The sequence below is a fragment of the Lepisma saccharinum genome, chromosome 10 (assembly GCF_977018435.1).
Source record: "Lepisma saccharinum chromosome 10, izLepSacc3.1, whole genome shotgun sequence".
Classification (NCBI taxonomy): Eukaryota; Metazoa; Arthropoda; class Insecta; order Zygentoma; family Lepismatidae; genus Lepisma; species Lepisma saccharinum.
Window position 1 is genome coordinate 36,646,574 of NC_139238.1, and position 530,497 is coordinate 37,177,070.

General features: G+C 38.3%; 3 protein-coding genes across 4 annotated transcripts; 1 reads left to right on the forward strand and 2 right to left on the reverse strand.

Moving 5' to 3' along the window:
- Window positions 1-24,483: 24,483 nt before the first annotated feature.
- On the reverse strand, window positions 24,484-405,900 carry LOC145993867 (DNA-directed RNA polymerase I subunit RPA1-like). The gene is made up of 32 exons (XM_083129730.1): window positions 405,802-405,900; window positions 395,251-395,447; window positions 394,611-394,787; window positions 381,994-382,182; window positions 374,950-375,148; window positions 357,865-357,924; window positions 345,052-345,193; window positions 343,638-343,778; window positions 342,416-342,559; window positions 337,811-338,031; window positions 332,976-333,111; window positions 323,943-324,165; window positions 322,482-322,596; window positions 317,045-317,237; window positions 287,176-287,346; window positions 280,070-280,228; window positions 275,662-275,828; window positions 260,310-260,595; window positions 253,696-253,824; window positions 250,505-250,669; window positions 247,527-247,720; window positions 242,607-242,868; window positions 232,396-232,676; window positions 227,620-227,784; window positions 220,075-220,246; window positions 219,412-219,508; window positions 211,776-211,885; window positions 92,531-92,662; window positions 84,270-84,428; window positions 76,466-76,576; window positions 42,470-42,662; window positions 24,484-24,712 (listed from the first exon to the last, which is right to left on the reverse strand). The coding sequence occupies exons 2-32, from the start codon at window positions 395,432-395,434 to the stop codon at window positions 24,576-24,578; spliced, it is 5,214 nt and encodes a 1,737-aa protein (XP_082985856.1). The 5' UTR covers window positions 395,435-395,447; window positions 405,802-405,900; the 3' UTR covers window positions 24,484-24,575.
- LOC145994450 (uncharacterized) lies at window positions 79,064-79,735 on the reverse strand. Its single transcript, XM_083130586.1, has one exon. It carries the CDS (start codon window positions 79,733-79,735, stop codon window positions 79,064-79,066), a length of 672 nt encoding a protein of 223 aa, XP_082986712.1.
- Window positions 405,901-487,194: 81,294 nt separating the features above from the next.
- Window positions 487,195-498,330, forward strand: LOC145994330 (uncharacterized). Of its 2 annotated transcripts, none has more exons than XM_083130438.1 (2): window positions 487,195-487,259; window positions 497,106-498,330. In XM_083130438.1, exon 2 carries the CDS (start codon window positions 497,119-497,121, stop codon window positions 498,040-498,042), a length of 924 nt encoding a protein of 307 aa, XP_082986564.1. In that variant the 5' UTR covers window positions 487,195-487,259; window positions 497,106-497,118; the 3' UTR covers window positions 498,043-498,330. The 2 variants fall into 2 exon arrangements, with proteins under 2 accessions (XP_082986564.1, XP_082986565.1); XM_083130439.1 differs by lacking the exon at window positions 487,195-487,259 and adding an exon at window positions 487,664-487,727.
- Window positions 498,331-530,497: the final 32,167 nt, after the last annotated feature.

The following is a 530,497-nucleotide window of genomic DNA, read 5'->3' on the forward strand; positions in this document are numbered from 1 at the left end:
AGATAAATGCACAATTGTCCCAAAGGCAAAATGTCTCTGTAGGTAACTTAATCTTTTTGAAAACACACTTTCTTAGTAGCTTATTGGATGCCATAACCAGGAAATACTGCAATACCTTCTCCGGTCCTTATTACTGCTACCAGGAGGAGAGAGTAGACGTGTTCACACTGTTGGACTGCTGTACTGGCCAGATGGTAACCAATCAGCATGTGGAGAACATGAAGCTGTGGCACTATACCGAAGGTAAAAGGACATTGTACCTCAGGATGTTGAAGGGTAAGAGACCAGGTCTTTTTCCACAGGATGTTAATGATACACATGTTACATAAAACACATACTATAATGAAAGGGAAGTCCTCTTAAAGGACTGGAGGCTGGGAGACTCTTTTACACTTGATTCTCAGGATGGCGTAAATAGAATCTTGTTCTTTGTTTCTCCTTCAACCTAAAAATTGGTTCTCAAAAAGAATATTTGGCTTATCTTTCATTTTCCAAACTTAAAAGCGTTACGCTGTTAAATAAAGCACTTAAAATGAATTTTCAGCATAATAGCTACAATTTTTGTAACAAATTTTTACATTTAGAACTTAATAATAACAATTAAACTATAAATTACTTAAATATAAAGAGTTAAGCTTGTATTGCTTCATAAAATTGAACTACTGTGACATAAAAATCCAAATTTTGTCTGAACTAGTACTTTTGCGGAAAATTTTAATTTTAAATCAACCATAAAATGCTTAATTACAGTTGGATCTTTATGAAAACTAATTACTGGAGTCATAAATAGACTACCCTTGAAGGAAATTACAAAAAATCAACCAGGACTTGCATAATTTTATTTTTAAATATCCAGTTTTTATACGAAGGTGTCGTATCCGAGGCTCGTAAACCGAGAAACCTCGAATTTATGTAAAAATTTTACTTTTATTTCATGATATCTACTTCAAACTTGTTTAATTATTTAATATAAGTGTTATAGATGTTTTGCAACCAACTACCAGTTAAAGTTAGTGAAAATTAGTGTTGCCAGCTAATTTTTTAGAAAATTTTTGACGTTCCGAGGAATTATTTTCAGAAATCACCTTTCTTCAATGTACTGATTAAACCAGCATACCTGTGACTTGTGTAACCATACAGTATAATAGTTACTAAGTAACAATTAATTACACTAGTCAACAACCATTTTGCAACATCAAAGGTAACATGTGTTCTTAACTAATTCGGATGTGCTGATTTCAGATCTGCAACTGAAATTTTTGTATCACGTAACATTTCAGAGATACACGTGACGTCATATCCGGCATAACGTGGATACGTTATTTACATTTGGATTCCAGTTTATATGATTTTGGGCAACAATGAAAATAAATTTTGCAACAATGTATAAACAAACACACTTATAAAAAGACTTGTTTCTTTTTCTGGCTATGTTGACGTTCAAAAAGGCTGCTTCTCCCTCCCCCAAGAATGAGTTACTGAAAAGAAAAGGTAAGGGAGAATGCTCTACGGACTGAAGGGAGTGTGATTTAATGAGTTCAGTATTACGTGCTTTGAGGTAGAGAAGTTGTGTTGAAGTTACATGGGTGATACTCCAATGAAGAAAAACCGACGCGGTTGTGTAAATTTACCAAACAATTTCTGCTATGTGTGCGGGCAGTACACTTTAAAAAGTCAACGCCGAATGTTGACAGAAACGTTGAAACAAGCGTATTATAGCTACTTCGGGTGCACTGTTGGTGATCAAGACAAAGTGTGGGCTCCCCATGTGTGCTGTGTGACTTGTTATTCAACTCTTGTGGGGTGGTTTCGTGGAGACAAAACCCGTGCTATGGCATTTGTGGTGCCAATGGTTTGGCGTGAACCCAGTAGCCATGCTGAGGACTGTTACTTCTGCCTAACAAGCATAGCGGGACATTCTAAACGAACAAAATCCAGTATTGTGTACCCCAATATTCCTTCCGCTGTGAGACCCATACCACATGGACCTGAACTCCCAATCCCTAGCCCACCCTCACATTTAGACGAATCTTTTGCAGAAGAAGAAGAGCCACCCATCCCGTCCACTTCCAATGATCCAAGCTATTTTCCACAACCAGAGATGGAACCACTCCTTGTCGACCAGTCCAGACTGAATGACTTGGTTAGAGATATGTATCTAACTAAGCAGCAGGCTGAGGTGCTTGGATCTCGACTTCTACAGTGGAATCTGCTGGCTTCCGGAACTAGAATTACCCATTTCAGAAAGAGACATGAACAGTTTTCAGGCTACTTTGAAATTAAAAATTCCCTCTGTGTATGTACAAATATAGACGGTTTAATGGATAAGCTTGGGTTGGAGCACATTCCTGAGGAATGGAGACTATTTATAGACTCGTCCAAAAGTAGCCTGAAAGCAGTGTTGTTACACAATGGCAACCAAAAACCATCCATACCAGTCACACATTCTGTTGAGATGAAGGAAACACATGACAGTATGTCTGTCTTGTTAAATATGATTCAATATAATAAGTACTGCTGGCAGATTTGTGGCGATTCAAAGGTCATTGCCATATTAATGGGACTCCAAGGTGGGTTTACAAAGTATTGTTGTTTCCTTTGCTTGTGGGACACTAGGGCTACAGAATCGCACTACACTGTGAAAAACTGGCCTCCGAGAGAAACCTATATACCAGGGCAACAAAATGTGAAGTATGCTCCATTAGTTAATTCTAATAACATATTGCTTCCTTCTTTTTCATATCAAATTAGGCCTCATGAAGAATTTTGTAAAGGCCATGGACAAAGATGGAGATGGTTTTGCATACCTCAGGAGCTTCTTCCCAAAACTAAGTGATGCTAAAGTGAAAGAGGGAATATTCGTTGGCCCCCAAATTCAGAAACTGTTAAGAGATCACAACTTTGATAGGAAGTTAAGTGTAAAAGAACTAGCTGCCTGGAAGGCTTTTAGTGCAGTGGTGAATGGATTTCTGGGCAATACTAAAGCACCAAACTATACTCAATTAGTTCTGGAACTCCTTGATTCTTATGCAAAGCTTGAATGTCGAATGTCGCTCAAAATCCACTTTCTCCACTCCCACCTTGATTTTTTCCCCAAAGAACTTAGGAGCCGTCAGTGATGAACAAGTGGAACGATTCCATCAAGACATTCGCACAATGGAGCAGAGATATCAAGGTAGATGGGATCCTCACATGATGGGCGATTACTGTTGGTTCCTAGTTAGAGATAGTGATAAACATTACAAGAGGAGGAAATAAGGGTAATTGCATCCATTGTGATAGCTGTATATTGTGTATATTACATATATGCACACACACATATGTGTGCGTGTGTGTACCTTGATCTTTTTTACATCTTATTGATGATATTTACTCATAGAAGTGTAATAACTGCATTCGTAACCTAGTTAGAAATACAAGTCACGTAATTATTTTCGTCGCCTTCACTACAATCCTCTTTACCAGTGTAACACAAAAACGTTACGTGTTACGACATTTTTGCTATCATTTTCGTGTTCAGGAGGTTCGATTTAGTTAAACTGACCCTTTTTTTCCAGTGTTGCAGAAAAAAAGTTTAAATTTGTTGACTAGTGTTATAAATGGCTTTGCAACCATCAACTTTAATATTTTTCTCAGCATGCATGCTTACCTGTACATGCTGAATGCGACGGATAAATAAGAACTTATAATGAAAGGGACACCAACTTCTTCGTTTTATATATCTCCCTAGGGTTAATTTCTTGCTATAGAGAACCTCAAAAGATCAAAATTTCTATTCTCAAAGGAGACTAGAACTCAAAATTTATTTTTGCCACCATTTTGGAATACTTTCGGTATACCCCGGGTAACTTGGAAAGATTTTTTTTTGGTGTGGAAGCTAAGGAGTTAGGAAGAGGAAGACTGGAGCACACCGCGTGTCACCTTTCCTCCCAACAGCTCATAAGACGCTGTGGCAGCGTGAGCTAAACATGATTTTAAATATGGATTTGACTTAATCATTGCGGAATTCGACATTTTTCATGCGCGGAGCATATTTTATTTTACACTTTGCCTTCTTTAGGCTTTAAGGGATTTTTTTTTAATCAACATATCATCTTGCTGTCGGATTCAAGGGGGGGACTCTTTTATATATACATGCGGGTTGGGTTTGGACGTGTTCGGTTCCTGGATTCTATCAGCCACGTGACAGGTCGACATCTGGCTGCTAGAAGTTAGGGCCTAACTACGTAGTCCTCATAAAATTGCCCTGTGTGGCTAAAACATTGCAACAATTGCTTAAGAATAAGTAAGACAACAATTACACTCGACCAAAAAGCAAAAATTTCGTACACGTGTGTACACTTGTAATATAGTTGTATTTTAATCTTTTGATTTGGGTTTTATGATGTAACTAACAGAAGGTGGTGTTAGGTCTTCTGTTTGTACTCATCTCATGCATTTGCTCATATTAACTTCTTTATTATATTTAAACAATAATATTCTCTATTATTTTTGATGTGTTTAAATTTTATGTCTTTTATCATTTTGTAATCCTCATTTTTGTAAACTTGTGTAATCAGGTGCAACACTATAAATGCACACACGTGACTCAGTAAGTCACCTTATCATTTTATTAATGTCTAGTTAGTACTGAAACTCATAATTTTGTTTATTAAGGATAATTAGCACAGTCATAGTGTCATGTAAATTTTTTATTTTTTCCTTAAGAGTTTTCTTAGATTTTTTTCATTTGTTTGTCAATATTTACAGGAAAATATTAATATCAATTGATTATTGTTTGATCTATTTCTATGTTTTATCTAAAGGTGTATTTTGATTTATTATAGTTAATATTTGATAGGCTAGACAGACCAGACCAACCAAGGCATGGAACGGCCAGTGATGTATGATGAAGAAAATAAGTTGGGTCTGTATAGTAAAATAAGGATTATGTTTGTATAATAACTAGTTTCATGCACCATTTAGCTTTGATCAGGAGAAAATGGAGGCTAGATCTCCATAATAATTATTCACTGTTTGCTTTTTATGTTGATAAGGAGAATATTTAAATTTTTGCATCTTAAGTGGCTCAAGTTGCATATTTTTACTTAATGTGAGGTATAAGACACAGAATAAATACACCTACCACATACACTTGCCAACAACACATAACAAGGATGGTATTGTTATAAGAAGTTTGTAATTTTGATTTGCCGAAGGAGGCCTATGCTTTACATAGCATAAAGAATGTGCCTATGATGCACACATAATTCCTGCCATAGAGCAGAAGATTTGGCCATAGTGGCCATTATAGTTTTAAATATGCACATGTAAAGGGCTGAATACCCGTGCAGTAAATACTGTCTAACCTATGAAGTGTGTTAGTGAAATAGACTTGTGTTGGTAAAGCCTTGAGCCCAGTAATGGAATATGAAATAAGCTAAAAACGATGAGATAAAGTTGAAGAGAAGGGTGCATGAAAGAAAAATAAAAAATAAAGGGAATTTTCTTATTTTAATATGTATATTGATAACTTTTTCAATATTTAATTTCAAAACTAGCCAACAAATTTTTATATAATATTTTATTAAATCCTGTATTGATTTTCATACTTATACTATCTTTGTAGAAGCTACAAATTTTTGTGTAATTTTCATTGTTCGTAAAAATGTAATCAAGAGACATAGTGGTCAAGTGCACGAAGAAAAGGAATTTAAAGTGGTAAAGAGACTTGAAGTTGTGACATGTGAAGAAAGTGCATGAAGATAAATTAAGACTTTCAACTAAGCATATTCTAATGCCTTTAAACTTTCACAGAATAAGATACTACAGCCAATAAGATGGCAGGAGAAGAAGCACCAAGGAGTCCCCGGACACATTTCTCCAGCCGATATGAGAGCTCTAGCCAGGCAGACCAGATGGCAGAAGAAGAGGCCAGGACGGACTATTATTCCAGGATGACTAGGAAATGAGGGCGGCACACCTTTATTACCAACCGTATTCCTGAGCCACTCGACACCAGAGTTAGCAGTTGGAAGAGGGAAGAAGATGCCATGGACACCAAATAAAGCAGCGAGGGCACAACTTACTTGCCCAGAGCCAATCCAGGCAGGAGGAGAAGCAGCAGAAGAGAACTACAGCTATGGGAGAAAGAGAGAGGCAGGCAGACTTGCCAATAAGAACACTTAATTCTACGGGTTCTATAGATACATTCTGACCTAAGCCAACATCGTGAGGCAAGAAACATCAGAAGTCCTGCATGAGATATTGCAACAGCCAGCTGAAAAATTTGCTTCACTACATTTCAGCAAATTTTATTCGGGAGCAGGGGGATGTAACCGATGTACCAACTACCATTAACATCTAACATCGGTCTTTCCACGCATCCCCCCCCCCCAAGATCTCATTTTTCTGCTCTCCGAGAAAAGAGGGCGTTCTTTCCCATGAAGCCCCGCATATATCACCGCCCCTACTCCAAGGTGAAGGAACCAGTGTGTCTCGCAATAAACTCCCATATCTGTCCCGTCCAAATTCATCCAAATTTGGCTCACGTCAACATAAATTCAAGCCCAGATGGAGCCTATCGCGGAACTTCGGGCATTTTAAAATTTAAAAACCCAATGAAGACTTTGCCCCTCGTCGGAAACAAAAGATCCTCTGTTCTCGCGAGAGTTTGCAGGTGGCCAGGCTCGGAATCGAGACAATTGCTCTACACATGGCGATCTCGACGAGACGCATAACTTCCACGATCACCGCCGGCCCGTCTGGCTCAGTGACAGCTCAGTGACAAGAGTAAATAGTACAGAATCTTGAACTACAACCCTGCCAGAACATTTCTCTTCGTATCTCTTCGCTTCAGTGGGATTTTGGCAGCCAAGGAAGGCATAACTTTAACGAAGTGTCCCAGTTGTGAGCAATAAAAATTGAGTTGTGAGCAATAAAAATTAATTAGAACAAGATACTTTTCTTTCTCGAGATCAGCTCTCAAACAAGGTGCTATTGTGTTTTTGTGCTACGCGAATATCACCCCTCAGTGTAAAGATTTTGGCCCTTACATGCAGAAGTGACCACGGGTGGGCGGAGCTAAAAGTTCGACGGCCAATAGAGTGAAGGACAATTCTTCCGGGAAGGAAGGAAAAAGACGAAGTAAGGACTTAGCAGAGGCAGTTCGTTATTCACAGCTTAGAGACAGTTTTTGGAACATTCAGTCACAGTTAAAACTTTCAGATCGAGTCTCTCGTGTCAGCACCTTTGTAGGTCTGAGAGAAATTGTTTTCTCTTCTCTGGACCAAGTCTAGATTCACAGCTTTGAGATTTCAAACTTAATCTTTAACTGGTTAGGCAATGGTGCTCGAGTACCGCGTTTACGCGCAACGCCGACCATCAGCGGTCTGCGCTGCTAACTTGTTTTGACCCGGTGCATCACGGGTCTGCGATAGTGTGTTGTTCATAATGGTGCTTGTATAGGTGAGCGACAAAGAGTTGTAAGTATAACAACAGTAATGAATTAAATGGTATGTCATAACATGTTTCAGTGTCCAGTGTTCTGATTTCTGATTATTGATTTCTGATTTCTGAGTCCTAATTGTCATGGTAATTTTGGCTAGTAAATGAAGACCGATGTAAAAAGAACTTGATCGTCCTTTTCCATCGGCCGAACTTTTGGACCGTAGACACGATGAATAATACCGTGTCTAATTCTAATGGTACATTTAAATCTCTATTACGTGAATGAACATCCATGCCTTAATTAGCGGAAAGCTTGGGTCGAACCCCTAAACGCCCCCCTTTTATTTTTAATCATTGTTATAATTTCAACCATGACAGTTCTAATACCTATCTAATAGAAAAATATTAATAATTTAGGAACTTATTAACATGCCATCTCCCGCAGGATCCAGAAGTGAAACGTTTATTGGAAGAAAGGTTCGCTAGTATGGATTCGCAGATCCCTACATTCACTTCAAACAATGAGGCCGTTGTGCCATGTAATTTGAAGTTAGCGCATAAAACAATGTTATCGCAGTCACTTTCATCTCTTCCATCGCATTTGCATCTCACAAACCCAGGGCCAGGATATCTTCCGGGGGTGTTGCGATGGTAACAGCTGGAGGATGGAACTGCGTCGTGGCAACCATCGGATTATAATGGTCACGCACGCTAAATCCCAAAACACAATTACATTTCATTTGAACTTAAAGGTCAAAAATACTCTAGGTCAAAACACCTAACATTTGTATAGTGACGTGGGGTGTAAAGGGTGACCTTCCACATAGTACACCCAATTGTCAACCTCACTTTCACATAGTACACCCTGGACTGCATTATGCAGAAGAACGAGGCTCTGGCGACTGGCCCTGGCCAGTATAATTATGTGTGTTGTCCTGTATCTTGTCCTTGTGTGTGCTGAGTACCTCTTTACAGCCTCAGCTTTTAACCGAAGTCAGAATATTTTGATATTTTAGCTACGACACGACATTACAGTTATGTTTAGTTTAGTTCGGTTCGGTAAGTCAGAATATTTTAGTCTTCCAAAGTTACAGTTACATTTTAGTTCAGGTAAGGTGCTGGACCCCGTATAAAGTGACGGGTGCAAAATAGCCTAAGTGCTGATGCACCCAAAATTTTAATTCCCCATGAACGTGGCTAAAAATATGGAACCAGTAACGTATAAATTAGCAATAACAGCACAGAATGAAGCCAATTATCAAGTGGAATATCATCTGTTCCTAAACAGTAAGTATATATATTCTTTAGCGCGACACAAATGAAAAGTCTCATCATAGGGACGCTGCAGCTCAGTTCATTGCTGATGCAGGACAAATTTCAATCTCATTTTCCCCCTTATATCAAATAACACCTCGATAAAAATTTCTCAGTATGAAGAGGAAGGATGGAAGTTAAAAATATCCAAAAATGAGAAAAATCGATTGGGAGGTGTTTTGAGATGTTCAAATTTTACTAAGTTTCAACATTTGATCATCTCATAATATGCAACGTCTTTCCTCTTTACAACGAGCTCAAGAATGCTTCTGTATCTTCATTTGTTCCCGAGATATAGTTAATAGAAAAGAGCATGTTGCACAAAAATTACATTTTGAACAACCCTCATATTTCAGCAAAATCCATTCACAGGTATCGGTTTTGGAGCAAAACAAAGCTGTGTAACAAACATCATGAAAATCGGTGACTATGGGTCAACTCCTGCCTGATTTGACATGGAATGACCCATATACATTTGCATTTTATAATATTTTTTGTTCTTTCCCATTTATATTATTTTATGACTAATATTACTGTAAGAAGTATATTCGTAATTGTAGGTATGTGTGAAAGTATTTATTTCTGTTTAGTTTAATCATTCTTTCTATCTGTATTCATGAATTATTTTATCATACTTATATTTTCTTGTGTAGCTCATTACAAGGATTAGGTGGAGAGCAGCCTACGGCTGAACCTCGCCCGCTAAATAAAGGAATTATTATTATTATTATTATTATTATTATTATTATTATTATTATGCATATATTGTCAAATATTGTATTGGACACTGATTCTAGTCGGGAAGGTGGGGGTAGGATTGGCATGAGAAAGGCGCAATCACATTTACAGTGTGAAAGTGTTCATGCAAAATTAATCAGTAATTAATTTGTTTCTTAAATTCTAAAAATATGCATACACATAACTACTTGATTTGTCTACCAACATTGAAGAAAAAAAATTCAAAAAACACTCTACTATTTTCATCCAATAGAACATTAGCATTTTTTCAAGTTATTTTTGAAGCAAAGTAATGCAATTACAAGTAATTTTGGTTTCATTTGCACCTTATTTAACATTGTATGGGAACAACGCCCGAGTGCAACATGATTTAGTTGACCGATTACTGTGACTTTTGGTGTCATTGTGGCACCGAAGCCATAACTCTTGCATGCCAGTTACTCCAAACCGTGGCTGTACATTCCAAATGCAACGAGCATCGAAGCACAATGTCATAAGGAGCGTCCCAAGCGTATTCAGTGCTCTGTGGTTCGGTGGGGACGGCAAATACACTTTCCGGAACCCATTGCAATATTTCTGTAGGCGTATTGCATTTTCAACGTCCACGACATCAACGTTAATGACTCATTAACGGAGCATGCTGGCTTTAATCCGCAGGCCGAAACCAATTTTAACATTCCAAGACCGAGGCATGCACAAAGCGTCGCCTCCATGCCAGGCCATTATACTGGATTCTGGCAAAACCCTTTCAAATGAGGCCAGATGTTGGCGGTACTGGTTTCATTCTTTCATTTGCCCCCCTCTCTCTCTCTTTCTCTCTCTCTCTCCTCCTTTCAATACATAAGGGGGGCACAGAGTTCAGAAGATTTTAGATGAGTTTTCCTTTTTATCCTTACTGTAAAGAAAGTTTTCTACTTCCAGAGAAAAAAGAAAACCGTATCTTTATGATTTTCCTCTAACACACCTTTTCTTCAAAACCTTTAAAGAGTGAAGTAAATAAGGAGCATATCAGGGACGGTGACAGGGGCGGGCAACCCCCCCTTCCAAAAAAAAATTCTCTACCAACAGGATTGCCCAACCCAACCAAAAAAGTCATGAAGAAGCATACACGTTAGGAAAATGTGCTACAATAAATAATATATATTTGATTTTAACTTCATTTTTTCTTGTGAATACTGTTCACAAGAAATGTTCACAAATGTTCATTCCATAGTAAACTTAGCTATCCTGTGGCACTGAAATGTTTTACCAAGGTAGGTTAAAGCAAATATCCTGAGGCTTTGTGCCTGTTCAAGATATTTATTTTAGTTTTCGCTTCTACGGCTTTAATTCTATTCTTGGAAAGTACATAGGATTATTAGTGCACTTAAAACAAAACGATGCTGAGTCAACACAGAAATCTTCACTCTCCTTACCGGAGACAGATCATAGCAAATGTGAGAACGCTCATCTTTCGGCAACAACAACTTTTTATTACACGATTCCTGGAACTCGATACACGGTTTATTAATGATTTACTCTTTACTGTTGGCACCACAGCTCTTGGTGAACTTTGGCCAAATTAGGGCCGTGGGTGTTTTCCTGTCTTTTAGGTTATTTAACGTCGTCTTGCTATATCTCCGGTTAAATCACGACGGGGAGGATGGATGATGAACAGATGAGACAGGGAGAAACTAAAAATCGAGTCTTATTCAGGACTCGAAAATAGAGTAGCACGGCAAACTATGAATTGTATACGTCACATCTTCTACTGCCAGAGCAAGAAATTAATTAAGTCGCAAACGCTTTTGAATTGTAATGACCCGCGGAGCTATTATATTTGACATTTTTATCGCACAATTTGGGTTAGTGTGTTTGAGTGCTTGCCTGTTTCTTAGTTCTTGAAATATAAGAGACTGTTTCTTGTTGATAGTTACAACACTTTTTTGGCCATTGCCGTGCTTATCAGAAGCGAATTCTGTTGAAATTATTCCAGAAATATACTCACAGACGGAAGTGCATTTTTACGTGTGGGGATGGATGGTAGTATCGAGATGTTCGTTCTCGGTCTCGTCTCGATTTATAAACAACCGTCTCGGTCTCCAACTACAGTATTGTGCATCACTGTACAAACTTACACAGTATATAGAGATCATTAACGGCAACAGTTTTTCTGTTTGACACCTCGCTGCGACGCTGCGAATCCTTTGAATGTACGCAACCACGCTGCACAGGCTCACAATTGTCACTACTGGGTGCCGTTACCTACCTTTAAATAATAATCATAATCAGGTAATATATGCCTGGCATGTCTGATTAAGTAAAATTATTTTTGAATTTCAAATTTCACACATTATTTTACCAAATACCGTACGATTCTTGGACACTTCTCGATTTTACAGAGATCTCTCCCGTTCTCGGTCTCGACAAGTCTCTTATTCTTGTCTCGATTTTCAAAAATCCGTTGAGAAGAGACCAAGACCTGTTCCATCTGCACCATCCCTATTTTCGTGAACAGAAACGAGAGGGGAAGGAGGATAAATGCAAGTAAAGCGATTCCTTACAACACGGCGAGTTTCCCATGGAAAATCAATGGATAAATAGAAGGAAATGGCAGGTCCAGCAGACCCCCACCCCATTCTTGTGCATGGGGATGAGGTTGGGTCTCAGCCCTTATAACTGTCTCCTCCTCGCTTATGCAGCCGGAACGGAGACTTTGACAGATGCTTCGGATTCCTAAGCGTCTTCTCCCACGAGCGCAATGGGGGAAATGGATGGACCATCAGAGTGATACATTTACAATTTTCTTCCTATTGTTTGGTTTAGAGCGTTCAATGGCGGGAAACGAGAACTAACTAACTCTCTAGCCTTCTTAAACCCGAAGGTTCATGGCTGCAGCAACACAGGCCTTCCATCTGTCCCTATCTTGAGCAAGATCTATATACTCTTTTCCATCCCTACCGATTTCCTTTAGGTCCATCTCAACGTTGTCCCTCCATCTTCGTCTTGGCCTTCCTACAGGTCTCTTACCATGTGGTTTCCCAACAAGAATCCTGTAAACTCCTCTTTCCTCTCCCATTCGTGCCACATGGCCTGCCCACCTAAGTCTTCTTGATTTAATTATTCTAATAATATCTGGACATGAGTACAAATTATGTAGTTCTAAATTATGTAACCTTCTCCACTCACCTGTCTCCTCATCCCTTTTAGGTCCAAAGATTTTCCTAAGGATCTTATTTTCAAATACTCTCAATTTATGTTCCTCTTTCAATGTAAGGGACCAAGTTTCACACCCATACAATACTACAGGCAAAATTACTGTTTTGTATATTTTAACTTTTAGTTTCTTAGATATTAAACGAGAAGACAAAAGTTTATGAAGAGAGAAGTAACATGCATTTCCTGAATTAAGCCTACTTTTTATTTCCTCTTTAATATAATTTTCATTTGTTAATATTACTCCTAAGTATTTGAATTTGGAAACTGGTTCAAACGAGTTGTTATCAATAATTTTCGGCCTGTAAGCATATATTTAGTTTTCTCTTTGTTAACTTCCAAACCTATCTCTTTAGCAGTTTTGAAAATTATTTTAGCATTATTCTTAATTGTATTACATCATCTGCATATGCTAACAACTGAGTCACACCATTTAATTTTAGTCCTTCTTTAGTTTCTTTTACCTTCCTAACAGCATATTCTAAAGCAAAATTAAAGAGCAATGGAGATAATGCATCTCCTTGTTTTAACCCATCATGAATTGTAAATTTGTCAGACATATTAATACCCACAAGAATTTTACTTTCTGTTTCACTGGTGCATATTTTTATCATACTAACAGGCTTCTTAGGTATTCCAAACTCTACTAATATATTATATAATTTATCTCTTTTGACCGAATCATATGCTTTTTTGAAATCAATGAATAGCTGATGGACATTTTGATTATATTCCCACTTTTTTTCAAGTATCTGTCTGATGTGGAAAAATTTGATCTGTAGTTGATCGGTTACGTTTAAATCCACATTGATAATCATCTATAATTTCATTAGCATATGGGGTTAGTCTTGTTAAAAGAATGTTAGACAATATTTTGTATGTTGTTGAGAGTAGAGAAATTCCACGGTAATTATTGCAGTTCATTTTATCACCTTTTTTAAACACAGGAACAATTATGGATTCTTTCCACTGTTGAGGGATTTCTTCTTTATTCCATATTAAACAAATTAATTTATGAATTTGACATATTAATGAATTTACACCATATTTAATTAACTCAGCTGGTATAAAATGAATGCCAGGTGCTTTGTTTAGCCTTTTAATAGCATCCTTAACTTCAGTCAAGTTAGGTTCTGGAACTAAAGGTTCTGCTGTGTGTACTTCATTTACTTCTGATTTATCTCCTACATGAACATTTAAAAGGTCATTAAAGTAGTTCTTCCATCTATTTAGAATATCGCTTGGGTCAGCTAGAAAATCACCGTCTTTATCTTTTATCAAGTTTACTTTAGGTTGCCACCCCTTTCTAAATTCATTTACACCTTTATATAAATCTCTGATATTTTTGTTTTTGCTGCTTGTTTCAATTTCGTTAATTTTACATTTCAAGTTATCTCTTTTTTTGACTTCTAAACGTGCGGTTAACTTCTCGCTTTATTCTATTATAATTGTTTAGATTTGTATCATCAGAGTTATTTAACCACCTAAGTCTAGCCTGATTTCTTATTTCTATTAGATTATGACATTCATTATCAAACCATGGCTTACTTTTTCTTGGTTTATGGTATCCTATACTTTCTTTAGCTGCTGATTCTATTGCATTACGTATGTGCTCCCAATTCTTATTTATGTCTGTTTCATTTATATTTTCATCATCATTAAATCCTGCAAAACATCAAATCTATTTGACAGTTTAATTTGGTAATCTTTCTTAATTCTTTCATCAGTAAACTTTCCTGTATCAAATTTTATAACTTTAAGATTTTGTTGCTTCTGATTTATCACTGAGAGTCTTTCTCTTAATTTAGCAATTACTAAATAATGGTCACTGGCACAGTCAGCACCTCTATGTGTACGAACGTCAATTATACTAGTATGCCTTCTCTTATCAATGAGAATATGATCTATCTGATTATGAGTTTTACCATCTGGAGAAAACCAGGTATATTTATGGATATCTTTATGTTTAAAAGTGGTACTTTTCACAATTAAATTCTATACCATTATCATTACTTAATTCATGAAGACTTTCTTTACCAATCGTGGGTTTAAATGTCTCTTCTTTGCCAATCTGTGCATTACAGTCACCTAACAGAATTTTCATATCATACTGAGAAAATTTATCAAAGACCTGTTCTAACTCTGCATAAAAATCATCTTTAGTATTATCATCTTTATCTTCCGTTGGTGCATGTATGTTTATTAAAATAATTTTACACCACCTACCCTGCAAAACTGCATATGATATCCTATCATCAATAAATTCTACTGTTTTAAGAGCCGAGATAATTCTATTATTTATGAAAAAGCCTGTTCCAAAATTATGATTTTCAGTACCACCATAGAAAAAGTATAATTTTTAGTTTTACAATTCCCTTCTCCTGGCCACCTAACTTCCTGGACAGCTACTACATCTAATTTATACTTCACTATCTCATTAACTGTACACTGAAATGCCCCAGGCCGGTAAAGGCTCAGAACATTCCAGGTGCCTAATTTAATATCCTTATTCCTAACGTAGATCTTATCCTTAGTCCAGGGACCTCCCAAAAGTCCCCACCCGGGAAACGAGAAGAGAGCATTAATTGTCAAGCTAAGAAAAACACTGCTTAGATGTGCTGTTGCGACAATTAAGGAGGAATCTAGCATGGTTTAAAATGTCCCATTGTTATCTTCAGTGGTTCTATCTGAAGATTCTCCGAAACATGGTCGAATATCGAACATATTTCGGGGAGACTGGCATCATATTTTTATTGTTATAAATTTGAGGGCATTAAGTCTTTCTATCATCATCTCAATAAAGTAATAATTGTAATGCTTCCATTTATATGATGTTAGAAAGATCCAATTAGTTCTAATACTATATTTATTGATTTAAAAAATGCAAGACGAAAATGACCATTTATAGTGTCCTGCGTTTGGCATATCAAATTTTCAAATCCAAAGAAATAAAAAAAATAAAAAATAATAAAGAATGCAAAAGTACCAATGTGTTTCATAAGAAATATTAAAACGTTGTGTTCAATTTGTAGTCTCAAATACACATATAGCCTGGCATTTTTTTTCTTCAATTTTACGTCGTTTTTCTGTCTCTGTAGGCTAACTGATGATTCATTCATTCATGCGTCGCTGCGTATCTTAATAGGCAGTCTATCACTACAACCTCAGGATTTCCGATCTTGCGTCTTAGGTTTCATGTCAGCGTAGCATCCAGTTAATTTAATATTATCCATCATCTGATATTATTTTCTTCCCCCGATGATCTGTCCATTTCACACACTCCATTCTTCGCCATAGCCGCATTTCTAAAGCTTCTAGTTCCTTCTAAATTCTTGGTCGCATACAGTTACTACGCCGTACAACTTTACACTCCACACAAAACACTTCATTAGTCTATTGCTAAGTTATATCTCCAAAGGATAACAAAACACACTACTTCTATTAGAACTTCTTTTTCCATTGGTATTTTCACACTGACTTCCTGATTACAGCTCCTGCCATTGCTTGCAATGCATCCCAGGTGTCAGAGGCTTGTTCAATACTTTGCCCTCAAATTCTCACATTAATTTGCCTTGGTTTCTTCCCAAGCTTTCGTTGCCTTAGGGGCGAGTGACTTCTCGTCGGGGCCAGTGCACAAGGACCTAGGCCTGTCTGAAAATCTGTCCCCTTGCGGGGTATCGGAGTTAACCACACCAAGAGCTTCGTCGTTGCCGTGTGGATGTACTACTGCTGCGGGCTACCACAGTCTGTGCCCGCAATTTATTTATCTTCTTTACATTTATTTTCATCCTGAACTGCTCACATTAAGCATTTAAATCTTCTAACATACTATTCAATGTTCTTTAGTCTTCTGCTACCAAGGCTATTTCGTCCACAAATCTAATACATTTCATTCTTCCTCCCCCGATTATTACCCTTCCTGCATTCTACAAACAGTTATTTATTAATCCTAAGTAGATATTGAATAACGTAAGTGACAGGCAGCATTATTGTCCTACGTCTCTCCAAATTTCACTTCCCTCCGTCAATTCCTCTCCTCTGACTTGAACTCGTTGTTTCATGTACAGGTTGGTTCAGAGTTTCCTCTCTTTCCAATATATACCAATCCATTTCAGTACTTCTGTATATTTCACACAATTCACTGTCAAATGTTTTATCCAGATACACAAATATGTACTTCCTTTCCTGTCTCTAGATATCTAACGCCAATTGTCTGCAGTAATCCAATCGTATCTCTTCTAACTTCTGCCTTCCTGAAACCAAACTGTCCTTCTAACTCTCCGTCCACTTTAGCGCATAAGTTTCTATTTAGTACTCGCAGAAGAATTTTGCTGAGTGCGATATCACGTTGATTATCCTGTATTCAGTACATTTCCTGGTGTAGCCTTTATTCGGAAGAGTAACTAGGACAGTCGTCGTGAAGTCCTTGACTCCTACGTCCTTCTCATAGATTTTTCATTACACAACCGTAAAATCTCGTTTGTTCCGTTACCCAGACACTTGATTAGTTCATCCACTAATGTTGCCTTTTCCTTCTTCATTTCCTTCAATGATTGCTTGAATTCTTCCTTCAGGATTGTAAGCCCTTTCTCATAATCAGACACATCTTCATTTTCTACAGGTAGGGTTCCTTTCGCCGCATAGCTCTTCTACATGGTTTCCTCAAAAATTCAGTATTCCTGGCTCATCTGTGATTTCTCAATGTTTTGCCATCATCTAGCATTACATTTCTTTCCATTTTTTTCCTTTGCAAATTCCATACAGTTTGCTTCACGGTATATCAAATCAGTTTTGTACAAGGGTCGTTCAAGATTGAGCGGGATTTTCGTGCGTAAAAAATCGATGAATAGCCGGATCATGATGAAACGTGCGGGTGACGTAATGTATTCCTTCGCGAGTAACTAGCGCCCGGCATGACGTATTTCGCGCATGCGCAGCGAACATGGCGGCAAGCAGTGTGTCTGTGGTTGTGGAGCAGCGGTGTGTAATCAAATTTCTCGTGAAGGAGAAAGTGAAACCAGCTGAGATTTTCAGACGATTGCAAGCACAGTATGGTGAACAAACAATGTCGCGGACAAGAGTGTACGAATGGTGTGAGCAGTTTCGCGAAGGACGGGAGCTGGTGACAAATGAAGCGCATGGACACATTCGCCCGACTGCTGTCACACCAGTGAATATCGCACGTGTTGAGCAAATGATTCTTGAGAACCGGTGAGTAACAGTGCGGGATATTACTGGCGAGGTGAATATCAGTGTCGGGAGTGTTGAGACAATCATTCATGACCACTTACGCTTCCGCAAAATCTGTGCAAGGTGGGTTCCCCGCCAGCTGACATTCGATCAGAAGTGGACACGCAGGACGGTCTGTGAACAGCTTCTGAATCGGTTTCGAGCAGAAGGTGATGAATTGTTGCAATCCATCATCACGTGTGATGAAACATGGTTGCACAATTCAACCCCAGAGACCAAAAGACGCAGCATGGAGTGGCGGCATAAAGGTTCCCCGCCCCCCCAAGAAAAGCAAAACTCAGCCGTCCGCTGGAAAGATCAGGGCAAGTGTCTTCTGGGACATGAAGGGCGTTATCCATGTGGATTTTCTGGACAAAGGGAGCACGATTAATGCCCAGTATTACTCCACATTGTTGAGTGGTGCTGTACGAAAGTCCATTCGCAAGAAAAGACTTGGGATGTTGTCTGGAAATGTCATTCTTCTCCATGACAATGCCCGCCCTCACACGGCCAATGTGACAACAACTCTGGCCGATATGCGCTTGGAAGTTCTGCCCCATCCCCCCTACAGTCCGGATTTAGCCCCCAGTGATTATCATTTGTTTGCACCCCTTAAAGACCATCTGGGATGGAAGAAATTCACGACAGACGAAGCACTGCGGACCGATGTCCTCCAGTGGCTACGACAACAACCAAGTTCTTTCTACGCCAAAGGAATTCGGGGAGCTGCCAGAACGATGGCAACGGTACCTCGGCGCGCACGGAGAATACTTTGAAAAACTGACATAGTTTGGTGTTTCTTCTGCTACCTATTTCCTCTGCAGAAATAAAAGTCCCGGTCAACCTTGAACGACCCTTGTAGTTCCTCAATTTCTTCACATTTCTTCTTCATCCATTTTCGTTTGCCTTGCCGGTTGCTCTTCTTAACAGGTTTCCTGTAGAACTGTCCCCCTTCTTCAGTATTTACATTCTTCCATTTTCTTCTTTCCTCCATCTTCTCCAGCATATTTTCTGTGCTGGTTTTTAGTGCTCTTTCTTTCACTATACCCAATTGAAACTTCTGCTGCTTTCTGTAGGGAGCATTTTATGCCATTCCAAAGAGTATCAGTATTGTCAGCTGTCTTTTAAATTAGTGACTTTATGAGGTTCTCTTTAATTTCTGTCTTTCTTCCTCTTATTTAAGTTTCTCAATATCAGGTTTCCTCATCACCTGGGCTCCTCTTAGCTTCATGAAACGGATGTTTATTTCGTCCATCAGTAGGACATGATCTATATGTCAGCCGCAGGGATGGTCCTTGAATTTTTCAGACAATTATGTGTTTTCGTACATAGTGTAGCTTTCCTGCCACTCTTGGCTAATTGCGACAATGATGATTCGACGAAAGTGATGAAGAAACACTCACGTCCAGCCCGGGACTTGAACATGGAACCCTTCGTGCATGTCGTATGGTAGGAAGAATAAAACACCGTTACATGTTCATAACAACAAAAATTCCGCAAGCAGCAGCCCGTGGTAACCACGTAGTTTTATTAGACCAACTAGAAATCTAAAGCCTGTAGATATTTGACGTAATTTTCTTACCTAGTAAGGATGAATGGTGGACTGATGATGGGACAAACATTGTGAATCCTTACCCGGGATTCAAACCTGTTACTCCTGGCTTTGCAGCCTGACACGGTAACCATTGGGGCCGGATAGAAACCTGCTAAACCATGCACAGTTTCTGCACATCCATACCTCCCCAGTGCTATCATTCCAAATTAACTCATCTATTTATACACATATAACAAAGTAATTTTGGTGTCGTATACGCCTATACGGTAAAAATAACGTTGAAGCTGCTGATGAGGCTACTACTAATGCTGCACCGTTAATTCCAACAAGTAGGGAGGGGGGGCAAAAATACTTACGAACTGCTGTTATAGCAGAACCAACAATACCCTGTAGCAAAAGATACACGATAATGCACTCATTACGGTGCACGGGTACGACCATTAACATTCATTCATCCTTTTGGCAAATTACCAATGAATTTGCCACGCTGCAATTACCTTCGTTGCCTTTGTCGACCAAGGGATTCGACATTGCGGTGTACTTGTTAACGATGCATTCTAGGGGGAGGACGCATGTAGCAACGGCGGTAGCTGATAAACATGCTGCCTGTGTTGGCCGTCACATCAGCGAGCCATCCGTGTTGCTTCATTAGCTTCTCCACAGCCATGGTCATTTTTTTTAAGGCCCAAGTAGGGAATACGAACAAATGGAAAGGCTGATCTATGGTGAGCGAGAAGAGTACCGCATTTTAAATCACATGCCCGCCAGCAATAGCGGGTCGTACAACATGGTTCGGGTACGGTGTGCCTAAACCGGTGGCCATCTTTTTTTTTTTTCCTGCGAGCGACAACTGATCAGGAAAGACATGTAACTAGTACTTGTTGTGTGTCTAGTCCTTCTAGTTCATGACACCGGCGATTTTTTGAACATTTCATTATGTACAGCTGAGTTCGACTTCCCTGTGTTGCCCACTAAGGTGATATGCATCTAAAATGGCACTTTTTCACTCACCCCTTAAAGTAATCGCCAGTCTCAAAATCATCAAATGCTGCACATGACCCATATTGGTCACAAATGACAGATTAGCATGACTTCAAACATCTAATTATGACCATTCGATAATTTCTTACATATTTTTCTCATCCAAAAGTGGCATTCTGAAAAAAAAATAACTACGATTTCCTCCATTCATTAATTTATAAAATTTTCTGCATAACAAACTGATAATGGTAGTAAGCATTAAAGAATATCCCAATTAAGCAAGCCCGGTATACATATATCTTACGGTTTTCATGTTACAGGCATTCAAACTTTGAGTTGCGCGACTTTTGAAACACTGCAGAACCTCAAGTCGCACAAAAAGATAGTGACGGACAAGTTAAGTACACGTTTTTCTAACTACACTTTACTATCGTGAAAAAAGATAAATCGTCACACAAGAAGATACTCGGCTTCGAACCAAGATTACATATACAAGAATGTTAAGAGAGGGTAGCATTATTTTGATTCCCCTCCCCCTTCTGTTTATTTCGTTTCACGCTCGATTGATGTCGGTGTTGTAGAACACCGTGCTAAAACACCAGGGGTTCTGGCTTTGAATACCAGCCTGGCCACAGATGTTCTTTGTGAGTTCCCCTTCATCAATTTCATCATATCATCACCCATCCTCATCTTCTCAATTAGCCAAAAGTGGCAGAAAGGCGAAGTAAAATAAACCTAATGAATAAACCAATCAAAGCTGGTGCATCAACAAAGCAACTTCTCCCTTTCAAACAGTAAGTACAATATTAATTCCAGGGAAGGGGGAGGTTGTGCTTAAGCAGTAATAAACGAAAATTATTTCTCTCTCTCCTTGTCCGAACTTAGGCGAAATAAAGCTTGTGTGGACTTGGTGTACTAATAGTAAAGCCGGAGGTAGACGACCCCCTTATTCTCTCGGAGGGGAGTGCGATAAGGAACGGGTTGATGATGAGCAGTGGCGGCGAACAATGTTGTACTATGCAGACGTTAAGAGCGTGCACAGTGATAAATAGCGTATATAAAAATGCATACGCAATGCACAATGTAAAAAAATGTAAGTATTGCTATAAATGAATTCTTTACTTTGAATTTTTACTTTAAATTCACTTTATGCACAGATAGGTTAATCGTGAATGGACCTACGGTTTAAAGTGCCTCCACCGGGTATCGAACCCGGGACCCCTTCATTACAAGGCACTTCGAGGAAGCCCAAAATTATATATGACGAAGACAGTCTTACATAGAAAATAAGCTTTCCTGCAAGCGGTGTGTGTGTTCAATTATGATATGACATACTTGTATATTTACGAGGCAACACAACTGCATAGAATTCAATTCAGGAATTGTTGGATATCTTCACTTACACACCAGTTACGTCATGGACCACAACAAGCCAATAGAACCCTTCACTGATTAACCCCATGGCAGTTATTTGTGCCGTTAGGCTAACCTCGAGCAAGGAAGTGGAAGGGATCTTGACTGACTTTCGTCACAGATAACATCGAAGCCTTTGACTCGATTGTTTGAGGAAGACGAAGGAAATACATAATTCATGATGGTGCGATGTGAAATTTGAACCTACGTTCTTCAGGTAACGAGCCTGAAAACATCCTAACCACTCACAAAACTCGTTTTATAACACTACATATCTTATTTACAATATTTATTTGTTGGCTACTTTGATTTTCAACACTGTCCTAAAATATGCTTATTTAGACTCGGGTACTGGCTCCAGTCTTACATTACAATACACAAGTGTTTCTTGCAAAATTGCCGATGGCTATTTCACTCAATTACTTTTTCTTGCATTCTGCCTGATTTGGAGAACTGGGATTTTAACTTTTGCTGCTGGTGCGATTGTCAGCAATCAATTGCCAATTTTTAAAGTTCTGTTTACTAAATATGTTTTCACTTTGATTATTTAGTAACAAGTGGCAGTTTTTACTTTTCTTTCGCCCAGGAGTTGTAGAAACCATTACTGTATATCAAAGTTGCTACTATGGTCAGGTTTTATTTATTTGATATCTGATAAAAATTATGAAAATAATTTAGATAAGTTACTACCATGACGTCATATAAACAAGGACCTGATAATATGCAGGTGTCCCGTTTTGCAAGAATTATACCTTGATCATCAGGCAGCTGAAAATAAATATCTTCATTTGTCTGAAACGGAATATCTACGTCATTGTATGTGTAAGGTGTTATCCACTTTGGAAATATAGTTTTAAATAACAAAAAAAAAAAAAACTTTGTTACTAGAAGATGGCGACTCCAGCCAATAAGAAGGAAATGAAAGGAAACAATTTTAATGCCTTGATGTCTTCACTAGTGCAACGTTTCTGGGGCACTTAACAACCCAGCAATGCGGAGAGGTTCACTTTTAATAGCCTTGTTGTACTATCCGATTCAAGTAGCTTGAATAGTCGTGCAAACACGAGTTTTTAGAGTAAGTCTCTGTTGGGGGTAGAAATTGTGGTTACAGTGCTCTCGAATTTAGCTAAGGAATTCTTGATGATGGTCAAATCAGTGCACAGTGATCCAGAATTCCAAAAATAGATTGTTTTTTTTCTTTTCGCTACGAGGATGAAACGTGAACAGTTCTCTAAAGAACAAAAATAGAGCAGGAAACTCAGAGAAATTTGTCTCTAAATGGATTATTTGTTTTCAGGCCGCAAAATGGCAGTTTGTGAATATGGAATTTTCGTACTATATCTTGTACTTATTTCTAATACTTCATGTGTTTTTTTTTTTTTTAGCTGGACACTATAATTGTGCTAGGTGGATTCAGAACTTCCCACTAATGTACAGAAAAAGGATTTTAAAAATTTTAAAAAAATGTATCAGCACACTACATTTCAGTAACGAACCCTTTTGTCTTGGAAAGATCGTCTGGTTGATTTTTGTTTGAAAATCTCTCCAATTTCTTCTCTCTTAATAGACCAACAGTAGTGTCCTAACAGGTTCAGACTCCAACGATCTTGAAAACGCTGTTCCATTATCTTCATCTCCTGGCGAAATCTTTCATTGTACTCCTCACTTGTGTCAACAACATTCACTGGAAAGCTTTCTAAATGGGAAAGCAAGAGATGTAACTTGAGACTCTTGTTGCATCTCAATTTTTGGAAGTTGGTCTATGATGTGCTCAGGTTACTGTTACTCCTGATGCTAGTAGAATTGCTGTATTTTATAATGGTACTTGTATTGGGTTAAATGGTGAAATTCCTTTTGGTGGTCATATTATTCCTAATTTAATTGTTGGTGAAAGACTTCTGTGGCAGACTGCTCAGAAAAATGATAGGAAGAATACTTCTGAAATAATAAATACAATTATTCCTCTTCGTAGTCCTATAATAACTTGATGAAAGCATATTGTACATAAATTGCATGTGAACATTGCAAGAACAATGTTAAACTGAACGCTGGAGACTTGTAAATGATTTTAGATCTTCAGAAACAAACTTCAAATCTTCGAACTATAAATCAGCTCACGAGATGGCTGCCTGGTGCTGGACGACGATTTTTCTATTTCTTAAAATGTTACTTTTTTCACACTCATTTATTCTTTTGATATTATTTTTCAGCACTGCTTCCCGTTCTTCATTGACGTAATAGATTCTGATTTCCAAGCACGTAAATGACTCTTGTTTTTAAATGACACATGAATGTCTCTGCAACAGTAAAAGCACAGCAGAAAGCAGTTGAAACTATTAATGGTTGACCAAACGAAGAACACAATGATATCATCAAACAAAACTATTGAAATTTTCCATCCACCTGTGCCTCTAAGTATTATTCAACCACTGTTCTTCCATTACCACCACGAATGCCTAACAAACCGAATACAGATCATTCAACAGCACTGGCTCACAAAAGCAAAGTGCGGCAAAATACTTGTAATAGAGATTTATATCAAATTCCAATGTTTCTCTTGATACATACACACACATATCACACTGGTCTTACTTTTAGTGACAAGTTTAAAAAAACACAGCTATCAGGTATTCAAAAATATTTATTTACTTAAATCATTGTGACTTCTTTATACATATCCAAATAAAGTTAATTGAAAATATGACAGTATAAAGCACTTAACTTAATTCTTCCCAGCCAACAGTAAATATTGTTTATAAAGCCGAATGTCTTGTACTACATCCAATATACCAGTACCACTGCGACAAGGTAAACCTACAACAATTCGACTTGACGGTGACTGCAGTTTGTCAGTCGACCCTACAAGTAAAAAAAATACAGAAAAATATAGCAATAACACAACGAAGCAAACTATATTATTTAAACATGAAAACAAGTATAATCTATTGTATTATACAGTAACAAACTAAGCACTACACATTCTGGAAACATCTAAAATACAATGCATAATTATACGATAAAAGCATGTCACACAGAAAGTAAGATTCTCGAACGGGAAATGCTTGAAAAAAATGTTTATGACTAAAATTGTTTCAAATACAAAAATAATGTTGCCAATGTGTCTCTTAAAAACATAGAGAATTGTACTGTAAAGTAAAAAAAGAAAAAGTAAAGAAATATCACACAATTTTAACTTTAAGCCCATGGTAGAGAGAGGCTGTTTCACTGAGAAGCTCAACAACAGGAGCAGCAATAATAATCATAAACGGTCAATACTGACAACCAAATAGATGAACATTTTGGATATCACTAATTTTGAATTTTGTACAAGGCAACCAAAAAAGTTCTTGCCGTTTTTGACGTCCCATTAATCATGCGCTCACAGAGAGGAAACGAAATGACGCACGTGCCTGCCAAGCGATCGGGAGTTAGTCTGACCATCGACTGTCAGTAATACAGGCACGTTGCGCACACACAGCAGTCATAACTCGTCCAGTGTCAAAGAGAAATGGAGGTATCGAAGCAGCTTGTTCCCGTGTGTTTGTTGTATGAGTTTAAAGTGGGCCTGTCAGCTGCCGCATCAAGTCGCCGCATTTGGGGAGAATACCGTGAACGAACGCACTGCCAGGCAGTGGTTCCAGAAATTCAGTTCGGGAAATGTGAGTCTTTCGGATGAACCTCGCAGTGGACGACCACATGTGTTGGATGACGAGGCCCTGAAAGCAGCCATCGAGGAGGACAGTGGTCTAACGTGTGATGAACTTGCGGAAAGGTTCCATGTTTCCATTGAATCAGTCAGACTGCACCTGCATGGAATAGGGAAGTCATACAAGTTAAGCAAGTGGGTACCCCACACATTGTCGGCAGCCAACAAGGAACAACGAGTGACAGCCTGTTTGTCCTTGCTCACTCGGCATCTGAACACACCTATATTTGATCGCTTGCTCACTGGTGACGAAAAGTGGGTCCTCTAAGACACTCCCAAACGTACCAGACATTGGTTGTCGCCATGTGACCCTGTTTCTCACACCTCAAGACCACCCCTGCACCCACAAAAGGTTATGCTCTCTGTATGGTGGAATTGTCGGCAAGTGGTGCTTGCGAGCTCCTTCCACCTGGTAGACCATCGCTGCTGACCTCTACTCTCAGCAGTTGCAAAGGGTGCACCGTGCATTGCGGCAGGAGCCGGGATTGGTGAATCGCAAGGGTGTGCTGTTCCCGCACGACAATGCCAAGCCACATGTGGCAAAGAGGACCCGGGAGACCTTTCAGCAACTTGGCTGGGAGACACTGTGCCATCCACCATATTCACCGGACCTTGCACCAACAGATTACCACCTGTTTCATTCCCTCGACAACCTCTTCCATGGAGATCCTTCGCAAATGAGGGAGGCCTGCGGAACGCACTCACGGACTTCTTTCCATCCAAGCCCGCCGAGTTTTATCACCAGGGTATTGTGCAACTGCAGGAACGTTGGCAAAAGGTGTTGGATGCTGATGGAGATTACTTCGAAACCTAAAGGTACGTACCGTCCACTGTAGTGCTCTTTGTTTATCATTGATCTAGAATGGCAAGAACTTTTTTGGTTACCTTGTATTTATACAGAAAGCAAGACATGCATTAGGTTAAGAGTATCAACACACCCTTTCTTTTCTGTTGTAGAGTGGAAAATATTTTACTGAAAAAGGGGGGGGGGGTAATGTTGTAAGGTTGCTGTAACTTAGGCTGTGCGATATTTCAACATTGTCGGTAAAGTCATTCTTAAATTTATCGGTATTATAATACACGTTGGTTTGATTGATTTATTTATTGTTCTAAGTCCACTTTATGCACAGAAAGGCTAATTGGGACTGGACCTACAGTTTAAAGTGGAATCCGAAACACTCTACCGGGTATCAAACTTGGGACTTCTTGATTACAAGGCGACGTAGTTGCCACTACGCCATCGGGGAGACCTTCGTTGGTCTGAGTACGCACATGCATTCTATTGCGTTTGACGGCACTTTTGCAACAACAAATGTATAAGATTGAGAATTCCTCCTCAGTTTCGCACTGATTTCACGATCATGTTGTCCGAACTTGTTCTCCATACTCAGAAGCTTCACCTAAGGAGCAGAGGTGTAGTGGGAAGAAAAAAGAATGCTCTTTACATGACAAGATGGGAATATATCTAACTCTCTTCAGAAATTCGTGAGAAAGCAGATTACTGGCAGTGTATCACTATTTCAATTCGAAAACGATTATTTTGTCATTTACGACCTTTCTTATATGGTCCTGTATGACCGTTTCCTACGACTTGAATGTGGCAAATTCATATCTTGCATCGCAAGTAAAAATATAAAATCTGAAACCCGTGCCTGTATTGTACTTAAATTCACCAAAGATGAATTTGTAGGTCTTTTTGTGAACTAGAATCATTATTCCTGTATAAGCTACACACTGCAAGGAAATGCCATAGAACCAAACATTCATATTTATAAAGAACGTCGTGAGATACTGCATTTCGTAAAAGAAAAAATACGATACTAACGAAGAAATTGAACAAATTTGGATGAGAGACAAAGTCATGTGAAAAGAGGCTATTGATGAGAAGAGATAAAATAAGAATAACGACAGGGTAGTGAGTTACGAATTCCAATTGTAATAAAATTAGTAAAGACGACGCCATTGGAAAAGCCACTTTTCCGTGTTGACTGCGATGATTTGACATATATCCATGCCACGATTAATTACAAACTTCTAACATAAAATAAGGGATTAATTAAATTCTCTTAAGTATACATTCTAGACATCCACACGGAGTAGAAAGAATAAATCCAATGAAAATAGTATCATAACAATCAGCAGCGTGCCTAGGATTTTCGTAGGGAGGTTTATGAAAGTAAGGCCTTCTTGTTTTAGTAGTCGGTCTTATATTTTGCCATCTAGTTGCCCTTATTTTACCATCTTTTCCTGCATTTGACTTTATTTTAAAGAATACTAGGCCAAAGGGAGGGGGAATTGTGACAATCGCGTGGAGATGGTACCAGCACAGCCTTGTAAAAATAGAGATGAGAACAAGAGCAGACGTCTGTAAAATTGAGACAAGACCAAGACTACCTAGGTCTCGTCGTTTGAAATGGTACAGCATTTGAAAATTTTACCAAAAAAAATGTACTTTACTCAGCGACTTCAACAAAAATAAACTGTATACCTGATCATTTATAGATAATTTGTACATTTTGTTTATAGTAATTACAAATTGAATCAATGGAGACAATTTTAAGCTTATGTTGATTTGTTCCACATATATTCAGGATGCAGTTTCCTTTCCCGAGAGATTTTATGTAGCCAGTGGTGGTGTCAAAACAAAATAATTTGTGAGGTAGAGAGGTGGAAATATTTTCCGGGGTGAGAAAACATCTAAACTTCATACAAAAATTCATATTTGGGCTAAAGGGGCATTTATTTATGTAGTTTTTCTTGTTTTCTGGGGGGCGTACGCCATCCTGCCCCCTCTAGTGCCGTTGAAACGAGGGGTAAAACAGAAGAACGTTCTTAGGGGAAAAGTTTGTGAGTTGGAACGTAAAAGTATTTCGAGATTATCAGCAATTGCTTTCATATAAATAAAATTTACTCGTCACCACATATGTATAAGTTTGGGACTGTGTACTAAACTTAAAAGTATGTAACGTATTTATGTTTAACGCAACGTGTCACCACTTCCTACATGCGCAATCAATTTGCAACATTGCAAGGTGAAATGTTCATTTTCTAGAATGAAATCACCATATTCCCTGTTGAAATTACTTTGCTACCATATGAGCTGACACAACTGATGTAGCTAATTGAGGAGGCAACATTTTTTTAACAAACTCAAAACACAGGCAACGAAATTCTTACGATCGGTAACTGAACTTCGAACATTCCACATAATACTTTCAGCAGGGAAAAATCGTTGACTTCTATTCCCAAAGCATGGCTTGCATAGCACATCTGTGAATGGTACAGTAACAGTGAGGGTGAAATCTCATTTATAAGCTTCTTTGAAAATGGGAATGTATATTCATTAGCTGAACACACAGTCTACATAATAATGAAAACTGCTACAAGGTGCGATCTCGCATGTTGGTTCCATGCGGTGAACCACACGAATAATTATTGCAATATATTTTCTTGCGAATCAACTCTATGTTATGATGCTGATATAGTGATGTCACAATATTCTCTGCTATTATGACAATTCCATAATTAAAACCAATTATGGTAGAACATGCAAATCGAGTCGGAAAATTTAATATAAAACAATATAGGCTTACGTATCACACGATAAAGCAAGAAAAACAAATGCATAATAAAGTATACTGCAGAACTAGTTAAGTTTCCAACACACTAAAACAGGAATAAGCTGATTCCATAACACTGAAAATGTATTATATTTTTCTAACTTTAACCGCCTTGTACCCTATGATGGCAATAATGTTAGCAGAAACTGGTTACAAAAATGCAGAAAGAAATGTATTAGCTAATAACCTTAACCTGCAATATAGGCAACCTCTTCATATCACAGCGTCAGATCGCTAGGATAATAAAAAAAAAGTAAAGTGCTCCCCTGTGCTTAGCACCATGCCATGAAGGCGTATAGGGGTTGTGGGGTAATGCCCCACACTTTCTTGATCCGGTCGTGAGTGGGGGTGATGTAATCAGCATCAATACAAGAAACAATACAAGAAAGTGGCGCCCGACCCTGTGGCCGAGTGGTTAGCATATCGCGCTGCGATGCCAAGGGTCCCGGGTTCGAATCCCAGTCGGGCTTGGTTGTTTGTGAATGTCCATTCATCAATTTCATAATTTCATCACTCATCCCCATCTTCGCAAATTAGCCAAGAGGCACAAAACGCGAAGTAAAATAAACTAAATCAATCAATCAATCAATCAATCAAAGAAAGTGGCAAGACAAAGTAAGAAGTGCAGTTTCATAGTTTAGTTAAAAGGAATAACAAGAACTATCGGAGATTACTTTTATCCTAAAAGGTCTGCCCAGATGTATTTTTATATACACAAGCATAGTATGTGCTATCTTACAGCATGTGATGTTTTATCTGCAGATGCAATACTATCCGTTTCTAAATTGACTTCCTTATTTATTTTATGATGATTACGTTAGCCTCTAGATTAAGTTCCAGCTGTCTGAAATATGGATGACTCATGAAAGAAAACTTAAAAATTGGAAACCTTTGTAGGCATAGAAACTCAACAGCTCTGTTGATGTTATGAGAACGTCAAATAAATCCACACTGATTCAACACAGATTGTTATACACATCAAACACACAGGGAGCATCATGCAAATTGTACATGATTTATGACTCGAAATGAAAAAGACCAATGTTCTGGAACTCTGGCATGTTGTGAATTGCCTTCAATATTGGTTGTCAATAAACAACAGACAAAAGTCATTTGTTTGTAAAGTTATTTTAAGCCCACTTTATGCTCGGATAGGCTCCTCAGTACTAGACCTACAGTTTAACGTTGCGATCCAAACCACTGCGCAATGTGGCTCTAGCGGGAATCGAACCCAAATCCCCTTTATGACAAAATGGCAGAAGTGTCCGCTACGCTATTGGAGAAGTATAGTTTGAGATATGTGTACATTTTCTTTCACTCACATTCTTCAGTATAACAGAGGAACGTATAGAAATAGTGTTTCACAGTTTTTACAAAATAATTATTTTTATTTCCCTCGGGTAAAATTATATGTTTAACTTGAATGGTCATTCCAAAAATTAACTTTATATTTTTGTTAAGTATCAGCGATTGCTACACTGGAACTTTTTTGACAAAGGTTTAATATAAATAGGGCTCGAAGGTTGATGACCTAAAAGATCTAAAAACATGACCGATAAAATGACTTTTACTTCAAGGTTACATAAAATACAACACAAGGTTTATATGCATGTCATTCACCTATTATCAGAATAGGCCTTGCACAATGCAGTATTTTTTTCTTTTTTCCTTTTTTATGTTGTGGCTAATTTTACTCTAAAAGTACAGATTAAAGCGATAATAGTAGCCAACAAGAGAATCTCGAAGTAGACTGCAGTCAAGGTATTTTAAATTTGCTTGAGAAAAAATAAATTTTCTACAATTAATTATTTAATACATTGCCAAAGATTTCAATTAAAATAATATTATGCTTTTGCAGTTACCATATTTTCGAGTAATGGCGTACTTGCATGGTCATGTTAGGAAAGATAAATAAGTAAGTTATGCTAGTAAATGAATATAAAATTCACGAAACAGCAGTGAAGGAGGGAAAATAAACCTCAAAAAATGATAAAAATTCAACAAAAATTGCAAAGAAACTGAAAAATGACCTAAAAACAAAAAAAGTGCCGGAAATGCAAAATTAAAACAAATGTTTCCTGGTTCTAACTAAAGGGAAACAGATTACTATCAGGTTTAGAAATGACTTCAGTATGATCTTTCATCATGTTAATAGTCCTAGATATAAACAAACACGTGTTCGGTCTCTGAAAAGTACTAGTATATTTATATTGAAGTGTGAGCACATGCCCACAACTGTAGCAGGTGCTCAGTTTTATTGATACGACCCAATATCGCTTTGCCAGAAGATGTAAAAAAAAAAACACAACTAAAAACGTATTTGAAGAAATCATGCTTGCCAGGGCAGAAAAAAAACTTTTTTACTTTTCTCTTTGAATAACTTTCAATAAACTAACTTCTATATTACTGGCTTTTTCGCTTCTTTATATGCTGCCCGCATTTCTCCTACTATTCTTGCGCAGGGTGAGTAAAAGAAGGCAATACAGGAAAATGGTTTCCGTTTAGCGATGTGGAGTAAGACTGACGTCCTGTGTACAATGTGTCGGTCAGTTTGATGGCGACGAATGAGAATGGGGACGAAGCCTGCTTGCTGAAGAACGTGATGCAGCAGTTGATTGGCCAACTCAAGCCAAACACGGTGGACTGTGAACATTAGAGCTTGCTGGATAGCATACAGAATAGGCACCACATCAACACCGCAACACTAGACATCCAAGCTTTTCAAAGGTAGCGAGTGAATGAACAATGGTAGCTTTATATTGAAGTAAAAAAAAAAACGATTCCTGAAAAGTTTTCCTTCCCTTCCTGTGAGTGTAGTCTTGCTACGTTTTAATCCGAAACCAAGACGCCACCTGTCGTATCAACTTCAAAAAATGTTCTTAAGTACACTTTATGCTCAGATAGGACTAATTGGGACTGAATCTACATTTGAAAGTCGGATTCGAACCACTGCGCAACGTACCTCTACCAGGGGTCGAACCCCGAACACCTTGCTTGATTGATTGACAGATTTTGATTATTTTACTTCCCTTTTCTGACCTTTTGGCTAATCGCAAAGATGAGGATAATTGATGATATGATGAAAGAACACTCATCAAGAACACACATGCCCAGGCCGGGATTTGAACTCCGAACCCCTGAGTCTTAATGGGCTGTGCTAACCACCGAGTCAACCCCATATAGGCACTTGTTGTAGGACTCGGCAGATAAATACGTGTGTACCTTTCCGCAATCAAACTCGTGTCCCCGGGCTAGATGTCCAAACAATTTTATATTTAAATTTCTTTGATGGGAATTTGTAATCAGGTTAAAATTCTTATGAGAAACAAGGCTGACACACACTCTCCAAATTTTAAAAGAAGAAGAAAAAATGGCGATAACTGAAAGCCAAGCAGGATAAATATCATGATATATCAATAAGTGGATCAATAAGTGGAAACGAGAAAAGCATCGTAATTTGCAACGGCCGTTGCCCTGCGCAACCATCTACGCAATGCGTCTTTTCTCTTCCATTTTCGGAATGGAGGGGAATCGATCCCTGGCTGATTGACCGTTCGATTTTATTTTACTTCGCTCTTCTGCCACTTTTGACTAATCACGAAGTTCAGGATGAATGATGAAATATAGGAAGGGACAATCACAAAACACACATGGACAGAACACAAACCTCACAGAGGATTATACTGGCTGTGATTCCATACGCCAGAACCTCGTTTAGTCTGCAAAATGCAGTCCAAGGTGTATTACATCGAAATGAAATCTAACCCTCTGCAAGGTGATGTATAAACGGTTACGACAGACACGTCTCTCACCATATCAGTGGTATTTGCGCTCGAGCTGGTGGATGGCAATCTTTACCAGTGCTACGCTAAGCACAAAGGGTGGCGAATCAAACAAATATAATAATAATAATTTAAGTGAAGAGTACAGTATACAACCTGATACAGCACTAGGTCAAGTAAAAAAAGTAAAAATTTACAGGGATAAAATATTTAAATGTAGGCCAGTCAAGAATGTAAACAATCAACAGCTAGGTCAAGAAAGTCAAGAAATTATGCTTGTGGTCAAGAATTTTTTACAGTATAGTGAATTTACATTGTTATATTCTTGTACTGGGATTTGATAAAATTGAATATTTGGAAGTCTAAAATTGTATTGCGTTGTGTTGAAGATTTCTTCACTTTTTTTCTTAAGAATTACATTCTTGTGCGCATGAAGTTTTGTAAAAACATTAAATAAATTAATGTGGCCATTCCCCACACAGGATGAAGTCTGAAGCATTATTTTTTACAGAAAGCAAGTCTAAATCTCTTGTTAAAGTACAGCTTCAGTTTTCATCTTAACCGGCCTATTTTTCTTAATTTCCAACTATACTTAAGTAAGGGGCGATTAAATAAATGTTAAAGAAAAAGGAAAGATAGGTCAAGGAAAAGTCATGAAAAAGTCAAGAATTCTGGATTTGTTATTTTGGTAGACACCCTGAATAATATAGTAACAATAACATATTTACATTTTAAGTCAGCGTTCGACAATATATTTACATAATATATTACATAAGAATAATAATAATAATAATTTGTTTTTGATTTGATTTGATTTGTTGTTTTAAGTCCACTTTATGCACAGTAAGGCTAATGGGTACTGGACCTACAGTTTAAAGTGGGTTCCGAACCACTTGTGCCTCCACCGGGTATCGAACCCGGGACCCCTTGATTACAAGGCGACAACGCTACCACTGCGCCATCTGGGAGGCCTAATAATTTGTTTTGGTGCTGAGCATAGTATACAACCTTAAACAGCACTAAGTCACATAAAAAGTAATAAATTACAGAGATAAAATATGCAAGACACAGATAATAATAAGATTCAAAGCAAGACACATAATTGCAAACACTACAGCATTTACTGACTGCTGCCTTCACACCAATATAATCCAGAGCTCCCCCTTGATACTGTTGAGGTTAACATTATTTCCCTGTAGTCAAAGGGCACCAGGCTCTATTTAACGGTGGAAATATATTTCATTGGTAAGGATCTTACTTTAAATTATAGGCCTAGCTGCTTGTAACCTATCTATGTATACATGAACTTCGTCTTGAACCATTATTTATACTTTATTCCATGTATCGGCAAACCAGATATACTAAATATACAGTCAACGTAGAAAGTGAATGCGGTTCAGAAAAAAATGCCACGACTGTATTTCCCGTTATTATTTGTACAAGAAATTACATTTACTGGTATTAAAATACTGTATAATTTGGTCTTCTGCACATAAGCGTGCATAATGGACATGTAACTACACTTTTTACGCCTATCGTAAAATACCGAAATGGTTGACCGCAGAGGATTTAAAATTAGTTGTCCCCGTAAGAGACAGTTTTGCAATTTTTTTTAACATTATCACAACTTTCTATTACTATATAAACATCAGCCCAGTTTGTCTGAAACTCCCAAAATCCCAACTTTCTTTGAAGTCGCTCTTGATAGCGTACAATAAGAGTTTACAGTAAATAAAAATAATTAAAAAAGTAGGAGCGAAAAATGTAAGCTCAACCACTACTCGAAGCTGGGTCTTTGTCCTACTGTGACATTGCTCTATCAACTGAGCTTGGTTTTGCATTTTTTTGTAACAGCACGGTATGATAGGGAGCCGGGTTGAGTCCTGGTGGAGCCTGCATTTGTCGCTGAAATTTCTACAAAGAAATGTCTTGTGAGAATAAATTTTAGAACTAATATTGGGTGCTTGAAAGTTTTTAACGTGCGTCAGGAAAAATACGAAATTGCTTGTGTTTTAGGCCTATTATAAATACCGTTGCTAATTTATTTATCAAAACATTTTAAAATACAGGACAAAGCGGATTAACATTTTCAGAGTTTTAAATTCTTAATTTACAATAGTTTACATTTTTGGAGGGGAATCTGGCAAGGTTGTGTGTCTGGTTGTTATACTCTGGCCATGTTCAGTACATATTGGTTATATTTGCATTATAGAGGCCACCATGGCGTATGGTAACGTCATCGCCTTGTAATCAAGGGGCCCAGGGTTCGATATCCGGTGGAGGTACATAGAGGTTCGGATCCCGCCTTAAACTGTAGGTCCAGTCCCGATTAGCCTTTTTGTGCATAAAGTGGACTTCCAACAACAACTCAAACTTATTTGCATTATATTATTGCTCAATTTTGTGCTACGAGTAAAGGGGAAGAAAGGACGCCAATTTGTGCATGAATATTTCCACTACGTAATGTCGCTTTTTCGAAAAGGAAAGAAAAAGAGAGATGTTAGTGTCGAATCGAAAATGAACGAGATGGGAGGCCTGCGCTACTCAATGACAACCAATCATGCAAACGATCCGTGCAACCTGTGAAGAAGATGGCATCAATGGAAACCGTGGGCCAATGTGCAAAGGGAGCCAAATCAAGTTGCCATCCACTGCCTGTATCATGAGTGTAATCTGGACTGGTCTTCCTTATTGGGCTCAGCCAGTCGGGTTCCCAATTGGGGAAAAGGAGCAATTTTCAAAATTTATGTCCCCATTAAGGAAACCCTAGTCATTGCCCAAATCTTACGAAGCGAGGAGAAACGAGGAGGGGGAAGGGGAGCAAGACCTAAAAATTATATTGTCTAGCCAGCAGAAACGGTCCGTTACTATGCAAAATGCTCCAGCTAGTGCGTTTCTCCTTTTTCAGCCTTATTCCCAGACAGAGAAGGTTGTTTGTCCAGCTGTTGAAAAACACTACAACAAGAAAAACCGAAGACCACTACATGCTTTGTTTTTACATGGCGATGGATCAATTATAACTTCGAGTTTTCCTACCACAGTACAGGGTGTATTTTTCGTTAATCCCAGAACTGTACACTTACAAGTGTGTGGATTTTTTGCGACATAATTAAGGAATATTTCTGAAGTCCAGGTTCATGTACGGGGTGTGCACAAATGGTTCCACAAAAATAGAATTGAGGCAGAAAATACACTAATTATAGCGAGCGTGCAAAAAGTCGAAATTCGTCGTTCTCGAAAGCTACTAATCGTAGGCATGCGCCGTAAGTACTAGTAGGTTTAGTTCACACACACTGTTCCAGGAATCTGTGAAGCAAGGCCGCGCATAACGGTAGAGAAAGGGAGGAAGCGAATGGGCAGAGCGGAGCAGTGGACGCTGCTGCAAATAGCTGGTAGATAAGATTCCCCTCTTCATGCCCCACCTTTCGCTCTCAGCGTTTATTGGTGAAGCCATCTCGAGTCACTACTTGCGCAGAAGACTAGTTCTCGTTCGCTTGCTCCAGAGATTCCTAGGTGAGGCTAGAGTGTAAAAGATTGGTTGATTGATTTGGTTTATTTTACATTGCTTTTCTGCCACCATTCGCTAATCGGTAGATGAGGGCGAGTGATGATATGATAAAACTATTCAAGGAACACTCAGAAAGAACATCCATGCCTTGGCCGGGATTCTCAACCGGAACGCCTGGCGCTGAAGCACATAGTGATGACCACTCCACCACATAGTTTAAAAGAGACGAACTATAGTGAGCTGCGTAAATACTCGAAACTGGTCGTTCTGGGAAACAAGTAAGAGAATGCATGCGTCATTAGGTTTATCTGCTAGTGCAAAATAGAGCAATTATAGTGAGCTGAGCAAAAAACTCGAAATTTGTCGTTCTGGGTAACTACTAATAGCAGACATACGCCGTAAGATTTTATTAGGTTTATTTCCTATTGTAAAAAATAATTCTATAAAATTCTTCTCACCTGTTGCTGTTGCAAAAAAGAAACTGCGGAGCTCCATGGCGGAGTGGTCAGCTTAACACGCTACAAAGGCAGAGGTCATGGCATGGATAGATCATTGTGTTTGTGCCATCATCAATTCCTAAGTTCATCGTTCATCTTCACTGGCGTAATTAATTCAAGACAAAAATAACCGAAATAGAAAGAAAGTGCCCGTACCACCTATGGTATCCCATGTTGAACGTGCCTTACGTTTCAGCACTTAGGACGTCTGCCTTTCCCAGTGTTTTCTGTTGATGCAGATTTTTTTACAATAATGTCATATGTGTACGTGTATGCGAATGTCCCTCGGTGGCGGAGCTCGTTGTAAAACTCGCTAACCGTGATCGTCATGATTAGTCAAACGTGGCAGACAAGTGAGGTAGAATGATTTTTATTTTTATTATTTAGTATCACATTTTTTGTTTAAACGCAACGGTGAGGATGCGTTAAGATTCGTTGAAATTAATGAAGGAACATTCACGAAGTGCACACATACCGGGATTTGAACCCGGAACTTTGGTGGCAAAATCGAAAGTCGACCTCTTAAAGCACTCGGGCACTAACGTAAACATTTTAAAATAAGCAAATGAATACCTGTACGTATAATAAAGTGACTATTGGTATCCAACTGGTGATAAAGGAACTTATGTCCACTTTCAAAATTGCCGCTCTTAGCATATTCCTGCGCATAAGGTATGGGAAGTGGGGGGTGGAGCGAAGCAGTACAAAGACTGATAGATGCAATCGCTTTCGCCTTCCATGCAATCCCTTGCACGTTTTCATTGGTCGAGCATTTTCCAGTCACTATTTGCGCAGAGACGTGTTTCGTTCGCTCGCTCGAGATTCCCGGGACAGAGTATAGCATGTCTCAGTTCCTTGATCAATACATGTATAATAAGTGTATGCATTCAAATGTCAACATTCCTTCCACGTAGTACACACTGGACTATATTTTGTAGACTAACGAGGCTCTGGCGTCTGGACTCTCAGCTAGTATAATCCTCTATGCAGCTCGTGTTGTGTCGTCCATATATGTTTGAGATCGTCTTTTCAGCCATTTCATTTTATCACCACATCTGAAACATCGTCTATATTAACGGTATCGTGTAGTAATCCAGTTGATTTAGTGTACCTTGTCATGTCTTTATACATTACATCAGATGATAGAAATGCCTAAACGAAAATATTAAGTTTACAGATGAACTTAAAAAGTACTACAATTCCTTTTGAAACGGACGTGACGAATTTAAAGCAAAATTAACTGTATGGAGTGCCGGTACCTGTGTTTCAGTAGCGAACAAAGGGTCATTAGATTTAGAAGCCCACGTGGAAATTTGCGAAGCACAGGATAAATGTTCGAGGAGAAAAGCAGAAACATAATGAAATAATGGTAAGTTGTTTAATTTTTTCCAGACAATCTTTTTACTGTCCTCTTTTCCACTTCATATAATATGGTAAACATGTCGCTACAAAATGTGTTCGTGGCTTTTAACTCGCCTTGGATATTTAATATAACTGTCACCAAATTACTGGAAAACCACGTGATCACACCCTTTGGCCCCTCGTTCTCGCCGTTTTGGTCTGCGATTTCAGTTTCGTGCCAAAATAACATGGAAGAATAAAAGTGATCTCTCTGCGACCCTTCAAGTTGTTCCCTCTGAACTGTCACTACCCAAAATCTCTATCAGGATCAAAGCAGCCACTTGTTTAAGCGAGAAGCAGGGCCTATCACACACCCGCCAAGATGCTAGACGACAAGAAGACGGGGGAAAATCCAATCTCCGGGAATTAGAGGGAATTTTTCTTGTGAGCCACTGGCATGGAAGACAGGTTATGATATTTCACGCATTCTGTGAGGCAAAGTTAATTACGTGAAACAAGGGATGGGGGAGCTTAGGGATCAGACAGGATGAGAAATGACCAGAGAGCGACTTATATTGCACTTTGAAGATGGAAAATTACAGACAAAAAAAATATTAAGGCCTGCCTTCAGCACTTGACCCTCAACCAAGTCTGCTCAACATCATCCGAAATGAAATCGGCACGTTTGTGTTGCCTTCGCAAATTCTCCTTTCGATATTCTTACATACATGGTATTACAGTTCAGAGGGTTTCCTTTCTGTTAATGTGGAGATAATTACCTACTCGCTGTGCGGCAAAATATACACAAGCTCTCCGCTTATACGGTGAAACATCTATAATACAGACCAGGACTAATTCTACATAAATATGAAACTGACAGTTTCGATTAATTTTTGTCAATATGTTTCCTGTTACATTCAAGACACTTATCAGAAGATGGAAAATATTGTTCTATTCAAATGTTTTTATTCGTTATTGAATATCCACTGTTTATATTCTTTGTCCACCTTCGTGTTTTCTATCTGACCTTTATTTCATCTCATTAATCAATAATATCGTCAAAGCAATCAACCCAAGAAGCTAAGAAAAATGTAAAATGTGTAAAAACGGCAAAATATACACATGCTCACCGGTAATCTGTACACGGTGAAGCATTTACAATTTGCACTAGGATTAGATCTACAAAAAAAATGGAAATATTTTCTAATTATAGTCAGTCAGATATTGTAAACGGTAGGCAGATGAACGTTGGCGAATCTCCCCAATGGCGTACTAGTAATGCTGTCGAATTGTAATCAAGGGTTCCGGATTCAAAACCGGGTGGAAGCACATAGTGGTCCAGTGAATGAAGTGAACTTAAAATGAACTATGAGGACGAACGTTTGATTGTCAATAGTGATAAATAGTAATAAAAATTTAATTTAGTACATCTTATTGCATCATATTACATTTTATGATTAAAGACACTGGTATTAAGTCCATGCAAAATAATTCTGTTTGGTGATACAAGGATGCATTCGCCTTAGAAATAAGATGTTAAAGAGGGAACTACAATGTTATCTTTAAAGAAATTCTCCTTTCGATGTTCTTGTTGTTGATTTGGTTTATTTTACTTCGATCCTCTGTCACTTTTGGCTAATCGCGAAGATAAGAATGGGTGATGAGGGGATGGAATTGATGAATGAACACTCACAAAGAACACCCATGCAGGGATTCGAACCCGGGACCCTTGTCGTCGTAGCGCACTGTGCTAACCATTCCGCCAAGGAGGCCGATCTTTTCGATGCTATTAGATATTTCAAAATACGTATTTCACCATTGTATTCGTATTTGCCTATTCCCCATTTTGTATGATGTACATTTCGCAGATGAAATGTCAAAATGTCAAAAGGCCATATCTTTGTTACTACCGTAGATAGGGAAATGATTGAATGTCTACTATATCGTACGGTCTACAAATCTGACAAAAGCATTAATGAAAGGATATAAATACACTTACGAAACCAAACAATAGTAAGTGTCCGTCACACAGAAGTGCCCAAGCTTACATAATTTGTTTGTATATTTTCCCCATTTTACGACACATTTCTGCCTCTAAAATCGATGGCGATGAATAATTATGAAATTGATCAGGTGCATTTCACAAAGAAACGATAATGCTCAATCCGGTACTGGAACCCGGAACATTCTGTGGCGGGATAGAAAGTTGACCACACAACGCGTTCGGCTACAGAGGCAGCAAACATTGTTCTTTGATGTGTTAATGTCTAGCATTAACCGTCACTGAAGGACACATGAATATTTCCACTCTGCTAACCAATCAATATTATGTGTACCACAAATCGGAATCGCGTAACTAAAGCATATCTGTCCACTGTTCATAACACCAAGTAAGTTGATATTGTCCACGTGTCATTCTTACTGAAAAAAACTTCATATTTTCTCAGAAAGTACTGTTACAATAGCTTGGTATCCGAAATGAAACCAGCATACACTACACTGATACTGTGTCGACATAGCAGAATGTCCTTCGAAATAAGATTGATCTTCCAAATTCATAAAGGTTATTTCGCCACACGACTGCGTAATTTCCAGAAAGTCAGAGAGAAAGACCTCCCACCTACAAGGAATTAGTGTGCACATTTTGTATGTAAATATTGAGACTATTCTCTGGTTATACGAACTTTGGAACTACATCACTAATGGGTCATAGTGTCCAGTTGTAGATTCGCAGCTTATTCCATAGAACGAGAGTGAAAGATCACAGGGAGGGGGAGGGGAGAGGGAGAGAGAGAGAGATAGTAGTTTGAGTGTGAAGACTCATTTATTTAACAACTAAATAAAGAGTCAACGCCGCTTTAATGTACTGTAAGCTTACAAGCGTTCTTGGCCTGACTGTTATGACTGGACACAAATAATTCCAGTCAGATGATAACACTAAAAATATCGACGGGGCAAGAGGGAGGGTGAACACTCGGGATAACTCTCTTTGCCAACGATGTCTGATACATTGATCTGTTGCTTAAATAGTGTGCCCCAGGAGAAAAAGCGATTTAATGGGTAATATTGTACATAAGTACATACTTTAAATGTGTATTTTAGTTACAGTAAAAAAGTGCATTAGGTGTAGAGAACACTAACCACTAAATAAACAGATTAGTAGAGAAACATAGTTCTGCCCCTCGCATAATGTTCACGCAAATTTCTAAGATCAACCACGATTCATTATTGATTTGATATTTTTTTTATTTATTCAGTGTGCCCAACACAGAAGTGATTTGTCCTATTACGACTCTCACAAATGCTGTCTTGTCACAGTTTTTAATACACATGCCCAATCCAGAGCTGGGACCTAAACTTTTGTTTCTATAATACAGTCACATTAAAATTGTAGGACACATTTACCAGAATTAGCAATTTATGTAAATATTTTACATTTTAGATCATAAAAATAAAATCGAACGTTGCCTGAAGTAATAGTAGGAGGCAAACAAATGAATCAAATGTGATTGGTAAAATTCCATTTCTCTCTACAGAAACGTTTGCTGCACCATTTTCGCTCCAAGTAGCATGAAATAGAAAGTTCAAAGGTCGGCAGAAGACAGACAACTGAAAGGATTTCATGCCTCGAGAAATTGTATTGTCAAATACAAACAATAGAATAACGAGGTCATGGAAGTTGAATGATATTCTTGTTGGTCTGGCTAAAAAATAAACCACCACCTAACATTCTCTGTGGGCAACCAGCAGAGGAAAGTAATTTCACGGTGAGAAGCAGTCTGGCAAGCAGAACAGTATCAGAAGAAACGAGCCCTACCCTCGCCCCTTTCCAAAATAAACAAGTGGCAATTTGGTTGTCTTCTCCCCCTCACAAAAAAAATGCATTGATCACAAAATTCTGACTGACGAATATTATCACACATTTCTCCTGATGTGAATAAAATAAATGCCTACACGTTCCAAAACGAACGTGAATGCTTAGCTACTTACAAATTACCAAAAATAGGTGTGGCAATTAATGTAAAGTGCACTTAATTAAAAACGAATCCACGAATTGTTAGATGCTTGCAACACACTTTTCATAACAAAATATTTATCCCACGTTACATATTCAAATTATAATTATTTTACTGTGGATAAAAAGTAAAATTTCCGAACTCACCTTCCAAAGTGGCCCGTTTAAGGTACTGTAGTGATGTTTCGAAACTCATTTGCTGCAATGGCGACACACAGCTGCCCATGCCAATTCTATTGCAGGGTTTGTAAGTACCATCGTATGTCATATAGTCAGCCACAAGAAGCAAATGTCGTGGATTCACTGTTATTCCATACACTTTGAACACATCCTGGATTTCCTGAAATATTATTAAAATAAATATTAATATATCAGCAATTTTGAGTTGGGAGAAAAAATATACTGGCAGTTCAACTTAATTCAAGAACATCAGGGAAGAAGGCATGATTGAAATTTTCATTGTTAAGTGAAGACCCAGGGGCAAAACCATGAATGTCGATTTTTCGCCCATTTTGAGATCGCAACGCCATCTGATAGTTCAGAAGCTGTACTATAAGAATGAGAACGGCCTTGGTTGGGAAACGATGAGAAGTGCCTGAAAAACGCATTATTATTTTGGCATATATTAACGTACTTATGAAAAGAAATACTTTGTTTTTCATTTCCTGGCAAATCGTCTCGAATGAACATTCATCGTTTTTCCCCCTGGCCCTTCAAGTGATAATTGATAAATTAATAATTCATACAAAATTGCCAATGACAATATTAGATGCGATTCATTAATACAGGAATTTAATTTTCGTGTGCCTATGCACCCAACACTCAATATAAATACGTTCCATACAGACAATCCCAGAACTTAAAACAAAAAAATGTTATCGTTTCCATGTGGATGTAATTTCTTCAAGGTGTATTATCCATACTGTAATCACCAGAGAAAGTTTATTTCAAGTATACCATATTGGATTTAGTCCTATAGTTATTTTTTTTGTATATACTGTTGCTTTTTCTATTAAGGCTTGTGTAAAAATGACCACTGTATTATATCAGATGCTTTATGAATGAAAAATAAACAAAATATTCTGATAATAACAACAAAACGCCATCAATCTCTCTTTCTTAAAGGAAATTATGGCAATCAGAGTATAAAAAAAAAGGTGCAACTCACGATAAATTAACATTAAGTCCACATTTTATTCCGCTTTACGTTTGATAAATCTCAGGGGTGACATAGTTCTAGTATAGCTATTTATGTATCTCCATATCATGCTGAAGCAGAAAATCGTAGGCCAGCACTTATATCAAGAGCTGCTTCTACGCTATCTACGCTTGTGTTCATCCCCTGGTCGTCCAAATGATACACAACCTATCTTAAGCTACACAGTTCATACAGATAAAGACCAGTCGTTCAGAGCTCTGTTTCAATACTCAGACGTGCTCTTCGAACTTCACCTTCTGAAATATGGATCTAATTTGCAACCCGTTCGAAAGAAATTGAGGGTTAATGGGATGGAATAACACGAATCACTTTTCAATTTCAAGCATTCAAGCATGTTGAAATTAGATACAAGTTCCAGGCTAGGGAAGGGAGAAAAGCGACCGAAGAAAGAAAAGGCATTCATGAGAAGACAGAAACATACTGTGGTAAAACATTCGACTTTAAGAAGAACGAAACACAACAAAACATCCCAGGAAATGATATTAGTCATTCAAAATATTGTCACTATGTGATGTCACACTTTTAAGGTTGCATTAGTATTCTCAGCCTTAAATTCGCTTGGTTTCCAGAAACGATTTAAGGTTAAGCAAATCCAATACTGCAATCTGGAAACGCACTCCTACTCCAGTGCACGCAAATACACACACACACACACCATCGTGTATATATAAATAAACTAGGGATGTGACGAAGCTGAAAATTTACCGATGTATTCACCGACAATTTTTGGAACCGATACCGATGCCGATATTTAACCGATTCCGATACATAAGATTATTAAACAGAAATGGGATGTTATTTTCAGCATGACAACAAATAAATTTGCTATGTACATTTCTATTGCATATCATATGTATATACATATCCGCGAATGTACATTTGCATCTACAAAATGTTATGTGAACCTCTAAGAAGAACATGGATTCTCAAGAGATTAAACATTAGTACACAAGCAGTTCTTTGAAATGCAAAATGAAATCCTGTTCTGCCAGATTCAACTTAAGAAACACGAGATTTGGAAGCACTTCAGGAAGTAACCTACTTCTTCTCTTATCACAAATCTGTTCAGCAACACTGAACACTCAATCACTAAATACTGATGCAGCAGGTTGCTGGTTCAGCAATGTACTGTTTTATTTCCGATTTATAGTTAGGTTGATCCTCTGAATGCAATAATTTTATTATAAAAACTCTACAATAATGACGAATCATAACCAAATTTTCAATAAATCTTACAAAACTAGAATATAAAACTTACTAGAAGGTAAAAACTCTAGTTAATCTGTCCCGGTTTAAATATCGGATTTTTGCCGATTCCGATACCGATGCCGATGTGTCAATTTCGGCCGATTTTCATACATCTGTAATCGGCTTCGGCACATCCCTAAAATAAACTAACTATATTCCACTGTATTTTAACTGACTTTCGAACACAATGCCTAAGTTCCCGGTCTCTTGTCCCTTTATTAAGTTCATCTAATCATTTCTCATCCTCATCGTCACGATTAGTCAGAAATGGCAGAAAAGCAACGTGACATAACTATATGAAAGTACTGGAGCTCAAGTGACTTATGTAGCATTTTCATTTTTCTGGTTTCAGTGCGGTTTGTGTGCGTGTGCGCGCACACGCCGGAAATCGTAATGTGTATTTTCGCATTTTAAGTGATGTGTGCAGGTAAATCTTAGAGCTTTATTTAGCATATATGGATCTCTCTAAGTTATAGCTGTACGTCAACGGTAACTAGATACCGCACATGTATCACATAAAAAAATTAGCTATATTTTTGGAACGCTCTCATAATTTTTTTTTATATTCATGTTCTATCGTAGAACTCGACATACAGCATCCCGAAAGTATGTTCTTTATTAGACCCATACAAGGCACAAAATGTGTTTATTTCTTCATTGTGTTTGTTCATTTAACCTACAGCACTTTTGCAGTAATTCCAGTGGTAGATAGGCTGATGAAGTTCCAGCACAAAAAAAAAGCTCGAAGACAACGTAATTGATAAGTGATTTTAAATCGTCACAGTCTTACAGCCCAGTACATGTAAGCTTTTTGCTATCGCTCATTAATTTCACATTTGACTATCGATTTAAATTATATATAAAAAAAACAAACCTGTCAATATATCGTCCACTAATATAGAGTGAAGTACTGGCCAACATTACACCATTTCCTCCAAACCAGCTTTCATATATTTTGAAACCTTTTTCAGCTTTCAATGTATCTTGCCTTCTTTGTCCCTAATCTCTCTTCTATCTACCTAGAAAATCCATTCGTTTTCTGAAGTTCGTGAGGGCGAGCATCAAAGTAAACAACATCATAAGAGGTGGAAGTTTTCTCCGAATCACTTTCAAAGTCAACTACCTTCAGATGTCTGTCTTCCTATGCAGAGATGGCTTTCGCAGATACTTTTTCAGCATTCATCAGTGTCAACATTCCAAACTCCTCACCAGATGGATTTCTGCCGTTATGACATCAAACTCAGGCTGCGTTAGATACCACCGTCATCTTCAAACTTACAGAGGCCATGAAAGTATCCTGGAAATACTTGCGGCAATGGAAATATATTAACCATGCTCCTCCATGTGTATTTCAGAGATGCGTCGTTACCCGAGTTTTCAAGAAACCAGAGAGAGATTCAGATTAACGAGGAAAGGAAAATCGAAAATCACCAGAACTTTTATGTTCTACTCGGAAACGTTCCATGCCATCAAAATAAAAATAGCAAGCTAAAGTTTTCTACCGTGCAGGTGAGAGAAATTCCACAATTGTTCATTACTTCTACATCCAACTCAAATCAGTCATAGTTTTAAGCAGGGACAAAATCATATGATTTTCTTTGGGACTTAGAAACAAATGTTACCATAAACAGTAACGAAATAACTAGATATATCAAACCTTAATTTTTTTCCGAATAGTTTTATACCAAGGTTTTCACTTTCGATACTACATTAAATTCGCCGAGTTTTCTGTATTTTTACATCAATTCCCAGAGAGTGACTCGACCTACACAAAATTACTAATACCTTTGTAATTTATTAGACTTTCATTCATTATCTTACCACTAACATGCATAATCAACACTGCACAGCACAAGCCTAAACATACTGCCGCTAAGTCCGCGACAGTAAGTTTACTTTAAGCTGCTAGTATTACTTTAATTGAAATTTACAATTCAACTGGATTTATTGAGGACGAGTTAAGCAAATGCTGATCTACCACCTAACCTCAAAAGGGAGAAGTGGAATTTTATTTTCCTCTTTCTGGCCTAAGCGGTTAAGATAATTAAATGTTCTCCTCATAATCTCGCCACTAATATCAGGATTCAAGCCTTTGCCTGGGCATGGATGACTCGCGAATTTCATATCATTCATCCTCATCGTTGTGATTAACCTAAATAGGCAGAAAAGTGACGTAAAACACAATTTCCGTAATTTCAATTCAGCTTCGTTTATTATAATACAGTCTCCACTCGTATTATTATAACCAGCTCCAGCTGGTATTAATTAAGAATAATAAAATCCATATATTTCACAAAAGTTTGCTAGGATTTACACGGATTTCTGTTGGCAATTTCCTTAACATGTAATCGAATAACTTTTATATATTTGGCACGTAAATTCTGACTTCCTTGCTCCGTCACTGCAAATATATTTTGTTACAGTATCTATGTGTACAATGAATTCATATGTATGCCCCCCCCCTTTCACTCCCCACCCAAATAAAAAAGAGAAGGAAAGCATCAAATGGTTTCGTGTCTCTATAGATTTACCGCACGTGCAAGCATAACCTCTCCTGTCAGATAGTAAACGTTGATACACGAGAGCAATCAATTGGCACACGGGTCCCGAGAGAAAACGTAAATAAAATGGAGAACTCTGCCGATGGCTCCAATCCAACCTGTCAATATGGCGAGGTGAACAAATTGTCTTGGTCCAGTTTGCAGAGCGCAAGAAACCCAAGACTGACATCTCCTTCTGGGCATAAAACTTGAACATATCAGAAAAGTGGATTCTGTAGCAATGCTCTGAGATGCGGTTTGTAAAGTTTCGAAAGAAAATGCATCAAAGCTATTCAGTACAAAGCGCAAAACTATCCTTGAAAATGTGAAAAACATGTGTACATCCAAAGCGTCAGGTTCACAGCCAAAACTGAAATATAATAAAAGTATGTGTGTGTGTGTGTGTGTGTGTGTGTGTGTGTGTGTTATTCTACCCTCTGCACATTGCAACATGCCGTAAAGGAGACGTGGAGGTAGGACCCCACACATTCATAACCTCGACCATTTGTGGAGGTGATGTAACCAACATCACGCACCAGTATCCTCCCTCCCAGGATTAGCCCCATGTATCCATTTGTTAGAGACTGAGTGACCCCAGAACCGCTCCATGCAGGGGTACTGCTGGAAAAATCTCCACCTGAATTCATCAACCCTCCGAATCGAACACGGTCGTCCCGTGTGGTAGGCAGACGCCTTGCAGATTGGACCACAACGGCTCTCCATAACGAGAAACACACGCAGGTATATTTTTATTAGGAGCAGGAACAGTAGTATTAGTATCTTAGTACAGACTATTCCCAACAAATACATGTACGTACGTAAAACCTCGAATTCTAGACAATAGCTATCTGTGAAGTGGTTATTTCTGCATTTCCGGAAATTATGTATTTCCAAGAAATATCTGACGCTTAATGAGCAGAAAACTTGCTCTTTTAATACAGGATAATTCTAAATTCCCTCTGTTTGAAATACCAAAAATAGCAAAATGATTTCCAGAAATCGAGATAAGATTTATTTTGCCGATCATGAAACCTAAATTTCAGGATCTGCACACATATAGTGTTTTGCAAAAACTTGAAATCTTCAAATGTGTGATGATGACACTTTCTGTCAATTGCACGGCGAAATCCAAATAGTTTTCGCTTATTTATACTGTGGATTTTTCGAAGTATATTCCAACTACTTTAATGGATTTAAAGTTCAAGAAAGTTTTCATTACAACACGGTGCAATGAACATGCAACACTTCTAAGCCATCAGTAGACAAGGAATTAGTAGCTTGTGATATAAAGTGAAAGCTAATTTTAAATACTTTTATTTCGAAGATATTTCCAGGGTTTGAACTCCCCAAAACTGCAACATTTAAAAAGAAAATCTGAATTTGGAATAATCATCATAAATCAACAAAATTTGGATTGCATTCATATAACATACAACTGCATAAAAAATGGCAAATTTGCATTCCGTCAGAATTAATAGTCATATTCGAAGCAAATATTTTTTTTAAAAAAAAAAGGTTTATTTGTTTTCATGCATCTGCTTATTTAATATCGTTCTCTACACATTTTAGGTTAATCGCGACGATGAGGATGAATTATGCTACCATGATATGAATGGACAGACACAATGGAAAGCCCGCGACCTTGCTGCTGTGCTCGAACAAAGAACGTTTGACGGTAAGAACTTGAGTCGGGCACTTAATGTGATCGGTGGTCGAAGCGACAACTTATAATATTCAGGAAGTTTTGTTCGTTTATCAAGATTACCAATTTTACAACAATCACTTTTTCTTGAAGATACATGCAGGAAAGTCGACAGATATCCTGGCCCTGGTGTCTCATTTACTTACTCTGCGATGAGAACTGAAATCTCATTTAAAATTACATCCGCATAGCCTTGATTAGAGTGCAGAGCTACTACAATATATGATTAACTAACTAACTCTCTAGCCTTCTTAAACCCGAAGGTTCATGGCTGCAGCAACACAGGCCTTCCATCTGTCCCTATCCTGAGCAAGATCTATATACTCTGTTCCATCCCTACCAATTTCCTTTAGGTCCATCTCAAAATTATCCCTCCATCTTCGTCTTGGTCTTCCTACTGGTCTGTTACAATCAGGTTTCCCAACAAGAATCCTGTAAACTACTTTCCTCTCACATTCGTGCCACATGGCCTGCCCATCTAAGTCTTCTTGATTTAATCATTCTAATAATATCTGGACATGAATACAAATTATGTAGTTCGAAATGATGTAACCTTCTCTCTTTTAGGTCCAAATATTTTCAAACACTCTCAATTTATGTTCCTCTTTCAATGTAAGGGACCAAGTTTCGCATCCATACAATATTACAGGAAAAATTACTGTTTTGTATATTTTAACTTTTAGTTTCTTAGATATTATACGAGAAGACAAACGTTTATGAATAGAAAAGTAACATGCATTTCCTGAATTAACCCTGCTTTTTTATTTCCTCTTTAATATCATTTTCATTTGTTAGTATTACTCCTAAGTACTTGAATTTGGAAACTGGTTCAAACGAGTTGTTATCAATAACTAGATTTTGATTATTACCTAACACTTGGTTTCGGCCTATAAGCATATATTTAGTTTTCTCTTTGTTAACTTCTAAACCTATCTCTTTAGCTGCTTTGAAAAATATTTTAGCATTATTATTAATTGTATTTACATCATCCCCCAGTAAGTATACATCATCTGCATATGCTAACAACTAAGTCACACCGTTTAATGTTAGTCCTTCTAACAGCGTATTATAAGGCAAAATTAAAGAGCAATGGAGATAATGCATCTCCTTGTTTTAACCCATCATGAATTGTAAATTTATCAGACATATTAATACCACACCAATTTTACTTCTGTTTCACTGGTGTACACTTTTATTATATTAACAAGCTTCTTAGGTATTCCAAACTCGACTAGTATATTATATAATTTATCTCTTTTTACTGAATCATATGCTTTTTTTTAAAATCAATGAATAGCTGATGGACATTTTGATTATATTCCCACTTTTTCTCAAGTGTCTTTCTCATGTGAAAAATTTGGTCTGTTGTTGATCTGTTACGTTTAAATCCACATTGATAATCACCTATAATTTCATTAGCATATGGGGTTATTCTTGCTAAAAGGATGTTAGATAATATTTTATATGTTGTTGAGAGTAGAGAAATTCCACGGTAATTATTGCAGTTCATTTTATCACCTTTTTTAAACACGGGAACAATTATGGATTCTTTCCACTGTTGAGGGATTTTTTCTTTATTCCATATTAAACAAATTAATTTATGAATTTGACATATTAATGAATTTCCACCATATTTAATTAACTCAGCTGGTATTAAATCAATGCCAGGTGCTTTGTTATTCTTTAGCCTTTTAATAGCATCTTTAACTTCAGTCAAGTTAGGTTCTGGAACTAAAGGTTATGCTGTGTGTACTTCATTTACTTCTTATTTATCTCCTACATGGACATTTAAAAGCTCATTAAAGTAGTTCTTCCATCTATTTAAAATATCGCTTGGGTCAGCCAAAAAATTGCCATTTTTATCTTTTATCAAGTATACTTTAGGTTGCCACCCTTTTCTAAATTAATTTACACCTTTATATAAATCTCTGATATTCTTGTTTTTGCTGTTTGTTTCAATTTCGTTAATTTTACTTTTCAAGTAATCTCTTTTTTTACTTCTAAACGTGAGGATAACTTCTCGCTTTATTCTATTATAATTGCTTAAATTTGTATCATCAGAGTTATTTAACCACCTAAGTCTAGCCTGACTTCTTATTTCTATTAGGTTATGACATTCATTATCAAACCATGGCTTACTTTTTCTTGGTTTATGGTATCCTATACTTTCTTTAGCTGCTGATTCTATTGCATTACGTATGTGCTCCCAATTCTTATTTACGTCTGTTTCATTTATATTTTCATCATCATTTAAATTCTGCAAAATATCGAATCTATTTGACAGTTTAATTTGGTAATCTTTCTTAAATCTATCATCAGCAAATTTTCCTGTACTAAAATTAATTTAGCAATTACTAAATAATGGTCACTGGCACAGTCAGAACCTCTATGTGAACGAACGTCAATTATATTAGTATGCCTTCTTTTATCAATGAGAATATGATCTATCTGATTATAAGTTTTTCCATCTGGAGAAGACCAGGTATATTTATGGATATCTTTATGTTTAAAAGTGGTACTTTTCACAATTAAATTCTTTGATGTTGCAAAAGTAATTAATCTTATACCATTATCATTACTTAATTCATGAAGACTTTCTTTACCAATAGTAGGTTTAAATGCTTCTTCTTTGCCAATCTGTGCATTGCAGTCACCTAACAGAATTTTCATATTATACTGGGAAAATTTATCAAAGACCTGTTCTAACTCTGCATAAAAATCATCTTTAGTATTATCATCTTTATCTTCCATTGGTGCATGAATGTTTATTAAAATAATTTTGCACCACCTACCTTGTAAAACTGCATATGATATCCTATCATTAATAAATTCTACTGTTTTAAGGGCCGAGATAATTGTATTATTTATGAAGAAGCCTGTTCCAAAATGATGATTTTCAGTACCACATAGAAAAAAGTATAACTTTTAGTTTTACAATTACCTTCTCCTGGCCACCTAACGTCCTGGACAGCTACTACATCTAATTTATACTTAACTATCTCATTAACTGTACACTGAAATGCCCCAGGCCGGTAAAGATTCACAACATTCCAAGTGCTTAATTTAATACCCTTATTCCTAATGTAGATCTTATTCTTAGTCCAGGGATCTCCCAAAGTAGTTCCCGCCCGGAGATCCGAATGGGAGACTATTTTACCTCCGGAATATTGTACCTTGAGAACATCAATGGCCTCATATTGCTGATTCTTGACATGTCTTTTTACATTGCAGAGTTGTCAGCTAAAGCTCCCCAGAACAATTTTTCCATTATAACCAGTCAATGAAATAACTCCATTTTCAAATTGAGCACTTTGCTATTACAAGAGAAGCAACGAGAGGGGTTGGAGATTTACAATACCACGCCACTTCGATTCGGAACAAAGTATGGTCGAAAAATATACTCCGAGGAGTGTGGATAGCCGATAGTTTTGAACAAATATTATAATTCAGCAGGGAATGACATACGAAGTTTGGAGTATAATTTATCGAAACCATGGCAGATAGTTGATTGATTGATTTAGTTTATTTTACTTCATGTTTTGTGCCTCTTGGCTAATTTGCAAAGATGGGGATGAGTGATGAAATTGAAGTTGGACATTCACAAACAACCAAGCTAGAGTGGGATTCGAACCCGGGACCCTTGGCATCGTAGCGCGATGTGCTAACCACTTGGCCACAGGGTCCGGCACATGGCAGATAGTGTTACGGAAAATTTTGGCATATTTTTGGAACATGCGAACTCCTTTGGTTATACTAGTGGCTCTGCTCCAAAATATACAATTTCGTTTGATGTTGATCGAATTATTATATTGTCAAATTTGTTCCTGTAATTATTTGCACCCACTTCTTTCCAGGGATGGTGTTGAATTGTTATTTTGCGTCGCGTTTCTGTCACTTTTGGCTATCGCGAGAATGAAGATGGTGAAAATTTATGAAAGGACACTCACAAAGAACACCCATGCCTAGGCCGGGATTCGAACCCAGGACCCCTGCTGTCGTAGCATGCTGTGATAACCACTCCACCACGGAGGTCGGCTTTCCATTAATGCAAATGAATTGTTAAAGATCCAATTCCATTTATTACTATTCACCTTGAGGAAGGTGGCATCAGGATTCCCCATACCAAGAACTGACTGTTGATTTTGATGGAAAGTGCAATAGCCGCTAGCGCATGGACAGGCAGAGTACAAACTATAAGCACATGGACAGGCAGAATACAAACTATCATAAACAGGGATCTACATAAATACTCCGTGCTACATGGAGTATCTTTTTTTATGACAGGAACCATACGAAATTGCTTTTCAACACTGAAATACTATTTGGAGAATCAGATCTGACACCTAAGTATTATGTTAGGAGTTGATTGTATCTTCCATGTGTATGCAAGCAAACTTGTACATTCGCCGATCTTCTTTGAAGTGTGGATGTGTGTAATTGCCGAATCTCTCTTTCCCTATGGTCTCCTGAAGTTGTGCAATTGTCTGCAAGAGATTTGTGCACACACTTCGATTCAGAAAACCTCAACGGAAAAATTTGGAGATTAAGTTTAGTGATCACCGTTCTGCGGAAAATATTCTTATTTTGTGTAGGATGGACCAGGAACTCTTGCAGTATCTCACCCTCGGTTGCTTCTTGCAGTTGTTGTACCTTTTGCCTGCTTTCCTTACTGGTCCCTGGCATTCCCATACGAGTATTCAGTCTCTTGAATTAATCGGGACAGAGATTTCCGTGGAGAGTTGAGTAAACGTTGCCGAACATGGTCGAGGTCTGTGCTTAAGAGGAAGCTGGTTGTTTCCAGTTTCCACAGGAGAGAAAAATGGTTGGTTCATTAAAGCAACATCACTAAACTCGCTATGAAGTCCTTCGGATAGCAACCATACAATTGGTAATTCAGACAGTTTTTAACCGCAATAACACGATGCTTCCACGCTTCCTTCTTACTAAAAGTAAGAATCACGAACCTTCCGACCTTCTGTAAACAACCGTCTCACTTCGAGTAACGTATCACTCCACGCCAGCTGTTCGTGAATGGTGCGGCCATCATATGCTGCTCACTCGCAACCTTTAATTTTACATAACATGGAAAAACGTATTCTTATTTTAAATGATAATCGACACATTGAAGTATAATAAATTTTCTACAAGTAATTAAATACGTGTTCTTGTTCAAGAATGAACATATTTTTCTACGCCAAAAGTTCAATTTATCTGACACTGGATTAACAGATCCCTCTTCCCCCCCCCCTCCTCTCTCAGTATGACAGCGCCAAAGTTATACAATATATATATATATATATATATATATATATATATATATATATATATATATATACAGGGTGTATACAAACATGTGTCAGAAACTTTAGGGATTTCTTCGTGACATCAAAACATAACAAAAAGTTCATATGAACATGGGTCCGCAAATCCTTCGTTAGGGAGGTATGAAAGGAAATAATATTCATATCTCACAAAAATGAGACATTGACCAAACACATTTACATGTATGAAAGGATTTAATATTCATGGCACAAAAATGATACATTTACCAAACACATTGCCATTTACAAAAATTGCTCGAAGTGACCACCTCCTGCTTCCATGCATCGCCTGAGCCTGCGGTCCATACTTTGCCGTACGTTGCGGAAAACTCCTGGTGTGTTCCTTATTTGGTCAAATCCATGTTGGATATGCTCCCTCAGAACATCGACATTGGGTACGGGAGTTGAATACACCAAGGATTTTAAATGACCCAAAAGGGAAAAAAATCCATTGGGTTTAAATCTGGCTATCTTGCAGGCCATGCAATGGATCCCCCGCCACCAATCCATCTGTTCGGAAACTGGTTATCGAGAAACTGGCGAACTATCCGTGTAAAATGCCGTGGAGCACCATCGTGCATAAACCACATTCGTTGGATGACGTCTAGAGGTATATCATCAAGTAAATGCAGCAACTCATGTCTGAGAAACTGTAGATACGTTTGTCCAGTCAGACGTTTCGGAAAGAAGTAGGAACCAATGAGATGATCATAAATGATTCCACCGCACACGTTGATGCTGAGCCTCTGTTGATGTTTGTCTTGTCGCACTACATGAGGGTTTTCATAAGCCCAGATGTGATTGTTATGATAATTGAAGATCCCATCACGTGAAAAACCAGCCTCATCAGTGAATAAGGTACATGCTAAGAACTGCAGAAACACGGCACACTGCCCAAACATGCGTTGACAGAAATTTATTCGTGGCTGAAAGTCTGCCTCATTTAATACTTGCACCCGTTGAAGGTGATACGGGTACAGAAAATTTTCATGCAGAATGTTCCAGATCGTCATGTGATTAACACCTTCCCTTCTCGCAATTGTCCTTGTACTGGTTGATGGAGTTTTATCCACAGTCCGAAGAAACCGTTCTTATATCGCGTGGTCTCCAACCATCTGCAACTCTCTTCTTAAATGTGCCTGTCTCTCGCAAGTGTTGGTGCAGTCTTACAAACGTTCGTGCACAAGGTAACTGCCTTCCAGGGTAACGTTCAGCATAACGTTGACGTGCTCCGCCCGCATTCCCATCTTCTAGGCCGTACATGTAGTGCATATCCGTCATTTCAGACACTGAATAGATAGTTGTGATGTGTTGTGATGGAATTTACTGTAAAACCTAACAAACGCCAATCAGACAAAAAACAAAAATAAAGCCATGCCCAACTGTACACAAGAAAGTGAGTACAAATGCACATTTGAGGTACATTACACAACCAGGAGTCACTACAGGGAATTCCTTTCATACCTCCCTAACGAAGGATTTGCGGACCCATGTTCATATGAACTTTTTGTTATGTTTTGATGTCATGAAGAAATCCCTAAAGTTTCTGACACATGTTTGTATACACCCTGTATATATATATATATATATATATATATATATGTATATATGTATTCGTTTCAGTAAATTCAAGCCTTTTGGTTTTATTGCTTCCTCTTCCACCAAATTATTGCCCAACATTGTTGACATGTGGAGTATTGTTTTCTCCTTTGTGCAATAAATATACCGCCAGTTTTAGCAGAAGCTAAACAAAGATAAGCCGGGGAATAAAAAGAGATTGTTTATCTTTCTCTCGGTTTCTCGTGCACTAGAAAACAAGAAGACAATAATAAGCACATTATTTACGCACGTCTCATGCAAGTAATGTATTTTCTTACCTTCATTCAGTACTTCCTTTTTGAACTTGAGGCATTTTCGGCACTAGACATCCTCCTGTCAGAGTACGGTCTGTCAAATTTGCTTGCCAAAAGGGAAATCAACGTGGCACAAGAGGTGATTTAACGTCGACTGCTAAAATTGGGAAGATCGTCATCAATCATCACTATCAACATCTTCCCCACAGTGGACAGGACCCTGGCTCTTTGATTGAAAGAATACGAAAGCAAGCACCTCGCGTTGTATTGCGCTTATCTCAAAATCGGTGTACTTGTTTATGCGAGCAACAACGTGTTTTTTTCGCGGGACTCACAACTTGACCGGTCGTTTTCCTTTCTTTCACCGCACCGAAAACACAAAGACGCAGACACACAATTACACTTGGACACCAACTTCACTGCTTGCTCAGGATAGCACCGACACGTCGTCACATAAACGTTAAGAACAACCTGCTTATTGCCACTTTTCAAACGGCTGTATTTCCGAAAGACTACTCTGAAAACACGGGAGACCTTCCTGCACGCATGGAAGTCGCCATGTTCGAAACTGGCGCTATTTTCTTGCTGTTCACGTGATCGATTGTAATTTATACAATAATCACGTATTATTATTATAAACAGAAACCTTTAATGAAGGAGTCGATCTATAATCCAGAGGTCTTCACCATCCGGATGGTGACAGACTCACACTCCGGAATACTTTTGCAGGTGAAGGAAGGCAGGCCGTAGGGTGAGGGAGGTTGATTTAAAATTAACACCTCTCAACAAGAGAAAAGAAAAATGTGACAATATTTAAAAATTCATCCCCAAATATGCATTTTATTTTATATGTAGTGTACAATAAAATGTGACTGCCTCAAAATATTTCTGTATTCTACAGTCTTCTTTCCCAACTTTTATGCTTCTCTAAGTTGCCATTTTAGTTTCCCTTGGTGTCTTTACTGCATAATTATTAATTTAGTCAATCAAATAATATGTATTAGCTTACTTTCATTATCTATAATAATATATCATAACACTTTCAAACATCAAATAAATTTAATGAAGAAACCCCGGTTTCGTAACGTAATTTATCTCAATGTATCACATTCTTCTAGCAAGGTTTTTTTAGTAAAATATGAGAGAAAATTAATCATTTGGTACGGAACCGTCTTACTTCTGGGGGATAAGATGTAAATTTTGTATTTGCTTTTTTAATTTAGCATTGCTTTTCTTCCACTTTTGGCTAATCTCGACGACGAGAATGAGTGATCGTCAGATGAAATTGATGAAGGGAAACTCACAAATAACACCCATGCCGGGATTCGAGCCAGGGGACTTCGGTGATGAGTCTGAAAGTCGGCCACCCGGCAAGATGTACATTTTTAAACTTTTTTTTTAAAAATACATTCAATAATTTTCAACAGGTCATCACTCAGTGATACACTGCTTATTCCGCATCTGTTGATAAATGGAATGTTTTTACACTTTGAAGGCTATGTGGATTATTTTTTCTTCATAAGTTTGCAACACTGTTAGGGTACACGTGCTTTTGTTTACAGATGGTCTTAAGTTCTATGATTCTCACTTTTAGCTCCAAACGAGCCAAAACCAAATAAATTATTTTAAAAATAAAAAACGGGTGTTACACTGTTTCTCTCAGCATCACAAGCTGCTAGCGTACCAAAGTTGCACTTTACGTTTACGTTTTATTTCGTGTTTTTTTAATATAATTTTTCGTCACCTTTCTGCCTCTTTAGGCTAATCCCGACGATGAGGATGATTAGATGAAATTAATGAAAGGTCAACTTCCCAAAGACACATCGATCCATGGCCGGACTCTAACTCGGAACCTCTGGTGGCGAGATTGATAGCAAACCACTCAACGAGCTTTGTCACCGAAGTGCCTATTTAAGGTACACTTAGGTATATGGATCACCCTGTATAAAAACGCCTCATATTGTAAGTTGGTTACCTTGTGTCGATTTTCCACATTTTAATGTGTGCACTCTGTATTCAATAAAATTGCCTCTCAGCAAATATTTTCACAAAGTTAAGTACTAAGGTAAAAAGATATACGTACTTGAAGAAATATCGAAGTGTGCATTTTAAAGTGCATTTTGTTCAAAGAATTTAAATGGAAAATACCGCGTGTCCGAGACGAAATGCCCTAATTTGAAACACTTATACTGAACATAATAAACAACCAAGACAATTTTGTTTGGTGGTATATGGTAGATTAGCTGTGGAAATTTTCATTATGTAATGTAATAGCAAGATCATTTTCATTGCAGGTGCTGAAAACCGAGAAAAAGGAAAATGATAACGAATACTGAAAAAGTACAAACCGTGTGGTGGTATGCAGAATTACTGACATTACTCCCCTGGATTTCTTCCTGTGGGGGTATGTTAAGGACAAGGTGTACTCTATCAAAATGACAACTGTGGAACAGCTTCGTGAGAGGATTAGAGCTGCTATTGAGACAGTTACGCCACAGATGCTACAGGCTACCTGGTGTGAAATCGAGTATCGATTAGACATCCTCCGTGCCACCCATGGGGCACATGTAGAAATGGTGTGATTGCACAAACAAAACTTCATAACTATGTGTATACATTGTTGTATCAATCTTCTTTATGCATCGAATACATGTCGTATTACAGACAGTTCAAATTATGGTGTTTCGTCTTGGACACCCTGAATAATAGCAACACAGAGAAAACGATTAAATCCTTACAAAATCACAATGGAAGGGGATTTTCATAAAATACATACGTACATCGTGTAAGTATGTAAATTCTGTTCATCACGTCTCATTTCAGCATCGGGTATCACCTCCATGACTTCCTTAATATAATAATCTTCAAAAACAAATATTGTAGCACTAGTAGTCTTATAAATTATATTCTCTACAACGATTCTTTCCACTGTTGCTACTCCTACGAGACTGTGTCGCTCTCATGAGGGTTTCCGTACACCACAGCAAGCACGTATCTTAGTATTTCCACTTCCCCTCGAAGCAATGTTTCACATCGAGAAACGTGACTATGGAACCTCTCGATATTACTCTTTCCAACGGAGGGAAGAAGAGCAGAACTGTCACACTATATATTGCTCTTGCTTCCGAAGCAATTCCACGGCGGAAGTAATCGCCCGAACAACATCTGGTAAGAACTGGGTCCTCCAATCGAATAGGTTTGGAAATCGTGATAGTGGTTAATCTGTTTGAATGTCCCCAACAGAGGGCAAGTGGCATTTCTTAGAAATGTAGTTCTGGGACGTAAGTGTCACATACCCCTCATGCATCTTGTAGAGCCCGAAATATTGCAGGAGGGTGGCGCTCTCGCATCTCTAACACATTATACAGACTACTTAATCTGGAAATTCTTGTCGTGATGGTATCGCAAAGTCTCTCGCGATAACCCGCAGCTTAAACTAAACTTTCACGTTGAGAAAATGGAGCAATTAGAGAGGATGCTTTAATCAAATTTGAACTAATTGCATTTCTGATGTTACGTGTAACGTATTCGGGTGTGAGAGGGTGACCCGCGGGGCACTCAAATGCCAACCACTTTTCAATGTAGTACACCCCGTAAACTTCATCGTTGTAGGCAAACGAGGCTTTGGCGACTAAAACCACAGCCAGTATAATCCTGTGTCCAAGTGTCTCTCCCTTCCTGCGTTTCATCATAACAATTAACCAAAAATGTCAGAAAAGCGATGTCAAATTAAACAAGTACAAGTACGTGCTACATAAAGATTACTATACTAACATTTTCGAACAGAGGAGAAACACAAAGTTAATGTCTGTCTTGTATATTTTATATACAAAAAAAGATACATCACTTCATCGCTCATCAAAGATAAAGTTGATCGATTTTTCCATATTGCGTAGTTTTCTGCTACTTTTGACTAATAGCGAAGATGAGAATGAGTGATGATATGATAAAATTGATGAATGGACACTCACACAAAGAACAACTATGCCCAGGCAGGGATTCGAACCAGGGACCCCTGGCATCTTAGCGTGCTGTGGTAACCATTCCCACAGGGTGTGGAACCTGGGCACGGGTGTGTGTCTCGTCAATTTCAATCATCCAAATTCATTAAGCTTCAATCGTACTCTTCGTCGTGATTAGTCAAAGTGGCAGAAAAAATAAATACAAATACTAAAAAGAAAGCAGGAAAAACTGCTATGCTTGATTAAATTTTTTGTTTAAATATTTATATTTTGATAAATAATTTAGTACACATATTTACATTCTAATTACGATCAAATTAAAAGTGCTCACTAAATACTTGAAAGAAGCTCGGTAAAGAGAAATTGTTTATATCACAGAATAAAGCATAGAAGTCATGGGATGGAAACACTGATTGCTTGAATTTGGTTAGCTTACGTCGAATTTCTGCCACTTTGGCCAATCCCGACGATGGGGATGAATGGTGATAGGATATGATGGATGAAGGGACAAACACGAATGGACTACACAATTCCTACAGAGCAGTGGTTCTCAACCTTTGAGATCGCGGCACGGTATAAATGCTTCTATTTTTTAAGTCGATGGTCCAATTGCAACAATTTCAATCATAAAAAAACCTTTGTAATTTTATATATATTAATTAATATGCACCCTTGGAATAGACACTCACAAACATCCATGCACAGGCCAGGATTCGAACCCGGTACCCCTGGCGTTGTAGCACGATGTGCTAACCACTCTGCCACTGGGCCGTATTATACTGAAAACTGATAACTATACTATTCATTTGATATTAATGATGATGGTTGGAGAAAAACCGAATCAGAACTTCTTGCGGGCTGGTATAATTGATGCTAGGGCCCGGTGGTTGAGAAAAACTGCTACAGAGGATTATCCTGGCTGCAGGTCCAGGTGCCAAAGTCTCGTTAGCCTGCAGAATGCTGTACAGGGTGTACTTCGTGGAAGGGAGATTGACATTCGGGTGCCTTCAAAGGACGCCCCTTACACTCTGGAATAAAAAAACAATACAACGCAGAGCGACCGGGAGGAATTGCCTTGAAGACATCTATAACAAAGCGACGTGTTGCAATATGCCCGGATGGACAAGCCCAGTTGTTATCTTGGCATATGCAAAGCTCTCTGCCAGGTGCATTGTAATCTGCCAAGCTGCAAATGCTCCGCATTGTTTCCATAGGTTTGTTGCATCATCGCCTGACATCTATATTCATGGATCTGCTAACACACTTGTGAGAGTGCAACCTTTGTTCCTGTGCCCTAATGTAAGTTTGAAAGCTCTCGCACATACAAACCATAATTACAGTTACAATAATTACCGTGGCATGACAAAGGTGTCCTTGTTCCGACAATAATAACAATCAATGTTCAGCTATGTGTGGGTGGATTGGTGGCCTTTCACACAGATGAACCTGCTTGTGCAAATTTAAATTGAATTATCCCTCTATCACTGTACACATTGTCCATTATGCATGCTATACAACGCCCCTTCCCCTTCAACTTCACTTTAAACGTTGATAAAGTATACAGCTCCGTCAGTCCTTGTCTTGGGACTGTCCCGGGAATCTCTGGAGCAAGCGAACGAAAACAAGTCCTCTGCGCATGAAGGACTCGATAGGGCTCATTCAATGAACGCATGAGAGGGGAAAAGCTGCTGCCGTTACCAGCCGATTGCAGCAGCGCACGCTGCAAAATTGCAAGAAAAAAATGATAATTAAATCAAGTAATACCGAGATATAGCGCCAATTAAATCAAGAAATATCGAGATATAGCGCCTAAGTTCCGTTACGTAACATATTCCATTACCATCATTTTGCTTTACTCCGCCCAGTCGCTTTCTCCCCTTCTCTACAGTTATTCGTGGCCTTGCTCCACAGATTCCCGAGACAAAAGTGCATCTATTAACTTCGATACAGATGGTAATCGTAGTATAATTTGCAGAGGAACTGGGGAGAGCTCAAATCCAGACTTTACTGCCAACATTGGTGTGGAAAGCCGGCTTCTACTATCACAGGACTATATCGGAGCTCTCTATGGTTTCTTATCATATCGACCTGTGTGTACTGATATAATAAACACATCTCATTGTTCTGATAAGGATCATTGCATTGGGATGCTTGCCTACCCTACCCCACCCCCCAACCCTTTTAGTATAACAGAGCATTTAAAAAGAAGTTTCATCTTTACAGGTGACTGTATCAATGCGATGAAATCTTGAAATGTATGATCTACAAAGAAATGCTCATCCATCAATCAATCAATAAAATAGTGTTAATGTGTGAGAAACCATCTGGAATCTCTATGGACTATCAAATTTTTCCAATAATAAATATGAATGATGAACATTCTTGTCCAATCCTTAGTTTAATTTGATTTGATTTGTTATTTAGCGTCGCTTTACTACCACTTTTGTCTAATCGCGACGATAAGGATGAGTGATGAAGGGGCACTAGCAAAGACCACCCATGTGCAGACCGGGACCCGAACCCAGGACCCCTGGCATCGTATTATGCTGTGCTAACCACTCCGCCATGGAGGTCGGTTCCAATTTTTCGTAGCAATGAGTAGAATGTCATCAATACGGGAATGAAATAAACAAATAGTAAATGGTATACTTGAGAATGATGCGACTAGTGGAGAGGCACGTTCGTCGATGTTATCCCCCGACGCATTGTCACTTGCACGTGATTTTTCTTCTCTGACGAAAGCGAATGAGCCTCTGGTTGCGTGTTAGCATGAACACCACCTTCTTTCACTCAGGCCCCCTAAAGGAAAGGGAGTGGAGGGTGATCCTCCATCTAGTTCGGATGTTACATACCTACTCGTGGAATCCATTTCGTACTGCCAGGCTTTCGATTCAACGCAGTGATACCACATTTCAACACGAGTCACGATCCTGCTTAGGAAATCATCTCCTTCGCGCTGGTATCTGATCGGAATCTCCAGGGAGACGGCCATTTTGAACAGGCTTTTGAGAGTCTGACAAGTTCTTGGAAGCCCATGTGCCACATCTTTCTGCGATAAAGTTTCTACTCATGAAGGGTCGTCGGCTGTTCTGGGACCTAGTGTATCAAGTGAAGTCGGGTACAGCTTTGCTGCCAAAATTAGATGATTTTCAGCAAGCTGTGTGCTTCCAGAGAACTCGTGTTGTTGACAGGCGCAACTGATAATTTTTATGTAAAAGAGCAGTTAGCTATGTCACTCACCCTTCTAGAACGTTCCACACATTGCCTGTGGACAGCCATGTAGCGAATATTTACCTTCAAAACCACATTTGGCATCCACCGTCACTCTCATCATTACCCTCACTACACAATAATGAGAATGTATTATGCAATTTATGTGATTTTTTCATGACGGTGTGGTTAAAAAATAACCCAGATAGTGCAGCAAAATAGAAGCAAAAGAGTCTGAGCCAGGTCTCGCAAACGAACCATTCGCGAGATGATTGAGAATGTATGGTTACGACCCGCTACTGACGTGATTGTTTGTACATATCGTACAGTATTACCGTGCAAATTGTCCATGGCCATTTTCAATAATTTTTCTCTTACATTCTGTGTGTTTTTAAGCGATGGATTTTTATGTATGCTGGTGCAGAAGTTATCAACAGCTTGTTTGGAGTTGTTTTAATTCCTAAAGCTCTTATTGGGTCAAATAAATCAAGTGCACGAACATAGTGATGGACAATTTGCACGATAATACTCATGGATCCCACTGTACACTTGTCTCCTTGCTCACACCGAGGTTCCTTTGTTTAAAACTGAACACTGCAGAAAGAGGTCATTGTAAACTAACCATACATCCTGTACAGGACGGAAGGCATAACAGGTACGTCACTTGTAAAGTGACAAGAGTACGATTAGGGGTGTGCGATATCGATTGAATATCGATATAGAGTCTATATATATCGAATACCAAAAATGCTGGTATCGACGATCTAGACAATACCGATATCGACGATCGCGACAACATCGACTCATCTATATCTTTCAATTTGAAGTTTCGTCCCTGCCCTCTTCTGGAGCTGTCCCTGCTCGTAGTGTCGAAACTATGCATCAAACAGAAGAATGTCATTACAAAATATTTTGTGGTGTATATGCTGTATATCAAGGCGAGACCAAGAACGAGACAATCATTTACAACTTGAGACCGAGTCTTTTTCAAGTATTGTCTCGTATCGTATCCATCCCTATACTTGGTCACACAAGGGTAACCAGCAAGTTCTATAAAGTAGGAACCTTGTTATTTTTATTGGTTGTTGCACGTATTTGCTTTCCATGTTAATCAGAGCTGTCCCCGCGTGGTGAGCGCATTACTTGTTATCTTAATATCCTTATGCTTGACTTAACTTGTACGTAAGGAATGCAACACCACCATACCTCGATAATATCGATATCGTATATACAAGGTAACGAAAAAAGTTCTTGCCGTTTTTGACGTCCCATTAATCATGTGCTCACAGAGAGGAAACGAAATGACGCACGTGCCTGCCAAGCGATCGGGAGTTAGTTTGATCATCGACTGTCAGTAATACAGGCACGTTACGCACACACAGCAGTCATAGCTCGTCCAGTGTCGAAGAGAAATGGAGGTATCAAAGCAGCTTGTTCACGTGTGTTTGTTGTACGACTTTAAAGTGGGTGTGTCAGCTGCCGCATCAAGTCGCCGCATTTGCCAGGCATTTGGGGAGAATGCCGTGAACGAACGCACTGCCAGGAATTGGTTCCAGAAATTTCGTTCGGGAGATGTGAGCCTTTCGGATGAACCTCGCAGTGGACGACCACATGTGTTGGATGACGAGGCCCCAAAAGCAGCCATCGAGGAGGACAGTGGTCTAACGTGTGATGAACTTGCAGAAAGGTTCCATTGTTTCCGCTGAAACAGTCAGACTGCACCTACACATACAAGTTAAGCAAGTGGCAAAGAGGACCCGGGGGACCTTTCAGCAACTTGGCTGGGAGACACTGTGCCATCCACCATATTCACCGGACCTTGCACCAACAGATTACCACCTGTTTCATTCCCTCGACAACCACCTCCATGGGAGATCCTTCGCAAATAAGGAAGACCTACAGAACGCACTCACGGACTTCTTTGCATCCAAGCCCGCCGAGTTTTATCACCAGGGTATTGTGCAGCTGCAGGAACGTTGGCAAAAGGTGTTGGATGCTGATGGAGATTACTTCGAAACCTAAAGGTACGTACCATCAGCACTGTATTGCTCTTTGTTTATCACTGCTCTAGAACGGCAAGAACTTTTTTGGTTACCTTGTAGATATAGACATCGACGTACTGAATATCGATATCGAATATCGACATCTTTACTATATGACGCTTCGATATATCGTACGTTGTGTACAAATAATCAAGTCAGTGGCGGATTGTAACCATACATTCGCAATTATCTCGCGAACGGTTCGTTTCCGACCCCATGTTTAACGACACATTTTTCCTTCTACTATCGTGTACTTTTCACCGTTTCCGTTATCACTTCTGGTACACCCTGTACATATACACACACATATTGCTGGTAAAAAAATTGGCGACTTTCAACTAATGAAAAATCCATCTTTCACTTTCTACTGACTTAATGAATAACCCATATCGATGCACATTCATTGATAACGTTGTTCATCTGACTTGTATTAAAAACACTCGCTGAAGAACGACACCAAATAAATACACGACTTGCTTTTTACGCACCGTCATTTACACTGGATGAAGAAATAAACGCGCGAGCATGTGCTTCTTGTTTAATTACGACACAAGGTGACTAATACGTAGGGGGCGGATTTTTGCATATTTGCATGCTTTTGTCATTGGCGAAAATTCATATGCTTTCAACGAATTCATTCATTTCACTGGATTGGGAATACTCTGGCAAAGATTTATAGTGCACACAAATGCATATTATTGCATATATTGGAAGCATGAGCGTCGCCAGAAAGTTTTGCATAATAAGTATTATTACCACGGTCGACCCCCTTCTCGACGCCCATGATTGGAAGTATTTTCTGTGTAATCGTTCACTTCAAGTTTGCCTCTCCCATGATTTTGTCCTTGTGTCAAGAGTAACCTATAAGGCTTTAACTGGGTCAAAGGCATCCAGTAACTGGAAAATGTTGTTGTTGCAAAGATCAAGAAAAACATCCTTTGCCAACCAGTGACATCTAAAAGAAGGTTATAAGTCAAAACATTGACGTCAAAAACATGGTCAAAATGAAGGGTTCGTCTTTTTGCAGTAGTCCATTATGCAGAATACATTCTCTGCCCATGCAAGTGTGGGGACAGAGGCGAAGCGTCCGGTCATCGGGAGATGCGGCGATGAAAAAGCAAAATAATAAAAAAAATTGCTTTTTAAATATTTTAGAGAAAAAGTAAAAAATAAGTCTGAATACTCGCATACTTGAGCAAAATTCGACGCCATGAAATAGGTAGAAATACGCAAGAGATTCGCTAAGTTTAGCGAATCGAAAGGAGAGCCCAGTTCTAACCCCCGTGCCCAGCCGTCCCGCTACGTTTCCTGTTGAGTGCAATGGTGTCAGGCGGGCCAACTTATCGCAGCAGGTCTGCGAATCCAAGATCCTTCGACCGCTTTTCCCCCGCTCGTGAAGGTCTGGTCATAAGAGGCCTTTTTTCATCCCCCTTGTTTACAAACACGGCAGGCTTTCAGTGACGTCATAAGTAAGCACAAGCATAAATTTCCCCACAGTTAGTGCTAGAAAAATCTGGGGGGGGGGAAGCAGTTCTGGATCCATTGTATTTCCTTCATAGTATTTCTCCTTTTCAATTTTCTTCTTTCTTTTGATCCTGCGTTCAAATATAGTTTCCTGAAAATAATGTTCTTACTTTACAAAACACGAAGTACTTCAATGTTGTTTTGTGTTTACTATGCTTACGAATGACAAGACTGATCAAGATTTGTGTTCTCGAGGTGACAGACATACTGACTTAGACAGAATCTTTTCCCTAACATACCTTACTTTCACACCAGGGATGGTCAACAACATCAGGATTCGAAAATTTTACTATTCAGATTTCGGAGAGAGACGTTTCTTGGGTAGAATTTAAGAAAGTTTAGTCTTCCTTATTTTACGATCACATAGCTACAGGGGATGGACAAAAATATGGAAACACCTGGTATAAAGCAGGTAGCCATTTCAAACACGATTTGCATCTGAATGGTAGGTGGCGCTGTGGTCACTGGCACTTCCTGCGAGGTATACACCCTGGCCAACCTGACAGATGGGCCAGTTACACTTTAGCGACTGGTCCGTGCAGGTTATCGTGAATCATGTCTGAGCTGACAAGAGTTTCAAAGAGGGCAAATTGTGGGTACTCGTATGGTGGGAGCTTCCATGACGAAAGTACCGGAAATGCTTGGTGTATCAAGAGGCACAGTCTCAAAGATCATGACTGCTTATGAGACTTCCGGAAAAACTGCATCAGCGAAGTACCAGCGTGGACGCAAGTGTGTGTTGCGTGACAGACACACACACACATTGGGTAGGATTGTGACCAAGCAGAAGATTACCACGGCTCCAAAAGTCACTGCTGAGCTGAATACAGTGCTTACAAACCTTGTTAGCGTAAAAACAGTCAGAAGAGAACTCCACAAGCAGGATATTCATAGCAGATCTGCAATTCCCAAACCACTCGTGACTGTTGACAATGCTGCTAGACGGAGACAGTGGTGCAACACCCCTTAAAAACTGGACAATTGGAGCAGTGGAAGACTGTAATCTGGTCTGATGAATCATCCTTTACATTGTTTCCAACTGCTGACCGAGTGTACATGTGGAGAACGCCAGCACAGACTGTCTGTTACCGAGAGTGAAGCATGGTGGTGGTTCAGTGATGATTTGGGCAGCCATCTCCTGGTATTCTGCCGGATCCATCATCACCCTGCATGGACATGTCACTGCCAGGGACTACGTAAACATTTTGAGTGACGAGCTACATCCCATGGTGCAAACTTTGTTCCCAGATGGTGATGCCGTGTTTCAAGATGACAGAGCTCCTGTTCATACAGCTCACATCGTCCAGGACTGGTTTGATGAGCACAAAGATGAAGTGTCACATCTGCCATGGCCTCCACAATCGCCAGACCTCAATATTATTGAGCCCCTGTGGTCGGTTTTGGAGACCAAGGTACGAGCCCGCTACCCACCACCATCATCTCTACAACAACTTGCAGCTGCTTTGGAGGAAAAATGGTACAACATCCCTTTGACAGTCCTCCTCCGTAGTCGAGCGGGTTAAGGCGTTCACTCGTCTTGAGATCGTTCGCTGCAGGACGGCGTAGGTTCGAATCCGGCTCTGGTCGGAATTTATTCGGCCTACGTATAGGGCCGGAGGTAACCCACCATCGTGAGGAAATTGGGGAGCTCCGAGTGAGTGAGCGTAATCCGGTCGAGAAGACCTACTATAACGGCTGGGGATACGTCGGGTCGACCCCCCGACTATTCCAATACTGGTTGCAGATCTCCACGCTTAGAGGTTACGAAGGAAAGTGTGGGAGGGAGACCGGCAGACGGTAGGTAAGCCAAGGCCCTTCATGGGCTGTCGCGCGAAGGATTATTATTATATTATCCCTTTGACAACCATACACGACCTGTATTTGTCCATTCCATGTCGACTGCAGGCCGTTCTGCGTGCCAAAGGTGGTCCTACTCGATATTAATAAAGGCAATGTGCATTTCTGCATTCATTTCCATATTTTTGTCCATCCCCTGTACAACGTAGAAGAAAATGAATTTGGCCCTCTCTACTTCACTAGGGTTACCAGATCGCTATAAGGGAAATGTAGGACATGCTGTCCCAAAATGTAGGACATTAAGTCAAAATGTAGGACATTAAGTCAAAATGTAGGACATTAAGACAAAATGTAGGACACAAAACATTCTCAATAAATTATTAATATTTCTATAGAACACATTAGAAAGTAACTGAAAAATGATGCTTTTCAGTTCTAAAAAATTTTTTTTTACGAATATTTAAATGCAAAATTTCAAAACTTGTAATTATAATAAACAATGCAACTCTTACCACATACTTCTCAGAGGAGTCAATTTTTCTCAAAATTTCAGATTTAGTCAAAATATATTTATGTTAGAGTGGACAGTCAAACTCTTTGAAATTATAGCACATCGCGTTGCGATGCCAAGGATCCCAGGTTCGAATCCTGCTCGGGCTAGGTTGTTTGTGAATGTCTATTCATCAATTTCATCATTTCATCACTCATCCACATCTTCGCAAATTAGCCAAGAGGTACAAAACGCGAAGTAAAATAAACTACATCAATCAATCAATCTCTGAAATTATAGGGACCAGTACCAAACATTTTACAGACTTTATGAAAAAATCATATCCATCGTGAGTCTGTTGTGCTGATGGTAATGAAAGTACTCTCTCAACATTCGCATTATGACCTGCAATGGCAAACAAATATTCAGCAAATTACCGTAATTTGAAATTGTTCCAGAAGTTTCATCTTGAGTAGTTTTTAGTTCAATAACAGGGTGTCTACCAAAATAACACATACAGAATTGTTGACTTCTTCTGGACTTTTCTTGACCTTTTTTTCCGTTTTTATTAACGTTTAATTATTTGACCATTACTTAGGTAAAGTTGGAAATAAGTAATTAAGAAAATAAATATTAATTTAATGAACACCCCTCCCCAAGGGCCAGTTAAGATGAAAACTGATGATATATTTAAGAAGAGAATTAGACCTGCTTTATCTATTAAAGCATCCTGAATTGTTTTTGGAGCCTAGCGAGGTTTTGGCATCTGGACTCACAGCCAGTATAATCTTATGCGGGGCTTCTGTGTCTATATATTTGTGATTATCCCCATAGGCGTAGCTAGAACTTTATATTTGGGTGTGCACAAAGAAAAAAATGAGGTCTTGTACCTTTTTAATAGCATATTTTGCAACACAATCACTTGGCTCTTTAACTGCACTGATGTTTGTAAAGGAATATACATTCACTAAATGACAGTGTTGAAAATTTCTGAATATATGTAGTAGAAAAAATCAAATTGCATAGAAATTACACACACACAACATGTTCATAAATGTTACAAACAAATACATCAAAATACACGTCATCTATAACAAGAGACGTCTGTCAAAAGGTACAATGTTCTTAAACTCATCAATAACTTCATTTACACCAATAGAATAAACTAAGCTTTTTCCTGTTCCACAAATAGCAAGAGCAGGGCTTCCAATCTATCCTGCTTCTGAGTTGCTCTTAATTTAGTTTTAACTTGGGTAAGCTTGGAGTAAGCTCTCTCTCACACGTGCAGCTTCTGACAGGTATAGAAGAAAGGCGCTGTAGTACAGAGTAGAATGCAGTAAATATCTCCTTTCTCCAATGACATCAAAAAATCGAAAATCTATAGACACTCGTTTCATCAGCGATAATGAACACGTTTGTACCAAGTAATAATGACATTTTCAACTTCTTACAAACTGCCGCTTATTTTCTGTCTTATTGAAATATCTGTCTTTAATTCTCTTTGATAAAGCAGCCCATTAGGGTGTGCCTAGGCACACCCCGTAGCTACGCCTATGATAATCCCATCATCCATCTTATCTTACCACCATTCATCATCAACGCGATTAGCCAAAGGGACAGAAAAAGTTACGTCAAATAAACTAAATCAACCATTCAGTCTTTGCAAAAAATTTTTGACCACAAGTATAATTTATTGCCTTCTTATTGACTTCTTGACCTACTTGTAGATTTCTTTACTTTTCCTTGATTTCCATGACTTTCTTGACTGGCAAACACATTGATTAACTTTACACTCCTGCTTTACAATCAAATTATATTGAATAAGAATGGGAAACACCTTGTTCCATCAGGCAAGAAATTCCGCTCAGGTATTAAACAGTGACATCATCACAAATTGGTCCCAAAAAATTGTTCATTAATTGCTTCCATTTTCCTGTTTGTTTAATAGCAGGACAAACTTTTTTTCTTTTTGGGTAATGACTGAATCAAAATAAATTTCACTATTGAGTTTGGAAGCGCAGTCCACAGACTTGTAACTTGCATGTTTTTTCCTGTTACGCATTTCCCTAATTAATATTATCTGATGCTCAAAATGTAGGACATTTATGATATTTTTCAAATTCCTCCCGGACACCGAACATAAGGTTTAAATGTAGGACATGTCCAGGAAAAACCGGACGTCTGGTAAGCCTATACTTCACACGTCTGTACAAACACTGTTATCATCATTATCAATGTAGAAATTACTCCCCTCCCCATACTTGGTTGAAAGATTGACCCTGATGTTTGGCAAGTCTTGCGATGACTACGTAAAAATGTCACGCTTCGCCACTGTGTGGCAAGTAGTATTATTGGTGGCATAATTCACACCTCCTTAATTACAATTAGAATAATCATAACAGAGCTGAAAGTGAGTTATTCGTAAAAAATACGAGCTATGTTTTTGCAGATAAATGAAGACGTGGCATGGTCTACTGTCGGATTAAAAATTATACATACTCGAGTTTGGACTCCAATTAAAAATTAAACAGTAGACCTACATAAAAACGGTTTACATCAAAATTTAGCTTATTCAATTCTGCATTAATCTATAGTAACCAATTTTGTATTCGAGTAAGCCTTCTATTTTTTATCGTCATGAGAACAAAAAAGTGCATTTTTTTTAGTTTTGCAAACAATCGCTCTCTTCGAAATTCTATAAATAAAAAACGGGTGGTAACATTGTGATGAAATTTTTGTATGATGCAGGCAGAAAGGTTTTAAACCCAATTCTTAATTTTCAAATATTAAAAATTTTTCAAAAAAACATTATCATCAATTTTGCGGAACAACTTTTTCTTAAATTCAAACACAATATTGGTCTTGTTTTGAAGCTCTTTGCATCTGTTTTCAAAATCCATTATCATTGTCAATTCAGATTGCGAAACCGATTTTATACAGATATTCATTCAACGGAGTAAAGATGTACGTGGAACATGGCAACATCCCACAGTTTCTACGGTTCAATGGACATCGTTGTGTGCGGTGTTGCCATGAGTGCCCCTTTCAAGAGTTTGTTGGCATGCTTTGATGAGAAAGGACTTTCAGAAAAGAAGTGGTAGAATGAATCATCTGCTTCTAATCTTCTTAGGGACTTGATATTAGTAAAATTGGCTTGACACATGCGTTGAAATTTTTTATCCAATAAATCATGCATATTTTATCTCAATCAAAATTTCTGCTCACAGCAGCACTGTACAAAACTGAATATGTCTTTTGGTGGATGCATCCCCCCCCCCCACACACACACATATAATATGTTTCTCTGGTCAGTCTTCTGTTTTTACAGACTTTTACTTTCTTCAAAGTAGACATTTCGGCTGTAATAACTAATAAAGAGTATTCACATATGTTATGATGTTCCTCTGAACACACCCAAATTTTAACCTCATTTCCACGTACTTCACCTCGGCAACTTCAGTCTTGCAGGCCAACGAGACTCTGTTATCTGGACCTACGGCCAGCACAATCCATTGTAGGGTTGTTTCATTTGATATTTTGTTCTCCACTTTTTGCACAGATAGGCTAATCCGGAGTGGACCTACAGTTTAATGCGGGATCTGAACCACTTTGTGCCTCCATAGGGTATCGAACCCAGGTCCCCTTGATTACAAGGCAATGACGTTCACTAAGCCATCGGGGATGCTACCTTTGTTATGGTTGCATGTTCTCCTGTGTTTTGCTATAGAAATATATGTGCTGAGTGCCCCAGTACAGCCTCGGTTTTTACCCTGGGTAAGGAGATTTTATACACATGCATGGTGCTGACACATACAAAACTTGAATTTCAACCAATCAATAACATTCTTCCATGAACATCGGTAACATTTAAACAAAATTCATGGCTTGTTAGCAGGCTACAACAACAACAACAACTTAAATAACAATTATTATTATTATTTTTGTTTGGAACATTTTCTTCTCAGATGCCTAGATTATTAATAAATTAATGATAAACATAAAATTAATAGTAAAAAAAGGGGGTGCGCAGTTTAGGAAAGTTCAAGAACCGCTGCTCTAAAAGATAAACTATGAGGCTTCATTTTGATATTTGACCACCACAGCAAACATCTCTATCAAAGTTCTATCAATTCAGCCACAACACATCACTGTCTGCCAAAACTCTACGCTGTGCCAAACCTTTCAGAAACACGACAATTATGTCCCAATATTGTTTGTGAACAACAGTAAATTTGGCAACATTACAGAAGAAGAAAAATCATTCAATAACAAAAGTTTTATAGTAAAGCAGTCAAACAGTTCATTGTTTCATAATGATATATCATTTCATAACACAAAACTCAAACTAAACCCAAACAATGTCACAGAATTCAGGTCCATGTAGTAGTGAACATTGAACAATGGACACAACCCTTACCAAATAGTATGTTTGTCAGGCCAAATAAAGATGAAAGCCACTTTTTCTACAACACACTTGATTTTTATTCTTCTCGCATGGAAACAAAACCACAATTGTTGACAACATAAACATATTTCACCAAGAAAAAATTATTAAACATCATGTTCACAAACAACACCAGTGCCGAAAGGTTTAACTAAAACAAAACTGAGGACAGGACCTTAACAACAAAATTTACCAACAACTAACCCTATACTGTTTCCGAGGATAAAAGTTGAGACTGTAAAAGGGCACTCATCTCACATGTGGACAAACACGCATCATCACAACCACACAGAGGATTACCAGGTGTGCCGGTTAATAATTCTTAATTGATCCGAAAGAAAACAAGTGTATCTGGGGAAAAAGCTTTTTACTCAAAGTATGCGCCATCGCTAGCTATACATTGTGCAAATCTGTCCGTCAAATTGTGGATGCCCTTCCAGAAAAATCGTTCACATTTTGAGGTGATCCAGTCAGCAAGCCATTGTTCGACATCTTCGTAGTTGTTGAAGTGTTGCTGGGAAAGTGAGTGAGACATCGATGAGAACAAGTGGTAGTCTGAAGGGGCTAAGTCTGGCGAATATGGTGGGTGGAGCAAGAATTCCCAGCCAAGTGCAGAAATGGTGTCTCTGACGCCTTTCGCTGTGTGTGATGAGGCATTGTCGTGCTGCAAATTCACTTTTCCGTGTCTTGTCGCCCAATCTGGGCACTTTTCGATCAATGCATGGTTCAAATTGATGAGTTGTTGATGGTAGCGAACGGCATTCACTGTTTCACCTGGTTTCAGAAGCTCATGATACACTACACCCTTCTGATCCCACCAAATGCACAGCATTGTTTTCCTTCCGAAGCGATTCGGTTTTGCGGTCGATGTTGAAGGTTGTCCTGGGTCAACCCATGACTTTTTGCATTTTGGGTTCTCGAAGTAGATCCATTTTTTGTCCCCAGTCACTATCCGATGCAAGAAAGACTTTCTTTTATGCCGAGAAAGCAACACTTCACACACCATTTTTTGCTTTTCCATTTGTCTGTCGTTCAGATGATCTGGGACCCATGTTCCAGCTTTCTGGATCTTTCCCATGGTATGAAGACGATCAGATATGGTCTGGCGACCAACATTTAACCTCTTTGCCAGTTGTTGTTGTGTTTGTGTATCGACTTCGTCTAACAGTGCTTGCAATTCGGCATCTTGGAATTTTTTCGGCTGGTCCGGGTGATCATTGTCTTTCAAGTCGAAATCAACACTTTTGAATCATCGAAACCAACGCACACACCCGTCTTGCGTTAGGACATTGTCACCGTACGTTTCCACAAGGATACGATGGCTTTCACTCACGTTTTCCTTTTGAACAAGAAAAGTAGGACATGCTGCACATGCTCCTTATTTGGTTTGAAGGTCAACATGTTTCCCACACAAACCCAATATCACGATCACTTTGCACATCCACGGCATTTTGACAGGTACTGTCCTGGCAACACACTGACGTAACAGTTGAGACTGTGCACCAACCCTTGCTTCCAGCGCCATCCAGTGAGGAAATTAAGGTGGAAAAATTGTTGTTCCCTCCGGCAGGAATTCCTTGTGGATCATGCCATCACTGTCAAAGAAAGTGATAAGCATCGTTTTGATGCATGATTTTTACGCCTTGACCTCCTTCCGACGGGGTGATGCAGGAGAACGCCATTCCATGCTTTAGCGTTTCGTTTCAGGGTCGTACCTCACACACCAGCTCTCATCCTCTGTAGCAATGCATTGCAAGAAATTTGGATCTGAATCCTCCAGATTTCTTTCTCTTCCCACGCCTCAAAATCGCTTTGAAAGGTCAGAGATTTGAGGATATTCCGGACATCCAACGGAAGGTGACGAGGGTCTTGAACACAATCCCGAAAGAACACTTTTCTAAAAGTTTCTAGGACATGTACAGCCGTTCTCAATGGTGCATAGCCATGGGAGGGGACTACTTCGAAGGACAGTAAGGTAGGTTTCATTAAGAATTTGTCTACTTTCGATATTCAGGATCATTCACCGAACTTTATTGTCAGAGGTTGTATCATCACAATATTTGGCGATATATATCGTGGAGACGATATATTGCCAATATCATGATACAGAAAAAATATTGTATCGTCTGTGATGATATTTTCTTCACGATGTATCACAATATTAAATCTCCGATATCATCCATCCCTACCCCAGTGGTTTTGTGCAAAATGTACAGCTTATTTAACATTATTTTTCCACTTCTTTATGTTAATTGCAAAAATGACTACCAATTCAAACAACAAATCCAATGAAGCACCATTGAGATTTGGACCCAGAACCTTCATCCCTGAAGTAATGACAATTCATAAAAATAAAAAAAAAAGTAAAAAATGCTGTAACTATCACTGAGAGGATGACTAATATACAAGAAACGTGATCATACATTATTTTCAGTTTCAAAAAGACAGAATTAATGACTGGTTGGTTTAATGTCACTTAGTAGCTGAGGAAAACCAGCCACAAGAGACGGTAGACGATTTGAACCTGCACCACTTCCTGAATATAAGTTACTTGACGGTGATGATGACCGCGATCCAGCCTTAACCTTCTTTACTCATTCATTGTTCTACAGAAATTTTTGATTGTCTGTTACTGAAATTCACGAGTTACAAGATGAATTATTTGAATGAATAGAATTCATTAAGTCATATCATTTGTACAAGATTTTTGCAACAGACTTTTGTATCAAAAATTGTTAATGAAGCATCCCATCATGTGACAGTTACAGTTACAAATGAATTTTGTACTTGCCTTAACCAGAACATTCCTAGCAGCTTCTATTCCATAAATTTCAGCCATTCTTGAAATGTCATTCGAGTATATTTTATTCAAATCTAGCAAGTCTTCGTAATAAACCATTTCCTGAAAGAAAATAATGATTAATGTTAGATGTAACAATAACTATTATAGCCTGAGATTGTTTCAAGTCCACTTTATGCACAGAAGGGATAATCTGGACTGGGCCTACAGTTAAAAGTGGGATCTGAACCACAATGCCTACAGTTAAAAGTGGGATCTGAACCACAATGCCTACAGTTAAAAGTGGGATCTGAACCACTATGTGCTTCCACCGGATATCAAACCTGGAACCTGTTGATTAAAAGATGACAACGAATAACCATTATTAAATTCTACACATTACAGTGGTAACTCGATTTTACATTTTCCAAGCGACCAAGCTGGGAAAACGTAAAATGCAGGAAAATGTAAAATCAAGGAAAATTTTATAACATCTTGGTATGGTGGGATCATCACGATTGAATGTATAATGCAGGAAAATGTGAAATCCGGGAACGTAAAATTGTGGTTCCACTGTAATTATATTCTACAAAACAATATTTTATAGGGCCTTCACAAAAACATGCAACATTTCTAATCCTGGGACCTGCAGTCTAGATCAACGCTCTTGTTCTCTGAAGCAATAGCATGTACTTCCCACTCCTTTTCGGTAGCTTCATGTTTTGGAATATCGCGCAACCTTCTAGCGCCAGGTGCATTTTAGTTTCAGAGCAATAGACACCTGGGGGTTGCACAGACCATGTGACGCAGTTTGCATAAGTCTTTTGGCAAGCAACCTTGTATGAGAATCAGAGTTGATGATCCGTTTTTCAAAGAAAATATTCTTGAAATAAAAAATAAACTTGAATAAGTTACAAGCAGAAGTGATTTATCAGATCTGGAGTCTGATCATAAAAGTGATAATGAAGTACTTATCTCCACTGACTATCACTACAATCAATTAGCTTTTTCCACTCATTTTGACATTGTGCAGAATTTTCTTTGTGTGAATTTCTTTATCTGATTTTGTTTTCATTGGGTAACTACATGTATGTTCTGTGATAATTGAATAACTAAATTTTTTTTTTTATCTTACAGTCCCTGAAAATGTATTTACAAAGCAGTTTACGAAAAACGAACAGATTTTTGTAGTGTTAGATACATTGAGTAATAAAAACTGCAATAACGGAAATAGTGGACAAAATGGGACCACACTATGCCATTTGCATTACAATCTGGCACCATACCAGTTACGGGTTAAGTAATTATGCTTATGTTATGTTCAGTTTATATTCCAGGCCACCAGGCCATTTTACTTCAAATCAGACATGCAAGCCATAAATGTGCTCCTTGATCATCACTGCTTTCTTTGCAAAAAATATATGCAATAGCGTGTTCAGACATTTATTATAATATAATCTACAGTGCCTTTCACGGTAGAGTTGGCCATGGAGCAGCAGCTAGCACGCACATCTGTGTGAAGTGTTAAGGTGTTAACAACTGATTTAAATTGTTTTGTTTTAATTTATGTATTACTGGTGATTTCCTGCAGTTTTTTTATTATTATAATATATATATATCTCTAAGTGTCGTCGATCTTTTATCTTCTATCTTGAAAATGCGACTCAGATCGCGAAATATAGAATTATTTCTCTTCGTGTGGTAAGTGTTTACTGTCTCCTTCATCATTTGTAATTATCCGCCCTTCTGGCACCTTTTCTGACCCTATTCCTGTATATATATACAGGGTGTTAATTTTAACTTGACATATCAAAATAGCGGGAGTGATATGCATGTGAGGAAAATTTGGTCCAAACAAACCATGATCCTTGTCGGGGGGGAAAGTTAATGGCGTACAAATGAGCCCCCGCACAGGGCCCCCCTGGGGAGCAGGGGGGCACGTTGTGTTTTTCAAATAGGAACCCCCAAATTTTGTTTCATTTTGGGATTCGCGGAGTCAAAATAAATAATAATTATGCTTGACATGGGTGCAACAACGTGCGAAATAAAAATGATATGGCCATGTTTGGAAACACGTAAATGTCGTGCATGGAAAAACGGTAACAGGCCCCCACGAAAATACGAAGAATGGCGTGTGCAGAGGAAAATTTCATTGCTGTCGATGGTGTCATTGAAGAGTGGAAGCAGTACCAAAAGAAGAGTGCGGAGGGGATAGGGGGAGGGGGCAGCATGCAACGAACAAAGTGGAAATAAATCTGCTGGATTAATGCAGATGGCATGGAGATGAGGGAAACACAAAAACGTATTCAGGGATGCCAGAAAAGTGTAGGAGATGGGAACGATGGAATGCAAATACTATTACCCTCGAACCTGTGGGGTGCTTGTTTCACGTGAGTTCCCTTGCCTCTCACCTGTGGGGTGCTTGTTTCAAGTGAGTCCCCTTGCCTCTCACCTGTGGGGTGCTTGTTTCATGTGAGTCCCCTTGCCTCTCACGTGTGGGGTGCTTGTTTCAAGTGAGTCCTCTTGCCTCTCATCTGTGGGGTGCTTGTTTCACGTGAGTCCCCTTGCCTCTCACCTGTGGGGGTGGGGTGGTGCATGGGCATACATGCCTTACCCAAGCAAATGCTCGAAATGGTGACCATGAACGTCGATGTATTTATTTATTCTTGCATGAAATGACTGTTCACAACGCAAAAGTGTGGCGGCATCAATTTGTGTGCAAGCATTTCGTATTCGTTGCATCATGTCGTTGCGCGTTGTGGGTACAGTTTGATACACCATTCCTTTAAGAAAACCCCACAAAAATAAATCTGGCGCAGTAAGGTCTGGTGATCTAGCCGGCCAATTGACAGGACCACGTCGTCCGATCCAACGATGATGGAACTTGCGCGTTAATACTTCCCGCACTATGGCAGCATAATGCGCTGGACAACCATCATGCTGATACCACATGGCCTGTCGCTGTGCAAGGCTTAGATCCTCCAGCAATATCGGTAGTTCGTCCTGCAAGAAATTGCGATACTTTCGCCCATTCAATGTACCGTCAATGAAAAACGGACCAAAGAGTTTGTCACCCATGATGCCACACCATACGTTCACTGACCACGGGCGTTGATGTTCAACTTCACGCAACCAGTGTGGGTTGTCGGCACTCCAGTAGTGCATGTTGTGCCGGTTAACCTGGCCATGGTTTGTGAATGTTGCTTCGTCGGAGAACAGAACGTCCCGAAAGAATACCGGATTTCGATGTATTTGTCCACGTGTCCATTCACAAAACACCATCCGTGCACGGAAATCATCACCATGAAGTTCCTGGTGCAGGACACATGGTACGGGTGAAACTTGTGCCTCTTGAGTATGTTCCAAACACTGACATGGGACATCCCACTCTGGCGAGCTATGTTACGCGTGCTGGAATGGTGATCATCTTCCACTGCAGCTAATACAGCGATTTCATTATTTTCCCCAGTGACAGTTCTTCGATGCCGTCTTTGTTGCGGACAAACGCTTCCTACTGTTGCAAATTGCTTGACAACCCTTTCGAAAGTCGACCGCGAACGCACTCTGTTCGGATAGCGTCTGGCATATTCGGTGACAACATTGTCCATTTCGTCGACATTCACCATACATGAATATCATTTCAATTCTGTCTTCCACAGATACACGCTCCATCGTCCTAGGTATACCTGCACTTTTACCCTGCACTCACTTCGAACACGGGCACGTCAACTAACCTTCTGAAGCACTCACGCCCAATAACCACCTATTTCCCCAAGCAAACACGGGCACGGAGAGCTGACTTCAACGCAAGGTCAAATGGCGTAGTTTGTACCTTACGTGTGCCTGGCGTCTGATAACAGCTGATCCGACAACGTCGGTGGCGATAACATACTCTTCGCGTGCGTTCTGGAAACACGATTTACATCCCCTACCTCTTCACTTTTCTGGCACAGGCACAGTTCGTTATTTTGTTTCCCTCATATCCTTGGCATCTGCATTAATCCAGCAGATGTATTTCCACTTTGTTCGTTGCATGCTGCCCCCTCCCCCTATCCCCTCCACACTCTTCTTTTGGTACTGCTTCCACTCTTCAATGACACCATCGACAGCAATGAAATTTTCCTCTGCACACGCCATTCTTCGTATTTTTGTGGGGGCCTGTTACCGTTTTTCCATGCACGACATTTACATGTTTCCAAACATACACATGGCCATATCTTTTTTATTTCGCATGTTGTTGCACCCATGTCAAGCATAATTATTATTTATTTTGACTCCGCGAATCCCAAAATGAAACAAAATTCGGGGGTTCCTATTTGAAAAACACAACGTGCCCCCCAGGGGGGCCCTGTGCGGGGGCTAATTTTACGCCATTAACTTTCCACCCCCGACAAGGATCATGGTTTGTTTGGACCAAATTTTCCTCACATGCGTATCACTCCCGCTATTTTGATATGTCAAGTTAAAATTAACACCCTGTATATATATATATACACACACACACAAATACATACATACATACATACATATATATATGTACAACACTCTTGTCATTACAAATTCTTGTAGGGAAGAAAGTTAGAAGGTGTTTTCCAGCAGAATTACCAGATATTCCTGTTCCACATAGAGACAGTGCTCGAAAACTTGTGAAGAATTAAAAGAAAATATCAGGTGAGAAATTGAAGCAATTTCAGAAGAGGAATTGATACATGTTAGTTTGTCTCACCACACACCTCCATCCACTCTTGCATGTGTACGTAGTCAAGTAGCACAATCAACTCCTTTCCCTTCCAGAGGACAGTTACATCAGGGAGCATAGTGATGTTCATTTCTGCCCTCTACTGGCAATTTAATAAAAACAGTGCCTTTAGTTCCACTAGATCCTGAGAAACTGATATCAGTTATCAATACGACTCCAAGGATTGAAGTGCCTGCAGTATAACCTTGGGTTCTTGTGGATCCATGCCATCCATGGCTTATGGGGTACTAGTACAACTATTTTTGACTTGCACGGGAGCATGGATTTTTCACGGAGTTAAACCATGTATCTGTCAGATACTTGTTTGTGAGCAACGATGTGCATGCATCTTAATGGGGGTTAAATTAAATTTAATTTTAAATTTAAAATATATTGCATGGACATTTCAGGCTTAATTATACATGCTTACAGACTGCCTTTTGAAGCTGACGCACTTCAATCACTCCACCATATCCTCACGAGAAGTTGACTGTGGCAACTAACTGTGTGCATGAAATTAAGTATGTATGAGCGTCACTATCAAACTAATCAGTGTATTTTTATTGTATATTTTTTGGTTAGTGAATCGCAAGAATTGCACGAGAGAATGCATGAAAGAGATTTTTAAATAATCATTGCCACTTTGTTTAAATAACAAACCTTTCATTAATTGATTAAAGACTATTTCGATTGTTATTACTAAGGGATAATAACATGTATATTTGCATAAAAAGGATGGGAAATTATTCAGGTTATTGTTAAAATTTGTTGATCCAATATTTGAAGAATATTTATCCATGTTAATTGTTTTATGACTGGAATGTTCATGAAAAGAATAAAATGTTCATAAGAGATATTTTTACCTAACATAGACACACTTAGTCTTTGTAAATTCAAAAACTTTGTTCTACTTGGAATTTATAATAAATAGGTCAAATTTTTTTAAAAAAATGAACTTTATTGTCTTGACTATGTCATTTTAAAAGGAATTAAAATTTTGGTAGAGCCTGATATTCTGACTGCAATAGTCACGGCACAGAAGTGTGCAAAAAAAAAAAAAAAAAAAAAAAAAAAGTATTTTGTTTCACGTCAGAGTAATAGAGGAAGTGTGCTCAAGAGATTTGTGGGAATACGTAGGGCAGCTATACAACTGCCATTGTACCTCCACCACTCCCTTGGACACGGAACGGAGTGACTCAAAAGATATTAAATAACATTACTTATTAGATCCATGACAAACTATGAGGATAAGATTCCTTACTAGCGGTTAAGTTTTCTTGTTGGGTAGATATAAAGGAAATATTTATATTGTATTCATTAAAATTTTGAATATTTGGTTGGAATATACAACAATAAATGTGACTGTTTGTTTGCTCTCAGATGCCAACGAGAACACTTGGTCTGTGATATACGTGGGTGAATCAAAAAGTAAGTTACACCTCCCTCAAAAAGACAAACAAAACACATTTAACTTTTTTCGACATAGTCACCAAGGTGTTCCAAGCACTTTTCGTATTGAGTGACCAGTTTTTCAATTCCTTGTGTGTAAAAATTCCGTCCAATTTCTTTGAACCACTTTGAGACTGCTTCCTGCACTTCCTCATCTGACGCTTAACGCTGACCCCCTAGGTCTTGTTTGAGAGGCCTGAAAAGGTGGTAGTCACAGGGTGCCAAATCGGGGCTATATAGGGAGGGTAGACTACACTTCCCACTTGAATTTCTGCAGTAAATCCTGTGTGACACCTGCTGTATGGGGGGTAGCGTTGTCGTGAAGTACAACAAAACCATCACTCAATCTTCCGGGCCTTTGACCTTTAATGGCTTTTCTCAGCTTCTTTAAAGTCTCACAGTACGTTGCGGCATTGATTGTTGTACCTCGGGGCACAAACTTACTCACATGACCTTTTGAACCATTGGACAGGTTTTGTCTTTTCTTGGTGGTGGTGAATCCTTGTGTCTCCATTTCATGGATGCTCTCTTTGTCTCGGGAGTGTATTGGTGCATCCAGGACTCATCTCCTGTGATGATTTTGCTCAGAAACTGAGGAACATCCATGGAATAATGCTGAAGAAATGACAGCGCAACATCAAAACATTGATTTTTGTGCCCATCGGTTAACAAGCGCGGCACCCAGCGAGAGCACAGTTTACGATAACCCATCTGATCATGAATCAGCATAGACGCACTACCATAGAATATGTTCAGTTCACTTGCAATCTCTTTAATTTTCACGCGGCGGTTAGCAACAATGATTGCATTCACACGCTCCACGTTGTCGATAGTGTTCACAGTTGCAGGCTGCCCGACACGCGGTTTGTTGTTCACTTTTGATCTTCCCTCTTCGAAGATCTGGCACCATTTTGCGATAATGGGGCGTGACATTGCATTCTCACCATACACCTCCACAATTTGGCGATGGATTACACTCAGATTATGCCTTTGTGCCCACAAAAATCGGACAACGGAGTGCACCTCAATATTGGACGCCACCTCAATACGACGTGCCATACTCACACTGTGACTACTCACATACTAAACCAGCTGAAGCACGGCTGCTTCTGGTGTGTGAAGAAAACATTCCAGACAGTGTTGCCACCAAGTGTGATTATTTTATCTCTCTTAGTAGAGGAACACGGGTCGGGTGTAAATTACTTTTTGATTCACCCTAGTACATTATATGTATAAAAGGAAATGGCAGCTTTACAATACGGTCGGATCCTATTTTTTCTTCCAGCTTCCAACATTAAAAAAAATCCTTCCTTTAAGTGAAACGATGCTACAGACAAATCACTACTTGGTTTGAATATAATGTTCTCCGCTACAATTAATGATCATAGAGAGTATTACAATCTATAATTTTTGTCTGACTTCGCTTGGAGCCAGAAGGTTAAAAACACAACACAACAAATGAGAAACTTAATTCCTAACTTTCAACCCTTTCTCAGAATCATTAGGGTCAGGGCCGTGGAGGTAGGAAGAGGAAAGAAGTACTGGAGGAGGTTCTGCACTGTCTGTGGGATGTTTGGTTGATTTTGACAGATATTGATTGTCTAGTTGTCAAGAAATCTCAGCACCTACCTCCAAATTATGGCCATCTGTTTTAAGAGTTAAATGGTTAGTTTCTGGATTTATGTAGGTAAAGGCCCTTCTTATCCCAGGTATTTCATGAATTATTGCCTTTTCAGCACAATCCTTCACAAGATTAGACATATCGACTGCCTTTTGTGCCAAAGGCATCTGCAAATGAAGAGAAAAATTAAATTAATTTACCTACGTAATAACTAAGAAAAAATATAAAACTTGCAAAATTGCACTGCACCAGTTATCAAAATTGAAAATATTGAATCAAATTTATTTACTGATGCAGGCCAGTGCAGATATTCTGTGGGGTTTTTGTGTACAAACCGTGTAACCCCTTCACTGTGTAGAATTCCATTTGTGCCGGTTTGTACCGTTAAAATTTTTGTTTGTACCGTAACCATTTTCCACTAATTTGTGTTCAAAGATGGCAGACATCAAATCACGGAATCTAACAATCTATGATTTCTCAGTTTCCGTAATGGTACAAACTGAGTAATCCCTTCACATCATAAGACATCGCTTGTACCTGTTTGTACCGTTGAAATTTTCGTTTGCACCATAACCATTTTCCACTAATTTGTGTTCAAAGATGGCGGACATTAAATCACGGAATCTAACAATCTATGATTTCTCAGTTTCCTTAATGGTACAAACTGTGTAATCTCTTCGCATCATAAGACATCATTTGTACCTGTTTGTACCATTGAAGTTTTCATCTGTACTGTAACCATTTTGCACTAATTTGTGTTCAAAGAAGGAGGACATCAAATCACGGAATCTAACTTAATCTATGATTTCTCAGTTTCCGTAATGGTACAAACTGTGTAATCGCTTCGCATCATAAGACATCATTTGTACCTGTTTGTACCGTTGGAATTTTCGTTTGTACCGTAACCATTTTCTACTAATTTGTGTTCAAAGATGGCGGACCTCAAATCACGGAATCTAACTTAACGAAATGTGTTTATGATTCACAACAATGCGTGGAAAGCTGGTTATTGTGTCCAGATCAAACAACCACGATCTTGTGAATCTACGGCAACTTGAAAAAACACCAAAGTTTAGGCTATCTTTCCCACGCTATATCTGTCGCGTTCTGTGGCAGACTGTAATTAGACTTATATCATGTTAATGAATGGTTCTCTGGCTGTACGAAGGTGTTTTTTAGATTTAGCTACGTGGGCTGAGAAGAAAGTAATGCCTGCGCAAAGCAAAGTTTGTAGATTTTAATTAGCTTCTTTCACATTGCATATATTTCTATATTTCTGTTAGAATCTTGCGTCGGCGTTACGGGGAGAAAAGGGGGTTGTAAGAAACCATACTCTCCAGTCAAAATAAGTAATTGTCAATTATGATAAAAATTCAATTTTAAGTTTAATAATCAAAATGGGGTAATTGTGATATTTTGTATATTTTGCTAGTTACACTTCCGTACGAATTAATCTGAACAATATATTTTTTTGTAATTTTCCTGATGGTTGGCAACAGTGTTCTGCTACACACTGCTTATTATTACTTATTCTTGGATTCTATGCTTCTTTTACATTGTTTACCCGTTTGTACATACATTGTTTACTCCTTGATCCAATAGTACCTAACTGCTCTGTCTGACGACTGTTTAAGTCTAAAGGTGCATTTATTTCCATGAGTTTTACTGGTGAGATTTTCTTGTGAGATTTATAATACCTATCTTTCTTCAATTGATATGACTGCCAGGAAGTTTAGTGTGATTCTAGTATTATCGCATATGTCTGTGCCACAAAGAGAGGTGGCTACTAAATTTCATATTGGTGTATAGCTCGACCACAAGGAAAAAACCTTCCGTCCAAAGCGTTCGCGCAACTTCCCTGCCGTTATCGGTGTTCGGGGCAGTGTTGCCAGGTCAGATTTGAAAAATTCGGGAGATTGTTCCTTGGGAAACCAGAAGATCTGCTACAAAACCGATGATCTAATAGTAGCGGATGAACGGCGCTGGAGTGGCGCGCATTGTTTACGGTGTAAACGTCACAGATGCTTTTGTAACAATGGTGATAAACCCAGCACCCTGTGTTTGGCGAACATATACCGAAGATCTCCATTTCAGGAGTGGACATGTTTCAAACAAAAGAAAGTAAACCGCCCGAGGGAACCAACCAACATCTTTCATCTCTTCCGCATTTTCTGGTTAGAGGGTGCGTGGAAAACACCCTCAAATGTGCCCTTTTTCAGCACCGACACAAGGGGTTTGCGATGCCTCTATTATCGCGAGGAATTTTTATGACAGGAAATGGTAGAAAGTTGTGTTCACAGATGAAGCTAACGTGCCGCCTTTCGTTGTCGGCGATTTTCCACAATCTTTCAAGTCGAATGCTAACAATAACAAATCAATTTGCCTTCTGCTGGTGTTCGGTGTACAGCTATCGATAGGGGTGGGTACACGTCCTGCACCATAATGAGAAAATGCATTACGTATGTGAAATATATTTGGTGAATTAGACAGCATGTCTTCCTCAATAATTCAAGATAGCAACGCTTATGCTAGGGTGCCACCCATCCTCCCCATCTGCTAGAAATACACACACACACCCACAAACACATGCATGTATAACATAATTTGCCCACGCTACGAAGTCAGTGTTTCTACCTCGTAAGGCAAGTACATTTCACTGTGTTTGTGTCACTTCATCCATTTCATCAGTATTTCATTCATCCATATTGTCGTACTTACCCGTAGAGGCACAAAAGCGACGTAAAATAACTAAAATAGAAATAGAGTTTTGGGGTGGGATAAAATACAGCCATCTAAAAATAGTAATGTAGTAAAAGTAATAAAATAATGTCCTAGCACAATTGAGTAGCGTTTGATTTGATTTTGATTTGGTGTTTTAAGTCCACTTTATGCACAGTAAGGCTAATCGGGACTGGACCTACAGTTTAAAGTGGGATCCGAACCACTTGTGCCTCCACCGGGTATCGAACCCGGGACCCCTTGATTACAAGGCGACGACGATACCACTGCGCCATCGGGGAGGCCCGTGAGTAGCGTTTGACATAATTTCACAGTTCAAACAGCACTTTTCACGGCTGAGTGAAGTTCCACTCCACATCTCCCCTCCATGTTCAAGTAAGATGAGCAGGAAACGTGTTTTTAAGCTAGCCGTTGGAGGTTCCATAGCAATAGTTAATTATGGAATCCTACCGAGAAATCAATAGGTCTGGCAACACTGACGTTGGCCGCTCTGAAGGCCCCTTCCTCCTGTCTTTTTCCCCCACCCGCCAGCGCGATGGGGTCTGCGCAGGTTTCTTTCCTTGTGGTTCCACTATAGGCACTGCAGATAAAATTATTCATTAGCACAAACTGACTGGTTTTATTTAAAAAAAAAAAATTAAAAAAAATGGGAAACTGTGCCAGGAAAGAAAATGTATGCCAACTCATGACAACTTTCTCCTCAGAAATAGGCTAAGTAAGACGTAGAACAGCAAAGGGAAAAAGTGAAAGGAATACAAAGGAATTCACGAGAAGGGGATGAGGGGAAAAGGACAAGAGAATATGTGTTTGTGAAACTCACTTTATCTCCCTACCTTCATTTTTTTGTATTTGGCTACTGTCCACCAATAACGGTGCCAGCCTGAAATAAGTGGGGGGCTACAGATTTCAGTTTCAAATTATCCAGGGGAGGGGCTAACTAACGTGGACAGAACGTTGGCCTGATTTTTGGTGGGAAGAAAGGGCAGAATCGAAAAGTTTTCCATCCCACAAAAATAATTTCCAGGACAATTTCGCTAAATAAGTGATGATTACGCAGTTTGTACCATTACGGAAACTGAGAAATCATAAATTAAGTTAATTCCGTGATTTAATGTCCGCCATCTTTGAATAAAAATTAGTGGAAAATGGTTGTGGCACAAATGAAAATTTCAATGGTACAATAATGTCTTTTGATGAGAAGGGATTACATGGTTTGTACATTTACAGGAACGGAGATAACATGAATTAAGTTAGATTCCGTGATTTCCTGTCCACCATCTTTGAACACAAATTACTGAAAAACTGTAAAGGTACAAATGAAACTTTTAACAGCACAAACCGGCACAAACTAAATTCTACAGAGCGACTTGCTTGAATTTTCGTTCTGTCATGGTGGAGGGGCCAACTTGACAGTTAGGAAGCTTTTAGTAGCTTCAAGCCTTCCATTTTTTATTAGTAATTAGTAATTACTGGAAAACCGAAATGGTATAACCAAAAATTTGAATGGCACAAACTGGCACAAACAAAATACAATCTATTTCATATGTTTCTTGTCATCTAGCTTTAAGTGGGGGGAAGGGGGCAAGCCCCCCCAAATTTGAATTTGATTTTCTCGAAAACCATTATGGTACAAACTAAAAAAATGTGTCACAAAACGGCACAAACGTCAAATATTCCAGTGTCAACATTTTTGTGATGGTACAAAACTGTTGGGGGGCTACGTCAAGTTGGCCCTCCCAAATTCAATTTATGATTACTTGAGAACCGTAATAGTACAAACGAAAGTAAAAGCGGTACAATCTGGCACAAACGAAGGAGAATCTTATGACATATTTAAATTGTTTGTACCATGTGGTGGTGGTGGGGGGGGGCAACTTGACAGGGCTGAATATATTTGCCTTTGATTGCAAGGCGACGACGCTACCATGACAACATAAAAGGCAGGACTAAAGTGCTGCACCCAAACATGACACTGAAGGCATGTAACTGCCTGGTGGTAAATGCTATGTGGAAATAAAAGAAACCATTCATTGCCAATTCTTGCTCGCAAACCCATGGAGTAAGAATGAGGACGTTTTCAAATCAAACATTATCATCATGCTGGGTTCACTCCAGAGTTCTTGGGAAAGGGATGAATCTCACTGTGGGGAGGGAGGGATGTGAATTCCTACCCTTCTGTGTAAGTCTTTTGTGTGACGTTGGGCCAATACCGACACTGCAGCAACTTGATTTTATTGCAAACGACAGAAAATAATAGACAGCATGACATAATCATAGCCGGCCAAATGAGCATTATTGTATATTTATATTTGTATATAAACTCCTCGCAAAAAGTTTGGAATATCATGAAAATGATGAGGAAATACGGACGTAAAATCTTTATTCTACCACACAATAATTCAGCCTGAGTACATCAGTGATAGAAACTGAAAACAGGTGCGGGTGTCCACGAGCAATCCAAAACAAGCACAAATAATGCAAACAAACAAGTGTACATGTGTCCAGGTGGAAACAACTGATGATGTTTTGGTGCAAAAGTGTGTTCCAAACTCAATGGTTCACAGTGACTTAGTAATGTTTATGACCTCCACGTGCATTGTGAAGTACCCTGACATGTCGAGGCATCCCTGGTATGAGTGCATCAATGGCATCCTGTGAAAGAAGGTCCCATTCCATCTGGGCAATGTGAATGAAGTCCTGCAGTCTTTCTGGAGGCTGTGGATGACGACAAATGGCAGTTTTCAACATCTTCCACACATGTTCGATGCAGTTTATATCTGGTGACATAGGGAGCCAGTCCATGCAGTGAATATTAGCCTTGCGCAGGCAGTTCAGTACCGGTGCTCCATGATGTGAGCGTGCATTATCGTCCACCAACACAAATCCATTACCATACTGGGCACGAAATGGTTGCACGAAGGGCCGAAGGGCATCCTCCACATACTTTTGAGCCGTTAACCTCCCTTGTATAGGAATGAGCGGTGTCAGACAACCATACATGATGCCTGCCCAAAACATGACTGCATCACCGCCATATGTGGACTTCTTGCACATGCTTGACAGGCCCCTCTATGAGAGTTACTTTCAAGTCATTCGGACTCTCCTATAGGAACTCTGCTTTATTATGTTTATATGTTCAGGATGCTCCTATACAACAGCCTCTTTCCGATCTCAACATTTTATGAAGATCATTATGAATGCATGTAAATTATATTCTGATAACTAATGCTGGAAATATTAAAGAAAATTATAATTTAAAAGGATTGCTAAAATTTAAAGAATAATGGTGATATCGTACTTGTAAATTATGAATAGCCAGAAAGGCAGAAAGCTAAATAATCTCCTTAGTAACCTCAGACAGTTGAAAGTCACTTAGCAACGAAATCAACAAACTCCTGCTATAAAAGCAAGAAAGTTAGACAGAAATATTGAGACATATAAGGTCTTAATCTGTGTGTACTCCTTGCCCAAGTCCCTCCAAGTCAGGATCTTAATCCATTGGATGACGACTTAGCTCTCTGAGGATCACTTCGGAAATCTGGAAGGGGGAGGGGTCTTAACCTAAGCCCAACCAGGACCTTTCGGCTGATAATCACCAGCAGAGTCAGTAATAAGGTGCCCCAGGGTCTTAACCCAAGTACCTTTTTCTCACCGCTAACAAGATCTTTGTCTTTTCACATGAAACAGCAGCTTCAAGGAAATTTATGCAAAAGCTACGTCTTGGAATAGCGGTATCACATAAAGCTGGTGATATCAAAATATACCGAATTGTGATCAAAAAGCAACTACATTATGTACGTGACATGCTGGTACTTCCCACCACGTTGTTTTCGTCTCCAAACCCGTGTTTTTCATGTATCAGGATGCAGTGCTATTAGTGTCTCATAGGTAAACATCACAGGACTCGATTCTTGCAAACCTCATCTGAGATGCTGAAGGGGCCATCCTCATCTCTCCCCCTGATGGTGATTCCATAGGGGCACACATCACACAGGCCTGTAGGACCCTAAGTGTACACTATGCAGCCAATTGCAAACTGTTTGGGTCGAGACATGGATGCCACATGCCCGCACGTCCTCACTTCTTACTTCACGAGCAGTCACCGTAGATCACCTATGTGCCGTTATGAGGATAAACTGGTCCTGCCGTTGTGTTGTCACTCTTGGGCAACCACTCCTCCATCGGTGACACACGCTGTTGGTCTCCCTGAACCGTTTCCACATTTTGGAGACTGCCCCTTGTGTAACCCCAACAAGGTGCGCTACCTCCACCTGTGTACGACCTCCTTGCAGCAATGCCACTATTCTGGTTCAATCAAACTGCGAAATGGGCATTGTGAAAGATCGTTCACTGCTCCGTAGACACCTCTCTTAACCAAATGAGTCAATGGCACGGGTGCAAGGCCAGAAGAAACCAATTGCAGGCAGCGACATCTGTTGCCTTGGAATGCAACTACACATGGTATGTATCTGTCTGCTGTTGTTCTCGTGTTTTCACCATCATTTGCCACCGTCCCTATTACATCCTTTGCTTAATATGACAATATTCCACACTTTTTGTGGCTAATATAACAATATTAAAAACTTTTTGTGAGGAGTGTATTTTACGTCATTTTCCTCCCTCTCCAGGTTAACTTAAATGACATGAAATTGAAACAGGGACACTTAGAATAATCCACCAATTTTTTGGTGTAATTGCAACACTTTAAAAAGGCTTGGAAGATTTCAAAAATTTATTATTCTCTTTTCACATCCTCTGGGTCTAGAAAGATGTTCACATAAAATGTCACAAGCTTTTAAAGTGCTATAATGCTACATGAGAAAAAATTGAGTTATTTAATGTCATTAATAGAATGTGATGTGATAAGTTATGACTCAGTACCTAGCCTTTCTTAGTTTAAACTGGAATCATACAAGTATCAGCATTGGTTGGAATTGGTATCTGCAAATGGCGGTATCAGCTCAGCCTTAGTCTCAAGTCTTATTGTCATCATATCTCAAGCATCGGAACTCAATTTTACCATGCTTCTATTAGTGCACTTGAGTGTATAGTCCAGTTGGAGAATTCAACTAGACATGGTATAACAAGAGATTGACAACAATGATGATTATGCATTCACATGTTTTGATACAAAATCCAAATCAGTTATATGTGATACACTTCCGTTTTGCTACTTCTCTCATACCCTCGACAAACACATGGGAGAGACTAGTTTTGCTGGTTAGAAGCAAAAAATGTCCCTATAATAAGCATTCTTTGTATTTATTGTATTTTCTACTGATTTTGAAATACATTATAAAGTTCAAGAATTCTCTGTTGAAGCTATTTAGAATGAAATATCAGTAAAGCTAATTGTTCAGGTTCATGAAAAAAAATTCATGCAGGATCCATGTTCAATTCCCAGTATCAAAAAATTCCTGGAATTCCTCATCATTTGAAACCCAGCAATTTGTTAAAGTACTGAAATGATTCATATATTTCTTTTAAAGTTTAGAATGAACATAAGAAATATCCTTAATTCAATACATACCGAGAATGTGAGTTTACACCAGTGCTCATGCTTCGTATCATACTCGTAATCTTCAAAACAATGATGGAGTCTGACAACGTCTTCTTTCCTCTGTTTTTCAGATACCATATCTGAATGTTCATATTCCATATCCTGTAAAAAAAATTGTATAGCATTTCAGATTAAACTTGAGTCTTAAGTCACTCAGTTATTTCATTTAGATTTGATAAAATGGTTATTTGAATGTGCTGTCATATGTAAAAAGCTAAAATCTGCTGAACTGTAACGTGCAAAGTTTCCGCACGTTCATGACTTTCTGTAAACTGTGATTTAAAAGTGGTTTTCAACAGGAAGCACTCAAGGCACTGTGGATCGATCTTATCTTGCCTGTCTTCAGTCCACATGCACGTGCTACCCTTTGGTGAAGTAAGGTCAGCAACAACAGGAAAGCTGTGGTTACTGAGAAGGTTTCTAGGAACCAGACGATCAGCTACTCCATGGACTGAGAGCCCCATATGTCAGGACACCACATGCGAACGACCGATGATGCAAGACAAAGACAGTGAGTCCTTGTCCATGCCTCCCTGACCTTCTGCACTTCCTCACGACGACACAAGGCAACAGAAATAACCCTCCGTAAGGTTGTTTCGGCCACACCTGAAGTATATAAGCCCTAGTCACAAGACTAGAGGTGTGGTAGTCGACCAACAGATCTGAATTACGGCCGGAGGCGCTGTCCAGTCTCCGACCCAAAATGGCTATCCATCCAGCCAAGTCCAGGCTGTGTTCAGGGACTTAGAAGATGGACAAGGATCTTCACTTCAAGATTACTAAGTATCGCTAATATACCCTTCTTTCATTTCAGCTCCCTTCCCTTAACACATAGGTTGGGATATTCTGCATATATCAGCCACATCTGTTATCTATAATAAATCTTGTTATTGTTAATCATTACTTATGCACCTAATTATGTCTACACCTTACAGGTTCTCCTATTTAGTATTAAGACTCTACCATAATATTAATGTATTCCTTTACAGCTCGAGCCCAGACGTCTGATCTACATACCCCTAACGGTAGTACTCGGGAACAGGCCCGACATACCGTTACAGAACAGAAACAAAAACACTTTGACACTCTCCAAAAACATCCTCTAATATTACAATGTGAAGAAAAATATGAAAGTTTGAGCTGCACTGATACAGATACCAATTTACCAGTATCAACCAATACCTTGGATTTTATTTACCAATACTAGCAGATAATGTTTCAGCACTTTGATCATATGCAGAATCCACAGAAATGCCATGCAACACTTTCCCAGAGTCTAATTATTCTGGAAGTTATGCAAAATTCAAAGTATCCATTGATTTTGCATCAATACTATGTGAAAGAAAAACTGGAAGGAGTATCAGAAGAGGATACGTAAGAGGTATTTTTTTATATTCTGATGATGCTTCTTTTGAATATTTTAAAGAAAAACTCTGGTAAATTGATTTTTATAATTGGAGTGGAAAAGAGAAAGGGGATAAAGCTGAAAGGTAAGGGATGAATGGAAAAACATTTCTACTAGAAGAGGAAGAAGAAATACAGAACAGGATGGAAAAATGAATACCACATGGAAAGAAGTGGAGGAAGTACGAGAATGAAGAGAGGTAGAGCACATGGAGAGATGAAGTGCCAGTGGAAATGATACTAGGAGCAGGAGTTATTGGTGTACAGTGGCTGTACAGAGTAGTGAAAACAGTGCGGCACGAGGGAGAAGTGCAAAGAGATTGGACAAAGGGACTAATAGTTCCCATATTGAAGAAGGGGGGACAGAAAGGAATGTAAAAACTACAGAGGAATAACACTAATGTGCCACTCAGCAAAAGTGTATGAGAAAATATTAGAGGAAAGAATAAGGGAGGTAACCGAGATGAACATGAGAGAGGAGCAGTATGTATTTAGAAGAGGCAGATCAACAGTATATCTGATATTCACCATAAGGCAATTACAGGAAAGGCATTATGAGTATGGAAATGATTTGATTATGGCATTCCTAGATATACAAGGTCGCCCATAAAGAAATCGAACTGTCAAAAAAAAGAACCAAACCAAATAATAAGGTACCATATTCTGGCAACACTGCAAAGAGCTATATCTAAACTTCCCGTCACTGCATGTTTCAACCTGTTACAGGCAGTCAGTATCGGGGCAAGCATGCGTCAGATGCAGCTCGTGTGCAGGCGGCGTACAAAATACGTGCATTAAGATGGACCAACGTTACAGCATAAAGTGTTGTTACAAATTGGGTAAATCATTTATAGAAACATTACAGATGATACGGGCAGTTCTCACCCATAAAGAAAAAAGCACGGATGTCGAAATCCAATACAAAGGTGCTGCTGATCGCATTTTCTGATTACCAAGGACTGATCCACCATGGATTTCTCCCTGAAAACCAATCAATCAATCAGTGGTATTAAAAGGAAGTGCTTGGTCAACTCAAAAACAGGAAGAAGCAGGTAAGGAAGGACCTCTGTGATTCTGGCCAATTCTTTCTGTTACACGATAATGCTCGGCCTCATACTGCATTGTCTGTACAATACCTTGCTAAGCATTCGTGACAGTGATCAATCACCCTCCATATTCTTTGGACTTATCGTTGCTGATTTTTTCGTATTTCCCAAGCTTAAGATGGCTATGAAAAGGCGAAGATTTGATGACGTCGCAGACATTAAATTAATGTTACGTGTATTTTGCGAACACTTACTGTCAATGACTATCAACAGTGTTTCCAAGACCTATACAAACGCTAGTCAAAGTGTATTGCCTCCTCTGGTGATTATTTTGAAGGCGATAAAGTCATTTGAAGGTACAGGAAAACCTCGTTAATATGATATTGGTTAATACGAAGTACCCTTTAATCCGAAGTTCTTCCCATTCCCCAGCCGATAAGATTTATAATGTATTTCAGTTCGGATAAATCGAAATACGGATAATTTTTAATACGAAGTTGTTTACAAGACCCTTCGGCAAAACTGGTTTCGCTTAATTCGAAGTAGACACCTGTGTAAGTCAACAAGAGAAGATCGAATGTGGAGAGAGCTTGGACGTCATTTTAACTGGACCTTGACATATAGATGCAAATGGATTACAAATAAATTTGTTTTCAAGTGCTGTGAAACACAAGAACACCCAGTAAATACACTTTTGCAAGACCAATGGGTTTTATATCAAGAGAACAAAATAAAGGGACAATATTCAACTTTCCTACAATGTAAAATAGAATTTCAAGATTTATTTTCAACAATACTAACGCATAGCAAACATCCAATTTATGAAATTTCATATGACCAAATACCAGTAAGAAATGTTTCATTAACAAGTTATACAAATATTCAATCATATTTACAAAATTGGGAGAATTATAGATTTATATACACAGATGCATCAAAAAATAAAGAAGAAGTAGGATGTGCTTTTATTGACTCTTCTAATGGAAATATTAAAAAGTTTAGACTACCTGGAGAGTGTTCTATATTCTCGGCAGAAGCATATGGAATATATCGTGGATTGATGTACATTAATAACATTCCAGAAAAAAAGGATACTAATATTAACAGATGCTAAAAGTGTTTTATACAATGTACAATCGTCATATAAAAAGTTATATAAGGCATCAGCATTGGTGCTTTACATAATAAGATTATATGATAAGTTAACTACAGAGGGAAGGACAATTCATTTTGCATATATACCAGCACATTCAGGGTTCCATTATAATGAAGTGGCAGATAAAAATGCTAAAGAAGCAAGAATACTGGATCACAGAACGAATATATTATTATCATATACAGATATGTTAATAAAAGAAAATCCGCCCTCGATCAATGGCATATTTGGCCACAGGGGAAAATTTGGGTTCCATTTTCTAAGGGTCTCCTCAGCCTTTGGGGGAAGGGGAAGGGCAGGGGAGGGTTAGGTCCACAGTTTCTATAAGGCTCTGTGTGTGTGTGTGTGTGTGTGTGTGTGTGTGTGTGTGTGTGTGTGTGTGTGTGCTTTTGCAGATGCTACCTTATGGGGACACTCGTCAGTTGTGAATCCACCTTATGGGGACCGCACCGACTTGTGGGGACCAAAATCCGGTCCCCACAAGGAAATCGTTACGAAAATACATTTAGAAGCCTCGGATCACTGCCCTTGAATTTTTGAGGAACGATAATGGAATTACCTAATAGGAAATACTTGCAAGAACCTGATGGATAGCATCCTTACTTGGGAAAATTTGTTTTTCACGTGTCCCCATAGGGTGGCAAATTTCAATGCAACGTGTGGGATGAGCTTACTATTTTCCACACCAGGTGGCAGAAAAATCGCGTCCGCGTTACACACCCACACGCTCTGGTTTTATCGCCCTTGTCGGTACCCGGGGGGAAGTGGAGTAAGGGGGGAAGTTTCGGGTGGTGGTGCGGCGAGAGGGGGAGCGCATACACACGATTTCTTTCCGAGTAGACCTTGTGGGTACCGGAGAATCACCTCCCGGTCAAAGGCCAAGATATTCAAGGTGTATCGGCGCTCATCAGGAGAGGTTGAGACAGTGTCTGGCTGAAGGTCACTTTTTACCCCACAGCTTTCTGGAATTCGATTTATGAAATACTTTAATTCTTATTATTTGGCGCCATTACCCTCTATCTAAATCTATGTTTCGCAACCGGTGTTCCTCCACAAGGTCACGGGTGTGCTGCGAACTTTTCTTGTAGTAACAAATTGAATGTAAATTATTTAATCTGACTACCATGCGAGAGATCCGGGTTCGATCCCCAGCGGGGATGAACCAGTATATTTTCCACCTGTTCAAGCGGTTCTGGCGCCCACCCAGCGTCGTATAAAGTGGGTACCTGGAGAAAACTTTTGGCTAAAGAAGGTGGCCATGGACGTGGTGCTGATCACTTCACCCCCACCTTCGACCGTGATCAAGAAAGTGTAGGGTCCAAACTCCACACCCACTTTACTCCTTCATGGCATGCCTTGATGGCAAGGGTCAGTTTGTTATTACACATACATAATCTCTACAGGCGTTTCGGATCCATATAATCAGCTGCATGAATCGTTTCAATAATAATAATAATAATAATAATACCAAAAGTACCTATGAGTGCAGTGAATTGTATTATTATTATTATTATTATTATTATTAGTAGTAGTAGTAGTAGTAGTAGTATTTTTAACTGATTATATTGTAACTGATTCCTAAACTTTTAATTTATATCAACAGTGCCGTAATGTATGTTTTTTAGATAAATAAATTTTATGATGTGCCGTGTTCAATACTGGATAATTTATGGTATTCTGCGAGGACAAGAAGGTTGCGGAACAGTGCTCAACCTTTACTTTTACAGATGATCGAGTATTTTGAGGGGTTTAGAATTATCAGAAGGAAAAAGAGGGGAACACCATACTTTCGGAGGTATTTTCTTATACCCTGGTACATTAAAATTAACTCCGGGCGTGAGTTCCGCGATTTTTCTTTTACGGATTCCCTTTTTGATTCATCCTTTATTATCCTTATTTTTTTGTTTACAGTAACTCACTGCGACATTGGCATGAAGAACCAAATTTGTTCGGTTTTCCTGAACAACGTTGATTTTACAGCATTCTACTAGGGGATAAGTAAGATTAAAATAAACGTTAATAATAGTAGAAGGTAAATGTGTGTTAGTGTTCAACATTAATAATATTTATGAATACAGATACAAAATCACATAAGTGTGTAATTGGTTTTGTAATGTTTTGTTTGGATAGGTTATATTGTGTGTTGTGTGCCTTAATGTTAGTGTTAGTGTCAGAAGGAAGTCATGAGCTAACAAGACGTCCGTTAAAAGTGTAAAGTTAGAGAGGTCCTATCACGGGTAAATACATGTTGTTCAGTTATTTTTCCCACTTATTTCTCTTTGATTCAACCTCGATAGCGAGAAAAGATTAAGATTCAGTTGAAGTGAAGAAACTTCTTTTGGTACTTAATTACTGCGATGTGTAGGGAGTAAAACCACAGACTTAAAAACGAGGGAAGAACAACGTTAATACCTATTTTGTTCTTTGTTTCTTGACTGTAAACTTACTGTTCTCTAGGACACAGCCTATACACTGGCTGACAAAAAAAGTGAAGCACCCAGAAGGAGTGGTCGAAGATTGCCCCATTTCGGTATACATGCATACCATTGAAGTGTGAGTAAATGATTAGATGTACAAGGATCTTTAATGTGTAGAACGTCCACCAGAGGGCATTTGTGACGTCACCTCCTGTTGCTGATAAGGTGGGACCAGTCACCTGCTGTGAGTCAGACAGTGCAGCACAAGTTCAGAGAGGTAAACGAAGCACCGACGATGTCTCGCAAACGCGTTAGACAGCCGATCCAGCAATTGACAGCATTTGACAGAGTCCGCATTGTGGGACTGCATGAGGCAGGTTGATCGTATCGGGCAATTGCCAGGCATGTGGGCCATTCAGATGTCACAGTGGCCCGATGTTGGAATCAATGGGTACATGAGGGCACCCATGCACGTCGTGCAGGTTCAGGTCGACCAAGAAACACCACCCCGAGGGAAGACCGTCGTATGGCGCTCCAAGCAGTGCGGGATCCCACAACTTCGGCACCCGTCATCCGAGAACATGTACTGGACACTCTACAACATCCTGTGAGTTCCCGCACAGTGTCTCGACGACTCGCATCCGCCGGATTCGGGTCCTACCGCCCCATGCGCTGGTTGCCGATGACACAACAACACCGACGCCTTCGGTTGGTGTGGTGCCGTGGTCAGGAGGCATGGACTGAGGACGAATGGCGTCGCATCATGTTCAGTGATGAGTCCCGCTTCTCCATGACCTCCGATGACCATCGTGTGCGGGTGTGGCGGCGTCGAGGGCAGAGGGCACATCCTGCCTACATTGTGGAGAGACACACAGGTGTGACCCCTGGCATCATGGTGTGGGGAGCTATTGGATATGCGTTCAGGTCACCTCTAGTAGTGCTTCGGCAGACTTTGACGGCACAGCGATACGTCACAGACATTCTGCGTCCACACGTCCTACCCCCTATGGCACAGCACACTGGGACAGTGTTCCAACAAGATAATGCATGCCTACACACAGCCCATGTGTCTATGGACTGCCTAGAGCATGTTGAGGTCCTCCCGTGGCCAGCACGATCCCCGGACCTCTCTATCATTGAACATGTGTGGGATGACATTGGACGGGGACTCCGTCCTAGTTCCAAACTGCGGGATCTGGAGGGACAGCTGCAACACCTGTGGACGAACGTGCCTCAGGAGAGTATCCAAAGGCTGTTTGACACTATTCCGAACCGCATAAGGGCATGCATTGCGGCCAGAGGGGGTGCGATACCCTACTGACCTGTCGCCACCATTCCACATGTAACTGCCAAAGGCATTGACTCTTGCATCCTATATTGTAATCAGTTCAATAATGGTACATGGACTTTCAGCATATGTAGTTTCATTCACGTCCAACCACTCCTTCTGGGTGCTTAACTTTTTTTGTCAGCCAGTGTATATTATGCAAGTTCTGTCCCAAAAGTAATTAGACCAATTCTAGAAAAATCGTTTTGTTGAAGGTACTGGTGTGTTTAAGGGGCCTATCGAATTTGAACCTTCTCAGAACATTCTCTGCACATAAATACTATCAATTAAATTCAATACCAATTTTTTTTGCCCGACCCTGTGGCCGAGTGGTTAGCACATCGCGCTGCGACGCCAAGGGTCCCGGGTTCGAACCCCGGACGGGCTTGGTTGTTTGTGAATGTCCATTCATAAATTTCATCATTTCATCACTCATCCCCATCTTCGCAAATTAGCCTAGAGGCACAAAACGCGAAGTCAAATAAATTAAATCAATCAAAAAATCAATACCAATTTATGTGATGTAAAAATGTGAATAGAATTTATATATTTTCACATATGCCTTTTTGAATGTAACAATCCTATTGTACGTTTAATATTGTTGCCAAGTTGCTCGATGACTTAGAGACAGTCAAAGACGACAGTTGCTACCACTAAGTTATCCAGATACCTGTACCCTGCACCGTCCCGTTTCAATTTATTCATCATTGTTGCGGCCTACCAGGAAGGAATCCTTGATTCTTCAAACTGTTATGGGTTTTCAGCGACGGATTTATGCGCAGCAACCGTAGGCGTAACTTAGCAGGGGCAAAGGAGACACTTGCTCCCAATTGATTTAGGTTTATGGAGATTCACTATATAATGGTACTTTTGTAAACCTCCTGAAACCCGAGGACTACAGTAATCAGTAATTTTATGATTTTGCAAATGTAACACCTATTTATCAAAATAGTCCTGGATGATATTTCTATGAGCTGCAAAAAAGAAAATATTCTGCTCAACCCCCCCCCCCCATGAGTTAAGCTCCAAATTTTTATACTATAATCTGAGCATACGAAACAAACATTGAATATTTCATTCTGTAAAATAACGTAAAGTTTTATGGTTGACGTAAAAGTGTGAAAGAAACCGAAGGAAAATTAAATTTAGATAAATAACATCATACAATCGGATCGTCCTAATGTGAACGAAATTAAATAACGTCTATTTCTGCCATGAATTCAATGGCGCTTCCAGAAAATTAGTAAGAAGCCTAATGCTGCTTTTTCACTCTTGCAGATGTATTTTCCCAGTATTTCATATTATTTTTGACCGAAGTGGAGCTACAAATTCAAAGCGCAACAAGGACAACTTGAAACGTGACCCCATAAGAAATCAAATCCTGGAACCTATATTTACAAGATCAACGTTCTATCGGCGATGCCCCTACGTAAATTCCTCAGTGTATGTGTAAATAAAATAGAGTAAGTTAGTTACCATATATTTTCAACCGTGTTTGGAATTACAGTTTAATGTGGAATCTGTCCCGGGGAACCTTGATTGCAGCTTCAACCACTCGCTATCAGTTGTATTACGTTTTTCATTTTTCTTGGTAAAGGATATACGTATATTTACATTTGGATGGTCACTGAATCACATCTCACGACAGCCTAAAGAGTTCTCGTTGTCTTGTTGAGTCTATTCAGGCGACTGCTGAGATAGTGCCGCTGACGCTTTATTCCCTGACCTTTATTTTCACTTTTTATACACGTCATCCTCTCGTCGCTGTTCAGTTAATTTTGAGGCCTCCTCGATGGCGCAGTGGCAGAGTCGTCGCCTTGTCATCAAGGGGTCCCTGGCACATAGTGGTTCGGATCCCACTTTACTTCTCTATCTCTCTCTGTCTCTCTCTCTCTCTCTCTCTCAATGAAAGAAAGAGAGGAGAAAAAAAAGAAGAGAGAGAGAGAGAGAGAGAGAGAGAGAGAGAGAGAGAGAGAGAGAGAGAGAGAGAGAGAGAAAAAGAAGGGATAAACTGTAGATCCAGTCCCGATTAGCGTAAGTGTTCATAAAGTTGACTTGAAACACCAAATCAATCAATCAACCAATTCAGCTAATTGTGCATATAAGCAATGATGAGTAAATAAACAAGCACCCAATCACAAAAACGATCCTTCAATTTTTCGCTTCTCATTAACTTAATTCATAGTTTCCAAAAACCTTTCAGCAGACGTGAATAAAAAGCGTAGGTCGTTCCCCGTGACGTAAGCATATCAGAATCAGCTGCCTTGTGACTTGAGAAGGAAAGGAGAAACGTGACAGGTTAGAAGGTCAGATTGCAATGCCTCGATTCGTGATACCCACACACATGCTTGGAACCTAATGTCTTGTGTTTTGTTGTTGATAAAAACACAGCAGCCCCAGAGAACATTTGTGGAAGTTGCTCACAGCATGTCCACTGCTCCATTTCGACCTTGAGTTTCTTCGCTCGAATCACTTTGAACTGCATCGTGTGATGTAGGTATATTGGAAGTCAAACGTCCCATCTTGTGAACGTCGAAATACATACATCTTTTATTATAAAGTTGATATTACAAAATATATGCTACGAATGATGTGATAAAAAATTAATGGGAGTTATTTTCCTCAGGACGTCTAACTGCCAAGCGGGTGACCAGGGTTCGATTTCCGGGTGGGGCATGATATACTTTCGGAATTTTTTCCGGCCTTGTCCCCGCATAAAGCGGGTCTGGGCTTACACAGTTTCAAATCTATTGTTAACTGGGGTCAACCCTGAGGGGTAAAGGCGGCGGCAGCGTGCTGCTGATCACATCACCTCCAAATGCCCGAGATCGAGTTCGAGAATATGAGGGGTCCTATACCTATATCCCCTAAATGTGCCTTTATGGCACGATGCTATCTGCACGGGGAACTTTACCTTTTATCTCACATTTATCACAATAAACAAGCTACAGTAGAGCGTCGATTATCCGAACGTCGGTCAACCGAACGACCGCTTAACCGAACTGTGTACTCGCTCACTTTCAGATATCTGTAATGAAAAAAGTACGTGACTTAGCTGCTCGTAAGCGTGTAGGCTTGCTTAGACAGACCAAAATAAAGGATTTTTTTAAACGTTAATTTTGTGTACTGTGTGTATTGTTCATGCAAAATGCGTATGTAATATGTACATATTTTTGTTTAATAAACTGTACCACATACTATATATTCCTACTAAAGTTGCCTTTGTACGTTAATTTGTAATACATACTTAAAGAGATGCCTGTTTTTATGAATAAATTTACTGTACAGTACTTCTTTTTGGCAAATAAACATGTACAGTTCGATTATCCGAACAAACCAGTTTTCCGAACACCCATGTCCCCCAATTACTTCGGATAATCGACGCTCTACTGTATGTTGAAAAATATAGTTCTGGCTGGGTAAAGGCTGTGTAATATCCCACTTTATTTTTCATGATTTTCTGTAACGTTACTAAACACGATATTTATTGCCATATTATTTTTATATTATATTTTTGGATTATTTTATATTCCTTTTAGGAAACTGATTAGCGAATGTGTAAAGTGTTTCTATCCAAGTCCATCAGCCCGTATGAACGATCAGTGTCTCAAAGCTACAAATTAAAAAATCTGATAGACCTAACAGATAGTAGGTAAACACATCTCTATCGGACCGTCCGTCTGTTTGGCCGTGAGGGACAAGAGTCAATGCGAGGTGAGACATCCATATCACAGAATCTGTTGACGCTACATCCGCAAAAATAAACACAATTTACGAGAACGACAAAGAAAATTCTAAACAATTCCTGTATAAATTATCTCCAATCCAATCCAAAAGTCGGAAACCGCACATATATTTTCTCCAGATATTTTATATTTATTTATTTATTTAACAAATGATGCCACAGAACATTGTTCCATTAAGACATGCATACATTTTGTGAATTATATATGTGCATTACATATATCTGTGCATAACAAAAATTGTTTCACTAATTCCTATACAGACGAACCCCTCACTCCTTTCTCCAATGAGCCAGTAGGACTCTTTTGAATGATTGAAATGACAGACTGTTTATATCAACGCTCGGATCATTTGCTACTACTTCATTATAAGTTTTACCCATTTTCCACATCGGAGATATATTTACATAATTTGTTCTAGATTTTGGTACATGAAACAAACCGGGTTTCGGTCTGTTTCTCATTTGAGATACATGATATTGTAATGCAGATACTTACCCCATTTTGTTATTTGCAATTTTATATAACGTGCTCATCAAATTAAGATTAAACTTTTCTTCAATTTTTTCAATGTTAAACTGCGATAAAAGCTCAGAGTACGGATTGAATTTGGGATATACTTTGTCTTCTCTATACTTTATGAACCTCAAGAACTTGGACTGAATCATTTCTATTTCCCTCATATGTTTTTTTTTTTTGTCCAAGGGCTGCCATATTACCGACGCATATTCTACGAGTGAGCGTACTAGGGAGACATACAAAAATTATTAATATTGATGTACTTTCTAGATCTTCCCCACATATTTTTATCAATCCTAATTTCTTATATGCTTGGTTAACGATATGATGCATATGCTCTTTAAAACATAGATTTGCGTCATACGTGATAACAAGATCCGTGAATTTAGTGACCTTAGCTATTTGTTTTCCTCCCATCTGACACTGGAAGTTTCTTTTTATTTCAGCGTTTGTTATAGACATTACCTGACATGTATCAAGAATACAAGTCTATAATTTTCGCTCCATTGTAGTAATATATTTACGTCTGCCTGCAAGTCAAGGCTGTCTTCGTCAGAGCAAATTGTTCTAAATATTTTTACATCGTCAGCAAATATGTCAACGTGATTTCGTAATAATTTTCGGGAGGTCATTAATAAAGAGTAAGAAAATGAGTGGACCCAAATTGGATCCCTGCGGCACCCCAGAAGGCGTAGGGTATTCCCGAGATATGTATCCTCTATAATTGACAAATTGCTTTCGGTCCATGAGGTAAGATTTTCGCAGCATAATTACGTTTTCAGAAATATATTAAAATACGATAGTTCCTGAAGTAAAATGTCATCATTTACCGAATCGACCGCCTTGGCCAGGTCAGCATAGATACCTGTGTCCTTTCTTCTAATTCATAAGCTACAAAATGTGCAAATTCGGCAAGGTTTGGGATTGTCGACCTCCGCGATATAAAACCATGTTACATGGGAGATATAGCCGGTCGTACGTTGGCCATTATTCTCTCGTACAGTATTTGTTCAAACACTTTGCAAAAACTGAGAGAATTTACACTGGCCTAAAGCAATCAACGTTCTTTGCATTTGCCTTTTTTTTGGGAAGGGATTAACTTTAGTGATTTTCCATTTTGATGGGAAGTTGTGATGTTCTAAAATGTTATTGAATATTATACTCCCCTTGACCACATAGGGAGGAATGATGTCCATCCTCACTGCTTTTTTGGCTTTCAACATTTTAATTGCTTCCTCGATATCATTCAATTCGATATACGATATATCGAGTTGGGAAAGCACTCCGGTTTCGCACTTATCTGATTCAACTATAGAGTACTGTAAAGAATCTTTGTACACCGATAGAAAGTAGGTAGTAAATGCATTTACAATATCGTGTCCATTGTGTAAGATTTCATTGTTGTATTAAAAAGTATCACTACCTGAATCCCTCTTTTTATTTCTAATATAAGTTCATACATTATTTACATCTATCCTTATGTTTTCCTCCGTCTCACGGATGTACACTTTGTACGCTGCTGTTAGCCCTTTCTTTATCTCTTTCCTAAGATTCTTGTATTTCCCTTCATGATACTCTGCGTTGCAATGACCTTTTCCCCACTTTTTGCAATGATATAATTTTGACATTATTTTCCTAATAATGTCACCATTGAACCACACAGGATATTTAGGTACCTTGATGCGTTTCAGTGGTACGCAGTCATTCAAAATATTATACAAAATATCATAAAACGTATTAGTTAGTGTATTGACATCCTCAATATCGCATAGATTTACCCAGTTATAGTCTGTTAATTTTCGATATAAAGACTGGAAGTTCGCTTTTTTGAAGTTTTATTGAAAACTTACATTTTCTGCTTCAGTTGAAACATGGACCATTAATGTAGCCATATGCGTTATTAGGAGATAAAGTGCTTCATCTCTGAGGCATGTTAGATACCACGTACGCCATATTGGATTCGCCATATTTGATCTAACCTTTTTTCAAACGAGAATAGGGGTAAGTAACACATCAAACATCTTTGACAGTTTTCGAGTTCAGGAGAACCATTATTAAGTACGTAATTTTATATTATGCAGACACTCAAAAACGAATAAAAATCCCTTAAAAAGGATTTCAAAATGTGATATTTCAGAAAATTTCACGTTATTTCGGGTTGACACATGATCCCCTTTCCAATTAAAAAAATAAGCGGATTTGAAGTTGGAACGGGTATTCTTGTTGCACTCTTTAGTCCAAGACACAATGGTAATGATATTATTGGTTTAACGTTATGCGTTGTCATGAAATTGGGTGGTTCCATGTTTTTGCCTGTTTATACGTCGGTACTTTTTGACACCCCGTAACTTCGAAAGTAATACAGATATCTTAAAACCGGATTTCACCATTCAATTTTTCAGAAAATTTTACATGAATTTGATATGTCATTTGCCTATTCCCATTTGAAAAAAAAGAGAAGAAAAACTTTCTATCCACTTTCATCAATTGATTCTCATATCGTAGAATAACAAAACAGGAGAAGAAAGTAAGATATGGACACATAGACTCCTACATACTGCACGTGATTGCATTCACTGTTTATAATATCTGTAGAAATTATATGGGTGTTTCTCCTTCGACTTTCGAATCACCCTGAATTTTAAAGTGGTGACGTGACCAAAACGGTTCGAGCTATAAATTGAAATTTGTCAAACCAACCGGACGCGTTATTAAAAATCTCCATTGAGTCTTTCATTTAATTGTTGTAGTCATTCACGAAATAATTGGATAGATAGTCAAAAACCATAAAATAGAAGCGTAGATGGGTAGACCTATCAAATACTAGCATGGGGCGGTATAAAGTATCTGGATGTGAGTATCCGTCTGTTTATGGGAGGCAATGAATCGAAAGTCAACAATGAAAATATTCTTATACTTAAATATCTAGGACTCAATTAAAGCTACGAACGTGTAATTTGATAGATATGTTAAATAGCAACTTCCATGGGCGTAACTTGGGACCTAACTTGGGGGGGGGAGGCATGATCGATTTTTTTTTCATCCCATAACTACTGTATTTGTAAAATTAAAAAGTTATATTAATATAAAATCAATTTTTAATTAAACTTTTAAAACCATTAATTATGTATTGGAAAATTAACAAGCCGAATAGAAATTTTAAACACACAGCAAACTTTTGTTGTTATACTTAATTTAAACTTAGGAGATAAAAGAGCATTCTTCTTTCTGGTTGCAAATATTAGTCCTTGGGTGCTTGTTTTAAGGTGGCCTTCCCCACCTGAAAATACTTGTTTCAAATGGTACATGTTAAAAATTTTAATATTGAAGGAGTTAAGGTCAAACTGTTTCAACAGTGAATAGATGATGATCATGCACATTCGCTGATGCCAGAATTATTTAATATATTGCAAACTGTCCGCATTTAAATATTCAATTTAATACTTTTGATATTTAAAGTAACATCTGGTTATTCACCTGGGAATTTACAAATACAATTGTTGTCAATATTCTTTAAACTGTAATCAATGGACCCAGGTTCGATACCTGGTAGAGGCCCATAGTGATTCGGATCCCACTTTAAACTGTAGGTCCAGTCCCGATTATCCTATTACTGCATAAAGTGAGGTTAGAACAACAACTTAACAATATAATTTATACGTCACACAGCATGCATGAAACTTTTCAGATTCGTTGACTTTCTGCTTTCCACTGTGTACGTCCCAGCACAGAAATATCGACTTGTATGGAAATTTTCACACGCATAAATCTTCCACGGTTTCATGTGATTTCCGGTGGCCGTGAAGAGCAGGACTTCCTCCATGCCGTAAGGACCACACAGTATTTGCAAAGCCCTGAAAACCTGGACAATACCTACTTTATAAATTGGACATTTAACCAATGTAATTCTCTTTCTAAATTTTGTAGTCTTTTCTGTGAGAGGGCGCGATAGTTCGCTCTTTGTATTTCTGCCATTTTTTAAAGAACAAGAATCAGAGCTCAAGCATCTATATACGATGAGTCCAAAGTGTACCTGGAGAGGGGAAGGGGTGATTCTGAATTATTTATCATCATTTTTACCCCTGTATCCTCATTAAATAATAATATATTTCAAGAAAACTGGTCATGTGCTTTGGCTTTCAGGCCTTTGAAAACTCTGTACCATGGTGTGCAAAGTATGCAGTACGGTGTGAGGTTGTTTGCATGAATTTAGTTTCATCTAGCACAGTATAGTTAAACTATTTTCTAGCGTGTAAATTTTACAATTTGTTTGCAAGTTTTGTCACTCATGTTGAGCTGTTAATACCTCTAGTGCATAATGGTTCTATTATTGCAGAAGAAAACTATAAATGAGCCCAGCAACTTATCAATTCCTCCTCTGTAAACGATATCTATTCTTCAAATACAAGTGATACAAACATAGGCGCCGACTCCATGGGGCTTGGGGGGGGCTTGAGCCCCCCCCCCCAATGTTAACGATGTGGGGGCAGAGCCCCCCCCAAATAATTTGCTTGAGAGGATCTAATGTATTATTTTGCTTCTCTTGTAAAGTTTACTCTGAATTGTGCCACATAAATTTAACTTTAAATACACATTTGAAATGTTCTAGACCATCGATGCTGGCGGGCTGAGACCGCTAAACCATTAACTTTGGGGGCGGGCTATGACCAGAGACAGCAAAAAACACATGAGGGAAGTTATCTAAGTGTCCCCCTCCGATTTCCATGAAACGTGGCAGGTGTATAGAGGGGCCCAAAGGAAGATTTTTTTTTTGTTTCGGCTAAAAAACTGGTTTAGGGGGCAAAACCCCCCTCAAATGTCAAGATGAAAACAAATTGAAGTGGGTATCTGATCCCTGTGTCCCTCTCCTATTCCCATGAAACTTGGCAGGTGTATAGAGGGGCCCAAAGGAAGAAATATGTGTTTTTTTGTTTCGGGTAAAAAACGGCTTGAGGTGGCAAACCCCCCTCAAATATGAAGATGAGGACAAATTGAAGATGGATCTGACCCCTATGTCCCCCTCCGATTTCCATGAAACTTGGCAGGTGTATAGAGGGTCCAAATCTAAGAAATACTTTTTTTTATTCAGCTAAAAAACTGGTTTAGGGAGCAAACCCTACCCTCAAATGTCAAGATGAGAACAAATTGAAGTGGGGACCTGACCCCTGTGTCCCCCTCCGATTTCCATGAAACTTGGCAGGTGTATAGAGGGCCCCAAAGGAAGAATTTTTTTTTTTCGACTTAAAAACTGGTTTAGGGGGCAAAACCCCCCTCAAATGTCAAGATGAAAATAAATTGAAGTGGGTATCTGATCCCTGGGTCCCCCTCCAATTCCCATGAAACTTGGCAGGTGTATAGAGGGGCCCAAAGGAAGAAATATGTGTTTTTTGTTTTTTTTGTTTCGGCTAACCACGCTCCGTTACCCTACTCTGGTCCGTCTATTGTTATGCCCATGCCTATCCGGGAACGACGGTGTCTGTGAATTCAGCATCTCTCTACAATTGCACTGCGTTTGGTACCGACACTCCTACAGTTCTGTGCTGTGAGTGTTCCAATTATATGTGTGTGTTCTTCCTATGCCATATTTACGTGGTTTCGGGGTCAGATCCCCAATTGACTTTCTCCTCATCTTGACATTTGAGGGGGGGTTTGCCCCCTAACACAGTTTTTGAGCTGAAACAAAAAACACGTATTTCCTCCTTTGGGCCATTTTATACACCTGCCAAGTTTCATGGAAGTCGGAGGGGGACACACAGGTCATATCCCCACTTCAATTTGTGCTCATCTTTACATTTGAGGGGTGGGGGGGGGTTGCCTCCTCAAACTGTTTTTTAGCCGAAACAAAACAAAAAAATTGATATTTTTGAGGAATTCATGCGCTTTTACACTGAGCCCAAAACTTCAAAAAGGAAGGGAATTAGTCATTCATTAATTTATTTCAGTGATCAGAGCCCCCCCAATAATTTTGACATGTCGGCGCCACTGGATAGAAATGCAATAGTTTTGCGCTATCTATGTTGAAAAATGATGGTACCCAGCCACCAAGAAATATGTGGGTTTTAGAAGGGAATTCCTTCAGTATTTGGAATCATGTGAGACGTGGCATCCCCAAGAGTATCCGTGAGGTCATAAACATACTATATAGACCATAATACAATTTCGAAGGTGTTTTTATGCATAGCATATTTCGATCTTTATATAGCATATAAATCCGATCCGCCACATACCACATATAGCACACAAGTATGAGTGAAGCTTCTAGTTCTAATGAAGCTTCAGGCCTCCCCGATGGCGCAGTGGCGCAGCGTCGTCGCCTTGTAATCAAGGGGTCCCGGGTTCGATACCCGGTGGAGGTACAAAGTGGTTCGGATCCCACTTTAGACTTTAGGTCCAGTCCCGATTAGCCTTACTGTGCATAAAGTGGACTTAAAACACCTAATCAATCGACCAATCAATCAAAAATCTAACGAAGCTTCAGTTTCCTTTCTTGACGAGTTGCGTCCGAGTAAAATTCATTTATCATTTTGGACCTATTAATATCATTCGTTTGTTAAATATACAAAACAGCAATAAGGCGAAGTATTTAATGCCCAGTAGCTTTGAGTATACAGTGTATTGGACCTGAACCTTCGAGGGCAAGAAAGAATGCTCACAGCATCCTGAACTCACGGAGGTTGTCAATAACGTTTTGAACAGTTCATGTCAAATTCGGAAAATGTTCTCGTAAATGTTGTTCCTCACACACAAGAAAGTTCTGGGTTGAAACTCATGATCAGTGTTCTTATATTCACACATTCCTGACAGCACATTGAGTTCTGAACTTTTTTCTGTCTCTGACATTTTATGTGTGGAATATACCTCTCTTTCACTCAACACATGATTTGGGGGGGGGGGGGCGGTTGCCCGCCCTTGCCTCCGCCAAGTTATGCCTATGGCAACTTCTCTCGGCAAAATGTTCTCAAATGGTTTGTCTGTTTGTAAGTGAGGGTAAACAATTTGACAACATATACCTGTCGATTGCTCAGAAATAATTGCAAATTGGATTGAAAGTAGTCTTAAGTCTAATATTATGGAATAATTGACATGTCGATAAAATTGTTTGTCTGTCAATGTGAGTTCAACTATGGATATACTACTTTCTGATTAGTACACATAGCATAGAGCATTCGCAGTTACACTGTAAACACCGCTCTATCTTCTTTTTACATATCTACGACGTGACATAAGCATGAATCATGAACTCATGAAATAAGTGGAGGGATTTTCGCACCTGCATGCTTTACTTAGAATTTCAACCTGAGGTACATAACGCTATGCTTGATCATTTTTACGTACACTGCTGTTAACCTCTAATCAACCATCCCGAATAATGAAGCAAATTTGCATGTGAAAATTTAAAACTGTGGGTTAACTTTATTCATGTATTATAATTACGGACGGAAAATACATAAAATGTGATCTTTATAGTTCGCTTTTATTCATCGTAACTTCATCAACTATTTGTTTCGTTAACGGAAATGTCGAAGTTGCCAAATTCCGTACATAACTGTGGTACAACTTGCTGCACATGGAAGAAAAATATTATTTAAAGTTCTATGTAAAATGAAATACACTAACCGTCGGAGTGGTCAGCGCCAGGGTCATGAGTATTCTTTCTGAGTATCACTTAATCAATTTCGTCAAATCTTCACTCATCTTCACCTTCGCGACTTTCCAAAAGTGGCAGAAATTCGAAGTAAAATAAACCAAATCAATCAATCAATCAATCAATGAAATATACTAACTTGAAGTTTACAAAATATATTTACATGTAACTCGTACATAATCAATTTACAATCCATTGATGGAAATATATTTGCTAATTTGCGGTGATTAGAAGACAGTCAAAAGTTCTACTAATTCTTGACTTTGGTCGTTGAGATGTTCTTAAAACGTGCTCATTAAAACTTTCGAAAGCAGATATTTTGATGCATTAAGGAAGATTCAGGCAAAAGCAGATTTCAGAAAAATAAGTAAACAAGAAACAAGTGTCGTTTGAAACGAACATTAAGAAGCAAGTGTGACCTTCCACACCGGGGCGACGCAATAAACAGCTCAGTTGACTGTAGATTGGGTGACTCTCGGAAAGGTTCGTTTTTTTCTATAGTCTAGTTGTACCCTTCACGTGCAGTGAATGCTGTTTTCAAGATTGCAAAGAAGATCCAAGTGTTGTATCCCTTGCATTTTGTTGCTTTGGTACGAAACCCTCTGTTGGTTCAAGCAACTTGCTTGTCTCCTGTACGTACTTGTTATTTGTATATTTTGTATGAAATCTTCGTAACATAAATTTCATAGCCAAGAAAAACCTCGGAGCACTTGTAATGGTCGGATTGAGCATTACTGGTTTTGGAAATATGTTAATTAATTGCTGGCCAGCTACAAGGTGTAGGGTAAAGTAATATGTTTTCCATGTGCGTACTTATATGTTATTGCTGGATGTAAGTGTGTGTGCTCATTGGATTGTGCTTTGCTGGATATTAATTTTTTTATCACCCCAGTGGGGGAGATGTCTTTCCAAAGACCGTTACAGTGGAATTTTCCAACGCAACGTGGTCCACGTCCACGGACGTTTACCCAGACTATAAAAAAGCCAATTGGGCTTTTATAGAAAACAGTGTTTCCCCATCTTTCGACGACGAGGAATGTCTCCTGAAGTTTAGTCCACTTTTGGTGGCTAGACTATTATAAGAATGTAGCATTTGGTGTAAGCCAGCCCCTGTTTGCTGTCCCAAGTCCCCTTTAGAAAAGTTTTGAATATTTGGATATTTCCGTATTGAATAGTTGATGCCCAAAAGAAAGAGTAAAGGCGTAAGGAAACGCATTTGTAATGAACGGAATATCATTTCAGCTGAGGGTAGGCCGCAGAGATAGTTTTGCAGAGATATATACTATATAACAACGTATAATAAACAATATAATCTTACTAGAAATTTTGTTGCTGTTGATTTGGTGTTTTAAGTCCACTTTATGCACAGTAAGGCTAATCGGGACTGGACCTACAGTTTAAAGTGGGATCCGAACCACTATGTACCTCCACCGGGTATCGAACCCGGGACCCCTTGATTGCAAGGCGACGACGCTACTACTGCGCCATCGAGGAGGCACTACTAGAAATGTTATGATTTGCTGAATTAACTCTAAGAACTACAGTACTGTCCATTTTAAACCAGTTGTTTATTCACTTGATGTACATGTGTAACGAACCAGGGACTAAAAATATAAATTGTTATGTGAAACCTTTCTTTCGTATTTCCGGCTCAAATATAATCTGCTCGCTTGGCACCCAGGGTGAGGTGAAAGGAGGGATTTGAAGGATTAAAGCAGGAAGTAATCCAGAGGGCCGGATAGAAACCAGGGACTGGGGGCTAACCTTTCACACACTGATCCTAGGTTCTAGGTTCGAATCTTGGGTAATCGATATGTGTTTGTTCCGTCATCTATCTCATCAATTCATCCTCATTGTATTGTGATTAACCTAGAGAGGTAAAAAAAGGACGTAAAATAACAAAACAGAAGAAAGTAAGGTATGGACAACAACGTTCCTCCGAATAGAGGAAACATAGAAAGATATAAGAAAAAGGGGGACCGAAATATTTTTTTAGGAATAGTCAAATTTTATTCCGATTAAATATCGCATACAAAATGCATACTTGAGGTAAAAGTTGGTTAAATGACAATTTTTCTTGTAGGGACAATTTTTCTTTTAGGCTAAGCTATGTTCATGTACGCATGTGTCAAGCATGTGTACGACCGTGAGGTGCCGCTCCTCCACCCTTGCATTCCTAAAATCCTCAATTGTTTGTTATCATTGTAGTGACCAAAGTTGTAAAAATGTAATCAACAAGGTCGTAACGAGTAGTTTCATTGTGAAGCAATTAATCTTCGTTTTCAAAATATGTTCCAGATTTGTGTTTGAACAAGTTGGAGCTAGGGTTGCAGCTTATCATGTTCTCCATGGGTATCGAGGCATTTAATAATGCCCTGAGTTGTCCTGAAGCACAGATTCGAACGATATTATGCGGGTGTTTCAACGAAAACCAATCCAGTCAGCATATCGACCATCAGCTTGTAGATCCACTGTTTAAAATAGTAGCTTTGACACCACTCGCTTATAGCAAGCAACTGAATGTGTAGATATTTGTGCGACATGAAAGCACTGTTTCTGTTGTTGTGGCAATGTTTGTACAATTGAAGATATCGCCAGAGGTTAGAGTAGTTGCGCCAGAGGTTAGAGTAAGTTTAACTTGTTGAAACAAGTTCGCCACTTCTACCCAGTAGAGGCACATAATGGTTTGGATCCCACTTTAACTGTAGGCCCAGTCCCGATTAGCCTTAGTGGACTTAAAACACCAAATTAATCAATCAATCAATCAAGTTCGTCACTTCGCCGAAAGAAAAACTAAACATCTCTCAACTTACAGCATTTTGTAATCGCGCAAAATAGCGAAAATCCATTTTCCTCCCGCCTTATCGAAGGCCTTGACCCAATTTTACTCAAATGAATTATCACTCTAGTCCTCAAAGGTATACAGCGACTGTAAAAAAATCTGCCTAAAAGCTCTAAATTTACAGTAATTACCATCTTAGCAGAGTTGTAAGTTTTCTATTTTGTTCCCGCTCCCCCCCCCCCCCCCCACCTATGCACTCAAAAGTAAATTTCTTACTGGCAAATTGTACATCTATTGTTTGTTGAGTTTCGATGATTAAGCTCTGAATATTTAGTTCTACAGAGCGTTGCAAATGTAAAAAATGGGTAAGTAGTGAATATGCATAAATATATTTACATACATACATACATATGTACATATAGGTAGGTATATGCATGGATGTAAGGTTCAAGTGACGGTTACATCCAATGGCTGGAAGCCCTCTGTTATGCTAAATGAAATGTGGTATGTATCATCAGGAAAGCAGATCAATATTTCTGCCAAACCTCTCTTTTTGTTGTTGGTGTTGTTGTTTCCTCACTATCATTTCAAGTTTATTTCTTAAAAAATAAAATAATGCGGGTTCAACCTTACTTTACCCAACTTTTCACACCACTAGGTTTCGTGCGAATTCTTCTCTTGTCTTTACAGTTACACATTATTTCACACGCATTTGTTTATGAGAGCTGTGAATTCGTTACAGGGCAGAAGTCGCTAGCAATGCTATGAAGAAAGCACAAACTCCCTTGCTCCTCCAATGTTTGTTTTGATCTGGTGGGGCCTACACAACACTAGGCCCCATCTCATAAACAAGGGTGTTCTAGGAATAACCAAAGAGACCCGGGAATTATGAAACATAGATTGTCTTTCAAAATGAATGTAAGATTAAGTACATATCTGTAAGTAACTCTCAAAGTATCTTGATACAAAGTTTCGTTTATTATACAGATACAGAAGTTTATTATTATTATTATTGTTATTATTATTTGAGGCTCACCCTGACTCAAAAAAATTAGTACCTTGAGGTAATCCTCGGGAGTAAGGGCGGCCGGAGTGTGGTGCTGAACACACCACCTCCAAAATGGCCGAGATCAAGAATATATGCTTCCACGTCCCCTAAATTTGCCTCATGCACGGTGCTATATGCGCGGGAAACTTTACATTTTACCTATTATTATTATTATTAAATATGTGAGATATCTATATGCTCTTTGTGGTATTAGTTATTTCTTCGTTATTTTACGTCGCTTTTCGTTGGTTCGATGTGGTCTACAGACTGGGTATTGTTTGTCTCTTTCAGTTCGGAATAAACATAACTTGATACGGAAAGCATTGGGTCGCCCACGTCGTCTTCGTGACCGCGTACGTGACTTCATATGTTTAGAAAACAAATTCAGATTGTTTCCACTTGACCTTGGAAGGGGCAGACTATAATTGTATTTTGGTTCCATAAAGAATGCAGCGTGCTGTAGAAAATAATTTCTCCTTCAATAGGTCGCCGCAGCACGGGATGAAAGGGAATGCTTCCGCAACTAGCGTTCAGCTTCAAGCCCTGCATTTTCCCTCAGTAATAAACAGATAAGGAAAGAAAAAGGAGAAATTCCTGAAGACGCCCAACCTCCACCCGCATATGTTCAGGGGTAGGTGCTTAGTGCCCTGCTGCCTTTAAAATAAACAAGGGCGTCAGATCAGCGGAATTTCGGTTCCCCCGTTTTTCTCTTCGTCCATGTATTGACGGTTTGAATTATATGTATGTACGAGGCACTAAAGCTAAATTTAGATAACGTCTCATGGATATAGTGGACCAAGATTGTCCCGGCGTTCTAGAAACGAACTTGGTTGTAAGATCTTACTTGCTAGTAATTGAATTAAATGAATGGCATCTGCATTGCTAGTAATGAAAACCGCGGTAGCTCAGCTAGCGTCTGACTACCATGCGAGAGACCCGGGATTTTTTCCACCTGTTCAAGCTGCTCTGGTGCCCGCCCAACGTAGTGTAGTATAAAGTGGGTACGTGGAGGATACTCTGGGAGATAAAGGCGGCCCCACCTTCGGCCGTGATCAAGAAAGTGTGGGGCCCTAACTCCACACCCCGTATACGCCTTCATAGCTTGGTGCAAAGCACAGGGGAACACTTTACTTTTTATGTTAGTAATGAAACGAAAGTTCGGGAGCGGGGAGAATGTGTTAAGACAGAGGGGTGAAAGAGTGGTATTTTAGGAAGGTTAATAATTAAATGAGTTAAGCAGTGTGCGAATTAAGCGAAGGGGTGCTGGTGATTTCCCACCACAATAAATTTTATCCCCTGCAAAAGAAAATTATTTTTATCCCTGCCAGAAGTGTTTTTATCCCTTTAAAGAAAAATGGAATTGAAAGGATATATTATTACATGTCTTAACTATGTAACAGACACCATTCAAAAATAATTTGTTATTTATGGTTCAGTCATAAGATTTGCCTGCCCCAAAGTATGCAGCTTCGTGGATTAAGGAAGGACACCATTCCGAAACTGACAACCTCACCGTGCCGAGACAACAGAAACTCAAATTTTCGTGGCATAGTGCTGATATTTTACACTTATTAAATTGTTCACAAGAAACTTGTAGGTATGTAAGATTGGCATTAACTATGAACTTGGCAATATACAGTTGGTAACTTTTTCGGTGTTAGTAGTTCGATAACTATTTTCGTGTATGAGTTTGGGCTTACTTATAATCAGGGGGACCGCCAGGAGGTGGGAAAGGGTGCTTCATCACCCCTTCATTTTCTTCCTCACGCCGTCCAGCATCCCTTGTTCAACTTGTTAAACCATGTTATATTCAGCGTAGAAAGGTTTTGAAGTGAGATCGGTATTACTGCATACAACAGGCAAGTCATCGATCTTAATCTGACATCAGGCACGAATCAGAAAACATAAACAGAAGCCTGTTAGAATAACGAAAGAATAGGAAACTGAAAATATAGCTGGGAAAGTCTATTGTAAACGCAGACTATGTACACTGAAACAGAAAGAGCTTTCAACAAACGCCGAATATGAGGATAAATTGGACTTAAAACATACAATGAACATCCATCTCAGAACTGAAAATCTGCGTTTTACACGTAGGTAATATATCAATTAGTTATGATTGTTGACTACAAAAGTTAAGAGTAAAGCTCAGTCTGTAAAATACTATATATGTAATGTAAATATATGAAACACTATTCTGAAACATATAATGCCTAAAATTATTTTCTAAAAAATATGTTTGGATGCCGCAGGAGCGACTATCACTGTGAAATGCTGTGTGATTTGTTGTTCACACAAAACGTTATTGTGCACCATTGAAATTACTTGCTCATACTGTAGTAATGATATGCCAGTGATATGCTATGCTGCGTCAGTCTGGGCGCATCTCACAGCGCAAAAACAAATGAGAGATAGTCTCAGATCTGTACAACGGAATGTCCTGTTAAGGATCCTCGGAGCGTTTAGTACAACATCCAAGACTTTGATAATAGCTGTTGTTGAAGTTCGACAAAGTGCCGCTTGTTACTGGTGGAAAAAGGGACTAAAAGAAGGAAGACCAGATACTTGCAACTCCTGTTCCTTTGGAAGGCTTAAGGTCTAAGGACTTATATTACTCAATAAATTTACTAGATAATATCATATATTCCAAGTTAGTATTTTATTATATTTTTCATTATAAATTTCCGTAAGATTTTCTAGCTGAAAATCAGCACCAACCAAATCCTTAACATATACAAGTCTATTTAGAAATTTTGGAAACACTGGTCAAACATATATATGATTTTGTTTGTTATATTTTATATTCATATTCTGTATATACTTTTCTTTTATTATATTTATTCCTCAAGTACAAGAATCTTAGAAAACACAAACATATATACACACACCTTGGTTTTATTAATAGGCACCAAGGTCAGAAACTTCTCTATACAAGTACTAGAATCCTCTTCCATATTCCAATCCTAAACGGAACACTTCCGCTCTTGTAACAGCTATGATAAGCAATCTACGCAAAAGTATACCAAGAGAGAGGGATGCGTAGTGTGAGTGGCGAGAGGAGGCTGGAGGACCTCGTCCCTCAGTGTCCCGATCTATTATTAATGAGTTGGATTAAGTCTTACAGAGGAACTGCACGGGCTCGGGTCGGGCCCGGGCCTCGTGGCTATTTTGTTAGCGAATATTGTCATCGAAAAATAATTTTTAATTATTGAAATTATGGTTTACTTCGAGAATGAGAATACATTTTTTTATAACAGCTAGTTAACGAAGTACAACAGTGACCATTTTTTTTTTCAAATGCTGAATTGGAAAGTAATTTTAATTATGTTTTCGGGCTCGGGCCGGGCTCATGTTTACTTATTATCGGACTCCTGTCGGGTTCGGGTTTCTTTTCCTCGGGCCGGGCCGGACTCGGGCCTTACAATTTAGGCCCGTGCAGACCTCTAGAACTGTGCCAGTGTCTCCGGTTGAAACAAATGAAAACGTTATTTGTCTTGCATTTTGCCAAACAACTGTTCTCTCCAAGGATTTTCAAATGTTCATGTGTTGCTCAGTTGACCTCCTCTTTTTCATTCAGGGTCTTGTGCGAGTCGTATGTCGGAAATAGGAAAAATTATGATGGGTAAAAAATAATGAATTTGATAATCTATATTCATCACCAGATGTTATTAGAATTATTAAATAAAGACGGTTTCGGTGGGCAGGTCATGAAGCACGAATGGGAGAAGAAAGAAAACTTACAGAATCCTGGTTGGGAAACCTAATTTTAGGACGAAGATGGAATGGCGATAAATAAGATGCTTACAAGGAAACTGGTAACAATGGAGAAACCTGAATTAATCTTACCCATTGTAGGAAGAGATAAAAAGTTTAGGTTGCTGTGACAATAAACTTTCCACTTTAGAGTTTAAGTTCGACTTTGTGTTTTAAGTCCACTCTATGCACAGTATGGCTAGTCGGGACTGGGCCTACAGTTTACACTGTGATCCGAACCATTATGTGCCTCAATCAGGTTCGAACCCGGGATGCCTCGATTACAAGAGGACGCTCGCACTTTCCGCTTTAGGAATGCCAGAGAGTTAGTTAATATTTTCTAATTACTTTCACTTTCAAAACTTAAAGTTCAACAAATCTCGACTTCTGTGGAATAAAAGTCAGTGATATTTGTGTCAAGAAGTGTAACTCATTTAGACGCACACGAGAGAGCGTAGAAATACGTCTAAAGTGCAAGCACCTAGCATGGGGTACATTCAAGAGGATTGCCATGTCAGTTTGTATCACAAAATGGTCGACAAATTAAGTTTCACTCGGGGCTGTCGGACCCCTCGTTACCTATCAACGTCTAAGATAAGGGATTCGTTTTTGGAAGTAGCCGGTTGTAATTCACGCGTTAAGCTTAACGCCCACTGAGACGTTGTTAAACGCGACAACAGAACGCAACAGACGCGTTTCCGGCGTCTCAGTGGGCGATAACCTTTAAGATAACATGCAGACTTCTGGCATGGAAATTCCGTGTGTTTCCCTGTAGTGGAAGCAGACAACAGAAGTTCTGTTGCTTTCTGTTGCCGCGTCTCAGTGGGTGTTTAACTTAAAGTTTCCATCGTCACTTGAGACAAATGCTGCTGAAATATTGCATTTATTCTTATTTGTTTACCACATTTTCCGTCACTCTCTTACTTTGTCGCCACGGTTAACCACCTAGTACAAATTGTCAATTTAAGTTGAATGAATGGAGCAAAGAAGAAGCTAGGAAACTGCTACATGCGAAACTTGTTTGAATTGTGTTACATCTTAATTTAGCATCGACATTCAATTATTCCCAGAGTTGTTTAATGTAAAATTGTAGTTGAGACATCTTGGAAATAGGGTCTGTAAGTTGGGTATGTTATGAATCCTCATGATAATATTTAATTCGGCTTTACCCATGGCTCAGTGGTAGGGTTGTTCCCTTGTAATCAAGAAGTCCCTGGTTCGATACCCGGTGGAGACATTCAGATCATAGTTATAAACTGTAGGTTTAATCCCGATTAGCCTTACTGTGCATACAACAGGTGTGTTTGTGCTTGCCATTAACTTCATTCCTACTTGATACTTCCTACCCTCACATCAGGTTAGCGTAAGGAAATCATTCCCCCTGACGTAATCAATCCCAAACACTCCTATCAAAATGAGAGCGCTTACATCATAGCTGGCACGTAAGCAGTTTACACGTTTCCCTGCACCACCCACGCGACCCTAAATCTGTTGACCTTGAGTTTATTTGTCGACATCAAGTGACACAGCAACGAAAGATTTAGCGCGAACGCAGCTCACGTGTCGCCACTTTCATTCCGATGCAGTGGCGCGACCACAGGGCGTGGGGGGAGGGGCAGGGGAGGCATTGCCCCCCAACCTTGGACGGAAATGAGTTCTTGGGGGGACAGGGGGGGAAAACATTGACGGCTATGTGAACCTGCAATTACCGCCCACAACTTGAAATTTTATGCAAATAAAAATACTTTTCGCAAAACGTTCTTGATCGCTCGCTCGCATTACCTGCTTTTCTTAGTCTTCAGTACCGTAGCTAGGGGGCGGAGGGAGTCTGCCCTGGACGCCGAACGACTTGAAGGAAAATAAGTTGTAAAATTGATTGATTGGGTTGTGGTTTTACGTCCATTTTACGAACAGAAATGCTAATCGGGACTGAACCTGCAGTTTAAAGTTGGATCCGAACCACTGTGCCATGTGCCTCCAGCGGATATCGAACCCGGGACCCCCTGATCACATGGCAACGATGTTATCATTATACCATCGATGTGCAGGGGCGGCGCCAAAAATTTTCGACCGGGTGGGCAGAAGCTGTATATTCATAAATTAGGGTGGGCTGTATAAATCTAAGACCTTATATGAGTTTTTCATGCACTCATGCTCGTCCCCCCCCTCCAACATATTCAGGGTGTCCTAAAACAACTTCAACAACGGTTGGATGCTGATAGATAGATATATATATATTTATATATATATAAAACAAGAAACTTTTCCTCATACTCATAACCTCGAAAGTGCTTAGTTTCTGATCTATGAGCGCTGAAAATCTAACCTGTATGTACAGTCACGGACACGTCTGGATTATAACAATCCCATTAACTTTCAGTGCAATCATTACAAACCAGAAGTGTCCATGACTGTACGTATACAACCCAACTCACCAAACGATCGCTCTGACGTAACTTCCAGGGACGCGTAACAAGATTGCCACTTGAATTCAAAACAACAAACTTAGGAGTCTTATCTGGCAAAATACAAAATAATAATTATACTTGCGATGTTGTAAGCATAGGTGCGCGGAGAATAATTTATTTGGGGGTCCCTTAAGAGAAGTTTCAGTTACCTACCTGGACATGGCTAGCCTATAGTCGTAACTTCATGTTATTTTCACAGAAACTATTAAGTATACATGAAATTTTAACAATATAGAATGAGCATTTGTTATCACATTAGCACAGGTTTTACTATCACCGTGTCGATATTTTAAGTAATGAAAGTAAACAATTGAAAATGATAAATACAAGGCTATATCTCTACGGGTACTATCAGCTGAATCACTCTCACGAAGTACATCTGTAGGTTCAGTTTTACCATGTTTTCTAATGCACATTAGCCTACTTCATAAAATATATTGCTGTACCTGGTCACTCGATAGTTAATGTCATGTGTTACATATCATTTTAAACCGTAGCATTCAGATGTAAGCAAAAATCTGAAAATTGATACACTTGTCATTGAATGAGAAGTGAGAGAGCATTCATGAAAGTATTTGAACATGAAAGTTTTATTGGAAATATTATAAGGTTGCATTAACAGACAAGTCGGTCCTCGGGAAAATAATATTTACGGTCCGATATGTGAAGGGGCTCTGCGATTTATCAAGACAAAAATAATTTATTTACTACGTGATTACTGTCTACTATAGTAAAGGAATATCACATTGTTTTGTGGAGAGGGAGAGACTCAGAGAGGGAGAGACTCAGAGAGAGAGAGAGAGAGAGAGAGAGAGAGAGAGAGAGCTGGTCATCTCAAATGAAACGAAATTCCTTATTTTTTACCACTGATATTATTTTCATTATTTTAATGATAGTTCAACATATTTTCTTTATTTTTTAGAAGACGTTTGGGGTAGCCAGGTACCTTTGGCACCTCCGTGTGCACACCTGCCTGTAAGAAGTATCTATAGCATTTACAAACCGGCCAAGATATAGAATTACCAACAGATACGGACTGAAATTCAAGACGCTTCATTCTAAAATGTCCCCATCGTGATTCGAGTGTCGTGCAGTACCAATAATCGTGAATCGCGAGATACACTTACGACATGTTGATGAAATCGACGAACTGAGAAATGCAAACATAGTGTGTTCGCCACCTTGTTTTGTTTCACACGCAGACTGCAAACCCCTTACTAAAAATAATGAATGGTAAAATCTCTTGCAATGAAATGAAAAATATCGTTTAAACATTAATTAATTCGCAGATTAAAACTAATACATAATAACTGAAATCAATCCGATCTGTATAAGGGTGTCACTACTTGACGTGTGCTTTCCGAGCGCCCAATACAGCTCAGCGTTTGACATAAGTATGAATAATGTCTTATTAGCAAAATTTAAAAAAAGCAAGAACCCGGGTATAAATCAAATTATTAGTTCATTCTGCATAATATTTACCTAAGCTAAAGAAGGACATTTTGGCAAAATATCACCGAAATGTAATAAATAAATAAATAAATAAATAAATAAAATTGTATGTATTACGTTATGAAGCACAAAGTTCTAAAATTGTGTCCCTATTCTGTGTTAGTTAACCACAAGAAAAATCACATGATTACGTAACTGATAGGGAAAATGTATCTGTAAGAAGATTTTTTGCCTCCCTGATGGCATAGTGGTAAAGTCGTCGCCTTGTGATCAAGCGGTCTCGGGTTCAATAACCGGTGGAGGCAGATAGTGATTCGGACCCCACTTATACTGTAGGTCCAGTCCCGATTAGCATATCTGTGCATAAAGTGGACTTACAACAACAACTCATTTAAGAAGATTCCTAATACAATAGCTAACTCATCAAGTCATTACTAATTCTGCAGCTATTTTTCAAACCTACGGAGCTGTTTTATCAAAATCTATTTTTGTGATTGCTTCTTATTAGTAGAATGAATATAAAATTATTATATCTATTTTGGATACGATATCGAAATTAGAAATTACAGGTATATAAAATCGTGATGATGAAAGGGACGTATCAAATTACCTCTGTCTTAGTATTTCAATATAGACCTAACTAAACAACTTTGTGTGTTGCAGGAGGAAGCAATGCGAAGAAGAGGTTTTTATTTGTTTAACAGATCACCTTAATCATACCCAGGCCGGAAGCCCGGAGTTGACAACATCAAGCAACTCCACTCCACCCCTTCTACACTCAGTTTCAGTTACAACTTTTTGGCCAAGTTATGGCAGACAGTTAATTATATTTCTATATTTTTGCCACATTTCAAGAATCTATTTCTTTTCATTATGTGGCACATTTTCAAAGCAATTTGATGCATCATCCCTGTGAAAGTCAGAAGCTGCAGCCCTCAGGCCCATAATCTTGTTCTAATCTTGATCATATTCTGCACAATTTTGCTCCTCTCATAAAGCCTCCTAAGCCTACTGGCTGCTTAAGCATACAAGTGGGCATTAGATCACATTTTTTGTTTCAAAAGATTTGGAAATTCCTTTCGCTTTCCAATGATAAAATTAAGGAAGTTGAAAGAAAAGCTTAAATTAATCCCATTCAACTTATTATTTACTCTGACTTTTGTAAACCTATTCACGAAATCAGTGTTTCGGCAAAGCTTTTTATTGAATGATAATATGTGAACTTGTCTGTAATATAGATAATATTCACAAGTAAAATATACATGAAGTGAACACCATAATAAACTTATTTATTAGACCTTTCGCATTCTCCCAAGAGTATATATTTATTGAATTTGATTGGGTTGGCACAGCAATTTTTGGGTAGGCAATTGTCCATCCGTGCCCACCCCTGTCGCCGTCCCTGTTGGGGAGGCACAATAGTTGTAAGAGAGAGAGAATGCATTGGCGTCTCGTGAAATTGTTTGAGCCCTATTAAACCAATATTGATTTCAGCCTGCAAAAAAATTGAATTCAATAATTTTCTTGTTTGCTTTGCTCGCAATATATCATTGTTCTCTGTAATGCATTGTAAATTACCAGACAGAGAAATAAGACTTGTCTTAATTGATTTTGTTTTAAATGCACGAACAATTGTTTCGAGGAAAGGGAGCGTGCAGACAATTTATGTAATTTTTGCTGTTGGTTTATTGTGAGATGGATGAATTGGTTGCCTAATGGATTTAAATAATATAAGTTGTATATAATATGTATTAAATAAACTTTGAATATGCACACAATTTAGTGTCCACATCGCTCCATGTTGCATATATCGTCGGTGAAGGGGCGAAGTGGCGTAACTCGAAAAATTGCGTTTTTGATTTATGACTACCTCCTCTGTTACCTGTCAAAATTTCGTGGCTGAATTCCCACTGGTTCCGGAGATTTAAGCACCCTGCAATTGGCGTATCTTGAAATTTTCTGCAAAAATATATCTTCGAAGTTTCTTCAGTGGCTGCTAAGAAATGAAGGCGCGTACTGGCGTAAGCTTATATCGGGAAACAAGATATACGATTTACGAAATATTATATAAATTTATATAAGATTTATGAAACAAAGGTGAATCATACGTTAGTCTATGCACAAAAAAGTTAGTTCCAGGGAGAAATCTGAAAGAAAAATGTGATGGAAAATGTGGAAAGTTTGGTAAAGAATGCTTTAAAATCACAGATGCGGAAAGACATTAATTTTTTAAGGACTTTTATGCAAGTGACGACCTTCAGCTTCAACGAGAATTCGTCAACACATATGTAAAGGTTTCAGACGGTAAACACAAACTACGCAAAATGAAGAATCTCGAAGATTAAAAACAAATCATTACTTTTTACCATAGAAGGAAAGAGAAGTAGTATCAGTGAGTAAAACCATGTTTCTAAACACATTTTTATATCAGAGAAAACAATGCGAACTGCTCTAGCCAAAAGAAGATGTCATTGAGAAAGAGAGAAGAGGAGGAAAACTTCAGAGCCTACTGGAAAGGGACAAAATAATAGAGAATATGATGTAAAACTCATAAAGAGATTCCCAAGAGTCGATTGATTGATTGATTGATTGATTTAGTTTATTTTACTTTGCGTTTTGTGCCTCTTGGCTAATTTGCGAAGATGGGGATGAGTGATGAAATTGATGAATGGACATTCACAAATAACCAAGCCCGAGCGGAATTCGAACCCGGTACCCTTGGCGTCGCAGCGCGATGTGCTAACCACTTTTTTTATTATTGTTTTTTAAAGGAAAGCCCCTATGCGGAAGCTTACCCCATCACACTTCATTCACTCATATTATTTCATTCATATTTCAATTTCAGGACTTTTCAGGACAGACAATCACAAACATTCATGTCCGAGCCAGGATTCGAACCCGGGACCCCCGGCGTCGTAACGCGATGTGCTAACCACTCCGCCACGGGGGCCGACCACTCGACCACAGGGTCCGGCCCCAAGAGTAGAATCTCACTACTGCAGTAAAGATACAAAAAGACAATATCTTCATTCGGATCTGCCTAAAAGCAAAATGTATAGAATGTTTATTTAGGATCATAAAGAGAACATCACCCCTTTACCAACTTATCAGACATACAGAAAGATATTCAAAAGCATGAACCTTTCTTTTCATTGACCAAAAAAGGATACGTGCGGTCTGTGTAGCAACTTTCTGGAAGGAGATGAGTCGAAGAAGAGCGAACTAGGTGATAAGTATTAAAAACATATCGCCGAGATAGTTACTGTAAGAAAGAAGAAAATGGAAGCTAAAGACACATCGGACTTTCAATGCAAGACTGTTGCTGCAGTGTTTCAGTTGCAGCAAGTCATTTATCTTCCCATTTCAAATGAAATAAAGTTATTTTATAAAAGACGATTATGAATATACAATTTTACACTCTATGATCTGAAGACAAGGGAATGTCATTGTTTTGTTTGGCACGAAGGAGTGACCTACAGAGGTGCATGCGAAAATCTTCACTTGTCTAAACAAGTTTCTTCATCAATTGGATGTAAAACAGGTTGAAGAAATTTACTTGTTCGCTGAAGGTTGTACAGGGAAAAATAAAAACTCAATAGTTGCAGCCATGATGCTCTACACTGTTACTATGGCTCAGCATATCAGTGTCATCAATTTAAATTTCTTTGAATCGTACCACGGACAGAATGAAGGAACTAAAATCAACTGGAAATGTATTAATTCCAGCTCAGATGCTACCAATTTTTAGACTTGCACGATCTGATAAACCATACACTGAGCATTCCCTTCAAATGCATGAATTTCTTAGATTTCCGAGATGTCGCATCAAATCTGAGGATCCTATCTGTAAGGAAGGATGATAATGGTGAAGGAATTGACTGAACAGGCATACGATAACTAATGGTGATCAAGGATCAACCAGATAAAATTTATTTCAAGGACAGCCATTTAAATGGGTTTATTGAAGTATCTCGCTGCAAAGGAAAGTTATATTCACCAAAACTCCAAAGTGTCTTCACTCACATCCACCAAGGATTTCACTACAGATGTATGCAGATTTGGTGTCTTTATGTGAAGGAGATACACCTGTAGTGAGAGAACCTGAGTTTGTGTATTTCTACAAAAATCTTCCACACTGAATATCATTAAAAAAATATTAAAAATATTCTATTGTACGAGCCTTCAAAGTCCCATAGTTATTCTTAGTTACAAGTACAACCAGAATTCATATTTTCTTTGTACTGAAGTGTTACTATATCTTGAATTGCATTAAAGATAAACCATTATTAAGTTTCTGTATTTTATTAACTTCTTTTAACTAATATTTTCAACAGCAATGGATAAATAGAAATGAATGTATGGATCACTTTTAAATAAAGGTATGAAATCAATACAACTATTATTAAATACTTTATATTAACGGGAAAATTAATAATTGTATCTCTACATACCAAAAAGATCATTTTAAAAAAAATGTAAGGAGGGCGTAACTTTAATCACAATCTTTGAAATGAAAAGGCGAAGGGGTGTAAGTGATCCAAGCACATTCCGAAATTTTTCTTCCAGCAGAAATGAAAACATGTTCAAAATTTAACTTTTTCCCCAGATGTAACAACAATCATAAACTTATTGTACAAAATTTGCAATTGATATAATAAATATCAAATGAGCACGACGGTATTATGTTGAACGAGAAACTTTAAATCTCTCTCTTAAAAAATCGTAAAAATCAAGATACGTCACTTCATCCCTTCACCGACGATATGTGAAACACATATCGTGCACTAAAGTTATACATGTTAATATAAAAAATAATTATATTTGGAATGCATTTGTCAATGTGAAATTGAAAGTGTTGAAAAATAATTCAATCGTTTGTTCGAACACAAATGCTTTAGCGCCAACTTCTACCCCCTTCTTGCATAATTTACGAGGGTAATAATGTATTTGTTACTACTACTACTACTACTACTACTACTACTACTACTACTAATAATAATAATAATAATAATAATAATAATAATAATAATGTTGGTGCCGGGTTCGAATTCCGGCTTGGGCATGGATGTTTGTGAGTGTGTGTCCATTCATCAATTTCATCAAATCATCACTCATCCCCATTTTGGCAAATTAGCCAAAAGTAACACAATAAGCAAAGTAAAATATGGCAAAATCAATAATAATAACATTATTAACATTATTATTATTAACATTATTATTATTAACATTATTATTATTAGCATTATTACTATTATTAATATGGCATATTTATCCTGGCACTTGCCACCCCAAACAAAAATTCGTGGTTGCGCCTCTGTTTCAATGGGTTTCTTCCTGAGATCGATCCACGTTCAAGTGTTTCATATGTTTTTGAATTGAGATATCTAATATTCGTAATGATTCCAACGAGTTTATTTTTTCCAAAAACAATTACATTGTCAATAATGAAAAATATAACCAGCTAGATATTCTGGCGCCTTACCCACGGTTACCCTCCCCCAAGCACCGACATTTTGCATAATATGTGATTTTTTGTCAATTTTAGACATCGTGGGGACGGGATCGTCCCGTCGAACTCATACTCCTTTGATAACAATGAGATATCAATATTATTCATCGTGCAAGAAATTCCGGATCTCGGTATTTAAAACTTCAAACCGGGTTGTCCCTGTAGTACTTTGTGAGTGACATATAAATTTTTTTTTTTTCATATTTTCACACATAAACGTTGTGTTTTCTTCGCAGCAAACAAAAGAAATATATTGTCGCAACACAGTCTGTAAGTTAATGATATGAATACACGTTTATTATTTTCAAGCCCCTAGCGAGGGATAGGAAAGGGGGACTAGGGAGCCATCCACAGAAGGCGCTTCTTGAATTTTTTTCCCCTCAAAGTAGTAGCAATACGGCGTTTTAAATGATGTTCTACAGACATAACTGAAATCAGTGGCGCAACGACAGAGGGCAGGGGCATTGCCCCCAACCTTGGACGAAAATCCATTCTGGGGGAAAGGGGGGGGGGGGTCAAACATTGAAGTAAAAGAAAAGCAAGACTGGCAGACTCTAAGAGTAACAGGACAAAAGGATACTCAATATGGAATATGTTTTCACGTATTTCTTGCATTTTTTCTTCTAGACGGCCAAGGCACCTGCAGCGGGGGAGAAAAGGGTAACTACGCCACTTTATTTCAAATTTTATACAAATAAAAATTCATTTTTATACATTTCGTATTTTTCTTGCTCGCAATACTTAATTTTCTTACAGTCTCATCAAGTTCAGAGCCGTATGTAGCTAGAGCGGCGGCGGGAGTCAGCCCTAGGAGCCGAACGATCCAAATGAAAGAAAAATATGTAAAAGAGAATCTATATTATTTTCAGTTTTCACAATTTTCGTTCTAAAAATTTTCTTGCTCACTTCGCTCGCCATAAGAATTATATTCGTTATGCATTCTCTGTCGTTCAAAAATTCAGTTTGTGTGCTTGTTTTTCATTATTAGCTAATGTAAATGAAAGTGTTGAAAAAATATTTCAAATAGTTTGATCCAACACTATTGCTTGGGCGCCGACTTCTAACCCCCCTTATTGCGCGAATAATAATGTTTGGTACTACTTCTATTATTAATAATAAAAATAGTAATACTAATTACAATCGTGTTGTTATTATTATTGATTCGTTCATCCTAGTGGTTGCCCCCCAAACAAAAATTCGTGGTTGCGCCTCTGACTGAAATATTCTTAAATATGCTAAAACTTTTGTTAAAATCAGAAATGCAAAATACGAATCTTTAAATATAACCCATATTATTTTTAATGAGCTTCTATTTCTTTCCTTACTCGAAAATTTGTAGGATGTTAGCATTCGCGCTCATATTGGGAAAGGGGGGACACAGTGAAGCACTTGATCTACCTGAGATGTCTGGGAACACCTAATATCATTTGAATAGGGAAATTGTTGCGTGAAAACATGGACAAGGTGTGTCTTGAAAGATATCAGACTTAGCGGTCTCTGATATTTGCGTTTTTGTTTTTAAGTCCACTTTATGCACAGATAGGCTAATCGGGACTTGACCGACAGTTTTAAGTGGGATCCGAAGTTTTGGTTGCCTCCGCCGACTACCGAACTCGGAACCCCTTCATTACAAGGCCACGCCATTACCACTACGCCATCGGGTTGACCCTAGTCTCTGATATACACATCGTGAAAAAATACAAAAAGACACTGAACTGTTCCTAAAATAAGTATTAAAGTTTATGGAAATGAAGCAAGTCGAATCCAGTTTCTATTTAAATAGAGGACTCAAGTCTGAACTTAGCAACAACGCCACGGTATTTTCAATTCAATTTAAATTTTATGATTTGTAAAACAACGACAACAATAATGATAATAATAATAAAATGTCAAGGTAATTTTTTATGATATGAAATATTACCCTGCCCCAAGTGCTCGAAGTGAAAATCCTTGCCTAGTTTGGGAAAAGATATGGGGATGCTTGTAGTTGTATGGATCAATTTTGAGAAAATGCGGTAGGTGAAGGAATGCCTATGCAAATTATCCTTGTCGTGGATGCTTTGTTAGAATTTTCTTAACTGGGGGATATCATTACTGTGGCATAAGAAGAAAATATCGAGGACGTATGCGACTAAATTGCAATTTCCTCTACAGTTGTCATAAAACGAGAGCTCTCCTCCCTAACATCTTACATTTAGCCAACAGTACTCGTGGCGACGCTACAGATGATTCTTTTTCAGGTGACTGTTGCTAGTTAAGGGGATCAACGTTAAGCGATTATAAACTTCCCTCTGCTACAGTTTTTCCATTTGCTGCGCCGCGTTTTTGTGAGGGACGGTCGGTTGACTAGTTAGCGACTGTACGAGACACTAAGCAAATTCAGGGCCTCCCCGGTGGTAACGTTGTCGCCTCGTAATCAAGTCCGGGTTCGATATCCGGTGAAGGCACATGGCACAGTGGTTCGGATCCTACATTAAACTATAGCTCCAGTCCCGATTAGCCTTTCTGTTCATAAAGTGGACTTAAAACAAATCAATCAATCAAACTAAGCAAATTCATCTACCAGTGACTTTCGGTATAGTGTAATGTGCAATGATAAATAGGAGAACGATAAAACTGCCGGAGAATGGGCAAGAGTGTACGAATGGTCTCAACAGCTGGACGAAGAACGCTAGTTCCTCACGAATAAACAGCGTGGACACATTTGTCCGACTGGGACATGCAAGGTGCTCTTTATGTACATTTTTGGGGAAAGGGTCATGATTTATGCCAAGTTTTCCTGCACATTGATGAAGGGTGCCGTATAATGACATTTGTATAAATAAGACGTTGATGTTGTCTGCAAATGTTATCCTTCACCATAATTTCCCCACATGGTCAATTTGACAGCAATAACTCTCCGAAAGGGTTTTGCTTCATGTTCTTACACTCCGGGCTTAGCTCTTAGTGAATATCAGATTTATTTGAGCCACTTAAAGATAATATGAGAGAGAAGAAATTTTAGACAGATGAAACACTGACAAAAAAAAAATCAAGATATCCTGTGGTGGCTATGACAGCAGTCTTTTTTCTTCAACGCCAAATAACTCACGGAACTGACACATTGATAGCAGTTATGCTTGTATGCTCAGGGAAATTCCTTTAAAAACTCACGTAGTTTTGTCCTTGTAGGAGTTGTAGTCTTGGTCGGTCAACCCTGAATGACCCTTGCAAATGTGCTGTTTGAGAAAATATCAAACTAATTCCGTCTGTATTTTTACGTCGCTTTTCTGCTAATTTAGCTAATCGCGACGACAAGGATAAAATTGTGAAATAGATGGAAAGACAAAAACACATTATGCCTTGACAGAGATTCGAATCCAGGAATTCTGGCGCTACACTTACTTCTCTGCCACAGAAGACGACCAAACTGTTTACATTTTTCAAATTATTTAGAGAATATTTTCGTTCACTGTAAATTAATGGAAAGACCAAAAATCATCAAATGAAATAGGTCTACAAGTTAGATAAATCTAAATTAATGCTTACTGGAAGAAAGCAATGTTTCGTTTCTTTTCCTGATGCCTCAGACCTCCCCGATGGCGCAGCGGTAGTGTCGTCGCCTTGTATTCAAGGGGTGCTGGGTTCGATACCCGGTGGAGGCACATAGTAGTTCGGATCCTACTTTAAACTGTAGGTCCAGTCCCGATTAGCCTTACTGTGCATAAAGTGGACTTAAAAAACTGTTTTTTTGACTTTATGGGTGTGAGTGATCGGAGTTTATGGGTCCAGGACGGGATCGATACGGTTTATAAAACTATCCCGATCTTCAGGACAGAAAATTTCACGTATTTCCCGCTAGTTCAGAAACTTTTATGGATGGGTAATGTTCAGAATTTCCTAACACTCCTGAAATTATTGAGTTCCATGCACATTTTGTCCCCAAAGAAATTATTTTCGGTATTTTGATGCCATTTCTAGAAGATTTCCCTTCCCATAATTAAGTATATCCAGAATTCTTATTTCGCGATCATTTTAAATTCCTGACCTATCGGAAATCCCGAAAGTAAGGAAATCATTTCCCGAAGTTTCCCGGGACAGGACTTCTGGATCCCGCAAACTGAAGTCTGCTTTCCGTAGCGACTGGTAGTATGTCAGAGGTCCCAGGTTCGAATCCTAGTCATTGTGTTTGTTAAATCACTATGTTCCTGACGTGAAATAACCAGAATACGTAAACTTTAATAAACAAATATCGTATCCGATGCAGAGGCGGGCTGATTAACATCTGTGCATAAATTGGACTTGAATCTAGGGATGTACAATATCGGAATTTTGATATCGAGATATATCGTCAAGAAAATATCGTCGCAGACGATACGATATTATTTCCGTATCGTGATATGGGTGATATATCGTCTCGCTCTCTACAATATATATCGCAAAAATATTGTGACGATATATCGTCTAGTTAATATCGCCAGGACGATAGTTCCTCAATATCGCGATATATCGCCGATCAGTACTTGAATCAGTTGAAATGTCGGTTCTGCCAACCGAAGGCTTCGTGTTTTGATGACGTTGCTTTGATCTCAATATGTGTTCCTTGCACCCCTAGGACGCGTGGTTTTACCACAGAGAGCAATGTAATAAAAACGGACTCTTTTGAACGTTCGTACCGCCGAAAGGACCCACCGAAGAGAAAAATTGACACTTGCATTAAAATAAAAAAATCATTATAACCTGCCTGCTTTACCCACTGGATCATTCACTGTGCCTTCACTTCCTTCTTCTTCCTCCATGATATGTGGCGCCGTTCTTTCCCTTCAACATATTTACAGTTAATCGGATATCATGAGTAAGCAGTTGCAGTGGAAGGAATCTTCCAAAGCGATAAAAAAACAAAACATATTTGTTTCCCCGCCATAATGACTTTACAGTTGCCTTCTCCTTAGATATAACACTGACATAGTGTTGATTGAGTTGGTGTTTTAAGTCCAATTTATGCAAAGTAAAGCAAATTTGGACTGGACCTACAGTTTAAAGTAGGATCCGAACCACTATGTGCCTCCACCGGGTATCGAACCCAGCACCCCTTGAATACAAGGCGACGACGCTACCACTGCGCCATCGGGGAGGCCTGAGGCATAAGGAAAAAAAACGAAACATTGCTTTCTTCCAGTAAGCATTAATTTAGTTTTATCTAACTTGTAGCTTCCTTGACTGAAATATTGATTTTACCCATGTGTTATGTCGCCCCCCCTTCCTTCGAAAATTTTTAAGCCCCCCTGTACTTTTTGAGGACATCATACACTTCCTCAACATAAGATAACAACATTGTGAGGGCGCTAATCACTTGTGCACCAGAAGTAATAAGCCTTGTGAGGACATCATACACTTATTCAACAGAATATAGTAACCTTGTGGGTACACTACTCACTTGTGCACCAGAAGTAATAAGCCTTGTGAGGACATCGTACACTTCATCAACAGAATATAGTAGCCTTGTAGGGACACTACTCACTTTGCATCAGAAGTAATAAACCTTGTGGGGACATCATACACTTCTTCAACAGAATATGGTAACATTGTGGGGACACTACTCACTTTGCATCAGAAGTAATAAACCTTGTGGGGACATCATACACTTCTTCCTCAGAAGATAGTAACCTTGTGGGGACACTACTCACTTTGCATCAGAAGTAATAAGCCTTGTGAGGACATCATACACTTCTTCAACAGAAGATAGTAACCTTGTGGGGACACTACTCACTTTGCATCAGAAGTAATAAGCCTTGTGAGGACATCATACACTTCTTCAACAGAATATGGTAACATTGTGGGGACACTACTCACTTTGCATCAGAAGTAATAAGCCTTGTGAGGACATCATACACTTCTTCAACAGAGGATAACAACCTTGTGGGGACACTACCCACTTTGCATCACAAGTAATAAACCTTGTGAGGACATCATACACTTCTTCAACAGAGGATAACAACCTTGTGGGGACACTACCCACTTTGCATCAGAAGTAATAAACCTTGTGGGAACGTCAAACACTTCTTCAACAGAAGATATCATCCTTGTGGGGACACTACTCGCTTTGGATCGGCAGTAATATACCTTGTGAGCACATAATACCATTCAACAACAAAAAGGTAAGCTTGTGGAGCGAAAAGTTTCTTAAACGTATATCGAATTTCTATCGCGAATTGAAGCCATGACTTCCTTATTTCAAAGCATCGGAGCACATAAAGTAAATGGATTGAATTTGTGAGATGTAAATAATGCATAAAAGAATAATATATTATCATAAATTAGAAATGTACATAAATCAATAATAATAATAACAGTTACTGTTAGTATTTTCATGGCGTGTAAAGTTACATTTTAGCTTCCTTGAAAAATATATTGACTTTGTCCATGATACACCCCTCCCGCTTCCGCTTGGAACATTTCTACCCTTGAGCGCACTATATATTTCTTCAATGGAAGATAACAACGTTGTAGGGACACTACTCGATTTTCCATCAGAAGTTATATCCCTTGTAAAAGCACTTTTTAAATTATTAACTAATTTAATTTAGTAACACCGTTGAGCCTTGTTTCATGCCTTGGTCAGCATTGTAATGTTTAATTAAATTTAGATAAAAATTAACATTTAACTTAAAGCAAAGCATGATTCGAAATGTATATAAATTAAACACAAATAGTTTGTGAGAACAATGAAAGATACTTTGCATATATATATCACATTTTGCATCGTATCTTTCTGGCTTTTTGGGTTAATCGTGACGATTAGATAAAATTGATGAAGGGACACTGGAAGAAAATAATCGAACTCGGAACTTTATTGAATCAATTTCAAGTCCTATATCCCTCTGCAAGATTTCCACATCATATCACATGGTGGTGGTATTATTATTATTATTATTATTATTATTATTATTATTATTATTATCATCATTATTATTTGTAATACGCTTGCTATGTAGCTTTTTACTTTTTGTCTTGATGTTAAAACACAGAAGTTTGCATTTCTTCCCAAAATAGCACAACACTCGTTAGTATACTTATTTTTCTAACTTTATTTGTCAGTCATTTAATTACATCCACCGTCAGATGTCTCCTATTTCATGTAACATCTGTTTCTCTTTTCCAGTGATTTATTCTCTGCAGGACAAGTATTTACGATTTTGTTTATGAAAAATATCATAAACGACAAAAACTGCAAAAATCGACAGAGACTAAAAGTATTTCCTCTCTTTTATTGTCAAGTACCAACAGTGTAGCATTTTCAAACTTATTTACACATCGGTCCCCACAGCGTCTGTACAGAATCAATCGTGTGTATGGAGTGTAAGTGCAAATTTTCATGAATCTAATGGACCTTGTGGGGACCCGAGGCCACCTGATTTCACAGGCCTTGTGGGTACTGGTGTCCCCACAAGGATAGGAAACGTTTTTCTTGTATAATTTGCTCACAATGTAGGTTACCTTTAATTTTCGGGAGTTTATAGTTTTACTGTGTTATTTGTCACATAATTTCAACAAACACATCAGACTACGACTGTGATTTCCCCCGGTCCCCACAGTGTATGTGCACTAACAGAGTCCCCACAAGGTAGCATATGCGCGTATGTGTGTGTGTGTGTGTGTGTGTGTGTGTGTGTGTGTGTGTGTGTGTGTGTGTGTGTGCGCGCGCGCGCGCGTTGGTTTACCCGTGTAAACGAGGACTTCCATGTGTTAACACATCAGCAGTCCGAGGACATTTTTTGCCGACCGTAGATGCGAGGACGTCCTCGGATCGTCTCGACAATATATTCAAGCATCCCAATGCTTTCTCAGTCTGTGGTCCTTTTCCCAGGCGTGGCTCGGAACGTAGGTCTGGTGCCTGTAGCGATATACACACTCACACAAATGTCCCTATATTAACGGTCTGTAGGCATAAGTAACACATCTCGGATTTCACACTCGGCTCTCCTCAAGGTCACGAAAGCCCGCCAAGGGTCCGGGGCGAGAGGGGGTGAAGTCCTCGGACTGAATGTCGCGTGCTTGTCACAGTACTTCTCTACCGCCCCCACCTCCTCTCCACGCAGGGGACAAAGACCTCCCAGGGTGCACCGTGGACATGTGTTTACTATAATTTTCCCTCGCTTCTGGAAAGAAAGCTTCCACCGAGTCCATGCTCTTTCACGCTTGCCTTTTGGTCATGTCGACGAAACCAATAAGAATAACAATTTTCCAGTTTTACTTCTCTTTGTAATCTGTACCATGATTTTTAAAATCATTTTCCCTTTTATACCCTTCTTTGTTTTTCTTTGCTTTTCACTCAGACGCATATGAATTGGATGACACACCAAAGAGGACAAAAACATTCATAACTTACCAGTGGTTTCAACGCTTGATTCGTAGCTCATTAGGGGCGTAACTGCAGGATGGATGGAATGACAAGAGTCAGGGGTCGTGATATGAAGTGAGCCAACCCGCTTTTCTCTCGCTATTTATGTTTCTTTCTTCCCTCCCTTCCTTCCAATAAACCATTTTTAACCATTCAATTAAATACATAGCGCATGAGTTCTAATATCTTACAGAGGAAAATCACTTTCCTACATCCAGTTTTCCGGAAAATTGAAATTAATTAATATAATCTATTTTTGGATATATTATATTTTCAGTAATGTATTTTTCATATGCGTGGCATAGAAATCAATTCAGAACATCTCTTTTGCACGTAAGTGTTGAAAATTCAACGAACTTTCAATTTGCGAACAATTTGTATAAATCAATTGGGGACCTATCTTGAAACATTGGCAGGGGTCTCTAAGTTTGTAGTTAAGCCTCTGTAACTCGTACACTGTACACTTCCATTTCTTCGTGTTCTATATCGTTTTCGTGTTTAGGATTTAATTGTTCTTACTATTCTGCCGACAAATCAGGAAGCAAAAAGCATATATTTTTAGTAATTCTAAAAATTATGCCTGCTGTGACAGTAGATGCTAAACAAGTTGCAGCAGCATTTACAAGGTAAACGCGATACTCCACAGGCCTTTATCAATCGGAAATATCAATATTTAACTCTCATTTCAGATAGACAGACGAGCAGGTCGATATATTATATCCTATTGTAGAAAGTGATACTATTTTTAGTTCATAGAATGTTATCTCTGTATCTGTAATTGATTCCGTTATTTACCTGAAAGAAGGATCGGGCGTGCCAACGAGGACATGTTATCTAATGAAGATTATCAAGGGTCAATCGAGAATATACGAATATATAATGCATCATGTTCGTGTTCAGGAGGTGTTTCAGTATTCTAAATTTCAAAATCAGAAAACTAATAGTTTCCGCGATATTCAAACGTTAAAAATAACAGTTGTTGATTTTCGGGGGGGGGGGGGGGCGTCATCGGCCTTGGTGAGCGAGAAAGGTGAGAGAGAAATGTTATAGGAGAGCTAAGCTACATTGTGTTCTACAAATACGCAACTATACCATACTAACTGAAATATTCATATTTGTTCGATACCATGTGTAAAGATCAGCGCTCGTACTGGAAAATTGTTAGGTGAGAGAAGTTGTTCTAGCCTTGGGGGTATTCTTTGCATAAAATATTCTATTGAGGAGGGGAATACAACTCCCCAAATACACTTAGAGCATTGGTAAAGATATAATAGCAAACACATTTATATACGTATATGGATATACACTAACACAGGGTGTCGTTGTGAAACACCGACATCCTTCCACAGCATGTAAACGACATCAATGTGAACGAAATTTTTCGATAACATTTTGTTCGTTGAGGTCTTATTTTGACAGTACGAGCCCTCAAAATATACCACTTTTATCCTGTATGCTTACAGCCATGAATCACATGCCGATGCCACTAACATTTTTTCTATTGTAAAACGACAAAATGTTTAATACGCTACTGACAGACAAGGAAGGATAGCCTCCAGGATATGAATATCTCTTAATAAAACTTATAAAATATGTAACGTAAAGGTATCAAACACGTTAAGCAACGTACGTGAATTGAACGAAATTTAAAATCAGCACTGTCAGATTCTCTGCTACCAACACTCAACAAGGGGGTCCAATAAGGAAAAAAACAGGAAAAGCTGGAAGAAATTTTATTATCTTCATAAAATTGTTCTTAACAATATATTAATTTTGCACGCCTGTACCACCCCAGATTTGGCCGCCATCATGGAAATTGGCCCTCAAAATAAGTTTTTTTTCCAAATATCTAACTTGGAAAGCATTTAGAGCAAAAGAGGTTATAACAAAAATTAATCTACATTAATCTCTATAAAAATGTTCTGTGCATTTTTCTTCTAGGATGCGCTGTTTGGGTGCTAGATGAGCTAGAAATTTTAAGTATTTTTTTCCGCCCCGATTTGGAAGTGCGGAGCTCGTGGAAACATGTTTTACATGAAGTTTTGTGGTAATTCTCTTCTATAATACTAGATTATTTACATTTGTTCTTTCTCATAGAATGTCATTTATGGGTTCAATTGCTTTTATCACTGCATGCAGTACTTACAGGATATAGTTTAGCGTCCCTGAGTACAGGAGATAATATATTTTGTCAAAAATAGAAGATAACTTCAAAGGAACATATTGACTTGGTCCGAAAAGGTTATTTCACAATAAAACGCCCTTGTAATCAAGGGGTTCTGTATTCAATGCCCGGTGGAGGCACATTTCTCAGTGGTTTGGAGCCCACTATAAACTGTAGGTCCAGTCCCGATTGTCTATCTGTGCATAAAGTAAACTTAAAACAACAATTCAAACCACAATAACACGAACAGAAAAGGTTTGGTCTGGGATCTTGTCAGATATGACGATGGAGCCGTCCGTGATGCGCTCCAAGAACAGTTGTGGGGATGGCAGAGGAATGATCAACTCAATGCTAACTAAGTGGATTTTTGGCATGTCTACTAGTTCACAGATAGGCAATTGGGAAACTGTTTGGGAAACCTGATGGTAAGAGACCAGTAGGAAGGCCAAGACGAAGATGGAGGGATAACGTTGCGATGGACCTAAAGGAAATCGGTAAGGATGGGAAAGATTGATCTTGCCCAGGATAGAGACAGATAGAAGGCTTGTGTTGCTGCAGCCATAAACCTTCGGGTTTAAGAAGGCTAGAGAGTTAGTTAGTTAGTTAGTTACCAGTTCACAGATAAAATGGATGAGCTGCATGTCGATGCACGAAAGTCTCGTACATAAAGAGATAAACAAGACTCTCAGTTCTTTTGTCAGTGATTCTCATCTTAGCCACCATTCCCTGCTTTTGATTGATTGTTTTGATTGCATTTGAGTTTTAAGTCCACTTTATACACAATATGGCTAATCGGGACTGGATTAAAGTGGGATTCGAACAACTATGTGCCTCCACTGGGTATCGAACCGGGGACCCCTTGATTACAAGGCGACAACATTACCACTACGCCATCGGGGATCCCTGCTTTTGATTGTATAAAGCCAATAGTTACAAGATTAATAGGGAATAAGAAAACCAATCCTTCCAATGCTCATGATGTTGGAATGTCTTCAATGTTGAGCATTTGGCAAATGTCAAGTTTGAACAAAATGAGAGAGATTCACAGAAGCGATCACTTCTGAAGTAAAAATCAGAGATGCGTTGTATCCAGTTTTAATTTAAATAATATTTTACTAAAAAATCAAGATCAATTCAGAGAAAACTTTAAGTACAAACTTGCCCCGTACCCCTTATAGCTGATGAGGTAAGGATGTGGAAAACGAAGAAGTCTTATCTTTATGATCTCTGTGTAGCACTCTCTGAAAGTATCACAACAGACAAGAAACTGCACAGTCTGAGCTTCTTCGCATTATATTCTGTAAAAGCCTTAAAAGGGGCCTTGTAGCTGTAGGAAAATTGGGCTAAAGTGTTCAATGATCTGTGAACATTGCAATATATTCATGTGTTCAAAATCCGACACTGTTCTATCCTCTGTCCTGGGAATCTCTGGAGCAAGGTCGTGTATTACAGTAGAGTAGGGAAGAAAGCGAGTGGGCGGAGCGAAGCAGTACACGCTCCTGTAAACGGCTAATCCTTTCAGTTATTTTCCCACGCCACGCAACCCCGTTTCCTCTCACGTGTTCATTCGTCGAGCCCTCTCGAGTTACTACTTGCGCAGAGACTTGTTTTCATTCGCTGGCTCCATAGATTCCCGGGACAGAGTATAGAAGAGACGGAAGCTAATCTTAAGAGATAAATGCAACTTTTCGAAGCAAGCTGCACGTGTCGCTCCAACTGCGCCGTGTTCTCAATACCGTGCATCGTAGCACGTCTGTTGTTCGCGCTTGCACGGGGAATGTTTTATTATAGACTAACGGTGGACATGTCATCATCACTTCGGTTTGAAATCCCTGGGTAGATTATGGTCTGTAACTTTTGCTTCGATCTGAAAGCTCACGACAACTGTGATGATATTTTTCATATTTATTACAAGAATTCTTGCTGGTAAAAGACAAGGGATGGTTTGGTTTCTAACAGTAGCAAGAAATACAGATATTATATTCATTTGTTTTGTATTAAATACTATAAAATTATTGTTTACGAGTGATTAATATACATATATTACCACTTGAAAATACATTTTCAAGAAAGTCCTTAGAACATTTAGAATAGGTATTTTAGTACCTATGCAAGTTACAGTGCAAAAACGTTTCCTTGTCTTTCTCTCTTGCAAAGTGGAGTGAGGAAAAAAAAAGTAAAATTTCTCGCTCATTTAGCACCCAAAAGGCGCATCCTAGAAGAAAAATGCACAGAACCTTTTTGTAGAGAATTTTATGTAGATTAATTTTTCTCATAACCTCTTTTGCTATGCAATGCTTTCCAAGTGAGATATTTCCAAAAAAAAAACTATTTTGGGCGCCATTTTTCCAAGATGGCGGCCAAATTTGGGTTGTAGAGGCGTGCAAAATTAATATGTTGTTAAGAACCCTTTCAGGAAAGCAATAAAATTTGTTCCAGTTTTCCCTGATTTCTTTCCTTATTGGACCCCAAAATCATCCCTTGTTGACTGGCCTATGATCCCGCTTCATGTCTTTAGTATGTTGGCAACGATGAATGAATCTGCAGTGCATGGTTACATATACACAAGATAAGAATATTATGTTTTTCGAGGGCTGGTGGACCTGAAATAGGTCCTAAAGTAGCAATAGTTATTACGGAAAATTGTTGTCTTGATATCCTCTACACGCAGCCAAATTTCGTTGATGGTTGAAGGGAAATTGAAAGGGGGTAATAATTACGCAATATTAATAACTAGTGTGCAGATTTTTGCCCATTTGCCTTTTCTATTCTTCTATAACATAACGTAGGCTTCATTGTTTTAAGTTCGTTTCATGGCGTTTCTAGTTCAAGAACGCATTTTCATCCTGCCTATAATTGCCTATTTTTTGGGCTAGTGCCTATTTTGCTTAACCGTGCCTGAAATGCCTATTCTGCAATTTCTGCTTACTTCGGCTTCCCCCCCCCCTTTGACTTACCCTGCATTGAAGAAGGCAAGCCTTTGTTTAAATTGAACTGACTGAAATCTGATATTCGACAGATTTGAGGGAATGTCAGATCTTTGAAAATTCCAAATGTCGCTTAATCAGGGTAAGCAAACTGGAAATAGGTTGTTGACTCGTACTCCGACAAAACCCTGTTTTATTTCAACTGGAAGCTTGTAGGAGTCACAGTACTCATTTGTTTTGTTGTGCTTGTAAAAGGATATAAGGTGGCTACGCTTCAAATTTGTGAAGATATCCTTGGTTTCAAAATACCAAAGGACTAGGCGGCCCAAGGTTCCGCGTGCGATTCCTGTACTCGGTATTTCAGCAATTTCATTTAATGATCCTCCATCCTCATCGTCGCGATTCAGTAAAATGGCGGAAAGCAACGTAAGATAAGAAGCATATGAAATAACGGTTCACAAAGAGTGACAATTTTTTAATGGCAGAATTTTTAGCCAATTTTAGTGCAATTTTTAATTTTTAATTTTAGGATGCCTTTTAAGTGCCTATTTCAGTGCTTTTTAAGTGTATTTTGATCCTTTTGGGCGCCTATTTTTCTGCCTATTTGAGCTATTTTTCTGCCTATTTGAGCTATTTCTAGTGCCTACATATCCGCACCCTATTAATAACTATGTGAGTTTTAGTGTATAATTTTACGAAGAATTGAAGGTGTATACATATTCATTTTTCAAAATATAAGGGCCTCGTGCTTCCTAACAACGGCTCTGGCATCGGGCACTGATGTAAGTCAGCCATGTCAAGCTCGCGGCCCGCAGCATCTCTTGATGAGGCTCGCCTTGGCGCTACCTACATTTCATGCATAGAGGACTATATATACCGGTACAATTGAAGTTACCCCGTTTTTTTTCCTCATAAAGCAAGCGTCGACTCATCGAAACTTCACCAGATTAACCTATTTCCCTACATTCTTGCATTCCATTAAAAGGGGGAGGAGGCTGCCTATTAAGCAAGTTTATTGACAGGTTGGTTCTGAAGTATAGAAATATCTTGCTGGCTGGTGGAGACGGGCATGGATACTTTCTGTCGCCAACGAGACAATTGCGAAGGTTTTGCCTTGAAGAAATTTCAGTTTCTGGAAAAGTTTCACACAACCTTGCCGCTGCGTAATACTTGTGGGTAGTAAGAAAATCACTATAGAAGAGGAATGTAGAATTTTTCAAACGTAATAGCAGATTGCATATTTTTGTTGTGAAAAGTGTTGATATTTTGTTTCCTCATAACGTGTATTCACTCAAAAATATTTCTTTGTTACGAAATAAAGTTGTCGACCGCCTTGGTGGAGTGGTTATGTTATCACAGTGTTGCGGTGCGACTCGACTCGAGGGTTCCCAAGTTCGAATCCCGGCCTGGATATGTGTGTTCTTTGTGAGTGCCCTTTCTTCCATTTCATCATATTGTCACGCATCATCGCCGTCGCCGTTAGACAAAAGTGACACAAAAGCGATGCTAGATAACAAAAATCGAAATAAAATCAAAGGCTAAAGTATCAGAATTACAGATGAGGAGAGGATTGGTCACTTAACAAGCTATGTCAAAACGAAAAATTGAAATCATAATTTTAAGTTGTTTTTTTTCTTCAAATAGATGAAAGTATGAACGTCTGTGGGCTTGCTCAGTTAGCTGTATTTACTCGTGGATGCGAGTCTCATCTCAGTGTGACAGAATAACTGCTTGTCATGATTTCCCTCCGTGACACAACAGAAATATTTTCATTGACGTAGAGATCATTTAGCAAAGATACAGTATTCCTTTATCTAAGTTAGTAACATATATATTTTACAATTTACACATACAAGTTATAAGTAACTTAAAACTTGATTAATTTGATTGTTTATTGATTTCTTTATTTTACTTCGCTTTTTGCTTTTGGTTAAACACGAAGATGGGGATGAGCGATGATATGATGAAAGGGACTCTCACAAAAACATTGATGCCCAGGCCGAGATTCGAACACAGGACTCCCCACGTCGTAGCGCGCTGTGCTAACCACTCTGTCACCGAGATCGGCATTGATGAATTTGAAAACAGGGTTCAAGGCTTCAAAGGGGAATTTTCTTATTCGCTAATTCCTTTTCCTTTGATGGTGCGTGTGCAAGTTCCGACCTTGAAATGGAACTTTTTTAAATACAACGCAACTCCGCATTGAGAGAGAAATATCATTACAAGGTTAGCGTTTCTAATTTTTCTTATATCTCCCAGAGCAGCATCCTCGAATAAGTCATTTTGATGCTGGAATTTTAGTGATGTTGGAAGCATTTTCCTTTGTGAACACCTGTTCTCCATTATGAAGATAAATGAAAGAGCCCAACGATCAACAATGACTAATACACATTTGTTGTCTGCATTAAGAATTTTCTACTGACAAAAAAAAAATTAAAAAAAATAGTACGGACATTGGGACATTGAGAATCTGGTTTCTAAAACAGTGTGGGACATGAAACTAGAATTGTCCCCCCCCCCCCCCCCGTTTTTATTATTATTTTTTTGTGTTTTCAGCAATTGTAACCGATGTACGCTTGAAACAAACATGTAAAATACTTTCACTAACTGCCAAAATATACTTCAGTTTGATTTTATTTCAATAAAATATATAACCCCACACCTCCTATACGCCTTCATAGCGTGGGGGAGCACTTTACTTTTTTCCTTTTTATATAAGAACTAAAATTAAAATATTTTCCTTTACAATTACATACGTGCGTAATTATGGAGTCATTCAGTTCTAATCAGGGTTATTTGTGAAGGGGTTAAGGGGGAATTTTTTCTTCTGGTTGTTGCGTCCTCCTCCGGTTGCTAATTTTTAGCACCTGAGGGTGGGGGCTCTCTATATATTTTATATAATATACCGATGCTGGAACAGTAATCACTAGAATCCTCCCGCCTGGGCCAACCTCCAAGATATGCGGCCCTACTTACAAACTGAATTTGACATGGTTGATGTAAGTGAAAGTTTCTTTCCTCTTTTGTTCGTGGATTCGCCTCTGGCCTCACCCTCGCCATCCCTGTCGAAGCAAACAATGTGTTACCCTCGACAAGGGTGAAATCCCAAGAGCAACACACATTGGCCTGGCTTTACGATGGGGGCTTCCCACAACAATTGCGCTCAAGGTTACCAGAAGAGTATTCCGAACGAGCCTAGTATTCCAAGGTCGGTGGACCACCCATCCATGTTGATTCAAGAAGTATGTCACCCATGCCAACGGCCATACCACGCATAATGAACGGTCGGAAGAAGGCAAAAACATGGCTGAATATAATTCCATATGGTTTTGTTTTATTTTATTTTTACCTACAAAGGATGTTGCGAGGGAAGTTTTCTATTTTCTTCTTCTTGCACAAGTATAGATTTTGAATCGTTTCTCTAATCAACATAAGCAGGAAAACTAAATAGGCAACGGTAAACTGATTTACTAACAAATTAGTAGTCCGTTGGGATATGAAAGACTTGTAGCTTCCATCGTCTGTCCATAAGGGACAATAATATATCTTACATGATCTACTTGTAATGGCACAAAAATTCATTGAATTCAGAACTTGTATTTTTCCGAATATAAAAATGTCTGCCATTACTTTTCCTTGAAAGATCTCTCCTTGAAGCTCTGTTCTCCACACATCCTATACGCCTTTATGGCGCGGTGCAAAGCACAGGGGAGCACTTTACTTTTTTTATTTTTTTATTTTTTACTTTTCCTCAAGGTGTCCGATGAGAAGAAAATCCCTTCTTATGGACCCTCGTCTAAGAACCAATGACAGATCTTAAATTAAGACTTGATTTTAGATTTTACACTCTCATTCTGTCTTCTTGAAAGTGGATTACGCTAAGAGAAAGTAATTTCCTATTACCTATAGCCTCTACACATTGATTGTCCGCTATTCATCTCCAATGATACGACAATGTCAATTCTATTTTCCAAAGTTGTAGTAACTATTGCAAACACTGTGATGCTAGTTGCATCAGCTTACGAAGTCCTCCCCCCACTCGCTCCCCAATTCTTAAATCAATAACAGGATCGATGCCAGAAGGCATAATGTCATGTAATCAAATATTCGGAAGCATATTAAGATAATATGATGTAAGGTGTCTAAGACAATGTAACCATTTATTGCATTAAGGGTAATTCAAATAATACAAGGAAAGAAGATACCTGTTTGAGTATCTGAGACTCCAAGGGTGATCGATATGAATGTTATGGTTGGATTGTAACAAGCCACCAAGGTAATTAACGTGACTAAGAGAAAGGTTCAATTAAATTTTGGTAGTTAAACATTAATATTGTAAAGAGGTGTAACAGTTTTCAAACCACATGAACCAGTGGCTAAGTCAGGAATAAATTACCAGAGCGGCCAAGAGAGGACCAGAACGGCAAGTGAAGGGGAGGGGGCACAAAAAATATAGTAAAAAGTCTATTTTTTTTGGCTTCTCTACCTTCATGCAGGACTGTGGGATATGTGTAAATACATCCCCGGTGCATTGAAACGTGCCCCAGACGCACATGAGACAGAGGATAGGGCTCCACATATTCTCGGCCATTGCCACAGTGGACATTTTTGCTCCATAGAATTTATTATTTATTTGAATTTAATCTTTCCATATTTTCACAATTATATTTAATATTCTTCCACTGTTTTTAGTGCAACAACAACATGACATCCACTTCAAACTAGCTACTTTTACTTCATTTGGGAGGAGCTGCATATCCATTAGGTGGACCGAAAGTTTACTGATGCGAACGATAGACGGGAGGGGAGGGAAGGGTGTCTGAATATATTTTTTTCATGGGAGTGAAACGTTGCAATCAGACATATTAGCCGATCTATTTTGATTTCCAGGGAGTTCAAGGCAAATAATACATAAAAACATACTCCGGTTAAGGATCACCATCATTATTATTGTACGTGCACGAACAAATAAATAAATAACGATATTCTTTGTTTCAGCAATAATAGGGCAAGTAATGCATATTAAGTTGATATGAGTCAGAAACATTTGTATTGTGAGAGCAGCGAGCAAAGAGACAACAATATTAATGTATTGCTGTACTAATACTTTCAAAGTAATAGGATGTTCCCTCCCAAAGGTTTGTATTGCGAGAGGAGTAAGCACAAGCAAATTTGCTGAATTTAGAGTACATTACTGATCTGCTATCATATCTACATGAAATACCGAGCTTCCAATCTATGGTAGCATTTACATCCACGGTTTTCTTAAAGTTACTTTGATCTACGCTGCGAGTTTTGAGTCAGGAAAAGTGGGGTGGGGGTGGGGGGTGGGGAGAGGAGGTAGACGTGTGTCTGGCGGTTTGTGGCCAACCCTGGCCACCCCTTGGCGTTGCCACTGATATGAACACTAGGCCACCCCTCCCAAATACACTTATCGCTCACCGAGAATACAGATACTTAACATGCTATCATTACGCATCGTTCATGCACCAGCAAAGTAGCAAATACAGTTAAGAAGTGCAATTTTACATCACAAATTGCACAAGGAACGTTTCTCCAAAAGTAAATAAAATACCAGAGCATTTCATCCAAAATTATCCATCACTGGTTCGGAAGAAACAAGATAAAAGAAAGGGACTTCGGTCCCGAGGTAACACCATTTCCGATGAGCGTCGTACCAGGCTGCACAGCATAATTCTCAGCAACACATTAGGCACATTACTCTTCACTCTGAAACTTTTCTTCCACACTTTAGTACTGGACCTTTCTCGACCTTAGTTGACTGATTGACTGGGTTGGTCTTTTAAGTTCACTTTATACACAGTAAGGTTAATCGGGACTGGACCTACAGTTTAAAGTAGGATCCGAACCACTATGTGCCTCCAGTGGGTATCGAACCCGGGACGTCTTGATTATAAGGCTACTTGGATTGGATTGATTTGGTGTTTTAAGTCCACTTTTTGCACAGTAAGGCTAATCTGGACTGGACCTACAGTTTAAAGTAGGATCCAAACCACTACGTGCCTCCACCGGATATCTAACCAGGGACCCCTTGATTACAAGGCGAGGACGCTACCACTGCGCCATTGTGAGGCCCTCTCGTCCTTAGTGATAGACAAAAATTCTTGACTACAAGAATAATTTCTTCTGGACTTTCTTGACCTACTTGTTGATTTCTTGACTTTTTCTTGACATTGTTGACTGGTAGACACCCTGTAAATACTCGGAAAAAGCCGGAGTGGTAAATGCAAAAAGAAAAAAAAAGGTAAAGGTAAAGTGTTCCCCTGTGCATAGCACTATGCCATGAAGGCGTATAGGGGGTGTGGGGGTAACGCCTCACACTTTCTATGCAAGCCCCATAAAATGACCCGCAGTTGCCATTCTTTATAACATTGGGTTCTAAGTTAAGAAAATATCTGAAATTCTCCTTTCCATGTATTATGATATTAATGTATCATACTCGCTATTTTCAATCTGTTATTTACTGATTTCAATACGCAAATACATAATAACAAATATAATAGTAATAACACGACAAATTATCCCTACGAGTTTGCGCCACTGAAAGCATCCAGTTATTAATTTCCAGCCCCTCCCGAAAAAAAAATCCTACGTACGCCAGTGCTTACAGTACATTTAAACCATTCGTTGTTACAAAATGGGGGTTTACCTCTCTACTCTTCTAAACTACGCATTTTCGTCTCAAAGTTTGTTACTAATTTATATTCCAAGCAACATGCTAAACTTCGAATAAGACAAAAGTACTGTAGTTCCATTGCTTCACAAACGTCTGAAGTCCGTGTGTTATTTTTTAAAAAATAATTTGCATTGTTTCTAAATGATCAAAACAATATACAACATACATTGAAAATTATAATATAAAATTTGAACAGGTTGATTATTTTTCCGCCTCCGTTACGATGTCATGAGTGTAGCAGGCTTCGACGCCAGAGGTTCTCTGTCATGTTGGAATCCTGGGGGAGGTATTGGATTTGTGTCTATTTAATGATGTTTTTCATCGCTTCATCATTCATCCTCAGCTTGCGATTATCCCAGTCCTTTTTCGCTTGAAGCGGGCGACAAAGGCAGTGGAAGGACAGACGAGATGTCTTTCGGGGGGAATGGTTGGCAAAGGGACAAGTTTAGTGATGACAGTTTTATGAGGGTCGCGTCAGCCCCAGGTTTCCATTGCCGAAATACTATATACAACACCTTTGCTGTTTCCTGCGTGCGCTTGCTGTCATGGTCATCAATCATCAACCTGATTTCCTGCATTTGCAATATATCATAATATTATATAAAGAAAAAACAATTTGAAAGCTCATTCAGTACACAATTGATTCGTTTATTTAAGAAACCGCCTATCGACCACTTTTGGCCAAAACGACATTTTTACAGTTTCATTTAGCCCTTACCAAGATGCGTCATTTGATGTAGAAACCGCTCATATAACCGCATCCGTAACGAAGGCAAGTGGCCTTGAAATATCCGTTTACTGCAGAAACCCCTCAGGCGCCGCAACATAGAGGGTTTCTACAGTAAAGATGTAACTCAGTTGGTACCAACTGATTCAATCGGACGTTCCGTACAGTTGGCAATACTACGTACATTGGATCCAAGAACAAGTGTTCTCCTGTGGAGAGGTGTGTTTAACATTGTCGTGAATTCAGTGGCGTGCCCAAGGTGAAGGGGGGGTTGGTGGAGGTCATGCCCACCCCTTTTGGCCCAGCATTCAAGAATAAAAGAACATCAAAAGCAGGAAAAGATGGCAAAATGAAGGCTGGCAACTAAACAAATGTATATAGAAAATCCTGAGCACGCCACTGCGTGAATTGTTGCCTGACAAAGTTTATCTTCAGCTAAATTCACCAAAAGCCAACAGGAAAGGTCCCATAATCAGGAAGAAACTGGACGATATTCGTAAGTTGCTGGATTACACACGAGAATATGACAACTTCTGCTGTGGCCAACAACACATGCTGAATGCTTCAACTTGGTCTAGGACAGTGGCGTAGCAGCCGCCCCCGCAAAAACCCCGCAATGCTGGGGGGGGGGGCGAGTTATAGGGGTCCCACTATATAATCCCGGAAATTCAGCAGTTACTGTCGCTTATTTAAAAAATGGATTTACGAAACAGAAAGTTGGTTCCCAGTAACATATCATATGACGACATCTGCGATAATAAGCAGAGGGGCTCGGGCAACTTGACATTATGGGTCTCTTCCGAAAATCAGAATTAAGTTACTTGCTCATAGATGGCAATCGGTAGGAATATTATCTCATCTCATACCTTTATACCTACGTGGTTTTCGTAATAGTAGCGTAGTGTAGTGTAGTACAGTTGTGAATCGAGTAGAAAGATTCAGTTGCTCAACCGGTTGATGTCTTATTGTTACACAATACCTAAACAAGCAAACTTGATAATTTATGACATTTTTATTACCAGTAATATTACGTGATATTTAAAATGTAACTTCCCACCAAATATTTTCAAGCCCCCCAAGCCTCAGTATGAGATTGAAATAAGATAAATTTCCTACATTGTCCACACCTATTACATTTTACTTCAAAGGGGCCCAAAAACTCGGGATGTTGAGCCCAGGGGCAATTTTCCCTTTGCCCTTAGGTCCAATAGCCCCAATTCCGCCACGCAGGGTATACAACGTATGCAGTACTCGAAGTGCTCCAATCGCTCCAATAGGTATTTCATTGAGTGACAAATTTTCAGTGAATAAGTCCAGTCGCTGCTTAATTTTCTATCTCTCAAGACTTGAGAGATAGAAATAGACTCAAGACTTGAGAAATAGAGGCGGACTCAAGACTTGAGTCCGCCTCTATTTCTTAGCAGCAGATTGCAATTGACCCGAAGATATTAGGTCACCATTGACAATGTAGAGGTCCAGTTCAATCCCCGTAACTGAAATGATAAGTTTGCTTGAGTATATAACTGACTATTAGTATTAGAAGCGTAATGTGAAGGCTCTTACGTTGAATCTTGGCCTGACATAGCCAGAGGATGGCTTTTTGGGCTGAAGGTGCTTCCACCTCTAAGTCCAAAAAAGGAGTGTTTACTATCCTTTAAACAATTTACCCAAAAAGTATTTTTTTAAATATATGTGCATTATATGTAACCTACATTAAAGAAAAAAAGCTTCGAACAAAAAATACAAAGGATCACGAACAAAATAGTTGGCTATGTGAAGCCTCCACCCTCCTTAAAAAAAGAATCTTGGCCTTGCCACCGCGTTGAAGCAAGAGAAAATATTTCTAATTTCTTCATCCAGTTATTTATGAGAGATTCAGACAACCCTGATTTAGTTTCGACAAATTACTAAACTGATATATAGCCTAAGTTGATGTCGAAAAATTGGAAGGAAGGGTTAATTCATTTTACAACTTGGGGGGGGGTAACTATTGTGCGTCTGTCCCAGGCCCGTAGCTAGAACTGACCTCCAGGGGGGGCTTATGGGTATCAGGTGGGGCTTTGTGAACCAAGTCCATTTTTCAAAAGTTCAATAGTATTAAATGAAGGTAAATTATGTGTGTTGGGGGTCATTAAGTTAAATTAAAATATAAAATTTAGAAATATCATACGAATACTACAGTTTTTTTTCTATATATCTTCTAAACATCTCTTGAAGTGCTAATGACTGCCACTGACACCATCCCTTAATACACTCTCCATACTATTTTTCATGATACAGATATATTTATCATATGTTAAAATGTACAATATTCACTTCAATCATAGTGCCTACCGTACATTCCACCCCCGCCCAAAGCAATAAAACTTGGGATCTGTTGACATTTGACGTAGATGCGGAAGGAATGTGGATAATGACATCAAAGTCACAGATTTCTGTTAAACGAGAGGCTGCAACAGGGGCAGATAAAGAAGGCTCCTTATGAAGGAACATTCTAAAGTCTTGAGAATCTTCTAAACACTTGCCGCTGCTTAGACTTCTGCTCATAAACAAGATGAACGAACGAAGTTGTGAACAAAATAATATATTCTGTCTAAATTTTCGCTCTTCACCTCAAATTAGAATACAAAATAGTTTTACCTAATGTCAAGGGACTGGCGGCAGTGCCAAGGGGGGACGGGGTGGCGACCCTGTTACGGGGGCTGAGCCCCCCTGGCCCCTGCCTGGCTACGGGCTTGGTCTGTCCCACTCTGGCATCATCTCGATGTTCATTCTTTTCCACTCAGGGGGCCCCAATATTTTACTTGCAGGGGGGGTGGGGCAGAGAACTGCGCTACGCCACTGGTCTAGGAGAAAGATTAGGTACGTTAGATTACTACCTATTTTGTTCTCTGAAAATGTGAATTTTTTAACTGATTACGTAGAAGATTTTTTTCTTTTGTTCCCCTTAAGTTTAGCTCAAATAATTTGAATAGCTAATGATTATTATGAAGAAAACAATACATTTGTGTTTTCAACCTTTTTCATTTTTCTTCACGCTCATTTATTTCATGAATCAAATAAAGTCTTATTGTGATTCGTTGCGATTTTCTCCCTCCATAAACAAAAAATAATAATAAATGAGCATTATAAAATCTCGCTGATAATGGCGCAAAATAAATGTACAGAAGTGGTTCACTGAAAAAAAAACTGTGAAATTGGAAAAATAATTATTCCCCCACTACTTAATATCGGAAACATTCAAAAACCATGTAAATGTCTTTGGACAATGGGACTTAATTTTGACCAATTTATTTTACTGCGCTCAAATATTATATGGGACAATAGCATTTTTTTTGTTTTCTCACAAACGATATTTGTGGAAATGGGGGGTTTCTGAAATAAACTATTCAATTTCTGTCTAGGAACATAAACAAGATTTATTAGTTCCTCTTGACAGTAGTGTATTTGAAGGAAGGGTGTCGGGATGGGATTTTTAGAGAAACGTTTCTAGTGCGAACTAGTAAAGAAAACTTTTATGACTTTCTTAATTAGCAAGTCAGCTGCAAAATTACTCAGGGAACTTATTTTTTTAAAAGGGAGATAAAATACAATGAAAAGTGTAACGAAAGGTGACCTAAGAGAATTATAGCTGAATGAAAGTGAGAATGCATAAATGAATTATCTATTGTTCTTTTATGTCTGCAATGTGTCTGTTGTCAAAGGGAAATAGGAAAGAACATAACGTTTTTTAATGTGTTTAAGAGCAATTACTTTGAAATTCGAACCAAAAAGTTATATTTGGATAGTTGTATTTTTTGTTCTCCGTGATTTTTTTATATGTTGAAGTAGGTCATGAGAAATGAATTTTGTGGAATTTTCAGACGCTGGAAAAATTTTCCCTACCCTGTAGAAAATGTCAAAGTTCAAGGTCAAACCGTCCACTATTCATGAAAAGTGAAACATGAGTACGTTTGGAGTGCTGTATCTTTGGAAAGCAACAACACCCCGAACTTTTGTTTTGATATACTGTTAGTATAAGACTGCTTGTATACATTCAATTGTTTTGATGGGGTATTGTTGCTTTCCATTGTTATGCGGCAACAAAGAGGGTTCAAAATGCAGTTTTTGCCTGTTTTCGGCCCTTAATATCTTGGTTAAGTAACACTACCCCATTTTTTTTACTGGGCATGGAAACTCACTATTAGGGCAAGCTACCTGATATAGCACATTACTTGGATATTGACGCAGATTTAAACACTCAAAAACTGCGAAATCGGGAACTTTAGATTTAGGCTTATCTCAAAACAGCGGAAGGGTAGCAAAAAACGTGGTATGCCATCTTATAGCTGAATACATGTACTAACACATGGAAATAAAAAATCATTGGGGCTCGTCCCATTTTCGAAAAAAAAAATTCAAAATGTTAAGAAATGTCAATGTAAATTATCACGTTTCCTCTCCTATCAGAAAGTGGAACGGCCATTTCTCCTCCCTTTCTTTGTTCCAAATGGAACACTCCATGTCTTGAAAAGTTGTGGGATAGTTTTAGCTTTTATTTCTTTGATGGATAACGTAGTGGTAATGTCACCTCCTTGCAATCAAAGGGTCCCGGGTTTTATGCAGGGTGGAGGTACAAGTGGTCCGGATTCCACTTTAAACTGCAAATCCCCAGTCCCGATTAGCCATCTTGTGCATAAACTGGGTTTAAAGACAAAACTCTAGATACAGTGGCGTACCAAGGATTTACGAAATGGGGGGTACTTATACATTTTTACAATAGTCAGTCATCATTTCGCCACCTTTTTCTGCTTTGACATTCTTTTAACTGGGCCAAAGGGGATAATAATCTCCTCCAGCACCCATTTTTGGCACGCCACTATATATTTTTTTTGGAATTCATGCGATGAGAGTATGTTTGTAAAAGATGCTGTATCATTATACCAAAGAGAACAGAACTTTCTTGTAAAAGTCTGTACTTGTAACACCATACTATGTGAGAGATTCCCAAAATAAACCAATATCAATTCAGGTAAGCCTAGGAGCAGACTTCCTGGCGCAGTGGTTTTCAGAGCACGCTACGACGCCAGGGTTCCTGGGTTCGGATCCCTGTCTGGTGTTGATTGTTCTTTGTGAGTGACCCTTCATCAATTTCATAAATCATCACTCATACTCACCGTCTTGATTAGCCAAAAGTGCCAGAAAAGCGACGTAAATAACCTAGTATCAAGTAATCTCAAATAGGTCTAGGAAAAGCAGGTTCAGGTTATTTCCATCATCCTAATATTGTTCCTGCAAAAAAATCAATTTATTTTTGTCATAATCATGGCCATTGTTTCAAAGGAATTTCAAAATATCAGACACAAATTTATATTTTCGGGTGCTTTACCTTGCATGCATAATGGCGTACTCCAGATGCGCTTGGTTTTCTTTGGATTGTGGTGCGGTGACCAGTTTTTTTTAAAAGAAAAAATAACGTGTAAGTAGGGAGGAATCCAGAATTTTTCTAGCAACATGTTAATACAACCTCAGCGACAACTGTTGCCTTTGCACACGGACATTAGATTTTGATTTAGAACCCATTTGTTTTAGTAATTCCGTTTCACTTCTTTTGAGTTTTGATTGAGTTGGTGTCTTAAGTCCACTTTATGCACAGTAAGGCTAATTGGGACTGGTTTTATAGTGGGATCCGAACCACTATGTGCCTCCATCGGGTATCGAACACGAGACCCCTTGTTTACGTTTCTCTTCTTTTGACTGATGCCAAGTACAAGGGACGATTATTGTGTTGGGGCAAGGGAAGAAATGCATGCTTGTCCCAATAGCCAGTCCGTCCTACGGCCGTATAGTATTTTTCACATCTTTGGTACGGCCTTTAATAGTTACGTACACTCATTGAAATGCGTTTGTAATCACATGTGATTGAAAAATTCAGATGTTTTTCACAGCTTCTAGAGTTCCGCTTCATACTCGTCAATGTTACATTTTATTATTATTACGTGCCACAATCCAACTTGTCAGGTGGAATCTTCGAAATTCGAATATCCTTGAAGATTGATTGATTGATTTGGTGTTTTAAGTCCACTTTATGCACTGTAAAGCTAATCGGAACTGGACCTACAATTTAAAGTGGGATCCGAACCACTATGAGCCTCCATCGGGTATCGAACACGAGACCCCTTGATTACAAGGAGACGACACTACCACTGCGAAATCGGGGAGCCCCTCAGTCTTTCAAATAAAAGGTCAAGTAATACCCAAGCTAGACAGAAATTAAGAAGTAGGAGTTGTAATGGTCGGTTTGACCTTTACTGGTTTTGTATTATTGTATTAATTAATTGCCGGCCAGCTACAAGGTGTAGTGTTAAGTAATATGTTTTCCATGTGTGTACTTTTATGATATTATTACGTGTAAGTGTATGTGCTTAATGAATTGTGATTTTTGTTGGATATTAGATTCCACTGTTTTTTAGCTTCCCGGTTTGGGGGAAGCTACGGGGTTTCACGTTCACGGACGTTTACCCCGACTATGAAAAAGGGCCAGTTGGGCTTTAGGGAAAAAAACAACAGTTTTTAACTACCTTCACAACGACGAAGACCCTTCGAAAGTCTTGTCCACTCAGGGTGGCTAGACTGAATGATTGAGAAGAAAATGTAATACTTGGCAAATGAACAGCTTCGAGAGTCTTAGTTTTAGTTCACTTATGGTTGCTAAACCAATGATGGAAAATGTATGTAGCATTTGGTAAAGCTAACCCCTGTTTGAAATCCCCAAGATTCCCAATTAGCAAAAGATTTGCATTTGTACGATATTGCCGAGTCGCATCATAATGCCTAGCGGGCTGAATGAGGATGCTGCGTAAGGAAACGCAAGACTAGTCGGAATATCAAGTAAGTCGAGGGTAGGCTACAGAGATAGTTAGGCTAACTCTGTGTTAATGAAAGTACCAATGGTTAGGCCATAGGTACACCTTTGCTTGAATTAAGGAAATTGGTTGATTATTTAAATGCACATAAGTATGGAATCGCTTTGTAAATATGAAATAATAGCAACGTATAATAAATCCATATAATCCTACTAGAAATATTACGATTTGCTGAAGTAACTCCAAGAACTACAGTTACTGTCCATTTTTAACAAAATATTTTATCACTTTCTGTACATGTGTAACGAACCAGGGACTAAAAATATAAATGTTATGTGAACCCCCCCCCCCCTTTCGTAATTCCGGCGCAAATATAATCTGCTCGCTTGGCACGCAAGGTGAGGTGGAAGGAGAGATTGAAAGGAAAATACAAGGGAAGGGAAGTGATCCCGAGGGCCGGAGTTAAACCAGGGATTGGGGGGCCGAACTTTCACAGAGTCTAGTGGTGGTGTTTTAGCTGTGTGTTAAATTTAACAATCCCCAAATTTTCTCTCTCTGGCTGTTGTAGTTTCTGAGATACTCACTTATGAGTGTCTCAGAAGATATGGTTGACACGGAGGTACACGATGGATCTCGATGTTAATGTAGAACCTAACATTGTGACTTTTAAATCAAGGATTATCGAGTTTGATCCCGATGGAGGAACGTTGCACAGTGGTTCAGACTCATCATTTCGTTCGTTGCCTCATTGACTTTTCAAATTTCACCCCTAACGATCGAAAAGCAAGTAAATAAAGTAGATTCAAATAGTCGCAATCTCGTATTATATGTTCTGCTGCAAGTGACCCAACAAAGGCCCTTAAAATCTCATGCCAGTGACGTTCTCTGTGCCGTCAAACAAATTCCGGTAATTGCACTTCCGTAATTTATTACTTCATCTTTCTTTCTCATGGTCAAGCGAAACCTGTAAACATTGATGTAAAATAGCCAGAAATATAAATAAATCATGCAATTCAACATTTAGATTTACTATTGTATCTTTAAAGATAATCAGGTTGCACATAAATACCGTCAATATCAATATAATCTATAATCTTTGTGGCCCTTTGAAGATCGTTGAATATCTTAAAAGAAGCCCCACGAAGTGGTACACCCACAGGGTAAAGTTGGTACCGCCTTTGTTCGTAGAGTGTTTACTCCAAGAAGGGAAAGTGTTAGAACTAACAAGGGAAGTACAATAAATGTGAAGAGAGTGAAGGTTTTCACTTTCTGAAAGGGAGATCTCTTCACTTTCTCTTCTTACGCCCCAGCCTGCTAACTCCAAATGTGCCGTTATGTAACCCCTTAACCATCTGAGGGATGTTTCTCTCATTGAGGCCAATTCTTAAAGGCAGGCTCCTTTTTATTGTGTTTTTGCGAGTTTATGTGCAACACCCCTCTTGTTCTCCATCCCTCTGCACGCTTTCTCTGCCGACCCTTCTCTCTTAAATGTTTTAACATTTTCATCCCTATCACAGCCTCATCAATTTTACCAGAAGGGTTGGACATTCTGGTTCAAAAGATCGGTAATTTATGACAGCTTTCCCCATCTTTAGTGAGTTTTCGAAAATTACTTGATTGACCCCTAACGCATTTCGTTTGAGTCGCACCCTTTTTTTCCCCGTAGTTCCACACTTTTCACTGAAAACAATATAAGGCTGAAAGGTCTGTCTTCAGTGTCCCTACACTGACCAATCGCATGATTCTAAACTGCATTAGAGTTTCTAAAGTTCTTGCCTGAATTTATTTAAACTAATCAGTATTTGCTCACACATTGGAGTGTTCAGAGGACGGAAGAATCATACGTACTGAAGGGTGAGTATTCTCTTGAATAACCACCACTGAAAATATTCATGTTTTTATATACTCCAGTGCATATGCTATTTGTTCCAAATTGCTTAGCTTTTATTGCTATTTTTATTTAGTCTTTTTTTTTTTCAATTCGCACGTTCAGAATATTTCCTTCTGATGTTTTTAAAGTATCCTAAAGAGTTTTTGCAGACCAATATGAATATGCAAACGGAAATTCTGTCTTCGGTAGTGTTTCTGGTAAAATAGATGCCAAACTCTGACAACACGCAGGCCTGTAGCTTGGAGTGATCTCTTGACGAGGCGTTCACGGGTTACTGCTGAGTGGGGGTGAGCTTGTTTCAAACATGTAAAGCATAATACTTTTACTTTCAATAGTTAAACAGAAATGAAACATGAACTGCAACTAGAGATGTTGTTTTCTTTTTTTTTGTTCAAAATGAGAATAGAACTCTGTGCTTCTTGAATTCATACATATAACTAAATTATTCTATCAGAATTGTATTACTTTTGAGAAAAGTTGTTATGGTGGTTTCAAAAGCACTTTCATTGCGAGAGGAGCAAGTGAGAAGATTTTTACTCTTCTTTCTATTTTTTTAAAATGGACAACAATATTAATTTTACCGGTGAGAGGGCTAGTTTTGATAGTAATAAGTATGAAGTTGATATGACTAATATACAAATCAACGTGGTGCTAGCGTATTGAGCAAGAACAAATTACTATTTTTTCTTTGAAAAAAATCGATAATTTAAACTGAATTATTAGTTAAAATTTTGAAATTGAAGGGAATGCATTGTTCCGTCTCACTTGCCCCTAGTAAATGTTCCTGTTTGCGATATAAGAGATGAAAATTTATTGGATATCAATAAACTTATAAATTCTTTCTGACATGCATGTGAAGAAGAAGCATGGAAGGACATTGTGAAATACGATGAAAGGGGTCTCGGTCCAGGTTAGGCTAAGCCTCCCTCGCCCATGCCTAGCTACGGGTCTGACAACACGACATTAAAAAAGTGTAGAAACCCCAGTAAGTGGATGGCGAAATACATATAATTTCATTTGGAATGGTTCCATATTCCATACTGCTTTTCTCCTATTTGCTATCTACCCTATAATACGTCGTTTTATTTTGAGAATATCTATACCAAACAGTCAACACCGGTAGCAATGATAAGTTTAATTTTCCTGCTTGCTGCTATCCTGCGATTGTAATAGTCAGTTTATACTCGGCACATGCGTGTGCTAGCAGTGCAACTACTTTACCAAAGTGCTTAATTTCAATTTGGACTTGATGTTTCTTTACGCCGATTTTCTACCAATTTTGACTAATCGCGACGATGAAGATGAATGATCATCTGATGAACTGCATGAAGAGTCAGTGGTTTACGACTTTTGAGGCGAGTTTTGTCACAAATAGGAGTCCCCAAAGAGCCAGTTTCCAATTTCTAAGCACAGGTGAGTTTTCTCGCACTAGTCTAGGCTTTGTAATTATTCCTCTAGTAAATGTATGTGGTGAACAAACATGCTTACCCTGGCTAAAGGAGTGTATTTACACCCTTTCATCTGCATACAGTGCAAATGCACCCCCTAAGCTCGGGTGAGTATAACCACCCCTCATTTCGCGGGCGGGTAAATGAGCTTCCCAAGTTCATGAAGGATAAACTCACCTTTGTTTAGAACGAGGAAACTTGCCTTTTGTGGACGTCTATTTGTTACAAACCAAAGTCACCCCTGTAAGGTGAATTTACAGTGTTTGTTTATCAGTATACTCAAAGCGCTCGGCTACCAGGGCGTACTTCATTTCAGTTAAATATCTGATACTACATATAATTGTATGTAATAATAATAATAATAATTAGAAATTAAAATGAACGTGTGTCGTGATTGCAGGGGTTTTGTGAAGGGTGTGGGCAGTAAAAAAAGGTTGGGAACTACTGCATGAATATATCCAAAAGCTTCGGAATCAGAATCATGTGTACATTCTGTGTCTTAATAATAGAACTGGGATGGTGTTTTAAATAATACCATGAACTTTGGGGGAAAAGACCCCTGCCCCCCCTAAATACATAATTTGCAATGAAACCATTACTTTTATATATTATTATTAATGTTATGATTATAAACTTGGTGCATTTCTCTACTCGAAACAGCCGGCCCCCGTGGCGGAGTGGTTAGCACATTGAGCTACGACGCCAGACGTCCCGGATTCAAATCCCGGCCTGGGCGTGGATGTTTGTGAGTGTCCATTCATCAATTTCATCATATCATCACTCATCCTCATCTTCGCAAATTAGGCAAAAGTGGCACTAAAGGAGAAGTATAATAAAGCAAATCAATCAATCAATCTACTCGAAACACCTGATGAGCTAATATCTGGCATAATTGTATTTTGTCAGATGTCAATGAAGGACAATTTCATTCATGAAATTTATGTTGTTTTATCTTTAACTTTATCGGATTTAATAAATTTGATAAACCCTTTCAAGTAACAATTTCATCATTCATCATCATCGTCGCGATTAAACAAAAAGGTAGAATGGCGACGTAAAATAAGAAAAATATATTAGAAATAAATATATTTTCCTTCTGGCATGCACTACAATGTATTTTCTGATGATTGTAAAGTCTCATACACATCACTACGAAATAAAATATCCATACAGTGCAAATGAATGGAATACAAGTAGAAAGGAAGATTTCTACTTTCGCTAATATTTCTAAGAAAGTTTCCATGTAATATTTTTGGAAAAGTCATACATATGTAGAAAGTACAGATGGTCAAATCCGTTTTTTTTTAAAAAAATCCGGAATCCGTATAGTAAAAACGGAGAATCCGGATTTCGGAGGGAGTCCGGATTTTGAATGGAATCCAGATTTCGAATTCGATCCATCCTGGCTCACGCTTATTTTAAATGTTTAAATAGTACGTAACTAAGTATACTGAATATGTTTGCAGCTAATTCCAAGCTGAGAAAGAGGAATAGTTGGCTAACTGAAAAGCAATGTGCAGTAGTATTGTACAACAGTTCTTTCTTTCCGCCAAACATGCCCACATTGCTCGATGACTCCTTATCTGTCGTAGCAGTTGCACAAGAGCGATATTTTGATAGATTTCAAAAGTAACCGATGTCGTCCGTCACCTGTTGTAAAGCCTCTTGGCTATCATTCCTATCTCTCCTGTCGGATCACACTTTAAACTGTAGGTCCAGTTCCAATTGGCCTTACTGTGCATAAAGTGGACTTAAAACACCAACTCAATCGATCTATCTTTCCTTTGTGAATCTTGATATGGCCTCCCTACCTCTCTCATGTATGAGTCCCTTCCCTGATGCCCTTCAATTGCTCCATTGAGGGTGAATTGTGATAAGATGAAGCAGACGAAAGGACAATCACAAACACACATGGGCAAATCACATAACCACAAAAAAGCTCCACGTAGGATTGTACTGGCTGTGAGTCCAGACGCCATAGTTTTGTTAGTCTGCTAAATGCAGTCCAGGGTGTAGTACGTGGAAGACAGTCTGATATTGGGTTGGTATATTAGAGTATATTGTTAAATTCATGAGACAATTATTGAAAATATGGGTCGAAATCAGTTTCCCTCCAAAATTTGCTTTTTCTCTGTAATCCGTTATCATTCCAGAACCTGTCTTGCTTCCGGTATTCTTCTCGCTCTGAAATCAGGATTCTCTCCGAAATCCGGATATTATATTTTCCGAATCCGGATTTCAAATTCTCCGAATGCGGATTTTTTTGGCCATCCCTAGAGAAAGGGGGCTGCTTGCAAGTACGATTAAAAGAGAGATACAATTTATTACATAAGATGAATTATATTAAATTAGATTATAATTAGAAACAGTATCACTTTATACATTCTGAGAAGGTTCAGTGAAACTATCTGGACAACTTTTTTTCTTGGATCAGAAATTCCATTTCTGGCATTGTTTCTAAAATGGAACCCAGACCCTCAGGAGTCTTTTAAAGTTGTAAGTTTGCTAACCGCAACACGGTTTACTTCAAAGAAGGAAACACGTGGTCTTCATTTAGAACACTTCCCTTCGCGATAGCCACATCCCTCCTTATCCGACCCTGTCCCTCCCCCCTGCGGTGCACCAGCTGCGGCAACATACATACACTCAGGTCCTCATTTCGTTTGTTGCAGAATCTACAGTTCGAGGACATCAATGTCCTCGCATCGTTGATAGAATTATGTGCGATGCGAGGACCTGTGCACACAAAACACAGGTGTACATTTGGTTATACAGATGACCTACAGTTAGAGGACCGTCCTCGTAATGTCTGTTGCATGCCTGTAAGGAGAAAAGTTATCATATCTTCGTTATTATTTAGCCATTTAGTATGCCGATGCGCGTGGTGTTTCATCTCAATAAAACGTCTTTCTTGAGCGCTACTAATTGCAGTTGAGCCATGTCCTCGTATTGTATGTGATCTGCTCATGTCCTCGCATGGTAGGGTAGACAAATCTGTGTGTGTGTGTGTGTGTGTGTGTGTGTGTGTGTGTGTGTGTGTGTGTGTGTGTGTGTGTGTGTGCGCGCGCGCGCGCGCGCGCGCGCGCAGACCTCTGCATGCATAAAAGTGCTCCGTAAAAATCAACAAAATATGTGGTAATTAGTGAGTGTTAGTGTAAGTGAGGGAGCATGCAGTAGTGTAAGGTGTGCCTTAGGTCGCAAGACACCCCCATAATCTGTTCCGGTAAGTACTTTCTCAAACACTGCCAAAATAGTGACCATGTGCACTTTCCATATATTTCTTATGGAGAATACTGTTGCCCGCAGATGAACGCAAAACACACCCCCTGCAGCTCACCCAAGGAGTAGTTTGCTTTGCTCACCCCCAAACGCTCACGTAAGAAGGACCAATCTTGATCTGAAAATAAACTAAAAGTGAATTCACCCTTAAGCAAAATAACTGTTGTGAAACAAACATCCCCATGCTATCCTTACGGAGCCACGTCAGTTAATAGACAGTGTTCACGTTTCTCAGACTATCAAGCTAGAGATGCACAGAAAACTGGTATTAGAAATTACTACCCTCATCGCTAAAGATAAAAACATATCAGAAGAAAGAAAATCCATCCTCTTAGAACTGTTGAGCAAATTAGAACAAGTACATGAAGAAACAGTGTCGGAGAAAAAATCACTCAACGCCGTAAATAAAATCCTTCAAGAAAGAAATCACCATGTCCAATCTGCAACCCCTAGAGAAGACTATTATACTCCCAGGTTGTATCAACAAAAAAACCCGACAAACAACAACAAATACAGAAAGCCACATCTAGCATAAAGCACACAGTCTTTATGTCCGACAAAGATAGGAAAATGAGTGCTAAGAAGATACAGGAAATTTTGACCACCACAGTAAATCCAGGTAAAAAAAAAGGTAAAGTGTTCCCCTGTGCATAGCACCACGCCATGAAGGCGTATAGGGGGTGTGGGGGTAATGCCCCACACTTTCTTGATCCGGTCGTGAGTGGGGGTGATGTGATCAGCATCACGCCCCGGACCGCCTTTACCCCCCAGGGTTTCCCCCAGGTACCCATGTTATTCGACGCTGGGTAGGTGCCGGGGCCGCTTCCACCGTTAGAAAAGTTCCCGGATTTGAACCGGCCGGGGGTCCAGTGAGGGAAAATATCAAAATCAAAAGCATAAGAACCACAAATCAAATGGTGATAGTGGAAACAGCTTCCAGAGAAGAAGCCGAGAAATTAATTAATAATCAAGATCTTCCTAAACATAACATCCAAGTAGAAAACCCTCGAAAAAAGGATCCACTTCTGATCATATATGACGTTCCGGCCAATAAAGACCCAGAGGAATATTACACAGAATTTTACAGCCTTAATCTCCAAGAATCAATTCGATATGAAGAATACACAAATGATTTCAATGTGAGATTTAAAACAGGACCCCGTAACAGGAACACAGTGCATCTAGTGGTACAAACCACAAGTAAAATTAGAAAAATCCTTCTTCGCACAGAAAATGTATATTTACCGTTCCTCTCTCTTTTTATCAAAGATTATATCGTGGTTGCACGTTGCCTGAAATGTGGAGATCTGGGCCAAGTAGCAAAATACTGCAAAAACAAACCCTTGTGCACCCATTGTGGGAATGAGAATCATGAACGCCAAAACTGTGATAAAAAACCCAACCGAAAACATGCATTCCATGTAAAAACAGGAACAAAACATGCAATAGTAAAGACAAGAAAGACTGCTCAACATACACCCTCATGTGGCAAAGACTAGTGGACAAAACAGACTATGGAGAACACCCCTAAAACAAAAAGGAAAAGAAATCCACCAAGTAGAAGAAAAAGAAACGCTAAAAGAGTGGCAGCATACCGACTAAAAAAGCAATCGATTTAGTACTCTTCCACGCTAAACCCAGAAGCTCCCCCCTTCATGTACCCATATAGCACATACTTCAATCCTCCAACCCTTCTCGACCTCTCTGCTGAACCGTCCAACCCATCGGAGAATATAAAATCCACTACAAACACCCATTCCATCCTCAACGACCCTTTTACAACTCCTTCTGCCCCAATTGAGGTAATAAAACCCGCTCTGACACGAACACCTACATCTGACACATCATCTCACACCCCTCTCACATTCAAGAAAATTGAACTCACTGCAGAAGACACACTTGACTTATATGACACCTATCTCGATACTGACTCGGAACCTCCATCACCCTCGCCAGAACACTCATCCCATCCCTCGGATCCGTACCTAATATATAGAAACTTCGAACACAACTTGAAACTTTCACGCCTAGAAGAGAGAGATATTCTCATTACTGCACTGAGACTACTAGTCAGGAAGAAGCATAACAAGGGCAAAACTATTACCTTCCCCATACCAGAAGCAGTGGACAGGATAACGTTAAAAACTTACAACCTTTCTACCGACACAGAGGAGCTGCTCCGGCTAACCGAGACAGCTTTCGGACGTCATGGAAACTCCCTGGTACTTGACGATGTTTACGCGGACTTTGTAAGGGCACATGGGAGGATGGAGTTCATAGCAACAAACGAATGGCCCCAATGCCACCAATTAGTACGGCACTCATAGATAACGACAAGATACGCATTGCACAGATTAACACCAGAAGAAGCAAGCTTGCAACACTTGAAACAATCAATTACTGCAAAGAGCAACACATGGACATAATTCTCATGCAAGAACCATACACATCCAAAAACAAAATTCCCTACATACCACTCCACGTTCACACAATTCAGGACCGCAATCAAACCATGGCAGCAATAATTAACCTAAACAGAAATCTAACAATCACCAAAATAACACAATTTTGTGACACACACATAAATTGCACTCAAATATCTTCCGAGCATGGTTCTTGGATCCTAATAAATAGTTATTTTCAATTCAGCCATGACATAGACCCATATCTGGAAAAAATCGATCTGATCTGCAATGCGTACAAAAACTACAAGATCATAATCACAGCTGACACAAACTCCTCCTCTCCGTGGTGGTACCGCCAAGAAACCGACACCAAGGGGGTAGACATGGAGGAATTCATTTCTGAGCACAACCTACAAGTCTAAAATCAGCCAGATAATCCCCCCACCTACAAGGGAAGGGCGGGCGCCTCAAGCAACATTGATTTAACACTCACGAATGCAAGGGCCTTGGGCGATGTCCAAAACTGGAAAGTTATAGATCTCGCCACAACAAGCGATCACAACTTAATACTATTCGACTTAATCTACAGGTAACATCAGCTTGAACAGACAGACCAGGAGAACATATTGAACTGGAGAAAAATGGATCATCAAAAATTCCTAGAAAAACTCATTATCCCTGAACAATTGGACCAACAAAAATCACTCAACACGCTCGCAGAGGAACTCTCTGCAAACATCAGACAAGCAATTGAAAATTCAATACCCAGAAATAACCAAAGGAAAATGAAGAGGAAACCATGGCCAAAGAAACTAACCAACCTAAAAAAACAATTGCAAAAAGCCAGGAAACTATATCAAAAATCCATCATCGCACAATACAGAAATGCCAACCTCCAGATTTAAAGTGCCAAAAAAAAGCAATACGAAACTGAGCTACTAAATTATAAGACACAACAATGGAATATCTTCATCGAAAAACATCTGGAAATAAATAAATGGGGCACCCCGTATAAAATCGCTACCGGCAAAATAAAAAAACCGCAAACCATTTCCACCTTAATTAATGACGAGAACAACACGAATATGACAAAGGACTTGGAAGAAACCATCAACTTCCTAATGAAGAATCTCATACCAGACGACAATCCTGAAAACGACAGCGATGAAAATAAGGATACAAGAAAAATCTATCACCAGCCATATCCAGAATCACCAATATTACCTTTCACTACCCAGGAAGTAGAAAACGAAATAAGCAGCATGAAAATGAAGAAGTCCCCGGGACCAGACGGAATTCCTGTGGAAATAATACAAGAAATCACCCCAGTACTTACGCCTTACATTACTCAACTATTTAATGAGTGCCTTATTCAGAAGATATTCCCAGAAACCTGGAAGGAAGCAAACTTAATAATCATCAAGAAACATCCAAATAAAGATGAAACCAGGGTCAATTCATACAGACCAATATGCCTTCTCAACGTCTTGGGAAAACTCTTCGAGAAACTTATCCTAAAAAGACTCAAAGAATTTCACCTGCTCAAACCCATGACAGGGATACAATTTGGGTTCACGAAAGGTAAATGCACTGACGATGCATTATGCCTGCTATTGTCTACAACACAAAACACTCCAAACAAGTACATGGTTGGAATTATGGTGGACATCGCCGGGGCATTTGACAACTTGCGGTGGCCCAGCCTTTTTCAAACACTTAAAAAGCCCAGGTACACTCTTCCTACTTCTGAAAAGTTATTTCTCTAACAGAAAAGTTAGCATCAAATATCCGGATCTACAAATGAGTAAGATTACGTCAAAAGGTTGTCCTCAGGGTTCCATTCTGGGACCCGAGCTTTGGAATACGAACTTGGAGCCTGCGCTTATGAAACTACAAGACCATTAAGACATAGACCAGATCATAGCTTATGCGGATGACATTATCATGCTCACTTCCGGTAACTCAAGAAGGGAAATCGAAGATAAAGCATCTACTGCAATCAATATGCTATCCGATTGGTGTGATCATGCTAAACTCAAAATAGCTTCGGAAAAGACATATTATATTATCCTTAAGGGGAAGTTACAAAGAAACCCTCAAATCAAACTCGGAGAAAGAAACTTAAAAAGAGTAAGAGTATTACTCTTCAAGAGAAGATGTTTTTTAACAGACACATAGCCCTGGCAATAACCCAGGCTGAAACAACTATAAACAGTCTAGCCACATTGAGTTCTGCAAACTACAACCTTCCACTATCACACATAAAAACATATCTTATTACCATATATAATGCTATTATTTCCTATGGATCGCCCCTGTGGGCCATGGAAACCAGTAAACAGTACATTAAAAACAGAATGAGATCTTCACAACGCAAAGTGATACTTCGCCTTACGGGCGCATTCAGAACAACCTCAACCCTGGCTCTTCTCATGATTGCGGGCCTACAGCCTATTGAAATCGTTATTAAAACTAGAGCATCAAAATATTACTTTAGAAATGGACAAGAGGAAGAAACCTATAAACTAATTGGAATACGCCCTGCCACGGTACCAGAAATTTACCACCACTTGTTTAGCGTCTGGCAACAGGAATGGACACAAGCTACGCAAGGAAGGAGACTTCACAGCTTCCTTCCAAACATAAAAGAACGACTTTCGATGGACCATTTCCATCCCACGAGAGGTCTCATACATTTCCTAACGGGACACGGTCCCTACGGTCAACACCTAAATAAGCACAACCTCAGACAGACTGATAAATGCCTGAAATGTACAACCGAGACGGACACACCGGAACATAAAGCCTTTTTTTTTTTTCTTGCCACACATCGAACAAACAAATCGAAGATTTAAGACAAAAGCTACCAAACTTCAACACGTACCAGTTAATAAGAAATCCCGAGCACTTTACGTTACTAAACGACTTAACAAACCTGGTGTCAAAAGAGGAACATTCCCTCTTCAAATCCGGCATCACTCACCTCCCCATTCAACCCCTACCTCTGGAATGTAATATACCCCCCAGAAGATCACAAAGAATCCACCTTCGACAAACTCAACAACAGGACATCCCTCCTTCGGACTAAGATCACCAAGAGGATAATGGAGCAGAACCTCCCACAGGAACATCAAGAAGGACACACTAATACACAAGACAGTGATACGCCAAAATGAAAAAAAGGTTACGCCTCCCTGGAGAAAGGTAAAGGATAACACTGCAAGGATTCGACCCAGGAACCAACCAAATTTAACCCAGATTTTTCTTTTTCGTTTCTTTCTTAAACTGTAATCTTACACCCCTTCTTTATTCTCGTTACTAAACACTCTGCAAACTTCTCTCACTGATTCTTGACAATTCTCCATATTTCCACTACCGAACGTACTAATGTACCCGATACTTCCCAGGAAATCTCCCTACTTCTTTCCTTCCTGATGATGTCCCGGGTACCAACTGTCGTACCGATGTTCATCCCAGTCCGACCAACTCTTGATGGTCTCCTGCAAGTCTCCTTGCATCAGGTACCACTCGTTCTTTCATATCCCTTCCTAGTATTAATACTTACATCTCAAAGCCAATAATACTCTCACTATCTCAAACATAACATACTAGAACATAGACCCTGCTTAACAATCATAGAATTGTGTTAATGTCTATTCCTCATCTCATCCATCAACACTAATGCACACGACACACAATAAAACTTTTCCTAAGAAAACATTACCCCACCCAATTACACACTTATGTAATTTCGTATCTGTGATCATAAATAATATTAGTGCTAAACACTAACACTTATTTACTTCTTACTATTTCTAACCTTTATCTTAATCTTCTTACCTTGTAGAATGATGTAAAACCAACTTTGTTCAGGAAAACCAAACAAATTTGGTTCTTCACACTGGGGCATTCTTGCCAATGTCACAGTGAATTATTGTAAAAAAAAAAAGGAAAATATAGGATGAATCAAAGAAAAGCGGAGGAATCCGTAAAAAATTCGCGGAACTGTCGCCCTGGGGTAATTTTCAGGTACCAGGGCATAAGCGCATACCTCCGAAAGTAGTTTGACTATTTTTATCCGTATACATAAAATAATAATCGTTCTATGTAACCATATCTTGTATACTGTTTAGGAAAATAAAATTCTTTGTTAGTTTCTATAAGGCCCTGGGTTCCATGCAGCTTGTTTTGGCTTAAGGTTCGGCTGGATCTTTAGCCAAGGGTTCAGCCGAGCCGCAAGTCCTGGGTCAACTCAATGGGGCAGCGAAATAGGGTGTGGTGGAAGTGTGTCTGTATGTGTCTTGTGTTGTAGTTGTGCTGTCTAGTATGTTTGTTTTGTCTTGCATAGTAGTTGTGCTGTCTAATTTGTTTGTGTTTGTCTTGTGTAGTAGTTGTGGTGTGTAGTTTGTTTGTGTTTATATTGTGTAGTAGTTGTGGTTTGTTTGTGTTTATATTGTGTTATAGTTGTGATGCGTTGGTTTACCCGTGTAAACGAGGACTTCCATGTGTTAACACATCAGCAGTCTGAGGACATTTTTTGCCGACCGTAGATGCGAGGACGTCCTCGGATCGTCTCGACAATATATTCAAGCATCCCAATGCTTTCTCAGTCTGTTGTCCTTTTCCCAGGCGTGGCTCGGAACGTAGGTCTGGTGCCGGTAGTGATATACACACTCACACAAATGTCCCTATATTAACGGTCTGTAGGCATAAGTAACACATCTCGGATTTCACACTCCGCTCTCCTCAAGGTCAAGAAATCCCGCCAAGGGTCCGGGGCGAGAGGGGGTGAAGTCCTCGGACTAACGGTCGCGTGCTCGTCACAGTACTTCTCTACCGCCCCCACCTCCTTTCCACGCAGGGGACAAAGACCTCCCAGGGTGCACCGTGGACATGTGTTTACTATAACTCCCCCTCGGTTCTGGGAAGAAGGTTTCCACTGAGTCCATGCCCATTCACGTTTGCCTTTTGGTCATGTCGACGAAAACACTAAGAATGAGAATTTTCCAGTTTTACTTCTTTTTGTAATCTGTACCATGATTTTTAAAATCATTTTCCCTTTTATACCCTTCTTTGTTTTTCTTTGCTTTTCACTCAGACGCATATGAATTATTCAATTGGATGACACACCAAAGAGGACAAAAACATTCATAACTTATCAGTGGTTTCAACGCTTGATTCGTAGCTCATTAGGGGCTTAACTGCAGGGTGTATGGAATGACAAGAGTCAGGGGTCGTGATATGAAGTGAGCCAACCAGCTTTTCTCTCGCTATTTATGTTTCTTTCTTCCCTCCCTTCCTTCCAATAAACCATTTTTAACGATTCAATTAAATACATAGCGCATGAGTTCTAATATCTTACAGAGGAAAATCACTTTCCTTCATCCAGTTTTCCGGAAAAATGAAATTAATTAATATCATCTATTTTTGGATATATTATATTTTCAGTAATATATTTTTCATATGCGTGGCATAGAAATCAATTCAGAACATCTCTTTTACATGTAAATTATAGTACAGAAAATTCAACGATCTTTCAATTTGCGAACAAGACGCATGGGCGGTAAATTGTACAAATCAATTGGGGATCTATCTTGAAACATTGGCAGGGATCTCTACGTTTGTAGTTAAGCCTCTGTAGCTCGTACACTGTACACTTCCATTTCTTCGTGTTCTATATCACTTTCGTGTTTAGGATTTAATTGTTCTTACGATTCTGCCGACAAATCAGGAAGCCAACAGCATATATTTTTAGTAATTCTAAAAATTACGCCCTACTGTGACAGTAGAAGCTAAACAAGTTTCAGCAGCATTTACAAGGTAAACGCGATACTCCACAGACCTTTATCAATCGGAAATATCAATATATAACTCTCATTTCAGATAGACAGACGAGCAGGTCGATATATTATATCCTATTGTAGAAAGTGATACTATTTTTAGTCCATACAATTTTATCTCTGTATCTGTAATTGATTCCGTTATTTACCTGAAAGAAGGATCGGGAGTGCCAACGAGGACATCTTACCTAATGAAGATTATCAAGTTTCAATCGAGAATATATATATAAAGCATCATGTTCGTGTTCAGGAGGTGTTTCAGTATTCTAAATTTCAAAATCAGAAAACGAATAGTTTCCGCGATATTCAAACGTTAAAAATAAAAAATAACAGTTGTTTATTTTCGGGGGGGGTGTCATCGGCCTTGGTGAGCGGGTAGAGGAGCACCTACACGACTGCTACACGAAAGGTGTGAGAGAAATGTTATAGGAGAGTTAAGCTGCATTGTGTTCTCCAAGTACGCAACTATAACATACTAACTGAAATATTCATATTTGTTCGAAACCATGTGTAAAGATCAGCGCTCGTACTGGAAATTGTTAGGTGAGAGAAGTTGTTCTAGCCTTGGGGGTATCTTTGCATAAAATATTCTATTGAGGAGGAATACAACTCCCCGAATACCCAACTTAGAGCATTGGTAAAGATATAATAGCAAACACATTTATATTTATATACGTATATGGATATACACTAACACAGGGTGTCGTTGTGAAACACCGACATCCTTCCACAGCATGTAAACGACATCAATCTGAACGAAATTTTTTCGATAACATTTTGTTCGTTGAGGTCTCATTTTGACAGTACGAGCCCTCAAAATATACCACTTTTATCCTGTGTGCTTACAGCCATGAATCACATGCCGATGCTACTAACATTTTTTTCTATTGTAAAACGACAAAATTTTTAATACGCTACTGACAGACAAGGAAGGATAGCCTCCAGCATATGAATATCTCTTAATAAAACTTAGAAAATTTGTAACGTAAAGGTATCAAACACGTTAAGCAAAGTGCGTGAATTGAACGAAATTTAAAATCAGGAATGTCGTTCTGTCATATTTTCTGCTACCATGATAGGCCAGTCAACAAGGGGTCCAATAAGGAAAAAAAAACAGGGAAAGGTGGAACAAATTTTATTATCTTCATAAAATGTTCTTAACAATATATTAATTTTGCACGCCTGTACCACCCCAGATTTGGCCGCCATCTTCGAAATTGACCCCCCAAATAAGTTTTTTTCCCAAATATCTAACTTGGAAAGCATTTTACAGCAGAAGACGTTATAAAAAAAATTAATCTACATACAATTCTCCAGAAAAATGTTCTGTGCATTTTTCTTCTAGGATCCACCGTTTGGGTGCTAGATGAGCGAGAAATTTTAAGTCCTTTTTCAGCCTCGATTTGGAAGTGCGGAGCTCATGGAAACATGTTTTACATGAAGTTTTGGTAATTCTCTTCTATAAAACTTGATTTTTTACATTTGTTCTTTCTCATAGAACGTCATTTATTGGTTCAATTGCTTTTATCACTGCATGCAGTACTTACAGGATATAGTTTAGCGTCCCTGAGTACAGGAGATAATATATTTTGTCAAAAATAGAAGATAACTTCAAAGGAACATATTGATTTGGTCCAAAAAGGTTATTTCACATTAAAACGCCCTTGTAATCAAGGTTCCTGGATTCAATGTCCGGTGGAGGCACATTTCTCAGTGGTTTGGAGCCCACTATAAACTGTAAGTCCAGTCCCGATTGTCTATCTGTGCATAAAGTAAACTTAAAACAACAATTCAAACCACAATAACACGATCAGAAAATGTTTGGTCTGGGATCTTGTCAGATATGACGATGGAGCCGTCCGTGATGCGCTCCAAGAAGAGTTGTGGGGATGGCAGAGGAGTGATCAACTCAGTTTTAACCAAGTGGATTTTTGGCATGTCTACTAGTTCACAGATAATCAATTGGGAAACTGTTTGGGAAACCTGATGGTAAGAGGCCTGTAGGAAGGCCAATAGGAAGATGAAGGGATAACGTTGCGATGGACCTAAAGGGAATCGGTAAGGATAGGAAAGATTGATCTTGCCCAGGATAGAAACAGATAGAAGGATTGTGTTGCTGTGGCCATAAACCTTCGGGTTTAAGAAGGCTAGAGAGTTAGTTAGTTACCAGTTCACAGATAAAATAGATGAGCTGCATGTCGATGCACGAAAGTCTCGTACATAAAGAGATAAACAAGACTCTCTGCTCTTTGTCAGTGATTCTCATCTTCGCCACCATTCCCTGCTTTTGATTGATTGTTTTGATTGCATTTGAGTTTTAAGTCCACTTTATACACAATATGGCTAATCGGGACTGGACCTACAGTTTTCAAGTGGGATTCGAACAACTATGTGCCTCCACTGGGTATCGAACCGGGGACCCCTTGATTACAAGGCGACAACATTACCACTACGCCATCGGGGATCCCTGCTTTTGATTGTATAAAGCCAATAGTTACAAGACTAATAGGGAATGAGAAAACCAATCCTTCCAATGCTCATGATGTTGGAATGTCTTCAATGTTGAGCATTTGGCAAATGTCAAGTTTGAACAAAATAAGAGAGATTCACTGAAGCGATCACTCCTGAAGTAAAAATCAGAGATGCGTTGTATCCAGTTTTAATTTAAATAATATTTTACTAAAAAATCAAGATCAATTCAGAGAAAACTTTAAGTACAAATTTGCCCCGTGCCCGTTATAGCTGATGAGGTAAGGATGTGGAAAACCAAGATGTCTTATTTTTATGATCTCTGTGTAGCACTCTCTGAAAGTATCACAACAGACAAGAAACTGCACAGTGTGAGCTTCTTCGCATAATATTCTCTAAAAGCCTTAAAAGTTTCATAAAGGGCCTTGTAGCTGTAGGAAAATTGGACTAAATTGTTGAATGATCTGTGAACATTGCAATATATTCATGTGTTCAAAATCTGACACTGTTCTATCCTCTGTCCTGGGAATCTCTGGAGCAAGGTCGTGTATTACAGTAGAGAAGGGAAGAAAGCGAGTGGGCGGAGCGAAGCAGTACACGCTCCTGTAAACGGCTAGTGCTTTCAGTTATTTTCCCACGCCACGCAATCCCGTTTCCTCTCACGTGTTCATTCGTCGAGCCCTCTCGAGTTACTACGTGCGCAGAGACTTGTTTTCATTCGCTGGCTCCATAGATTCCCGGGACAGAGTATAAAAGAGACGGAAGCTAATCTTAAGAGATAAATGCAACTTTTCGAAGCAAGCTGCACGTGTCGCTCCAACTGCGTCATGTTCTCAATACCGTGCATCGTAGCACGTCTGTTGTTCGCGCTTGCACGGGGAATGTTTTACTATAGACTAAAGGGGGACATATCATCATCACATCGGTTTGAAATCCCTGGGTAGATTATGGTCTGCTTCGATCTGAAAGCTCACGACAACTGTGATGATATTTTTCATACGTATTACAAGAATTCTTGCTGGTAAAAGACAAGGGATGGTTTGGTTTCATACAGTAGCAAGAAATACAGACATTATATTCATTTGTTTTGTATTAAATACTATAAAATTATTGTTTACGAGTGATTAATATACATATATTACCACTTGAAAATACGTTTTCAAGAAAGTCCTTAGAACATTTAGAATAGGTATTTTAGTACCTATGCAAGTTACAGTGCAAAAATGTTTCTTTGTCTTTCTCTCTTGCAAAGTGGAGTGAGGGAAAAAAAAGTAAAATTTCTCGCTCATCTAGCACCCAAAAAGGCGCGTCCTAGAAGAAAAATGCACAGAACCATTTTGTAGAGAATTTTATGTAGATTCATTTTCCTCATAATCTCTTTTACTATACAATGCTTTCCAAGTGAGATATTTGCAAAAAAAAACTATTTTGGGCGCCAAGATGGCGGCCAAATCCGGGTTGCAGAGGCGTGCAAAATTAATATATTGTTAAGAACCCTTTCAGGAAAGCAAAAAAATTTGTTCCAGTTTTCCCTGATTTCTTTCCTTATTGGACCCCAAAATCATCCCTTGTTGACTAGCCTATGATCCTGCTTCATGTCTTTAGTATGTTGGCAACGATGAATCTGCAGTGCATGGTTACATATACACAAGATAAGAATATTATGTTTTTCGAGGGCTGGTGGACCTGAAATAGGTCCTAAAGTAGCCATAGTTATTACGGAAAATTGTTGTCTTGATATCCTCTACACGCAGCCAAATTTAGTTGATGGTTGAAGGGAAATTGAAAAGGGTTAATAATTACGCAATATTAATAACTAGTGTGCAGATTTTTGCCCATTTGCCTTTTCTATTCTTCTATAGCATAACGTAGGCTTCAATGCTTTAAGTTCGTTTCATGGCGTTTCTAGTTCAAGAACGCATTTTCATCCTGCCTATAATTGCCTATTTTTTGGGTTAGTGCCTATTTTGCTTGACCGTTCCTGAAATGCCTATTCTGCAATTTCTGATTACTTCGGCTCCCCCCCCCCTTTGACTTATCCTTCATTGAAGAAGGCAAGCCTTTGTTTAATTTGAACTGACTGAAATCTGATATTCGACAGATTTGAGGGAATGTCAGATCTTTGAAAATTCCAAATGTCGCTTAATCAGGGTAATCAAACTGGAAATAGGTTGTTGACTCGTACTCCGACAAAACCCTGTTTTATTTCAACTGGAAGCTTGTAGGAGTCACAGTACTCATTTGTTTTGTTGTGCTTGTAAAAGGATATAAGGTGGCTACGCTTCAAATTTGTGAAGATATCCTTGGTTTCAAAATACCAAAGGACTAGGAGACCCAAGGTTCCGCGTGCGATTCCTGTACTCGGTATTTCAGCAATTTCATTTAATGATCCTCCATCCTCATCGTCGCGATTCAGTAAAATGGCGGAAAGGCCAGTAAGATAAGAAGCATATGAAATAACGGTTCACAAAGAGTGACAATTTTTTAAAGGCAGAATTTTTAGCCAATTTTAGTGCAATTTTTAATTTTTAATTTTAGGATGCCTTTTAAGTGCCTATTTCAGTGCGTTTTAAGTGCATTTTGATCCTTTTGGGCGCCTATTTTTCTGCCTATTTGAGCTATTTCTAGTGCCTACATATCCGCACCCTATTAATAACTATGTGAGTTTTAGTGTATAATTTTACGAATAATTGAAGGTGTATACATATTCATTTTTCAAAATATAAGGGCCTCGTGCTTCGTAACAGCAGCCCTGGCATCGGGCACTGATGTAAGTCAGCCATGTCAAGCTCGCGGCCCGCAGCATCTCTTGATGAGGCTCGCCTTGGCACTACCTACATTTCATGCATACAGGACTATATATACAATTGAAGTTATCCCGGTTTTTTCCCTCATAAAGCAAACGTCGACTCATCGAAACTTCAGCAGATTAACCAATTTGCCTACATTCTTGCATTCCATTAAAAGGGGGAGGAGGCTGCCTATTAAGCAACTTTATTGACAGGTTGGTTCTGAAGTATAGAAATATCTTGCTGGCTGGTGGAGACGAGCATGGATACTTTCTGTCGCCAACGAGACAATTGCGAAGGTTTTGCCTTGAAGAAATTCAGTTTCTGGAAAAGTTTCACACAACCTTGCCGCTGCGTAATACTTGTGGGTAGTAAGAAAATGACTATAGAAGAGGAATGTAGAATTTTTCAAACGAAATAGCAGATTGCATATTTTTGTTGTGAAAAGTGTTGATATTTTGTTTCCTCATAACATGTATTTAGTCAAAAATATTTCTTTGTTACAAAATAAAGTTGTCAACCGCTTTGGTGGAGTGGTTATGTTATCACAGTGTCGCGGTGCGACTCGACTCGAGGGTTCCCAAGTTCGAATCCCGGCCTGGATATGTGTGTTCTTTGTGAGTGCCCTTTCTTCCATTTCATCATATTGTCACGCATCATCAAGTGACACAAAAGAGATGCTAGATAACAAAAATCGAAATGAAATGAAAGGCTAAAGTATCAGAATTACAGATGAGGAGAGGATTGGTCACTTAACAAGCTATGTCAAAACGAAAAATTGAAATCATAACTTTATGGTTTTGTTGGTTTTTTTCTTCAAATAGATGAAAGTATGAACGTCTGTGGGCTTGCTCAGTTAGCTGTATTTACTCTTGGATGCGAGTCTCATCTCAGTGTGACAATAACTGCTTGTCATGATTTCCCTCCGTGACACAACAGAAATATTTTCATTGACGTAGAGATCATTTAGCAAAGATACAGTATTCCTTTTTCTAAGTTAGTAACATATATATTTTACAATTTACACATACAAGTTATAAGTAACTTAAAACTTGATTAATTTGATTGTTTATTGATTTCTTTATTTTACTTCGCTTTTTGCTTTTGGTTATACACGAAGATGGGGATGAGCGATTATATGATGAAAGGGACTCTCACAAAAACATTGATGCCCAGGCCGAGATTCGAACACAGGACTCCCAGCGTCGTAGCGCGCTGTGCTAACCACTCTGTCACCGATATCGGCATTGATGAATTTGAAAACAGTGTTGAAGGCTTCTGAGGGGAATTTTCTTATTCGCTAATTCCTTTTCCTTTGATGGTGTGTGCAAGTTCCGACCTTGAAATGGAACTTTTTTAAATACAACGCAACTCCGCATTGAGAGAGAAATATCATCACAAAGTTATCGTTTCTAGATTTTCTTATATCTCCCAGAGCAGCATCCTCGAATAAGTCATTTTGATGCTGGAATTTTAGTGATGTTGGAAGCATTTTCCTTTGTGAACACTTGTTCTCCATTATGAAGATAAATGAAAGAGTCCAACGATCAACAATGACTAATACACATTTGTTGTCTGCATTAAGAATTTTCTACTGACAAAAAAAATAGTACGGACATTGGGACATTGAGAATCTGGTTTCTAAAACAAAGTGTCCAATCTGTGGGACATGAAACTAAAATTGTCCCCCTCTTATTTTTATTTTTTATTTTTTTGATGTTTTCAGCAATTGTAACCGATGTACGCTTGAAACAAACATAAAAAATACTTTCACTAACTGCCAAAATATACTTCAGTTTGATTTTATTTCAATAAAATATATAACCCCACACCTCCTATACGCCTTCATAGCGTGGGGGAGCGCTTTATTTTTTTTTTACTTTTTATATAAGAACTAAAATTAAAATATTTTCCTTTACAATTACATACGTGCGTAATTATGGAGTCATTCAGTTCTAATCAGGGTTATTTGTGAAGGGGGATGAGGGGGATTTTTTCCTTCTGGTTGTTGCGTCCTCCTCCGGATGCTAATTTTTAGCACCTGAGGGTGGGGACTCTCTATATATTTTATATAATATACCGATGCTGGAACAGTAATCAGTAGAATCCTCCCGTCTGGGCCAATCTCCAAGATATGCGGCCCTACTTACAAACTGAATTTGACATGGTTGATGTAAGTGAAAGTTTCTTTCCTCTTTTGTTCGTGGATTCGCTTCTGGCCTCTTCCTCGCCATCCCTGTCGAAGCAAACAATGTGTTACCCTGGACAAGGGTGAAATCCAAAGAGCAACAGTCATTGGCCTGGCTTTATGATGGGGGCTTCGCACAACAATTGCACTCAAGGTTACCAGAAGAGTATTCCGAACGAGCCTAGTATTCCAAGGTCTGTGGACCACCCATCCATGTTGATTCAAGAAGTATGTCACCCATGCCAACAGAAATACCACGCATAATGAACGGTCGGAAGAAGGCAAAAACATGACTGAATATAATTCCAGCGGATATGATTTTGTTTTATTTTATTTTTACCTACAAAGGATGTTGCGAGGGAAGTTTTCCATTTTCTTCTTCTTGCACAAGTATAGATTTTGAATCGTTTCTCTAATCAACATAAGCAGGAAAACTAAATAGGCAACGGTAAACTGATTTACTAACAAATTAGTGCCCGACCCTGTGACCGAGTGGTTAGCACATCGCGCTGCGACGCCAAGGGTCCCGGGTTCAAATCCCGGTCGGGCTTGGTTGTTTGTGAATGTCCATTCATCAATTTCATCATTTCATCACTCATCCCCATCTTCGCAAATTAGCCAAGAGGCACAAAACGCGAAGTAAAATAAACTAAATCAATCAATCAATCAATCAACTAAGAAATTAGAAGTCCGTTGGGATATGAAAGAATTGTAGCTTCCATCGTCTGTCCATAAGGGACAATAATATATCTTACATGATCTACTTGTAATGGCACGAAAATTCATTAAATTCAGAACTTGTATTTTTCCGAATATAAAAATGTCTGCCATTACTTTTCCTTGAAAGATCTCTCCTTGAAGCTCTGTTCTCCACACACCCTATACGTCTTCATGACGCGGTGCAAAGCACAGGGGAGCACTTTACTTTTTTTTTTTAATTTACTTTTCCTCAAGGTGTCCGATGAGAAGAAAATCCCTTCTTATGGACCATCGTCTAAGAACCAATGACAGATCTTAAATTAAGCCTTCATTTTACTAGTGTTGCCCACGAGACGAGACTTTGGCCTGTCTCGTCTCGTGGAAATGCTGTGAAATCCTGTCTCGTCTCGAAAATATTCGTTTGTCTCGGGACACATGATCAATCTCGTCTCGTCTCGAATTTTTAAAAACCTGTCCCGTCTCGTCCCGTGGGCAACACTACATTTTACACTCTCATTCTGTCTTCCTGAAACTGGATTACGCTAAGAGAAAGTAATTTCCTATTACCTATAGCCCCTACACATGGATTGTCCACTATTCATCTCCAATGATACGACAATGTCAATTCTATTTTCCAAAGTTGTAGTAGCTATTGCAAACACTGTGATGCTAGTTGCGTCAGCTTACGAAGTCTCCCCCCCCCCACTCGCTCCCCAATTCTTAAATCAATAACCGGACCGATGCCAGAAGGCATAATGTCATGTAATCAAATATTCGGAAGCATATTAAGATAATATGATGTAAGGTGTCTAAGACAATGTAACCATTTATTGTATTAAGGGTAATTCAAATAATACAAGGAAAGAAGATACCTGTTTGAGTATCTGAGACTCCAAGGGTGATCGATATGAATGTTATGGTTGGATTGTAACAAGCACCAAGGTAATTAACGTGACTAAGAGAAAGGTTCAATAAAATTTTGGTAGTTAAACATTAAAATTGTAAAGAGGACTAACAGTTTTCAAACCACATGAACCAGTGGCTAAGTCAGGAATAAATTACCAGAGCGGCCAAGAGAGGACCAGAACGGCAGGTGAAGGGGAGGGGAGGGGGCACAAAAGTATAGTAAAAAGTCTATTTGTTTTGGCTCCTCTACCCTCATGCAGGACTGTGGGATATGTGTAAAAAAATCCCCGGTGCATTGCAACGTCCCCCAGACGCACATGAGACAGAGGATAGGGCTCCACATATTGCCACAGTGGACATTTTTACTCCATAGAATTTATTATTTATTTGAATTTAATCTTACCATATTTTCACAATTGTATTTAATATGCTTCCACTGTTTTTAGTGCAACAACAACATGACATCCATTTCAAACTAGCTATTTTTTTACTTCATTTGAGAGGAACTGCATAGCCTATCCATTAGGTGGACCGAAAGGTTACTGTACACTGTAATGAATGCGAACGATAGACGGGAGGGGAGGGAAGGGTGTCTGAATACATTTTTCCATGGGAGTGAAACGTGGCAATCATACATATTAGCCGATCTATTTTGATTTCCGGGGAGTTCAAGGCAAATAATACATAACAACATACTCCGGTTAAGGTTTTCCATCATTATTATTGTACGTGCACGAACAAATAAATAAATAACGGTATTCTTTGTTTCAACAATAATAGGGCAAGTAATGCATATTAAGTTGATATGAGTCAGAAACATTTGTATTGTGAGAGCAGCGAATAAAGCGACAACAATATTAATGTATTGCTGTACTAATACTTTCAAAGTAATAGGAGGTTCCCTTACAAAGGTTTGTATTGCGAGAGGAGTAAGCACAAGCAAATTTGCTGAATTTAGAGTACATTACTGATCTGCTATCATATCTACATGAAATACCGAGCTTCCAATCTATGGTAGCAATTACATCCACGGTTTTCTTAAAGTTACTTTGATCTACGCTGCGAGTTTTGAGTCAGAAAAAGTGTGTGGGGGGGGAGAGGAGGTAGACGTGTGTCTGGCGGTTTGTGGCCAACCCTGGCCACCCCTTAGCGTTGCCACTAATATGAACACTACGCCACCCCTCCCAAATACACTTATCGCTCACCGAGAATACACACACTTAACATGCTATCATTACGCATCGTTCATGCACCAGCAAAGTAGCACAGTTAAGAAGTGCAATTTTACATCACAAATTGCACAAGGAACGTTTCTCCAAAAGTAAATAAAATACCAGAGCATTTCATCCAAAATTATCCATCACTGGTTCGGAAGAAAGAAGATAAAAGAAAGGGACTTCGGTCCCGAGGTAACACCATTTGCGATGAGCGTCGTACCAGGCTGCACAGCATAATTCTCAGCAACACATTAGGCATATTACTCTTCACGCTGAAACTTTTCTTCCACACTTTAGTACTAGACCTTTCTCGACCTTAGTTGACTGATTGATTGGGTTGGTCTTTTAAGTCCACTTTATACACAGTAAGGTTAATCAGTACTGGACCTACAGTTTAAAGTAGGATCCGAACCACTATGTGCCTCCAGTGGGTATCGAACCCGGGACGTCTTGAATATAAGGCTACTTGGATTGGATTGATTTGGTGTTTTAAGTCCACTTTTTGCACAGTAAGGCTAATCTGGACTAGACCTACAGTTTAAATAGTGTTGTACACGGGACGAGACGGGACAGGCTTTTAAAAATTCGAGACGAGACGAGATTGATCATGTGTCCCTTTGACAAACGAATATTTTCGAGACGAGACAGCATTTCACAGCATTTCCACGAGACGAGACAGACCAAAGTCTCGTCTCGTGGGCAACACTAAGTTTAAAGTTGGATCCGAACCACTATGTTATAACGGTCAAATATTGAGTGACAAGTAATTAATCTAATTGCCCGTTAGTAGGAATTAATTGCAATTGGTAATATTAATATCCGTCGCGAATACAGGTGTCTAGCGAACTGTCTTAGCCAGCACTAGCTTGCTCAACCACCGTTTTTCGCCCGAATTCGGATTTACATGCATTCTTATGGGAATAGCAAGAAAAATGCAACTTCTTAACCAATGGACCGAATTGGATGAGATTTTAACCAGCGGTAGAACACATCTTGAAAGTACTGATTTCAAGATTTGAGCCTAGTCAGAACAGAACTACGGGAGTTATGAATTATTAAAGATTCATCGCTGAATTGAAAGGGAGAAGCTACCCTACTGAGTTGTCCTTGCTTTTCGTGACTGAATACAATGGAGGAAGAGTTAGCCTAATCTCTGCACGAGGGGCTGCTACTAGGGGTTAAGGACCGGAGTGAGCATTGACCAGGATAGGAGGACAACGGTCAAAGCACCAGAAACAATAAACAAGCACCTGATCATAGAGGGTAGTGCGTCACTACGTTCAAATCTGGAATAAAAGGGATGATTTGGAATAGAGAGACACAGTTTTGCCTACAATCGCCACCGGAGTGTGAGCTACGCGCGACCGAGCTGCGAGTTGCAAGCAGACTCGAGGTCTGGATTTGTTTTTCCTCGAGTGAGTGTTTCAGAGCCATGGAGTAGAGCAGAATAGAACCAGGGGGTCATTCTCCCCCTCGCCGTCAACGCATCCGTGCACATACGTGTGGTTATGTGAGAATAACGCCAGACACGTCCACCTGTGTCAATCGTCCGAAACAACGTCCTAAGTAGTAAAAGTTGATAACATTTTATATCCATGTGAAACCGCGAATGGCTCATCGCGTATGTTCGTCTCATCGCCCAAGTCACGTATCTGTACTTACGAGTGACCGCGAAGAACTGACCTATTATTGCGCAAGTTGTCGTATGGAGTCGACAGTGAACGAGTGAAGCCAGGATCCGATGATGCCAGATGGAGCTGCCGACTGATCCACTTTCGCCAACCAGGATAACCGTGAAGTGCAACACTGGAGTGCAGATGTCTTCCAGAACTGTAGGACCACTTCCGCCCAACCCAGGTCAGAGGGAATGCAGCGCAGGTAAGATCCAACCATGTGCGTGTGTGAGAAAGATGACGACTATCTACCGCGAATCTGCGTGAATCAAATCATTGCATAACTTAAATCAGTGCTATGGCAACCCTAGACATCTGTTTTCCGGCTGAGTAATCAAATGTTAAAGATGAGAGTTTATGTTAACAGCAAACAATAGTTCATTGAAACATATTTATACCTTCAGAAAAGATAGAAGGGGTTCGCACAAGGAACAATTATTCACTTTATACTTAAAATCCTAATCGATAAATTGTAAAAGGCCATGTAGCCAAGACATAGCAAGAGTATGGTCAAAGTAGTAATTAATCTAACCTTTGTAATTGTCATATTGTCGCCATATGCCATGGAATGAGAGTATGAATGTGAGATCGAGTGAAAGAGGGAAAGATGTACTGTCTATTTATATGTGCTTTAATATATGTGTATATTCAGAAACACCGTAGTATTATGTAACGTCATTTCAGGTATTTAAAATCAAATCCTCCTAGGTTTATTCTTGGTAACTCCGACTGTTAGGCACTTATCCTGACCGTATTATAATTTATGTAGTGTTTTATTCGCCCAGCAGGTGAGGCGAGAGATTCTTCGTTGTTGCGTTGCTAAGCTCAGTTCAGTTGAGTCAATTGAGTTAATTAGTTATTATTAAATTAGCAGCCCGTAACAATGTGTCTTTACCGGATATCTAACCCGGGACCCCTTGATTACAAGGTGAGGACACTACCACTGCGCCATTGTGAGGCCCTCTCGTCCTTAGTGATAGACAAAAATTCTTGACTACAAGAATAATTTCTTCTGGACTTTCTTGACCTACTTGTTGATTTCTTGACTTTTTCTTGACATTGTTGACTGGTAGACACCCTGTAAATACTCGGGAAAAGCCAGAGTGGTAAATGCAAGCCCCATAAAATGACCCCCAGTTGCCATTCTTTATAACATTGGGTTCTAAGTTAAGAAAATATCTGAAATTCTCCTTTCCATGTATTATGATATTAATGCATCATACTCGCTATTTTCAATCTGTTATTTACTGATTTCAATACGCAAATACATAATAACAAATATAACAGTAATAACACGACTAGTGTTGCCCACGGGACGAGACGGGACAGGCTTTTAAAAATTCGAGACGAGACGAGATTGATCATGTGTCCCGAGACAAACTAATATTTTCGAGACGAGACAGCATTTCACAGTATTTCCACGAGACGAGACAGGCCAAAGTCTCGTCTCGTGGGCAACACTAAACACGACAAATTATCCCTACAAGTTTGCGCCACTGAAAGCATCCGGTTATTAATTTCCAGCCCCTCCCGAAGAAAAATCCTGCGTACGCCAGTGCTTACAGTACATTTAAACCATTCGTTGTTACAAAATGGGAGTTTACCTCTCTCCCCTTCTAAACTACGCATTTTCGTCTCAAAGTTTGTTACTAATTTATGTTCCAAGCAACATGCTAAACTTCGAATAAGAAAAAGTACTGTAGTTCCATTGCTTCACAAACGTCTGAAGTCCGTGTGTTATTTTTTAAAAAAATAATTTGCATTGTTTCTAAATGATCAAAACAATATACAACATACATTGAAAATTATAATATAAAATTTGAACAGGTTGATTATTTTTCCGCCTCCGTTACGATGTCATGAGTGTAGTAGGCTTCGACGCCCTAGGTTCTCTGTCATTTTGGAATCCTGGGGGAGGTATTGGATTTGTGTCTATTGAATGATGTATTTCACCGCTTCATCATTCATCCTCAGCTTGCGATTATCCCAGTCCTTTTTCGCTTGAAGCGGGCGACAAAGGCAGTGGAAGGACAGACGAGATGATGTCTTTCGGGTGGAATGCTTGGCAAAGGGACAAGGTTACTGATGACAGTTTTATGAGGGTCGCGTCAGGCCCAGGTTTCCATTGCCGAAATACTATATACAACTCCTTTGCTGTTTCCTTCGTGCGCTTGCTGTCATGGTCATCAATCATGAACCTGATTTCCTGCATTTGCAATATATCATAATATTATATAAAGAAAAAACAATTTGAAAGCTCATTCAGTACACAATTGATTCGTTTATTTAAGAAACCGCCTATCGAACACTTTTGGCCAAAACGACATTTTTACAATTTCATTTAGCCCTTACCGAGATGCATCATTTGATGTAGATACCTCTCATATAACCGCATCCGTAACGAAGGTAAGTGGCCTTGAAATATCCGTTTACTGCAGAAACCCCTCAGGCGCCGCAACATAGAGGGTTTCTAGAGTAAAGATGTAACTCAGTTGGTACCAACTGATTCAATCGGACGTTCCGTACAGTTGGCAATACTACGTACATTGTATCCAAGAACAAGTGTTCTCCTGTGGAGTGGTGTGTTTAACATTGTCGTGAATTCAGTGGCGTGCCCAAGGGGAAGGGGGGGGGGTTGGTGGAGGTCATGCCCACCCCCTTTGGCCCAGCATTGAAGAATAAAAGAACATCAAAAGCAGGAAAAGATGGCAAAATGATGGCTGGCGACTAAACAAATGTATACGTAAACCCCTCCCCCTTTAGAAAATCCTGAGCACGCCACTGCGTGAATTGTTGCCTGACAAAGTTCATCTTCAGCTAAATTCACCAAAAGCCAACAGGAAAGGTCCCATAATCAGGAAGAAACTGGACGATATTCGTAAGTTGCTGGATTACACACGAGAATATGACAACTTCTACTACAACATTCTGCTGTGGCCAACAACACATGCTGATGCTTCAACTTGGTCTAGGACAGTGGCGTAGCAGCCGCCCCCGCAAAAAAAACCGCAATGCTGGGCGGGGGGTCGAGTTATAGGGGTCCCACTATGTTATCTCTCTGTCATCCTGAAATTTTATATAATCCCAGAAATTCAGCAGTTACTGTCGCTTATTTAAAAAATGGATTTACGAAACAGAAAGTTGGTTCCCAGTAACATATCATATGACGACGTCTGCGATAATAAGCAGAGGGGCCCGGGCAACTTAACATTATGGGTCTCTTCCGAAAATCAGAAACAAGTTACTTGTTCATAGATGGCAATCGGTAGGAAGATTCTCTCGTCTCATACCTTTATACCTACGTGGTTTTCGTAATAGTAGTGTAGTGTAGTGTAGTACAGTTGTGAATCGAGTAGAAAGATTCAGTTGCTCAACCGGTTGATATCTTATTGTTACACAATACCTAAACAAACTTGATAATTTATGACATTTTTATTACCAGTAATATTACGTGATATTTAAAATGTAACTTCCCACCAAATATTTTCATGCCCCCAAGCCTCAGTATGAGATTGAAATAAGATAAATTTCCCACATTGTCCACACCTATTACATTTTACTTCAAAGGGGCCCAAAAACTCGGGATGTTGAGCTCAGGGGCAATTTTCCCTTTGCCCCTAGGTCCAATAGCCCCAATTTCGCCCCCAGGGTATACAACGTATACAGTACTCGAAGCGCTCCAATCGCTCCAATAGGCATTTCATTGAGTGACAAATTTTTAGTGAATAAGTCCAGTCGCTGCTTAATTTTCTATCTCTCAAGACATGAGTCTGCTTCTATTTCTTAGCAGCAGATTGCAATTGACCTGAAGATATTAGGTCACCATTGACAATGTAGAGGTCCAGTTCAATCCACGTAACTGAAATGATAAGTTTATTTGAGTATATAACTCAGTATTAGTATTAGAAGCGTAATGTGAAGGCTCTTACGTTGAATCTTGGCCTGGCATAGCCAGAGGGTGGCTTTTTGGGTTGAAGGTGCATCCACCTCTAAGTCCAAACAAGGAGTGTTTACTATCCTTTAAACAATTTACCCAAAAAGTATTTTTTTTAAATATATGTGTATTATATGTAACCTACATTAAAGAAAAAATGCTTCGAACAAAAAATACAAAGGATCACGAACAAAATAGTTGGCTATGTGAAGCCTCCACCCTCATTAAAAAAAAGAATCTTGGCCTTGCCACCGCGTTCAAGTAAGAGAAAATATTTCTAATTTCTTCATCCAGTTATTTATGAGAGATTTAGACAACCCTGATAGAGTTTCGACAAATTACTAAACTGATATATAGCCTAAGTTGATGTCGAAAAATTGGAAGGAAGGGTTAATTCATTTTACAACTGTGGGGGGGGGGGGGGTGCTAACTATTGTGCGTCTGTCCCAGGCCCGTAGCTAGAACTGACCTCCAGGGGGGGCTTATGGGTATCAGGTTGGGCTTCGTGAACCAAGTCCATTTTTCAAAAGTTCAATAGTATTAAATGAAGGTAAATTATGTGTGTTGGGGGTCATTAAGTTAAATTAAAATATAAAATTTAGAAATATCATACGAATACTACAGTTTTTTTCTATATATCTTCTAAACATCTCTTGAAGTGCTAATGACTGCCACTGACACCATCTCTTAACACACTCTCCATACTATTTTTCATGATACAAATATTTTTATCATACATGTTAAAATGTACAATATTCACTTCAATCATAGTGACTACCGTACATTCCACCCCCGCCCAAAGCAATAAAACTTGGGATCTGTTGACATTTGACTTAGATGCGGAAGGAATGTGGATAATGACATCAAAGTCACAGATTTCTGTTAAACGAGAGGCTGCAACAGGGGCAAGGAAGGTACAGATAAAGAAGGCTCCTTATGAAATAACTTTCTAAAGTCTAGAGAATCTTCTAAACACTTGCCGCTGCTTAGACTTCTGCTCATAAACAAGATGAACGAACGAAGTTGTGAACAAAATAATATATTCTGTCTAAATTTTCGCTCTTCACCTCAAATTAGAATACAAAATAGTTTTACCTAATGTCAAGGGACTGGCGGCAGTGCCAAGGGGGGGGGGTGGCGACCCTGTTAGGGGGCTGAGCCCCCTGGCCCCTGCCTGGCCGCGGGTCTGGTCTGTCCCACTCTGGCATCATCTCGATGTTTATTATTTTCCACTGAGGGGGCTCCAATATTTTACTTGCAGGAGGGGCAGAGAACTGCGCTACGCCACTGATCTAGGAGAAAGATTAGGTACGTTAGATTACTACCTATTATGTTCTCTGAAAATGTGAATTTTTTAAGTGATTACGTAGAAGATTTTTCTCTTTTGTTCCCCAAAAGTTTAGCTCAAATAATTTGAATAGCTAATGATTATTATGAAGAAAACAATACATTTGTGTTTTCAACCTTTTTCATTTTCTTCACGTCATCTATTTCATGAATCAAATAAAGTCTTACTGTGATTCGTTGCGATTTTCTCCCTCCATAAACAAAAAATAATAATAAATGGGCATTATAAAATCTGGCCGATAATGGCGCAAAATAAATGTACAGAACTGGTTCACTGAAAAAAACAACCTGTGAAATTGGAAAAATAATTATTCCCCCCACTACTTAATATCGGAAACATTCAAAAACCATGTAAATGTGTTTGGACAATGGGACTTAATTTTGACCAATTTGTTTTACTGCGCTCAAATATTATGTGGGACAATAGCATTTTTTTTGTTTTCTCACAAACGATATTTGTGGAAATAGGGGGTTTCTGAAATAAACTATTCAATTTCTGTCTAGGAACATAAACAAGATTTATTAGTTCTTCTTGACAGTAGTGTATTTGAAGGAAGGGTGTCGGGATAGGATTTTTAGAGAAACGTTTCTAGTGCGAACTAGTAAAGAAAACTTTTATGACTTTCTTAATTAGCAAGTCAACTGCAAAATTACTCAGGGAACTTATTTTTTTAAAAGGGAGATAAAATACAATGAAAAGTGTAACGAAAGGTGACCTAAGAGAATTATAGCTGAATGAAAGTGAGAATGCATAAATGCATTATCTATTGTTCTTTTATGTCTGCAATGTGTCTGTTGTCAAAGGGAAATAGGAAAGAACATAACTTTTTTTAATGTGTTTAAGGGCCTTTATTTTGAAATTCGAACCAAAAAGTTATATTTGGATAGTTGTATTTTTTGATCTCCGTGATTTTCTTATATGTTGAAGTAGGTCATGAGAAATGAATCTTGTGCAATTTTCAGACGCTGGAAAAATTTTCTCTACCCTGTAGAAAATGTCATACTTCAAGGTCAAACCGTCCACTTTTCATGAAAAGTGAAACATGAGTACGTTTGGAGTGCTGTATCTTTGGAATGCAACAACACCCCGAACTTTTGTTTTGATATACTGTTAGTATAAGACTGCTTGTATACATTCAATTGTTTTGATGGGGTATTGTTGCTTTACATTGTTATGCAGCAACAAAGAGGGTCCAAAATGCAGTTTTTGCCTGTTTTCGGCCTTTAATATCTTGGTTAAGTAACACTGCCCCATTTTTTTTTACTGGGCATGGAAACTCACTATTAGGGCAAGCTACCTGATATAGCACATTACTTGGATATTGACGCAGATTTAAACACTCAAAAAACTGCGAAATCGGCAACTTTAGATTTAGGTTTATCTCAAAACAGAGGAAGGGTAGCAAAAAACGTGGTATGCCATCTTGTAGCTGAATACATGTACTAACACATGGAAATAAAAAATCATTGGGGCTCGTCCCATTTTCGAGAAAAAAAATATTCAAAATAGTCAGTCATCATTTCGCCACCTTTTTCTGCTTTGACATTCTTTTTACTGGGCCAAAGGGGGATAATAATCTCCTCCAGCCCCCATTTTTGGCACGCCACTATATATTTTTTTGGAATTCATGCGATGAGAGTATGTTTGTAAAAGATGCTGTATCATTGTCCCAAAGAGAACAGAACTTTCTTGTAAAAGTCTGTACTTGTAACACCATACTATGTGAGAGATTCCCAAAATAAACCAATATCAATTCAGGTAGGCATAGGAGCGGACTTCCTTGCGTAGTGCCAGGGGTCCTGGGTTCGGATCCCTGTCTGGTGTTGATTGTTCTTTGTGAGTGTCCCTTCATCAATTTCATAAATCATCACTCATACTCACCGTCTTGATTAGCCAAAAGTGCCAGAAAAGCGACGTAAATAACCTAGTATCAAGTAATCTCAAATAGGTCTAGGAAAAGCAGGTTTAGGTTATTTCCACCATCTTAATATTGTTCCTGCAAAATAAAATCAATTAATTTTTGTCATAATCATGGCCATTGTTTCAAAGGAATTTCAAAATATCAGACACTTATTTATAGTTTCGGGTGCTTTACCTTGCAAGCATAATGGTGTACTCCAGATGCGCTTGGTTTTCTTTGGATTGTGGTGCGGTGACCAGTTTTTTTTAAAAGAAAAAATAACGTGTAAGTAGGGAGGAATCCAGAATTTTTCTAGCAACATGTTAATACAACCTCAGCGACAACTGTTACCGTTGCACACGGACATTGGATTTCGATTTAGAAACCATTTGTTTTCGTAAATCCGTTTCTCTTCTTTTGAGTTTTGATTGAGTTGGTGTCTTAAGTCCACTTTATTCACAGCAAGGCTAATGGAGACTGAACCTACAGTTTATAGTGGGATCCGAACCACTATGTGCCTCCATCGGGTAGCGAACCCGGGACCCCTTCATTACGTTTCTCTTCTTTTAACTGATGCCAAGTACAAGGGGCGATTATTGTGTTGGGGCAAGGGGAGAAATGCATTCTTGTCCAAATAGCCAGTCCGTCCTACGGCCGTATAGTATTTTTCACATCTTTGGTACGGCCTTGAATAGTTACGTACACTCATTGAAATGCGTTTGAAATCACATGTGATTGAAAAATTCAGATGTTTTTCACAGCTTCTAGAGTTCCACTTCATACTCGTCAATGTGACATTTTATTATTATTACGTGCCACAATCCAACTTGTCAGGTGCAATCTTCGAAATTCGAATATCCTTGAAGATTGATTGATTGATTTGGTGTTTTAAGTCCACTTTATGCACCGTAAGGCTAATCGGGACTGGACCTACAATTTAAAGTGGGATCCGAACCACTATGAGCCTCCATCGGGTATCGAACACGAGACCCCTTGATTACAAGGAGACGACACTACCACTGCGCCATCGGGGAGCCCCCAATCTTTCAAATAAAAGGTCAAGTAATACCCAAGCTAGACAGAAATTAAGAAATAGGAGATGTAATGGTCGGGTTGTATTGTAATTACTGGTTTTGTATTATTGTATTAATTAATTGCCGGACAGCTACAAGGTGTAGTGTTAAGTAATATGTTTTCCATGTGTGTACTTTTATATTATTACATGTGCTTAATGAATTGTGATTTTTGCTGGATATTAGATTCCACTGTTTTTTAGCTTCCCGGTTTGGGTCAAGCTACGGGGTTCACGTTCACGGACGTTTACCCCGACTATGAAAAAGGTGCAGTTGGGCTTTAGGAAAAAAAATAGTTTTTTACTACCTTCACAACGACGAAGACCCTTCGAAAGTCTTGTCCACTCAGGGTGGCTAGACTGAATGATTGAGAAGAAAATGTAATACTTGGCAAATGAACAGCTTCGAGAGTCTTAGTCCACTTATGGTGGCTAAACTAATGATGGAAAATATATGTAGCATTTGGTAAAGCTAACCCCTGTTTGAAATCCCCAAGATTCCGAATTAGCAAAAGATTTGCATTTGTACGATATTGCCGAGTCGCATCATAATGCCTAGCGGGCTGAATGAGGATGCTGCGTAAAGAAACGCAAAACTAGTCGGAATATCAAGTAAGTCGAGGGTAGGCTACAGAGATAGTTAGGCTAACTCTGTGTTAATGAAAGTACCAATGGTTAGGCCATAAGTACACCTTTGCTTGAATTAAGGAAATTGGTTGATTATGTAAATGCACATAAGTATGGAAACGCTTTGTAAATATGTAAATAATAGCAACGTATAATAAATCCATATAATCCTACTAGAAATGTTATGATTTGCTGAAGTAACTCCAAGAACTACAGTTACTGTCCATTTTTAACAAAATATTTTTTCACTTTCTGTACATGTGTAACGAACCAGGGACTAAAAATATAAATGTTATGTGACCACCCCCCTTCGTAATTCCGGCGCAAATATAATCTGCTCGCTTAGCACGCAAGGTGAGGTGGAAGGAGAGATTGAAAGGAAAATACAAGGGAAGAGAAGTAATCCCGAGGGCCGGAGTTAAACCAGGGATTGGGGGGCCGAACTTTCACAGAGTCTAGTGGTGGTGTTTTAGCTGTGTGTTAAATTTAACAATCCCCAAATTTTCTCTCTCTGGCTGTTGTAGTTTCTGAGATACTCACTTATGAGTGTCTCAGAAGCTATGGTTGACACGGAGGTACACGATGGATCTCGATGTTAATGTAGAACCTAACATTGTGACTTTTAAATCAAGGCTTATCGAGTTTGATCCCGATGGAGGAACGTTGCACAGTGGTTCAGACTCATCATTTCGTTCGTTGCCTCATTGACTTTTCAAATTTCTCCCCTAACGATCGAAAAGCAAGTAAATAAAGTAGATTAAAATAGTCGCAATCTCGTACTATATGTTCTGTTGCAAGTTACCCAACAAAGGTCCTTAAAATCTCATGCCAGTGACGTTCTCTGTGCCGTCAAACAAATTCCAGTAATTGCACTTCCGTAATTTATTACTTCATCTTTCTTTGTCATGCTCAAGCGAAACCTGTAAACATTAATGTAAAATAGCCAGAAATATAAATAAATCATGCAATTCAACATTTAGATTTACTATTGTATCGTTAAAGATAATCAGGTTGCACATAAATACCGTCAATATCAATATAATCTATAATCTTTGTGGCCCTTTGAAGATCGTTGAATATCTTAAAAAAAAAGCCCCACGAAGTGGTACACCCACAGGGTAAAGTTGGTACCGCCTTTGTTCGTAGAGTGTTTACTCCAAGAAGAAAAAGTGTTAGAACTAACAAGGGAAGTACAATAAATGTGAAGAGAGTGACGGTTTTCCCTTTCTGAAAGGGAGATCTCTTCACTTTCTCTTCTTGCGCCCCAGCCCGCTAACTCCACACGTGCCGTTATGTAACCCCTTAACCATCTGAGGGATGTTTCTCTCATTGAGGCCAGTTCTTAAAGGCAGGCTCCATTTTATTGTGTTTTTGAGAGTTTATGTGCAACACTACTCTTGTTCCCCATCCCTCTGCACGCTTTCTCTGCCGACCCTTCTCTCTTAAATGTTTTAACATTTTCATCCCTATCACAGCCTCATCAATTTTACTAGAAGGGTTGGACATTCTGGTTCGAAAGATCGGTAATTTATGACAGCTTTCCCCATCTTTAGTGAGTTTTCGAAAATTACTTGATTGACCCCTAACGCATTTCGTTTGAGTCGCACCCTTTTTTTCCCCGTAATTCCACGCTTTTCACTGAAAACAATATAAGGCTGAAAGGTCTGTCTTCAGTGTCCCTACACTGACCAATCGCATGACTCTAAACTGCACTAGAGTTTTTAAAGTTCTTGCCTGAATTTATTTAAACTAATCAGTATTTGCTCACACATTGGAGTGTTCAGAGGACGGAAGAATCATACGTACTGAAGGGTGAGTATTATCTTGAATAACCACCACTGAAAATATTCATGTCTTTATATACTCCAGTGCAGGCACGTATCCAGAGGGGGGGCTTAGGGGGCTCGAGCCCCCCCCGAAAGTTTTAGGTTTACACTAGATAAAATGAGGTTTTTGGTTTCTTGTGGTGTGAAATAAAATAATGTGATAATAATTTAAGGAGAGAAATAATTATCGAGGTAAGACGGAGAATGTTCCGTAACCCTGTTATTCATAATAGCACGTATCCCAGATGGGGTACAGGGGGCTCGACCCTCTCCCCAGGAAATTTTTCAGTTTACGTTAGATAAAATTAGGTTTTTGGCTTCTTGAATAATGTGAGAATAATTTAAGGAGCGAAATAATTATCGAGGCAAGACTGAGAATGTTTTATACCCCTGTTATTGTTAATAGCAGGTATCCAAGTTGGGGATGAGGTGGCTCGAGCACCCACCACCTCAGGATTTTTTTAAAATTTACTCTAGATAAAATTGGATTTTTGGAGTCTTGAATAATGTGAAGATAATAAATTTATAAATCTGAGAGAAATAATTATCGAGACAAGACGGAGAGTGTTCTATAACCCTATTATTGTCAATAGCACGTATCCAAGGTGGGAATCAGGAGGCTCGAGCCCCCCTTCAGGAAATGTTTCTGTTTACACTAGATAAAATTAGGATTTTGGCTTTTTGAATAATGTGATGATAATTTTGGGAGAAATAATTATCGAGACAAGACGGAGAATGTTCTATAACCCTGTTATTGTTAATAGCACGTATCCAAAGTGGGGTTGAGGTATCTCGAGGCCCCGCCCCAGGAATTTTTTTATTTTTCACTAGACTAAATTAGTTTTTTTGGCTTTTTGAATAATGTGACGATGATTTAAGGAGATAGACAATTATCGAGGCAAGACGAAGAAAGTTCTATAACCCTGTTGTTGATAATATTGCACGTAAACTTTTCTTGCGCTTTCGATGTTGTCGCAGCGCACTTGAGCACTATGTAGAGACTTGTCAGCATTTGGAAGCTGCACAACAAAGGTAGCGCCACACGTAGGGCGATTTGTTATAAATTCTAATCTCTGGAAGGCTGGAGAGGGTACGTTCTTGAATGAGAGAAGGAGTCAACTACTGGCAGTATTAACGAATCGTTTTATCTGTGGAACGTTCTAGAATATAATGAGGATGTAAATACGCGGATTCAATTTTTCGGTTCATCTCTACAAAGAATCGGTTAATGAGATTTCAAAGGTAAGTGTGACAATTCATACAGTCGATTAGTGATCAGTCAGCGTCCTCTGGTTGCTTTATAAGATATAGTGATTCGAAAATGAAGATATTGACGACAGTATAACTTCCGGGGCCTCAATGTAGTGCTAGTTCGGGTCGAGGGTTGAAGAGATCAAGGTCTCTCTCGCTCTCTCGCTCTCTCCCTCTCTCTCTCTCTCTAAAGTGAATATTTCAGCAGTACCGGATATTGGAGTGGTTTATTAAAACAGAAATAAGCTGCATATATCAACTGAAAATCAAAGTTTTGCCAGAATTAAATTTCGTATATGCAGTCCGAGAATTTCATGGCATAAAAAAATACTTTTGTTTAAGCCTACTGGGTTCAAAATACATTCAAACACTTAACTACCATAAAGAGTCAGCCGAAAATTTTATGAATGTCGAGAAGAGAAATCAAGTATATTTTGCATATGTAGACATTTTAGGTGGAAATTGCAGGCTCTACCAACTGAGCCACCTAGCCATACTTGACTTCAATAGATTTTTCGTTAAAATGTCTACATAGTACATGTCCTGTGTATATCAAATCGTAAGGTGTTGCCTGTACAGTGAACAAGCACAGAAAATATAGGAGAGAGAAGAAAACTGAGGATCATTCCCACCGGTTGAGGAGAATTTTTTTCTTCTGTGGTCAACAAGAGCTACTACTTCGAGGTGACAATGACAGTGGTCTAATAAGGGAGATTTCACACCCTGTCGCCTGAGAATTTCACAAGTCGAAATTAGGTTTGTGCGGCCTTTTGTGTCGCTACGGCGTGAAACGTTGCTGTTGATTAGCCCATTCCAATTGGCATGTATTGCGTGTCCCTTCAGTCTAAAACCTTCCTAAGTCTTGAAAATCCACGTCACAAGGATGGAAAAGTAGGGCCTTGTTAAGGTTAGGTGTGAAGGCAGGCAGACGACAGCAAACTAAAGGATCATATACAAACCTGCAGGAAGAACGTATCTTACTTTAATCTCCAATACGGAATGATAAGAACTTCTGGTGAGTTGATTTTAAAAAAATGTGTCCGAGATAAAGAGTGGCGTGCGCAGGATTTTCGGAAGGGAGAGGGGTTACGCATACTATTTTTGGTGTTCAGTCCTGATTTTGTCATTTTTTTTCCTGTCTTTGACGTTCTTTCTTTTAAAAAAAAGGTATACTGGGTCAAATGGGGTTATGACCTCACCAACCCTCCCTTGGGCACGTCACTGGAGATAAATGAATAAGCATTTGATCATACTGGGAAACGAAACATTAGATGTGTTGGGAACGGAAGGGTTTTCATTGTGCATTAATTGTTTCGTGATCCAGCTGTATTCGAGAAGACTTCCTTTGTTTCGTGCCGATATATGACAAGACAGCGGAAGCTGTGACAGGCATTTTTGAACACTTGTGAGTGCTAAGGCCTGAATCTGAACAATTTGGTGGGTTTCGGCTTTTATAAGAGCTGCAAACATGGGAGGACAAGACACGTTCAGGCTCGAATCAGAGATACATATTCGAGAGCTGTCTGCGTCCAGTTCGCAGCCCATAATGTGAATCTCGCGTTGTCGAGTGAATTGTCCATCCCATGCATGTGTAACAGCTTCGTAAAAACACTTAAAGACACCATAGATGTTTTTATGCCTGAGAAGAAATGGACAAACACACATACTGAGATGGTTCCGGCACACAATGTTAATGCATGGAAACAGAGGAGTCGAGTATTAAAAAATGTTCCGATTTCACGTTAAGATTAAAATGACAGCCTTACAGTGGCGACGATTTAAGGGATAGTTGCTCCCCATTTTTTTGCCTCAACATTATGGCCTCTTAATGTTAAGCCTTGTCTACCAAGAGAAATTAAACTTTCCTTGCACCGCCCTCCGCCCCCCCCCTTTTTTTGGAACCCAATTGCCACCACTGGTCTTACACATACAATTGTGAGGTTCTTACTATACCCCTTAAAAAAATGGTGTTGAGCCCCCCCCGAAGGGAATTCCTGGATACGTGCCTGCTCCAGTGCATATGCTATTTGTTCCAAATTGCTTAGCTTTTATTGCTATTTTTATTTAGTCTTTTTTTTTTCCAATTCGCACGTTCAGAATATTTCCTTCTGGTGTTTTTAAAGTATCGTGAAAGAGTTTTTGCAGACCAATATGAATATGCAAACGGAAATTCTGTTTTCGGTAGTGTTTCTGGTAAAATAGATGTCAAACTCTGACAACACGCAGGCCTGTAGCTTGGAGTGATCTCTTGACGAGGCGTTCACGGGTTACTGGTGAGTGGGGGTGAGCTTGTTTCAAACATGTAAAACATAATACTTTTACTTTCAATAGTTAAACAGAAATGAAACATGAACTGCAACTAGAGATGTTTTTTCTTTTTTTTGTTCAAAATAAGAATAGAATTCTGTGCTTCTTGAATTCATACATATAACTAAATTCTTCTATCAGAATTGTATTACTTTTGAGAAAAGTTGTTGTGGTGGTTTCAAGAGCACTTCCATTGCGAGGAGAGCAATTGAGAAGATTTTTACTCTTCTTTCTATTTTTTTTTAAAATGGACAACAATATTAATTTTACCGGTGAGAGGGCTAGTTTTCATAGTAATAAGTATGAAGTTGATATGACTAATATACAAATCAACGTGGTGCTAGCGTATTGAGCAAGAACAAATTAGGGACTATTTTTTCTTTTAAAAAAATCGATAATTTAAACTGAATTATTAGTTAAAATTTTGAAATTGAAGAGAAGGCATTGTTCCTTCTCACTTGCCCCTAGTAAATGTTCTCGTTTGCGATATAAGAGATGCAAATTTATTAGATATCAATAAACTTGTAAATTCTTTCTGACATGCATGTGAAGAAGAAGCATGGAAGGACATTGTGAAATACGATGAAAGGGGTCTCGGTCCAGGTTAGGCTAAGCCTCCCTCGTCCCTGCCTAGCTACGGGTCTGACAACACGACATTAAAAAGAAGTGTAGAAACCCCAGTAAGTGGATGGTGAAATACATATAATTTCATTTGGAATGGTTCCATATTCCATACTGCTTTTCTACTATTTGCTACCTACCCTATAATACGTCGTTTTATTTTGAGAATATCTATACCAAACGGTCAACACCGGTAGCAATCATAAGTTTAATTTTCCTGCTTGCTGCTATCGTGCGATTGTAATAGTCAGTTTATACTCGGCATATGCGTGTGCTAGCAGTGCAACTATTTTACCAAAGTGCTTAATTTCAATTTGGGCTTGATCTTTTGACTAATCGCGACGATGAAGATGAATGATCATCTGATGAACTGCATGAAGAGTCAGTAGTTTACGACTTTTGAGGCGAGTTTTGTCACAAATAGGAGTCCCCAAAGAGCCAGTTTCCAATTTCTAAGCACGGGTGAGTTTTCTCACACTAGTCTGGCTTTGTAATTATTCCTCTAGCAAATGTATGTGGTGAACATGCTTACCCTGGCTAAGGGAGTGTATTTACACCCTTTCATCTGCATACGGTGCAAATGCACCCCCTAAGCTCAGGTGAGTATAACCACCCCTCATTTCGCGGGCGGGTAAATGCGGTTCCCAAGTTCATGAAGGAAAACTCACCTTTGTTTAGAACGAGGAAACTTGCCTTTTGTGGAATTCTATTTGTTACAAACCAAAGTCACCCCTGTAAGGTGAATTTACAGTGTTTGTTTATCAGTATACTCAAAGCGCTCGGCTACCGGGGCGTACTTCATTTCAGTTAAATATCTGATACTACATATAATTGTATGTAATAATAATAATAATAATAATAATTAGAAATTCAAATGAACGTGTGTCGTGATTGCAGGGGTTTGGTGAAGGGTGTGGTCAGTAAAAAAAAGGTTGGGAACTACTGCATGAATATAGCCAAAAGCTTCGGAATCAGAATCATGTGTACATTCTGTGTCTTAATAATACAACTGGGATGGTGTTTTAAATAATACCATGAACTTTGGGTGAAAAAGACCCCCTGCCCCCCCTAAATACATCATTTACAATGAAACCATTACTTTTATATATTATTATTAATGTTATGATTATCAACTTGGTGCATTTCTCTACTCGAAACAGCCGGCCCCCGCGGCGGAGTGGTTAGCACATTGAGCTACGACGCCAGGCGTCCCGGATTCAAATCCCGGCCTGGGCGTGGATGTTTGTGAGTGTCCATTCATCAATTTCATCATATCATCACTCATCCTCATCTTTGCAAATTAGGCAAAAGTGGCAGAAAAAGCGAAGTAAAATAAAGCAAATCAATCAATCCACTCGAAACACCTGTTGAGCTAATATCTGCCATAATTGTATTTTGTCAGATGTCAATGAAGGACAATTTTATTCATGAAATTTATGTTGTTTTATCTTTAACTTTATCGGATAAACCCTTTCAAGTAACAATTTCATCATTCATCATCATCGTCGCGATTAAACGAAAAGGTAGAATGGCGACGTAAAATAAGAAAAATAAATTAGAAATAAATATATTTTCCTTCTGGCATGCACTACAATGTATTTTCTGATGATTGTAGTCTCATACACATCAGTACGAAATAAAATATCCATACAGTGCAAATGAATGGAATATAAGTAGAAAGGAAGATTTCTACTTTCGCTAATATTTCTAAGAAAGTCCCCATGTAATATTTTTGGAAAAGTCATACATATGTAAAAAGTACAGATGGCCAAATCCGTTTGTTTTTTTTTAAAAAAAATCCGGAATCCATATAGTAAAAACGGAGAATCCGGATTTCGGAGGGAATCCGGATTTTGAATAGAATCCAGATTTCGAATTCGATCCATCCTGGCTCACGCTTATTTTAAATGTTTAAATAGTACGTAACTAAGTCTACTGAATATGTTTGCAGCTAATTCCAAACTGAGAAAGAGGAATAGTTGGCTAACTGAAAAGCAATGTGCAGTAGCATTGTACAACAGTTCTTTCTTTCCGCCAAACATGCCCACATTGCTCGATGACTCCTTATCTGTCGTAGCAGTTACACAAGAGCGATATTTTGATAGATTTCAAAAGTAACCGATGTCGTCCGTCACCTGTTGTAAAGCCTCTTGGCTATCATTCCTATATCTCCTGTCGGATCACACTTTAAACTGTAGGTGCAGTTCCAATTGGCCTTACTGTGCATAAAGTGGACTTAAAACACCAACTCAATCAATCTATCTTTCCTGTGTGAATCTTGATATGGCCTCCCTACCTCTCTCATGTATGTGTCCCTTCCCTCATGCCCTTCAATTGCTCCATTGAGGATGAAATGTGATAAGATGAAGCAGACGAAAGGACAATCACAAATACACATGGGTAAATCACATAACCACAAAAAAGCTCCACGTAGGATTGTACTGGCTGCGAGTCCAGAAGCCATAGTCTCGTTAGTCTGCTAAATGCAGTCCAGGGTGTACTACGTGGAAGACAGTCTGATATTGGGTTGCTAGATTAGAGTATATTGTTAAATTCATGAGACAGTTATTGAAAATATGGGTCGAAATCAGTTTCCCTCCAAAATTTGCTTTCTCTCTGTAATCCGTTATCCTTTTACAACCTGTCTTGCCCTTCGAAATCCGGATATTATATTTTCCGAATCCGGATTTCAAATTCTCCGAATGCGGATTTTTTTGGCCATCCCTAGAGAAAGGGGGCTGCTTGCAAGTACGATTAAAAAGAGAGATACAATTTATTACATAAGATGAATTATATTAAATTAGATTATAATTAGAAACAGTATCACGTAATACACTCTGAGTAGGTTCAGTGAAACTACCTGGACAACTTTTTTTCTTGGATCAGAAATTCCATTTCTGGCATTGTTTCTAAAATGGAACCCAGACCCTCAGGAGTCTTTTAAAGTTGTAAATTTGCTAACCGCAACACGGTTTACTTCAAAGAAGGAAACATGTGGTCTTCATTTAGAACACTTCCCTTCGCGATAGCCGCATCCCTCCTTATCCGACCCTCTTCCTCCCCCCTGTGGTGCACCAGCTGCGGCAACATACATACACTCAGGTCCTCATTTCGTTTGTTGCAGAATCTACAGTTCGAGGACATCAATGTCCTCGCATCGTTGATAGAATTATGTGCGATGCGAGGACCTGTGCACACGAAACACAGGTGTACATTTGGTTATACAGATGACCTACAGTTAGAGGACCGTCCTCGTAATGTCTGTTACATGCCTGTAAGGAGAAAAGTTGTCATATCTTCGTTATTATTTAGCCATTTAGTATGCCGATGCGCGTGGTGTTTCATCTCAATAAAACGTCTTTCTTGAGCGCTACTAATTGCAGTTGAGCCATGTCCTCGTATTGTATGTGATATGCTCATGTCCTCGCATGGTAGGGTAGACAAATCTGTGTGTGTTTGTGTGTGTCTTGTGTAGTAGTTGTGATGTGTAATGTGTTTGTGTTCGTCTTCTGTAGTAATTGTGCTGTCTAATGTGTGTGTGTTTGTCTTGCGTAGTAGTTCCTCCACTCATATTGGGGGTTAGGCGTAGAGCTGACAACTCTGCACTGTAAAAAAAAAATGTCAAGAAACAGCAATATAAGGCCATGGATGTTCCCAAGGTAAAATATTCCAGAGGTAAAATAGTCCCCCGTCCGGATCTCCGGGTGGGGACTACTTTGGGAGGTCCCTGGACTAAGGATAAGATCTACATTAGGAATAAGGGTATTAAATTAGGCACCTGGAATGTTCTGAGCCTTTACCGGCCTGGGGCATTTCAATGTACAGTTAATGAGATAGTTAAGTATAAATTAGATGTAGTAGCTGTCCAGGAAGTTAGGTGGCCAGGAGAAGGGAATTGTAAAACTAAAAATTATACTTTTTCTATGGTGGTACTGAAAATCATAATTTGGAACAGGATTTTTCATAAATAATAGAATTATCTCGGCTCTTAAAACAGTAGAATTTATTAATGATACGATATCATATGCAGTTTTACAGGGTAGGTGGTGTAAAATTATTTTAATAAACATACATGCACCAACGGAAGATAAAACTAAAGATGATTTTTATACAGAGTTAGAACAGGTCTTTGATAAATTTTCTTAGTATGATATGAAAATTCTGTTAGGTGACTGTAATGCACAGATTGGCAAAGAAGAGACATTTAAACCCACTATTGGTAAAGAAAGTCTTCATGAATTAAGTAATGATAATGGTATAAGATTGATTACTTTTGCAACCTCAAAGAATTTAATTATGAAAAGTACCACTTTTAAACATAAAAATATCCATAAATATACCTGGTTTTCTCCAGATGGTAAAACTCATAATCAGATAGATCATATTCTCATTGATAAGAGAAGGCATACTAGTATAATTGACGTTCGTACACATAGAAGTGCTGACTGTGCCAGGGACCATTATTTAGTAATTGCTAAATTAAGAGAAAGACTCTCAGTGATAAATCATAAGCAACAAAATCTAAAAGTTATAAAATTTGATACAGGAAAGTTTACTGATGAAAGAATTAAGAAAGATTACCAAATTAAACTGTCAAATAGATTTGATGTTTTGCAGGATTTAAATGATGATGAAAATATAAATGAGACAGACGTAAATAAGAATTGGGAGCACATATGTAATGCAATAGAATCAGCAGCTAAAGAAAGTATAGGATACCATAAACCAAGAAAAAGTAAGCCATGGTTTGATATTGAATGTCATAATTTAATAGAAATAAGAGATCAGGCTAGACTTAGGTGGTAAAATAACTCTGATGATACAAATCTAAACAATTATAATAGAATAAAGCGAGAAGTTAACCGCACGTTTAGAAGTAAAAAAAGAGATTACTTGAAAAGCAAAATTAACGAAACAAACAGCAAAAATAAAAATATCAGAGATTTATATAAAGGTGTAAATGAATTTAGAAAGGGGTGGCAACCTAAAGTAAACTTGATAAAAGATAAAGACTGATTTTCTAGCTGACCCAAGCGATATTCTAAATAGATGGAAGAACTACTTTAATCACCTTTTAAATGTTCATGTAGGAGATAAATCAGAAGTAAATGAAGTACACACAGTAGAACCTTTAGTTCCAGAACCTCACTTGACTGAAGTTAAAGATGCTATTAAAAGGCTAAAGAATAAAAAAGCACCTGGCATTGATTTAATACCAGCTGAGTTAATTAAATATGGTGGAAATTCATTAATATGTCAAATTCATAAATGAAATTGTTTAATATGGAATAAAGAAGAAATCCCTCAACAGTGGAAAGAATCCATAATTGTTCCTGTGTTTAAAAAAGGTGATAAAATGAACTGGAATAATTACTGTGGAATTTCTCTACTCTCAACAACATATAAAATATTGTCTAACATTCTTTTAACAAGACTAACATCATATGCTAATGAAATTATAGGTGATTATTAGAGCCCAGAAGTTCAGGCATTTATTTTTGTTAAAATAGGCAGGCAAAAAGGCATTTATAATGTGGAAAATAGGAACTAAAAATGAAAAAAAAGCAAAATAAACCGAAAAAAGGCACATTTGGAAGTCGCTTACTTTTATCTATAATTTCTGGCAAAATGTTAAAATCTATATTGGGAAGAGCATTTCAATTTTCTCCATCTTGATTGCACATAACTACAAGGTGTTTTTTTTAAGTTCTCAACATTCATTGATAGTCGTCTGTCAGAGAGAATGTTTTTCATAATAGAAAATGATCTTTCTACTTCGACAGAAGTTATTGGAGCATACATAAAACAAGCTAATGTAGCTGGACTCATTTCGGGAACAGCATTTTCACCTTTTAGAATATCACAAATTGTTTTCAATTGTTTCAGGTCCTCATTTGCACTCACTACCCGTTTGCACTTTTCCACAACAGCTGACCCCTTTTCTCCTGGCACTTCCATCATCTGCTGCATAGATTCCTCGAAGATTTTCATGGATGCTTTAAGAGTCTCACCTCTTTTCTCTAGCTTTGAAATTGTCTCTGGCAATGCACCATAATGTGCAAAAATAAACGACAGTTCATTCTTCAGTTCTGAATAGCGCAGGAGTTTTTTCACTTCACGAATTGAAGCCGCTTCATTTTCTGGAAGAGCATCGATCACCTCACTTTCAAGGTTGTTAGCATAATATATAGGCTAGCTGCTGATATCCAGGTTCCCCATCTCGTCAAGACTGCTTGCCGAGGTAAACTAAGTTCAGGCCCAACTTGCTGAAATTTTCGGGTTCGAGAGGGAGATTTCAGAAATATCTTCTTTGTGTTCGAAATCAACCTGTCCATTTCTGGGTGCAACACCCTAACTTCTTCGGCGATTCTGTGCATTGCGTGGGCTACACATGTGATATGAAGCATGTTCGGGAAGAGAATTTTCAATGCTATGGCAGCCTTCTTCATATAGGGAGTTGCATCACTGATAAAAAGTAACACGTCATCATGATGTACACCATCTGGCCAGAGCAGAAGTAGGGAATTTGAGAGTAACTGAGCTATTGACGAACCATTGGCTCTCTCTAGTTGTTCTGACGTGAGAAGAAATGACGAGGATTCTCCGCATGTTGGTTCCATATTTCCTGACGTTGGCCATGTAGCGTCCCATATCATCCGTAGTTTCATCTATTGAAATCCAGATCTTTTTTCCACCAACTTCAGCACGAATTCTTTGCAGAGCTTCTTCGTAGCAGACGCTTAAATATGTTTTCCGCAGCGTAGATTCCGACGGCACCGTTTCTTTAGTGTATTTCTCCAGGAATTTTCTCAGTAACTTGTTTTCCACTTTCCAGAAAGGTATTCCTGCTTCCATGAAAGCTTTGCACAGTTCAAGAGAAAACTGAGATTTCCTGTTGAATGAAGTGCTGTTGAAATTAGGGATATCTTCTTCTGTCCGATCATTTTAGCAGCTGCAGGTTTATGTTTTGCTGTTGACACATGCTGAAATATAAAGTATTTTTTTCTCATGGTTGATTGTTTTTTCATATATCTTGCAGAGAAGAATAGTACAGTCTGTCGAAAATGTGCTTTCACCAAATTCACGCACGTAACCATGTAATTTACCACTTTTAATGGCACACTAAATTTCGGCATGATGACAACTACACGATCCTTTCCCTCCAAAGTGCACAACTTACCTAAAGATAGAGAACTTGATTTTGGAATCAATGCAAAGGCCCTTGTACATTAGTGCTGTTTCTTGTCAATAACCTCCTGACACGGACGCTGGACGTGATGACGTAATTGTGCAGGTGTTCTGCAACAGGTATTCATCAGTCAATCATGCACAAGGAAATGTTAACGGAAAGGCAATATCCTAAATCAGCACGGAATACTTTTATCTCACACTTTTCTCCTTCAGCAATGTTGAAACATACCTGAGTTCAATATTACTTTATTAAGGCGAAAATTATTCACATAATAAACGGAAGAAAAATAAATGCCAACAACGTTTTTTGGGAGAAAAATAATTTATCCTACACATTCTTTTAAAGAAATTGTCAAATTTCATTGAAAAAGGCAAAAAAAAAGCATTATAATTAAAAATAGGCAGTGGGGTCCCAAATAGGCAAAATAGGCAAAATGAAAAGGCTTCTAAAACATTCGAAACAACATAAAAAACGTATATCCGCAAACATTTTATCAATATATGCAGTAGATAAAAAGAGGCATTTTGCCAAACTTCCGGGCTCTAGTGATTATCAATGTGGATCAACTACAGATCGAATTTTTCACATCAGACAGACACTTGAAAAAAAAGTGGGAATATAATCAAAATGTCCATCAGCTATTCATTGATTTCAAAAAAGCATATGATTCGGTCAAAAGAGATAAATTATATAATATATTAGTAGTTTGGAATATCTAAGAAGCTTGTTAGTATGATAAAAATATGCACCAGTGAAACAGAAAGTAAAATTCGTGTGGGTATTAATATGTCTGACAAATTTACAATTCATGATGGGTTAAAACAAGGAGATGCATTATCTCCATTGCTCTTTAATTTTGCCTTAGAATATGCTGTTAGGAAGGTAAAAGAAACTAAAAAACTAAAATTAAATGGTGTGACTCAGTTGTTAGCATATGCAGATGATGTAGACTTACTGGGGGATGATGTGAATACAATTAAAAATAATGCTAAAATATTTTTCAAAACTGCTAAAGAAATAGGTTTGGAAGTTAACAAAGAGAAAACTAAATATATGCTTACAGGCCGAAACCAAGTGTTAGGTAATAATCAAAATCTAATTATTGATAACAACTCGTTTGAACCAGTTTCCAAATTCAAATACTTAGGAGTAATATTAACAAATGAAAATTATATTAAAGAGGAAATAAAAACTAGGCTTAATTCAGAAAATGCATGTTACTTCTCTCTTCATAAACTTTTGTCTTCTCGTTTAATATCTAAGAAACTAAAAGTTAAAATATACAAAACAGTAATTTTGCCTGTAGTATTATATGGATGTGGAACTTGGTCCCTTACATTGAAAGAAGAACATAAATTGAGAGTATTTGAAAATAAGATCCTTAGGAAAATCTTTGGACCTAAAAGGGATGAGGAGACAGGTGAGTGGAGAAGGTTACATAATTTAGAACTACATACTTTATATTCATGTCCAGATATTATTAGAATAATTAAATCAAGAAGACTTAGGTGGGCAGGCCATGTGGCACGAATGGGAGACGAAAGAGGAGTTTACGGGATTCTTGTTGGAAAACCTGATGGTAAGAGACCTGTAGGAAGGCCAAGACGAAGATGGAGGGACAACGTTGGAATGGACCTAAGGGAAATCAATCGGTAGGGATTGAAAAGAGAATATAGATCTTGCTCAAGATAGGGAAAGATGGAAGGCCTGTGTTGTTGCACAGTCATGAACCTTCGGGTTTAAGAAGGCTAGCAAGTTAGTTAGTAAGTTGACATGTTTCCTTGTCCTAAGAGCTGCTGACAACTCGAGGGAAGCAGCTCGAAGTGCCTGCAGGACATTGACATTATTTGTCAATGTTCATGGCAGGTCAAGCTCTTTCCCCACTGAATGCGCCACCTTGGAAATATTCACCAGTGCTAGATGAGAAATGCAAGATAAGATCACAGGAATGTTCCAAAATACAAGATGCGTGGCACCTGGAAGTCTCACCCATCTGTCTAGCTCTGAGCTTGAGATTCAGCAATTTTCTGTGAGCGAGCAACTTTTGGCCTGGTAGCCACCAACTTCCAGTAACCACTTTCATTAAAAGCGTGTTCTTTGTGCCCTGTAGAACTTCATAAAAAAAGGGAAACTGTTACAGATAATCAAAGCTACATAGACCAACTAAAGATCGTCAACCCGCTTAATGCGTTGTCATCTAGGTTTCCTGCAAAAGTTGATGTCAATCTTACAAGTGTTGCAACTCCTGTTTCCCGCTTCATACATTTCCCAACTGTGCCGGTCATAAAATTTGGCTCGTGTGCGCACACGGGCTTCTTTCCTTTGGCGTCTAAAATAAAGCAACCAGTTCTGAATACCTTCTACAAAATGAACAAAAACCGCAGGATAAGAAAAAAAAAAGTGACCCTCCCCTTCTCCTACAACAGCTCATTATCCGCCACTGGTGTGCATGGTAATGAGATAATTGCAGAAATCAGGTCCCTCTATCTTGTTTGAATGCAGCTGTTTGGATAGGAAATATTGCCCGTATTATTGTCTGTTGCACGGTAAAACGCAATGCATGGATCATTTTTCTTTTTCACACTGCTGATAAACGTTTGGTCTTCGACAATTGCGTTATTCATAATTGGGAAAAGAGAGACGCGGTAGTATATAAATACGGAGAAACTAGTTCTCACTTTTATCCGCGAAGCTCTCTCTAGCCAGCCCCCTAAGCAAAAAGCCAATGTGTGGCTGAACTTCTATCGAAGAGCCTTCTCCTACTGTGGCAAAGAAGAGGATCTACGAGAGGAGATAGCCACCATCACTGAAATAGCCCTGAAACATGGCTACACTGAATCACAACTTTCCACTTGGTGCAGTAAAGCGGAAATACAGGTCAGACACCCTAACCAACCACAATCAACCCATCCCCAAGCAACCCAACCACAATCAACACCCAGCAACCAATATAAATGGTTTGCCTTCCCCTACCATCCCACCACTTCCAACCGCATAGCCAAAGCCCTTCTCCCATATGGCATCAAAGTAGCACACAAACCCAATTCCAAAATAACTGATAAACTGAACAAGCACAAACGGTACTTCCTCTCCCCCCTTGACAACCCAGCTGTATAGGATGCAGAGTGTGAATGCAAGGCTCATTACATCGGCAGGTCCATCAGATCTGTCAATGAAAGAATCCAACAGCACCTAGCAGATGCAAAAAAAAGCCCAACCCACTACTGGTCTTGCTAAACATATCAAATACAATAGCCATAAAATTCAAAAGGTTCGAGTCAAACACACTGCCCACATGCTCGTAGACACCAAAATCAAGGAAACGCACGCCATAATGCACTTCCCGCACGAACTAAACATCGATAGCGGGCAAGCGCACCACACTTGGATTCCCCTACTACAGCAGTTATTGCCCGGAAATAGCAGACGACGCACAGTGCACTTAGCGGCAACCAGAGAACTACGAACAAAAGACGCACGCCAAGCAACAGTGCAGCAAGTTCCAACGAGGATGGTGGCAGTGGCCACTGAAATTAATCGAAAAAGAAGGAAAAACCGCTTCGCGGATAAAAGTGAGAACTAGTTTCTCCGTATTTAATTGCGTTATGTTTAAAATGCGGATGATTTCCCTTCTGCCACCTGCTGCTCTAACTTCCAGCGGGTCTTACTGTGTTTACGCTGCAGCTGGCACCAGTGTTTAGTCTAGCGTGTGGAAAGCTGTCAGCAATGACTCATCCAGCATTTCTTCAGAACCATTAGCATGCTGCTGTGACTTTTTGCCACAACATGCATCCCGTGCATAACCGGTTGTATAACTAGGCAGGATAAATGATGTTAACCGTCTCCTTGGAATCTCTGTCTCTGCATAAGGTGTGTTCTCATTTTGTGTATAATTTTTTACACTTTCTTTAAAACGTACAATATTATTATAAAGCTTATTTTCTGAGCTACAACCAAGTATAAAACATCCGTTGTGGGGGCAATTTATACTCTACTTTATTTACACCTGAAAAACAGGCGCCATCTTGAAAAGTCTGGATAACTTGAAGTCGTTTAATTTGAAGTTGACATTTTTTGGTCCCTTGAACTTCGTATTGATGAGGTTTTCCTGTAACTACTAGTTTTCTTTTCTAAAAAAAAAAAGTTCGGTTTTTTTTTAGCGAACCTTGTACAAAATACATACGATAGCATGGACAGAACAAAGATTTGGAAGGCTCTAAGATAGAAAAGAGTCAAGGAACAGAGAGTGTGTAGAGTGTAGAGCACATACAAGGCCAACTACGGCTGTGTGAAGATGCCAATGAGAAGAACGGAGTGGTTCAGTGTAAGTAATGGACTAAAACAGGAAAGTTCTCTTTCACCACTGCTCTTCATAATTACAATGGATGTAATTAACAAAGAGGTGGGGAAGAAGATAGGAGAAGAAGAGTTGAAGGCCCTGTTGTTTGTTGATGACTTAACAATATAGAGAAACAGTGAAGAAAAAATACACACACAGTTTGATAGTTGGAATGAGGAAATCAGAAGAGGAAGAATGAAATTCAGTGCAGAAAAGAGTGAGGTGCTAATAACAACAAGAAACAGAGCCAGAAAAGTACCAAGAATAAAGGTGGACATGGAAGATTTGAGGATAGTGGAGAGCTTCAAATATCTAGGAAGCATAATTGAGAGAAGTGGAAGAATAGATGAGAAGGTAAACGGAAGAGAACAAATGGGTGCTGGACTCTATCAAATCGTTCAAAGAATAATATGGAACAAGGATGTACCTATGAAATGCAAGAAGGTAACATATAACACATACCATGAACCAATAATTATGTATAGAGCAGAGACTTGGACAATGAGAGAGAGACAAAAGACAGATGCACGCAATGGAGATGACATTTTTAAGGAGTACATTGGGGAAGACTAGAAGGGATAGAATAAGGAAGGAGGAGATCAGACAGACAGTGGGGGTGGTGAAGCTTAGGACAGAATAGATCAGGCACAGATGAGATGGTTCAGACACATGAAGAGGATGGGTGCAGAAAGCCTGCCAGCAAGAGCATACAATGCACTAAGAGTGGGAATATGGCCAAAAAGGAGACAAAGATGTTGGTGGAAAGAGCAGATAGTGGAGTGTGTTAGGACAAGATTGGAACAATGTGGAAAGAGAGGAGTGGTCGAGAACCAGAAGAAAATGGAGAGGCTTGACTTCTATGCTGACCCAGCCAGAGGCAGGAAACAGCAAAGGATGATGATGATGATGAATGGGAGTGGAATGCTCACCCACTAATATTAATCAAAATTTTAAACAACTTTTAAATTGTACTCATACTGATACATATACTCAGGAAAAGTGCATGCATCAGTACAGGCATTGGTTCAAAGTGGTATTGGCTCAGCTCTAATGAAAATATTGTATCAATTCTCATGATGGGTGTATTTTCATTTTCTCATTTACTTGCAACAAGTTTGGTCATGAAAGATTCAAGTAGTGGCAGTTAGTTCTTGTCTCAAGTTTTGTTTGCCTTTCCTTAAGTCCACTTCGTGCACAGATTTTTTTTTATGCGCTGATTTAAAATATGAAAATTAAAATCTTCTACATGCATTATTTCTCAGTTACATGTGATATCATTTCTGGCACAGAGCATCAGCCAGGCAGTATTATGTGTAAAATACTCTTCCTAATATTGGCAATATTGCTTGAATATTCCTGCTCAACATACTTGTGTTTGTCAGTTGAATTGGCCATGTGAACGTAAGAAATATTGTAATTTCGCTAAGTTCAGTTATCATTGTTTCTGTATCATTGCAGTAATGCTATGGCAACATCTAAGCTATAAAAGTCACCCAAATACATTACTTTATATGTGTGAAAAGTTCACACTGAAATTACAGAGAAAACATGTGACAAAATTGATAGATTGGTTGATTTGTTGTTTTAAGTTCACTTTATGCACGGAAAGGCTAATCGGGACTGGACCTACAGTTTAAAGTGGGATCTGAACCACTGTGTGCTTCCACCGGGTATCAAACTTGAGACCCCTTGATTACAAGGTGTGACAAAATTGAAACAATCCAAACTGTAGCTTCTTTTTATATATAACCTGGTGGCTGTGATGCACAAGACAAAATTGAAATTAAAAAGACATGCTGTAACTAGAAAATGTGATGTAATATGCACATTTTGTGAACTGCATTGAATTCAGCACCCTCAAATTAGTAAAGAATACACACTTTCTTGTTAGTTACAGAAAAAAGTTTATACTACTCATTTGCCTCCTTCAATTTCTAATTTTTCAATCTGCTTTTACATTGAAACAATCTCTAGGCTAGATTTACCTTATCAGAAGATTCATCTGAACTATCATCTCTTTCCTTTACTATAGTACCATTGGCCACTGTATTAACAGTTTCCTCCTCCATCTCTTCAAAACCGTCATCTTCATTCACTGCAAATCAAAAAAAAAAGTAAATACCGGTACATTATTGTGTTTCAAAACATTTCTTCAGCAGCTTAATTTTGTTTGGAGTGTGTGGCATTAGAAATATAAAAAACTGCAATTTTGGCAATAATTAGAGATTGGTCAACATAAATTTTTTGCCGATACTGTTAAAGTACCAACATAAGATTTATGGATACCGATAAACGATATTCTACCAATCCGACATAAAATTCCAAATGGTCCTTGAAGAACCTGAATGGTTATTTGGCTTCCTTAATAAATGTGTGTTTCGAGGTGATGCATTGCACATTTAGACATTTACTTTAAAAAGTTGAGCATGGAGATTATCCATAAAAATAATAACAAAATGGCAGAAATTTGCACTAAATCATAAGATATTTATAGATATATCACATCGCTAAAATAATCGGTAATTTTACCAATAAACCAATACACCAATATGAATATATCGGCTGATATCGGTAGAGTACCAATTAATCTGTCCCATTCATAGTAATAATAAAAAGTCAATAATTTACAAGTAATAAAGAAAATCAATAATTTAGCATATCAATACCCACTATTTTAAAATTTTGGTAAATTACTATTTAAACGTATTGAGTTAGTTAATATACTGAAAGGAAGTACTCACTTATTCGTTAAACTGGTTCTTACGATGTAATTATTATACCTTGTTTTGTTCACTACAAACCATACTACAAGCAAATGCTACTAGAGAACAATTTTGTTCCATCAGCTGGAAGAAGAATATGAAAATACAGTGCGCTCACTTTAATTCGAACTGGGATAATTTGAGCAAAAGCACATTCCCCTTGAAACCTCTATCTAAAACAATGTTAAAAATGACTACTTAATTCGAATTTTGAAGGTTAAATTTGGATAATTTGAAGTCAGGTTTCCAATAATTTAACATAAATCTTTCCAAGGAAAACCAAAGTGGTTGCTACATAAGAAATTCCAACAGATGACTCGTCCCCCTTTTCTTCTTGAAAAGGTTGTTTTTATGGTTAACAGATGTGCTGACGGCAGATAAGAGAGGGTAGCAGGAATCCCCAGAGCTTTTGTTTGTAGGAATGTGACCTTCACCCTCTCAGAAACAAGTTGAGAGGGGAGCGAATATCCGGACAAAAGGGATCATTTGTCTGTGTGGTTTAGTTTGGTCACAATGTTGAAACATGGTGCGTACCGTAGTTTAACATTAGATAAGAAAGTTGAAGTGCTTAGAGAGGTAGAAAGAAGAATGAATAACAATCACGTGATGCGAATATTCCAATAAGTGTACTGTTCCTGGATGGAGATATGGATAAAACATAGCAGTTGTAAGGTAAGGTGTACTGTTTACGTATTAATGCAGTTTTATGTTTAACACAGTGTGTTATTTCATTGGTGTTTTTTTTATTATATTCTGGTAAATTCGAATTTTGGATAATTCGATTTTTTTCATAGCCACTTGGAGTTCGAATTAAAAAGAGTCCACTGTATTAAAAAGAGAAAATTACAAAATTTGAAATTAGAGGGTGTGATTCACAATTTGTATATATAGAAAAAAGAGAAAAAGGCGATCATAAGCAAAAATAATAAGAGATCTCCAAAACTATTGACAGTATAGCTAAGTCATGCCTTGCTTTGTTCATTAAAGACCAGGCTACAAACACATGCTAGTCGAGAAAAAATTTGCTCCATCAGCTAGAATAACAAGCGGAACAAATTTGACACCTTTTTTTTGTTATTTACGAAATTTGAAATTTGGTCCCTCTCCACATCATGCCAGTACAGGAGGGTTGAAAATGGTGCATGCTTATGGTGCTGTATATGAGCCACTCGCTTAAAAAAAAAAATTGCACCTATTCCAAAAATGCACAGGAAGAAATCATTTCAAATGTGAGACAAAAGAGCACAGTACACAGCTGGCTGTGAAGAGAAGCAGCATTGTCAACATGTATTTTTGTAATGGCTGAAATGGGGCTCACTTCACCCTCTACCCCTTCAATTCTATTTCTTGCCTGCTTTGAGAACTTGCAGCATATGTTTACATGTCAGAAAAGACTGTAATTTGCAAAACTCATGCTTGGGGCAGTGAATGGAAAAACAGTATTGATTATGTTGAAAGTCAAGATAAAAAAGCGCTTATTTAACCTCTAGGGAGCTTGCTGTGCTATTGGTTGGTGAGCTTTTGTTGTGTATAGTTTTGTGTCATGCTGCCAGGTGCACTGTTGTTGCCTACACATCTACATCATCATCTTCTGCTGCTGCTTGGTACCAGCTGCTGTACTAGCTGGATCAAGGTGTGATGTGAGGACAAGCAGGCAACAACAGCACACCCTAGCACCATGCCACAAAATTAAACACAGCAAAAGTTCATGAAGCAATACTATAAATTTCCAAGAGGATTGTGGCAGGGGCCACAAAATAGAACAAGCAAACAAACAAAAAGTTTTATGGATAAGTGAGTATAGCACTTCCTTTTTGTGTATTAATTTGCTATTGCATATTTCAATCATGTAGTAACTACTGAAAAAATTATATAACAAATTGTGAAGTAATCATTTACACACGCTGTCTTCTTCTTGTACAGGGGCCAGTAATGACATTTCTGCAACTTACTGCAAAGAGTCAAATATATTTAACATTGGACAAGTGCACAAAAATTGTGAAATTTTGGACTTTCAACCAGGATTCAAACATAGGATCATAACAGAGAAAATAGATCCCAACTAGCCAACATGAATCAGAAATAACTAGTTTGTATCTCTGCTTTTCATGGGCAGATTGATGTTGTGTGTTGTGTAATGTTGATCTCAATATTTCAAGACAATCATCACTTCTCCAGGAGGGAGCACACATTTCATTAGGGTAGTAAAATGGCGAAGGATAATGTATGGTAGAAATTTGGTTTATAGATATTCAAAAAAATTCTTGTTCCCCTCTGAAAAAGGGACAATCACCGTGAAATATTGTCATTCAGTCAGAGAAAGTGGGCCTGGAAGAATACAAGTTGGATCTGCAAAGTTTCTAGGTCAAGAACAATGATCAAAGTTAGTACAAAACAACACTGTCCTGTAACCAAGATCAATGGGTGAGTGGCAGGAGAGGTTGGTGAGAGAGGGAAGGAGGTATGATATGCAAGTAGGTGGGTGGATGCAATGGGGAGTGGGATGGGAAAGTTTCTGAGTAGCTTTGTTCACTTGTTACTGCATAGACACTCGCCCAGCATTTGTAAACAGAGCTACTAGGTGGAGGATTGCTTCCAGGGGTTGGTAGGGGTGTGTGTGGTGTTGATAAACGGACAGAAGCCAGAAGAGAAAATATACAAAATAAGAAGGAAACACTCACCAGACATGAGTAAAATTTTCAACTTTCGTGGTTATGAGCTGCATCTTAAAACATCAAAAAATAGATGGCAGAAACAGAAGTGAGTACAATAATGAATGATGGAAGATACATGAAAGAGATCAAGTACAACAGCAAAGACAAAGAACATCTGGCCAGCAAAATCAATTATTAGCCTTGAGGAACAAAATCCAAGCAAAAGCATTCATCTGAAACAAGGACAGCGGCTGAAACTGAAAGGAAAAGACGGGAAACACTCAAAGCATGGTGTTACTGGAGAATATTGAAGATCAAATGGACAGAGTAAGAAATGAAGATATTCCAATTCACTCACACAAGTACGAAGAGAAACCTATAGAATTTGATCATAGAAATTTGATGCTGGATGGTAGGACATATCCTGAGGTATGAAGGAATGGTGTAAATGATAATTACGGATAACTGATATATGCTCTTTCCCCACTGCTCTTCATAATTACAATGGATGTAATTAACAAAGAGGTGAGGAAGAAGATAGGAAGAGATGAAGGCCCTGTTGTTCACTCATGACTTAGTAATATGGGGAACAGGGAAGAAGAAGTACAGAGACAGTTTGATAGTTGGAATGAGGAAATCAGAAGAGCGAGAATGAAATTGAATGCAAAAAAGAGTGAGGTGCTAATAACAACAAGAAACAGAGCCAGAAATGAACCAAGAATAAAGATGGACACAGAAGAGTTGAGGGTAGTGGAGAGCTTCAAATATCTAGGAAGCATAATTGAGAGAAGTGGAAGAATAGATGAGGAGGTAAACAGAAGAGGACAAATGGGTTGTGGACTATAACAAAACATTCGAAGATTAATATGGAACAGGGATGTGCCTATGAAATGCAAGAAGGTAATATACGAGGGCTGTTCAATAAAGAATGATCATAAATTTCTTATGCTCATGATGTATTGTATACAAATTTAATTTTCTGTTGCATTGTTAGCTTAATGTGTAATGAATTTGTGGTAACAGTTATTATTTCTTGCCAGTAGTACGTCAGTGGCTGATGTGCAAGTTCAGACACCTTCAGTATCGCCTACGCCTCATACCCGAACAAGGGACGTTCACGTGCAGGTTTGTTCACAGTTGAAGGTGATGTTACAGGAAGATGAGGTGTTTCTTTCAAAGGTTATCTATCACTGCAGATTAAACTTGGCTGCACTATTACGATCCAGAAAGCAAAGCTCTGTGTGGAAATCTGTCATCACCAACACCAAAGAAAGCAAAAAAGTGGTGTCTTCTGCTGTGAAGGTTATGCTCGTATCATTTTTCGATATTCAGGGAATGGTGTATCAGCATGTCGTACCAGCACATACAACTGTAACTGGAGCATACTATAGGGATGTACTGAAAATTCTCCAAGCCCATATCAATCTCAAAAGGGCACATGGCACATTTGAAAGAATCAGGTTGGATGCTGAACCACGATAATGCTGGCCCGCACATCACAAATGTTGTTACTGCATATCTCGCCACACAAAATGTGACGTGTTCCTCATCCCCCTTACAGTCTAGATATAGCCCCTTGTGACTTTTTTTATTCCATAATGTGAAGAAACACCTTCGTGGAAAGCATTTTCCATCATCAGAAGCAGTGGTGAAGGCTGCTGAGGCAATTTCGAAGAATGGAAAAAAAAGGTGGGACAAGTGCTTTGCATCGCATGGGGACTACTTTGAAAAGGACCATCAAATGTTGGACGATGAATGAGAGTATGTTGTTATCACAAAATTATGATCATTCTTTTTTGAACAGTCCTTGTACAACACACACTATGTGCCAATAATCACATACGGAGCAGAGACTTGGACATTGACAGAGAGAGACAAAAGAAAGATGCAGGCAGTGGAGGTGACATTTTTAAGGAGTATATTGGGGAAAACTAGAAGGGATAGAATAAGGAATGAGGAGATCGGACAGACAGTGGGGGTGGTGAAGCTTCAGAACAGAATAGATCAGGCACAGATGAGATGGTTCTGACACATGAAGAGGATGGATGCAGATAAGGCCAAAGGGGAGACAAAGATGTCGGTGGAAAGAGCAGAGTGGAGAGTGTTAGGAGAGGAGGACAAGATTCGAACACCATGGGAAGAGAGTGGTGGAAGACCCGGAAAAAATGGAGAGGCTTGACTTCTGACCCAGCCAGAGGCAGGAAATGGTGAAGGAGGATGATGATATAAAAGGGTAAAAAACACATTAGTACACCATGGATGAAATACAACTAAAGCACAAAATGTACACTGAGGATGCTATGGAGAAATGAAGACCTCAACTGAAAACAGCAGAAAATGGGGAAATGCAACAACATACACCAGTACCATGGCATACTTTACGTAAATACATGAGCACAGGAAACAAAGAAAGAAAAAAGAGAATTCATACTATGGGAATGAGAGATGCGGTAATAGACAATTAAGGTACTCACATTTTCCGTGAAGGTGTTTTACATTATTTTCTAATTTCGGTAGCCACTGCCACCATCCTCGTTGGAATTCATTGTGTTGTTGTGGCAGTGGCTATCGAAATTAATAGAAAATAATGTAAAACACCTTCGCGGAAAACGTGAGTACCTTAATTAAAAAAGAGAAGTTATGAAATGAGCAGGGAAGTAATTACAGAGGAGAGTAAAGTTTTCATGAAGTAGTAGTTGAGCACATACCAAGAGACTGGAACATTTTATTAAATACGAGGTTTGGCTAGAAAAAAACAGGATTGATGTTCCTATTGGCAAACAACAAATGCACGAAGGTTGAGCAATGCATGATTCTATACTACCATACCCTGCCTACAGAATGACTAATTGCCCTGGGTGTAGGCCTCTCAGTTTCGCTGTGGCACTTGGACAAAGCGGAACGTGCGTCTGTGCTCCGTCGGAAAAATGCTGAGTATTAAAATGGAACAGCGTGTCAATATGAAGTTCCTTTACAAACTGGGGAAATCCGCAACAGAAGCGTACGACATGTTAAAATCTGTGTACGGGGATGAGTGTTTATCACGCACACAAGTGTTTGAGTGGTTTAAACGGTTTAAAGAAGGACAAGAAATGATCCAAGACAACCCACATTCAGGACGACCATGCACGTCGAAAACGGAAACGAACATTCAAAAAGTGAGTGATGTGATTCGAAAAGATCGTCGATTGACCATTAGAGCAGTTATTGAAATCACAGGAATAGACAAAGAAAGTGTTCGGCAAATTTTACACAAGAATTTGAACATGAGTAAAGTGGGTTCAAAACTCGTGCCAAGGAACCTGACATTGGAACAGAAGGAAGCTCGAGTGAACATTTGTACGGACACTTTGAAGAACATTGAAACAGACCCTACATTCTTAGAGAGAGTGATAACCTGTTATGAATCGTGGTTTTTCACGTACGACCCTGCCACAAAGCGCCAATCAATGCATTGGAAGACCCCGAGTTCGCCACGTCACAAGAAAGCTCGCATGAGCAAGTCCAAATTCAAAGCCATGATGATTGTCTTTTTCGACATTCGAGGCATTGTGTACGTTCATTGGGTACCCGAGGGTCAAACTGTAAACCAACATCATTACATTAATGTGCTGAAAACCCTTCGTGAGCGAGTAAGAAGACGACGACCTGATTTGTGGCAACGGAAGTCATGGATTCTGCACCAAGACAATGCTCCTGTCCATACGGCCCTGTCAGTGAAGACATTTTTGGCTAAATATGACATCCCAGTGTTAGAACATCCACCGTATTCGCTGGACCTTGCTCCCTGTGACTTCTTTTTATTCCCCAGAGTGAAGTCCGCCCTAAAAGGAACCAGATTTGAGACAGTAGAAGCTGTGCAAAGAAAAGCAACGGATGTAATGAACATGATCTCCGAAAATGACTGGCAACACTGCTTCCAGCAATGGAAAATTCGTATGGAGCGGTGTACAGATCGTGCAGGGGAGTACTTTGAAGGAGATAAAGTTCCTGTTGTACAAAATGCCGAATAAAAGATTTCATAGCATCAGTCCGGTTTTTTTCTAGCCAAACCTCGTATTATGTTTGAGCTTCAATTAATCTGTATTAAGTCATCATTGGATCAACAAACAAAGTAATAGTCTGAAACCTAAAGTTACATATGACATACTAGACGACACCTTCTTACCCTACACATGCACAAATATGTATTAAGTTAAACATACACTCTGTGGTAACTTCTTCTTTTTCTGGCTCCTCATATTCACGAGTCTCTTCATGTCTTTGTCTTCTCCTTGCCATTGTAGCATCTTCATCATCAACCTTTAAAGTAGTAAAACACATATTTCAAGAAACACATTCCTACTACATTCAGAAAACTAGTTAAAAGACAAGAAAACTTAGAGTTTGTTTCAATGTCCATAAATTGACATCTTCATTACAAGTTTTGTAGAGAAGTATTCCAATGATTCAAAAGATTTAAAAACATTCCCCAGCCACAGTGGGGAACAGTTACAAGGCCAACGCTACCAGATGATGGAGGACATACAGAAAGCAGTGCTTCAGTGTCTGTGAGCAGCTGGAATGGAGTTCTGCCGTAAGGGTATTTTCAAGCTTCCAAAGAGGTAAGAAAAATTCATGCAAAGAAATGGAGATTTCATTGAAAAGCAAAGAAAAGTCTGTAGATTATGATGTAGTACATTTTTCTTTAATAAAACCAAAACTTGGTTCATGAAAAATTATTGTTCATTACTTTCAGTATGCCCTTCATAGTTCCTTCATTTAACTGCTTTTCCCATTCACAATAATACAAAGTTAAACTAATCTAACAAAAAGTACCACATTTGTAAACTTTTACTCTTGTCAATTTAAATCAGGCAAATACTAACCTCTGGTTCTTCATCTGAGCTTATATGAGCTTCTTCTTTAATCGTCATCTTTTCAACAGTTTCTACCGGATCTCTTGTTTCACTGTCTCGTGTTTCTTCCTCATTATTCTCATCAGTATTCTTATCTTCACTTGCCTGACCTTCCACTTCCGTTGTTGTGGCACGTTCAATCCTGAAATTACAGATAGTTTTCTATCTATTAGATATATGTTCATGTTAAAGTTTTGGGCAATAATTTCAAATTGATCTATCCCATTTACTTCATTTTGTGTGGGTGTGTGCATGTGTGTGTGGCCACGACCATGGCCAATTGATGCAGCCTTATTCATATGCATCACATACAAAAGAAAGAATGTTCAAGACAACTGAAGAACGAAGTTCAGAAGTATGAAAATGTTTACACTCACATTTTCTTTTGGGGCCTCCCCCATGGCGCAGTGGTTGCGTCATTGCCTTGTAATCAAGGTGTCCCGGGTTCGATACCCGCTGGAGGCACAAGTGGTTCGGATCCCACTTTAAACTGTAGGTCCAGTCCCGATTAGCCTTACTGTGCATAAAGTGGACTTACAACAGCAACTCAAACCAACACCAAACATTTTCTTTTATGTCAAGTACTTAACACTGCCCCTTACTCAAATATATATACTTTCCTAAACTAAAGCTAATTATGAGACATGATTCTAATTAACAATTTCAGATGCAGGTTTTGTCAATAGGTGTGCCACCATATTGCTATCAGTTCTCTGAATGTTAGTAACAATGGTTCTACATTAGCATGCAATGTTAATTAGACATTATCCATGGTCTAGTGCTTTAACCCTTATACCTGCCGCAAAATTAGTTTGGTATTGACGCTTGGGAAGCACGTGTTGAAATCGGGTCTACGGCACTGCGGGAGGGTGGGTTGCTGGCATGCGAGCCAATCAAAATCTTCCCAGTGCTTCACCCAAGCCCTGGTTACCTAGCAACAGACAACGTTTATCTCGGTGTTGCCGCTTATCTGGCGATTCTTCCTGCGATCAGATTTCATGTTGTTGGGAGAGGACGTGTTGTTTGTTTGTTGCGTTGCTGTGATATTTTAACCGGTCCGTTGTTTAGTGTTTATTGAATTTAGAGTATTCTTTGTTGTATATAGCGTGTTGTTTTAGTTGTTATTTTTTGTACATAATTTTCTGTGTTCTTGAGTGTGTCATGAGCTTGTGTGAAGAATGTCAAGCACAGGAGGCAATACTCGAGATGACAATGTACCAAAGAGGCCATGCACAAAGGAATTCTTCTCAAAGGACAAACGCGGGAGATGGTTTGTTCTGAGCGCAAATAATTTGAGCAAGAGAAAAACAATGGGGCTCCAATCATTTCTGTAAATAAAGTTCTGGACAGGGCTGCTGCTGCTTTCGGCGTGTCTAAGAACACTATTGTTACCATAGGGAAAGAAAAATATAATGTGGTAGAAATAAATAAATAAATGCGAGGCTTCAAAATTGGAAACCCCAGGAAAGAAGAGGAATATCAATAAACGCGTGACAAATTTAGATACCTTTCAGCAAGATGCTATTCGTCGCCATATTTACTCTTATTATAGGAGGAAAGATCATCCCACTGTTGGGAAACTGCGAGTTTCGTTGAAAGATTCGGCATTTTTTCAAGGTGGGGAAACATCTTTAAGGACAGTCATAAAATATCTGGGATTCTCATACAAAAAAAAAATAATGGACGCAAAATAAAGTAAAGTATGTAGGCATATGGGGATGTGGAGGTAAAGCTCCACACATTCTCGACCTCGACTTAGGCCATATTATGGAGGTGATGTGGTTTACCAACCGCCTTTACCGCAGGTTTGCCCCAGGTACTCACTTGGGCTGAGTCGACCCCGGAGCCGCTCGGGATATTTGAAAAAGTTCCACAAACCACCGCGGGTCTCACACGTGAAAGTCAGACGCCCCACCAACTCAGTTGCGGTATAATTGAAAGATGGGCAGACTTTAACGGGGACTTCGGAAAGAAATGATTATTGAAAGTGTATATACAGAATGGATTGAAAAGGTAACCTGTAAACAATGCTCGTTTCGTTAATTCGTTCATGTTGTAAGGGAGATGGAAATGAAGAGAGAAAACAATAACACATTCATCATTGTTGTCATCATTGTTATTCCGTTTTCCTCGAAAAACAATAACACATTTCATCATTGTTCCTTTTCATAACACGTTTTCCTCGACACAGCGTCAGACGGCTGCACTGCGTACCGTACCGCATGATATGGCAACACCGTGACGCGTGTTCCTTCAGCTCTCAATACCAAACTAATTTTGCGGCAGGTATAAATGTTGGCATGACATATATTTCACTTACAGGTGAGATCGCTTACGCAGTATGTGACACACATGCACACATACGAAACTTTACTAATGCAATATTAAAACCACATGAAGAGATTTTATAATTTCAGTAAAAACCCAAGATAAATACAAAGGAAGACAACATGTGTTTTGCATTTCAATATCTCCTACACAATACTTTTTACAAATCTTTAGAAGGTGGGAGGCTCTCTGGGAGTGGGCTTTTCAAACTTGCTGCAATGAACAGAAAGATTCAAAGCAAGAGAACTAATTGTTGGAGAGAGATGAAAGGAGTCTTAGCAGAGGGGAAATTTATACATTTTACCTTCTTATAATGAAAGTTGGAGAAAGAGGAAAATCAAAATTTTACACAAAAATTGTAAGATTGGCCACCAAAACACACCAACATGAACAAAAAATGTAATAAGCAACAGTGTGTATTCTTACAGTGTATATTCCTACAACCATGCAAAGTTGCATTGAAAATAGGCAGATATTGTTGGGGAAAAATTTTCCTGGCATGCCACTAGCGGAATCTCTCAGAACACAACAGGCAATATTTTCACTACTGTCCTCTTATGGGTGTTTTTTGTGGGTGAATGATTACCAATGGGGCCTTTGTTGTGTGCACAGTGGTTTTCCCGATGGTCAAACCACTCTCCCAACACTGTTGTACTATTCGGTCATACAAGAAATGTGCATGGAAAAGGGTCATAATGTACCCTTTCCAATAACAGTTCACTTTTGACTCCATTTGACAGCTACGTGCACGACACTCCAGCATACCTGCAAGCTGCAATACACAACTGATAACAGTTTCTTGGCACAGTCATTCCAGCTCAAGCCCACAGATGGTGGTGGCATCACAAAGGTATTCGGATATATCCCAAACAACCTTCTGTAATTCAAGTCACCAATTTTGGAAAAAAGAATGAAAATATGCAACTCATTTTAAAAAATTGTAATTTTTGAGTAATTTTGAAAATTGGACATCTCCCACTGGATTTTCAACAAGTTTCATTTTCATTATTACATGTAAAAGTAAAACATGCCAGCAAAAAAAAAATGTTTTTTCATATGCTACATCCCATAATCGATTTTTTTGGTGGGGATGATCAACATTTTCAAAATGTGTTTCATAAAAATGTAACAATAAATATACCATTTTGTCATTCCAGTATGTCATACCATCATATGTATAGAAGTGAAGAAAAAAGAACTGTATTATCATCTGTAGTTTTCAAGCAATGATGTGTTAATCGATGCCACTTGGTGGTGGTTTTGTTTCAAACCAGCCCTCTAAATTTTAAGATTGTTGTATTGCCTTAGAAAATTTTGTACAATAATGAAAACATTGTCTTCATCAATGAAATGAAATGAAATTAATTAAAAATGAACAATGGATGGTTAATTTTAAAAAATGATATCCCAATTTTACTTTTAGGATGACAATTTATTGATATGATGTAAATGAATAGGCCAGTAATTACGTATTAGGGCTGAGTTGATACTGATACATCGGTATCAGCCAATACCAGCGGTATAGGCATTGGTAAGTACCGATTGAATATTTTCCACTGATACCATCTGATACGTAATACTCTGAGCAGCTAAGATGAGTGGCCAAGAGCAACAACTTGTCTCAACATTTGTACTTTTCAAAAGTTCATTCAACCTTATTTGTGACAGGTTGGGAGCCTAGCACAAGAAGTTCCACAAATATTCCTAGAAACACTGGATAAACCCCCACCCTCCTGGGAAGCACACGGCAAGAGCAAGGCCATGGATAATTGGAAGTTGAACCCAAATGTGACCATGAAGGAATGTAACTGCTTAGTTAACACTGTGGAAATAAAAGAAACCATTCATTGCCAATTCTTGCTTGAAAGCTCCTGAGGGTAAGATAGGTGGATGTCTTCAAACAACATGCCATGCTAATGCTGGGTCAGGTGGTTGCAGAGTTCTTGCAAAAGAGGGATGAAAATCACTGTGAAATTAACTTTGTTTTATCTACATTCAAGCGGGAAGTGCATTCAGCAGTTTCTTGTATTCTCCCTTCTATGTAAGTCTTTTGTGTGACTGATGGTATCAGTCAATAGAGGGTTATTCATTTCCACCAAAATTAGATTGGGACCATTCAGCTTTGAATGACAGTACTAAAGAATTATGTACGCTACTATATATAATAATACACACAAAATATTAATCACGAACTTTACTTTACATCAACTGGACCTAAATTCATTTTTTCTTATCCAATAAATATTTAATTTTTATTTTTTTGACATTAATTTCCTTGCCAGGAAATTTGTTTTATACAAACTTCAGCAGTCTTAACTGTACGTAAGTTAGATGACGAATATTTGCTGTTTGTATCTCAGATTTTATAGTGTCTTTTTACCTAATAATAACAATATATATTAATTAGGGATGGGCCAATATGAAATTTAGGCCGATACAGATAAAGTACCGATATAAAATTTACCAATACCGATAACCGATCCGATATAAAATTAGAAATGGTCCTTGAAAAACCTGAAATGTTCATTGATCTCCTTAATAAATGTGTGTTTCGTGGTGACTGCAGTGCAAAAGAAGTTGAATATTTAGACATTTACTTTTTTAGAAAGAAGGACATGGAGATTATCCATAAAAATTACAACAAAATGGCAGAATTTTGCACTAAATTATCAGATATTTATCAATATATCGGATCGGTAAAATAATCGGTAATTTTACCAATAAACCGATATGCCTATATCAGCCGATACCGATAGAGTAACGATTAATCGCTCCCATCCCTAATATTAATAATTTGCAGGTTACGATGAATAGGCATATATATTACAGTACGGACGCGATAAGAAGCGGCGTGCAATCAGAACGCAGAACAGCAGAACGTGTCCAAATTCTGTCTCCTCGTTGGCTGCCATGTGGCTGGGGGGTTTCTACGTTGCCACGTTCGCACAAACACACGGACAGGCTAGTCAGCTGTTGGCAAGCTCGGGAAAAAATTAAGCGTCACACGAAATTAAGCAAGTACGTATCAGTATGCTAATATATGTTATTTCTGCCGTAAAGTGATAAATTAACGAATCTAGAAGTTTGAATCTGAAGTTTCTTGTAGGTTGACGTTCACTTCCCGTGTGAATTTTACATTCTGGCAAGCATGAAACATTTTATCTTCCTGCTCTACACAGCAACCGAAAACCTTTCCTGAAAGAACCTTTGTTGTGTTTTTATTATGGTACATTGCAAGCATCAGCTACCGGCATCTTTTTACTTGTGTTGTATCGTATCACAATTACCAACAAAAGAAAATGCATCTTGTGTTATGAACAACTGTGCCAAATCGTTCTCCTTTGATTTCATGTCGCCTCTCTTTGCCTTCTCTGTCACGCCGCGATTGTTGAAGCTTCAGAACGTACAAATGAAATGTATTTCTTGAAAATTAGGGCAAATTACGTACAACTTCATTTGGTTAACACGTTTTTAAATTATATTTTGAGGAACCTACAAAAATTCACTTCTAAAACAGAATTTTACAGAACTGAGTTACTGTATTACGAAGAAGAATTTATCAAGAACAAATCAATTGTGTGTGAATTGATTGATTGAGTTGGTGTTTTGAAGTCCACTTTATGCACACTACGGCTAATCTGGAATGGACCTACAGTTGGAAGTGGGATCCGAACCACTATGTGCCTCGACAGGGTATTGAACCCAGGACTACTTGATTACAAGGCGACAACACTTACCCTACCACTGTGCCATCGGAGAGGCACATGTGGGTGTGTGAAGTGAGATAATTTGGGAAGCTATATGAGAATACAGGCTCTGGCAATACAGAGTTCAATAAATTACAACGAAACGCTTGGCAATTGCTCGATTTCCTTCACATTAATGATACATTTGGTACATGTGTTATTAATGCTTTGAGCTACCTGTACGTGAAAACATAAAAAATGAATGAAAGAACAGAAGTAGTAGTTAAAGAATCAGTTGTTTTTGCTTACCGGCTACCATTGCAGTGGCGCTATCCCAAGATCATCTTCATTGTTGGTTGGTAAAGGAACATCTCCATCTGAGCTACTACTGTCACTGTTGTCTTCCCGCCCAAGTGAAATTACAAAATCCTCCATTTGCTGCTCTTCAACTCCCTCCTTTTCCCATGCTTCGGAAATAATCTTCCTTGTGTGTTCTATAGTCGAACGCCACCTATCTGCTGTCACATCCCCGATAGCCCGTTTTGTCAATTGCAAAATTTTAGACGGTGTAAAAGGTGGCAAAGTGTTCCTCTGTGCTACCAGCCCTTTGACCTGTGCCCAAATAAGTTCGATTGCATTGTACAAACAATGATAAAGCGGGAGACGGACCACCGTATGTCCGCTTCTTCTGCAAGCTTGTCTATTCGATATATGGGGAACTGGGGTTTGTGTAACATAAGGAGATGCAGTAGTTCAGCCTTCCACATGTTTCTGTGGGCTCGCGAAAATCCTGAAGTAGGTCAATCTGGCAACAGCACGTCGCTACCAGAGTGGGTGGTTCCACGCCGCTTGCTAGCGCGTCCTAACTTTAATGCATTAATTATAAACACCTATATTACCATTATTATTATTATTTCTGAGATACTTGGTTCGGACTGCCCCCAATAAATTTCTATATATGTAACTGGTGATGTGATGAGTTAGTATGACTCTGTAACTAGCCTTTGTTATTTCATTCTGGAATTATACAAGTACTTGTATCAGTAGGAATTGGTCAGGGTATCTGTATCGGCAAATAGTAGTATCAACTCAGCTCTAGTAATTATTATTATTATTATTTTGGCCAGATAAATCAGTAATTTTGCCTACTTGACTAGGTTCTACCCCTAGTAGACTAGTTGACTAGTTTGTTACCCTGAGAAACATCAGCATATGCCACAAGAAATAATGGAAAATAACTTCCTCAAAAATCATTCCCAGCTTATGAAACTCATGAGCAGGCATGGGCATTAGAAGTTCAGTGTATTTCTGTACAATGAAGACAAAAATCAAATTTCTACATTTAATCTCACGTATATGATTAAAATGCCTCCATATGATAAATGCATTAAAACTGAACAAACACTGAAAGAAGACCAACTTCTCAATTTATTCAGTGACCCACTTCCTTCTACCTTACACCCTACATATTAAAATTTTCTAAATGTTATTTCGTACTTACATGTCAACATCCTTTATATTGCATTGACGTTTGTACTCAGACATTAGTACACTTTTAAAGAATTTAGTTTCCATGTAGTGTAGAATACCTTGAGGCTTCACAGAAAACTGATGTTTATATGCTCCATATGGTAGGAACTTGAATTTAATTTCATATTTTAGATACCTGAAATGTAAGAAAATACTTTCATATACTTTCCAACTGCATAATAATGCTATAGATAGACCACAAGGATAGATAGACCACCTTCGGTCAAAAACGTTCGCGTATCTTCCCTGCCATTCTTGGGACTCTGGGTAGTGTTGCCAGGTCAGACTTAGAAAAAATCAGGAGATTGTTCTTTAGAAAACCAGATCTGCTAAAAAAACTAATGATCTAAAAAAAAATACTTTTGAAATTATCACGTTCCTGCATCCCCATCACAATATCTGATGTAAATTACTGCGACTGAAATCAACTTATATGTCTGAAATAATATATAATTCTACATTAACATTTATTTTCCTTGCATGCCCTTCCAGATGTCTAGGCCCCTATATAAAGAAAATTAAGTCTGTTCCATAGCATCAGTTTATTAAGGAAATCTCCCGATAAATCAATAGGCCTGGCAACACTGACTTGGACCACGCTGAATGATCCTCCTCCTGCCTCCCCCACACCCACGAGCATGGCGCAGTGTGGTGCGGTTCTGTGCAAACCTTTTTTCCTGTGGTTCCACTACAGCACCTGGTCATATTATTAGACGCACCACAATTTGTTTTTGAAAATAATAGTTTTGAAGGGGAATATTATAAAAAATTCACCATTAGTTATCTGAAAAATTTCCTGTACGTTAATTGAACCATGACAAATACGAGTAATACATACAAATGCACTTTCTTGCACAACATTGATAACAATAATTGTAATAGTAATAATAATACATAGTAATGTAATTCGACACAGTGGACAATTTTAACAGTTTGCTTACATTTCACATTTAAAATGTTGCAATAGGGTTCTTTGTGGCTGAACTTTGATTATTGTCATGAACAATAAGAAAAGAGGAGGTACTGTTGTTGTTGTTACAAACAATACCGCCAACACCAAACGTCTTTGTTGTTGAATGAACATGCCGCAGTTCAATTCAAGCTGAGTTGAGAGGAGGACATCTTGCGAATTGTGAATCGTATTTGTGCTAAATTTTGCAGTGATATTGTGTTTGTACACTGTCAGTATATTTTTATAATTTAATTATTAACATTGGGGAGTCATGGGTAAAAAAAAGTGACTTGACACTGAGAAAAATGGCTGAAATTAAGACACCAATAAAGACAAAAATGTTCTCTAATCGTGAGATTTCTCGACGATCTGATGTGTCTAAAGTATCAGTGAGGCAAATAAAGAAGAAAATTGAATATGGTGGACAGTGTGAGCCACAAAAGAAGGTCAGAAGTGGACGTAAAACAATTTTTACTCCAAGATCCTTACACTGTTTGAAAAACATTTGCATCACGAATAAATTTTAGAGTACAAAGGAACTTAAAGATAAACTTGAAAAGGGAAAAGAGTGGTGTTCGTGCATCTAAAAGAACAGTAAGGCTTATGCTCTCTGATATGAACCTGAAGGCACTCAGACCTGCTAAGAAGCCAAAATTAACCCCTGTTATGATTCGTAAATGTTTTCGTTAAGCAAAAACTCACAAAGAAAAAGATTTGAACTTTTGGAGATCTGTTTGCTTTAGTGACGAGTGCACATTTGAAATCTTGGAGAATAAATCTCAGTTTGTGAGAAGACATCCAGGTGAAAAATACAATCCTGATTGTGTTGCGCAGACTGTCAAACATCCAATAAAAGTTATGATTTAGTCAGTCATTAGTGGCAAATGTATTTGGTTCAAGGAACAATGAGGCAAGAACAGTATAGGGAAGTGCTTAGAAGAAAGTTGCTACCTCAAGTAAGAGATTGGTTCCCAAATGGAGAACCATTCGTATTCATGCAGGATGGAGCCTCATGCCATACTGCAAAATCAATAAAACAGTTTCTACAGAGTGAAAATGTTCCTCTCTTGCCCTGGCTGGGAAACTCTCCAGATATGAACCCAATTGAAAATGTTTGGTACCTAGTGAAAAAAGAAGTGGCAAAGTAAACAATTACAATGAGAATTGGCCTAATTGAAAAAAATAATTCAAGTGTGGAATCATCATCCTCATATGAAAGAGACAGTACAAGCATGCATTGATAGTATGCCAAGACGAATCCAAGCACTGATAAAGACCAAAGGCAGCTCAACCAAATATTAAAATTGACTTCCAGTCATATGTACATATTATATAGCTAATATTCAAGGAACACAGTAAGAAATTATATTGTGACTATTAATGTATCAAGTAATTGTTGTTTTTTGTTAAGGTTCACATGTAATCAATGTAATATTTCATGTAATAAAATATAAATAAAAGAACTAGAGAATAACAAAAAAATTAGATGAGATAATAACATCCTTAAAATTTTGCATAAAATTTGGAGATATGTCTAATAATTTGGCCAGGGGCTGTATATATAATTCAACAACCAACCTTAGTCCAAACATGATATTCATTACATATTTACTTATTTTCAACACCTTTCCTTCCACTCATCACAGTCATAGCCCCATGGCCTGTTACAACAAACATTAACCTATTAAAGGGGTATATGTTTCTGATGTTTTTAGACCTAATTTATATAATATTTTTAATTTATATATCTTCACATTCCAGTGTTTGTACTTTCCTTCCTTGACTGAAAATAACTACCCTTTAGGAGACAAGAGCCTTGCATGCATGGATAGCTTCTCCTGACGGGAACTTTTCAAGCGTGCACTTTTAAAACTTCCCACAATGCACAAAAAAAATTGTAACAGGAGAACTAATTGTCATAGACAGATGATATCATTCTTTTTCTTTATTCACAATGACAGCTTTTACCGGAGATGAAATTTATGCATTGTATTTCTCAATAATGGAAGTTAAAGAAAGAAGAAAATTGAAGTGGCCACTAAATACACCAAAGTGAATGAAAAATGTAGTATGCAGCAGTGGTAAATTTCTACAGCCATGCAAAGTTTTCTTGAAAATAGGCTGATACTTTTTGGTAGGGATGGGCCAATATTAAATTTTGGCCAATAACAATATTCTACCAAACCAACATAAAACACCAAATGATACATGGCGGAACTTTAATAGTTCCTTGACCTCCTTAATAAATGTCTGTTTCCAGGTGAATGCAATGCAAAAAAATGTTGTGTATTTAAACATTTACTTTTTTAAAAAGTAGGGCATGGGATTATCCATAAAAACTATAACAAAATGGCAGAATTTTGCACTAAATTATAAGATATTTATAGATATATTGGATCGGTAAAATAATCGGTAATTTTACTGATACACCAATATGCCTATATCAGCTGATACCAATAGCAGGATATCGATTAATCTGTCCCATCCCTACTTTTTGGGGAAAAAATAATGTGGAAGAGTGGTACTGTTGCCAGCTTACAGAAACAATTTTTGGAATTTTGCTTCTAGTATTGGCCCTATCGATGCTGGATGAAACAACTTTGGAGGGAAACATGACTGATGGTAAGTACTGCCAGTCCCCCAATTTTGAAAAAAAAAAGGGGGAATTACACAAATTTTCAAAAGTTGTAATTTTCAGAAAGTTTTGAAAATTGGGCCATTGTCCCTGGACACTGAATTGTAGCACATTGTTAAAGTGTTCTTTCGTTCTTGTTATTACATGCAAAAGTGAAATATATCAGAAAAAAGTGGTGGTTTTATAAGATCTATTCCATAATAGTCAGAGGGAAACGAAGGAATTTTTTTAAAATCCACTTGTCAATAATAGTAGCAATAGATACAGTGGAACCTCGATTTTACGTTTTTCAGGGGACCAAGCTGAAAAAACTTAAAATGAGGGAAAATGTAAAACCTAGGAACATAAAATCGGGGTTCCACTGTATATTGTTTTCTAATTCATGTGTGTTATATCTTCATGTGTATGCTAATGAACAAAAAGATAGAACTGAAATATCATGTATAGTTTTCAAGAAATTGCATATTAATTGATGCAATGTAGTGCTGGAAAGCCGGCTTCCCATCCATCCTCACATTTACAGCACGTGAGAAGATCTATTCCCGTTCGTCCACTAAAGGTTAATAATAATGTTATGCCCATTATTATGCAAGTACTATTTCAATGATAAAAATATTTCATAAAAGAGAACAACGAATGAAACAAGTAGTCATATTTGCCTAAGAGTTGAATAAATGCATATAAAACGTGCCTGAAAACTTTACATAGAATTTCAATGTTGATATGTTCCCTCTAAGGTGCATTAAAAACTGCATACACTGTGTTAACTATTGTTGTGCTAGTCAATTAATCTAAAATTTTAACAATAAAGAACAAAAACACTTTTTTTTTCAGACACACAAAGCATAAAGTTATTTGTGACAAAAATTTAAAAATATATTACCATCACTCTTAGTTAATAAAAATAAATTCCACACATGTTCTCTTTGATCATTTATGATACAGAACAATTGAAAAAATAGTGGTCCTGGGTTCAAATCCTGGCTTGGGCATGGACATTTGTGATGTCTATTCATCAATTTCATCATATTACTAATCCACATCTTCGCAAATTAGCCAAAAGTGGCACAAAAGGCAAAGTAAAATAAAGCAAATCAAATCAAAATTTGAAAAATGAGCAACCCATACTTCACGCATAGATTGTTAAGAGACTAACTTACCAAAATGTTCCTTTTTCCTCTATTTCTTCATTAACCCGAACATATTCAAGTACATCAGATAGAGTCACTCTTGACAATTTCATTTTCAACCCTTCAGATTCCTTGCTATTTTCTAATACATGAGGTAGGAAAGGAATGTCAGAGCTTGGCGTTTTTATTGTCTTTGAAGCCACCATTAGTATTTCCCTCAGTCTTGGTATTCCTAATGTTACATTCATGTCACCTCTTCCAGCAAAGTGAAATGTATTGAGTGTCATTTGGGTCGATGGTTCACCTATAGACTGTAAAATACATTTAATGTACTTAATGAACCATACATCATCTGGTTAAAGGACAGTAAAATATCACCATCAATAACATGCATGCAAATGACATATGAGCACTTAATGTAGTAACAACTCTATATTCTGAGATAAAATCAATTAAATATCATTAGAGCCATGAATCTTTCATTTTTGACGAAAACACAAAATGTGAAATAACATGTTGTAATGTTCATTTTTCATGTTTCTGAAAGGTGTTGTGATGCACAATGGAGAGGGGTGAAATGGATGCCATGAGACTGTTAATCACTAACCCCTATTCACACCTCGCTGCCGTGAGCACTAAAATGTTCATGCGGGATGTATATAGAGAAAAGTCCTAAACTTTACTAAATCTGTATTGTTCAAAGTATTATAACATATTATTAGGGGCATGCATATTTTGCTTTTGACAAAAATATGAAATGTGAAATAACACATTGTAATGTTAATTTTTCATGTTTCTGAAAGGTGTGAGTTGCATTTTTCAACCCTGTTTTGTCAAGAAATGCAAAATGAACTGCAAAATGTGAAATAGACTCTTAAACACGAAAATTTGGGGTTTATTTACCGATGAGACACTTTTTTGAAATTTGAATTATCCTGAGAGTTATGCAATTCATGGAAAATTGATTAATTCTGCTGTAGATATTTGAGAAGCAAAAATGGACCCCTTTATACAGGAATAAACTTGATACTCTGGTAAATACATAAATGTGCTATTAGAAGGGATATGATTATTTTGTGTAACAAGTGCAGTTTTTTAAGTCAAATTTAGGATTATGTTCACAATTTTAAATCCAAAATGTCATTTTATACCACTTTTGATTCATTTTTTAACCGCTATAACACCAAAATTTTATTTTATTTATGCTTTTGGTCTCGAAATTGACTGTTTTTGTACCGAAATTTTGCTTTTTTTATTTACCAAAAATCTGTGCCTCTACATATTATTAATTACTGTACCTTAAGTTCTATAACATTTGCAGTTTGTTTAATCATTTTATTGTCAGAGGGCTCTTTCTCTCTTTGTTATACACTACACTAATTAAGCCTTCTCATTGGGGCCCTAATTCACTTTTACTCCTCTCACCTGCCCACTTCAGTCCAATCCTCATCTTGCCTTTTATACCAGCTTCACAATGGGTCTCTATCTGCTATTCCATTCACACACTATTTCTTATCCTTTTCTCTTAGATCTTTAGTTCGTTTCTACATATCCAAATAGTCACTCACACACTTGAAGAATCATGCGCATACCTTGCACAACCTTACGGAATGCTAAATTTTATGTTACGTCAACTCCGCCATCTTTTTCTTTGTATACTGTGTAGTCCTCTCTCAGAAGAGAAGTAGTGGTGCTGCCCTCTTGCGTATTTTGTCACACTTGCAGATATGTATATATTTCACACATACTTGCCCTTAACCTCACACGGGGGTGTAAGGGGTGATCTTTCACGTAGTGCACCCAACTGTCAACTTCACTTCCACATAGTACACCCTGGACTGCATTTTGCAGACAAACGAGGCTCTGGCGACTGGCTCTATGGCCAGTATAATTCTGTGTGTTGTCCTGTTTTTTGTCGTTACGTGTGCTGAGTGCCCATTTACAGCGTCAGCTTTTAACGGAAGTCAGAAAATTTTAAGATTTTACTTATGCAACGTTAGAGTTGTTATTTGTAATGGTAAGGGACTGGACCCCATATAATGTGACAGGTGCAAATTAGCCTAAGTGCTGATGCACCCAAAATTTTAAAATCAAATTCAAAAATTAATCTGACACAGACCGTATGTGGGGGTACATTGGCCATACTGGGTCTCAGTTAATTCCCACTATGCAAATAAAATACCCAGGGAGAATCAGAATAGATTAATATGAACTAATACACAATAAAAATATATAACTAAAATTCAAAATTCCTGCCCTTACCTTCTCGCTAGAGAAGGCTCAGTCAGTAACATGGTCTGACTACAATGCTAAAGGTCCCGGGTTCAATCGCCAGCAGGTCCAAATGCGGGAATTTTCTAACATTGGAAGCAGCAATGGTGTCCACCCAGCATCAAATGACATGGGTACCTTGGGCAGGGGTGCCCACAGGGGGGTATTATGGTGCAGACTGCGCCATCGAGATTTTTGGGGGGATTTTTTTTTTACCTTCAAATACAGTACCTGATTGGTGCAAGAACAACAAGGTTAATCTCAATCTCAAGAAATTTAAAGTAGTTTCATTCAGACGTAACAAACATCCCATCCAATACTCGTATAACATTTCTGACGTAGAAATCCTAAGAGAGAATACTGTAACTGACCTTGGAGTCACATTTGACAAAGCTTTACATTTCCAGACACACTGCGCGCATCCTCAGTGAAACACACAGGAACCTAGGATTTGTGATGAGAATGGGTAGCCAGTTTAAGAAAAAGAAACCTTTTTGCTACTTTAAACTTGAATATGCCTCAGTCGATTGGGACCCTTATATAAAAAGGAAATCGAGAAAATAGAGAAACTCCAAAATAAATTCTTAAGGTCTTTAGTATATAAATTAGATGGCATTTATCCAAAATTCACTTCGGATGACATCTTATGCAACATACTGAGTGTCCAGTCCCTTGAAAAAATAAGGCAGATGCACCAGTTAACCTTCCTTTCCAAACTTGTCAATGGAAAAATAGACTCCTCACACTTTTCGCGAAAATAAACTTTTATGTTCCATACTCAAAATTAAGACCCAGAAATGACCTCTTCCAAATTTCACGCGGTAGAAACAGGATGGCCAAAACGGATCCCATGAGGAGGATGTGCGTGTTGTACAATATAGTCTCTAATAATACCCCTGACATTGATCTATTTAGACCTAAAAGCAAACATATTATGTGAATCCTGTATAATAGCATTGTAACCAAATATGTTGTATAATTTGATATACCACCCTTGTATTATATATTGTTGTTATGTAACGATTACTCTCTTCCTTCTTATAGTTTCTTCTCTCATTGTTTTCGTTTTCTATTTCCAATTCTTAATTACTTTTGATTTATCAACATGTATGTGAGCTTAACTCAGAATTTAACTTCAAAGCACTGTAACTGGGCATTTGCCTTTAGTGTTTAATAAATAAATAAATAAACAAATAAAATAATTAAATAAATAAAACTAACACAAACACACACACACAAACACACATACAGAAATAAGACCAATTTATCTCCCATAGTTGTCCCCAATAATTTACATCTAGGCTATGCCAACTGTTGCTCGCACTCTGTGGTAAATAAATTCTTTTGTACCTACATTCAGTGGAATGCCCAGGTTTTTCGAAAGGGAGGGGTTATGTATACTTTTTCTTGGTAGACCTCATTTTGTCATATTTTCCTACCTTTGACATTCTTTTTTTTTTAGGAATACTGGGCAAAAGGGGGGCGGGGTTATAATCCCAATCAACCCCCTCTTGGGTATGTCACTGCTTTCATTAAAGTGATTGGGCTTCATAAATCTTTAGATTTCCCCATAAGGTGCAATGGAACCCTGGACCTGTTGTTCCTCTTGTTCACAAAGGTCATGTCTTAGTGAACAACTCATCGCATCGTCCCACACCCAGCCCAGTACACACCCCAGGGCATGCTGAAATTGAAGTTCCTGGAAAGCTCACCAGACCCTCCTTCGGCAGGAGACCAGATGGGAGCAACTTCCTCTTCTTATCATTGACATACCGTTGACAGGACGCACTCCCTGTGTATACAAGAATACTTCCTCGCACTGGTGGCTCATGGTTTGGAACATTGGTAATTGAAAGTGGTGAAGCCTGATATTTTCATCGCAAAAATTACCAAACGTCATGGTCGGTCATTCACCCGGGTAGGGGATGCACAATATTTCTCCACGGTAGCGTTTACAGTCATTGCCTATTCAATGTAAAAGCTCACTGCAGTACCACAGGCCAACAAAATACTACAAAAGACAATTATGCTGTACCATAGGATGAGAATTGAAATCTGATTAATTTGTATTCTTCTTGTAATTAAATATAACCAATTGACATTACATCGCTACAGTACAACACGTTATTGTATCTTATTTTCTTGTTGATATTGCTTTTGTGAATTGTCAGTTTATATAGTGTTAATAACTTTAATAATACTCCTAATGACCCTAAAAATGACAACCCTGGATGAAAATACTTCGGAGACCGCACTCCTTAAATTGAGCAAAACCAAAAGGTAGCAAGTGATTGCTGCTACAATGTTTTCAAACATTCCCATTGGCTGGTAGCTTTTTGGGGTAGTAAATAATCTGTGGTGGTTAGGTTAGGCTAGTCGGGTTTGGTTCTCTTAGAAGAAGAAGATGAAGAAAATGGTTGTAGCAGCAATCCCGACCAAACCAAAAGGCAACAATTTTCATTTTTTCCCCTTGAAACTAAATGAAACTAAATGTAAGAGCTCAATTGTCACGTTTATAGGCAAGCGCTGAATTGTTGCGAGAAAGAGAAACAAGAATATGAGACTTTTGCATGGAGCTTAGTCGATACTTTGAAATCTCAAGATGTTAAGTCAAGCTTCTGCATTGGTTTTGAAAATATAAAGCAGATTTCATAGCGCTCAATATGTATTTTTCCTTTTAAAAACAGCAGCATTGCATTTGCACCATGCCCGTAGCGAGAATATTATTTTGGGGGTTCATCCTTTGTCAGCAGCCGCCATGTGGAGGCGAAAAATTGGGAGGTGGGGATAGAAGATCTGAAGATTAAATTCTCAGTATATTACAACTATTTTATACAAGATGTTTAATCTTTCTAAAGAATAAAATAAATTATCACTATACACTCTTGCTAAAGAATAAAATAAATTACCACTATACACTATCTAAATTAGATATTTGTAGGATTTCGAGGGTTTCAGGCCCCACACCAACACCACTCCCTATGGCTACGTGCCTGAGCTTGAAATAGCCGACATTCGGTAGAAGTGTAATTTTCCTGACGTCAGAGGAACTCTGTTGCACTTGTAAACATGGGAGCTGAAAAAACGGCCTTGGGGAAAGCGAACCTTTCTGCCGAGATCTGCTGGTAAGTACAGATTCTCTACAATGAGCTGTCACCTGACCACAGCCTGCTGGATCCCGTCGCTCGTCGCCAAAATCCAGCAGGCAGTGCGGTATTAGGTAAAAAATGGCAAAGTAAAAACTGCACAAGTAAGAACGGCGAATGTGAAAATTGCACAAGCAAGAATGGGGAATGTGAAAATTGCAAATAAAAAAAAATGGTGATATAAATAATTTATATGTAGACTTAAAACACCAAATCAGCCATCAAATCAACCAACCGTGTGGGAGTGGTTACCTCAGCATGCTACAACACCAGGAGTTCCGGGTTCGAACCCCAACCTGGACATGGTTGTTCGTTGTGTTTGTTCCTTCATTAATTTTGTCGTATCATCTTAGCGATTAACCAAATGTGTCAAAAAAGCGACGCTACGTAACAAAAATTAAATCAAATCATAGATTGTTTGTTTTTGTTTACTTTACTTTGCTTTCTGCAATTTTTGGCTAATTGCGAAGACGATACGATAAAATTGATGAAGGGACACAAAGGGACATGAAGGGGATGAAGGGACATGGCCAAGCTGAGATTCGAACCAGGCATCTCTGGCTCAGTAGTCAAATCAAATCTTTTTTATTTTCAAAGGGGGGTGGGAGTTACGTGTACATTTTTTTAGTAGTCATTCCTAATTTGGAATTTTTCCCATCTTAGACGTTCTTTTTTTAGGAATACTGGGCCCTAAAGGAAGAGGGGGGGGGGGTGATATGACCCACACCAACCCCTGTTGGGCACGCCACTCATTGCTATCCCAAGTGTCGACGACACCGCACGTCACTGCAGATAACACAGAAAATATCATGGTGGGCCACATCAAAATTAACCAACTGAAGAACAAAGTAGATCTAATTGCAGCTGCATGCAGCTTCAAACATAACTCATTTCACTTGCATTGCAATCACTGAGACTTTGCTAGATGATTCCATTCCAGATCGGCACGTTGAAATTGAAGGGTTCAAAATGTATAGGCTCCATCGAGACTCTCCCAAGCAAGGGGGCGGCATTATTGTTTACGTAAAGAGCAACATAATATCGGAAGTTATTTATTCTGTATCGGATGTGCACATTGGAGCATTGTGGGTGTCTTTGAAACTCAAACAAAACGACAAACCCTTAATTCTCGGATGTGCGTATAGACATCCCAAGATGCCAGTTATTTTTAATGAAAAATAAGAAACTATTTTACAGTCTTTTCTGGCTTGCCACGCTTTGGTTCTTGTCGGAGATACAAATCATGACATCATGAGACCTATTGGAGTGGATAATGCATTTTTCGATGCGATGCAATCAGCGGGGTACAAGCAGCTCGTTCTTCTGCCGACATGCGTGACCAACACAAGTGAAAGTCTTATAGACCACATTTTTACAAACAAGGAAGACATAAATGTACTGAGGCTTCGCAGAATCGCAGGGTGCTGTTTTCTGGGAAACCCCATCCCTCTGGGAAGGTGGGAGTCTGGTGACGTCAGGTTTTGACCTCGACATCGGTGAAATTCAGCACCATCATCTCTTGTTCTGCTAGGCAGAAGAAGTGGAAGCAAAAAGTGCGAGTGGTGCTCTCAGCGCCTCTCAACGTATTATTTCCCAACTTCTTGCGAGGGGCCATTTCTCAGTGGGAGGTCGGTACAGCGGGTTTCCTGCCTTCGATGAAGATCTGCTTATATATCTTTATCTGTGGTAAAACGTAAAGAAAGGGTAATTTCTTTTTTCTTCACACGGCTGATAAAAGTTCCCTCTTCGACAGTTGTGTCATCTTTGAAATACGAAGGATTTTCTCTTCAACCACCTGTTGCTCGAACTTCCAGCCCTTGCCTTGTTTTACGCTGTAGCTGGCGCCAGTGTTTTGTCTAGAATCTGCAATGCTGTCGCTTGCCGATAACAGCAATGACCATGGGCGTCCGGAAGGGGGGGCAAGGGGGGGGCCATGGCCCCCCCCCCTGGAAAATGAATCTGTACCTAAAAATTATATAATTCAGACATAATTTCATTTCAATCACAGTAATTTATGTTAATTATTATAAATTCGTTGAAGAAACATGATAATTTCAGACTGAAACAGTGTTTTTTGAGGGTGCATCACTATTTTGGAGGAAAATATGTGCCCTTTGCCCCCCCTGGAAAAAAATTACCTTGCTCGCCCCTACCTGGAAAAAATCCTGGGGACGTCCATGGCTATGACTCATCCAGTGAAAGGAAAAGTCTTTGTTTTGAATCCCGCAAAGCTGTTTTGATTTGAAGATAATGAAATTCGATCTCCAGAAAGAAAACAAGAGTTAAAACAACTTCATGTTCTGCATCTTCTGACAAACAAAACTGTAAATTTATTTTTCTTCAGAACCATTCATGTGGGGAGGGGGGTGCTCAATGTGTAAGCTGAGACTGATTTAAAAAAAGTGCTCAATGTATAAGCTGAGACTGATTAAATCGTCGATTAATGCGAGAGAAATAACGATATCTGAAAATGTGCAGGTTTCATAAAGCTTGTTTTGAGTTCCTTTTATGCTTTTGAGCTAATCGGGACCAAATATACAGTTTCACTTTAGTGAAATCCAATTCCAAACCCAAATGATTATCGAGTGTGATGCTGTTCAATGTGTCCTAGAATACGCATTGGGGTTGAGTTGTTTTTTTAAGTCCACTTTATGCACAGTAAGGCTAATTGGGACTGGACCTACAGTTTAAAGTGGAATCCGAACCACTATGTGCCTCCACTATGTATCGAACCCGGAACCCCTTGATTGCAAGGCGATGGGGAGGGGAGGACCAATACACATTGGGTGCAAACAGATCGCAAGTTGCATGTTTCCTTTTTTAGGCTGGATTACAATGCAAGTCGAGGAAGAGTTTGGACTGCTCCCTGGAATGGGGGAGGGGGTGAATTAGAAGTTGGTTGAAGCAAAGAAAAGTGACTTTTTTACGATGTATTTTCACACAGCCGAACCAGAACAAAATTTACAGCACCACTTTATATTTTGGTCTGGTGCCTACAAAGGTTGTGTTGTCTCTCCTGAGAGATCTTATCTTACCAGTTAATCTTGTAATAGACAATGCTCTAGTAGACCCGTATTAAATCCAACATTCATTCTGCCTAATTATCTCCCGACTTTTGCTGGCGCCAGTGTGACAGGTGTCAAGATTATTCGAGGTTCGCTTGCAATAAGCAAGAGATTCTTTTCCTTTCCATAGGTCTCAGTTCAAACGGGTTTCCCATGAACTAGAATTGTAAGAATTTTGTGGAAAAGCAACGACTGTGCACAATTAAAAGAAAATAACGTTATTTTAAATCCTTTTTGTGAAAACGTTTTCATGTTCTATTTTACTGTGCATGCGGCCTGTGCCTAACAGGTTCTATAACTACCAGGATAAATGGTTACCGTCTCCTATGAATCTTTGTGTCCGTTTGAGCTCCGTTTAAGCTGAAAATTGGTGCAAATTTCAATAATGACCCCTTCGAAATAACGACCCTTTTCCCAGGAACTGTGAAAGGTCGTTGTGTCGAGAGTTGACTGTACATATATATTCTCAAGAGATTTAATATTAGTACTCAAGCAGTTCTTTGAAATACAAAATGAATTCCTGTTCTTGATGTTATAAATTTAATGCTGGCAGATTCAACTTCAGAAACATGAATTTTGGAAGCACTTCTGGAAGTAACCTACTTCTTCTCTTATTGCAAATCTGTGCACCAACACTGAACACTCATTCACTGAATACTGATGCAGCAGGTATGCCCAAGTATTTTCTCTCCACTTGTTTCAGATTTGGATACTCATTTTTTTTAATTTCCAGTACAACAGCGAATTCTGGTCACGTGGAATAGTTGATTCAGCAATGTACTGTTTCATTTCTGATTTTGAGGTAGGTTGATCCTCTGAATGAGAGTTTGCAATTATTTTATTACAAAAACTCTACAATGATGATGAATCATAAGCTAATTTTTAATAAATCTTACAAAATTAAAATATACAACTTATTAGAAGGTAAAACTCTAGTATTATCTGTACCGGTTTAATTATCGGATTTTTGCCAATGCCGATATCGATGCCGATATGTCAATTTCTGCCAATTTTCATACATCTGTAATCAGCTTCGGCACATCCCTAGGTGAATGCATAGGCAAGGGTTTATCCAGAATTCTCCATTGTGTAATTTTTAAGCCAAACTTACCCTTTATTAAAAAAAAAAAAATAGGGGTATGTTGGGGGTGTGTGGATAATCACTGAGCATAGTGGTTGATTGATTGAATTAGGTAATTTTAAGGTTACTTTTCTGCCACTTTGGGCTAATTGCGACAATGAAGATGAGCGATGATATGATGAAATTGAAAAAGGAAAACTCACAAACAACACTCATACCTAGACCAGGATTCGAACCCAGGACTCCTGATGTCGTTGCACCCTGTGCTAACCACTCTGCAGAAGGATAGTTGTGAGTGCAACATGATTCTATTCAAACTAACACTTCTATGCTCTTTCCACACTGACGAGTACAATTTTCGCAAAATATCTAGGTGGTCACTAGAAGTCATGGAGATATTAATGAAATAAGAACATAAGAATGTTTTGCAACTCATATGGACAAGGAATTTCTGAAGTAATTGGTGTTTGTTTGGTTAGTAGCCCTAAACCTGTATTGCTTATTGCATATCCTCATTTTCAGCCATATTATTGGTTTAAAAAAGTGTATGTGGTACTCAAGTAAACACAGCATAATGTGGGAAAATGGACCATAAAGTTAGGATTACACTGTATCAACATTGATTATGTATCCCATGTACATGACTTATATTTCAAACGGAGTCTAATTTCAACTCACCTGAGCAGCCAATAATCCTACAGGTTCACCTGCTGGACTCAAAGACTCTATTGACTTCAAAGACATCAGATCTTCAAACTGTGTTTTGGTTATTTGAGTCACTTGCTGATCACCATCATCTGAGCAAACTGTTGCACTATTTTCACCCTTTAAATAATTATCCATGATTGCTTCAAGTCGTTCACTTAGTACCCCAAAGTCACATGCAGGTCGAAATGTTGCTATAACAGGATCTGGACATTTTGTAGACATCTTCCTAAACCTACAATTGAGATGAATCTTGAATATAGTATCCAAATTTTCAGATTACATACATTTAACATTAACACGAAAAATCAAACACTACTCTTCACAGCAAAGTAAGATGTACCTGTGCCATTCCCCTTGTGATATAGTCAAAGTACACATTAAAGATGTAGCATCTCCCTCACCCACCCACATAAAGTAATGTAAATTTTAAGTTTATTCAAACAATATCTTTAGTGTTGTTTCTTATATCACACCAATTGTCACTGTACTGTGTCATTCTATTTATCCATGTTCACAATTTATTTCTGTCAACAGCATTTTCTCATGGCTGTAACTCCATAACATGCATTCCCATCCATTTTTATTAAGTGTTTTCAAGTGTTTAATCTATTTTTAGTATATTTTTTCATCTATAAGAAAAAGCTTGGGTATGCTAGAAATCACAGAGATTAAATAGAGATGGAGTAGATAGTAGATTAATCAGTAGTCTATCAGTACCAGCCATCATAAACATATTGGTGTATCAGCTTATGGTTAAATTGCCAATATTGCAGGTCTGAAACTTTTATAAATAGCCTGTGGAATTTTTGTAATTAGTGACAAATCCTGCCATTTTGTAGTTTTTAATTAACATGAAGATATAATTCATGTACCCTGCTTTTAAGAAGTATATTTCAAAATGTGAATATAAACGAACCATTGACAGTTATCATGCAATGTATGACTTTTAATACCAGATTGGTAAGTTGCAAATTCAGTGGAACATCGATTTTATGTTTTTCTGGGAACTAAAGTATACTTAAAATATGGGAAAATGTAATAGCATTTTGCTCTATTGGGAACATGAAGATGGAATGTACAATGCAAGAAATGTAAAATCAGAAATGTAAAATCGGGGTTCCACTGTATCAGTCCATTCCTAACACACACTCAGTTTTTGTTGTATGCCTTTTTATGTGTGTTAAAACGTGAAGAAAATCACAGCTCAAAAACAATACAACAATAATATTAATCTCTGAGAATAAAAGTCTTCCAAACAGAAAACAAGCAAGTACATAACTCACAACACTAGTTTTTCTATACTGGAATCTGCTACAATTTGAATGTTGTCATGATGCTACATAAACTTCACAAACTTAGGGCACCTATAAGAACAGAGCCACTTCACACAACAAAGGTGAAACAATCCTGATGTAAATTCTAATTCTATTCCATCCTTTTCAATTTAACATTATGCATTCGATGTATGCAAGTTCTCTCATGAGATGTTTATAAAGTATGAACATCAATATCCTGTATCAAGTAACAATATGAATTGGTTTGCAAATTCTTGTATGCTTAAAAATATAAGAATAATGTTATTTCTAGGAGGCAGATTTTTGCTTATTTGCCTGCTCCTTAATTATTCCATCAAAGTGACACAACACACAGGCTGTAATTTGTTTCATGTTGTTTTGAGCCTCATACATAATGCATTTTTACAGTGATATTAAATGCTTATTTTGAAGTTAGTGTCTAATATTGCCATTTTTATTCTCTCCTGCTTAATTCATGACTCAAGCTGCAGTATTTCATCTAGGGAGCTTTCAGACCGATGCCACACAACAAGTGCATTTATAACTTGTCAGCTGTCCCAGTAACATGCAGCATCATTTAACAAGTTATTTCTCCAAAACTAATCAAGAGTTGTCAGTTCTGTTTTTTTGTTTATTGATACACATACGGAGATACTAAAATATCAAAACAATCCACTTATTGCTAATATTCTTTATAGGTAGCTTTTTTTAGTGAAAAAGTATGTGCTGAGAAGCACTGTTCCTGAAGATCAATTGCCAGTTGTCCCATAGGTCCCATGAACGATGATTGCTTGAATATTTAAGGAATTACCACAAAAGAACCACCTGCAAAGCCATGTGCCAAAACTACTAACTAACTAACTCCCTAGCCTTCTTAAACCCGAAGGTTCATGGCTGCAGCAACACAGGCCTTCAATCTTTCCCTATCTTGAGCAAGTTCTATATACTCTTTTCCATCTCTACCGATTTCCCTTAGGTCCATCTCAACGTTGTCCCTCCATCTTCGTCTTGGCCTTCCTACAGGTCTCTTACCATCAGGTTTCCCAACAAGAATCCTGTAAACTCCTCTTTCCTCTCCCATTCGTGCCACATGGCCTGCCCACCTAAGTCTTCATGATTTAATTATTCTAATAATATCTGGACATGAATACAAATTATGTAGTTCTAAATTATGTAACCTTCTCCACTCACCTGTTTCCTCATCCCTTTTAGGTCCAAAGATTTTCCTAAGGATCTTATTTTCAAATACTCTCAATTTATGATCCTCTTTCAATGTAAGGGACCAAGTTTCACATCCATATAATACTACAGGCCAAATTACTGTTTTGTACATTTTAACTTTTAGTTTCTTAGATATTAAATCAGAAGACAAAAGTTTATGAAGAGAGAAGTAACATGCATTTCCTGAATTAAGCCTACTTTTTATTTCCTCTTTAATATAATTTTCATTTGTTAATATTACTCCTAAGTATTTGAATTTGGAAACTGGTTCAAACGAGTTGTTATCAATAATTAGATTTTGATTATTACCTAACACTTGGTTTCGGTCTGTAAGCATATATTTAGTTTTCTCTTTGTTAACTTCCAAACCTATCTCTTTAGCAGTTTTGAAAAATATTTTAGCATTATTCTTAATTGTAATCACATCATCCCCTAGTAAGTCTACATCATCTGCATATGCTAACAAGTGAGTCACACCATTTAATTTTAGTCCTTCTTTAGTTTCTTTTACCTTCCTAACAGCATATTCTAAGGCAAAATTAAAGAGCAATGGAGATAATGCATCTCCTTGTTTTAACCCATCATGAATTGTAAATTACTTGGTAATTAAAACTTTAGTTTTAATGGACCAAAACTACTTGGTAATTAAAACTTTAGTTTTAATGGACCAAAACTACTTGGTAATTAAAAAAGTGAACAGTTTTGGCCTGAGAAGCATTATTCCTGAAAATCTGTTGTTTCATCAGTGCTATGGACACCAATCACTTGAGATTTGCAGGAAATCACCATAAAAAGACATACCTTCGTCATGTGGGTCCCATCCCAATTTTTAAAAAAAATGCAAAATCTTAATTTGTGGGAAATTTTGGAATTAGAGCCTGCCAGGCCCCTAATAGGCACATATATTGAAACATCATTAAAAAAAAAAAAAAAAATTTTTTCAAAAGATTGGGGTAGTGGCTACGCTTTGCTGAAGGTGAATCTTTTGTGGTGATTCTCAGGAAATCTCAAATGATCTGAGTCTGAGTCATGTAACAACTGAATTTCTCCAGAAAATTTGATACAATGTTTTTTCATAAGTGCAATTATTATTTCTTAATAGTTTCCACCAAAAGTATTAAACTATTTTCAATGTGACTTTGCACAGCTGTAGAAACATAACAGTGCAACGTATGAGTATATAGCTTAAATTTCTCGCAATGTATATTTAGTCAACTTTGACTGACACTTGCAACAAAAGTATTTTGAAGTCAGGAAATTAATGGACCCAAAGAAGTTGGGTAGGCATAACAAATTTCATACTTGTGTTGCTAATGATAATAATAATAATGATAATAATATATTTTTTAAATATTGCCATATACTGCCATCAAGTATTTCAAAAACATTAAATCCTTATAAAAAGCTTCTAACTTTAACTTCAGTTATGTAAATATACATTTCCTTGCAAGGCGAAGAGGTCGGGAGAAACGTGGCGGGCAGCACCTAGCAGAGATGCCAACATTTACGACCAGTAACATCCTGCTTAAGTTTACCCTCGAAAGCGTTTTGCTTCCCTCGGAATCATTTGGAGGTTTCGAATGTGCAACACTGTATCAAGATTACACTGCAGACTAAACCGTTAAAAGTCAATTGTTTTCGTGAGCATTGTTTGCAATCTGAAAGCTCCGAGCTTGAGTTGCTCTTTCCTTCATGACTACAGGTGCCCTGGACATAGCAGCGAATGGAGCGAGGAAAAGACTTTGAACCAAGAGCGTGATAATTTCATACTGTGTGAAAGAGTGTGGTGTTTGGTTACTTGCCGTGCTACTTCATTGTGTAATTGCAGTGTGTGTGCTTTGTGTGTAAGTGAGGCGATTGAAATGCCAACCGCAAAGTTCATGTTAGACCAAAGAATTTTTATGTATGACACTTACGTGAAAACAGACTCGTGTCGAGACGTTTGTAGGCAATTTGCACAGAAATTCCCTGGCGTTTCACCTCCAGGTAGAGAGATGGTTAGACGTCTTGTCCTTACATTACGAGAAACTGTATCGTTAAATTTTAGAACCCCTAAGCAACAACAACGGATTCTAACTGAAGAAAAAATTGACAAAATTGGGGCAGCATTAGAACGCTCTCCAAACAAACCTCTAAATTTCATCAAACGATGTCAGGAATGTGTGAATGTAGGTGGACATCACTTCCAACAACTTTTATAACACAGGTTAGTGCTCGTTTTGCAATATTAATATAAATATCTGCATGCTAAAGATATGTCCATAAAAAGAAGCAGGACGTTACTGGTCGAAAATGTCAGAATCTCCGCTAGCGCCGCCCACCACACTTCTCACGATCTCTCGTCCTTGCAAGGAAATGGATGCATTGTACTTACGATTTTCTTTCCTTGTCATTACTCTGTCTCCACATGTTAATTATTGCATCTGTTCTCTCAGATCTTCCTGTCTCACTCCTACATGCATCTCCATATCCTGACAATGCATCTGCTACTGATGCAGAATATTTATTAAAGGCACTCACTCTTTTCTTCTGCAATGGATTTCCATTTTTCTTCTTCCACTTTCGTATCTGGAAGTGATTTCAACACATTAGAAGAAGGAATTTTACCTGATAAATTATCTCAAGTTTGTTTGAAATTTTACTATGATCAACATAGAAAAACATTTCATTAACACTTAGACTTCCTGTATAAATAGCAAATCTATCCAAATATATTTATCTTCCTTGAACATCTTTTCTTTATTGTCACTAATAGAGAACAGAAAATGTACACAAAATCAGAATTCAAGAAAGTCATACAGTTGGGTGAAACATTTCTTGTGTTGCTTTCCTACAACATTTTTGTTAAGTCATGATCAAGGAACAGATTTATATGTAGTAAAAATGTGCTAAATATGTAAATACACATTTAGTTATTTTCTCCAAATACGGAGTTAAATGTAGACTTAAAATTGTAAAAATTTACCATTTTAATAACATAAGCCTCATTCTCTATTGTTGACAACAATCATAAACAAACAAGAATTTCTGGTGTTTTAAATAGCAAAAAAAAAAACAGTTTGGAGCTGTAAAATTGAAATGTGTGTATATATATATATACAGTGAAATGCCAATTTTAAGTTGTCCGGTTTTACATTTTCTCACATTATATATTCAATATTCATGGTCCCATTAGAGCAACATGCCATTAAATTTTCTTCGATTTTACATTTTCCTGCATTTTAAGTTTTTTCAGCTTGGTCCACTGTAAAATGTAAAATCGAAGTTCCACTGTATATTATTGTTTGGATGGCAGAAAACTTGTAATTAATGCAATTGGAGGGTATAAAAAAGGTTGTAAACTTTCATTTGTTTAACGTCACTTGCGACTTTGTTGGTTATTCGCAAGAAATTCACCCAACTGTTTCGGTCACACGGGGACATGTAGTTATTGAGTGAATATGGAGTATATGTTGAGAAAAGTTCTGAAATATGGAAATAATATTTAAAAATAACTAAAATATGTAAAATATAAGCTAAAATGTAATATATGTACAAATATGAAAAATAAAAAAATAATTTTTCGAGTCTACATGCCATGATGTGCAAAAATAATACAAAATATAATTGACTTCAGCTTCATACATAAATATGTATTTACATATAAATCCGTTCCCTAGTCATGATAATGAGGATAAATGGTTATTAGATGAAATTACTAAAGTAACACTACCAAAGGAATACATACTCATGCCCAGTCTGGAAGTAGAACTAAGAATCTTTGGTGGCAAAATCATGAGTTGACCTTTTAATGCATTTAGCCTCCAAAATTGCAAATTGCATGAAGCAATATATGCAGGTTACCAAAAAAGGACAATTGTCATATTGTGATCCTATTATTGGTTATGAGAGCAAAAGTGTACTAGGGATGGGACAGATTAATCGGTATGCTATCGGTATTGGCCGATATAGGCATATTGGTTTATCGGTAAAATTACAGATTATTTTATGGATCTGATATGTCTATAAATATCTATCTTATAATTTAGGCAAAATTCTGCCATTTTGTTGCAATTTTTATTGATAATCTCTATGCACTACGTTTTACAAACGTAAAGGTCTGAATACTGAATATGCAACTTCTTTTGCAGTGCAGTCACCTCAAAACACACATTTATGAAGGAGGTCAGTGAACCATTCAGGCTCTGCAAGGGCTACTTGGATTTTTATTATATTGGATCGGTAAATTTTATATCAGTACTTTATCAGTATCGGCCAAAATTTCATATCGTCCCATCCCTAGTATGTACATATACAGGGTTTCCGAGAATGAATGGTGAGGTTTGGTCAGGTTACTGTGAATGCAGCGTTACACTGTCTACATTGAGTTTTGGGTTTTTGAGTTTTAAGTGAGTTTTAAGTCCACTTTAAGCAAACAGAGGCTAATCAGAACTGAACTTACAGTTTAAAGTATCAAACTTGGGATGGTATACATTGAAAGTTGTATTCTTAGGTTCAGGAACTTGAACAGTTTCTACAGTAGGCAAATAGATAATTTAGTAATAAAACAAATTCTGCATTAACTGAAACATACTAAAGCAAATTATGCATTAACTGAAAAACATTCTGGACAGCATTCCTAGGCTAGTAGGAGTGGTGAATAATACCTTCAAAATGGGGTAGTGGAAGGTCAAACCCAGCCATTAGAGTATGTCAAAAAATACCAGAAAATACCAGAGTATTTGCCACTGGCAGCACAACACATGTCATAATGAGACTCAAATTCAATCCACACTCAAGCAAGAATGTCTTGAGTAACCCATTGTTGCTCAAATACTTGCAGATTACAGTATTACCCTATACTGCCCCACATAAATATTCATTAAACTGACAATGCAATTGATGTGGATTATTTTCTTTTCAACATATTTTGTCTGAGAGGATCCTGGTGTAGGTGGTGGGACTTCAACATCCATGATCTTTGTCAAACAACACTAGCTAGGATGAGACCATCCATCACAAAATAAATATAAACCAAGTGAACTCCTTACTCTGCACATCAACCCCTGAAGCTGAGAGTGAGATTACCTCTTGAAAGGTTGGAAAGCTCTTCAGAACTCACTAGGTCAACATCTCATACAAATCTCTTCACAATTTGTCACCAGGAAAGCTTTAAGTTACATACACTTTGAATATACACATCTCGTAGACACAATTCTCAGTACACAAAATCATGTCAGAAAGTAAACTTTTGTCACATTGATAAATATTTTCATTATAAAGTTGTTATGTAGATTACACTATGCATAAAATGCATGTACTTTGTAAACAATGTAGAATGTTTTATGCTAATACATAAGTGAGCATACTTACTGATGATTTCGCTTTCTCTATACAATGGATATCTGAACTGTTCTTAAGAACTGACAGTTTGTGCTTATTCAGTATGCCTTGGGAATTTTCCACAAGAATGTGCAATTGGTTCTCCTTCAAGAATGGTGACTTGCAAACATCCAAACCATCTTCTCCATAAAGAAACTAAAGGGGGAAAAAAGGTGTATGCACATACAGATTCTCTGGAAGATACCAAGATTTCCCTTCAATTCCTACCTCTTGCCCTCAATTTAATTGCATGTAAAAATTTGCAATCCTATTTACTAGGAAAATTTGTAAAATCTATTAGTGTGTAACTAATAAAAACACAGGGTTACTATAAAAGAAATATACACTTTCAATGTTATACAGTATCAAAATAAACAGAGAGAGACGCACAACATGGTATGAAAATTTTTATAACTACAGTTGTCTGTGCTGTCAGCATTAAGTCAGCTAAGCGAAATGGCTATTACTGTAGAGAAGGTTTTTTGTGTATTGTAATTAGCAAAAAAGAACTGTTACTGTCATACAATGTCATTTTAGAACATGATATAGTAAACCTCCACAGACAAGGCAGTCCATCTACAATTAGAGCAAGACAACCTGGTTGTTTATGCAAAAGAAAAAGTTCTGGGAGACCAGTGGTGTACTCTCCCATGTACTCTGGTTTACAGGTAAACCAATTTTTTCATATACACAGAAATTGCCAGAAAATTTGAAGTTGTTAGACTTCTGTTTTTGTCTTTCTTACATGCCTGCATTGGTATTTTATTTCTATTATATCTAATTACACGGAGTGCTCACTGAATTGCGACCACCCCTCCAAACAACAAGGAACTGTCCAGCAGCTGCTCCAGTCACATGACTAAGCTGACTGGAAGTATCATGGTAAATGTATAGACACAATGCTACATGTTAGTCGAAAAGCACACGTTAAAAAGGGGGGTGGTCAGGACTTAACGTTGTTCCAAAAGGGCAGATGTAGGTGCCTGAGCATCAGGTGCATCAATAACCCAGACAGTGACACTGGTCGGATGCACCCGTTCCAGTGTAGTGAAGGTGTACTACAGAGAGTGGCAAGAAAATAGGGCAACAACCACTAAGAGGCAGAACTGCAATGGTGTACGAAAGGTGACACCATGGGGAGAGCATTGAGTCAAAACGCTAGTGAAAGCTGAACACACCAGTGTCCAGGAATTATGGGACCAATACAACAGTGGATCCACAACACCCAAATCCCATGCAACTGTGCGCCGCACACTGGCATGTATGAAGTTCCACAGCAGACAACCCACTCCTCACAAAAGCATCGCTGTCGACTTTGTCTCGCTTGGGCCCACAATCACACTGATTGGACCGTGGATGATTGAAAAAGGGTGTGTTGGTCCGATGAATCATGGTTTTTGCTACACCACTGTGACAGGCATATGTGGTGGTTCCAACAGCACGAGGCTATGGACCCCTTCTGCATTGTGAGTGCTCTACAGGTTGGTGGGTGGCAGCTGTATGGTGTGGGGTTGCTTCTGTTGGCATGGACTGGGACCATTGGTGTGTATGGCCAGCCATGTGACATCCGGTGTGTATTGGGAGGTGTTAGGGGACCACTGACAATGCACGGTGCCACCGAGGCAGGACTGTACTTGCTCGGCTGGAGGAACATTCCACAGAGATGCAACATATGAATTGGTCCCCTAACTCCCCAATCTTAAGCAGATAGAGCATCTGTGGGATGTTGTGGAATGAGCTCTTCGAACCATGCATCCTGCACGGACATCAGTTGGCTTGTTATGGGATGCCATCAGGAATATATAGTGTCAGATCCCCATGGAGACATATCAGCACCTCATGGAATCCATGCCACGTCGTGTCCAGGCCATCCGCTGAACCAAAGGTGGACCAAAAAAATATCAGGTAGGTAGTTGAAATTCAGTGAGCACTCAGTGTAATATATAAAAAAAATATACAACAAATAAGAATTGTTGTGGTAAACCAAGTCAAATTTTCAGAATACGCCACAGTGGGAGAGACACATCAGAGAAACAAGTAGATCATTCTCGTTGAGACCTGCATGTACAGTCCTAACAAATCAACAACACACGCAAGTTTAGTATTACAGATTTCACAACACACTGTGTGGAAAATTTTACGTAAACATTTGTAAATAGTACCTTATAACCTACAATTAGTGTCAAATTTAAATAACTCCCTTATAAGCTACAATTAGAGTCAAGTTTAAATAACAATGACAAAATCAAGCCATTCCTTCTGCATGGACATGCAGCACCAAAGTGAAGATAATGATGATTTCTTTGACCAACTATTTTCAGTGATGAGTCAACCTTCCACATTAGTGGAAAAGCCAACACACAACGTGCATGTATAGAGAATAGAAAACATGAGAGAATGGTTGAACACATCATTTTCTGTTATGATTATATATTAATACATTGCAGCATGTGTTCTTCCATTGATATTAATATCCAAGATATTTAATGAAAATTTTTCACTGTGAATAATTACAATATGAATTACTATAGGTAGTTTTACTAAAAATATTTTTATATCTGTCAATAACTACACTTCAAAGTATGTTCTGGATAGTATAACTAAATGAAGGAAAGGTTCCAAACAATTGAGATCGTAACTTATGAATGTTTTCATGATGGATGCGGTAAACGTGGTTTAAGAATTACTCACGTAAAATTTCGTATTTCAGCATTGCACAATTTAATGGTCATTTCTGATTAATTTCGAAGACACTCTGTCTTCATTCACTAAGGGTACGGCATCTGGAGTGGAGATGGTACCACGTCACTGGCCTGGGAATAAACAAAGCAGTGACGTGGTATTATCTCCACTCCAGATGCCGTACCCTTAGTGAATGAAGACATAGTGTCTTCGAAATTAATCGGAAATAACCATTAAATTGTGCAACATGGAAATACGAAATTTCACATGACTAATTACGAATGTTTGTTAATTGAAAAACTAATATTCATCAATTATAACATAATAATGGCTCCCTCCACTTCTTTTCACTGAGCTCTGTTGCTAAATAGATTATCTGACACAAAAATAACCATGTTTCTGTTATTGGTAATTTGACACTTCAAAATGTTAGCCTGAAGCTATAGTTAGTGAACATTTCTTACAATTTGACCAGTTTGAATACTTTATATCAGACTGACCTGAATTACGCTTCCATCACTGTCTCGAACAGTCATATCATAGTTGATCACAAGACCTTCTAAATGCTTCACCAAGCAGCGCTGCAAATATCCACTCCTACTTGTTTTGACAGCAGTATCTATCAATCCCTAAAATGAAAATACCACAAATATAAAAAACAAGATTAATTTATAAAATACGAAAGTAAAAGCAGATACAGTGGAACCACAATTTTACGTTCCCGGATTTTACATTTTCTCACATTATACATACATTCAATTTTGATGGTCCCAACATAGTAAATGTTAAGAAATTTTCCTCGATTTTACATTTTCCCGTATTTTAAGTTCTTTCAGCTTGATCCCCTGAAAAATGTAAAATCGAGGTTTCACTGTATAGATGTGTGTACCACAACAAAAGTAATAAATTTATCAGAATCTAATTTACTAAATTCTATTGTTATTTATCTCTTCAAGATATTTTGTAACTTTAAAAGCAACACTCAATACTATTTATTATGAACAAACAAGTATCTACTTCCTTAAAAACAAATGAAGAAGTTAACTAATATAAAATCACATCCATATTCCATTCTATTTAATTTATGATAATTATATAATGTTAAAATTAGTAAAAAAGGTAAAGTGCTCCTCTGTGCTTAGCACCACGCCATGAAGGTGTATAGGGGGTGTGGGGGTAACGCCCCACACTTTCTTGATCTAGTCGTGAGTGGGGGTGATGTGATTAATTAAAATTAGTTATGTTAATTATTAATTACTTCATGCCAACTTACATGACGGAGTGGTTAGCATAGCACCCTACAATGCCAGGAGTCCAGTTTCAAATCCTGGCCGGGCATGGATGTTCTGTGTTAATGCCCCTTCATCAATTTCATCATATCATTACTCATTCTCATCTTAGTGATTAGCCATCAGTGACAGAAAAACAAAGTAAAATAAAACAAACCAATTCAATTAAGGGTCATTCCATGTCAAATCAACAAAGTCCATAACCCGACCAACTCAGAATTTTCTGAAATTCTACTATTTTGTAGTCTTCATGAAGATATGAAATCCTGAGAAATTGTAGCTTCCTGTGAGGCATAGTTATGGAGTTTTGGAGGCTTAAAAATACAAAATATTGTCAATTTTTAGTCTTGTGCCTGAGACTTTCATGGATAATTGCTCTTACCCTAAATGAAGTAGAGAGCTGGTTGTAGTCTTGTTTGAAAGGACATGAAATAAGCTTTCCAATGGTGTATCACATCACTATATTTAGAATAAAATCTTTTGAAGGTCATCCAGTTTGACCTTTGGACCTTGAACTTTTGAAGATGCATATCTGGGATTTCCTTGGAATTGAGATATATATATTGTTAACACAAGGTTACATTATAACATAACTGAATTTGAAGTTGGGATGATTATGGGATAATTAAAGAAAAACAATTTAATTAGTAAGTGTATTGTTTTCAGCCGGTCATTTCTAGTGGTAGTTTGCAACACTGTTGTTATTTACATTTAAGAATAATATGATTATCTACAGTAGTGAAAAATGAACAAGAATGTTTGTTTCCTGAGAAATAACTTACATGCACCATAGTTCACAGGTTGTTCTTCAGTATTGATTCATTCAGTCCTTGCAAGGCAAACTGGCTTTTGTCCATTGTTAAAGTGTACGTTATTCTTGTATCAGTGGAAGGGTCCACTTTTGTTAGAACATTGCACGTTGGGACCCAACAAATGTCCAGTTGGACCAAATGGGGGCATAAAAATGATCCTGATGGTCCATGAGGTTGAAGAAAGTTAATTTGTAAAACACCGGTGTCTTCAGACACTTTCTGAACACACACTAGCCACCAGTTGTTATTATATACACAAGTAAAATATCCAGTAATATCTGTAAATTCTAAGGCATTTGAACATATAATGAAACTATGTTATATAAATAAATCACATGCAGAATAACGTTTCATATGTATGATATCTTTTGTAAAAGGAAGTACTGCATGAACCTTTTGGATTCCTGGAATGGAAATCGGTCACACAACATAGAGAAATCATCCTCATGGTAGGCAACATTGATGAAATTTTTGCAATTTTTGTAGTGGTTGTCAGAACAAAATTTTTCCTTCAAAAATGTAATAAGTACTTTCTGGAGTAAGGGAACTAATGCTTTATCATGCTATCTGATATGGCAACCAAATTTTCAGTTATGACTGTCAAAGTATTGGGATTTCCATAATAATAAAAAATAATAATAAATAGTGAATGGATGTATTGTTGTTGCTTGACCATTATTCCAGTGAACACCTTGTGAGGCATCTTGCAACACGCAGGAATAATTTTCTACAGAATCACAAAGTACAATGTAGTGCCTATCAAGAACTGTTTCTTTTAAATGCTTGAGAAATTAAGCTTGTTGGCATGAAATAATTTCCGATCAGGTGCACATTTTTTCGACTAGAATTTCTATGAATTCTGCAGTCTTCATTGATGTTTGAAGTGTTGATCTGTCTGTGGATATCCATTGTTTGTTCCTACTTTGGTGTTAATTTCCAGGTGATACTTATTAATTTCGAAATATGGACTGTCAAGGTTTCCACGGATCTCAAAATCTTCAAGGCTTTCTAATGTGGATGATGCCATGATGCTGATGATCAAGGTATCTTATTTTTAAAAAAAAAGTCAGCTCAAACTGTCACACTAAACACACTATCTATTCAACATTCTACCACACTTGTTTCAAACAAGACTCCTGCACACATTCTTCACTATCTAGTTGCAGATGTATTGCACATTCGCAAGTCTGCAATGCAATAGTGCAGTGTTGCAAACTCCCACTAGAAATGACCGGCTGAAAAAAAATACACTGATGCTAATTAAATTGCTTTTCCTTAATTATTCCATAATCGTCCCAACTTCAAATTCGGTTATGTTATAGTGTAATCTTGTGTTAACAATATATTTCAGTTACAAGGAAATCGCAGATATGCATCTTCAAAAGTTAAAGGTCTAAAGGTTAAAGTGGATGACCTTCAAAAGATTTTATTCTAAGTATAGTAGGGATGGGCCGATACCGATAAAGTACCGATATAAAATTTACCGATACCGATAACTGATATTCTACCGATCCAATATAAAATAAGAAATGGTCCATGAAGAACCTGAAATGTTCATTGATCTCCTTACTAAATATGTGTTTATTATGCAGTGCAAAAGAAGTTGAATATTTAGAAAATTACTTTTTTTAAAAAGTAGGGCATCGAGATTATCCATAAAAATTACAACAAAATGGCAGAATTTTGCACTAAATTATAAGATATTTACCGATATATCGGATCGGTAAAATAATTGGTAATTTTACCGATAAACCGATACACAGATATGCCTATATCGGCCGATACCGATAGAGTACAGATTAATCGGTCCCATCCCTAAAATATAGTGATGTGATACACCGTTGGAAAGCTTATTTCATGTTCTTTCAAACAAGACTACAATCAGCTCTCTACGTCAATTAGGGTAAGAGCAATTATCCATAAAGTCTCAAGCGTAGACTAAAAATAGACTTTCTTTGTATTTTCAAGTCCTCAAAACTCCATAACTAAACCACACAGGAAGCTACAATTTCTCAGGATTTCATATCTTCATGAAGACTACCAAATAGTAGAGTTTCAGAAAAATCCGAGATGGTCGGGTCAGAAATGACACTTTTTTTTTTTGTTGATTTGGAGTGGAATGACCCTTAATTACCTCATATGTAAGAGGTCTATTTAATTTTGTAGGGAAGTGGCTGTTTCACAAGCTTTATCACAAATTATATTTTTGCAATTCTTGAATGTGTGTGTGGGTAGAAGAAGGGAGGAGGGTGCTGATAGTATAAAATCTACCAGTACAAATAACTGATCAGCATTAATTTGGTCAAGGGGGTGTTGATCCTTCCTACACATTGCATTTTTACTAGGGCTGAGCTGATACCAACATTTGCCAATACCTTAACCGATACTGATGTTTGTATAACTCCAGTAAAATAACAAAGACTAGTTACGGAGTCACAAAACTCATCACATGACATTAGTATTAATGATATCAAATACTCCAAATTACTTTCATATAATATCACTTAAAATGTGCTGTGACATTTTATGTGAACTTCTTTCTACCCCCGGGAGGATGCAAAAAAAAAAGAAGTTTTTGAAATGTTGCCAGTTGCAGATACACTGAAAAAATCATATTATTATAAGTGTCCCTGCCAGAGAAAGTTACAGTGTGTAAAATAAAATGCATGTAGTGCGTATAGTGTACAGCTTGCACAAGAAATGCAAAATAAATACAAATGTAAACAACATTCTTATTAGTTTTTCTTGTATGTACGCATTGCTTGCATTATAGAATTATTTTCCTGTAGTTTACGGTTATTACAAGCATAAGAAAACAGTTTTTCTTTGTGACGTTTCAGGAGAACACACGCTCCTTTCATCAGACATTTATTTTCATTTTGATTAAAGATACAGTTATAACAATGGTTAGTAATTTTTTAAACAAAAATAATCTGTTATATAATGGATGTTGTCAATGTTACATTGTTGTAATATAGCAACTTAACTGTGAAAAAAGCAGTCTGTTTTATTTTTATTTCAGATTTTTTTTTTTTTTTTTTTTTTTTTTTTTTTTTTTTTTTTTTTTTTAAAATAATTTATGAATCCAAAATATCATCAGGTAATTCAAATTCATCATTGATTTCACAAAGTCTCTTGATGTTTTCTGTTACATTAAATTTTAAAGATGGTGGCTTACTCCATTTGTGAAAAAGAAAACTCCATACTGGATCTATGTTACCATTTTCATTATTTAATTTATTCCAGTGTTCTTCTGCAATGAACGAAGCTTCCCAGACATTCAACTCTGTGTTTCCCGTTAATCTTTTTAAAACCCTTCTCTTTTTAATCAAATGCTTCTCTTCGATGATATGACTTGACAAACCTGTTCTTGGGTTTAGATTTATAATGTCCAAATCGTGTTCGTGCCATCTTATTGCCATTTTCCTTGCTGTTTGTCCCACATAATCTTTTGAACATGAACAACTTATATTATATATTCCTGTGGTTTCCACATCTGGTAGAGAGTTTCTCATTTTGAATTCATTAAATGTACATTCCAAACTTCTTGGTGATCTAAAAACAATTTTGAAATTAAAACTTCTAAAAATTTTTGCAATTTTATGTGAGAATCCCTTGTGGAATGGAATGCACACAAATTTCTTTTCAACAGATTTTTCATCTTTGTCTGTATTTCTCTTTTCCTTTAGTTTTCTTGCAACTTGTTTTTTGATTTGGTTTATTCTGTTAGTGTGAAAACCATTTTCTTTTGCTATTTTCATCAATAAAGGTATTGATGAAAGGAGCGTGTGTTCTCCTGAAACGTCACAAAGAAAAACTGTTTTCTTATGCTTGTAATAACCGTAAACTACAGGAAAATAACATTCTTATTGTTTGGAATACCCAGGGGAGGGAGGAAAACAACATAAAAATATACACAAACACAGATATATATTTAATGTTATTTGGCAGCTCTGTATATGTCCTGCTGTCCATTACTCTATGTCATTTGCAATAAAAACAAGTCACTGCAGTGTCGGCATTGGGCAGCAGTCACACAGAAGGATAGAGCACAAGAAGAAAATCCACAACCCTCCCTCCCACAGTGATATTCATCCCTTTTCCAGGAACTCCAGAATGAGCCCAGCATTATAATAATGCTAGTTTTGAAAATGTCACGTTCTTAACCCACGAGTTTGCGAGCAAGGATTGGCAATGAATGGTTTCCATTATTTCCACATAGTGTTGATCACCAGGCAATTGTGTCCTCCCCAATGGCACAGTGGTAGCGTAGTCACCTTGTAATCAAGGGGTCACGGGTTCGATACCCAGTGGAGGCACATAGTGGTTCGGATCCCACTTTAAACTTAGGTCCAGTACCGATTAGCCTTACTGTGCATAAAGTGGACTTAAAACATCAAATCAAACTCAAATCAAACCAGGCAGTTGTTGCATGCTTTCAATGTCACGTTTGGGTACAGCGCTTTCACTTTAGCACTGACTTTGATCTTGTCATCTGCTTCCCAGGAGGGTGCATCATTTTCGGAAATATACATGGAGTTCTTGTGAAGGACCCCAATCTGTCACAAGGAAGGGTGAATGAACCTTTGAAAAGGACAAATCTTGACAAATGAGTTGTTTCTCTTGGCTGCTCTAGCCTCTCAAAATACTTGGTATCATTGCCGGCCCCTGTGGCAGAGTGGTTTGCATATCACGCTACGATATCAGGGGTCCCAGGTTTGAATCCCAGCCTGGGCATGGATGACTGTGAGTGTACATTCATCAATTTGATTATATAATCACTCATTCCCATCTTCGCAAATCAGCCAAAAGTGTCACAAAAAATGAAGTGAAATAATGCAAACCAATCAATCGACCTTTGGTATCGGCGAAAAAAATTGAACCGATACTCAGCCCTAATTTTTACTGCATTGGAAGCAATTAGTTTGAAATTCTTCATGAGGTGAATTGCTACATACAGGTACAAATGGTCATGAACAAAAAATTATAAAAGCTAATGCTCGATATACTAACCTCTCTGCCAGCCATACAATGGAAAAAGAATTCCTGAGGTCTGATACCTGTCATAAACCGCCCATCCACGTAACCTCCTGCTCGTGGCGATGTATCATATGGACGGAAACTAGGAAGAGCTCTCCCTGAAATCATCAATGGAGGGCGCTTCCCTTCAAGTTCAATTTGACCCAGCGCACATGAAATTTGCATAGTGTTAACTGTTGATCCCTTGGCACCAGACTGTACCATCAATTGCAAATTATTGCTTGGAAATCTCTTCAGAAGGCCAAAAGGCATGCATGTTCTGTAAAACATAAGTCCATAAGTTATTGTGCGAATTACTCACTGATGTAAATTCAAAAACATAAAATACAAAAACTTTATGTACTTACGTTTCGTGAGTATTTTGAACTTTTGACATTTTGAACTTAACCAAGAGAGAACTTCCTATAGACTTAAAAGAAATTATGAGGAAAGATCAAAAATTCGCTATAGGGGAGAATAAAATCGAAAAAGAGGAATTCATTATAGCAGCAGAAGGAATAGCAGCAATGATGGATGATAGAGATGATAAGAGGGAAGTCAAACAAAAGATACATGACATTATTGAACAACAGATCAGAAAGGAGAATGTTAGAGAAGGAGGTAACAAGGGGGTGGGAGAAGGAAAGAATAAGAAGCTTAGAAATAATAAAAAGAAGTTGAATAATGTCAAAAAATGGGTTAGAGACAATAATATTTATAATTTGTTCGGATAAAGAAAACAAGATGGTTGTAATAGATAAGGAAGATTACAAAAATAAAATGGAGGAATGTTTTGGCAGTAAAGACTTTAAGGTTGTAGGACAGAATCCAATAAATAAAATAAGGAGGGAAATAAGAAAGGGAATAGAAACAAGCATCACGTTTGCGCGGGCAGAGAAAAAGAGGTTAATTGAGGAGTGTAGAAAAGGAGATATCCCAACAGCATTTGGGATACCGAAAACCCATAAGGAGAGGATTCCGTTAAGACCCATTATCCCAATGTACATACACCTGGGATATAAATTAGCTAAGACTCTCGTTAAGAAAATCGGGGAGGTTTGGGAAAATATGGAGCTTAGCATCAAGAAATCAAGGGACGTGAAAGATGAAATAGCACAACTTGAGATTACCAGCACAGATAGGATTATGAGCTTTGATGTCGTCAACCTATATCCAAGCGTGCCCAGAGACAAGGCCGCTAATTGCCTGCAAAGGTTGTTGATGGGTAAAGGAATTGATGTCGTCACAGCCTGGGAATACGTAAGGTGGTTCAATTTGTGCACCGGTTATAATAATTTTTGCTGTAACGGAAAGATTTTCGTTCAAAAAGAGGGATTAGCCATGGGGAATCCCATTTCCGGAATAATATCTAGCATTTTTCTACACTATATTGAGAAGGCGGCACTAAGCCAAATGGTAACTGAGATTAAATTTTATGGAAGGTATGTTGATGATATCCTGGTCATCAGGGAGGAAGAGGGGTTGGAGAAATTGTTTAATCTTTTGGGAGAGCAGGAAGAGAGGATTAAATTCACCAAGGAAGAGATGAAGGATAATAAGATAGGCTTTTTGGATCTTTCGATATATAGAGAAGGGAAGAAAATAATAACTGGGGTTTTTCATAAAGCTTTATCAGGGGAATTGTACATCAACAATGAATCTGCCCATGTCAAAAGAACCAAGAATAAAGTGTTCCTAAACTTCTTTGTTTGAGCCATAAGGTTGTGCAACAACAAGGGAGAATTGAAAAAAGAGGTTGAATGGATAATGAGAGTGGGGAGAAGAAATAGGTATAAAGAGTTAGATTTAAGAAGGAACCTAAATAGGGCAAAAAAACATGCAAAAAGAGTTGGATGGCAATGGTAAGAAGAGTGACATGAAAGGAAGAGAGGAGAGAGAGAAGGGGGTAGAAGTGAATTTTAGGTATATAGGAATCCCATATTTCCAAGGGATATGTGAGAAAGTAGAGAAACTAGTAAGAGGATATGGAATAAAATGTGGAATGAAAGCTCCGGGGACTTTGGAAAAACACTTTACAGGATACAAGAAGGATGGAAAAGAGGGAGAAAAAGAGGGGGGAAGAAGGGGGTTTATGGTATAAAATGTGAATGTAATAAAGAATACATCGGAGAAGTGTGGACATAAGGTGGGGAGAGCACAACAAAGATATAAGGGAGGGAGTTCCTAGGACAGGGCTCTCGGAGCATATCATTGAAGAAGGACATGAAATTAGGGTATCGGTACTATTATAGTATGGGGGTGACACCTATAAATCATATATTTCACACTTTTTTACGTTGCTAACGTACTACTCCCTCTGTCCCATAATTATAGTCCGGTATGCCAAAATGGTGACTTTTTATTTATGTTCTTTTGGATACTTGATTCTCAAATTTGTACTGATCCTTGAGTAATAACGTTGTATGACTCATTCCCGTGTTTAATTTTCTTCTTCTGTATACACCAATGTCACAGTTTGCCTATCGGACAAATATTATGGGACAACAAACAAAAGTGTACTGGACAATAATTATGGGACAGAGGGAGTATTTTGGAATGCGGAACATTTCGTAAGGTGAAATAATGCATTTCTAACTAAGATAATGTCTATTTCTTACATTTACGAGTACTTACTGTTACTTGTTATTTCGATTCTGTAACACATTATGGCGGGTGATAGCGTACTGCTTTAGGGCACGTTGTGAGAGTGTTTTGTCGATTTATGCAGTGTGGCAACCTCATTCACCGAAAAATTCCTACTTTTGTGCCCGGACTTGAAATTATGTTAATACCTCGCAAACCATTGACGTTACCCTCACAAACCATTGACGTTAGCCCCACAAACCATTGACGTTAGCCCCACAAACCACTGACATTAGCCCCACAAACCATTCACATTAGCCCCACAAACCATTCACTTTAGCCCCAAAAACAATTCACATTAGCCCCAAAAACCATTCACATTAGCCTCAAAAACCATTAACGTTAGCCCCACAAACCATTGACGTTAGCCCCAAAAATCATTCACTTCAGCCCCCAAAAACCATTCACGTTAGCCTGCAAAAACCATTCACGTTAGCCCCAAAAACCATTTTCCCTAAGGTTAGGTTAGGTTAAGTTAGGTTAGGCAAGCATAGTAAAAAAAATAATTAAAAAATTAAAAATACTCGACACGTCATGTTCTAGTGAAAACACGGCGAGTTTGAAAAACTGACCACAGGGTTACGTCATCTGACACAAGGAACATTGTGCTCTCGTGCAGAAAGCAAATGGCAGCAGCAGAAACAGTGTGTCGACAGAGATTTTCACAGAAAACAACATGTATTCGCATTAAAATTGATCAAAACTACATTCACGAACTTCCACAACGCTACAGAAAATTATTTCCGTTAGTACTTTGTCCTGTAAATTTGAAGAAATCTGTCACCCCTATACTATAATGTTACCGAAATTAGAAAATGGGAGGTAATTCGGGAGGAAAGTAAATTAATTAGGAGGAACATATACGAAGCTTCCTATATTTGCAAAGGTAGGGAAAAAATTAAACAGGGATGAAGGAATGTCGATGAAATGTGGATAGGGATGTATTACGCGAGGCTCAAAAAACACACGACTTCGAGTTCGATATGACGTAAGCAGGCAGGGGAAATGGAGGGGAAGCAAGCGAGGAGAAAGCACCGAGTGGACAGCTTCCTGCATTCGTTGAGGAGTCATCCTACAGTCAGTACGGGGGAGTGATATAGGTGGTCGCATTTTATAATTTTACCTTTTTAAGTAGGAAGGGTTCTTTTAATCTGAGATGGTTTTAGACTGTGTTTTTAACATTAACAAAGACCTTGGAGGTTTTAAAGGGTTTTAGTATGGATTCCAATATTTCCTACATTAATAACCAAACCTATATCCTTGTTCGTGGAATCTTGGGAGAAAAGCATTGATGTGGCTATGGTGTATTTTGGATAGCCTATTTAACTTAAGAACCTGAAGACGGGAACAGTTGTTCTCTAAACGTCGTTCATAGGAAAACCAAATACTCATGAAACGTAAGTACATAAAGTTTTTGTATTTTAGAATAAGTTTTTGAATTGTAAAACATAAGATAACAAATATGTGAATAGCTATAGTAATACACAGAATGAGTGATTCTTGGCAAATTCATTGGTGAAATGTGGAGGAGAAAATATTGATGCTATGGAATGGAATCGAACAGGAAGTCAGTCAAAAGTAGACAGCACAAGTATCATATCTTAAGGATGAGGAGAGATTAGGCAATTTTCACTTTGAGAGATTACATCCAGTGCTCTTTTAAGGGGCACAAAATGGCACACCATGACAGCACCTTTTACATGTAGTAGAAAAAACAATTGTCCATGTTAACACAAAAATGGAAGAAAATGCTCGCAGATTTTACATTTTTCACATTAAACATACATTCAATGCTGATGGTCGCAACCTAGCAGTAGGTAATAAAATTTTCCCTGGTTTTACATTTTCCCACATTTAAAAATTTTCCCCGGTTTTACATTTTTCACATTTTAAGTTTTTTTCAGTTTTGGTTCCCTTAAACATGTAAAATCCAGGTTCTACTGCAATACCATTCAATCGTGTATGGATATTAAGTTATACAGTCTTTTCTGGAAGATTCTATAAAATCACTTTGCTTCAATATCATTTGTGTCACTATAGAATCTAACTTATGACGTTTAGCAGAAGCTTTCTTTCCACATAAAAACCCTCTGATTATATGTGAAGAAGGAAGAGGATAAATTTATGTTATTATGGTACTGAAAACAGCCAAAATGACCATGAACATTTACGAATTGTAAAATACTGTATCTGCAGAAACTTTTTAAATAATATTTATGCTTATGGGACTGATAATACCCTATTCTATAAGAACACCCAGGTTGTCATGGTAAAGGTGCAAAGCAAGCAAAAAGAAATATTTATATGTGGTGGAAAGTTTTAAGTATCTGCAATGTACAGCTGGACAAGGTGGAAGAACAGATGGGGTAAACTGAAGAGGCAACGGCAACAGGATTCAATGGAAGTGTAAGGAAAATAATGTGGAACATGGAGATACCTACAAAATGCATGAAATATGCAAATGCGAAATATGAAAAATGCAAATACAACACACACATGCAAAGGACATTCATATGTCATATCTAACAAACACAAAATGTAAAGTTAGAAACTGTCATGTTTGCTTTAGAAGTTTTAAAAGGCGAGTAGTCAAATTTCTTACCATAATGCAAACTGAAATGTAAAATTCAAAATAAACTCTGAAACATGGCATTTACAGCTTATTTCTGAACAGAGCCCTTTTCCAGTTTAAATTATTCTGAAATTTATGAAAAATACCAGATCAATAATTAATCCTGCAGCAAAATAAGTATTGGATTGTGGACTAAATTTGTAATATATTCCAATAACTATATAAATGACTAGAATATTTTAGGAAAAACATCCTTACATGTTAGCATGGACTATTACTTAACTTGCTCATCCACAGAGCTGGCGCATGGATTTCAGCTTTGATAAATAATAACAATAAAAAAAAGTCATGAATGTACCTATTACGATGGACACTTATTTTTTTATCTACTTGTAAAAATTCAAACCAAATTTCAGAAACAGAAAAATAACACCAATATGTCATATTGACATGCAGAATTTCAACTCAAACTGTAGTCAGCTTCTGTATCAACATTTTAATTTCCCACTGACTGCAAATATGTGAAACCTAAATGGCCATATCTAGATAAAATTTTATCCAGATTTCAGATATCTGAATATTCTGATAACTGGATATCCAAATGTGCACACTATGCAGATATTTTTTTGTTTACCCATTTTACAGACTCTCTGCATATTCTTTATCTATCATGTCCATGTCTCTACCATAAATATTCCAAACAAATCTGTCCATTTATCTGTTTCACAAATTCTCTGCATATTTAAATGTTTACCATTTCTTTCCTAAAACAGATGTCTGCATCACTCAGTTCGGTATAAATGGATAAACTATTCCATCATGCTAAAAAAAGGTAAAATTAAGCTTAGGATTTGTGTACAGTTTCAAATCTAACATTCTCAGTTTGTTGCCCTGGTTCAGTGGCACCTTCGACCTGCATCACGTTTTCCAGTGTTGCTGAAGCTACTGCCATACACAAATTTTCTTGCAATTACATGTTCATGCACAGAAGCAAAAAAAATTAAGCTGAAACAAACTGCAGTTTTTGTTAGTAATACAAGGATATATATATATATATATATATATATATATATATATATATATATATATATATATATATATATATATATATATATATATATATATATATATATATATATATATATATATATATATATATATACAGGGTGTTTCTAAAGGTCGTTTACAACGCTTAGGAGGTGATTCCTCACACGAAAACAAGCAAAAAGTGTGAGTTCCATTTTTACGACTGAGGCTTCGTTTCCGAGATAGGAGCCTCGCAAAAGGTGACAAAGTGAACGTCACACCTGACTGGGACGAATACTATAACAGATAGAGAGGCGGTTCCAAGGGAATCATAAAGGAATCGTATGTGCTCAGTCCGGAAGTCACTATGAAAAGTTCACTGCACGCATGCGCAATGGAGTCCTCAAAGGATTTGGGAATTTCCAGCAAGAACAATACATGGAAAGGGTATGTAACGCAGCAAGAAGGACCGTGACAATGAGAAATGCGTTCAAGACAGCACATCCCGACCTCAAACATCAAAACATGAGCACCGAACACAAAATCCGAAAAGTTGAGCATGGTTGCATACCCCAGTTACACGCAAGGAATGAACGAATCTTGTCATGTGCAATACGAGAGACACATTACTCCACCAGGAGGAGGGAAAGAAAAACACAATATCAGATGATTGTGACAACGTGTATTTTTACACGCGACAACTACGTAATACCCCCTCCCCACATGCACAACAAACAACAAATGGTACAATGTCTTACGCACAGACAGTGCGTGTCACTGTACACCAACTGAAGATGTCACTTTCACCACACAAAGGAGGTGGGGAGCAATACCAAGAGTGTTCTCACTGGGATTTGCCGAGGGCGATAATCACAGACGGTTTTAAAAATGTCTGCCGTTCACTTCTACGCAGAGGTGACAGCGACGAATCAAGGATTGTCGAGTACGAGCAAACAAGCCAGGTGTATCTGCTACCGTCGCGGCGGCGATGTTGATGAGAGCAACGAGGTCCTCAGCTGATGTGACAGGTGTGTCGTATACGAGGGTTTACATTTCTCCCCAGAAGAAAAAATCAAGAGGGTTCAGATCTGGCGACCTCGGTGGCCAAGGCACAGGCTCATTCCTACCAATGAACCTATTGCGAAACACATCATGCAGGAAATGTACTACATTACGATCGAGATGAGCTGGTGCCCCATCGTGTTGGTACCACATTTCTTACTGCAGTGCCAAAGGTACGGTCTCCAACAGTTTCGGCAGAACCTCACTAAGAAATGCATGATACGTGCGACGATTCAGGCGAACAGGGAGAATGTATGGTCCAATTAAATGATCATGTACTATCCCGCATCACACATTCACTGAAAACTTGTGCTGGTGATGGGCCACAAAAAGTGCATGTGGGTTGTCAAAGTCCCAGACATGACTGTTTCTACTAATGAAGACATCCATCCTGGTGCAAATGGCTTCATCTGCCCACAATACTTTTGCCCCGAAGTGAGGGTTTGTGTCCAGCTGATGCAACAACCATTGGCAAAACTCCATACGAGGGCGAAAGTCACGAGGTAACAGTTCTTGTACTTTCTGCAGTTTAAAAGGGTGCATTCCTTCCTCTGACAACACTCGCCAAACATTCACATGAGACGTGTTTCGTGCCCGAGCGAGTGCCAGGATGTTCTGCGACCGCTGTTAACACATCTTCTGCAAACTGATGTGTGCGTACACTTCGGGGTCTTCCAACTTCTTGCCGCGGTGGTAACACTGACCCTGTTTCACGCAGTCGCCTGTCCACTACCTGAAAGAAGGCGTGAGACGGTAAACGTCTATGTGGAAAGCGTTCTCCATAAAGACACCTCACCTCACGGCTATTACCACGTGCCTCCCCATACATGAGATGCATGTCTGCTAGCTGCTGGGTCGTATACGCAGCCATCTGTGTAATAGGGAGCTGGAAATGCAAAGTATAGTTTTTGTTTAACACTGGCACACTGCACAAATTGGCCGTATCACCGTATGAACACCACAGACCAATTGTTGCGATACTTGACTTGCCCACTCCACTTCTTTCAATACAACATACTAGTACTCTTCAATGCGTATGACAACCTAGAACGAACTGGTGATCATATCCCAGCACCTGCAACACGTCTGGGACGGCTGAAAGTGACATCTTCAGTTGGTGTACAGTGACACGCACTGTCTGTGCGTAAGACATTGTACCATTTGTTGTTTGTTGTGCATGTGGGGAGGGGTATTACGTAGTTGTCGCATGTAAAAATACACGTTGTCGCAATCATCTGATAGTGTGTTTTTCTTTCCCTCCTCCTCGTGGAGTAATGTGTCTCTCATATGGCACATGACAAGATTCGTTCATTCCTCGCGTGTAACTGGGGTATGCAACCGTGCTCAACTTTTCGGATTTTGTGTTCCGTGCTCATGTTTTGATGTTTGAGGTCGGGATGTGTTGTCTTGAACGCATTTCTCATTGTCACGGTACTTCTTGCTGTGTTACATACCCTTTCCATGCATTGTTCTTGCTGGAAATCCCCAATTCCTTTCAGGACTCCATTGCGCATGCGTGCAGTGAACTTTTCATAGTGACTTCCGGACTGAGCACATACGATTCCTTTATGATTCCCTTGGAACCGCCTCTCTATCTGTGATAGTATTCGTCCCAGTTAAGTGTGACGTTCACTTTGTCACCTTTTGCGAGGCTCCTATCTCGGAAACGAAGCCTCAGTCGTAAAAATGGAACTCACACTTTTTGCTTGTGTTCGTGTGAGGAATCACCCCCCAAGCGTTGTAAACGACCTTTAGAAACACCCTGTATATATATATATATATATATACTCTACTAGTCCTATTAGTTTGTAAGGGGAATTTCCGAGCATATATATATATGCATGCTCGGAAATTCCCCTTACAAACTAATAGGGCTAGTAGAGGGGACTGAGTAGACACTATTTGAAATAGGAACCCATGTCCAGAAACGTTCCGTTTCCATGCTACAATCAACCATGACAATGTGTTGGATGTGCCTGCGCGGGTATGAAACCTGGTAGGCAGTACATGACGTCAGAAGATCACCTGATGGCACGTGACATCTACCCTGCCACGGTATCGAACCAGGCTAACGGGTGCCAAATACTTGATCTTCCTACAGGATGTATTGGCCCTGTTCTTGGATGCTGTGCCATTGAACGTCCACCAGGAACTGTGGTTTCAGCACGATGGCGCATCACCTCACTTTACACGTGACGTTCGGAGACATCTTAACCGAAGTTTCGGGCAAAGATGGATAGGCCGAGGTGATCTAACTGCGTGGCCCCCACGATTGCCGGATTTAACGCAATTGGACTATTTCTTGTGGGGTCGTATGAAGAGTATGGTGTACGAGACTCATGTAGAGACAGAGGAAGAACTGCTGGCAAGAGTTCAGGTCGCTGCACAAGAAACTAACGGAACATCGGTGTGATGGAGCGAGTGTACCAGAAAATGATTCGTCGGTATAATGTTTGCAACGACGTTGGTGGTCATCATATCAAGCCACTGTTGTAGTTGAAAAGTGCCGTATGCGACACATCCAGTGCATGAGACAGAAACAAATTGTTGCGTTCCACTGTCGACACAAGTGTTATTGTGATCAATGAATAGTACATTTATTTGTTGTTCCCTTGGCATTGTTACCAAATAAATTTGTTTGTATTATGTACTGTCACACATCATTCAATTCTGTACCTTACGTAACACCTCATTTGACATGTTGTAATAAATGATTACACTTTACGTCATCAGGTGATCTTCGGAAGTCATGTACTGCCTACCCGGTTGCATGCCAAGGCACATCCCACACATAGTCATGGTTGTAGAACGGAAACGGAACGTTTCTGGACATGGGTTCCTATTCCAAATATTGCCAACTCAGTCCCCTCTACTAGCCCTAAAAGTTTGTAAGGGGAATTTCCGAGCACCCTGTATATATATATATATATATACAAATTGAAGGAGACAGTAAACACTTACCACACGAATAGAAATAATTCAATATTTCGCGAAAGTCGCATTTTCAAGAAGGAAGATAAAAGATCGACGACACTTAGAGTAGAGGCACAGAATACTGACCGTAGCATCTCTACGGTCAGTGTTGCCAGAAATAGTCATTTTCCCTTGCCCTCAGAGGCCAGCGCCTCAACTCATCCCCCTCATCCCGCCAAAACTACAACCTACGCCTGCATCAAGCCCTAACCAACCGTGGCTACCCCTCCACCCTCATCAACAAACAAATCACTAGAGCCAACTCCCACAACCGCACCAAACAACCCAAAACCAACCCTCCAACTCTGATCACCCAATACCACCCTCACATTACGAAAATCAGACATACCCTCCACTCCCTCTTCCCCATCCTGCACAGTGATCCTGATACCAGAGACATCTTTCGGGATAAACCTAGGGTCGTCTTCCGTCGATCCCCCAACCTCCAAAACATCTTGGTCCGAAATACTCCCACCCCTTCCGCACCACTTCCCCCAGCCCACAGGTGCAACAAACCCAGATGCAAGACCTGCCCCATACTCATCACCTCCCCCACCCTCCTGATCCCCACAGCGGCAGGTGAGTTCACCCTTCACCCTAAGGGCACCTGCCACTCATCCAACCTAATTTACACCCTCATCTGCGAAATCTGCGGCAACTTCTACCTAGGCGAAACCTCCACCCTCTTGAATCTAAGGATAAATAATCACCGTTCCTCCACCCAAAACTCCGATTTCACAGCTGCCATCCACACCAACAGCCATAACACCACCTTCAATAACTGCTTCCGTGTTGCCATCATCCATCTTTTATGCCCCCCCGTCCCCACCCCCCCCGCTCTGACACATCTCTCCGCAGGCGATGGGAAAGGGTCTATATAGCAGGCATGCATGCCACTATAACCCCCGGACTCAACCTAGCCAACCAGTAACTCTTTCCTCTCCTCCCCGAAACTATCCACCCACCTTACAGTAAACACTGGCTAAAGTACTTCGTGTTTCCTATCAACTATTTCTGGCAACACTGACCGTAGAGACGCTACGGTCAGTATTCTGTGCCTCTACTCTAAGTGTCGTCGATCTTTTATCTTCCTTCTTGAAAATGCGACTTTCGCGAAATATTGAATTATTTCTATTCGTGTGGTAAGTGTTTACTGTCTCCTTCAATTTGTATTTATCCGCCCTTCTGGCACCATTTCTGAACCTATTCCTGGTTTTTATATATATATATATATATATATATATATATATATATATATATATATATATATATATATATATATATATATATATATATATATATATATATATATAAATGTATAAACAGGGTGCTCGGAAATTCCCCTTACAAACTCCTAGGGCTAGTAGAGGGTACTGAGTAGACAATATTTGGAATAAGAACCCATGTCCGGAAACGTACCGTTTCCGTGCTTCAACCATGACAATGTGTCGGATATGCCTGTGTTGCTATGCAACCGGGTAGGCAGTACATGGCATCAGAAGATCGCCTGATAGCACGTGACAACTACCCTGCCACAGTATCCTGCCTGGAGCCCCATTCACGTGCCTGTGAGTCTCCGATGAACATGGTTGAGTACATGTTTGCAGATCTAACGAAATTTATATTATATATTGCATTTCGTTACATACGTAAAACGAAAGTGAAACATCTCTCAGAAAACTGTAGTGGTGCTGCTTTTCGCCACTAGAGGGCATGCCCGCTTGACTTATTTTGATTTGACTTAGAATATGCTGCCTCCTGGTGGTGCTTTTGGGCATTACAAATTGCAGCTTGTTTTGCTGTTGAGAAACGCACATCACTCGCCTCTTGACTTTAGCAACAGCAAGAAGTAACTTCACTTTTCCTTTCTGGACGTCTCGACCTGGCCTACGTAACTGATTGCAGCAATGCATTGTGCTTTCACTGTACTTCGCCAATGATTGGCAGCCATTTGTATTTTTGGCTAACCATGTGAAACGTAAAACGATTTCCGTACGAGTTTCATATGTGATGAGAGTAACACGTATTCTGGTAACATGTCTTATATCATGAGATTGAATTACAGGTATGTAATTTTAAAAAGTGAAGGATTTAGTGTTTGCCAAAAGTGTTTAAAGAATATCAGTTCACGTACGAACTCTGTACATATCTAACTAACTCGTACCAATGCCAGTGTCAGAAACGATATTTACTATTGTGTAGTGCATGAAAGTTGTGAACTTTAAAGTTACTTCCGAAAGTAACTATAAATATGCTAAGCCGTAAAATCTTACTTCAAACTATTACGAGATATTGCTAATCTCTATGCAATCCATTCAAAATCTTCCATGAGCTGTGATCATATTCTTCGTTTTCATGAATCATTCTAAATATGTTGCACGCGTTGCGAATTAGTTTTTGAATTAATTTTGAACCAATTTTCGTATCTAAAATTACGATCTGTAAAGTAATTGAATTCAGAGAAAGTATACATATACATATTTCAGTCGACGCCTTACATATTCACTCCCTTTAGTCATAAATCGATTACCATTACGCTTACCTTAACCTAGTAGCATTAAATTTATGGAAGTCAAAATTTTGTGATTAAGTGTGTAAATTTTGGTAAGCTTATAAAAAGGCTTTATTCTGCTAAGTAAAAACGTACATTCTATGGTCAGGTATGATTGAGGAACGAAAGAAAGTTGATTAAACATGAATGAACAATTTTGTAAAATTACTTTTTATTTTTTTTTATTTTTTTAAGAGAATGTTTGCATGTGGATTAATGCCAGATGAATGTACATAAATTTGAATCCTTGCGTTTTTTGTGTGATACAGATTAGTGCAATTTTGAAATGCTTTTTTGTGAATCAACTATTTTGAAGTATTGTTAGTGTTGAAATATTATTAGCTCGTGAATAGAGTGATTGTTAAATCTTGACGATGTAAGTGCAAATTGCATTTCATTAAAATTTTGTTGTTACATTGTTCATACTTGTTAGATTCCTTCAAATGAGAAACAAGTTGTTCCTTTCAGAAATATAAATAATCTGAATCTAGAACTAAAAGTCGCATCCTTTGCATGAATGCAGAATGAATTAATTGCATGGAGAAAATTACATGCATGGTAGATTTAAGTAATTGCTATTGCGTATATGTACATATTATTTGAAGTGCTTTGTCTTGTGCCAAGATTAATTAGTAGTAAGAGTGTGTTTTTTTTTCTCTTAGGTGTCTTACCAGCAAGTTATCAGAAACCATGAACAGTGAGATATTATTATAGTATTTTGTTAATTGATAGTTTGCCTCTTGTTGCAACTCTCCTTGGGAACGAGTCGTGTTTTTATGGTATTTTTTTTTCTTAAATTCTGAAATGATTTAATTCTAAACAAAAAAAAACACCTTTTTTTTGTTAGACGATAAAACTCATGGTTTCTGATTATCTGGTTGGTCTTCGAATCCATTGATATCTTTGTCCTAGCACGTTCTTCCAATTTTACCACCTCTGGGATAAGATTTGAAAATCGTACCGGACGTCACACAGAATACACGGACATGATCCTTGTGTATCGCGCAGCAGAAGGGAATGGAAGAGCAGCTCGTCGGCTGTATTAAGAGCATTATCCACAACGTGCAACTCCATCGCATACCCTTTTTGCCAGCATTACGCAATGGCTCCGAGAACAAGGTACCTTTACCACTGACAGAAAGGACTGTGGTGCTCCAAAGAGATGCTGCACGTCCGAATTGGAAGAGGCTGTACTGCATCACGTTGAACAGGACCCGTCAACAAGCACACAAACAATTGCACGTGCAATGGGTGTTTCTTGCAGCATCATGTGGGAGGTTCTGCATGAGCAACAACTACATCCTTACCACCACCAAAGGGTACAGGCTTTGAGACCAGCAGATTTTGTACCACGAGTTAACTTCTGAACGTGGTTTCTGCATCGCTGCATCAAAGAGCCCCAGTTTTAACGCCGAGTTCTGTTCACAGATGAATGTAAATTCACTAGGGAGTGTGTTCTCAATTCTTGAAACAGCCATGTGTGGGCAGACAAAAACCCTCATGCGAGGCATATCCGGGGATTCCAGCACAGATTTGCTATCAATATGTGGGCAGGTATTCTGGATGGCCTTCCTCCAGCCAGGATAATGGGTGCCGCGTACTTGATCTTCCTACAGGACGTATTGGCCCTGTTCTTGGATGCTGTGCCACTGAACGTCCGTCAGGAACTGTGGTTTCAGTACGATGGTGCACCGCCTCACTTTACACGTGACATTTGGAGACATCTTAACCAAAGATTCGGGCAAAGATGGATAAGCCGAGGTGGTCCAACCACGTGGCCCCCACGATCGCCAGATTTAACGCCATTGGACTATTTCTTGTGGAGTCGTATGAAGAGTATGGTGTACGAGATTCCTGTAGAGACAGAGGACGAACTGCTGGAATGAGTTATGGTCGCTGCACAAGAGATTGACGGGACATCGAGTGTGATGGAGCGAGTGTACCGGAACATGATTCGTCGGTACAATGTGTGTAACAATGTTGGTGGTCATCACATCGAGCCACTGTTCTAGTTGAGCAGTGCCGTATGCGACACATCCAGTGCAGAAGACAGAAACAAATTGTTGCATTCCACTGCCGACACAGGTGTTCTTTTGATCAATGAATAGTATGTCTCTTTATTTATTCCCTTGGCATTGTTACCAAATAAATTAGTTTGTATTATGGACTGAGTCACACGTCATTCACTTCTGTACATTACGTAACAGCTCATTTGACATGGTTGTAATAAATGATTACACTTTAGGTCATCAGGTGATCTTCTGACGTCATGTACTGCCTACCCGATTTCATACCAACACAGGCACATCAGACACATTGTCATGGTTGTAGCATGATGGGTTCCTATTCCAAATATTGTCTACTGGGTCCCCTCTACTAGCCCTAGGAGTTTGTAAAGGGAATTTCCGAGCACCCTGTATATACATTAATTATACATATATATCTCGCAATTAGCTAAAAAGTGATGCTAAATAAAAATGCACACACATGCAGAGAGAGTGAGATGAATGAAACTGTACCTGTTAATATCACTAGTAAACTTATCAAGTGTTGATTTATAATGTCTGTCAATATTTGCTTTCTTTTTAGGGTCAGAACTGGAATAGGCTTCTTCAAGTGTGTCTAGCAATTCTCTATTAGTGAAGTATTTTAAGCCAAGTCCACCAGCTGCAGCCAAGTCTCCAGCCTAAATTAATGAAAGTAAAACACTTTTGAAACTGAAAACTAATTACAAACTGCTGAGCTCTTGAAATACACTGGTCGACAATTGCTAAGGAACAAACACATATTGACCCATATGTTTTTCATACACAACTCTGTGTCAGTTTGTTGATAGAAAGAGACCAGTAGAGGGCAGCAAGGAATCGTTGTGCCCATTCAGAAAGGAATGTGTGCGCTTGGAGCATCATTATCAGGAAAAGCCTGCAGTGCTGTGGCAGGAGGTGGTACCCACGGGAGACAAACACGGTAGAGGCCGTTGGCAGTGCAATACTGGTGTGCAACAGAAGAAGCGTGTAGGAAGATGGCGAGAAGAGCACATTTAAGTGATTACGAATGGGGCAGAGTGGTTGGTCAGCAGAGTCACGGCGAAGTGTCACTGAAATGGCACGTGTTATGGGGGTATCGAAAAGTGTCATTTCCCGACTTCAGAAAGCTACTCGTACCAGAAAAACAGCTTTGCGTATGCATTGTGGAGGTTGTGGAAGGCGTACAACTGCTCGCCAGGATCGGTACACCGTCCAGGTGGCAAAAAGGAATCGATCTGCCATTCCAGCCCAAATTGCTCAAGACCTTGTCAGTGCTTCAGGTTAATGTGTGTCCCCAAAAACCATTACACGACGACTGAATAGTGGTGGGTTGTATGCCCGGAAGCCTGTTAAATGTGTGTGCCATTAAAACCAGCTCACCGTCATGCCAGATTGCACTGGTGTGTGCAGCATCCTAACTGGGACCACGACAGATGGGCAAATATGATGTTCTCCGATGAATCGCGGTACTGTGTGACAAGTGATTCTGGACATCAAATGGTGTGGAGAGAATGTGGAACACAATATCATGCACAGCACATCTGTGAACGTGACAGGTATGGGGCACCCGGAGTCATGGTATGGGGGGAGGGGGGCATAATGAAAAATGGGAAAACACCACTGCACATCTTTGCCACAGAATCCGTTACTGGAGCACTGTATTCTACCGAGATCCTGGAAGGTTATGTTCATTTTTTTCCGGGTGCAGTGGGCTCTGACTTTCTTTACATGGATGATAATGCACGTTCACACAGAACTGTCCAAGTGACAGAGACACTGGAGAAAGAAAACATCACCTGCATGAACTGGCCTGCATATTCACCGGATCTCAATCCCATCGAACATGCATGAGATGCTCTCGGAAGGCGGGTTGCACAAAGGAATCCCGCACCCCAGACCCTCCAGGAGCTGAAAACTGCACTTCAGGAAGAATGGGACAATATACCCCTCGTGCTCACGAACGCTCTCATCCATAGCATGCCAAACAGGTGTGCAGCTTGCTGTGCAGTCCGTGGTGGGCACACGCCATACTGATTTCCTCTGGACTCACTCTACACATGCCAAATTGTGATTCATGTGCTTTCCTCACTTTGTTTTGCTTATGCTGTTTTGCTTTATGACGTCCTGTTTCTTTGGTTGATGGGGAATCCCCATCATCTTTTCTCAATAAACCTTTACTGATATCTGTACTTATATATTGTTCACTTGTTGCACCCTGATCACGTAGTCAAAAGTTATTGGTCAAAATGTGTTTGTTCCTTAGCAATTGTTGACCAGTGCAGTTCCACTACAAAAAATGGTGACAATTGAATAAAAGTTCTCAAAAATACACACAAGTTCTTTTAAATATGCAAAAATGTTTATGAACTAGAAGAAACTATCATGGGGGTAAAATATGATAGTATGTTGAATAAGAACTGAAACCTTTGGTTTTACTTACAGGCAAATATCAAATAGAAAGTTCACTATGGTTTATCAAACTTCAATTATTCTACAGAAGATAAAAATAAATAAAATATGACAGATAAAGTCAGTGTAAACAGAACAAAAGTGATGACAGGAATGCACTTAGAGAAATGGAAGATTTTTCTTAGTTTTTGCATTGGTGTGTCTGGAGGGAGAGATAGTGAACAAATGGTCCCATCTAGTTCATCCCACTTTGTGACTCACTCTCTGAACTCACATGTCTAGTTGGTTACACAGTGCAATACCGACTCGTTTACTTTGTTGATTTCTTGTAATGTAGTGTATTTGATATCTGCACCATTTTCACTATGTTCTGGAGCAGTGTACAGTGTGGTATTGCATGTATGTGTAAACCAATCAAATGAACATTTAAAGCTGCAGACAGGCATTTGTTGAATCTTCCGAACTCAACAATGCTTTTCCTGCATCCAGGTGGTTTAATGCAGTTTCCTTGCACAAGCGTGATATGGAATGTACTTGCAATACACCTGGTGTCAAAAAAGTGCAGCAAACTAGACTGGGCTAATGGGTTCAGAACAGTACTGCAGAAATATTTTGAGACTTTATTCCCCGGCTTGAACTTCAAAAGTTGGATTACACATTGCAGTTTTCAAATGAACCAGTTTATTTAGCCAGGGTGATTAGATGGCATCTGAGATGTGTGATTTTTCTCACACCTCATTGTTCTAAAGCTGCCATTACAAGTCACAATCAGGTGGTGCTTGTTCTGTCCTCCTCCTCTTTCACTCTGGCACTCTTCGTTCTGTTCATACAGTGTTGCTAATTTTAAAGTTTTTATTTTATGCTATATGTGGCAGTCCTTTTTGCAACTGATGCAATTTATTTACTGTGGTGTTCAATATATTTTCAAAATAATATTAATAATAAAATAATACATAGAGGCATGCATATTTAGATTTTGACGAAAACACAAAATGTGAAATAACACATTGTAATTTTAATTTTTTATGTTTCTGAAAGGTGTGAAGTGCATTTTCCTAGTCTGTTTTGTCATGAAATGATGCAAAATGAACTGCAAAATAGACTCTTAAAAACGAAATTTACAGTTTATTTACAGACGCGACACATTCTGAAGTTTGAATTATCCTGCGAGTTATGCAATTCATTAAATATTGATTAATTCTGCTATAAATATTTGAGAAGCAAATATGGACCCTTTATACAGTAATAAACTTAATACTTTGGTAACTACATAAATGTGCTATGAAAAGGGATATGTCTATTATATGTAAAAAATGCACTTTTCAAATCAAATTTAGGATTATATTAACAATTTTAAAACCAAAATATCATTTTATATACCACTTTTGATCCGATATTTCATCGCTAAAACACCGACATTTTATTTTATTTACCGCTCTTGAACCAGATATTGACTCTGTTTCAGTACAGAAATTTTGCTTTTCTATTTACCAAAAACATGTGACTCTAATTATACATCTTGCTCTAAAACAGTAGTTCCTAAAGTGTGTGAAATGTTCCAATATTTTCACCGAAATGACACTTACTTGTCTACACATGACTTTGGAATCGGTTCATCAGTTTATGTTCAGAATTGTTCCAAATGTGTGCTTTTTTTTTTAACTTAAGGCAAGCAACCTAACCACACTAATTGAACATTGCAAATGTTAAGATAGGTCTACATTCTGACTTGGGCACTGTGGAAAAATCTTCACACTAAGGGCACCATCAAACAAAAATGTTTGGGTACACCTGCTCTAACACTTCTGCACCATGCACTACATGGCTACTTCTAAATTTGTTAACACAGGAGAACTCAATGACAGTCCATTGTCCAGTCATATAGAGGACCCAGGTTCAATATCAGATATGGGGGTGCACATAATGGTTCATATCCAACATTAGGTCTAGTCTGAATTAACCTGTGTGTGCATAAAGTGGACTTCAAACTCACAAAACTTAAACTCCCCTTGTTTCAGCTATTCTCACACACTTGCCTCACCAATGTCAATTTTTTTCTGCATGTACTGCAAAACTTTCAAATGAGAAAGCAGCAATATAATTGGTCTTCTTTCCCATCTTAGTCTTGTGCTCCTCAACCATAGAATTAAGAAGGTGATTATAAAAGTGACAGTCCACACACTAAATATGGTTTTCGAGGGGGGAGGGGGTGAGATAGAATGAGTAGGTGACTCATTGTATATGCACCATGATATTCCACATAGGCTTCACAGTAACAGCTCAAACAACTAAAAAAAACATTTCTTGAACCTAAATTGTGCTGCACATTGTATACAAGACATAATTTTTGGTCACTTTCCCTATCAAAACCAGGGTACATTACACTCGCATAAATACAGTAATATGTCTCAGCCATAGTAGGAATACACTACTGAAGAAAATCCATTATAACCAAAGTAATACATTCTGGGTGCTATTTTTGTCTACCTACCTCTCGAAGGTTCTTTATTACTTTAGTTCTCTCCTTATCTGCAGTGGGAACCACAAGTATATCCTCCACACCCAATGAGAATCCTTCTCTTTGAAGAAAGCCTGTAAAAAGTCTTGAAAATGCACTCAGAAGTTGGGATGAACAAGTGCCACCATACAACTGAAAATAATAATAAAAAAGCCATAATCGTCTAAATCCAATGCTTATTATAGAAGCCATGTATGCGTGTATCAGGGTGGCTACAAACAAGCAGAAATGAAAATCCCTGACTTTTCCAGCTTTTCCAGGACAAATTTTACATTTTCCCCTGACAATTACAAACTAAACTAAATCGATATTTTTGCAAATGGAAATAATAAACTCATACAGATCGAGGCATGGATTTGTTAAGTACCAATATTATATTCTATGAAAATGACTTAACTTCTCTAATTCTCTATGATTTGAATTCAAACTGCAAAATAGTGAATTTCGAAAATTATTACAATTCACAAGCTAGGGAAGGATTACGGAATTTTATCATACGCAGTAAGTTTAAAATAAAATACTTGATTATTTTTAAAGTTATGACTAAATGAGATTAGAGTGAAGAGTGATTGATTAAGAAATACATTTTGTAATTTGTCAGTCTCCTTATACATTCTCAATATTATACAGGGTGAGGATAAAGTCTTTACCTGATTATGACTATTTATATCTCAACTTCCACGGTAGATAGGCAAATAAAACCTATGGCAATAAGTAGTGCAATACATCAAGTTTTTTTCCCATTTCTTTGTTTTGTCTCATTCTTATTCTGATTCCCATATCATGGCCACCACGTTCAACGGACATAACCTCTCTTGACTTTTTTTTTATGGGGTTACGTTAAGGACACAGTGTTTAGTTCACCAGTTCCTGATATGCAAACTCTTCAGACACGAATACGGGATGCTATAGAGACAGTGACGGAAGAGATGTTGGCAAAGACATGGAGAGAAATTGGGTATCGCCTAGACGTTCTAAGGGCAACAAAGGGAGCACATGTCGAAGGGTACTGAAGTTTACTGATAACAAAACATTATGAGTTCAGCTACCATTTCCAACAAACTGCATATCTGTATCTAGCATAGTTCTTTAGCAATAAATCAGGGAAAGACTTTATGCTTTATGCTCACCCTGTATGTTGATATTTCCACTGATGTTTGGAACCCTCTGCTTGAAAGAACCGTTAGTGTGGACTCATTTTTTGATGCTACTTCTCTCTTCTTTGTAAAGCAAACAACTTAGCTCTTGCATATAAGTGAAACAATTGAATTGTACAAAAGAAAGTGTCATATTTCCTTACATTATCAATGGGATTTCTGCTTCAGTACAGTATATCCAAGTGAAGTACTGTGAAACTGACAACATACAGTTAAACAATTATTGCTGACGAAAAGGGTATGTAGGTATTAGAAATTTAACGCAAGCAATTTATAGAATTGCATTGTATAGGTAAGTGATTTAGCTAACCAAATATTAAAACAGGAACACTGTGTTAATACCAGCTTCATATACAAGAGGCATCCTGAAAAAAGCTCCAATGGTGCTAGTACGCAGCACTAGTGGCCAGAGAGCGACACACACATGCGGGCAGGAAGAAGTGGCATGTAGCTGTAATCTGGTACAGTCACAATGCAGCCATTTTAGGACAGTTCTAGGTTAAAGATTTGCAGCTCTCATACAGTCTCTCAACGACTGTAGTACATTTTTGCACGCTCAGAATTTGGCACAGAGCCACCGGACATCGTGAGTGATAGTATGGTCAGACGATGGGGCAGACAATTCACAGAAGGCCAATCCAATGTGCACAACCCCTTACAGCTGAGTACATGCGGGCCCTTTGCATCACTTCAGGTGAGAGATCTTGGACCACTCCCTGTACAGCCCTGGCCTTGCATCTATCGACTTTCATCTCTTTGTTCAACTGAAGAGGTTTCAGGCAGGATAAGGATTTGACAGCTACACTGCGATAGAGATAGTTCCAGTCTTTGCTGTCAGACACATAGGCCATGGGCATACAAAATTTAGTGCCATGCTATGACAAATGCCAGAACAATGGTGGTGATTATGCCAAAAATTAGGTTAGGACTCACTGTTACTAATGCAATAAATTACTACTGATATCCTTGTTCTATTTATGCCTAATCGGTAGGGACCTTGATTTTTTTACAAATTGGTGTATTTTTTTATTTTTTACTATTTGGTGTTATTTTTTCCAAAAACTCACATTTTCATTTTAGCGCATTTTCTGGCAAATGCCTGAGATTATACCTTCATGGTGTTTTTAAACTACTGTTTCAAATTGTAAGTCACATGGCTTGCGCCTCTTCGTGACAGTTTGATATCTTGGAAGTTATTTTGGGAAAGTTATGTTCCATACCACCTTTTTAATTTTAAGGTAAGGGTTTTTCGATAATGGAATTTTCCCTGAATATACTGAAGGTTGCATAATGACCATAAGTGGCGACGCACACAAAAATTTTAAATCAATCAATCTCACCTGACAGATACAGATATATTATGGCACCAAAAATTGGCATTATCTTTTTTGACTTGTTAATGTTACGTTTCCCAAAATTTGGGTTTTTGTTTTAAAACATTTTTCTGCCAAATATACCAAAACTTAATTCTTCCATTCTTCTTTTAAAATATTATTTTAAATTGTAGGTCACATAGTCTACGTATTTTCGTGACAGTTTGATATGTTGGAACAGATTCTTGAGGAAGTAAAGGTAAAGTGCTCCCCTGTGCTTAGCACCAAGCCATGAAGGCATCTAGGCAGTGTGGATTTAGGACCCCACACGTTCTTGATCACGGACGAAGGTGGGGGTGATGTGATCAGCACCATGCTCCTGGCTACCTTTACCAGCCCCCCAAAGTTTCCGCCATGGTATCTACTTGATACGATGCTGGGTGGGTGCCGGAGCAGTTTGAACAGGTGGAGAAGATCTCGGTTCTCCCCTGCAGGGGATCGACCCCATGTCTTTCGCATGGTAGTCAGACGCCCTAATGACTGAGCTCCATTATTTCACGCTCGACAAATGTCGATGGTGCGCACTTAGCTTGGTAATTCAAAACACATCTCGCGCAACAAATACTGAAGATGCAGCTCACGTGTGACGGTAGATATGCACTCGATCTCCAGTTAGAACCCTGCCACTTTGCTCTGTGATGCAAATTGTTTTGATAGAAGTTGGAAAAATCGTGGGAAATACATGTTTTAATGTGGCTGTCGGAATTATTCCATGTATAACAAGCTTTATAGTTTACTCTTGAATAACATGTTGGAAAACTTGCACATTCTATGTACACAAATATGGCACATTTTGTTTCTTTAAGCCAAGAAAAGACAAGAATGTTGGATTTCACGGAATTTTTCGTTGTTTAAGGACATTTTTTTTTAAAAAAATAACATATAAACACAACTTCGCAGCAATTAACATTTTTCACGGTTTTTGGGTTTGTGAAAAATCAAAGTCCCTACTAATTGGAAATTACTTTCTGGGCACCCCTCATATAAATCAATAGATGAAAAGTGAAAATTTAACAGAGAAAAGTCAATTCTTGAAGAAAGTGATATGATTTATGATTGAATGATTCAAGTAAATATGATATTAAAATATTTACATATTTATTATTAGTATTTTTTCATAATATTGGACATTAACTTCACTCAGTGAGAGATTAATGACCATCTCTTAAGAGTTTAAACAGAGAGGACAGAGAGTGGCATTAATTTCATTGGCAAATTTCAATAAATTTGAGGTTAGGAGCATGCACTTGTCAATTTTTATAACGTTCACCAATGCAGATTTATGTTTCAGTTTTTCGCGATAGTATTCAATATATATCCCATTTTGTTGGATTCTTCTTGATATCTAAGAATAGTGCAATGTCATTGTAAACTTATGTTAACTTGTGCGAAACAAACCAGAAATACGTCAGGGTGATGAAAGAAAACTATGACCAATCAGCATTGGGCATACATGCCCATACACAAATAACCACAGGCCAACCTAAGTACAAGGGCCATTAGGTTGGCATCAGGGAAAGCTTGTGAGAGCTATTTTCCCAGAGACTTATACCCCCCACCCCCAATTAGAATCATGGGTCATGTTTACCAACCAGTTGTCACTCATGGGAGGGGTAGAAATGCTTTATTTATAAAGAACCAACCATTTTTAGTCTGACAGTAGCCATCTTGAATAACAAAAACCATGTGCTCCAACTCACATGTTTATCAAATCTTTTATCCTTTATTGAAAATCGGAGATAACACTCACCCATAGGTAAAATAATGCCTAATTTACTAAAAGTAAACTCATTTGCAATTATCTGGCATAATTAAGCCAGAAAAGGTGAAAAAACACTTTTGTTTACACTTTTTAAGCAATTGATAACTCTGCCATCTGGTGGGAGAAAGTGGCAATTCTCCTACAGACAAGGAAAGATCTCAAAGGACTCCAGCTGGCCAATGAGAAGCCTTCAAGGCTGTGACGTCACAGAGGAGACTTTCAGATGGCCTATTGTGTTCTGAGCTTGCTATTCAAGCTCACTTGTATTACAGACCCACCTGAGAGCAGGTCACCTGGGTGTTGCTGGTAAAATCCAGTGTGTGAATGGCCACCTGTGCCAGCAACAAAGGATACATAAAGGGAACAGGGATCTAAGGTCCTGTTACAGTAAACACAGGCCTAAGTGTGTGTGACCAAGTGGGATATTGTGTCCACAACTGCATTTAAGGATCCCAGTGAAAATTCAGCAAAATAGCGAGTTTTGTGTCCCTCATCCCATGTGGAAATCCAGACCACATGGTCGGCAGAACTGACGCCATAGCAGCATCCATAGGATATCAGAGAATATCCAAGTTGTTCTTAGCCATCCATCCAAGAAAAGCCAGGAAAACTCATTTATCATTCCCCCAAAGCCTTTGTTACACCAAGGAAGCACATAATATCCAATTTTTAGTGTGGTGTACCCCAAAATTATCCATGTGTCGGGATGTGGCGATAAAGAGTGAAATAGTGTGTGTACGGCCCCAGGTATGATTGATGTAGTGTGAAAACGGCTGGTAAGTAAGTACAAAATCTTTTGTATATCTTTTTGGTGTTATGTACAGTGAAGTGCTCATGTTTGGTGGTAGCTATGCCACAAGCGGTGTTCTTTTCAATGAATAAATATGTCGTTCAAAGGTGTCTGACCTTCTATCATTTTAGTGAATCATAAGCCTACCAAGCCCTCCCCTAGTTACTGATTATTAAAGTTAGGCTAAAGTTTGTCTGTTGCTTAACAGATATCTCGGGGGATATCTGTTACTATACGGAACACCACACGTGGAATAGGGCTTGCGTGTGGCCCCGTAAAGCGTGGTTCTCTTTTGTTTTTGCTGTTTTTGATATATTATATATTTAAAGTTAACCTTTAAAACCAACTTTAAATCAATACGTAATATAGAAACACCCAAAACCATCCCCTCTTAAAACCTTCGTAAGCACTGCTACATTAAATAAGGTGAAGTGAGCCAGAAGAGTAATAAAATTCCAGCAGCATATTTGCAGTCTAAAGCTCTTGTTTATGCATTCGATTTTTGTTGGATGTTCCAGTGCCATGTATGCAATTTTTGTCGCATGTTGTAGTGTGGAGTGAGATACTTTGTTGGGTGGCGATATTCGACAAAAATCGTATGTATCAATGGAGCCTATTTTTTTCCCATGTTCTGTCACTTTGTTCAACAAAATGCCTTACTACGACGTCCGACAACTATCGAACGGTGCCAACCGCTCCCATCCCCTCCATCTGTTGAAAGTTCTGTCCCCTTACTACGTACCTACCTACCTACGTAGCTAGCTCATGCATGAAATGCCATGTGACAGTTTTGAAAGTGTAAATATTCTGGAAATTATGCAAAATATGTAATTCTCATTAATTTTGCCATAGTATTGCATGGAAAACTGGATTTCAGAATTAAACAAGAGTTATTTTAGTATTCAGATTGCTTCACATGAAAAATTATGAATATTAACATAAAACTCGTAGATATGCTATTGGAATACTTACTTACATTTAAAATCGAAAACACTTTAATTCATAATTAGGGAATAAAATACGCAGTTGTATAATAAACATACATAAACAAGTTACAACTTTTCCATGAGAAAGTTTGCTTAGTTTTGTATTTATAAAACTACTTTAAGTTCTTACAATGTTCAAGTATTGGTATCAGAATTGGTAGGAATTGGAAAGAATAGTGGCACTGGTCAGTTCAAAGTGATGTTGGCTCAGCCCTAAAATTTACGTAAATTGTGTCTATAATAACATTGGTTATCAATATTGGTACTTATTGAAATCAGTAAAAATCTGTTCTGATACCATTCTACCAATCTCATATAAAGTTGCAAAGGTTCCATGAAGAACTTCAATGGTTCAACCAAGTGACTGCAATGGGTTTTGCTTCGTAAAAGAAATTGTTTGTTTAGACACATACTTTACAAAATCCAGGTACATGAATTTCCGACAAGGTTACAGATTATTTCTAGGGTGTTTGGGGAAAAGGCATTTAAGTCACAAACTGTGATGCTCTGTTGCCTTCATTTACGTCATGCTGAATAAATTAAATAAAATATTATCAGTAAATATCATGTGTAAAGATTCTCAGCAGTGATGATCCAACACGTATATCATATCTGTAGTTTGCTATTAAAAGAATAAGCATAAATATGCTGTAAAATTGCATTTTTTTACTTTTGATTTTCCTCAGCCTAGTGTGATATATTGTATCGGTAAAATTATTAGCAACTTTTCTGATAAACTGTATGCCAATATCAGCCGCTACTAATCAAGTACCAATTAATGCATCCCAACACTAATGTACTACACACACACACACATATAAATTGATGTACAGTCATGGACACTTCTGGGTTGTAATGATTCTACTGGCTTTCAATACGATTGTTACAACCCAGCAGTGTCCCTCACTGTACATGATTGGATCTAGTACGGAGATACACTGAAGTCTCACAAAGGTTTCTTAAGATTCAAATTTTTTGTAAAGTCAAAAAATTAAGTAATTTTTAAATTACCTCATAGAAGCAATGAATCAAGCCATATGATGTTGCTCCATAATGTGTTTTGTCGAGTACTCCACACAGCAACTCTCCCTGTCTGATAATCACTTCTGCTTCAGACATTGTATTTGGATCCATAAAGGGTACTCCTACTTTCCATGGCCGTGGTTTACACACTACCCAAGCCTGTAAACATTATTAAAAATTTTACTAATGCACAATGCAAGTTTACTTTATTGTACAAACCATTGAAGCACGTATTTTTTTTTAAAAAAAAGGGCAAAAATGAGGCATTTCTCTCTGTATATTCAAACACATTCATTCTTGTTCCTTTCACATCCTATACAGCACAAATCTCCAAGGGATATCCATTGGATATCCACAATGTCCAGATCAGATCCATGGATATCCAGAACTGGACATCTGAAACTCGACCACTTCTAGATATTGAATACATAGCCCATAAATGTATACCTGGTTAGAACTGGCTGTCAGAAACATTGTCAAATTCCAAATATCCAATGCGTTACCAGATCTTGTCCAAAACGGGACATCAAAAACATACCCAATTCTGGATATCCAAAACATATCTAGATCTTGTTCAAAATGGGATATCCAAAACACATCTAATCCTGGATATCCAAAACATATCTAAATGTTACCCAAAACTGGATATCCAAAATACATCCAATTCTGGATATCCAATACATAGCTAGAACTGGTCCAGAACTGGATATCCAACAATGAACATAAATAGGATCTGTTTCGGATATTAGAAAATGATCATAACCGTTATGTATACTTCTTCATACTTTATCGTGGAATTGAAACAATAATTGCATTGAAACATTAGTGTTTATGAACTTTTTACCTGTTACATGGTGATTTAATTTTTTCTTCTTAGAATCAGAAAATTTCTATTTAGCCTTACTCAATGCTACAATACAATCAATACTAAAATCAAGTCAATCCTGCTTAGTGTTAAGCTGGAAAACCCGTTCCTTATATTTAGCATAGACAGTAGCTATGCACATCATTTTCAGTTCAAATGTTTTACGCCTGAGGTCTGAGTGAATCAGAAGCTTGTGACTGTTTTCCTTGTTGGTGAGTCTTTCTTATTTACTATTACTATTAGAGACTGAAACTTTTTAAAATCTTACAATCAGAAATGCTACAATACACTGCAGACAAGAATCAGGTCAATGCTCGCTTATAGCATCACAAATCTCCAAGGAATATTCATAGGATATTATAAGATCCATGTATATTAGCGATATCCATTTTACATCCATATGAGTTCCCAACCTGGATATTCAAAGGATCACTCATGTGGCCAGCGAGTCATGCATGCACGTGCAAGTCCAGGTAAAAGTGCATTGTCTCTCGCTGGTTCTCGCCAGTTTGAATTCAGGAAGTTGCACTAAATAAACATCCCAGTAAAGAACAAACTGTCTATACTCTGCTCATCATGGAAATGCATGTAAATATAAGATATTTCCTCATGTGTAGACATGTGAGTGTGTCCGTTCGTGTTGTGTATGTGTGAGTTTGTGTACGTCGGTGCATGGTGCGTGTATTTATTTGTGGCTTTGTGTGTCTGCTTGCTTGTTTATGTATGTGTGTGATGGTTGGTTGGTGTGCGTGCGTTCGTTCGTTCATACCAGGAGATAAAAATGTTCACTCTCCAATATGCTAGCTTAGAAAAGCAGAGTTTCTGCCCCCACAATGAAAAATGCTCAATCAGTTATGATTGTTACATTTATATTATCATGTGATGTACGTATTAACAAATATTAAATACATTTAAAAATTGGTATTGTTTTTGAAGGAAGAATTTAAGTATATCACACAGAATATTGGCATTTACAAAATACATATCATTTATTTTTGCACAAACATTGTTAATGTTTTCTATTATCAGTAGGATTTTGTGATCTTTTATTTACCATCAATGATAGCATGCTTACTTATTTTTTATTAATTTTTAGAAGAGTGCATTTTCTTTCATTCTAAATGCAATACAAAATGCTTAGTATGAAAGTTTTTATTCACAATACTAAGCACATTTATTTGCTTTTGGTTGAGGATTGCAACATCATGTTGTTACATCCCACTTGATTCTGTATAGCAGGATACACTTCGTATTACTTTGCCATCTTACTCAGGAAGGTCACACATCTCCATAAATAAGGAAATAAATGACAATATTTGGCAAATTGAACATTTCTTTGACCACCCTGCCATATTATATGTTGGATGTGCATGTGAATCATGAATTGTTTAAAAAGCAGACTGTCTTATTTTAATATGAAATTTCATTTTTCTCTCTTACAGATTGCTGGACTCTAGTCCAGTACTCGGAAGACAACATTTTACAAATGTGTCCCACAGACTTGGAAAAAGACTATATAGAAGAGCCAGGATTAACACAATTGATAAAATGGCAAGACGGAAGAAAATACCCAGCAAAGATTTTAATGGTTGGATGTAAGTAACTTGATGATAAACAATTTTTAAGAATCCTGCAGCAGGAAGCAATATGTTATATATTTAATATCCATTAAGATGATCACATAATGAAAATTGCCATCTTGTACATGTTGTATGAGTTTATGTGCCTAGTCATGTTGTTTAGAACAATGTTTATAATTTATGTAGATATTATCATTTCCATTATTATCAAACAACCATTTACATTGACTTACAAAAAAAAACATTTCAGTGCTAGACTTTTGTGAAATCTCCTGATATAAGTATGCTTTCCTCATAGGTACCTACATAAATTTGATTTAGCACACAAATGATCTGTACATGCATGGGCGTCCGGAATGGGGGGGGGGGCAAGGGGGGCCGTGGCTCCCCCGTGGAAAAAAAGTCAACCAAAAATTACATATAATTTAATTTCAGCCACAATAATGTGTGTTAATTACTGCACGAACATGATAAATTCAAATTTAAGCAATGTGTTGGAGTTGCGTTGATTCTTGTAAGAAAACACAATCACAAATGCACACGCTGATTCTTTTGAGACATCTATTTTCTACCTGTAATGCACTAACTACAATGAAGTATCACTGAAAGGCAATTCTAATCACTTTAGACGACGTATGTTCTTAGTAATGTCCAGCTGTGGTTATCGCGATTCGCGCCATGATGCTTCTCTCTCACTAACCGTTTTTCTTTGCTTGGCGCCCACGCAAACAGCTGACACACGGACCACACACGCCATCTCTTGAGAACAAAAGCAATCCAACCCACATCATCAAAACCAAATAATGAAAACAAGAACACATTCCTATACATATTCCCCCTTCTTGATTGGATAAATTCCAATCAACAGATTTGCTAATTCAATTGTCATTAGGTAAGGGAATCAATTTGTTCACTGGTCTTTTAGTAAAACCAGTTGTTGATCTAATTTTTGCCACACGCACTACACCGTCTTTACCAGGAAACGTCTCTTCCACTACTGCTATTTTCCATGTAAGTGGAGGTGCGTTGTCTTCTTTGACCAGAACCACCACGCCTGGTTGAAGATTTTCTGTTGAAGCCGTCCATTTACGACGCTGTTGTAGTTTGTGGAGATAATCCTTCGACCATCTTTTCCAAAAATGTTGTTGTAATTGCTGAATGTGTTGCCATCTAGAAAGACTGTTTTGGGGCAAGTTAGTTAAATCAGGCTCAGGTATGGACATGAGAGGTGACCCTATAAGAAAGTGACCAGGTGTTAAGTAAAAGGTGTCACTGGGATTATCAGATATTGAGGTCAGGGGTCGGGAATTGAGGCATGCTTCAATTTGCGTTAACAATGTTGCAAGCTCTTCGTATGTCAAAGTAGCATTTCCCACTATCCTCTTAAAGTGATATTTCATAGACTTTACAGCGGCTTCGCACAATCCTGCAAAGTGAGGCGCGTTAGCTGGAATGAAGTGCCAGTTGATTCCATCTTTTATTGCAAAATCTTCAAGTCCAACTTTTAGCTGTTCTGCTTTGAAGAGTTGACTGAGTTCTCTCAGTTCTCTATTAGCTCCAACAAAATTAGTCCCGTTGTCACTGTATATGTTTTGACATTTTCCTCTTCTAGAAACAAATCTGCGTAGAGCAGCGATAAATGCGTCTGACGTTAAGGAAATAACTGCTTCAATATGCACTGCTTTAGTAGCCATGCACACAAATATAGCTACATATCCCTTGGTAGTGATTCTGCTTCTTCTGTTTGTTCTTATGATGCAAGGACCAGCATAATCTACTGCTGTATTTAAAAATGGACGTGATGGTGTGACTCTTGGGCTTGGTAATTGTCCCATGAGTTGATGTGACGCCTTGGTTAATAACAGAAAGTTCCTGGATCTGTGCAACACGGTTACCTACGAAGGTTTTCCATCGAGTGGGGGACGCTGCTAGCCACCCAAGTACGATTTTTGAATCTGTCCAAAAATATGTACTGTCAATTGGAATTCTCAAAATTGGTGTTGTTTTCTTAACTAGTTTAGCTAATAGAAGAGCACCGCACAATTCTAGTCGTGGCAAAGTAACTTTTTTTATTGGCGCTACTCTTGAATTTGCGCACAGTAATTTAACACTGATTCTTCCTAACTCATCTCTTGATCTAATATAAATGGAACAACCATAAGCTCCTTCTGCTGCGTCGCAGAATCCATGTATCTGAATGTCATTTGTCTTTTCTGTTGTCAGTACAAATCTCTCTATTTGGATGTGAACTATATCTGGTAGTTGTTGATACAAATTCGTCCATTGGTTTCTTAAATCTGAATCTAATTGTTCATCCCACTCCAATTTACAACTCCAAAGTTTCTGCAAAAACATCTTGTATAAAATGACAGTTGGACTGATAAGTCCCAGTGGATCAAATATGGAGCTAACAATTGACACAACTTGTCGTTTGGTTATGTTCGTTAATGGTGAACAAAAGTCTCCATCTTTCGCTACTTTGCACGAAATTAAAAATTTGTCTGTTGATGGTTGCCAGATGAGGCCTAATGTGTTTATTTCTGCTTCATTATTGAACTGAAATGGTAAATGAACTTCTCTGTGTTCTTCTGGTACTGCTTGCACCAATTCCTCACAATTGGAGCACCATTTGCGTAAAATAAATCCACCTCGTTTCAAGAGTTCATTCAGTTCAGACTGTAAGTTGAGCATAGTTTCAATGTTATCACCTCCTGATGCTACATTGTCACAATAAAAATCCCTTAATAATATGCTGGATGCATTGGGAAAGTTTTCGTTTTCCTGTCTTGCAAGCATTTGTAATGCTGCAACAGCTTGGTACGGCGATGAGGTTAAGCCATAAGTTACAGTTAATAATTCATAAGTTTGTATTTCTTCGTTTGGTGATTTTCTCCACAATATTCTTTGATATTTAGTGTCATAAGGATGGACTCTAATGTTGCGAAACATCTGGGCTATATCTGCTGTAAAAACTATCTTGTGCGTTCTGAACCTCAGTACAATAGAGTATAGATCTTCTTGGACTGTAGGCCCTGTCATTAGAACATCGTTAAGGGATAGTCCACTGTCTGTTTTCGATGATCCATCAAATACAACTCTCACAGGTGTTGTAGTACTTTCTCTAATAATAGCATGATGCGGTAGGTAATATGACTCCTTGTTCTCTTCATCGGTAGTTTTAATTTGCTTCATGTGGCCTAATGATTCATAATTGTCCATGAATTCACAATAGTTCTGCCTGAGTGTTGGCTGTTTTGTTAATCTTCTTTCCAACTGATGAAATCTTTTGTCTGCTTGTTGAAACGAATTCCCTAATTCAGTATGATTTGGTTTGAATGGTAGCCTAACCATAAATCTACCATCCTTCTGCCTGATGGTTGTTTCTTGAAAATGCCTTTCACAATCCATTTCTTCTTTGCTCTTGGTCTTTGTGAATACTTCCTCTAACTCAAAAAACCTCTGTAATTGTAATTGAAGGCTATCTTCAGTACGTACAAAACATGAAGTAACTGTTGTAGGTGCTTCACATTGTTGAGGCATAGCTCCTGCTAAAATGTATCCTAACTCTGTATCTTGAAGTACAGGATAATTTCCTATTCTTGTTCTTCTATCTGAACGTAGTAGCAAGAAAAATAGTTCAGATCCAATCAACAAATCTATGTTGCCTGGCTGATGAAATGAAGGATCAGCAAACTGAATATCCTTTGGAAGATTCCAAGTACTGCAATCGATTACCTGTGTAGGCAAGTCGACTGTGATTTTTGGTAACACAAGACACTTCACTGTTGTTGTATAATTAGACATTCTAGACTGGATTACAACATCTACACAATGTTTAGTTTCAAGACACGAATTGTTTATTCCCTGAACTGGAACAACATAGTTTTCTTTCGTCAGTCGTAGTTTTTGCACTAATGATGTGGTTACAAAATTAGACTGACTCCCACTGTCTAAGAGAACTCTGCAATAATGAAATTGTCCATTGTTGCCCTTTACCTTCACTAAGGCAGTTGACAATAAAACTTGTGAAGTGTGTCTTTCTTTGACTGTACAATATGAAGATTGAGGTGCTTCATCTCTTGCCACATTGTTGCTTTCTTGAGGAGACACCCTGGAATTCAATAGTTGTCTATTGCTTGTATTGTTACTGACACTCGCCGATCTTGGTCTTTCAGGTGTATCCCTGTGCAAGAGAGTATTATGTTTCAAATTGCAAATTTTACAATTTCCAGATTTACAAAATTTCACTGAATGTTTTGAAGATAAACAATTAAAACAAAGACCTTTCTTCTTCACAAATTCTTGTTTCTGTTTATAACTTGCCTGTAAGAAAGTCTCACATTGGTACAAAGTATGATTTGCGGAACAGTACATGCACTGAATGTTAATGGATGTTGCTAAATACGTGTTGCTTTGTTTCATGAATTTACCTTGTTTATCATGTGATTGAAACTGCTTAGCATTGTGTCACTATGTGTCGGTTTCATGTTTTCTAAAGCTTGACACCTGCGCTCTACAAATGCAAATAATTCTGACAAGGTAGGAAAGTAATCATGCTCTTGTGATAATTCAAATTCCTTACGAGTATTGTGATCCAAATGAGATACAAAATGTTGTGATAAAATGACTTCATCCAAAGGCACCTCAAGTTTAAGAGCCTTTAAAGCATTCAGATTTGAGGTTGCTGTATTTACAAACTGTCTCAATTCATTTGCATCTTCTTTACGCACCGACTTTATGTGTAATAGTTCACTAACGTAATGTGATGCAATAAGCCTGCTATTATCATATCTTTCAGTGAGCAAGTTCCATATAATTTGTCTCACTGACTTGCAAGTTTGAAATGAGCTTACTGGCTTGTCCCTTTAAAGAGGACCGCAAATAATGAAATTTTTGTATTGCTGGTAATGTATTGTTATCATGGACCAACACTTTAAAATTGTCCTTGAATGGAAGCCAGTTTTCATAATTTCCATCAAAAGAGGGTATGGAAATCTTTGGAAGTCTAAGTTGAGACTGAACTGACATAACAGAACTAGTACTAACACTGGGCTGATTCATTTGATCATGCCGCATCACTATTGTCTCCATTTGAGACCTAATGCTGTAGTACTTTTCTTCAAATTCTATTCTGTGAACTTCCTCTTCGGTTGCTTCCGATTGAAGTTCCAAACTGGTTTGAACGTCATTGAATTTGTCCCACATCTCTGTCAAGTGACTTAATCTCAATTTAATTTCCTGAACACTCTGTATATTAATGTCAAATGCATCGACGAATGCTTTCATACGGGTCAATTGCCCTTTGTAGCTTCCTCGCACAACTTTTAAACGTTTAATCTCTGCCTCTGTCATGGTGAAAGGATAACTGATAAGGTTTCACAATAATGCAATTAATGAACGTAATGTAATGTAAAGAAAGGAAAAGGAAATGGTACTAAAATGAGCCTGATTACCTGCAAACTTCAGCGCTGCCGATGTTGGACACCCAATCGTCTCACCGGTTGGAAACACTGCTGCACTGCTCGCACGAAGAATCAGCTGATTTCCTTTCCCGCCTTCTGAATATGCTTGCTACGCAATAAATTTAGTATCGAGATTCCGGAATGTCCCTTCTGCCACCCGCACGAAACGTTCAGTTCTTGAGACACGAATCCACACAACTGGACCACGCTATGTCAATGCAAAACTAGAACACACCGTTCACCACAAAGTTTACAGTTCACAGTCAGGTAGAGGTAAGACATCCGGCCCGGAGGACCATAAATACGTTGGAGTTGTGTTGATTCTTGTAAGAAAACACAATCACAAATGCACACGCTGATTCTTTTGAGACATCTATTTTCTACCTGTAATGCACTAACTACAATGAAGTATCACTGAAAGGCAATTCTAATCACTTTAGACGACGTATGTTCTTAGTAATGTCCAGCTGTGGTTATCGCGATTCGTGCCATGATGCTTCTCTCTAACCGTTTTTCTTTGCTTGGCGCCCACGCAAACAGCTGACACACGGACCACACACGCCATCTCTTGAGAACAAAAGCAATCCAACCCACATCATCAAAACCAAATAATGAAAACAAGAACACATTCCTATACACAATGTTTATTGAGAGATGAACACTATTGTTGGGGAAAATATGCCATATTAGCCCCCCCGGAAAAAAACACCTTTCTTGCCCCTCCCTGGAGAAAATCCTGCGGACGTCCGTGTACATGCACATGAAAGCTGTATATGTCACTACCTAGGTGCAATGTTCTCTGTAATGAATGAAATGAAACTGGAGAAATAAAAAGAAATGTTCACATTTATTAAAGGATTTGGAACTAAAAATTCTTCCATCATAGTTCAGTGTGGTAACCACTGATGCATGATACCAGCAAGCAGCACTTGACGTTGATTTATTGAGCTCTATCTAACTGGGGGGATTCTTCTAAGGTTTATCATGGTGACAGTGAGGCAGTCTGGATTATGCTTTGTGAAAATTTTGTTAGCTGAGGAGATAACATCCCCACCTCCGCATACCCTCTCACTTTGAGCACTGCAGCAAGAAGAACATAGAAGAGCATACTTGGTCTCAGTGGATGTGTTTTAAGAAATTGCTTACAGTTGGGTAGAATTAATTTTTTTGTGGAAAACTAGTCCGAGAGACATAACTCTTTCTAATAGAGGAATGAGAAGTTTTTGAAAACATCCTCCACAACCACATTCTTTACCATAAATACAGACTGTGTAATCATTACCATGCTCCAGTTTACTTTATCCCTTAGGACAGTGGTTCCCAAAGTGTGTGCTTCTGTGCCCTGGTGGCTGAGGCTAGCTTACAATGGCACCATTCCAATATGTTCCAATATTTTCCCTGAAATGGTATATGATTGTTCCAAATATGTGCTTAATTACTGTAGTACTTTTTACACATACAATCTTTGACTTTAAAATATATGTTTATTTCTTAACTTAAGTCAAGTGTTAGATGGGGCTACATTTTGACTGTGGCACGGTGGAAATATTCTGAAACACTAAGGGCACCATGAAGCAAAGTAGTTTGAGAACCCCTGCCTTAGGATTAAACTTCAGGCACTGGAATAATTTTAGTATTTATCATAATCAGCCATTAGTAGAAACAACTATTCCTTATTATGTGAATGCCAAATTCCATCATGTGTGAATAATCACAAAAATTATAAATGATTCTACAACATTAAATGCATTAATTTAAGAATAGTTTTAAATTGCAATTAGAATTTTCTAAAACATAAATCTTGAATCCATGCCAATTGAGCAATAATCCCAATATTAATTTAGATGCAAATTTTTGCTTGTTAACATTTTTCATATGGTAATAAACGTCTTTTATTATTTACATATATATATATATTTTTATATTGCAGCTAAGGAAGAAGTGGATCTTGCTGCAGGGAACCCAAACATAATGGACACACTTGACCAGAAAGAAAATGGTAACGTTCCAGGTGACTGTGCAAAGAGTAAAAGTACTCCTAGTGAACAATGTGAGAAACGTTATCACAGAAAATTCTTGCCAGATTGAACTTTCTGCTTCAGAATTTGTATCTACTGGAGAGCAAGTAGAACAGAATCCATCCAAGTTCAAAGAGAAAGAAAATGGTTTTGTTCCGAGTGACTGTTCAAACACAAAACATACTCCTAGTAGTTTAGTGTTAGTAAATGATAGCAAGGTGAGTGAAGGTAACACAGGAAATTCTTGTCGGAATGGACTTTCTGCTTCAGAATTTGCATCTACTGGAGAGCAGGTAGAAGAGGATCCATCCAAGTTCAAAGAGAAAGAAAATGGTTTTGTTCCGAGTGACTGTTCAAACACAAAATATACTCCTAGTAGTTTAGTGTTAGTAAATGATAGCAAGGTGAGTGAAGGTAACACAGGAAATTCTTGTCGGAATGTGACTTTCTGTTTCAGAATTTGCATCTACTCGAGAGCAGGTAGAAGAATCCATCCAAGTTCAAAGAGGAAGAAAATGGTTTTGTTCCGAGTGACTGTTCAAACACCAAAATTACTCCTACTGGTTTAGTGTTAGTAAATGATAGCAAGGTGAGTGAAGGTAACACAGGAAATTCTTGTCGGAATGGACTTTCTGCTTCAGAATTTGCATCTACTGGAGAGCAGGTAGAAGAGAATCCATCCAAGTTTAAAGAGAAAGAAAGTGGTTTTGTTCCAAGTGACTGTTCGAACACCAAAATTACTCCTACTGGTTTAATGTTAGTAAATGATAACAATCAGGATCCAGTGTATGTATTGCGTTCTCCTCAGAATTGTTTTCCAATTTCTGAAATTATGTATCGTACTGAAAATGCATCAGAATTGGGGTATAATTTTTCTCAAAATGAAGAGAGTGAAGTTTTAGTATTGGATTCTCTTCAGAATACACATCCAGTTTCAATAATGACAACATTAGTACATGATATGAACATTCCTGAACCTAAATGTAAGGATGAACAAAAGTCAAATTTTAATTTTAATGAGGATCAAACAAATGTTTCAATTTTAAAATCCGTAGACTCAAATGAAAATAAGAATCTGTTAAAATGCTACCAAACTTTACCAGAAATGTTTTCAGCAAAGGTAAATTTACCAAGAAATGACACATTCCCTTCTGATGTTAGCACTAAAACAAAAATCAAGAATTCAACAAACACTGCATATGTCCAATCAATGGAATTTGATAGTGATGCTTCAGAAGATATGTCTGATTCTGTACTTGACCCGGATTACAAACCATCGGAAACTGACAGTTCCATCAGTGATGTAGACATGGGTGATTTGGATATTGAAGCAGGCAGTCAAATCAATTGTGTTACAGATGTTGTTCCTTGTTCTTCATGTTCAGACTCGGATCATGGATCAGAAGTATTTGATCTCAGGGAAACTGCTTTAAAATATGTATCTAATGAAGGGCCCAATTGCATAGCTGTTGCAACATCAAGTAACACATTGGACAAAAGAAAATATGACAGAAAAGCAGCCTGCTTTTATTGCTCGAAGTTGGTTTCTAAGCTAAGCAAACATCTCATAGCTGTGCATGGCACAGAATCAGAAGTAGTGGAAATCTTATCATTTGACAAAGGCTCAAAGAAGAGAAGAGAGGCACTTCAAAATCTTAGAAATGCAGGCAATTTTCAACATAATCAGTTAGCTCTTGAAAATAATAAAGGAACAATTATACCTAGCAGACGCTCTACAAAACCTGTTTCACCAACAAAATATGTTCCATGTGAAAAGTGTCTAGGTTTTTTTTAGGAGATCTCACATTTGGTTGCATGTTAAGAAATGTTTAGGAACAAAGAAACTAGGAAGAACACATGTAAGGAGAGTGGCAGCTGCAGATATGTTAATGAATCCTTCACGTAACAGCACAGGTTTAAAGGAAACAGTTTTACAAAATATGAAAAAGGACATCATATCCCTTGTTGTTAAAAACGATAAACTAATTTTAGCATATGGTTCATGGCTATTTCAAAAACATGGTTCTGAATCTCATTTAAATACATACATAAGCCAAAAAATGAGAGAACTTGGACGGCTGGTTTTGCAGATGAGGGAGATAGATAGTAAAGTTGTTAGTTTACATGACTGTTTATCAGTTGATTACTTTCCAACCATAGTTAATGCTGTAAGAATAATATGTGATTATGATGAGGAAACACAGACGTACAAAAAACCTAGTTTGGCTTTAAAAATTGGTCATTCCATTAAAAGTTGTGCTATAATAATGAAAGCAAATGCATTAAAATCAAGAGATTCACAATTACGGATGCAAGCAAAGGAATTTGTGGAGCTCTGTACTATGGAATGGACTAATGAGATTTCTTCTCATGCATTAAAAACGTTAGACCGAAAAAAATGGAATAGACCTGAGCTGTTACCAATTGCAGAAGATTTGCTGAAACTGAAGAAATATTTATACAATGAAATGTTGAATGCTACCAAATCTTTGACGACTGCTGCTAATAGGAAGGATTGGGAAAAACTTTCTCACGCCACTTTAGCTACAATAATACTCTTTAACAGAAGGAGAAGTGGCGAAGCTCAGAGACTGGAATTAGCAAGCTTTTCACAAAGACAAAATTGTACTCAAAATACTGAGATTCTACAAATGCTTTCAAGTTTTGAAAAGCATTTAATACAATCTCTGACACTTTTGCACATAAGAGGAAAGAAGGGCAAAAAAAAGTACCAATATTACTCACTGATGACATGAAACAAGCAATTGAGTTACTCATAGGAACAAGAGACAAAATAGGAGTATCACCAACAAATAAATACATTTTTGCAAGAACTCAATATGGTTCAGAGGATTGTATAGAAGGAAGTGACGTACTTCATAAATATGCACGAGACTCTGGTGCAAAGTATCCACAATATATAAAATCTACAAAGCTTCGTAAACACATTGCAACAATGGCTTAGATTCTTAATCTTAAAAAGTGTGAAATGCAAAACATTGCCTCTTTTTTGGGACATGATCTCGATGTGCATAAAGAATTCTACAGACTTCCCGATTCAGCTCTAACAGTAGCCAAAACAAGCAAATTATTTATGGCTGCAGATAAGGGGACCTTACAAAATATTATGGAAAATCACTTAATGATATTGAAGACCTCTCTGTTGAGGAAGACACTGATGATGAAGAAGTGGACAAAAATCCATGAACTGCTTCAGCAGTTCCCGGAACAAGTTTTGACAATGAAGAAGATAATTCTGGTGAATTATCTAACAAAATAACTCAGGTTAGGAAGGCTAGGAAATTAAATACACAAAGTAGGATACAGTGGTATGATCTGGAGAAGGAAACAGTGAAACGATTTTTCTCTAAATTTTTGTTGTTGAAAAAAGTTCCAGGAAAAACTGATTGTTTGGATTGCATTAAGGTGTCAGGTGATATACTAAAGGAACGATCTTGGAAACAGGTCAAATATTTTGTCTATAATATTGTGAAGAAGAACAGACATTCTTAAGTTACCTTTCCATCCTTCATAAAATCACCATTTACAAAGTCTGAGTGAGTGTATTGATTCACATGAACCATCTATATTAGGTTATTATTTTGAATAACTGATTTTAGGTATCAATATTTGTGAAAAAACAAAGATTGAATCTTATTGGTTCAAAGTGTATTGTTATTACATTTTAGTGCTCTCGTCTCCATAATTCAACCTGAATTGTGTTAAAAACTTTCATTCTTGAGTGAATTTACACAAAATCAACATTTTCAATTTGTTTCTTTACCATTTTTGTGCTTTAATGCTATTTTTCCTATAATTTCATATGTTAATCACTTTATATCCATGCTGAAGGTTCAAGGTTTCACACAGAAAGTAACTTATTTCAAACTAACAATGTTTGCTCAATAATGTTAAAAGTACAATTTTTATAATACGAAATTTAAATGGCCTAAATACTTTACTTTTGTACTTTGAATGTTCTATTTTTCTTAATTTTATATATTTGATCCACTGTGAAATTTAGTAATACAGATTTTAACTTTTCTGACACTGTACTAACATATATGTGTTCCCATATTGTTCTTCCACTTTTGCATGCATCTATCTTATTGTTCACATATATGATGTACCGGAAAGTACTGATTTCTTTAAGATTTCACCAAAAATGTCCATATTTTCTAATTGTATTTTGGCGCAATCGCAACACTACTGATATATATTATTTCAGATGAAAATTAGCAAAGTAACAGAATTTGTATGTTCGAAAGCAGTAGGAGCGATTTTCATGCAAATAACCTGCATTGTCATAACATTCAAAATAATAATTAGTACACTTTTTATTCATATCCAAAAATCATGCACATGCACACAAAACACAACAGATCATAACAAAACTCACTAGTTAGTCTGATGTCCTTGGTCTACCTGATGATTTTATTTTCTCCACATTATCCATCTTCCATAACTGTGCGAACCTTCAATCGATACTGTTCTTGTGCAGTGAACGCGTTTGAAATTTGTGTCTAAATTGCCTCTGCACTAGCTACAGATTACAAGCATTTTTCTCTTGCATGATGTACAATACTTTACAACCCACTAATTTATACTGCAAGTTCTTCCCTGATAGTGCACAAAGCAAATTGCAGTTCTTGCAGCTTTGATTCCTCATTCTCCAAACTTCAGAGTGGTGAATATCACGATTTTGTGTTATGTTATTGTGTTAGCTGTGTTCAGGTGTTTCAGTGTATGAAGAAGACACTCAGTGCATGTGCAATTAAAATTTACTCTCTGTATTGAGATCTTTAAAGGACTGAGTTTGTAAATAATTTTATCTAGCAAAGTATGCCACTATTATTTACATTATCACAATTTTCAGGTTTTCATCTTCTGATCATGATGCTTTTTTTTTTTTTTTTAATAAAACTTGTAAAATTATTACCAACTTACTGGAATAAAAAATGTTTCTTAATGTAGAATTTGATTTGAACTTACAGGTAATCCATTTAGTAATATTTAGCATACATGAGGTAAATTAATAATAATATTGGTTGGAATGTGTGTGTATTGTATATGCACATTACTAAGAGTTGATTGGTTCGTAATTAAACGAACATTTCTCGTACCATTAGGTTAACTGCGACACTTGAGATCATGATTGAAGGAATTGGACAAATAAGTGTACATGGCTATCATTAAAAGTTTTCCAGCATTTTGTCTCTGTTAACCGACGAAAACATTGGTAAAATCTCATGTAGATGGCTGCAAACCGATTTTGACTTCCAACTTCCCAAATGTAAGTTCAAGTGAGATCTTAACCTATAAGACTAAAGGATGAGCAAGAAGAAATTTGAACCAAGGAAGAGCTCATAAATTTCTCAATGCTCAAATGTGTGATGAATTTTTTGACACCTATAGTATGTTGTAAATATACAACAAACTCAAACTGACCGATTTTTCATCATATTAATGACAATCCACAGATGTTCTTTATGGTGTGGGGGACTTGATCATCATTGTAGATTATGTTTCCTTCAAACATAAGTATCACTGACAACAATTGGAATATTACTTAAACTATTTTTTGTTTTTTCAACAAATCCTGTACCATTAAAATGAATGTTTAGTTGTTGAACAGCTAAAAAATTATGAAAACTTCAGCTTGAGTACAGATGGGTAGCATTTTGTCTCTTACATCATGCTATGCACTCTCCTTTACCTAAATTATCTAGTGTTAACAGTGATGCATATGTAAAAGTAAACAACATTCTACTTGTAACTTACTTAATTTCTTCTAGTATTTCAGTTATAATAGACTAGTACTCTGAACTAGTGTTAGGTGAATACAAGGGAACAATTTGGATCAAATTATTTACGGGGCACTGTTACCCTTCCAAATATTTAGGATTATACAGTAGACCCCTGTTCCTGCGTCACGGCTGGTATATCTAAATGCACATTTATCTATATTGTATATGTTTATCTCTTAAGAAAAGAATTTTTAGCTCCAGAATCTTGTGCTTTCCTTGCCACATTGATGTAAATGCTTTTTTCACTTATGGCAAAACCCAAACGCAAATAACTCAAGAATGCTGCTATCATAATATGACATACATATTCCCCACTTAGCTGTTTGACTTAGCTCACACAGAGTTCAAAATCCACCTGTTAATGTAGTGTAAGCACATTGGATATATTCATGGGCATCCAGAAGGGGGACAAGGGGGGGGGGGCTGTTGTCTCCCCTCTGGAAAATGAAATTCGACCAAAAATTTTGTATCTCACACACATAATTGTATTCTAGCCACAATAATATATGTTAATTATTGCATGAACACCATAAATTCAAAATTAAGCAATGTTTTTTTAGGGGACAACACTATTTTTGGGGAAAATGTGCCTTGTTTGCCCCCCCTTGGAAAAAAATACCTTCCTTGCCCCTCCCTGGAAAAAATCCTGCGGACGTCCAAGGATATACTTATTAAATAACAAAAAGTTCCCCAATTAAAATGTTTGTCACACAGTTCCCCACATAAGAAGAAGTTCCCCAGTTAATGGATTCTCACCACATTGAATACACATATGAAAATCACACAAATTCCCCAGTTGGACTTCCAAAGTTCCCCACTTTAGATGTTTAAAAATACACAGTTCCCCGTTTGACAGAAAGTTCCCCTCTTGGTGGAAATGAACCTCATTAATTACACTCATCATCATAGTTCCCCATTGGATAGGTTTTAAGCTTGTAAGTTCCCCAGTACACTGGTTTAAAAACAGTTCTTGATTTCTCGTGAAAATGACATTTTTCATTCATATTTTAAAATTTGAAGTATCAATTCGACCTCAAGGATGTCAAATATCATAGTAAGATATCAATATTTGATAGTCCCCACAACGAGGTTTTCCGATAGGTTCCCCACATTGACCTCCCTGCAAACCATGTTGTGTATGTGTGTGCGCGCGTTTGCAGATTGGTCGATACAGGGAACTGCATGTGTTCACACACCTTTCTTATGGGGAACCAGATCGTTTCTGGGGAACTGACTGCGGTTCCCCGCAAAAAAAAAATGCCCAAAAACCATTGCAAAATGACGTTATAATACCGTGGGAGAAGTTTTACATGAATATTTGATATTTCCCAAAAAATCAGTTTTCAACGAGTTGCCTGTGTTAACCGTGTGTTACTTTTAGTTCATATTCTGCTATCCAGAGGTCTCTGGAAATGCTGCTTGGCGTGTCTCGGTATCAGATGTGTTTCGCTCCGCAGCACGGCCAGCTCCGTATCCGCAGACGATGGATAGAGGGAATTTCCCTTGATGGAGAGATTTTTTTTCTGGATGGAAGAAAACTTGAAGGGGCAATGAAACAGTGTGAAAGGAAGTAATAGTCCTCAAAATTCTGCTATGCAACATCTGAGATGCTATTTCGCTTCATTACAGCTTTATCTGCGAATGTTCTGGCGATCCAGACGATTTTAAAATGCTTCAAATTGAGGGATTTTTTTTCGAATTTTGTGTGGGATTTTGTGGTTGTCACTTCGTCTGCTCTGCTCATGCCGCGTAGTTAAGTAGCTGGATTGCATTTCTTAAAAATGGACACGAGATCCGAGAAAAGAAGAATAAAAGTAGGTAAGTTTTCTTTATTAATTTAGGTTTGTTCTATTAACATTTGGTCACCTGTGTCTTTACATGTTTAGTGCAGCTGAACTTGATTTGTTCGACAAGACTGAAAACAAGTAAAAAAAATTACAAATGTTCATAAATTTTTGTATGCCGTGCACATGTGTTGGAATATTCGATTTTAATAATACGGTTTAACACTCACAGGTGGAACATTTTTTACAGCGGATGTTAATTTAGAGAAAAACATTTGTTCTTCAGCAATACAGATTACAAGGTAACTTAAACAAATCACGTTAAAATATATAATTCGTGCTCGTGGATGAAAATTCCAGTAAAATTATTTGCTTTCTCAATATTGTAAGCAAACACACGATGTGAACATTGAAAAAGAAAATAAATTTCAGGACTGTTTACCCACCGTACAGCCTCGAGAATTACGTTGAAATTTGTATTAATCGACAGATTTTGATGTTCTCATGTAATATAAAATTAGTTCCAGCACGCGGAAAACACAAATAACGGAGATATCACAAAGTATGACCCGTGTAAGCAAAAACCTAGTGCTTTCACCACTTTTTATTATTAAAACCCTTTGTATGCACACTCAAATAGCGAAAGAACATGTTTATAATAACTAGGGATGGGCCGATATGAAATTTTGGCCGATACCGATAAAGTACCGATATAAAATTTACCGATACTGATAACCGATATTCTACCGATCCGATATAAAATTAGAAATGGCCCTTGAAGAACCTGAAAGGTCATTGACCTCCTTAATATATGTGTGCTTCAAGGTGACTGCAGTGCAAAAGGAGTTGCATATTTAGACATTTACTTTTTTAGAAAGTAGGGCACGAAGATTATCCATAAAAATTACAACAAAATGGCAGAATTTTGCAATAAATTATCATATATTTATCGATATATCGGATCGGTAAAATAATCGGTAATTTTATCAATTAACCGATACACCGATATGCCTATATAGGCCGATACCGATAGAGTACCGATTAATCGGTCCCATCCCTAATAATAACTATTGGCACCAAACTTAACAATCCTAAGCTAACTACGTAAATTTATAAATGCTGTTGTGAAATGTCGTTTTTGTTGCTAGATTCACTTGTACGAAACTTTCGAGCTGTACATCACTGTAAAGTAACACGCTAAGGTAACAGATGCACTTTGCTTCACAAGAACATATTTCCGCGAGTTAAAATCAAATCAAAACATTCATAAACAACAAAATCTTCATATACCATGCGAAATATTTCACTTTCTCTATAGGATATAGAGGGTCAAGGGTACCAAATCATCTTTCAGTTTTGCTTATAATTGCTGGTAACTATGTATGTTTAATTCCGAATTTATCATGGCAGACAGTTTTTTTTTTATTTCTAATTATGTATGCTACCATATACTTGAGATTCTTGGTGATAACGTACTGTGTGTTTTCTGGAGAACAGTCTGTTTTCCTTCCGCATGTGATTGTGAGCAACCATTCATTTACTGCCATTCAATTCATGTGCTTGAGGTGCTTTTCTTGTTAGGTTAGGAGGGTCAGGTTTAAGGCTCTTAGCATTAAAATAATGCATCTACTGCTTTGAACACCTGATAATATAATATCGGATCTGGAACACAAAAGCCCTTGAGCCTCCTATGAAAAAAATTTAAAAAAATAATTGTCTGACTCGACCAGAAACCAAGAACTCCTGCTCGCACAAGTTACATTTCAATCATAATTTCTCCAGCAAACAATACTTAGCGAAGCTTTTAATTTGCTAATTAATTTGCCCAAGCTTCGAACTTGCTCCCACAATCATTTCTAGTATTCTAAAGCACTTAATAATGCTCCTATAAAAATTGCAAAAAAAAAAAAAATGATTAGGCATTCGGAACTGTTATCTTTTATGTGGTAAAGTTAGTAAAGCGTAAACAACACATAATTTTAATGGCTTACATCTTTTTCATAATTGCTATTTGTTTCGATGCGTGCTGTGTTCAATTGTAGGATTAGTCTTCCTTTGCAAATACTATACTTACGATTTTCCCTTATGCCAGGCAAACACTGGAATGCATGTATCCCATTAAAACTGGTAGATTTCACTGAATTCTATTACAGATTTTGTTGTGTTGTGGAACATATTCAAATATATCATGTTACGTAAAGTCTTGTTCAGAGCTGTGTATCTTGCATCTAGTTGCCATGTGTCTATTCTTACATTCACACATTCAAAATCCTTATAAGCAGACAGCTGCAACTAGCACCCTGCACGAGCAAGCCTCTTTCTGTTCATACCAGGAGATAAATATGTTTGCTCTGCAATATGTCAGCTTTGAAAAGCAGAGTTTCTGCCCCCACAATGAAAAATGCTCAATCAGTTATGATTGTTACATTTATATTATCATGTGATGTATGTATTAACAAATATTAAATACATTTAAAAGTTGCTATTGTTTTTGAAGGAAGAATATAAGTTTGTCACACAGAATATAGGCATTTACAAAATATATCATTTATTTTTGCACAAACATTGTTGAAAATAAAGGACAAAATTAATTTTTCTATTATCAGTAGGATTTTGTGATCTTTTATTTACCATCAATGATAGCATGCTTACTTATTTTTAATTAATTATTTTGAAGAGTGCATTTTCTTTCATTCTAAATGCAATACAAAATGCTTAGTATGAAAGTTTCTATTCACAATACTAATCACATTATTTTGCTTTTGGTTGATGATTGCAACATATTGTTACATCCTACTTGTTTATGTATAGCAGGATACACTTCGTATTACTTTGCCATCTTACTCAGGAAGGTCACACATCTCCATAAATAAGGAAATAAATGACAATATTTGGCAAATTGAACATTTCTTTGACCACCCTGCCATATTATATGTTGGATGTGCATGTGAATCATAAATCGTTTAAAAAGCAGACTGTCTTATTTTAATATGAAATTACATTTTTCTCTCTTACAGATTGCTGGACTCTAGTCCAGTACTTGGAAGATAACATTTTACAAACGTGTCCCATAGACTTGGAAAAAGACTGTATAGAAGAGCCAGGATTAACAAAATTGATAAAATGGCAAGACGGAAGAAAATACCCAGCAAAGATTTTAATGGTTAGATGTAAGTAACTTGATGATAAACAATTTTTAAGAATCCTGCAGCAGGAAGAAATATGTTATATATTTAATAACCATTAAGATGATCACATAATGAAAATTGCCATCTTGTACATGTTGTATGAGTTTATGTGCCTAGTCATGTTGTTTAGAACAATGTTTATAATTTATGTAGATATTATCATTTCCATTATTATCAAACAACCATTTACATTGACTTACAAAAAAAACATTTCAGTGCTAGACTTTTGTGAAATCTCCTGATATAAGTATGCTTTCCCCATAGGTACCTACATAAATTTGATTTAGCACACAAATGATCTGTACATGCACATGAAAGCTGTATATGTCACTACCTAGGTGCATTGCTCTCTGTAATGAAAGGAGAACTGGAGAAATAAAAAGAAATGTCTACATTTCTTATAAGGACTTGGAACTAAAAATTCTTCCATCATAGTTCAATGTGGTAACTACTGATGCATGACACCAGCAAGCAGCACTTGACGTTGATTTATTGAGCTCTGTATCTAACTGGGGGGATTCTTCTAAGGTTTATCATGGTGACAGTGAGGGTGTCTGGATTATGCTTTGCGAAAATTTTGTTAGCTGAGGAGATAACATCCCCACCTCCACATCCCCTCTCACTTTGAGCACTGCAGCAAGAAGAACATAGAAGAGCATACTTGGTTTCAGTGGATGTGTTTCAAGAAATTGCTTACAGTTGGGTAGAATTATATTTTTTGTGGAAAACTAGTACGAGACACACAACTCTTTCTAATAGTGGAATGAGAAGTTTTTGAAAAAAAATACTCCACAACCACATTCTTTACCATAAATACAGAGTGTGTAATCATTACCATGTTCCAGTTAACTTTATCCCTTAGGACAGTGGTTTCCAAAGTGTGTTGCACCGTGCCCTGGGTGGCTGTGGCCACAATGACACCATTCCAAAATATTCCAATATTTTCACTGAAATGATATACGATTGTTCCAAATATGTGCTTATTTAGTACTTTTTACACATAAAATGTTTCTGAATTTAAAATATATATTTATTTTTTAACTTCAAGCAAGTGTTAGATAGGGCTACATTTTGACTTTGGCACTGTGAAAAAATTCTGAAACACTAAGGGTGTCATGAAGCAAAAATGTTTGACAACCCCTGCCTTTGGATTAAATTTCAGGCACTGGAATAATTTTAGTATTTATCATAATCAGCCATTAGTAGAAACAACTATTCCTTATTATGTGAATGCCAAATTCCATTATGTTGTGTGAATAAACACAAAAGATATAAATGATTTTACAGCATTAAATACATCAATTTAGGAAAAAGTTTTCAATTGTAGTTAGAATTTTCTAAAAACCTAAACCTTGAATCCATGTCATTTCAAGGAATAATCCCAATATTAATTTAGATGCAAATGTTTGCTTGTTAACATTTCTCACATGGTAATAAACGTCTTTTATTATTTACATATTTTTATTACATTGTAGCTAAGGAAGAAGTGGATCTTGCTGCAAGGAACCCAAACATAATGGACACACTTGACCAGAAAGAAGATGGTTACGTTCCAGGTGACTGTGCAAAGAGAAAAAGTACTCCTAGTGGTTTAATTTTAGTAAATGATAACAATGTGAGTGAAGTTAACACAGGAAATTCTTGTTGGAATGGACTTTCTGCTCAAGAATTTCCATCTACTAGAAAGAAGGTAGATGAGAATGCATACAAGTTCAAAGGGAAAGAAAATTCTTAAGTTCTTCCCTGATAGTGCATAAAGCAAATTGCAGTTCTTGCAGTTTTGATTCCTCATTCTCCAAACTTCAGCATGGTGAATATCACGATTTTGTGTTAGCTGAGATCAGGTGCTTCAGTGTATGAAGAAGACACTCAGTGCATGTGCAATTAAAATTTACTCCATGTATTGAGATCTTTAAAGGACTGAGTTTGTAAATTATTTTATCTGGCAAAGTATGTCACTATTATTTACATTATCAGAATTTTCATGTTTCCTACTTCTGACCATGATGCCTTTCTTTTCTTTAATAAAACATGTAAAATTATTACCAACTTACTGGAATAAAAAAAGTTTCTTAATGTAGAATTTGATTTGAACTTACAGGTAATCCATTTTATAATATCTAGCATACATGAGGCAAATTAATAATAATATTTGTTGGAATGTGCATGTATTATATATGCACATGATTAATAGTTGGTTGGTTTGTAATTTAACCAACATTTCTTGTAGTCACGGACACTTCTGGGTTGTAACGACCCTATTGAAGAAGCACTGATGCAAGCCATCCATGTCTGACCACCAAGCACCTTGTGAGTAGACAACCCAATCAACATTGAAATTCTGCAGCTTGTATACCAGCCACGGGTATACATCTTTGTAAATTGAGTAGTGATGCCAAAGAGAAATACGAGATGAAGATTGTCGATCGTAATGTCTCGTGTTCTCGACAAGGAATAATACTCGGTACACATTACGTCTCATTATTTAATGTTGTTTGGGAACGAACCTGACGGACTGGTTTATTTTTTCACTCCTTGCATTACAGTAAATTCCATATTTTGCAATTATATTAATGCTTTGAACGAAAATAATACGCAGAACAACATCGAACACACGTGCACACCACTCTTCTCATACACATGCACGTCAAAACACACAGACAAAGCTAAGTTTTAACTTCCAAGTGAATGTCCAAATAGCAGTAAATGGAGAAGCACGATGTGCGAAACATAAGACTTTTTACACAGAGAATGCGTCTATTTTTGACATACGAAGTTTCTATTAATAGACAATGAAACAATTATGAGAGAAATTAAGATGCATTTTCATCTTCAGGTGTTGAGGGATGAAACAGACTGACTTGAAAAAAGAAAACGTGGTGTTATTGGTAGAGTGTTGGTTAGCGTACAGAGATTTCATCAGTGAGATCTAGGTTCGATCCCCACCAAGGACAATTTTTTTTATTCCGTTGTATTAGTGAAGATGTGTGTAATATTGTTTTCTAGGCATTTTGATGAAAGGATATGCATCAAATTTGTTCTTTTAGTCTGTATTTTCATTCTTCTAATAGGTTCTCTATTACAAGGGGATATAGAGATTGTCTATCTAGGCGAAGGATATCTTCTCAATGGTTCCGTAGCTACGATTCTCCAGTCCTTTCCACCCACTTGTGTTATGTATTTACTTTATTCATATCAACTCACGAAATACAATGAATCTAACGCAAACACACAGATATAGTTAGAACAAGAAACACACCTCGCATCGAAGGTTCTAGACTTGCGAGGGTGATTATTCCTGTGTGTCTATTTATCATCTTTGTCTAAAAAATATTCCTCATCATTGCCGTGATTAAACTAGGGAGAGACCATAGTGACTCAAATAACAAAAGTACAGAAAATGCAAGACACATCTGCCTTGGCATGTTATAACTTGGGAATTATCAATCTGAAAATAAACTTTCGTTTCAGTTGACTACTTGCGAGCGAGTTTCGTGTTGTCTCGTTTGGAGTGTTGGTTATTGTGTCGGACTAGCATGTGGGCAACCTGAGTTCGAGCCCAGCATAAGGAAAGTTTTTTTTTTTTTTTTTTTGGTCTAATTTCATCCAACCGCATTTATAAAACTAAGGTTTCTTCAAAATCTTTTAAATTACATTCCACGTTGTATGTTGGTAATCTGAAAGCAGCAAAGATGAAAATGTGTTGTTCCGAAGCGACGAAGGACAGTACTTGTGTATGTGTTGAAAAAACAGTTATTTTTTTAGTGAAAAGAATACAGCCACCTGATCATTGGGCTCCAATGGGCTTTTATTTATTACTATAAATAAACAAGAGGGAAGAACACAGGTCGGTATGATGAAGTAAATTGTAAACTAAATATTTTATTTGAAGAAACAAAACACGTTCACAGTTAAAAAGAGGGCATTCAATTTCAGGCACATTCCACCAACTGAAAGAGTATTTTCAAAATAATAATATTTTGATAACCAGCAAATTCAAACTTGATGTTGACCACGTAATGCACTTGATAATCACAGAAATAAAATTTTTCTTGAGCATGCCCTTTAATTTGTGTCTTGATTGTGGAAATAATACGTTTAAATGAACAGTAGTATGTTTTAGAGTGTGCTTAGAATCTCTTGGGCACTGCATGGGAATACTAAAGTCAATTCTTGATTCCTAATCAAATAAAAATTATTCAGTGTAATCTTTAAAAAGAAAAGTCTTTATTTGTTTGCAGCTGTTCATGACAGAAATTCAATTGCAAGACAAGTTACCAAATTAGCAAATTGTTCTCTTACATATTTGTGGTATGTGCTCGTTTGCCTTATACAGGATGAGGAAGGAAGCAGATATAAATGATACAAAATTACTGTTCTTGGGTAACCCAGCCTGTTTTTGTCAGAAAACCTGATCAGCATATTGAACCAAACCATCACATGAGGTACGACTTCAATAATATGATCCGTTTCTGTGTTTTAATAACTCCAAAAATGGCAATAAAATTGTCAGTGTGAGGAGACGGAGATATAATTGCCTTTTATCTTACATTATACTCTGTATGCGTAGTGTGGTTTGTTTGTCCCAAAGTTGAAGACAAACCTCTGTCTGTTGTAACACATGGAATGTTTTGTTCCAGCTTACAAATTCCGTAAAGTACCTTCGTTCGCTTCAGTCTGCAGGCACAAGGTCAAGTTCGACTGATAAGCAGATACCACGTGACTATGGGGCCAACTGTCAGCACCACATAGAAAAGCTTCGGTGACTTTTGCGAGGATTCTTCGAGCCCTTGATTGAGCGCATGCTCCGTGTAGTCCCGGCACATTTTGCATGACTGGATAAACTAGCAGTGAGTTTCGACTTTTGTTGGATATTTTTTGAACCCAGAGGAAAGTAATTATGTGCAGAAAACCCATGTTTTCTGTGAATAAAATTTACGTATGTTTCGATTGTGTGCTCAAATGTTGCAGTAAACATAACTCTGTGACACACAACAACAATTACATTAGGTAGTCATTTCTAAGGAAAAAGTGCTTCAAATCATTAGAAACTTAGCAAGCGTTACTCACGAGACAAATATATTGTCCGACTGTCAGATTTTTGAAAATTTTCGGTTTTCCCAATTTTCCCAGTCGCTAGTCACCCTGGATTATATTCACATTTTTAAAACCAAAATTTCATTTTATATGCAGCTTTTTCAACGCTATAACAACGAAATTTCATTTCATTTACTGCTTTTGAACCCGAAATTGACTCTGTTTTTGTACCGAAATTTAGCTTTTTTATTTACCAAAAATATGTGCCTCCATCTATTGGATATCCAGAACTTCCCAACTGAATATCCAACCCATGCATACTAGGGATGGCCACATCCAGATCTTGAAATACACAGGTTCTGGGTTACAGTTCTTGGATCCTGCTACCCAGTTTTCAGTCCTTGTATCCAGGTACTCAGTACTGACAACCAGATGCATTCATCTGGTTCTCATAGAATACAGATCAGAGCATTTTCTGTGCTGGGCAAATTAGATCAGTAAATTGATGGCCATTTCTAGATTTAACACCCTCCATCTCCTCCCTCACCACAATTTGCAGCTTTGTTTCTGGACACCCTCATCCTTTGCTCGACATATCATTCGTGCTGTAACATAAAGACAAAAACACCTTTGATTTCACTATTTTCCTAATAACATAATGAAGAAGTGCGTATTACTCACTATCAAATATAAAAGAGTAAATACCTAAATAGTATCAAAAATTCCAACTTACGTGAGTGAGTATAAATTTATCCAAACTACGTTTCGATGGTCGATACTTCCTCCTTCTTCAGGTCCACATGAATATCTAGACACCGGTCATGGTGTCACGTAAAAAGTGTTATATAGGGATATAGGTTGAAGGCTAGGGTAAAAAACACTTATAAAAACCCTCGACTCTGACAAGGTAAAAGTTCCTGTGTTCCTAAAAAGCCCATATTAAAATACTAAAAGGTTTAAAAGCAGGTCCCCTGCAGCAGCCCAGGAATCCCATTCAGCAGCGAGGCAAAGCGTGTGGGTAACGGTCTCCGTACACAGAGTTGAAGGTTACCTCCCCTCCATGGGACTGATTCCCCTCAACTCTCGCTTCACCAATCCAATGAAAATTCATGTTCTTCCTCCGCAGCTCTCGAAACTTCGGCGGTGACATGGAAACCCAACTCAGCGTAATCATTAGGGCTCGGATTTTTAGGTGCTAAAAATCAGAAAAATATTTATTTTTTATGTGCTCAAAATATGGAAAATATTTACACTTTATGTACTTAAACATGGAAAATATGCATTTTTATGTGCTAAAAATGTTGAAAATTTCTGCTTAAAACAGCTCTACTCACCAGATGAAATTAGCATGTTTTGCTGAAAAATGGTGAATTACAATACACCACAACTGTCATCTTCAAATTGTCCATTACAAAGGACTGACGATTGTCTCGAAACAGTGCCTTATACTGCGAAAATGTTCGTTCTACATCACATGAAGTCAACCTCGCATACTTAAGGCATGATATTTCACTCACACTTAAATATCCAATATTGTCTTCCTGTTCACCGTCCAATACATTCGAAATGTTACACATCATTTTAAAGCCGGAATTTTTTGCCATGACATCTTGGAGTTTTCTGCGAAGCAATTGTGCCTTTGGTCCATTAAACATTGGTCCATAAAACATTGTCGAACTTCACCCCACTTGGCCACAATATCTGCATGGCTTCATTGAACAATCTACCAATTGTAACATGATTTGTGGCACACAGTTCTTGGCACATTAAAAGAAAAGATTTACTTGAAATTGTTTCATCATTTTTCAATAACCCAACAACTACATTTCCCACTTTCCTACCACTTGAGTCCGTACTTTCATCTATGCTGACCCAGATTTTTTCATTCTCACAGATATCACGAATTTTCTGCATCGTTTCTTCGTAACACTTTGGGAGGTAACATTTCCTTAAAGTAGACTCATCTGGGGTGTCGATGTTTGTGTATTTGCCTAAAAAATTTCGCAGCTGAGGATGATTCACCTTATAAAGCGGTATGTCAGCAGAAACAAAAGCCATACACAAATCCGCACAATAACGAGAAAACTTGGATGGTTCTTGGGACGAACTTGGGATGGGGTCACCAATAAGGGATTGTTTGCTTTTCACACGCACAGCTGCAGCAATATGTTTACTGCCATTCACATGTTCTCCCACGCAATACCATGCCAAGCAAATACTGTGGAACAATCTGTCCACTACTGAACGTTGAGCTTACATTTTACCTCTCAGTATGGACAATTCGTTACATCCAGACGGGATACTGTTGCCAGGTCTTGCAGAAATTTTTCCCTCTCTAAGATGAGAAAATAAATACAGCGACTATAAAAAAAAAACTTTCGATTTTTTTCTGGGAAATCTTAAAAAGATAAGAAAATTTAAGTAGATACGAAATTTTATGTGAAATTTTTGGGACGAAACATTCATTTTATGCATTTATGAGCGAATATTAAGAAATATGTATTTACATAAAAAAAATTGGAAAATATGTTTTTTTATGTGAAATAAAATTTGATATATAGGCTCCAGTTACTATGATCGGAATTTGTAACTCACTTACAAGGTCATATCTACTCGCAGAAAAAATATTTATTTACCTAAAAATCCGAGCCCTAGTAATCATTACTGGCTTTATCCCACTTTTTAAGAAAACGGACCCACTCCTCCTCTAAATTGCCGTCGTCTCTATTAAGTTTATTATCATTTCTGGTGCATATATGTGCAGCCTCATATACATTCCGGTCCAATTTATTACTACTTTCTTTTATAACTTCTATTTTTTCCGAAATTCCTTTACGATAGGGAATACCGACAAAGCAAACTCCATTGTTCTGTCCCTCCTATCTTTCAATTTCCCTATCGGCGATATTGGTTATTTCCTTCCTTACAAGTCTCCCAGCTTTCCTAGCAATTCTATTCATCTCCAAGATTGAATATCCATTCTTCAAGCCCACTCCCCTTATTAAAGCTATTTCTTTCTCTTTCTCACTTTTGTTGTTACACAATCTTTCGGCTCTAATAAAGAAATTGAGATAAATGTTAGATTTGACTCATACATGAATGTTCAGATCTCCTGCAAGGTGCTTATGAAATACACCCGTCATTATTCCGCAATCAGTTTTTGTTATACTTAAGTCAAGAAAATTAATCTTCTTGTTGACTAGGTCTTCCCTTGTAAATTTTATCCTTTCCTCCCGTTTCCCCATTTCAGTGAAAACAAGGTCTAGGTCCCTTTCCTTCCCAATAATGAAGATGTCATCGACATACCTACCATAGAATTTTAAACTTCCCCCTACTTGGTCTAAGGCAGCTTTTTCAATGTAATGCATGGTGTCTAGATATTCATGTAGACCCGAAGGAGGAAGTATTGACCTCCAAAACATAGTTTGGATAAATTTATACTCACTCATGTAAGTTGGAATTTTTGATACTATTTAGGTATTTACTCTTTTACACTATTTTCCTCCTGATATAATCTTTACATGTATGCAGAACAATATTTTTTTCAAGTTTAAGTCCACTTTCCACTTCAAGATCAGATTAGCTAATTTGGATTAGACAAAGAGTTTAAAGTATGACACAAACCACTGTGCAATATTCTTCCACTGGAGATTGAACCCATGACCCCTTGATTACAAGGTGACATTGTTAGTCACTACACTATGGGTGAGGCTTACGGAACAAATTGCAATTCAAATTACCACTGTGACCCTACTTTCACTGCCTCTATGGCCACTGGAGGTGGTGGCATGCAATGCTCGTGGGGTACAATGACCAGATTCATCAGCATGTGCAATATGACGAGTAGTAAATAGCTCTGTTCAAAATGGAGAATACTTTGATTTTTGTGGAATGTTCTCACCAGATCCAGATCGGGGTATTTTCAGAACTGGGTAACTTGGCCATCCCTAGCTCATACTCTGAAAAGAGCAATTTAGGCAGTTGGATTTGCCATGTCCTACATATCAGATCTGTACTGTCCATCTGCATGCCCTGCACTAGCTACATTGCAAGAAGCAGCATGTGCAATATACATACAACACAAACAGTACATACAATATAGAGCTATCCACTTACCTTAATCGAAATTTTGCCTTTTGACTCGAGATTTATTAGTGATCTCTTTTCAGGAATTAAATTGATCAGTATTGTTGAGATTATCTGTTTTCCAGACCACATGGGTACTGGTTTCAGCATAGCTGGTGGAAGTAACTTGATAGGTTTTGATATAAAATATAATGCTTCATACACATACTGGCAGTAGTCGCCTCTGAAAGAAAACAGATGCATTGAAGTAAATTAAAAAAGAAAGAATAAAACAAAATTTTCCACATATGTATTAGGAAATCATTAATTTTCATGCATTCTACATTCCAATGTGAACATATAATCATCAAATAAGTTACAGAAGTTGCACCTTATATTAAAATTAACAAACAAGAGAAGAAAAAGGCTGGGAATGAATATTTTTTATATCAGAACTTCAAAATAGCATGCACCCCCCTCCCCCCACACACACATACACAATTATTTACAGGGTGTCCTTAAAATGACGCACACGAAACACAGAAATGTATAGAGGGCATCAGTCTCAGTACCACTTTGTCACTAAGGTGTCATTTTGGTGTTATCCAAGTTCAAAATAGCCTGTTTTGCAACTGTATGCTTGCAACCTAAAATAATATTTGATCATATCTGTGCCATTTATTCCCATCATGAAACAGCACATGCCACTGTTGCAAGGAACACACATGTTCTGCAAAAAAATAACCAACCAACCACATTAATCACAATACACAATAAAGCATTATAATTGTGAAGTCTTGTTGGCAGTGTCTGGTTTTCCTATTCCCTTTCAGTAGTGATGTGACGAAGCAGAAAATTTACTAATTCCGATGTACTCACTGATAATGCTTTGAACCGATTCTGATACATAAGCTTATTCAATAGAAATGGATGATGTTCAGCATGACAAAAATTAATTTGTTATAAAAAATTCTGTTTGCATGTTACAGTGGAACCCCGATTTTACGTTCCCAGATTTTACATTTTCTACATTCAATCTTGATGGTCCCAACATAGCAAAAATGTTATAAAATTTTCTTCAATTATACATTTTCCCACATTTTAAGTTTTTCAGATTGGTCCCCTGAAAAACATAAAATCAAAGTTGCACTGAACTGTATATATTCTCAGAAATTTAACTAGTACATGAGGAGTTGATTGATTGAGTTGGTGTTTTAAGTCCACTTTATGCACAGCAAGGCTAATTGGGACTGGACCTACAGTTTAAAGTGGGATCCAAACCATTATTGTCTCCACCGGGTATCAAACCCAGGACCCCTTGATTACAAGGCGATGACGCTACCACTGCGCCATCGGGGAGGACACGGCACAGGAGGAGTTATTTGCATGTTTGAGAAGCACATGAATTCATATAGCAAAATTAATTCATGTCCTTAATACTGAAAATTTAAGGCTGGCAGATTCAACTTTTAAAAAAACCTTTTTGAAGCACTTCTGGAGGTAATTTATTTCTTCTTTTGTCCAGCAACATTCAATATGCTGTTTCACTAAATACTCATGCAGCAGGTTTGCCCAAGCATTTTCTAGCAATGTTTTGCATGTTTGAATTCTCATTCTTCAAATTCCAGTACAGCAAAAGATCCTCAACACATGAAATAGTTGCTTCAGCAATGTTCTATTTCAGTTGTAGTAGGTGGATTTTTGAGGAAGTTATTTTCCATTATTTCTGAAAAAAAAAATACCACTGATTCAACTCCCATGTGAAAAGAGGTGCACATGCGATCACTGCCAGAAGGTTTCTTGGTGGAGATGTGGTGAGGCAGGTCTCGATATTTGTCTTGTGATGACCAGGGTGGAGGGATATCCACAATGCAAATGATGTAATTAAATGGTTAGCTGATAGAAGGGCGTAACTCTCAAAACAAGAGTTTGAAGAAAATCAATGAATACTATCTGAACCCTGGATCTCTTATTGGAATACAATATTCATGTTTATTTGTATTAAGTTAAGTTTAACACTACTTACGTGAGTGAGTATGAAGCTTTTTTGGAACGACGTTTCAGGGTCCAACTGCCCCCTTCATCAGGTTCGTAAATATTTTCCTAAGCACTGAACATAGTGCCGCATTAAAAAGTGTTAAAAGAGGATTAGGTTGAGGGTAGGGTTGAAAACACTTAAAACTATCTCCGACACATTCCTGATTAAAAAACTACACATATTAAAAAACTCGTAAAGACAAATCAGCCATTTTGATTGAAACACCTTAAAAACGGGGACACATGAAATCGTTAAAAACCACGTCAGTTGCACGGCCAGCACTGATGAAATGCCAATCTGATATGAGGTGAAAGCTGCTTCCCCTCCAATTACGTCATCATTCTAGCACAAATTCTCGTTCCTCACCGGAAGCTCGAATGACCTCCGGAGTAACATGAAATCCGATCTTAGGTTCTGTTTTCATTGCCTTATACCATTTCTAAAATAGTCTTACCCACCCTTCTCCCAAATTGCCATCATCCCTGTTAAGTTTAGTACTCCTCCCTATGCAAATATTCGCGGCTTCATAAACATTCCTACCTAATTTATTTTCCTATTTCCTGATGACTTCTCTCTTTACGATTTTATGTCCACTCTTAATAATGTGTTCTGATAACCCATTTTTGGTGGCTCCCTCTGTGATGTCATCATCATGCTCCCCCCATCTCACGCGCATGCTTCTTCCCATCTGTCCGATATACTCCCTGCCACATTCACATTCTATCCTGTATACACCTTTCTGTCCATCTGGGTTTTCCTTCCCCCTTCCTCTCTTTTCATATTCTGTGAAGTGTTTTTCTATATTCCGGGGAGCTTTCATCCCACATCTAACCCCGTATTCCTTTACAGTCTTTTCTATTTTTTCCGATACCCCTTTATAACATGGAATCCCGACAAAACTAACTTTCACTGTTTCCTTTCCCTCGTCCCCTTCTTTCCTTGCTTTCCCATTAATGTCATTGCTATTCTCCCTTTTGATGATGATCTGCACTTTCCTGGCTATTCTATTCATTTCTTGGTTCTTGTACACATTTCTCTCCTCCACCTCCATTATACTTCCTTTTCTTTTTCTTTCCCATTATTGCATAATCTTCCTGCCCTAATGAAAAATTGAGAAAAACATTTGTTTTTATTTTCCCGGGATGTTCTGATTTTTTATTTATGTACAAGTCCTCGGGTAACGGTATATGGTATATGCCTGTCTTTATTCCTTTATCTGTTTTTGTAAAACTAAGATCCAAGAAATTGATCTTATCGTCAACAAGGTTTTCCCTGGTAAATGCAATCCTTTCATCCTGTTTTCCTAATTCTTCAAAGACAATATCGAGCTCTCTTTTCTTTCCTATTATTAGAATATCGTCGACGTACCTCCCATAAAATTTAATGTTAACCCCTGTTTGCTCCAAAGCAGTCTTTTCTACATAATGCATAAAAATGCTAGCTACAACACCTGATACTGGGTTCCCCATTGCTAACCCTTCTTTCTGTCTATAAATCACATCGTTGACATAAAAATAATTATATCCCGTTACAAGGGTGAACCACCTAACATATTGCCAAGCCATCAAAATATCAACCCCTTTCTGCAATAACAATCTCTGTAGAAATCAGCTGCCTTCTCTCTGGGTACACTTGGGAACAAATTGACCATGTCAAAACTACTCATTTCATCTTCTATCTCGATTTTTAACCCTTCAATAGATTTTTTAACCTCCACAGAGTTTTTGACGCTGAACTGGGTGGTTTTGTTTATTTTCTTAATCCTTTTTACCAATACTTTGGCTAAACCAGTACCCCGGTGTGTTCATATGTCAGAATTATGGGTCTTAAGGGAATACCAATCTTATGCATCTTAGGTATACCAAAGCTGTTGGAATGCTACAGTCTTTAATGTCCTTAATAAGACTCTTTTTTTTCCTTGCTTCCTAATGTAATGCTAGTTTTGATCCCTTTTCTTACTTCATTCCTAATTTTGTTGATCGGGTTCCCCCTAACTTCCTGATAATCATTGATTTTGAAGCTCTCTTTCAATTTACTATGATATTCCTTCCTTCCCATTATTAACATTTTGTTTTCTTTATCTGATCTGATCAGGTATACCCTTTTTCCCTTTACCCTTTTTTTTACCCTACGTAAACTTTCTCCGAGTTTTTTGTCCCTTTCCTCTTTTTGCGTCATACTCCTATCCTTAGTTCCCAATCCCTTCCCAATTTCACTTTGCATATGTTGCTCATTTATACTACACATTTATTGCCTGGCTTCTATTCTGTCCTCTTTTTCATCCAATCTCCCAACAATCCTTTCTGCTGCAATGATAAATTCTTCCTTTTCAAAGTTTTCACTCTTTATAGCGAATTTCTGCCCCTTTTTCATAATTTTCATTAAGTCTCTAGTGGGTTCATGAGTTGTTAAGTTCCTCCGGAGGTCATCAGAGCAGCCGGTGAGAAACGAGAATTTGTGCTAAAATATTCTGCCACTTTGTTACAATTTTTATGGATATAAATGTATAATCTGCATGCCTTACTTTTGTTAAAAGTAAATGTCTAAATATGCAGCTTCCTTTGCCATTATAGTCATCTGGCAACACACATTTATTAAGGAGGTCAGTGAAGCATTCAGGTTCTTCAAGGACTATTTGGAATTTTATATCGGATCAGTAGAATATCAGCTATCCGTATTGGTAAAATTTATATAGGTACTTTACTAGTATCAGCCAAAATTTCATATCGGCCCATCCCTACTAAGAACAAATGAGATTGTTACATTCATTTTCATTCAGATTTTTCATTGTTTTTTGTCATGTTTCTGTGCAGCTTAACCCTGGCACTGAAGGGCATGCATCATTTTGAGGAAAATAATATTGTGTTTCAATTATGTTTTGAGAACTCTGAAGTTCTTTCATTATTTCTGACATATCTGGTATGGTCCTTGATTCTATTTCTGGCTATCCTTTTTGCCTGTCCTATGTATTTGTGGTTGCAATTCGCAATAGTGCACATTGCACATGACAGTTCACATCAGTCATGATGACTTCCATTTTGGGGGTGAGGAGACATATTCCACGCAACACAAATCTATTTTACACAAAAAAAGCCTAGACTGGAAATTCAAAAAAGATCGCTCTCCACAGACTTCCCACTCAATATAACGATCTCCAATCAAGTGCTGATGTATTTTCAATACAGTACGCCTTTCGGTCAACCATCAGAACATATGTTGCTAAATAATATTTAATTGTGCTATCTTGACTTATTTATATTAATATTTTGTCTTATTTTGTTATTTTTATTTTTGTTCTTATCATTGTTACTGATTTTAGTGTAAAATGGCTATGTGCTGTATCTGAAATTTTCTCAATAAATAAATAAATGTAAATTTTATTTAAACATATTATAAATAGGTGAGTCAAAATATCTTATATATTGTTAAATTGTTAAATCAAGATCTCACCTTTCAAAAAATCTTCCTCTCATGGTCAGTTTCACACCAGATATAACATGGTCTTGAATTAATCCACTGAGTGGAGTACCATCCTTTGGTACTAAATACTGGTTGCAAACATTCACTGGAAAAGAATTTTTAAAACACGATTAATACTCAATGAATATTACATACAAGCAAATAATTACTACATTTGGCTTCACTTATACAAGATTTAGACTAAATGTAAAAGAGTCATTCTACAGAAAATATGGCTTCTTAGAGAGTAATTCTTTGAAAAATGATCATCATTTCATCATCCTTCACCATTTCCTGCCTATGGCTGGGTTGGCATTCTTTGAAAAATATTAGATATAAACTAAAATGTCATACTTATAATTTTCTAATTCCTATTAAATTTTATTGAACCTGGAAAACTGGCTTCAAAATCTTTGTCGAGAGAGGTTGTTTCAAGACAAGTTTTCTAACATGGGAAGTGATTGATGGTCAAAATTGACTGACAAGTTCCCATTAAAGGACTATATGACATGTGTACATTAATTGCTAACCAAACTAACAAGTATACTCAATTTACATATGGCTCCCCCCCCCCCTGAGATGGTATAGTAGTAAAACTGTTTTATATTTATAAGGGGTGGGATCGATTAATCGGTACTCTATTGGTATCGGCCAATATAGGCATATCAGTGTATTGGTTTATCGGTAAAATTACCGATTATTATACCGATCTGATATATCGATAAATATCTGATAATTTAGTGCAAAATTCTGCCATTTTGTTGAAATTTTTATGGATAATCTCCATGCCCTTCTTCCTAAAAAAGTAAATGTCTAAATATTCAACTTCTTTTGCACTGCAGTCACCACGAAACACACATTTATTAAGGAGATCAATAAACATTTCAGGTTCTTCAAGAACCATTTCTAATTTTATATCAGATCGGTTATCGGTATCAGTAAATTTTATATCGGTACTTTATCGGTATCAGCCAAAATTTCATATCGGCCCATCCCTAATATTTATATAAATAGCCCACAAACATTGTGTAAAATGCTGTCATTTTGTTATTTTACGACTGTGTGACTGGTTTCTTAATGAAATATCTAAATATGCCGTTTATTTTAATAAGGTAAAACCTATTTCAGCCACCTGCTTACATACATTAATTTAGGAGGTGGCTGAACATTTGTAACTTTATAGTATATTGCTTATCAAAATCGGTAATTTCATATCAGTACTTTCTCAGGTATTGGTAAAAATTTTAGCAGAGTCCATCTCAAATATATATATTAACAATAACATATTAATAATCCCTATGTGATGCAAGGATGACTAAGTGAAATGTGAAACTTATATGGTTGAAAGTTAAGAATGTGACTTTTACTGAAATAAAAAATCTGTTACTAATTTCATTCACTGCATACTAAATGATTTGGAACTACTCAAATGTTCATCTAAGAAAAACTAACCTAAATTGTATGCTTCACTCCTGGCCAGCTCGCTTTGTGGGAAATGAGCATTCATTTCATCCCCATCAAAATCTGCATTGTATGCTTTGCAATTCGCATAATGGAGTCTAATAGTCTTTTCACCTTTCAAAACACGAGCTTTGTGTGCCATTATGCTAGGTTTATGAAGGGTTGGTTGTCGATTCAACAGTAGCACATCTCCATTGCACAAATGTCTATGTACCTGAAAAGAGAAAACAAAATTTTTGAAAGTGGGGTAAAGGTGAACACTTAAAGGAGATGCGTGTTTTGGGTTACTTGTTAACAACTAAAATGTTCCAAATTATGGTTCGCTTATTCAGTATTTTGCGATGAATAATTTTACTGCTCACAAATAATGTTACATTGAATTCTGGTTTAGAAATATTACATTATATGAAACATGGCAATGGTCGCCATTATCCAGCATCATGGGGTAATGGTGAACACATTTGATATTTGATATTATATAAAAATTATGTATGAAGTTTGGTTACATCTTAAGAATTGATTTAACTCATACAGAAAAACGAAAACCTATATACCATTTTCCAAACAACAGTTTTGTAACCTTGAAGATGATACGTAACATAATAAAAACCTGGCAGGCAATAAAACATAAAACTAACAGTTCAAATAATTCAAACACAGTTTATATATCTTAATATATTTACATCATCATTAATGTCAATCAGTTGTGGGAGAACTTCCAGCTAACAGCATGAGGATGACGACTGTTTGACGTTACCCCAAAACTCGCCATTTACTTTATCCAGCAATACTGAAATTACAACCTTCCATATTCAAAGCAAAACAACAACACTCCTCTGGCTTTCTACTTCTTAATTTAAATGTGAATTCTAGAATGAATGATAAGAGAAGACATACTAGTATAATTGACGTTCATACACATAGAGGTGCTGACTGTGCCAGTGACCATTATTTAGTACAGTCAACTCTCGATTCAACGACCTTTCACAGTTCCTGGGAAAAGGGTCGTTATTTCGAAGGGGTCGTTATTGGAATTTGCACCAATTTTCAGCTTAAAGGGAGCTCAAATGGACACAAAGATGCCTAGGAGATGGTAACACAATTTATCCTGGTAGTTATACAACCTGTTATGCACAGGATGCGTGTTGTGAAAAGGAAAATAGAACATGAAAAAGTTTTCACAAAAGAGAATTTAAAATAATGTTACTTGTTTCAATTGTGCACAGTCGTTGCTTTTCCAGGAAAGTCTTACAATTCTACTTCATGAGAAACCCGTTTGCACCAAGACCAATGGAAAGGAAAACAATCTCTCGCTTATTGCAAGCGAAACTCGAAGAATCTTGGCACCAGTCAAACTGGTGCCAGCAAAAGTCGTGAGATAATCGGGCAGAATGAATGTTGGATTTTATACGGGGGTTTACTGGAGCATTGTCTGTTACAAGATTAACTGGTAAGATTAGATCTCTCGGGAGAAACAACACAACCTCTCTAGGTACCAGACAAAAAAAAATAAAGGCAGGGCTGTAATTTTCGTCCTGGTTCAGCTGTGTAAAATACATCGTAAAAAAAAGTCACTTTTCTTTGCTTCAACCAACTTCATTCACCCTCCTTCCCCATTCAAGGGAGCAGTCCAAACTCCTTCCTTGACTTGCATTGTAATCCAGTGTGAAAAAGGAAACGCGCAACTTGCGATCTGTTTTCAACCAATGCGTATTCTAGGACACGTCATTTAAACAGCGTGGCAGTCGATAATCATTCGGGTTTGGAATTGAATTTCACTTTAAACTGTATATTTAGTCCCAATTAGCCCATCTGCATAAAATGAACTGAAACAAGCTTTATGAAACTGCGCATTTTCACATATCAAAATGGTAGATCGTTATTTACTCTCACGTTAATCGACGATTTAATGTTGGATTTAGGAGTATTCTCGATGTCAAACACCCACCCCTCCAAACGTTTTCCCCTTGAATAATGTCTTTTTAATCAGTCTCAGCGACCATTCCTACATTGAACACTCTTTTTTTTTCCCTCTACATGAATGGTTCTGAAGAAAAGCGGATTCAAATTAAATTTACAGATTTGCTTATCAGAAGGCGCAGAACATGAAGTTATTTTAACTCTTGTTTTCCTTTCTGGAGATCGAATTTCGTTATCAAATCAAAACAGCTTTGCGAGATTCAAAACAATAACTTTTTCCTTCGCGCTGGATGAGTCATCGCTGTTATCGGCAAGCAAGAGCTTTGCAGACGCTAGACAAAACACTGGCGCCAGCTGCATTGTAAAAACAAGGAGACCGGCTGGAAGTTCGAGCAAGTGGCGGCGGAAGAGAAAAGTCCCAGCATTTTAAAGATAACGCAACTGTCGAAGACGGAACTTTTAACAGCAGAGTAAAGAAGAAAGAAATGACCCTTGCTTTACGTTTTACCATGCAACAGACAATAATACGGGCAATATTTCCTATGCAGACAACAGCATTAAAAAATAATAATAAATAAATAAATAAAAAAAAACAACAACTGAAATCTGCAATTATCAATATTGCCGTGCACACCAGTGGCGGAGAATGAGCTGGGGAAAGGGTAGAGGGTCACTTTTTTTTTACTTGTTCTATGGTTTTTGTTCGTTTTCAAGAATATATCCAGAACTGGTTGCCCCATTTTAGACGTCAAAGGAAAGGAAGAGGGGTGGTTCCTTTTCCACCCTCGCCTGTAATCAGCCCGCATCAGCAAGAAAATCGTGGCTGAAACAATCTGCATCGACCCCCCCCCCCCCCCGCCAAGCTTGCTGACAGGAAAAGAGGGAGAAGTCAGTCAGCCAACGGAACACTTTTTTGGCAGATATTACGACATCGACACAATTAGTAAAACGTATGAAGTGGGAAACGGGAGTTATGATGCACGTAAGATCGAAGTAAACTTTTGTGGAAACCTGGATGACAACGCATTAAGCAGGTTGACGATCTTTAGTTCACCTATGTGGTTTTGATTATCTAACAGTTTCGCTTTTTTATGAAGTGTTGCAGGGAACAAAGAACACGTTTTGAATGAAAGCGGTTACCGGAAGTTGTCGGCTACAAGGCCGAGAGTTGCTCACTCACGGGAACCTGCTGAACTCTAGGTCAGAGCTGGACAGATGGGTCAGACTTCCAGGCACCACACATCTGTATTTTCGAACATTCCTGTGATCTTATCTCTCAAGGTGATGTATTTATCGATGAAAGAGCTTGACCTGCCATACACAATGGCAAAGACTGCAAGTCCAGCAGTCATTTCGGGCTGATCCCATCCTCCCCCCGCGAGTTTTCAGCAGCTCTTAGGACAAGGAAACAAGCCAAGTCGATTTAAAATAACATCCAAGCACATTCGATCTTCTCTTCTCGCGTATCCAAGAAAAAGCGTGGCAAAACAAGCCTGGCACGTTGGGTAGCGGCAGTCGGGTGCGGTGTAACATTGGTGCACTTGAGGGAGGGGAGGGCAGAGGTCAAGTGCTATTGGATATCACTCAAGCATGGTGTGGTGGTGTCTATTTTTAGTTCAGACCTTATTGTGAGCGGTAGAGTGCTCGTAAAGGGAATGAGTGGAGGAAAAAAACAACACATTTCTCGGCCGATTTCCTTCAATTTTTCAACTTTTTTTTCCAAATTTTTCTATTTTTTTCTAAATTTTTCCCGGGAAAAGGGTCGTTACTTCGAGAGGGTCGTTATACCCGGGGTCGTAGAATCGAGAGTTGACTGTAATTGCTAAATTAAGAGAAAGAGACTCAGTGATAAATCATAAGCAACAAAATCTGAAAGTTCTAAAATTTGATACAGGAAAGTTTACTGATGAAAGAATTAAGAAAGATTACCAAATAAAACTGTCAAATAGATTTGATGTTTTGCAGGATTTAAATGACGATGAAAATATAAATGGAACAGACGTAAATAAGAATTGGGAGTACATACGTAATGCAATAGAAACAGCAGCTAAAGAAAGTATAGGATACCATAAACCGAGAAAAAGTAAGCCATGGTTTGATAATGAATGTCATAATCTAATAGAAATAAGAAATCAGGCTAGACTTAGGTGGTTAAATAATCTGATGATACAAACTTGAACAATTATAATAGAATAAAGCGAGAAGTTAACCCCACATTTAGAAGTAAAAAAAGAGATTACTTGAAAAACAAAATTAACAAAATTGAAACAAACAGCAAAAATAAAAATATCAGAGATTTATATAAAGGTGTAAATGAGTTTAGAAAGGGGTGGCAACCTAAAGTAAACTTGATAAAAGATAAAGACGGTGATTTTCTAGCTGACCCAAGCGATATTCTAAATAGATGGAAGAACTACTTTAATGACCTTTTAAATGTCCATGTAGGAGATAAATCAGAAGTAAATGAAGTCCACACAGCAGAACCTTTAGTTCCAGAACCTAACTTGACTGAAGTTAAAGATGCTATTAAACGGCTAAAGAATAACAAAGCACCTGGCATTGATTTAATACCAGCTGAGTTAATTAAATATGGTGGAAATTCATTAATATGTCAAATTCATAAATTAATTTGTTTAATATGGAATAATGAAGAAATACCTCAACAGTGGAAAGAATCCATAATTGTTCCTGTGTTTAAAAAAGGTGATAAAATGAACTGCAATAATTACCATGGAATTTCTCTACTCTCAACAACATATAAAATATTATCTAACATTCTTAAGGCTAACCCCATATGCTAATGAAATTATAGGTGATTATCAATGTGGATTTAAACGTAACAGATCAACTACAGATCAAATTTTTCACATCAGACAGACACTTGAAAAAAAGTGGGAATATAATCAAAATGTCCATCAGCTATTCATTGATTTCAAAAAAGCATATGATTCAGTGAAAAGACATAAATTATATAATATATTAGAAGAGTTTGGAATACCTAAGAAGCTTGTTAGTATGATAAAAATATGCACCAGTGAAACAGAAAGTAAAATTCGTGTGGGTATTAATATATCTGACAAATTTACAATTCATGATGGGTTAAAACAAGGAGATGCATTATCTCCATTGCTCTTTAATTTTGCCTTAGAATATGCTGTTAGGAAGGTAAAAGAAACTAAAGAAGGACTAAAATTAAATGGTGTGACTCACTTGTTAGCATATGCAGATGATGTAGACTTACTGGGGGATGATGTGAATACAATTAAGAATAATGCTAAAATATTTTTCAAAACTGCTAAAGAGATAGGTTTGGAAGTTAACAAAGAGAAAACTAAATATATGCTTACAGGCTGAAACCAAGTGTTAGGTAATAATCAAAATCTAATTATTGATAACAACTCGTTTGAACCAGTTTCCAAATTCAAATATTTAGGAGTAATATTAACAAATGAAAATTATATTAAAGAGGAAATAAAAAGTAGGCTTAATTCAGGAAATGCATGTTACTTCTCTCTTCATAAACTTTTGTCTTCTCGTTTAATATCTAAAAAACTAAAAGTTAAAATATACAAAACAGTAATTTTGCCTGTAGTATTATATGGATGTGAAACTTGGTCTCTTACATTGAAAGAGGAACATAAATTGAGAGTATTTGAAAATAAAATCCTTAGGAAAATCTTTGGACCTAAAAGGGATGAGGAGACAGGTGAGTGGAGAAGGTTACATAATTTAGAACTACATAATTTGTATTCATGTCCAGATATTATTAGAATAATTAAATCAAGAAGACTTAGGTGGGCAGGCCATGTGGCACGAATGGGAGAGGAAAGAGGAGTTGACAGGATTCTTGTTGGGAAACCTGATGGTAAGAGACCTGTAGGAAGGCCAAGACGAAGATGGAGTGACAACGTTGAGATGGACCTAAGGGAAATCGGTAGGGATGGAAAAGAGTATATAGAACTTGCTCAAGATAGGGAAAGATTGAAGGCCTGTGTTGCTGCAGCCATGAACCTTCGGGTTTAAGAAGGCTAGGGAGTTAGTTAGTTATTCTAGAATGAAGTTAAAACAAATAACACTAACCTCCTTCTGAAATGTATCTTCTACTTTCAACAAATTGCAATCAAATGCAAAAAAAAAAAATTGTTTCACTACTGAAAGATGGCTCCTAAAGTAATGGTGATACAAGAGAAGTATATCTAGCACTCTACAGAAGATAATAGCAACAATCAAGTATTCTTGAAACTTGACAAAAGCTTCATACTTGTGTGTTCCTGAATACTCCACATTTACGAATACACCGTGCTCCCTTACATTTTGGGTAAACACAAAAATAAAATCACACTAGAACTGAGCCTACACCAATGCAGTTCAATAACTACTAATACCTCTCGATGCTTTTCTCGGTATCCCATGAGGTCTGTAACAATATCATGTGACACTTTCACAGTCTGAATATCCTGTAAATTATGCAAAATGCATAATTACGTTTTATTTTGCATGAAGACTTCATTGCAAAAGTGAATTTCTTAATTAAATGATAGCTACTTTAATATTCCGATTATAATGCAATTTCTCAGATATTTTAAAGCAAAACTCTGTGTTTTAATTGCATATGAATACATACTTATATATTTGTAAATATTCTGAACACAACCTTCAATTGTTACAACATTCAAGTACCAGGTTAAATAAGAAAGTTTTCCTGTACATAAACAGAAATTGTGGTAAAGAGGCTTAAAGTGGAATTTTCCCACTGTATCAACAAGAGCCACTATGTGTTATGCAAATGGTATTCTGACAGCTAAATCTATGCAGTCAATATGTATTTTGAATACATGTCTACTGACTGATTGATTTGCTTTATTTTACTTTGCTTTTTGTGCCACTTTTTGGATAATTTGCGAAGATGGGGAAGAGTGATGATGTGATGAAATTGATGAATGGACACACACAAACATCCATGCCCAGGCTGGGATTCGAACCCGGGACCCCTGGCATCATAGCGCAATGTGCTAACCACTGCACCATGGGGACCGACAAATGTCTACTGCTACCCAGTATTCAGCTACCAAGGTTAACTGGATTAAGACATTTGCCCTTCTCTTCACACACTAGTCACACATTCTCTGTCCTAACAATTTTCCTGTTCTGCCAAACAGATAACTCATCCAAGTTTGCTTATGTGATGTCCAACTACTAAAACATCCAGCATGCTTGTTGCCATTGTTGGCTATAGAAGTAAAGGAAAACTGAAAGAGGGACAAAGGTTGGTTCTTGGCTCAACAGACACAAGAGTCATTCCATATGAAATCAACACAGCACACAACCTCACCAACTCCGATTTTCATGAAATTTGGGGAGTTGAAACTATGCATGGAACTTAGTAACTATGAAAATTTTTAGTCTCGTGCGTCTTGTAATTTTTAAATCATTCAAGGTCAAAGTTCGCATAAATTGCCCTTTTTGAGCCCACTTAGCTATACTAAATGTGCTGTAACTCTGTCCCTATTTTGCCTAGGAAGCTCAAATAAAGTTTACTGTACAGGGAATTGAACAAGCTTTCCAGTGATATACAAGCCTACATTTTGATAAAAATATAATTTTGCCACGTGATCTTGACCTTTGACCTTGAATATCTCAAAACATGTCATCACCAAAAATCGTGAAAAAAATATATTTGGTCCATCATGCCATACTCTAAGACATATGAAAACATCATTCTGGGTCTGCAATAGAATCAGAAGATACAAAATAATATGTGCAACTATGTGACTGATGAAAGCCTCATTACATGAACTATGACGGGTCAAATGTCCCTTAACACCCCCTACAAAATGTAAAGGAGTTATGATGGTCATGAAAGAAATATGTTAGGCACAGGGAGATCCCTAGCTGTGTGTGTCAAGCGGAGGTCCGGCATATTGTTGACCGCCATATTGAATTCAACGCAAAACTTTCAAAGGAAAGGGGGGTGATGTGATATATCAAAACAGGCAAGAATTTCACGAGAAATGAAGCGAAAAAGGTTTCAATTCGGTCCAGGAACCATTTTTTCCGGATCAATTTAAATACAGTCCAGGAACCCTTTTTCCAGATGAATTTAAATTCCGTCCAGGAACCTTTTTCCGGTCCAGGGACCCTTTTTACGGAAGAATTTCAATTCGGTCAAGGAACCTTTTTTCTCACATCAATTTAAATAAATATGGTCCAGGAACCTTTTTTCAGGAATTAAAATACGGTCGAGGAACCTTTTTTCAATGTAACAATACAACTTGGACCGAATTTAAATTGTGCGAGAAAAAAGGTTCCGGTTCTGCAGCGGAACCCAATAGAACCCATTAAAATTTATGGGTTCCTGGGCCATTAACAACCCTGACGTGAATTGCTGACGCACACTGCTGGTCGAAATACATCTGGCAGGCATGCGTATTTCGTTTTGGATGAAAACACGAAATGTGAAATAATACATTGTAAAGTTAATTTTTAATGTTTCTGAAAGGTGTGAGGTGCATTTTCCTACCCTGTTTTGTAACGAAATGAACTGCAAAATGAGAAATTGACTGAAACACAAAATTTAGAGTTTATTTACTGACACGACACTTCCAGAATTTTGAATTATCCTGAGAGTTATGCAATTAACAGAAAATAGATTAATTCTGCTGTAAATATTTGAGAAGCAAAAATGGACCCCTTTATACAGGAATAAACTTAATAGTCTGATAACTACATAAAGTGTGCAATTAGAAGGGATACATTTATTTTGTGTAATAAGTGCACTTTTTAAATCAAATTTAGAATTATTTTCACAATTTTAAAACCAAAACGTCATTTTATGTACTGCTTCTGATCTGATTTTTCAATGCTATAACACCGAAATTTTATTTTATTTACCACTTTTGAACCCAAAAATGACTGCTTTCTACCGAAATTTTGCTTTTTTATTTACCAAAAATATGTGCCTCTAGGTGGTCGAAATTTCAACCGTCCGACCTCTAAAAATTAACACACACACACGTTTTTTTTAATACATGGTGAAACACTAGTAATTTAACATTATAACTCAAATCATCGCAATTGAGAATACAAAAAAAAAAAAACACTTACAGTTTTCAATCCTTTGAAAAACTCTGGGGACTTCTCTATTGGTGTAAGAAGTCTCTTGGCCAGACCTTCTCGTTGTTCAACAGAATCTGCACTAAGATAAATGGAAGTCCCATTTTCACTTTCAACCTTAATAGCACTGCAATAATACAAAAGACAGTGATTAATGAATCGACGATCATGTGAATGATATTGCTATTCAACTTCTTTATGTTGTAAACTTTGGATAAAAGAAACTGAATAAAGTTCAGCAATTCAAATTATTTATGCTGCATGTGAGTGTTAATAATGGGCTGATTAATCACTGAAAATCAGGAATTTTATTCTAAAATGCATGAAAAACTATACACAATGGAAAATCTTATTTCTGGACACAAAATGGCTCCTCAGACGAGCAGTATGCCCCTGCACAGTAGCTAGTACAACATGGCCACTCCACTATCAACTTGCACCATGGAAGAGAAACAAAAGTGTTATATATTATTTATTTTGTGGTCAGTGGGTGTGTAACCTTCTCAAATCTACAAAAGAATGAAGGTTCAGTATGAAGATAGTTGTTTGAGTCAGGGGAGAGTGTACGAATGGGTGGAAAGATTTAAAAACTGGAGACAAAATGTCAGTGAACAACACTGAAATGAAGAGACCAGTTCGCATGTCAACTGAGACAGCGAAACAGCACATTGGGCATGGAACCATGACTGCAGGTGAGTCACTATAGATGTGGCAATCATCTTCATCTTCATTTAAGAATGGTTCAGATCCAACTTGAAACTGCATATGTATCCAGTCCTGATTAGCCCAACAGCATAAAGTGAACTCAAAACAAGCTTTGTCAAACTTACGCATTTTTAGATGTCACAATATGGGATTATAATTACGCTCACATTAATTCACAATTTATTGTTGGATTTAGCAGTTCTGCGGAGGGCAAATACCTCTTTCACCAATAGTTTCCCCATAAATAATGTGTATTTTTATTGGTCTCGGCCTCCATTCCAATGATGAACATTGCGTGATTTATTTTCAGCATGTGAATGGTTTGGAAGAAAAGCAACAATTACATTATACTTAGCATTGTGTGCATTTCCTTTCTGCCCTGTTCTACATGTTCAAGATGTTTATATTTGTGTCAGTCGGAAGATAGAGTTAAATTCTGCCTTATCAGAATTATTTTATCGGAAGGCAGAACAACAAGAAAAATAAATTGCTTGTCTATTAACTTCTCACTTTGTGTCTGGTGCTTGTACTTTGTAATTGTCAAAGCAAAACAGCACTGCTAGACTGCACATTCAAAACAATGCCTTTCTTTCCCCTTTATGATCGATGAGTCATTGCTTTGGAGCCATGAGAGAAACACCGGCTCTGATGCCTCAGACACCCCTGTGAGAACAGGAGGAGGAGGAGGGGGGGAGAAAGCTTGTGGAACAGGTAGAGAAGTGAAAGGTCCTCGGCACCAAAATGCAGATGTTGAACAAGTCTTATCAGATGTGTGTTCATTCCCAGCCCAAGTTGCAGAAAGACAGAGGAAAAAAGATTACTGCTTTATACTCTCCCATGCTGTCAATGCTATGGACATTCGAGTAAGATTTCTAATGCAGGTACGGGCAGTAAAAAGAGAAAGAGGCTGCGTCATACAATTATTGCATAGCTCTGCACACCAGTGGCACATTACTTCTAGCATGCTATGTTCCTTGAATGTACATATCCAGAGGTGACTGCTTATAATTTTAACATGTCAAAGAAAAGGAGTAGGGACAATCGTTTTTCACCCTTATGTTTAGTTCAGATGTCTCATGTAAGGGGGCCCACTTCTACGTGAGCAAGACAACACTTGGCATCTTTTAGTAATTACAAGACTAGTGATGATACCCCGTGCATATAGCACCGTGCCATGAAGGTACATTTAGGGGATGTGGGGGTATGGCCCTACACATTCTCAATCTCAGCCATTTTGGAGGTGATGTGATCAGCACCATGCTCCAGCTGCCTTTATCCACCAAGGGTTGCCAAGGCTAGAAAAATTCAGACCTTCGATCACCCACCTGGGTTTCCCATGTGGCAGACAACCATAGGGGGTATGAGGAGAGCAAACATCCCCTCCCCCTTGAGTTTACCTCTGTTCCCCTCCAGCAAATGAGAAAAAATAGATAAATACTTCTTGGCCCAAAATACTTATTTTAATGGTATGTATTTAGATGTGTACGAAATCTGACTGCCCAGAAAATATTGCCACATCCCTCTTGTTTATCACTCATTTTTCCGGATGCTGTGGAAATAAAAGAAACCATTCATTGCAAATTCTTGCTTGAAAGCTCCTGGGAGTAAGATAGGAGGATGTTTTTAAACAACACACCATGCTAATGCCTAAGTCAAGTGGTTCTGGAGTTCTTTGAAAAGAGGGATGAAGGTCACTGTGAACTTAGCTTTGTTTTATCTATGTTCAAGCTGGTAGTGGATTCAGCATTTTCTTGTATACTTCCCTTCTACGTAGGTCTTTTGTGTTAATGCTGGTATCGGCCAATCGAGGGTTATTTATTTCCGCCAAGATTAGATTAGGACCATAGGGCTTTGAATGACAGTACTGAAGAAGAATTATGTACGCCACTACTTTTTACATATTATGATGAATAGATAAATGTATTATATTAACGTATTCATTATTAACACCTATAATATTATTATTACTTCTGAGACACTTGGTTCGGACTGCTCTTAAAATTATATTATATTGTGCCTGGTGATGTGATGAGTTAGTATGACTTAGTAACTTGTTATTTTATACTGGAATTATACAAGTATCGGTATCGGTAGAAATCGGTCAGGGTATCGGTGGAGATATAAGCTCAGCCCTACTAAGGATGATTCCGTAATTGCATGACTAAAGAAGGGAATGGTGACTGAGGCCTGTTGTCAATCTTCCACTCGCTTTTTTGTGGAGGGGGAAGGGAGAACAAAGATGCCTCAGTCACACACTTACATTGTGTCCGAACTCTAGGGAAAGCAGCATTTAGTGAGAATCAGTTAGGCAACAGTGTGCTTGTTCTCAGATCCTGAGAATGAGCTAAATTCATCTTCACAGAAAATGCACGAAGTCTTTTCCCTCCCTGTTCATGAAGGGAGGTATGACAAATGCATTTGCCTCCTCCTCCTCCTCGAGACCAGCACAGGAAGTTCCATAGATTTTCCTAGAAACATTGGATAAAACCTCACCCACCTGGGAAGCAGATGGCAAGATCAAAGGCATGAGCAAGTGAAAGCTGAACCCAAACATGACCATGAAGACATGTAACTGTTTAGTTAACGCTGTGGGAAATAAACCATTCACAGCCAATTCTTGCTTGAAGATTGTGGTCATAAGATAGGTGGGATGTTTCTAACCCCCTTCCCCCCCCCCCCACACACACTAATGTCAGGTCAGGTAGTTGCGGAGTTCTTGGAAAAGAAAAAAGAGGGATGAAGGTCACTGTGAAATTAGCGTTGTTTTGTCTACTTTCAAGCACGAAAGGGAATCAGCAATTCATACTTATCCTCTTCACTTCTGTCTTTCGCATGACTGCCGGTATCGGCCAATGATGGCTATTTATTTCCACCAAAAGCCGGCCCCTGTGGCGGAGTGGTTAGCAGATCACGCTACGACACCAGGGTTCGAATCCCAGCCTGGAAATGGAATTTGGGACTGTCCATTCATCAATTTCATCACATCATCACTCATCCCCATCTTCGCAAATTAGCCAAAAGTAGCACAAAAAGCAAATCAATCAATAATTTCTGCCGAGATTAGATTGGGAACATACGGCTTTCAATGACAGTACTAAGAAAGATAAGCTAATCGGGACTGAACCTACATTTTAAAGTGGGACCCGAACCATTATGTACCTCCACTGAGTATCGAACCCATGATCTATTGATTACAAAATGACACCATCGGAGAGGCCACTCTAAAGATTTATGTACACTACTTACAATAATGTACATAAAATATTTATCAGGAACTTTACTTTTCATCAAATGGACGTACTATCATTATTTTTGTTATTCAATAAATATTCACAAATTTTTGCAGTCATAACTACACGTAAGCTAGATGATGAATATTTGCTGTTTTATCTCTGATTTTATAACGTCTCTTTACTATTTATGTAATAACAATATTTTTTAGTCAAGATAGAAAGAACAAAATAGTATTAATGTTGTCCTTCCTCCATTCCTTAGTCTGTGGTTACATACAACAATACTCCATACGCATCAGAGAAATTAAGTACTAATTAATTAATTTTCATATAATTATATTAACGTGTTACATAGAAACAATTTTATTATTATATTTCTGAGACACTTGGCTCGGGCTGGCTCGCCAAATTATATATTTCTAAATCTGTGCCTAGTGATGTGACGAGTTAGTATGACATGGTAACTAGCCTTTGCAATTTCATGCTGGAATTATACAAGTATCGGTATCGGTGGGTATCGGTCATGGTATCGGTATCGGCAAATGGTGGTATCAGCTCAGCTCTAATCATAACATGTTTCCACATTGTGGTTGAAGGTAAAGTGCAAAAAAGGTAAAAATGCAAAATCGAAGGATGCACTGTGCATTTCTAAAGAATGTTTCCAAAATTGAAAATGAATACATAAACTAACAAAAACTTCTTGCTCCTCAGAACTAAAGCAGCTTCTTAACTATTTCACTGAATTCAGAATAAAAAAAAAAGTGTTTAACGAAGTGAAAATAGTGGATAAAACTGGAAAGGAGCATCAGGTGAGGCTTCCTATTAATTTGTATTGAAATTGTTCATACATTTGGGGGTTATGCTCTTAACATTTCATGTTTAACTTACCCAGGATGAATATCAGGACCATTCAGTACCATATTTCTCAATTCAGCCACATTCCATGCAGTTACAGCTACTGGATAGGTTAATTTCTTAGCAAATGCTTCAGGAATTCCTATCTCATCAACACAAATATTTGGATCAGGTGTGATAACAGAACGAGCAGCAAAATTAACTCTCTTGCCCATCATGTGCATTCTGAACAAGCCTTCCTTCTTCTCAATCAGCTGAAAGATTATTAAATTTTAATATTTGACAGTACTTTACACTTCATTGTTAATTAATACAGTTAGAAAGTGACAAAACAAAAAATATATTCCAAGGGTGAAAACTAGTTAAATAAATAAAAATAATTTTTGAACTTTACAAACAAGCACAAGGTTTTGAAAAGTAACAAACAAAATGCAAAACCTAGGTAACTGGAAATTAATTTCATAACAGCAACTTTGAGCATTTTCTTCTCATTCTAAAATAGTGTGTTGCAAACGTTTTGTACATTTGCATCACTCACATGATTCAGGAGCATGTCCAAGCATCAACTAAAAATAAATAATACTAATGTTCTATGAATTTTTAAGTTTTCTGTGCCAAATATTAAACTAAGCTTGTGAAGATTTACATTACAAAGCAATAACAAAAGTTACGGTTCTACTTGCCAGAGAGTAGCTACGTTACGGAGGAAAAAGTATTATTTCCTTTAATGTTCTGGAGACAAATTAACTATGATGCAATATTTCACAAGGAAGGTAAGACATGCATATTAGTTTAGAATAAACAGCGCCTTCCCTTTGAATGTGCCTAATTTCAGTTGCCTGGGAAAAGTTAATACTGCAAGATATAATTGGTAGTATTAATAAAAATAGGTAGATGCTCATGACAGGGTGGCCAATCTAGGACCATGATAAAATTCAAGTATAATTCCCAGTTTTCAAGGTGAACTCTCCAAAAATTCAATGGTACAAGCAGATGTTTTCTCCATTTCAACCTTACATATTACCGCATATCACCACACATACACACACAAATATATTAACAATAATGTGCACTTCCAATGTATCCAAAAATTCAAATAAACGGCATATGCATTTAAAATATTTCATTTAAGGTGTCATTTCACATACTTAAGACTCAAAATATATCTACAAGCACAAGTCACAAATGTTACAGGATATACAAATCTACAAAAAATTGTTAATTGTATAAGAATTTCAAACTCAAATTTACGTAATCAATTTCAAGATATCTTATCTTGCAATGATTTTCCACATGTCAGATAGAATGATCTGTAAAGGACACTAACAAAGTAAACGGATTGGGATAATTTTATTTTCCATGCAGGTTTCTTTTCCTTCCTTGATAAAAATAGGAACTAAACTGTGAAAAAACTGCCTCAGGGCATTCATATGTATAAATTCAATGGGATTTGGATTAATAAAAGTTGCAATTTTTCACGTCTATGGATAAAAATTCAAGCAGAATTCATGCAGAATTCCCAAAGCAAATAATTTGCGCATAATTCCCAGAATTCAAGGAATTCCCAGCGAGCAGCTACCCTGCATGAGCACATGATTCAATGGTAGCCAAGTAGGTGCCCAAGAGGTGAACATACAGGGTGGCGCATATTGTATCTACCAACTTTAAATGACAATGGAAAGACGGTGAGTCCTTGTAGTAACATTATATGTAGGGATGGACCTATTAATTGGTACTCTATCGGTATCGGTAAAATTACCGATTATTTTACCGATCTCATATATCGATAAATATCTTATAATTTAGTGCAAAATTCGGCCATTTTGTTGTAATTGTTATGGATAATCTCGATGCCCTACTTTCAAAAAAGTAATTGTCTAAATAACTTCTTTTGCACTGCAGTCACCTCAAAACACACATTTGTTAAGGAGATCAATGAACATTTCAGGTTCTTCAAGTACCATATCTAATTTTATATCGGTATCAGTAAATTTTATATCGGTACTTTATCTATCGGCCAAAATTTCATATCGGCCCATCCCTAATTATATGATTATAAAATAAAAATATACACATATACATTTAATACAGTATATACCGTAGTGGCATTAATTCTAGACACTTTTAGTAAAATGTTATTTTTTTAAAAATCTCGAATGAAAAAACTATATTCTGTATAAAAATATTTAACAAGTTTAAATGACATCATTCAATAACTTCAATAAATGCATCTGAGTGCAGCATTGTAGTCTGATTATTATTGTTATTTTCAACCAACAGAACGCTTGTGTGCGATTGTTGAATAGTAGATCAACTGGGAGCATCATTGTTGTACATCATTCAGTAACTTCAAGAATTTCATCTTACTGCAGCATTGTTGTCTGATTATTGGTATTATTGTGTACTGCTTCAAAGACATTGACAAATATTAATGAAATAACAATTTATATTTGTGGCAATTCAGGACATACTAATTTTGCCCCTTTTCCCACTCCAGTTCAATGCAAGGATACCTCCGTGAATATCAAATGAAAAGTTTTCACCATGTGCAATTCTCCATTAAATGTTTTCGCCGATTTGTACTACCTTCGTTTTCTTTGTCACAAACAAGTATTCTTTGCACATTACATGTAGGAGGAGAGTTGCATCTACATTTCACATTGGTCAGCTCCTTCTACCTACTTTCAGGAGCGAAAGCTTGTAGGGTAGTGGTTACCGTTAAGGATTGTCAACCTGATGTTGTAGGTTCAAACCCATCCGATGGCAGAAAATTTTTGTAAGTTTTAGACGTATCCCATTGTGTTCATTGTCCACACCATGTGAAACGGAATAATTCAGTTTGGAATTAATGATGGGGGTAGGGGAAATATTAAATTACAAAATCTCCATTTCAATGAACCGAGAAGTGGAGAAAAATTGGATAATTGTTATAAATATTAAAATTACATTCATGTTTTTAGTGGTATAATCACACGTAAAATAAAATATCTTACATGGAAGATTTTATCTTACTCTAAACTCAACCAAACGGCATTTTGCACTGATCTTTTACATTCTCAAATACATTTCAAAATGATATTGAATATTTCATGTAGATAATTTGTTAAATACATCAATTCTTGACGCCGAGACAATATTTTCTGCAACTATCTCTTCTCTCCTCTTGTCTCCAGTCCCTTCTGTTATTCTCTTCTAATTCTCCTCTGCTTTTATCTCATATCGCCTTCCCTACTTTTCTCGCATCTTGTCTCCAATCCACTCTCCTCCACTTCTCTTATCTTGTCTCACTGCAATCTTCTCCTCTTCTTTTCATTCTTCTCTTTTTCTCTCTTTTACTCTACTCTCCACTCTCCTCTTCTCATCTCGTCTCCTCCTCTCCAAACTCCTCTTCTCTCATCTCGTTTTTCTCCTCGCATCTCCTCGTTGCTTAATTATTCTCATCTCTCCTGGAATCTTTTTCCATTCACCTCATTACTTCTCCATCCACTTCTGTCCCTCTTCATACACTTTGAAATAACACCATGCCCAGCCCTGTAGTTGAAACAGGTCTCTTGCATATTGTATTTAAAGTTTCAGCAGTGAGCAGTTTTTGGGCAATTTTGTCAATTTTCAAAATTCAATAACTCCAAAACTGGCAACATAAAAAATAAAAATATTTTCTATATTTCAGATGATAATAAATGTGTATCCCAAAAATTAGTTAAATCCATGACATCAAATTCCAAAATTTAGTTTTTTCTTGATTGATTTGACATGGAATTACCACTGTCTATGTCTTTTGGTGCATGCACTTCATTTCGCGATGCTAAACTCCCCACCTTTGGTCATTCTTCTGTTTTTATAGATTTTTACTTTCTTGAAAGCCGACATTTCAGCTGCAATAACTAATAAAGAGTACAAGCATGTCATAATGCTCTTCTGAACACCCCAAATGTTAACCTCATTTCCACGAACTTCACCTCCGCAACTGCAGTCTTGCAGTTCAACGAGGCTCTGGTATCTGGTCCTACAGACAGTAAAATCCTTCGTAGGGTTGTTTGATTTGAGTTTTTGTTTTAAGTCCACTTCATGCACAGAAAGGCTAATCGGGAGTGGACATACAGTTTAAAGTACGATCCAAAGCACTGTGTGCCTCCACAGGGTATCGAAACTGGGTACCCTTGATTACAAGACGACAACATTACCACTAACCCATCGGGGAGATTATCTTTGTATGGTTGTGTGTTGTCCTGTGTTTTGCCCATATATGTGCCGAGTGCTCAATACAGCCTCATTTTACCATGGGTAGACAGATTTTAGGCACACATGATGATTTTTTATCTATTGTAAGGGCCTTGGCCCGTATAATGGGAAGGGTGCAAATAGCCTAAGTGCTGACATATCCAAAATTTTAATTTGAATCAATCAATAACATTCTTCCATGAACACCGGTAACAATTAAAAAAAATTCATGGCTAGTTAGAACTACAACAACAACTAATAATAATACTAATAATAACAATACTAATAACAATTTCTTCATAGAGAAAACAAGAAAAATTGATATTTATATTATGTTAAAAGATAAGCTTAAACAAAGATTACATAAAACCACTGAAACATAATGTATGTACTTACTTCACAGAACAAGATTCTCACCTGCTTGATTCCTTGTCCCATTCTCCCTCCAGTAGTGTGACCCATTTCGTTGTCCAATAAGTGATCAATACTTGTTTGTAGTTCTTGCCATGCAATATGTAATTTCTCTTTCAAGGTGTCCCCATGCATTTGTGCCACAATACCCTAAAAAGAAAGGATGGTTAATGATGTTACTTCAATACTAGGCCTGTATTGATACCACTGTAAATGTATCAATAAAGGATTCATAAAGAGAGAACACGGGAGTTAATACAGAGTTAATGGCTGTATTGGCTGTACCACCCAATAAGAAGGATACAGAAGAATCTGATGAAATCATGTTATATTTTTGTAATATTAATTCTATACAGCATTAAACTAAAACTTTTTAATTTTGTTTGTTGTTGTTAACAAACCTCCCTTCCAAGCTCTTGTTAGTAGTAATCTGATTCTGGAACAGTGTGGACTGGCATTTTCTGTTCCTTACAGGTAGAGGCACATATTTTTGGTAAATAAAAAAGCAAAATTTTGGACAAAAACAGAGTCGATTTCAGGTTCAAAAGCGGTAAATAAAATACAATTTCGGTGTTATAGCTGTGAATAATCACATCAAAAGTGCTATATAAAATTACATTTTGGTTTTAAAATTGTGAATATAATCCTAAATTTGATTTAATAACTGCAGTTATTACACAAAAAAAACTTAACCCTTCTAATAGCACATTTATGTCGTTACCAGAGTATTAAGTTTATTCCTGTGTAAAGGGGTCCATTTTTACTTCTCAAATATTTACAGCAGAATTAATCAATTCTCCGAGAATTGCATAACTCACAGGATACTTCAGACTTCAGAAAGTGTCGCGTCAGTATATAAACGGTAAATTTCATGTTTAAGAGTATATTTCGCATTTTGCAGTTCATTTCGCATTATTTCGTGACAAAACAGGGTAGAAAAATGCACCTCACACCTTTCAGAAACATGAAAAATGAATATTACAGCATGTTATTTCATATTTCGTGTTTTCGTCAAAAATGAAATTTGCATGCCTCTACTTACAGGTAATCCAGCTTATTTGTCAGAATCAACATCATCGGAGACCTAATTTGTAAGACAACCTGACAAAACTAGTCACAACATGGAGGAATGTGCAGTACAATGGACCTCACAGTTCAGTAATAATTTCAAATCTTACATATTATATAACAATAATAATAAAAGCAATAAAATGAAAATATGAGTTACCTTTCCCTCATTAGGTAAGTTATCAGTGGAGTCATCTTTAACAGCCTGAATTATATTACGCAGCACAAGGCACTTTTGCACCACATCTCGATATGTGTGAGTCTGCAAATGATCAAGTACCTGACCATTTACGTAATTGGCCTGCAATTAAGAGAATGATGTAGTAAATGTAATAAAACAACATCTAAACAAAATATATAAACTAGTCTGGCATAATATAACTTACTTTCATTTGCATTCAATTTAAATTATGGTACTGCTTTTACATTAATAGTTTTTATATTTCATGACAGCATTATGAATTAAACTCTTGTTTGAAATAAAATGACACACAATTTTTCCTGGCTTTCCCATGTATGCATTTTATGTGAATGTGATTCTTCCTCCTTTGCACAGGTAAATTTCGAGCTAAATGGAGTGGAACCTCGATTTTTACATCTTGCAGGAAACCAAGCTGAAAAACTTCAAATGCGGAGAAAATGTAAAATCCAGAAGAAAAAAAAATGTTGCTCTATTGGGAACTTCATTAAATGGATAACACAGAAACATGTAAAATCCATGTTGGTTTTTTTTAACTTTTACGAGAGATTAACCTGTTCTTTTGCCTTATAATTTGGCACACTTAAGCAAATAATGCAGATTCACGCAGGTCTCAAACCTGGGTTTTTGGCATCACGTGAGATTGTCACAGCTGAATTGGTAGAGCAATGGCATGGTATGCCAGAGACCTGGGCTTGATTCCTGGTCAAGCTTGCATTCTTTTACAGAAATTTCCACACATCTGCTCTCTTTGCTTTGTGGTTGGTTGATTTGTTGTTTTAAGTCCACTTTATGCACAGTAAGGCTAATTGGGACTGGACCTACAGTTTAAAGTGGGATCCGAACCACTTGTGCCTCCACCGGGTATCGAACCCGGGACCCCTTGATTACAAGGAGACGACGCTACCACTGCGCCATCGGGGAGGCCCCTTTGCTTTGTGGTGTCTTGCACATGCACAAGCATATGAGAGAGTCTGTCAATTTGTTTGCAGTGAAGCTGCTGAAAGAAATCACATTATACGTACTGAAGCACAGGATTATATCTGCAGAAATTAGTTGGGTAGGTGCATGGAGAAAAATAATCTACTCTTACCAATGACCAATCAATTTTGCTGGAAACCAACATGTACTCTCATCCATTTCTGTACTTCTCTCCAGGCAAAGAAAACGTCATGTTCACTTTTTCTTGAAATGTACAGTCATGGACACTTTTGAGTCATGACGACTCTGTTGAAAGTATATGGGGTTGTTACAACCCAGAAGTGTCTGTGACTGTATTTAAGTTTCAGGCAGAACAAAATTCAAACATATGCATAGTTGTTCTGCACTCCACCCCCTTCTTTTCTTGCATACTTAAGAAAATGGTAATACTTACTGGTCTTGATTTTGGGGGTGACACAGCAACAGCATCAATAAAAAATATACCCGAGGGATCTCCTGCTGGTGCATGTTTCAAAATAGGGAAGAGTTCCTGCAAAACCTTCATATCTTCCGAGCACACCCTGCTCAATGCATTTCTGTAAATAAACAATTTGGACACATTGTTACACTATGTAATTTACCTCACAAGAGTGGCATGAAACTTGATACATAGAGGCATGCATATTTTGTTATTGACGAAAACATGAAATGTGAAATAACACATTGCAATGTTAATTTTTTATGTTTCTGAAAGGTGTGAGGTGCATTTTTCTACCCTGATCAACAAAATCAACAGAATAAAAAAAGAAAAAAATGCAGACAAGTTAGCACTTACCTTCAGTGTATTAATAATGTACACTATTCCATGCATCTTCCATTATCCTCTCTCTGAAATTCATTGAGCATAATGTGCAGCAATATTTACCAACACAGGGAATTTCCATATTACCACTTACCACTTACAATTCGCTTCACTCCTCTTACTTGCCTTGTAATTCTCACCAAATTTCAATGTCCAGAATATATGGGTGGGGCAAAACTCTGCACTAGAGGTAGCACGGTGCATGTTAGTGGATAGCATTGTAAACAATGGGAAGCAAGATTCAATGAGTTTTGTTTTAGCAAAATATAGTGTTGGCAATGGTGTATTGTTGTGTGTCTTTCTGCACAACAGTGGGTGTAACACCACACCACAATGGGGTATAGTTTCCCAAAATGCCATTGGACAGTGAACTGCTTTAAAAATGGTTACAAGTAATACCCAGAGAAAGGAGCAAGAAAGGAACGGAATGGTGTGCAGATTGGCAACATGTGTTTTCGGATGAGTCCCAATTTAACATGGACTACAATGATAGCCGCATATGCATTAGACAATGTGGTAAGCACAATCTTCCAGCATGTATTGTCCAGCATGATAATGGCCAAACAGCAGGTGTGATAGTGTAGGGTGCCCTTGGGTATATTTCACATTCTTGACTACTACGAATCGAGGGCATTGTCAATAGCAACCGCTACATGAGGAAAGTTGTAGAGGCAGAAGTCATGCCCTTACTTCAGTGCACTAGTGACACTAATTACAGCAGGATAATGCCTAACCACCATGTTCAAGCATTCTTCACAGCAAGACCGATACTGCTTCTTCCCCGCCCTGCATGTTCACCAGACAAATCATGCTACATGTTGTGGCATTCTTCATTGTATGGTGTTGGTCCCCTGGTTCTGGTGCCTGGAACCCTAAATGCTGATGCCTATTATGCAATATTAGACAACTCCATGTTCCCCACCTTGAGGCAACAGTTCAGAAGTGGCCATTTTTATTTCTAGCATGACAATATGGCTGTCTATAAAACAAGAGCTATTACTAGAGGCATGCAAATTTAGTTTTTGACAAAAATACGAAATATAAAATAACATGCTGTAATGTTCATTTTTCATGTTTCTGAAAGGTGTGAGGTGCATTTTCCTACCCTGTTTTGTCACGAAATAATGCGAAATGAACTGCAAAATGCGAAAGATACTCTTAAACATGAAACTTACCATTATTATACCAACACAACACTTTCTGAAGTCTGAAGTATCCTGTGAGTTATGCAATTCACAGAGAATTGTTAATTCTGCTGTAAATATTTGAGAAGCAAAAATGGACCCCTTTACACAGGAATAAACTTAATACTCTCGTAACTACATAAATGTGCTATTAGAAGGGATAAGTTTATTTTGTGTAATAAGTGCAGTTTTTAAATCAAATTTAGGATTATATTCACAATTTTAAAACCAAAATGTAATTTTATATAGCACTTTTGATGTGATTATTCACCGCTATAACACCAAAATTTTATTTTATTTACAGCTTTTGAACCCGAAATCGACTCTGTTTTTGTACCGAAATTTTGCTTCTTTATTTACCAAAAATATGTGCCTCTAGCTAACAGTTGGGCTGAAAAGTTCGTAGGCTGACTCATAGATGGCGTTACTAGAATTAAATCCATGTGATTTTTACTTAGTACTAACCTACAAAAGATACGTGTATAAATTTCACAGCTGCCGGATAATTAGTTCGTGAGATATAGCATTGTGAGTGAAGCAGTTTTTGTTGTTGTGAAAAAATGGATAAAAAAGAATTTCGTGTGTTAATAAAGCATTGCTTTTTGGCGAAAAAAAATACTGTTGAAGCCAAGGCTTGGCTTGATAAACATTATTCGGACTCTGCACCAGGAAAATCAACCGTTGAGAAGTGGTTTGCTAAATTTAAACGAGGCGAAATGAGCATCGAAGACGATGCACGCAGTGGACGCCCCAAAGAGGCTGTTACCGACGAAAACATCAAAAAAGTCCACAAAATAATTTTAAATGATCGTAAAGTGAAGTTGATCGAGATAGCTGAGATTATTACATAGCGTTGTTGGAGCGTTTAAAGGATGAAATCACGAAAAAACGGCCTCATTTGAAGAAGAAAAAAGTGCTGTTTCATCAAGACAATGCACCGTGTCACAAATCAATGAAAACGATGGCAAAATTATATGAATTAGACTACGAATTGCTTCCCCATCCACCATATTCTCCAGATGTGGCCCCCAGTGAATTTTCCTGTTTGCAGACCTTAAAAGAATGCTCGCTGGAAAGAAATTTAGCACTGATGAAGAGGTAATCGCCGAAACTGAGGCCTATTTTGAGGCTAAAGAGAAATCGTACTATAAAAATGGCATCGAAAAATTGTATGACCGCTATAATCGTTGTATCGCCCTCAAAGGCAATAATAAAATCGAATTTTGTCAAAAAAATATTTTTTACTATGTTAGCCTACGAACTTTTCAGCCCAACTGTTATTACCAAGTGGTTTGATCAGATGACAGTGAATGAACTTGACTGGCCATCTCGGAACCCTGATCTTAAACCCACTGAACATCTGTGGGATGAGTTAGAGCACCGGGTGTGATCCAGACCAAACTGCACAATCAGCACCACTGAGATGTTTGCCATTTTGCAGGAGAAATGGAAGCGACTACTGGTCAACATTTTACTGCAACCTGGTGAAAAGTCTTAATCAAAAAGTAGAGGCTGTGTTATTGGCAAATGGTGGACCTAGCTTGTACTGATACCAGACCAACTTCAGGTCCCTTAACTTGATGTGAAACAGTGGTGAAAGATTTACATTCTTGGTTATAACGTGAAGTCAAAAATACATTCATTCAAAATACAAGGTCTGCCCATAAAGACACCGAACTGTCAAATAAAAAGAACCAAATAAAAAGGTACCGTATTCTGGCAACACTGCAAAGAGCTATATCTAAACTTCCCGTCAGTGAATGTTTTAACCTGTTACAGGCAGTTGGTATCGGAGCAAGCATGCATCACATGCAGGTCATGTGCACGCAGCGTACAAAATATGTGCACCAAGATGGAACAATGTTACAGCATAAAGTTTTGATACAAATTGGGTAAATCGTTTACCGAAATGTTACAGATGATACGGGCAGTGTATGGTGAGATGAAACCTGGTGTTTACAATATGACCTCGAAAGAAAAAGACAAGAGTGTGCAGTGAAAATTACAGTTCTCGCTCGTAAAGAAAAAAGCATGGATGTCGAAATCGAAGACAAAGGTGCTGCTGATTGCATTTTTTGATTCCCAAGGACCGATTCACCATGAATTTGTCCCTGAAAACCAAGCAATCAATCAGTGATATTACAAGGAAGTGCTTGGTCAACTCAGAAAAAGGATGAAGTGGGTTTGGAAGGACCTCTGTGATTCTGGCCAATTCTTTGTTACACGATAATGCTCGGCCTCATACTGCATTGTCTGCACAATAATACCTTGCTAAGCATTCAGTGACAGTGATCAATCACCCTCCATATTCTCCAGACTTATCGCCTGCTGTTTTTTTTTTCCTTTTTCCCAAGCTTAAGATGGCTATGAAAGGGTGAAGATTTGACGACATCGTGGACATTAAATGAAATGTTACGCATATTTTGCGAACACTTACTGTCAATGACTATCAACAGTGTTTCCAAGACCTGTACAAATACTGGTCAAAGTGAACTGCCTCCTCTGGTGATTATTTTGAAGGTGATAAAGTCATTTGAAAGTAATTACTTGTTTTCTTTCCTAAAAAAAAAAAAAAAAAGTTCAGTTTCTTTTAAGGGCGAACCTTGTATTAAGAGAACAAAGTGGAAAACTGATAGATGAGGAATAATGTTGAGTATATTTGTGATTCTGCATGTTAATATTGGAATCAGAAAAACATTTGTGAAGTTAGAAACAGTGCAAAGTTTACACAAAATATATTTAAACATACTTTCCAAAGTATTGTGCAATACACAACAATTAATATTTCTCACAATCTGCAGTTAAAAAGTGATCATTACATGGGAAAATGGTGGCCTTGTACAGTAGGGTGGAACGAAAACTGGCAAAAGTTTTCCTTTTTTGATTTAGGATTTCTAATAGCGGCCAAAAGTTGCATTTTAGATTCAGAAAAAAAAGATTAAAAAATTTCATTGCTTTACTACAACGTTTTGAGGTGCCGCAAAGAGCCTAAAAATTTGATTTTTTTTAAAATTTAATGAGAATTCAAAATTTGGTTGTGTATATTTTTTTTAAGTTTTGCACACATCTACTGTGAAATAATACAATTAGTAACAATGAAGTTTATTAGATTATAAAAAACATTCTGCACAAAATATTATAAACAATAAAAATAGTTTTTAGGGCAAAATTTTGTATTTTTCTCATTTTTTACCAATTTATTATACTTCGTTAACACATGTTACAGTAATTTAAATAAAATGAAACAAGGTAAATGGTTTATTATCTCGTACATGTATACAAAAAATTCTTTATAATGAGAAAAAAAAATTAAACCACTTAAATCCTTGACAAGATTAAAAATTTCCCAACATTTGAAGATTTTTTTTTACTATGTTGGCACATTGAACTGTTTTTTTTTTTTTTTTTTTTTTTTTTGGTATCGAATGTTGGCATATTCTTTTGAGATACAATTTTTGCATTAATAAAACCTTCTCTTGAAGATGATCCACAGACAGACAGACAAAGATGACTCAGTAACTAGTTTAACCACTCTTTCCACGGCTTGTGTGCGACACTGAAACCTGGGAAAGTCAATTAATGGGTTCTCCACAACAGTTGATTCTGATGTTTCCTTAATGAATTGTTTAAGGGAATCATTGGAAATATACTTTGTCATTGAGGGCTCTGTGATTTCAATGTCATTCCATGGGATCATATCAATGTAATCCTTAGCGTCAAAGTTGATTTTTGGAATTGTAAACTTTCTAATACCACCTCTATTCTCTACTCTTGCTTTTAGAAGTCTGCGCAAACCAAGCTCCCTTATACAGCGCCTGGCCAAATTATTAGACGCACCTGAAAATTTTATGCAAAATTCTAAGGATATGTTATTAACTCGCCGATTTTTTTTTTTATTTTCAATTTTTCATTCTTCATTTTATTACATGAAATAATTACATTGATTACATGTGAACCTTAACAAAAAACAACAATTACTTGACACATTAATAATTACAAATATAATTTCTTACTGTGTTTCTTGAATATTACCTATACAATTCATATGACGGGAAGGCAATTATAATATTTGGTAGAGCCATCTTTGGCCTTTATCAGTACTTGGATTCGTCTTGGCATACTATCAATGCATGCTTGTACTGTCTCCTTCATATGAGGATGGTGATTCCACACTTGAATTATTTTTTTCAATTAGGCCAATTCTTGTCGTAATTGTTTGCTTTGCCACTTCTTTTATCACTAGGTATCGAACCTTTTCAATTGGGTTCATATCTGGAGATCTTCCTGGCCAGGGCAGGAGAGGAACATTTTCACTCTGTAGAAACTGTTTTATTGATTTTGCGGTATGGCATGAGTCTCCATCCTGCATGAATACAAGCGGTTCTCCATTTGGTAACCACTCTCTTACTTGAGGTAGCAACTTTCTTCTAAGCACTTCCCTATACTGTTTTTGCCTCATTGTTCCTTGAACCAAATACAGACGTCCTCTACCTTTGCCACTAATGACTGACCAAATTGTAACTCTTATTGGATGTTTGACAGTCTGCACAACACAACCAGCATTGTATTTTTCACCTGGACGTCTTCTCACAAACAGAGATTTATTCACCAAGATTTCAAACGTGCACTCGTCACTAAAGCAAATAGATCTACAAAGTTCAAATCTTTTTCTTTGTGAGCTTTTGACCAATGAAAACGTTTATGAATCATAGCAGGGGTTAATTTTGGTTTCTTAGCGGGTCTGAGTGCCTTCAGGTTCATATCAGAAAGCCTAAGCCTTTCTGCTCTTTCAGATGCACGAACACCACTCTTTTCAAGTTTATCTTCAAGTTCCGTTGTACTCGCAAATCTATTCTTGAGGCAAATGTTCTTCAAACAGCATAAGGATCTTGGAGTAAAAATTGTTTTACGCCCACATCTGTATTTCCTTTGTGGCTCACACTCTCCACCATATTCAATTTTCTTCTCTATTCGCCTCACAGATGCTTCAGACACATTAGATCTTCGAGAAATCTCTCGATTAGAGAACATTTTTGTCTATATTACTGTCTTAATTTCGGCAATCTTTCTCGGTGTGGTCACTTTTTTTACCATGACTCCCTAATGTTAATAATTAAATTTAAAAAAATATACTGACAGTGTACAAACACAATATCACTGCAAAATTTAACACAAATATGATTCACTTATTCGCAAGACGTCCTCCTCTCAACTCAGCTTGAATTGAACTGCGGCATGTTCGTTCAACAACAATGACGTTTGGTGTTGGCGGTATTGTATTGTTTGTAACAACAACAGTACCTCCTCTTTTCATATTGATCATTACAATAATCAAAAGTTCAGCCACAAAGAACCCCATTGCAACATTTTTAATGTGAAAAGTAAGAGAACTGTTAAAAGTGTCCACTGTGTCGAATTACATTACTATGTACTATTATTACTATTGTTATCAATGTTTTGCATGAAAGTGCATTTTTACGTATTACTCGTATTTGCCAGGGTTCAAATAACGTACAGGAAACTTTTCAGATAACTAATGGTCAATTTTGTACAAGTTCCCCTTCAAAAATCTTATTTTCAAAAAAAATTGTGGTGCGTCTAATAATATGGCCAGGGGCTGTATGTTCGCGATCATCACATAGCATGGACAAAAGAATATTTTCCGCAGCAGAAAAGTATCCGTTTCTTTGAATAACTGGATCTAGTATTTCTTTAAGATCTGTAGTTAGATAGCGTGAGCAAGAAATAAGCTTCCAGAGATGTTTAGAACCATTAGAGCATGAAGGTTTCAACTTAATGTTAAACCACACAGGTACATAAAGTTTTACAATAAACTCTGCCAGAATTTGAAGGTTGATAGTAGGATTTTCAGTGGCCACATACAATAGAAGTACTCGATTTGCTAATGTAAGCCATCTGGAGTTAGCAAGTTTTCCAGGGTTTTTTAAAGATAAATCCAATGAGCAGTTTCCACTACATACAGCAATACACATTTCCATTAACTACTTCTGATCTGTACTTAAATCAATTATATTTTCTAATGAGGGAAGGTTACTTTCAATTGGTAAAAAGGGTACCACAGCACAGTAGAGGCTTCTGCACATTCGCACTTGCACACCCAAATAAATCTATAATGCAAAACATTATTATTATACTTATTCATTGAACTCTTTATTCATTGAACTCTATCTCCTTCGAAACATGAAGTGTTCCCACGCCGCTTCACCAAGAGAGGTCGTGGAGAAGCGTACGATCACCGATATCAACCTGCATAGACCGAGCCACGCTTGGGGCATGAGGCTTGAACACAGTGTTAGTTTCACTCCCTATGATGCTGTTTCGGCCGTCGCGTAGAGGATGCTGATTGGGTACTTTGGCTTGTGCACCATGCAAGGGGAGGTTGCATCATTTAGGAAAGCCGTGAACGCAGCGATCATTGTGCAAGCAAATGTAGTGTTGCATACCCATTCCATTCGAGATCGTGTGACAGAGTCGAGGCAACCCATACATCATTGCAAATTGAGGGATTTTTTTTTAGAAAAGGGAAATTTCGATGGTATATTGTACCTCCGATTCTGTCCCGAGCATGACAGGGGTAAAAAAGGAGGAAGGTGAGGAGGGCAACTGAAAGCGAGACGGGTGTTTTAAACATGCCTGATATTGCCTTTTTTTTTAAGTGCATCTTGGCCAAAATAAACTGTCTCTGTGGCGCAGTAGCCGAATTATCAACCCGCATGGAGGGAGCGTACATCAATCAGCCAGCTCTCTTGCATTGTGTGTGTCTGTTCTGCGTTGCAAAATTGTTTAGGGCTGTCAAAAGCTCGTACCTGTTTCAGTGCAAAGTGTTTGATTTCATGATGAATAGGGAAACTGTACATAGCGAAAGCAGAAACTTAATATTTAACATTGTTGAATTTTTGGAGGGAAGTTAGCTACAAAGCCTGTAGCAACTGCAGCAATATATGGATAAGGCAGAAGGGAAGGAAAAATTCTGAAGTACAAAGCAGGGCAGTGTGAACTGAGTGAGTACTGTAATTTTCTTTAAGATTTATTATTATCTTGAATTCCCTTGATTTGTTGGTTCGATCAGTCTGTCATTAGAAATAAACAACAGCTAGATAGATTACAATTGATTTCCTCCATGTGGTAGTTGGATCGGCTTCCTTGGTACACCAATGTTTTTACGATTCTCCTTGTTCATTAATATAAGCGGAGCAGAGAAGGAAGTTCTTATGAAATATTTTACAATCGACAATAGTATTGATATTGTAGATAGGTATTTCTATGTTTTGAGTGATTTTGTCAGATTGTTGAATGCTGAATTACATATTGCACAATAACATCGCTCTTCTCGTGATTGGCTGGATAACTTCTGAAATATTTGAAATTTGTAAAAAATCAGTGTTAAAAAATCATAAAATACAACTCTGTCATAGCCTCATTTTCAGTGAAAGGTGATCAAAACTTGGGTTGCCAATATGTTAAGCATCATTATGTACGCAAAAATGGGTGTGAGTATTTGACAGGGGTGGTATAACACTTCTCGATGCGAGACTAAAGTGCACACCCATAGAGCCAGACCTCGAGCTGCCACTGCCACAGGAAGCTCATGACAGTTTTGCAGTTGCTTAACTAGACTCATTGGAGTCCTTAGTTTTCCCATCTAAAGAACAAAAAAGGTGGCATAAAGGCAGTTCGTTACCATGGAATAAGCAAACTAACCTTTGCAGTGATCTTCCTATTTTGTTTTCCAACAACGAAATCACACCATTATTGACTCCAGTATTTACAACGGTTCCATCACATCCAATCACGGTAAAATACAAAAGTTGTTCGTTATCTCGTAAAAACTCAATTATGCTCTCTGCAATGTATTTTCCAGTACCAGATATTAGTGTTACATGACCTAAAAACTTTGAGTTTGGTTCTTCTATTAGCGAAACGTGCTCTTCTGTAGTTAACCATTTTGTAAAACTTAGTTCCTTTCTTTTCTCGAATAATTGTTGTCTTGTCTTTTCTTTCATCGAAAAATAATCCTCTATTTTGGGTTATTAGACCTTGACTGTCTTGAATGCATCTTTTCCGGTTCTTTGATCTTTCTCCTCTAATTTTCATGTGGTCCATTACTTTACTTTTGTCATCATTATTTATTAAACCCAAGTCCTGCAAAGTAGCACTTGCTATTGCTGCAGCAGCTCTTTTTCCTGCACATTTTTGACTTATAATTAATTATTTTTATCCTCACCATAAATTTAAAAACCCCAAAAATGTTTGTTCTATTAATAAAAAGGCATAAAATTACGACCTTTTTGATTTGGGCTTATATAGTGCAAATAAGAAACTAGAGAAAAAGGTTGAAATAGAGCAAAAAATTTGAAATTTATGAAACTTTATCGTACTTACAGCACCTCAAGACATGCTCCGATTACCATCAAATTTTATTATTGTCTCTTTTACATCAAAAGACAACTTTTGCACACTATTAGAAATAAAAAAAATAATTTGTTCCACCCTATTGTACAGTCATCTACAGGTTTCAAGACACTCACTTGGTTCCAGTGCTGTTATAGAGTAGTTGATAAAATGATCAAGAATGAGGTTTCTTTTTTCAGGTAATCATACATTCAAATGGAAATCACTTTTTTTTTAATGGTATTGAGATTTATTGAGTATGAAGTGTTGTACTTGAGTGTATTCTTCTTATACAGAATGTTTGTAATAATTAATTCAATATAGAATTTGAATAATGCTTTCTTGTGGTCAGCTTCTGTCATTTATATTTGATGCTGAAGTTTCAGAGTATATGATTGAAAGATAAGATATATATTTCACACACTATCGAAGTTGATGGATTTAGCACATTAACATTTCATTTGCTATATTAACCTGAAAATAAATCTTAGAATGAAATTTGGAGCCCCAATTTCAGATGCCTAGACACAGCGTTACTTATTATACAGTTACTATTATTATTTGCGCTGTGACGTAACTATAACATTGTTGTGTTTATTGTTCACTGAAGATTTCAAGTTAAGGCTATCAATTTTACATTAAACAGTTTACTTAGTAATTTAGCTGCATTTTTTTGCAATATCTTGGCGATTGTTACCACTTTATTATGTTCGGCGAGTGCGAAGTAGTAAATTTTTCACCTTGTAGCATCAGGCCCAATTTCGTCTTAATCGGGCCCTGTTTGTGACTATGGGAACTTAACCCTTAAACGACGGCCCGTCACCTATAGGTGACAGCCGGTATTTACGCCAATGACGGATTGTCACCTATAGGTGAAAAGATGCTTTGGCGTGTAGTATCTGACTTCTTGGACATACTGTGACTCTGATTATGTTCGGATATACATGTTTTGAGTTCTGCATGAGTCATGTGGTATGTGATGAACAATGAGCAAGGTTTAATATCATTTCGGTTATATGGGGGGAGGAGGCCAGCTCTCCGAAAATCACGTTCTATATATTTTTTTTTCTTCTCTATTTTCTCATTTCTGGGATATGCATAGGCTCCTCTAGCAAGGGAATGAACGCACTAAAATAATCTTCCGGTTTCCCTTTTCACATGTCAGTGATAATGGGCTGGCAGCCAAGTCTCGTGGTGGGGGGGGGGGGGTTCAAGGTCGCTGAGAGAAGTCACATCGATGGGACAAAATATTGTACGATGCCTTCGTTCACTTCCAAATAGGCGTCAGCATGTCGGAAAAGGGTTTCCAGTCTCTCCTCAGCCATGCTATGCTATTTTTGGCTTCAATGACGTGTTTATCCAGCCCACAGGAGGAGAGTATGGGGGAGGGGCTGGTGGCTGTCTTTTCAGGAAGGCTTTTTGAAGGGCGAATTCATTGTCTTTGCAGGGTTACAAGTGGTCCGCTGTACTTTTGCAGTGGTAAAATGTTTGTGTGCCCTTGTGTCTGATTTTTATATATATCAGTGGCGAACCGTGTGCTCTTGTATCTGCTTTTTATACAGATCAGTGGCGGACTGTTTGTGGGGTCTTGTGTCGACTTTTTATATAGATCAATAGTGGAGTGTTGTGCCGGTTTTCCATTTCCTTCCCCTTCAACACGAGAATAGGTGTGTAAGATGGCAAGACCCGGTTTGTAACTAAGTGATATTGATGAAGAGTTGTGTGCATTAGATACGGATTCGGAACCAGACGATGACAACAATCCCGACCTTACAGCGTTGAGTAACTACAACTCTGACAATGATACAGGGATGGCTTCAGACAGAGACAGTGATCTGAACCTGATGACTTGACATGGCGAAAACCAACGGGACGGGACTGACAGATTACTGCTTTACAGTATAAAGGGTAACCACGGTGTGACTGCTCCCATGGATGCAAATTCATCCCTCCTGGACGAATGGAGGGCCCGCGATTTTCAAATTTGGTAGAAAAAATCCATTTTTCTTTCTTTCTTCTTCTAATTCTTCTTCTAACCGATAATGGAAAATTTGTTTTTTATGTCATAGACTTATAGCCCCATGTGTACTGAACAAAACTAGCTATAATTTGTAACTCCAGTGTTAAAAAAAATTAATGTACGTACACCGAATTTCAAATTTCCTGCTGGAAAAGCTCTGGTGCTTTGCATTGGAAAATATTTTTTTTCTCAGAAAATATCTTTAATATTTGCGTGATTTTTTTGTAGGATAATGCCTAACATATTAAGCAATGTGCAGGTACAAGTTTACACATTCACATCCCGGCGCTGCCGAATGAAGGGGCCCGCGATTTTCAAATTTGGTAAAAAAGTCAATTTTTCTTTCTTTCTTCTTCTTCTAACTGATAACGGAAAATTTGTTTTTTATGCCACAGACTTATAGCCCATGTGTACTGAATAAAACTAGCTATAATTGTAACTCCAGCATTCTTAGTTCCAGAGATATAAACATTTATGTAAAAGCATGCGGAAATTTAAAATTCCCGCTGAAAACTCCTTCGTCGTTCGTGCATTTTCCGGCAAAACTCGCTTCGTCGTCTAAGGGTTAAAACGTTGGAAAAAACACAATACACGAAAATTGTATAACAACTGGTTTCATTGGGACCATGAAAAGTTAAATGTACAGCGAGTTCATTTTAAAATTGTACCCACAGATTCTATTAGGTATTCATGCAGTACAATTTAAATTGAATGCACTGTATATAGCAAGAAAATGTAGAATTCTAAATGTATAGAATTAGGGTTCCACTGCACATCTTAATATCTTACCTTACTTCTTGAGGGGTCATGTAGGTAGGACTTGACACTACCTCCCTTACAGGAGTATCACTGCAAGAAAAGTGTATGCAATAGATGATGGTATTTATAACAAGTAATACAATAGGAATAAATTTGTCATTCAGAACCAAATACACCTGAGCAAACAAATCTCATTATGAGCATAACAAGTACATCATGCAAATAGAAAAACCGATTCAACAATCAATTAACTTATCCATATTTGGATCTACAGGAAAACCTCATTAATATGATATTGGTTAATACGAAGTACCCTTTAATCCAAAGTTCTTCCCATTCTGTGATGAGTTTATCACGACTTCAAAATTACTTACAAAAAGAGTATTAAATTTTGCCGTGAAAACTGACCACAACTGACTCTCCACTACTGGTGCAAAAATATGTCTTGTGTTTCACTAGTTATGGAACAATACCCCTAGGAAACACCAGATGGCAGACTAATCAACTCCGTGTCTTTACACCAAAAAACATGTATGCAAGTTCTCTTCTTCCAACCACGCAGTTCACACACAGTGCATTTGAGAGTCAACTGAGCAAAGCACCATTCCTTTTACGGAGAGTTGACATGTTAATGAACATAGCATGCAAGTTCGTAGTAGCATGCAAGTTGCGTCGCTAGACCATGACTTGAGGCAATTATGTAATGTGTGGGTATACAATTTGTGATAATGAATCAAATGGAATTATAAGTTTGGAAAAAATTTGTTGTGTGCAGATTTCGACAGTTGTATTCAGCCTACGATTCGAGTGATGAAGCATCGGTACCACGAGGCAACTGACCACTTTGCATGAGGTAGCCAAATACAATGAAGTACACAGAAGAGAAGAAGTTGTCCAAATACTTCCAGATGCGATGAAAATTTGATGGGATGCTTTGCTTCAACATCTGAGAAAGACACATGCCCATTTCGCAGATTGTTTTATGAGGGAGGAAAAATCCATGAAGCCATTATTTCCATCTGAAAAACAGGCGCCATCTTGAAAAGTTTGGATAACTTGAAGTCATTTAATTCAAAGTTGACATTTTTTGGCCCCTTGAACATTGTATTAATGAGGTTTCCCTGTATTTGCACACTTCATTTTCAAGTATTTATTAAATTTCTTTGATTGCAAAACCATCCTTGTTACAGAAATTGCTTATCTTTCAGTGATATATATACTGTGTGTGTGTATATATATATATATATAAATAAATATATAAAGTCTCACCCCACCCTGGGTATTGTGAGAATGGCTGTAAATAGGAAAAAATGGCGAAACACGTATTCCATTATGTTCAGGGGGAAACTATTTGAGGACAACCATTCCCTATCTAAGCCCCCACAAGGGGGTAGGCTGGGGTCAACACAATTTTTTCAAATAGCAAGGGGGGTCAAAGAATATGTCGTTTGACATATGTGCACCTGGAGGGTCTGAGAGCTAATAAGAATGGAGCAGGTTTTGAAACTAGGGCGGTTGCATTTATGGGCAGAGGGATGTTGGTTGTGTGGTGAGGGAGTGTTGTGGACCAGGATGTTTTGGAGGTTAGGGGGGCATTTGAAAACCACTCTGGGTTTGTCGGGAAAGATGTTTTTGGTTTCAGGATCACTATGGAGAATGGGAAGATGAGAGTGTAGTGTGCATAGGAGTAGCTACGGGGTGTGCCTAGGCACACCCTAATGGGCTGCTTTATCAAAGAGAATTAAAGACAGATATTTCAATAAGAGAGAAAATAAGAGGCAGTTTGTAAGAAGTTGAAAATGCCATTACTTGGTACAAACGTGTGCATTATCGCTGATGAAACAAGTGTCTATAGTTTTTCGATTTTTTGATGTCATTGGAGAAAGAAGATATTTACTGCATTCTACTATGTACTGCAGCGCTTTTCTTCTATACCTGTCACAAGCTGTACGTGTGAGAGAGAGCTTTCTCCAAGCTTAAACAAGTTAAAACTAAATTAAGAGCAACTGATATTGGGTGATGAGAGCAGGTGGGTTGGTGGCGGCAGGTTTCTTGGTGGTAGTGGTGTGTGCGACAGCTCGCGATATTTGTTTGGTGACCAGGGTGGAGGGATATCAACCAGGGTGGCTACAAACAAGCAGAAATGAAAATCCCTGACTTTTCCAGGTTTTCCAGGACAAAATTTACATTTTTCCATGACAATTACAAACTAAACTAAATCGATGTTTTTGCAAATAGAAATAATAAACTCAAACAGATCCACGTATGGTTTTGTTAAGTACCAATATTATCTTCTATGAAATTGACTTAAGTTTTCTATTCTCTATGATTTGAATTCAAACTGCAAAATAGTGAATTTGGAAAATTATTACAATTCACAAGCTAGGGAAGGAATACGGAATTTTGTCATACGCAGTAAGTTTAAAATAAAATGCTTGATTATTTTTAAAGTTACGACTAAATGAGATAAGAGTGAATGATTAAGAAATACAATTTGTAATTTATCAGTCTCCTTATACATTCTCGGTATTATATGTTGATATTGTGACAGTCAGAGTTACCGTCTCATTATTATTATTATTATTCTTACTATTAGCCGTAAAAAATGTGTTTAATCAAGGTGTTGAGTGTCTTTATTTGTATGAATATATATTTGATATGCCAAGCCGACGGGAGAAAGAAAGGAAGTCGCGAGTCTGACGGGCGAGCACCTGAAAGGTCACGTTATGCATCTAAAGCTAAGGAAATTCGACCTTAACGACAACCATTTAAATATCTCTGGTTCCGGCGGCCGGATTTGTGTGGAATTTTTACCAGCGCAGCAACATGTGTGCAAGGACGGATGTGTGGAGTTTCGTCGCGATCAAGCAAGAATTACGGATGCCAGATCGAATTGGTTGTAATCGATCAGTTTATGGGCACAGATTGCAGTTGAGCTCTGGGCGCCAACGAGACGGTAGCTTAATCCGTAGGAACCAAACCTCAAACACGATCCTGTCCAGCCTGGGAGACAATGGAGCGAAGTGGAATGACCTCTCCGGAAGCGTCCCTTCAACGACCGCAGAGCGTCCTTTTTCGAAATCCGGATAAAACGAAGGACATGCTTTTTCGACACACAGTTTTACCGCGATTCTTGTAGCGAGAGCACCTCCGTGCTACCTCTCCGTATACCGTGGACTTTGTTTTGTTTCGTGAACATCAGTGTGTGATAGGCAGTAAGTCGATACGAGTGCGCTTACCTCAATCGCTGGAGGAAGTCGAAGCAAGACTGTGTTTCCATGATAATCTTACGCCGTTTATAGTTTTTGTGAAACAAGGAACATGAAAAATCATGGCGGGCTAAGAGAAGAAGAGAGAAGAGGGCGTTACCCTCGATTCGCCCGATGCCAGACGAGACACTGACCATTGCCTACAACATCCCAAGAAACGACGTGCTACGTCGCCTGATGCCTACCAGCCGCGCGCGCGAGAGAGAGAGAGAGAGAGAGAGAGAGAGAGAGAGAGAGAGAGAGAGAGAGAGAGAAGAGAGAGAGAGAGAAAGAGAGAGAGAGAGAGAGAGAGAGAGAGAGAGAGAGAGAGAGAGAGAGAGAGAGAGAGAAAGGAAAACATCCACCCACGTGAGCGTAATTGCTGTTGAGATGCCTTTGTTTATGCTGGACAAATAATGTATTGTCACCGCACCGACCTAGTTTTTTTTAAAGGTGAACTTAAGTAAGGGCTGGTTAGGATTTGAGTAGCACTGGAGCAAAAATCACAAATGACCTGATCAGACAAAAGTCAAGGTAAAATTAAATGTGAATGAAATAATTAGGGCCTGTCGTCATAAAACCTGTACATTTTATGTATCATTTTGTGTTGATGACCCCGTAAAGATTGATTCTGTGAATAAATGTGTAAGCGAAAGAGGGGGAGATGTAACAAATTGAGTTTTGTTTTGTTATGAATAGAATATACTTTTTATTTTTCATGTTAATTTTTGGGCTACATCATTTCGTACGCATGTTGCTACCCGTGATTTTCAGGTGTGCAGCTAGCCGCTTCCCGGCTACAGGTAAAGAGGTGGTAATTGAAAGTATATGTTTTTTTTGTTTTTTTTTTGTTTGATATGGCTAATCGCATCGCTATGCACTGTACTGTTGGTCACCAGTCCCTATACACGAACTCAACCTGGACCATAACTCTATTTCACTTGTCCGAGGGAGATTTTGCCGCCTCTATCTAGGTAGTGGTAGCATTTGTTTTCCCAGGCAAGGAAGGGCGTTTCACAATATTTCCACTGAGGTTTGGAACCCTCTGCTTGCAAGAACCATGAGTGCGGACTCATTTTTCAATGCATATAGCTACTTCTCTCTTCTCTGTAAAGCAAACAACTTAACTCTTGCATATAAGTGAAACAATTGAATCGAACAATGGGATTTCTGCTTCAGTACAGTATATCTAAGTGAAGTACTGTGAAACTGACAACATGCAGTTATACTATTAATGCTGATGAAAGGGTATGTATGTAGGTATTAGAAATTTAACGCAAGGAATTTATAGAATTGCATTGTATAGGTAGCTGATTTAGCTAACCACACATTTAAACAGGAACACTCTAATAATAAAAGCTTCTGAAAGTTCATATACGAGGGGCATCCTGAAAAAAGCTCCAATGGTGCCTATACGCAGTACTAGTGGTCGGAGAAGGCAGGAAGAAGTGGCATGTAGCTGTAATCTGGTACAGTTGCAATGTAGCCATTCTAGGACAGATCTAGGTTAAAGATTGCAGATTTCATACAGTCTCCCCCAGACTGCAATGTAGCCTACATTGCATGCTCAGAATTTGGCACAGAGCCACCAGCAATCGTGTGAGGTGTGCAGACCAGACGTTGTGAGTGATAGTATGGTCAGACAATGGTGCAGACAATTCACGGAAGGCCAATCGAATGTGCACAACCCCATACAGCTGAGTACACACGGGCCCTTTGCATCACTTCAGGTGAGAGATCTTGGACCACTCCCTGTACAGTCCTGGCCTTGAATGTACCGACTTTCATCTCCTTGTTTAACTGAAGAGGTTTCTGGCAGGGCAATGATTTGGTAGTTACACTGTGGTAGAGATATTTCCAGTCTTTGCTATCAGACACATATACAATGGGCATACAAAATTTAGTGCCATGCTACGACAAATACCAGAACAACAGTAGTGATTATGACGAAAATTAGGATAGGACTCACTGTTACTAATGCAATAAATTTCAACCGATATTCTTGTATTATTTATGCCTAATCGGTAGGGACCTTGATTTCTTGTTATTTTTTTTTCAAATTGGTGGATTTTTTTTTTTTTCCCCAAAATTCACATTTTCATTTTAGCGCATTTTCTGGCAAATATCTGAAATTATACCTTCATGGTGTTTTTAAACTACTGTTTCAAATAGTAAGTCACTTGGCTTACGCCTCTTCGTGAGAGTTTGATATCTTGAAAGTTATTTTGGGAAAGTTATTTTCCATACCCTATTTTTAATTTTAAGGTAAGCTTTTAGATAATGGAATTTTCTTTGTATATACTTAAGGGTGCATAATGACCATAAGTGGCGACGCACCCAAAAAATTAAAATCAATCAATCTCACGTGACAGATACCGATATATTATGGCACCACAAACTGGCATTATCTTTTTTTGACTTCTTCGTGTTACATTTCCCAAAATTTGCGTTTTTGTTTTAGAACATTTATCTGCCAAATATACCAAACCGTAATACTCCATTGTGTTTTTAAACTATTATTTTAAATTGTAGGTCACATGGTCTACGTATTTTCGTGACAGTTTGATATGTTGGAACAGATTTTTGAGGAAGTAAAAGTAAAGTGCTCCCCTGCACTTTGCATTAAAGGTGTATAGTAGGGGTGTGGAGTTAGGGCACATCACTTTTCTGATCATGGCTGAAGGTAGGGGTGATGTTATCAGCACCACACTCCTGGCTACCTTTATCCCTCAAAGTTTCCTCAAGGTACTAGCTTCATATGATGCTGGGTGGGCGCCGGAGCATTTTGAATAGGTGGAAAACACCCCGAATCTCCCCCACAGAGGATCGATCCCAGGTCTCTCGTATAGTAGTCAGATGCCCTAATGACTGAGCTCCATTATTACTCGCTCGACAAATGCCGATGGTGCGCACTTAGATTGGTAATTCAAAACATATCTTGTGTGACAAATACGAAGATGTGGCTCCCGTGTGATGGTCGATATGCACTCGATCTCCAGTTAGAACCCTGCCACTTTGCTCTGTGATGCAAATGGTTTTGATAGAAGTTGAAAAAATCGTGGGAAATACATGATTTAATGTATGTCGGAATTATTCCATGTTCGTATAACTCTACAATTTACTCGAGTAAAATGTTGGACAACTTGAATGTTCTATGTACACAAACATGGCCTACAAAAGACAAGAATGTTGGATTTCATGGAATTTTTCGTTGTTTTAGGACATTTCTTTAAAAAAAATTGCTAAAAACGCCAACAATTCGCATTTTATGCCAAATTCGCATTATTTTGATATTTCGAACGGGCGAAAAATGTGTCCAGAAATCACTGCACATTCCTAAACGTAACTTCGCAGCAATTACCAGTTTTCACGGTGTTTGGCGTTTGCGGATTCATACTAATCGGAAATTACTTTCTGGCCACCCCTTGTATAAATCAGTAGATGTAAAGTGAAAATTTAGCAGGGCTGGCAGAGAAAAGTCAATTCTTGAAGAAAGTGATTTGCTTTTATGATTGAATGATTTGAGTAAATATGATATTAAAATATTTACTTATTTATTATTAGTATTTTATTTCATATATATTGGACATTAACTTCACTCAGTGAGAGATTAATGACCATGTCTCACGAGTATAAACAGACAGGACAGAGAGTGGCATTAATTTCATTGAAATACTAGTGTTGCAGTAATTTTGAGGTTGCGAGCATGCACTTGCCAATTTTTATAACATTCACCAATGCAGATTAATGTTTCACTTTTTCGTGACAGTATTCAATATATATCCCGTTTGGTTGGATTCTTCTTGATATCTAAAAATAAGGCAATGTCATTGTAAACATATGTTAACTTGTGCGAAACCAGTAATACGTCAGGATGATGAAAGAAAACCTTCGTAAGCACTGCTACATTAAATAAGGTGAAGTGAGCCAGAAGAGTAATAAAATTCCAGCAGCATATTTTCAGTCTAAAGCTCTTCTTGTTTATGCATGCGATTTTTGTTGGATGTTGCAGTCCATGCAATTTCTGTCGCATGTTGTAGTGAGATACTTTGTCGGGTGGCGATATTAAAAAAAAAATTGTATGTATCAATGGAACATATTTGTTTCCATGTTCCTTCAGTTTGCCCAACAAAATGCCTTACTACGACATCCGACAACTATGGGACGGTGCCACCCGCTCTTATCCCCTCCATCGGTTGACAAGTCCCCTTACTACTCCCATACGAACAAGAAAAAATGATAATTCAATGCATTTTCCACGTAATATTTAGAGGCTTAACCTTTACTCCCCCGATGATACCATATGGTGGTATCATCAGCCATATGGTATCATCAGAGTAAGGTCGTACTGGCCCAATGATACCATATGGTATCATGGTGCTGATTACGAAATGAATGTGCTTTTTGGACCTATATACTCTTATGTTTGGGTGGAAACTCTGACACAGGTCTGGAGCAAGCCTGGGAAATTCATATTGATGACCAACCTCCCCCCTCTCCGCAACATATCCATGCCACATTTCCGTACAGTTTCACATTTTGGCTCATTATTCAACTTGTATGGCACCCAGGAACATGAAACATGTTTCAATTTCTTTAGAAATGTCCATTCTTTGAAGAGAATACTAAGGTTTGCACCTTCTCCCCAAAATAGCGGGAGAAAAAGGGGCAAACTCCAGATTATGTTTTTTCTTTCCATTGAAATTCGGTGGTCGTGCCACCAAACCCCCATCCTCGGTTCGGCGTTCTGAATTCTACACGGTTGCGTGCTATGATGTTTTAGCTGCAAAACAAAACTTATCCGAAGTAGATTTCTCCTATAGTGCCCGAGTTATAACAATTTTCCCCAAAAAATGAAAATTACCTATTTCTTATTTTTAAAAAATCACATTTTGGCTTATTATTCAACTTGTATGGCACCCAAGAACAAGAAACATGTTACGTTCTCTTGAGAAATGCCCATTCTTTGAAAATAATACTAAAGTTTGCGCCTTCTTCCAAAATAGCGGGAGAAGAGGTGCTCGAATTTAAAATTCCAGCCGAGAAGCCCGGGCGAGAGAAAATTCTCTCTCTCTCCTCCTGCCATCGCTGGTTTCTGGCTCCGTGGTTGTGGTGCGAATAAAAGGGGCCTAAAAGTTGAGGCCGAAACTTACGAACGAGATTTCCTGTTCCTGTGCAGAGTTCCATAACGATATCTTTAAATAAATAAATTAATAAAAAAAATAAAAAAGTCAATGAAGACGAAATTCCCTGACATTTCCCTGACTTTTTTTGACACCTCAAATTCCCTGACTTTTCCCGGTTTTCCAGGTCTGTCGCCACCCTGATCAACAGTTTACCAGGGCTTAATGTAGGCGGAGGTTATAATTCTGGCGGCAGGTGGGTGAAGTGTTCAGGCTCTGTCCCCTGAGGGCCAGAGAGAATGGAATGGCTTTTTTGGTGTGGAACAGGTGGGAGCTGGAGAACTGGTTGGTGGGCTGTGGTAAGAGCTGTCAGACCATCAGGGGAGCCTCGGGTGTGGATGAATTCCTGAATTTTGTTAAGGTGGGCGGAGGATAGGTCAACTGTGGTGGGTTTGTAGGTGAAGGAGTCAGCCAACTGGAGAGTGGCCTCCGCCAGGTAATCTTGAGAGTTCAAGACCACCGTGGTGGTCCCCTTGTCAGCTGGGAGGATTTTGATGTTATGGTTGTTGTGGAGATCTAGGAGAGCTTTCTGTTGGGAGGAGTTTAGGTTTTGTTGGTTGCGGAGGTCATTTAGGAATGATCTGTCAGAGGTGGTGGAAATGATGGCGATGATGTACCTTTCCAAGGGATGATTGGTAGGCAGGGGGGAGGATCTTGGGAGGAGGGGGAGTGAAATTGAAGGAGGCATGGGTGGGTTTCATTGGTAGTGCTCTGGAGTGAGGGTTTTTTGGCCCAGAAATGTTGCCATCGGAGGTTGCGGCAAAGGTGTGTATGTCAAAAAGCAGGCAGAATTGGTTGGGGGGAGTTGTGGGGGAGAAGGTAAGGCCTTTGGATAAAACAGCTATTCATGAGTGGTGAGTTTATGGATGGATAAATTGAGTACAGTATGGTTGTTTTGGAGTGGGTTAGGGTCATTGGTGGTCGTGGATCTGGTGGGGGTGGGTTTGTCCATGGACTGGTTATTTTCCGAGGTGCTATGTGTGGGGGTGCAAATTTTGTTTTGGGGGGGTTGTGGTGGTGTGGGAGGGGTGGGCATTGGTAGAGGGGGGTCCGGTACTAGCGGGCATGTCAGTTTGGGACTGAAATTAGGCTGAAGTGGAAGAGGGAGAGTGCAGCCAGTCTGAATAGCTTGATGGCAGAGATTGGAGACTTTTTGGAGGTGTTTAGTGTTCAGGTCACTGGCGATGGATTGGGCGGTGTACCAGAAGGAGTCTATTTTGTGGTGGTGGTTACCTGGGGTCAGCAACAGGATTTTGGTAAGAGATTGAATAGAAATGGACACTTCTCGGGCGCAGTTTAGCTGGGATCGGTACATGGTGTGGGTCAGTTCAATGGCGAAATTCCTCACTAGAGGGAAAATTGTGGGTTTTATGCTGAGGGGCATGGTGGAAAAAGGCAGTTTGGGGGTGAGGCCCAATATCAAACAGAAGTGCAGGAAGCGTGCATGGGACGTAGCTTTGGTGTAGGAAACAATAAGAGATCGCAGCGGTTTAGTTGATGGGAGTTATACACGAAGGGATTCATACCAAAAGTGGAAAAAAAGGGCCAAAATGGATATATCAAAGCAGGAGAAAGGAAACATTCACCAGGCAGTGTAAAAAATTAGAATTTTCGCTAGCTTAATCAATTCGAATTTTTTCCACTGTCTGTTGAGTGTTTCCTTTCTCCTTCTTTGATATTTATTTAGCCCTTTTGGCCCTCCTTGCTTTCATCCATATATATACACACTCCTCGACATTAAAATTGCAACACCCAGAAGGAAATGAGATAGAAACACGAAACTTGGCAAATATGTAGTTCATAATAAGATAAGAAAATGATTACAGTTAGAGCTTAGTGGTGTGACATGTGACACATAGAACATGGTTGCATAACCCCAAGGAGCTAGTAGTGTGTACAGCCTCCACGGGCAGCAATAACTGCTGCAACACGGCGAGGCATGGACAGAATGAGTCTATCGATGTCTGCTTGCGGTATGGCGTCCCAAGCGGCTTCCACACGGTGCCAGAGGTCTTCAACATTACGTGCCGGAAACCTGAGTTGAGTTGGGCCAGCCGGCGACCCACCATGGACCAGACATGTTCAATTGGCGACATATCCGGCGAACGTGCTTGCCAAGGAAGCAGGGGCACGTGGTTAGCTTCCATAAATGCGAGGACATTCCTTGCAACATGGGGGCACGCGTTATCCTGTTGAAAAGTGGCATTATGCAGTGCATGGATTAATGGGACTGCAACAGGGGTAAGAACCTGTGTGATGTACCGTTGGCTGTTCAATGTCCCTTGAATGTGTACGAGACGCGAACGAACACCTATGGCGATGGCACCCCATACCATGATACCCAATGAAGGCCCTGTGTGATGATGCATGATACAGGCATCATGAAGCCTAGTGCCACGGTGCCGCCACATGCGTGTACGTAAATCATGATGTTGTATACAGAAGCGGGATTCATCAGAGAACACTACAGCATTGCACTCCGCCATCCATGCACGACGGTCTTGGCACCATCTCAGACGCAAACGCCTATGCTCTAGCGCCAGAGGAATCCGCAACAGTGGGTGCCGGGAAAAAAATCCCCGGTTCGCCAAACAACAAAGCACGGTTCGTGGGGACACTGGACGTTGTAAAACATCCTGTACTTCATGCGCAATCCTCGTTGACGTGGCCGTTCTGTTTGTAAGGGCCATGTGTATCAGACGTCTGTCCTCTCGTTCTGTCGTCCGACGCGGATGTTGTGAACCTCTACGTTGCTCTACAGTGCCTTCCTGAACCCACTGGTTCCATACACGGATCACTGTGGATGCATTCCGTCCTACACGGGCACTGATCTCACGGTAGGATAATCCGCATTCACGGTATGCAACAATTCGGCCGCGATCGAACTGGGAAACCTGCTGGAATCGCTGCCGTATTCGACGACGTGGCATTGCTGACCGATTTTAGCACACTGCACTCACGACCATGCACTTTCACTGCTCTTCTGCACCTATCTGACCTGCTACAGGTACCACTTACCAGATGGCATGGCAGGCGCACATGACGCATGACGGCCTTGAACACCTAATCATTTCCTTCTGCACCTCTCCTCTACACACTGTGCACATTTCGTCCGATTCCGATTACACCTTCTGGGTGTTGCATTTTTAATGGCGAGCAGTTTATATATATATATATATATATATATATATATATAAAATTCAAAGAAGGTAAAAGGAAACACTTACCGGACATAATTGCAAAAGATTTTTGGTCTTTTTCCATTTTTCCTTGAAAATTATGAATCATCACAAGTTGTGAAGAGTGTATATATATATATATATATATATATATATATATATACAAATAGTGAAGGAGACAGTAAACACTTACCACACGAATAGAAATAATTCAATATTTCGCGATCTGAGTCGCATTTTCAAGAAGGTAGATAAAAGATCGACGACACTTTGAGTAGAGGCACAGAATACTGACCGTAGCATCTCTACGGTCAGTGTTGACAGAAATAGTTGAAAGGAAACACGAAATACTTTAGCCAGTGTTTACTGTCAGGTGGGTGGGTAGTTTCGGGGAGGAGAGGAAAGAGTTACTGGTTGGCTAGGTTGAGTCCGGGGGGTATAGTGGCGTGCATGCCTGCTACATAGGTCCTTTCCCATAGCCTGCGGAAAGATGTGTCAGAGCGGGGGGGTAAAAGGTGGATGATGGCAACACGGAAGCAGTTATTGAAGGTGGTGTTATGGCTGTTGGTGTGGATGGCAACTGTGAAATCGGAGTTTTGGGTGGAGGAACGGTGATTATTTATCCTTAGATTCAAGGGGGTGGAGGTTTCGCCTAGGTAGAAGTTGCCGCAGATTTGACAGATGAGGGTGTAAATTAGGTTGGATGAGTGGCAGGTGCCCTTAGGGTGAAGGGTGAACTCACCTGCCACTGTAGGGATCAGGAGGGTGGGGGAGGTGATGAGTATGGGGCAGGTCTTGCATCTGGGTTTATTGCACCTGTGGGCTGGGGGAAGGGGTGCGGAAGGGGTGGGGGTGTTTCGGACCAAGATGTTTTGGAGGTTGGGGGGGCGACGGAAGACGACCCTGGGTTTTTCCCGAAAGATGTCTCTGGTCTCGGGATCACTGTGCAGGATGGGGAGGAGGGAGTGGAGGGTATGTCTGATTTTTGTAATGTGAGGGTGGTATTGGGTGATCAGAGTTGGAGGGTTGGTTTTGGGTTGTTTGGTGCAGTTGTGGGAGTTAGCTCTAGTGATTTGTTTGTTGATGAGGGTGGAGGGTTAGCCACGGTTGGTTAGGGCTTGGTGCAGGCGTAGGTTGTAGTTTTGGCGGGATGAGGGGGATGAGTTGAGGCGCTGGCCTCTGAGGGCTAGGGAAAATGGGATGGCTTTTTTGGTGTGGTAGGGGTGTGAGCTGGAGTAGTGGAGATACTGGAGGTGGTTGGTTGGTTTGATATGTATGGATGTTTCCAAGTGGTCTCCCACAATGTGGATGTCCACATCGAGGAAGGTCACTTGGTCTTTGGAGTGGAACCAGGTGAATTTGAGGGTGGTGAACTCATTTAGTCGGTTTAGGAATGTTGTGAGGGAGGGTTCGGCATGTGTCCAGAGGAGAAAAATGTCATCAATGAATCTTAGCCAGAGGAGTGGTTTCAGTTGCTGGGAGTCAAGGAATTCCTGTTCCAGCCTGCCCATGAACAGGTTGGCATAAGAGGGGGCCATGCGGGTACCCATAGCTGTGCCACGTATCTGCAGGTAATGTTGGTCACCGAAGCAGAAGTTGTTGCAGGTAAGTACAAGGTTGGCTAGTTGTTTATCCGCCCTTCTGGCACCATTTCTAACCCTATTCCTGTATATATATATGTATAAATGGAAAAAGACCAAATCTTTTGCAATTATGATAAATAAAAATTTCCAAACAACACACAATCATAAAGTGATTACACAACATCCTAAGGCCACTTTTATGGACATTTAAATAATTTATGTGCTTATTTTTAATATTTTTCCTCTTTAGTTTAATCATGACAACGAAAAACAAAAACAATGTAACACACATCTAAAACCTTCAGATGTGGCAGGATATTTCAATTTGAATATTCAAATTTAAACTTATAAATTTCATGTAACAATGTCTGCAAAACTATACTCCAATGTCTTCTTTACAGGGAGAGCTGAATGTAGTTTTATTTAAGTTACCATATTGAATGAATCCACCTTAATATTTATCAAAAAGCTAAATATCATTTCATTAACTCTTTCCCTGGTGGCAAGATTACGAACTTGATTTCTCTATCCTGGCGGAAAATTTAAAAACAAAATTAACCTAAAATATAGTTATTCTTCTTGCTTGGCAACAGCAACAAAGATTAAATCTTTTGTTATACAAATTGTAAATATCAGTAGAGGATCAATGAAAACATATATTTACAATGTAATAGTTTTAGCATTTTTGCAATTTTAGTAGTTACTGTATTTACTCATGTACAATGTGCACTTTTTTCCAAAATTTTTGCTCCCAAAAACTGTGGTGCGTATTATGCATGCAATAATTCAGACAGCCAACAGAAACCGTACAGGATCATTCCATGATTTTGGGACACTTGCATTGATTTTTCATGTTTACGGAACCCTATCATGTTATATATCATCGTAAAGCTTAAATCATGCAGTTTCTGAATATGGCAACAGTATTCCATTCAAGATAACGACACTAATGTGAAATGCAGTTGAAATAAGTTCATTACAAAATGAAGGAACGTTCTGATTTGTATGGTGCTTTGGATGAAAAAAAGCGTTAGGAAAAAGAAAACAATAATTAAAATGTATTACTGGCCAAATAATATATATATATATATATATATATATATATATATATATATATATATATATATATATATATATATATATATGGAGTGTATAAATTCCTGAATGGAAGAAATCTTGTGATGCTAACTGCTAGTTTGAAGGTCCTGAATGTGCCTTGTATAAATGTTCCATTAGTCACGGAAAAATCTATATATTTTTAAGTTCTTTTAGAAAAAGTAAAGAAGGAATGAGCAAAACCACACATAAAAGTTTGAAGGTCATTTCACACGATTTTTCACTTTGGAATGCAATGTTCTGTGACACTAAGAAAACCAGTGACTCTGGCGAAATCCGCATGCACCATCTGTCACATGGGATGCATATCAGCAGTATTTGTTGGACGAGAAATAACAGAAAATAACTTCCTGAGCACTGCAAATCCATAATGTAATTTTGACATCGCTTTCTACTATTACATAATAAATAAGGTGGTTAAAGAGTGAAAGCTGTGGGATGCTAAACACAGTGGAGGGAGAAGGGGGGGGGGGGGTGGCATGGGTTGGAGACTTGGTCCACATAGCAACAGGTGACTCATTGAATAGGTATAATGTTATTCACTCTTGATCAGCATAGCAACAGCTTTACGACCTACAACTAAGGAAGTCATTTAGCCATTTCTTGAAACTGGACTGTACTGCGCATTATATACGAGATATAGTTTTTTGTAACTTTTACCCATCAAAAACCAGGGTGTGTGCATTATACATGCATGCGCACTATACATGCATAAATACGGTAGTAATTGTACTTTGTGTGATAATCTTTTAAACATGGAATTTTACAAAGTGCTACACCACAACTTGAACACGTAACACTTTTCTCTCCTCTTTTGTATAACAAAATATTTCACCTTTGTTGCTGTTGCCAAACAAAGCTGTGTTCGGCTGCTAGGCGAGAGGATAGATCAGACAAAGCACATGTGTCTGGGCGTGAAGACATGCCCATGCCACGGAAAGTGTTTACATCACATTGGAGTCATGCATTCAAAACAGGACTAAGTTGCTCTGTAGTGTTTATTTTGCAATCACTACTTTACCCTTAGTGATTTTGTTGCATTTCTTAGACAGTGTTCTAGTCTAGAGACAGTTCATGGTTTACTAGTGCAAACAAAAATAAAAACTCTTAAAAACTTTGATTCTAGAACAAAATAACCAGGAAATCATCTTAACATATTGTAAACAGTCTGAGAAAAATTGACTTGTTTGCCAGTTGTCATACTAATCTAAAATCTCCAGTAGATTTTTAACAGTTCTATCAAGTTATCCTTTCTCAACAAGTAGAGAGCCTCTTCCCTGGTTTAATTTGGTAATATCTCCACCCCCCAAAAAACATTCACTATTTTCCATTACTTTGCAAATAAAATCCATGCACACTTTATCACTGAGAATGCCATTACATGCAGAATTCTAAAAATGACATGGGTTTTTCACATTTTACATGTCCGTAGTATGAATAAATTTTACATCAGTACAAATTATAGTTTCATATTTCTCTATTCCTATCTGTTGTATATGTGCTTTAAGGCTCAGCTGGGCATTTGGCCGATGACAGTTTCGTGGGTATCTAAGATGATTAACCTTTTGGTGCCCAAGCATCTCGAACGATACACCCAAAAGTAACCCTCGGGGTACCAAGCGTCTCGATCGAGACACTGTGTCAAGGTCGTAGTTTTTCCGTTATAACTTTTCTATTTTTGGCTAGAATATCGATTTTATTTTCTTATATTGTTCCTAACACATGTATTTAACAGAAATTGTTTTTTGCATTTTTTTTTGTCTTCATGAAAATGGAGGGGAAAGGTGGGAAAAGGTACTTCTCTTTTGCAGCTCTTTTCAACGTCAAATTTTTGCCGACAAAGGAAGACCGGCTTTGTTGTTCTGTTGTTACATTGGACATACGGCAATGATGCAAATATTTTTCTGTTTCTTACATGCGAGCGATAATTTCTATGTGCATTTTGAACTTTTCATATCCTTTTTTCCGGGGGGCGGGGGGGAGAAACCACTTTTTTTTAAAAAAAAAAAATCAGGGGATTTCCCCCTTTCACCCTCCACATGTGCGCCGAATGTGAATAAATTATATATCGTCTGAATCTGTGATTCATTCTGCGTACAACGGTATATCGTTCATATCTCCAGGGCAAATAGTCTCTGAGCTAAAGTTATTTCAAGGTACCGCTGCATTTTGAAGCTTGAATCAGTGGCGTGCCGACAATTCCTTTTTGGGGTATAACTCAAGTTACATTGGTCATATGATAATAATGCAAATATTTTTGTGTTCCTTACATGTTAGCGATCATTTCCATATGCATGTCGACACTGTCATGTACTTTTTGCTTGAGGGGAGGGTGGGGGAACACAATTTTTTTTCCAGAAATTTTGGAATTTTGAGAGTTAGCCCCCTCCCCCTCGCCACATATACGCCGAATTTGCAAAAATTTCATATAGTCTGAATCTCTGGTTCATTCCGCGTACAACGGTATATCACTCATCTCTCTAGGGCAATTAGCTTCCGATCTACACTTATTTAATTGAAACTCTGCATTTTGCTCAAAATCGACTCGGTACCCAGAGGCTTACTTGTGAAAAAGGTCTTGGGCGTCAAAAGGTTAAACTATTGAAAATATCTAGGCAACAACAAAACCAAACCACATGAAAATTCACGTGAATGCTCTAGAAGGAATACTAAGCAAATGTAATTTTTCAAAATTTGGAATATCATAGCAGTTTTTTGAAAGGAGAGGAAATTTCAAACTGCATTGGCCAGAGATCCAGCCAAGCCATAAGAAACCTCTTACATTTCATACAATAGAATTACTTACTCAGAAGTGTTTATCGTTGCCACCTTTAGACTTGAACTCATTATGCGGTTCTGGAAGAATTTCAATTTTGGGCTGACTGATTTACAGCGCAGACACTTTCCCTTTATAATTGTCTTAAGAACTGCATCTACAAAGTTCCTTCTCAAAGCTAAAACACTCTTTGAATAAAACTTGTGTTTCCATTCTCTATCCTCAGTATCTGCATAAAAGAGAAAAGGTGTACTGTATTATTTTACACAAAATTCACACAATCCACAAATTGACATTTGAACTTCATGACACATTGGTAGCAAGCTGGATGCATCAAAACCTACTATTATGTACCACTCAATTGCGAGGGCAGATTAAAGGGGGGGGGGGGGGGGATGGAGGGGGCGACAAAGACGAACAAAGATAACAATGACAAAATACAGGGGTGATGAATGATAGGAGGCGATGAGAGACAGGGGAAAACAAAGAAAATGATGGGTGTGATGAAAGATAGGAGCCCATGACAGATTAGAGGGAGACGAGAGACAGGGGGCAAACAAAGGTAACAATGATGAAGGAAGGGGGCGACGAAAGATAAGCACGAAATTAACTTTAGGTGAAGGACTAGAGTAATGTTAATAGGGTGGATCAAATGAGTCCTAAGATGACCGTCCCTTCAAGAGGTTCTAGAAAATATTCCCGCCACCTCTACCTCCTCACTAATTTTTTTCACTGTGGAAAGGCCGTAGCCAGGGAGAAAGAACAGCTGACTTTAACCTCAGCACCACTAGGACGATGATGAAAATTCTTTTGGCGAACTACAAACTTAGTACCTTGCTACAAGGGCAAATTAAAGGCTTGAGGGGGGTAATCATTCTGCTGTGCTCCTCAAGATTTTTTAATTATTTTTTTTAGTTATTGATAAATTTGCAAAGTTGGGATGAAATACATCGAACATTGTGGCATTTCATGACATAACCAAGAGCTAAAAATTAGCAACCACAAGAGACAAAGACACTGCAGTGCTTTTCTTGCCTGGTGGGACGAGACATAGGTTAAGCTGCTCCTTTTTGACATTATCACTGTTCCCAACAGTCACACCTATTGCAATCAAAAATCAATTTATTGTGATTTTTTATAGAAATCTATTACAGTCTTTATTTTCCTGAAGTTAAACAACTTAGAATGATTGATGTGGTCAGGAAACATTGCAGTATTTTATGGTGCAAGCGGTGCTTAAAGCTTTGGAGCCACAGGCCCCCATACAGCCCTTTATGAAAAATTTAGAATGAATATTCCTTTCTTTTTATGTTCTACAGTTAAATAAAGATGAAATTGGAGAAATCAATAATATATCACTTATTAAATAACATGGGCTTGTACTAAACTTTCGTGCAGCAGAACGCAGCAAGACAGAACAAGACTTTGCGGTCCTTTAATAAAATCGTTTTCTTGTCCTGCGGTGCTCCTTGATTTATCAAAAACCAAACTTTAAAAGTGTACCAGTGACCAGTGGTGGGATTTGGAGGTGGCTTGAGAGGCAGTTACCTCCCACTTTTTGCTACTTCCGTCCCAGAACTCTGCTAAACCATATCTACCAATGGAAAGTAAACTGTCCTTGCTGGCACCTTGCGCCCTAGTTTTGGAAGCCAATCGCCGCCATTGCCAGCGACGTTAGTTCTAAACTCGTACACGCAATACAATCAGACACTATACAATGGAAGATATCAGGATTTGTGAAAGGGGTGTATGTTCTTCTTTAGAAATACTGAGACAAAGGGGGGTTATGACTCCCATCAACCTGCCTTGGCACGCTTCTGATCGCAAAACTGGGACCATTCGCGACGTCACTATTACTTTAATCCTTTACACTTCTTTTCCGTATTTACTTACTGCTTGTTTGATTTTCCTCATTTTACCCATAACTGTAGCCTCTGAACGTGTGTTTTCGAAACTTCAGCCAATAAAATATTATCTGCAAAATAGTGCTCCTCAGCAAAGATAAACAAACATATCCATCTTGAACAATGAGCACAGGCAAACGGAATGCTAAACGTTGAACACGCTGTCAAACACTTTGCTCATGCCAAATGTTTTAGTTTTTCAAATTTCTTTCAATAAATATAAGCCACACGATGTTAATTTTCTGACTTAAAAACATTACAAGCATGTAATTCAACCGACCTCATAGCACAAGAAATACTATGAGTGGGGCGGGGGAAAGGGGGTCATGACACACGGCTGTGTCTTCAACGTTTTAGTTACGCCAGTTATTTTATGACATATTTGATAGGACCGTAGTTTGTAAGGAAGTGTGGATGCTCAAAGCTCGGGATTGGGGGGAACCGAAATGGGTCTCTGCCCCCTCCGAGAGAAAGTCTTCAATCTGCCACTGTTCAATTGAACCCTGAATGTCTGGTCATAAGAAAGCTTATTGTAAAAAACCAGATCTGCAGCAAGTTAAAAAAAAAAAAAACTTATCAATAACACTGAAATAAATGCAGATCTTATTATACAGACTGAGGAATATACAAAATTTAAATATCCAATATCATATTATTAAAGTTGAAAACTTTTCATGCAAAAATGCATGCCATACTCTAAAGCCATGTACATACACATGCAGTGTGGATAGGCTCTTTCTTTGTCACCTTGTATTATGAAAGAAGTTACAACTGAATTTCAAAACTTTTCTTTAAAACTGGTAAACACAGTTTTTGGTACATGAAACCTTCATTGTGTTTTAAACATAACTGTTTATAATGAGTTCAAATATCCAATCTAAACCTTTGAATCATGCAGTTTTTTACAAAGCATTCGAAAAGTTACCGCATTCAAAGTTTGAGAATTTTATGCTTATAATTAGGGGCATGCATATTTCGTTTTTGTCGAATACATGAAATGTGAAAGAACACATTCTAATCTTAATTTTTAATAGAGATGGGACAGATTAATCGGTACTCTATCGGTATCGGCCAATATAGGCATATCGATGTATCGGTTTATCAGTAAAATTAGATTATTTTACCAATCCGATATATCAATAAACATCTTATAATTTTGTGCAAAATTCTGACATTTTGTTGCAATTTTTATTGATAATTTCGATGCCTGGTGGGACGAGACATAGGTTTAAAAAGTAAATGTCTGAATATGCAACTTCTTTTACACTGCAGTCACCTCAAAACACACACTTACGAAGGAGGTCAGTGAACCATTCTGGCTCTTCAAGGGCTACTTGGGTTTTTATATCGGATTGGTAGAATATCGGTTATTGGTATCGGTAAATTTTATGTCGGTACTTTATCAGTACTGGTTAAAATTTCATATCATCCCATCCCTAATTTTTAATGTTTCTGAAAGGTGTGAGGTGCAAATGATGCAAAATGAACTGTGAAAGACTCTTATACAAGAAATGTAGAGTTTATTTACCAACACGACAATTTCTGAAGTTTGAATTATCCTCCAAGTTATGCAATTCACAGAAAATTGATTAATAAAAATTTGAGAAGCAAGAATGGACCCCTTCATACAGGAATAAACTTAATACTCTGGTAACAACATAAATGTGCTATTAGAAGGCTTATGTTTATTTTGTAATCAGTGCAGTTTTTAAATCAAATTTTGGATTATGTTCACAAATTTAAAACCAAAATGTAATTTTATATGCTGCTTTGATCCATTTTTCATCGCTATAACACCAAAATTTTATTTTATTTACTGCTTTGAACCTGAAATTTTGCTTTTTTTATTTACCAAAAATATGTACCTCTACTTATAATTTATGGAACTTGTCAATGAAATGAATACATACATTTGTTAACTATATCTTGAAATACACAAGAAATAATTTATAAACTAAAAGAGAGTAATACTGCAATCTGTGAGATGGTGGACACAACAAATTTACCATTTTGACGGCACTAGCTGTATGTACTCAGTAACAGACAGTAGTCCACACAGTCATACAGTGCTTCACAAACATAACAGTATTGCACACACATTCACTGGGTATGGACCAGTGAGGTTGCATTCTCTTTTGTCTGGTGATTTACTGCTACTGTGTAAGTGTGTTGTGTTAGATAGTGAGTGAATATGCCAAGCAAATGAATAAATCATCCAGTTAACTTCTGTTGTGCGTTTGGGGATGTGACATTTAAAGATCAATGACAAAGTTTGACTCCGCCAGTTAAAAATGTTATGAATAAATATTTTGGCAGTAAAGAAAAGAACTGGGCCCCCATATCTGCTGTTCATCCTGTGTGATGTCTGAAAGATTGGGCTGTGTTTTGAAAGTTCTTTACATTGAGCTTTGCTACACCCATGATGTGGAATGAAACACGAGATATTCATCGAACTGTTATTTCTGTACTACAAAGATGAAAGGAAAAGCTAGTAAACCCAAACTCATAGTAAAGTATCAAAATTTGCCATCCACTTTCAGGCAAGTACTTCACAATGAAGACTTGCCTCCAACTAGAAGATGAGGCAGCTAACAAAGTTCAAAATAAGGAGCAAGATGTTCGTACTTTTGAAGGAAGTGCCTTTTCAATGAACTTCACCTGTTAACTCAAGGAGAATTAAAATACCTTGTTCAAAATGGTTCTAAAAACAGGCTGAACTTTTGGATTCTATTTGGAAGATTGAAACCCCTTTTAGAATGACATTAAGGTGTGTTTCTTTCATAACCTCCATGAAGAGGTTCAAGATTTAGTGTGTTGTAACAATATTTGTGCTGTGATAGATGTACTTGATCATAAACATAAAGTAACAGAGTAGAGAATGTTAACAGACTCATCAAAAACTAGTTTGAATTGAATGCACAATGGGAACAAATTTCCTTTTATGCCAATAGCTTATTCAATTAACATGAAGCAAACATATGAAAATCTTGTTGAAAAAAAATCATTCTAATAAATATTATTGGACTATATGTTGTGATTTAAAAGTCATTGCATTTTAACCCTTTTGAGGCGGATGACGAAATATTCGTCATGCATGGAAATTCCCCAAGGACGGGGCTCATTTTAAGCAAAATGTAACATGTTGGAAAATGTTTTTTTTTTTAAAAAAAAAAAAAAAAAAGTTGTAATAACACGATAAATGCCAATGAGGGCTCGTTTTATTCAGAATCTCCAAGGCTTTCGTTCGGTAAGGTAAACATGTCGATGTGTACCCATTTTTGGAAGCAACAGACAGAGGAATTTCAATTTTTTCTTTTCTTTCAGTTTGGCTAGCTCCCATCCAGTAGCACTCATCGATCTGGGCAAACCACCACTTGTCACTGATTGCACCAAGTTATGTAATGGCGAATACATAGTACCAAAACGATAATACAAATAGTATTTTTTTTCAAAAAAAGAAGAAGAAAACTCAAGGATAATGTTTATCACAACTGACCGGAAACTCCATCAGAAATTTGCCCATCGATCTGGACAAAAAGCCACTGGTAGCTGATTGTTCCAAGTTATATAAAGTATCAAAATGATAATACAAATAGTATATTTAAAAAAAAAAGAAAAAGAAAAAACTCAAATTCAAGGAGAATTTTCATCACAACTGGTCGCAGTGACGTCATCAGAAATGCACCCATCGATCAGGGCAAATCGCCACTATACGGTGACTGCCCCAAGTTATATAAAGGCGAATACGATAGTACAAATTGTAAATTTTATAAAAAAAAAAAAAGAAAGAAAGAACTCAAAATCAAGCCCATTGGCTAGCACCCATCGATCAGGGCAAACCACCACTTGTCGCTGATTGCCCCTAGTTATATAAAGGCGAAAACAACAGCACAACAATTAGCCTGGCGACGCAAGAATGACGTCAGAGTCTACTCGGTGATGACGGCAGATGTGAGGTGAAAACTTGGAGAATAAACCAAAAAAGATTCCATGTGTTTTTTAATTCGGTATCCTGTTTATTAAACTTTTATTACCAAAACCTTTGTTTGACGAAATATTCATCGTCCGTCCTTGAGTTACTTCTGGCATCTATAGGCCTGCCCCGAAAGGGTTAATGGGTTTGCGGTTCAGCTACACTAAATTTTGTTTTTTCATGAGCAAATGGGATAGCAGGGACAAGAAAAATCATCACATCACAAAGTGTGAATCACTTATGCCTGAACAGAACAATGATGTACATCCTTTCACTAGTCAGGTCGGACATGATTCTTCTACCTCCACTTCATTGTTTGTAGGTAAAAATTCCTCATGTAAGTGATGCTAAAAATCAAGGAAGAAATGTTTGCGTTGCATGAGCTTTTAATGCAGATGGAAAATTTGAAGATCTGTTACAAGCCTAATTGAAAAGCTCAGTGATGATGGTAACTGAAAAGTGCTGTGCAATCTTTCCTTAGAAAATCATAAACCCAGAACTAACATGAGATTGTGGATGAACTGTTAGTCGTACAAAGATATGGGGTGAAATATGTCACTCAAAATGAATTTCTTCAAGTCCCATCTGTATATCAACCTGACATGGGGAGTGTTTACAACAAGATATCTCTGCAATGAAAAAAAAGTTACCAGGGACATTGGAGAACAGGAATGCTTGCTGATTACTGTTGCATGCTGAAGTAGAATGTTCTAGATGCTAAACAAAGAAGGAAGTCAACAACTGTCACATTATATAATTTATATCAGCTGATATTTGGAATTACTGGGTAAAAGACAAACCTAATGATTAGGTACATGTCCCTAACAACATACTACGTATTTACAATAAAGTCAAACCATCCTCTATGTAGGTAAAACTCCTTTCTTATCAAAGGAATGATTCTCAACTGTATTCATAAACCATTTTTATGCAATTCAGTTTTGGTGGGACCTGTGCATCTGAATACTTTGAACATAAAATTAGTACAACTAAGTCACCAACACTAACTTGTGTGATGTAAGAGCCTCAAATCAATGGGTACCTGGGGGCAACCTTGGGGAGTAAAAGCAGCTGAAGCATGGTGCTGTCCTACTTCCACATCCCCTAAATGTGCCTTCATGGTACGGTGCTATATGCAAGGGGACCTTTACCTTTACAACTAAGTCACAAACAATACTTGTGTGATGTAAGACTTACCTTTTCCCAGAGATTGAACATACTCATCCAAGAGACTTTGTGCCAATACTTGTGCAGCTTCTTGACTTAAGTCTGTATTAGCATCTGACGAAAAAGTGTTGCTCAGAATAGCTGCTGCCTCCTGAGCTTCAAGGGCACATCCATTATCCAATAATTGTAATTGGGTTAACAACAGAAGTTTATATTGAACTGAAAAGTAAAGCACTTTTCTGGTAAGCAGATATGGCTACAGGTAAAGTTCAAAATTAATTACAACATATATCTCGAAATTGATGAAACAATGAAAGCTCAATGATCCTAAGCACCCTCCTTATACTTCAACCGGGCCACAGTCTCATGAAGATTGAGTACAACTGCTCGAAAGTACATTTTAATATTCAGGTGTGCTATTCACTGTGCACAAGGTAATCAGACTAGACCATTGACTAAAATGCACAAAAGCATAAAGACAAATGAATTGAAATACAAGTGCAGAAACACAAAAACTGTCTGTGATACTAGAAATGCAGAGACACAATCCTCTGGCGGCAGTTGCCATGTCTCGCCCTATCTGTAACATTGGATTTTCAAAGGAGTGATTACATTTGGTATTCTATATGTTAAGACCCATGGTCACATTTTTAATTTCATCACATTTCAGCGATGAAAGCATCACTATGACACCATCGTCCGAAGCATCACTGATGTTCTTTTTTTCATCCAGGTCTCATTTCAAAATAATGGCAAAAGTTAAGACGTCTGGTTTCTTATACCACAGCAGGTGTTGGCCATAGCTGCTTCTACTACATGACTCCATTTTCAAGTGTAGGGGGTTTATCACCCTGCAGAGGAAATGACCACTCTTTGGAAGCAATATTTACATCACATATGTTTCTTCCATTGCTTCCCTACCTCCTCCTCAAGTTATTGTTAACTCTGGTAACAGAAATAGATCAAAACTGAAGAAATTCATGATAGATTGAAAACAAAACATGTTGTTGTATTTAGGTACAAGGTCACTCCTTGATAGCCTTTTTTTAAAAAGCTAATAGTGACAATGAAGATGGACGAAACAAAGCATGATAGAACATGCATATCCTGCATGCAAAAGTCATAAAATCTCACAACCTAGAGCATTCACATGTCAGATGCCATTATAGTAGACAACAATTACCCACAATTCTTACAATCACGTTCATCAGCACCTACACATGGTGGAAGAGGTGGACTGTGATGGAGTCATTGATGAATAAGTGCTGAAGTCATCAATGATATAATGAATGTGCAGTATCAGCTAATCAACTACAATAAGAACTATCACAGAAAAAAAAAAACATTATATATAAAATTTACAGCCTTATATGTAGTTAGAAGTGGTCGGGAAAAAATGGCTTTTTTGGGTAAAAAAATTGGAGTTTCTCTCCATGTCTTTTTTTGGTTGGACTTTTTCACAAAAGTGTCTCAAATCAATGAATACATGAGTTGGCAATATCTTTTCTGTTTCATGGTTTTCGTTTATCTCCCTACTGTAAAAAAGACACTCACTTCTAAATATAAAATATAAATTACCATATGAAATTTATAGTTAGGCATACAAGGTGTTTTTTAAAAAACTGGCTTTTTTCAATTGGCGGTTCTTTCTGAGTGTTATCTTCATATTTTTGTAGGCTTATTAGATATACCATGTAGTATAAACATATTCACATAACTATAATAGTTTTGTATGTGTTCTTATTAGAACCTAATAGCGTGATATGATTTTCAATGTTTGAATTTTTTATACGAACATGTATATGAAGCAAAAAAGAAAATACTGCTCTACCTTTTGAAAATCTAGTATCATATCTCTTTACATTAAATTTAGTGTTCAGTAAAATATATTTGTATTCTGGCTTTCCAGTACATCATGTATCATTTGATTAAATGACCGCAAAACCTGGTCATGGAGCAACTAGTGATGTATTTTGGCTGCTTGTTGCAGTGCTTCTCAACCTTTGTGAGAACACAGGCCAGTAAATGTATTTCTTACAAGTCTATGACCTGAACCCAAAAATTACTCATAAATACTTTTCTGATCTTTAAAATTTATATGGAAATTAATATGCACCCTTAATTAATACATCAACTATGATACAATCATAGTTCAATTATGTATAGACTTGCAGTCAAATATAAAATTATATTTAAATTAGTTGTCAGCCCCTGGGTGCAATGGATGTTTATTCAGGTCTGAGTGTTGAAATACACTAGCACTAAAACTGAAGCAGAAGCAAATAAAACTGGCTGCAAATGACAAAAAAATCTATTTAAGAAATCTGGACTGGACCTGCAGTTTGAAATGAGATCTGAAGCACTCTGGATCCACTGAGGATTGAACCTCAGACCCCTTCTTATTACAAGGCAACAGCATTACTTTATTCCACTCCAAAGGCCCATTCATGATTATGAAAGGAACCTTCTATAAAAAGCCAGCTTTTTTCCAACTACAGTACTTGCAATTTGTTCTCTGTGATATACAGGCTAAATTAAATCTTAATATCTGATGAAGTAGCTAACAATCTTGTTAAGTATAGCGATCATTCAGACTGAAGCAGCACATGACAATGGGGGGGGGTGTCACATTGAAGTGACAACTGACACGGGTCCCTTCAGTCTGTAAGCAAACATCCACCATGCATGCACAAACAAGACTGAGGTAACATGATGCATGTCACTGAAGGAGCTTTCAGACTGAAGTCATAGATGACAAGTGACACAGTCTTCTTCAGTATAAAGCAAAACGTTCACCGCACATGCAAGAATAACAGACCGAAGCTGCATGATGTGTGCCATTGAGAAAACAGTATAGTCTGAGCAACATGCAAGTGACATGTTTAGCTCAGTGTCACACTTCAGTTCAAAAGGTTGAATGGATTACTGAGGGTCGCTTCCAAGTGACATATTTTACTTATTGCTTCAGTCTAAAAGTTCACTGAGAAAACTGTACAGGCCAAGTGACAAACGACACTTGCAGCTTATGTTGCTTCGGTTCTAAAGGTTGCATTTACTTAAAAGGGTTGGTTTCGAAGAGCACGTGTCGCTTCCATCAAAAAGCTCTGTTAAACAGGTACATGTAAATTTACATAATACGTATACTTCTGCACATGTGTTGTGAACAGTGAAGATTTTTAATTGTCCCGAAATATTAAATATTTTGATTATTAACATTTGTTTCATATTTTATGACATCAACATTTAAATTGAGACTCAAACATGTAAAAGTTTGTTTTAAGTCCATTTCATGGTAAGATGTGCCATATGTTGACATATGGGCACAAGATTAAGAAGGTACAAATGAAGGAAAAGAGGGAAAACAAAATAGAGAGAAAAGTGGCAGAAACAAAGCACATGTGCATAAACAGGGGAGAGAAAATAAACAAAAACGACAGGGAATTTGGAATGAAATTGGAGAAACTGATAAAAAAGCATGTGGAAAGTAAGTTGGTTAAGTTTCCTGAGCCACCTTCAATTTTCTGCACAAAAATGGAAGATTCCAAGACTCAACTTGCCAGATGAGTTAAAGGAGAAAGTGAAGGTCAGTGCCACCAGGAGGAGGGGAGGGAAGACAAGAAGAGTAGGTTACAGGATGGAGGGGAGGGGGAGAAACAGCCAGGTATAACACCTGCAAGGAAAAAGCAGTTTACCTAGGAGGAAATAAGGACACAGTTATTCATTCCTTAGAAGTGTAGAGTGACTAGCCATGTGAGGTTGTGTTATTGTATGTATATCTTAGTGTAGCTTGAAAAAGTTCTGGGAAACCAGAATGAAACGTTACAGATAAAATAAAATAAAAACCACTAATAATAACTGTGTTAGATTATTTTGCATCTATAAGAAGTGGTTATGCAAACCTTTAAGAAGAACTGCATTATGCCTCCTAATTACATTAAATTTATGTTTTTATGAAAAAGTAATACAGAAATATTGGGAACACTCTAGGAAACGTTGTAATGTATTTTCAAGCAGTTGAAAAATCTAAAAAATAAGAGGTGGTGGGCCTGCAAGCCTCCCCTCCTCCTCCAGGGGGAGGATTGGCTTGGCCAATATCGGTCTCTCAGCTGCTACATCATGGAAATTTTTTTATATAGTTGTAAAATATGTCATTACAAACCTGTAAACTCATAACAGTAACTTCAAGTGAAATAGGTTAGCTGTAATTGGTAAAAAGCCAAAATTTCCGGGTTTTTTTTAAAACAAGCTGGCTTTTTATCGGAAAGAAACCATCCATTCTGAAAAGCCGGCTTTCTTGAAACTTTACTTATATGTAATTTACAGTTTCAGGGACTGAAGAATGCAACTAAATTTGTTACATGTATACGTATTAAGTATAGTTGGAAATCAACAAGAACTTTAAAATGTGCTGAATTAGCAATGCTTTTCTAGATGAAGAGTAAATCCACAGGTGAGTAAAAGGAGCTACTTTGTACAGAGAAAACTCAAAATCTTCTTCAAGTGCTTTGTTTCTTGCAGTTGCTCAATCTCACTTGCAATGTGCTGAACAATTCTTAGTTCTGTCCTGCAAATGTAACTGCTGGAAGCTTCGAGTGTCTTAGAAGAATTTGGAAGCTTGGGTTTGAAAAAAAATATCTCACAAAATAGTCACTTTGTCTTCTGTCACAACAACAAAGTACAAAACACTAAACATTGTGCACAAAACAGATCACAGGGTGGTTACAGACACGCAAAAATGAAATTCCCTGACTTTTCCAGGTTCTCCAGGACAAATCTTGCATTTTTTCCCTGACAATTTTGGACTAAATCTATGTATTTGAACATGGAAAATAAACTCATACAGCTTTCAGGTATGGACTATATTAAGTGTCTATATTGGCTTACAAGAAATTGACTTAATTTCTCTATGATTTACATTCGTTCTGAAAAATAGTGAATTTGAAAAATCATTACAATTCACAAGCTAGGCAGGGACTTTTACAGGGCTTTTCTAATTTGCAAGCAGGCTTAAATAAATATTTGATTATTTTTAAAGTTCTGACTAAATGAACCTAGAGTAAATTAGTTGTTTTTAATAAAGAAATGTTGTAATTTCTCATTTTTCTAAACCTTTCTCATTATTAAATGTTGATATTTTGCCTGCCGCTTGCAAGAACCATGACTGCAAACTTATTTTTGAAGCATTAACGCTTGTATTCTACATCTATTTTCAATATAAAGCAAACAAACAACTTAATCCATGCACACATGATTGAGATATTTATTAGTATGGTGAATTTGCAGCTTCTTTGATGTGAACATGGCAACACATGGCATCCCCTTGACACCCAAAACCCTAACATATCTGAAACCTACTTCTCGGATCTAAACGTTCTGAAAGTGAAGCAATGGAATTGTACAAAATAAAGTGTCATATTACCTTACATTATCAATGTGACTTCTTTCAGTACAAACATTCACAGTATATCGAAGTACCATGAAACTGACAACACACTGTTACCTATATTGCCTGCAAAAAAAGCGCGCGTGCGTGTGTGTACACACACACACACGAGGCGCATGTCAAAAAAAGAAGGGCCGATATTTTTTCAAAAACAAAAAAATGTGAGGAGAAGAAATTTCCTGTGATTGATAAACAAGTGCATACCTTGGCTATTTTTCGACGGGGTCACCATTAACCTACAGACATGTCTGATAGCGTGGCACAAGCTTCCGTATACCCTCTGCGTAAAAATCTGCACGTCACTGTCATTGAAACGCTTCGATGCAAGCCACTTTTTCAGGTGAAGAAAAAGAAAGAAATCACTGGGGACAAGGTCAGGTTTGTAAGGGGGATGATTGAATAGTTCCCATCGAAATCTTTCAATTGTCTCAACAGCAGCTAAGTGTGGCCAGGCGTTGTCATGGATCAGAAAAATTCTAGAGCGTAGCATTCCTCTCCGCCGAATTTGGATGACATGTCGCAGATTATTCAGTGTTTTGCAATATTGTTCATCCTGGTTCCAAGAATTCCACAAAAATCACACCCTTTTGGTCACAAAACACGGTTGCCATGATTTTGTGAACTGATGGTGTTTGTTTGAATTTCTTCGCTTTAGGAGAACCAGAGTGCCACCATTGCATTGACTGCTGCTTCGACTCCCCAGTGGTGTACGATATCCACGTTTCATCATCCGTCACTATGTGCGAAAAGAGGTCATCCCCATCCTCCCCCCAGTGGGCCAAAAAATCATGTGCAGCTGTCCTTCTTTGCTCTTTGTGAGCGTCTGTCAGCATTTTTGGTATCCACCTTGCACACAGTTTGTGATACCCCAGGTTGTCAGTCACAATTCGATGCACTGTTTTCGCAGACACTTCTGGAAACTCTTTGGCAAGTTCAGATATTGCGAACCGGCGATTGGAACGCGTTCCACCAGATCGTCCATCTGAACACTAGGCCTTCCGCTACGCTCATCGTCATGGACATTTGAACGCCCTTCCCAAAACTCTCTGCACCATTGCCTGACCTTCCCTTCACTCGTCACTGTCAGTCCATAAATGGCACACAATTCCCGATGGATGTCAGCTGCATTCTGTCCTTTGGCATTCAGAAATCGTATGACAGATCTCACTTCACATTTGGCGGGATTTTGTATTACGGAAGCCATCTCATCTTACTGCTACTCGCAAGTATGCAACCCCACTCTGACGATTCTATCTCTGTTGCAAGCACAGAATACTAGGGCATGCTCCTGCGCATGCTCAACTTCATCAGTGTTGCCAACCCTGCGTAAAAAAATTATCAGCCCTTTTTTTTGACATGCGCCTATATAATATTAAAAACTTAACACTGGAAATTTATAGTAGGGGAATCTGCTGCACTGCACAGGCATCTGATTTTGCTAATCATACAGGATAAGATAGGAACATGCTGCTAATAACGGCATCCGTAAGTATATATACGAGGCACATCCAGAAAGTAAGTTCCGATACTGTTGGAACACTACGCTAGTGGTTGGAGCATGACACACACATACAGATAGGAAGAGGTGGTACGTGTCTGTAATGTGGTGCAGTCGCATTGTTGTGAAGGGAGTTAATTTGATAACAGTGTTATACTAGTGTCAAACTATCTCCTGGCTGTATTCACAGCAGAGAACGGTTATTTTGGCGAAATCCTTGTTCCCTACTGGCTACTGCAGGGAGAAGGGATTCTAATGTTGCTCAAAGAGGGGGGGGCAGCGGTAGACCTAATTGGCTGTTTGACAGCAAGTTTCTTCGTAGGTAAAAGTAACAACAGCGGGGCACTGCCATAAAAACAGATCCGCCACCGGTAATTAGCTTGGTTGGTTGATTGATTGATTGATTTGCTTTACTTTACTTTGCTTTTTGTGCCACTTTTGGCTAATTTGCGAAGATGGGGATGAGTGGTGACATGATGAAATTGATGGACACTCACAAACATCCATGCCCAGGCCAAGATTCGAACCCGGGACCCCTGGTGTTGAAGCACGATGTGTTCACCACTCTGCCACAGGGGCCAGCAAGAGTTAGCTTGGCTCAACTCTATGAGAAAGATCACAGTTCTCATATACTGACTGCGTGCTGTAATCAGATTCTTGTATGCTCAAAAGCAGATGCTGGTAGAGACCACCGGAACTTGTGAGAGGTGTAACGACTAGATGCCATAAGTGACAGTATGGTCAGACTATGGTGCAGACAATTCATTGAAGGCAGTCCCATCGTGCACGACCCCACACACCTGACCGCAAGTGGGGTCTTCTGCATCACTTAAAGTGCGAGCCCCCAAGTAACGTGCTATGACTTTCATCTCTTCCTTCAGCTGAAGCAGTTTCTGGTAGGACATATGATTTGACAGTAACACTGCCGTACAGATTTTTCAGATTTTTGGGGGCAGACACATGACATGGGCAACAAAATTTAGTGCCACACTACAACAAATACCTGAAGAACAGTGGTGAATATGTCGAAAAGTAAGTTATGGGTCAGTGTAATTAAGACAATAAAATGTCAATGATTACACTTTTGTGTTTTAATTTGTGGCTAATTGGAATGTACGTTCTGGACCATCCTCGGATAAAGCTTCAGCCTGTGAAATTCAATAACAGTAGACGAAAAGTGAAAATTCAGTAGAGCTGGCAGAGGAACATTGATTACTGATGAAAATGATGTGTTTTTAGAATTGAGAGCCTGAAAATTTGTCCGACAAAATGTCGTATTCAGGGTGGCTACAAACAAGCAGAAATGAAATTCCCTGACATTTCCAGGTTTTCCAGGACAAAATTTACATTTTTCCCTGACAATTACAAACTAAACTAAATCCATGTTTTTGCAAATGGAAATAATAAACTCATACAGATCCAGGTATGGATTTGATAAGTACCAATATTATCTTCTATGAAATTGACTTAATTTCTCTATTCTCTATGATTTGAATTCAAACTGCAAAATAGTGAATTTGGAAAATTATTACAATTCACAAGCTAGGGAAGGATTACGGAATTTTGTCATACGCAGTAAGTTTAAAATAAAATACTTGATTATTTTTAAAGTTACGACTAAATGAGATAAGAGTGAAGAGTGAATGATTAAGAAATACAATTTGTAATTTATCAGTCTCCTTATACATTCTCGGTATTATATGTTGATATTTCCACTGAGGTTTGGAACCCTCTGCTTGCAAGAACCATGAGTGCGGACTCATTTTTCAATGCATAAAGCTACTTCTCTCTTCTCTGTAAAGCAAACAACTTAACTTTTGCATATAAGTGAAACAATTGAATCGAGCAAACTAAAGTGTCATATTTCCTTACATTATCAATGGGATTTCTGCTTCAGTACAGTATATCCAAGTGAAGTACCATGAAACTGACAACGTGCAGTTATACCATAAATGCTGACGAAAAGGGTATGTAGGTATTAGAAATTTAACGCAAGGAATTTATAGAATTGCATTGTATAGGTACCTGATTTATCTAACCACACATTAAAACAGGAACACTCTAATAATAAAAGCTTCTGAAAGTTCATATACGAGGGGCATCCTGAAAAAAGCTCCAATGGTGCCTATACACAGCACTAGTGGTCGAAGAGCGACCAAATTGTAAGTCACATGGCTTACGCCTCTTCGTGAGAGTTTGATATCTTGAAAGTTATTTTCCATACCCCTTTTTTAATTTTAAGGTAAGCATTTTAGATAATGGAATTTTCCCTGTATATACTGAAGGGTGCATAATGACCATAAGTGGCGATGCACCCAAAAAATTAAAACCAATCATTCTCACGTGACAGGTACTGATATATTATGGCACCAAAAATTGGCATTATCTTTTTTGACTTGTTAATGTTATGTTTCCCAAAATTCGCGATTTTGTTTTAGAAAATTTATCTGCCAAATATACCAAAACGTAATACTCCATTGTGCTTTTAAACTATTATTTTAAATTGTAGGTCAAATGGTCTACGGATTTTGGTGACAGTTTTTGGAACAGATTTTTGAGGAAGTAAAGTGTTCCCCTGCACTTTTCCATGAAGGTGTATAGTAGGGGCGTGGAGTTAGGGCCCCACACGTTCTTGATCACAGCTAAAGGTAGGGGTGATGTGATCAGCACCACGCTCCTGGCTATCTTTATACCTCAAAGTTTCCTCCAGGTACCCACTTGATATGATGCTGGGTGGGCGCCGGAGGAGTTTGAATAGGTGAAAAAGATCCCGGTTCTCCCTCGCAGGGGATCGACCCCGGGTCTCTAACATGGTAGTCAGATGCCCTAACGACTGAGCATTATTTCTCGCTCGACAAATGCCGATGGTGCACACTTAGCTTGGTAATTCAAAACATATCTCACGCGACAAATACTTAAGATGTGACTCCCGTGTGACTGTATATACACACTCGATCTCCTTTTAGAACCCTGCCACTTTGCTCTGTGATGCAAATGTGTATGCCAAATTCGCATTATTTCGATATTTCAAACGGGCAAAAAATGTGTCCAGACATCACTGCACATTCCTAAACATAACTTCGCAGCAATTAACATTTTTCACGGTTTTGGCGTTTGCGAAAAATCAATGTCCCTACTAATTGGAAATTACTTTCTGGCCACCCGTCGTATAAATCAGTAGATGGAAAGTTAAAATTTAGCAGAGCTGGCAGAGAAAATTCAATTCTTGAAGAAAGTGATTTGCTTTTATGATTGAATGATTCGAGTAAATATGATATTAAAATATTGACGTATTTATTATTAGTATTTTATTTTATAATATTGGACATTAACATTACTCAGTGAGAGATTAATGGCCATCTCTCATGAGTTGAAACAGACAGGACAGAGAGTAGTGTTAATTTCATTGCAATACTAGTGTTGCAGTAAATTTGAGGTTGGGAGCATGCACTTGCCAATTTTTATAACGTTCACAAATGCAGATTTATGTTTCACTTTTTCGTGATAGTGTTCAATATATATCCCGTTTGGTTGGATTCTTCTTGATATCTAAGAATAGTGCAATGTCATTGTAACGTATGTTAACTTGTGCGAAACCAGTAATACGTCAGGATGATGAAAGAAAACCTTCGTAAACACTGCTACATTAAATAAGGTGAAGTGAGCCAGTAGAGTAATAAAATTTCAGCAGCATATTTGCAGTCTAAAGCTCTTCTTGTTTATGCATTCGATTTTTATTGGATGTTGCAGTCCATGCAATTTCTGTCGCATGTAGTAGTGAGATACTTTGTCGGGTGGCGATATTCGACAAATTCAACTTGTATGGCACCCAAGAACATGAAAAATGTTACGTTCTCTTAAGAAATGTCCATGCTCTGATGTTTTAGCTGCAAACAAAACTTATCCGAAGTAGATTGCTCCCATAGTGCCCGAGTTATAACTATTTTCCTCAAAAATTCAAATTACCTATTTTTCGTAAAAAAAAATTAAAAAATCACATTTTGGCTTATTATTCAACTTGTATGGCACCCAAGAACATGAAACATGTTTCATTCTCTTGAGAAATGTACATTCTTTGAAAGGAATACTAAAGTTTACGCCTTCTCCCCATAATAGCGGGAGAAGAGGGGGCAAACTCAAGATTTTTATGTTTTTTCGGGGGTCGTGCCCAAGCCCCCTTCCTTGGTCCGGCGTTCTGAATTGTACATGGTTACATGCGCTGATGTTTTAGCTGCAAAACAAAAGTTATCCGAAGTAGATTGGTCCCATAGTGCCCGAGTTATAACAATTTTCCTCTAAAGTGTGTTCGAATTTGAGGTGTCAAAATAAATAAAAATAAAAAAGTCAATGAAGAGGAAATTCCCTGACATTTCCCTGACTTTTTTGACACCTCAAATTCCCTGACTTTTCCCGGTTTTCCAGGTTTTCCAGGCCTGTCGCCATCCTGCGTATTACATCAGACAAAAAAATTGGATGCATAAGACTGCCATGCATGCATTTTTATGCTGCAGTGAGACATTTTGTCACAATTCGACATTAGTCAGATTCAAGTAAGTCTTGAAAGTTTGCTGGTGACGAATGATGAAATGATTCTCTCAGGCTATCAGCCAAGTGAGTTGTGGAAAATATTCCAAGCTTTCAAAATCATTTCCACAACTCACCTGGCAATAGCCCAAGAGAATCTTTTCATTAGTCACATTTATCCGATAAAAATCACATTCATCAATGGAGCCTAAATATTCAGCGGATCAAATGTCATTCCACGGCATACGATAAAAAATTCAGGTTGGATAAAACCCCTCATTTGTTTCAATGTTCCTTCAGAACGTCCACACGATGCCGTACTATGGTGTTGGACATCTGTCGGATGGTGCCAGAGTGGGTACACCCTTCTGATTGACATGTCCAACCCCTTATAGCTCCCATAGACAAGAAGAAAAATATGTCAATACATTTTAAATGTGACATTTAGAGGTTCATCAAATGTGTCTGCCTCACTGGAAATTTCTCCTCCCCTTCCATCACTTGTTTCTGGCACCGTGGTTGTGTCAAATGCATAATAGAAACCTAAAAGTTTATGCCAAAGGCTGGCAAGATGATTTCCTGTTTAAGTGCAGCACTTATTAAGACTTCTTCAAAATCAAATGTCTGGCAGGTTCATTGCATCACATTGTATCTACAGTTCAACAAAGAAGCATTTGTCAATCAAAACAAAATTCCCTGACCTCTTCAATTCCCTGACTTTTCCAGGTTTTCCAGGTCTGTCAACACCCTGGATAAGAACTTAAATGACTTTACTAAGTACATCAGAAGTGATTTAACGTCACGTACATTGTGCATGGAGCCTTCATGGTCTACTTGGTAGATGCAGGAGACCAAGGTTCAATTATTTAAGGTCAGAATTATTCCAGCCTTGTCCCCATTTAAAGTGGCTGTGGCTCACCCAGCCTCAAATCAATGGGTACCTCGGGGCAACCCTGGGGGGAGGGTGGTAAAGGCAGCCGGAGTATGGTGCTGATCACATCACCTCCAAAATGGCAGAGATCAAGAATGGATGGGACCCTACAGCCCTATTTCCTCAATGTGCCTTCATGGCACGGTTTTATATGTACAGGAAACTTTACATTTGCATTGTGCACACACAAATCTACAATTTGCTCCAATCAACTGAGAGTAGATATCAATGAAATTAAAATCACACCTTACCTGGAATTCTTAGATTGAAACAGTTGAAACATGTTATCCTAAGAATTTGGAATATTGTGTTATGAAATAGAGGATTAATTGTGGACAAAGGAAGTTCTATGTGACCCATGTGACCTGGACATTGGAAATAATTCTCATAGCACGTCTTGCAAACATCATCTTTGTCTTTGGTTGGACCTGTGGGGAGAGAGAAATCACAACAATAAATACATACATTATACTCTCAAATATTAATCACAATGATATAAAAGATGGTTTGATTTGGTATTTTAAGTCCACTTTGTGCACACTAAGGCTAATCGGGACTGGACCTACAGTTTAAAGTGGGATCTGAACTACTATGTGCCTCCAGTGGGTATCAAACCTGGGACCCCTTGATTAGAAGGCAACGATGCTACCACTGCGCCATCGGGGAGGCAATATAAATGATGGGACAAACACAATGAATAACTTTCATGGCTTACAACAATTCACACTTAAGACCACTAGCTTCGCTAATCACTCCATCATAGACACTGGTACAAAATTCACCAAATTATTTTCATTTCTAATTAAAGTTCCTAATTTCCATTTTTGAAATGGAACTATTAATATTTGAGCAATTAGTTTAGTGATTATTTTTTAATGTTGACCCACATACCTAATAAAGAATCGTATAATCCACCAGGCACAGGATTTCCCAATATATCGAGGGTTACCGGTGTTACAATCTTGACTGCACTCAATTTTCTTATCTGTTCAGAACTGTACAAACCAAATGTCACAGAATCGGGCACAGCATGTTTTATTTTGAAAAATCTGGAATTACGATTTATGGAGGTCATCTTGAATTAGAACCTGAAAAAAAAAACATGTTTCAGTTTTATAATCCACCATAAAAATACTGTTAGACATAACAAAACAGAAAGCCAATTTCTTTGCTTCAAATTTATCAGATCAAAGAAAGAAAACAATAATCACCTTATTTGGTTTATACTACTGTTCTACGAATATATTTTCAACAGAGGAAATAGCAATATCCCAGAATTAACTCTGTCATAGGGTGAAACTACATTCTACAACTTGCAAACCAGAAAAATTCAAGTACAAATTTGAAACAATGGTAAATCTCTCACTGGTATAGTTAGCTAGTTAGAATATTTACAGGGCTATTCTAAATGATCATCCCGATTTCAAAGTTTAATATCTCACTTTTATTTAGTGACAATGACATGCAAATTATTTTAAATGAAAGAAAAACTCAAAAAGTTTTTTTTTACATACATACGTATTATGTTCCACGTCAAAGGTGCTCAATATGAGTACCTTTTGTAATTCGACACACATCAAACTGATAGTCAAATTCTTGCCACACTCTTCCCAACAACTCAGAGTCAATGGATGCAACTCTTCTTGGATGCGTACTCAAAGTTCAGGTAAGTTGTTAGATAGGGGAGGCTCATACACTTGGTTTTTAACATAACCCCACACAAAAAAAAAGTCTCACGGGGTGATATCTGGCGAACGGGGGGGGGGGGGGGGGTCAAGGAAGCAGAACCTGATCCTCACGACTAGCTCCTCCTATCCATTGATTTGGTAACCTTCTGTTGAGTTCCCTCCTGACATCCTGCTTGTCTGCTTCCAGTTCAATTCTCTGCTTGCACGAACCGTCGATTTGTTGGGGCTTCTGACAAAAGTCGCACGTACCCGATCAACTGTTTCATCACTAACTCCTGGCCGGCCTGTTGATTTCCTCTTGCAGATACACCCACTTTCTTTAAATTGTCTATACCACTTCCGAATTGAGGGACCGCTTGGTGGATCTAACCCGAACTTCGTCCTAAAACTTTGTTGGACACAAATAACTGACTGTTGTACATGAAATTCCAGGACACAAAATGCTCTCCTGTCTTCGTTTCCAGCCATCTTGATTTACTGTCGCCCTAGCGGCAGAATGCGTAACTAAACATCAGCTTTTTCAGACACTAAAACTATTTGTGTTTTTCTTTCATTTCAAATAATTTGCATGTCATTGTGACTAAATAAATGTGAGATATTATACTTTGAAATCGAGAAGATCATTTAGAATAGCCCTGTATTATCCTGTACATTAGAGAGGCTGTAATAAAACTGATGACTCATGCTAGAAAATATGAAGCAACTGGGAAAACAAAATATTTTATTTCATTTCTCATTATGAACATTTACAAATTGCCTGTACTGAAAGAAATATGCACTTTCAGAAACAATGACCTATCCTTAACATGGCCCACATGTAAACTTCAAAATAAAAACACCCATAGTGCAACAGAAGCCCAGTGAGGGTTATTGCCTGTCAAATAGCTTTTCATTGAGTGATGATGCAATGTTGCATCCAATAATAGTTGTTAGTTATTTTCTATGATTCTTGACTTGGACTTGCTACTTCTTTTGAAGTAGCTCACCAATTATTCTGACAATGAGTGAGAATACAGTCACTGTCACTCTATCAGCATATGAGCACAGATTGGCTTTTGGGTTAATTTTTCCCAGCATTAAATTCACAACCATAAAATCCATTGCAATATACCTGCTAATGTGCTTCAGTAACTTTTAGTCCACCCAAAAAAATTTGCTTCCTGCCACTGCATGTATTTTCTACATTCATATTCAATTAAAATCACAAATTTATACATGAAGTTTTCACATGCATAATTAATTCTATTTGTCCAGCAATTAGAATCTCAATTTCAGCAAATTTATATTCATTTTTTTAAATTACACTTCTTGTATAATGTTAATTTGCTTAAATATTCATTTAATGCACTTATGCACAAAAAGTTTGGAATGTTGTTATATTAGGCATTAGGTGATAGGCGCAGCTTTGAAATGCTACATGGTACATATATGTCTATCTGCTGGATGTTCTTGTGTTTTCACTGGCATATGCCACTGTGCCTATCACCTATTGCCTCAAATAACAATATTCCAAATTTATTGTGCCTAATATAACAATATTCCACATTTTTGTGCCTACTATAACAATATTCCAAACTTTTTGTGAGGAGTGTATTAGAACTGGCCTTATACCAAACCAAAAGAGCACACAAGAAAATCAAACATTCACTGTAGCTGAAAATTTTAATTGTACACAGAAGATATCTGACAATGATTGAAAGCAGTTTGTGTAGACTGTGTAGCATGCAGTGACCTACCTTGGGGTTAGGCAAGTGATTATGATCTCATGTGAGTTATACATGAATTCAAGCACACACATGCAAAACAAATAATATGATATAGTGTAGAGAAATGTATAAACAGTAGCCACTCCAAGCCACACTATTCCCCTGAACTTCCCTAAAGTACAACACTACACACTATAAACACTTATCATTATACCTGGGCAGAAGTATGCAAGTTGAAAATCAGTTCTCTCTTTTGGCAATTGAATGAAAAGGAAGAAAGAAAAACACTTGAAAGGAAGGGAAAATTTTGCATGGAAGGTATCTGAATGCTTCATCTTCTACACAACTTAAAGTACAAAATAAATAAATGGAAACAGCATGAAAATGTTGCAAACATCAAAGAGGAAGATCTACTGTCAGCTTCAAAATTATGGATACTTGAGTTTGGACTTCAATTAAAAATGAACTGGTAGACCTACACAAAAACAAGTTACATCAATATTTAGCTTATTCAAATCTGCATTAATCTATGGCAATCAATTTTTATTTTGAGCATGCCTTAAATTTTTATTGTTGTAAGAACAAAAAAGTACCTGTTTTTTGGTATTTTCCAACCTACCGCACACTTTGAAATTCTATAAATAATAATCCTGTACATTGCAAAACTGATTTTATACAAATTTTTATTCGATGGAGTAAACATATTGGTTGAACATGGTAACACTGCACTGATAACAGTCCAGAGTTTCCATGGTTCTATGGATATCGCTGTACTGACAGCATGAGTGGTGCTGCCACATTCAACAAACATCTCTGTTGAAGTTTTCTTTTAAGCCCATTTTATGCACAGGAAGGCTAATTGGTAATGGACCTAAAGTTTAAAGTAGGATCCGAATCACTATGTGCCTCCACCAGGAATCAAACCCGGGAAGCCCTTGATTACAAGGCTACGATGCTACCACTGCACCATAGGGGAGGCCCTTGTCCTTGTACAGTGGGATGAATACGTATTACCAAATGAACTGTCCAGCACCATGTTCATGCGCATTGTTTTACTGAATGAGAATCTCAAGAATTGAAACAAAATGCCGAACAATGCTGCTGACAGTCTCTGCTCCAGTATAAGTAAAAATTCATTGCTTTGAACATTTAAACTTTAGGTGGAGGTCTGCCAGGATAGCTGTAGGAGCTAGGAAATAATTAACATTACACTTGTGGGAATTCTAAAAACAGAACACATTGAAGATGTGATCTGTCATCCTAAAAGTCGAAAACTCCCATTTGATTAGCCGTAACTTAAAAGTTCATGCACCCCCCCCCCACCCACCCATAAAGAATACATGGGATTCTAAAAATACTTGGTCAAACCAAAAGTTCCTTTTCCACCTTCGAAAGGACTGATCAATTTTATTTTTGCTTACCCAGGAACATCCCCTATACCGGTGATGCTGTCTAGAAATGTACTGTAATGGGCAGATATAGAATACAAGATTCTAATGAAAAAAAATACAATAACTTCGAAATTAGTTATTAGTTTCTAAATTACTAATATCACAAATAAAACTGTTTTATGTGACAGACACAAATAAAGATACTTTTTTCTCCCACGAAGATATGAACTTTCTGACAACACAATATGGTAGTTTTGCACAGAAAACATCATATAGCTGCATAGCACCATGCCATGAAGACACATGTGGGGATGTAGCAGTAGGGCCCCACATATTCTTGATGTTGGTTATTTGCTGTGATCAGCACCATGCTCCAACCACCTTTGCCCCCCTCCCCAGGTACCCATTGATTTGAGGCTGGCTGAGCCCAAGCTACTTTATGCGGGACACGACCGTAAAAATTACGACCTTTGGTCACCCACCCTGAGAATGGGACCTGGGTCTCCCACGTGGCAGTCAGATGCTCTACCGCGGTTCTTAACCATACATGTTTATACAATATATTTCACAAAATTGAAGTGTGCACATCTTCTACATAAGATCAAGTGATTACAATAGCAACTGCTAAACATTACCCGCCTGTTTCTCTAAAATTATGCATCAAGATTTACTTAGTATATTTAGGACTAACAATTAGATTTGTGATTTGTCATTTCCATACACCGAGATATATGACAGAAATAAATTTAAAAAAGAAAAAAATTGATTAATATATCCTTCCTACAACTCTGTTTATGAGTAGCCTATAAAATATCATGTGGAGTGAGGATACAAACTAATGAGCCCCAAACTTTTAACCCTCTATGGACGAGCGCCTCAAATAAGTAACGCTTCAAACGCAGCCTTGAAATTGGACAGTTGGAAACAGTTTCGTTTCTTTGCTGGTCGCGACTGATTTGTTACGCTCGAACTCTCAACCCCCACCACTAGCGACATCTTGCAGCTATCTGTGGAACTTTCTGTTAAAGGTTTACATCGCTGATGCTTTGTCTCCTGGCACGCTGTGTGGAGCTCACAATAAACTATTTTTCTTCTAAAGTAGAAGGTAAGTTGGAAACTTTTCAAAATTTGTAGTACATAGAAGTAAATTATATGTAGTCCTTCACAAATTAGTTATGAAATTTGACAGTGTTGTAAACTGTTACAAGCTTATTTCCAAATGTTACAAATTTGTGTAGTCAGGCATTTACGTAAGAATGTTTTATTTTGCAGAAAATGGACGCTAGGTTATTCTACGGCAAAAAGAGGGTTGCAATCACCCGCCCTGCAGGAGGAGAGGATGGGGATAGTGAAGATAGCTGCATAAGTTCATGCTCAGATGATGATGATGATTATGTGCCTAATAACAAATAATCTGTAGGTTCCCTGAGTAGCTCTGAAAGTTTTACATGGTTTTAGGTGTGTGTTGTGTATAAATATAAATATCCATACATATGTGTGTGTGTGTTTTTTTTTGTGTGTGTGGTTGTGTGTGTATCTTGCATATATTCATTTACTATATCGGTACATACTAATGAGCTTTTAGTGAAAGGAGGGGCAGGTTCATTTTATTAACGTCCTTGCTTCATGTGCTTCCTGTATTTAGTTAAAATATAACTGTCCTCTTTCTGATTTTCTTGTGAGCTTATATTTAGTATCATTGCCTGCATAAATAATTATAAATGGAATTTTTAACCGGGGGCTGCAGGGGCTACTGCCCAATCTAGAAAGGAATAAGAATATGAGTAAAATCATTAATAAAAGGCCATTGCATTTTAGTAAGTGTAAACTTAGAACAAAATATTGTTTTCTAAAAAGTGAGCTATTTTTTCCCTCCCAGTAACAGAGGTAAAATTCCACCAACTATTAGAATCAAGTGCTTTTGATTGCTGGTCCAATGACAAAAAGAGGATAAATATTCTACAAGTAAATATCTTGGGCTCAAATTCAGAAAGAAAATATGATTTCTTCCTTTGGGACATGCATATTATTTTACTATTATTTTGATAAATAAATGTTTTACTGTTTCAATTTGTTTTCAAGCTGAACAATTTCATTTTTTTTAGATGCTAGTGATGCAGAAGGAAGAAATGAGACTAGAGATGATGGCAGGGGCGCCGACTTGTCAAAATTATTGGGGGGGGGCTCTGATCACTGAAATAAACTAATGAATGACTCCCTCCCTCTTTTCACTTTTGGCCTCAGTGTTCGGAATCTCATAAAAGCCCATGAATTCCTCAAAAATATCAAAAATTGTCATTCACAGTTCGAATGCAGAATATCAATTGTTCACGGATGTATATGCCACTAGTTTCGTCTACCATAATAGCAAAATATTCCCGACTTTTAATATCTGCTACCACGGGGCACAAAACAGATATCCCTAATATATCAACGATCTCGTTCTCAATGTCATGTGAGAGCCATTTGTTGCCCGAACGTCCCATCCACTCTTCTAGTTCATGCACATCTTATTTTGAAACTCTTTTTAGTAAAAATGTTAACAATACTCTGATTATATACTTAGTATATAGTAATAAGTCATGTGTTTTGCTGTCTCTGGTCATAGCCCCCCCAAAGTTGATGGTTTAGCGGTCTCAGCCCCCCAAATTTGATGGTCTAGAACATTTCAAATGTATATTTAAAGTTAAGTTCATGTGGCACAATTCAGAGTAAACTTTACAAGAGAAACAAAATAATACATTAGATTCTCTTAAGCAAAATTATTTGGGGGGCCCTGCCCCCACATTGATAACATTGGGGGGGCTCGAGCCCCCCAAGCCCCATGGAGTCGGCGCCTATAGATGATGGAAATACTCCTACTTCTTCAAGCAGAAACACAAGGCGGAGACCAATTTGGAAAACAGTGCAAAATAGAAACAGTGTTTGTGACCCACCAGAGTGGTTAGGTAATATCCCAGACTCCACCTCAATTAGGTAACCAGTTGAATATTTTCAACAGTTCTTTACTGATGAATTGCTGCAAAATATTGTTGAGCAGTCAAATTTGTATGCTGTTCAAAAAGATCCATCAAAACCTCTTCATCTGACAATGTGTGAACTTGAACAGTTTCTTGGTAGTGTATTTTATATGTCACTTGTAAGTGTACCTCGTACACGGTTGTACTGGTCTTCCCTATTTAGTGTACCCTGTGTTTCTGATGTCATGGGCAGAGATAGGTGGGAAGAAATAAAATCAAATCTGCATTTTAATGACAATACATCAGCACCTGATATTCATGATCCTAACAGAGATAAATTATTCAAGTTGAGACCATTAATAAACAATTTGCTGTCATTGTTCTACAAGTTACCAATTGATCGCATGCTATGCGTTGATGAACAAATGGTTCCTTTCAAGGGTTTGTCAAGCTTGAAGCAATACATGCCAAATAAACCAAACAAGTGGGGATATAAAATTTTTGTTTTGTGTGATTCCAAAGATATTGTATACAATTTTGAAGTGTACTGTGGAAAAATTGATCCTGTACCAGGAATCCAAGATTTAGGAGCCAGTGGAAATATCGTGATACGCCTTGCACAAGTTATCCCAAAGGAAGTAAACCATCTACTGTATTTTGATAATTGGTTCACAAGTCTCCCTCTAATAACAGAACTTGCAAACATGAACATATTTTGTTTGGGAACAGCTTGGAGTAATAGGCTACAAGGATGTCCACTAACCACCGACAAAGAATTGAAAAAAAAGGGTAGAGGTGCTTATGAGGAAAAAGAGGCTGAAGTTGAAGGACACAAAATAAGAGTTGTCAGATGGCATGATAATAGAGCTGTTGTACTTGTATATCAACCTTTGCTAGTGAAGAACGCTTGGGCAAAGTAAAATGATGGGACAAGCCATCTAAACAGGGGGTTGAAGTAGACTGTCCATCTATGGTATTGTGTTACAATAAGTTCATGGGGGGTGTTGGTCTGTTGGACTCTCTGATTGCATTATATAGAATAACAATTAGATATAAGAAGTACTACCATCGCTTGTTTTTCCATTTCTTGGATATGGTGGTAGTAACTTGCTGGCTCTTATATAGGCGAGACTGTGATTTCTTTGGTGTTCCTCGGTCCAAGCAGAGTCCACTTTGTCGGTTCAAGGCTGAAATTGCTGATGCTCTATGCAGAGCAAATAAAGACATGAGTAGTAAGAGAAGGGGACGACCATCTGCAAGTGTTGAAGCAGAATACAAAAAGAAAAAGAAAACAGGTCATGCTTCCAAGCCAATACCCCAGAAGAATGTTCGTACAGACAGTGTGGGTCATTGGCCATGTGTAACTGATAAGAGAGGTCGGTGCAAAATGCCCAATTGTAAAGGTAGTCCGTCCATGATGTGTCAAAAGTATGGCGTTAACCTCTGTTTGGAAAGAAAAAGAAATTGTTTTCTGAATTTTCACAGAATAACTAAATGTAAAAGAAAAGTGTCTGTTGCAGGAAAGAATAATAATTATACTCATCATCATTATGTTTAACATATATATTTAGAATGTTATTAATATTTATATAAATTCTTGACAAATTCCATTAATGTAATTACTCTTTATATAGGAAATTATGTGTAATAAAGTTGAATATTTAAAAATAATAGTAATTTATCTTGATAACTGAAAAAATCTCCTACGCCTGATGCTACAAATTTGTCACGTTTAAAAAAATATAACAAAAACGCAAGCTACAAGATATTATTTTCAAAATATGTTCATAGTAGCTCATGAAGTGTAGATATACAGTGACAATAATTATTTTTCTCTACTGTTTCAAAATTCTGTCCATTACATTTGAAGAAATTCATTTCCAGGATATGGAAAACTTTGAATTTCACCACGCATCCACGACACGTCATATTAGGCATATACCCACAGCCCATTCCTTCTAACGAGTAGCTTACATTCACTGCCACATTTTCGACATTCCTTTCCTTTCTTCCCGATCCCGTGTTCAATTAAATTAAAAAATCCACTTCTTCAACATCCAGTACGAATTTCACCACGCATCCACGACACGTCATGTTTCGAACTTTGGTTGCAAACACAGTTAGTTCGAAACACTGGATACCCAATGCACATGAACAAAACACAATCACGATGCGTGATGATGTACAAAATTGTACACACCAAAGGCTATTCTCCGTCGGAGCATGAATTTTCAACGAAGAACCTGAATTTCCGCTATGATATATTCCCACATCACACAAAACACCTTCCCGATGTTAGACAATGCTACAGGAACTTATTACGGTAAGTAGTTTCTTCTGTAAAAATGAAGAAATCTGTTTGAACTATAGTGAATTAGTACCAGAATGAATGTAGAAGTAAATCGGAACTTTAGCCGAATGCATTTAGGGACTTTATTTTAATGTTAAGGGAACAAAACCTAACCTCCCTAACTTAACCACGAAAGCATAGGCTACATTGAACAAAATCTTAAGTAATCGTTAAAACTCCACAGTATGTTTTAACGACGTACATCGAAATCGATGTTACCCCCACACCCCCTATACGCCTTCATGGCGTTGTGCTATGCACAGGGGAACACTTTTTTTTTTTTTTTTTTTTACATCGAAATCGAACCATGTAAAACTTTCAGTCGTAGCATGATGAAATCGCAATAAAACAAAAGGAACTTGTGCCATCTTTGTTTCAAAAGGAAATAATTATATTCCTGATACTACCATGACACCAAAATTTAACTATGTTTGCCTAACCTAACCGAAACTAACTTAACCACACGTCAATGGTTTGCGGGGCTAGCGTCAATGGTTCGCAATTTCTGGTCAGAGTCTAGTTTACATCCTTTTCATAAGGAATACGTGTCATATATCATTGGAAAGGTTATAGTATAAGGAATTCAACAAACTAAATCCCAAGGCGAGGAAAAATTTCCTGGAGGAGAAAACCGAGAAAAACCGATGTTGTCCGGATATGAGTGATTGAACATACTGAGGACATTTTTCGATGATGAAGCACATATTTAGGGGTGAAATGAGTGCTAATGGAACCTAACCTAACAGGCCGAACCTAACCTCGTAAGCATACCTTGTTCCCGTCAATGGTTAGTGACAGTAAGTGTAAAAAGAAAAACTTACTCAGCGTACGGATGCCGGAGCGCCAGCTGTCTGCTAGCACGGTTTTGTAAACGGGCAAGAAGGAGTGCGCAAGAAGGACGTAAACGTGCAAGGAGTGGGCAAGAAGGACGTAAACTAGACTCTAGCCCAATTTCTAGATCCTGATACTACCACACCAAATTCTAACTATGTTTGCCTAACCTAAACGAAACTAACCTAAACACACGTCAATGGTTCGCAATTATTTTGCAATTTCTAGAAGTTTCCGATAAATTTTAACTTCACATTCGTCATTAGCAAGCCTCAATTAGTAAGTATATCAAATTTGAAGATAATCGGAGAGGGGTCTGGTCATCTTAAGTCATATCCAAAATACAGACATCTTTCAACAAAAAGAATATTAAAACAAATTTCGGGGAAGTACACCAGATCATCCACATTTTCTATTCAGCATACTGTCAATGCAGCAGGATTTCATATAAACCTTACTTTATAAATATTGTTAGCATCGTAACATGCCGAAAATTAACAATAAAACTTTCCTTACTATTTACAAAATGTTTTTGAAATAGGACAATACTGAATCATTTATCACGACTCCTTCAAGGATGGACAGCACATACATGTGTTTCGGACCGGTTCAAACATGATGCAGAAACAAATGAATTACAAAATTCGTGTTTTGTTTTGGGTCTTACTTATCGCACACAACAGTTACTACCTTTGTCTTCTAACGTCATAGGGTTTTCGTTTTGTTAGATTAAGCATGTTGGATTGGAGCTCTTAGCATAAATAAGCATTAAATACATTGAAACTCTTGGTTCTTAGCCAAACAATATATTATTTATGCTAAGAGTCCTGAAACTAACGTGCCTAATCAGTAACCACAATAGTATTCATCGTGACGTCAGTAGACGAAAGTGCTCACTATTATGTGCGATAAATGAAAACTTTTTCTTTTCCTCCAAATGTACTGTATCACTTATCGCACAATATTTGAGCAACCTTGTGTTCTGACGTCACGGGAAAAAAACATTTTAACTTTAGGCTAAATGCCTACGTTGTTAGGTTAGGCTAGCTATGTTTAGTTCTCTTATACTAAATAATATTTTTCATCGTATTTATGCTAATGGAACCTAACCTAACAGGCCTAACCTAACCTCGTAGCTATTGATCCTCTGACGTCAGAACACAAGGTAGCAAAACTGTTGTGCGACAAGGTTGAGCCGCACATGTAGATGAATCATATTATAGACGGTGTTAAAGGCGGAGCTACTGCGGAGCATGCGCACTCGTCTGGCCCCCCTCGAACATCCGGTTATACGCTTACGGTGCTATGGACGTTAATATGAAAGGGCAAATTGGAGATTATTTTACAAGGAAATAGGGTGTTAGCTGTGTAGCATATGGTTGCATAGTTTGATCGGGAACAAATTTATTGAGTCAAGCATCACTTCGTATGTTTCTGGAGGAAGTAGAGAGACGAAACGTGACAAGCAGAACGAGAAAGGATTGGTACCCGGAAGGGATTTTTAAGACTTGCATTTTGTTACAAGCATGTTGATCGTTTGTCTGCGTATTGTGTTGTGGTGAAAAGCACGCCTCTTAGTGAGGTTTCAAACCAAAGCGACACGCGACAATAGTGGTTCGTACCGAAGTGACAAGCGACACAGGAAATCAAGTCTCAGGCGACACAATACACGCCATTGGGAATCTGAGCGAAAGGTGCAGTTTTTGTTGTGTCGCTTCGGTTCGAAAAATTTCATTGATCACTGAGGATTCACTTTATTTTAAGTGGCACGGAGATTACACATCGAAGCGACAAGCAACAGCCCCTTTACTCTAAAGGAAACAATTCACCTTGCATACGAGTACAACAGAGCGAGGCGACACGATGTATGGTACTGAGAAAACAACAGTCCAATCCAAGCAGGGTTGGCATGATTAAAACAAAAGTGTTTAAAACACTTTAAAAACACACGGCTTTGTTTTTTTTACAAATGTTTTAAACGTTTAAAACAATGTGTTTTAAACATGTTTTTTTACAAGTGTCATAGAGGAGTTAGGGAGTAGAGGATTATCCCACATTTAAACCTCGCTGCGCTTTGAAATTGCATTTCCATCGGTGGCCAGTAGATGGCGCGGCCGTCTTCTTTTGCTGTTTCCAGCACAAATTGGGGGGAGAGCTCTTTCGGTGACAGTCACGTGGGTTTCAAACGTCCTTATTGGTCAGATCTCTTGTATGCCATCAAGGCTGTTACCAATGGCAAGGGCTTCCTTTTTCGCTGGTTCCCTTCCAAGCACCGCTGTTAGGGGTGGGGTGAAGAGATGGGATGGGTGATGCGTTTCCGCCACCGCAAAGTTCTTCGGAATCTTTTACTCGAAAGTAAGGTTGCCTTTCCTATGCAATTAACAGATTCTTTGAGTGTTTATTTGAAGGCGGAATTGGGAATGTAAAATGTAGGCATTTTTAACTGGCGCCTGAATTTTCAAATTCAGTTCTCAAAAAACTTTTTTTAAAAAATATTTCAACTTCGCTTGTGGAAATTTTCATTACAACTTTTGAAATAACGAGTACAGTGTGTGGGCCTCCCCGATGGCTCAGTGGTAGCGTCGTCGCCTTGTAATCAAGGGGTTCCGGGTTCGATACTCGGTGGAGCTACAAGTGGTTCGGATCCCACTTTAAACTGTAGGTCTAGTCCCGATTGGCCTGAGCAAAAAGAAAAAAATAATAGCTCATAACTGAAGTACAAACGGGGGGCGGCGAATTCCATGCACCGGCGCAACAATCATTTCTTGACTGCAACAATCTTTACTCGGCCTTGCCGCACAAGAAATGAAAATGAACTGAATAGCGTGAAATTCAAATAATTTTTGTTTCACTTTGCTCGAAATAAAATCGTTTCTTTAAGATAGGGTGACCATTCGTCTCGTTTTGACCGGGAGAGTCCCGTTTCATAGGCGTGTCAGTAGTTGTATTTACGGTACTATAAACCCGAGAAAGTATGAACCCCTCCTCAAGCAGATTTGCTATACTTAAAACAAGCTTAACATGAGCATATGAGCTTTTTGTTCAAGTGTGGAATCTTGTCTAATCTAAGATTTTTGTGAAAATGCCCTCGGGAATTTCCTCAGAAAGTATGACCCTCTCAGATTGATTTGTTTATACTTACAAAAGGCACTTCTGTGAGATTGTTATCCATAAATTTGTTAAAAATATGCCCCTCTTGTGGCCACACTTAAAACTGGCCATCCACACACATACACACACACATACATATATACACACACACACATACACACATACATATTTATTTCTGGTTTAAGTTCTTGGATACCAGGTTCAATTTACATATCTAATATTAAAACAATGTAATTCTTCTAGAATTGCTCCGTGACAACAGACCCATCTATGTGCAAATGCCTGAACTCGGTGAATACTTGGGAACAAGTCCATTTTTTTCATTATGTCAACATTTTTAACTTCTTTTGCCAGTAATAGGGAAATGGTAGCAAGCATTAGACAAAGTACTTTGGAGCTGAATATTCCTTTTCTTAGACGTCGTATATTACTAAAATATTTTCAATTCACATATTTCTCATACCGCTGTATCTTGTTCTATTAGGCCTCTTCGAGAACATTGCCTATTAGGACTCTTCGAGAACATTGCCTATTAGTGAAATAATAGGACAAGCATATGGCGGTATGGGGATATGTGAATTGTTGGTTTCTTCAATTCACATAAAAGGATTGAATAGAAACTAGGATATTTTGCATTTGTTATATTCAATTTATTTGTTGTAATCTGTTCATATATAAAATCAAGCCCCGAGAAAATATAAGATCAATACTTGAACAATATGTGCGCATGACGGCCCCAAAGCGGTGGGATCGATACTTTCTGCACAGCGATCAGTTCATTTCGAGCCCAGCACCGGCGTGTCGATCAATATTTGGAGCAGCGATCCTTTACAAATTAGTTCCAGACAATTCCGCTCCCCTAAGCGTGGAGGCGCTGCGGTCGGGATTGCATGTACGCTCAGCAGAAAAACGGGATACACTCAGAAGAAAGTACTTCGGCAAAAATGTTAGAGAATAGCTCATGTTTCTGAATATACCCCTACAGTGTTTCTATTGGCTCTGTAAAACTATAAAAGCCAGGGTACAGTGCAGATTCTTCACCATTGCTGGATTGGCAGTGGAACCCACTGCTCCACCAAAGTATAGGAGACTTGAAGCATATAATTTGGCGGAATAATCCAAGTAAGGTCATATATACATATACATACAAAGCACAGTGCTGAACTCAACTGATCCAGCATAGAGTTTTGAATTTAAACCCCAAGAAATTGTATATAAATACCAAAGCCAAAACTATTAATACACGTACACACATACACACACACACAAAGCACAGTGCTGAACCCCAACTGATCCAGCATAAAGTTTTGAATTGAATCCCAAGAAATTGTATATAAATACCAAAGCCAAAAAATATTAAGTGTATACACGCATATATACATACACACACACAAAGTACAGTGCTGAACCCCAACTGATATTTTTATTCAGTATAAAGTTTTGAATTGAAACCCAGGAAATTGTATATAATAAACAACAACAAAAATGCCGAATCAAAAATATTGTAATCAATGCAATAAAAATATATCCAGCCCCAATTGGGCCAAGCATCAAAAAATTTGTAATCCAGACAAATACAAAACTCCCACAAAAATTTGCCCCAAATGCAATAGAAAATACAACATGGAATATTTCACATATAAACATAAAGATACTTGCTCTGCATTGCCCTCTCAACCATCTACATCTGGTCTGAAAAGAAGGCACGAAGCACCTGTTAATGCCAGAGCAGCAAAACAGCCACGCCATGAACCTACCCGTAGCAGTTTTAATGCCCAACTTAAGGATTACCAGTTTGTATCAGAGCTAAGATGCGGCATTGAGAATTTCTTGAACAGTATAAATTCTGATCTGCAGGCAATTCTTAATGCACAAAATGGCTCTTATAAGCTATCCCTCAAATTGTTTGTACAATATAAGAAACCAAATGGCACAAAATTTACACAGCCCCACATAACAGAAACTGTACCGGTATATTCAAATGCAAATTCAGACAAAATAATAAGCAGCTTGATTGATCAATTAAATATCAAACACTCTGAATTTGCGGCAAAAGAGTCCGGATGGAGCCTATGCGGTTCATCACACAAGTTATATGTTAATATTTCTGAATTCACTCCATTACAAGGATCCACTTATCTGCCTTTACCTGCCAATATTAAAAACAGAAGAGCCGTGGTTAATATAGAAAATACCGACCAGAAATGTTTTCTGTGGTGTATATTAGCTGCTTTGTTTCTAGTTTCAAGGCATCCTGAGAGAATAAGTTATTACAAACAGCATGAACATATTTTTGACGATGCAATGGAGGGTTTAGAATATCCAATGTCTGTTCAGAATATTGATAAATTTGAAAAAAGGGCCAGGCACATCAATGGCAAACAATTATCTATTAATGTTTTTATTTGTTCTACTGGACGTGGCAATTCTTTGATAGAACCTCTCAGAATCAGTACACTTGATGATGAATCTGCAATTCCGATTGATCTGCTCTTAATTGAAGGGGATGGCACATATCATTACACTCTGATACACAGTCTTGAAGCTTTAGTCAGAAAACAACTAGACAAAACTCATACAATATTCAAGTTGTGCAGAAGATGTTTGACTGTATTTGATGGTCAAAAAATGGTGAAGGGGGTTCGGGAAGAGAATGCAGAAATTGCAAAAAACAAGTTAAAAGAGCATCTGAAATACTGTGGCAACCATAAACCTGTTCATATGGTGATGCCCAATCCAGGTGAAAATTGCAAATTCAAAAAGTATGAAGCCCTGTTGGAACACCCAGTATATATTGTCTGTGATTTCGAATCGAACCTCAAACCTATTGCATTCTGTAGCCCAGATCCAGAAGAATCATCAAGTACACCATACCAGCAACATGAACCATCCAGCTTTTGTTATGTGGTTATACGGGACGGTGTTGTTATTAAAATAGATTCATACATGGGAGAAGATGCCATCAAAGAATTTGCACATAGAATGGAAAATATGTGTCGTGACATAGCATCTAACATCTTATTAAAATCAAAGCCTATGTTGCCTTTAACAGAGGAACAGATTGAGGATTTCAACAATGCAGAAAAATGCCCGGTATGTGATTCTGAATTTTCAGATACAAATATCAAGGTGAAACACCATTCTCATACAGATGGTAAATTCTTAATGGCCCTGTGTAATAGCTGTAATATTAAGATCAAGAGACCAAGATTTATCCCCATATTTTGCCATGGAGCATCCAATTATGATTTCCATCATCTGATCAAGTACGAGGGGTTTGAGAAGCAGAATTTAAATATTTTAGCTGAAAATGATGAAAAATATATATCTATTAGCAAGATAATTAAAGTTGATGGTGTTCCTATTCAATTAAGATTTCTTGATTCTTACAGATTTTTACCTGCTAGCCTGGATACACTGGCCTCTCAATTATCTGATGATGACTTGAAAATCACACGTGCATTGTTTCCAAATCAGGACCTGAAATTAATTAGGCGGAAGGGTGTATATCCATATGACTATGTCACAGATTCTTCTAAATTTGATGAGTGTTCCCTGCCACCACAAGAAGCATTTTACAGCAAAATCAGAGGATCTGGAATCAGTGATGAAGATTATCACCATGCCCAGTTGATGTGGGACAATTTAAATTGCCAGACATTTGGTGATTATCACATGGCTTATTTGAAACTTGATGTTACCCTCTTAGCTGATATAATACAGATATTCAGAAAATCTTCCATGCAAAATTATGGACTGGACCCAGTGTATTTTTATAGTGCCCCGGGCCTAGCATGGGCTGCAATGTTTTTCAACACCAAAAAGCCATTGGATCTGATCCACGATCAAGAAAAGTATCTGTTTATGGAGGAATGTATAAGAGGGGGGATGGTGCAATGTTCCCAGAGATATGCCAGAGCAAATAACAAATACATGCCTGATTATGATCCAACACGGCCATCAAATTATATACTGTATGGAGATGCAAACAACCTCTATGGTCACGCTATGATGGATAAATTGCCATATGCAGAGCTTGAGTGGGTCGAAGATTTCAATATTGAAGATCTTAAGGATTTTGATGACAGTGAGTATGGCCTCTTCTTAGAGACTGATCTGACAATTCCTGATCATTTACACAACAAATTTTCCGATCTGCCCCCAATTCCCGAGGTTCAGTGCTCACCTGGCTCTAAACAGAAGAAGCTCATGACGACACTGGAGCCGAAACAGGGTTATGTCATATATTATAAAAACCTCCAATTCCTGATGAAACATGGTGTCCAAGTGACCAAAGTTGGCAAAGTCTTGAGGTTCAGGCACTCAAGATGGTTGAAACCATACATTGATACAAATACGGAGCTTCGAACATCTGCAAAGAGCGAATTTGATAAGGGCTTGTTTAAATTGATGGTGAATTCAGTGTATGGCAAAACAATTGAAAATGTCAGGAAACATACCGATGTTAAAATAATTACTGACCCCAGCCGGAGCAAAAAATTGGTTGCAAAGCCCAACTTCAATTACAGAAGAATTTATGATGAGTACATGGCACTTTTCAACATGATGAAAACAAAGATCAAGTTTGATAAACCTATTTATGTAGGGGCTGTGATATTGGAATTGTCCAAATTACATATGTTAATATTGTATTATGATGTGCTGAAACCTTTTTACGGTGATCGTGTAAAATTATTGTACATGGACACGGATAGTTTTATTCTTGAAATTCAAACAGAAGATGTTTATCAAGATATGTCACAGCCTGAATTGTTTCAATACTTTGATACCAGTGAACATACAAGAATTCAACAACACCACAACAAAAAGGTGCCTGGCAAGTTAAAAGATGAGACACTTGGTGATGTTATTGTGGAATTTGCTGGGTTAAGAGCCAAGATGTACAGTTTTGAAACATGTAGTGGTGCTGTTGCCAAAAAGGCCAAGGGCATTGGCAGAGTAACTGTTGAAAAAGAGCTTGTATTTGAAGATTACAAAAATTGCATCAAATCACAGAGTTCAATCAGAACATCAGAAAATAGAATTCAGAGTGAGGATCACTTGTTGACTTCAAATGTTGTAAGAAAAGTGGCCCTGGACCCACATGATGATAAGAGATGCATTTTGTCATGTGGCACACATACTTTACCTTGGGGGCATTGTGATTTGAAAAATGGAAATCAATGCCCAATTCCAGAGCATGATTTGAAATAAATAAACATGCCTATGAACTTATTTGGGTTCAAAAAACAGGCTATTATGGACCTGCCGACACCACTACCCTCTCCTGATTTACAATCTGTAATGTCTAAACTGAGTGGCTTGTTAATTATTCATCTGAACAGCATACTTACAGATAATGATGAAGAAACAGGCAAAACATTGTACATATTTAACAATAATTTAAATCACTACCAATTACCTGTAGGTGGGCAATTGCAATTTATTACAACCCCCGAGGGTGATGTCAAGATTTCAGTAGGGAGAAATATTTACAGAATTAAGCACTCAAACATGGTTTCTGGCACTGTATATACTGTTTCTGCTGGTGACTGCTTATATATTGAGGTCCCTGGATCCTATGACAAGCTTATACCCTTTTTTATAGAATTAAGAATCAGATACTCTATAATAAATAACCAGTAAAACAAAATGCCTAATGATATATTTGGCCATACAAGGCATGAAGATCACAGTGATGAGATTCTGATGCTTGATGTCAGAGTCAAGAAATTAAGAAGTGATTTACAAGCTTTACAAACCACACTCAATGCCAGTCTTCAATTAGAAATTACAAATTTACAATCACAATGCATGGACCCTCTTCTCAAAATTGATTCCGAACTCAAAGTGTTGCTTCAGAAATATACTGATCTGGCTACATTGGATAATTTTCAAAGTTTGGAAGAAGCTGTAGCAGCTCTTCAAGCCAAATTTAAGACCCAGGCTACCAACTCTGAGCAATTGAAACAGCAATTAGAAGAGCAGATAAATAATGTCCAGGCACAGCTCCAAACAATTGTCAAAAGCATAAAATCACAAGAAGATTTTGATCTAGTGATTTCCACTCTAAAGGAACAGATTCAGTCACTCCAAATACCTAATCTGGACCCTCTGAACAATGCCATAGCCGAGGTTAAAGAAAAAATTGAGACACTTGAAAATTTTATGAACAATTTGCCATCTTCTGATGCTTTGAATGCAATAACTCGGAGTGTTGCCAACATCAAGCTGCAACTTGAAACATATGAAGATTTTGGAAAAATTCAAAGTTCCATAACCCATCTTGAAGGTACAATAGCAGCAGTGCAAAGTGATTTGGCAAATGTACTAGAATCTCGCCTGCCCGGGATTGTAGATACACTTGTTAGTGTCCAGCAACAGATCACAAAGCTTGAAAACCTCAACACTGAATCTGAACTATCTCATTTTCATCACTTGATTGATGATATCCAAACAAAACTTGAAATTTTACAACGATCAACACCCTCTCAGGCAGATATAGCCCTGCTCCAAAATGCTATGCAAAATGTGGCTGATGCTTCTGAATTAAGCAATGTGAAATTGGCACTTGAATCTTTGCAAAATACTGTATCAAATCTGCCTACATCACAGGAACTTAAAAATATTAAGAGGGCAGTGAATCGCATATTGAAATCAGAAGATATCAAGAATATCCAGGCAGAGATCAAACATCTCACTCAGACAGTTGCCACTCTACCAACCAATCAACATATTAATGAACTGCATGCCCTGTTTGAGGATATCAGAAGGCAGGTCCATGATCTTACAGCTCAAAATTCAAAATTGGCAGTTGTTGAAAATTTGCAACAAATTGTTGCTAATATCAAGCAACAGCTAGGGACCATGGAATCCAATCAAGCAAATGCTCTGTCTGTTTTTGCCACCCAGCTCCAAGAAATAGTGCAACAATACAAGAAACTTGTTGTGGACGTAAAGATCAAGCCAGGCCATGATGATGTTGTTAGGACCATCAATGAGCATCTTGAATCTGTAACAAGCAGATTGCTCACAGCAGAAAAGGAAATAACAGGCATAATCGAGAATCCAAAACATACAGTAATTCTTGAATTGTACAGCATCCCCAATAAAGAATATGATTCACCATTTACACCAGGTAGCAAAATATATATGCTGTCCCCTGCACAATTTTATTACCAGTTTTTTGTTGGAGGCACATTGAGACCAATCAAGATCAAATATTGGCATCAGCCACAGGCACACCACTACCCCACCTTATCAATAACAAATGCTGACAACAAAGTGAAAATCACCAGTGTAGAATTAGAGGATTTTACAGACCCCAATACATTAGAAACAGCCTATACTGAAGATGATGGCTCTTTGGAATTTAAAATACAAATAGGGGACAAATTATATTTAGAAAATCCTGCAGTATCAGCTGCTGAACACCCTATAGTTGCAATATTCTTGTTTACATATCATGTCTAGACAAATTATCGTTGATGAATTACACAGACAGGCCCGACATAATTTTAAGAGACTCCCAGTAGTCACAAAGGGCATAGATGATTTATGGCAGAGCGACTTGATTGAGTTGTCAAGTGGACAGTTGAAAAACTTAGACAAAATCAACAAGGGCTACAAGTATCTACTCACTGTGATAGACACATTTTCAAAATTTGCCTGGGCTGTGCCACTCAAATCCAAGACTGGAAAATGTGTTACAGAAGCCCTCAGGACAATCATCAATCATTCAGGAAGATCCCCGCGCTATTTGCAAACAGATAATGGCAAAGAATTTTATAATTCAGTGTTTCAACAATTTATTAAAAGCCAGGCAATAAAACATTACTCGAGTTACAGTGATCTCAAAGCCTCAATTGTAGAGAGATTCAACAGAACCTTAAAAAATCTTATGTATAAACAATTTACACTTCAAGGTAATTATAAATGGCTTACAATCCTACCAGAACTTCTACATAAATATAACAACTCTGTCCATTCCACAATCAACATGAAACCCTCTGAAGTAACTTCATCTGATGAGCAAAAATTGATCAGGACTGTTTATTATCCTAGATATCAGCCAACAACAAGAAGGGCCAAATACAGGGTGGGTGATCAAGTAAGAATCAGCAAATATAAGCACTTATTCAAGAGAGGCTTTACAAGAAACTGGAGCACCGAATTATTTACAGTAGTTCAAGTTAAACCCGGGACCCTTAACACATATATAATAAAGGATCACCGAGGAGAAATTCTCAAAGGCAGGTTTTATGAACAAGAGCTCAGCAAAACTAAACAGCCTGACACATATCTCATAGAAAAAATCATCCGCAGAAAAGGCAACAAGTTACTTGTCAAATGGCTAGGTCATCCGGAAAACAGCTGGATCGATGCAGACAAAGTGATAATATGAGCACCTGGGATGTTATAAAAAGGCTGCCAGAACCTGAACAGCAGAATAAGATAAATGGAGTGCTGCTGCCTGATAATATTAGGTGTCTTATTGTTGGGCCATCTGCTTGTGGTAAAACTACACTAATGGTTGATAATTTTTTATTGGCACCCAACTGGTTAGATTGGAAAAACAGGCACTTGTATATCTTCTCTAAGAGCTTGGAACAATTAAAATATCAGCAGCTGATGAAGCTATATGATGGACTGGATATTGCCACTTTTGAACCAGATGTTAAGCCACTTCATGAATGTCTCGATAATTCTGTTGTTGTGTTTGATGACATTATACTGGATAATCAAAACAAGGTTAGAAATTTCTTTACACAGGGCCGGCACAAAAACATTGACTGCTTCTACCTGGCACAGACTTTTTCTAAAATTCCGAAGCAACTGATCCGAGACAACAGCAATTTTATATGTGTGTTTCATCAAGATCATACCAACCTCAAACACATACATGATGAATATGTAGGTGGGGACTTGAGCTACAATGATTTTTCCAAGTTTTGCAGTAGGTGCTGGAGCCAGGACAGTTATGGGTTTGTCACAATTGATATGACAAGAAAACCCAATAGTGGCAAATACAGAAATAAAATCAACGATTTTCTAAACGTTGAGACATAAATAAACAACCATGAAACGACCAATCATTGATGATCTTAAGTTAAGAGATTATCTTGTAAAAAGATTTAGGGGATGGAAATCAGAGAACCGTGGAATTTATGAAAAACACAAACAAACAGAACAGCCTGTCATTGATGCTATTAATAATTTAGGTAAGAATATCAAAACTGTTACAGAGCAAAATCAAAATTTGATCACAGAGCTTGTACCTGTAGCTGCTAGGAACATATTAGATTATCCATTCACCCCACTTTCCAGTATTCATACACCTAGTCCTGTTGCTCCTAGAAGAATTGAAGCTACCCAGGATCCTATTGAATTGGGTCTTCTTGCTCAAAAATATTTAACCACATCTAAAGACAACAAAGATGAGGTGTTTGGCTTATATGCTGACACAGAGCTTGATGGCAGCATCATACATAGAATTGGCAATTTCAGAGTAACTTTTATGGGAGATGATCTGATTGTTTATTCAGAATCTCGTCTCGGAGAAAAAGGTGCTTTTGTTAAATATCCTGGCACACCTGGGTTGTGGGAACTGATTACTCGGAAAAGGCCTGGCAGCTATACAGATCAAGATTATGAGCATTACAAAGAAATATTAATAAAATCAGATGCTCTATACCAGAACAATGATCCCACACAAAAAAGAGTCAAGTCGAGCAGTGGAGCAAAATACAACAACTTAATCAAACCCATATGGTCACAGATCAAGACTGGCAGTGGAATCAAACAATACAACACCCTGCCTAAAGAATTTGTGTGGGTTGATGATGTCAGGAAACTTGTAGATAGGTTGCTGGTGATAGCTGGGGAGGAAAATGCTGGCAACCACAATTTTTACAATGAAAAGGTTGGAATTATGGACATGATAAGCACAAAATTGTCTAATTTTATAGTGAATGACCCTAAGGGGATTGGATATCTTATAAAAATTATTAATACTCTACCACCTAAATTTTGGAATATTTCTGAGGGTCGGGGGTTGGTTAATGACATTATAAACAAGCTGCCATTTGAACTACACATTCCAGGCTATCAGTATTGTGGTCCCGGTACAAAATTGGACCATAGATTAAACAGGGGTGATCCTGGTATAAATCCCCTAGATGCTGCTTGTAGAGACCATGACATAGCATACAACACACATACCGACCTTGACAAGAGACATGTTGCAGACAAGAAATTAGAAGAGGCTGCATTTGGTAGATTTGTAAGCAAAGATGCTTCTTTGAGTGAAAGAATAGCAGCATTGGGGACCACCATAGCTATGAGCACCAAACAAAAACTGGGGTGGGGGTTGTGAACATGTATATAATAAACCTACAATGAAGGCCAAGGGTGTTATGTATCAAATACCTTATGCAGGTCTCAAATCTCTTAAAACTATTGACAGTCTTTTAACCAAAAAGCAGCGCAAGAAAAAAAGCTCTTGTCTTGCAAAGGGCCATGGTATGAAATTGTTACTTAGTACCCCCCAATTAAAAAAATTACAGCAATCAAGAAAAAAATCACATGTGGGGGGTTTCATATTTACCATCCCTGCCATCTTAGCTGCTCTCGGGGCTGTGGGGAGCTTGGCTGGGGGTTCAGCCGCCATAGCAAAAACAGTAATAGATGCCAAGAAAAATAGGGCAGAATTAGATGAGCAGAGGCGCCATAACCTGGCCATGGAGAAAAAGGGCAAAGGTCTTAAGAGAGCCATGAATAAGTTTAAAAAAAACAAGAGGCGCTTACAAACCAAGATATTGAAGCTTTAATCAAGCCATTGGGCATCAAACATTTTAGAGGTGTGTACATGTCTGATTCTTTACCGGAACAACCACTCAACAAAGAGTGTGGCATTGTTAATTTGGATGAGTACAAAAATCAGGGCACTCACTGGATCTGTTATCTTAAATATTTAAACAATAAGGCATTTGTGTTTGATTCATTTGGAGGTGTTCCACCTGAAAATTTAGTAAAATATCTAAATTCAGCTAATCTTTATTACAATAATGCCCGTGTTCAAAACTTCAAAGATGTTAATTGCGGACATTTGTGTTTATCTGTTCTCAGATATATGTCTCAAATAAATAAACCATCAATTGAAAATTTTCAAAAAGCCTTGTGGTATCTGAAACATCATGGGGGTATTCCATCTCACCAGCCAAAATTCAATATTGAAACTCAAATTGCATGATGACATAGTGTATCCCAAAACAATAGCTCTCAGAGCATTTTACGGCATGTACCTGATCCCTAATATTACGCACCACAACAATACAATTGCAGTAGGGGATCAAAAAATTGTCATCACTCCAGGGCAATATAATCTGTCCACTCTAAATGCTCAATTACCCAGAGGTGTAGTGTTAAGTCAAAATTCTGTCACTCACAGAGTAGAGATTGTATCTGCTACGGAGACAGTACATCTGGGTACTATAGGAGAGCTGTTAGGATTTGAGAACAACACAAAACTTGAAGCAAGCATCAAACACACTGCTATGAATATACCTAAATTCTTAGCCATAGAGACTCTGAATATTCACTGTAATGTGGCTGAGGGTATGATCACCAAATCAAATGGCATAGGCTCTCACAAACAAACAGGCATCATTGCAACATTCAAGCCTAATTCTGAATTTATGGAGCCCATCATCTACAATCCATCCCCAACATTATATTTTCCTGTGTGCCATAATAGAATAGATTATATTGAATTGATGGTCACTAATGAAAAAGAAGAATTAGTTGATTTTGCTGGAGCCACAACAACTGCTATCATAGAGATTAACATTTAAATAAAAATACATACAATGGAAAATATTGAGAGTTATGAGCTTCAATCATTCCCTCCAAACAGGAGGACATTTGCAAATTTAAATCAACCCAACACAGAGATTGAGGTTGATCTTGATGTAGGGGATGGATTTATACACCCCCACAGAGCAGATCTATACATCAAATTTGATGTTGTAAAGCTCGATGGAACAGATTATCCGGCAAATTCAAATATAAGACTTGTAGACAATTTTGTGCCGCATCTGTTCTCTGAAATTGAGATCAGAAAACATGGCGTTGTTATAAACAGAGTGGATTATCCCGGCATTACCTCCACAGCTTTGGCCACATTAAAATTATCCAAAACCGAGGCTTCATACTACAAAATAGGAGGATTCGAGGCTGGTGATAAAATATTATCTAAGAACCACACTGTGCTGTTCCCGATGCGCCTGTTGCCAGGATTCTTCTCGGATTACAAAGAAATTATGTGGAAGGGTGGGTTAAGAATTACATTTAGAAGAGCTGCAAATGATAATAATGCTTTGATGAGGTACAGCACATTAAACTCTACAGGAGAAGCTCTGCCTAATACCCTACCTGATGCAGGCAAGTGCATTATTCAGACTATGGAGCTAAGAATCCCAGTTGTTGAATATGAAGCCAGTTACGCTCTTAAATACAAAGCTGATATCCTAAAAAATCCACAGATTCCTCTGCAATTTTACACATATCAATGCGTACAGAAGCCTGCATCTGGTACTTATTATGAGTTTGATGCCACAAATTCATTCTCCAGTATTCAATTTGACATGCCTGATTTTGTGGTGGTACTGTTTCAGACTGGGAGACACAACAATCAGGAAAAAAATTCAAGTAGATTTGATAACTGCAACATCAAGAACATTTATCTTAAAAATGGCAGAAATGAGGTCTTTCCTAGAGAAAATTACAATTTAGACATGTCCAAGGATGATTTCCTCAAATTATATGAGGCTTTTTCGGCTTTCAAAAGGGTCACTACTGGCAGTACTGATATGTATTACTCACCAGATGAATTCAAAACACGGAGACCCATGTTTGTAATCAACACTTCAAAAAGAAAACAAGTTGTAGTGAACGACAGGACAAACATTAAAATTATCTGTGAATTCCACGAGGCATTACCCGATGACACCATTTGTAGTGTCATTCTCATAGGTGAAAAATCATATGTTTATGATGTAAGAAATGAGAGAGTCACGGAGCAATTCTAGAAGAATTACATTGTTTTAATATTAGATATGTAAATTGAACCTGGTATCCAAGAACTTAAACCAGAAATAAATATGTATGTGTGTATGTGTGTGTGTGTATATATGTGTGTGTGTGTGTGTATGTGTGTGGATGGCCAGTTTTAAGTGTGGCCACAAGAGGGGCATATTTTTAACAAATTTATGGATAACAATCTCACAGAAGTGCCTTTTGTAAGTATAAACAAATCAATCTGAGAGGGTCATACTTTCTGAGGAAATTCCCGAGGGCATTTTCACAAAAATCTTAGATTAGACAAGATTCCACACTTGAACAAAAAGCTCATATGCTCATGTTAAGCTTGTTTTAAGTATAGCAAATCTGCTTGAGGAGGGGTTCATACTTTCTCGGGTTTATAGTACCGTAAATACAACTACTCGTGTCCCAGTTGTCCCGTCGATATTATACAAGAAACACTATTTGTCCCGTTTTTTAAAAGTCTAACCAAGTCTAAATTTGAGAGATTCTTAAAAAGAATGACTTTCTGTGTCTTGGCGGAAATTCAAATGTCAAATCCCGCGTTTTGTGTTAGATATTAATATGTGATGCAACTTTTTCGGGGAGCTTTATTAACGGTTAGTAAAGAATAGAGTTGTTCTCAAGAAGATTGGTCCTTCTGCAAAATACTTCTGGCATAGTAGTCATACCGAGATTATAAAAATTAATAGCTCTTGACAACGAGAGATCATATTTTACATAGATATTGTTCATGATGTATCATTTATGTGATCCATACTATAATAAATAATAAAAAAGGTAAAGTGGTCCCCTGTGCTTTGCACCACGCCATGAAGGCGTATCTCGGCCGAAGCTTGGAGTGATGTGATCAGCACCACGCCCCTGGCCGCATTTACCTCCCAGAGTTTCCTCCAGGTATCCACTTTATACAACACTGGGCGAGCGCCGGAGCCGCATAAACAGGTGGAAAAAGTCCCGGTTCTCTCAGCCGGGGATCGAACCCGGGCCTCTCGCATGGTAGTCAGACGCAATACCGACTTTTTTATATATAAAATAAAGAAATTCCCCTATTCGGTGGTATCCCCCGTCATTCACACACATTTTCTCAACATTCGTACATATCAGTTTTTCTCTATATTCTCGGTTTTCTAAATTTACGGACAACACAAACATCCAAGTCCTAGCCGGGATTCGAACCCGGGACCACTATGCTAACCACTCCTCCACGGAGGCCGACCACCGACTGAGCTACAGCGGTTACTATAAATAATAATAATAATACGTTAATGACAATAATTTTATAGCTAATTAGGCCTAACCAATTTTTCAGGAGGGAGTAAAGTGACCTTTGGGTCAAAATATTATGGTCACCCTACTTTAAGAGCAACATCAAATCGTACTTGACCATGTTTTTATGTTTAAATTTTTGCAACTTTTAAAAATTAAGATATACTATTGATGAAATCCTACGAGCAATATTTGTATTTTCCTCAACCACTACAAATTTTTAATTCACCATGCTCCAAAAAACTTGTAAAATTATTGCTTTTTTTTTTTTTTTTTTTTTTTTTTTTTTTTTTTTTTTTTTTTTTTTTTTGAAGAGTGACAATTGTCAATTCAACCTGTATGTGGAGTGAGTTGACGATATGTTCGGGGTCAGTTGACAATACTTGTAATTCTACCTTTGAAATGGTTTGGCATATTTTATTTCAAACAATATACTGCCTTAAAATTACAGATTACAAAAATGTGATTTAATGAACAGCATAATATGTAACATAAATGTTCCAAACCAAGGTGCGGAATCCCGGGGGGACGGGGGAATTCCTCCCACCAACGATCTTGTCTTGAAATTCCCCCCTCCCCCCACAAAAATTCTTCCAAGGGGGGAAGAGTTTTTGTTTTAACAACAAATATAAACAATTAGTTTGAGATTCGAATATGCATGACTGGAATAATATCGAGAACATATAAAAAGAACGGACAACAAAGAGCCTCACCTCTAAGGACACTAAACCCAGCAATCCCCAGAACACAGAAATTGGACCGACTTGTTACTTCTTCTCCATTTCTCATCGTCTTTCGTTAGCAACCACGAAGTACATAGATATATTAATAAAACACGTAATAGCATTTATATGTGAATTTTATACATGAAACTATATCATCTTAATATATCTTATTTTTTATCCCTCCTCCCTTATGCACATCATTGTTCATCTATTTGCAATTATACATTTTGATTGAAAGACAGTCGATATAATATATTGTATATATTATAAAATAATTTGAGACATTTAATGACATTATATATATAAATATGGGTCGGGTCATTCATTCCATGTCAAATCAGGCAGGAGTTGACCCTCATAGTCACGATGTTGATGATATTTCGGACACAGCTTTGCTTTGCTCCAAAACCTGTGAAAGGATTTTGCTGAAATATGATTATTACGAATTATATGAGGGTTGTTCAAAATGTCAGTTTTGAGCATCATGCTCTTTTCAATTAAGTATATCTCGGGAACGAACGAAGATACAGAAGCGTTCTTGAGCTCGTTGTAAAGGGGAAAAACGGTTGCATATTATGAGATGATAAAATGTTGAAACTTTGTAAAATTTGAACACACTGTTCAAATGTTCAAATTTCAAGTTTGAACAGCTCAAAACATCCCCTCATCGATTTTTCTCATTTTTGAATATTTTTAACTACCATCCTTCCTCTTCATACTAATAAAGTTTTATGAAGGTTTTTTTTTTATATAAGAGAGAAAAATGAATTTGAAATTTGTCCTGCATCAGCAATGAACTGAGCTATAATGAGACTTTTCATTTGTGTCGCGCTAGAGGATATACATACGTACTGTTCAGGGACAGATGATATTCCTCTTGATAATAGCCTTTATTTTGTGCTGTTATTGCTAATTTATACGTTACTGTTTTCATATTTTTAGCCGCGTTCATGGGGACGAGATGTGGGAGTGTTGTGAAAACTTCTGTGTTAGCCAAAAAAAATAAAAATTAAGTTGAAAACGACGAATGTTGGGAATGATTCCGTAAAAGATGGATTTAGGTCAGTTGTTAGACCTCTACTAGAAGAAAAAAATCTCAAAAGTTCACGTCCTTCTCCCCTGTGCTTCCCCTCAAGCATCGGATTCACAGACTCTTAGTTACTGGCTTATATCTAAGCAGTTATTTTTCTATTAAACTTTTGATCCTCATTAGATAGACTGAAGAAAAGTAATGTTTCGTTGTTCAATAATGCGTAACGATCTGTAGGATTTTATGTTTTGGTAATGAACGATGCCCCTATAAGATTGGATCACATATAAAGACGAATTCAAAGGAATTATTTTCCGGAGAGGGGCATCGTAACGATCTGTAGAATCTTTTAAATGTAACGTACAACGAACTCTAAAATCCCAGACATTTAGCCATCACTTTCCAAATCAGGAAATTGCTAGAACCATCTAAGAAATGTCTTGTTAGACATTGCCGAGCTTCCTTGATCGCCGTCGTTGCAAACAGGTGTAAACGATCTCAATCAAGGAAGAGTCTACAGATAACTGAGTCGGCATTACTTAGTAAATTCGATTGGAATAAATGTCTGGAAGGAGAGAGGTCAGTGGTCAGTTCTAAGTCAGTCAATCGAGGAGCGAGTACGAGGATTACGAAGAGAGATAAGAGGACGCCTTGGGAAGACCGTGTCGAGACGAGTCGCAAGTCAGACTCTTTGTATAGTCTCGAGCGTAACCTCTCATCGCATATCTTCAGTAGTGCAGAGACAAGTATACCCTTTCCAATAAGCCATGTTGATCCAGTCTTTGGGGGTTTAAAACTCAAGTGGTGTGTCTTGCCACACGTCGGGTTACCAGACGTCCGGTTTTTCCCGGATATGTCCTACATTTTAGCCTTATGTCCGGCGTCCGGAAGGAATTTGAAAAATATCATAAAAGTCCTACATTTTGAGCGTCACAAAATATTAATTAGGAAAATAGGTAACAGAAAGAAATCATGCTAGTTACAAGTCTATGGACTACGCTTCCAAACTCAATAGTGAAATTTATTTTGCTTCAGTCATTGATGTCCGTGTGCACGAACGAAGATCAAATTTTAAACTCGGATCGGGAAAGGATCACTGGAAAATTCCATTGCACGAAGACGGTTCAACACTTGTTTGCCTTCTGATCGGCCATTCGCGACCGTTTTGGTGTGTGATCCTGGTTCACGATACTGACGCTTCGACTGCAGGCAGTTGTTTTTTAATATAAAAAGAGCGGAAAGTGATATCGAGGGCGTGCAAACGCTAGAGATGTTGGATGTACAATGCTAATAATTCGAGAACTATGTAAACTAAAAACTGTTAAAATAATAATAATAATTTGTGGTTCTGTGGTGCAAAGTTGTAATATTTATAAATACTGTACTTTCTATCCCAGAACACAAAACATATATAAATGTCATATATTACGCGCAAGGTAAATTAGAACACAGCAATGTTTACGATATTGCTACATGGTGTTGGAAATATGATTGTATAAATTTACGAAAATACATGTTACTGGCTATTTACACGACACGACAATATAAATATATAAGAATTAAGAAATGAAAAATTCAAATAGTTACCACAGTACAGTAATAATAGAAATAATAATAATAATATATCTTTATTGCGGGCGAGGTTCAGCGTACACTGTTCTCTCAAAATCGAATGTATTTCGTAAGGCATTAAAGTCCCGTAGAAGAAGGTTCCATGCTTTCTCCTCCTTTTGTGTTGTGCCGTCAGTTCTTTTTTAATATCATTATTTCTTTACGCTCCACTACATCCTTGTACATATTGACAAGGTTGATTAGTACATCTCTCAAATTCAGAGAAGTTTGCAGCCCGAATTATCTTCTTCTCCTACATGTTGATACTTTACCACATCACATTACTCTATGGAGTTCTTGGTTGTGATTTGTGTTAGCCAACCAATCAGGTATAGCCTTACAAATTAATCTCGGATCAGTTGAACGGAACCTCCTGAACGTCGTTTTTCGTTGGTGCAATGCAAATCCTTAAACCAAGTTCATTTATTGTGGATTAAAATTGATCTCGTTCATCTGAACTTCGAAATAATCGGAGTTGGTGAACGCGGCCATGAGTCATTGCCCCCCCCCCCAAAAAAAAAGTTTGTCCTGCTATTAAACAAACAGGAAAACGGAAGCACTTAATGAACAAAGTTTTGGGACCACTTTCTGATAACGTCACTGTTCAATGCCTGAGCAGAATTTCTTGCCTTAGGGTTTATACTGATGGAACAAGGTCTTGCCCATTCTGATTCAATATTCAATACAATTTGATTGTAAAGCAGGGGTATAGATAACAAAATTATTCATGGTGTCTGCCAGTCAAGAAAGTCATGGTAGTCAAGAAAAAGTAAATATATTAACAAGTAGGTCAAGAAGTCAATAAAAAGGCAATAAATTATTCTTGTTGTCAAGAAGTTTTGCTATCATAATGACTGATTGGTTGATTTAGTTTATTTTACTTCACTTTTTTCTGTCCCTTTGGCTAATCGCGAAGATGAGGATGAATGGTGGTAAGATAAGATGGATGAAGAGACAGTCACAAACATATAGGGACAACCGACACAAGCCCCACATGAGTAGACGCCAAAGCCTCGCTTATCTGCCAAACACAGTTCAGGCCCTTTAGTAGGGTTTTTCATTAAATAAATATTTATTTTCTTAATTACTAATTTTCAACTTTACCTAAGTAGCGGTCGAATAAATAGACATTAAGAAAAACGGAAAAAGGTATAGAAAAGTCCAGAAAAAGTCAAGAATTCTGGATGTGTTATTTTGGTAGACACCCTGGACACTACTCAAGATGAAACTTCTCGAACCATTTTCAATTACGGTAACTGCTGAATATTTGTTTGCCATTACAGGTCATAATTCAAATGTTGAGAGAGTACTTTCATTACCATCAGCACAACAGACTCACGAGAGAAATTATTTTTTCATGAAGTCTGTAAAATGTTTGTTTGGTACTGGTGCCTATAATTTCAAAGAGTTTGACTGTCCACTCTAACATAAATATAGTTTGGCTAAACCTGAAATTTTGATAAAGATTGTCTCCTCTGAGAAGTACCGCTTAAATCATGTAGTGAGAGGTGCATTGATTAGTATGATTGCAAGTTTTGAAATTTTGCATTTAAAAATTCATTAAGAATTATTTTTTTTAAAACTGAAAAGTGTCACTTTTCAACTACTTTCTAAAGTGTTCTATAGAAATATCTATTATTTATTGAGAATGTTTTGTGTCCTACCTACATTTTTCATAGCATGTCCTACATTTCCCTTACAGCGATCTGCTAAGTGCTAACCCTAGCCACACGTATGTGTTTAGTCAGTACCACTTGCACCTTACCATCAGGTTTGCCATGAACAGCGAGTATGCCAATAGTTGGGGGTGATGAATGATGAATGAGCTACATTACCCGTAGTACGATCCCACGTGGTGATAGATGTGGGATATTCATTTATTTCAATTCGAAATAAATGAAAATTGGAAGGATAGGCAATGATACGAATGTAAGTGGTTTTCACGTTATGTAAGAAATCATCTTTTAAAATAAAGACAAGTCTTGTCTTCCCCTGTAAAATAGAGACAAGTCTTCCTGTACTTTTAGAATTTTCTCGATTGTAACTATCAAATAAATTATGCGACAGAATATTATTTGGAATAAAAATTATAGCCTAATTTATAAGCGTTAAACTGATATAAGTTTTAATGTATTTAATCAAAGAATCGCCATAAGATGTGTCTCCAAATAGAGGACTCGTACCCACCATCTTGATCACTGTCCAGCGGCTAAGTCCCTAATGATTGACGAATTGTTACACTTTTTGATAAAAGCAAGAGACTTGGTAGTATAATTGTTATGCCATTTAAGGAATTTTCAGTCGAGGAGCCAATCGCTATGTGCGTGCCGATGCCTCCCATGTTCAAAATAGTCCACCGTATTAGATTTATTTTGGTTTGATATTTCTCGGGAACGGTGACGCCTATGAATGTCTGGTTTTCTCAGAAGTGCTCCAAATAGTATAAACTTTCACACTAAATCAATAAATCTATTTTTAAAAAATAAACGATTATTTTGTGAAATACTCATTTTTAAAGTATTTTGTGAGAATAACTGCATATTGAAAATTTTGTTGATGGTTATGTTCTTACATTTTCAGTCATATAAATTAGAGCTCATTCCAACATCTCGAATTGAGGTCTCAAGCAATAAAATTTTGTATAACTGTCATTTGTCCAGTAACTTTATAAATATAAAAATAGTATTTTAAGAGGAAATCATGCCCCTTGCCCGAGCGCGACCGTCTCCCCCTCCCTTTCCTAGAAAGACGAGTTTTCCCCGTTTATTTGTAAAAGAAGTAATCAATTCCACTCCTCCGTAACTATTGGACTTACGACCTTCATATTTTATGGGACACTTTTTAAAGGTTTATTTCATAATCTATTCACTCAAATTCTCTGTAGCAATAATGATTTCATACTTGATTTTAATTATATTGAGTTTGGTAACAGCATACAATTGCCTCACTAAATGGTCGGCTTCTCACTTTCCGATTCCGAGGGTAAACAAAACAGGTTTCGAGAATCGACGGGACCGAGCGGGCAGTGGTTTCTAGTGTTTCGCCCGATGGGAGGGATTGAGAGAGAGGGGGGGGGGAGTGAACTGCCTCCTCCAGAATAAATAGCCTCGGTCTTTTACTATAGCCATGGGCAGGGGCAGCGTGACAAAATTCGCAGCAGCTTCTATTCTCCACTTGCTTGTGTCCATAGGAACACAGAGCAGATGGTAGGTTGGTTACTCTATCCCAGTGGTTCTCAACCTTTTCGAGACCTCGGCCTAGTATTTTTTTATTTTATAGGACGATGCCCAATCCCAACAAATTTATTCGTAAATACTTTTCATTTTTTTTATAGTTTATACTAACAATTGGAAAGTGTGGTATAATCATAAAGACTGACAAATATAAATTTAAATTAGTTACCAATCACTGGAGCAAAGCAATATTATAGCATATAAGTTCCTCAAGCCATCATCATTAAATTAATTTCTGTTCATTATTATTGACAAACCCCTTTCTGATAAAAAATATATAATATTATTCCGTATAAAATTGATTATTGTTTTATTAAATTGATTGATTTTAATTGTGTAATTAAAACTGCCGGCCCCCGTGGCGGAGTGCTTAGCACATCGCGCTACGACGACAGGGGTCCTGGGCTCGAATTCCGGCCTGGGCATGGATGTTTGTGATTGTCCATTCATCAATTTCATCATATCATTCCTCATCACCATCCTCGCAAATTAGACAAAAATGGCACAAAAAGCGAAGTAAAAGAAAGCAAATCAAATCAATAATTTTAATTAAAACTGTACTCACTATAGAAGTCAATTAAGCAGGAAGCCAGCAGAAGAATGACAGCTTATCGGCGAAACCCTGTCCTATCATATACACACAACAAATATGTACATGCGTAAAATATATAATTTAGTCAATAAACACTAGTTCAACACTAATACCAGGCTGTCCCAGAAGTCCTGCACCATCAGCACACTGAGCCCTAAGAGATGAAGTTTGCGAGGGTGGGTGGCGCCACCGGTGAAAGGCTGTTGGCAGGCATAGAGGACAGGTTCGTGGGATCAAGTGAAGGCACGCGCAGCATGTGTAGCGAGTGTTCCTTTGAAATTAAAGTGGGCACGATGAGTGAGGACCAAATTGCACTTCGTGCAGTGCTAGCTTTTTTTTATGGAAAAAATGTCTAACAGCAAAAGCGGCAGCGGAGGAAATTTGTCGTGTGGAGAACGAAGAAGTGGTGAATCGATGGACAGCTTCCCGTTGGTTTAAAAAATTCGCTTCGGGTGATCTGATCTACGCCTCGCGGACAAGGCCCGCACGGGGTGACCTCCGATGGACATTAACGAGTCTCTGCAGGATGCTGTGAATGCTACACCACAATCCAGCACACGTGTTAGCCAGAGTGGTTGGGGCATCCAAATCGACAGTAAAACTTCGCTTGCATGACATGGATTACACCAATACACAGTCTCGACAAAGTCCACACGAGCTGACAGAGGTGCAGGCCCAGCGCAGAGTTGCAATTTGCCAGACATTGCTACAAAACCCGCATGATCTTCGTTTTAGGAGGAGAATTGTGACAGGAGACGAGAAGTATGTGTTTCTGAAAACCCCGATACACGTAAACAGTGGGTGAAAAGAAGGCAGGAGGCCATCGCCCATGTGAAACAGGACAGATTTGGGAAAAAGCTCATGCTGAGTGTGTGGTGGAATATTGACGGGATTGTCCATTATGAGTTTGTTCCAGAAGACCATGCTGTAACAGGTGAAATGTATTCTGAACAATTACGCCGAGCGTATGCCATTCTGGACGGGAAATACCCGGCATTAACGAGGAGGAAGAGGTTACTGCTGCAAAATGACAATGCTCCCAGTCACCGGTCTCGAAGAGTGACCAACACACTAGCTGAGCTTGACGGATTTGAGTTGTTACCTCATCCCGCCTATAGTCTGGAAGTTGCACCATCGGATTACGGTTTGTTTCGCTCTCTCTCATTTCCTGTGTGGTCGGCACTTCAGTTCATATGATGAGGTAAATTCTGCCTGTCGTGAGGTTTTCAATTCTAAACCTGCCACCTGGTATCGCCATCAGATTGAACTGTTGTCGCAGAGGTGGGTGAAGGTAACTGAACATGGAGGCCTGTACTTTGCTGAATAAAGTCTGTCTTTGTTTCTGATATTCTGTGTTTCGTTTTCGTTCTAGTATGGTGCAGGTCTTCTGGAACAGCCTGGTATTTTATTTTGAATCTGCAAACTCGCTGAAAAAATAGTTGGCTTATTTTATTACAACTGAGCTTCTTTTTTTGTAAGTTATTCTAGTGAAACTTTTGCTGCCGTTTTCTGTCCGTAAGTTTGTTAATTCAGGAATGAATTAAAGTGATATCCAAACGAAGACAGTCACAAAATTGCAGGTTTTTACCTTGGAACACTAAAACACTTCTATCTTCATTTAACTTCTTGGATTCCATTTTCTAATATTCCTGTGAAGAGCATGTTCCAATGTCACTTCGGGTTCGGGCCTATTATAATAATTAATGCACTGTTACAGAAATTGAATTACATGTTTAAGAGATGATAATTAACCTATCGTTAATGTCCAGGTTGAAGAGGTCCTCCATTTCTTCTCTTGGGATCTCGTCAAAGAAGGCGTCATTAGAAATATTATGCTTATTTCTGTGCTTATGTCAGAAATTAGTTTTTAGATTATATTTAGTTCAGTCTTCACAGAATTGCTTCCACATAAAAAACATCCACTGTGAAATGAGATTTGAAAAGCCTCAATTGCGTACACTTTATACGAATCCATGTTCGAAAGACAAATTGAACGACATCCAGACAGCGCAAATTTGTAATTTATATTTTCAACAGATAGTTTCTAATTTATATGATCAGCGATCAATATATGTCGTGGGATATACACTAATGAAATCTGTCCGAAAATCTTACTAATTCAAACATTAATAGAATTTTCAAGAAAACGTGTACATTACCCAGGGCGAAGTTCGAACCTGGAATCTTCGGCGGTGAGATTTTGAGTCGATAACTCAAATCATTTGGCCACTGAGGCTGTCCATTAAATGTAGAAAATATAGGTACGTGTATCAGTTTGTACTTAATCACTCCGGATAAATTCTAAGATGCAACCATAATGGAGGCTCTTCCTCCCAGTTTCATATTTTTATTCCTCCATCTCGTCTTTCTTAATCTAATGATATAAAGAGCAATATATTTAAGTTTATTACACTTATATTCACCTCACCGTTAGATCAACTTTGATGGGAAAAAGTTTCAAGATAAAGAAAATTGAAAGAAAGCATACGAGGTCTTTATGGAAAACACAGTCTTATAATTCACATAAACTGACTGTATTTATTATTTTCGTTGCTTTTATAATTCTTAGCTTAATCGCGAGTATGAGGATGATGAAGCGTATACAATACAATTTCTCTCTCCGTGTAAACAATAATTATAATTATAACCCATGGCGCAAAGGTCCAAGCAGGTCAAGATACTGCCGGCATCACTCCCACATGCCTCAGCAGAGGGAGATCATGCAACAGTGGCGCAACTACAGGGGGGGCATTGCCCCCCACCCCAACCTTGGACGGAAATGAGTTCTGGGGGGGGGGAACATTGACGGCCAAGTGCATCTGCAAGGGGCAATTACCGCCCACAACTTCAAATTTTATGTAAATAAAAATGCTTTTCGTAAAATTTTCTTCCTCGGTTCGCTTGCAGTACCTGCTTTTCTTAGTATTATCAAGTCCCGAAACATATCTGGGAATGGCGAAAGTCGGCCTTGGGCGCCGAACGATCTAAATGAAAAGAGATGAATTGTGGTTTTAAGTCCACTTTATGCACAGAAAGGCTAATAGGGACTGGACATACAGTTTAAAGTGGGATCCGAAGCACTGTCATGTGCCTCCGCCGGGTATCGAGCCCGGGACTCCATCAAAAGGTGACGACGTTACCACTACGCCATCGGGGAAGCTAAAAAGTTGTAAAAGAGAGAATGCGTTGGCGTCCCGTGAAATTATTTGCCCCCTATTAAATTAAAAAAAAAATGGATCTAAAAATATTCTTGCTCGCAGGTTGTTTTCTGTAATGCATTGTAAATTACCAGAGAGAGAGTAACACTTTTATTAATTGATTTTGTTTTAAATGTATGAGCAATTGTTGAGGAAAAGGAGCGTGCACAATTTATGTAATTTTTGCTGTTGGTTTATTGTGAGATGGATGAATTTATTGTGTAATGTATTTAAATAATATATTATATTGTATATAATATGCATTAAAGAAACTTTGAATACGTACACAATTTAGTGTTGCATATGTGCGAAACATATATCGTGCATGAGTTATACATGTTAATGTAAAAGGGAATTATATTTGGAATGCATTTATCAAGCATTACTATCTTTCAAAAATAGTTTGAGTACTTGTTTTCCGTTATTAATGTGAAATTGAACGTCTTGAAAAATAATTTAGATCGTTTGTTCGAAAACAAATACTTTAGCACCAACTTCTACCCCTTTTTGCATAATTTACGAGGGTAATAACGTCTTTGATACTACTACTACTACCGCTACTACTACTACTACCAATAATAATAATAATAATAATGTTGGTCCCGGGTTCGAATCCCGGGTTCGAATCCCGGCTTGAGTGTCAATTCATCAATTTCATCATATCATTCATCCCCATCTTCGCAAATAAGTCAAAAGTGGCACAAGAAGCAAAGTAAAATAAAGAAAATCAATAATAATAACATTATTATTATTATTATTATTATTATTATTGGTACGTTTATTATGGTACTTGCCCCGCCCCAAGACAAAAATTTAAAAAATTCGTGGTTCCGCCTCTGTCATGCTACCAGTTACGGGATGACGTGTGATTAGCACGACGAACCCTCAGTTGTTGTTATAGGTTTCCACGACCTGATTACACTAATCGTTCGTAGCTCCCCAATTTGCTCATGATGGTGAGTGCCCTCCGGCCTCATACCCTGGCCAAAATTTTCGGGAGAAAAGTTGTTACTAAGTAGAAATATTTTCCAAGTATAATAAGTAAGAATTTGATATGGTTCTACTAGAAAGTTTGTATTACTAGGAAGCTAGCAAAAAGTCTATCACTGTTTTGCAATTGCAAGCCGAACGATACTGATTTTATATGACCAGGGGTCAACCTAGAATTTTACAGAAGTGTAAGGGTAAATTTAGAGCCGAAATAATCATAAATTTGACTTCAGTGAAAAATTTTAGGTGAGAGTTGAGAAATTTTGTAGTCGTTAGGGGTGCGTGGATAAATTTCTGTATAGGACGTCATTATTTTCACAGGTAAGGTAAAGCAAAGTTCACCGTGCCATAACACACATTTAGGGGATGTGAGGTAGGGCCCCACACATTCTCGGTCTCGGTCATGTGATCAGCACCACGATCCGGCCGCCTTTATCCCAAGGGTTGCCCCCAGATACACATTGATTAGAGGCTAGGTGAGCCTCAGAGCCGCTTTATGAGGGGACAAGGCCCACCTCCAGAATCGAAACTGTGTCTCCCACGTGGCAGTCAGACGCCCTACCGAGTAGACTACCGAAGCAGTATTCTTTATTTTTATTTCATTTTGTCTTTATTTTTTTTTAATTTTTGGTGATCTGGTGTCCCTTGCTATCACTTCGCTTAAGAATGATTTAATACACAAGGATTCTCTGTTTATTTTTAATACACCAAATCGCCGACCTACGTGACGCTGTGGTTAGCACTGTGCGCAACAATACCAGGGATGCAAGGTTCGAAGCCAGGGCTTTGCATGGTTGTTCTTTGTGAGTGTCGGTTCATCAGAACATCAATCATCCTCATCTTCACGATTAGTTAAAAGTGGCAGAAAAGCAAATAAAATAAACCAATTCAATCAAACCACAAAATCGAAATTAAATATTTGTTTTTACCCGGACATGCAAATAATTTTCATTGTGAACTCAGCCGGCTCCCGTGGCGGAGTGGTTAGCACATTGTGCTCCAACGCCAGGGGTCTCGGGTTCCCGGCCTGGGCATGGATGTTTGTGAGTGTCCATTCATCAATTTCATCATATAATCACTCATCCCCGTCTTCGCAAATTAGCCAAAAAGTGAACAAAAGTTGAAGTAAAAATAAAGCTAATAAAAAATATTGTGAAATTTTATGTAAATAAAAATACTTTTCGTAAAATTTTCTTCCTCGCTTCGCTAGCAGTACCTGATTTTCTTAGTATTATCAAGTTCCGAACCGTAGCTGGGGGTGGCGAGAGTCGGCCTTGGGCGCCGAACGAGATTAATTGTGATTTTTCCATTAATTCCGAAGAAGAGCACCCTGCCGAGATTTCTTCTTTGGAACCTTTGAATGTGGTATTCTGCGCCTTTTCTCTCTTCGATCTTCTATTTCTTGAAGGTTTACTCTTCCAACGAAGGTTTGGCACTCATTAGCAGCACCCCTCCCTTCCTTCGCGGTCCTGCCGAAATGAGGGGGAAAAAACTCCAACCGCCGGGAAAGACCCCGTTCCGTGTAAAGGGTCGATTTTGACTTCGCCTGTTTATGGCATTTGGAATGAACATTGCCAAATTTAATGTAAATAAAACCAAATATCAAACCATTTGTGAGAACGAAAATTTGAATGAATGGATTATGAAATAAACCTTTGAAAAGTGTCCCATAAAAATTTGAAGGTCATAAGTCCAATAGTTACGGAGAAGTGGAATTGATTACTTCTTTCAGAAGTAAACGGGGAAAACTCGGGAGACGAACGCGCTCGAGCGAGAGCAGGGTTGGCATGTTTAAAACAAAAGTGTTTAAAACACTTTGTTTTAAACGTTTAAAACACACGGCTTTGTTTTTTACAAATGTTTTAAACGTTTAAAACAATGTGTTTTAAACATGTTTTTTTAGAAGTGTTTAAAACACATTTTGGTACTTGATATTTTATAGTCTGTGATAATTTTTTTGTTTGGCAACCCTGTCTTTTCATTGAATCAGTGTCAATTAATCCGTGCTTTACGGGTCTCACTTATCGCACAACACTTGACCAACCTCATGTTCTGACATCACGGGCTACGTTGGTTAGGCAGGCTAGCTATGTATGCACAAGGTAGAAAAACTGTTTTGCGACAAGAAGGGCCCGTACTTTACTGTAGAAATGGAAACTTCTCAGTTCTTTGTTTCGTACCGTCCTGTAAGTTTGAGACTGGTGGAAGTATCTGAATACACAATGCGTGATTTTGATGATGATGTGACTTTTTTCTCTTGCGATAGGATTCATTCGTTTGTATAACTGAATAAAGCGCAGACGCTTACTTTTGGTAACACAATTTTGTACTTTGGATAGATAAATTGACCTGGAGAATCTATTATGACACTGCAGGTTGTTTTCTCCTATATAAACTGTTCAGGCAGCAGGAACTATTTCACACTGATTTTTCCACGACGAAGATAGTAATTCTATAATATTTAGTTTCTTGAGATTTAGATGAATATGAATCCTAATCTACTTCAGCAGTGGCGGAAAATGGGGGTATTACTCCCTACTTTTGTCCCTCAGTAGAGGTGTGCGTGATCCCGAAGAGTCGGCACCGGGATCGGGAAAAGAAATTCCCGTCCGAATCCCCACTTTTTGAGGTTCCAAGCAGTAGGGAAATACAGAATGGTCATTTTAAAAAGTCGCCAATTCTGAACATTTTCTTCAATGTAAATGTATGTCTGGAACGTATCGGAAATTGTTAGTTTTTGTTCCAGAAGTGCAAAAACAAACACTTAAGATGAAAATTACGTGTAGAATTCGCGATTACAAGAGCTTCGGGAAATTTCGAACATATCCCGTCCCGAATGTCGGGATTTAAAGAATTTCCCGTCCCGACCTAAAAATTCTGTCCCGCACACCCCTATCCTACAGTATGGTAAACCTTATCTGCAAAGGGATATAAACTGTCCTTGCAGCCACTGTACTTCAGTAATATAGATTCATAAAAATGAGTATTTTTTCTATAGGTATGCGAGACAGAATGTTTTTGGTCGGGACGGGATCGGGACAGGAAATTTTTTTTAAATCCCGACATTCGGGACGGGAAATATTTGCCATTTCCCGACAAAGTCAGGAAATTTTCGGGACGGGAAATGATCGAAATTTCCCGAAGCTCTAAAAATCTCGAATTCTACACGTAATTTTCATCTTAAGTACTTGTTTTGCACTTCTGGTACAAAAACTAACTGCTCGGGAACCCGAAAAGTCGGGAAATTTTTTTCCAGATCCTGGTTCCGACTCTTCGGGATTCCGCACACCCCTATTTTTTCTTTAACGACTTTAACTATAATTTACTGGAAAAAGTTGACTTTCTTTTGTTTAAAACACATGTTTAAAACTTGTTTTTTAAAACTCATGTTTAAAACTATGTTTAAAACAAAAAAAAACATATTTTAAACAAAAAAAAACAGTTTGTTTTGTTCTTTAAAAGAAAAAATTGCCAACCCTGAGCGAGAGGCATCATTTCTTCTTAAGTATTCAGTTAATCTAAAATTTAAATTAAAACTTCTAACAAACATTGCCCAATATTACAATATATATAATACTATCGTTTGATTCGGGAATATTTTTAAGACTGCTAACTAGTAGTGGTGATCGGCACAAGAAGAGAAGTAAAATAAAGTAAATCAATAATAATAATAATAATAATAATAATGTTACAATAACATTATTAGCAACATTATTATTAACATTATTTTATTAACATTATTATTATTATTATTGGTACGATTATCCTGGTACTTGCCTCCCCCCCAGACAAAAATTCGTGTTTGCGCCTCTGGTCCCAACCAAGACAAAGCCTACATCACGCAGGAAGTCACAGCACGGAGTTTGCGGGTTGTTTTTAAAGAAATCGTTGACGCACGACATCAAACTATGGTCAATGGATCCGTCTCTCCCCCAACCTTCCCTCGCTCAAGGACGACTGGTCCTCTATGCCTCGCAAGAAGGCATCCCTTCTGTCCCGCAGTCAAGTTACGTTGTGTTCTCTGCCCACTGCCTGAAGGTCTCCTTTTGCAGGGATATAAAACCTTTTTCGAGCAAAGCCTCATCCCCTTTTGCAAAGAGAATGAATGGGATTTTGTCAACCCTCGCGGTCTGAAAATTCTGTGACGTCATCGTCACATCGGCTTGAAGAACTTGCCTTCCTGTGATGTGTTCACGTGGAAGCGTATAGAAATAAAAACATCAGTGGAGTGTACTGAGTGTACCGAGTTTAAACTAGGGATGGCCAGATCCGGATCCTGGCGGATCCGAAATCCGGATCCGGTTGGTTCCGGATCCTTAGGATCCGGATCTTAAAATTTTTCGGATCCGGATCCGGATCCGTTTTGCCATCCCACATGCGCTTCTTTGGAAAGTAAGAATGTGCTTATAACATATTGTTACCTGCTAATATACATATATATATAATATACATACATACACATATATATATAGTGTGTGTGCGCGTGCGCGATTTGTAATTAATTAATACACTTACAAGGGAGGTCTAAGTATCTCCCTCCGATTTCCATGAAACTTGGCAGGTGTATAGAGGCACCCACCCTCAAATGTCAAGATGAGGAGAAATTGAAGTGGGGATCTGACCCTGAAACCACGTAAATATGACATAGGAAGAAACAGGGGGCATAGGGCCTCTCTATACACCTGCCAAATTTCATGGAAATCGGAGGGGAACACACGGGTCAGATGATCCCCACGTCAATTTGTCCTCATCTTGACATTTGAGGGCCGGACCCTGTGGCTGAGTGGTTAGCAAATCGCGCTGCAACCTCAGGCGCCCCGGGTTCGAATCCCGCTCGGGCACGGTTGTTTGTGAATGTCCATTCATCACTTTCATCATATCATCACTCATCCCCATCTTCGCAAAAACGCCAAGAGGCACAAAACTTGAAGTAAAATAAAAAAAATAAATCAATCAATTGACATTTGAGGGGATTTTGCCCCCTAAAACAGTTTTTAGCTGAAACAAAAAAAACACGTATTTCTTCCTTTGGGAACCTCTATACACCTACCACGTTTCATGGAAATCGGAGGGGAACACAGGGGTCATATCCCCACTTCAATTTGTCCTCATCTTGACATTTGAGGTGAGGTTGCCCCCTAGAACAGATTTTTAGCCGATACAAAAAAACACGCATTTCTTCATTTGGGCCCCACTATACGCCTGCCTAGTTTCATGGAAATCGGAGGGGGACACTTAGATAACCTCCCTTGTTAGTCTTACACTTCGTAATTATATAACACTGTAGATATTATAATGTTTTATTTTAATTTGTAAAACTGTAACTGTAGAACAATTATATAATTTTTGTATAACATTTCTATCTTGTTATATGTGTTAAAGGTTTCATCCTGGAATGGAATGTCTCACATTTATGTGTGTTTTCATTTCCAATACATTCGAATGAATACTATTCGTTTCAATGGCATTTACAAAATCACCTCTGACATTTTATGTTAAACAAGTAAGATTATTTTTCTGCACGAGTGTGTTAGCCGATGCGTAGCAAAGTATTTTAGGAACAACACTTGAAAAAAATTCTTGTAGGACTAATGAAAAATTTCTTTGTAATCGAAGATCATAATACCTTTTAAGGTGTGGTAATATTATAATGGGATTGAGATACGAAACCCTCGGATCCGGATCCAGATCCGAAACTTTCAGACCCGGATCCGGAATTTTCAGATCCGGATTCAGATCCGTAACTTTTGGATCCGGATCCGAATGGATCCGGATTTTTCGGATCCGGATCCGTTTGGCCATCCCTAGTTTAAACCCATTCTTGAGCTTTGATTATATAATGGAAAATTTGGAGAGCGGTATTGGAGATTTATCACAAATCTTTACAGTGTCGTTTGAGAACTTTTGATATGTCTAAACCATGTAAGCTACCGCCACCGCAAAATTCAATTTTGCATTCTCGCTCCCCGCCCCCCAAAAAAGTCACGCGGTGACTCTTGCCAGAATTGTGAAAATTCCTTGCCTCGTCGCATTGGGTCGTCGTTATTGCGAACGTTCTTCCCGGTATTGATTACGTATCCCCTTGTGAACTCTCAAGTGGTACTGAATCTACATCTACATCAGTAAATAATGTTGATGAAGTGCTTTCTGAATAGCCTAGAAGTGATTAATGCGTTGCAATTTTTTAAAATTTACTTTTGAACGCAAAAATAGACTCAGTGGAATTTAGCAACATGTATTCTGGTGAGTTCCATAGGTAGAGGTAATGTAAATTTTTCCGTGCATATAACACCGTGCCCTGGGTGCCCAGGGGCGCCGACTTGTCAAAATTATTGGGGTGGCTCTGATCACTGAAGTAGTACAGTGGCACCGGTTCACCAACCGAAAATGGGGCTCGGTGGGGCTCGCAGTGTTGCCAACCTCTTACTTGAAAAAATCACCAAGGTTTTTATCTTGGTCTAACCTAACTTAAAGCAAGAAGCTGGCAATCTTGCTTGAGGCTGTTTTTGCAGTGTTGCCAACTTTTTACTCGAAAAAATCACCAAGGTTTTTTTTTTGGTCTAACCTAACCTAAAGCAAGGAGCTGGCAACCTTGCTTGAGGCTTTTCTTGCAGTGTTGCCAATTTTTTACTCGAAAAAATCACCAAAGTAGTGGGGTGCCCGGGTTCTGCGCCAGAAAATGGGGCTCGGTGGAGCTTGCAGTGTTGCCAACCTCTTACTTGAAAAAATCACCAAGGTTTTTGTTTTTGGGTATAACCTAACCTCAAGCAAGGAGCTGGCAATACTGCTTGAGGGCTTGTTCTGCAGTGTTGCCAACCTCTTACTCGAAAAAGTCACCAAGGTTTTTGTTTTGGTCTAATGTAACCTAAAGCAAGAAGCTGGCAATACTGCTTGAGGCTTGTTCTGCAGTATTGCCAACATCTTACTCGAAAAGTCACCAAGGTTTTTGTTTTGGTCTAACCTAACCTAAAGCAAGAAGCTGGCAATACTGCTTGAGGCCTTACAGTGCATAAAGCAATTTGCCAACCTACTGGTATTTTTGCCATAGCTTTTTACAAAAAAAAAAAGGAGAAAAAGAGAGAGAGGGAAGAGTTAAACAACCGACAGTATTACCAATACCTACCTACAGCTTTTTCTTACTTGGCAAGGGCTTAGCCAAATTTATATATTGGCGTAACATACACACACTGGGCAATAGAGCCGACAACAAATATACACTGCCGTAAAAGAGAGAGATGGATGGATGTGTGTGCGTGTGTGTGTATAATATGTAGCATTATTAACTAGATTATGTTGGCAACCCACCTGCAACTAAAAAATAGAGATGCCAATGTTGCTGTAAGATAAAGAGAGAGACTAAGCTGGCAACAGTGGTGAGCGAATATGCATTATTTCCAAGTTCTGGGTGCCAATGTATATCGTGACTTTTGCAAACCTCTTCGCGGGAACGATGTGCTGCACATGCATACGCGCGCGCTTCTTATTATTTTCGTATTGTGACGCAAACAAACAAATAATAATTGTTGTTTTTTAGGATGCCTGGCCCCTAACCCCGCCAGGGTGCGTGGTGCCCAACCAAAAAAGGTTCTAACGGCTGCGGCTCTAAATAACCACACCTCTGTAGGGTTTCACGTGTTTTTTTTTTTCCCCCAAACTTCCATGAAACCCTACAGAGGACCTCCGTAATGCATGCAACGTGTACTAACGACTCTAGTGTTATTTGATGTTGTACTATTTTTGGATATAGAGTTTTATTGTGAGATATAGATAAAAATAATTATGTTTATTATAATATTTTTTTTGATAAAGATGGAGAATGTATGTGTGTGTGTTACAAATAAAGTTGCATGCTTTTTTCTAGTGTGTGTGTATGTGTTTTTGATGTTTCGACAGCATCTGAAACGATAAAAAAGAATTTTATTGTTAATTTTCTTGTGTAAAAAAAACAACAAATTTTGTTTGTGCAAAAATTCTGATTGTCTTGTGCTATAGTGCAAAAAAGATATTGTAACTGATCAGTGATGAAATTGATATTGTAACTGATCTTGAACTAGTGAAATTTTTGTATTGTGCTATTGAAACTGATTGTGCTAGTACAAAAATTTCTTATTGTGCAAGAAAAATGTTAAAAACTTGTTAAAACTGCTCTGTGACCCTCTCGTTCTTCACGTCGTGGACGAAGGATTTCTCTGCAATCAGGATGACGCTGCACACGGTGTCCTCGGGCAAGGCTTCGTGGAACTCGCAGACGACCTTGATGTTGGTTCGATCGTTGACCACCACCTGCTTTCTCTTAGATGTGTTGATGACGAACATGGGCCTGCGGGTTTTGAATTCGCTGGGCGTGTAGTACATGTCCATGCTTCCCTCGGTCACGCGTTTGAAAGAAGTGTAAGCTTCGTAAAGTTTGAGGTAATCGTTTTTGGTCATGTCGAGGTTGTAATTCTCGCGCGGGAACACTTCGTTGCGTCCATTCTTCAGATAAATGTTCTTTATCTTGCAGTCGTCGAATTTGCTGGAATCTTTTTCCTGGTTGTTATTGCGCCCGGTCTGAAAGAGCACTACGACGAAATCTGGCATGTCGAACTGTATGTTGTTGAACTGTGTCGTCACGTCGAATTCCATGTGACTTCCCGACGCCATCTTCTGCACGCACTGGTAACCGTGAAAGTGAATCGGCACCTGTGGACTCTTCAAGATCTCCGCTTTGTACTTGAGGGCGTAGTTTGTTTCGTATTCCACGATCGGCATTCTCAATTCCATGCTCCGGATGACGCACTTGGCTGCTTCGGGTAATGTGTTGGCTATCGGCGTGCCGTCGGCATTCAAGTTGGTGTATCGCATCAGTGCGTCGTTTTCGTTGGCCGCTCTTCGAAACGTGACGCGCAATCCTCCCTTCCACATGATCTCTTTGTAGTCGGAGAAGAATCCCGGTAGCAGACGCATGGGAAAGAGCACCGTGTGACTTCTCGTCGATATTTTCGTTCCCGCTTCGAATCCTCCCGCCTGGTAGTATGCCGCATCCGTTTTGGATAATTTTAATGTTCCCACTGCCGTCGACGTGATGCCTGGATAATCTATTCTGTCGATGACGGTGTTGTGTTTCCTCACCTCCACCTGCGAGAACAGATGAGGCACGAAGTTGTCCACGAGTATCAAATTTGCATTGGGCGGAAATGCTTCTCCGCTTTCCTTCTTCACCACGTCGAATTGAAGGTAGAGGTCTGCTCTGTGAGGATGAACAAACCCATCCCCTACGTCCACGTCGTATTCGATCTCCCTGTTTGCTTCGTTGAGATTGGCGAACGTGCGACGGTTTGGAGGAAAAGATTGCAATTCGTAACTTTCGATTTGCTCCATTTTCACTATGCGTGTTATTTATTATACGTTGATCTCCACGATGGCAGTGGTCGTTGCACCTGCGAAATCCACCACGTCTCCTTTCTCGTTTGTCACCACCAACTCTATGTCGTCTATGCGGTTGCGGCATACTGGAAAATAGATCGGCGAAGAGGGTGTGTAGATGATCGGTTCCATGAATTCGGAACTGGGTTTGAATGTGGCTATGATTCCTGTCTGCTTGTGACTTCCTAACAATCCGTCCGAGGATTTCGTGATCATGCCTTCCGCCACGTTGCAGTGAACGTTTAGAGTTTCTATGGCTAGAAATTTAGGAATGTTGGTTGCCGTATGTTTGATGCCAGCTTCGAGTTTGGTGTCGTTCTCGAAACCTAAAAGTTCTCCCATGGTGCCCAGGTCCACGGTCTCCGTTGCCGACACGATTTCCACTCTGTGCGTGACCGAATTTTGAGAAAGGTACGTGCCTTTGGGTAACTGAGCTTGCAAAGTGGAAAGATTGTATTGGCCTGGCGTGACGACGATGTGTTCGCTTCCGACACTAATTTTATTATTGTGCTGCGTGACGTTAGGTATGAGGTACATGCTGTAGAATGCACGCAGAGCTACGGATTTAGGATAGACGATGTCGTCGTGCAGCGTGAGTTTCAGGATCGAAGATTCGCTCGTGAGATGGAACACGCCCATCGTGTTTCAGGCTCCACAATGCTTTCTGAAAATGTTCCACCGACGGGTTATTTATTTTAGACATGTATGCGAGAACGGAAAGGCATAGGTGGCCGCAGTTAACATCGGTGAAACCCTGGATGCGTTTGTCATTGTAGTAGAGGTTGGCAACACTGAGATACTTCACCAACCTGGCAGGCGGTGTGCCACCGAACGAATCGAAAACAAATGCATTGTTATCGTCAATTTTGAGGTAGCATATCCAATGTGTACCACGATTTTTGTAACGGTCCAGGTTGACCACGCCATACTCCTTTTTCTTCACAGCAGAGGGTAGAGAATCGGACATGAAAACACCCCTGAAGTTCCTTATTCCCAACGGTTCGATCAGAGATTCAATATCGAAGTTGGACAGGGCTTCTTCTTTTTTTTATATTTCTTCAAAGCATCGAGGTTGCTTTTTTGCTTTTTGGTTATACCTTTCCCCTTCTTTTCCATAGCCAGATTGTGACGTTTTTGTTCTTCCAGTTCCGCCTTGTTCTTCTTCGAGTCGATGACGGTTTTCGCGATGGCGGCGCTTCCGCCGGCCAAACTTCCAACGGCCCCCAATGCTGCCAGGATGGCCGGGATGCTGAATATGAAACCTCCGATTTTTTGCTGTTTTCGCGAACGCTGCAAGCGTCTCAATTGAGGTGTGCTGAGAAGTAATTTCATTCCGTGTCCTTTCGTCAAGCAAGAACGTTTCTTCTCGCGTTGTTTCTTGGTGAGTAACCCATCGAGGGCACCTAGATTTTTCAGATTGGAGTATGGTATCTGGTACACGACACCCTTGGGCTTCATGTTGATGCTCTATATGTTATCTTCACGGTATGTTATTTATATATATGTTCTAGGATTTTTTTTTTGTGTAATTTTTTTGGTATGTTATTTATATATAAATGTTCTGAGATTTTTTTTTGTTCCGTGTAATTTTTTTCAAGGATATACTTCGCGCAGAGTCGTTACACAAATTCTATCACGTGCTTTGTTTTTTTACCAAGAAGTTCTTTTGTACCCTTGTACACGATTCGAGTTTTGTTCTCGATTAAAATAGCTAGCTTCTCGTCGGATAACATGTCAGCGTATCGATCTGGTAAAAATAGACTGTATTGTGCGTTGAGCAACAGACGCGCCTTGGGGCCATACTGGGTAGAAACAATTGAACCGGAAGTTATCGTGTAAGGTTTGTCCACTTCTAATTCCTGAATTTTTACATATTCGACTGATGAATTTAGCATTTGTTTTAATGCTTGGGCGTCTAGTGATTGTTTACTCATTTTATAAATGGTAAACACAATTGGAGTTTTTTTTTTTTTTTACGTAGTGTTATTTATATACCGAAGAAATTTTTTTTCACGGTTCGAGAAATTCTTTTATTTCTACACACCCCATCCAAGTTTTTGTTTCGTGTTCATGGCGATGGTGGTGCCCAGTGCTGCAACTCTTTCTCCCAGCGAAGCGTCTCTGCTAACGAATCTTTCGAAAGCTGCGTGCTCTAACTTTCTGTCTGCTTCGTGACGTGCATCCAGATCGGTGCGAGTGGTGTTGTAAGCGATGTCGTGATCTTTGCATGCGGCGTCCAACAGATTCACACCCTTGTCTCCTCTCTCCAATCTTTTCTCGAGTTTGGTACCTGGTCCGCAGTACTGGTAGCCAGGTAAATGCATCTCGAAAGGTAACTTGTTGATGATGTCGTTCACGAGACCCTTTCCTTCGGCCACGTTCCAGAATCTCGGAGGCAGCGTGTTGATGATTTTAATGAGGTACCCTATGCCCTTGTCGTCGTTTACGATGAAGTTGGAAAGTTTTGTGCTGATCATGTCCACGATGCCAACCTTCTCGTTGTAGAAATTACGATTGCCTGCATTCTCCTCTCCTGCAATAACCAACAACCTGTCTATGAGCTTGCGCACGTCGTCCACCCACACAAACTCTTTGGGCAGGGTGTTGTAGAGTTTGACGCCGCTGCCTGTTTTCACCTGGTTCCATATCGGCTTGATGAGATTCCTGTATTTTTCGCCGCTGCTCGATTTCACCCTATTCTGCGTAGCGTCGTTGTTCTGGTACAAGGCGTCCGTCATGATCAGAATTTCCTTGTAACTCTGGTAATCTTCTTCGGTGTAATCCTTCGGCTGCTTTTTGGCAACGAGTTCCCACAGTCCCACCGTACCCGGATACCTGTTCCAGCTATTCTTATCGCCTAAATTGACTTTAATGTCGTTGCCTTCAAAAGTCACCTTCGATTTCCCAATCTTCCATACCACACCGCCGCCTTCATTGGTTTCCATGGTGGGATACAATCCGAACACTTCATCTTTGTCGAATTTTCCCGTGCTCAGGTAGTCTCGTGCCAAAGGTCCTAACTCAATCTTATCCAAAGACGACGGCGTGCTACCTATGGCTCGACGTCGTGCCGGTACGTCTCTTAGTTCGAACGGCGTCGAAGGAATGCTCGAAATGGGCGTGGGTACGGTGTAACTTTTAGCTGCAAGTGGTACGAGTTCGTTGATCAAATTTTTATTTTGTTCCGTGACGCCTTTAATTTCTTTACCTAGATCGCTGATGGCGTCGATCACAGGTTGATCTTGACGTTTCTTCTCTTCGTAGAATCCGCGATTCTCGGATTTCCAACCTTTAAAGCGTTTCGCGAGGTAGTTTCGCAACTTGAGATTTTCGTCTTCGATTTTTCGTTTCGTCATAGCGTTATTTATACACGTCGTTTCTCACAACGTTGCAACGTTTAGAAAGTCGTTGATTTTGTTTCTGTATTTTCCGTCGTTGGGTTTTCTCGTCATGTCGATCGTCGCGAATCCGAAATCGTCACTGTTCCAACAGTGGGAGCAGCAGCGTTCCGAAAATTGATTGTAGTTCATGTCTCCGCCTACGTAGTCATCGTACGCGTGCTTGAGGTTGGTGTGATCTTGACGAAACAAACATATGAAATTAGCGTTGTCGCGTACTAACTGTTTTGGAATTTTGGAAAACGTTTGAGCTAGGAAGAAGCAATCTATTCCTTTGTGACGACCTTGCGTGAAAAAATTGCGAATTTCATTTTGATTTTCCAGGATAACATCGTCGAACACAACAACTGAATTTTCACGACAATCGTCGAGTGGTTTTATTTCCGAAGAGAACGTTGCAATGTCCAGACCATCGTACAGTTTCATCAGTTGCTGGTATTTCGCTTGTTCGAGACTTTTCGAAAATACGTAGAGGTGCCTGTTCTTCCAATCTAACCAATTCGGTGCGAGGAGAAAATTGTCCACGAGCAGTGTTGTTTTCCCACACTCTGAAGGACCTACGATCAGACAGCGGATGCTGTCGGGAAGCAACTCACCGTTCTTTTTTTTCGTTTGACTTTCCGAATCCGGTAGACGCTTCACCACGTTCCACGTACTCACAAGATTACTTCGTTCGCGTCGATCCAACTCTTTTCCGGAAGTCCCAGCCATTTGACAAACAGTTTGTCGCCTTTCCTACGCAATACTTTCTCGATGAGGTACGTGTCGGGATGTTTTGTTTTAGAGAGTTCCTCTTCGTAAAATCTTCCTTTCAAAATCTCGCCGCTACTATCTTTTATTATATACGTGTGTCGGTTTCCGGGTAAAACTCGAACCACCGTAAAAAGTTCCGTGCTCCAATTTTTTGTGAACCCCTTCTCGAAGGTGCGTTTGAATTTGCTGATCCTCACCTGGTCTCCAATTTTGAATTTTGATTTCTTGGTAGTCGTGGGAGTGTACTTTGGACAGTAAACTGTAGAAATTAAACGCTGCTCGTCAGATTTTGTAACATCAGCTGGCTTCATGCCTATCGTTCTGTGTACCGTATTATTATAGGTGTCGACGAGTTCCGGCAGTATGTCGACCCATTTGTAATTCCCCTGAAGGGTGAATTGTTTCCACATGTGTGTTTTCAAGGTTCGATTAAATCTTTCCACGATGCTGGCTTTGATGTGACTGAAGGTTGAATAATGTCGAATGTCGTGTTTCCGAATAAACTTTTGGAATACGGCATTGTAAAATTCCTTCCCCTTGTCTGTTTGCAAAAACCGAGGTCGTCTGCCGTTTTCGCGAAAAATTGTCTTGAATGCTTCCGTGACGCATGTCCCCGTTTTAGCTTTCAAAGGTAGAGCCCATGCGAATTTCGAAAACGTGTCTATGACGGTGAGGAGGTACTTGTTGCCCTTGTTCAATTTATGCACATTTTTTAGATTGCCGCTACTCATCTCCACGAGGTCACTTTGCCAGAGGTCATCGATTCCCTTGGTTACCACAGCTAAACGATTGTAGTTGCGGCGTGCAGGTTTATGCAATTCTTCGACGATGGCTTGCCTAGACATTTTTTAAAGATTACGTTTGAAGAGAAGCACCAGCGTGATGGGATTCAAAGAGGGTGGCACTTCGCTCGTGTTTTGAATGATCAGCTTATCGCCGGCACTCACGTCGAAAACAGTGAGATCTTCGTCTTCGTGTATTTCATATATGTTGCGCGTTTCGTTCCAACGTGCCAGAGGAATGTTTCCTGCTTTCTGAACACCACGATTCGATATCAAGGTCATGGTGGGAACGCTAGCTTTTCTGCCGTGAGACCAGTACGAAAATTCGTTTATCTGAATTGTACCATCGAGGAGAAACTTGTAGTACGGATGATAAGGATGTAACATGTACAGTTTGTTACCTTCGACGAACGTGGAGATTCTCTGTTGATTGGGTACGCTGTTGATTTCGATGGCTTGCAGAGAATGCAGTTTAGCGAATTTAGTATCGACGCTAACGAGGTTGCTGTGAAGCTGTCCCAGTGTATTTTGTACGGGCAACAAATGTTCGACGATGCTATCCGTTACTGTAGAAAATGACGGTTTGATTTTCACTTCCACGTTCAACTGCTTGTAGTTTTCGTTGAGTTCTTGTAACTTGGCACCGAAAGAGGCCAGCGTCGATTCCTGCGTGGATTCCAACACTCCAACTTGATCTCTGATGTTGACGACGATACTCTGAAGGTTCTCGACTTGATTCAATTTCGAACTTTTCTCGGTAAGATCGTTCACGATGCTCCGCATCTCGGTAAACTGCGTGTGAAGGTCGGTGACGCTCTGCGAAGTGGGCAGCGTCGACACCAGTGAAGCAAGTTCGTCTCGAATCTGTTCCACGTTCGCCGTTTCCGTTTCCAGTCGTTTCAGCATACGTGATATGCTTCTTTTCAAAGCGTGCAATTCTTTGGAGGTGGGGAGATTGGCAACCCTACTCTCGAGATCGCTCAACGAACTTTTGATGTCGCTCGAATCAGATAGTGCTGTCACCGCCGTTTTCAATTTTTCCAAATCTTCGCTCGAAGGTACGCTCGTCCGTAACGATTCCAAGTCACCCTGTATGTTGTCCAGTACGTGATGAAAATGAGTAAGGTTCGATTCGACGTTCAAATTTTCTAAATATTCGATCTTCTGCTGAACCGTGCTCAACGTGTCTTGTATGCTCGTTAACGCGTTCGCTTCAGCGTGAATATTTTTAATTTCTTCGTTGATCAACTCCAGAGACGCCTGAAGCGTAGCGATGGTGGTTTGAATGTGTTCGAAATCTTGATAAGCCTCCAATTGAATTTTTATGTTCGCGACGCTTTTGCCGATGACCTGCAGTTCGTCTGACGATGGTAGGTTCGTCATGGTATCTTCCAAAGTCTGTAACTTGGATTTAATTTCTTCCAACGTGCTGGCGAATTCTTCTTGTAATTTGGAAACAACAACATGCAAGCGTTCTACATCAATATCCTTCACGACGGTTTGAAGTTCAGAAAAATTCTTTTCGATTGCGGAAGTTCGTTCTTCGATTTCGAGTTTCAATTTTTCCAAATCTTCATTTTTCGATTGAAATTGTTGTAATTTGGCCAAATCATTTTGAAGCTTATCCACGCTCAACTGTATATTTTGAACGTTGTCGTAAGAAGGTACGTCGACATAATTTTTTATGAGCGTTTTCAGTTCGGAATCGATTTTCAGAATGGGGTCCAGACATTGCGTTTGGAGCGTAGCAATCTCCGACTCTAAACTTTTGTTTAAGGTCTCCTGCAAAGCGATCAAATCGCTCCTCAACTTTTTAATTCTGACGTCCAACATGAGAATCTCTTCTGCGTGGTCTACACGTTTGGTGTGGCCGAAAATATCGTTAGGCATTTTGGTTAACGGTTATTTATAATAGGATAGACGATTCGTAATTCTACGAAGAGAGGAATAAGTTTGTCGTAATCTCCTAGGAGTTCAACGTATAAACAATCTCCTGCAGAAACATCGTACGTAATGTTAGAAAGCATCTTGTCGTGCTTGATTCGAAAAATATTCTTGCCGGTAGATATTTTGATTTCGCCTACGTTTTCCGGATTCACGGTGATTTGAAGTTTTCCATCGATCGGAATTTTGTAAAAATGTAAATTGTTGTTGAAGACGTAAAACATCTTGCCCACATCGTCATCCAATTTCGTCCAAATGCTGTTAAGGTGAACAATCAGTAGACCGTTGAGTTTAGTTAACATGGAAGGTAGAAATTCATGATCTGTCGTCGCGCGGTGTACAGTCTCCATGTTGGTTTGTTTTCGGAAACCAAAGAGATTCATAGGTATGCTGGTTATTTAAAATACGGTCAAAGTTTTTTTTGTAATGACAGTCAGTGTTTTTTTTTTGTAATAACTAACAAAATAATTTTTTTGTTTTGTTTTTTTTTTTTGTTTTTTTTCTGTTTTTGTTTTATGAATCTTCTGTTGAAGATGGGCACATGTTGCAGGTTTTGCTTTCTGCTAAGCGATAGTGCCCCCACGGCAGTGTGTGGATTCCACATTGGAGAACGCACCTCTTGTCGTCGTTGGGATCCAGGGCAATCTTCCTCACTTTGTTGGTGGTCAACACATGGTCGACGCTCTGGATGCGCTGTTCTGCTCTTAGAACCGACGACCTGGTCTTGAGGCAATCCACGAAGTCCTCGAATGTAAGATGCTCCCGAACCACCTGTCTGCCGACACCCTTGGCCTTCTTGGTAACGCCACCCTCGGCTTTGATGGTATAGGCCTTGGCGCGAAGACCTGCAAACTCGAGAATCACATCTCCGTCCTTCTCATCTTTGAGTTTGCCAGGCACCTTCTTGTTGCGGGCCAGGATGTCGTACTGGTTCGGCTGGGGATAGCCTGACGTGTCGAAGAGCTTTTCAAGAGCTGGAACTGTGGCTATATCCCCGTATGCGTCGGCTGTGCGAACGTGGTACACCAAGCTGTCCGTGTCCGTGTAGAGAAGCGAGATGTTGTGGCCGTAGTGTGGACGTAATATGTCGTAGTATGTCTCGAACATGTGGAGCTTGCTCAGATCCAGAACAGTGGCTCCAACGTAGATGGGCTTGGTGAGTTTCACCACACCTTGCCTCATGTGAATCAGAGCCAGCTGCTCGTTGTAGATTGTTCGAGACTTGAACAATGGACTCGCGACAAGCTGACGACATTGCTCTTTCCTCGTCACCAATTTTATGTCCACGCGATTTCGTACATTCTCCATGGTCTTGCCAAACACCGCATTATTCATGAGCTTGAAGAAATCCTTATCAAGCTCGGACGTGGCTGCGGTGCGGTGTTCGGTGTTGACTTCAATATATGGACGCAACCACGGAGAATGCTCGAACTTGAGGATGCGGTGAACTGCGTGGACCGTGACCCCTCGCTGCATCAACCATCGGAGATTCTGGTAATGCAGGACGTAATTCTTCTTGGGTTCAAAATCCATGACGAGCTTCGTCTGGTTGGAATCGGGTGGACACTTGAACTCGGGTGCAGGGGGAAGATCGCAGAACAAATCCTGTAGCTTCTCGGAGAACTCAAGGTCCACCTCGGCGAAGAACCCATGTTCCGAATCGTCGAAACTTTCGACGTCGAATTTGAAAGGGTCAGCCCACTCGAACCCTCTAAAGGGGAGTGGCTGCATCATGGAGTGCCCGTACAAGTTATTCACGTCCGTGTGCATGATGTAGCTCGACGGTTGGGTGGAGTCGTAGCCAGTAGCCATGTGACGGTTGTTGGCGCGCGCGTGCCGTTGCGACACCTGGACCATGCCACCCCGCACGGCGCGTTCCACAAACAGCATCATGTCCACGTCCGAAAGAAGCTCCAGCTTGATTTTCGTCACCAGAAACATGGCTGACCACGCCAGTCCGGGGAGACTATAGAAGTAGGCGGGATCCAGGTGGTAGATGTTCATTGCAGTCGCCCGGAACGTCTGGAACACGTCGGCGAGGAGCGTCACATCAAGTCTGAGGTAGGCATCGTGGTAGTCTCCGAGATTTTGGCAATCCAGCTCGCGCCACATGGACTGGGCGTGATGATATTCTTCGTCGGTGATGTTCGAGCCTCGTAGCTGACTGTAGAACTTCGCCTGGGGAGGTAGCGACGTCTCCGCAAACTTGGTAGAGTCGGTGACGTATTCGTAGGGGTAGACCCCCTTACGCCTGAAGAGACCGGCGTCCAAGTTTGGAAAATTCGCAGAGGTAATGAGCATTTGCTCGTTGCTCAGCTTCCCTGCAAGGGCATCGAGGCTGGCCGGGAGGAACCTCAGGGAATCGAGGAAGCGAAGCTCGACGGTAGAGCCGGATTCTGGGATCGACACTCGCTTGCTCACACTGATGTAACGCTCCTCGTTCTGGGCAAGGACGTTGATTCGCATGTCGTCGTACCCAAGATGCTTGATCAGGTGGTGAAAGTCGTACCCCGAGCCGTTGTGAAAAAACACAGGGATGAAGCGTGGGTCCCGGGCCATACGGTTGCAATCATTGCACCAAGGACCAACGTACCTACCGTTAAAGTGATCGTGGTGACGGACTTTACGGTTTTTGGTAGTGTACTCCTCGACGCAGACAGGGCAAGCGATGGCCTCGTCGTGTCTGCGTTGATCGTCGGGGGACAGTGGGAGCATAGACTTGGGGGTCAACAGCACCTTCCCTATCTCGATGGCCTCGTCAACCATCCTCTCGAGGAAGTGTTTGGCTGCGTCGGGACCGCGATACACATAGGGCTCGGGGGCGATGTGTTGATCTCGTCGCACCACAACGTAAGCGAAACTGGATGCATCGTGGAGTTGGTAAGGGGTGGTGGAAGAAACTTCAGGATCGGGGTCGCAAGTGGACAGGGGTTTGAGGAAGGCCTCGAAATCCGCGATGATGATAGCAGGGTGCTCCACCATGGCACCGTGCATGTGGAAACGCTCCACGGTGCCAGGTTTGGGCAAGTCTGCCACCCCCGGTTCGTTGGCTTTGCAGTAGAGCTTGTGGTTAGCGAGCTTCTCGACAGCGATGTTGGGACCTCTGATGCGTTGATAATCCTGCCGTTTTTGATTACGAAATTTAGACAAGCACCTGGGACAAACTTCTATGTGGTGTTCGTCTTTGCTCAGCTGGCTTGAAACAAGCCGAGAGAGGGAACGGATGAGAGTGTAGTGGTGATGGGTCTCGTTCTTGATGAGTAGGAGATGAATTTCTTGCACACCATCATCGTCTACGTCGCTCACCCGGATAGGGTACACCACATTTTCGTCGGTGAGGCCGTAAACGTTGATGGCCAACCGAGGGTTGTGTGTACGGGCCTCGAACTTGCGAATGTCCGAGACCTCCACCGGGTAGTCAATCCCAGCAATAGCATCTTCCAGCTCTGGCTCGTAGGGTAGGTAGTGGTTAACTCGGTGTGGTTGTTTTTTCCAGTGAACAGGGTGTAATGCTGCAAGCACCGACCAGAGAAAGCACTTGGCGTCACTGTTTTGAATGTTCAGGACGGCCTTTTTATCCTCAATCGCTTCTGGTAAGCGGACGTAGCTGGAGGCGGAGAGAGGTACAAACTTGCAAAGTTTGACGCGCAGTTCGTGAGGCTCGCCACACAGCGAACCCCCCGAGCCCTTGGCTTGATGTTCCTCCTGCTTTGCCACCAGCTCCTCGACAAACTTGTTGTAAATATCCTCGAGGTTGTCGACATCCGCCAGATGCAACGTCTTCGCCTTGGTGTTGTGGCAGAAGCTGTAAATTTCATCAGATGGCCTTTTGTACCAGCAACGAAGCGATGCGTAGAATTTAGTGGAGGCGTGCGTAGCCAGTGCATTACTAAAAATAGAAACTATTTCTGCTCGCTTCTCCTCTAAAAAGCTACGCACGTCGCATGAGCCATCCGACAATTGAATGTAATCTCCTAATATTCCCCCGAAAGCAGACCGGTCTGCTTTTGGAGGCTTGACGCGTTTAGCGGGTGGTGCATTGATGGAGGCTGCTTCTGCCTTCCTCTTGGTGGAGGTCGAAGGCTGGGCCCCAGATGTATTTTTGCTTAGACAAGTAAGCTTATGCTTCTTGACATACGCAATTGTAATATGTTTATTGCATCCGGAACACAGTTCGGTGGCAGCCAAATGCTTGCCTGGCACGCAGGTGCGACAATGTCTTGCAAAATGTTTGCTTGATATGGCTGTTTTGCACACAGGGCAATTTTTCATGGAGCGCATTTTTTTTGGGTATGTTTATTTATATGTGATCTGTTGGTGATAGAGTGTTGTTTTTCTCAAATATGTGTTTTTAATCAACCCTATAAAAAAATTAAAAAAAATATATAAGAAAAATATGATTGTAGATAGAAAAAGCACATTAAATATTGTATGCATGTGTAATTCTATTTAGCTTATTTTCGCTAGACACGAATCTTCTTCAGATTTTATTGCCCACTAGTATATTTTTCTACCATTCTAGTAGAGGTGTGAAACTATGAAAATGTTCTTGTTTATATATATTCTTTTGTTTTGGCTGATATAATAGCAAATATATATATATAGTTATTTTGAAATTCTAAAACTTTCAGGTATACTTATTTTTTACATGCAAACATACATCATAAAAATTACACAATCGTATTTTTTTCCATATACATATTTTTTTATTTTCAGAAAACAAAATTATTTTCGATCTCCATTTTTTTAAAAAATTTATTTGTGTTTATAGTATTTGCCGGGCAATAGCAGATAAAACAAGAATAGGTTTTCTACGACCCATACTTTACGAGTTACAAAACAACTTAGAAATTACATCTTGAAATTTTAATTTAAAATAACTCGAAAACAGTAAGCACTAATCATTATGTTTCCAATAGGTTGCAGAGTACCTTCAATTTTTTATCAAATATCATTAAAATTTTCGAAATAGGGTAAAAACTAAGCCAGCAAATCAAGTTTCTCAAAAAATAAAAAAATTGTCTATATTTTCGAAACTTGATGGGGTAAAATCGATTTTATTTGCTAGTCGAATAGTTTTCGTCAAATCCTATCCAACAAACTTAAAATCATCATCCTAGCTCAATTAGGAGCCGAGAAAATCAATATCTTGGAAAACGTCTTAAGATTTTTGTCTTAAGAAAATTTTCTTGATAGACCGGAAGTAACATCTTGACAGACCGGAAGTCGACTTTCTTAAAGATTAAGATATTTGTCTTCAGACGTTTTCCAAGACATTGATTTTCTCGACTCCTATGGGACCTAGAACCATGTAACTTTGGTCTATGTATATACCAGCACTTGCCCGACCCCGTGGCCGAGTGGTTGGCACATCGCGCTACAACACCAAGGGTTCCCCGGGTTCAAATCCCGGTCAGGTATGGTTGTTTGTGAATATCCATTTTCATCAATTTCATCACTCACCCCCATCTTCGCAAATTAGCCAAGAGGCACAAAATGCGAAGTTAAAATAAACTAAATCAATCAATCAATCAATCATTAAGTTCGTGTTGTAATCATGAAATTAAATTTTAATTAATTTTTTCCTATCCATCTCTCAAATCTATATAGCCTGTTCATATTTGGCATGTCGACCATTTTGTTTACGTAGCAAAAAAAATCTCAAGCCATTTTTGCGAATGCTTGTTGTAGCCAAAAGTATATTTGGATATAATTGTCGGATTTTATTTAACATTAGGTTTAAAAATCAATAAGCCTGCATAAAAAGAAAAAAAAACTAAATATTTTAAATAAATTAGATTCGAATAACTATGTACTTCCATTAGTCTTTGCAATGGTGTAGTGGTAGCATTGTAATCAAAAATTTGATACCCGCACAAGTGGTTCTTGAAACTGTAGGTCCAGTCCCGATTAACCTTACATGCATAAAATAGACTTAAAACATCAAATCTATCAGTACTTCCACTAGCCTCTACAATAACACTGCAATAGTTTTGTAATTGAAAGTTTGATATCCGTATAAATGGTTTTTGAAACTGTAGGTCCAGTCCCGATTAACCTTACGTGCATAAAATAGACTTAAAACATTAAATCTATCAGTACTTCCACTAGCCTCTGCAATAGTACTGTAATAGTTTTGTAATTGAAAGTTCGATATCCGTATAAGTGGTTTTTAAAACTGTAGGTCCAGTCCCGATTAGCCTTACGTGCATAAAAATAGACTTAAAACATCAAATCTATCAGTACTTCCACTAGCCTCTGCAATAGTGTTGCAATAGTTTTGCAATTAAAAATTTGATATCCGTGCAAGTGGTTCTTAAAACTGTAGGCCCAGTCCCGATTAGCCTTACGTGCATAAAGTGGATTTAAAACATCAAATCAATCAGTACTTCTACTAGTCTCTGCAATGGCACAGCAATAGCATTGTAATCAAAAGTTCGATACCCGCACAAATGGTTCTTGAAACTGTAGGCCCAGTCCCGATTAGCCTTACTGTGCATAAAATAGACTTAAAAATAACAAATCCATTATAGCTAGTCAAGCGACTTGTGTGCGTATAACTTATGCTAATATAGTACTCACCTGACAGACCAAACTAATTCGGTTTCTATTACACTTAATATTACACTTGGTATAGCGTACACTTTTATGCAACTACCCAGTAGCAATACTCGACTGCAACTGATGTGCGCGAGGTTTCTAATAGAAACTTATACCTGCCGACAGCTAAACTTTCAAGGTTGGTTCGAGCTATGCGTGAACGCCCTTTCCTAGAAAAAATATCGTTGACGCCCAGCTGTATTTTGCTGGAAACAAGTAGAACTTGTTTCGTGCAGAATTTATGACAGCTGTGTGAGTGATTGCTTCCTGTGGTCGCACAGCCTGGGTGCAACTGCAGGAAGCTGTCAATCACATAGCCGTCGCAAAAGCTGAGAATTTGCAAAGTTTTCGGCAGTAACAAATAATCTTGATTTTTATCGAGTAATGATACCATCAACTTGATGGACAACTTCCTGCAGTCACACCCAGGTGATTGACAGCTTCCTGTTGTATGATTGATGGTTTCCTATAGTTACCCGCCCAAGTTTCCACACAACACAGTTGAGTTGACCACAGATTTTCAGATTATCCTCTCAGTCACCCCCAACAGTCGATGAAAATTGTAGATAGGCTGTGATTGATGGCTTCCCGCAGTCACCCACCCAAAGTTTTTACATGGTTGAGTTGACTACAGATTTTCAGCTTGCCCTTCAGTCACTTCAGTAGATGAAAATACAAAAATAAAAAAAAAAGAAGTACGTACGTGTGTGTGTGGCGCATCGTTGCCGCGAAGAGGTTTGCAAAAGTCACGATATACATTGGCACCCAGAACTTGGAAATAATGCATATTCGCTCACCACTGTTGCCAGCTTAGTCTCTCTCTTTATCTTACAGCAACATTGGCATCTCTATTTTTTAGTTGCAGGTGGGTTGCCAACATAATCTAGTTAATAATGCTACATATTATACACACACACGCACACACATCCATCCATCTCTCTCTTTTACGGCAGTGTATATTTGTTGTCGGCTCTATTGCCCAGTGTGTGTATGTTACGCCAATATATAAATTTGGCTAAGCCCTTGCCAAGTAAGAAAAAGCTGTAGGTAGGTATTGGTAATACTGTCGGTTGTTTAACTCTTCCCTCTCTCTCTTTTTCTCCTTTTTTTTTTGTAAAAAGCTATGGCAAAAATACCAGTAGGTTGGCAAATTGCTTTATGCACTGTAAGGCCTCAAGCAGTATTGCCAGCTTCTTGCTTTAGGTTAGGTTAGACCAAAACAAAAACCTTGGTGACTTTTCGAGTAAGATGTTGGCAATACTGCAGAACAAGCCTCAAGCAGTATTGCCAGCTTCTTGCTTTAGGTTACATTAGACCAAAACAAAAACCTTGGTGACTTTTTCGAGTAAGAGGTTGGCAACACTGCAGAACAAGCCCTCAAGCAGTATTGCCAGCTCCTTGCTTGAGGTTAGGTTATACCCAAAAACAAAAACCTTGGTGATTTTTTCAAGTAAGAGGTTGGCAACACTGCAAGCTCCACCGAGCCCCATTTTCTGGCGCAGAACCCGGGCACCCCACTACTTTGGTGATTTTTTCGAGTAAAAAATTGGCAACACTGCAAGAAAAGCCTCAAGCAAGGTTGCCAGCTCCTTGCTTTAGGTTAGGTTAGACCAAAAAAAAAACCTTGGTGATTTTTTCGAGTAAAAAGTTGGCAACACTGCAAAAACAGCCTCAAGCAAGATTGCCAGCTTCTTGCTTTAAGTTAGGTTAGACCAAGATAAAAACCTTGGTGATTTTTTCAAGTAAGAGGTTGGCAACACTGCGAGCCCCACCGAGCCCCATTTTCGGTTGGTGAACCGGTGCCACTGCTCTACTCACTGAAATAAATGAATGAATGACTCACTCCCTCCCTTTTTTAAAAATAAAAATTACGTCTTCGTATAGCAGATTTAAGCAGCTATTATATTCCTCATGCAAATGAAATGTAACATGAAAAATGTGTGTCTGCTCATTTGTTTTTTAGATAACAGTTAACATTTTTATTTAAAAGTAGGCTATGTATTTAAATTAAGAGGCCAACATAACAGTTTTATGCCGGCCTCGGTAGCCGAGCGTGTTGGGTGGTCGGCTCAACTCGCTTTGATCCGGAGGTGTCGGATTCGAGTCCCGGCGAGGGCATGGGTGTGTTTTAATGTCCGCAACAGACTTGTAAAGAAAGGACATGTGACGGGTGCAAAGAACCTTAGTGTTGACGTACCCATAAAAATAGCGAATATTTACAATATTTAACAGTTTTATTTAATTATTTACATAAATGCTAACACAAATCGGAGGCAAATAGTTTTACTTTTTTGTATTTTACTTTTTAAATTTAATTTTGCAAGAATAAGTAAACACATAGCACGCCGTGCTTTAGCAATAATGCCCTTGATCATAGCCGTTCCCGCTTTCGCAATACAGACTTTTCATAAGCTTTCTCATATGAATTTCATCATATCATCACTCATCCTCATCGCCGTGATTAGCCAAAGTGGCAGAAAACGACGTAAATAACCTAATTCAATCAATTGAGCATTCAACACTTTCGAATCTGCCCCCCCCACAAATGCTTTGTGTGAGCCTGACATAAATCTTCTTCAAATCAACATGTTTTCGTTGCTGAAATGGCGACCCTCGGAAGAAGTTTCACCTACGTAGGTGACGTCACAGCAGGCCTGTAGCTATACGGAGCAGAGGGGCAACTGCCCCCCCCCCCTGTAAAAAATACAGAATACATATCTACCTGGAATTCTCACTAATCTTTACAATTTGATCCTGTATTACTCTAGCAACATAACAAAGACATTTATTGATTTTGTGATTTATGAAGGTGTGTGGGATTCCGTATAATGTCGGATCAGGATTTGGGGAATAAAATCTCTTCCAGATTCAAACTTCGGGAAATGATTTATCAATTTTCTGTATGTAGAACAGTTGTGATATTTTGAGTAGTCTTGTATTAAAAGTGCCTAATGTATTTGGAAGTTTTTCTTGGATGTGTTGCTAAGAAGTTTGAACAGCATAATTTTTTGTTTCCCAAGTCTACCTTTTGGTAATATCGATTCATGTGATAGAGAGAGGGAGTGACGTGAAATTGATGAAGAGACACTCACAAACAGTGCTGCAACCACAGGGGGTAGGGGCATTGTCCCCCCCCCAATCTTGAACGGAAGTCCAATCTGGGAGGGGGCAAACATTGAAGTAAAGAAACATGACTAGCAGAATCTAAGTATAGTAGAACAAAATGGATACTCAAGTTGGAATTAGTTTTCAAGTGTTTCTTGCTATTTTCCTCCAGACGTCCAAGGGCACTTGCAGGGGACAAAGAGGGGCAATTGCTCCCTCGATTTCAATTTTTGTTTACAAATAAAAGTACATTTCGTAAAATTTTCGATATCTACTATTCTTATAGTCCCACGTTCAGAGCTATAGCTAGGGGACGGCGGGAGTCAGCCCTGGGAGCCAAAACGATCTAAATAAAAAAATGTTAAAGAGAATGCCATGTTCGCCGTGAAATTTGTTGCGCCCTATTAAATAAATATTGTTTTCAGTTTGCAAATATTTGATACTAAAGATTTTCCTGCTCGCTTCGATCCCAATATGATTATTTTCTGTAATGCATTCTAAATTACCCGAGAGAGAGGTAAGGCCAGATATATATACTTCAGACTGTTGCTGCTTAAATGCATGAACAATTCTTTTGAGGAAATGGAGCGTTCACATTTGAGAGACAATTTGGCGGATGAATTGACAATGTAATGTATTTAAATTTTATATATATATATATATATATTAAGGAAACTTTGAATACGTACACAATTTAGCGTTAACATGTTGCATATGTGTTTTCTTATTTTATGTCGCTCTATGTTACATATGTTTAAAATATATGTTGTATACATGAAAGTTATACTTGTCATATGTACAAAATAATAATGTTCGTCATTATTCTGTCCTTGAAAAATACGGTTTGTGTGCTTGTTTTCCATTATTAGCTAATATGAAATTGAACGTGTTGGAAAAATATTTCAAATAATTTGTTCAAACACAAATGCTTTAACACCGACTTCTATCCCCTTTTGCATGATTTACGACGATAATAACGTCTTGTAATGCTACTATTATTACTACCATTACCACCACTATATTACTATTATTATTATTAGCACGTTTGTCCTGGTACTTGACCCCCCCTCTCCAGATAAAAAATTGTGGTTTCGCCTCTGCTCACAAAGAAGACTCATGCCCAGGCTCGAACCTGGAACCCCTGGCTTCGCAGCGCGTTATGTAACCATCCTACCATGTAGGTCGGCTAGTGAAAGATGTAGGACAGCTTACTGGCTCAAATTATTATCAAACACGATGAAAATGTGATAGTGTTTCACAATTATTATTTCGGTTAGAAAGCGATAAAATTTGTAGTTCGATAGGGTTACACTAAGCATCTTATGGAGTGTAAATATCAATTTCAAATCTTATGAATCATTTCTCTATGCAAACGCATCAAATATGGTAAGCAACATAGGTGTGTGTTATGATATCCATTTTATAAAGGAAAAGTTAAGTTTTAACCCTGACTGTTTGCATGATATCGTTTCAATAGCATGTTATATATTGCTCTCAGAATTTTAAACGGCAGTAAAAATAAATGACATTTGCAACTACGAAGCTTACAATGGGATTGCATTCATTAAGGACAGAAGATGCCTATTTTGATTCCTTGTAACATCGAAAGTTGAATTAGAGGCGCAAATAGTGACTGAGAAAAGTTGCTTGCATTGATGTCCTGCACACACTGTGAAAGTTGTCGATGTTATCAGGCGGCACCTTATGAATATAGGTTCAAGAAAATGACAAGTAGAAAAAAGCTGCAGTGAAATAAATACGATTGAAAATCTCTCAAATTACATTCTATTTATTTTCTTATATTTATAATAATAAATTGTGTCTGTAGCAGAAGTTGTCTGTTAAACCTACCTCAGGCACAACCTAATTTTTTGACAAATAATTATGTCAACTCTTCTGCTATGTAGTGGATTCTCCTAATTTTATTCATATATCTTAAGCCATTGTGTGACTGGTAAAAATTAGTATCAGAATAAAAATCCCTGATATTTGGGGTTTGTACTCTTCTGTTAAAAAAGTGGTGACGATAAGCTGCTCAGAGACTTCGTGCCGCGGAAATGGGGTAAAGCGAAGGAGGCCCCTTATATCTTTCGGTTTCGTACCATAGTCATTAAGGAAGGTATTTTTCAAAATGTAAAGAGGATACAGCATTTCCCTCGATAAAACTTGATAAAAATATGAAATATTAATGATGACAGTGTAATCCAAGAAGTCGCTGATCAATCAAGGGATTCCTATTTGTTTGTCAGGTGTCAACACAATATTTTGCAAAATGGTTAACGTAGGCAAAGATTGTCTGAAGTGATGCAAGAGTCTTTCATTTGAAGCAAATAGAATCCATGGTGGACTAAGGGACCCATTTTAATGTTTTAGCAAGTAGGCCTTAAAAAAATGTAAATGTTTAAACAATTCATCAAAGTGTAGATAATATGTAACCATTATTATTTAATTAATTCTATTTTTCTTGCCTAACACAACACAATGGTGTTCTTGGATTCTCGTTAGATTCCTATGAGCGTAAAAATCTTGCATACTGGAAACTAGAGGAAAACATTATGAAGCACGATTTATAAACGTCTTCCTTAATCAGTTCTGCAGAGAAGCCCAAAGCTGTTGGTACATATTAATCGTGTATTAACATTATTGACCTGTAAATGTAACGTAGATACAGTCCCGATTAGCCTATTTATGTTAAACTTTATCTTTGTATTCTTTGGTAGTCCGAAAATGTCATTATCGAAATATTGTTATTTGATGTTGCTCGAACTTTTTTTGTTCGTTGGAGTTTCAAGATATCATCCCTTTCCTGTTACTTATCACTTTTGGAGGAGGGGGAGGGGGGCATCTTCCAATGCAACACAATATATTAAAAATTTGCTCCCTCTAGGATTGACTTCGCCCCCCTACTAAAAATTCCTGGCTACGGGCCTGCGTCACAGAGAAACTGGCTCTGGCGGGATTGTAAACACGAGAGTTGGGGGAAGAAAATGCCTGTAGGACCTTCAAAAGCGGGCCAAACCTGAATCAGATCCGCGGCAGTTTGGGCATCGGGGGGGGGGGGGTAATGGTTGCGGTCGTAAACTTGGGAACATTACGACAGTGAGTGAGTCCTAACTCAAGGTTACCCCCCCCCCTCTCCTCCTCGAAGCCAATGCGTCGCTATTTTTCCACAGAAGATTTGAATCTGAAACCTGCGAAGATTGACATAACAGCTACTGAAGGCAGCCACGAAAGCTCAATTGATCATGATAATTAGCGGCAATGCAGGGTGTGGCGAGGTGTAGAACCAGCCCCGCAATATTCTTTCTCTCTCTCTGCTTCTGAAATTTTATATAGCTTAGAAATTCAACAGGAAGTGTCGCTTATGAAATAATTTAATTTACAAGACAGAAATCTGGTTTCCAGTAACATATGATACGACATCTTCGATAATAAGCAGGGGCGTTCTGGTTCGGCCAAAGGGGCCCGGCTAACTTAACATATGTCCTCCTCCGAAATGCAGAATTAACTTCCTTGCTCGCAGGTGGACATCTATAGGAGAAATCCCATATCTCATAACTAGACCTCGGATTTTTAGATTCTAAAAATCCTGAAATAGGTCCTAAAAATCTTAAGTTAGACTCGAAAAATCCTAAAATAGGTTCGAAAAACCCTAAAATAGGTTCTAAAAATCAGTGACGTGCAGTGACGTCGACACTTGGGGTAGCAATGAGTGGCGTGCCCAACGGGTCATAATCCCCCCCCCCTTTTTTTAGGGCCCGGTATTCCTAAAAGAAGAACGTCAAATACAGGAAAAATTGCAAAGTTAGGAATGACTACAAAAAATTGTACACATAACTTCCACCCACTTTCGAAAATCAAAAACGATTTGATTTGACTACTGAGCCAGAGATGCCGGGTTTGAATCTTGGCTTGGCAATGGGTGATCTTTGTGTGTCCCTTGCCCTTCATCAATTTTATCATATCGTCTTCGCGATTAGCCAAATATGGCGGAAAGCGAAGTAAAATAAACTAAATCAAACAATCAATCAATCAATGATTTGATTTGATTCGCTTTTTTATACATTTGTTTAATCGCGAAGATGATGCGACAAAATTAATGACACCCATGTCCAGGTAGGGGTTCGAACCAGGAACTCCTGGTGTTGTAGCGCGCTGTGGTAACCACTCCCCCACGGTTGGTTGATTTGATGGTTGATTTGACGTTTTAAGTCCATTTTACACACAGAAAGGCTAATCGGGACTAGACCTATAGTTTAATGTGGGATACGAACCACTATAGGCCTCCATCGGGTACAGATCCGGTCGGCCGACAACAAACATGTGAGGAAGGCGCTAACCATTCGGATACGTGGGTATTGGTAAAGCAAACTGCATTTTTCCTGAGTAGTAATTTTCAGTTGAATTTTTGAAATACCATCTTTCGTTTTTTAAAAAATTTTGCATTGCTTGATTTCCATAATTTCTCACGATCTCGTTACTGAAGGATCCGGGCTCGAGCCCTGGCCTGTGCATGAGTGTTTATTTGCAACCACTCTTCACTCGTTTAATTTAATCAACGTTCATCGTCATGGCAGAAATTAGGAAAAGCAATGGAAGAGAGAAGAAAATACAAATAATTTCCTCCCAGTGCATCTGCAGGGTACTGTGAAATCAGGAGCCTAGAATTCTCTGTTTATGATTGTCCCTCACGACTTTCCAAGCTCTTAGCTACTTATTCCGATTAAATCTATACAGCTAGAAAAAGCGATGGGTAACAAAACACAACTTTAAACAAACCATTTTTCTACTTTCTTCAATGATATTCATTTGGCTTTTTGAGTTCTGGGATACATTTTTCATTTCTAATTTTCTCATTATCCACTGCAGGCAGAGTACAACACATAAGAACAAGAATGCACGCTCGTCACGAATCCCGGCCTGAATTGTTCTTTGCGAGGTCCCTTCATCAATTTCATTATATCATCACTCATCCTCATTTTCGCTATAACCAAATGTGACAGAAAAGCGAAGTAAAATAAACCAACAACAAGAATTAGAACGAGCGTTCACTTTCCCAAATAAATAAATCCGTATTTATGATTGTTTAGCTTATCCATTTTTTTATTGGAGGCCAAGAGATTTGTATATTTTAATAAAACACTACTAAAACGAGATCAAGAGAGAGTGTGAGCACATATTTGTTATTTAACCATTATATATTCCATATTTTAAAAAAAAAGCATAAAATTTTGTCTGCACAGAAGACGTTCCAATTGCATAAATGATAAAAGCACATCCCATAGTATACATACATATTGTACAACGTGTAAAAAGTAGTGTAAATACAGAAGACAGAAGTACTGCAGGAAAAATTCCCCTTAGTTCTTTAGAGGATTTCAAAGAAATCGAAGGGAAACCAATCCCCTATCTGTCCTATAGGAGATAGACTGGAGGACCTGAAAGCACAGGCTTTCAACCATTGCAGCGGGGGCGAGGGGGCAAGGGAGGTAGAGGCAGAAATCTTCCCTTTCGAAAACCCGTTTCTACCTGGAACTGTGAGGCGGAAAAAGAGCGAGCTAGGCCGCTGAACGCACCGAGGGACGAGAAGCGCGTGAAAAAAGTGTTGCATATAAATTGTGGCTTCAACAAAACAATAAATATTGTGATTTGAAAATAATTAGAGATTTGAGATTGATTGATCTATCTCTGCTAGACTAGCTACTCCTCAGTGCACGTCACTGCTAAAAATCCTGAAATAGGTCCTAAAAATCTTAAGTTAGACTCGAAAAATCCTGAAGTAGGTTAAAAAAACAAACTTAAAATAGTTCAAAATTTCTGAATACTGCTGATTAGGTATAGTCACCGGCAATGAAAATGGGACACATATATCCTGAAATATGCACTATCTTGCATAACGTTATGTGTGTTGCCTAACCCTACGGCGATGGCAGAACTCAACATTGGAAATTTGCTATTAAAATCCACTCATCGCCGTATAGTTAGGCACCAATCTGTTTTCATGTTATCCACAGTAAAACTCCGCAATTTTGTCTGTGAAGATCATCTTATATTCTGAAAATCTTACAACAAAAATATAGTGAGTGGTACAAACTTCAATGCTGAAATGTTAGTTTGCAAGGCGTGAATGCCACAAAGCATGGAAGTGACGCCAAAGTGAGCAAGACCACACAGATCAGACCACTTTGTATTGCACAGGTCACAGTGTAACCTAAAATAGGTTCTAACAAGCAAAATAGGTTTTTAGGCACTAAAAAACTTTTGTTGCGTTTTTTAACGAAACGCTGACATAACTTATTATTTCTTGCATGAATCCAGTATAGAAGATCCAGTTACTCAACCAGTCGTTGCTTTGTTGCTGCACAATATAAAGAATTAAATTTGATAAATCATGAAGTTTTATCACTAATTTTAATTTTACGTGTGGTATTTGAATGTAACTTCACATCAAATATTTTCAAGATGGCTCTAAGCCTTTTTATATTCAAATAAGAGCTGAAAAAAAACTAAAATAGTTTACACCTGTTCCATGTTACTTCAAAGTGGTCCCAAAACTCAGTTTGATGTGGAGTCGAATTATCCCTTTGCCCTAAGGGTTCACAGCGTATGGGTTAAATGTTACCATTATTTGGGGGCATTTTGTGAAGTTCATTTTTCTTCCATATTGAAATTCTGTGGACATTTCCTTCTTTCCAGTGTGTTTTTATTTTATGATCTACAGTGCTCGAAGTGGATACTCCTATAGCTGGTATGCTTGGTCGAGGAGGATTGGATTGATTTGGTGTTTTAAGTCCACTTTATGCACAGTAAGGCTAATCGGGAGTGGACCTACAGTTTAAAGTGGGATCCGAACCACTTGTGCCTCCACCTGGTATCGAACCCGGGACCCCTTGATTACAAGGCGACGACGCTACCACTGCGCCATCAGGGAGGCCTCTTGGTCGAGGAGGGTCTTTGTGTAGATCAGCATGGAGACAATGAAGAAGTGGGGGATGCTTATGCAAATTATCCTAGCAGGAGGCGATGGTTAATGGAAATGTACATAACTGGGGGAAAAGCACCCCTCTGCACTCCTTCTCCACACCCACAATTCCAGCACTGACGATCTATTATTAATATAAAAAGGTCTTGTTTCATGAAATATATCGAAAAGAAATGCTATTGTTGAAATTATTATTAATAATGTCCACTATTATTAAATTGAATTCCTTTTCGGAATTCAGTCTTTCCGATCGACTTTCATTGAGTGACGAATTTTCAGTGAATGAAGTCCCATCACCGCCCTATTACCCGTCTTTCAAGGCTGGAGTTCCGCCATATTTCCTTCTACTAGATTTCAATTGAACTTGTGATGCTGGGTTAACACTAGAAATCTAGAGGTCCAGTTCAACCCCCAAAACAGAAATGAGCACATTGTTGAATACATTAGTTACTATTAGTATTAGAAGGCTAATGTGAGGGGATTACTTTATATCATACATTTTAGTCCGATGAGAAGGTCCGTAAAAATGCAGATAGATACCTGAAAAATTTTTAGATCCAATTTGTGCAATTGAAAACAATATTGATTTATTAGTGCGCAATTAATTTCCCTGGACGCCATGGCATTCTCTCTTTTACAACTTTTTTTAGATCATTCGTGCCCAATGGCTGGCTCCCGCCGCCCCTCTGAACTTGATGAAAACAAGAATAGCAGATATTGCGAGCGAAACAAGGAAGAAAATTTTACAAAATGAATTTTTATTTGCATAAAATTTGAAATCGAAGGGGTAATTGCTCGCATTAGCCCCTGTCCCCCCTGTAGTTGAGTCACTGTATAATGCAGACATATTTAAGCAATATATGTTTACTTTGGATACTTTAGGCTCACTGCCATTGTTAGTCAACCTTATTCTGCACAGTTGCTCGACTAACCTTGTGTTAATGCAAATACCACGCACCCTTCCCCCTTCCATCCAAACCGATTCTAAAGGCATAAGAGATAATGTTTTATTTCAACCCTATCGCCGCGATCACCCACAGGTAGGTAGAAAAACTATACATAATAACCAAAACTAAAAATCAATAACAAGTCAATCAAACGATAGTTTAAAGTGGGATCCGAATCACTATGTGCCTCCACCAGCAGGCACGTATCCAGGAATTCCTTTCGGGGGGGGGGGCTGAACATCATCTCTTTAAGATATATAGATAGAACCTCACAATTGTATGTTTAAGGCCTGTGGTGGCGATTGGGTTCCAAAACGGAGGGGGGGGGGTGCAAGGAAAGTTTACTTTCTCTTGGTAGACAAGGCCTAGGAATAAGAGGCAAAAAAATGGGGAGCAACTATAAAGTAAATTGTTGCCACTGTTTAAGGCTGCCATTTTAATCAACGTGAAATCGGAACGTTTTTTATCACTCGACTCCCCTCTTTCCATGCATTAACATTGTGTACCAGTACCATCTGAGTGTGTGTGTTTGTCCAGTTCTTCTCATCAGGCATCAACACATCTATGGTGCCTGAGTGTTTTTAAGAAGCCGTTACACATGCACGGGATGGACAATCCACTCGACAATGCAAGATTGAAACTGTGGGCTGCGAGTTGGACGCAGACAGTTCTCGAATATTTCTCTCTGATTCGAGCCTGAACACCACTACTGTGTCTTGTCCTCCCATGTTTGCAGCTCTTATAAAAGCCGAACCCCACTAAATTGTTCATATTCAGGCCTCTAAAAAACCTTCCGTTCCCAACACATCTAATGTTTCGTCTCCCAATATGATCAAATGCTTACTTATTTATTTCTATTGACGTGCCGAAGGGAGCATTGGTGGGGTCATAACTCCATTTGATCCAGTATTCCTTAAAACAAAAAAAAAAACTTCAAAGACAGGAAAGGATGGCAAAATGAGGACTGACTACCAAAAATAGTATTCGTAACCCTTCTCCCTACCGATAATCCTGGGAACGCCATTCTTTATCTCGGACACATTTTTTTTTTTTTTAAAATCAACTCACCAGAAGTTTTTATCATTTCGTATTCGAGACTTAAGTAAAGTCTTCCTGCAGGTTTGGATTTTATCCTTTAGAGTGCTTTCGCCTGCCTTCGCACCTAACCTTAACAAAGCCCTAATTTTCCACCCTTGTGACTTGGATCTTCAAAACTTAAGTAGATTTCAGACCGAAGTGATACGCGATACATGACGTATGGAATGAGACAATGAACAAAACGTTTCACACCGTAGCGACACAAAAGGCCTCACAAACCAACGTTCGACTTGTGAAATCCTCGGGCAACACAGTGTGAAAACTCCATCAATAGGCCACGAGCAGCAGCTCGTGTTGACCACCGAAGAAAAATGTCTCCTCAACCGGTGGGAATCCCCATCAGTTTTCTTCTTTCTCCTTTATTTTCTGTGCTTGTTAATAAAACAGGTAACATCTTACAATTTGACATACACAGAACATGTACTATGTAGCCTATACATTTTAGCGCAAGCTCAGTCGAAGTCAAGGGTGGCTCGTGGATCAGTTGGTAGAGCAATGGCATGGTGTGCCAGAGCCCTGATTCAGGTCCTGGTAGAGCCTGTAATTTCCGTTAAAATAACTACATATGCAACATCTTCTTGTTTCTCTTCTCGACATTCATGAAATTTTCGGCTGTCCCTTCATGGTAGTTAAGTATTTGTGTGTGTGTGAACCCAGTAGGCTTAAACAAATTTATTTCTTTTATGCCATGAAATTCTCGGACTGCATACATGAAATTTTGTTCGGGCACAACTAAATCATCACTCAAAACTTTGATTTTCAGTTGATCTGTGAAGCATATTTCTGTTTTAATAAACCTCTGAAATATTCACTTTAGAGAGAGAGACCTTCGATCTCTTCGGCCCTCGACCTGAACTAGCTGCACTACACTGAGGCTCCGGAAGTTCCGCTGTCGTCAATGTCTTCAGCTTTGGACCCGAACTAGTAGACTTCGTTACTTTACGATATTCAGTCCATTTTATTTTAGAATCACTAGATCTTACAAAGCAAGCAATGGACACTCACAGATCACTAATCGACTGTATGAATTGCCATACTCTGGAAATTCTGAAGTCTCATTAACCGATTCTGTTGTACAAATCAACTGGTAAATTGAAGCAGCATATTTATATCCTCATTATATTCTAGAACGTTCCGCAGATAAAACGATTCGTTAATATGGCCAGTAGTTCGACTCCTCTTATTCAAGAACGTTCCCTCTCGTGCTTTCCAGAGATTAAAAATTACAAAGAATCGTCCTACTAGTTGCGCTACCTTTGTTGTGCAGCTTCCAAAAAGTTTGCTGCGACAACACCAAAAGCACAAGAATGGTTTACGTGCAATATTATCAACAAAAGGGTTATATAGAACATTCTCCGTCTTTATAATTAAGAATCTCCTTCAATTATCGTCACAGTATTCAAGAATACAAAAACATAATTTTATGTAGTGTAAACTGAACATTTCCTGTTTGTGTGTATGTGTGTGGGAGGGGGGCTCAAGTACCCTGATCCCCACCTTGGATACATGCAATTGACAATAACAGGGTTATAGAACATTCTCCGTCTTGTCTTTATAATTATGTATCTCCTTGAATCGTCACATTATTCAAGAAGACAAAAACATAATTTTATGCAGTGTAAACTGAAAAATTTCCTTAAGGGCCGGCTCGAGCCCTCTGATCCCCACCTTGGATACATGATATTAACAATAATAAGGTTATAGAACATTCTCCGTCTTGCCTCTATAATTATTACTCTTAAATTATCATCATATTATTAAATCTCCAATAACCTAACGAAATGTGAAAAATTTTACTGACGGGGGCTCGAGCCCGCTGATCCCCATCTTGGATACGTGCTATTAACAATAACAATGTTATAGAACGTTCTCAGTCTTGCCTCGATAATTATTTTTCTCCTCAAATTATCGTCACATTATCCAAGAAGCCAATAGCCTAATTTTATCTAGTGTAAACTAAAAAATTTCCTGGGAAGGGGGCTCGAGCCCATGATCCCCACCTTGGATACACGCTATTAACAGGGTTATAGAACATTCCCCGTCTTGCCTCGATAATTATTTCTCTCCTTAAATAATTGTCACATTATTCAAGAAGCCAAAAACCTAATTTTATCTAGTGTAAACTGAAAATTTCCTGGGGAAGGAGGCTCGATCCCCCTGATTCCCAACTTGGATACGAGCTATTATCAATAATATAGTTACAGAACATTCTCCGTCTTTCTTCCATAATTAATTATCTTCTTAAATTATCCTTATTTTATTTTATTTCACACCACAAGGAACCAAAAACCTCATTTTATCTAGGGTAAACTGAAAACTTTCGGGGGGGGGGCTCGAGCCCCCTAAGCCCCCTCCTTGGATACGTGCCTGTCCACCAGGTATCGAACCCGGGACTCCTTGATTGCAAGGCGAAAACGTATTCACGGCGCAATCGAGAAGGCAGTTATAAATATCTGATACATAAAAAATATCAAATAAATTCCCTTATATGTATTAAATACTAATGTATTTTTACATGTTTAGTAATTTAAATTTATATTTAATAACATTATAAATATTAATCATATAGGCTCTTTCTTCTCAGATGCTTGGTAGAAAATTTGAAAAGTTTCATGCACATACATAATATATATGTATAGTTTGTGTATGTCTGTGTAGACCACAATCTTCTTGCGCCCCCCCCCTGAAAAAAAAATCAATCTTCAATGATTTCGCGCCATGGTAGGGTATGTAGCTGCCTGGCAAAGTCCTCATTCCGTAAATTCACGAACTGCATGAAATCAGAAAAAGACATATATTCCCCCTCGTTTTCAGAAAACCTGTTTCACAACCCACCCCTGTCCTTTCTGTGGTGAAGGACACTCCAGTGGGACAATGAATCTCCCCCCCTATTTACTGCGAGCAGCAAAAGAAGACGGCCGCGCCATCTACTGGCCACCGATGGAAATGCAATTTCAAAGCGCAGCGAGGTTTAAATGTAGCTTCCACTTCTATTCCCTAACTTTTCTATGCAAGTGTTTAAAACACATTTTGGTGGTAGTTATTTTATAGTCTGTGATAATTTTTTTGATTGGCAACCCTGTTTTTCATTGAATCTGCGTGCGTTCCGAAAGTCTTAACGAAACGAACGCATTCAACGAAAATAACTGGGCTCGTGAATCTGGTGAAACCAGTTATTTTACGGACTTATGGGACACTCTAGGCGAAAGCGCAGGCGCAGCGTTTTGTTTAGAGAAAGTTTCCGCATGGCAATAAACTCTATTATGGCCACTGTTACTCATTTTAATCACATTCTAAGAACGGTCAAGGCATACGTATCTTGTGCATGTTGCTTCATATCGCTATCTGCAGGCGCGGTTGGCTGTATAGCGCAAATGTGCAGTGAACCCCCAGTAATATACAAAATCAACAATAACTGAGATGTTCATAAGCGTAGATTGGCAAATTCTGTTGGTGAGAAGGAGAAACCGCGGGCCAGAGCCACTCAGCTCCCCTCTAGTTCCGTTTCGTGCAAAGTCTCCGCTGAACCTCCGCAAGCCAACCCCTACCATGCTAAAAGCATTGGACGGCTAGCAGAAGCTCGACGCGTACATATGGCGAAAATACATGCAGTCTGAGACTTCAGGAAGGTCGTCTCGTCAAAACGGACATGCGCAGTTCGTAGGATCACCAACGAGCTGGAGTGAACCACGCTCTTCTCTCTTCCAGTGTTGCACTGTGTGTTTCAATTTGAATTTATTTGGCATTTTCTCTTTGTATTACTTATATTTTACAAGACTTATTAGATTAATGAAGACGGTGTAATATAAATGTAGAGGTGACCCCAAACGAAAGCTAGAAGTAAAGATGATGGGACAAATAAGATAAATATGATAGAAAACAACTTGCCTACACATTCAGAGTTTTCTTCCTTAAGATGGAAACACTTCAGGTGGAAGGAGCCGAAAAGTCAAAAATAGCGCGAGGGCGAGTGGTCGCTTATCGGACAAGACTTAAACAAGCTTTTGGTCTTCTTACGTCAGACTAAATGCTTTTGTTGACATGTTAGGCTTTTTAGGTTTAGTTGTCTTAGAATATATACACTGCAATTTTCGGTTTCTTTACCGTGCTTGACCAAAAATGTAGTATTTACTGTTTATTCAAGCCTAACCTAACAATGAAGGCATTTTGCACTTACGTCAGAAGACGACCAAAAAGTTGTTTGGGTTTCGTGCGATCAGTTATACTCTAGAACGAGAGTACAGCTGTAAGGAGAGGGTGTTCGAGGGGACGCGCGCGATTGACTTTGTTACGTGTCATTGCCTCCATACTTGTTAGTTTGTTTTGAAGTGCGTGGCTGATGATTGAAATATATTTGGCGTGGTGATACGTTGAGTGGACGGAGGTGGATTGTGTATTGGAAGGAGTGTAGTTGTTGCTGTGTGCGAAGTTAACATATTGCATAGAATAGAATCGAATCGCTTTGATTTAGCGATATACTTTCGAATAGTTATATATGAATTATCTTGGAATAAAGGGGTATTGGGTTCGATTATTGATACATACTCATTTTAGCAGGCAGAGATTTGTATTTTTAACTGTAGGTTCAGGATCCAGTTCCAATAATATAGTCTATTTGACAGTGGTGGGACCAGAAAAGAGTTGGCAAGAGTGGAAGAGGCAAAATTGAGGAGAGAATATTTTCTGAATTGAGATACCCCTAAATACAATACCATACGAAAATCTTAAATTAAAATTATCGCCCCCTACACACACACTCCTTGGTGCTGTCACTGTTATCTGAACATAAAGCAAATTAACTTTGTCAGTAATCTACCGGCCACAATTTGATAATTTTCCCAGTACTATCTCTAGGAACGAAAGCGTGTAGTGTCTCAAAAGGTTTAGATAAGTCCGCTATACATAATTGTGGTGAACCCCCAGGAAAATTATGCACGAGCCGCGCCTGGCTATCTGTTAAAATTATAATACATTTTCCGAACTAGTGCAGTTTGAATCCATCAGCACGCGCTTTGTCTGCAAGGAGCAGACGATTTTCACGGAACAAACCAGCATCCTGGCCCGTGCGTTTGGTGAATCTCGTTCTTGCACGAAACGCACGGAATGCGACTTTTGGGACAGCATAATGAAACTCACGAAACGCACGGAAGCACTTATGGAACGGTCAGTTACCATAACTCGTTTAACGCGTTAAACTCGTGCGACTTTCGGAATGGGCCCATTGTGTCAATCCGTGCTTTACAGAATCACTTATCGCACAACACTTGAGCAACCTTATGTTCTGACGTCACGGGACAAAGCTTTTTAATTTTAGGCTAAATGCCTATGTTGTTAGGTTAGGCAGGCTAGCTATGTATGCACAAGGTAGCAAAATTGTTGTGCGACCGACAAGAAAGACCCGTGCTTTAGTGTAGAAATTGAAACCTCTCAGTTCCTTGTTTCGTATCGTCCTGTAAGTTTGAGACTGGTGGAAGCTGGAAATGGAATCTAATATCTAAATACACAATGCGTGATTTTGATCATGACGTGATTTTTTTTTCTTTTGCGATACGATTCATTGGTCTGTATAACTGAATGAAGCGCAGATGCTTACTTTTGGTAACATAATTTGTACTTTGAAAGATAAATTCATCTGGAGAATCTATTATGACACTGCAGGTTGTTTTCTGCTATATAAACTGTTCAGGCAGCAGGAAATATTTCACCGTGATTTTTTCAGGACGAGGATAGTACTAACTCTATAATATTTAGTTTCTTGAAATTTAGATGAATATAAATCCTAACCTACTTCAGTAGTGGCGGAAAAAGGGGGCCTATTACCCACAACTTTTGTCCCTGCAGTCACGGGCGCGGACTTGTCAAAATTATTGGGGAGCTCTGATCACTGAAATAAATTAATGAATGACTCACTCTCTCCCTTTTTTAAGTTTTGGCCTCAGTGTTCTGAATCTCATAAAAGCTTTAGTGTGCGGGATCCCGAAAAGTCAGGACCGGGATCGGGAATAAAACTTCCCGTTCCGATCCGGACTTCGGGAAATGATTTCCCGAATTTTCGGGATCCCGTGCAGTCTGGAAATACCGAATTGTAATTTGAAAATGTCGTTAATTCTCGACGTTTTCTGCATTGTCAATTTCTGGAACTTACCGTAAATTGTTATTTTTTAATCCAGAAATCACTTAAAGTGAAAATGACGTGTATAATTCGAGATTTTCAGAGCTTCGGGACATTTTGAACATTTCCCGACTCAGTAGGGAAATTGAAAATTTTTCTCGTCCCGATCCCGTCCCGCACACCCCTAATAAAAGCCCATGAATTCCTCAAAAATATCATTTTTTTATTCACAGTTGGAATGCAGAATATTAATTGTCCACGGATGGATATGTCACAAGTTTCGTCAACCATAATAGCAAAATATTCCCGACTTTTATTTCGTCAACCATAATAGCAAAATATTCCCGACTTTTATTTCGTCAACCATAATAGCAAAATATTCCCGACTTTTATTATCTGCTGCCACGGAGCGCGAAACAGATCTCCCTAATATATCAATGATCTCGTTCTGAATGTCATCCGAGAGCCATTTGTAGCCCGAACGTCCCATCCACTACCCTAGTTCATGCACATCGTCTTTTCAAACATTTTTTTAGTAAAAATTTTAACAATACTCATAATTACATACAGTAGCGTACGCAGGATTTCATCAAGGGGGGTGTTATTTCGAAAACTTTCTACAAATTCACATTACCATTGTTTTATTATACTTTAATTATTTAGTTATAATCATAATTAGTTAATTAATAATGCTTATAATTAATTAATTAGTTTAATTACTACTAATAATTACTGCTAATGCAGCTGCTATTTATGAAAGCAATAGAACAAAATTACATTTTTTTTGTTTCTTTGTTACGAAATAATTGTCTAGTCAACGGTTATTTGTATATAATAAGTGAGACATTTTAAGTGTGAAGAAAATCCATAAAAACAATCAAATATATTAAATTTATTGAAATAATCAAAATATGAAACTCATTCACGGAGCCGCGGTGGTGTAGTCTGATAACTTCGTGGGAGATCCGGGCGAATCGATTCCCGGAATTGGTTGGAATTTATCCAGCTTTGTCTCCGCACCCAGCTTCATATCAATGGGTACCTGAGAGCAAGCCTGGGGGATAAAGGCTGCCGTAGCATGGTGCTGATCAAATCACCTGCAAAATTGCCGAGATCGAGAATGTGTGGGGCACACCACGAGTGTGCTTTCATGGCACGGTGCTATATGCACGGGGAAATTTAAATTACCCATGGAACTCACCCAGGATGATGATGAAGCGCGAGAATATATGTTGCTAAATTTAAGTTTATAGACATTCCAACACATTTATCATTTCTAGGTGGTTCACAATTGGATGTGAAATCAGTACCGGGAAGAACGTATGCAATAAGGTCGGCACACTGCGACGAAGCAAGGAATTTTCACAATTCTCGCAAGAGTCACTGGGCGACTTTTTGCAAAAAAAAATTTCAAACTTGAACTTTGCGGCCGCTTAGATTGTGTTTGGAATGTTGTGTTTTTCTTCATGCTGCATGGGAATAATAATTCAAATTATTATTATTATTATTATTATTATTATTATTATTATTATTATTATTACTGTCGCAGTAATACTCTTTGACTGTGATAAATTAGCCATTTTTATTCTCTTTCTACAACATTTTCCATAATATTTCAAAAGCTCAAGGGGGGGGTTTAAACCCGGTAACCCCCCCCTTGCGTACGCCACTGATTACATACATAGTATATACTAGTAATAAATCATGCGTTTTGCTGTCTCTGGTCATATCGTCCCCAAAGTTGATGGTTTAGCGGTTTCAGTCCCCCAAAGTTGATGGTCTAGAAAATTTTAAATGTGTATTAAAAGTTAAGTTCATGTGGCACAATTCAGAGTAAACTTTACAAGAGAAACAAATTAATACATTAGACCCTCTTAAGCAAAATTATTTGGGGGGCTCTGCCCCCACATTGTTAATATTGGGGCTTGAGCCCCCCCCCCCCCAAGCCCCATGGAGTCGGTGCCTATGACTGCAGTAGAGGTGTGCAGGATCCCGAAAAGTCGGGACCGGGATCGGGGAAGAAAATTTCCGTCCCGATCCCGACTTCCGGAAATGACTTCACGACTTGTTGGGATCCCAAGCAGTCTGGAAATTCCGAATGGTCATTTTAAAACTCGTCAATTCTAGACGTTCTCTGCATTGTGGTTTTGTACCAGAAGTGCAAAAACAAGCACTTAAGATGGAAATTACGGGTAGAATTCGAGATTTCAAGAGCTTTGGGAAATTTCGAACACATTCCGTCCCGAAAATTTTCCGACTTTTTCGGGAAATTGAGAATTTTCCCAGTCCCGAATGTCGGGATTTAAATAATTTCCCGTCCCGACCCAAAAAATTCTGTCCCGCACACCCCTACCCTGCAGTATGGTAAACCTTATCTCCAAAGGGAAATAAATTTTCCTTGTCGCCACTGTACTAATAAAAATGAGTATTTTTTCTGTTTAACAACTTTAACTATAATTTACTGGGAAAAGGTTGAATTTGTTTTGTTTAAAACATGTTTAAAACATGTTTTTTTAACTCATGTTGAAAACTGTGTTTAAAAAAAACATGTTTTAAACATGTCCGGCGTCCGGGCGGATTTTTTAGAAATCGGTAAGGCCCGTATTCATAGTCGTTTCTCAAGAAAGGAAAGCGTCTTGAGACCTCTCTTAAGACGCCATGCTGTTTCATAAACGTATCTCAAGATACTAGCCAAGAGACGGTTTACTTCACCATCTTGGATAAGAACAGTCTGTGCCAAGAGACACTTTTGGCGTTTCATAGTTCTCTCTCAAGATCCATCTTAAGATTCGCTGTTTCATAGACACTTCTTGGCAGCGTAAGAGCGATATTCGGTCTCTTAAGATCCTGTATTCGCCAAGAGAACGAAACAGGTCTCTTGAGATACCGAATGTTCTCTTGAGAAAATAAAAATGGACGTTGCAGTTAGAAACTATGATGAAGAGGATGGATATTTTGAAGATTTTCTCATTGCAACAGCTGTTTTGTCCAGTTTTTATGCCTCAGTTTTGCATCAGGTATGTAAATTGAACTACTCTCTACGTAATTATCTTAGTTTGAGGAAACATAAACCTTGTTAATTGGTTGTACTGCCTCTCTTTCTTCGGTTTATTGATTCATAAAGAAAAGTGTAATCCTGTATTATAATAATATTGCTTCTGCATGAACATTATTTGATTCTGAAGTAGTGCATCGATTTGTTACTCAGTTGTGTAGCAAAATAATGGAATACAATAGGATTTCGGTGCCGTTAACCCAATGTACTCCCTCGAGAATTGTTTTGTTTTCTTTTTAATGGACAGATTTCGATGTTTTACGTAATATTAAATTGGTTCCAACTCGCGGAAAACACAAATAACGGATGTATTTGATTCCAAAGTATGACCGGCGTAAGTTAAAACCTTCCATCTACGGTTACTTTCGCCGCCTTTTATTAGTAAAAAACCGTTTATGTGCACACAAAAAGAGCGAAAGAACACGTCAACTCCAAACCTAACACTCCTAACTTAATGACGAAAAATTTTAGCTCCTGTTGTGGAATGTCGTGCTGGGTGCTATATTCACTTGCACGAAGCCCTCAGGCTGTTTCACAGTAAGGTAACAGACGTACTTTATTTCACAATGACACATCTGTGCGAGCTAAAAATAGTGAAAAACCTCAACATTTAACATAAACCATGCAAGGCATTTACTTTCTTGAGGGAGTACAGATTGTTAAGGGTACCTAGTATTTCTATTTTGGGCAACTACTGGCACAATGTGGTGAGACCAGATATATCTTTCACACATTTTCAATGTATGTATGTCAAATTACTCACACTAACTTGGGAAAATAAACAAGACAATAACAGTTAATCAAACTACCTAACCTGTGCACTATAGAAGTTTCTGATTATTTTTAGACACACAAATGGAATACCTAACTGCCCTCCCTAACATGCAGTGCAAAAGATAGAATACAAGAAAATATTTGTGTCTTAAAAATAAATTTCCACAGTGACAAATCACGAGACCTGGTGAAAATAGCCCCAAAGCTTGGTTCATCACCTGGTGAATGAAGGTAGTTGCTGATTTTATTTTATTACTACAGTATATATGATTACACAAAAATATATGATTTAACATGAACATATTTGAACAAGCATAATTGTGAAATCATGAATATTTCTCTTCTATTTTCCATTCCAAAGGTGTTCACAGAAGAGGCTGTATCCCTTCAGATAATTTTTATTTGACATAAATTAATATAGGTCCAAACTCTGCTTTTGTAATTTCGATATTCTCATAGTACACACATGCATTTACATAAATCATATTCTACATGTGCCTATAAGCAAATACTGAACAGGTTTTCTGATGAGAATAATTTTACCATCCTGCTCGTGTGCACTTATGCAAGTAGTTTAGGCAAGTATGTAGCAATTGTTTAGATTTGAATAATACTGAAAAACTTTTACAAACACAGTTATTTTCATGTTATTAACTTCAGAAATGAGTATTTTCTGCATTTCAAAATGCACAAGATGTGGACATTTTAATAATCAGGTATGTGTATTGGGTTAATTTGTGGTTAGGCATTAATTTATGTGGAATGAATTTTCTTTACAACTTTCCATGTTCTTATTTTAAATTGTGAGATCAGTCTTAAGGATATTTTGTTGTTATTTTTTCAGGTAGTGCAGGTTCCAAAAGTGAGTTCTTGACATCGTGGCTAGATGGGCAGGAAGTATTTATGATAATTCGATATTCCAAAGGACAAGATGCAATTCTTCATGGCAAGGGATATGCAGCTCAGCTCGACCATACCTCTACAGTCCATTCCAAGACCCACCAACTGATCCTGAAAGAGGTACAACTATGCCCATGCTCAGCAGAGGAATGTTGTGGAGAGTACCTTTGGGATATGGAAGCGACGTTTTCCACGTTTGTCCAGAAGACTTGGAAACAGTTCGAGACATTGTTATCGCGTGTGCAGTTTTCCACAATATGGGTATCATATACAGTGCCGATGTTGAAATTTTCAAGGAACCTCAGATATCATGTCTGTAGAAATAGAGCCTACACGTGTGCATCGTAACAATGGTGAGCTGCAAAGGAGCTTCTTGTGAATAGACTGTTCATATGAATATAACAATGTGGTCAGCTTATACTTTGTCAAAGACTATTCACTCAGTTTTCAATGTTTCTCTTTTTCTCTCGCACACAATTTTCTGCATCAGCATGTGTGTGTGACAGTGAATTATAGTGGTAGGAATCCTAGTTTTATGAGATGCCACCTGGGTATCTCTTCGTTTGATTTTTATTGTGAACGCTGTTTTAGCATTTTCCATGACGTTAAATTCGTATTCATCCAAGTTTGTGTGCATTGATACTATTGATTGATACTAAGAATATCAAAAAGTTATCCTGCAAAACTGTATTTTCCTTAAAACCATGCATTTTACTACATGGTTTTAATGTCACCAAAAACATGTGTATTTTGTATACGTGGACAACATAATTTCATTTAACTTATGTTCTTTCCCCTTTTTTTTAGAGTCAAAGAAAATAATGAAATGTGACCTTCCTTTATGTATGACCAGTGAACAAGATTATTCTCAAAATAAATTAGTGCTTTACCTGTAAATTAGTTTTGATTTTTATTTATTACACAGTTTAATGTTTCTCAGTGATGTCCATGTGTCTAGTAAAATTAACTTCTCAGTGATGTCCATGTGTCTAGGAAAATTAACTATCTTAATTCCTTTGGTTATTTTATGAATTTGTGCCGGACCCTGTGGTTGAGTGGTTAGCACATTGCGCTGCGACGCCAAGGGTCCCGGGTTCGAATCCCGCTCGGGCTCGGTTGTTTGTGAATGTCCATTCATCAATTTCATCACTCATCCCCATCTTCGCAAATTAGCCAAGAGGCACAAAACGCGAAGTAAAGTAAACTAAATCAATCAATCAATTTTATGAATTTGTAACATGTGGATATTCTTGGAAGCCATGGGAGGGAGTATGTATGCACCATGTGCACACATGCACAGACATCCGATAAAAAAGTAACATAAAAATCTGTGGTATCACACCAAAAATTATTTACAACAGGAATTATATGCTTTCAACTATTCAGTATAGCCTGGTACAGTTGAGAGTTACTCAGGTAAGTAAGTGCATCAAATTCTCTTTATATCATTCATTAATGGGAAAAGGCCTGATGATAGTGTACCATCAAGCTAATGTTACTCTAATTGACTGGGTGAAAATATATATGCTCCTTATATGATTTGAAAAATAATGAGTAACTTATGCAAGAGAAATGTTCATAGGAAGCAATTGAAGGTCTCTGTGTGTAAAACATGCTAAGTGACACCTTGGTCATTTCCGAGTTCATTATGAAAAAATATAATATACTGTATACTGTAGATAAATTGTTTTTGTGTTGTGTTTACCAATTTCAGAAGGCTTCACCGAGTCCAATGCAAATTGTATGACATGGCAATTTCACTCTAAAATTGAAGGATGGCACATTTTACTTTGTAACTCAAAAATACCAAAATGTCACTTACCATGTTTTCCACCCAAGCCCTTCAATTGATCATAGCTCGCTGGAACATTTTATTGTGACCATGGACTCTCACTTTGTTTCTATAGCCTATGGTACAGCGTAAATGAGCAAAGGCAGAGAGGCTGTGATTAGGGAGTGGGATAAATTAGTTTGGTAATGTTTGTGCATCTCCTCATATGTGAGAATCCCATAATCTTGTACCTTCTGTTTTATGATGGAATAAAAAACACACCCAGTGTATTGTTATACACTTTTGCATTAAACTTTGATACATCTCAGATATTCATTAAATGACAGTAGATTTATTTTGTCTTCTGTCAAAAGTTTAGCTCTTAACATATTCTGAATATTTGATGTCCTTTGCTATACACTCATTTTGTGCATAAATGCCAGGCTATAATCGCATATCTTGTTCACGTGTATTGTAACCACCCATTTGAAATTCCAACTTCTAGATGTTACGCTTTCTTCGTTGATGAATTTTACTTGTACTTGTGTCAAATTATGTCATTGCATTTCGCTTATACTCTTGAGAATAGGAGTGAACAATTTATATGCACATTGTGGAAATTCATTATGAGTATTCCGCTTAGGATTTCGAATCCATAGAAGTAGTTTTGGTACTAATCTGATATTCCCCGGACAGATTTTTTTCATTTTTACAGAAGAAACTACTTAACGGTAATAAGTTCCTGTAGCATTGTTTAACATCTGGAAGGTGTTTTGTGTGATGTGGGAATGTTTCATAGCGGAAATTCAACCACTGACACATAGCCCCATGAACGATTCCCGGTAAGGTTAGGGTCACGTTTAGGTTACAAAAGTTAAAAATTGGTTTCGAAAGAAATATGCGTAGCCCCACACACCATTCTTGCATAGCCCCACAAACCATTTGCGGAAACGCACGTTCTTCAGTTACAAAAACACTTTTATTAAAAAAAAATTACAATTACTTTGATCAAAAAAACGTGAATGAATTAAAGAATGTTCCGCGAAGCAGATAGGTAAATACAAATGTCAAAAATTGACAAAACGAAGAAGTTATAGGTGTCCGGGGAATATCAGATATTTACTGAAGTTTTTAGTTTCATGATTTCTTCTATTTTATGTATGTGGGAAGAGGACATCAAGTAGATTTCAGGAAAAAAAATTGTAAATATTAACAAAGTGAACAACATCTGTTCTATGGTTTTCTGAAAAGAACATGACAATGTGCAGGTAAGTTTGGACTAGATAGCCCTTTCTCATTTGTTGCAAATTGATACTTGGGTAGAAAATGGAGAAGCATCCCAGTATTAGACTGATGTAAGGAAATTATGTTGAAACGGATTGATGCTACAGTGAAAGAGTGGTAAGGTTGGTAACCTTCAAGTTCATAAGATTCCTCAAATGCATGCCTGCAGCTGTAAATGCCCATTTTGCTCAACTAAAACTTTTTTTTTATCTTATGCTTATGGATATGACTGATGTAAGGAAATTATGTTCAAACAGATTTATGCTACAGTGAAAGAGTGGTAAGGTTGGTAACCTTCAAGTTCATAAGATTCCTCAAATGCATGCCTGCAGCTGTAAATGCCCATTTTGCTCAACTAAAACTTTTTTTTTTATCTTATGCTTATGGATATATATTCACAAATGAATTGATTTTTCTAATATATAATGTATCAAATTTGTGTCCCAAAAAAGTTGAATTGAAATGGTTCTTGCACATATCAATGCAGCGATGTCCGTTGAACCATAGAAACTGCAGGCTCTTAGTGCTAACAGTGTTGGACACGTTCCATGTGCATATTTACTCCAGGCTGTCCACCAGTCAAGATAGTCAAGAAATCATGCTTGTGGTCAAGTATGTTTGCTATTTTTTTTTTTTTTACAGTGTAGCGAGTTAAATTGTTATATACCTGTCCTGGGATTTAATAATATTGAATATTTGAAAATTTAAATTATATTGAGTTGTGTTTAAAATTTGTTTACTTTGGTTCTTAAGAATTACATTTTTGTATGCATAAAGTTTTGTAAAAATATTACATAATGTAATGTGGCCATTCCCCATCTAAGATGATATCTGGAGCATTAATTTTTACATGCATTAATAATTAAAGCAAGTCAAGCACAGCTTCAGTTTTCATGTTCACCGGCCTTCTGGTAAGGGTTTTTCACTGAATAAAAATATCTAAATTTGCAACTATGCCTAAGTAGTGAGCAATTAAATAAGGTTAAGAAAAAGGGAAGAAAGATCAAGAATTTTGGATTTTTTATTTTGGTAGACACCCTGTACTCCGTTGATTAAAAATCTGTTTTGCAACGTGAACTGACAATGATAATGGATTTGAAAAACAGATGCAAAGACCTTCAAATCAAGACCAAAATTGTATTTGTAGGACTACAATACTATAAGAGAAGTAGTTTCGCAAAAATTGATAAGAATAGTTTTTTGACAAATTTAAAAAATCTGAAAATTAAGAATTGTTTAAAACCTTCCTGGTTGCACCGTAATAAAATTTCATTAGAATCGGACCACCCATTTCTTTTTTATAGAATTTCAAAGAGAGCGATCGTATGCAAAAAAAAAGGGGGGGGACACTTTTTTCTCAAGACAAAAAAAATTGCGTACAGAATTGAGTACGCTGAGTTTTGATGTAACTCGTTTCTATGTAGACTAATTACTGGTTAATTTTTAATTTGAATCCAAACTCGAGTATCTATAAGTTTTAATCCGTGAGTAGATAATTATTTTGTTGTTCTTGTTTCTCTTTCATCAACGTATATGAACAACAAAACATGAAGCTACAGCACAGCGCCTGCTGTGAATTTACGTCTTGACTGCACACCGCTGTGTGATTTTCTTTTGTTTTACTACCAACATACAACCCTATCGCTAACCCAAGAAAAACATACAAAGCCAGGAAAGTAATTCATCTTCTGTAACAAAATCATCACTTATCGAAATAAATGTACTTTTACGACTCTGTTCATAACTTCACGTAATTTATTAATGTATTTCAAAATGTGTTATGTTGTTTGTTTTGACAATTTCTCTTGCAGTTCTTTTAAGTTGGTATCACTTCAGGCAATCGTATCTCAGGATCGTCGTCTTGGCGAAGAGAAAGTTTCTTTCCTTGGGAAGAGAGGCTCTTAGCCAAGAGTTTCTCAAGATACGACTATGAAACGACACTGTCTCAAGACGAGATTACCTTCCCAAGATCGTCTTGGCTAAGAATCTCTTACACAGTGTCTTGAGATTTAACTATGAATACGGCCCTAAATGCCCTCCTTTTTTAGAATGAGTATAGCATCGACCGTAGCAAATGTTCTGCGTAGAGAATGCTTCCACACATAATGTGGTGCATTAAGTATTCGAGCAATGCTCACCTAGCATCTGGGAGCTGAACATGATCACTTTCCCGAGTGAGTCTTTAGTAGGGGCGTGCGCGATCCAGAAAGGTCGGTACCGAGATCGGTAAAAAATAATCCCTGACTTCGGAAAATGATTTCCAGACATTTCGGGATCCCGAGCAGTTCGGAACCTTCAAATGGTCGTTTTAAAAGGTGGTAAATTCTTGATTTTTTCTGCATTGTAAGTGTGTTGACGCTTATCGGAAATTGTTAGCTTTTATTTCAGAAAAGAAAAAAAGAGAAATGACGTAAAATTCGCGATTTCCACAGCGTCGGGAATTTCTTTATAATTTCCCGGTACTGAAAATTTCCCGGCTTGGTCGGGAAATTGTGGATTTCACCCGTCCCGAACGTCAGAATTTAAAAAATTTCCCCGTCCCGACCAAAAAAAAGTTCTGTCCGGCACACCCCTAGTCATTAGTACGTATTATTATTCTAACTCGTTGCTTCCGCAATCTGAGACTGGTGAAACACATGTAATTTGAGCAGTTCCTTTTTGATTGACTGATACGTATCGTTTATTTTCATTCGCTTTTCTGTCACTTTTGGTTAATCGCGAAGATGAGGATGAGCGATGAAATGTGATTTTGATGAAGGGACACTCACAAAGAACATCCATGCCCAGGCTGGGATTCGAACCTGACACCTCTGGCGTTGTGACGCGGTGTGCTAACCACTTCGCCACAGAAGTTGGCCAGTTCATTTTCGAGTCATACATACGTGATACAGAAACGCGCAGTGAGAATTTTGATTATTAAGTTATATTTACTTTTATGAAATAACGAAGCGAATATGCATCAATGATCTTGCAAGGAAATATCCAGTTTTTAAAGGATGGAAGAAACGAATATGAGATAAAGTGTACGGTGGCTGTCACTTTCCCCTGCTGTTGAAAGAGTGCTAGAATGTCCGTGGCATTAAAATCATATTTTTTGACCCAATCTAAACTACCTAAAATTTAAATTCGGTTTTTGGAAATAAGTTAAAGCGAAGCTTACTTGTTACATTTGCATTCACTTGTGGTGATATTGCATTCTAATATCCAAGATTGTAGTAAAAGTAAAATTCAAACTATAGATATTCTTAGTTATGATTGTCATGTGTTAAATGATAATTAGGAGATTGCTTTCGTTGCTTAAAGGTAAGAGGAAATTGTTTAAAAAATCATCAGAATTATATGTGAGCAAAGTCTTGGTACGGTTTTCTTTTATATTGATTAAATTATGAGTAATGGCAAATGAGTTGCCATTTTTGCGGTGTCCTCTTTTTTATGACTTTGTCCTCCTTTTTCACTATGCTCTGTCCTCTTTTTTACATGTATGTGTCTGGTCACCATATTCTCATGAAGATTTGTATCTTATCTTCGAATCAACGCGACCACTTCATGAGAATAGTGTACCCCCTTACCCAAAGGAGCATTCGTCTGCAGCGTGATTTTCTGATCGCAAATCTGATTCAATCGTTCCACACACATTTTAAACAATTTTCATCTCCATAAAGAGATTTCCAAGAAAATAGATCAATGAACTAACTAATAGGAAGCACAATGTAGTAGAATAAGTTTACAATGGTTTGAATGTCTGTGGTAAGGAAGATAACGCTTGTAAGTTATAAACAAAATACACTTTTTTTATTGGGCGAATTGAAAATATGTTCTTTTAACAGTAGCACCTTGCGTCTGCTGTCAAATTACCAAAGGTGGGGGGAGGGGGTACAACTAGATTTACGGATTTAGGGGGGTACAGTACCTCCCTTCAAAAATTTGAGGAGGTACAATGTACCCCTGTACCCCCCGTTCCTGCGCCACTCGGCCGGATTACTGAGAGGGCGGACTATTGAGGGCCGGATTAGCGAGAGTCTAGTGTATTATATAATTTGCTTAGGTGAAGGGAAAAATTGGTCCAAAAAGGGAAATTGTGCTCTCATATTGTGGCAACACTGATGGAGATAGTGATATTTGAGGGGAGTTTGTGTTTACTGTTTATCTAGCCACAGGAACTGTTTCCGCCACGTTTCCGTATTGGAATATTCCTTGCCGTATTGGTAAGAATTGAGTTGTCTTCAGAATTGTATAAAAAATGCGTTGCTCTGTTTTGTTTATAAAGCTTACTTTATTTCCTACAATATTTACAGAGTTTTTGGAAGTAAGAAAATTTCAAACTACCTAGTTAGGGGGAAATTTAGTTATGTATTCTTTTGATAGAAAATCGACTCGCGGAAATATGACATCATAGAAGCAGCATAAACATATTACTTTTGATGTTTGTCATCGTCGTTTTTTTTACTAATCGCAGTACTTTGTTATGTGCCCCAAAGAGAATTTAGGCAGGAAATAATGGAGGTTAGATTCTGCTGCAAGATGAACATACATTGTTGATGATGCAACGATGCACATAACAAAGTACTGCGATTAGTAAAAAAAACAAACTACCATGACAAAGGTCAAAAGTAATGTGTTATGCTGTTTCTATGATGTCACATTTCCGCGAGTCGATTTTCGGAGCGATTTTGGTAAGAATTTACAATATAGAGAAAGTCTCCAATTTCGTTAATTTTTGGTATACTAACTAATTTTGGCCTCCTAATCACAAATCTGTTGTAAAAAACCAGGGGTTACATCTGGAAATTGTACATTTTGATGAAAAATTGTTCGTTAGCGCCAAAAACCATCCACGGGTAGCCCCACAAAACATCGACGTTAGCCCCAAAAACCATCCACGGGTAGCCCAACAAACCATCCACGGGTAGCCCCAAAAACCATCCACAGGTAGCCCCACGAACCATTCACACGAGGTTAGGTTAGGCCTGTTAGGTTAGGTTCCATTAGCACTCATTTCACCCCTAAATTCATCGAAAAAATAGGGATCGTACTAGAATTGAACATCATAAATCATTTTCGTGTAAAACAACGGCGTGGTTGGACACAATGACAGGAGATTACATTTTTGTTCGTAAAACTATGCATATACACCTATATATAAAAAAAATCAATCTGCTTTTTTTCAAATTTTCAGACGTGACCCCCGGGTTTTTTCAACAGATTCGTGATTAGAAGGTGAAAATTAGTTAGTATACTGAAAATTAACAAAATTGGAGACTTTCTCTATATTGTAAATTCGCTCCGCGATTTTACAATACAGGGAATTTCTCCATTTTGTCTGAAATTCGGCATACTCACTAATTTTGGCCCCCTAATCACGAATCTGGGTAACAGTAGTATAAGCCGGAGACACATTAAACTCGTTTCTTTTCAAATAAAAATTATTGCTACTTACCTCATATGCATAGCGGAAGATTTTTCAAGCTGGGGATCACTTTTTTTCCATGAAAAAAGCGTTATTTTTAACATTATAATCATTTATTGCTCGTTGCTAATTCGGCGGGCAAATTTTGACTCACGTTGTCTATCGTCAGCTGATGTGCAGTGTTTCAAAACTTATGAACCGATAAATGCTGCACAAACTATCCACAAAAGGTTTTTAAGCGAAATTTGAGGCTAGACTCTACTTTACGTCCTTATCTGCATGGTGATTGCTTCTTTGCGTTCGCGGTGCGCTATCGTGGTGCATCTCTTCGGGTAAGTACCTTTTTCTTTTTACACTTTCTGTTCACGATAGCCCCACTATCCATTCACGGGGTCGAGGTATGCCTACGAGGTTAGGTTAGGCCTGTTAGGTTAGGTTCCATTAGCACTCATTTCACCCCTAAATATGTGCTTCATCATCTTAAAATTCCTCAGTACGTTCAATTGCGCATATCCGGACAACATCGGTTTTTCTCGATTGACTCCTTCAGAAAATTTTTGCTCGCTTTGGGATTTACGTTGTTGAATTCCTTATAAAATAAGCTTTCCAACGATATATGACACGTATTCCTTAGGAAAAGGACGTAAACTAGAGTCTTACCTTACATTGGAAAAAAATCCGCTCACACGTCATCTTGTCAAACTTCCGCGTGGTTGCTACACTGTGAGGGGGTTACATAACCGAACGCGCGGAACATTTAATTCACGTAGTCGACGGTAATGGCGGCACGAGCTATCGTACAACGGAGATGCATGGTTGACGAAAAATACCTTATTTACAGGCAAAATACGTTGCACGATTCTAAAAAACTATTTCCCCGGCTTCAGAAAGTCCTGAAGAACGCAATTCCGTAAGTACTTTCTCGTCTTTTCTCCTGTAAATTTTAAGAAATCCGTCTCCGGCTTATACTACTGATACCCGAATCTGCAGTCAAAATTTGGGGCTCACACGTGGAAATAGCAAAATAATCTAAATTAAGTTCTTATTTCCACACCCTCGATTTCCAAATTTCCTGCCGATTCCGGGCTCCGCCCCTGGGGTAATTGACCTACCGCCCCCAACCGCTATCGCGGCCCCGCCTCCGCTCCACTCCGGCTCCTCGCCTATATCTATAGAGTCCCTGTTAAAGGCATGTTAGAAATTGGCCGGATTCACATGCCCCCAAATAAGCGCCAAATTTTAAGTGCAGATTCGTGATTACGAGGCCCAAATTAGTAAGTATCCCAAATTTTAAACAAATTGGATAAATTCCCTGTATTGTTAAATTATACCCGATTTTCTATCAAAAGAATCGGAGCAATTACAGAATACCGGGAGTATATCCGATTGCTTTAAAATGCGGCATACTTACTAATTTTGGCATCCTAATCATGAATCTGCAGTTAAAAATTGGCGGTCACGTCTAGAAAATGCGAAATAAGGGTCCGTGAACGAAGTAAATACCGGTGATTTATGAAGGAAACAACAATTTCTTGCAATGATTAGCGTTCAAAAGCTATGTTCATGAATACCCTGAATTTTAACTATGCTTACCTAACCAAACTTAACCTTACTTTACGTGAATGGTTTGTGTGGCAAGTATGTTTTCCACATTTACTGAAGATGCCATATTGTCACATGTAAAGCAACGCTGCATGGAACGGATAGCGAACTTCACTTGTTCACATCATCAAACATGGCGACCATTAGTATCGACAATAATAGCCGCAATGTATGCACGGTATTTCGCATTTTCTATATGTGACCGCCAGCCTGGCTTGTAAACACACGCTGTAAGCCTCTGGCCGTATGTTTACACTAATTGTTTGGCTGTTCTTCTTTGCTCAGATTATTTTTGTTCGGTCTAGGAACCACTAGGCATTATGTGTATGTGGCGATTACTTCTGCAGCAACAAGTTCCTTTTGTTTTATTGTGATTTCATCATGCTATGAATGCAATTTTAACATGGTTTGATTTCGATTGACGTCTGTTAACACATACTGTGAAGTTTTAGCGATATATGCTTTCGTGTTTAGGTTAGGCAGGTCAGGTTTGGTTCTCTTAGCATTAAAATGAAGTACCTAAATCTATCTACTAAGGTTCCGATTGTTATATGATTTTTTTTTTCAAATTCTCCTAGCAGGAAGACTAATTATCGGAGAATTTTGGCAACCATTGTCACACAAAATTTGAACCTTCCTTAAAGAAATGAGCGGTAACGGTTCCGATTGTTTTATGATTTCTCCTAGCACAAAGACTAATTATCGTAGAATTTTGGAAATCATTGTCACACAAAATTTGAAGCGACAGTAAATATCGTAGAAGCGTGGGAATGAATGTAGAAGTAATTTGGAACCTTAATAGAATGCATTAGGGACTTTATTTTAATGCTAAGGGAACCAAACCTAACCTGCCTAACCTAACCACAAAAGCATATATTGAACAAAACCTTAAGTAATTGCTAAAACTCTGCAGTATGTGTTAACATACATACATCGAAATCAAACCATGTAAAAATTGCATTCGTAGCATGATGAAATCTTAATAAAACAAAAGAAACATGGGCCAAATGAGCACTTTTTGGATTTCAAAAAAATATATTTATGTTGAAAAAAAAAATTAAAAATTACCTTACGCAAGCATGCACGCTTCCCCTGGACAATGTATTTTCATTAAAGTTTTAGTATCCGCAAAATGTCTGAAATTCCTTTATTTTCTTCTTTTTCACGTTGGTACTTACGTATTCTGCATTGCTAAGGATTCTTGAAGGTGGCATTTTATTTTTTTCACAAAAATAATTTCAGTTTTCCACATATCGAGTAATTATTGTTCGTTCGTTTTTTGGTTAAGTTACACACAATATGGCGGGCAAATCTTGACTAGCATTGTCTATGATCAGTGGGTGTGTGTAGTGCTTGCAGTGTTTCCAACCTTCTTCACCGAAAAATACCTACTTTCATGTTACTGATTTTGTATTTTTTTTCCGGGTTCGAAAACCCCACGAACCATGCACGGTAAGGTTAGGTTTGTTTAGGTTAGGCAAACACAGTTAAAACTGTCATTTTCAAAAATGTTCTTGGAAAACAACGGTGTGGTTGGAAACACTGACCGGGGGTTACATCATCAAACGCATGCAACATTTGGTTCACGTAGTGGAACGACATAGAGGCAACAGCTTTCGTGCATTGGAGAGACATTAATCTTCAAAAATACATGATTTACCAGTAAATTAAATTAAGCGATGGGAAAAAACACTTCCACGACCTTGCAAAAGTGTACGGAAAGTCAGTTCGGTAAGTACTTTCTCCTGTAAAATTGAAGAAATATGTTTCGTGGATACTAAAATTGTACTGTATGGGTAATATTTAAGTATTTTGTTTCAACATAAGTAACTTTTTTTCGGAATCCAAACAGTGCTCATTACTTTAAGGAAGGTACAAATTTCGTGTGACACTGATGGCCAAAATTCTACGATAATTAGTCTTCCTGCTAGGAGAATTTGAAAAAAATCATAAAACATAATAGAGAATAGAACTAGGCCCATGTGAGAGTGACAATTAACAACTCCAATGAACAGCACTCCAGTTCTTCCAGCAGTTCGGATGATGGATGTCAACCTCTTCCTCAGTCACCCTAAAGAGCGTGGGTGTGAGCACACATAATATTATGTCTTGTTTTAACTACAACATATCATACAAACTAACATATCAGGCACGTATCCAGGAATTCCTTTCGGGGGGGGGGGGGGGGCTCAACACCAATTTTTTAAGGGGTATAGTAAGAACCTCACAATTGTGTGTTCAAGACCAGAGGTGGCAATTGGGTTCCAAAACGGGTTGGGGGGGGGGGTGCGGAGGGCGTTGCAAGGAAAGTTTACTTTCTCTTGGTAGCCTAGGCTCAACATTAAGAGGTCATAATGTTGAGGCAAAAAAATAAAAAATGGGGAACAACTATCTCTTAAATCGTTGCCACTGTAAGGCTGTCATTTTAATCAGAATGTGAAATCGGAACATTTTTTACCACTCGACTCCTCTGTTTCCATGCATTAATATTGTGTGCCGGAACCATCTCAGTATGTGTGTTTGTCCATTTCATCTCATCAGACATAAAAACATCTATGGTGTCTTTGAGTGTTTTTACGAAGCTGTTACACATGCACGGGATGGACAATCCACTCGACAACGCGAGATTCAAATTGTGGGCTGCGAACTGGATGCAGACAGCTCTCGAATATTTCTCTCTGATTCGAGCCTGAACACCACTAACGTGTCTTGTCCTCCCATTTTTCAGCTCTTATAAAAGCCGAAACCCACCAAATTGTTCAGATTCAGGCCTTAGCACTCACAAGTGTTCAAAAATGCCTGTCACAGCTTCCGCTGTCTTGTCATATATCGGCACAAAACAAAGGAAGTCTTCTCGAATACAGGTGGATCACGAAACGATTAATGCACAGTGAAAACCCTTCCGTTCCAAACACATCTAATGTTTCGTCTCCCAGTATGATGAAATGCTTACTCATTTATCTCCAGTGACGTGCCCAAGGGAGGTTTGGTGAGGTAATAACCCCATTTAACCCAGTATTCCCCCTCTCCCTTCCGAAAATCCTGGGCACGCCTCTCTTTATCTCGGACATTTTTTAAAATCAACTCACCAGAAGTTTTTATCATCGTATTGGAGATTGAAGTAAGATGCGTTCTTCCTGCAGGTTTGGATATGATCCTTTACGGTTTGGATATGATCCTTTACACCTAACCTTAACAAGACCCTAATTTTCCATCCTTGTGACTTGGATTTTCAAGACTTAGGAAGGTTTCAGACCGAAGGGACACGCGATACATGTCGATTGGAATGGGCCAATCAACAGCGACGTTTCACACCGTAGCGACACAAAAGGCCGCACAAACCTAATTTCGATTTGTGAAATCCTCAGGCGACAAGGTGTGAAATCTCCCTTATTAGGCCACTGTCATTGTCACCTCGAAGTAGTAGCTCTTGTTGACCACAGAAAAAATTATCCTCAACCGGTGATAATGCTCCTCAGTTTTCTTCTCTCTCCTATATTTTCTGTGCTTGTTCACTATACAGGCAACAACTTACGATTTGATATACACAGGACATGTACTATGTAGACATTTTAACAAAAAATTGGTTGAAGTCAAGGATGGCTAGGTGGCTCAGTTGGTAGAGCCTGCAATTTCTGCCTAAAATGTCTACATATGCAACATCTTCTTGCTTTCTCTTCTCGACATTCATAAAATTTTCGGCTGTCTCTTTATGGTAGTTAAGTGTTTGAATGTGTTTCGAACCCAGTAGGCTTAAACAAAAGCATTTTTTATACCATGAAATTCTCGGACTGCATATATGAAATTTATTTCTGGCAAAACTAAATCATCACTCAAAACTTTGCTTTTCAGTTGATCAATGCAGTTTATTTCTGTTTTAATAAACCACTCCAATATCCGGTACTGCTGAAATATTCACTTTAGAGAGAGACCTTGGATCTCTTCGGCCCTCGAACTGAACTTGCACTACACTGAGGCCCCGGAAATTCTGCTGTCGTCAATGTCTTCATTTTCGAATCACTATATCTTATAAAGCAATCAGAGGATGCTGACTAGAACGTTCTGCAGATAAAACGATTCGTTAATATTGCCAGTAGTTGACTCCTTCCGTCATTCAAGAACGTACCCCCTCCCGCCTTCCAGAGATTAGAAATTACAACGAATCCCCCTAAGTGTAGTGCTACCTTTGTTGTGCAGCTTCCAAATGCTGACAAGTATCTACATAGTGCTCAAGTACGCTGCGAGAACACCGAAAGCACAAGAAAAGTGAACGTGCAATATTATCAACAACAGGGTTATAGAACATTCTCCGTCTTGCCTCGATAATTGTCTATCTCCTTAAATCATCGTCACATTATTCAAAAAGCCAAAAACCTGATTTTATCTAGTTTAAAATAAAAAAAATCCTGGGGGGTGGCTCGAGTCACCTCAGCCCCAGCTTGGATACGTGCTATTAACAATAACAGGGTTATAGAACATTCTCCATCTTGTCTCGATAATTATTTCTCCCAAATTATCATCACATTATTCAAGAAGAAAAAATCCTAGTTTTATCTAGCTTAAACACAAAAAATTCCTGAAGGGGGGGTTCGAGCCTCCTGATTCCCACCTTGGATACGTGCTATTGACAATAATAGGGTTATAGAACACTCTCCGTTTTGTCTCGATAATTATTTCTCTCAGATTTATAAATTTATTATCTTCACATTATTCAAGATGCCAAAAATCTAATTTTATCTAGTGTAAATTGAAAAATTTTCTGAGGGAGGGGAGGGCTCGAGCCATTAACTATAACAGGGGTATAAAACATGCTCTGTCTTGCCTCGATAATTATTTCTTTCCGTACATTATTTTCACATTATTTAAGAAGCCAAAAACCTAATTTTATCTAACGTAAACTGAACAATTTCCTGGGTAGAGGGTCTAGCCCCCTGTGCCCCATCTTGGATACGTGCTATTATCAATAACAGGGTTACAGAACATTCTCTGTCTTGCCTTGATAATTATTTCTCTCCTTAAATTATTGTCACATTATTTTATTTCACACCACAAGAAATCAAAAACCTCTTTTTATCTAGTGTAAACCTAAAACTTTGGGGGGGGGGCTCGAGCCCCCCAAGCCCCCTCTGGATACGTGCCTGTAACATACATACATACATATATATATATATATATATATATATATATATATATATTCGTAACTTCTTTAGAACAATTATTTATGTCTTTACATGTATGTATAAAATAAAAAATGTCAGCCAGTAGACAAATTAATAATTTTGTCTCATGTTTAATGATGGCATTTTTAAAAAAGCTGCTCACGGACTGTACTTGTTAATCTTTTCTTAATAGTTCATGATGTCTTGGGGTGTCGATCGTTTAATTTTATGCATCAAGGGGGGGGGGGGGCTGTTAATCGAAGCTTCTTTATTCTGGAGAAGTGTACCCACTCCTCCCTAACATACCTGTCAGCCAAAGATCTCCTATTTTCAGGTATTTCAGCTGTAAATTAACCGACTGGTAAGAATGTAGCTGATATACTTTGTCAATTAAAAAAAGACTGCACATATACAGCTTTTTTTTAAAAAAAAATGCACTAGTGGTAACATTTATTGAAAATAGCAAGAAATTAGTGTGGTTGTAAACACTGCTTTCGAAGGACAGATAACTCATGAGGGTTGTCACTGCCTCCGCGGTCTACTAAAATACTTTATCCCCAGAGCTCAAGTTGTGGTGCGAGACCTATAGTTTATTATATTTGTGGCTATGCAGACAGATGTTTAGGAATATAATTTTCTTATTTATCTGGTTACATAATCTGGTAATGGATAGAAATATCAGGTTGTTGCACATGAAATGTTGGATTTGGTAGTGAAACTTCAAACAGCAGTAACTATGATATACACTTCTCCCAATGAGGTACTAATGCATTAAAGAAACTCGTCGAAGACGTTTTTGACAGCTGCTTCATTAGTGAACCTTTTCTACACCAAAAAATGATCCAAATGCTTAAAAAAAGTGGTAATCTATTGGTGAGAGATCTGGTAAGTATGGTGGATACGGAAGAGTCTCAGTGCAAGCTGTATATTTTTTGCACTGTTGTTCTTGTCATATGGGGTCTTGCGTTGTTGTGAAGCACTAAAAATTCAGTTCTGTCGACCAATCTCGGCTGCTTAACTTGTAATTTTTTTTTGCATTTCATCCATCTGGGTGCAGAACTTATCAGCGTTCACTGTTTCACCAGTTTTCAAGAACGGATAGCGAAGAATACCAGGAGGCAACGATTATCATATAATATCTATTTTTGTCGCATGTCACTACTCTGTGGAAAAATGGAATGTTTTGATTCTGGGAGAACAGAGAAAGGCACAATTTGAGACAATACATCATGTGTTGTTTAGTGCTGGGAAATTGTGGACTAATGTACACCCAATGTCACTGCCATGCCCCATACAGTTTGGCAAGGATCAGACTCCCTAGTGCTTGCAGTTTGTCATTGTCAATGGTTGCTTTTAAGCGTCATATTACCGGATTGGAATATTTTGAACCATCGCTGTTTGGTTCTTTTATTTACTGTGTCAGGTCCAAATGCTCTGTTGATGTTTCTTGCTGCCCCTGCTGTTGTGGTCAAGTTTAAACGCTTAAAGAAAAAGTAAGCCTATTTCACTTATGCCCATGTTGTGTGTATACGATCACATGGCATTGCTAGCACCTGACAGATTCCTTGCTCACGTGCAGGGATATGTACCCATCACTTTCCGATCCACTGGCAGCATATTTGGGAATATCCAACTAACTTCATCCCAAAATCCGACATTTCATATGCAACAACCTGATAGCTCGATTATCCAAACTTGGTTTTTTTCTATTTTGACCAGTTAAGCAGTAATTTTGGCACCTTAATGAGTTTACACCCCTGTGTTTGTTTTTCATGTCATGCATGGCTATGTTTCCCATGTGATGGGACCAATTTTTACTTAAGCATGTTTTATCATAATTATTAGGATAACATACTTATAGCACATTTATCTGTATTTGACAGTGGGCACTAGATCATGAATGCTGAAGCTTCACTACCTGAATCTCATATTTCTGTTGCTGCCTCAGTAGAAGATGATGCGGCAATTCCTGGAAGAGCTGACAGAAAGAGGAAATCCACAGAAGAAAATACAAGAGATGCCGTGGATGAGAAAGTTCCAAGACAAGAACTCGGAGAATATGGCTCACCCAAGCAGTTTGCAAATTCAATCGAGAAGTTGTTCAGAAATACTTCTAAATTTGACTATAGGACTCTAAAAAGTGAGTACTTTGAACTGTGCAGTCATGATTTCATCAGTGACACTGTAATAAATGATGCACAAAATTTACTTGCAGAACAGTTCCCGGAGATGAAAGGATTCCAGAATGTTCTTTTAGGGCCAGTTAGAGAATTCTCAAGAATTGACTCTGCAAATGAAACATTCATACAGATTCTACATTGCAAACCTCATGATCATTGGGTAACAGCTACGAACTGTAATTCTCAAAATAATTCTACCATATATATCTACGATTCGCAGGATGAGGAAATTCCGTCCCAAGCAGTCATGCAGATATGTGATATTGTTAGTTTACTGGACAGTAAAATAACGATCATCTCTCAACCTTGCCAAGTTCAAAATACAAGCAAATACAACTGTGGGCTATTTGCTATAGCCAATGCTTTGACATTGGCACGAGGGAATGATCCCGGAGTTGTAACCTACGACGAAGATGCAATGAGAGAGCATCTGTTACGATGCTTTCAAGAGGAACTAATTTCTCCCTTCCCCGCTTCCACCATTGAAGTGAAAATGAGCCAGAGAAGGGAAAAACGTTATCCACTCTGTTGGGTTTGTCACGAACCATTCACACACAAGGGTAGCGTCGAGAAGATTTGGATGAATTCTTGGGTGAAGTTTTGTCATAAGAGTTGCCTTTCTTCTGACACTACACCTTGACACCTTCGCATGATGATTTCAAGCTGGTTGTACTATGAACCACAACATAAAATGTAGGGAAAAGAATGAGCATATATAAAATATATGCATGTACACATTCACTGAATTATAGTGGAAATAAATGCTTCGCACATCTTCCAAAGTTTTGGAAATAAATGCTTCGCACATCTTCCAAAGTTTTTTCATCCAGAATTGAGCTATGCTCCACACCTTTGGTCACTTCTTCCTCATAATGATTCCAACTGTACAGTTATCAGCAATAAAAATGAGACACCTGCATCCTGAAGTATGGCATTGTGTGTGTTGATGTTAAATTTATTATTAAAGTTTGCACACTACCATGCATGCAAATAAAAGTTGAATATTATACAGGGTGTTCAGCCAAAAAGTGCAACCTCGATGCTGTTCTACAGAATTTTACTATGTGTCACTATATTTCTGGCAGTGTTTCAAGGCTTATCACAGGTTATATTCTAGATTGCAGTTGTGATGTACATCTCTGGGTGTATGCAGTGCAGGTTACCTCTGTGCACTTTGGCCTTAAGCAGGAAGAATTCTCAAAACTGTTAAGTGTAAAGGCCTGGCAGGCAACAGTCTTTTACAAATTATTTTGTTCCTAAAATACACTTGAAGCATGGTCATAGCAACATGGTTGCTAGTATTAGCTTCCATGCTTGTAATTTTCAGTAGCGGAACTAACTGAGTGACTAATTGTTTGAATAAATTTGCATCAACAGTACCGTCAGAAAACTGGTGCAGTTACCCTGTGTCTATCCGGAATGGCATCTAGGAAAGCAATTGAGAATTCTGCCATAAAATTGGAGAATGAGAAAGTGATTGTCTCAGGAAGCACTATTTGCACTAAATTCTTTACACACGTTATTTTTATCATGCACAAAAGTTCATAAAAAAACTTAGTAAAAATTTATTTTCAACTCCTCTTCATGCACACAAGATTGGGCTGGATCCAAACTGCAGAATGTAATTAAGTAAAGAGTCCCAGATTCAGTACTGGGTGGAGGCACAGAGTGGCTTGGACACCACTTTAAACTGTAGGTCTGGTCCCGATAGCCTCTCTGTTCATAAAGTGCACTTTTAAAGAAGCACAGACCCACGCCCGACCTTCCTAGTTGCCAGTCCTCTAAAATTCGTGCAACCCAGGAGCGAGGAACTTCCTACAGCTCATTTACACTTGTTTCCAGTTTTCTACTTTTTTTAGGAGTTTAATGCACGTTATTAAATTGTGAGTGCAATATGTGTACATTTTACTAGGATTGCTACTGTTCGCTGTCACTCGCTTGCTCATGGCTTGCTCCATCTGCCACCCAAAGATGACAGTTGTTCCTGCTGCTGAGGAACCTTGATCTTCCACCTTCAGCGGAATGGGCGAGGGGTGTGGAAGAGAGGGGGATGGGATTGCTCGTTTAAATGGCCAGCGAAGAAGCATTGAGGGCTTCTACATTCAGTGATGCCAACCCTGGATTATTGTTTTAAACCTAGCATAATTTGAACTTCGCTGGCATCCGGCACCCTGCGTTTGGCAAAGTGCTCTAAACATGTGTCTTTGGGAGACAGATAAATTTAATTCAAAGGAAGATACTTTGAAGAAAGGTATTTTAGATCTCATTTGTACTTCTCTAGCGGGCTTCTTCCAAACAAGACAAAGTAAGCTGACTAAAGGACAAGGTTTTACAATCACATCCCGGTCCATCCTCTTGTTTTAATCTTTTCTTTATACTCCCGGATTAGGAAATGAACATTTTATGAAAGGAAATGTGTAGAAAGTTGGAGGTCACAAATAAAACATACAGGCTGCCGTTCCCAATCGTCGAATTTTCTCCAACTTTTTCAAGCACACTATACATTGTAATAGATTTGATGGGCGAATAACTGTAGTAAATAATGGATAACCCAAGTTCCACAACTCCAAAATGGCTGCATAAATTGAACTTAAAACTACATAATTAGTTGCATTTAGAGCATAATTTAAGAGTTGAAGGAGCGATTCTTCTTATCAGGAGGCAACGCTGTCCTCAATACACACTACAACAGGCAGGGAGGACCCGACGAACGGCGAACCACAGATAGACAGACGTATATACATAATATCTGTGGTCGAACCAGCTTGGTTCACTCAAAAGTCCGAGGTTGTTATCGAAACAAATGGCACAGTGTGTGAATTTTTGCAAGCTAACTAGGCCCATATTCAGGATTTTTGTATTCTTTTAGTGGGGAAGATTCGGAATACTGGTGGAATATTAGATGCGACAACGACACTATGGTAGTATTGCAGCTGGACAAACAATTGCCTGTTTAATTGAACACATTTTCATATATTTTTTTTTGGTTCTCTCTTTTGGTCTGTTGATCATAACTTCCTACACCTAAGAAAAGCCACGAGTCGCCACTGGTGCAACCTTAGAACAAATCCAGGCTTTTCATCTCCAGATGCCAGAGTTTTGTATGTGATAACTTCTGCTGTCAACATGCATCCTTAACTTGTGATCAGTGGCAGCTCGTGGTCTGTTATACCACCCCTGTGAAATATTCACACCCGTTTTTGCATACATAATGAAGCTTAATACACTGCTCCACAAAACTTAAGCAACTCTGTACAACGTGGGATAGGTGAGATGTCGTGCCCATTCTACACTTGTATGAAACAAGTGCAAACATAAACAAGCACAGGCAGTGCGAGTGCCATGTATAACACGTGATCAGCACCATATAAACCAAGATTATCAGCTTGTGCCTGCCAGCACAAACCACAGCCTAGTATTGCCCCAGTCCTCAAGCAGTGAAATGGTGGTTCGTGCGTGGGATATTAAGTGTAGATACCTTGAAATGAATCGTATACATCATTTGAGTGACGTTGAGGTGGAATAATTGGACTAGTGGAAATGGGTCGGTCCCAAGTGGAAGTGGCACATAAATTCCATGTGAATAAAAGTGTCGTGTCAAGCTCGTGGCTTCGCTTCCAAAATGGTCCTACTGTCAGTAGACGTCATGGAGGAGACCGTCCGAGAATGACATCAGCAGCTGATGATCGGTTTCTCACAATCACTGCCAGACGTAACCACCAAGAGTCCTCCTCTCAACTTGCAAATGATATGTTTCAAGCTATGGGACGACGTCTTAGTCGTGGAACTGTTCGTAGGTGGCTGAATAAAGCAGGACTGTATGCCAGGAAGCTTGTGCTGTGTGTGCCATTGAAACGGGAGCACAAATGTGCACGATACACATGGTGTCAGGAACATGTAGAATGGGGAGAAGACCAGTGGGCACGACTGATGTTCTCTGATGAGTCTCGATACAGCCTGTCGTCTGATTCTGATCGGATATTCGTGTGGAGAGAGCCAGGAACACGATATCACCTTAAATTCATTGTTGAAAGGCCGTCATTTGGAGGTGGTTCCATCATGATGTGGGGTGGTATCATGCTGGATGGGAAAACGGACCTCCATATTGTGGAACATGGAACTTTGACGGCACAACGTTATCAGGATGAAATTCTCCATTCACGTGTTCACAATTTCTGTGGATCATTTGGTCTGGACTTCCTTTTTATGGGTGACAATGCATGCCCTCACCGTGCACATCTTGTGTCCGATATCTGGAGACAAGACATTACCCGTATTGAATGTCCTGCATACTCGCCGGACCTTAATCCAATCGAGCATGCTTGGGATTGTCTTGGGCAAAGAATAGCGCAGTGCAACCAACCATCATGAACAATTCCTGAACTGCGGACAGCCCTCTTAGAGGAAAGGCCCCGTCTTCCTCAAGACTTGATAACCAGTCTGATCTGCAGCATGGAGGCCAGATGTCGTGCCTGTGTGTCTGTTCGAGGTGGCCACACACCGTATTGACAGCCTGTGCCCTCCCAGATTCCATCTTTTCATGTAGGGTTATATTGGTCCTGAACTTTCTGGCCACCCTGTACACCATATCTGCATTGTTGGTGTTCATTTGTGTTGCATTGTGCATCTGTACCTTCCTTATGTTCATTAAACTTGGTGAATTGACATTTTCTTTTCATTTAGTCCTACTTCGTTCGAGTTGCTTAAGTTTTGTGGAGCAGTGTATATTGGCAACCCAAGTTTTGATCACCTTTCACTGAAAATGGGGCTATGACAGAGTTATACGTATTTCATGATTTTTTTCACACAATTTTTTTTACAAATTTCAAATAATTCGGAAATTATTTAGCCAATCACGAGAAGAGCGATGTTATTGTGCAGTATGTAATTCAGCATTCGATAACCTGACAAAATCACTCAAAACCTAGAAATACCGATCTACAATATCAATACTATTGTCGATTTGCAAAATATTTCATAAATACTTTCTCCCCCACTCTGCTGATATTAATGAACAAGGAGAATAATAACATTGACGTACACCAAAGAAACCGATCCAACTACCACACGAAGGAAATCAGTTGTAATCTATCTAGCTGATGTTTATTTCTAATGACAGCGTGATCAAACCAAGCAAATAACAGTACTCGCTAAGTTCACACTGCCCTGCTTCGTAATCGTACTTCAGAATTTTCCTTCTCTTCCGCCATATCCATATATTACTGCAGTTGCTACAGGCTTTGTAGCTAACTTCCCTCCAAAAATTCAATAACGTTAAGTCTGTTTTCTCTATGTACAGTTTCCCGTGAAATTAAACACTTTGCACTGAAACAGGAACGACCTTTTGACAGTGTTAAATAATTTTGTAACGCAGTAACAGCCACACAATGCAAAACAGCTGACTATTTGATGCACGCTTCCTCCCCTCGAGTTGATAATTTGGCTACTGTGCCACAGAGGCCGTTTATTTTGACCAAGATGCATGAAGCAAAGGCATGTTTAAAACACCCATTTTGGTTTCAGTTGCCCTCACCTCCTTTTCTTCCCCTGGTATGCTCGGGACAATATAACATCGAAATTTCCCTTTCATAAAAAGAAATCCCTCAATTTGCGATGATGTATGGGTTGCATCGACTCCTTCACACAATCTCCAATGGAATGGGTTTGCAACACTACCTTTCCTCACACACAGATCACTGCACTCACAGCTTTCCTAAATGATGCAACCTACCCTCACACGGCACTCGAGCAAAACACCCAATCAGCGTGCTCTACGCGACTGCTGCAACAGCGTCATAACGAGCGAAACTACCATTGTGTTCTTGCCCCGATCGCAGCCTGGTCTACTATAACGAATATTGTTATAAACACTATTTAAAATGCAGACTGTATTTAATATTTTATAATTCATGTCAAAAGTGTAGGTAATTTTCATATGACTCGATGTGAATAGTTTACGTGTTGTTTGAATGAGTACAGTTTTTACTCACTAGGTGGCAGTAGCCTGCAGTGCTGTCGCAAATAGTTTGATTTTTTGCTCAATAGATGGGCTTTGCGGTTTCTCGATGCATAGATGATGGGTATTGGTATGTAAAAATAAGGCGGATTACTTCATTTGTTTTTTATTTATATTTGGTCATCGCGATAACTGGTACAGCAAAGTGATAATTATGTAACTAATTGAAAGATTATGTCTTTAATGGGTGCTTAAATTGAAATATGGTCATAGACTTCAAAGAGATTAAGTGTGCATAAAATCTCTCAGAAATAAAAGAAGAAGAAGAAAGTGTTGACGGGAACTGGAACTTTTGAACGCGGGGAAAGGATCTCGAAAAAAAGATGGAGAACGAGAAAGTAGCAAGTAAATACGAGCGGTGAAGAATCAAAGGATATCGGATTTGTAAAGATAGTACAAGCTATTATTGATATCAAGTCCTAAGCGCAAGAGTTCGGGAAATACGGACATGATCATGTAACGTGACGAAGGATTATCAGATTGCAGGATAAGTGAAATTCACTGCCGGCTGTCAGAGTCACATGGTTTGTATTCGGAACAATAATGTAAGTACAAAATTCTTCTAGTATTGAAGTGACAACTGCGTGGTTGTTGAAGAAGCTTTGAAACATAACGTTTCAGTGATTGAAGCATGCATGCATTGTGTTATGGCCATTATATGTGAACTTCTTGAGTCACGAACCTAGGAAAATAACAAAGGATGTGGCTTCGTCATATTGAAAATAATTTGATTACGGGAATTTGCTGAACGATAATATTTGCAAGGGATATGAATATGGACCTACAATGAGAATAAAATTAACATTTCATATTTGTTAATTGTAAAAGTGAATTGTTATGATTGTCACTCCAGGTCATGTGACCTTTTCTAAAACATGAGTAACCTATAGTTGAAGTGTGGAATCTATCACCGCTGTTATCAGCTTTAATGTGTTAAACAAGCTGTTTGAAGACATGTTTTCATAAATTAGTTAAACTTGAAAGCTATCCATTTTTTTTTTTATTTTGTTTAATTTTCCTATTGCAAAGGAAATCATGTCTGAAAGTGATCTTTATTTTTATTACTTGCTTTGTTAATAAATGTGCATTTCGAAACCGTGGTGTTACACATTCACCTAAATAATTTATCAGTGTAAAGAGATTTAATAATTTGTGTGCTAATAACTGTCTTCTCTTCCAGGAGGGGGGGAATTCAGGTTCACACTGATCATAATTAATTATCCTCTTTAGAAATATACAGATATCTTCATAGAATATCAATTTTAGAGTGATTTGCAAAAAAATCGTTGGTATTGACAAGTTAATTAAAGAATATTTAAGGAATTGCACACGTGTGAGATATATATATAGGGTGTCCAGATAGTAATGATAGATAAAAGTTAAGGTTCGGTGGGATTGGCAGGTTGTGTAAATTTCGCAATTAATACTTTAAATTTTGGAAAATATTCAGCGGTGGCTCACTTGTCATAGCTACCTATGCTACTGGCGAGGCGAATAGGGACGGGTTTGTCGGTTCGGTATTTAGTTGGAAGTTAAGGGGCAAGTTTGGGGAAACAGGTAGGGGTTCCTTATCGCGCTGTAGAGTATTGGATAAACCCTCCACAGTTAGTTCGTCTCACTACGCGGGTTGATACACAGGCTTCTCCACCATCTCTCTTGGTGGATCGGCGTGGGAACACTTGATGTTTCGAAGGAGATAGAGTTCAATAAATAAGTATAATAATAATGATTTGCATTACAGATTTATTTGAGTGTGCATGTGCGAATAGACAGAAGCCGCTACTGCTTGTGGTTCACATTTAAATCATTTATTGAATAATGTACATAAGGATTTTGTAGTATCAGAATCACTTTTGGTGAAAGTACCTAAATCTTAGAATCATTTAATGGTGTTTATTAGGCTCTAAGAAAGGAAAAGAAAGGAAACAAAATACATGTACTAATGGGGTGAAGCTCATACGAAAGGAAATGTATTATGTAAACTGTAAACACACTTAAATTTATCTTGATTTAAAATTCAATATATTTTATAGGCATAAAAGTAAACATTTTGTATAGAAAATTATACAAAATACTAATCATGTTAAACCATAAATAGTGTCGTTATCATTAAACTCTAAATAAACATATCGGCTGATATTTTGCAAACTGTCATTAAACTGTTGAGTACTTAAACATCTGATTGCCTTGGTGGCCAAATGCATTGAGTGCTGACTCACGATCTTACCAATGTACGAGGGTGGATCATTAAGTATCGCACAACAATTTTTAAAAAAAGAAGTTTAATAGGCAAGACAACATAAATTGTGCACAATGAAATCACATCTTCTAGCTTCATTTCGACATAGGAGCCAAGTCTTTCAACACATTTTTCCCAACATGGCACTAGTTTCAATATACCCTGTTCATAGAGCTCCGTCAAATTGGTAATACAGCCATCTGCGCACAACCGATTGCACTTCTTGATCGGAATTGAAGCGTTGGCCACCTGGGAATTTCTTCATTGGACCAAGCAGATGGAAGTCTGAAATGTTGAACCGCCCTGACAAGGTTCTGAGATGGATCCGCTGGTCGTTGAGAATTGCCTGCTCAATGGCTATAAAATTCCGTTCCGTTGCAGCTGTTACTGGTCGCCCAGAAAGTGACTAATCAACAAGGTTCACACGGCCTCCTTAAAAGAATGTGCACCACCTGGAGATGGAAACAGTCTTCCCCATGCACGCCCAACATTTCTCTGAGAATTTCACTAGGGTTTTGTCCTTTCGCCCACAAAACACGAACTACAGCTCTTTGCTTTTCACACGTTGATGACAATAACATGCGTGCCATCTTTGTTAAGTAGTTCATGCTTCTGCCGCAAGAGTTATACCTGATCGAACAAATGTCGTCTCTAGTGCGAACTTCAAACTATACCTCTGTAAAATTTCAACGTCCCAGCCACAATAACATCGCGGAAAAAATTGTTGTGCGATACTTAATGATTGTACCAATGACGGTTCTAGGATCAAGTCCTGGCAGGGACATCCTTCGTGAGTATCCTTTCATCTATTTCATCCAATCACTTTTCTTTCTCATCCTTGCAACTAACCAGGAATGACAAAAGAAATTACATACAAAATAATAATAATAAAATACTTGTCATAACATTCTTTTCATAACACGAGCACTATAGGTCTCGCCCGACAACTTGAGTTCTGGGGAAAGTGGAAATTGGAGAGATCCATGTGGGTTTTGTCAAGAAAATGGTAGACTGGTGGAGCAAAATTCCAATGTTGCAACCTACAGTTGTAAACAATATCTGGTCACTCAGATGTATTTTTGCATAATTGCAAATCAAGGCAAGAAATGTGGGAAGAAAAGCACAAACCCTATTTCCAAAGATACCGTGGCTGAGAGGTTATCACAGCACGCTACGATGCCAGGAGTCCTGGTTTCGAATCCCGGCCTGTGAATGGTATTTTTGTAAGTATCCCTTCCATCAATATAATAAATCATAGTCATCTTCGCGATTAGCCAAAATGGCAGAAAAGCAAAGTAAAGTAAATCAAATCAATCAATTCAGAACCAACGATGCCATTGAAGCAAACCTAAAAGAGAGCCGCTGGCTACTCGTAACATGGTTAAAACGGAATTTCATGAAATCAGGGGGAAAGTTTTCAACTCCTGAGAAATGCAGAAATTGTGCAAGAAAAGCTATAATGTACGATTTCGATTAAGGTGCTTTAGAAGGCTTTCAAGAGATTCATATGATGTGGACAATACTGTACCTACATCTTTTAAAGAAGCTGTAAGAAAAATCCATTTTCGATTTAGAATCACATTAAGGAAATGTTTACGTGCCCGAAAGACTGGAACAGCCTTGTACTATTTAGACAAAACACACAAACGAATATCATACGGTGCCAGTGGCAATGTGACAAAGACATTGCCGGGCCTATAACACCAAGTGGAAAATGTAGGAGGCTTATAATGGCAACTATTGACGTAGCACAGTTTCCTGTGGACTTCCACAAGTAATATATTTGGGGCCCATAGTGAAAAATATATATATTGAGAATACCATAACGTATATACGTATTGATCACGTCCGAGGGGTTTTAGACTAATTACAGTAGAACGTCGTTTATCTGCATTAATTGGGACTGAAGGTTATGCGGATAAATCAAACGTGTGTTTATTTAACAAAGAAAAGCACGTACAGTACAGGTTTATTTTATACGTACAGTGCACATTATTACATACTTATACAGTACAAGAAAACAAAAGACATGAGAAAACACTCGTAATATGCATACAGTACGTGCCCACCCCTTCAGCTTAATTGTTGCACAGTTCGTTACTCAACTTTCCTTCTGTAGGGTTGCTGGTCCATTTTTTTTTAAAAAAACTAAAAAACATCTAGATCCAATGTACAATTGATGAAATTACTTAAATTTGTTCAAAACTGAATCTTTCTTTTTTGAGTGTGCGGATAAAGGACCTTTTACTGTACTTCTGTTACGCAAGGGAGAGGGAAGGAAATAGGTTAAGATGAGCTGCATACAAAGCAACCATAGCTGTAGTAGTTAAGGTTGGAAGGTCGATATACGTTTTTTTGTCAATTAAAACAACATACTCTATCAGTGGCGTGCCCAGGATTTTCGAAAGGGAGGGGTTACGTATACTTTTTCTGGTAGTCAGCCCTCATTTTACCAGCTTTTCCTACCTTTTGATGTTCTTGTTTTTAGGAATACTGGGTCAAGGGGTGGGGATTATGCCCCCCACCAACCCCTCCTTGGGCATGCTACTGTACGCTATGTATACAGCTTTGTTAAGAAATGCTGCTGGTTGTCAGGCATTCTGGTAACATTTATTGGGAATAGCAAGAAGTTAGTTTGGTTGCAAGCACTGCTTCCGAAGGACGGAGAACTCATTATGAGGGTTGTCACTGCCTCTGCGGTCAACTCGAATACTTTCTCCTCAAGTTGTGGTGCGAGACCTATAGCAAATATTTTCTATGTGGCCCGCTTCACAGTTACTGTAGCTTCGATAGCCAGCTGAAATCAGTTCACAGTCTGGTAAGAACAACTGCCTGCTCGTGACACTACCCATAAAAAAATTGGTTCCAGTGACCTTGGTACTTTTAGGCTGAATAGTCTGTTTTACACCGAGAAGACAGTTATTCCTACAGTTGCCTGTGCTGTAGCCTTGACTACATCTTCTTTGCCTTAAAGCAATTTGAATTGAATTGACTTTATTGCTGGGCGAGGTTCAGCTGTTTGAATACAGGTGTTAGGTTCTGTTTGTGTGATTTTTATGATTATATTGACTAGGAGTAGACCAATATTCATATACTCCCAATCTGATATGATTGCAAATGTTTCCACACACCTGGAAAACTCAGGTAATTGGAAAAGTATTAAAATCTGAGGGATAGCAGGTAATTGATCAACAAGTCCTAATAAAGTGCATTTGAGGGACTGGAATATGCTCGTACAGTACCTGTTGACAATAATAATTGCAACTTCATTAACCGACTTTAAACAAGCTACTTTAAAGATACATTCTTTAGGTACATATTTATTTTTCATTACAGATTAATCGATACTGTGTCAATTTGTAAACTTCTGCTTGTCAAAAGTTTGAATATATTGGTTTCATATAAACTATAATACAGTTTGAAAAAGATATTTAACTCATGTAAAAACCTGTAACCTTAGTCCTTAACTATAAGCACAGAGATTCATTGTATTCTTGAATTAGTTTTGTTATTGTTATCAGAACAGGGGCGATGCCTCCATGTAGGAAGTGAGGAACTTCCTACAGTTCATTTTAACTTATTTCCACTTCTCTACTTTTTAGGAGTTTAATGCTAGTTATAAAATTATGAGCACAATGTACGTACAATTGCCTAGGTTAGCTACAGTCAAGAGTTGACTGCTCTCGGTCGCTCCAGTAGAAGTTCAAAGACGATGGACACCGGGCTTTTTTGCCGCTTGCTGAGTAACCTCGGCGGTCATCCTACAAACAGATGGGTGGGGGCTGGAAGGGGCAGTGCAAGGGAGTGTGGGAAAGGTTACGAAGATTGGCGAGGATCGAGGAACCAACAAGTCTTTCCTCAATCAGCGATGCCAACCCCAACAAAATGTTACTAAACCAAGCACAATTTGATCTTTGTTGAAACTTAGCACTGTTTCTAGCATAATCTGCAAACCCCAATCCCTGGGAGAAGGAAATCAAATTCAAAGGAATATGTTTTCAGGAAATAAAAATAAAATTATGTCCAAATCTTATTTCTACTTCACTTTCTACATAAATTCTTGCAAAATCTGAAATATCGTCAATGTTATTGTCGTCGATTTTTATAGGTTCACATTTGAATATTTCATAGTACAAAGTGAGGAGCAAGCTCCCCTTGCCACACCTTGAGCATGGCCTGCAGCTAACATTCTATAATTGAACCCATTTTTCAAACTTTCCTTGGTTTACCATAACTTCTTCCTACACTTCAAAAAAGCCATGAGTCGCCACTGTATCAGAAAGTGTACTGATACGAAATTTCTGCCAATACCGATAAACTACTGACATAAAATTCTATATTGAACCAATATGAAATTGCAAATCTTCCTTGAAGAGTTCATTCACTACCTTTATTAATCTACATAAGCAGGTGACTGCAATGTATTTTGCATTTGAAAAACAAACTTACGTTTAAACATTTAGTTTACAAAATCCACGAGACACGGATTACATGTTTTTATTCATAAAAATGATAACAAAATTGTGTAATATTGCACTAAATTGCAGGTTGTGAATGTATCCGATTGATAAAATTACTGATACACTAATGTTCTTACATTGGTCAAAACAATCTCTAATAATAACAATAAAAAGGGGAGGATGGTAAGGCTATGGGGGAAATGGAGGTCATTGTACAGAGTGTTCCATTCAAGTGTAGACCGGTGGACTGCTGGTTTTGCTATCGGCAAACAAGGTTTTCGTGGCCATTTGTCAGCATCATAGTGTGTCGATGGAACAAACACACAACAGCTTCCGTAATTATTTTAAAAAGTGATTTACTTACCAGATTTATAAGAGGTATAAGAGGAAGTGTTCAAACTATTAGCCTTTGATGCGCACACATTTTTGATAGTTTTATTAAGACACCCACTAACATATGCTGGCGAGGGGGCTAGAAACCGGTTTTTCCAGAGAGATCCTGAAAGTAGACAGGGAATTGTGAAGTGATACAGGTCCTTGTTTTCTATTCTTGTTTTTCCTCAATTTCGAAACTAGGTTTCGTGGTTCGACTGCCCCCTTTAAAAGGAATGGTGCCCTGTTTTTAACAAGTATTTTTAACCAAACTTTTTAACTAATCCTTTTAACACACTTGACGCAGCATAAAATGATTTGTGCCTACAGGAAAAAGAACCTGAGGAAGGGGGCAGTCGAACCCCGAAACATAGTTTTGAAATTCTATACTCACTCACGTAAGTAAGACTATTTTATACAAATTTTGTATAGATTATATTATACAGTGAGGAACTCGTACAATACGTAAATATGTTTTAAACTGTAGGTCCAGTCTCAATTAGCCATCAAGTGGACTTAAAACAGAATCTAAAGAAAAGGGGGGGTCTGAATTGCAATTTCTTCTTTTGGTAAATGAGAATAGGAATTACCCAGCCTCTTGGACAATACAAATGCATCTTCTTTGATATCTGGGTTTTCTTACATACAATAACAGAAAAAAAGCAAATGCTCTCGACTTTGTGACATCCATGCTTCGAAGAGGATAAAATTGACTGACGAACTGTACTGGTTATACACAACTAACAGAACAATGATAATCTTGTTAGTGAAGTTACTTGCAGTGCTCAAGATTGAAGCATAGAATCGTAAGATTCCACTCGCAACCAAGTGGATTTACACTTTATTCGAAGTCTCTTGTTATTTTATTTGAAAGTAGGAAGAAACGTTAGTCCAAATTACACATATGCAAGAGGTCCAATAAGCTAATCCTCCCATTAGATACTTATGTTTCCATCCACAAGTTGCATTATATCAATTTAGAGATTCCCTTCTAGGTAATATAGCAGGAAAGTGGGTGGTTTCAAAGCTACTGGTAGTTTGGTCGTGTTTAAGGTGGGTGGCTGATCCACAATTATAAGGTCAAAGGATCGAATCCTTTCAGTTTACAGATTGTGCTGAAGGTAATATAGCAGATGATGTCTTTCTCAAAGCAAGTGTCAGTTTGGTCTAGTGGTTAAGGTGGCTGCTCCACAATCATAAGGTCGAAGGATGGAATCCTCCCATTGGCGAGAAATATTTCAGAGACATGTCTTCATTTAGAAGCTAAAATAGCAGTATACAGTGGTTCCCAAGCAAGTGGCAGTTTGGTCTAGTGGTTAAGGCAGCTACTCCACAATCAAGAAGTCGTAGGATCGAATCCTCCCTTCAGCGAGAACTTTTCAGAGTTTTTTTGTTTTGTGAAATGACAAGTGGTGCCATCTAGTAGCAAATGTCTGAACTAACACCTAAATTTTTTCAAAAATAGCCCTGTTACCTCGTGCGTTAAGGGTGTTCCTCCCAGTTCCCCAAGCTCCAGACCCTTCCCTTGAATAACCATTGCCTTTGATTAGGTGATCGGAGATGTGTGTGAATGTGATCATGGACTTCTGCGAGCCCCGAAGGCTGTCCTGTAGGGTGGTACGGACTGCATAGAGCCGCAGATTGGGCTTGCTTTGCCCACGGAAAGTGGAGAGGTTGAGAGAAAGTGAGGACTTAGAGACAAAATGGATGGTATAGAACAGGAAATTCAAAACCAACGTTCACCTCCAGGATTCAAACCCAGGACCTCTGAAACTGGAAGCAACACCCTTCCCAATTGAGCTAACAACGGCATTCACTCAATGTTCTTTGGAACTTATATTTCAATCAAGTTTGATCTTCTCGTTGCCTGAAAAAGAGATCCAACTTTCTCGGAGATGATTTGAACTCCCATCCTTTTCGATTCCAACCAGCGATCTAACCAACTGAGCTACAGTGGAACAAGAACAACCTTTGATCAGAACTTCTATTTCTATTTCTATCAGAGAAGATTTGAATTCTATGCAAATGCTAGAGGTGTTGTGGGTACAATGGTGACAATTAATGAGCTGTGTAAAAACTGCCCAAAAAAATTAATTTGAGGTTCTGTGGTGCAGAAACGTAATGTTTTGAAATACTTTCTACCTCTGTGTAAATGTAACTTAGTGCACTCATTTTTTAAAAAAATTATAATTAGAAATTCTTGAATATGTGAGCAACTCGCTTATAGCCTTCATACCTGTGATTAGTGTATTCAAACACACCATCACCAAAATACACATGAATGTCGTATATTACAGAAGTTGTTCACTTTATATCTGACCATTTTTGATTCGGTGCTGCCACCTGATGTATCATGCTGGAACTATGGGTCTGCTGGCGGGAGCAGTGTTGTGTCTGACCTTGTAGGTGGTGAATGTTATCAAATGGGGCCAAAAATCAACTGGTATTGGGAGGGTTACGTAATGGCCCTTTCCCATGCTAAGTTTTCATACGTATGCACTGTGAAACAGTGTTGGGAGAATGGGTTAACACTCGGGGTGACTACTGCGAAAGCTATTGTGGCCCACTACAACAGGCTTCCTTGCGAAACATTCACCCACGAAAACCACCAGGAGAAGGGCTGCAAGCAAAGTGTCACCCGTAGTGCGAAGGGGGATCTGTCGATTGACGTGCCAAGAAAATCCCCTGCCTCAATGTGATATGGCCCACAGATTTCACCAGCACCGTCAACTGTGAACAAAACAATTCGCAAGCGCCTCAGGTTGAAATGTGTGCGGAAGGCCTGTGTACACCACCTTCTACCACGTCACATTGCCGAACGTAAGACGAACTTCAGGAAACTGTATGAAAAGTACCTGGCAGGTTCCAAATGGAAGAAAGTTGTCACAATGGATGAATCATATGTCCATCTCACTGCTGGTGGTCACATTCGGGCGATCACATACCATGCCATTGACATTGTTCGTCAGTGCAGGGAAAGTTTCCCTCGTGACTTTATGGTTGTGACGGGATTCGGATATGAGGGTAAGTTGATGATACACAAGGTGGACAAAAACGTGAAGGTGAATGCCAGATACTTCCAAGACTCCATTCTGACACCTATCTATCAGAGACATCCCACGCGAACCAGGTGAAGATCCATATGGACAAGGCTTGGAGTCATACCGCCAGAACATCACTACGTTTTTATCAGAAAATGGCAGAGGAATTAGGAGTCTTGTCATTCCGTTTGAAGACATTCCTGTGAAAAGCCCAGACGCATTTGAACTGTTGAAATGACGTCTTCAACATTGCTCCCCGTGCACCCTGGATGGTCTATGGAAAGCTTGCAGTGAGGAGAATTCCCATGCCTGTCCTATGCCGGAGCTTGCTACAATGGAAACTGCGATGCCGGGCAATAGTCCACAGTGCTGGGGGTCCAATAGAACATGATCGGTGGTGGCGGCGCAGTATCTCTTAAGGTGAGTACCCGTCAAAAATGGTCGGATATAAAGCAAACAACCTTCTGTACATACGTTAAATTAAAACAGAGGAATATTATGATACTGCTACATTGTGTTGGAAGTATGATTGTATAAATTTACGAAAATACATGTCACTGACTATCTTCACGAAAGTATAAATACATATTTTTGCGTGTATAATGTGCACCCTGGTTTTTGATGGGGAAAAGTGACAAACAATTATATCTCTTATATTATGCACAGTATAATCCAGTTTCAAGAAATGGCTTTCTTAGTAGTAGGTCATAAAGCAATTGTTATGCCGATCAAGAGTGAATAACGTCATACCTATTCTATGAAACACTTGTTGCTATGTGGACCAAGAAGAATATCACTTGTGTATGCCATGAGTCACCAACCCATGCCACCTCCCCCCTCTCCCTCCACTGTGTTTAGCATCCCAAAGCTTTCACTCTTTAACCACCTTATGTATTCTGTAATAGTCGACGGCAAGATCAAAATTATGTTATGGATTTGCAGTGCTCGGGAAGTTATTTCCTACTATTTCTTGTTCAACAAATGCCACTGATAAGCATCCGTGCATTCTTGAATTCTGCCAGAATGAGACTGCTTTTCTTGGTGTCACAGAACATTACATTACGAAGTAAAAATTCGTGGGAAATGGCCTTCAAACTTTTATAAGTGGATTTGCTTAATCCTTCTTTACTTTTTCTAAAAAAAAAAAACTTCAAAATATATACTTTTTCCATGACTAACATAACATTTATACGAGGCACATTCAGGACCCTCAAACTAGCAGTTAGCAGCACAAGATTTCTTCCATTAAGGCATTTACACTCTCCATATATATATATTATTATTTGGCTAGTAATACATTTTAATTATTATTTTCTTTTTCCTTATCTCTTCTTTCATCCAAAGTACCATAAAAATCAGAATGTTCCTTCATTTTATGATGAAGTTATTTCAGCCGCACCGTATTTCACATTAGTGTCACTATCTTGAATGTAATACTGTTACCATATTCAGAAACTGCAGGATTTAAACTTTACAACAATATATAACATGATAGGGTACTGCAAACATGAAAAATCAATGCAAGTGTCACAAAATCATGGAATGACCCTGTACGGTTTCATGTTGGCTGTCCGAATTATTCCCTGCATAATACACACCACAGTTTTTGGGAGCAAAAATTTTGGAAAAAAAAGTGCGCATTATACAGGAGTAAATACGGTATGTAAGAAATGAAAAATTCAAATACCACAGGCATCTGCAACATCAAATTGAATTCATTTGGTAAGGCAATAAAGTCCCGCAGAAGAAGGTTCTAGGCTTTCTCCTTCTCCTTTTGTGTTGTGACTTCAGTTTGTTATTATTATTATTTTACAGTTACATCCTTGTACTCATCGACAAGGTTGATTAGTACATCTCTTTCAAATTCAGAGATGTTTGTAGCCCGAATTACTTTTTTCTCCTGCATGTTGATACTTTAATCACATCACGCTACTTTATGTGGTCCTTGATTGTAACTTGTTTTATATGAACAGGGTTTACAAGCCAACCAGTCAGGTATAGCCTTACAAATTATCTCGGATCAGTTGAATAGAATCTCGTGAACGTAGTTTTTTGTTGGTGCAATGTAAATCTTTAAAGTTCATTTAGAGTGGATTAAAATTGAACTCGTTCATCTGAACTTCAATATAATTGGCATTAGTGCACACAAGAATGTTTTTTTTTTGTTTGAATTGGGTTTTTAAGTCCATTTTATGCACAGATAGGCTAATCGGGACTGGATCTATAGTTTAAAGCGGGATCTGAACAACTGTGTACTGTGCCTCCACTGGCTATCAAACCTGATACCCCTTCATTAGAAGGCGATGATGTTAGATTGAGAATCTGCATTAATGCTATGTTTGTGTAAGTAGACTTGAGGTGATATTCTTGATATTACACTGTTAAATCCACAAGTTTTGAGCATTATAGTTTCAATTATAACACCATTAAACCTTGTTTCCATGATATGAAAAACTCAACATGCTGATCAAGGCAGTAATTTATTTTATTATAAAACGTAAACTAAACGTAACGTTTCAAGCTTCTAGCAAGGTCTTTTTCAGACTCTGTACCAAGTACAAATGTAACAAGATACAGAAATAGGACGATATATATACACAAACATTACCCCCCTCCAGACGATTAGAAAGTTGTTCTGGAACATTCTAGCAGGTGGCTTTCCCTTGTCAACTGTACTTTCACCTAAAAGGCTAAACATATTTACTTCCATCTAGAATGTGGTTGGACTCTTTATCTCTTGCTCTTTTTCCTTCATTCTTTTTCCTTCTTCTCTCCTCTTTCTCTCTTGTCCTTTCCACTCTAACACCTTCTTCCATTCTTTGTTTAACTTCAGTCCCCCATTCCAGTTCATTGTGTCTTCTTCACCTTTCTTCTCTTATTTCCTTGGCCTCCTTCCATTTTCTCACTAGTATTCTCTTCTCCCTTCCTATCTGCTTAGCCTCATCCCACTGTGTCATGTCCTGTTTCTCTCGTGTGTTTAAATATCGTATTTCTCTCTCTCTTAAGTTGTACATCATCCCTATGTTGTTTTAACCTGTCTTTAAGCCTCTTTTTCATTTCTCCTATGTACACACTGACATTCTTTACATTTCACTTTGTAGATAATCCCTTCCTCTTCTCTGTTTTCCTTTTTCTTGTTTGCATTCTTCGCAGGGGTATTCTGCCACAAAAGAAGTGATGTAAGTGAGGAAAAATAAATTTTATAAAGAGTATGGAGGACAGAATCAAGAAAATATGCACGAAAGAATGTGAAAAAGAAGGCAAAATAAATAGCCTATGGAAACAGCTGGAAAAGAATGGCTATGAGAAGGAGAATAGACTGGACATAAACAGAAGAAGGAAGAAAGTTGGCAGGGGAGAATTGGAAGAGAGAGAAAAAGACAGGAGGTTTGGAATAAGGAGTATGGAGAAGACCACAGGAAAGATATGCAAAGTGCTTAGGAAAGCGGGCATTAAAACTTACAGGAAGGGAGGGAGAAGCATCTTAAGAATAGCGATTCGGTTCATCGCTGGAAACGCGATTCCATAAACTGGGAAAATTTCCACACTTCTTTCCTCCGTTTATATTATAGTGATGATTCGGCTACAGTACGGACCATTACATATACCCAATTCTTGCAAATGCTAACAATCGCACTCGATGACAGCGGAACGAGACAAAAATTTTACTCTTTTGACCGTTTTCCAAAACTCTATTGGTGGAACCCAACCTGTGCCGCAATAAAAAAGAAAGAAAATATTAGCAAAATTATACACTAGATATCCTATGCCGGATACCTGGCGAGAATTAAAGAATGCCCAGGCGATAGCGAAAAAAAACATATATCAAAGCTAAACGTCAGGCATGGAAATCATTTTGTCAGTCCCTTGACCTTAACGTGCCAATTAGTATAATTTGGCGGAAATTCAATTATCTCCGACATCCCCATGTCTCCCATCCACGTCCAATTGATACTTCCTGGGAATCAGATTTTATGGACCTCCTCCCCCCCCATCCATTCCTATGCCTTCCCCCCTTCATGACCGTGAACATACCAAATTTACTGATGACTTCCCAGCTATTTCAGTCAAAGAACTAAAAAATATCCTTCATAAAATCAAATCCACGGCACCTGGCTACAATGGTATTACCTATGAAATTCTAAAGCACTTACCAGTTCAAGGGTTCAAAATTCTTGCTGCGATTTATAATTATATATATCTCAGAGGAAAAATACCACGTGGCTGGACCCAACATATTGTGATACCTATTTTAAAACCAAACAAACCAACCATGTAAGCCTCTTCATATTGACCTATAGTTTTATTTATTTATTTATTTATTTATATAACAGAGCGAATGCTCCAATTACAATAGGCATTACAATTTGCTATATACAATATAATTTACATAAATATGTAATACATGATACAAACACATAGTAATTATTACACAAAACCTTTAGATAAATACGAATACAAAAAGTTATACAAATACAAAAGTTACACAAATACAAAAAATTACATACATATACATATTACAAATTTTGAACAGAGGAGAAAACTAAAGGACAGAAGAAACAAAACATAAACAAGTAACAAACTATAAAAGCTTGAGAATAATAAAGAAATTATACAAATATCCAGTGATCAGAACACTACATTTTAAAAGTAGCTTCGCTACAGCTACAGCTACTCTTCCAAAATGTAGCTTCGCTACAGCTACAACTACATTTACCAAAAAGTAGCTCGCTACATTACTCCTGTTCGCTACTCGCTACTTCGCTACTTATTTTGCTACTTCTGCATAAAAAAAATGAAAACAAACATATGGGTATTAAAAAATCCCCTACTACTGGTAAATAGATTCTGTTATTTATTATCATGATTCCAGTCATTCGATAATTTTGATAGCAGTGTTACTTCAGTTACTTATGTTTACTATAGTTTTTGAGAATACCATACCTATGCAAGTGGCTTATCAATTCAAATTTGATATATGAATATTGCAATTAGGGTGTTGCCCAAATTAATGATTACAACTATACACAAATTAAATTTGGTAGAATTACGTATTTATGTTGACATCAACATATTTTTCTTGAGAATAAATATTTCATTTTTTATAGACTGATATGAAGTCGGCATTTTGAATGAAAAGTACCTGGAGCCCTTTGACTACAAAAGGGCCCCAAGTTTGATACCCAGTGGAGGCACATAGTGGTTAGGATCCAGTCTCGATCAGCTTATCTATGCATAAAATGGACTCAAAACGAAAACTAGGAAAGACACCAAGTTGGGAGGATGAGATCCTCCTGCTCCTCCATTCCCCACACTGCTCATCATTCATCATTCTTCCTCGTTCTCACAATTAGCCGAAAGTGGCAGAAAGCGACTATAGATAAGATAATAATTAAGTAAACCATTCATTCTCATTGTCATGATTGAGAGAAGTGGAAGATTAGATGAGGAGGTAAACAGAAGAGGACAAATGGGTGGTGGACTATATCAAAGCGTTCGAAGATTAATATGGAATAGGGATGTATCTATGAAATGCAAGAAGGTACTAAATAACAAATAGCCTACTATGTGCCAATAATTACATATGGAGCAAAGACTTGGACAATGACATAGAGAGACAAAGAAAAGATGCAGGCAGTGGAGATTAAATTTTTAAGGAGTCTTTTGAGGAAGACTAGAAGGGATAGAATAAGAAATGAGGAGATCCGACAGACAGTGGGTGTAGTGAAGCTTCAGGACAGTATAGATCAGGCACAGATGAGATGGTTCGGACACATGAAGAGGATGGATGCAGAAAGACTACCAGCAAGAGATTATAATGCACAAGGAGTGGGAATAAGGCCAAGGGGGAGACCAAGATGTCGGTGTAAAGAGCAGATAGCGGAGAGTGTTAGGAGAAGATGACAAGATTGGAACACGATGGAAAGAGGACTGGTAGAAGACCACAAACAAAAATGGAGGTGCTTGACTTCTATGCCGACCCAGCCAGAGGCAGGAAACAGCGATGGATGATGATGATGTCATGATTAGCAAAAGTTACAGAAAAGTGACGCAAAAGTAGGAGAAATATATAAATTTGAAAACTATGTATGTTAACTAAAGAAAGTTGTTGTTTCTGCAGGAAAGTCAATAACTCATACATACTTTTTGCAATATGATAAAATTATTGAGGAAACTCGTGTAAACCTGAGTGTTCTAAACATATTGTAATTTTAAAATTTGTGAACAAATACTATCGCGGAAATAATTGTAATTTTTGCACTACAAGTTGCGTCTTACACAGCAATTAATGACATTTTGGTGTCTCTTACACCATGGATATCCACAGGATTTGTTCCGGGGGTGATGCAAACGAGGCACTTTTTTCCAGTGGTGCAGCAAATGAGGCATGTTTCTCCCCAAAATAGCGATGCAGCTAAAAAAAGTAGCTGTTAGCAGGAATATATTCATATATGTCAGTTAGTTATCTGGATATCTGAATTATTCAGATACTAATTAAATAAATTACGCAGATATCTATAATCTAGTCTAGATAATCTGTATATCCATGTAATAGACTGTCTTTATGAACCTCCTGCAAAATTAAGGGTTATTGCCGATTTTTTCTGATGCTGTTGCCACATTCAAAATTCACCTCAAAATGCTCAGAAAAAATGTAGCTGTAGCGAAATTTTCGCTATAACTACAGGGATTTTGTAGCTTCGCTACCGCTACAACTACAATTTTCAAAATGTAGCGTCGCTACAGCTACAGCTACAAATTTTGTAGCTAGCTACAGTAGTGACGCTACAAGTAGCTCGCTACTTCTGACCACTGCAAATACCACTATTTAAATAAGAAACAGGAATAATCAATACAAAGCAAAAGTTCAAATTTGAATTCGTTTATATGTATACAAAATTTAAAAAGCTATAAATTGTATTTGAGACTATAAATATATCACTCTACCATAACTGATACCAGTTATGGCTAAACTATTCGGACGTACCCTACAACATAGAATCGTTTGGACACTAGAAAAATGCTAATTTTTCCCATCCACACAATTAGGATTTCGCATCGGTCTTGGTAGTCAGGATGCTATTGCTACACTCACTGTTGCTATCCAAAATAGCCAACTCCTGAAACAATTTTGCTTCAGCTTATTTGTTGACATCGCCAAAGCATATGACTCCGTTGACATTTCAATATTATGCAATCTTCTTGATTCAATAAACATTCACCCGATTGTGGCTAAAATAGCTTGGAATCTATATCAGGAATGTATTCTGGTCTTCTGGTTTCATAGTGATGTGTAGGGCCCGAGACTGGTTCGGAGCGGAATACCACAGGGCTCCCCTCTGAGTCCCCTCCTCTTTAACATTTACACCAAATATATACATCAAATACCAAGGGCCACTCACAACATCATTGAATATGCTGACGATTTTTGTTTTTATCAAAGTACATCAGACACCACACAAGGAATTTTAGAATTGTGCAACCTGATTCATACTCTAAGTGTTCACTTATACACCAAACCAACACCCTAACAATCTGACACATATACTACAAATTCCGGTGGTATTTTCCTGTACTTACCTGGGGGTTTCCTTTGATAGAAAATTAAATTGAAAAATCCATATTAACAAACTGCTAGCAAAAGGAAAACAAATAATTAATCTTCTAAAGGGCCTGGGGGTGGACACCCCTCCATTATGACTTTGTTCTACAAAAATTGCTTTCGCTCTTTATTCGAGTAGTCGGCACCAGTTTATGGTGGGACGATTGATACTTGGGCCGATAAAATAGACATTTTACAGAGACAGGCACTCCGTGTTTGTCTAGGATTAATGAAATCTAGTCCAAATATTAGTGTCTACAGCGAGAGCGCTGAACAGGACCTTTCATTTAGACGCCAATATTCTACTACAAAATTTCTATTTAAAATATGGGAAAGACACACCCATCCTTTCAATAAAGCATTTGCAATACAACGACAACTGGGTGAAACTTTACCCTTGGATAGATCATGTTCTAGATAACATTATTACTTTTTTTTATTGTTACAACATAGATAGAGAAGCATGTCACTTACGTTACACTATACAAAATCCTTTGATTTACACTTTGAGGATTCCTACCGAGTCAACTGTCAATGTCAATTATGTTGATTTCGGTCGACATGAATATTATAAAGAAATTTGGCCAGACTATGACTTCATATACACTGACGGATCAAAAGATGACAAACATGTCGGCTGCGCATTCTACGCACACTGCCAAAACATAGTCAGTCAATTCTCCTTACCTCAAGACATGTCCATATTTTCGGCAGAATGTTATGCCATACACCAGGCATTGCTATATGCCCTTGGAGCGGGATTTAAAAAAAAACTAATTCTAACTGACGCATTGAGTGTTTTATTTACACTCGATCGTTGTGGGAAAGATGCATACCACATGTCCATTCTCCCGTCCCTGATCTTACAAACTACATTAAATCTCCGCCAAAATGATCAACGAGTGCAATTTACGTACGTAAAAGCTTAGCAATCTTAATATATATCAGGATTTAGTGGACCAATATGCAAAAAAAGGCGAAGAACACTCTTTTTCCTACTCCCCGTTTATCCTATACTGATCTTCTACCCCGAGTTAAAATGAAACTTAATTCCCAATGGGAAGCTCGGGCCCTTAATCAAATTGCAAATATGACCACTTATAAATGGTACACAGAAAAAGTAGTCAGTCGACCCTGGTTTCATAAACTGAAACTTCCTCGAGATGTTATAACTTTCACACTTCGCCTACGAACGGGACAAGTTTGCACAAACGAACACCTAGCAAGACTGCATCAAAATTCCTCCCCTGCTTGTGATTGCGGAGAAAACAAACAAACGCCAGTTCATCTTTTCTTCCATTGCCCGTTAAGGAGCAAACACAGACACGCTCTTTTTAACAGATTACACAGAGCCAAGGTACCATTTCCTGTATCCATACCCTCCCTATTATCGTCTCCTTCCCCATGTACGATGTGGATATTATATAGTTTTGCCCGACAGAGTGGTATTCAATTTTGAAATTTGTGTGTATGTGCAAGCTTCTGATCAGTGTTAAAGTACAGTGAAGTGTAATATTACGATATCTTTACAACCACAAATATTACTATGACTTCGATTCAATGGTACCTCTACTCACCAGTGCATAACCAGTGTTCTACATCCCAGATCTTTGACCAAAACTGCCATATACCCGGCGGTAAGGGTCATGCAGAAGAAGAAGGGGATTGTGAATTGTCATGTGCTGTTATTTATTTTGAATTACCTATGGATTTGTAGGGATAAGGCTTTGAATATTTCAAAGACGTTCAACACAATGCTTCTGTTATGTTAGTGAAAACGTGACTTTGTGTTTTATTAAATCTACGAAGGATCCAAGATGTGATTACCCGTACCATATTTGTGTTGGAGTAAAATAATGTAAATGTCTCTCCTGTATCTTGGCAGGGTACCAATGATTTAGTAGTATCACGTTTATCGAATTGAGAAATAGGTTTGTAAAATGGTGCATCTGTCAATACAAGCAAACGTTGATATCATTCTGCTTTGCGGTGAAGCACATCAAAATGTTGAAGCTATAAGAGCTTTGTACAGCAATCGCTAGGTTCCGGAATTTCTAAAACCAGTACTCTGCGAGTTCTGAGAAGTTTCAAGTTCCATCCGTACCATATGTCTTTGCACCAGGAACTTCATGGCGAAGACTTTCAAAATAGTTTAAATTTGTGCAATTGGGCACTGCAACAGATGCAAATGAATGAACAATTCTTTTCTTCGGTGTTATTCTCTGACGAATCGTCATTCACCAACCATGGTCATATGAACAGACACAATATGCATTATTGGTCTGTTGAAAATCCGCATTGGATTCGAGAAGTTGAACACCAAAGACCTTGGAGTGTAAATGTTTGGTGCGGAATAATTGAAAGCTGATTGATTGGACCATATTTCATTGAAGGCACATTAAATGGACAAAAGTACAGAGTTTTTGGTAAATATTCTGCCAGGGCTGTTAGAAGAATTGCCACTGCACCAGCGCTGCAACATGTGGTATCAACATGATGGTTGTCAAGCTCACTACTCCATTCAGGTTCGAGCCATGTTGGACACAAAATTTCCTGGTCGATGGATAGGACGTGGAGGACCTGTTTCTTGGCCAGATCGTTCACCCAATCTCACGTTGCCTGATTTCTGCCTTTGGGGACTACTTAAAGAAAGGTTCTACCACGAAGTTCCAACAACGCCAGAAAACATGTGGCAACGAATTATTGATTCTTGTGCCTCTATCACTCCTGACATTTTGGGACGAACAGTGTGGAGCTTCAGACACCGTGTTTTCAAATGCATCGAAGAGAATGGTCATCATTTTGAACATTTGCTCCTTTAAACATTTATTTGTGTACCTCAAATGTAGTAACATACTTAATTTTGTTGTTGATATGAAATTGTTAATTGAAACCAAAGAGTTGGAACAAATTAATATTATTTATAAATTGCAAACAATTTTCTTTTTGCCGAATTCTTTGCACACATTTTTTGAATAAAATTCGTTTTTGCAATGTTCTCAACGGAAACCAAAACTGTTATTACATAAAGGGAACAAAATGAAACTGAAACTACCAAATGTTTATAAATGTTCGAAGTTTGCAATTTTTTACGAAATTTTTTGAACAAAAAATAGTTCTTTTCAACACTGAATCCAAATATGTAAAACGAATGGGGGTGTTCCATTTGAAATTTCACATTTACCCCTACCCCCCCTAAGGGGTGGGTGGCGGCGACGAAATGTTTGCGGCATTGACTTACCCCCTCAATAGTATCAAACTTTATTTCTGTGCAGTTTTTCAATTGGATGCATTCTTCATGCGATATTCCATACTATCATTATAAATGGACCACCTGGTATAAACGGGAGTTTCATGAAACACAAATTCCTGATTTTCTCGAAAACGTCACGTCATAGGAAAAAATGGATTGCACCGTTGAACTCTGCCTGAAAATTCCATTTAGGAAGATGCATTCATTCGAAAACATCATTTTTGCTGCAGAGCAGTGTTATGACCTGTTAGTGCAAATCATTCCAGAATTCAGTGGGTTCTAGTTTGCTGCCATGTTGAATAATTTACAATTTTGAACAGCTGTAGAAAAGAATCAATTGTTTTATGTAACTAAGTAAAAAGTAAATAGCATTACCAGGGGGTGTGTCTACGATCTTTTAAAAACAAAATTCCCCAACTTTCCCAGCCCAAGTCATTAGGAAAATTCATGTATTTAAACGTGTGTGTAAGAATGTCACTACATTTTAGCTAAACACCAGGCTTAGAATCCCACTTCACCTTCAAGAGTAATAACAAGAAGGGAAACTGAACAGAAATTAGCTTTTGGATACGGATATCAGGGGTGAACTTTTATGTACTACTTATGATAAACAAAGTACTGAAATAAGGCATAATTATAGGAAAATTTAGTAATATATGTATTAATCCTAATATCAACTAAACTCAACCCAAAAATTGCAACTAGCCAACAAGAAAGTGGTAAATGACAATTGCCAATTACTGTAGTAGATTTTTACTTGAAAATAGTTCCAACCATGACCCCTTTTCCTATAGTATTAAATATGCAATTTTTACCTTAACTACCGGTAAAACTCAGTATTCCAAATTGAAATATAGTTTATCCACAATAAATTTAAACTTTCTTGCTTTAAATACGGAGAAACTAGTACTCACTTTTATCTGCGAAGCTGTTTTTTCTTCTTTTTCGATTAATTTCAGTGGCCACTGCCTCCATCCTCGTTGGAACTTGCTGCGCTGTTGCTTGGCATGCATCTTTTGTTCGTAGTTCTCTGGCTGCCGCTAGGTGCGCTGTTAGGTGCGCCGTGCATCTTGGTGCGTCGTCTGCTATTTCCGGGCGATAACTGCTGCAGTAGTGGAATCCAAGTGTGGTGCGCTTGCCCGCTATCGATGTTTAGTTCGTGCGGGAAGTGCATTATGGCGTGCGTTTCCTTGATTTTGGTGTCTATGAGCGTGTGGGCAGTTCATCCAGTGGAAAGTGCAAAATAGCAGCTACAGAATGAGGAACGTTATCCATATTTCACAAAAACGTGCGCTTTCCGCCGTTATCTCCGACAAACATGCTGAAATTCGCCGACTCTCTCACACGTGCGAACGACAAAGAAATAGACTGGAAACCACGCTACCACCCGCTAAGTGGGAGCATGCAAAGAATAACATCGAATACATGCTGCAAATCTTGGAAAACCAAAAAACTAGGTCTCTACGCAACAAACTTCACCACTTGGGAGGAACATGACCGAGTGAGAATGCAATCAACCCAGATGACGGACATGGAAAAAACATAATAAATCTGTCGAATCTCTCAATCCCCAACAAATTCAAAGAACTCCTTGCCTACGGTGATAAATTTAATGTACAAAACAGAAAACCACCCACCCTCGACCTCATATGTGCGGCAGAAAAAGCAGCTTGTTTTGCTCCCAAACCCCAAGATTCGGAAAACATCAGAACGTCCGCAGCAGGAATTTTTCAAAAAGTGATGACCAACAGTGAAACCAGGAAACCTAATCCAGTGCACCAAGAAATCTCTTCTGTCCTCTCCGATTTTGGCAAATGGCTGAACACCAATGATGTTTGGTGTCTAAAGTCTGACAAAACAAACCAGTTCGTAATCATGCACAAAGGTGATTACTCCACAAAAGTGATAGACAAACTAAACAGTGACTCGTACAGTGTCATCAAAAAAGACCCCACAGACAGGTACAATAGAATTGTGAAAAATGCAGTGAAATCTAGTGCCATACTTAGTGAACAAGACCACAAATTCCTCCTCAACCCCCACCCTTCACCTGCCATTGCCTATGGCATTCCTAAAACTCATAAACCTGGAATCCCCATGCGACTTATAATAGCTGGCTTCAATTACCCCACAGTCCATCTAACAAACTGGCTAAAAAACAAAATATCTCAATTCAACCACAAACTAACATACGTGTTCCGCAACAGTGCCGATGCTAAAAATCTGGTAACTTCAATAGTGCAAGCTGACAGTGCAAAATTAGCCAGCATTGATATAGTAGATATGTACAGTTCAATCCCCATAGACCTAGCACTGCTTTCAGTTGAAAGATGGCTGACAACTAACAGAATCCCGGCCCTAGAGGTACAAGAGATAACCAGGCTATTGGAAGTTTGTCTAAAACACAATTACTTTCAGTTTGAAGATAAATTCTACAACCAATCCGAGGGGCTTGCGATGGGCAACCCGCTATCAGCTCCTTTAGCCAACATCGTCATGCACCTGGCTGAAAAAGAGATACTCCACACTCCAGAACTACAACGCATCCGATATGGAAGGTACGCGGATGACACAATAGTTGTATACAAAAAGGCAGAAGAACTCAACCTCCTAGTGAACAAGCTAAATAGCATCCACCCCAGGCTCAACTTCACCGTAGAGCATGAAAAACTTGGTAAAATCAACTTCCTGGACATCACCATCAGCCGTGCACTTAACAAATTCACAACCACCGTCTACAGAAAACCGGATGCAGGCAACCAGTACATACATGCTCTCTCCAGCCATCCCCCTAAGCAAAAAGCCAATGTGTGGCTAAACTTTTATCGAAGAGCCTTCTCCTACTGTGGCAAAGAAGAGGATCTACGAGAGGAGATAGCCACCATCACAGAAATAGCCCTGAAACATGGCTACACTGAATCACAACTTTCCACTTGGTGCAGTAAGGCGGAAATACAGGTCAGACACCCTAACCTACCACAATCAACCCATCCACAAACAGCCCAGCCACAACCAACCCCCAGCGACCAATATAAATGGTTTGCCTTCCCCTACCATCCCACCACTTCCAACCGCATAGCCAAAGCCCTTCTCCCATTTGGCATCAAAGTAGCGCACAAACCCAACTCCAAAATAACTGATAAATTGAACAAGCACAAACGGTACTTCCTCTCTCCCCTTGACAACCCAGGTGTATATGATGCAGAGTGTGAATGCAAGGCTCATTACATCGGCAGGTCCATCAGATCTGTCAATGAAAGAATCCAACAGCACCTAGCAGATGCGAAAAAAGCCCAACCCACTACTGGTCTTGCTAGACATATCAAATACAATAGCCATAAAATTCAAAAGGTTCGAGTCAAACACACTGCCCACACGCTCATAAGACACCAAAATCAAGGAAACGCACGCCATAATGCACTTCCCGCACGAACTAAACATCGATAGTGGGCAAGCGCACCACACTTGGATTCCACTACTGCAGCAGTTATCGCCCGGAAATAGCAGACGACGCACGGCGCACCTAACAGCGCACCTAGCGGCAGCCAGAGAACTACGAACAAAAGACGCACGCCAAGCAACAGCGCAACAAGTTCCAACGAGGATGGTGGCAGTGGCCACTGAAATTAATCGAAAAAGAAGAAAAAACAGCTTCGCGGATAAAAGTGAGTACTAGTTTCTCCGTATTTATATACTACCGCGTCTCTCTTTTCCCAATTATGAATTTCTTGCTTTGTTCATTTTTCTTTGTTCAAAAACCTACTGTTAGTGCACTAATACAAGAATGTAGATTTTTTAAAAACACACTAACTTTCTCTGACATCCATGACTTTTTCAGGTTTCCCAGACTGGGAGACACCGTGATTACAACATTCTCCTTTTCCCAAGAGTAGGTTTTGTTCTTGGCACACACAGCTCTTCATGTTCTATTCCTCACTGTTAGCCTTTCCCACCCGACATGAAACCAAAAAGTAAAATTCAGGCATTGGCTCTTGGGTTATGAAAGATGAAGCTGAAACAATAGGAACGGGGAGAGGAAAAAATACAGTGAAACCTTGATTTTATGTTTTTCAGGGGACCAAGCTGGAAAAATTTAAAATGCAGGAAAATTTTGACATTTTACTATATTGAGACCATCAGAAATGAATGTACAGGGTGAATTCAGAATTCAGGTTACATAGAAGGTTTTCTTGTCTCGTTAATTGTCTGAATGGTTGAATGTCCAGTTTCCTGGTGCATGGATCGGTCACTGTGGTCCCATTGAGTGGCCACCGTGGTCTCCAGACCTGTCACCAATTGAATTTTTCCTTTGGGGACATTTAAAGGTGCTCATCTACTCAGTTAAGGTTCAGAATATCCAGCATCTGAAGGAACACATTGTGCAGACATGATTATGGCGGATGTTCTGCAAAAGGTTCTGGAGAACTGGAAACGTCATATGTACAACTGTATTGATGTACAAGGTGCACACATTGAAGGTATACTATAAAACCCTATGTAACCTGACTTTTGACTCACCCTGTAGGTGGAACAATGTAAAATCTGGGGAACATAAATCGGGGTTTCACTGTATCTGTTTATTTTTGCCAATAAACATATCAGCTGGTCCTAAAAGGAGCAGCATATAGCTATTTAATTGTCCTAATTATTTCACCCAATAATTCATTCTTTCTCACCTTCACAATTAGCCTAAAAAAGGCAAAACGTTTGTGTTGAATTCAGGCAAGTTGTCTTTTTTTAAGCATTTTCTTTCTTCATGCCTTCATGTTGCTTTTCTGCAACTATAGGAAAACCTCGTTAATACAAAGTTCAAGGGACCAAAAAATGTCAACTTCGAATTAAACAACTTCAAGTTACTCAAACTTTTCAAGATGGCGCCTGTTTTTCAGGTGTAAATAAAGTAGAGTATAAATTACCCCCACAATGGATGTTTTATACTTGGTGGTAGCTCAGAAAATAAGCTTTATATGTACTATATAATAATATTGTACGTTTTAAAGAAAGTAAAAAATGTTATACAAAATGAGAATACGGAGCTTATGCAGAGACAAAGATTCCAAGGAGATGGTTAACACCATTTATCCTGCCTAGTTATACAACTGGTTATGCACGGGATGCATGTTGTGGCAAAAAGTCTTAAAAAACGGTATTTTCTTTTAATTGTGCAAAGTTGTTGCTCTTCCACGAAATTCTTACAATTTTAGTTCATAAGAAACCAGTTTGCACGGAGACCTACGGAAAGGAAAACAATCTCGTTTATTGCAAGAAGTGAAACTCAGAAGTGTCTTGACAGTAGTCGCACTGGAGCGAGCAAGAGATTGAAGATAATCAGACGGAATGAATATTGGATTTTATGTGCATTCACTAGAACATTGTCCGTTACAGGATTAACTGTTAAGAGAAAATTCTCTTGGGAGAGAACACAACCTTCCCCTGGCACACAAAAAAAAAAAATAATATCGGGGCTGTAAATTTCGTTCTGGTTTGGGTGTCTACAACACATCATAAAAAAAGTAATGTTTTCTTTGCTTCAGTTAACTTCATATTCACCCCCCTCCCCCTTTGCAGGGATCAGTCCAAACTCTTCCCCAACTTGTGTGCACACAAGAGCAAGAAAAACGTGGCCAAAACAACTAGCAACGGACACCCCCCCCCCCCCCCCACCTGTTTGCTGATAGATAAAAGGGAGAAGTCACTCAGCCAACAGAACACTGTTTTGGCAAATTTTATGACAGGCACAGTTGGGAAACGTATGAAGCAGGAAACGGGAGTTACAACATACGTAAGATCGACGTCAACTTTTGCAGGAAACCTAGATGACAACGCATTAAGCGGGTTGACGATCTTTAGTTGGTCTATGTAGCTTTGATTATCTGTAACAGTTTCCCTTTTTTTATGAAGTTCTACAGGGCACAAAGAACATGCTTTTAATGAAAGTGGTTACCGGAAGTTGTCTGCTACCAGGTCAAAAGTTGCTTGCTCACAGGAAATTGCTGAATCTCGAGCTCAAAGCTAGACAGATGGGTAAGACTTCCAGGTGCCACGCATCTTGTATTTTGGAACATTCCTGCGATCTTATCTCGCATTTCTCATCTAGCACTGGTGAATATT

Bases quoted from the DNA above. Each gene is read 5' to 3' on its own strand.
- LOC145993867 (XM_083129730.1), bottom strand. From the start codon at position 395,434: ATGACCTCCATAAATCGTAATTCCAGATTTTTCAAAATAAAACATGCT. The intron at 253,825-260,309 runs GTTAGTATATCG...TTTTCATTTTAG, and splicing joins ATTGTATGGCTGGCAGAGAG to GGATTGATAGATACTGCTGT. The intron at 84,429-92,530 runs GTATGTATTGAA...CTTCATTTGCAG, and splicing joins GGTGTAAACTCACATTCTCG to ATGCCTTTGGCACAAAAGGC.
- LOC145994450 (XM_083130586.1), bottom strand. From the start codon at position 79,735: ATGGTGTTTTGTGAATGGACACGTGGACAAATACATCGAAATCCGGTA.
- LOC145994330 (XM_083130438.1), top strand. From the start codon at position 497,119: ATGAATGCTGAAGCTTCACTACCTGAATCTCATATTTCTGTTGCTGCC.